General features: G+C 42.8%; 12 protein-coding genes and 1 long non-coding RNA gene across 40 annotated transcripts; 7 read left to right on the top strand and 6 right to left on the bottom strand.

Annotated features, from left to right (window-relative positions):
- Positions 1 to 108,812: 108,812 nt before the first annotated feature.
- On the top strand, positions 108,813 to 113,586 carry LOC119846196. The gene is made up of 3 exons (XM_043500632.1): positions 108,813 to 109,484; positions 110,208 to 112,620; positions 112,846 to 113,586. Exons 1-2 carry the CDS (start codon positions 108,911 to 108,913, stop codon positions 110,237 to 110,239), a joined length of 606 nt encoding a protein of 201 aa, XP_043356567.1. The 5' UTR covers positions 108,813 to 108,910; the 3' UTR covers positions 110,240 to 112,620; positions 112,846 to 113,586.
- An 887-nt stretch (positions 113,587 to 114,473) lies between these two features.
- Positions 114,474 to 312,721, top strand: MAGI3 (membrane associated guanylate kinase, WW and PDZ domain containing 3). 5 transcript variants are annotated; one of them, XM_038379479.2, is made up of 22 exons: positions 114,474 to 114,892; positions 223,494 to 223,610; positions 232,134 to 232,253; positions 237,615 to 237,824; positions 238,702 to 238,876; positions 241,162 to 241,241; positions 246,115 to 246,172; positions 261,908 to 262,002; positions 263,924 to 264,112; positions 272,263 to 272,871; positions 275,516 to 275,547; positions 279,615 to 279,771; positions 283,524 to 283,615; positions 286,630 to 286,822; positions 288,945 to 289,133; positions 296,343 to 296,528; positions 300,402 to 300,504; positions 302,093 to 302,219; positions 303,664 to 303,807; positions 307,971 to 308,109; positions 309,826 to 309,914; positions 310,367 to 310,505. In XM_038379479.2, the coding sequence occupies exons 1-21, from the start codon at positions 114,562 to 114,564 to the stop codon at positions 309,873 to 309,875; spliced, it is 3,396 nt and encodes a 1,131-aa protein (XP_038235407.1). In that variant the 5' UTR covers positions 114,474 to 114,561; the 3' UTR covers positions 309,876 to 309,914; positions 310,367 to 310,505. The 5 variants fall into 5 exon arrangements, with proteins under 5 accessions (XP_038235407.1, XP_043356561.1, XP_038235406.1 ...); XM_043500626.1 differs by having other exon boundaries at positions 263,918 to 264,112; XM_038379478.2 differs by lacking the exon at positions 309,826 to 309,914 and having other exon boundaries at positions 114,475 to 114,892; positions 310,367 to 312,721.
- LOC122457159 lies at positions 194,066 to 214,969 on the top strand. Its single transcript, XR_006276542.1, has 3 exons — positions 194,066 to 197,299; positions 212,526 to 212,529; positions 214,958 to 214,969. It is a non-coding gene; the product is annotated as an uncharacterized LOC122457159 (long non-coding RNA).
- A 223-nt stretch (positions 312,722 to 312,944) lies between the features above and the next one.
- On the bottom strand, positions 312,945 to 339,222 carry PHTF1 (putative homeodomain transcription factor 1). Of its 6 annotated transcripts, none has more exons than XM_038379480.2 (19): positions 338,902 to 339,222; positions 338,427 to 338,502; positions 336,594 to 336,650; positions 335,184 to 335,253; positions 333,935 to 334,093; positions 331,908 to 332,073; positions 329,841 to 329,981; positions 328,853 to 329,012; positions 327,747 to 327,920; positions 327,586 to 327,663; positions 325,946 to 326,155; positions 321,893 to 322,021; positions 320,260 to 320,532; positions 319,366 to 319,497; positions 319,052 to 319,138; positions 318,307 to 318,462; positions 316,667 to 316,762; positions 315,903 to 316,028; positions 312,945 to 315,497 (listed from the first exon to the last, which is right to left on the bottom strand). In XM_038379480.2, exons 2-19 carry the CDS (start codon positions 338,469 to 338,471, stop codon positions 315,477 to 315,479), a joined length of 2,280 nt encoding a protein of 759 aa, XP_038235408.1. In that variant the 5' UTR covers positions 338,472 to 338,502; positions 338,902 to 339,222; the 3' UTR covers positions 312,945 to 315,476. The 6 variants fall into 6 exon arrangements, with proteins under 6 accessions (XP_038235408.1, XP_043356562.1, XP_038235410.1 ...); XM_043500627.1 differs by having other exon boundaries at positions 339,139 to 339,152; XM_038379482.2 differs by having other exon boundaries at positions 338,835 to 339,122.
- Positions 339,223 to 343,298: 4,076 nt separating this feature from the next.
- RSBN1 (round spermatid basic protein 1) lies at positions 343,299 to 394,739 on the bottom strand. Its single transcript, XM_038379875.2, is given in 8 exon segments — positions 343,299 to 348,773; positions 349,484 to 349,592; positions 350,638 to 350,805; positions 353,112 to 353,254; positions 353,703 to 353,840; positions 384,292 to 384,962; positions 394,171 to 394,607; positions 394,609 to 394,739. Coding segments are annotated over 8 exon segments (2,250 nt in total). The 5' UTR covers positions 394,725 to 394,739; the 3' UTR covers positions 343,299 to 348,305.
- LOC119846418 lies at positions 394,722 to 440,280 on the top strand. Of its 3 annotated transcripts, none has more exons than XM_043500326.1 (7): positions 394,722 to 394,866; positions 402,550 to 402,656; positions 434,481 to 434,813; positions 436,335 to 436,646; positions 437,139 to 437,259; positions 438,040 to 438,140; positions 439,394 to 440,280. In XM_043500326.1, the coding sequence occupies exons 3-6, from the start codon at positions 434,525 to 434,527 to the stop codon at positions 438,131 to 438,133; spliced, it is 816 nt and encodes a 271-aa protein (XP_043356261.1). In that variant the 5' UTR covers positions 394,722 to 394,866; positions 402,550 to 402,656; positions 434,481 to 434,524; the 3' UTR covers positions 438,134 to 438,140; positions 439,394 to 440,280. The 3 variants fall into 3 exon arrangements, with proteins under 3 accessions (XP_043356261.1, XP_043356262.1, XP_038236008.1); XM_043500327.1 differs by having other exon boundaries at positions 394,758 to 395,097; XM_038380080.2 differs by lacking the exons at positions 394,722 to 394,866; positions 402,550 to 402,656 and adding an exon at positions 421,402 to 424,187.
- On the bottom strand, positions 398,366 to 429,205 carry PTPN22 (protein tyrosine phosphatase non-receptor type 22). Of its 6 annotated transcripts, none has more exons than XM_043500318.1 (22): positions 428,216 to 429,205; positions 420,760 to 420,868; positions 419,922 to 419,998; positions 418,721 to 418,816; positions 418,065 to 418,103; positions 417,525 to 417,596; positions 417,350 to 417,409; positions 416,049 to 416,191; positions 415,136 to 415,202; positions 413,699 to 413,776; positions 413,076 to 413,168; positions 411,063 to 411,139; positions 409,654 to 410,447; positions 407,938 to 408,021; positions 407,672 to 407,802; positions 407,016 to 407,060; positions 405,342 to 405,369; positions 403,346 to 403,426; positions 402,737 to 402,843; positions 402,014 to 402,044; positions 400,366 to 400,443; positions 398,366 to 399,042 (listed from the first exon to the last, which is right to left on the bottom strand). In XM_043500318.1, the coding sequence occupies exons 1-22, from the start codon at positions 428,300 to 428,302 to the stop codon at positions 398,978 to 398,980; spliced, it is 2,442 nt and encodes an 813-aa protein (XP_043356253.1). In that variant the 5' UTR covers positions 428,303 to 429,205; the 3' UTR covers positions 398,366 to 398,977. The 6 variants fall into 6 exon arrangements, with proteins under 6 accessions (XP_043356253.1, XP_038235992.1, XP_043356254.1 ...); XM_038380064.2 differs by having other exon boundaries at positions 409,675 to 410,447; positions 428,216 to 429,202; XM_043500319.1 differs by lacking the exon at positions 407,016 to 407,060 and having other exon boundaries at positions 405,342 to 405,396; positions 428,216 to 429,204.
- Positions 440,281 to 441,158: 878 nt separating the features above from the next.
- On the bottom strand, positions 441,159 to 447,237 carry BCL2L15 (BCL2 like 15). The gene is given in 5 exon segments (XM_043500329.1): positions 441,159 to 441,260; positions 441,933 to 442,148; positions 442,695 to 442,850; positions 442,853 to 442,872; positions 445,191 to 447,237. Coding segments are annotated over 5 exon segments (543 nt in total). The 5' UTR covers positions 445,324 to 447,237; the 3' UTR covers positions 441,159 to 441,242.
- Positions 447,238 to 447,566: 329 nt separating this feature from the next.
- AP4B1 (adaptor related protein complex 4 subunit beta 1) lies at positions 447,567 to 459,089 on the bottom strand. 2 transcript variants are annotated; one of them, XM_038380076.2, is made up of 10 exons: positions 458,941 to 459,089; positions 458,432 to 458,656; positions 456,629 to 456,759; positions 455,873 to 456,020; positions 454,618 to 455,114; positions 453,754 to 453,837; positions 452,691 to 452,794; positions 450,555 to 450,762; positions 449,817 to 450,101; positions 447,567 to 449,534 (listed from the first exon to the last, which is right to left on the bottom strand). In XM_038380076.2, the coding sequence occupies exons 1-10, from the start codon at positions 459,051 to 459,053 to the stop codon at positions 449,107 to 449,109; spliced, it is 2,223 nt and encodes a 740-aa protein (XP_038236004.1). In that variant the 5' UTR covers positions 459,054 to 459,089; the 3' UTR covers positions 447,567 to 449,106. The 2 variants fall into 2 exon arrangements, with proteins under 2 accessions (XP_038236004.1, XP_038236005.1); XM_038380077.2 differs by lacking the exon at positions 458,432 to 458,656 and having other exon boundaries at positions 458,941 to 459,070.
- Positions 459,090 to 459,225: 136 nt separating this feature from the next.
- Positions 459,226 to 469,792, top strand: DCLRE1B (DNA cross-link repair 1B). Of its 9 annotated transcripts, none has more exons than XR_006276449.1 (7): positions 459,226 to 459,405; positions 459,976 to 460,197; positions 460,758 to 460,923; positions 461,317 to 461,499; positions 461,879 to 462,421; positions 466,077 to 466,188; positions 466,965 to 467,069. XR_006276449.1 is itself a non-coding variant. In XM_043500325.1 (6 exons), exons 1-6 carry the CDS (start codon positions 459,226 to 459,228, stop codon positions 466,100 to 466,102), a joined length of 1,320 nt encoding a protein of 439 aa, XP_043356260.1. In that variant the 3' UTR covers positions 466,103 to 469,792. The 9 variants fall into 9 exon arrangements, 3 of the variants coding, with proteins under 3 accessions (XP_043356260.1, XP_038236006.1, XP_043356259.1); XR_006276450.1 differs by having other exon boundaries at positions 466,077 to 466,200; positions 466,965 to 467,068; XR_006276448.1 differs by having other exon boundaries at positions 461,879 to 464,727; positions 466,965 to 467,060.
- Positions 469,793 to 472,630: 2,838 nt separating this feature from the next.
- On the bottom strand, positions 472,631 to 482,597 carry LOC122457175 (transcription initiation factor TFIID subunit 4-like). The gene is made up of 4 exons (XM_043500719.1): positions 482,559 to 482,597; positions 478,374 to 479,240; positions 475,106 to 477,729; positions 472,631 to 474,954 (listed from the first exon to the last, which is right to left on the bottom strand). Exons 1-3 carry the CDS (start codon positions 482,595 to 482,597, stop codon positions 477,697 to 477,699), a joined length of 939 nt encoding a protein of 312 aa, XP_043356654.1. The 3' UTR covers positions 472,631 to 474,954; positions 475,106 to 477,696.
- HIPK1 (homeodomain interacting protein kinase 1) lies at positions 478,649 to 516,260 on the top strand. 3 transcript variants are annotated; one of them, XM_043500317.1, is made up of 16 exons: positions 478,649 to 478,773; positions 482,874 to 483,951; positions 492,439 to 492,562; positions 496,915 to 497,034; positions 498,100 to 498,186; positions 499,050 to 499,234; positions 499,694 to 499,856; positions 500,592 to 500,814; positions 503,120 to 503,241; positions 505,044 to 505,178; positions 508,078 to 508,220; positions 508,572 to 508,754; positions 509,311 to 509,523; positions 509,875 to 510,113; positions 510,522 to 510,658; positions 511,590 to 516,260. In XM_043500317.1, exons 2-16 carry the CDS (start codon positions 482,876 to 482,878, stop codon positions 512,073 to 512,075), a joined length of 3,636 nt encoding a protein of 1,211 aa, XP_043356252.1. In that variant the 5' UTR covers positions 478,649 to 478,773; positions 482,874 to 482,875; the 3' UTR covers positions 512,076 to 516,260. The 3 variants fall into 3 exon arrangements, with proteins under 3 accessions (XP_043356252.1, XP_038235989.1, XP_043356251.1); XM_038380061.2 differs by lacking the exon at positions 478,649 to 478,773 and adding an exon at positions 479,018 to 479,163 and having other exon boundaries at positions 508,081 to 508,220; XM_043500316.1 differs by lacking the exon at positions 478,649 to 478,773 and adding an exon at positions 479,019 to 479,163.
- A 5,846-nt stretch (positions 516,261 to 522,106) lies between these two features.
- Positions 522,107 to 528,535, top strand: OLFML3 (olfactomedin like 3). Its single transcript, XM_038380091.2, has 3 exons — positions 522,107 to 522,379; positions 522,987 to 523,272; positions 525,025 to 528,535. The coding sequence occupies exons 1-3, from the start codon at positions 522,272 to 522,274 to the stop codon at positions 525,807 to 525,809; spliced, it is 1,179 nt and encodes a 392-aa protein (XP_038236019.1). The 5' UTR covers positions 522,107 to 522,271; the 3' UTR covers positions 525,810 to 528,535.
- Positions 528,536 to 543,708: the final 15,173 nt, after the last annotated feature.

The raw sequence follows: 543,708 nt of genomic DNA, 5'->3' as shown, positions 1-543,708 counted from the left end.
AAAATCAATGAGCTCTGAGTAGCTACTGTCTTTAGCCTCTGCCAAGATCTAAAATGTCCTCATAAAAAGGCCTTTCTATGCTATGTATGGCAGAGAGCTCTGGCTGGATGACCTGATACTCTGCTACTGGTCCCTAGGCCTCCCTGTAGGGCCAGCTTGCCCTGGTTACAGCCAGCAATGGCCAGCCATCAGTTAGCTGCACCAATACAGGCATCTAGTGTCATGCACTTTCACATAAAGTTAAGCTGCACCAGTGCAAATACCAGCTTAGTGTAGACAGACAACTTGGCTACTATTTGCACCAGTGCAACTTTCTCCCTACTTGAAAGTGTTTTACAAATCATGGCTTATAGCAATTTTTCCCGTCTTGAGGAGGTGTTTGCACGAGTGGATGGTCACAGATGGCTGAAATATCCAGTGCAGACAAGACCTTAGTTTGCAAAACAATCAAGGGTGAATTTCCCCTCTCATCTCAGTGAGGTGTCAACATCGAAGCCTAATTCTGATCACAAATGCAGCCATATCACTGGTGGTGGCCATACCAGAAACCTCCAGCTGTGTGGTGCTGGACATAAAATCATACAAAATCTAGGGCTGTAAAGGCCCTCACGAGATCAAGTCCAGCTCCCTGCGCTGAGGCTGGACTATGTAAACCTAGACCATTCTTGACAGGTGTTCAACCAGTTCTTAAACACCCCCAATGATGGGGATTCCCCATCCTCCCTTGGAAGCCTGTTCTAGATTGTAATTACCCTTATAGCTAAAAAGTTTTTCCCCAAAATTTAACCTAAATCTCCCTTTCTGCAGATTAAGCCTATTACTATTTGTCCTACATGAGTGGACATGGAGAACAATTGATCACCATCCTCTGTATAATAGCTCTTAACACATTTGAATATCTCCAATCCATTGCAAAAGGGTAAGTACTGAATATGCAGCAGTCAAATACTCCTCATTTTAGACATTTAGATTACTGGGGGCAAACTGTGAAGTGGATGTCCATGGTGAAGTGTTGGATGTCATGGTGTATTGTATTATGTGGGTTTTCTAGTAAGCTGTTCCACAGCAGTGGTGAATATGCACTTCTGCAAGCTAATGACCCCTGTCTGTCAAAATATTGGAGGTAAAATCCTGGCTCATGGACTTTAGTTGAAAAACTTGCATTGACTTTAATGAAGCCAGGATTTCACCCTAAGTAGTTAAAGGGTAAGGCACTCATCTATGAAAAATTGGTAAACTTAAAATTTAAATCCACTACTAGCCATCTTTTCCCCTAGATTTGGAAAGCAGTTCCCCTCGTTGCTGAGGTTCCCTGTGTGACGTGTTAGCAACAGAATCACTTGATGAACATTGTCTTCTCCCTAGCAGCACAGGCAGAGAAGAGTCACCGATAACATTAGATTACATATCATAAGCTTCAAAAGAATATCCTCACCCTACACTGCCTAAAAAGCTGTCACTTTCTGGTAAAATCATCTAGGTAGAGATGCTCATTTTACATTGTTTTTTTGATTTTAATCAATTTGGCATCCTTAAGGACACAAGGAGCTTATAGCTAAAGCATTTGGTGGTGCTATCCCTCCTGGTGTATGCTCTCTCCAGTAAATAAGAAAAGGAGGACTTGTGGCACCTTAGAGACTAACAAATTTATTTGAGCATAAGCTTTAGTGAACTGTAGCTCACAAAAGCTTATGCTCAAATAAATTTGTTAGTCTCTAAGGTGCCACAAGTACTCCTTTTCTTTTTGCGAATACAGACTACCACGGCTGCTATTCTGAATCCAGTAAATAAGATCCCCAGGGCCTTCCTCCTGATCACTGATGCCTTTGTTCAGTCTATAGAAAATCCACTAATCAGTAGTAGAATCAGCACCGTGACTCTCAATTTTAGAAAGAAAAACGCAGTCTGCATCAAACCAAAAGGTAGAACTCTGTAAGAACTAGTGACTTCTCCTGCTGTTCGCTTCTTGGATGGGATTGTAAGGTTTGGGGCACTTCAGGTGAATCCCTCCCTCTGAGACCACAACTAGAACTTACTTGAGCCAAAGATCGGCTCACCTATAGGGTAAGTGAGGCTCCTCAAGCATATTTGAAAATATCCATTACTTTCCTTCTCGGGCATGTGGTCTGATCCAGGCAAACAAGGACCAAAGATTCAGCAGTGGCACTTATTCCAGAATTGTTAAAGCAAACCATAAGGTAGTCCAGCAGCTGTACTTGGAGGGGAGCAGTTGTTTTTGATCAGATAATGTAGAACTAAACGCTGGCATTTTAGTCGCTTGGTGCTTTGAAGTTCTCAATATTTTGGGGTTATTAAATGTAATACTCACTACAGCTCAAAGGAAAATTCTTAAGTACCTGATGGGGGGGGAGGGAACCCTAAGTTTTCTCTCTGAACTCCATCTAGGAAGGCATATTGTTCATTTTAGACCTGAACTTATCTTTGTGCCAAAGGACCCTGCTGTTGTCTATGGGTACATCTCCACAATATTTTGGAGTGAGCCTCCCAAACCAGCTCAACACTCAAGCTAGCTCTCTGAAAGTAGCTGCGTAGACAGCACTTTGAAGTTACAGCTCGGGCCCTTAAGCCAGCGTGGGGGCAGATAAGCATCAGAGCCCAAGCTGCGACTTCAAAGTGCTGTCTATACAGCTACTTTTTGAGCACTAGCATGAGCCCTGCAACCCAAGTCTGTTGAGCTGGGCTGGGAGGCTCACTCCAAAAGTCTGTAGATGTACCCTAGTAGCCTAAATTCACATCAGAAGTGCCAATTATGAAATTGCTGCAATGGGAAGCTTGCATCATTCCAGGCTTCCTGCCTGATTTGGTCATACATGATAAAGATCTATGTGGCATAGCTGGTCCACAGCATGTTGAGCCATGATCTCTTGGCAGCAGAAATATAACACTTCATTCCTGCTGTGTTTTTTCTCTTTCCATTTGGTAAACGTTTATTTCCCCCTCCCTCTATTTTGTATGGAGCACAAGTCAACATGGCATTAGCTTCTCTGCTTGTGAAACCCATTGATGCTAACTTGGTGTGCATGACAGGTTAGGGAGCCTGATCTGCCCTGGTATTCAGAACACCCAGTGAAGTCAAAGGCAGTGTTGTCTTGTAAGGTGTGCAGAATCAGATCTAAGTCTTGTAAGTTATGCTACCTGCAACAGACCAGATTTATTTAGTGTCCTGGCATAAACAGTGGCCTCTTTAAAGTGGTGTTAAGGTGGTTGTATGTAGCCTTGACTTTTAATTGGGCAAGCTACTTACCAATGTACTACTTTTGCATTCTGAAAAACAGACCAAGTTTCCAACTGCAGTTTTAAGAGCAACAGCTCCTAAATTACTGTTAGAAACAGGATGATGCAGCTACCTGTGTTTTGTTAAGACATTCACCCATCTGTTTACCGAGAGATCTGTCTAACTTGGCGAGAATAACAGAAGTTATTCTGTTTCCCATATTCATACCCATCTTTGTCAATCAATGCCAGAGTGAAGCAGTTCTAATAATGGATGTATCTCAGGCACTGTCTACAGATCTGCCCTCATTTACTGTTGCTCATTCCTAGTATCTCTATTTTTCTCACTTATAAGAATGTATATTTTGTATAGCGTGTGTAACATACTTTTGTCTATTGTAATTTACCTTCATTCAATAAAACACTACACACAGTGCGAATCTCTGATGTGACTTCCATCGCATACAGGCATACAACATTCACAAAAAATTTAAATCTTCCAGAGAAAATGCAGCAAAACTAGGTCCTTCCACATGAGAATGACAATCAAGGGGGGAGAGGGACTTATTCTTCTCTTACTATGAAAGGTGGATGTTTCTTCATATACAAGTGACCATCATGAGCATACTCTTGATTTGAACAATTGGAAGAGTGTTTGGTCCTCAGCGATTCTCATCCCTTCTGTCCCTGGATAAGGGCCATAGCCTGGTTCTGGAGCTGGATTCCATATGTGGTAGCAGAGTGGCAGCTGGCTGCTCTCTTGGGATGGAGCCATATGCTCAATAGATGAGGTGTTGATCCTGCCAGTTGCTGATTCATTCTGCAGCCTTACATAGCATTAGAGGGAGCTGAGTGGTTTAATCCACTTCCATCTCTACGAATGTGGGGATAGGTTGGGAAGAAATGACTGCAAGTGGCAGTCTATGTGCAAATAGATTACAATGGCAACATAGCATGAGTGCTGTAGGGACAGCCTAACAGGCCATCAGACAGAGAGAGCCTGTGGGCATCAATGCACAAGGATTCACTTATTCCTAACACAGGATATATAGTTAGTGTAGTGGGTTGAAAAAGGATTCATGGACTCTATCAAATATCCTATTGCAGCCCTCCCTTATCTAGAGCTTCTGCACTGGAGTGATGTAGTATATTGCAAGCCCTACTAGTGGGGTGGCTCCTACACATAACCCGTTTAATATAGTCTCTTACAGTATTTCAATCTTCCGTTCTCACCTGTGGAAGCTAAACCAGGGCTGTGTTTTTCCCCTGGTAAGAGGACAGGAATGTACTCTAGGCTAGCAGTGATGCAGGCATTTTTAAGGTGCTCGTTTTCTTGCTGAGCGGCAAGAAAGTAGTCGATACAATAAGCACAACTAACGTTTGCCAACAGAGCTTGGCCAAGGATAACCACTCAAGATAAACCTTTCAAATAGCAAGGAAGAACAGGTCAAACACTGAACTGGAATTTGTCTGATACATTTCATAATATATACAACTGCTTACATGATTGTACAATCTCTAATGTTAGCAAATCATAGCTAAAAATCATTTTAGATCTAAGTGTCCAATCAGATATGTGGGCTACTTGTCAGTTGTTAGTGTCCTTGGTCAAACTGAAAGTCCATCTCTTCTAAGAGAATGTGCAGAACCCTTGATGCATGGGAAGCTTTTACTCTTCCTAGTGTTCATGGTATCAGTCCTGTGGAAAGACTTCCTGGAGGAAAAGGTATTTGAGATGATCTAACTGAAACTGGCTAGCTAATGGCTCATTCATACTAGGTCCCAAGAGAATTCTGCAGGAAGGTGCCAGTAGCAAGATTCAGACATTGTAACTAGAATGTCTGATCTGATGTAACTAGAATGATCTGGTTTCAGAAGATTTGCAGCCTCGTGGCTTGTGTGTCCTTGTGCATGCTGTGGCAGGCATTTAGTATTCATAGCAGATGATTCTTAATTACCAGCTTTGTTCCTGTCTCCTGCCTTCCATCTGGAAAAATGAATTACTTTCAATTTCAGACCATTTAGCTTTTCAGTCTGTTCTTTAAAATTGCTTTTAGTGGAGGAAGAAAACATTTTGTTTGTCATCTTCATTTTGTAACACTTTTCTAGTAGGAAACTCCCCCAGCATTGCCCTGGGGTGGGAGGATGTGTGCACAAGGCTCAGGGTACCTGCCATGTCTAGGCTACCTGTACAGTGCAAGCCATTCGGTTGCTGTTTTCCACTCAGACATGCATATCCCACTAGTGACCACAAATGGTTTATTTTGGCAACTCAGCTGATTTGACATGAGCTGGTATTCTCATTCCAGGTCCTAGTAGCCAGGTGTCCCTACGACTGGTGATGTGAGCAAGCGCCCAGCTATACATTGCAGAATGGGGAGATGGGACATGTCCCAAAGAGCTGTGCCAGCCTTTCTCTGAGAACTGTGGTAGGTTTGTTTTCCTTTGCTTAGTTCACCCATTTTCTTTCCATATATTCCTTCTTGCAGTGTCCCTTGTTCTGGTAAGGAAAGTTTAACCATTCTGTTCCCCCCACCTTCCCCATCCTCCATCTTGTACACTGCTCTTTTCTGTATTCACTTGCTTTGACACAGCTCTGTGCCCCGCTCTAGCTTCGTCTGCCCTCATCTTTGTGCTAAAATCCCACCCACAAATCTAGCCCCTACTCCAAAGCAGGGTGTTGTCAGTTACTGTAGGTCTGCTCTGACCTACAAGTGAAGTTTGCAGGAGCAAAGTCCTAGTCGCGAAGGGCAGTAGTTGGTGTGCATGATTGTGTTAGTCACTTGGCATATCACTGGTTGTGGGAGTGTGACATATGGGAACCTTTGGCCTCTATTTCTTCCTCCACCCCTTCCCCCCCCCCCCACACACACACACAGCTGCTGCTGCAGCAGAGCCAAGCTGCAGGGTCACCCAGGGGACTAATTTGGCAGGAGTAAAATCCAGATGCTGGGTTCTGCACTGTGCTTTTCCAGGAGCACTAGTTGACCTGTGTGGAGGCCCGGCTTGGCTGCCAGCTGTTGAAAGAGGCTTTGCAGCTGTGGAAGGGCAATCAGCTAGCTGCTGCTCTTGCCTTGTCGCTTTGTGCAGGCTTGTAGTGTACCTGGTAGGCTCTCTGTGTGATTGCTTCGCTGTGCTCTGCTACTTACATACACATAGAGTCCCCAAGAGTGCCTATAGGACTAATTGGGACTCTAAGGAACAGCTTTCTATTGGGAAGGGAACTAAACATCAGGGTGGCTGCATTGGGATAGGTCTGTACAAAGCTGGCAGAGAGAAAAAGGAGAGCAGAACGGGGCCCAAACCCAGAGCAAATAAATGCTTTTGGCTCTGGTGCCTGCCTGCCTTTGCGGACTTGTGCGGCTTTGTGCTGCAGATGAGGGGCAGGCCTCTGCTACAAACCACTAGAGGTCAGAGCAGAGTCCTGGGTGTAGGGATTCCCGATTCTATACCTGACTGCCAGTCCCTCACATGCTCTTGCTGTTTGTGTCTGAAAAATGGGTAGACTTGCTTGATGATAGTGCTTTGAGATACTCAGAAGAAAGCAACACTTGGCATTGGCTCTGAGTATGGTCCCCACAGTGCCATTTCTAAAGCCTTTATTTCTAACTTCTCTTGGCTGACTTTGCACTGTCCCAGTTGGAGCAGAACTGCCTGTTAGAAGAGCTTCCCTGTACTGAGTGGTGTATCCCCAAGCTCCTCGCTTCATAAACCAAGTTCAATTGGGAAGGGCCCCACCTTTGCACACTTGTGTGGAAAGCCTGAAAAAAATGTGTTCTGATATTGGCTTCCCTAGCAAGTTAGGAGCTTGCTTGTTCATCATGTTCAGCCCCTGAAGTAGTGACAGAGAACCAAAAATTATTGAAGAGAAGATCATGAATAGTTAATAGTCTCAGGTTTCAGAGTAGCAGCCGTGTTAGTCTGTATTCGCAAAAAGAAAAGGAGTACTTGTGGCACCTTAGAGACTAACAAATTTATTAGAGCATAAGCTTTCGTGAGCTACAGCTCACTTCATCGGATGCGTTCAGTGGAAAATACAGTGGGGAGATTTATATACACAGAGAACATGAAACAATGGGTGTTACCATACACACTGTAAACAGAGTGATCACTTAAGGTGAGCTATTACCAGCAGGAGAATGGGGGGGGGGGACCTTTTGTAGTGATGATCAAGGTGGGCCATTTCCAGCAGTTGACAAGAACATCTGAGGAACAATGGGGGGAGAGGCGGATAGTTTTACTTTGTGTAATGACCCATCCACTCCCAGTCTCTATTCAAGCCTAAGTTAATTGTATCCAGTTTGCAAATTAATTCCAATTCAGCAGTCTCTGTTCTGTCCCCGGCAAAAGCATCACTGCTGAATTGGAATTAATTTGCAAACTGGATACAATTAACTTAGGCTTGAATAGAGACTGGGAGTGGATGGGTCATTACACAAAGTAAAACAGGAATGGAGTCTTAGAATTTAGTAAGTAATCTAGCTAGATAAGCGTTAGATTATGATTTTTTTAAATGGGTGAGAAAATAAGCTGTGCTGAAGGGAATGGATATTCTAGTTTGTGTGTCTTTTTGTAATTTAAGATTTTGCCTAGAGGGATTCTCTGTTTTGAATCTAATTACCCTGTAAGGTATTTACCATCCTGATTTTACAGAAGTGATTCTTTTTTTTTTCTATTAAAATTCTTCTTTTAAGAAACTGAATGCTTTTTCATTGTTCTCAAGATCCAAGGCTTTGGGTCTGTGGTCACCTATGCAAATTGGTGAGGTTTTTTTTTTTACCAAACCTTCCCCAGGAAGGGGGTGCAAGGTTTTGGTGTGGGTGAGATTAAAAAAAACTGGGCCATCAAAGAGAAGAAACAATTGCATCCACCTGGGGTTTTGTTAATGACTTTATTTCATTTTTTGGATTTTTATTGCAGCTCCTGTCTCCTCCAGTGGTTGAAAATAATTGGATCTTTTATTAGAACTCCTTCTCTTCTCCCTGATTTCTGGCTGCTAGAATTTATTTATCCCTATAACACTTTATGGTCCCTTTCAGAAGCTTCTCTAAATGTAGAAGCTACAGTGCTCATTAATCCTCTATCTACCCTCCTCCTCAACTACCACATGCCTTTATTTTTGGGACATTATTTGTCAGAGAGACTTTAGCTCATCTCCATGGGTAAGGGACTTTCTTCTGTGCAGGATGACCCCTAGATGGCACATTAGCATAGAGAATGCAATAATTGACTGTGATAGATGATTCAGAGGGGCAGTTTATGTAACATTACATGGGCTCCATCTTCGCCAAGCACCCCACAGTAAAATAATGTGGGAAGAAAAATCAGTTTAACACTGAGCGGAGCATTTCCAAAGGAGGAAATAGCTGGAAGAGGGGAAAGGACCTAGGCTTAGAGGAACTGTGTAGTAATGCAGAGGAAAGGGAAATAAGCTCTCATATTTCTCTACAGACACTAGGGTGACCAAATGTCCTGATTTTATAGGGACAGTCCTGATTTGGGGGGCTTTTTCTTGTATAGGCACCTATTACCCCCACCCCTGTCCTGATTTTTTTTTATACTTGCTATCTGGTCAACCTAACAGACACTAACCCTAGTTTATGCTTCTGAGCCTCAACCTGCCTTGGGAAATGCATATTGCAGCTGTCAGCCTCCTGGTGGGGCAGGTGAGACTGGGGGAAGTGCCCCCAGTCTAAGTCAAATCATCTGTAAAGGTTTTGCCCCCTCTTCACCAGCATGTAGCCTCTTCTCAGCAGTAGCTGGAGGGCGGGAGGGAGTTGCTGCTGCTGACTGTGAAATCTTTGCAAGTTAGTGATGATTCTTATTGAAAGAATGGAGGAGAAATTTCTTCTCCATGATGACAGCTTTGCCTTTGTACCCAAAACAGTCCAGGTTTCCAAGTCCTTCAGGCCATCTCCTTCATAAAAAAGGTACAAGCGAGTGTAATGGAAGCAGAGAAGAAGTGACACTGAATCCAGCCCCTGCGATCTGGGGAGGAAATTCGTTCTTGCATCTTCGTGAGATTCCACTTACCTCGCTGGGGTGTGGAGGTGCAGCCCTACCACTAAAACCCCATGGGCCAGCGCAATTAGTCTGCACGTAGGGGAACATAAGAACAGCCCTGCTGAGTCAGACCAATGGTCCATCTAGCCCAGTATTGTGTCTTCCGACAGTGGCCATTGCCAGGTGTCCCAGAGGGAATGAACAGAACAGGTCATCACGAAGTGATCCATCCCCGATCACTCATTCCCAGCTTCTGGCAAATAGAGGCCAGGGCCACCATCCCTGCCCATCCTGACAGGGAAACTGGAAGGGAGACGCAATCCTTTTTCAGAATGAAACTATGGTTCTTAGACAAAAGTGTACTGAACAAGTTGAACCAAAAGTCCTAATTTTTATGTCATCTACCCTGAAGCAAGAGCCGCAAAATATGCGAGACCAGATTTCCTCACCCTGGAAAGCATGCAGCTGTTTGAATCCAGATGTCAGCATCATGAAAGCTCCCTGATTTTTGACTGTATCTGTCATATACATATATGTCTGTGTTTGAGTGGGTGTACAGGAGTGTGTGTAACAATAGGATGGTAGGAAGTGTATATGGAAGAGCTGGAAACTGGTCAAAGTGCCCGTGATTACTCAGTGTGAATGGGTTGCACTGCATATCAAGAGGAGACAGCAAGGATCTGTGAGGAGTTGACACAGAGGGTACAGCCATGCTCTCCTGTCACAAAGCTAAGAGTGGTACCAGAATCCATCATATATCTTTGCACTTTTCATCTGTAACTCCCAAGGTGCTTTATCCTGGTGGATGAACTTCATTAGCACGTTTTTACAGATGAGGAAACAGCGAGAGTAAGGAATTTGCCCAAGATCACAACAAGGGCATGGCAAAGTCAGGATTAGAACCCAGGAGTCCTGAGCCCCACCAAAATAGTCAGTCCATAGACAACAGCTGCTCCTTTTAGTCTGTGGCTGAAACTTAGCTCTTTGAAGCTGTAATGTTTCTTCCTCTTAGCATCTGAGCAGAATCACAACAGTCCCCGGAAATGGGAGAACATCAAAGTCGGTGTACTTAATTTTTTAAGTCTCATTTCATCCAGCAGCACAGGGTTGGACCCAGACCAGGGAACAGAAATGCTCTAAAGGCTACTATTTATCTCATTTTCTTCCCAATGAGCAACTATTGATTTGCTCCATAAAGGATGTATGGTGATTAAACTGTAAATGTTTATTGATGAGCGCTAACAGGACAGTGTGGTGGATCTCTATGTGCTGGAGAGAGTGCTCTCTTCTCAGCCTCCTCTCCATTCTGCTCAGAGCTGACACTGCTGCAGGGCTCTGAGGCTCATGCTTTCCCTTCTAGCCCATAACATTTTCACAGCTTGGTTTATCTCACAGGCTGAGGGCCGCTTTGTCCTGCAGAGAGAGAGAGAGAGAATGCAATCCCTTCAGTGATAAATACTGCAGAATCCCAAACACAGAGGACAGGAAGGGCTGCAGCTTTCTTGTGCCCTGATGTGCAGACCACATTGCTGTGCTCCCAACAGCTGGACTTGTAGGATTTCGATAGACCTGGCCACCGAAATAGGAGCAGATTTCCCCACTTTGCACCAGAATTGGTGCAATTGTTTTGCACAGGCAAGGGGGAGGATGCAGGGAGTTGCATGCCCTTCTCTGCTGAGCTCTATTCCCATGTGCATCATTCTGTCCTCCACACATGGAGCAGCTCCACAGCCATTGGGCTGGAGCAATCTCTGCAGTATTTCACTCCCATCCATGCACATCTGCACGGCACCTGGCCCCGCTCTGTGAGCTGAGTGCTGGGCAAGTTAGTTGTCCCTTAGTGAGTAATAGTCCAGATAGCTGAGTCACTAGAGATGTGCAGCAGCTGGCAGCTTTTACTGCAGAGACTCAGGCCGTCAGCATGGGGGAATTACTTAGCTGGGTGGGATGATTTAGTGGGCACAGCATCTGTCTAGCTATACACAGGCCTGCATCCCAGCAGAGTATATGGGGCTGAGAATCTGGGCTCTAAGTAGTTTGCTGCATGAGGCCCTCTCTGAACTACTTGGATATTAAAGATTCCATGACATTACTTGTCAGGGTCAAAGTTAGCTCTGGTGCCAGTGACTAATATTTACCCTTCCTTTTTCTGCCTGTTCTCCTCCACCCCAGGGGCCGGGGCTGCCCTGCTGCTTCAGGATCCCCTGAGCCAAGAGGCACTCGTTGTTGCAGGCAGGGAGATAAGCCACTCAAATAGCATCCAGCAAAGCCCAGCCCATTCCCCATGCAGCACTAAAGCACCAGGGCATTTCTGTGGAACCTATTGGGCCCAGGGTCAGCAGGATCCTGTGGCTTCACTGCAACCCATTGGCAGAGGGTGTAGCTGTTGCTCAGTGGAACAGCAGGATACAAGCATTGTCGGTGCATTCTCTTTTGGGATTTCCCCATGGAGAATAAGGAGCAGTCTTTGAGCTGGTAACAGCCATGTTCTGCTCTGAGCAGCAGGCATTGAGATGCATTTACTGAATTTGCAGGCTGAATTCCATCGGGAGTGGTGCCAGATGGGAGTGGTGCCAGTTGGCAGCTGCGTAGCATTAGGGGAACCTGATGCTGGACTGGGAAGGCCCAGAATAGTGAGCTTAAATGACATTGGATACACAGAGACTTCCCATGCTCTGGCCAATGAGAAGTCTGCATGCATAGACCTGGTCACTCTGTTCCGATGTGGCCTGTAACCAGACAGTGACTCCATGGTGGTGGAGCGTGACTATTCCAATGGCTACTTGTTGCTTTTTGTTTTTCCTTGTTCAAGGAATTGTCAAACTGGCCTGCACCCATCTGCCAGTACAGACACTAATGGGTGTTGGCAGCAGGCAGGGTGCAACCCGGTGATGGGAGTAGGCAAATTGCCTGGGGCTGTTTAGGTGAGTGATGGCACTGTGTCTAGATAGCTTGTTCTGAGCCGACCAAATGTCGGTTAGCAAGCAGGTTCCTGGGTTGATGTGTGCTGCATCTCTGTGCTTAATTAGAAAACCTAGCAGAGCTGGTGACCTGCAGCTGGAGTTCTGAGCTGGCTTTTGCTTTTCTGTAATTAGCAATGGTTTGTGAGTTTGCATTAGGGAGGGGAGTGATGTATCATCGTTTCTCCTGTCCACAGCATGCATCGGACTTGGTGTGTCACTTCCCAGCACCAACGTTCTCACAATTCCAGACTGACCCCTAGCCCAGTATCACAGCTGTGTGTAACCCACAAGGTGAGCCTGTCTGCTGCATGCTTGCCAGGGCAGGAGAAGGAGACAGCGGAGCAGAAGGATGGTGAGTTAGCCTCTGTCTCAGTGTTTCCTGGACCCGGGGCGGGGGGAGGGAGGGGTGCACCTTGTCTTTGCACTGACTTCTTTCTTATAGTTTGTCTTTTAAGAAGTGTTTTGTGGGAAATATTTAAATGACAAATTGCAGCATCTAGTGGCGTGAAATGCTCTAATAGCTTGAAGAAGAACAGGAGGACTTGTGGCACCTTAGAGACGAACAAATTTATTTGTGCATCCGATGCAGTGAGCTGTAGCCACGAAAGCTTCTGCTCAAATAAATTTGTTCGTCTCTAAGGTGCCACAAGTCCTCCTGTTCTTTTTGCGGATACAGACTCACACGGCTGCTGCTCTGACACCTCGAATAGCTGGGATTCTGTCTGGCCCCCTATGGAATATTGTGACTTTGTTGTTTCATCTGCCTGATGCTCTGTAAGGTCAGAGCCCTTACGATCCCGTGTTGGATAAGATGCAAGTTACTCCAGCTCTTTCGCTCCGTGTGGTACATGTGTGCTGGTCTCCCACTTGTTTGCTGCTTTTATACTGTGGGCAGGGAAGCACAAGTATCAACGCCCTGCAAAGAACCACCATGCTAACCTTTGCCTGCTGCTTCTGCATCTCTCCCATGGGGAGAAACTGTTGGGTGCGTCACTTGTTCACTCATCCCGTGTTACTGTGAATCCCCCTGACTCTGTGGCCTTGACAATCTGAGTGACCATTTTAGCAGCTGTTGGAGCATGAAGCAGAACTGACCAAATAGTTAAATCATTACACCAGAGGAATTCTTGCCCTTTGAGGAGCTGTTCTGCCTACATTCTTCTCCCTAAAATCCCAATTTAATTCCCTTCTGGAACAAGACCACTACGGTTCAGCAAGTGCCTGTTGCAAAGCAATAACAGCCTGTGTAGAATTCCAGTTAAAGCAGCTCCTTAAACAGCAAGTACATATGTAGATTATCCATGGTAAGTGTCCTTGTAAATGAAGGGAACAGCTTGGTGCGAACAGACTAATCCCCTTCCTCACAGCCTTGAGATGGGCTCAGCTGGTCTCTGGTGACGCTCGCTGCGGAGCTGTCACTGAAGCAGGAATGCTGCACAAAATACAGTTGTGGCATACCTGATTTTTATTCAGAATGTGAAAATCTCCATGGGCTGATGAAGCTCCCAGCTGTGAGCCTGTGCCTTTGGCAGTTAATTCAGTGCTTGGTGGATTTGCTGGCTTGAGAGCAAAGCCTTCTCTGTATTTTTAACTACAAAACAAATACAGTTTTTGCCCACTCTGCCCCATCAGTGTGCCTGGCCCTGCCTGGGAGTGGGGTTCCACCTCCAGAAGCGAGGCAGTCATTGCACTGCCTGCTGAGGCAGCCCACGGGGGGTTGGTGACAGTGTCTTCGGATGGAAGCCCTATGGTCCTACCACATCCCACCCCAGGAAAGGAGCAGCAGAGATGGGGCCTCCAGGTCTAACTGGCTGCTTCCATAAGGCCTCTAGTCAGAGCCCAGCAGGCTCTGGTAAAAGGAGCTGCAGGGTGATAGCAAGACCATACTGAGCAGGCACCAGAGGGTAGGGGTGGGGCAAGGTAGGCCGTGCCTTGCCTCACCTAGCCTCTCTGGCCATAGGTACTCAAGAGACAACCAGAGCTTGGTTCTGTCTGCTTCTGCGTAAGGCAGAAAAGCGATGCCCTAAGAACTTCAGCCCTGAGCTAAGGGTGAAGATGAAGGGCCAGATGGGAAGAGGCCCAGGGAAGACGCCGCAAGAGGTTGCTGTTCATAGGGTCCTTGGGTTGGAACCCAGAGTAATGGGTGAGCCCATGTTCCCCTCTCCCCAGCCACCAATGAAGTGGTGTAAACCCCGGGAGGGGGGGGGGCAAGCTTAAGCCAAGCCCTGAGAAGGGGACAAGCCTGCTTTGGAAGACTGAGCCAAAGGGTGCAGACAGAGTTGGGGCTCAAGACTCTGGTGATGGTAGATGGTTTTGTTGACCCTTTTGCTACCCTGGAAGGGGTTAATTTTGACTGGGTGACCCAGCCAGAGGGCCAAGTCACTGAAGATCCACCAAGCGAGGCACTGCATGCAGCAGCAGGAGGCACTCAAGGTCAGTAACCCCCATTACAGTATTACCAGGTGGGCAGGTGCTAGAGGCTACCAGCTTTCTCCACACAGGCCAGGAGCCAACCGGTAGGTGGTAACACCACCCAGTCCCTACCCAGGCTAGGCTGGAGTTCATGTCCTGGAGCAGCGGGGAGGGTTCAGTATGCAGTCCCCTAAGCCACTCGGTCCCATAACCTGGGATGTACCTGATGTGTCCCTGAGGTTTCTGGGGTACTGGGCAGCATGTGACTAGCAGCTCATCATTATGTGTATGGTGCAATATGTCCCCGCTCAGCAGAGTTCATTGCTTGATTCTGCACCGGTGAGAAAGATTAGCAAAGAAATTGAAGCCCAGTGAACCCCCTAGAAAGTGCATATGTCTGGGCGAGGGAGAGGGAGAGGCTGGCTCTGTTGCATGTGGATGAGTTTCTCACTCTCTAATGTGAGACGCTCAAGAACGTTTCAAGATCTCATCCATCACACATCCATTACAACTGTCAGATTTATGAACAAGACCCAAATATCCTTCCCTCGTGCTCTAAAGCCATGGGAGCGTAGGGTATGGTGTGGACTCTGCAGCATGTTCAGATTCCCAGCAGAACTTCCCTCCTCAGCCTGTCCCAGGGCAAGGAGAATTTCCCAAGCAAATTGGCGTAGGAGAAGAAGCAGAGGGGCAGCCATAGATTATAAAGATGCATTTGCTTATGCGGTAATTTTACAATCCTTACTACTTCCTTTGGCTTTGAGGCCCTCATGGTAGCGCTAAAATGAGCTGCTGTGTGATTTCCAACAGCCATAAACACAAATTCTTTTCAGTTCACTGAGTCAGTCCCTTGCCACCCTTTGCCAATGACTCAGATCATTCCTATAAATATACATTACCTCAGTTGCTTTGCTTGAACTCCAGCAGCTGCTTGTTGGCACATGCTTGACAGGCTGGGAGCAGAGGGCTCATGCAGCCGCTTGGCCGCTATTGATGAGTTCCTCACTGCTTCCCATGCTGCTGGAAGGTCCAGGTGTCTTCAGCAGATGATGGCAGCAGCAGTAAAGCAGAGTTGGACCAGCAAGAAAAAGAGCTAAACACCATCTGAGACTTTGTAAGTTCTAGCACGTCCCTGAGGGCATGGATCATAATGACCCAATTCCAACTCATCTTTCTTGGTACAGAGAGATTTTCTTCAGATGAAATCTCCTACAAAAGGGTTTTTATTAACTTCCCTATAACTTACGTGCAACCCTAGGAATAATTGCTCTGCTAAACTGGCCTGTTCATCACTTTTAAGGTGCAGTTTCACATTAAGTTTAATGTCTTTTTAGAGAACTTGTATGTAATTCATCCTAGTATTTAGAAAAGTCTCCCAGAGCCTTACTCAGATTTACTGTCCATAACATTTCATCTGGCACTGACTGTTGCAGGACCCAGCTGGGAGCTTGTATCGACCACTGGGCTGTGATTTGTGGCTTGCCAAAAGGCTTTCCAGGATACAGAAATCATTGTGTCCCGCTCGATTAATATCTAATGGGCTGCTGTGAGTTTGTACCTGACCCCACCGTTGGCTGGGGGAGGCTTCGCTCAGTGGAGTCAGGAGCGTATTTTGCAAAGCAAGACTCATCCCTTTTCGGAAAAAAAATTTAATTAAATTAAAACAAATGCACAGGAAGTGCTAGCCCATTAGCAGTCTTGGCTTCCTGAGATGCAGCCTTGCTAATTGCGCAGCGTGTTGACATGAGTGACCTGCACACAATGCAGCATCCCATTTGCATTTAAATTAAAAAATATATTTTACAAATAAAGATTTCATTAAGCCCTGTTTGTCTTGCCAGGCATGTGAGCCATTTAACTCTTTGCTGTATTTCATAGACTACATTTTGGACTGGTGTTAACATCTTAAACAACCCTGGGCTAAGCTAACTTTTCCTGCTAGTGGAAATATTTCTCCTGCAGTGACTGTCATGCAGAAATTCACCGGGGAATAGTGAAAAGGAGGCAATCTGCTCTGGTTCAGGGTCTGGTATAGGGACAAGACCAAATCTGGCTCGGGAGCTAGTTTCATGCTCAGCAGAACTCTAACTATGTGAGCTGTTCTCAGGAGTGAATTGTTAGCTCGTACCCTGCAGACATCCAGGAAAAAAACCTTTCTAGAGTTGCTTCCAGCTCTGGCCCAAACCTTTAGCAGAATCACCTTAACAATCTTGGGTACGTCCCTTAGCCTCTCATTACCTCACTCCTCCAGCCATATAGTGGGGATGACAGAACTGCCCTGCCTCCCAGTGCTGGGTAGGTAAGTATGTTAACAATTATGAGGCATTCAGCGTGTGCAGTCCTGGGAGCCAGAGAAGCACCTGAGAGAGATGCATAAACAGGATTTAAATCCAAACTCCCCTTGTTTCCTCACCTACATTATTTACCATCAAACAGTTACTGGGCTCCAGTATTCACTTGTGTAGGAGAGGAATAACTCCCTTGCTGCTGGACTCTGGATGAAATTTTCTGGCCTGTGTTAGGCAGCGGGTTGGACAGGATGACCGGAGCGCTCTCTTCCAACCTTATGCTCTGTGAGGCAGAATCTTTATTTTCTGATGTGCCTTCGTTTGGAATTGAGCCAACTCTATGGCACAGAACATAAGAATGGCCAGACTGGGTCAGACCAAAGGTCCATCTAGCCCAGGATCCTGTCTGCCAAGAGTGGCCAGAGCCAGGTGCTTCAGAAGGAATGAACAGAACAGATAATCACCGAGTGATCCATCCCCTGTTGCTCTCAGAGAACAGCATCCTGCTGTTTAGGGCACTAGCTTGGGACTAGGACACCCAGGTTCAGTTCCCTGCTCCACCATAGATCTTGGGGAAATCACTTAACCTCTGTGTGCCTCTTCTATGAAATGGGGATAATAGCGCTATCCAGTCCCTCCGAGATTGTAAGGGTAAATGCTATATGTGTGAGATGTGTATGGCAATGGGACCGACAAGCACCGTGATTAGTTAGACCCCAGCCCCTCCTGTACAAATTCCAGAGGACATTTTCCTGCTAGCCTCTGCTTCCAGGCAATGAAATCTCTGTGCTAATAGAGCCTTGGCTTGTTATGACCTTGTAAGTGGAACTTATCTTCTGCCTGGTTTTTCACCATGGTCATAAAATACAAGAAAGGCACGAATTGCATTTCCCTCCTCCTCTCTTGTGCTCAGACATCTGAACAAACTGCTTTGCATTGTCTACTATTTACCAAGAAACTTTCCTGATCATCTCAGGATTGCAGTGCCTCCTAGCACAGCATCTCTCTTACACAGAGCAAGGAGCCTTTGTGTAGGCAGTCCCTGGTTCTCAGCATGTTCCATGCCTGAGGCATTGGCTCTTCACTGCATTCTTTGCAGAGAGGTGCAGATTTTCTCCCTGCTGCTGTTAGTTCACTGGAGAGTTCCAAAATGACACTAACTAGTAAGTTCTGCCCCATGCCACCTAATATACAGTAGCAGTGAGTGTACAATGCCAGAGGGCCTTGTATGCCAATTTTGTGGAAGACAGAGGTCTCAGCTCTGTCCAGGCCTGGGTCATGCTATGCAAAAGTCAAACCAGTGGCTGTTGGCATTGTATAGCCAAAAGCAATTGGAGGGAAGAAATACCTTTTTTTATTCAATAAAATAACTATTAGAGGACCAATAGCACTACTCCAAAGAAGGAGTCCATGGAATGAAGGAGAGAGGAAATTACAGAATGAGCAGTGAGGTGAGTGGCCAAAGTCACTCCTCCTCCATCCAAGATGTTCCTCTGTTGAAAGATCAGGGAGTAGGTCTCCAGCTGGAACCCTCGTTTAGCTTGTCTTGGCTGGGAGACTGATCCCCTGGAAGGGATGCAGCGTAACTGTGGGCTCTCATGTCTGCTTTCCCCAGTCCCTGGGACAGCATTGCTAACTGAATGGGCCTCGCTGACTGAAACCTTAATCTGTGCTCTCTTGAAATGTTAATTGAGTTATGTAACTGATGCCATAGTGCTGGAGTAACTCGCGTTAAATTCAACATGGTGCAAAGTAAATGAAGGCGACAAGCTGTTGTGTAACCTGACACGATAGCAAACACTCAAGTGGAACATATATACCCAGCCTAGGAACGAACACCAATCCCATTGGGATCCAATATCTGACTCACTGGCCGTGGAAACTGATTCTCTTGTCTAGCTATCTGCAACCCACTGCTGTGTAAACATGTGTCTGGGGTATGTAGAGCTAATATCTGCCTTTACTTTGGCACAGGTCCCTGCCTAAGGAGGCTGTCAGAGCTCCTAAGACCTGTTTCTAACAGCTTGTAACTGGTCTGTCCTGTCTAGGTGTGTTTATCCATGATCACTGAACTGTCCCCTTTTTTACCTGCTGTCCTCTATGTTGGCACGATTGTTCTGGGGACACTACGTTATCTCTAGACAGCACCTCAGTGTGCTTCTCACAACAGGTGCTTAGGTTACTTAAATCCCGTTACAATCGTGAGGCTGAGTTCTCCTGCAACCTCGTTGCTAAGGAGCACCCTGCTCTACAATACTTGCTCTCGTGTCCAATAACCACTTGTCCCTGTGTGCTGTGCACCTTTCTGTTGCAGTCACAGTGAAAGGAGGAGAGTGACACACATGAAATGTTAACCAAAGCGTCTCTGGTTTGGATAGCTTCTGCCCGCCCACAGTGACGGCACTTGGTACCTGCAGCCCATCCAGGCTGTCGGGTGTCATCTGCTCCGTCCTGCTCAGTGCTGCCCAGGCCTTGCAATGGCATCCTTCGAACATGTGAGGTCATGCTGAGCTGTATGTGTGAGATCATGAGGAGGGGGCCCAGAATTGCAGGAGGCCCCCCACGGGACACCACTGCCCACTCACTCCAATTAGAAACCTACCTGTGGTCCTGATGTGCTGGAGCGGATGATGTGGGGAAGTGGTATCGCCTGCCTCCTTATCCACAAGCTTCCTTAAAGCCACTAGACCTATAGTGAAACACATTAGCTTCCGACCTGCCCTTAGCCCACTCAGTGTATACTGTGTATACTGCCATCACCTGTCTCAAAACCCCTGTTGCTGCTCTAAAGCTAATCCTGTCTGGAGGAGAACTGAGTTTCTCTATATGGTGCTAGGTTTCCACATTGCCCCTAACTGAGCTCCTGCACCCTCACTGGGGAAAAAGGGGATTTGCTGAAGCCCGATGATGGAAGCATTTTTACCACAATAGCCTAGTGTAGGGATTTTAAAGGAGCTAATATTATGCAGAAACGCTCCAGCATTTCTTCATGGCAGGGTACTTACCCAAGTGCTCAGAATCCTTTTTCTCTGGTGTTTGTGTACTAAAGTGGTTCATAAAATGCAGCTGATTTTTTTTAAATCTTGTCAGTGCTGGGGCCTCAGAGTCACTTGCCCTCAGTTTTTAATTATATATTTGGAGAGACAATAGAATCTTAATGAGATCTTATCTGTCGAGATCCTTGTAGTGCTTTGTGTGGCTGCTGCCTGCTCATCTGCATCCCAGTAAAGGGGGTAGTGCTCTCAAATGATGAGCTCAACGCTTTGATTGTGTGATGATTTCTCCACAGTATGATCATTAACACAACGGTTTTTGTGAGCGAAATTGAATCATTGACATCAGATCAAATTAAAGGTGGGGAAGATGCAAACCTCTATAGATGAAGTGATCTTGTTAAAGAGAGAGTGCCCTGCGAGCCAGTGTTGGGTCTAATTGGCTTGAGCCCAGCCGGAGTGAGCTGGAGCGTTAACAGTAACAGCATCTGTTCAGACAGAAGGCCAGGTGGAAAGGTCACTTTCCAGATGCTGTTTCCCAGAGCTCGGTATTGATCAAAGGCTCTTGCTCCACTCTCATGGCCAGGCTGAGGGATCTGCATCCATTAGCCACTGGCACACTGCCACGTTGACTTCCCTCGCTTCTGGCATTAGGTGGTGCTAACTATGCACATTCCCTTAAATGTCTGTATCTAGGGCCTCCCCCACTCCACCGCAAGGTGCTGAGATGCAAGACAACATTACCAGTGCCGGACTGGATGGCTCAGAGATTGGGCTGCTTAGTCACCAGGCTGGCGATGCCTGAAAGTATTTGTCCTTTGAGGACGGCTGTTCTGCAGCGTGGAGAGTCTCAGTTCAGCTCCTTAGTGCCGTTCAGACTGATGTACCAGCTGGCACTGTTGACAGTTCCAGCATAGAGACCAGGGTGGCTGGCGTGAGGTTACCGTGGCACCTGATGGGGCAGTATGTGGAGGGGGAGCTTTGTGTTGGAGTTGTGCTGGGAGAGTCTCCAGGGCTGTCAAGCCAGCATGAAATGCACACCTGTAGACTAGACCAACCTACAAAGAGCTCCCTGAGCAGAGCTCATCAGCATTCCTGTCCCTGGCTTGTAAGTCCTATAGAAGGTGCTATTCTCTGGTTACGCTGCTGCTTCCTGTGGTCTCTGGCAAATCACTACCAAAAGTATTAGAAAATACTGGCTCTTTTCCTATGCCATTGCCACTGTCTTCCATAAGGAGCCTGCAGCATGTTCAGCTGTTAACTTCAGGGAGCTCTCCCAGTACAACTGCACATAAGCTATGAAACCCCAGGTCACTCAGGGATGATGGGCTGCCTCTTGCTGAGTGCTCGAACTTGCTGCATTTTGATAATGCAGAGAGGCAGTGTTTCTGGAGCACAGAGCAAGTCAGACGCTAAGGTGTAAGTGCAAAACCCCCAAATGTTAAAAACTGCCATAGGAAATCAGACCCCTGGTCTGTGTAGCCAAGTCTCCCGTCCCTGGTCAGTACAGGATGCTTCAGAGGGAGCTGCAAGAAAACGCCCTATTGAATGATTACAGAATAACCTTGCCCATAGGAGAAGTTGGTTCCGAACCCTGTCCAGGCAGTATTTGGATTATACCCTGAGACTGGAAGATTTATATCCCCATAAATACTCTGTCCTTTCTTAAGTGACAAAATGGGAAATGACTGCCTAGGAAGGAGTACTGCAGAAAGGGATCTGAGGGCCATTGTGGACCACAAACTAAATGAGTCAACAGTGTAACACTGTTGCGCGCAAAAAAAAAAAAAAGCGAACATCTTTCTGGGATGTATTAGCAGGAGTGTTGTAAGCAAGACGCAAGAAGTGATTCTTCTGCTCTACTCGGTGCTGATTAGGCCTCAACTGGAGTATTGTGTCCAGTTCCGGGCGCCACATTTCAGGAAGGATGTGGACAAACCTGGGGAGTCCAGAGAAGAGCAACAAAAATGATTAAAGGTCTAGAAAACATGACCTATGAGAGAAGACTGAAAAAATTGGGTTTGTTTAGTCTGGAAAAGAAAAGACTGAGAGGACATAAGTTTTTAAGTATGTAAAAGGTTGTTACAAGGAGGAGGAAGAAGAAAAACTGTTTTTCTTAACCTCTGAGTTTAGGACAAGAAGCAATGGGCTTAAATTGCAGCAAGGGAGGCTTAGGTTGGACATTAGGAAAACTTCCTAACTGCCAGGGTGATTAAGTACTGGAATTAATTGCCTCAGGGAGGTTGTGGAGTCTCCATCATTGGAGATTTTTAAGAACAAGTTAGATAAACACCTGTCAGGGATGGTAGACAATACTTAATCCTGCCACGAGTGCAGTGGACTGAACTAGATGACCTCTCAAGTTCCCTTCCAGTTCTATGATTCTATGTTCTTCTAATCTTGACACCTGCCTAATCTTTTAAAGAATCCTATCAAGCTCCTGGACTCAGTGATACCTTGTGGCAGAGAGTTCCACATGTTCACTGTGTCTGATTCCTCTTACCAATTTTACTACTGTTGTCTTCCAACATCACTGAATGTCCCATTGCTCTTATATCCTGCAAATGGCTAACCAGATATGGCTAACTTGCTCTCCTTTCCTATGTAATGGAAGTGAAAGTCCTGAGAGAGATGGGAAGGGAATTTTTTCTGTTCCGTCCTCCCTGCCTACCCCTTTTCTGCATTGTCTGAGCCACTTCACTTTATAAAATCTCCTTCCCATTACACACAGTGTTTCCTTGGCAGTCTAGGGCCTGTATTGATTTCTTTATAATTGCATAAAGTCTGAATGGCATGATTCATGATCCCATAGTCTCTTCTGCACCAGATGTGATGGGAGTTCTAGGAAATTCCCAACTTAAAAAAAAAAAACTGTATGATATGAATTGTTCTTAAATTATCTGGGATCATACATATCCAACCAATGAGACTGTACCAAAGAAATTAAGAATATAAAAACAGCTATACTGGATCAGACTAAAGGTCCATCTAGCCCAGTATCCTGTCTTTCGACAGTGGCCAGTACCCAGGTGCCCCAGAGGGAATGAACAGAACAGGGAATCATAAAGTGATCCATCCCCTATCGACCATTCCCAGCTTCTGGCAAACAGGCTCGGGACACCATCCCTGCCCATCCTGGCTAATAGCCACTGATGGACCTATCCTCCATGAACTTATCTAGTTCTTTTTTGAACCCTGTTACAGTCTTCGCTTTCACAACATCCTCTGGCAAGGAGTTCCACAGGTTGACTGTGTGTTGTGTGAAGAAATACTTCCTTTTGTTTGTTTTAAACCTGCTGCCTAGTAATTTCTTTTGGTGACCCCTAGTTCTTGTGTTATGAGGAGTCAATGACACGTCCTTATCTACTTTCTCCAGACCCGTCATGATTATATAGACCTCGATCACATCCCCCCTAGTCATCTTTTTTCCAAGCTGAAAAGTCCCAGGTTTATTAATCTCTCTTCATGGAAGCTGTTCCATGCCTCTCATCATTTCTGTTGTGCTTTGATCCTTTTCCAATTCCAATATATCTCTTTTGAGACGGGGTTACCACATCGGCATGCAGTATTCCAGATGTGGGTGTGCCATGGATTTATAGAGAGGCAATATTTTCTGTCTTATCTATTCCTTTCCTAATGATTCCCAATATTCTGTTTGCTTTTTTGACGGCAGCTGCACATCAAGTGGATGTTTTCAGAGAACTGTCCACAATGACTCCAAGATCTCTCTCTCGAGTGCTAACAGCTAATTTAGACCCCATCATTTTATATGTATAGTTGGGATTATGTTTTCCAATGTGCATCACTTTGCATTTATCAATACTGAGTTTCATCTGCCATTTTATTGCCCAGTCACCAAGTTTAGTGAGATCCCTTTGTAGAAGACAAGGGATGGCTTTCTCAATGAGGGCTTCCCTTGTGAAAGTCTGGAAAAGCCATGACTTCCAGAAACGTACAAAGATTCGACTGGTAAAAAACTTAATTGTTTCCATAGCAATCCATGGATGTGAATCATGGGAAACTAATGCTGCTGGCAAGAAGAAAATTGAAGTTTTGGAGATTTAGTGCTGGTGAAGATGCTTGCTTATCGCCTGAATGGAAAAGTAAACAAATGTTGTTGGAGAGAAGCAGACCCTGCTGTCAGGAATCAACAGGCACAAACTTTAGTCACATCAGGCATAGAGATGGAAATAACTTCCTTGAGAAAATTATCATGGAAGGAATGGTGGCAGCTCATTGTAGGGGACAATCAGTGAGGGAGATGGGTAGATGATGTGTGGCGGGCCACTGGGAGATCAGCTGTTGAGTGCTTGAAGTTACCGATAGGGTCAAGAAGGTTTCCAAAAATTCTGCTGTGATGTCACTGATATTCAGATGTGAATAAATGGATTTTTACTTACTTAGCAATAATCTGATCTATAGAGAGATTCTGTGGGAGGAGAAGCATGTTCCATGTGTAATTACCAGCTATGATGATATCCCAGATTCAAGCCCTTAGTTGTATCTTAGTTGACATCACACCTCTCCCTGACCTCTTCTTCCATCCCACACTTTCTCACTCCCTCCTTCCAGGGTCCAGTGAAGCAGGTGGGAAGTGCTGACTCATTCAGCTGATCTAGTAGCAAATGCTACTGCTGCTAAAGCTCTTTTAACTGTAATGGGTTCTCCGTCCCTTCAGCCTTGGCTGGTAGCAAGGTGCATGTGGGATGTAGAGTGAACAGGAACCTGAGTGCTGGACTTTCATTTGGCTTCAAGCAACACCCATTAGGAACCCCAGCATACCAAGAAATGGCTAATGAGGCCCCAATACCTGTGGTGCTTCAAACACACACCAGCAAAAGCTGCCCTCCTCCCGCATGCTGTTGCACAGGATCCAATGTCTACTTGGCTGAAATTGACAATGGGCCAGAGGCACAGAATTTAGGGCTGCTCTGCCCCAGGAATTTGGAAGAGGTGAGAGGAACGTAGTGGTAGTCCGACTGGGTCAGACTAAGCCCAGTAGCTTGTTTCAGATGGTGAAAGCACTAGATGCTCCAGAGGAAGGTGCATGAACTGTAGAGTGGGGAGATGTGGAATTAAGGTATCCTCCTCATCCATAGTAGTCAGATTTTTAACCTTGGAAGCATGAGGTGTTACAGCTTTTCCAAAACGTTTTTAAACATTAACAGTTACAACTCAGTCTCTGGATATTGGTATGATCTATGTAAATGTCCAGTCCTTTTGTGAACAAGGCACTAGCTCAGCTTCATGCTCCGCTGCTCCTCTGTTCGCTCTTGCCTCACCAGGTGGTGACACTTGCCTAGGAGTCCAAGCCATGGAGCACCTGTTCCCTGCACAATGTGATGCTTGTGCTGTCTGACTGCTACTCATCTACCCCAGAGCTGACTGTTTCAGTGGCACTGCATGCATATCCGTGGAACATTCCTTTGGATCATTGGAGACGAAGGCACTAGAGATGTGAAGGATGTTTTGTAGGAAGATTTTTCAGGGTTAGTACTCATCAGGGAGAGATTTCCACCCAGCACAGTGGAATTCTCCTGCAGTGTCTCATGCTGCTAATTCTGTCATGCTAGAGGGAAGAGGAATCCTAAGTGCTCTTCTCTTCCTTGCAGTTGGGAGTACCTGGTCTTTCCTGCATGATCTTTCCTTTCCTTTTGGCTGCCCTTCACTCACTACTTAAGCCTGACAGCTGATTTCACTCTCACTGTTACAGAACAGGAAGTTTTTGACAGCTGCCTTTGCCATTATTCTTTCCTTAATGTTGTTGTTGTTTTTGTGTTACTGTCAAATCGCATCTTATTAAAGTTCCTTCCCATCCTGTCAGCAGCAGCTGAAGAGAATGAATGGCCACATATCTCCAGCCCCTATATGGGGAAATTGCCTTTTATTATTGATGATAAAATGCTGCTCTGGGAGAATGTGAAACTGCTGGTTATCTAGGTCAAGAGCCAGAGAACCAATCCTCTGGCTATGGACTCCCTGCACTGCAGCAGCTCTGAGTGCAAAGCAGGCTTCAGTGCGGGTACCCCAAACACCAGGCTAGGTGTGCATAGTGCGAGTTGTATGCCTGTCCCTCTGCCCTGAGCACCACATGGGAGGGGTGAGGCAACATTGTGACTCTGACTTGCTGATTCTGGGCAGTTTGTCAGTCTTCCCACTGCTGGGGAATTTGGCTCTGCATCAGGAAGGACGACTCCTGCAAGAGATGACCAAGCCACGACCAGCTAAAAGGTTGGGGTAATAGCACCTGTTAGCCAACCACAGGCAGTGAAGGATGCAGCAAAGGCAAATATTTGTTATCAGAGCTGATGCATTTAAATTGTACTGAGCAAGGTTACCATGCTGCTGGTGTTTAAACAGGTGGTGAAAGGCATGGCATTGTAAACATCGAGATGAGAGAGACAGATGAGTGCTCTCAGAAGGAGGCCTTTCCTTCTGGAATTAGTCCCCAGTGGAAACCTGGCTTAGCCCAAACCTTGCCATATCTAGAATGCTTTGAAAGACTCTCCACCCCCTGCCCAGATTCAGCTCTAAGCACTCTGAAATCGCTGATGTTTCTCCTTGTCTGTCCTTTGGGTTCCAGTGCAGGAGGCTGGGGTCATGGTGAATTTGCTCTTTGTTCTTTTATTGCTTTGGGGTTCATTGTTCCCAGTCCAGACTGTAAAATGGCACCTACAAACCATCGTGACAAGCGCCGTACAAATTCCTACTAGAATGCAAATGGGTCAGCCAGAAGAGGGTCTCTAACTTTAATTGTATGTTCAGAAGGGTTTGGGTTGTTGCTGTTGTCATTAAGGTCATTTATATGGTTTTGAGCACGTTTCTGCCCTGAAGACTCTCCGTTGGTCCCAATGTGGTGGCTGGGGACAGGTCAGCTAAAATAACAGAAGAACCATTCTCTGAAGCTTAAGTATATATTCCCAGCATGGTCAAACAGCAGAGGAAGGGCAAGTGTGCTAGGAGAGAGCCTGTTGTGTGTGCTTTTCAGCTCAAGTAGGGGGATTGGAAATCTCTTGAGGGAATTAAGAGTTCCAGCTCTCTTCAGTAAACTCGAGAGCTGGAGAAACATTCTGTCCATCTGAGATGGACCTTCTAAGGCATCAGCAATGGCAGCGATGTTGCTGTAGAACTGGGTTCTGTGAATGATGGCACTGAGCTTAGGAATGGTTTTGGACTCAGAGGTCAATGTGTGGATCCATTCCACCACAGCCTTTGCTTGTTCTTCCCTTGGTCGTGTTTGTCGTAGACGCTTAATGCATTAAACAATTCATATTGTGCACTTTTTAAAGTTGTGATGGGAGTTCTATGAAATTCCCATCTGGTGCAGAAGAGACTATAGGATCATGAATCATGCCATTCAGACTTTATGCAATTATAAAGAAATGGATACAGGCCCTAGAATGCCATGGAAATATCAAAAAATCTCCTTCCCATTACACACAAAGTGAAGTGGCTCAGACAGTGGAGAAAAGAGGTGGGCTGGGGGGAGGAACAGAAAAAAATCCCTTCCCATCTGTCTCCTCTTACCTCGCCTTCATCTTACAGCACCCAAAGTTTCTGGTGCTTTCTCAGTGTGGTATTTTACAGGAAAGCATCTGGATAGAAGGGAGCTTGGAGCTGTTACTCACATTTCTGTGAGCAAATCGGGCTGGCTGATGTCATAACCTTTTCAGAATGAGAGAATCATCATTGTCATTTTTAATCAAGGGTTTCACTGACAGATCCACTGGGGGAGTTTCTCAGCCCAGCAATCACAATGGTCCCTTCTGACCTATGGATCTATGAAACTAAACAGAAGTGGCTAGATGTGCCCAGTGAGATGGCAAGTAGGAACAAAACCACCCAGTCCACAAATGAACCGGGACTGTAAATGTCCAAAGTGGGGAGAAGCAAAGCCACTTTGCCACCAAGGTCACTTCCCCCATAGCATAGTATAAAAAAAGGGAGCCCGTCTTGTGTTGGCCTCCTCCTTGCAAGTTTCCATCAGCCCTAAGCACGGGGGCAATCTGCCATGAACAGAGGCAGAGATGCCATTCCAGGTGTTTAGAAAAGATGGAAGCTCTCCAGGGCAGGGCCTGTCGCATTGTGTGTGTTGTGCAGCGGAGTCCTGATTCAGAACTGTTAGGCACTGCTGCAATGCCAGCCGTAACTCACGAGGTGTGGCAGGGCTTCCCTATGCTTGCCACAAGGTCCCTTCTTGGAGTACCTATAAGTCTCTGTTGCAGACCCACTACTGACTTGCTGCCCAGAGTGAGTCTTGCTGGTTTCTAGAGTAAATCCCCTTGCGTTGTTCTCTGCCCTCACCTCTATCTGTCTCTGACTGTGAGCTCCCCAGGGCCAGTGCCATCCCTTCCCTCAGACCTGGAAGGTGCCCGGCACAGGGTGGGAGTTATTGCAGGGAATTGACTAACAGCAATGTATTGTTTCAGAGTAGCAGCCGTGTTAGTCTGTATTCGCAAAAAGAAAAGGAGTACTTGTGGCACCTTAGAGACTAACAAATTTATTAGAGCATAAGCTTTCGTGAGCTATAGCTCACTTCATCGGATGCATTTGGTGGAAAAAACAGAGGAGAGATTTACACACACACACACACACACACACACACACACACACACAGAACATGAAACAATGGGTTTATCATACACACTGTAAGGAGAGTGATCACTTAAGATAAGCCATCACCAGCAGCAAGGGAGGGAAAGGAGGAAAACCTTTCATGGTGACAAGCAAGGTAGGCTAATTCCAGCAGTTAACAAGAATATCAGAGGAACAGTGGGGGGTGGGGTGGGAGGGAGAAATACCATGGGGAAATATGCATCCGATGAAGGGAGCTGTAGCTCACGAAAGCTTATGCTCTAATAAATTAGTTAGTCTCTAAGGTGCCACAAATACTCCTTTTCTTCATGGGGAAATAGTTTTACTTTGTGTAATGACTCATCCATTCCCAGTCTCTATTCAAGCCTAAGTTAATTGTATCCAGTTTGCAAATTAATTCCAATTCAGCAGTCTCTCGTTGGAGTCTGTTTTTGAAGCTTTTTTGTTGAAGTATAGCCACTCTTAGGTCTGTGATCGAGTGACCAGAGAGATTGAAGTGTTCTCCAACTGGTTTTTGAATGTTATAATTCTTGACGTCTGATTTGTGTCCATTCATTCTTTTACGTAGAGACTGTCCAGTTTGGCCAATGTACATGGCAGAGGGGCATTGCTGGCACATGATGGCATATATCACATCGGTAGATGCGCAGGTGAATGAGCCTCTGATAGTGTGGCTGATGTGATTAGGCCCTATGATGGTATCCCCTGAACAGATATGTGGACAGAGTTGGCAACGGGCTTTGTTGCAAGGATAGGTTCCTGGGTTAGTGGTTCTGTTGTGTGGTGTGTGGTTGCTGGTGAGTATTTGCTTCAGATTGGGGGGCTGTCTGTAAGCAAGGACTGGCCTGTCTCCCAAGATCTGTGAGAGTGATGGGTCGTCCTTCAGGATAGGTTGTAGATCCTTGATGATGCGTTGGAGAGTTTTTAGTTGGGGGCTGAAGGTGATGGCTAGTGGCGTTCTGTTGTTTTCTTTGTTGGGCCTGTCCTGTAGTAGGTGACTTCTGGGTACCCACTGTTCCTCTGATATTCTTGTTAACTGCTGGAATTAGCCTACCTTGCTTGTCACCATGAAAGGTTTTCCTCCTTTTCCCCCCCCTGCTGCTGGTGATGGCTCATCTTAAGTGATCACTCTCCTTACAGTGTGTATGATAAACCCATTGTTTCATGTTCTCTGTGTGTGTGTGTGTGTGTGTGTGTGTGTGTGTGTGTGTATATATAAATCTCCCCTTTGTTTTTTCCACGAAATGCATCCGATGAAGTGAGCTGTAGCTCACGAAAGCTTATGCTCTAATAAATTTGTTAGTCTCTAAGGTGCCACAAGTACTCCTTTTCTTTTAGCAATGTATTGTCCACTCCTGACTATGAATGGTATTGCAGTGGGTGGGAGGGGTATTGCATCGCTACTTGAGGAGGAAGGGTGGGTGCTGCACCTTGCATACATCCAACAGTCACTGCTCTCTGCGGTTGTTCACACAGACCCCCTTGCTGTGCCTGCCTCTGCATAATCCACTAGATTCTTCTTAGGATTGAATGATGATTGTGATTTATTTTTCTTCATCAGTGCTGAAGAAGGTGAATTAGCCAAGAGGAACTCACAGTAATAGTTTAAATTGCACTTGGCATTCAGTTTTCAGTTTGATTCAGTGCAATTAGATGCATCAGTGTGACCTTGAACATGAATAATGCAGCCATTCTGAATGGACTGTCTTGGATGTGATGACACCAGGCTTACCTTGGCCAGTAAGTAATGACAATCAATTGTCTGGAAAAGGCTACTGGGGTAAATCACCCCAGGTTCCACCCACCCAACCCAAGTACAGGTCAAGAAATCTCAGGCTAGCAGAAGACAAATGAGGTGGCATTGTTAGCAGAAGGAATCTTCCCAGCTGCAACGATAAGACACATGATGGACAGGACCAGCAGGAACTGGGTTACAGGTCACTGCAGGTTGGCTACTGCTGCTTCCTTTGGCTGAGGAGGAGGAGCTGGTGACATGTGACTGTTTGGCTTTTGGTGGGCGTGGGGCTGGTTGTGCTCCCCATCCTTCCATAAGGACATTGATAGCTACCCTGGTTTCCTTTTGAGGATGGCCTGTGTGATTCCAGGCAAAATAATGCTCTGGGTACAGAAAGTATTGAGGCCAGCATGCAAGCAATAGCAGCCTGTGTTCCTCAGCAGTCCCTTCTGCAGGGTTCCATGGCTTAGCCCAGTGTGCCTGCAGTCTGAGGGTACTGAGAGAGCTCTGGACCGAGCCCTTACTGGAGACTCTGCAGCCAGCCTTTCCATCGTGCCCCAGGGCTTTGGAGCTGTTGAAATAATGTTCTCAGCCTGTTCCTTGAGTCTAAAGTGCTTTGAGCATTTCCACTAGCAAGTAGCCTCTGTCTAGGGCTAGGAGGACAAGGGGAAAGAGATGGGAATGAAAATAACTGCAGTGCTCCGGGGCTTCTCTCTTCTCATTCCCAAGGCTGCTAGCTTGCAAAGCCTTGACAATTAGCCTAAGACTCTTGAAAGACTGCTGTAGCCTGGACATTTTCTTTGAAATGTGAAAGAAAATAAACCCCCACAGTTGTGCTGTGCAGACTCCAGACAAGGAGCTGAATGGAATAAGAAAGTGTCAGATTCTCACCTCCTCCTCTACTCTTTTCAGACGTGCAGTCCCTCTCTCTCTCTCCTGGCAGAGAGAGATTTTAAATGTTCAGGCTAGAACAGGTCAGGACTCCATTGTCGAGGTTTCATTCAGGTCCATTCAGGCTAACGCAGACTGGGTGGTGGGCATGACTAGCAGGCTAGCAATCAGAGCTGGGCATCTTGCTGAGAGGCATTGATTGCCTCGCTATGGTGACTCTGTCAGGGACCCTCTAATGAGACCCATTTCAAAGACGTTGGAAGGGAGCACAAGCTCTGTTGTGCCTCTGTTGTATCTACAGCATGGACAGTGCTGCTGGTTTATGGAGCTGCAGCGCTGGCTGATTCAAGGGGGCTTGTGGAGAAGAGGGTTTTATTCCTGTCTCGAGTAAGGAAGCGTTAACCTAAGCCCCTTGCTTGTGCTGGCAGGGAGGATGTGGGGCTGCGTGTGCAGGCTGCAGTGCAAGGCACAGGCCACTTTGAGCCAGCGGGAAACTGCCTTTTGCAGCCACCAGCCGGGAGAGATGGAGACTGGCTGTGGTGGGCGCCCATTTAAGCCATAACAGCCGCTGAGGATGTGACCTGAAAGCAGGGGTTAAAATGACGGGGAGGGTAAGCCGTATGCTCCACCCCCACAGCTCCTCCCTTCCTTGGCTTGAGAGTGAGTAAATGCCCACACAACTCCAGCTCCTCCTTGCCTGGTGCAGTGGGATCTTCCCTCCTGTTTCAGCCCCTACTTTGATCACAGTGTAAAAGACTCTATCCTGCGCCTCGGGGAGGTGTGGCCAGACGGGGGGGGGATAGCTGTACCCCCAGCAAGGTGGGCCATCGCTGTCAGGTGGGAGATGTGAGGCACAGCAAGAGGCAGTGACTAAGCCCAGGTCATAGGCAGTCAGTGCTAGGGCTGGGATCGGAACTCGGCAGCCCCGTTTCCCTGTGCCCATGATGAAGCTGCTCTGCCTAGTCAGCGAGCACATGCTGTGATGCGAAAGTCGAGCAGGATGAGGAGACGGGCTAATGCTTCTGCTGCCTCGGCGTGAGGGATGAGCCATGTGCACTATTTCCAGTGTGACAGACCCACGTGCAGACAGGAGCAAGAGCTGCTTGCTACTCACTGAGCAGAGACATGAAGGAGGCGGTGCGCCCCACAGTCTGTCTTGCTGGGGCTGTTCATTGGGCTTCAGGTTCAGGACACGCAACAAATGACAGCCCGTTCTATGGGAGCATGCTGTGGAAAGAGCTCGTCCGTGGTGTGGCTTACTAGCTGGGATAGAGCATCTGCTCCATGCCCACTGCTTTTGTTTAGTTCTGAAGTGCCAGGTGCCAGGCTGGTACTTGCCAGTAGGTCTAGTAACTGTGGCTGTCCCTGACTTAGTCGCTTCCAACTTCATACAAGCATGTACAGCATGCGTCAGTCCATCATCCAGTGCTAGAAATTCAACCCTGTGTGCCTGGACCTAGCTGGGTCTTCCTGTATTAATTCAGATAGAATAAAGGGCCGGAAGAGTCAGAGGTATCCCTGTAACTGTCCAACATCAAACAGTGTTAAACAAGGTTCAGGGTTTGGGATACAGAGACCTCAGCCTGCTTAGTATCTCTTTAGTCTTCTGTTACAGACACCGAAAAAAAGGAAGAAGTTAAAGCATTTGAAATGTAAAGTATTAAATTAGGCTTTTGTTTTAACAAGAACATTCCCTGTTACCTTTCCCTCTAGCTGGAGGGAGTCTTAAGAAGGAAAGTTCCCCTTGTTTGACAGTCTCTCAGAGCATAAGAACAGACCTTTTGGGGGAAAGAGAAAAAGTTGGCTGAGATGGGCTGGAGCTGCCACTGTTGCTGCTCTTCTTAAAGGCCAGTGCCCTTTACTAGAATGAAGAACAAGACAAACCCACACAAAAAGGGGTGGGGGGGGACAGCAAAGCTAGAAAATGCAGCTTCTGTCTCTGATCACTCTCATTTGCAGCCTCGCTGCTGGAGAAACACAGGCCCTGAACATGGTCTGATCAGACTCTCCACAGCCTGGCAAACTTGTATTGGCTTAGAGCACTGTTGCAAAATATGCTATCTTGGCCAGCTAAGAAAGACTCTTCTTAGACCAAACCAAAGAGGAGAGGGATAGGAAAGAAGAAATAAAGTAGGGAAGGAAAGGGACACAAGGGGAAGGAGGGGGAGGCAATCTCACATTACAAGTGGTGTATAGGAAAATGGGTTCAGTTACTCCAGGCTGGGCACTGCTCTGCAGCAAGTGATGTGTTGCTAGAACCTTGTCCCTTTGTGGGTGGGGTCTTAGTCTTGGGTTCCGCTCCTCTCATCCTGCCCAGTGGTGCCATTCCCTTTGGCTCTCCCTGGAGCCGGTCAGGAGTGTTACCCAAGCTGGATGACTTTCCTTTTCCAGCCGATGCTCATCACCAGCTTTTGGCTTCAGTGGAGGCTGAAGGTTTGTCAACCAGCAGCTGTTTGCCTAAAGGAGATTTTTTTTAATCTCCTTTATCTTTTATTGGTGGTTGAATGCATCTGCCTGGTACATAGCAGATGGCAGCATGAAAGGAGGCAATCAGCAAATCTTTGGGGAAGAGAAGGGGACCACAGCAAGAAAGGATCCTGCTCTGATCTGATAATGCTGCTTCTATTTTTAAGCCAGAAAGATGAATGGTGAAAAGGATTCATGTATGAATGAGAAAAGAATTGGGGTGAGGGGGGGACAGCAGATGGGGAAAGGAAGAGGGGAGATGGCACCCCAGTTGCTAGATAGATTTGGATATCTCTTGATGAGCTCTATTGCATTCAATTCTTTATGCAGAGTGGCCTCTTTTGGAGAATGGCTGACACTCCCTGCTGCACACTAAAAACCTCTTGGCACTAAGACTATACCTCCAGGGCTGTTCAGTTGAAGGATGTTGTATCTACTGATAACACATTAAGTACAGGAAACATATCAGTTTCTGAAGTGTTTGACAGGTTGTCATGTGAGGTGGGGGCAGGGGAACCACCTACTGTTAAATGGGAATTGTCCAGCTCTGGACTGGTCCTGTGTGTTAGGGGGATATATAAGGAAGATGGGAACAGATGAATCTTGGAGATGGGGGAAGCCTATATGTAGGGCCCTACCAAATTCATGGTCCATTTTGGTCAATTTCACAGACATAGGATAAATGTAATGATTTCAGCTATTTAAATCTGAAAATTTACAGTGTTGTAATAGTAGGGGTCATGACCCATAAGGAATTGTGTGGGGAGGTCGCGAGGTTATTGTCGGGGGAGTTGCGGTACTGCCACCCTTACATCTGCGCTGCTGTTGGCAACAGCGCTGCCTTCGGACCTGGACAACTGGAAAGCGGCAGCTGCTGGCCGGGAGCCCAGCTCTGAAGGCAGAGCTGCTGCCAGCAGCAGCACAGAAGGAAGGATGGCCTGGGATGGTAATTGCCATCCTTACTTTTGTGCTGCTGCCTGCAGAGCTGGGCCCTCAGTCAGCAGCTGCCACTCTCCAACCACCCACCTCTGAAGACAGCAGCACAGAAGTAAGTGTGGATGGTATGGTGTTGCCACTCTTACTTCTGCACTGCTGCTGCTGGGCCGCTGCCTTCAGAACTGGGTGCTGGGCCAACAACCACCGTGCTCTGGCCTCCCAGCTCTGTAGGCAGCGTAGAAGTAAGGGTGGCAATATCGTGGACCCCCCCAAAATAACCTTGTGACCACGCCCCGGCAATTCCCTTTTGTGTCAGGACCCCCAATTTGAGAAACGCTGGTCTCCCCATGAAATCTGTATAGTATAGGGTAAAAGCACACAAAAGACCAGATTTCACGGGGGGGGGGGGGTGGATGACTAGATTTCACCATCCATGACGTGTTTTTCGTGGCCGTGAATTTGGTAGGGCCCTACCTATGTGACCTGGATGTATATAAATAACTCCCTGCTACAGCTTTCTGCACAACTGTCTGATGTCATCCAGGTGCATCATTGTCTGTCTTCCCTCTCAATAGACAATTGCTGTGGTTAACAGGCAGCTCACCTTCCCTCTGCTCATCCCTCTTTCCTCGGAGCTGATGGCAGCTGTGCATAGAAACCCTCTGTGTGGGTCCTGTCATCACAGCCACTGGGGACAGAGGGCACAGTTTGGGTCCCAGTGGGGGAATATTAACTGTTGCCCCCCACCCCATACACACGCACACAAATACAGGCTGGGGAGATCTGTTACGCTCTGTGGCCATGGGAAAGGGGCCATAGGGCCTGGTGACAAGCTCTTCTTTGTAATGGGGAAGGGGGAATCTACGTCCAGCACTTTAACATAGCTATCAATCGTTAGCATGCAATCTTTCCCCCTAATGGACTTTAACCACGTTGTAAACTCCTCCCAAACTCGGTTCACTGTTCTGTAGATGGGTCATTTGGTTTCCTTTAGGGCACACAGGAGGCAGCATGCCCCAATGAAAGGGGCCCTGAAGCGGGACTCAGGAGACCTGGGTTCAGTTCTGCCACTGATCTGGTGGGTGATCTTGGGCAAGTCATGTCCCCTCTCTCTGCTTCAGTTTCACCTCCTGCCCTTTGCCTGGTTTGCTTGTCGAAGCTGTAAACACTTTGGGGCAGGGCCTGTCTCGTAGTCCATGTGTGTGCATTACTAGCCCCAGGGGTCCCTGATCACACATGGGGCTTGCAGGCACTACTGGAATTCAGAAAAGAACAGGAAGAGTCAGTAACCATATTTTCAAATTTCCATGCACTGATATGCTAGAACATCTGTTGAGGCTTTTGCAGCATGCTTGTGCCTGAATATTCAAGGCCTATGCTGTGTGTTAATGTGGAATTGGTTCCTATGTTAGGAAAATCCCTTCTAGGTCATAAACATCACACATCTAAGCCTTCCTGCTGCCTTTACTAGGATTCCTCAGAAAATTGTGTGTTAATATACTCGGAAGCGCCAGTCTGAGTGATACTTCTCTGAGATGTTGCAAATGAATCTTTATTTCTTCCAGTTTAATTGAACCCCTTTCTTTGGCGTAACTCTGTATTCTGGGTCGTGAATCTTCCATTCCAATAGCAGCAGAAATCAATCCCATGTACTTATTTATGTACAGACTCTCATGTCACCGTAGTACCAGGGAGCCTCAGGAGGGAGGAATATAACTGAATCTGCTAGAGTGTGTCCTGTTCCCCTGGAGTCTCTGCAGAGGAGTATTCCTCTGTGACTTTTCAAGGTTCTCCCTCTTTCCCCTCTGCGTTTCCTGCCTTGGAGAAAAATGGATTAAACAACACGTGTGTGTTGTAGAGAGCTGGGCAGAGCAGCGCAGTGGGTGCTGGTGAAAGGGTTGGACTGAATTCCCTGGATACTGACTATGCAGCAGAAGCAGATGGCGGGCATGGCCCCATTACGTTGCTCCATCCCACCACAGCTGGCGCTGAGAAGGGAGTTGATATTCGGTCCTTGGCAAAAAGTGTCCACATCACACAAAGCCACGGAGGAGATGCCAAGAATATTAAAAACCTCTGTTTCTCTCCACCTGTGATGAGCACTAGTGCAAAGATGGTACATTCTCCTGGGCTTGCAAGCCCAGAAAGGAACAGGAGAATATGGGAGCTTGTGATCAACCCTTCCCCTGCCAGGGTTGGGGCAAAGCTGCCACACTGTGGGTATGTCTACACTGGGAGCTGGCATTCCCAGCTCAAGGAGACATGTCCGCACTAGCTGTGATCAAGTTAGCACATTAAAGGTGGAGCATAGCCATAGTGGTATGAGGAGAGGCTAGCCACCCCAGGCACATAGCTGTCCCAGACGTTCCAGTTAGCAACGGGCAGAGGGGGTCTGACTGAGCAGACAGGCTACTCTTCTCCAAAAGTCACATTTGATCTTTTTAATGAGAATTTCCTTCAGACCCAGTGTAGGAGCAGAGGGGGTGAGCAGTGCAGGTCCCCTTCTAGTCAGTTCACAAACCTGATTTTGTACTAGTGCAGCCTCACCTATTCTGAGTCAGATACAATCTATACTTAGTCTGATTTCAATGCCAAGTAGTGATGGACTGGGATAGAATCTGCCTATTCAGCATTCATACTCTGGAAACATTCTGCTGAATAAGTTGCTCCCTGGCATGGCAAGGAAGCAGAGCGCTTTGCTGATAAATCTGATTTTTAAATTAGCTGCATGTCAAAGCAGTAAATAATGCATCCCATAAATAAAACCAGCATGTGAATCAAGGCTGGAGCAAACATCAGAACTGCAGCTGCTCCTAGTCTCATGCAGCCAGGTAACAAGTGGCAGCAGTGCCGAGGAGATCACCACCTCCTGGATTGCTTTGTAAATTCTTTTTATTTGTTTGCATCGGATGAAGTGAGCTGTAGCTCATGAAAGTTTATGCTCAAATAAATTTTAGTCTCTAAGGTGCCACAAGTACTCCTTTTCTTTTTGTGGATACAGACTAACACGGCTGCTACTCTGAAACCTAACAAATACTATGCGCGTCTCACATAAGCACAAATCAGCCAAAGGCTTTAATATGAACATAAGGATTGTGTCTGTCTGAATGTAGAGGAGAAGAGTGCAAAGCTAGGGCTTGTATCTCAAACCCTCTTCCAAAGTCCTGAGAAATTCCCAACTCTGGTAACTGCGTTTAAATGTAATTCCTAATTGCCAAAACCCTAGAAACAGGGGCCTCTCCCCCAGGCTGGAGAACTGGACTGAGAGCTCTGCACAGGGTGAAGTCTGTGCATGAAAAGGAGAGAGGCCAACCTCATTCATGTCTTCTCTAGGAAGCATTTCCAACTAGGTAACATGCTTTGCTCCAAATCCCATCTGTCAGACCCTAGTAGCCTCTTAGAGATAAATTCAAGCAAAGCAGATAGTTAATTACTGTACCAGCATATGCCCAAGAAAACCATACTGTACAACGTGCTGCCTTCCTGGGGACAACTGCTGCTGATGCCTGTAATCCGCTCCATGTGACAGCATGCACTAAAGCAGCATTGTTCCCGTGCGGTCTAGCCCAGGAGCAAGAAGTGAGAGGCAGGTTGGATTGCACAGCTTCTGCCTCCCGCTTCTATTCTGCATGGGGAAATCCAGTCCTGCATTTGGCAGGTCCAAGAGGGAGCAGAACTGTTCTGAGTGCCTACGACCTCATTGCTTCTTACACCCCTTCCTCAAAGGAGGCCCTGGAGTGCTGGAACCTAGGGTTGAGAATTGGAATGGCCCTGGATGAAAAGCTGCTGTGCTGATGGGGATGTCATAGATCATAAAAGGTGGGAGAAGGGTAGGCACAACCCCCTGTGGAGTTATGGGGTGAAATCTGGGCTCCGCTGATATCAGTGGTAAAACTCCCATTGATTCAATAGAGCCGAGATTTAACCTATGGTGTCTGATTAGAGCTGTGCCTGCAGGCAACGTACAACTCTTCTGCAGTACGAGACACGGGAATGGTCCTGATGGCTCCAGCTGTGACCAACCCAAAAGGATGATAAAAAGAGAAGTGTTGTGGTGTCTCCCTCTGCCATGGCTCTGACTTGAAAACCCCAGTAAGAGCTGGTATAAATAGCAGCCGGAGGAAGCTATTTGCAGTGCACATCAACCATGTGTTTTACTGGTCCTGCAAACCCCAGGCGCTGTGCTCTATATTCTTGAGCCATCCAGTGGCAGATTAGCGGTTTATGTATGTACAGATACAGAGCACTCCTGTAACAAACCACAGAAAAGATCCCTAGTCAGAGCATTCCCAGTGCTGACAGGTGAATAAACCCAGTAGACATTGCAGTTTGCTTTGGAATTCCTGTCCCCACAGCATACTCCTTGTGCATTGTAGCTCGGGATTCTTCTGCTATCTAGGTGTTTCATGGCTGATCCACAGGACATGTGCAATGCTTGGGGAAAAAATGGCTAGATGGTCAGCTGGTAGATTGGGTGGCTCTTAAGTGGCAGCACAGTTAAGTAGCGGCAAACCTTTGAGGATTTGGGTTTGTTTGGCAGAAGCTCCCCATGAAGGAAATTTGACACTGGATCTCTACTTGCCTGTGATCTCTAAGTGAGTCTTAATCAGGAGATTTTCATTTGTGAAGAATTAGCTGCCGTTATTTCAAGCAGTTAGCACCTTCCTGGCTGATAAGAGCCAATATCAGGAAGTTTGCTGGGAAAGTGTGAACACAGCATATTAGTCTTTTTGAATATTGCTAAATGGTTAGAGAATACTTAAGGGCTAATTAGAATTCTGGAAGGATTCCAAAAATAATCAAAAGGGGATAGTCAAGGTATTTGCGAACTGTTGTTAAAAGAAAGACTTAAGATTTGCACTTGTGGGGTTTAGATGAAAAGTTCTAGAAAACACACACTCAGACATAGCTGCCTTAAGGGTGCTTGTAGGATTTCCTTCTTAAATCATCTTTAAAATTCCTCTTCTTTTCCCTCCCTCCTCACCTCCCGGGATGTGCTTTATGATTTTTATGCAGTATGTAGTTTCTGCTCGACCTGAAATATCTGTTTTCTTCCTGGAAGCTAAGTAATGACCCCTGTGCTGCCTGTGACAAAGGCTACTGTATAGAATTCAATTCCATTTCAGGAGATTGGGATCAGCCTTTATAGAGAAGGCCTATCTTAGTTTCTATTTTTACATTTAATTCCACAAATGTCCTAGAGCCCTGCGTCTGTGCCCCAGCGTCAGAGGAGATGATTGTATGCTGGGCAGACCCTCATCACAACAAATCTTAGGACTGAGCCTGTTTCCTTCCATCTCCGAGGTACCTAAGCCCTGTGGACATTCTAGCAGAATTACCGCAATGCTGATAGCACTCTCTGCCCCTTGTTCAGCACACTTAGGTAGTGGGGGTCTCTACACTCTCCCAGTGACTAGATGAAAGCTTGCTTGACTAAAACTGGGGCTGGCTATGTACATTAAGGATTTATAATGCTCCCATCGCCATGGACGTAATGTTCACTCGAGGACCAGAAACCTTGTTCCTCTGTTGATTTTGCTGCTTCTGAAGTGGGTTTTTCATGTTCAGCTGTTCTGCCATTGCTGTTAATACAAAGTTTATGCAAATAGGAATATGATGGAGTTGACTTGGGGCATGAATGGACTGCAGAGGAGATAAAGGAATGTTCCCAGAGAGAGGGATGCCTTGCAATTAATGGGGGTTGCCGTAGAGCCATCTTGTGGACCGCTCCTGGATCTGTCGTTTAGTAGCAGCCGCTCAGAGTGTTCTTTATCTGCACTTGGCAGTGACGTTCTTTATCAATTCCCTCTCTATTTGCTCTTGTCACCTCCAGGTTGGGTCACCGCAGTGCCCTCCATGTGGGGCTGCCCTTGGAGGTCACTCAAGCTTCACTTCCTGCAGTAGCTGTAAGCCATACTGACATCATGTGGGTCATTATCTGGCTCCCTCTGTTGGCTAGGCCACATATAGAGGTTTACAAGTCTGCTGCCACCTCCTTTTAACACGAGCACCAGAAGCTCCTGCTTTCAGGTCCCTGCAGTGTCCCAGCCAGGGATGTCGTTACACAAAGCAAACAGGGAGCAGGTGACACTTGTGCTCTGGAGGCTGCCCTGGTTTCTAATTAGTTCTGGGTGTGGTTCAAAGTGCTGACTTTGATCTGTGACTCCTTCCATGCTCTCAGTCGTGGCTGATTGAGAGCCCATCTCGCCCCATGTGCTCCATCCAAGGAGCCAAGGTCAGCCAGGGAATTTGTGACGACGATCCCTGGGTGCAGGTTGTTCACAGTTCTCTCCATGCATGCTTCGTTGGTCTGGTCGAGCTTGCATGGGTTGGACTTTCAGAGCGCAATGCAGGTCTCCAGCTGAAGGGGTGGCCTGGCGGTGTGCTCTATGGGGTATGTTTCTGTGCACTCTGTCATTATAGCTGATCTTCATGTTAATGTGTGTCTGTAAATCAAACCTAGTGCTGAGCAGCTGTCAGACTTCCATCCCTGGAGCATGAAGCCCTGTCTGTATCCCCGAAGCCCTCTGCTCGCACTGCCAAGAAGGGTGCCATCAGTGGAGAGTGGCTATTGGTCTGGACTGAGGTCCCACTGGAGAAGGCATTACAATGGTGAGCATGCAGATTCCACGGTGATAGGCATGGCATAAGAACCTAGATGCTTGCTGAGATCACCCTGAATCAAATTAAAACCAGAGACCTAAAGATAAAATTTCATATCCCTGTCTCCATCCCCTTGCCTGGCACTGGCTGGCTTTTAGCCAGCAGTGACCTAAACGTGGAAAACTAGTGTTCCATGGATTTGAATCCATAGTACAGATAAGGATAGAATGTCAATTTGATCAGGCTTTAGCAATGTAATTCCCATGGTGTTAACAGCAGTTGTGTGCCTAATGCCTTGGCCATTGCATTACAAGCACATGCTCATTAGCAGTGCACAGCTAATTAAAAGGGCTGCTGTAAATAACTGCAATGAGGACAGCCTATCCTATATGCATTCTGCTGTTAAAATGCACTTCCCCAATACTGATAGCAGACAGAGCCCCCTTTGATGCCTTTTTCTTTTAGTGTCAGCCCAGCCCTTGCAGAGCAGTTGTGTATAAGGAAGGGGGTTGCACTTGTCTTTTGCACCACCTAAGCCTGGACTCATAATCCGAGCTCCTGTGCTGAGGGGCACTCTGTCTACATCTTGAGTAGAGGGAAATAAGAACACAGAACCCTGGCTCGTGCTCTGCATAATACGACTTATGTAGTACTTCCCACAAGTCTCCGTGGTTTTAAACAAGAGGAAGAAGTATCGCTCTCTGGATTGTCACAGCTGGGGGGTGGGGCACAGAGAGATGCGGGGTCTTGCCCAAGGTCATGTAAACCACGGCACAGACCCTGGCCTCTGACCTCCTGAGCTCTTCCCCACTGGACCCTGCTGTCACAGCCTATTTTTACCTCCTAGAACCAACTCACTCTCTTTATGTTCCTTGCCGTAAAAAATAACATTGGTTTTGCTGTGTGGCCAACTGAGCCATTTAATCTTCAGCAAAGGGCAGTGGTGCTGGAACAATGTGTATGGGGTGGGTGCTGAGAGCCACGGAACCAAACTCAATCCTGTGTATGATGGAAACCACTTCAAGCCAGGGGGTGCTGCTGCGCCCCCAGCAGTCCTAATTCCAGCACCCATAGCAAAAGGCTGTTTCCGCAAGAGTCCAGCCTAGGCATGTGGCTGATACTGAGCATCTGGAGAAGGAAGGAGAGCCTGCACAGGATCCAGCTGGCTGAAGTACTGGTGAGTGTCGATAGCACTAGGTGGTGGCTCTGGTTTCATGCCCATGGCTTTGGCTGGAATTACTCAGTCATACAAGTTTCAGAGTAGCAGCCGTATTAGTCTGGATCCGCAAAAAGAACAGGAGTACTTGTGGCACCTTAGAGACTAACAAATTTATTTGAGCATAAGCTTTCGTGAACTACAGAAACCCAAATGACAAATGAGACTCATTCAGGAAAGCAGTGGTACCTGTTGAGATTAAAACTATCCAGTGCTCATGCAAGCCCTGCAAAGAACAACATACAGATCCAATGTGAAATAGATTATTAGCAGACCCTGATAGTCTTAGTGACAGAGGGTGTTAAAGAGTCACTATCCAAGTGCAGGTTTGAACTACAATCACTTCCAGGGGGAAAGAGACTGTGCAATTATCTGTATTAGAGACTTGGGGTATTAACATATCTGTGAATGGCCTGTGAGCTGCTGGAATGGGTATGGCTCAACCAGAAAAAGCAGCTGGTAGGTAGCATCTTTTAAGGAATAAAAGGCCAAATTTGGCTTGGTTCCATTGAAATCAAATGGATTTACACAAATCAAAGATCTTGGTTCAGTGCTTGTACCAAGAAATAACCAGCAGAAATACAGTAAATAGGGAAACTTCCCAGCTCGGGGCTCTCCACAGCAATATGAGTCTGAACAGGGAACCTGACCTTCTTAAAGATATCCTCCTCCCCGCACCCCCTTTGCAGTTTCATTCCTGCTCCAGAAGAGCAAGAGTTCAGAGTCTGTCTTGTGCTTTCGGTTTTGCTCCTAGTGGAAAGAGGGCTGCAAATGCAAAAGTCATGAATGAGGTCAGTAAAAGCCACAAACTCTCTTCTTTCCAGTATTCAGAGTAGCAGCCGTGGTAGTCTCTAAGGTGCCACAAGTACTCCTTTTCTTCTTTCCAGTAGACGTCAAAAGAAGCTGTCGTTACTACAAGAGGTTAGGAATTGGCCTCTTCTTCAGGCTTTTGTTTCAGTGGCATGAAGTTTAAAGAAGAAAAAGCTTTCTTCTTTTAACTTTGCATACACACAAGCCAGCATTTTTTGACTGTTTTTTTCCAGTGAAACCGTAGGCCTGCAACAATCTCACCTGGGTTTATACTTCAGGTGATGGCAATGAGGAGGAATGAGAAAACAGCTGAGCTAAGTAGATACCCACAGATATGAGCAGTGAAAATTCACCCCCTTTTTTCCCCACCTCATAAGTATTTTTGCAAACTTAATGAAGAGAGAAATATTAGCATTTCAAATACAGCTTTGGAGGCAGACACACCAATTTGTTGTGACTGACACATACAGAAATATAATCAGCATTCTTGGAGAACTGCTTTCTGCCTACATGTGATGGGTGAAGGCCCCGTATTGACACCAGAAGGGTTAAAGAAACCTGAGTGTGCTGGTAACCTCACCGATTGCACCTGGGGAGGGTGTGGCCAGGTGAAGGGGATGGGTTTACAAGAGGCGAGACTAGAGGTCGGCTAGGAGAAGACCCAAGCGAGAGGGTTTAGACAAGGGGTTCTCAAACCTCATTGCACCATGACCCCCTTTTGACAACAGAAATTACTACACGACCCCCAGGAGGTGGGGACTGAAACCTGAGCCTGCCCGAGCCCCGCTGCCGTGGGTGGGGCTCCAAAGCCTAAGGGCTGGGGAGCCAAAGCTGAAGCCCATGGGCTTCAGCCCCAGGCAGGGAGCCTGTAACCTGAGCCCTGTTGCCCAGGGCTGAAGCCCTCGGGCTTCGGCTTTGGCCCTGGGCAGTGAGGCTAGGGCTTCGGCCCCAGCAAGTCTAAACCAGCCCTGGCGACCCCAATAAAAAAAGGTCGCGACTCACTTTGGGGTCCTGATGCACAGTTTCAGAACCGCTGGCGTAGAGAGTGCCTTTTGTCTGGGAAGGGGCCTGATAGAACGTAGGAAGGGCAGAGGAGCAAATGGTTTGCTCCTAAGCTGAGCATCAAGGCTGCAAGAAGAGCAAAACCTCCGAGGGAGAGCAGGCTGCATGAAACCTTGGGAAGGTTGAGCACAGTGCCAGCTTTAAACTATGGGATGGACTGAGGTATGGAGCCTGACAGAGGTGAGGACATAGGTGAGGCTCGCTTGTAAGACAAAGGAGCAGGCAGTTGGGCCCAATTGGGGCTAAGGATTCAGTTGACTTTATATTTCAATTGGACTTGGTAAATGACTTTGTGACTCTGGAAGGGCTGGAAACCAATCATGACACTGCCAGAGGGCCAAGTTAGGGAAGGAAAGACCACAGCAGGGCTGAACCAGCAGTTGGCAGGGGCATTAAATGGGAAAAGAGCCTGGAATTCCATGCCTAATCATGAGGGACACGCCAATAGGTGAGTCCTCTGTTCTACGTGCAGAAAAAACAACTTTCATTTTCATCAATTCAAGGCCAGAACATTCTCTCACAAACAGGTGCAGATACAGGTTTGCAGTACTCTTCTTTCAGTGCTGAGAAATGTTTCATATCTCCTCATATCCTGGGCGCCTGAGCAGAGACAATTGCATGGGGTTCCCTGCACATGGGTGGGAAATCCCCACTTTAGCAAACAGTCTTCAGTGTGGCTAGAACCTGACTGCCTGTGAGCTGTGCTGGTAAGATGCCAGAATGATGATGTGCCCACTAATGAGAGGTGCCATGCAGGTGGCTGCAGTGTAACACACCAGCAAAATGCAACGTCTGTTGCAGCCCTTGCTGTTGCCCTGGCTCTGCCTAGATGCAGGCTTATGGCTTTTGTAGCCAATAAATATAAGGAGGTGGGGAGACAGCACTGAATCTCAGTGGTGTCCATGCAGCTGCTGCTGCTTCAGTTTAAACTATTAAGCTGTTTTCCCATAAAGGTAATTTTCTGCTTCTCTGACTCAATTCCATTCATCTCTTAAAATGTAATTAGTATCCCTTCAGTGTTCTTTTATGCCCAACTAATTGCACCTTGGTTCAGGGGTTAGTTAATGGCTAGGACAGTAAAATCTAATTAGGGACCAGACCAGACAAATGTGTACTGGGGCTACCGCTGTCTGCTTTGCTGTCTAGGGTCTTTTGGCTTGCTCCAAGGAAAACACTTCCCATTTTATGTTTAAGCTGTTCCTGAGCTTTGTCTGTTTCAGAATGAGGCTGTTTGGAATGCTAAAGCCTATTGCACACTGCCACATGAAGCATTAGCTGCATCTCAGAGATGGGCTAAAAGCAGAGGGGATTATGTTCCAGCTTTCACATAGATTAAAATGTATTTGCAAGACTCCTTGTCAGCTGGTTCTGCGTGTACTCAGATAGCAGGACTACAGTGTTCCTCTGGAAATTAATGTGGCGTTGCTCTTTAGGGAGCACTGTAACGGACACAGTTCATAAATCGAAGTAAAAAATCCCAAATTCCAAACCGTAGGGATGGAAATCCTAGACCCAGCACTGCTGCCCAGGCTACGGAGGGCTAAACGGCCAGTCTGTGCCTTGGCCATTCATTCTTAGGCGGCCGGTTCAGACAGGGTCCAGGCTGGTAGCTAATGACCAGAACAGTGTTACTGATGGACAGGTGTTCATTTCACCACCATAGCTGGCACCAGTGGACTTATTCCTGAACAGCTGGTCAGAAATGTTCCTCTGAATAGGTTCTTTTAAGAAAAATGCCATTTTTTGAGTTTCAAAACATTTATTAAAAAAGACAATTTCAGGATTTGCCAGAAGCTTGGGAATGGGCGACAGGGAACGGATCACTTGATTCCCTTTTCTATTCATTCCTCCTGGGGCACCTGGCATTGGCCACTGTCAGAAGACAGGAGACTGGGCTCGATGGACCTTTGGTCTGACCCACTATGGTCGTTCTTATGTCCTTAATGAAAGTTAATTTAGAGAAAAAACTAAATGAAGTGTTTCAATAATGTTGAAACATCCCATTTCAACATTCTTGCAATGGAACATTTTGATTTTTCATTTCAAAACTACTTCTCTGAACAAAATTATTTTTTTTAAATCTATATGAACGTTTTAAAAAGTTTAAAAGGATGAAATTGGAACTAAATATGGTTTTCTCAGTGAAATATTTCCAGTAACTTGAAACAAAACGTTTTCAGAATTTTGTTGTGCATGAAATTTCTATTTGTTTTGTTTTTGTTTTGGAAGGATTAAAAATTGGAAAGACTGAAATATCTGGTTCCTGCTCGGCTGCACTGTCTTGCTTTAGGTAGCAGTTCCGCTGAGGTGCAGCAGCAGAGCAGAGTGGGAAGAGGACACTGGTCTTGTCACTATCCAAATTTTGGCAATATTGACAGGGCTCATTCTCCAGTGCTGCTGGTGCCTTTGCCAGCTCTTAGCTCAACCCATCCAGCGCTCCCTGCCCACTGGAGACTAGGAGGGAAGAGAGGAAGAACCCAGCCCAGGTCTTGTGAAATCTCTCTTTAGAACAACCTCTTCATGGGGTGAAGGGCCAGACTGTCCCAGCCCAAGAAGCGCAGCCAACAAGTCTGTTCAGACAGCTTGGCTGGGTGCCGGGGAAAGACGGAAACAACCTTGGGAGTCGTTAGAGCCTCTCCCATCAGGAGCAATGTGGGGGGCAGGGGGAGCTGGGCTAAGGAAAGGGGCTGGCTACTGTGAGAGGTTGAGGATGACTGGCTTGGATTGACCATGTGGATGAGGACAAAGATCAGCTAGATAGTGCAGAGGATGGGATGTGTGGAGCGAGGGGGCACCTTGCCCCGGAAGGAGACTTTGAGGATGGGATTGGAAATATGTTTTTTGTACCAAGTCATGTGCATAAGAACTAAAGGACACTTCCCACCCCCATATCCCCTCTTCCTCCTCTTTTTGGTGTTCTCGTGGGTCATTGTTTAGCTGTGAAGCTCTTTGAGGCAGGGAACATGTCTTCAGTATCTGGCATGCTGAGTGCTGCTGCCATCTTGGTATTACAAAACCCGAACTCCCCACGCCTGGGTAGTGGTTTTCTGTAAACCTCTCGGAGTGCAGCTTGCTGCTGGTGCGGGGTGAAGCCAATGGGTCCTGGCCCAACTTCACCTGGTGGCAGGGAACAAAGAAAATGTGACTCCACTTGTGTCATGTGTTCTGAAACTTGAAGCTTGCTTAGTGCCTTCCATAACACAGAATGCATAGTACCAGCTGTCGCCCAGAAAAGCAGCCTCTAACAGGAGCACATATGCCCAGATGTGTCCACGTTACTCCTGGGGGAATTCGGCGCCACTGCACAAGCACAGAATTCATGTGCCCCACAGGTTTTATTTTTTCTCTGCAGAATAATAGATTCTGCCAGGGAGGAGTTGCAACTACACCTTTTGCCCACTAAGGGCTGATGTGGCACCAGAAGAGAAGGCAGCTGCGTCACCCCCGGAGCAGCCAGCCGTGGAGAGGAAGGGGGGAGAGGCTGCCTGCCTCACAGCAGCCTGCCCACAGGGCCAGGTGAGGAGGCATGGAATATGAGAGGGTTGGACAGAACAGGGCACACGGGGCTGCTGAGGGGGGTCACATAGGCTGGGGTTCAGAAGGGCTAGTGGGGGGGAACAGACTGTGGTGGGGGCACAGGGGCTAGTGGGGTGACAGCATTGAGCCAGGGGCTGAATGGGAATGGGGATACAGGAACATATGGGTATGGGGAGAGGAGGTGCAGAGCCACATGGGGACAGGGGGAGGAGGGTGGCTGGGAGGGGTGCAGGGACATATGGGGACAGGAGCAAATGTTCCTGACTGAAGGGGAGAGGCGAGGGGGTCAGTCAGGGTCTGCATGTGGGAGGCTCCCCAACTCCCTAACAATCCCCTGCTCCCCCCGCAAATCTGTTCCATACTTCTCCCACCCACATCCAACAATCCTCCAGGATCACTTCCAGGCAACTTTCCAGCAATTACTTCCCCCTCTATCAGCCCCTCCATTACCCCGGACTCCCCCAAGCCTTTGCACTGCTTCTGAGGGGTGCAGGAAATAAGTTTCTGTATTGTAGCTTAAATGAATTATTACTCAAAATTCTTTATTAATATGCCTCATAAGGAATCTATTTGTCAAAACATTTCCTGACTCTCTCTTGTTGTCTGTATTGTTACAGACATAATTACTGACAGGCATTTTGAAATAACTTACCAAAATAATTGAAATGGCATGATTATATTGTGTTATTTTGACAAATAAAATATGCAGCATTTTAAAATATTTTGCACAGAATTTTTAGTTTCTTGGCACTGAATTCCCGCAGGTGTACCACATGCACAGGCACTGGCATACACACGCGTGCACACCTGCTTTACTCATATTGATCCACTTCCTTTAAAAAAAAAAAAAACCCAGGACTTTAATAAAAGTGAGTTTGTCTCCAGGGTTGTTGAAAAGCAAAGAATCTCTTGAGCTCCTTACAAATCCGAGAAGGGAAAAGTGGGAATGAGGAACAGTGTGAGAATTTAGTGGAGGAAATGCCTAATTAGCTAAGTCCCTGCTCTTTGCCAGTAGAAGCAGGAAAGAGACAGGGTGGGGTGTTTGTTTTTGTTTGTTTTAAACTTCAGTGCAATCAGCAGCTGCAGCCCAGTTAGACTCAGGTGCACAGGTGATGCTGGAGAATTCTTGTTCCTCATTTACCTAAATTGAGCCACTTTTCCACAGGCCCTTGGGACTGCCTCACAGGAATGTGTTTCTCCTGAGCGATCTTTGAAATCTTGTCACTGAGAGCAGCTGCTTTATCTGTGATTGAAAAACCTGGCAGATGAAAATGAAGGCATTGGTAAGCTCCAGTTTGAAAAGAAACCAAAGCAGCAGCTTTTCGAATTCTCCAAGAGTCTTTGTTCCTTTGTTATCTCAAATCTATCGTGGTCCCTTTCTGAGGAGGGAATGGTACCTAGTGGTTGGAAGAGGACCAAGGCCTCTGGGATTCTATTCCCTGCCCTAGGAGGGAGCACGATCTAGTGGTTAGAGCATGGGACAGGGAAATGAAGACTCTTGGATTCCCAGCTCTGTTGCTGACTTGTTGTGGGCCTTAGCACAAGTCATATTTTTAACTTTTCTGTCCTCGGTCCTTTGTAAAATAAGGGTGACATTACACTTCCTAAGAAATAGGGATTGGTTCATATTTCATGCTCTGAGCCTCTGGAAGGGGTCATGGCCTACAAGTATAAGTGTCGGGTCTGTTCTCTCTCTGCCAGATTCCTTGGCTTTGGCTATTGTGGGAAAGCTCCTTCTATCCTTCTCTTGCTCAGTTCTCCGAAACCAGAGTTCTGCACGGTGGGAGCTTGACTCCTCACCCCTTTTGAAATGGGAATGTGTCAAAGCTGTTTGCAATGGCCCTTCCTCAACCAGTTGCTCCTGGCTGGGTTCCTCAGAGGCTCACTCAGGCGGAGGTTGGTAACTTAGCATTTATCCAACCTCATGTTTGATGCAAAGGGAATGAATGCTGCAGCCTGGCAACCCTGCTATGGGAGTTGAAGAGGTTGGCGCGTGTTCCCTTGTTGATTTTTCTGTGGAGGACATTCTTGATAGAATTGAATGCACACCAACTAGCTTTCTTTCTTTGCGAGAGTTTGCCTTCCTGATCATGGCGCATGTTAATTTCTGGCCCAAACAGACATATTGTTCAACAACTTCTTGCATTAGTTCTCTCTCTACTATTATTTGGGCTTTTGGCAAGGCATCAGACCACAAAAATTTCATTTAGAGCAGTTCATTTTCAGTGTGACTTGACCGCTTTTTTGTGTTGAGTTCTCACAGCATTTCCTGTAGTAGGATAGTGTTTTCTGCAATCAACATGATATCATCCGTGAATCTGAGGTGGTTTAACTGCTCACTGTTGACGCTGATACCACCCTTCCAGTTCATTCACCTCATTACCATTTCGAGGCAGGCTATGAAGAGTTTCGATGAAACCCTGTCTCCTTGTTTCACACCTTTTTTTACTAGGATGTAAAGGGGAGTATCGAATAGAGTTATATCGGTAGTGCAGTCAGTTTGCTTCCTTTAGTAGTTTGATATAGCTTGTGTCGATACCCTGCTCTGCAAAAGCTTTCAGCACTGCATTGATCTCTACTGTCAAACGCTTTTTCATAGTCGATGAGGGCACTGCATAAAGAATTTGTATTCCTTTTTGAGTGATGTACTGAAATTCCTTCGAAAGCCTGCCTTCTCTCTCAGCTGCTGCTCGTCCAGATTCTGTGAGAGTCGATTTGTTGTTTTGGTAAATAGCTTGTAAACATGTGAGAGCAGGCATAAGAATTAGGTGGTATGTATGTATTTATTTATTTATTTATTGGTAAAGAAGCAGCAGGCTGCCATTAATCTGGGAATGACTGTGACATTAAAGGAAGATTTGCAAAAGAGTAAAGTTTCTTGTAGTCATACTAGGATGCAGTTCCTTTTTTCAGGGAATCCCTATGTCCTGAACCATAAAGCCTTTCACTTTTATATCATCCGAGCAAACTTCATCTAGAGCTCATTTAGGAGAAGTGCCATTGGAAATTGCTGAGCCTTGACTTTAGGAGCTATTTAAAAGTGAGGGTAGGAATGGCCATTCCTTTATTCTGCGGCCTGTCATAATAAAGAGGGAGGAAGTAACCATCAAATAACCTAGCCTACTGACCTAGATGGAAAAGCTCCGGTGGTGGTGAAAGGTGCCAATGGTTTGCCCACTGGGGATGGTTGATCTCTGAGCACACACACCCTTGTTAAGGAAGTTGTGTGGGCTAAAGCACTCTGGCAGGTAAAGCACTGAGTTTCCTTTGAACAGCACAGTAGCTGCACAAGGGGAGGGCGGGGGGGGAGTGAGGGGCTTGATACCCAGACTTACCTCTGAAGGCCAAGTGACCCCAGTAAAGCATTTTGGGCTAGGAATGTTTCCTAGGAGACCAGTTCGGGGACTGGTGCAGGAAGAAAAGATTGACTTGAGAGACAGAGGCAGGACAGTTGCTTCTGGGAACAGGGCAGTGATGCCTGACTTGAGGTTTCTTCTGCCTTTGCACCATTTGCAACCACCCCTGTATCAGGCAGTTGGGGAGACAGACATTTGGGGAATAAACCAGTTGTACTAGGAAATACCTGGCTCTACATCATCGATTTCTCCCCCAGTGAGCAACTGGCCTGCCAGCCGTCAAAACCTTCTACTACTCAGGAAAGGGACAGGAGTATAAATCATCCCCCATCTAGCGAGGGAAACTGTTCCTTTCTCATGAGTGAAATCGATATTGACAAATGGCTGGCTAGTAAAAAATATTCTTTAGTGACTGCTTCATTCTTCTAAATCTAAACAGGTGACGACTCCCTTTTCTGAATGTTCAACTCATTTGTTTTTCTTAAGGGATTGTTTTATTGATCGACTTGTTTGATGACATTATGGTCCCATGAGACATGGGACAGCAGCCTCTATGTAAAGTACTTAATGCCAGTAGTCTGGGTCCAGTCCAGCAAAGCTTCTTTAACACAAGGAGTCCTACTGACTGGGTCTTTGGGACTCGGTTGATGCCACTGGGACAATTCACTGAGGATTTGCTGTACGAGATCAAATTAATGATCTAGCTAACCCAGTACCCTGACTCTGTGAATGGCCAGTACTGGATGCTTCAGGGAACAACACAAGTTATGGCACCACCTGCCCAGGGGGAACGCTAATTCTTAACCTTGGCTAATACTTGGAAGCAGAAGGGTTTATATCCCTTCTGCAAACTCTTTCTTGCTTAACTGAGCCACTATCCAGCTTAAGTGCCAGCCTGGGGAAGATGTTACACTGAATCCTGTCCCTGGATTAAAATGTATCCCCACCAGTACAGTGGGAGAAGAGCAAAGGGATGGTACTGAGTTCTCACTGTAGCTCCAGACTTTCTTTCTTATCTTGCCTTTCTCTCCTCAACTACCCTCAATTGCACTTTTTCCATAAGAGCACCACCACTGCCAGCTGTACTTGCTCTGCCTTTTTATGGACATGCTATAAAATGCAAGTTATTGTATTGTACAGTTTTGTCTCCATCACATCCCCTAGGTTGTTGCAAGTGATTAGGCAGGCACTGTAATGTAACATGATTATATATAAAAAATCAATAAAAGCATGACTTACGAGCATTTGACTTCTCATTTTATTTAGTCAGAAGTGAATTGTTTTCCTCAGTAGAGGGCATAACTATCTGTAGTTGTGTCCTATTGCTTCTAAGTAATGTGTTGCTGTCTCTTTGGTCATCTTTCTCTTGGAGATGCCCTGGAACCTCCTTATTATGAAGGACTGGAAGGTTAAATATTTGATGCCTGACACCTTCCAAGCAAGCCCAGTGTTAGAGAGCAGACATCTGAGTGAACTCTTTGTAAGTGGGGTTGCAGTTCTGAGGATGAGGTGATGGATGGCTGAACCAGAATTGAAACCCAGGAGACTGCTGCTTAAAAAATAAAATTGTGAATATTCGTTCAGATTGTTAATGAGCTCTGACTGAACTCATGCTTCTCTTGTGTGAATTTTCCACAAGCTGTCTAATGTACGAGTCTGTTCACAGAACCAAGATAAATTTTAAGTGACTGTTACAAAGCAGCTCTGCAATGGAAACCTGATCTTAAGAACTATGCACATCAAATCAGATAACAGAAACCTATCGTGAACTGTGTCCAGTGAAAAAGTTCACATTTTGAGCATTAAATATTCACAAGTTGCATGTAGACAAATAATTAGCAGAAATGTTATGAATAATGAATAAATATGAGAAATACAGTCTGTCAGCAGATCTATGAATGAAAGGAGTTTAAATTCATCTAAGTTATAAATTACTTGCTCTACTCCTGAGAGGTTGTCAGGTCCCTGTTGGCTGACTAAAGATGACTGTGGTTATGTTGAGCAAAAGAATTGGGTACCATTTGGAATGTGAGTACTTCTAGAACCCGCATTATCTCCTGGAGAACTGTTGGGTTTGTGGTGTAGAATCAGAACCATAGGGTTAGAAGGGACTGCAAGTGTCCTCTAGTCTAACCTCTTGCCAAGATGCAGGATTTGTGTGGTCTAACCCATCCAAGACAGATGGCTCCAGCCTCTTTGAATACCTCCAGTGAAGGAGCTTCTACGACCTCCCTAGCCAGTCTGTTCCATTGTCCTACTGTTCTTACAATTAAGAAGTTTTCCCCTGAGATTTAATCTAAACTTGCTATGCTGTAGTTTGAACCCATTGCCTCTTGTCCTGCCTTCTAAGTAGCAAGAGAACAACTTTTCTCCATCTTTTTTTATGACATCCTTTCAAGTATTTGAAGACTGTTATCATGTCCCCCCTTAATCTCCTCTTTTCCAAACTAAATGTACCCAGTTTCTTCAGCCTTTGCTAACCTCTGGATCTTTTCCAGTTTCTCTACATCCTTTCTATAAATCGGTGACCAAAACCGGACACAGTGCTCCAGCTGAGGCCTCACCAGCACCAAGTAGAGCGTTACTATCACCTCCTAGGACTTGCATGCTGTACCTCTGTTAATGCAACCTAAATTGCATTTGCATTTTTTGCAACAGCATCACATATTGACTCATATTGAGGTTGTGATCCACTGCAACTCCCAGATCCTTTTGAGCAGCGCTGCTGCCAAGCCAGTTATCCCCCATTCAGTATTTGTGCATTTGGTTTATCTTCCCTAAGCGTAGCACCTCACAGTTGTCTTTGTTGAATTTCATTTTGTTGTCTAGAGTCTAGTTCTCCAATTTATCAAGATCCTTTTGAATTTTAACTCTATCCTCCAATGCGTTTGCAACTCTCCCCCTAGCTTTGTGTCACTACAAATTTGATCAGCATGCTCTCTATTCCGACATCCAGGTAATTAATAAAGGTGTTTTAAACAACATCAGACCAAGAACAGATCCTGTAGAACCCCACTCGAAACCTGCTTCCAATCTGACATCATTCCATTAATAGCTATTCATTGTTTGCAGTTGTTTTACCAATTATGTACCCCTTAATGGTAGTTCTGCTGAGCCTGCATTTCTCCAGCTCAGTTATCAGAATGTCATGAGGGACTGTGTCAAAAGCCTTGCTGAAGTCCAAACCAGTTACCCTGTCAAAGAAGGAAATCAAGCTGGTTTGGAAGGATTTGTTCTGCGTAAATCCAGGCTGGCTGCTGGTGATCACCCCTCGTCCTCCAGGTGTTCGCACATGGAATGTTTTATACATTGCTCTAGTAGCTTCCCAGGTATCGAGGTCAAGCTGACAGGTCTGTAGTTCCCTGGCTCCTCATCCCCCCCCTTTTAAAGATAGGCCCTGCCTTAGCCCTTTTCCAGTCTTCCGGGATCTCTCCTGTCTTACGGTTTTTCAGAAAACACCCAGGCCATTCTACTCAGCTGTAGCATGCCTTTGTCTGCATCCCATGCTAAATACTCCAGAATGCATACACTTTTGCTAAATGACAGGTTTCAGAGTAGCAGCCATGTTAGTCTGTATTCGCAAAAGTAAAGGAGTACTTGTGGCACCTTAGAGACTAACAAATTTATTAGAGCATAAGCTTTCGTGAGCTACAGCTCACTTCATCGGATGCATTTCCGATGAAGCGAGCTGTAGCTCACGAAAGCTTATGCCCAAATAAATTTTAGTCTCTAAGGTGCCACAAGTACTCCTTTACTTTTGCTAAAGTATCTGTCTTTAGGCACTGGGAAAGTAGCTATTCAATGCACATATGTTCAGCAAGCAGGTTTATTGATATTTATGGGCTTGGGTTGTTTTTTAAAACAAGGTGGTTTTTTTTTTTTATTTTTACTGACTGGAGTATTCAAAAAACTTTCAGGTCACACAGAAAGGCACCTTAACTGCAGAATGAGCGAAGAGATGACTAGTTTTGTGCTGTTTTAGTAGCTCCTGGGAAGGAAAATAACAGGTTCAGAGGAAAACTTCTCTGCTCTGAAATGCTCCTTACCTTCACAGACTTGACTGGCTTGTTGAAAAAGTATAAAATCAGGTGGCATATCCTTGTGTATGGGTCACCTTTTAAAGCTGCTGCGTGAACTGCAGTAGTAAAGAGTGGCTTTGGATTCCATGGAAATGACAGGGCTAGGTATTTTTCTGGGGTTAGAAGCCAGAAGCGATCCTTCAATACCCAAAACCGTGATGCAACAGAACATCTCGGCTTCATAGCACTAGGGAAGGGGCTTTTTCTACAGTGTAGCCATAATCTGTAAGGCAGCAGTAATATATTTTCCTTCTGTCTCAGATGCTGCAAATGCTGAGGCTGCTGTTCAAGGCCTCAGTCTTTCCACTGGAGCCTGTTCTCATTTGTTATTCGTTAAAAATGTCTTGGAAAACATATTCTGGGTGAACTGTCATGCGTGCATGAGGCCTCAAGACTTAAGGGTGACAGGGTGGCTCTAGGGAATTGGGTATGGAATGTTTCATCTCTAGGTCTCTGGACAAGGTGGGAAAGATTAACAGCTGTTGCACTACTGTCAGTTGGTAGGAATTGGGGGGCATGGCGCCTTGCAAGCAAGGCGTATTGGTCCCTGCCTTGAGAAGCTTGCAATCTGATTTGCCAGCTGGCAGTTTTGCTAGGTTTGGCTTCTAGAGAATATCACAGCTGGGCCCTTGTGAGACTCCAAGGTCTGAGTTGGCTGCAGAGAGTGGAGTCACAGATAAGGTGTGGTAAGGGTGGGGGGAGCTTATATAACTGCTTCCTTTTTACTCCTGTTTTTGGAATAAAGAGAGGATTTTGGTTTCTAGGGCTGTCAGTTGGACTTCTTTCACCAGCGCTAAATTCACTCTACATCTGAAATAAAACCACAACCTTTGGAGGATGAACACCTCTTTCACAGATAGGTGCCTGTTATATGCTGCAGCTATCCAATGTCAATACATGTGTATTTAACAATCAATTAGCATTTAAAGAAAACAACAACAAATTCCACATGAGCCTTACAAGAGCTATGTAGAATGCTTTTTTGGGAGCCTTCATTTAAAGGGCTGCTGATTTATGCATCAGTGGCTTTGACAGTGCCAGGGACTAGAAAGTAAATACTTATAGTCTAAATTTTATCTCCTTTAACAGTAGGTTATACTTTCAAAGTGGTTTAGTTCTTAGGAGTTTAATATTGTGATGTCCATGGCAAGACAAGTAATTGGGCTGGGGAGGTGGTTGTATTGTATTGAGATTAAAAGAAGAATTTGAACTGGTGGTGGGGGTGCGTGTGTGTTGCATTTTTAGTTTGGTTTTTTAGATTCCCCCCTCCCCCCCTTCATTTTGAATGCGATGCGGGAGGTTTCATGGACAGTGACTGTGTTGGAAGCTGGTTCTGCCATTCTTAGCAGATTTGTGGAGGGGATTAAGGGGTTCCACGTGAAGTGCAGGGGGAGATAATTGGAGGAACCTGGGGAAAAGGAAAGGAAAGTGTCCCTTTTTCAAAGTGAAAACAATGCAATGAACTTTGTGCTGGTTTGGTTTTAATGACCCGCCAAAGGTCCCAGCTCCTGGTGGCTTGGCAGATTAAGGAAATGGCTGGTTCTGTGGAGAGGGGAGGGGGAATCACGCCAGGCTGCAGCAGAAGAAGGAAGGCAAGGCGGCAGTGGGCCAGCCCTGAAATGAAAGCAGGATATTTTTCCACCCATGGGTTTATCGGGTGCTGCTCCTTACAGGAGTGATTCTGGGATGAGGGTTGGTTTTGTTTCCTTAGTCCCGACTTGATCTCTGATCACAGCAAGGGGATGGCCCCATGGAGTGTTGATTCGATGGTAGCTACTCCCATTGTATGTGTAACGAACTTGCTTGGGCTGGCGCGGGTTTTCAGCTTGGGTCCTTCAGCATGAAAGGCATGGGCAGACTGAGACTTCCAGTGGTGACTACAGCACCCTGTAATTTGAATAGGAGTTTGTCTGGTTGGCTTTGAAAGTCTCAATAGTGAGACTTCTGCTTGAGCGAAAGCAGCAGCACCTTTTGCTGGCAGCAGCGGCAGTAGACTCGGATGGTCTGTGTGAGCCCCCTACTAGAATGGACCAAAGACCCCACGTGGGTCGTGCAGACACTGCCGCGCGGGCTGAGGATCTCATGCTGTTGGGGAGCCAGAGAGATGCTGTTGGTTCTTCTGTTCCCTGCTCTGCTTTGAGCCAGGCTGGCACTTTTGGACCAGGCTTCTCATAGCCCCCCCCCCCCCCGAGCAGCAGCTATGCTTGGCTTCTCTGCCTCCTGCAGGGAGTGGCCGAGGTGTGGTCTGCAGGGCTCTGTGGGGGGGCCCAAGCATCCCCTTCTCTTCAGCAAGAAGTTGAGGCCCATGGAGACTATTCCCTTCATGAAATGTCCCACCTTGATCTGGCATAACACCTTGGAAGCATTGCATACTGGGCTCTTCCATCTCCCTGGTCCCATGCCACTGGGATAGAAGAGAGCCCGCTCCATTTTATGCAAGTTAGATGTGACGTGGTCCTTGGGTCAGCAGTGTTTGTGCATTATCCCGGGACAACCCCCCACCCCGTGCAGGAAGAGCAGAGCCGAAAGGAGGAAGGTGCTTTGCTGGAAGCTGTTTGCAGTGCCCAACAGCAGCAAGTTCTATTGGTTCTGCAAACCCCAGGAACCATGTTATGTATTTCCGGTGCTGCCTGCTGTTCCATATATACAGACCTCTCTCGTACGGAGCACTCCTGTAGCACCCCAGTTCCACTGCACCCAACAGACACAGGTGCTCTGCCTCTCAGTCCTGACAGAAATCTCTCTTCACTAGGTACTCCCATGTCCCGAATCCTCTCCGGCAGCAGCAGGGAATCTGCAGGAGAGAACAACTCTGTTTTTAATCCTGGCCAGTGAGTGGGTTGTCTTAATCCCATTGAGCAGTTTATATTGTTGGTTATTAAATGTGCTCAGCACCCACGCAGGGAGGGAGATGGCCTGCTTTGAAGAAAGCCTCCTGCCCAGGCTCAGAGTTTCCTCACAATCATGTGGATGGTTAGTTTCGTAGCCCTGTCCCTTTAAGATCTGCAGGCTCTTAGGGAGTAAGGGCTGTTTTCTGCAGAGGAAAAACAGACTTAAATCCTGATGGCATGCCAGGATGACTCCATGTTAGCCTGTGAGAACAGCTCCTTTACCTTTTTTTTTTATATATATAGACGGAGAGTCCTATAGTCTGAGGGGAGCCAGACTTGCCGAATGTGTTGCTGGCACCAAAACTGCTGTTTAACCAGGAGTAAATGTCCAAAGGGCCAGCCAGTGTTTTGTGCAGAGCCCTTTGTCTGTGGCTAATAATGGGTGCTAATAAGGACACATACAGCAACGAGTAGGGGTGTGTGTGTGTGTGTGTGTGTGTGTGTGTGTGTGTGTGTGAGAGATTGTGAAAAGACCCAATCCTGCAGTCCGATCCGTGCATAGGCAGGGATGGCAGGAGCAGGAGTGGAGAGGGCGTGTAAGTGTGGAAACACTTTCTGCAGCTGGTCTGTAAAGAGGTGATGCGGTAAACCTCAGTTAGGAGAATTGTATGTGGCGAGAATCTGGCTCAGCTGGAAAGCACCCTTTGTGAACTCTTTTTTATGCTAAAGCAAGCCACACTTTTATTCTGGAATAAGAATGCCTACACAGGGCATTATACCAGTAAATTTTCCCTGTGCAGACAAGCCCTTAGAAACTTTCCTCTTTCCCTTTTTCACCAGTCAGATGAAAAGAGATTATTTTTCTGGGTAAAGGTTTTTACATTCCAAGCCCTAACCTCCTAAACCCTTCCATTTATGCATATCTGGAGTGAATATCAAACGGGTGAACTGGTCAACCATGCCTAATGCAGATTAATGGTGAATCAGCTTTCCTATCTTAATTTGCTTATGACCTAGAGTATTAGAGAATGGCATCTGTTATCCTTCCGGTACATTAATGACTCCTCCAGAAGGAAAACTCCCAGGGGAAGGAATGGTATTTACTAACCTTATCACTAGCAGTCTTTACATAATAGCACGCTCCTCCAAACGTCCTTCACGTGTCTCCTCATTGTTTGTTCTGTATCATATTTTACTTCTGAAATTGCAAGAGTATCACACAGCATGTGAAGGTGCTGAGTTGTATTATATTTTGTTTGTCTTGAGTTTCCCTTTAGAGTCTATTCTTAGAAGCCTAGTCAGTTTAGGAATTCAAAGCAAGCCAGCTTCCTCTTTCAGGGTCTCCAAAGATTTCCTGTATCCATATGTTGAGAAAGGGGAAAAAAAGCCACCTTCAAATCTGAGGCAGATTTAGAGCAGTATCTGCCCTTCTGGTCTCACCATAGACTAATTATGTTCAACACGCATTCCCAAGCCGTGTACAATGCAGAGGGTTGTTTTTAGGGACCTGAGGTACAGCAGAGGAACTTCATTCAACTCTGTTAGGCTCTGGGTATTTGAAGACTCTCACACATTGTCATTGTTCTGTGCTTGGGGAACAGAGTGATCGTTTGCTGTCCAAATGAACAGAAGTGCTGGAGCCAGTTACTCACATTTCCAGAATGTTGCTTTGTTGTTGTTCTAATGAGAGACTGTTTATTCATTATTTTAAGGGAATTTTTAAAACTTGTCATAATATTTCAAAAATTCTTTTAAAATAATGACTATCAAAAACTTGTCAGAATTCTTGGGCTGGGGTTTGGTTGCTAGAAACATATTTCCCTGCCAAATAAGTTATCTCTGAAGAAATGAATGCAGGATGTGCATTCACATGTAACTTACCAAATATTTTAGTTAACTGTTAAGTGCCCCTTCTTCCTACTCCCTGTACACACACAAACACAGGCGCACACAGGCACATAAGACAAGACTTTTAAACACAAATCAAGGCACCACCATTTTTTTTGGGGGGGGGGGGAGCATCTTGACTGCTTAATGAATCCTCATTTTTACATAGTACTGAGCACTATCTTTGTTAAAGTTGGGTCCCTGTTTAGGTGTCTCCTCTTGGATACCCAAAATCATTAGTCACCTTTGAAAATCTTGGCCATAAAATGTAACTTGTATGGGAAGATTTAAAGCTTTTCTTTTGTAAAATAAGTCATTGCCTAACGTGTCTTTATTTTTAGTTTTTCTTCTGTTTTTCTTAGTGTCAACAAAATCAAATGTGATCTAGTTTCCTGATGGACTCTAGTGCTGACTCTCTTGCTGCACTGTGTACAGCCACTGAACAATGCAAATAGGATATTAAATGTCCCTGGGCAGCTCTGAGTCAAGGCTTCATTGGTATATACTCAGGCTTCTGCTGCAAACATAATCGATTGAACAGCTTGAAGGATAATGCCTAGAAAGTTCCCTTCTCCAACATGACATTGATTGATGACTTGTAGGAACATCTAGCAAGGTTTGTAATAATTCTCTTGAAACTGAAAATTGTGCCTCCCAGACCCTATAAATGCTGATTGTGCAAGAATTTCAACATGGATTTTTTAAAAAGGCATAGGCTTCACATTTTTACATCTTTTACTTTAGGAATTGTTTGTTGTTTTGTTTCACAAACTAACATCAACATCGAGCTGAGAAATGTAAATATACAGCACACATTTCTGAATCCATGAGCAATACATTTTTAACTTTAGAATAAACTCAAGCTAGGCCAGGGTAGCTAGTTATCTAGCCTAGTGGAGCCCCAGTAAGTTGGGCTGGATGGGGCCTTTGGCCATCAGACAAGGCTGAGATCCTTGGATATATCTTGTATTTTAGAGTCTATCAAGAAGTGCCTGTATGTGACTGCTATGAAATATCTACAGTAAAGCACTTTGCCATTAATTGTTTTAGTATTTCAAATGCTTGACTGAGCTGCATGTTCCTAGTGCATCAAGGTTAATGGATAGCTGGCTAGCAAGAATTTTCATGCCTGCATAACACTAGAAATAAATAAATAAAACAAATACTCAACATAGGCTTTATTTATACACTGGAGAAACTACATCTGTGCTGCTAACAAAGAGAACACTTTCCCTTTTCATGAAGGAACTACTTGGATTCCTTAACAAAAAAGTTTTAACTTCTAATCAAGGCTAAGCAGAAAGAGGTTAGAACAGCTGTTGCAACAATGTGACCATTCAAGCTGACTCTCTGTACTCATGTAAACAAACCCCACTGATTTCTGATGGACATATTATGCAAGTAGTATGAGCAGGATCGGCACTCGATCTTCTTGCAAGCGTTTCTAGCCCAGGAGAGTGCTTCAAGTATCCTTGGGCCTGGCAATATGCAATGAAGCAAACAACTCTTACCAGTGACCGTACAGCACTTTCCCAGCACTGTCGTGTTAACTGTGGTACAGCAGACCTGCCCATAAATGAGACCTGTCAAGGTGAGAAATGACATGCAGGAAGGACCATGGTCTTAGGCATGTTGCCAGTGCATCCTTCCCTTACTGACCTGCTTTGAAAGAGAGAAGGCTGAGCAAGAGCATCTTGGTAAACCACCTCCATGTTCTAACCTGAACCTCGAGCTCTCATCAGCACAGGGACAGATTCAAATCCATATACACTATACAAAAAAATTCCCATCTGGCCTGGAGACTGATTGTCCCAGATCAGCAGAGATTTTTCTAACCAAGGCTCCAGACCTGCACAGGCCACATACATGCTGATGTTTTTATGTCGTCTTGTGAAATGGTTGCTTGGTTTTGTGGGCAGTGGTAAATCCCCTTCCTAGCATGCCACTCCCATGTCGGGAATGTAATCTGAGCTCCTAAGGGTATGTCTACATCGGGAGCTGGCCGTGTGATACCCTGCTTGAGCAGACATGCCTGCACTCACTCTGATCCAGCTAAAGGGCTAAAATAGAGTTTGGGTCAGCATTAGGCAGGGCGAGCCACCCCAACACTACGCACATACTCGGGGCATCCAAGACACTAGGTTTGTAGTCAGGACTGCTACCCCCTTGCATTGCCACAGGGACATTCTATTTTTAGCAGGCTAGCTTGGTCAGAGCATAGGTATGTCTCCTGGAGCTGGGAATCACATGCCCAGTTCAAGTGTAAACATACCTTTAGAGGGACTGAGCTGACTTTCCATGGAAGAAGGCAGCAGTGTTGAATATAGTAACCAGTTATACAGCAATGGCTCACTTGCTCTTGGCTCACTTTGAGCAGGAGACTGGGACATATGAAGGTCTCATTACCACACTTATCGCCTCTACAAGCTGCATGAAGTTCCAGTTTACCCCATGCTTATCCAGTGTTTATATATATATCAGTCTTCCTAGTCTCCTCAAGCTTTTTTGTAGGGCTGCTTGGCTGCATCTATTTGCAGAAATTAAACTCTTTGTTCTTGGGGGGAAATGGTTGAACGTGCCTGTGTACATGCAATGTAATGGGGTTCATTTTGTAGCCCTCCCACTGTCGGGAGAGACTGAGCTGTGAACAGGGAGGGTCTTTATTCCAGTTAATATTTCTTGTGCTGTTGAGAAATTCTGACTTTCATTAAGCAGAAAGTCTCAGCTGCTAGACCACCACAAATCTGCGCTCTAGTTTCATTTGTAAGAAAGCCTCTGAAATATTAATGGCTTTATCGGGTGCACTGGGAATGAATCTTGCTACCTTCCTGAGCCTAAAAGTACATTATTGTAGTTTGCTAATGCAGACTAACTGGGAAAGGCAAAAGAATACCTGTCTTGATGTCTGTAGGATGTAATCGAAGTTAAATATCTACATCATTATTATAACTGAAAAATGAGATTCCCCCAAAAGGTTTCAGGGCAATCCTGTTTCCAGCTAGAAAATCTGTCGAAGATTGATGAGTATAGAGCAGGGCCATAAGCCTTTTATAGGCCAGCCGTGAAAGCACGTACACTGCTTTGTTACTTGGAGCACAGTGCACAGCTGAGCGTGTTATGATCAGTGTGTGTGTCTTACGCATATCAGGGGAAGTGGCAGTGGAAAGCCGTGCTTAGTTATTAATGATGATTATGATGTTTTGGAGTGGTGTTTTCCCCCACAGGGATAAAATAATCTAAAACATCAAATATTGCATACGCTTTGAATTGGACAGAGGAGCATTTGTCCCCGGTGTGCTGTCTGCCTCCTATTGCCTGGGCGTGGGGCACACTACATGCACCAGAGCTTGCCAGGGGAATGAGGTGCTGAGGTGATATTGCAAACCAATATCCCCTGTCCCTTGGTAGTCTTCATCTCCTGCCCAAACCTCTCACCGTTCCAGGGACATTGTGTGGGAAGCACCCCCTCCTGAAGGAAAAGGGGAATACAACATTGCAGGGAGCTCTGAGTCTGTAGGGTTAATTTCTTCAGCACAAATAACCTTTCCTATCAGCTTTGCACTCTCCTGCATTTTACTCTTTGGCTGCAGCTGTGGCTGCAGGATAACCACGGGTTTGGTCAGGTGCAGGACACATAAAGGGAGGGATCTGACATTGAGTGGACTGTTTGCCTGGGTTGCGTAAGGAGGCTCCAGTGGTGCAGCTGGCCTGGCTTGACCTGTGTGTGGTGAATAGGTGTCCGATGCGCACTGTGGAGCAGTGAGCAGGGATGGGAGCAAGGCAGAAAGGCTCCTGGGTTGGCAGCTGTAGCCCTTCTCTGGCTGTAGGTCAGTGCCGCTGCTCCTCTCCACTAGGCGCGCACACAACGCCGAAGCTTCTAGCTGGAACGGGGAGGGCCATGTGCAGCTACAGCCATTTGGCTGCTGGCGACTGCTTTGTTTTCTCAGTGCTAGCATAGCTGGTTTCAGGCTCGGCTCTGGGCATATTCTCCTAAGTGAAACCCAGAAATTCTGTACCAGCCAAAAGCGCTTTGGATCCACTCCCACATAGCTGGCGAGGATGCCCAACTGGCTGGTTCCTCTCCATGCGCCGTCCCATCCCAACACCAGAACCCACATGGATCCTGCAACTGCTGACCCTGGCATGTTTCTCTGCTTTTGAAATCAGCGCCTCTGCAGACAGAATAACTGAGCCCTTGTAAATGATGACTGTCACACTCCAGCACCTTCAGGTAGCGGAGCCATTTATTACAGCAGCAGCCACCTGTGCCATGGTGCTGCTGTCCTTTTCAGGTGTGGTTATAACAACATGATTTAGGGGGTGTTTCTTCACGCCAACATCAATCTCTGCACATGTGCCTGAAACACCTTTTCCCTTCCAATATTTCTTACACACGCAGATGTGGGCACACGCACACAGACACGAGTTTTCTGGATCCGTCCCTGTACACTCTCTCTTTAAATGTATTCAACAGCTCTCCATTTCTTTGCTGTTTTTTCTTAGTTCTTACCTCTGGCTTTATTTCATAAAGCTTGGTCCCAAACAGCTTCTCATTAGAGCTGCTATTGATAACCTACTTAGGAAGAACCCAATCTCCAGGAGTCCCTGTAGGGATATAGGTTGTGCCCTGTCCAGCGAGTTAACCTGCATTCTGTGGCAAGATCACCTGAGTAATGTGGCATTCCCTCCCTTAATACGGGTAATCGGGAGAGTAGCCCTTGTTGATGGTTTGTTTTAACCCCAAATTGAATTCCTCTTACAGTGCCCCCACCAGCCAGGGCAGTCTGGAATATTTTGCATGTATGTGAATCTTTAAAACCTGCAAGATAAAAACTGCTGTTGAACTCCCAGTGAACCAGACCCTCAGATGGTGCAGATCAGCTTAACTTCAATGGAGCTGCACTGCATTACACCAGCTGGGAATCCTTAGTGCCCCAGGACAATACTTTTCATTTTGGAACATAAATGTCCATTTGTCATTAAGTCCTGCTCAGTGACATGCAGGTTTCAGGCTCCTCAGCATGCAGCCAGCTGGGCTATTTGGGTTTCGTGGGCAAGTTTTTCTCCTGTCTGACATGGTACAGGTTTGCTTTGGAAACACAGACATGCCTGTGCTCAACTCTGATCAAGCTAGAGTGCTAAAATAGAGTTTTGGACACTGCGGTAGGCAGGGCGAGCCACCCCAACACTAGGTACATTCTCAGGATTGCTAACCCCTTGCACTGACCAGTCATGTGGCAGAACAGCAAAGCAAGAATAGATTCCTAGGTGGAACTAAAGCTCCCTTTAACTCTCCTAGTTGCAACTCCATGCTCCAGAGGTTCCTGGAGTGTATTTAAAGCAGAGGGAGGTTCCAGTCTGCAAATAAGGCTTTTTCCATTGCTGTTATGTGGGGCCATCCAGGCTGCCTGGATATATATTTCTTATGGCTTTTTTCTTGTTCTTCATCTAATGGGAGTCATATTCACCAACTGTGTTGGATGAGGGCAACTCCACCAACGGGAGCTCTCGAGTAGAAGGGCTCAGACATTTTTAACGTGGTGCTTGGGAGGATTAGTAGACGACTCCAGCATTGCACTGTAGCCTGTCTACACTAGCACTCCCACTGTCGCTGTTAGTGGTGAATTACTGGTCCCAGTTTTTTGCCAGTACAGATAGGCTTTAGAGGCTCACTGTAAATTTGTGTGATGCTTCTGTCTGGGAATATTTTTACCTAAAGTGATTAGAACTGAAAGATTAGAGAGAGACAGAGAGAAACTATTTCATTGGGTGACTTTGTTCATTTGACAGCACTTTGTGTCAAGTCTGGCAGCTTGGCCCTTTTCCATTTGGCAGGCAGAGGGATCTTCCTCTGCCCCATTTATCTGATGGAGTTGATGGTAGCATTGCTTCTTTTCTTGGCTTGTTTGGCAATGGCCTCGGGGCTGATGGTGATAGCTGCAATAGTGTGCATTGTTCTGAGAGCATGTTAGGTAATGGCTTCTGTGGAGCCAGGCAAGGGGGCCCACAGATTGCTTCAGTGGGTCTCGGATGTAGGTTAAAATGTTCCATAAGTATCGATTTAAAGGTAGGCCTGGGACTTACAGGTGCGTTTTCCAATGGGACTTGTGTTCCTAACTCAATTAGGCCCTTTTGAAAATCATCTCTAGCCTGTCACAGGGCTGTTTAGGGAATATTGTGTATGAGAAGCAGTCGCTGTTTAACTTTTGCTCTTATAAGGGCCTCACCCTGGCACTCCGACGTGCACCATCCCTTATTCTCAGTCTGTGCTGCTGCGGCACTTTCAAACCCAAATTGATTTATTGCACTTGGCCATGAGCGCACACATCCAGGCAGTGTGCAACTCAGGACAGGAAGAGCAGGGTTCAGATCTGAGGAAGGAGGTAGGACAGGAGTAGGTGGAAAGGCTACAGCCCAGGCGTGAGGTGAACCTTCAGAGCGGGCAGTGGACACAGGGCTAGAGCAGTCGGGGCCGCTAGTGATTAGGACCCAGGTGCATTGAGAGAGCTAGGGGTGAGGCCCAGGACTGGGATAGGAGGAGGGCCTGCACATGAGGACCGTGGTGCATTTGCAGACGTGTGCAAGGGAAGCTGTTGCGGTGCCTGTAGGTGTTATCCCTGGCTCTAGCCCACGTCCTCAGCCTTGCACTTTCATTAGCAGTTAAAAAAAAGATAAAAACAACAACCCACCGATCAGCCAAGTCTTATCCCAAAGTGAGGCCAATCCTGCCTAGCCATGGGGGCAGCGATAGGCTAAAGTCAATGATTACTTTTTGTATTTTCTCTTTCAAAGATAAGAAAAAAGCCTGTGAGAAGCACATAACCAGCAGCTATTCGTAGGCTGAAGCTAAGAGAGTGTGAAGATAAGGAGCTAAAGCGGAGAGTAAAATGAAAATTTCACAAGAAAGCACAGACAAATAATCAGGAAATTTTCCAGTATGTCAGGCGCAGGTGGTGAATGCAGAAGTCAAAGGCCCCAGAGAGACGGTAGAGGATAATTTAATTACAAAAGAAGAACATGCCACATCAAATGGAAGTGTCCATGTCCCAAGCTGCCTCATTCAGAACTGAACCCACCTAATGGCTACGGGCCCCTGGACAGAAATCCATCTTCTTTCCAAATGAGGAACATGAATGTTACAGGAGCTCTCTGTTGCATTGGGATGGTGAACAAGACCCCGAGCAGCTGTAAGGTGCCAGGATCTGACAGGCTCCTCTCTGGAATTCAGGTAAAGAGCACGAGTAAGTCCCTTTCCCAACCTGTTCTTAAACGTACTCTGCTCCACTCATTGCGCAGAGCCCAAACTCTGGGCTCTGTTTGAGCTGTTATTACAGGAAGTAACAATATGGCAGATGTCAAGAATGAAGCCAATACATCTGCCATGGCAGGTATGCCATGGGGCAGCAGGGGGAAAACGTAGCTGGGACAACCAAAAGAATCCCCACCCATCAAACAGTACTCAGAGAGGGAAAAACCTTCAGGACTTAACAGCAAAAAGGACCTGCAAAGAGCAGCCCCAGACAAACTGGGATGGTGGAGCCATGCGTGCCCTAAGCAATGGCCAATGATGCAAGAAAGATTCAAATTCACAGGTAACAACACCCCAACATGCAGTTAAACCTCCTCCCATGTTTGGCTGCTCCTAAAGTTCCTCTCAGGACTGCTCAGCCCACACCCGACATCTTCTCTCTCCTCCAGGTACTTCCATCTCCTGTGTATCAGAGTCCCTTAACTTGGTGAGTCAGCAAAACTCACTCGGACGTCTCTAAGCACAGTCAGCACTTGCTTAACAGGCTGGGGTGTTTTAGGGAAGACATGGCAGATGGCCATAGGAGGCAAATAAGTCAGAAGAACATTTAGTGACAACTCTATTTCCGAGTCCTGCTTCTTTGCCCCAGGATCTGGAAGCCCTAGCAAGGTGTTGAATGCTTCACCGCATGTTGAAGAACTGGTTTTGCCTCGCTAGACTACTGTTGTCTGATGGTAAAAACTCTAGGAGGTGTGATCTGTGACAGATTGGAGGAGCATTTACAGACAAAGAAAAGGAGTACTTGTGGCACCTTAGAGACTAACAAATTTATTTGAGCATAAGCTTTCGTGAGCTATAGCTCACTTCATCGGATGAAGTGAGCTGTAGCTCACGAAAGCTTATGCTCAAATAAATTTGTTAGTCTCTAAGGTGCCACAAGTACTCCTTTTCTTTTTGCGAATACAGACTAACACGGCTGCTACTCTGAAACCTGTAATTTACAGACAGTTTATTTATAAGAACTGTCTGGCTGGGCTCCCAGGGTGACAGTGAGACCATGCAGGTTGGGGACTGATAAAAGCAGTGTCCAGGAAAGCTATGAATACAGCACTCAGGTCAGGAAGAGGAAGAGCAAATGGAGCTATCCTGATCCATTCGTTCATCTTTAAGCAACTGCTATGGACCATGTGCTAGGCTCCATCCAACAAGCTGAAATATAATTGGTACAGCATGGGCTGTCAACATTTGGAATGGAGGCCCAAATAACAGAGGGATGGCTCTTTCCTTTGATACTGCACTGGGATGGGGGTACCAGCCAACACCAAGAACAACAGGAACATCCAAATGGAGACTCCACTGTGGGACGCTTTCTGGGAGAGAATCCCTCGCTCACCTCTCTGCCTTGGAGCGGACTCACAAGGGAGTTTTATTTACTTCCAGGAATCCATTAATATTCAAGCTTCTTCATAGTCCAAACAGATCTGGCTGCCTCGCTGCACCTTTACGTCCTTATTACTCTGCTGCAAACTCCAGATGCAGCCCACGGAGTTGAAATGGGGGGGAAAGGGACATTTCTACATTACATGGCATGTATGACAAATCCCCAGCTGAGGCAAATGAGAAGAGCTGACTTGCGATAACTCCTAGTAATCAGTGCAGAAAAAGTTACTTTTTACTCAGGACATAGTAACAAGGCTGGCAGGGCCCCCCTGAGTCCGTGCAGCAATAGGGCAGGGAGGGCATTCAGTCTGTACTTAATTCTCAAGCAAAATGACAATTTTCCTCTCTGCTGCCAAAAGGGCACATGGCCTTGTTTCCACCAGATAGGCTGCAGCATCTGTGCCAGGGCACCTGCTAGTCAGGCTGAGATGATGAATTAATTAGCTAATTATAGTAAAATGTTGAGCCCAGCTTACCCTGTCACAGGGGCAAGTGAAAGCTTGTCCCTCATAGAGAGAGGGGCGGGAGCTTTGCGGCTCTCTGGCATGGTTGCTTGGATGAAGGCACCGGGGTCGAGGTATGTTTTCAGGTTGCAGCACTGGGGGTGGTGGGAAATCTGCATTGGGAGGTGGCAGCATCAATCCCATTTTCTTGCCCCTAGCTGTGGTAGGAATTTTCCATCTGCAGCTCCTGCTGGACATGCTGAATCATGAGCTTAGTTTGGGGGAGGGGGGCATTTGGGCAGGCGCAGAATCCTCCCCCATCCCCCACATGGTCCTGTTAGCCTGACTGGTGTTGCCCCCTAGACATAAATCAAACTACGTCTGTGATTTGGATTAGTCTTTCTAGCCTGAGTCGCAATCCTGAGTGAGTTTCATGGGTCTGGTTACATCCCCTCTGAAAGGGGATTTCTGACAGAAATGCTGGTATGAAGTTACTGCTACTCATGGCACTGCCTGGCATGACTGCAACCAATAGTGTGTTCCCCACTGCACTGCTGCCTATTGTGACTGCAGCTGTTCCTGCTGCAGCGTAACACCTCTAGGCATGTACCTCATTGGTGCCACCACAAATCAGTCCTTCAGGCTGGGATGCGCTTTATGGGCTCAATCCTGCAAGACACTAGGAACCTTAAGACCTTAGTGAGGGGTCTCAGCACCTTTTGAGGAGGCAGAGCTCTGTCCATGCTTTTCCTTTTCCTAACCAAAATCCCTGATCTCATTAGCATTGGGCCAAATTCAAATCCGGGTTCACACTTAACGTCTTAGACCCACCTGTAGTGCCTGCATGCATGCTCAGCTACTGTGGTGGTGAGGGATTCATAAGGGATTGTGCATGGAGCTGACCAGAAAATTTCCATCAAAAGTTTTCCATTGGAAAAAAGGAAAACCAAACAAAACCAAAATATTTTTGCAACCTGGTGATGATGTTGATAAAATTTTGTTTAGGAGAACAATTGGAAAGAATGTCAATGTATCGTTTCAGCATTTTCACAACTAAACATTTTGATTTTTCATTTTGAAACAACTTTGTTTTGAAATTTTGTTTTAAAAAAACCAAAATATTTCTAATTTATCAAAACATATTGATCGACCCAAAACAAGAAATTTTCTGAAACTTCATTTTGTGAAAATTTTCAAAATTGGAGGGAGTTTGTCCCAATTTAGGATTTTGAAACCAACATATTCTTCACAGGGTGGAAAATCAATTTTTGGATCAGCGCAAACGGTGAATAATATGGAGAAGCTTTGTGAGATCAACAGAGGAAAGGAACAAGATGATCTGTCCCTTTAGCTTCTCCCTCCTCTGCAACTTCCCTGCTTTTGCAGAAAACTGAAGCATGAGGGCAAGCTGGGAAATGGGGTAGGGAGGGACACGTGCTATTCTGTATACCCTACTGCTGGAATCACCCACGGTACAAAACACAGTACGAGGATGGATAAAGATGTTAAAACATCAGCAGGATGCCCAGGGGAAAATATTGAGGAAGAAACTAATGGAACAGCCTGTTAACTGCTTCCCAATTCACTCCAAGATGGCTGCTACTGTTTCCTAGTGGCAAGCGAGCTCCCCAGGTCTGGACCGCTGTATGCAAAATGGGACATTCAGAAATAAACACCTTTCCAAGACACCAGATTTTCTGCAAAATCAATCAGGTGGTGAGGGAGATGGGAGTAACCAAACTTAGTCTTGGGGAAGAATGGAGCGTGCTGGGCAGAAAATGGACCAAGCTTCTGAGGGCAATAGCCCTTGCTGAATGCAGTGGTGTTGTCTGTGTGGGAGAGCTCAGGGCTGGGTCCCTTCACTGCCATTCACCTATCAATCACTTGTTTCACTGTCATGCCTATGAGTCCTAGTTATGGCCCTGGACCCCAGCGCACTAGGTGCTGCACAGACACACAACCAAAGGCAGTTCCCGCCCCAGGAATTTATAATCTAGGTATCTCCAGGGAAAATCTTCTCTGAAGAGACACATTTATCAGTTACTCTTCCTTTGACTGTTCTTTCTGTACTGGACCCACGCTGGATTTCTGAACACTGCTGGCATAGCAATTTTTTTGAATTTTTAGTAGCTGGGTGACACATCAGTGGAATCTCCCTGTGGCTCTATCATAGAGGCATGCGCACACATACTTGCACTCAGCCTTCCTTCATTCATATACATTATCCCTCCTTCAACAGGAATCAGGACATTAATTACCCCATCAACTGTGCAGAAGAGGTACCAGGTGCAGCTATCATTATAAGCTGCCATTTACATGTTTTTATTTTTACAGCTACTTGCCATTAAAAGCCTGTAATTTAAGATAATTAGAGCAAAGAAATTTGCCTTCTAATCAGCCTACGTTTCAATAAGATTTTTTTAATGTACAGAGCAAAGTTAACTTATTATTTAATCAATAATGTGGTGTGTGTGTGTGTGTGTGTATATATGTGTGTGTGTGTGTGTGTGTGTGTGTATATAGACACTGAATTACTACTGCCAGCCAAGTGTTTATGGATCCAATTAATTTAAGGGATTTATATTATTATTTTTAATTCCTTCAATTTGGTGATCAGGCTCAACCTTTGAGGAAATGACAATGTCTCTCTTTTAAAGGAGGCTAGGGTCCTATCTGCTGAAGTTTCCAGACTGAGTTCTGACCTCTGTATGAACCAGTTCTGCTCAGGAAAAAGGGAGCAGTTGTGAAGAGCTGGGCCATTTTCCTGTAGCAGTACAATTGCTAAGTGCTAAATATTCAGTTGTTGGAGTCTCTCTGATAAGGGCTATAGAAAGAGTCATTACAGGGCTCAGAGTAGCAGCCGTGTTAGTCTGTATTCGCAAAAAGAAAAGGAGGACTTGTGGCACCTTAGAGACTAACAAATTTATTTGAGCATAAGCTTTCGTGAGCTACATGCATGAATGCATCCGATGAAGTGAGCTGTAGCTCACGAAAGCTTATGCTCAAATAAATTTGTTAGTTTCTAAGGTGCCACAAGTCCTCCTTTTCTTATTACAGGGCTGTAACTCAGTCAGTGTGTCTTGATATCCTACACCATGAGCACAGGTAGCCTACGACCTGTTCAAGGAGCTGGTGATAAAGTTTGTCTTTGGGAATTGATTTCTCACTGTGTTTCCAGGTTCAGAGTTAGTAAACGATGTCTCTTTTTTTGGCCTATACCAGCAGCAGACCCATCCCTGCCTCCATGTCCCTGGGTTTGCTGCTTGTGGTGCCTGTGTTGTGTGGCTCAGTGTTCTTTTCCAATGGCACCCCTTTTCCTTCTTGCACCAGACTCAGGATTTCAGAGGCCATTATAAATGGAGGTCTCTTGATCAAGTGTGGCCTTTCCCTGGGCCCTCATGCCCCTAGCATCTCGGTGGGCTGGGCACAGCTCCCAAATGCTAGTTCCTGTAGAGCTGCATCGTCTTTAATCCCTCCTTGGAGGAGCATTCGGCCGGTGTTCTAGCATCCAGGAAGACGCTGCCCAGAAGTACTGGGCATTAGTGAAACAAGCCGAGCAGTTTTCTGGCCATAAACTTTTAACACACACCCAGATCTCTCCTAAAGCTGCTGTCGGTCCTGGCCAGCGCCTTTGGGAAGGGAGTTTCGCTGTATCAATAGTTTTCCATTTCAGTGAATCAGACTCAAAAGAACTTTCTCATCATAATGGATAATCTTCAAATGCAGTTTATTTGCCTGGCAGGGAAATTCTGTCCCAGACCTTGGAAATGTTCAAGGCAAGGTGAGAGAGAGCTCTGACGTAGGCTCCTTTCTGTTGGATGCAGGAGGCCATGTGTCTATTCTTGTTTGCTCATCTGTGAATACATGCACCCTCCAGGTTTCCTGGGAATTAGCTGCCCTTTATTTTCCTGATTCAAAAATAGTCACAGGCATATATGTGGAGACGTACAGAGAGCATGACTACAACCTGCTTCTCCTCCCATCCAGGAATACATACATAGGAATGAACGCTCGTGTCTCACCTAACTGTATTTAGTTTATTTCTCCATATGAGAGAGAAATATAAACAAGATGGCTCATCAGACACTTCTCTTCACTGAAAAAAATGCAGTCATTTCCCCCCCCCCCCTTATTTCCACAATGCTTCAAATTCTTCAAGGAGCACCAGGATGCCCAGGTAGCATAGCTGCCTCTGGAGAACAACTTGGTGCTTGATACCTAATGGAAATAGCATCCACTTGAAAAGAGACTTCCTAAGCTGCTTACAGAGGAAATGCTTCGGCTTTTTCTCAAAAGCTCTCTCCAAATCCAAGGTCTTTCTGACAGGCTCCACATTAATAAACACTCACACATTAGCAATCAAGAAGTTTTTATCCTCTGCTAAAAAGGCATGAATTATGCAGCAGTGAAATACATTGGCTAGTGGTGTATAAACTCCTCAGAATCACCAGTGCTGGCTAGCCCAAAGGCATCTTGCATAAAGCTGTAATTTAGCTTTGAATGGTCCTGCCTTTATGGATCTGAGTCAGGCTGGCTGGCAGTTGCTTTTATTGCTGGGTGCATTCCTCCTGTTTCCAGCTCACCCATGAGTGCTGCTTGGTCTGAAGTCTGTGGGCATGTCTCTTTTTCTTGTATTCTCCTGGCACTTAGTATGGATGAGCCTCGGCTACTTGCCTCACTAAAGTGCTGAATAATGCAGAGGTTGTCTCTATAGCATGTCTATCATTGTACTTTGCGTTGGCTGATGCACCTTTTTCCCAACCCAAGATAAGTTATAGTCCAAAATTGAATGAATTTTAACAGGACACTGTCAAAGTGTTTTTCCCATATGTTTTTAAAACTCCTTCATTTCATCACTGCATATGAGAGCTCTATAGAAGCTAGCTTTAACCTGAAAATATTCTTTACCAAAACACTTTTCTCCAGGACGTGCATGCCTGTTTGTTTATGTAAGGGAGCTGCTACCAACACTGAGTTTTAAATTTTATTTTTAAGGACCAGCTGCCTTCAGCAGATCTGGCACAAAGGGGTTGTTAGCTATTGTTTAACGAAGCGCAGAATTTCCATAATTACCGGACTGTTACAGCCTAAAGGTTTTGTGCCCTGTTGTTCGTTACAATAACTAGTGTGCCTAATACAGACCTGAACCCCATTGTGCTAGGTGCTCTACAAACAGGTCATAGGTTACAACCGAAGCCCTGAGGAGCTGTCATTCTAAATAGACAAGAAGGATAAAGGCGAGAGAGAGGAAAGATTTATTGTTCCCATTGCATAGATGGAGAACTGAGACCCAGAGAGATTGTGTCTTGCTCAAGGTGTTGCAGGATTGGAACCCAGATTTTCTAACTTCCTATCCAGTGTTTTAACAGCAGCCCCTCCTTCTTTGTGTGGTAAATACACCCTGCAAGATTCAATTAATGAATCAAATAACTGCAGCCTGCTGGAGCCTGTCTGGCTGGTACTCTGTCAGAGTCTTGACTTGCGTGTGAGGTTTTACAGTGTCTTTGAAGGCTTGGAGACAAGTGAGATGTTAACTAACCAGTGCAATCTTCAACTCCAATTAAAAGAATTTTTCCTAGAAGACGAAAAGATAAAAGAAAGGTGGGGGAGGGGAAGCGTTGCCATTGTTGCCCAGCTTGCCCATAGCAGCCAGTGCCACTGTCTCTTGGTTTGCGCGAGCTGTAGGAGAGGGTTATAAATAAGCAACAGGGAAGCAGGTTTACATAGTTTTATTTTCATTTAGTGCCTCTGAGATATGAGCCATCACAAGTCAATCTCTTCCAAAGCAGCTGTAATAAATTATAAATATTTATAGCATTTAGTCATGAAGCAGCAATAGAGTAGAAGAAATAATTTTCAACCCAGTTAGGATGCACTCCTCATACTTCCCAGGAGTAAGAGCGAGCCCATTCTTTATTTTCGTCACTGAACAGGCCCCTCATCCCTCTCTCTGTGCCAGCAGCGCCTCGTCCTTCCATGCTGCCTAGAGAGTGTGAGTGGGACAAAGACTGGCATGCGAGACAGTAGGAGTAAATGTGAGCTGGGTTAGGAGAGAGGCATGGCACTGCAATTATCAGCAGGGACATCACAGCCCTGGACCAGGCTGGGGAAAGAGTCACTGACTCAGCCAAGGAGCATCCTCTGCTGCAAATTCCTTCATTACAAGAGATGCCAGAATTCAGAGCAGAAGACACTGAATTTTCCACCATCCATATCAAAGGGGCCAAAGCACTGAAGAGGGAGATGATGGGTTTGGTCTGGATGCCTGTTAGGCTACAAGAGCTCCTGGCGGCCAGGCAGAGCTGGGACAACTATCAGCAGCCGGATCCCAGTTTGATTTCATGTTTGTGCATTTTCAGGCTTGGGTATCTGTGTGATGTAGGATATGAACCTGGCTCTCCCACATCCCAGGTGAGTGCCCTGACCAGCTCTAATGGCAACCACAATGTTTGAAGTGTCTGATGCCCAGGTAAGGAAGGCCCCCTGTGTAGACTCAACATAACCCAAGACTTCTTCTGATGAGCCCATGACAGTCACCATGGGCCAGTAAGCAAATCTATCATCTTAGTTTGTAACCATAACTGCCCCAGAGCAAGAGGTGAGGAGAGGCAGTGTTGAGCGGCAGTGGAAGTGAAGGGTGGAGAGCACCCCTCAGATTCCACTGAGCTCACTGGGAGCTGTGGGTGCTCAGCAGTTTTAAAAAATAGGCTCTTTCATTTAGGTGACTACATATGAACTCTTGGAGCTGGATTTTCAGAGGTGCTGAGTATATGAGCCTCCTTCCCACTGACACTAACAGGAGCTGGAGCAGTTTTGAAAATTAGGGCCTAACCCTCAGTACCTATTTCTGAAAATTCTGGTTCACTGTGTCAGAGCAAACCACCCGGGGAATAGTTTGTATTAGTGCTTACTACGATCGAAGTCACTTAAAGCGATCACTGGATGTGGTGATCAGTCAATTAATTGGATATAGACTTGTTGGAAGAGACTAACAAGCTGAGCTTCCTTTTATCTACCTTTATCTAATGGTTTTAATTAAACAGTTTTGATTAATCAGGAAACCTCCAGTGCAAGGTTTAGGGCAGCAGCCTCAACAGGACTCTGGGAAGCTTCTTAGAATTTAGGATGTGGGGTAAAGGCTTGCAGCAAAACTACAGAATGTCCCCAAAAGTTGCAGTATGCCCCCACCCCACCATAGGCTGGCCCTTCCCCCAGCAACATTGGAACTGCCTGAAAGCTTCGTTCATTCCAAAAATTTCATGGACAGTTTGGGCTTTGAATCTGTTATCATGACACCATGGTCACATATCCATAGCTAACGCTGCAGCTGAGACTGAAACTTTGGCATGAATGGGAATAATGGCAGGTCTTCTGAAATTAAGATAGTCACCTCCCTCTCTCAGCTGAAATGACTCACTATAACCATGGCTCTAGTTCCTCTTGCAGGTATGGTATGGAGAGACACATGTGGTATGGAGAGAGGACATTTGAACGCTGCCTTGTTAAGAAGAGAGCAGAGGTGTGGGAGAGGCAGAGTGCTTGCTTGCAGGAACCTTTCAGACTCGTATCATCTGCGCACATGCTTTAACTCCAGCTCCATAGCACGGGCGTGGCTCAGTATTGATTACACATCAGTACAGGGAACAGCTGTGCTGCCCAGGTTTTCCTTACCTGCAGAAAATTGGCCTTGAATCCACATTGTGAGCTGGGACTGAAATCTCTTTGTTGGAATAGTAATTGAGCGGATGTTTTCTGTAAAGGCTGAGACTGTCACAGCTAAGAGCCTTACTTGCACTAGAGTTTCCAATAATCCTTTTATTTTTTCTTTTCATTTTATGCTTAATTAAAAAGCATTCTCTTTTTGCTTTAAATACCAATTACAGTGAATTATCTCTGTTGCTCATCCCTCCCTCCAGATTGCTAAGCACTTGGTCACCCTGCATTCAGCACCCTAACAACCTTCATGGGCTAGGTCTGAGCCCATAAGCTACCCACAACTGCGGTTTCCAGAAACTCCTCTAAGCACTGTTCTCTTCCCAACACAGCTCTGCCAGTTCACCTGGCTCCTCTCCCTCCCTGTGCTCTTTCCCCATCGCCTGCTAGAGGAGGGGATTGATTGTTTACCTCCCGGCTGGGGCGGAGCTAGATGATGAGCCATGAGTCACCTGGGCCTTGGGCTGAAGGAACTCAGTTGGAGGGAGAATGGCGAGGAAGGTCCAGTAGCTGAGGGCTGGCTGGAGAGCTGAGCCACATGAGTAGAGCCAGCTCTTGTGGTGAGGCCCTGGCACATGGGGCCAGGCATCCAGGGAGGCAGTCCTGGGGCTGTTGAGTCAGAATGGGGACTGGGAACTGCTCCTTTTGTGTGGGAGCCTGGAGCTAGGGCCTATAAGGACCAGGGGACTGGAGAGAAGCCCAGAAAGAGCTGTGAGTTGAGCCCAGGAGGGGCAGAAGAAGCATTAGTCTGAGTATTTGTGATGGATATTTTAAGTACCTTGGAAGGGGACTGAACTTTGAACTTGTATGTGATTTGGCTGAAGGGCCCTGGCCATGGAGGACCCAGACAGAGGCAGACCGCCTGCAGGACGTGCAGTGTACCTGCAATGTAACGGTTACACCTTGGCACTAGGGGGCAGTCTAGTGGTAAGTGTCCCCTAACCCCCCTCTCATAAGGGAGGTGGTCAAGACAGGTGTTCTGTTCTACACGCCTAAAGCTGCATGTATTGCTGGTTGGCTTCTTCCAGGCCAGACCAGCACCTTCCACTAAAACAAAATAGTCACTCCCTGGTCGCTATTGTTTTGGTCCTGCCTTCCTTCTCCCACCTGGGAGTTTTGTGCTTTCATAAAATAATGCACTCTTCAGACGACCCTCTGAACCTGATTTGTGGCACCAGGCAGCATTTGATGTGAACCTGCCATTAATTACGTTTCCTTGCTAAAAAATAATTTGGCAGCCTAAGTTTTGATCACCGTAATTCCATCCTAATGAATTTGTCAACTTGTTGTGACTTCCGCTTCAGCTTCAACTATAAATATCAAATTAAGTTCATCGTACGGTCTCCAGCGCATGAAGCAGTTACTTCATTGCCTGCTTTGCAAAGCTCCTTAATGAACAGATAAGAATGAAGACAAATCACTGGCTGTCCATTCTCTTCCAACTCCACTCCACCTGCAGGATAGGAAGCAACAGTCTAACTGTCCCCTGGAGAGGGAACGTACTGCCAGCAGCTGGAAAGTCAAAGAAACACCCCAAAAGCAACTCGGAAAGGCACTGATACGTCCCTCCTATAAGTCCAGATAGCCTGCCTATACCCCACAAGGTAGTGCTGGTTGTTTTCTAAGCCCAATCATTCATTTATGAACTTCTAAACTTATCTAACAAGCTCTAAGTACATCTGCAGAAGTTTAAATAAATAACACCTAGCTTATTAACAATGTCAAATTAAATGGTCTCCAAAATTGAAATAGCTCAATATTAGTAGTACCCTTGCTATGCTCTCTTCACCTCCCTGAGTGCCTGAATGAATAGATAAACAACAAGGAGTCCAGTGGCACCTTAAAGACTAACCGATATATTTGAGCATAAGGTTTCATGGTAAAAATCTCATTTCTTCAGATGCATGGAGTCTCACACTATCCTTTGAAAGCCAGTAGATTCAGGCTTTGATGGACTCACAGGAGGAAGCAAGTCCCGGAGTCAGGGGCCCTATGCTGTACCACCTGTTCCCATATGCTAAACACTACGGGCTGTCAGTGCAAATGCTCCAGCTGTCATGCTGCTACATTGGGGGAGGGAGGTGGTTTCCTGATTTAGTCAGGATACTATATATTGGGGTTTATAGATCAAAAATGAACACCTTGAAATGAAATGCAGAATCCTATTGACTTTAGGAGGAGTTGCATACAAATATTGTTGTTCATTATTATTTAAGGAGGAAGAGAGCAGATTCCCTGTAAGTGTCCTGTGGGAGAAGAGAGCATCTTCTGCAGAAACTATACAGTTGGTCCCTCTTCTGACTGATCTCTGTAGCACTCTGTTGTTGTTTTTCATGTTAATCATCAAAATACCACCTACAGCGCCCATACAAAACTGTGCGTGTTTGTTAACCTCATTAAATCCTAACGGATTAGTCAGCTGTTCCTCCACCACGGAGCTGCTAGGAAACATCTAAGGTTCAAAGTTATGTGGCTTGGAAAGTGATTTTCTAATTCACAAACTTCAAAGGAATTTTGAAAGCCTACAACATAAGGGAGACAGCCTGACGTTAATCCACTGGAGTGCTGCTTAATGGCCTGTTTAACTTTTGTCTTGATAGGTCTTTAATAAGCAGCTAAACATTAAGGCTGTCTTCAGATAAGCACTGGTTTAGAATTACCTCCAGGCATCACATTCTGCATACACTGTTGGGCTAATCTCCTTCACATACAGGTGTCATCTTTTAAAAGGGCAGCTCTGTCACTTGGGCCTGTAAGATGCTGAGCATTAAAGCTCAAGGGAGTGGGAAATGTGTAGTGCCTTGCAGGAAGGTGCTAGCTCTGAGCTGGATTAGACCTTCCAGAACAGCAGCAGATTCCCACCTTGCAGCTGGAGTCTTTGCTATTTCTTTTTTTACAGCTTCTGCTATGACATCCCACCTTAACCAAAAAGAAAAGTACTTCTGGCACCTTAGAGACTAACAAATTTATTTGAGCATAAGCTTGCGTGAGCTACAGCTCACTTCATCAGATGCATTAACCAAGCATTTCCTTTCAGCCTGACCCACAGGCTTGTCATGCAGAGCTGCTAGCAGGATTTTAACATTTCATTCTCAGCAATGCTGGCTGCAGCAAAGTTGGCAGCTTTATTATAAGTATAAAAAGGTGTGTAAAATATGTGAGCTAATTGTGTTCTTTGCACAGGGTATCTTTCTGTCACATCAAGAATAGTACATTTCAGTAGCATGATCTTAACCAGCAATTTGGGCCCATATACAAGAGACCTGATGTCATATTGCCAGCCAGGCCTGGTGGCGTGGATTAAGCTGTGCGAATAATGGATTTGTCAGTTAGTTGGCAACTTTTAAAAGATGGATAGAATCTGTTTCGGTTGGACCATAAATGAAAAATTTTGGTGACTCAGGTTTCAGAGTAGCAGCCGTGTTAGTCTGTATTCGCAAAAAGAAAAGGAGTACTTGTGGCACCTTAGAGACTAACAAATTTATTAGAGCATAAGCTTTCGTGAGCTACAGCTCACTTCATCGGATGCATTTGGTGGAAAAAACAGAGGAGAGATTTATATACACACACACAGAGAACATGAAACAATGGGTTTATCATACACACTGTAAGGAGAGTGATCACTTAAGATAAGCCATCACCAACAGCAGGGGGGGGAAGGAGGAAAACCTTTCATGGTGACAAGCAGGTAGGCTAATTCCAGCAGTTAACAAGAATATCAGAGGAACAGTGGGGGGTGGGGTGGGAGGGAGAAATACCATGGGGAAATAGTTTTACTTTGTGTAATGACTCATCCATTCCCAGTCTCTATTCAAGCCTAAGTTAATTGTATCCAGTTTGCAAATTAATTCCAATTCAGCAGTCTCTCGTTGGAGTCTGTTTTTGAAGCTTTTTTGTTGAAGTATAGCCACTCTTAGGTCTGTGATCGAGTGACCAGAGAGATTGAAGTGTTCTCCAACTGGTTTTTGAATGTTATAATTCTTGACGTCTGATTTGTGTCCATTCATTCTTTTACGTAGAGACTGTCCAGTTTGGCCAATGTACATGGCAGAGGGGCATTGCTGGCACATGATGGCATATATCACATTGGTAGATGCGCAGGTGAACGAGCCTCTGATAGTGTGGCTGATGTGATTAGGCCCTATGATGGTATCCCCTGAATAGATATGTGGACAGAGTTGGCAACGGGCTTTGTTGCAAGGATAGGTTCCTGGGTTAGTGGTTCTGTTGTGTGGTGTGTGGTTGCTGGTGAGTATTTGCTTCAGATTGGGGGGCTGTCTGTAAGCAAGGACTGGTCTGTCTCCCAAGATCTGAGAGAGCGATGGCTCGTCCTTCAGGATAGGTTGTAGATCCTTGATGATGCGTTGGAGGGGTTTTAGTTGGGGGCTGAAGGTGATGGCTAGTGGCGTTCTGTTGTTTTCTTTGTTGGGCCTGTCCTTTGGTGACTCAGTCACTTTGGGTCAAGCTAAACTTTTATTTTGACCATTTTTTAATGTTCGAAATTTTTTTTAAATAAAATGAAAGGAAAGCTTGAAACAAAGTAATTTCAAACTGAAAAATGTTTTGAAAATGTCAAAATTAAACATTTAGATTTTTGATGGTTTTTGAAATGAACAATTCAGCAAAACCAATATGAATTTGCAAAATGTTTGTGTTGCCAAATCTGCCTTTTTTCCTCTGGTCTGTGTAGTTTTTTGTTTTGTCCCCCCCTCCCCCGCCCTTTTGGAAACAAGTTTCTGAAACGTTTTTGCCCCACTCCATGTTCATCTTCCTAAGTGACAGATTCTTAGTCTGTAGGAGCCACATTGCCTGGAATAGAATGAACAAGTACTGAACTTCCATTCATCTTTTGCAAAAGCACAAGAAGTTCATTCACCTGCATGACCTGTGCAGGGAGCAAATTAAGATTGTTATCTTTCTTACAGTAGCAGCGATGCTGCAATCTAACCAATAAATAAACTCAGTGACTTTTCGCTCTGATATTGCAGAATGAACAATCCATTGTTAATTCCGAGCAATCACATTCCAGAATGGCTGCTTTGTGCCAACCCAAAGGAAGCTGCTATTCAGTGACGGGTGAGTGATATTTCTGTGAAGTTTGTAAAACACTCTGAGATCCTTTAGAATGAAAGGTGGTGCGGGAATGTCACTGTTTTGTTTTTCATTTCAAAGCTTCTGAAAATGACACAGGACTGAATCATGATTTGAAAGTGTCCAGAGACACTCTGAGCTCCGAGTTAGAATGGCCACAGCATGAACAATTGATAGCACCAACTACAGAGCTTATGAATGGGAATCCCTGTGCAGCATTCAATAAGCAAGGATTCTAAGAGCAGTCAGCTCTGATATAGGCAATAGCTTTAGCATATTATCGCCCTTAGATGATGATGCCGCAGTTTGATATTCCAGGGGCACTTGGAAGGGAGGGAAACCCTCCTATGTTGCAGTCTGTGCTTGGTATAATTACTTAGATTCATAGATGTCAAGGTCTGAAGGGACCATTATGTTCATCTAGTCTGACCTCCTGCACAACGCAGGCCACAGAATCTCACCCACCCACTCCTGCAATAAACCTCTCACCTATGTCTGAGCTATTGAAGTCCTCAAATCATGGTTTAAAGACTTCAAGGTGCAGGGAATCCTCCAGCAAGTGACCCAGGCCCCATGCTACAGAGGAAGGCGAAAAACCCCCAGGGCCTCTTCCAATCTGCCCTGGAGGAAAATTCCTTCCCGACCCCAAATAACATCCCACCTATGATGGGATGTGAGATGGGGTGGGATCTGAGTTACTACAGAGAATTCTTTCCTGGGTATCTGGCTGGTGAATCTTGCCCATATGCTCAGGACTGCTACTCTGAAATCTGAGGGGAAAACAGGTTGTCCTCATATTTGAGAGCTGTGGAATGCAGGGTGTTGCTTATGCCCCATCATTTGATTTCACTAGAATGGTGCAGCTATACTCTTCAAAACAACAGGATTTCCCTTCCAGAGGAGGGGAAAATGTTGCAAGTGCCTCTTTAAAGCAAAAGAATGGAAAATTGGGGTGATGGAAACCATGGTGGAGCAGGACATGTATGGAGAGTGGGCTCCTGTTCCAGGGACTGAAATGCTATACGGATTCAGAACAAGGCAGGGCCAGGCTGCTTGTGACTCAGCTGAATTCCCTGCAGAAGGTTGAGGTCTGACACAGACTTGGGCATCAAGCTGTGAGAGGGTGGAAATGGCTGGTGTCATTTAAATGTTTATCTGTAGATTCCACTGCAGAAATACTGCCAAGTTTAAAAACTTCCTGCAAAATTGAGGCAGGGTTGGAGGGGTGAGCTGCCTATGATACAGTTTGCACAGCTAGAGGTGCCTGATTGGAAACCATTTACCTCTCAGGCCCCGCCCATGGTAATGAAGCAAGGTGTGTGCGTGTGGGGGGGGTGCTGGGACAGCTGGCTCATTCCAGGGCCCCAGGGGTTCAGTTAATGGCCAGGGCTATCTCCTGTAAATGGCAGGTTAGGCACATACTTCACCATCTCCATGTGCACCAATTTGTTGTTGTCCCTGACTGATAGCGAGTGATCGGAGGAGCTGATGGTCAAAGTGCGGGGCTGGTGCTTGCCATCCTGGCATGCTCTCTGATTCACTTGACTGCCCGGGGCAAGTCACTGCACCTCTCTGCACCTTAGTTGTTCTGTCAGCAAAATGGGGATGATGAAACCTGCTTGTTTCACAGGGCTGAGGGCGGGTGAATATTTGCAACGCACCTCAGGGCGGTAAAGAACTCTATTACCAGAAACCCTAGCTGGGGAGATGGGTCTAGTCTCCTGAGGGAAGCAATTAGATCCCTCATTCCATTTGGGTTCTTTTCTATGGGTAAAGAGCAGCCCTTGTGTCTCCTTGCCAGCTCCTGCTTTGGGAGAGCTATCAAACCTGCCAACTGGAGAGTTCCAAGAGCACCTCTGACCCTGATCTTCCTGGGGCTAGAATAATACCCAGGGGCCTTGGATCAGCTGTGTACACCACTGTCGCCAAGAGGCCACTGTAGCTTTAAGCCCGTGTGATTCTTCAGAGCGTAGAACTAGACATTCCTGGTTTGCATGAGGCCTCAAACACTCCCTTAGCATTCAGAAGCTCGTTGGCACAGACGCAGTTTCGCTGCCTCTCAGCAGCGCTGCTCAGGGCTCTCTTATGTGATCAAGGGCGAGTTCTCGTTGGGGTTTCTATTACTGCAGCACTGAGAGGCTGCAGCCAAGATTGGGGCCCCGTTGTGTGAGGTGCTGCAGGAGGCTGACACCACATAGCAAAAAACAGTCCCTGCCCTGAAGGGTTTACAGTCATAGACAAGATGGATGAAGGCTGGGAGGGGAAACGGACAAAGAAGCGAAGAGACTTGCCCAAGGTCACACAGCAGCTCAGAGGTGCAGCCAGATGAACAGGAATGCTCTGGCCCCATGGTTACCCTGCCATGCTTCTGCTCCTGGTCTGCCTTGATCAGCAAAGTGCTTTTTAGTGCATTCCAGGAGCCCCCTTCTTTCCTGCAGCGCACGTTAGCACCAGCTGAGGACCTGCAGGACACGATGGGCCAGTCCCTCTTCCACAGGACACCTAGTAGTTTTAGCTTGCGTTTATTATTTTGTTTTCATTGCTGACCTCCTGCATCCTCCCCTTCCATGTGCTAACAGGGCAAATCCTGCATGCTCCTCTATGGTCACACACAGCCCCAGATGCAATGAAACCACAGAAGTAATGCCGCATGAAGGGACAAAGCAAAAGCTGCAGAGCACACATGGAGAGGCAGTGGTCCATATCCCCTGTGTGTCACCGAGCCCAGCTCTGCATGTATTCTCTGCCTCATGAGAATCAAGGTGGGAGGGCAGAAATTGCTACATGAACCCACTGGAATTTCTTTCATAGATACTAAGGTCAGAAGGGACCATTCTGATCATCTAGTCCGACCTCCTGCACAGTGCAGGCCACAGAATCTCACCCACCCACTCCTATGAAAAACCTCACCCATGTCTGAGCTATTGAAGTCCTTAAATCATGGTTTAAAGACTTCAAGGAGCAGAGAATCCTCCCGCAAGTCAACCATGCCCCATGCTACAGAGGAAGGCGAAAAACCTCCAGGGCCTCTCCAATCTGCCCTGGAGGAAAATTCCTTCCCGACCCCAAATATGGCAATCAGCTAAACCCTGAGCATATGGGCAAGATTCACAAGCCAGATTTCCTACAGAGTAGGGCCATGGGGTGGGACAGGGACTGCTGTACTAGTATCCAAGGGTAGCATGTTGGAGGCTATTTCTTCCTCTGTTTGTTCATGACAGAACTCCTACTTGTATTCGCTTGGTATGAGGGATGGAATTTAATTCTATATGAAGGAAGGCAGGTGGTCTGGTGGACAGGGCATTGGCTTAGGTCTCATGGGACCTGGATTCTGTTCCCATTTCTGCCAGTGACCTGGTGTGTGACCTTGGGCAAGTCTCTTCTCTCTCTCTGCTTCTGTTTTGACTATTTGAACTAAAAGCTCTTCGGCGCAGGGGGCTGTTTCTCACTTTGTGTCTGTGTAATACCAACACAATGGGGCCCTGATCTCCTCTGAGCATCAGGGCACCACTGCAGTACAAATAAATTAATAATAACTATATAGTAACGATGTACTAACATTTGAATTAAATACATTGCACTTTGAGAGTACAAAGCATTTAAAGACATGAGTTAATTAAGCGTCACAACCCTCCTGTGAGGTACGAAGATAATTGCCAGTCTCATTGCACATATCAGGAGACAGAAAGAGGGATTTATTGTGGTGGGGTGGTGGTAGTGGCACTATTAATGTAGTGCCAGAAACATGCTTGGTAGTTTAAACCCCTAAGGGGTCCCTGCCCCAGTGGTTCACAGTGAAAACAGAGCAAATCTACATAAAGGATGGGTGAGCTGGGAATAGAACCTGGGAGTCCTCCCTTTAATCACCGGTCTGTACGTCTCTTCATTGTTTAACTTCCATTTGTACCAGAGGCTAATAAGCTCCTGGAGAGAGAAGCTTCCGTCATTTTCATTCCAGGCAAGAACCTGAAAGGGCAGATTATCAATTGCACCACACTCTGAGCTGGGTTAGTCCCTCCTCTGCCTCCCAGAGACAACAGACAGCTTCCTTTTAGTAGGCAGCAACCCAAATGCAGAGGAAGGCTTAAGTACTCTGTTCATAAACATCAGAAGTATGTTAGTGTACTGGAAAAATTAAGTAGTAGAAGTTAGTAAATTGGGTTAAATAATTTATTATGTCGTATGTTACCAGCTGAAAATCTGTTAGTAATAAAAACACACACGAAGAAGTAAGATGACATGAATATTTGATTTGCTAAGGACATCTTTTGCGATATACTCCTCCTCCTCCCCCTTCTCCCCCCCCACGCAGCTTGTGTTTGCCTTGCAGCACAAAGCAGTGATGGGGTGTCAGGAGGAGGCTGAATATGGGGAGCCTTTCCCCCATTCGGGCTTTTTAAAAAATAAATAAATTAGGAAAATAAACTCTTTTCTTAGCAACCCTAGGAACAACGTACAAAGACTCCCTGCCATGCATTTGTTGCCCTAGGAATTCTCTGATCATCTTCAAACCGTTAGCGAGTGTCCTTATTTATCTCTTATTGGGGCTTTTTAGTGTATTTAAGGCTGAAATGCACCCCTGTGCTGAGGCCTAACCTGAGGCCTGGCACCATTCCAGCTTTATTTTGAGGACATAAGTGGTGCGCAGGCCTCGTGCTGTCCCTGTAAACAGCTGTGAATTTCAGACCTGAAGATTGTGTTTGGATCCAGCTTTTTTCTAGCGGGGATCTTCCAGTGGCCACTCTGTTGTAAATAACTTCATCATTTTCATGGCTAGCTTGAAATGTCTGAGAGTTTAACTTGTCTGGGAGAGATGAGTCCCAAGCAGTGCAAGTGTTCCAGACTTTAGCTTTAAGTTGGTTTAAATTTTTTTTTTCCCAAACCTGCATGTCACAGCTCTGATTTTAGTGGGTTTCCATTTCTTGAAAAAGGAAGAATTGCCCTGGAGAGCTTATTTTTCCCAGAATATAAAATTTAGAACAAGAATCTGTTAAATTTATAGGCAGAAGGTTAGGAGCCAAATCCCATCCTTCCCTCCCCATCACCGACCTGGGAGATTCTGGGAGCTAGCCAGAGGCGCCCTGTGCACTATTCCATAGAGAGCTGACCATTACTGGAGTGTGCAGCAGTCGTGTACAGCCTGGTCCACCAGCTGTTACCTCTGAAAGAATGGGAGATTCCCAGTCTTCTCTAGCACTGTGGTTGGAGGAGTAGCTCTACTGCTACACCACAGCCAGGGAAGGGGAGATCTTCATAGGCCAGGCCAGTTACTTCTACTCAGTGCAGGGAATTAAAATTGGTCCCTAGTGCATATCACCTGCCTGTCGGCCTCCCAAGAGGAGTTAGGCTTGTGTTGAAAATACAAAATTATCAGCCTTCTGAGGTCTCCAGATCCTGCCGAGCAGTGCTCAACAACTCAGCTCTTTGCTTCACGGCCTTGCAATGTTGTCGGGTTACTTTCCTGCCCTTTGCAATGATCACTGATACCTGTCCACCAAAAATATTTTTAGTGAGCAAGTAACAACTGCAGGGCTAGAGAGAGAGACATTCTCTCATATCTAGGCACAGTTGTTCCCTTTGGAGTGCTGGTTGTTCTCTATCTTCAGGTTGCTTCTTATTTATAACATACATGTCTGTCTGTCTGTCTGTCTGTCTGTACCACATATAGTACTTTCTCTCCAGCATTTTCAATAAGCCATTTATCTCCACAAAAGGATTACAATGTCTTTGCCATCCAGTGAAACACTGACAGCTCCTCCTAATGTCTTACAATGCAGAATGCATACTATCTTCTTAACACTTGTTTTCACATGAGACGGGTGAGCTTGGGAAGCTGATTTCAAAAGCTCTTTTGGTAAATGGGAATTGTTCCTTAAGCACTCTGTCTGCTCACATCTGGTTTGCTTGAGCCTAAGTACAACTAGACTTGCCTAGACATGTAATGTCTTGCCACATTCCCACAGGGTATGAGACAGCAGAAAGTGGATTGAAGGAATTAGGTTACTTTGGTGTTTGGACGTCCATATAATAAATTCCATCTTTAATGGCACAAGATTTTTCCGTCAACTATAATTAAAAACCATACTGAAGGTTATGTATCCTGCTCCCTCCAGGGATTCAGGTTTAAAAATCACCTGGCCACATTATAGATACGTGATCCTAGTGCTTAGCCCAGATTTGTAAGGCTTGCAGAGGCACTGCTGGAGTCATGAAAATGGTGCTGCTTGGTCAATGTCTAACTGGGGCCAAGAGATAGGACGAATGGGGAGCAAGAAGTCTGAGTTGAAAGACAGCAAAGGACGCAGCAGGGAGTGTAAATGAGGAGAGGCTGGGAAGCTGGATGGCAGCTGTCACTGGAAGCTAGGCATTGTCCTGCAGAGATGAATGGCTGAAGTGAGCAAGATTTGGCTGCTGCCTCTGCAACGAGAGTAGTAACCTGGATGATGCTCTTAAGGGTTGATCTGTTAGCAGCAGCATGAGGCTGTTGGGTGGGGTGGGGACTATTCAACCCATCTAGATTAGACAAAGGGACATACCTGGAAAGTGCATGCTAGATTCCAGCTAAGGAAAGACATTACAACACAAAAGCATTTCCTATTCAAAAAGTATTGTTGACCCAGGACTGGGCTGTGCTTTGGGTTTACATAGCCGCTTGTCTCTTTCCCTCCCAGCAAGACTGACAGCGTGACTGTGGTGTATGAAGGAGGATATGTTAAAATGTAATCTTAGAGCTGCCTTTTTCCTTGGAGCACATTTCACACATTTGCCCTGATAGAAAAGGTCAGTGCATGTAGATACGTATTAGGTTCCTTCTGTGTCTGTCTAGTCATACTGTGGAGATAGGTCCTTAGTTATAGTGGTCTGCCTTCATGTTCCTCTGTCCATGAGTTACTACTTCCCCTCGCGTGCCGCATTAGATTATCCAAGCAAACCAATGCTTGCAGAGTATCCGTTCAATAGCTGACCTTGACTTTTCTTACAGACTTGTAACCACTGGCTCAGCCTTCCTGACCTTAGCAAAATTATGGGCTTCTGTTTTGATCTTTACATTACTTTGAAAACAAGTATTGAACGCAGTAGGGAGAAGGGATTTTGAAATGTTAAATTGTTGGGTCTCTTAAAAGACAATTTTAAACACTGAACAAATCCAGAACCAAATACTTAAAAATGCCCTTGGAGAGAGACAAGATGAGTGAGGACCAACTTCTTCTGGTAGAAGAGACAAACTTTTGAGCTTACACAACTTGTGTCTCTAGTGTCCTTGAGACCAACACAGCTACAACAATGCTGCAGAAATACCCTTGGCTATGAGTTTTAGATGGGCAAGTGGATTTTTATGTGTCAACTGTTAAGTTTTCTCACTTGTGTGCATGGACTTCTTCGGTAGATCAGATCAGTTAGGTCTGTCTCTTTCTCCATCTGCTTGTCTTTTTTTTTTGTCTTGTTTTAGTGGACTGAGCAACAGAAAGGGATTCAGAAACTCATAGTTCTGCCATTGACTAGCTATGTGGTCCTGAACTCCCTTTGACTTCACAGGGGCTGATCCAAAACCCATTGTATACCTGTATGGCTATAGTAACATTTGTCCCACTCATGGAGCGTTTTCAGGTCTAGCTAGAAAAACATTTGGACAAAGGAAAATGACAGTAATTGGCTGTTTGGTTAACACTGCTCACAGGGAATTTTCTTTAGCTCTGATATTAAGAACATAAATTGTGATGATATGTCATGTCATTTGAGCCCTCATATTTGCCAGAATAAAGAAACCATGAATGAAAGCTCCCCACTCTCTGAAAAGGACAGAGGCTTAGTTAGAAGTGTTCAGAGTTCAGTAGTCTGCACTGTTTGAAGGAGTGAATGTTGAGATGAATTCCAAATTCTAGAGGAAAAATTCATTGATGAACAATTTGACCCAGAATGGTGAAAGGAGCAGAGATGGAGTTTTTCTGTGAAGTCTGATTCATAGTCAGGATTTTATTGTATAAAGAGAAAAGGAGTACTTGTGGCACCTTAGAGACTAACAAATTTATTAGAGCATAAGCTTTCGTGAGCTACAGCTCACTTCATCGGATGCTGAGCTGTAGCTCACGAAAGCTTATGTTCTAATAAATTTGTTAGTCTCTAAGGTGCCACAAGTCCTCCTTTTCTTTTTGCAAATATAGACTAACATGGCTGCTACTCTGAAACCTGTCATTGTATAAGAGTTTGTTTTTTCCAGCATTATACAACAAAAGTAATTTTCTTAATAAATGTGTAAGAAAGAGCTAGTAACCTTTTAGGATCAGCCAGGGAAATCAAATGACTGAGATTAGCAGAAGTACAGGTGTATAAGAATGTGATTGCACAGTATTTACAATGAAAAGGGTTCATGGCTGCAATTAAGTTAAGGCTATTACATGAGTAGTTTTAAGTAGAATGCAAGTGCTCATAAGAGGAGAGGAGAGTGTGCAATTTCATAGATGGTCCAAGGAATATCATTGAACATAAAACATGGAATAACAATACTCAATTCTTATATAGATCTTTTCATCTGCAGACGTCAAAGTGCTCTGCAAAGGAAGGCAGGTATCTTCATCCCCATTTTCAAAATGAGAGGCTGAGGGGAAACAGGTAGAGAGAGGAGAAGTGACTGGCCCAGAGTGTTACTGCAGGTCACTGGCGGAGCTAGAAGTAAACACAGGACACTGAACTAGGCTCAGGAGCCATATCTGCTGAACCAAGCTGCCTCTCTTACTATGTATCACTTTCATCTCCATTAAATGATGAACCATAATTTTCAATCCCTATTTACCATTCTCATGTTCCCTCAGCTATATTGAGAACAAATAACTAACCCAGCAAAAGTGAAACAAGAATATTCCCACCTCAAAGTGTGCAATTTCACCAGTTCCTAAAATCTCTCATGGATTCAGAGCGCATTTAGTTATTGAACTTTTAAGTACCGTGGAGCAGCTTATGCCAGCTGAGGATCTGGCCCATTAATATTTCAATAGGTATATTATGAATATAAAAATGTCGGGTCAGAAACCATGAAGATCCAAGTGCAAACCCCACGAAAGATGGGAGCAGAACCCACTTTTGTCTGTCTTGTGTGTGTCTTAGTTTAGTTGTTCAGACCCTACATACTATGCTGAATAGCTCTTCATGAATTCCTAAGAGAGAAACTCCCAGAATGAATACAGAACGTGGAAATGACTATAAAAAATAAGCACAGATGACCGTATTCTTTTAGTCTGCAACAAAATCATTTAATGTTTCTAAGAAAGTGGAGGTTCTTGGTGTCCTTGTTGATTGCAGATTTTTTTTAATGAGTGATTTTTTTTTTAAGTCTGACATTCTCAGATTGACATCTACATAAATCAAAAGAACAAACAGAAACTTGTTTCCACTCCAATGCTTTGTTCTTTATGGTGAAGATTAGCTGTACAGCTAATGTAGAAGAGCTGAGGATTGATATCTATAAAATAGAGTTTAGAATCAATCAGGGGAAAAAAATCTGTTTTCTGAGACAAATTAATTCTGACATCTTAATTATAAGCTCAGAGGAAAGGTTGGTGCTAGAATTGTGAGCTTTGAAGGTTGTTATTATTATTATTATTATTGTTGTTGTTGTTGTTGTCATTATTCATTAATGACTGCAAAAGAAACCAGCTCTAAAAGGTAATGGTTTTCACAATAGAAAACCTGTGGAACTACATCTCATATTACATCTCATCTGTTCCAAATCAGTCTTAAAAACAGAGGTAGAAGCAATGCTTTGACATATAATAATATGTTACTTTACAAACATTAGTTTCTTTATTTCTAGCAGTCCAGAAAATCTATTGTCTGTTTGTCATGAGCATAATTATTTTTAAACTAAAAAGTACATGGGGCAATTTATCTGGAGAAAGGATGCAAATCTAAAAATGGAAAATCCCACTCGATAAGATGCAGAGCCTCTTCTGGATTCAGGGTCAAACAGATCCGAATTACTAGGGTAAATCCTATGTCTAAAGAAGGTTCATTGCTCAGCCAAACACTGTGGTGGAATCTACACAGACATCCTACATCTTAATTTCAAATCTTCCCGCATCCATAATTTACCTTTGCAGCTTTTAATGGAAACTCCCCTCAATCAGTGAGCTGCCATAGGTTTCCAGCTACATTTTTGCCCTACAAGCTGTAGAGGAAAAGCGTGATTACATTTTATGGAAAGTTGTTGTAAACAAGGGATTTAAAAAAAATTTAGGAAAAGATGCTTTGACCATGTTCTCTGATGCTACAACTGACATTTTCAAATAGTCTCTGAATTTGAGCCAACCTCTTAAACTCACTGAAAATTGACTTCTGTGTTATTTATAAGCTATCCTATGGCAGTGTGTATTGTTATATCTGAGCACTTCAAAATATGAAGGCTGTCTGTGGCAGATGCACAAAGTCAATCCAGATCCTGAGTCCGTGTCTTTCACCCCAATCGGATCTATACTCATTTACTCAGTACTGTCAAACAAATAATTTGAAGGGTATTTGGAGATATTTGCGTGAAAAGCAATTGAGGTATAATGGAAAGATTCAGATTTTTGTTCAGTACAAATGGGCTCTCAGCCATTAGGGCTGCACAGTGAGATCCTTGAAAATATGCAAAACTTTCATTTCCTAAATATTCAGTGGTCTGCAGCAAGTAAACATTAATAATTTAAGCACACTTGCCTCTGTTCTTAACTGAAGTATGTTTGTTTGTTTTTTTTTAAACTGCATAAGAACAGATAGAATCTATGGAGATCTCCTGAGGGCGGTGCTTGAAGCTCTGTATTCAAAAACAGTTTTAATTGCAGTTCTAAAATTTTCTTGTAGTGTAGACCACGTTCTAACAGAGCACTGCATTGGCATCTGCCCTCCTACATGATCATGTTGTGTTCTAGTGGATTGGTATGCTAGCCTAGCACTCATGTATCCTCTGAAGTAGGGAAGTATTATCCCCATTCTGTAGATGGGGAAATTGATGTAGAGAGGTTAAATGTTAATTTGCTAATGGTCACATAGGAAGCATGTCACTGAGCAAGGAGTTGAACCCAGCCTTCCTGAGTCCAAGTCCAGTGTCCTGTCTGTTAGACTGACTTGCCTCCCTGGAGAAAGGTGCCTCATCTACATCACAAATATGAATTACTTCAACACATTTTGACCATATTTTAAGTCGCATAGCTTCTACAGCATTTGCCTCTGTGGACACAAGAACATAGTTTAAACATATTAGAGAATAGTGTTTTAGCACTCATAGAAATCTAGGCTAAGAATATGGTTCCTACATGCTTATAATCTGTGTTAGAACAATCTTTAAATGTACTACCTCTTTCAGAGGTTGCCATGGTAGAAAATGCACTTTTCTAGAGCTTACAGTGAAATCCAGCATGGTACAATACACCCTTGGTTAGAAAGTACTTTATAAGGACCAGCCTCCTTAGTAGCTATGAAAGTGGCATCTTTGTCTTAGCAATGCTGGAGCAACTGTGTTTCTACTTTGCATAATGACGGGTTTCAGAGTAGCAGCCGTGTTAGTCTGTATTCGCAAAAAGAAAAGGAGTACTTGTGGCACCTTAGAGACTAACAAATTTATTAGAGCATAAGCTTTCGTGAGCTACAGCTCACTTCATCGGATGCATTTGGTGGAAAAAACAGAGGGGAGATTGATATACACACACAGAGAACATGAAACGATGGGTTTATCATACACACTGTAAGGAGAGTGATCACTTAAGATAAGCCATCACCAGCAGCAGGGGCGGGGGGAGGAGGAAAACCTTTCATGGTGACAAGCAAGGTAGGCTATTTCCAGCAGTTAACAAGAATATCTGAGGAACAGTGGGGGGTGGGGTGGGGAGGAGAAATAATATGGGGAAATAGTTTTACTTTGTGTAATGACTCATCCATTCCCAGTCTCTATTCAAGCCTAAATTAATTGTATCCAGTTTGCAAATTAATTCCAATTCAGCAGTCTCTCGTTGGAGTCTGTTTTTGAAGCTTTTTTTGTTGAAGGATAGCCACTCTTAGGTCTGTAATCGAGTGACCAGAGAGATTGAAGTGTTCTCAGACTGGTTTTTGAATGTTATAATTCTTGACGTCTGATTTGTGTCCATTCATTCTTTTATGTAGAGACTGTCCAGTTTGACCAATGTACATGGCAGAGGGGCATTGCTGGTACATGATGGCATATATCACATTGGGAGACAGGCCAGTCCTTGCTTACAGACAGCCCCCCAATCTGAAGCAAATACTCACCAGCAACCACACACCACACAACAGAACCACCAACCCAGGAACCTATCCTTGCAATAAAGCCCGTTGCCAACTGTGTCCACATATCTATTGAGGGGACACCATCATAGGGCCTAATCACATCAGCCACACTATCAGAGGCTCGTTCACCCGCGCATCGACCAATGTGATATATGCCATCATGTGCCAACAATACCCAACTCCTGGGGTTAATTTAGAGCAGCATCATTAAAAGGCAAGAGCCTACACTTTCAGAGAGGTAATTCTGGAAAGTGAATTGGTGCCCTAATCCTTGCGCTCCTTTTGCTTTTGGTGACTTGTTGAGAAGCAAGACAGAACAAACTAAATCTTCCTACAAAGCTTTTTTTCTCTTAAGCAAATTTCTCAACAAGTCTAAGCTATGATAACATTATCTAGATCTTCCTGCCTTAAGGTGAAGTCAATTCCATCTGTGTTCATTATATAGTTTTTTGTACTAAAATGCAAACTAATTTAAGATGACAGTGCAAGCAGCTTATTTCAATATGAGCTGTAATTATTGCTGGGGAAAGCTTTCCTTAAAAAGTTTTAACACTTATTTTATGTTCATATTACTTGCTGTGATGTGTATATCTGGTTTTTACTGATGATGTTAGCCTGAAATATCCCACCCTATTAGCAGGGGTTGACTCTGCTGGGAAAGGGTTAAGTGCATTCTGCTGACTCACTAAGGCTCACTTGTAACTTTTCAGATATAAAGGAGGAGATGCTAGCAAGCTGGAGGGAGAGAAGATCTAGAGTGTGGGCTGAGCAAGAAGGAAGGAGGGACCCAAGCCTGCAAGAGAAGACCATGATGAATGTAATGTTAATTTCTTTATTAGTAAAGTCAATCCCTAGAAAGGGGAAGAGTTTGGACTCTACCCAGTCTTTTGATCATGTTTCAAATCAAGTTAGGAAAGGCATCTACTCAAACTACTATTTATTATTTATATTACAGTAGCACTAAAAGACGCCCACTGAACTCAGGTTCTGGCTGTACCATGTATTGTACAGACATAAAGGTTCTTGCCCCTAAACACTTTTAGTCTAACTTGCAATCCTTCCTATCTTCCCAAATTTCCTGTTTCTCTAGTTTGCCAATTTTTTTTTCCAGATTCTAAAAGCTCCTCGTTTTAGACCTACAGCAGTACTTTGGTTAGTGATGTAAAAACTATTGGAACAACCTTCTCCTCTGATACTGTTCCAAAACTGAGTTTATTTCTTTCCCAGGAACATGTTACAGAAGAACAGCTTGTTTTGGCTCCTGTGTTTTAACTGCACACACATTTGTACAGAATAATTTAAAAGGAATCAGCAAATCCTTTTCCTTCAAATGTTCCTAATCGGTAAAGATGATTTCTTGCATATTCTTTATATTAAGATATGTTATTTTGTTTTAAAGTTGTATAAATATAACTCTTTAAATAATGAATTTTAAAAAAATACAAAGTCTACCATTACTGACCAGTGCTAGACAGGTCTAAATATAGTAAAAATACTATACTGTTAATCACAGTAGAGGGGACAACTTAACACTTGTACAGTATTACAAAGTAGAATAAGTTAAACAGTACTTATGGTTGTCAAAAGCAAATTCCATCTCCTAATAAAATGCAATAATTCACTTTTTTCCCTATTCATTAATTTCACTTAGTTTACTGGATTTGTTTTGGTTTAGTCATCCTCTAAGGACAAGAAACTGATCTCTAGAAATAAATAAAATCAATTGGCAAATTATAATTATAGCTCAAATCTTTTCCTCCATTGTCATTCTCCTCTTCCAGTTCCAATTATCTAATCGGAGGGGATTGGACACTGAATTGCTCAGCTCTGTGCAACTGGTTAAAATCCATCTCTGGTCGGTCGTGATCGAAAATTGTTTCTCTCTGAAGAGACTGACTATGATAGTCCTGTAATTACCTAAAGGACCAAAGCCTGCAAGAGGGGTAGGCAGTGATTATCGGAGCATCTGGTCTTGGAGAACAGACTTTTCTTTTGGTATTCTGTAAGGAAGTTTAATTCTATACATAAATATGTCTTTTTGTAGCTCTGCTCTGTGATCTTAGTCTGCTCCTCTAAATGCTAATTTATTACGTTTCTCCAGGCACTTCAATGCTTCTTTAACTGATGTCCAGTTCGGAGTAGTGGAATGATTGGGAAAACACAGTAGCGTGGTGGGAATGGGACAGGCTGGCTTTTTAGGAGAATGGAACAATTGGGAGGAAACTGGATATACTATGGGGCTATTTGATCCACCCCAATCCACGTGAATAAAACTGGTACACTTGTCAGGTTTCATGAAGATTGCTCAAATCCCATTAATGATGTAAAACCATTTACTGCTAAACTGCTTAAAAATGCAAATCCTGCTTCTCGAACATGCTGTAGAGAAATAGGCTGATGCTGGAGAAAGGTTAGAGCAGGGGATTTCAGTAAATGATGATCAGGAAATAAACTAAACTTAAAAAAAATACAAGGAAACTATTGAACTTAACAGACCAAGAAAAATATGATAAACTCTGAGACCACTGAAATTAACATTGTACTAACGAACCCATTCTACATCCAGGCCAAGAGTTACGGTTTGCCTCAGTCTTGTTTTGAGTAATTTAAGTGGTTGCAGGACTCTTTTTAGAGGCAGTATTTGTAATAGGAACATCAGCACTCTTTTTATTTGCTTGCTAGATAAAAGAAGGGCTTCTAAGAGTGTTGAGTGCAACCCCAACCTAACTGTACCATGAAAACAATAATAGTCTCTGACAGGTTTCAGAGTAGCAGCCGCGTTAGTCTGTATTCGCAAAAAGAAAAGGAGTACTCGTGGCACCTTAGAAACTAACAAATTTATTTGAGCTTAAGCTTTCGTGAGCTACAGCTCACTTCATCGGATGCATTCAGTCTTTCTGCTACCTCATAACCTCTATTCATAGCTTTTACTCACTAATTTCTCAACTAATAATCACCCACCTGGTAGAGCACAGTACAGTAAAAGTCATATTCCAGCCAAAGTGCAGTTCATTCTCTTATTTTTCGATCTATGAGAAGGTAAGTACTTTTTCTCTACATATTAATAATTTAATGGGTTATAATAGGGCAAAATTCATCCCTGGCATATGCAGGTGCTACTCCATTAACTTAATGGAAGTTTACCTGCTTTTATTCTAGGGCTGGATTTACCTTTTGGTCCCTACGTATTTTCAAATTAAGACAAAAAAAACTCAAGAGAATGTCAAGAAATATAAACAGCGTCGGATATAGAATTTATAAAAAGCTTTGCCTAAATGTGTAAAGTAGTGAGGGAAAAAATCCCAATTCTCTAGCATTTATTGTGTTTCCTACATCGGGAAAATCTAACCCTCTGAAGTAGAGCTCCATTTTACAGTGGATAAATTGCAAAACCTCAGAAATATAGATTGTTTTAATGCAAAACAGTTACGGTTCTTCAGCATCTGTTCTGCTAATATATGAAATGTACAGAATTGATGGATGTTCAGCTTCCACTCCTGAATTAACTCTTACTCCAGAAACCATCATGTTGTATTGTAACCTGATATACATAATAAGGATTTTAAATTCTCTGTTCAAAGTCTGTCAAATATCTGAAAATGCAAAACCACTGGATTTCGTTACGGATATCAGAGGATGCTTTTTGAGCTTGCAGTTGCCTGAACAACACAGAAGGTTGAGGCAACTGCTGTTAGAAGTAAAAATGGGGCCTGTACTATGAGCCCACATCCAAACAACCCTCAAACTATAAGAACATCTGGATCTGCATGCAAACTTTGCAACATGGGCCCATCACTGCTTTAGAGTACTGAGACCTGCAATATATGAAGCAGAAGAGCTCTCCTGTGCTGTGCACTAGCTTGTCCTACTTGCTATTGCTGATGCAGCCTCTTTGCAGCTGATGGATACAATACAAGAAATACATCCTCAGAGCAGCTTGACATATGCAGATAGAAGAAGAGAACTGCATGTATATTGATGGGAAAAGAGGATAGGAAGAAGTGACATGATGAAAGCCTTATAGATGTCTGAAAGCTATCAGGGTTGAGAAAGGTAAACATCTGTAAGAATGGCCAAACTGGGTCAGACCAATGGTCCAACTAGCCGGTATCCTGTCTTCTGACAGTGGCTGGTGCCAGATGCTTCAGGGGGAATGAACAGAACAGGGCAATTTATCAAGTGATCCTTCCCTGTCATCAAGTCCCAGCTTCTGGCGGCCAGATTTAGGGACACCCAGAACAAGGCTGCATCTTGGCTAGTAGGTGTTGATGGACCAACCAATCCTCCTGTTCAGGATGGTGAAGGCAAGGAGAATGATGAATAATGAGAAGAAATTCCTTAAGAGGAAATTAATAAGCTGAGATCAGGAAAGTTTTCATTAAGAGTTAGAACATGGACTAGTCTCCTGAAGGCAGCCTTGGAAGCTCCTATAACCTAACTGTAAATATTCAGAAGCAGGCTAGAGAAAGTATTCATGAATATTTACATTTACATCTAGATTTGATTTTGACAAATAGGGAGGAACTGGTTGAGAATTTAAAAGTGGAAGGCAACTTGGATGAAAGTGATCATGAAATTATGGAGTTCGTGATTCTAAGGAATGGTAGGAGGGAGAGCAGCAAAATAAAGACAATGGATTTCAAGAAGGCTAATTTTAGCAAACTCAGGAAGTTGGTACGTAAGATTCCATGGGAAGCAAGTCTAAGGGGAAAACAATAGAAAACAGGTGACAGTTTTTCAAAGCAATATTATTAAGGGCACAAGAGGAAACTATCCCACTGCGTAGGAAATATAGGAAGTATGGCAAAAGCCACGCTAGCTTAACCAGGAGATCTTCAATTATATGAAACTCAAAAAAGAGTCCTACAAAAAGTGGAAACTAGGTCAAATTACAAAAGATTAATATAAACAAATAACACAAGTTTGTAGGGACAAAATGTGAAAGGCCAAGGCACAAAATGAGATAAAACTAGCTAGAGACATAAAGAGTAACAAGAAAACATTGTACAAATGCATTAGAAGCAAGAGGAAGACCAAGGATAGGGTAGGCCCATTACTCAATGAGAGGGGGAAAAATAACAGAAAATGCGGAAATGGCAGAGGTCCTTAATGACTTCTTTGTTTCAGTTTTCACTGAGAAGGTTGATGGTGATTGGACATATAACGTAGTGAATGCCACTGAAAATGAGGTAAGACCAGAAGAGGCTAAAATAGGGAAAGAACAAGTTACAAATGACTTTGACAAATCAGATGTCTTCAAGTCACCAGGGCCTGATGAAATACATCCCAGAATACTCAAGGAGCTGATTGAGGAGATATCTGAGCCATTAGAGATTATCTTTGAGAAGTTATGGAGAGAGTCCAGAAGACTGGAAAAGGACAAATATAGTGCTCATCTATAAAAAGGGAAATAAGGACAACCTGTGGAATTACAGACCAGTCATCTTAACTCCTGGACCTGGAAAGATAATGGAGCAAATAATTAAGCAATCAGTTTGCAAACATTTAGAAGATAATAAGGTGATAAGTAACAGTCAGCATGGATTTGTCAAAAACAAATAGTGTCAAACCAACCTGATAGCTTTCTTTGACAGGGTAACAAGCCTTGTGGATATGGGGGAAGCGGTACCGAGGTATATCTTGATTTTAGTAAAGCTTTTGATACTGTTCCACATGACCTTCTCATAAATAAACTAGGGAAATCCAAACTAGATGGAGCTACTATAAGATAGGTGCAAAACTGATTGGAAAACCATTCCCAGAGAGTAATCATCAGTGGTTCAGAGTCATGCTGGAAGGGCATAACGAGTGGGGTCCTGCAGGGATCTGTTCTAGGTCCAGTTCTATTCAATATCTTCATCAATGATTTAGATAATGGCATAGAGAGTACACGTTAAAAGTTATAAATTTTGTGGATGATACCAAGCTGGGAGGGGTTGCAAGTGCTTTGGAGGATAGGATTAAAATTCAAAATGATCTGGAGAAAAGGTCTGAAGTAAATAGGATGAAATTCAATACAGACAAATGCAAAGTACTCCATTTAGGAAGGAACAATCAGTTGCACACATACAAATGGGAAATGACTGCCTAGGAAGGAGTACTGCAAAAAGGGATCGGGGGATCATAGTGGACCACAAGCTAAATATGAATCAACAGTTTAACGCTGTTGCAAAAAAAAGCGAACATCCTTCTGGGATGTATTAACAGGAGTGTTGTAAACAAGACACAAAACGTAATTCTTCTGCTCTACTCCACGCTGATTAGGCCTCAACTGGAGTATTGTGTCCAGTTCTGGCCACCACATTTCAGGAAAGATGTGGACAAATTGGAGAAAGTCCACAAGCAGCAAAAATGATTAAAGGTCCAGAAAACATGACCTATGAGGGAAAATTGAAAAAATTGGGTTTGTTTAGTCTGAAAAAGAGAAGACTGAGAGGGGACATAAGTTTTCAAGTATGTAAAAGGTTGTTATAAGGAGGAGGAAGAAAAACTGTTTTTCTTAACCTCTGAGGATAGGACAAGAAGCAATGGGCTTAAATTGCAGCAAGGGCGGTTTAGGTTGGACATTAAGAAAATCTTCCTTACTGTCAGGGTGGTTAAGCACTGGAATAAATTGCCTACAGTGGTTGTGGGATCTCCATCATTGGAGATTTTTAAGAGCAGGTTAGATAAACACCTGTCAGGGATGGTCTAGATAATTAGTCCTGCCATGAGTGCAGGGGAGTGGACTAGGTGACCTCTCAACGTCCCTCCTGATTCTATGATTCAGTATGATCCTCTGCAAAGAGAGTGCGGCAGAGCCTGTGAAAGAACAGATGACTTGCAAGGTTGTTTTCACCTATAAATCTTAGAGTTCTCTAAAAACACGTTTTCATTTTGCCTTGGGTGAACTAAGGAGGAAAATCACATTATTGGCCCATTCTAATTATGACGCCTCTGCAAAGCACTCAGACACAATGCTGAGGGGGTTAACATAAAGTCCTAGATGCAGTAGGTGGAAAGAAAAGATCATTCTGTGATAGCTCTGTACATTTACTTAATAGATTGTCCTTTTGCTTGCATTTGAAATGGTCAGACAACACCCATATGGTACCAATTGCTGCACCTTTCTAGTGTTTTGTTTTTCAAATAATTAAGAGTGTATGCAGGGAATGTGCACCTGTGTTTTCACCAAAGACTAAGGGACTTGACAACTGAAACGTACTGCTCAGGAACTGTACAATGTAAGAGACCTCTGTGTGCAACATGTTTTAGGGTAATTGAGGAGATATAAAAAGAAAAGGAGTACTTGTGGCACCTTAGAGACTAACAAATTTATTAGAGCATAAGCTTTCGTGAGCTACAGCTCACTTCTGAAGTGAGCTGTAGCTCACGAAAGCTTATGCTCTAATAAATTTGTTAGTCTCTAAGGTGCCACAAGTACTCCTTTTCTTTTTGCAAATACAGACTAACACGGCTGCTACTCTGAAACCTGAGGAGATATAAGGGTCTGAATCTCTCCATTGTCTTGTACCTTGTGCAGTCATTGATGCCACCCCAACAGGGTATAAGATGCCATCCCATCAGTATGGCATTCTGAAGGGTTTCTGTGTAACACTGCTATATCATAGGGTTCTGTATGTGAATCATAAAGTAAGGTTCACCCCTTTGCTGTGAGGTGACACAAGGTCTGTGCACCTCGTAAGCCATGTTTTCAGCACTTAAGTGAGACATAAGTAATGCAAGGCTTGTTTTATTCTCTGCATGGGGTTGAATTTTTCCCTCAGTGATTCCTTGTTAGATCAATTCACAAGTAAGAACATATTTTTTTATTCTAAATGCCAGCATCCCCAATTCACTCCAGAATCTGGAAATCAAACGGCTTAGTTTTCTTTTTTCTGGTTTGTGCATCATCCCCAGAAGCAAACATTCTGCAACTGGAATTTAGCTAACACTTAGGTGGATGATGGGTGAGTAAGAACAGAATGACAGGTTTCAGAGTAGCAGCCGTGTTAGTCTGTATTCGCAAAAAGAAAAGGAGTACTTGTGGCACCTTAGAGACAAATTTGTTAGTCTCTAAGGTGCCACAAGTACTCCTTTTCTTTTTAAGAACAGAATGCAGCCTCCTCTCTGATCCCTATACAGGCTTTGCAAGGCTAAACAGGGAAAAGAGTAGTAAAATTTTATTCTGGCCAGTGAAGTCAGTAGAAAAGGAGTACTTGTGGCACCTTAGAGACTAACAAATTTATTAGAGCATAAGCTTTCGTGAGCTACAGCTCACTTCATCGGATGCATTTGGTGGAAAAAACAGAGGGGAGATTGATATGCACACACAGAGAACATGGAGCAGGTGCAGAGAAGGGCTACTAGGATGATCCGAGGAATGGAAAACTTGTCTTATGAAAGGAGACTTAAGGAGCTTGGCTTGTTTAGCCTAACTAAAAGAAGGTTGAGGGGAGATATGATCCCTCTCTATAAATATATCAGAGGGATAAATTCAGGAGAGGGAGAGGAATTATTTCAGCTCAGCACCAATGTGGACACAAGAACAAATAGGTATAAACTGGCCACCAGGAAGTTTAGACTTGAAATTAGACGAAGGTTTCTAACCATCAGAGGAGTGAAGTTTTGGAATAGCCCTCCAAGGGAAGCAGTGGGGGCAAAAGATCTATCTGGCTTTAAGATTCTACTCAATAAGTTTATGGAGGAGATGGTATGATGGGATAATGGGATTTTGGTAAGTAATTGATCTTTAAATATTCAGGGTAAATAGGTCAAATCCCCTGAGATGGGATATTAGATGGATGGGATCTGAGTTACCCAGGAAAGAATTTTCTGCAGTATGTGGCTGGTGAATCTTGCCCATATGCTCAGGTTTAGCTGATTGCCATATTTGGGGTCGGGAAGGAATTTTCCTCCAGGGCAGATTGGAGAGGCCCTGGAGGTTTTTCGCCTTCCTCTGTAGCATGGGGCATGGTTGACTTGAGGGAGGCTTCTCTGCTCCTTGAAGTCTTTAAACCATGATTTAAGGACTTCAATAGCTCAGACATGGGTGAGGTTTTTCATAGGAGTGGGTGGGTGAGATTCTGTGGCCTGCGCTGTGCAGGAGGTCGGACTAGATGATCAGAATGGTCCCTTCTGACCTTAGTATCTATGAATCTATGAAACAATTGGTTTATCATACACGCTGTAAGGAGAGTGATCACTTAAGCCATCACCAGCAGCGGGGGGGGGGGGGACAGGAGGGAAACCTTTCATGGTGACAAGCAAGGTAGGCTATTCCCAGCAGTTAACAAGAATATCTGAGGAACAGTGGGGGGTGGGGTGGGGAGGGGGGGAATAACATGGGGAAATAGTTTTACTTTGTGTAATGACTCATCCACTCCCAGTCTCTATTCAAGCCTAAGTTAATTGTATCCAGTTTGCAAATTAATTCCAATTCAGCAGTCTCTCTTTGGAGTCTGTTTTTGAAGCTTTTTTGTTGAAGTATAGCCACTCTTAGGTCTGTGATCGAGTGACCAGAGAGATTGAAGTGTTCTCCAACTGGTTTTTGAATGTTATAATTCTTGACGTCTGATTTGTGTCCATTCATTCGTTTACATAGAGACTGTCCAGTTTGACCAATGTACATGGCCGAGGGGCATTGCTGGCACATGATGGCATATATCACATTGGTAGATGCGCAGGTGAACAAGCCTCTGATAGTGTGGCTGATGTGATTAGGCCCTATGATGGTATCCCCTGAATAGATATGTGGACAGAGTTGGCAACGGGCTTTGTTGCAAGGATAGGTTCCTGGGTTAGTGGTTCTGTTGTGTGGTGTGTGGTTGCTGGTGAGTATTTGCTTCAGATTGGGGGGCTGTCTGTAAGCAAGGACTGGCCTGTCTCCCAATGTGATATATGCCATCATGTGCCTCTGTTTTTTCTACCAAATGCATCCGATTAAGTGAGCTGTAGCTAACGAAAGCTTATGCTCAAATAAATGTGTTAGTCTCTAAGGTGCCACAAGTACTCCTTTTCTTTTTGCGAATACAGACTAACACGGCTGCTACTCTGAAACATATTGACTGAGCTATTCACAGCAACAGCAGCTGATGAAAAGGATTTTTCCTGTATCTGAGCATGCCCTATTCGTTTTTAAATATTTGCAAAGACTGAAGATAGCCAAACACCCGCTGTCTATTGAAAACCTACACAACCCATCAGTTGTCCTGACTACGTACCTATAGCAGGTACGGTTCAGGGTCACCCATCTCAAAAAAGGTAATTAGCTTTTTTTTTTTAATGTATCCAATAATACTTTGCCTCTCTGCAGCTCTTTTACTTTGAGTTTCTTGCAGAAGTTCACAAGTACTAGTTTCCAGCCATTCTATGGCACTTTAGATAATAAGCGTCCCCAGTTTGCAGATGGGAAACCTGAGACACAAATGGGGATGTGACTTTGCCAAGACTCCCAGGAAGTCCATGATAGAACCCGAATAGAACCTGGCATGCCGACTCCCTGTCCTGTGCTCTTACCACTGAGGAACCAACCTGGTCTGCAAAGGCTTGGATACCAACACCTTATGACTATGTGTGAACGATTGCTCTTTACTGTGTGCCCAAATGTGTGCTACGCACTCACTTGTTTTGAAATGTGGGAGGAAGAACGTGGTCCTGTGAGGCAGAATTGATGCTATTCTTGCTTATATTCGGTGTCTATATGCCATCGTGATGTGTGTAATAAAAACACACAGATTTACTCAGCTGCTTTTCCGACTACGAGATCTGGGTTGATGCTAATATACAGCCTGCTGGGTTTGATGCCTTTTCCATTCCCATGTGATGATTCTAGACACCGCAGCTTAGTCAGTCCAAGTTGACACAGATCTTTACTAATACTTACGTTTATTTTCTCAACTTTTACAGCTTGATAAAAATCCCCTGGTAAGATCTTCTTGTGTGGCAGCACATCTTATAATGTAAGCTAATTTATGTTGCACTTAAGTTTGCCTTCAAATACCTGTATCCTGGGGTCACACAATGTTCAAACAGTCCATCCCAGAAAATTATGGCCGCAGAATAGCAAGTGTGTAGCTTTGAACCATTCTCTTCCACCAGTGATTCATTTAGGATTCCTTAGGGGCACTCCACTCACTGAATAATTTGTTACCTACATTTGAGACATAAAGCCTCAAAGTGGAAAAACTGAGCCTGCATTTCTTCTGCCATTTCCAAGTCTCTAAAGTCCTGGTCTCTAGACTGTTATCAGTTAGCATCAGAGGCCAGGTCTACACTACAAACTTACATTAGTATAACTGCATCACTCAGGGGTGTGAAAAATCAGTTTTACTGACCTAACCCTGCCCCATGTAGAAAGTGCTACAGGGAAATGACAGGGCTTCTCCTGTTGGCATAGCTGCTGCCTCTTTTGTGGAGGTGGATTAACTGCGCCGATGGGAGAGAGTCTCTTGTTGGCGCAGTAGCATCTTCACTGAAGTGCTACAGTTACAGCTCTGCCACTGCACCGCTTTTAAGTGTAGACCTGTCCATAGTGTTAAGCCACATTACCAGTTCTTCTAGCACTTTAATAATGTTGCGGGTGGCCCATTGGCCCCTGTAGATCATACAGGGAACGTCATAAATCTACATATATAGCCCTACACTGGTGTAACCTCTTCATTTTATGCTTAGTGTTTGTTGTTCTTCTAATTGGATTCCATTCCCCACAAGTATCCAGAATTAATGCCCACATTTCACACAATCCATTGAAACAGGTAACTTTAGGGTTTTTTAGCTGTTTTTCTTTTCTGGAGGTCCAGTCTTCCTTCTTACCTAAACTGGAAACATATTAGTCTGGCTGTCTTTGAAGTTAAAGCTACATTTTTTCCCTGCATGGCTTGTCCAGAGACAAGGGAGTGGAAATGCAGCAGACTGAAACTTGCAGAGTTTCCTCATAATTTCCTCCAGTGAGATTTGACCCCCCCCCCAGTAGAAGAAGCCAGAGGATTTACTCTCTAAACCCACTGTGGATCCCTATAGATCCACTTGGTGGGAAGGGAGACACATGGCAAGGAGGAGTCACCAGAGTCAGGGATTGTTGGTGTGAGGACCCCGGGCCTAAGCAATGTTCTTTGTCTCATTATGACTTCTGGAACGAAGTCGCATGGCCAGGGACTTACCCGTTATTGCCACTCTCTTCCCCCACCCTCCCTTTTCACGGTAGCATGGGGCATAGTGGTGGAACCTATTCCTTTACATTCTTTTAGAAATGCATGTAATTTGAGCCTGATCCTGCCCAGTGCTCCATACCTCAGAAGTCAGTGGGGAGCTGAGGATGCCAGCACCTTGCACGATTGGGCCCTTTAAGGGGAAATTTGAGGCTAAGTAATCTGCATGGACCTATCTGAGGATCCCATACTGTGCCAACTGGAGCTGAGGGGAGCTTTGCCATTGACTTTGGGAGCAGGATAGACCCTCTCTGTGTACTTATTGACATGTGCTACTATGCCATGCTATGTCATGCCACATTAATTTTTGTCAGAAACCGACCAGGGCTTCTCTTTAGAAGTGTTTTACATCAGGAAAATAATTTTGCACTTGTCCTAATGTAACACCCGAATTCCGTCTTCCTTCTCTCTGAAATAGCCTGTCTCTAATTAATTATTATTAGAAATTGAGTCGTATGATACACTTTTAATGTTTGGATTGCCTTTGAACATCAGTTGTGCAATAAACAAATTTTGTTTCCTACCAAAGCATTCCATTGACATGAAACTGTTTCTTCCTTTAGTTAGGGTACCAGTACAGGCTTGAGGTCTTGTGTTTGTGAGATTTGTATATGCGCTGAATGCTGATAGCTTAAGAAAGATTGCAGAAGCCAGTGTGTAACGCACATTGAACTGGATACATTTCTCCATTTTGATGGAGCTTTAGCTCTGAGATTTCAAACATTAGCACTCAGTAAATACATAATGCTTCACATCGCAGTACGTTATGTAAGATAGTTGTAAAGAACACATTCCTTCTGCTTATCTGTAGAAGAGCTCAAATACTTTACATGTTTGCAAGCTGAAATAAATAAATCAGAAGAGGAGGAGGAATGAAAGGTGAACATACTAACTGTCAGCATGGCATAAATTAGAATTAAAGTCTGTTAAAGTTGTCAGCCAGTTCTCTGAATAGACTTCAAAGTTTTCATTACAGTAGTATAGCTTTCCTGAATTCAGCTCCTGTGTATGCATGAAATATAAGATATAGGGGCACTAAAGAGACAGGTTTGTTGAGAGCATTAGTCTTGAATAAAGGCTGTTGGTGCTGAAATGTTGACATGTCCTTATGGGTACCTATGAGTTGAACAAAGTTTTGTTACTTCAACAATCTGAAATCACTGAATTCTTTCTGAATATTCTTTCTCTGTTAAGGATTTATTCACCAAATGTCTGTGGCATTTTTACAGATTCATCATAGGCATTACAGAAATGGACACAGATTAGATTAATATGTCCAGAATTGATCTACTCAAAATCATACCCTTATTTTTTTAAATGTTAGGCTCTTTGGTCTGTTTATTTATATATTTTTTCCTCTTTCAATTGGGACACTAGACCACTCAGGTTTACTTGGTCCTTATCATAAAAATGAGAAAGCAAGACAAAAAGATAAATCAAAAGTGAGACAATTAAAATCTGCATGGATTAAAATTAGTATGGGAATTACTTTATCACATAAACCAACTCTTGTGGTATTTCTTTTTGTTTGTTTGTTTGTTAAATCCCTGGAGTCACATGAATTCACCAGAATCTCAGCTTTAAGTGTTTTTGGTTTGTTTGTTTGTTTGTTTTTTTAATTAGTAAATTCCAGGCTTCATGGTTGTATAGATCAGCTTGAAAATGTGAATCCTGAAGTTTCAAAACCCAGAAGTCAAATAAAAAACTGTATTTTTATATCCACAAACTTTTTAAGTCAACCCCTGATTTTCTGAGGAGCCTGACTTGTGTGTGTATGTATACGTGTATATAGATTCATAGATACTAAGGTCAGAAGGGACCATTATGATCATCTAGTCTGACGTCATGCACAATGCAGGCCACAGAATCTCACCCACCCACTCCTGCAAAAAACCTCTGACCTATGTCTGAGCTATTGAAGTCCTCAAATCATGGTTTAAAGACTTCAAGGAGCAGAGAATCCTCCAGCAAATGACCTGTGCCCCATGCTACAGAGGAAGGTGAAAAACCTCCAGGGTCTCTTCCAATCTGCCCTGGAAGAAAATTCCTTCCTGACCCCAAATATGGTGATCAGCTAAACCCTGAGCATATGGGCAAGATTCACTAGCCAGATTTAATAATTTTATTAAGATAATGCTGAAGTAAAAAGAAAACGGTACAGAGTTTAGGTATAGAAGTTCCTGGTTATCAGGGAATAAAGTACATATTATATCAAGGGGTGCGAAATTCAGTTTAGGAGCAGGTGGCATAAGGAATACAAAATCTGCAGTCTCCCCGATTGGGGGTAAAAGTTTAACGGGCCAAATTCAAACACTGAGATATGGGGATATGTTGTCCATATAGTGGCTATGTTCACTGTGGAGTATAATGAGTGGATACGATGATGAGGATGGATCTACCCTCATTTGGTGGGATTTAATGTTCAGTGAGTTTATGGTTCCAGTTCATATGATCCAATGGAAAAAGTCTCTCAGTCCCTTTCCCATAGCTTGATGCACGATGTGTACCGGCTCACACCTCCTGGTATTGTTGGTGGCCAGTGATGTGTTCGATGTAGATGTCCCTGGACCATCGGATTGTGTCAGAGACCATGAGGCGCCGCATGAGCCGTGCATGTCGTCGACCGATCCTGCAGGTCCACAGCACACGCTCGTTGCAGGGGTCCCAAGCGCTCAGGGCTCCGACGATCAGGGCATCCATCTGCACCTCGTAGCTCTTCGCTCTCAGGGTGTCGGCCAGGAGGGCGTATTTTTCCAGCTTACGAGCTCAGGATTCGTGGAAGGCCAGGGTTCTGTTCTCGAAGGAGACCATGATGTCGATGAGGATGATCTTTTTCTGGTCCTCGTCGGTGACTACCACATCAGGTCGCAACTGGCTGTCCGTCCCGGGCATGGTGGAGTTCACGGCGACCTCCCCCTGGCGCGGTGCGATGGCTTTCACCAGGCGGTTCTGGATGGCGTTGTGGCGCAGCTGCCAGGCTCTGGAGTAGGGCTTGCAGCTGCACAGGACGTGGGGCAGGGTCTGGTTGGAGTAGGCGCACTTCCTTCAACGTTTGTCTCTGTTCCTGTGGCGGACGGCTCCGTTGAGCAGGACACAGTTGAGCCGGGTGCGGTGGATGAACTGCCAGTCGGCGAAACGGGTGAAGCTGCCCCTGGCAAGGAAATGGTTGCTGGAGTCCCACTTGCTGGTAAGTTCGAAGAATTTACCCTGGTCTGGTTTACGCTTCAGGATTTCCATGTACAGCGACTGGATGGCTGCCTTCAGGGTCCTCTCCAGCATGCCCCAGGCACTCGGGGTAACGATGGTGGTGTCGTTGGATTTGATCTGTGGCACCAGGACTCCCAGCTCCTGGCGCTTCTCGCACCACTCCCTAACCTAACCTTAACCCTACAGAAAATTCTTTCCTGGGTAACTCAGATCCCACCCATCTAATATCCCATCACAGGCCATTAGGCCTATTTACCATGAATATTTAAAGATCAATTAATTACCAAAATCACGTTATCCCATCATACCATCTCCTCCATAAACTTATCGAGTTTAATCTTAAAGCCAGATAGATCTTTTGCCCCCACTGCTTCCCTTGGAAAGCTATTCCAAAACTTCACTCCTCTGATGGTTAGAAACCTTCGTCTAATTTCAAGTCTATGTGTATATATACGTGTGTGTATATTTTTAAAAACATTTGGGGCTGGCAGTTCTGCAATCACAGATGGTTTGCACACCTCCAAACAAAATAAGAAAGCAGGATGTTAAGGAAAAAACCCTCTGGTAAAGATACCAGGTGAAACTGAACACTCACAACTGCAAGATAATGCTGCTCATGCAACTTTTAAGACTCCATCCTTTCCCCTCTGCAAGTAACTCTTCTGAGCGCAACTAACTTTTTTTTTTTTTTTTTTTTTTTTAGATTCCCTGGTTTTGGTAATAGTTACCATATGAACTGGATATATGGGCCTGTAGCGGTATAGAAGTTTGCAAGCCTCTGGAAACTAACAGAAAGGTATTATGTATACATTTGTTATAAGCGCATTTCATAGCAATTTCTGAAAGACTAGTCATTTTCTAAATCTGCACCAATATTAACCATGGAAAAGGAGTTCAGAGTTCAAAGCTGTTATTGCTAATAGTCTCTACTGCTGTGAAAACTGATGTGAACATCAGGACATATAGTTCTTGAGTGGGTCAGTGAAACAAAACAACGCATTGTTTTGTAATACAGTGCATGGATCCTTTGGAATCTATAGCTACCTGTTTTTCCTGTTTCATTGTATACAGAGGAATGTAAGTGTTTGAGGAATGTAAGGTCACACCCCTTTATGTTTGCAAACAATGGTATTATACTACACCCTCATGGTACTGAAAGTTGAATTACAGTGTGCACACTTAAACACAATCATTTTTAAAGATACTTAAGATTCGTGTATATCAGTGTCGAATGGGGACTTTGGTGTAGTCAGCTTAAATGCAAAGCAATATTTTCAAGAAAGGAAACAAATACTCTTAAAATGTTTCAGAGTGAGAGATTTGCAGTGAAAATATAGTTTCTAATAAAAAAAAAAAAAATTAAGAGGGGTGGGTCATACCAGTTTGAAATCATGTGAACCAGCGGACTTTCAAATCCATAGATGATAAAACCTATTTTGAATTAGCCTTGCAAACCGTAGTTGTCATTAATGTTGTTGTTAAACAATTGCTCTAATGCACCCAAACTTTGACTCTTAAGGTCCTGGTCCTGCAAATGTTTGTGTATGTGCTTAACTTTAAGCATGTGATTAGTCACAGTGAAGTTAGCATATCCATAAGTGCCCCATAAAATTGAGGCCTGAATGGTACAGAGAGAAGATAAATATTACAGATTTATAAAGGAAACTGACTTCTCGTGAGCGGCATTTATATATTTATAAATTCATCTAAACAAGCTGACTGACCTGTTAAAATGCCAGTCACTAAAGAAATTCTACTATTGGGTAAGGATGCAGAGTAGTTAGATGTATTCAAGTTGGCCTGATACAATTAATCCTCAGGTACTTGGGGAACTAGCAGAAGCAATCTTGGAACTGTTAGCGATTCTCTTTGAGAACTTCTGAAGGATGGGTGGGGCCGGAGGGGACTGGAGAAGGACAAACATAATATCTGTCTTTAATAAGGGGACAGAGGACCTGGGGAATTATAGACCAGCCAGCCCAATTTTGATACCTGGAAAGATGCTGGAACAAATTATTAAACAATCACTTGGTTAGTGCCTAAAGGATAATAGGGTTATAAGTAATAGCCAACAGGAACTTGTTAAGAACTAATCATGCCATACTAATCTAATTTCCTTCTTTGACAGGGTTGCTGACCTAGTGGATAGGAGTCCGGTGGCACCTTAAAGACTAAGGGATTTATTTGGGCATAAGCTTTCATGGGTAAAAAACTCACTTCTTCAGTTGCATGGAGTAAAAATTACAGCTGCAGGCATAAATATACTGACACGTGAAGAGAAGGGAATTACCTTACAAGTGGAGAACCAGCGCTGACAGGGCCAATTCAATCAGGGTGCATGTGGTCCACTCCCAATAATTGATGAAGAGGTGTCAATTCCAAAAGAGGGAAAATTGCTTTTGTAGTGAGCCAGCCACTCCCAGTGCCTATTCAAGCCCAAATTAAGGATGTTAAATTTGCAAATGAATTGTAGCTCTGCAGTTTCTCTTTGAAGTCTGTTTTTGAAGTTTTTTTTTGTTGAAGAATGGATACTTTTTTTAAATCTGTTATAGAATGTCCAGGGATATTGAAGTGTTCTACTGGACTCCTTGTTGTTGTTGTGGATACAGACTAACATGGCTAGTGCTCTGAGAGGGGATGGGGTGAAGCAGAAAATTTGATGTACCTTGATTTTAGTAAAGCTTTTCACACACACTCCTGACATTCTCATTAGCAAACTTGGGAGATGTGGTCTAAATTAAATTATTAAAAAATGAGTGCACAGTTGTTTGAATATGGTTTTTCAAAGAGTAGTTAATGGTTTACTGTCAAACTGGATGTGTCTCTCTCTCTATCGGGGTCCTCCAGGGGCCTGTCCTGGGTCTAGTACTAGTCAATATGTTCAATAATGACTTGGATAACAGAGTGGAATGTGTGCTTATAAAATTTGTGGATGACGCCAAAAATGGGAGGGGATGCAAGTACTTTGGAGGACAGGATTAGAATTCAAAACAACTTTGACAAATGAGGATTGGTTTGAAATCACCAAGGTGAAATTCAGTAAAGATAAATGCATTTGATTTTAATTCCTAAGTATAGTAATTTGCACAATTACAAAATGGGGAATAACTGACTAGGTAGTTTTCAGAGTAGCGGCCGTGTTAGTCTGTATTCGCAAAAAGAAAAGGAGTACTTGTGGCACCTTAGAGACTAACAAATTTATTAGGAGCATAAGCTTTCGTGAGCTACAGCTCACTTCATTGGATGCATTCATGAAGTGAGCTGTAGCTCACGAAAGCTTATGCTCAAATAAATTTGTTAGTCTCTAAGGTGCCACAAGTACTCGTTTTCTTTTTGATTAGGTCGTAGTACTGCTGAATAGGCTCTGGGGGTTAGAGTGGATCACAAATTGAGTATGAACCAACAATGTGATGCACTTGTGAAAAGGGCTAATATTATTCAGGAGTGTAGTATGTAATACCCAGGTGCTAATTATCCTGTTTTATTTGGCAGTGGTGAGGCTACAGCTGGAGTACTGTATCAGATTGTGGGTACAAGACTTTAGGAAAGATGGCTAAGTTGGAGAGGATCCAGAGGAAAGCAACAAAAATTATAAAAGGTTTAGAAAACCTGACCTATGAGGAAAGGTTTTTTCAAAAAGGGCATGTTTAGTCTTAAGAAAAGACTTATCAAGTCTACCTTAAGTCATCAACTATTACAAAGAAGACTATGATCAATTGTTCTTTACATGGACTGAAGATAGAACACAACTAATAGGCTAAATTTGTAGCAAGGGAGATTTAGGTTACATATTAGGAAAAATCCTTTAACTATAAGGGTTAACTAAATTCTGAAATAGTTTTTCATGGGAAGTGGTGGAATCCCAATCAGTGAAGGCTTTTTAGAACAGGTTGGACAAACACCTGTCGGGGCTGATCTACATGGTCCTGCCGGAGTGCAGGTGGCTGAACGAGGTTACCTCTTGAGGTCCCTTCCAGCTCTACATTTCTAACCTGGGCATGTTAGCCAGGAGCATGATGGATATACTAATTTGTACATAAATTCAGATACACTTCCAAATAAAATAAATGTAAAAACCCATTATATGTGGCTAATTTCTATTTTCCTAGCTGGATTAAGAGAGTGTCTTTGACTTTGGTGGTGGCAGCAACAACAGCAACCTGTATTTCAGACGCTGATTTGTCCTCATCTTAAGGTGAGAAAGGAGAGGGTAGCCACAGGTGCCATTTGAGGACATTGGGCACTGAGGGACAGACAGACCCTGGAATGGTGGGCAGAAAGACAGGTGCAACAGCCATGGGTGGGGGGCGCCGAATGGAGGGCTATGGGTGGACACAGCAAGAGGGACAGACAGATGAGGAGGTGGATGGACAGCCAGGGGGAAGCCAGATGGATGGGTGCTGAGGGGGGGACATGCAGGTGGCTAGATAGCAGAGAGGATGGGGTAGATGGACAGACATAGGAGAAGGAACAGATGAACGGGGGGCAGGTGGGCTGATGGATGGAGAAACAGCAGGCCCGACTGATGTGGGGAGGAGGGACAGCACGGTGGATGAGAAGGGGGGCAGACGGAGGGATCACGGACAGCAGGCCCGACCGACGGGGCGCTGGGACGGGTGGGGGGGCAGAGAGGGAGCAGGGTGGGGTGGGGAGCAGACAGAGGGCTGCAGTGGCAGGGAGGGGCAGCACGGTGGATGAGAAGGAGACAGAGGGAGGGCAGGACAGGCAGACGTGGGGCGGGGAGGGCTGGGGGGCGGGGCAGACGGACAGAGAGGGGTGGGGGCGGGGCGGACGGACGGACAAGCAGCCGGGGACACGCCCCTTTCCAGTCCAGCCCGGGAAAGTTCTGCCTCTGACGTCACTGGGCCTCTGCTCCGCCGGGCGCGGCTAGCCGAGGGGGCGGGGCCGGCCGCGCCGGGGCTCTCGGCGTGGGGGGCGGGGCCCATGGAGGGGGGCGGGGCCGGCCGCCGCGCTGAGGGCAGCAGTCGGGAGGCTGCGGCGGCCGCGTTCGGAGGCGCGCGGCCCTGTGAGGCGGGCGCGGCCCCCCATGGTGCGGCATGTCGAAGACGCTGCGGAAGAAGCGGCACTGGCTGAGCAAGGTGCAGGAGTGCGCCGTGTCCTGGGGGCCGCCGCAGCCCGGCGGGGCGCCCGACCCGGACCTGCTGCGGGGCGGCGCCGAGCTCGGCGAGTTCCCCTACCTGGGGGGCCGCCTGCTGCTGGGCGAGCTCGGCGGGCCCGGCCCGCAGCTGCTCTCCGGCAAGCCCCCCAGCCCCGGGGACGTGCTGCTGGAGGTGAACGGCACCCCCGTGAGCGGCCTCACCCACCGCGACACCCTGGCCGTCATCCGCCACTTCAGGGAGCCCGTGCGCCTCAAGACCGTGCGCCCAGGTGAGTCCGGGACCGGCCCCCAATTACCCCCGCCCCGCCCCGCCCCGCCCCCCTTGGGAACGGGGCCGCCTCACTCTCCCCGCGACGGGCCAGCAGCGGCCCCGCCCCACTGCCGTTGGGGCCAGCGCGGGCCTGGCCCCGCCCCCCGGAACCTGCCTGGCCCCGCCTTCCCCCTCCGCCCCCCCGACCGCTGCCCCTCACAGCCGGGGGCACACCTGGGCGTGCTCCGTTCCCTCCCCGGGGCACGCATGGCCCTGCCTTCCTAGCCCCTGATCCCCTTCCTCTGGGCCAGCTGTGGCCCTGCCTCTCCCCCCTCCCAGCCCGCTGCACCAGGGTGTTTCCTGCTCAGCCACTTGTGGGGCTGGCGCTTGAGTCGGATCCCTGGTTTCTTGTCCCTGAGCTACTAACTTGTTCCTTGTTAACTGCTTATGCAAGGGCTCTGGGTCTGTCACCCCCCGGCCCAGTGGACCCTGCACCCAGCCTGGAGGCCGGGAAGTGCCGGCTTTTCTATGAATTGGTTTAATCTTTGTTCACTGTGCACTAGTCTCCCTGCAAAAATAATCTCCCCTCCCATGCGGTGGGATCCTTTTCTAAGAGCCGGGCAGTCCTGGAATAAGTTCTTTTGGTGTAAAAATCCTTTCTAGCGTGTTATAATCTTCATCTAGTTTATTCAGAGCTTTTTTTTTTTTTTTTTTTTTTGCTGCCTACAGCAGATGGTTTGACATAGCTGCCCTTAGTATTCGTTATATCCAGTAACAATTTTGTAGTTGAAAATATTTGACTTGCTTCATCATTGCTATTCATTTTGTTATCAGTAGATTGGGTTTATTTTGTGCAGGGATACTGAGGTCATTGCATCTCCTCGAGGGAATCAGTTATCTTTATGTCCATTGTAATCTGATGTATGTTGTGTTACGTTGTGTTACTTGGATTTTAAAGCATTTCTCTCTCAAAAATTCCATGAACACTGTTCCTGGATTTTTTCCATTTTCCATTCTGTCTGAAGCTTGGGAAGGAGAAGAGTTCTTGCCTCTGTCCGTTTCTATCTTGGGAGAATTCTCTGAGATAAATCACTGTGGTTGTAACTGAAGTTTGTGGTTGAGCAAACATGTTTTTGCACAGTCTGTCTACCCATGGTATGGGTCCTGCAACTTTCTCAGAACAGTGAAACAGATTCATGTTAAACTAAGTGTCTAGCTTTCTGTTTGATTTTTAGTTCTACAGCAGTCATTCTAGTGTAATGTTGGAATGACTAACTTGTATTTGACCTTATGTTCTAGCTTTCCTGTTTTATCCATGATACAGTGCTCCCATTCCAAAACACGCTTTGGGAACCAAGTTGTTTATGTTATGTGAGTGGAGTTTATAGGAAACTTGTGTTTTGAGAGCTAATGAGAGGATAGGGGAGATAGTGTCAGTAAAGGCTATCAGACCAGTAGTTGGTTTATTATAAAATCTGTTGGTTTGCTAGGCCTTTGTAGAGAATCAGCACTTTTATGTGGCAAGAGTCAGGTGGGTTTATGATAGTAGGGGTAGAATAGAGTTAGAGATGTTAGTTTCAAAGGATTCTTCCTTTTAAAATTGAGAAAGGATGGACAGGATGAAGTTACACATGGAATTCCAACATTTATTGTAATCTTCCTCTCTGAAAATAAAGTGAGACTTATCCTTCGCAAACTAGTCCCGACATACCTGCTTAAAAACTGCTCTGTGGCCACCTACCAATGAAACTCAATCCTCATACAAGATTTCAGCCTTGTAGTAAAGAGTGGCCTTCCAACAGGGATCTTTTATAGTTTCAGTATTGTAATTTTGCTCTTTATTCTGTGTAAGTTATTTCCACTTCTGTCTGTCCATAGATCGTTCAATATTCTGTGTTTTTGAATAAAGCCAGATCAACTATTGTAGTTGTGTGTATTATATGTAACGTTACCTCTCAATTTCAAAAAGTGTTTGCTGCGGCTATGAGTGGCATCTGAGAGGAATGCCCTTCCTTTCCAAATGAATACATGGGTATTTTTACATACATTGGTATTCTGTGTTTGGCCCTGGTCACATTTCTTAGTGGATTAAGAGTAAAATGCAATAATTATGTAAAAAAACCCTTAAAATCTCTCCATCTCCCTTTTGAAAAGCTCAATGAAGAATCTCAAAAAGATCTGAAATTAAAAACATGTATCGGCTATTTGTAATGTATTGAAACTGGCTAGGAGTATAATAGCAAATGTCCTTGGGGAAAGTAGGAGATTCTATATTGTTGTGATTAATTTTGAACCTCTTAGATAAATATGAATGCAGAATTTAAGAAGGGATGTACTGTTTGTTGTTTAGTTTTCCTTTTATCTGATATTTACATGAGAAATGAGATTTTTTTTTGGCAGTTTTTCATTAAACTACAGTCAGGTGTACTAAGCACTCTGCCTTTTGTCTGTACTGAACAGCAGCTCTAAAGCATTACACAGCAAATTATAATAGCAGAGCTTAACCTTAGGGTAAGATGATTTTGAAGTAGTGATTATTCTCCTGGCTATAATTATATATGAATATATAGGTACATAGTGTATGTCTGTTCCAATCCGGGTGAAATTGATAGAATTAATTGCAGTGAAGCAGAATTTAAAGGGACTCTTGGATAAGTGATTGGATTGTTTTCTGACACCTTTAGCTTCTCTTAACCGAAACATAAAGGTTTGGTAGGGTATAGTATGACATGTGAAGATGGGGACTGTGACTTCAGTGCATTACTCGTACTCTAAGTCCCAGTGTCACAAAGCCAGGAAATTGAATCTCTGCAAGCTTTCTCCATAGTAATGTGTACTGCTTACTTAAAAAGGGTTAAATCTCAGTTGTTGAATGGTGTCTTAGCTTTGTCTATGATCAGAACCAGTGCAAATGACACTATATATCCTGAGAACATTCTTGAAACTCCCCATTCCTATTTCATGATATTGTTTTCACTTTCCAAAGAGAACTCAGCTTCCAATCATAGAATAACATTAATTTGAATATATTGTAATTAACCGGGAATACCAGATCATTGCAATAAAATCCTCTTTACCAGCATGGATCTCAAATGTCAAGTAAATACTAAATAGTATTACCTGCAATCACAGACTAATGATTTACAATTGTAAATCTGAAACTAATTACAGCTTCTCAAGTTCTGCACAACACAGGTATGAACTTTACAAAGTTTAAACAAATTTTAATTATGAATGTTTTTTTAAAACTTCTTATTTTGTGATTCCTACAGTGTGACGTCAATGTTGTCCTGATTGACTTACACAATCTCTCATCTGTATCTTAATTATTTTTAAGACACACCTCTATTGTTTTGTCTATTACCTAGACTCCTGATGTAAAAGCTGACCTTGAGCAAAGCATGCTTTCATTATTTCAGTTTCTCCTATCTCCATTTCACAGGGGAGGATATCATTAGAATCTCAGCACTCAGGGTCCAGTTCTGCTCTCAGAACTTCCTCTTACTTAAATTTCTTGAATAAATTTGGCAGCAGAATTGGGCTTCTGCGTGTTTTTTATTATTATTTTATTATTTGGTCATTTGTTTACTGTGAAGTTGAATAGTTAATTTCGAAAGAAAGGCGAAGTCTGTGGGCCAAGGCAGTGATCTTTCTAAATTATTTTTATTTATTTAATTCCAATATTCTCTCAGTTTGACAGTTTCTCTCTTACCACCGGCATGAGAAGCATTGTCCTAGTTGTAAAACACACACCCCATAAAATAATATGTGCAATGCTTTATAATTTGTATTATTAGGGCTGTGACTTGACAGTGGCAAACCCTTCTAGCAAGGAAAGGTAACCACTACAGTACAATTGCTAGAGCAGTGAAAAGAGAACTAGCTGTTCTAATTAATACTGTTGTTGTTCGAATTCACTTTTTGAAGCAAATTGAGCTAGGACTTCAGCTTATGTGTATGTGTGGATACAGACTAACATGGCTACCCCCTAATATTTCAGCTAGTGTTTCCCATGATGAAATTTGCTTCCTTTCCACTCCCTGGTCCAAAATAGTCCAAATTTACTGACCTTCAGAATGCTTCAGATTGCATTTATTTGTGTAGGCATGTGGGGTGTTTGAGGATCTGTGGCATTCTTGGAGTGTCATCGGTCTTGAGTGCATGGGGGGTTTTGAGATGGGGATAGGTGATTTTTTTGGTAGTGGTGGGGTTGGCCTCTTGATCTGCTGGTGCTGTTTGTTTTTATATGGATTATGATTTTGATTATGTCAGGGTGCCTAGTCCTTTGGGTAGATATTTTGTTTGTATTCAAAAAAGTGAGCATATAGGCCAATTTAAATTAATACAGCACAGCAAAATGACAGGGAAAACATTATTTCCTTCTCTTCCAGTCATATCAAGGTAAAAATAAAAACTGGATCCTCACAAGTCAACCTACATCTTTAGTGAGAATTTCTAAGTAGGCCTTAGCATGCCTGGAAGCTCACCAAACTGAGGCACTGTCACAACAAGAATGCAGGGGAATTCTAAAGTTGAGGGCCCTGTACTAAATATGTCCTGCCCTCATCCTCTTGACACTGAGGTATTTGTTGGTACATTTCTAAATCTTTGTCTGTACAACCTCAGTGCTGACTGACTACCTCTATCTTTTTTAATCAATATGGCATTTCATTAAAGTCTGATGCTGGTGTTTCAGTAGCTTTCGGCAGTGGATCAACAGGTTAGACTTGCTTTGTACCACGTGGTGACACACAGCTCTTTATTAAGTAAAGCAATATCTTTATTTGACAGCAATGAAATCTGCATTGGATGTTTCTAGCAGGCTCAGTAATGAATCTAAAATGAAAATTTCAGGATCTAGTTTAGCTTTCTTGAAAGACACAAATGTTAATCAGACTGCACGTTGTTAACTACACATTGCGAGATATGGACTTTTTCACTGGTGGAGAAATGTGTGTCCTCCACTCTCTGCCCTCTTTTAGTTACTAACATGAGCACATGTAGGGTGACCAGACAGCAAGTGTGAAAAATTGGGATGGGGATGGAGGGTAATAAGCACCTATATAAGACAAAGCCCCAAATATCCAGACTGTCCCTATAAAACTGGGACAGCTGGTCACCCTAAGAACGTGCCTAGTTTTATTTGCTATGGATTCAAGTTTAGGGCCTGCTACTTAGTTGTATAACACCTGTCCTTGGTAAGATGGGAACAGTAGTGGCAAAGAGAAATGCGTAAGGCTTCCTCTTACTACACAGTATAAATAAATACTAAAACAGTCCTTGTCAAACATAGTGGACTTGAGATGAACCCTATATTTAAAATACATTGTTATTAAAATGATGGCTTCCTGCTAGTCCCCAACATACAAGTGTCCATGTTGTAACTGACAATAAGACCAAGGACCAATATGGGCTATGGAGACTGAACTATTCCATCATCAACTAAAAGTGCATCCACACTTCCACATTAGATATGAGACATATTGATAAGAAAGCATATAGATCAAGCTTGCACTGCTGCTGACTGTATTGTTGCTGTTAAGGGACTAAATGGAAAATTTCAGCCTAAACTACGGTAAAGTCAGCATCTTTTAGTGCTGAGTTTATTTAAAAATGAGCCTTCTGGCCACAGTAAGTCTCCATTTTTAGTTTCCAAAATATTCAGGCAGGTTATGAAGCCCTGCTGCCAAAGTACTTCCCAGATATTGTGAATGCCAACATTGGCAAAGTGAAGCATAGATTATTAGTTTAGTAGCCAATAGTGTATCAAGAGTGGGTTGAGACTACCATATAAAGTTCTAAAGTAGGCAGAATTGCTGATTATATGCAAAATCTTCAACTCAGAGTCTGAATAGCAGAATTATCTTTCTTCAGTCCTTTCAAGATGATAGAGCATCAGTGAAGCTACTCTGTGGCCACTATTGCAGCTTCAGGACACAGTATGCCCTTTTGGGAAGAAATTAGTGCTGTATACAATTGCTATTCTTCAATCTCCCTCACCCACTGGGCACAGTAAGCATTTCCATAGAGTACAGCTCTGCAATGTACAGGGAGTGTGACTTGATACACTTTTGCAGTGAATTTACATTGGTTCTGCTGGATTGGAAACCAAGGCCGGACAGTATTTGCCCCTTTTGAAATGAGGTAGAGAAATTTTTCTTTCAGGTAAATAGGTGGGGTGCTAAAAGGCTGTAGCTCTCTGAAGTGAGTTATTGGATGAGTGGTATTCACCATGCACTTCTGAACTCAAAAATTCTGTGAAGTATTTGATATATACAATAGTAAATATGCAGCAAACTACACCAATAATTATTTGAGGGCACAAGTCCATTTATCTTAGAAGTATGTGTACTCGTACTAGATTTACTTTGTCATCCAATTTCATCATCAGTTTCTTAATATGATATGGTATAAACATCATAACATGCTCCTCTCCTTAGTTTAACATTTTTTAAAAAGTTGGCTATTAGTAGATTGTTTAAATGCTTTGGCTGTGTGTGAGTGGAGGTAATGATAATCTTAATTGTTCTAGTTCTGTTCCGTTTGATTTACAGACTATTTTTTTTCTACAAGAGATCTCCCTGATAAATAGCTCTCTTGGTGGGATGGTGTAAATTATTTTTTGCAAACAATTGCCATGTTTTATCTAAAACTCTCAAATTTGTCATTGTATTCATCACCTGATATGCAGATAAAGTGCAAAACTAGCAGAATCCACCCCTTTCAGTCTGACCATAGTTCAAATCCTAACAAAAGATGATGCATAAATAAGAGGAAGACTGATTCACTTGTTTAGCTTTAGGACATTTCAGTGCCTGGAATATGATCCAGTAGTTGCCCATTCTTTGGTTCCTGGCATGGGTTAGGTCCCAATCCTGCAAACGTGTTTAACTTCACTACCATGAGTAGTTCCATCAAAGTCAAGTCTCATGTGCAAACTTTATTACTGCAAATACATGCAGTACTGGGGCTTTAGTTTTTAACATTTAGTTTTGGAGACCATAAGTCTTTTCTTACACTTTCAATCCCAGTTAAAATTCAACACTAGTGAGAAATTTTTAAAAATTTTTGCAGCATCCTTCCATTTAGTACAGATGGAAGAAAGGGGGCCGTCCTTTACCAGATTTGAGCCAAGTCTTTTTTGTTGCCAGTTCTGCAGTTTCATCTTCTAGCTGTGAAATAAATGGACAACCATGATGCCAATGAATTAATTGCAATCCAGTACTACTTTGATATGTATGGTTGAAAGTGCCTGACTGGCAGCCAGAGCCTCTAGTTGGTACTTAGTAGTCCAAATGTTAATACCAATACAGGGTACCAGAACTGTACGTCTGAACTCTGGTAACACAGATGGACCTGTTAGAATGGTACATTAGATTTACTTTACAACCTCTTCTGTGGTTGGGGGGAGGGCTGCTTTTGCTATGCTATTTAATTGGCTCAAAAAGAAAGAAATAGCATACTAATCTCTCTTTTTGTGGGAGTGTGGTCTGTTGACTAGGGCTGGGCTACAAGTAATTGAAATTCTTAGCTTCTATTTGTGTCTCTGCTACTCCTTTCTTGTTTGAACTTTGACAAGACACTTAACCCCTATCTAAACCTCACTGCTCTCATATAGTGATCTTTACCTCATGTGGTCATCTTTTTATTAAGTGTTTTGAAATTCTCTGGTACTGTAAAAACAATCATATTACTGTTACAGTACAGTGTATTATACAGAGTGCATTATGTCTACTTTTAAGATCTCCATCTCATTGCACATAGCATCACACTTATTTGTTTTTGAATGTGCATTTATCAAATCTGCTGTTGGTATCAGGAGAAGACTTTCAAAGTCAAAAATAAAAGGAGTACTTGTGGCACCTTAGAGACTAACAAATTTATTTGAGCATAAGCTTTCGTGAGCTACAGCATCCGATGAAGTGAGCTGTAGCTCACGAAAGCTTATGCTCAAATAAATGTGTTAGTCTCTAAGGTGCCACAAGTACTCCTTTTCTTTTTGCGAATACAGACTAACACGGCTGCTACTCTGAAAGTCAAAAATGAGAGTTAGGAACCCGATTCTGATTGATTTTTCAGTGGGAGTTACGGAGTTGCTGCCCTTTATGCCTTTGAAAACCTCACATGGGACTCTGCAATTGAAGTCTGGGATTATCATCTAGGGAAAGTTTGCATGCCCTATTTAGATTGGAGTAACCTGGTGTTAAAATGTGTCCAATGCTAAGCAAATGTAAGTTCTTCTGCTTGTGTAGAAGTGGCTGTTTTTCAGGTTTATGCTTGGGGGTTAGTTGTATTCAACATTTTAGTATTTGTATTTTATGATTTTTAGCTCCACTTTTGAATCTTTTGAGTACTCTGCTGTTGGCCATTAAAAATGGTGCAATACCATTAATATTAATACATGGACCACCAAACCCAGTTTTTTTCTTTTTAAACATAAATGGATCTCTTCATTATTACTGTGATCTCCCATTTATGATATTTGTTCTGTAGAAAGCCCTGTGACACAGAAACTGGTTTAATATGAGTAAGAAGGAAGGAGCAACAAATGTCTCTAAAAATAACTAACATTCTTAAAACAAGGATTATGAGAACACCTGAGAGTGAAACAGATCTCTCAATCTTTTTCATCATATTTTTATGACTGATTGTGAAGGGCCTCCTTCTAAAGAGTATGATTGGCATTGGTAAAGTTTAGCAAGTTTACTGTTGCATCTCTATAGTATATCTTTAATTGAGTATCTGTTTGAGTCCCTAAAATTACTATAGGAGGAATTGTTTTACATAAAAGTTCCCACTTTTTGTAACGTTTGGTAATTTTTCCTTTCCCCCCCCTTTTAGCATCAGGTTTATAAACTCAGGAATAGTTCTTTGTTCAAGATGCATTTATGTGATTTAATTCTATTTACAGTACTTACCAAAAGTGAGGAATGTAAGTCTATGAACTTGAATATTTTTAATTTCATATGCTTGATTAGCTGAGCCTAAGCACTGTAATATTAATAATTTAGTATTAGCCGTGCTGGTCAATTATTTTAATTTTGTTTTATTCATAATTATCCATCTTCTGAATAGGAGTTTTAGTTAGTGTGAGATCAATTTAAAAATAAACTTCAATAGTCCATTTTAAGGGTTTGTAATGTTCTCTCTCGCTTTCTATTTTAGGTATGTCTTGGTATTGTCACCTTACTGTCTATAAGGGAAATATCAAAACTCTTCTGAACAATGCACTACCATGTTACTCATTCTTTCTGCTTTGTTCGGCATTTTATTATTACCCCTATTCTCGAGTGCTTTATTGTGGGCCATTGTTGTCTTCTAAACGTTCCTTGCTTTTTGCTTACCCTGACCATGTCAGTCAATTTTTATATTAGTTTTGCCTTAGAGGAGAAGCAGATGGATGGATCCATCATCCATCTAAGAATAATTCTAATATTGCACTGTGACTTGGCCAGCAGAGAGGCTTAGACTAATAATGGCTGTGCTCTCCATGTAGAACCAAAGCTCTAAGTGGCGTCCCCCATCATGCTGAGCCTCTTGCAGCCTTGATAGACATCCTGAGGTTTACTAGCTGAAGAATAGACTATTTACAGTGTGTAGGAAAAACTGATTGTATTTTAATTTTAATAATCGGAAAGGATGGTATTTTAGAATGCATTTTTTAAAGCTAGTTGTTTGAAATTTGGTGAATATCTTAACCATGTAACTAAGAGTTATTACCTCTTGGATAATTAATTACTAAAACTAGTAGAATACAGAATTCAGTGCATTGTAAAGCCATGTTTCTATTTGTATAAATCAAGATTTTACAACTTTTATTATGACAGTTGTCTTACCAACTCAAAGGTTAGTTTCCTTCTTTGACACAGAAATGTCATAAAATGGGAGAGTAATGCACACAACATGACACTTGCTAATTTTTTTGAATGCTTCTTTAATGATTGATCTAATTTCTTCACTAATTGTTCATAATGTTCTTCACCCTGAAATACCCCAATACACTTTTTAAAGAATAATATTATCCAAAAATTAAATGCAGTCCTCTTGGATAGAACATGGGAGCTGTGTAGAGGTCTTACTTCAGTGGGAATTAAGGGTATGTAGCAGGTTCAGGTCCTAACAGTACACAACACTTTCATATGCATATGGAAGAAAAATGCTTCATCACTTTGAATTGTAGAGCTTTCCAGGGCCAAGCCTACTCTTGGCTCACAAATTCTGAGATCCCATTTTGTCTTTATTTTGTGCTAATTACCTATCAGTTTTGTTTATCTAAAAATAAAATGACACTTAAATCATGAGGGCACTGATATGCTCTCTTGAGAGTAGGGGGTTCTTATTGCTTGGTGTTTTTGTAACTAAAATGTAGATTTGTGGTCCTCCATAAGAAATAAAAAATGCAAAGGCAAGAAACTGGCTACCAACAAAAATGAAAATGACCTCTCCGTTTTCATTGTCCAAGTTGGAAAGTGTGTACGTTGGGAGGGGGCTACAGCATAAGTGGTGAAAAATAAATTAGATTTTTTATCTATTATGTCTCCAAAGGCTGTTCTGTTATATCTGCTATTCCAGTTTTATTGGTTCTAAAACATGGCCTGCAACCTTTGCCACTTGGAGTTGTGTTAAGTCCATTCAGATTTATTCAGTGTGATATCTCATTGCTATAGAGCAGGGGTTCTCAAACTGTGGTCCGCGAGCTCCATTCAGGGGTCTGCAGATGGTTCTTTCTAAAGTGTGCGCCTGGGTGGCTGCACACACGAGAACGAAGGGCCACCTAATTAGGCGTGGCTCCACTAATTAGGTGCTTGGACTGTGGAGAAGACGCACATGTAAGGTGAGATGGTGGCCTTCTGGGGAATTATAGTTTTTTTTTAAAACCTTCTTTTTGTAAATTTCACACCAGGTTATATTTTGACATCCATTAGTATATTAGTCCACCTGTTGGTTCATTTTACACCAGCAACTGGGCTATGGGAAAATATGTATTCCATACAGATCCATAGTCTCATTTTTCCTCTAGTATATCATAGAAGATTAGGATTGGAAGAGACCTCAGGAGGCATCTAATCCAACCCCCTGCTGAAAGCATCCCCAACTATATATGCTGATTTGAGCTATGTTCTGTTAAAAATGATACAGAAGTGGGGGATTTTGGTTTGAAGGTAGCTGGCACAATTTACAATATTATCTTCAGATTTTTAATTTAGACGAAACTTGCAGCCTAAATGTGAAAAGTTTGTGCATGGTGAGTGTGTGAAGGGTTGGAAAGTTGTGAGTATTGTGCCATTTGGTCAGCCATTATACCAAACTATTATTTTGACTAAGAACCCTGGCCTTTTTAAAATTCCCATCATGCAGCTTGAATTTTTATATTAAATTTAACTTTTTGTTGTAATGTGACATGGGTGAATGGTCTATTAAAAAAGAAGGTTGGATGATCTCTGAGGGCAGTAGTAAATGTGGTAACTGAGTTAACTGTTGGGAAATATGCCATTCAATATGACTGTCATCTTGTACCTCTCAATAAACTGACTTGATTGAAACAAAGATAAAAAGCAACTTTTTTGCATAGCATAGGGATTAAATGCTGGTTTCTGATGTTGCTGTAGTTGAAAGTGGGTGAACATTTCTGTTAAATCCTGATTATAAGTGGTTTAATATCTCTGCTACTTCAAAATTCAGAGTTAAAATACTGAAACTGTAGTCTGAAATGCATATTTTATTTGGAGTGGGAGAGGGTTTGGGAGTCTTGTAGTGTTTCATAGTTACTTGGCTTTATTGTTACTTGAAAAAACTAGATCAAATGGGTTTTTGCCAAATTTTTGCTAAAAGATATTTTGAAAGAAAAGGTACATTTATAGTTAGTTCATTCTTAAAATAAGTTTCCCGGACAGCAGATTCTTTCCTCCTGGTATATTTTAAATAACAAAATAGTTCTAAAAGTTTTCACTGGCTAAGGATAGTGGCTATCATTCTTAACTTTTCTGGGATTGTACAAATACCTCTCAGCATAAATAAGGTTGAGGAGAGATTATCAGCAGCCTCGCTTCTACTGATCATATTAACTGAAAGTCATTTTCTAAACGCAGCAAAATCGGGGCCTACCATTTACATAGCATAGTAAATTTACTCATAGTTCTTTGAGTAGCACTCCCCAGGTTGAGGGGTATGTGAGATTCTGCATAGTGACATGTGAATTGCAACTGGTTGTTCCCCTTCCTTCCTTCCTTCTAAACAGGAGGAGATTGTGTCGAGGCCAATGTGACATCCAAATGATTATAAAAAAAAAAAAAGGAATAGAAGCGGGCATAAAAGAAACAGTAGGTCTGAAATGAAGGAAAAAATGTTGAAGATTTATTATAGATTTCAGTGTCATAGGAGAGAGCTGATTTAGTTATAATTTCTTTGTAGAGGCTCACAGAAAGAAATAAATCAATAATTTTAGAAGGAAGATCTTTTTCCTTTCTTTGCCAGTTTTTAGCAATGTTAGCTAATCTTTCAATGGAAGGCATACCATTGATTTTTTTCTGGGTGTTGTTAAAAAACAAAACAAAACGTATTTAGCTGTAATGTATGTGTTCCCACTGTGTGAATAAGCTGAGAAGGCAGTCTGTCACTTAACTAAGCTTTTCCATGCAATAGTAAGGTTTTTCAGCAGTCTAGATTTTAGTCCTGCATTATAATATGCAGCATATTTTAGAAACTAAACTTGTACAGGGGCTGACTTAGATTTTCAGTGTTGCATACCACATACTTAAGGGTGGGATTGAGTTCTGTTTTTCTATAGTATCTGCCTGTTTGTCTCTAGGTTCATGTGTGTCAAGTAAAAAGGTTGTTTAGTTTGGGGAGAAGTTCAGAATTTTCTTTTTTTTTTCTTATGCCTAATTGTATGAACACTTTTTTTTAGGATTTAATACATGAATTACATTTTGTGCAGTTTTTTAACCTTTTATTATCAGAACACAGGAACTGCTGTACTGTATCAGACTAGAGGTCTATTTAGTCTTTTTTTTTTTAATCTGATCATGGCCAGCACCAGATGCTTTAGAGGAAGGTGTAAGAAACCTTATAATGGTCATCTGCTTTGGATAGGTGATGTTCCCATCAATTCTACAACACAGTACATGTGCTGTCTGTAGGGTCAAAATATGTCCCCTTTGGAGTTTGACTGTGTTAACAAACAAATGAATAAACAATAAAGTCCAGTCCTAGTCTCATTCACAGGATTGACTGCTTAGCCCATTGCCTAGGTTCCCTCTAAGGACATGTTAATTAAGAGGTATACTTCCTCCTCTTGTTTCCCTGCTAGGCTTAATATTGCTGGCAGGTAGTGTGTGCAACCTCTTCTGCCCTGGTTCAGTGTGGAGATTGTAAGACACTAAATTTCATTTTTTTTAATAGGGGAAGTTAATTCCTAATATGAGTCAGCTATTTAATTTAATTCCTGAAGCATATGAGGGTTTAATCCCTTGTATATTTTTAGTATCTAACATAACTGTGGACGTTATTTCAGTCTGGTTAAGCTTTTGGATTCCATATTATGCATTTACATGGCCTACCTTCCTAGAGACCTATTTGCTCTCTCGTACGCCACACCTCTTATTTCCCTCCAGTCTCAGTGGGGAAAGAGCTTTGCTTTCTCCACCCACCTTAAAAAGTTGCTGGCTTTGGAAGGGTGCAGCATCCAGTGGAAGGATGTGTCAACAGAGATTTGGGCTCTTAGATTCTTTTCCTGGCTTTGCCACCACCTTTCTGTGCATTTGGTAAATTACTTAAATGCCCTGTTTTCAGTTTCTCTGTGCCTACAAAATGGGAATAATTTTAATCTAGCCTTTTAAAGTACTTTTAGATCCCTATCTGAAAGGTACTATATACGTTAAATTTCTAAATATGCAGTGTTTTCATATACAATATGAATATTAATATAAACATCATTGTTTGCATATTTGTAGTTCTAGATAGTTTCATGTAGTGGAATAATGGTGAGGTCAAAAACCTGTTTGTGTGTTGTGTACTTCCAATGTTATCTCAGATTAAATGTTTTAAACATGAGGTCTAATATTTTTCCTCTACGCTGTATTTCAGTTAACAACTATGGGGCTAATAGAACTTTATTAGTGATGTTTCTGAAAATAAAAATTTACCTTAATAAAACGCCAGGAAGCAAAGTTATGGTAAGGGGCTGTAGGAGTAGTTCTGTTGGCCACGGATTGTTTTGAGGCTGGGTTTCTATCTAGAGTTGTACTTGTTTTTTTTTGGTTTGGGTTTTTTTGGTTGTTTTCATTTAAATCCATGTTTACAATAGCATTTTTTCAAAGTATATTATCAAATCTTTAAAAATCCTTTTTTGAATATTTACTTTCAAAGTAAACAATTTTTCCCTTGTTTAAAAAGTTTGTCTGGTGAAAGTTGTTAAATGCTCAACAAAGTTTTGCAAGCAGAATGCCCTGGCTCAGCTGCATGCTGCTGTCATACTTACCAGTTTAGAAGATGCTTCTCCATTCACTTGATTCATGACTCTCCTGCATTCCCCAAAGGAAACTAATTTAAGGAAATTCACCACAATATATCTTGAATATTTGGAATATAAATGTCTGCATTAAACATGTGCCTTGTCTAGTGACCATTCTGCCTTATCACTCAAATACATTTACATTATATATCTTATTGAATAATACTTTGAAGGGCTTTGCTTTTACTGATAGAATCTTAAACTGCTTTAGAAAAGGAATGCAAGAAATTAAGAATTACTGAAAAGTGATTCTGTTCTCCATGAAGAAAAGGAGTACTTGTGTCTTTTCTTTTTACGAATACAGACTAACACGGCTGCTACTCTGAAACCTGTTCTCCATGAGTAGCAATAAAGTAATGCAAAAAGCAGAGGGAGAGGGATTCCTTCAAATTTTTGTTGACACATTCCTTTTTATGGACTTAAATGGTGGGAACATAACTAAACCATTCATGCCTTAGAGGAGGGGAGCTTTTTCCTATATATAACACATTTTATAATATGCGTATGGCTTTTGTAAGGGGAAGACGTGGATGCTCTGTCTGTCTTGAGTACTTATATGGTCCATTTCTGCAGTATCAGAGAGACTCGCCATCGTCTGTGTTTATCCCCTGTAAAATGAGGAAGTACAGTTATCCCCATTTTGCAGATGAGGAGCTGAGGCACAGAGAGGCTAAGTGACTTGCCCAAGTTCACACAGAGTCTGTTTCAGAGGAGGGAATTGAAGCCAGAGCTACTGATTCCTAGGTTAGCTCTTTATCCACTGGGGCTTTCTTTCACTTATAGTGATGACAAAATTCCCAAAGTCATCCAGGAAATATGGGCCAAATCAGGGAGCTGAGTGCAGGTCCCCTAAGTTCCAGGTTAGTGCCATAAACACAGAACTGTTGTCCCCTCTGTGGAAAGCTTCAAGTCATGACCTTGGAGGAAAAGATAGGAAGTTGGCATTGTACTCAAAATGATTAATCATCATGATAAACTCAAGTGATAGGAACACAGATGTATGCTTGTACAAGAGAGGATTATAATTATGACTCTACCAAATTCACGGTCCATTTTGGTCAATTTCACGGTCATAGGATTTTAAAAATTGTAAATTTCATGATTTCATCTATTTAAATCTGAAATTTCACAGTGTTGTAATTTTAGGGGTTCTGACCCATAAAGGAGTTGTGTGTGCATGTGCGCGTGCGGGGGAGTGTTGCAAGGTTATTGAAGGGAGTATTGTGGTACTACTACCCTTACTTTTGTGCTGCTGCTGGAGGCAGCACTGCCTTCAGAGCTGGGCAACAGGAGAGCGGTGGCTGCTGGCTGGGAGCCCAGATCTGAAGGCAGAGCCACTGCCAGCAGCAGTGCAGAAGTAAGGATAGCATTGTATGGTATTGCCACCCTTACTTCTGTGCTGCAGCTGGCATGGCACTATCTTCAGAGCTAGGTGTCTGGCTAACAGCCATCCACATCTGAAGGCTGTGCAGAAGTAAGGGTGGCAATACTGTGACCTTCCCTGCACACACATCGTAACCTTGTGACCTCCCCGCAACTCCCTTTTGGGTCAGGACCCACAGTTTGAGAAATACTGGTCTCCGCTGTGAAATCTGTATAGTATAAGGTAAAAGCACACAAAAGACCAGATTCACGGGGGGAGACCAGATTTCACGATCCTGGACATGCTTTTCATGGCTATGAATTTGGTATGGCCCTAATTATAATGCAGAATGTGAATTACTATTAAAATAAACTCACTAAAACTTAAGTCCCTAGCTGTTCTCTTCTATTGATTTTTAAAAGGTGAATTGTTTTAACTAAATTCCTTTACTTCTCTGACTATAAGTAATATTCCCAGTGGTGTAAAAATGGGGATTTAGCATTTTATGTAATAATTTCATTTTGGACATAATACTAAGTTCTGTGAATAAGATTGTTATATTGGTTCATTAGTATCCATGCAAGTAGTGACTTTATCAGGACATTTTGATTTACATCACGTTGCTGACATTTAAGGGAAGATGGATGCTGGTAGATGAGACCAAATAGCATGACCAATTTATTTTTCTTAGTTTGCAAAATGAAACGATTTGGCTTAACTAAGTGTTAAACTGGTGTAGATACATAACAGTACATAATGTGAGTGTGGATAGTAAACTTTCCATGGTAGCTGAGTTAAGAAGGAAAATGCTAAACATTATAGAACCAGTCAAGTAGGGCAGATAATATTCAGATATAGTTTGAATCTGCTTTTTCCTACATTCTGTTTATAAAGACTTGAGTGCACAAAATAAAGTAACTTGTGAACATAAATAATGTTTGAAACTATGTGAGCTGAAACGACTAGATCAAGGGAAATGGATGCATTCCAAAGCATAAAATAATTGCCCTGAATCAGAAAAAAAACCCTATTCTTATTACATGGTATTGCAAAATTGGCTACATGTACGTATTGTGTGCAAGTTTGATTTCCTCTAAAACTAGAGACGTTGACCAAAATTAGAGAAGTTTATCAGGCCAGATGGACCAATGGAACCTGTCGAGGTCCCTTCCAGTCCTACATGTCTATGATCTGATTCAGTATGGCACTTTCTATGTAAAAAGTCTGTCAGCTAACCAGGATGAGGGCAGTCTAACCTAGTGGCCAGAGAGGGAGGCAGAGCTCGTGGTCTGGGCTAGGGCTGCAGTCAGTCATCTGGAGCCAAACCAAGGGTAAAACCAGAAGGCAGAAACTGGATACCAGAGCCAAGGGTCAAGCTGGAGTCTGTAGTTAGAAGCCAGAGCCAAATGTCAAACTGGAGGTCAGGAAGTGGAGCAAGGAGGAGCCCAATGCAGGGATAGGGCAGAAGTGAGGCAAGAGCAACAGGAACAAGGTAACACAGGAGGTGGGCATGAGGGTTGAGGAGCCAGTGGCCTCTGCAGCTAGTCAGGTTGAATGACTAATCAAGCAGCCTGCTGCAGGTCAGCTGTACTGATGAGGCCGCCTGGAAACTAGCTCTGCTGCATGCCCTGGTTCCTGACAGTAACTGATTGATTATCCAGTAGCTAATAGAACTAGTTATACTCATATACTTATATACTGGAAGTCTAGGAGTATTTGTGCAGTGTCTTGCACATTGATTTTTTTTTTGGAGGCCAATCATCATAAAATAAAAAAAAAAAATCTTATTGTCCAGATACATAACAGCTGAGTTAACTGGCATAACAGTGCCAAGAATAACTAATATTTTTATGGCTCTGACTAAGCAAAATCACTCATTTGGCCTTTAAAAACTGACCGAACTAAGGGCCTTTCTGGACCAGAATTGTTTGAAGGATTACAACACAAATATGACTGAAGTAGAATTACCTTGCCATTTCATCTTATTTGGCAGCTTTTGTGTATTTCCACAACTGTGGCCTACTGGTTTGAGCAGGGAGCTGAATCAGGAGACCTAGGTTGTAATCCCAGCTCTTGCTGATTTTTCTGCAAAACCTTTGGCAAGTCATTTCAACCTCACTGTCTCATTTTAACTCACCTGTTAAATGCTTACTTGGTTGTGTAAAGCAATTTAAGATTTATGAACACAAAATGTGAAAGTACAAATGTATGAAACAATGTCAAGAGGATTCAAACCTTGATATTCAAAATTGTAGTCAACTTTTGTTTTTATAAGCATGTAACGGATGTGGATTTAAACAGATAGTCTGTTGTGGCTCATTCCCAACTATTTATTCTTTCCCCTCTTATGAGGTGCCTGTGCAAATATAAATAACTATGTAGAGGGCTAAAGTGACCTCCCTACAAGTTGACGAATTACTAATAAACTAAAGAAGAGTTTGCTGGTACAACTCATTAAATCCTAGAGGATTAGCATTCGGTTTATTTCCTCTAAACCCACAGAACTATCAGGAAATAACTAACCCTAAAGTTTTAGGTTTGCAAAAGTGATTTCCTCCTAATGCATGTACTTCAGAGGAATTTCAAAATCCTCTTATGTATAAGAGAAGCAGAGTCCCATTTTAATCCAGTGGAGTGATGCTTAATGAGTTGTTTCATCTCTTATTGGTCTAAACAATTCTTCAGAAATCAGATGACTGGAAGTATAAGTGAGGGGTTTTTTTTACCTCTGCTGAAATCACTATCAGTAATTTCACTAATATTTCCAGTAAGATTAAACTATTAACACTTTGGTGCAGGAAGTTAGCTTCCTCTGTGTGTATATTAATAGTTCCCAACAAAGTGTGGGCATTATCATGGTACAGATAATAAAACAACAAAAATGTTTTGTATTGTGGTATCCCATTTTTGAGTAGTATTTTAGGATATTTGCATTAGCTGGGCATTGCTTTATTTTTTCCACACCATTTCTTTGCAAAACAAACACTGAGCATTTTACAAACCAGACACTAGTATAGCTTTTGAATAGGATAGGGGACTATATCATTGACTGTATTATTGACTTTATTGTACTGAATTCTTAGAATTATCATCATTTAGTTATGAAGAAAAGTTTGTTTTAACAGCAGTGCTGCCTTACATAGCACTCTTTCAAACTTTCTTATATGTTTTAAACACTTGTAACACACAACTTCCCAGAGCAACTGTATAAAGAAGGCTAACAAATTTATTAGAGCATAAGCTTTCGTGAGCTACAGCTCACTTCATCGGATGCATTTGGTGGAAAAAAACAATGCATTTTTTCCACCAAATGCATCCGATGAAGTGAGCTGTAGCTCACAAAAGCTTATGCTCTAATAAATTTGTTAGTCTCTAAGGTGCCACAAGTACTCCTTTTCTTTTTGCGAATACAGACTAACACGGCTGCTACTCTGAAACCTGTATAAAGAAGGGAGCACTGTAATTAATATATAAATCTAGTGTACTCATTTTGGTTGCATTGACTACCAGTTTGAGTGTTAAAAAGCAGTTTCCAGTATTCTTCAGTTTGCCTTAAAAATGTGTGGCCCCTGTTTATGTTCAGACAGGCTGGATACTTTTATGCTGTATTCTGGGGTACTGTGTGCTCTGTAACATCATGCATCGCCTCATTTCTGACTTGTAACACTCCCAGAACCGAAGAATAGTCCCTTTTGTGTACAAAACTGTCAATTGTGCATTTGTGACTAGATTGAGATCACAAATCCTATTTCATTTGGGACCAAGCCAGATGTGATCTCTGGCAAAGAGCAATGATTTTTGTTCATTAAACCTGTGATGCTTTTAGATTTCCCACATACACATGTACATCTTTATTTTAAAAGGTCTGTCACATATATGGCAGCTAGAAATATTATTTCATTTGTACAACATGTTTTATTTCTTTCAATTTTTATGTATTTGTTATAGCTTACTGAAGGGTGTAAAGCATGACATTCCAGGTATAAATAACTGGTGTCTAAATTTCATGGAATAAGTGAGGTGGCTCATACCAAGAGCATTTTCATGTTAGGTCCTGAGTTAACAGTCCATCTCTGAACCTTGAAAACAACTGTAGACAGGGCCTCCTGCATAGAGCTTTGAACAATTAATAAAATTTAGTTGTAGCTTATTTGAGAACAACCTAAAAACTACTGCTCTCTTCCCCTCCTCCCCACGCCTTGCAACACATTAAGTATTGCTGGTGTGTAGTGGAAATAAAACTGTACAAAGCCTCTGAATTAGAGGCTTCTGTATGTGCCCTACTTACTCAATATAATAATACCTAATCCCATGGATTTCATTTGCCTCACTGTAGGACAGCGATGAGTAATTACTTTTCTGTAGTGAAGATGGAGATGTTGGGGGAAAAAGTTTAATTAAGTGCCCATTAGGAGATGTTGCTAATACTTAATTTTAAGTGCCCTGCTCTAATGAATTCATTTAATGTTCATCAAAATAGCAGTAATTTTATCTGCTGTGGTGCACATTACAACCTGTGGTTCTGCACTATTTTGTGCTTACATCTGGAAAAGTTTTTAAAAATTTCTCATTGCCTTCTTTAGCCAATTATATGTAAAGGATGTGGATTTAAACAAATAGATAGTAGGTTGTGGATTTAGATTGTAAACCTCTTGTCTCTTTGTCATCAGAGCCTTGAATCATTAAAGTGCTAATGGTGCATTTCCTGATACAAAAAGAAAAAGAGTACTTGTGGCACCTTAGAGACTAACAAATACTTCCCTCCAGCTAACTGAACGCTAGGAACTGTGCATCCTTATTCTAAGTCTGAATGCCCAGCTGGATATTAAGCTCTCTGTATTAGAAAGTAGTCATCCTACTAAAGCTGATATTAATGTGGCGAGCAACTTACCCAGCTTATTTGGGACTTAGAGGGCATATGTACTGTATGCATGTGAGCATATGAATATTGGCAGTTAGCTTATATAGAAGCATATGGAATAGCATCACCCATTCGTAAGTGCATGTGGTAACTGAATGATCAAATGGTCCTTTATGAGCAGGTCATTTTGATCCTGGTGGGTACCAACCAATTATGAAAGGACTACAATATATATTTTTTTAAAACTGTTGCAAAATATTAACACGAATAATTCCAGAATATTTATATGCTTTTCTTCATGGAATATTTATTCCTTCTAACTGTTTTCTGGTAGTTTACAAAGTAAATTGTAGAACTTAACGTTCTGAGTTTTAAGGGGAATGACATCAGCAAAATAGTAGTTTCTAGAATCATTTGGTTGTAATACTTCATAAAGTTGTTGCACAGGTATATTGATTAATTAGTCTGTATATCATGATTTATTTATTCTGAACATCTGACGCATGCTCCATAAAACATAGTTTTAATATGTTCTGTGCCTTGTCCCTTGTATGCCACTTATACTACATATATTATTTGTTTTAGAATGTTTTGTTGACTAATCAAATTGTATTTCTGTATTAATCTGATTTTCAAATTTTTAGGGATAATGTATCAGCATTTGTTTTCTTAACACTGATCTTTCTAAACACTATGCTGACTATTTTTATGTTGCGTACGCTTACTGCCCAATAGAGCGAAATATTTTTAGCACTACTAATCTTTTTATATGATATTTTCTATCTGTCCTCTTCCTGAGATGATTATTTTTGTTGCTGACAGATCCTTGAGAGCATTAAGAAAGCTTGGGCAGATGAGCATCCCTTGCAATATGATGATTGGCATGCAATGGATGAATTCTTTGTGTTGCTATTTTACTTTTAAATAGGTTTTTGAGGCCTTTGAGTAAAATATTTCTAAAATTGTTCAAAGGGCTAATTAGGATGCACCATTATTATTTATTTTGGACCCTGTCTCTAGATGAAGAGCCTTTGGTAGAGCCTTAATCTGTATTGAGATCTACTAGTGTGTACCCCAGTTGTTTTGAGTGTGGCTCTGTGCAGGCATAGGTGTCCATGCTCATGGATCCCAGTGCCAGATTGAAGCCTTGACTTGTAATCTTGAAACAACATTTACAAATCTAATATACTGTATTTGTACTATTAAATACGCTAGGTATATTAAGTGCATTATATTAGACATAAACAAGCATGATTAAATAGGAATACCATGATTCTTATAACTTTTTAAAAACTTAATTAAATCTGATGGCCTCCATGCTGATTGATCTTTAATTGTTTGATATTTTAGCTCTGGAAACATAGGTTCTTGTTATATTGTCACCTACAGTTTGTATTAGAATATTGCACTGTTGTATCCTTTGGCCTGCATATATATGACATAACGCAAGAACTGCTCTACTGGTCAGAGCAGTGGTCCATCTATCCCGATATGCTGTCTCCAACAGTGGCATATGCCAGAGCTTCTGGGGGAGTGTATAGAACAAGGCAGTTGAAGTGATCCACCCCGTCTTCCCCTCCCAGCTTCTGGCAGCCAGAGGTTTAGAGTTCCCCTGAATATAGGGTTGTGTCCCTGACCATCTTGGCTAATGGTGACTGATAGACCTATACTCCATGTATGCAGTAGTATTATAGCTGTGTCGGTCCCAGGATATTAGAAAGACAAGATGGGTAAGGTGATTTTATTGGACCAGCTTCTGTTGGTGAGAGAGACAAGCTTTTGAGTTTACTCAAAGCTCTTTTTCTCTCACTCCATGAAATTACTAGCTCCTTTTTGAACCCAGTTATACTCTTGGCCATCACATCATCCCCGGCGATGGGTTCCACAGGTTAATTATGTGTTGTGTGGAAAAAGTACTTCCTCTTGATTGTATTGAACCTGCGGCCTATTAATTTCATCAGGTGTTTCATAGTTTTATACTGTGGGAAAGGGTGAATACCACTTCTCTATTCACTTTTCCCCACCATTCATGAATACACTCTCTCTTATGTAGACCCCTTAGTTGTCTCTTTTCAGACCTGAACAGCCCTAATCTTTTTAGTTTCACCTCATATGATAACCGTTCCAGACCCTAGATCATCTTTGATCAATGAGTACAAGTTCATGTTCACATTCACGCTTTTGATTTTTTTTTTTTGTGGCACTATTCCATGGCAGATAGTGATGCTTACTGTTCTGTTCCTTTGTTTTTTAAAAACTGAGTTGTATAAGTTTTGAAGTTTCCCTAATATTTTTATGTTGAAGAGAACAAGTTCCTAAACATTAAGCAGTGTTCACAAGATGGTAGGCAGCAGTAATGGGATATGCTACAGTGGGATATGTCTGATGATGCAGCAGTGGAAGGGTTGTGAGGAACTACAAGGTAAAAAATACATTATCATGTAAATTGAAGAATGTTGATGTGAGAGACATAGAAAAAATGGAACCTGTTTCAGACTCTAACAGTCAATGAAGAATCTTTAGAGAGATTTGTCAGTCATTGGAAACTAGGTGGCAAGAAGACAGGAATGAAGAAGGCATAAGGGCATATCATAAAAATAGCAAATGCTGTGATATGACAGAATCTTGGAAAAAAATCAGTTGTTAATTGGGGAAAGGCTGTGTTCCATTGCACCTTGAGTGGCATCGGAGTTTACTAGATTTTATGAAGCACAGCAGTAACTGTTTGTAGCATTACTCCTGTAGGAATTCTGCCCTGAAAAATTAAAAATTCTGTGCACTATATTTTAAAATTCTTCAAGTTTTATTTGTCAATAACTAAAAATGGAGGCTCCAGCATGGCAGTGGGAGCACAGGCCTCTGGCTGCATGAAGGTAGGAGATCACCCAGCAGCGCCTCCACCCCCCCACTCCAGGACACGGACTCAGCAGTGAGGCTGCACCCCACCCTGATGCAGCACAAGGCCTGGGCCTGCCCCAGAAACACCCTGGGGCCCTGCCCCTCTGTGACAGGTGCACCAGGTATGGGGCAGGCAGGCTCAACCAGGCAGGATCCAAGTGTGAAGGGGCTCAGTGTGGGGGGATCCAGGTGTGGGGTAAGAGTGTTCTGTGAGGGGCAATCTGGGTGCAGGCAGCTCAATGGGGGGTCTATGTTTAGGGGGAATCTGTATGCAGAGAGGCTCATTGGGCGGGGTCCAGGTACAGGGGCAATGGGACTCTGCAAGCACTTCCAAGTGAAGGTGGTTGGGGCTCAGCGGAGGGTCTGGGCATAGGGGTCTCAGTGTATGGGGGGGGTCTAGACTAAGGATAGATATATAGACTCAGGAATATAAATGAAAAATGGCAGGAATGGTTCAGAAATATCACAGTGCTGATCTGGTCCTTCAAAAGATGTGAGGTAAACAGCATACTCATCAAGGGAGGAGAATGGAACACTTTACCGTGAAGAACTTTCTCACAGACACTATAAATCAAATCATGGTGGGCAGGTGGGGTGCTTATTTTGTAGAGTAAGAGGTGAGAGAGGCAGACCTGAATGTTGCAGCTAGTAGATCACTGCCAAGCCAATGGGAAATGAGTAGGGCCCTACCAAATACATGTTCCATTTTTGTCAATTTCACGTCATAGGATTTAAAAATTATAAATTTCATGATTTCAGCTATTTAAATGTGAAGTTTCATGGTGTTGTAATTGTAGGGGTCCTGACCCAAATTGAGTTGGGGAGGGTCATAGGGTTATTTTAGGGGGGTTTGCAGTATTGTTAATCTTACTTCTGCACTGTCTTTAGAGCTGGACAGCTGGAGAGTGGTGGCTGCTGGCCAGGAGCCCAGATCTGAAGACAGAGCCACTGCCAGCAGCGACGCAGAAGAATGGCATGGTATGGTATTGCCACCCTTTCTTCTGCACTGTGCCTGCAGAACTGGGCCCTCAGTCAGCAGCTGCCACCCAGCTCTGAAGGCAGCAGTGCATAAGTAAAGGGCGGCATGGCATGGCATTGCCATCCTTGCTTCTGCTGGCGGGACGCTGCCTTCAGAGCTCTGTGCCTGGCCAACAGCCACTGCTCTATGGCCGCCTGGCTCTGAAGGCAGCACAGAAGTAAGGGTGGCAATACCATGATCCCCCTCCCTAAAATAACCTTGTGATCCCCCTGCAACTCCCTTTTAGGTCAGGACCTCGAATTTGAGAAAATCTTGTCTCCCCCGAGAAATCGGTATAGTATAGGGTAAAAGCACACAAGGCGAGATTTCACGGGGGGAGACCAGATTTCATGGTCCATGACACATTTTTCATGGCCGTGAATTTGGTAGGACCCTAGAAATGAGAGAGCCTGGAGTAAGTGGAAGGCCTCTTTTCACTAAACATGAAAAGACTTAACTATATTAGTCCCTATGGGAGAAAGTAGTGGCTTGGGCTACAAGGTCAGTGGAGTTTCATTAATCTTTATATCATTCTATATTTATGCATGATAAATACATGTAATATATCTGCAGGGAGGCTTTAAAGTATTCAGAAATCACCAACTGTTCTTTATCCTCTTTAATTCAAAAGACTACTATAAATGGAATTGCCTTCCATTCAGTCATCCAACTCTGATGTGTAATGCCAAATGGCATATTGCAGGAATAGTACATCAGTTTCTATTTGAGAAAGTTCATTCTGTTGACCATTTCCCTCCTTCTTTTTATAGGTAGAAAGGTAATGCAGCACAGCAAAAAGGATATAAATCAATTTCTGCTTTGTTGAATCACCTTTGGGGGCACACAATTGTTGATCCACAGCCAAAACTATAACCAGGTCACTTCTGAAATGCTGTGAGTTTGCTCCATCTCAGAAACTACATTTCTGATACCTTGTTTTTTAAAAAGAGGCTGAACAAGTTCATTTGAAGGTCCGTTATCTTTCCTGATCTGTAGGGTTTCCAAGACTCAATGTGGATTTTAGTGAGAATGTTAAAGAAAGTCTATACCTATTTGTTAAAGGATGTGTGATTTAGATGGTATTTGATTACAAAAATTGTTTTCTTTTGTCTACAGATAATTACATTATTTTAAAAAGAAAATTGCATGGCTCCCATTTTGTATAACTCATTTTTTTTCTCCTGTTCTTTGTTTCCATATTTAAAACGAAAAGTTATTTTCAAGGTGATTCAGTCCTGACAGTAATGAGAGTGAGAAAATGGGTTTCAAATGAGCAGAGCTGGGGAATATATGAATTTAGCTTTTGAATAACTCAATAGCTTGGAAATGAAACATTAGTAAAACATGACCCAAATATTGGGGCTGGCATTTTTAAGACTTTTTTTTTTTTAAATAAAGGAAGGAATACTACATATAGAACGTAATTGGCAGTATTAGTACTTTCATACCTTCTTTATGCTATGGATAGGAAATGGAAGAGAAGCAGTTGCACAAAGTTTTATAGATGTAGATAGCTTCTTTGCTGTTTGTATTATTTCTGAAGTAGTGTTGAAAATGCAATACATTTTGCCTGTAGCAGAGTTTAATGTGGTGTAATAAACTTGGAGTAAGGACAAGTACATGCAGTCTCCTGTTCAGGTTACTTTCAGCTGGCTGAGAATGTTACCTATCCATTATCGTCTGTATGTGCCTATCTTGAATAAAAAAATATATGAAGTGATTTAAAAATGAATAAACAATCAGAGATAAGGTTAGATGCTACAGTGGATTGAGGTAATAACAGTCTATTTCATGTGCCCCCAATAAAATAAGTATACAATATGAATGGCCAAATGTTCCCTAGTTATAATGAATGTATACTCCTAGATTCACCATACATAAAACCTATATGCACTCTACAGCTTGAACACATCAAACTGCTGTAAAGGCTGCAGAATGAATTTATCAGCAAGGGATTTTTAAGACAATGAATAAATCCATTTGTTTTTCAAAATCTAGGGGGTTTTTTGTGTTTGTTTCGCGGCTATGGATTTCTTTATAGTAAATAAATTATGAAACCTTTTCGTTTATGCAGCGTGTAGTTCCTCAGACACAATTTAAATCTACCTTAGGGTCCAATGCAAAGAGGCGCTGAACAGCCACAGTGCACACTGGCATCATTTATACCAAACCGTTTTTAACCACATGTATTGCATTAATTTCACATAACCACTATGACAGTCATTTAAATCCCCAATATAATTTCATGATAAAAAATTAAACTTGCACATAAACACAAGTGAATCTTTGCTGTAGCATAACATTTAAACATCCCAAATCCTAACTTTGAGTCTCCTTTCCCAGTTGCTTCTGTATAGTAAGATCCAGGCCCCCTTGATATTAAGGAATATAAATTAGGAATTGTAACAAATTGATGAGAGAAACAAAAGGACACAGAGTATACAATATACTTAAAAACTTAAGTGCCTAATGAGTTTAGGCACCTACTGCTTCGACAGGATTTTTGTGGATGACAGTGGAACCAAACTGGGACTCATGTCCCTAAAATGGGGACTTAGTTGCCTAAGACTTGGGTTTAGGCACCTAAGTACTTTGTAAAAAAGAAAAGGAGTACTTGTGGCACCTTAGAGACTAACAAATTTATTTGAGCATAAGCTTTCGTGAGCTACAGCTCACTTCATCGGATGCATTCCGATGAAGTAAATTTAGGGTATATAGAATTTCATAATTTCAGATTTAATTTACATTATTTAAAAAAAAAGGTATTTAATTTAAATAAAAATACTTTTAAAAAGCATTGATTTTTATCGACCATCCCAATGCCTATGAAGTTCAAGGATCTACAACCTATCCTGAAGGATGATCCCTTACTCTCACAGATCTTGGGAGACAGGCCAGTCCTCGCTTACAGACAGCCCCCCAACCTAAAGCAAATACTCACCAGCAACCACACAACAAAAACACTAACCCAGGAACATATCCTTGCAACAAAGCCCATTGCCAACTCTGTCCACATATCTATTCAAGGGACACCATCATAGGAACTAATCACATCAGCCACACCATAAGAGGCTCGTTCACCTGTACATCTACCAATGTGATATATGGCATCATGTGCCAGCAATGTCCCTCTGCCATGTACATTGGCCAAACCGGACAATCTCTATGCAAAAGAATAAATGGACACAAATCTGATGTCAAGAATTATAACATTCAAAAACCAATCGGAGAACACTTCAACCTCCCTGGTCGTTCAATTTCAGACCTAAACGTCACAGTACTACAACAAAAAAAAAAACTTCAAAAACAGACTCCAATGAGAAACTGCAGAATTGGAATTAATTTGCAAACTGGACACCATTAACTTAGGCTTGAATAAAGACTGGGAGTGGATGGGTCATACACAAATAAAAACTATTTCCCCATGCTAATTTCCCCCCTCCTGTTACTCACATCTTGTTGTCAACTGTTTGAAATGGGCCATTCTGATTATCACTACAAAATTTTTTTTCTCCTGATGATAATAGCCCACGTTAATTGATTAGTCTCGTTACAGTTGGTATGGCAACACCCATTTTTCATGTTCTGTGTGTATATATATCTTCCTACTGTATTTTCCACTGCATACATCCGATGAAGTGGGTTTTAGCCCACGAAAGCTTATGCCCAAATAAATTTGTTAGTCTCTAAGGTGCCACAAGTACTCCTCGTTGTGTGTGTGTGTGTGTGTGTTGGGTTGTTGTTTTTTTTTTTTCTGATACAACATAACATGGCTACCACTCTGAAACCAGTATCCTGTCTGATACTTCAGAGAAAGATGCAAGAAACCCTGCAGAAAGAAGGGACAATCTATACTCCATGTTAATCCAAAACAGATACATTGGTGTTAAGCTCAGAACCATAAGATTCTATACCCCTCTGTAAATATTTGTTGGCATTAACTATTCTAATTCTGGATATTCTTGTTGTTTGTTTAAATGCCCAATTCCTCTTTAATCTTTCTAAATTCTTACCCACTGACATCTTGTGGCAGTGACTTGCAGTCTAATCAAGTGTTGTGTGACAGAGTATTTCCTCTTATCAGTTTTGAACTTGAACACCTTTTAATTAAATGCATCCGATGAAGTGAGCTGTAGCTCACGAAAGCTTATGCTCAAATAAATTTGTTAGTCTCTAAGGTGCCATAAGTACTCGTTTTCTTTTTATGAATACAGACTAACACGGCTGCTACTCTGAAACCTTTTAATTGAATGTCACCCTGTTCTTCTGTTATGGGGTGTTCAATTAAATTAAAGGGGCAGATAGTAGTTATAGAAAGGTGGGTTAGTAATCATACCAAAGAACCTCATACATATGTAGAACATTTATAAAAGCCTGCATTTTAGTAGATTCTTAGTGACTTGCAGAAAGAAATAGACTGGTGTAGAACTCACTTGGTTGTACACAGTTATAAAAAAAAAAATTGGTAATTTTTTCCTCTTTAAAGTTACTGATGTACAGAAGTACAATATAATTTAGTTAATGCAATATATAAAATCTTAGAAATGCACACTTTGCATTCTGAGTATTAATTTGACTACAAAATTTTCTTTAATTAAATACAATTCATGTAGCATTGGTGAATCTGAAATAGTTACCCAACATCCCATTTATAAGTATCAAGAAAAATAATTTTTTTGTTAATATTCTGGAACCAGTGCACTTCCCATGAGATGAGCAGCTTAAGTGTCATACTTTAAAACACATTTTAAATTACCCATCTGAGAGTGCAGTGTAATAACGGAACACTACAACTAACTGCTGACTGAAATCATTGATGAATTAGTTTCAGTGCAATCCCATTCTCCCACAGAGCTGTTGTTCTCTGAACTTTGCCATATGAAGCAAAAAGACAAAGTTACATTTTCCTAGGTTAACGAATCTGCTCAGCATCTCTGCTATGTGCTTTGTGAACTCCATTGGCTCCCTGCTTGTTTCAGAAACAAATTCAAAATCCTAGCCCTAACCTGTGTTCCCTCTAAGGAGCGTGTCTGCGTGGCAGCACAAGAGCCCATCAAGGGCCATGCATGTGATTAGGAGAGGCGTGCAGCCATAGTTGGGCCTGGAGAGGAAAGATGTTGGGTGAGGTGGGAAATAGGGGGTAAATGAGGGCAGTGGGGTGAGGTGGGGCGTGGGAAGCTTGGGCTTGCAGGACTGCACCGAGGAGACACTCCTCTCTCCAGGGAAACTGAATGGGTGAGCACAACGGAGAGACTGACTGCATTGAAAAAGAAAAGGAGTACTTGTGGCACCTTAGAGACTAACAAATTTATTAGAGCATAAGCTTTCGTGAGCTACAGCTCACTTCATCGGATGCATTTATCGGATGTAGCTCACGAAAGCTTATGCTCTAATAAATTTGTTAGTCTCTAAGGTGCCACAAGTACTCCTTTTCTTTTTGCGAATACAGACTAACACGGCTGCTACTCTGAAACCTGTCATTGAAAAAGAATTGCCATCAGGACAAGGTGGGCTTTCCAGCCACAGAACATATTTTTCCCCATTGGAACATAACTCCCCTGCTCCCATAGTGAATAAAGGGAAAGAAGAGATTCCCACCCCCACTGACTTCCTCATACCATCTCCCCCAGATCACATTACTCCTGTGGCTACTTCAAGGAGTTTACTGGTGCTCTGGGGCTGATAAACCTTTGCAGGCTATGCATCGGAAGAGTGAAACAGATTTTGCAGAGACCTACACAGGAGAGAGCAACTCCTTTTACATGAGCTTGACTGTATGCCCTGTTCCTGTTGTTAAAGTGCCAATAGGCCGGCCCCAGCCTCTCCGCGCAGAGAGGTCATCACAGTGGCTAGATGGTGATCTGAAAACTGGGCCAGCCGTATGCTGTAGGAGTGGGCCTGTGAAAGATGGAAGCGGTCCAATCGGGAGTGGCGTGACTGATGGGCCTCCACCTGCAGGGCAGGTAAAGAGCTCTTCCTTTCCTTCTTCCACATTGAGCCTAACTTGCTTCAAAATTGTTGAGGCTAATGTAGAGCTGATTTGGACTTCAGGGTGAAACTCCTGAATCCTGTATAAAGCCTGAATAAGCTGACATTGTGTGGGATGTGGGGGAATAAAATGTAACACTAACCTGTACATTCGCTGTAAGGCCGCTGAGCAGCCACTCCACAGATGGAACAGCTGTAGCCCTTGCATCACATAAATTAACATTAAATGGCCTTACTCCAAGTTTTCCCAGAGTCTCTCTCAACTACCCCTACCTCACTGGCATCTTTGGTGATATTGTGTGCGCCCCATACCAGGGTATGATTTTTTTTTTTCCCATCACAGAGTTTTGCACAGTTCCCACCTCCAATGAATTTTACCCTTAAGGGACAGTTATGAGGCTGTGCATGTGGGAGGTTCATGGATCTTAGAGGAGGGGACAAAATCCTGCCCCCAGGACACAGAATGACTTTGTTGCGCCACCATTGCCAAGCAGTCACTTTTCCACATGGGGAAGACCACAAGATATTCAGTGCATGCATTTGTTGCCCCTTTTTGACCTGAGCAGCTTATTAAAGTTTAGGGCCCTGGCGATGTTCCTGTTGGAAGTAGAAATTGATGGACCCTGTCCCCAGCTCGAGGTTTTTGTTTCTGCTAGTGGCGCAGATCTGCACATTACCTTAATATTGGTGCTGCACATAATAAAATTCATTCCGCACGAAGTGTAGAAAAAAGTAGGGAGAACATTGACCCTGAAATGCAAATTGCTTAATGAATTAGAACCAAGTTACTTCAGAGTGATGCACCAAGACACTGATGTAGTTGGAGAGAGACAGTTTAGAATTTTTTTAGACAGAGGCAGGTCATTCTTGGCCACGGGACCTCGGCTTTGGAACTTCTTGCCGAAAGAAATAAAATTTAAACCATTTTAAATCAGGTAATATAGAATGAAATTAGATTAAAAGCTTTTTTTTAAAAGTGCAAAATTTAAAATGTAGTTTTAAACCAAAGGAGAATAAAGATTGGTATCAATTGTGGGAGCTAATAAGAAAACTGAAGTTCTGCACTTGTTGTTAAAAAGCACTCTGAGAGGATAAATGATCTTTGTGATCTGTCAGCACTCACTGCTATCAGCAAGCCTTCATTGCAGAAGCACTTTACAGTGGGCCATCCTTACTTGTGCTTGCTTTTTCAGGGACTGTTCTTAATAAGTATAACTACCTGTTGCTGCTGCCTTTCAGATTTTGATGTTTACATCTGATATTTCTGGGATTTAATCTGATTCTTTCTGATTTATATTATATGTAATAGATTAGAGATGTCAGAAATATGTTTTATTCAAAGTATTCCTTCCCATAGAGGTCTCTCTTGTGTGACAGTATTATGTACTCCAGTCAATTTCTCCATTATGATTTATGCTACTTTGAACACTGGAATTTTCAATTTGTCCCTTCTATCTTGGGATAACCATACTTTGATTTCAGCGGCAAGTAAAGAAATAGACCCTCTCATTTTTCAGTCATGAGATTGACTGTGGCATTAAAAAGAAAACTTGGAAAGACACTGATACATAATATGAATTAGGTTAACTAAGATTTTATTTAAAAAAAAACCCTACTATTGTCCATAGCTGATATGGAGCCATTATCCAAAGTTACTTGTATATAATTACTATAGAAATTCTGTAATATGCAATGCATACTATTCAAATGATGTTTGGCAATGTGTGTGAAGTGTATAGTATTCTTCAAGCACATCTTGCTCATGTGCTTAATTGCTTTCCTGAGTTGCGACCATTGTGCTGAATGTAATATTCATAATTGGCCCAAATTTACTGACTGACTACTTCGTTCAGAACAGAAGCAGACTCAGTACCTAATCAGTTTAGTATATAGGGCTGTCACTGGAAAACTGTTCATTTCTGGTCAACTGTACTTTAAAAAAAGTACTGCAGAAATAGTTTCCAGAGACAATAACAGTGTTTAGAAACTTGGTATTCATTCCTGGTCTAAAGAGAAATTAAAGATTAGATCTTTTTAGAGAAGGGGACATGACAGATGTGTACAAAATAACGAATGTTACAAAGAAGGTAAATTGGATTCCTATTTACACTCTGATAATACAAGAACAAGGAGACAACAATGAAATTGAAAGGCAATAAATGAAAAATTGATAGAAGGAAATGTTCAGGCACAGATCAACTTTGTCAAGTTCACTGAAGTCAAATATTCAAAATGTGTGTATGTTTCTGACTTTGTCACCAAAATCTCATCAAGCAAAACAAAAATTAGCATATAACTTGAGCTGAAGTAGACTTGCCTTCAGTATTCAGGAGCACTCGGTATTTTATACTTATGGATTATACATAAATCACATACTTAACATTTTAGAGGTAGACACATTTGGAAAATAGGCTAGAATCCTGATAAGATAATTGCATTCATCTTACCCATTTTTTTATTTATCTCTTTAGCCTGTTTAAAAAGATAAACACTTAACATTGTTTTAAAAATTAAGGTCTTTAAAGTGTAGGGGAGAAGGATAAGTTAACATATGTGCAGTTATAAAAAGCTCTCATCTTGTTCAAATTTTTCACTCTTCCTCAAAGATCTCTAAACCTGTTTCTAGTACTGGTACTTGTTTGAGAATTACTTGTCATTCAGTTTTGATTACATCAATGAAATATTATCTTATGAGTGTTTTATATTGCAGATATATTTGAGCTTTCTGTGGTTTTAGACTCGGCAGTAAAATTGTTCTGAGGGCAAGATTCTGGAAGCACCATTTTTACTGCTATGAAATTCACTGTTATGGAATGAAACATTGATATTGCGTGTTTCCAAGGAACCTCACAGTTTAATGAAATAATTTGATTGAGAGGCTGTTTATTCCACAGTTTGCTAAAACCAGCATGTGAGACCTGTTCTCTAAAAAGGCATAACTGCCAGTGCCTTCAGATCTTCATTATGATTAGAAAACATTGAAATTGGCTTTTCATACATGTGTCTAGTAGAGTGGATGCCAACTGAGAACACAGAATAGATTAGCTGATGGGGCTCGAGTAGGGTGTTAATACAGTCACCACCCTAACCAAGCACCCAACTCCTCGGCTCAAGTTTTGACCTGGTTTGGCTTGCTGCTTATTTATACAGTTTCAGTTGAGTGCATTGGCCTACCTGTCTCAAATAGGAAAATAAGTGATAATAATGTTGAACAGTTTGGGGAAAGTAAAAATGAAAGATGTATGCAGATTTTGATTATATCACATACTATCTGAATGATAAGAAGAACAGGAGTACTTGTGGCACCTTAGAAACTAACAAATTTATTTGAGCATAAGCTTTCTTGGGCTACAGCCCACTTCATCAGATGCATAAAATGGAACATATAGTAAGAAGATATATATACATAGAGAGAACATGAAAAGGTGGAAGTTGCCATACCAACTCTAAGAGGCTAATAAATTAATTAAGGTGAGCTATTATCAGCAGGAGAAAAAATGATAAAACTGCTGAACTGGAATTAATTTGCAAACTAGATACCATTAACTTGGGTTTGAATAGAGACTGGGAGTGGCTAGGTCATTACACAAATTGAATCTGTTTCCCCATGTTAAGTATCTTCACCCCTTCTTGTCAGCTGTCTGAAATGGGTCATCTTGATTATCACTACAAAAGTTCTTTCTCTCCTGCTGATAATAGCTCATCTTAATTAATTAGCTTCTTAGAGTTGGTATGGCAACTTCCACCTTTTCATGTACTCTGTATGCATCTATCTGTCTATCTTCTTACTATATGTTCCATTCTATGCATCTGATGAAGTGGGCTGTAGCCCATGAAAGCTTATGCTAAAATAAATTTTGTTAGTTTCTAGAACAAGTACTCCTGTTCTTTTTGCAGATGCAGACTAACACGGCTGCTACTCTGATACCTGAGTGAGGTGCCTCTTGAATCATAGGGTTAAATGAGGACTAGTTATCATGAGTATTAACAGGTCATAGTCAATAAACTCATATATCAATTTCTGCTTCTAAGTATTGAGTTAGTATGTTCTGCTGAGACCACTTTCTTACAAACTACTAATAGATAAAGAAAAGGAAGAAGTAATGTTGAGAAGCAGATGACTAAAGTACCCAGCTGTGTACTAACAAAATGAATCTCATGCCGATTATTTAACAATTCCTTGGCAGTCAGAGGCATATGTAAAGCAGTAAACAGTGTGGGGAATTTTTTTTAATTTTTTTAAATCAAGCATTTTCTGATCTTAAATCATTGGCAGCATGGAGTCAACCATCTGTTACCCACAACACAATCAACTCTTCAGTAAGTCATATCAAGGTCAGTTGAACTGACTTAGAAATCCTTAACCCTTTGTTAGCAAAATGTTATGTTCCTGTTCCCTTAACTTGCTCTGACTCTTTTTGTGTATGATGATTTCAATGGGTAAAGTGACAAAAACTGATACTTGAACACAAACTATGAACAAAGGAAAATGCAGCATCCCAAACTCTGCTTGTTTTTAAATTCAGTAAAATGGAGGTGTTCAGCCAAGGCTGTAACAGGACTGGGAAGAATTGAAAGGGCAGGTAGCCATTTAATGTTTAATTTAAAAATTCTAGGAATGTAGTTTACCACTAGTAGGCCTAGTATGTGAGTGTGGCAATTAAGGTCATTTATGACCTTCTTCCAACTGTACAATTGAATAGGATGTGATTATACTTACCAGAATCTGCTCTCGGAAACCGTATGCTCCCCCCAAGGCCCTCATTTTTCTGCTGCGTAGGTTAAACAACCCATTAGAAAAATAAATGAGCAGCTGCTAGCCCTTGTGTGTGTTTGGGTTTTTTTCTTTGTTTCTTCTGCTTTCTTTCCAAAAGAAATAACCATGTCTGTCTCTAGTAATCAAAGGAATTTCTCATTGTCACAGACGCTAATTATCTAATATGGTAAAATGTTTTGAGGGCAAATTTGGAGAACTATTTTTATCATCTGAAGTTATTTTGAACATATTATTTTTTAGCACTTTGGGACTTAGTTGGGTTAATCAAAGCCAGAACCAATAACAAGAACGCTAGATATTTGTTCTGCTTTGTGACAGTCCTATTTGTTGCAGAGAAATACCCTAGAATGCATCCGATGAAGTGAGCTGTAGCTCACGAAAGCTTATGCTCTAATAAATTTGTTAGTCTCTAAGGTGCCACAAGTACTCCTTTTCTTTTTGCGAATACAGACTAACACGGCTGCTACTCTGAAACCTGTCATTCCTCTGCTGTGAGCAAATACCTGTGAAACCCAGTGTAGAGTGACCCATTCCATTCTAATTCTGGCTCACTTAATAGTAGCAGTAGTAGTAGGTTATTATCTTCTCTCAGTGACTCCATTAGCTCAAGGGAATATATCTGTGTAGTATATTTAAAGATTCCTGTCCTGCTAATCAACCATGTTGCCACATGATGGAATTTCCAGGTTTTTTTCAGTTTGCTATTTTTAAAACCTAGGAAGTTACATGGAGGAAAAAACCTACATCAAAGGAAAATTAATGTTGCAAATTCAAGCACTCAAAATTAGTGAATTTCAGAAATAAAGTTGCCCATGCAATCTTAATTTGGTCCCCTTGCATATATGCATTATAATGCAGACCCCTGCCTCATTTGTTGCAGAAGTTTTACAGCGTGCAGCGAATGAAGCAAAGGATTGCAGGAAGAGAGAAGACAGGCTCTGGTTAAGGTAGCTAAATAAGAACCTGGATAATTGGACTCTATCCCTACCTCTTCCTTTGTGATGCTGGTCAAGTCACTTAAACTATACTTCTCATGGATGCTCGCTAATTGTGTTTTTTCTCATTTTCTGTGTGCTCAGCCTGAGACCCCAAGGTCTGAGTTGCACAAGTGCTGAGTGCCGACAACTGCAACTGAAGCCGTTGGAGCTGTACTTTGAGCATATAATAAATGTTCAGTACTCAGAAAAATCAGGTCCTAGGTATCTCAGATTAGATGCCCAAAATTAGTGGTTACTTTTGACTTTATGTCCCCCATCTGTAAAATGGGGATGATTTCCACTCATCTCACAGGGGTGATTGAAAATAAATGCATTAATGTTTGTGAATCACTCACACTGTTGTGATGAGCACTAAAGAAAAGCATAGACAATTAATAACAGGTTTCAGAGTGGTAGCTGTGTTAAGCTGTATCAGCAAAAACAATATGGACTCCTTGTTGTTTTTATAGACAATTAGTGCTATCTTCAGGGCAAGGGTTGAATAGGGTACAGTAAATAAGGTATGGGGCCACACATTGAACAACAAGAAGAAAAGAAAATATTAATTGAGCTCTCTGTTCTTTGTACTGAATGGGGCATGGGTCCTGTGAAATAACAGTCTTTAATTAAATGGTCACATACTATTTATGATACATGTTCGCAAGGTGGCCATAAAGTTTCACTTGGCAACCTTCATTCTGGCATTTCCTAACTTATTCATGCTTGACTTTGGAACTGTAATATTCTTGTAACATATCTTTTCGCACGTGATAGGGTTATATAGTAGATTTTAAAATAGGTGAAATCCTGAGGTTAAATAAATCCATATTTTGACAATGCAGCATTGTGCTCAAACTGTTAGTGCATTATACTACAGTACTGTACATGCTTTATTCAGGAATTTCTCTAAATTGAGAATATAAAAAAATAGAAGTGTGGCAGGTATATACTGTCTTCCTCCACCTCTTAGTTAATGTAGTCTATAAGATTGTTCAAACTTGAAATAGGTATTGCTTAGAATATATTGTGTGGCGTTTAAAACATCTCTTACTCTTTGAAGGTCTCTTGAGTTATAATTTTTGATGAGCAAGCAACCACTCATAACATATATTTTTTGTGTTGTACAAACTAAAGAACTTCTGTTATCTTCCCTCCACCCCCACCATTTCACTCTGTCTGCATCTTGATTGTTTCTGATTTTGTAAGGGGGAGGCTCTTTGATGAGAAGCGTAGATTTTTCAATGATACAAGAGGAATTATGAAGAACACTTGATATATACATATACAAATGGTTCATTTATTCTGTATTGCACTAACATATTGATGATAACTCTGCTCATTGGACCCCCAGCTGACCTGGGTCAGCTGACTTGAGCTCATGGGGCTTGGGTGCGGGGCGAAAAACTGCTGTGTAGATGTTCAGTCCCAGGCTGGAGCTTGAGCTCTGGGACCTTGCACCTTGCAGGGTTCCAGCGCATGGGCTCCAGCATGAGTCCGAATGTCTACACAGCAATTTTTCAGCTCCAGAGCCCAAACCCCATGAGCTTGAGTCAGCTGACCTGGGACAGCTGTTGGCTTTTATCCCTGTGTAGACATGTCCTATGATACTCCCCTGTAAATTATTATTATTGTTTTTGAACCAATCTTCTTCATGCTTGTTTTCCTTACAACACACTATTAAACTAAAACAATGTTCTTAAAATAAACATCTCAATAATGAGGTCACATACAGCATTCACAAATTATTACACAGCAGCCCCACATTCATCAGAAGGGCCTCTGAGTGTTTCACAAAAATTTAATCCTCCCAACTTCCCTGGGACTTGGGTAACTGTTAGACCCACTAACAGCAAAGGAAATTGACACTTATGTGGTTGTCCGGTTTTAGCATGGCCCCTTCTACACACAATAAGGGAAAAAATGTTATTTTAGCATTGTAATCCTCTGGTTGAGTACTTGTATATTTTACAAGGAAAAATAAATTTGATATAACATCATGTATATTTTATGATTTTATTGTTGAACAGTTATGGTCCTTAAAAGGCATGTGTATGGTTCTCCTTATTTTCCATCTTAAATTATTCTTCACTCAGTCATAAAGAAATTTTTCATGGACAACACTTGCAGAGTACTGAAATGGAATATGTGATATACAAATGCACACAGCTTAGGCATTGTTTATTTTACTTTATTTATTTTGTTGCTCTTAATGCTACCCTGAAAAGAAAATAGGCATCAGATTAGGTTATGGGAATTGTGCTTTAAAACAAACTTGAAAATTAAATGAGAAAACTTTTTAAAACATTTTTGTCGTGTCTTTGTGCAGTTCTTATGTGCTTAGTAGTGTGGTAGGTAAGAAGGCAAATATTCTTCAAATACATTTTACTTTTTAAAATCAACTTTAATTGTAAAAATATTAAGTGTAGAGTAGAATCTCACCTTCTGGATCTCCAAGGCCTGACGAGATTAACTTGGTATACATTTATGGAACATTTTATAATCAAAATGTTAAAAAGTGTCCTGTTGCCTTGCAGCAAATTGAGGCTCTCTGCAGTATGGTATTGCCTCAACACCGAAATAGGTTAGGTTAGTGTTAGTAAGAGGAAACTTCAGTACTTTCTGCCTTAACTTGAAGATTATCTCTGCTTGGGTGGCTATAAAAATAAATCATGAGGAATGGTTGCTTAAAACAGGAAGTGTAATCAGTTAAAGTCTAATGAAGTTTATATGTCAGAGCAGGCTCATCTGCTGAAACATGAGCCTGCCTGAATCTTTGCTGTAAGTGGGTAGTGTCATTATGCATTTCAAGTTGTTGGGTTGGTAATTTGTGCTTTTATCTATATTGTTAAAACCAATCTGCCTTCAGTTAGTCAACATTTTTGCTGTACAAGCCTGCTTTAAAGAAACAGACAATTGGGACAAGTTGCTTTTGTGAGCATTAAAAATGTGCAAGGGGAAGAAATGGTTGAATCCCACTAATTTGATGACATACAAGGCCCCGACCCTTAATTTTTCATTTTGCTACATTATGAAGCCTATTTGTCAAGTGCTCTCCAGCCAGGATGCATTCTGTGTCACAAATTATTACATCAGTTGAAATAATAAAACTATAAATGTCTGCCATTTCTCAATGGTGTTACATTTTGCTTCTTTATCAGTGAAGTGTGTGGTGTTCACAGCTAATGTGACTGATATATAATGAGGTCTGACCTCCATAGTGCATTGCTATATCTTATCTTGCTGTGACTATTGATCACTATTTGTTTTTGTATATTCCCCATTGACTTGGGGATAGTATAGGAGTATCAGTCATGTATTAAATCTTAACCCTTAAATGCATGCGGTTGCATTTTAAAAATATTGTTTTAGTTAATAGTATAAGTTTAGTGAGGAAATAAAAATGAGAAATTAAGCCTAACAAAATATAATTTAAAAAATACTAAATAGCTGTTTTATTGCCTTGTGACATACTATGTGCATGCAGTGGCTCAGAAGATTGTTAATGCTTTGTGTTGTATTTTTAGTTAGGTTTAACAATGTGCAGAACCTTTCTGTTAAATAAAAGCACTAATTAGCTAATGAATTGGTGATTTACAAACATAGTATTACATACAAGTCAGAGGCCTGTTTGAGGTTCTATGATACTATGTCCTGGTAAATTGCTCTTCTGATCTGTTTCCTTAGTTAATTTATGTTATTACTTCACTTCGTAGTTGATTTCCTCATGTAAATGTGGTATGACATGTTTTTCAGCATTCTATCTTATTCTTTTCCTTTCTTGTACTGAGCAGTTTACCATTACGAGTTAATCATCATGCTGGTGGCAAACAATAAGCAGGCCCTTGGCTCCCTTCCATGTAGTTCTGAGAGTTAAATTAAGAATTTTACTTATTCATTCTTTATTCTGGCTGCACACGAAGGCTAAAGTTTAGGTGAGTTCCTCTAAAAATTAAAAACAAACAAACAAAAACCCAGCATATTTTTACATCTATCTGTGTATTAGAGCTGCTCATCTAATCATCTATTTTATGTGCTTATCTGCCCTCCATTACTATAGTGTCGGAGTGCCTCAGTCTTTACTGCATTTATCCTCACAACCCCTTTTTGAAGTAGGGAAAAGCTATTATCCCCATTTATCCCCATATCCGAAAGCTTATGCTCAAATAAATTTGTTAGTCTCTAAGGTGCCACAAGTACTCCTTTTCTTTTTTTATCCCCATTTCACAGCTGAGGGACAGAGTGGCTGAGTGACTTGCCTAAACTCTCACAACTAGATTGAGTAAATCTGCTGACTTTGCCACCTCATTGTTTACTCTCTTTTCCAGATCATTTGGGAATATGTTGAACAGTACTAGTCCCAGGAGAGCAGGGGTGGGCAAACTTTTTGGCCTGAGGGCCACATCTGGGTCTGGAAATTGTATGGTGGGCCATGAATGCTCACAAAATTAACAATTCATGTTCAGAAAAGGACACCACAAGTTTGTTTCAAAAGCAACACTATTAAAATAATTCTGTTGAACAATGCGCTGTTAGAAAATTATATTGCTGAGCTGTTTTGTTGATTTTACCACACAATTTTGCACTCTCTGAACACAAATTGTATGTTAGCTTAAACTTTACAATGTACTGCACTACGTAAAAGTTTGGTTGTTCTCATGTTTATTGCGGACTTCTTTACGATCTGTAATTAGCTTTGTTGAATCATCAGTGTTTCTCCATTTGACTGTGGCAATAACCAAAATATATTCAACCTATTTTAGCTTCGAAGTAAACCATAATTAAGCAATGTTGTTCTATTTAACTCTGAAGAAGAGAGATTCAAATAAAGTTTATTTAATAAAGATACATTTTAGTGGAAATAAACGTAAAACCTTCCTTACTATTATAAATATAACATCACAACATGTTCTAGGCACAGAATGCCAGCAACATCACTCATGCATTCTTTCAAAAACTTCTCTTCAACAAAAGGCTTATTTTGTTTGCGGGATCTGGGTTGGGGTGCAGGCTCTGGGGTGGCACCATGGCAACTCCAGAGCCGGGAGAGAGGCACCTCTCCTGTCTGTGGCAGCTCTGGGGCTGGAGCGGGTGGAGAGGCGCCTCTCCCTGGCGGCATGGCCCTTGATAGCTTGCTGTGTTGCCATGCATCTTAGAGGGAATTTAGGCTGGGAGTGAACTGCTGGGTTGGATCGCTCAATGGTAGCCTGTTCTGTTCATTCCCTCTGGGGCACCTGGCATTGACCACTGTCAGAAGACAGGACACGGAGCTAGATTGATGGTTGGTCTGACCCAGTATGGCCGTTCTTATAGTCTTATTAAACTTTTGACACTTATAGATGTCTTCCCTTTTGGTATTCAACATCATGAAGACTAGTCTGTCTTCACACGTTGCTCCCTGATATCCAGAAAAATATTTTCAGTTTTTGTTTTAACTGTTTTTGCCAAACCCAGCATTTCTGTGTTTTGGGTTTTTTTAGACATTTCTGAGCATTTCCTTCATAATGGGATTCTTCACTTATCTCTTCTTTTTATTTTTGTCTTCCTTGACTCTTCTTTGCCACAGGGAGATTGTAAAGAACAATTAGGTGAGAAACTTTCTAGAGAAAATGGGAGCATATACCAGGCATTTGATTTTAGGTGATGTCATACACGTGGAGTTGCCAGATAGTTACTTTTAAGATCGGATTCTACAGCTTGAAATCAAGAGCTTTCTCAGTACCAGTGCCCATCTCTCTGGATCATCCATTAAAAATATAGTACTGCAATACTTTTGGGAGCTCCTTTCTCAAAGCCAATTACGAACCAGGCATTCCTTTTTAATCTTTTTCTTAATGGAATATAGTACATTATAATGAAGGGTACATTTTAGTCACAGGTGTTTTTAGTAAAAGTCATGACCAGGTCACGGGCAGTAAACAAAATTTCACTGCCTGTGACATGTCCATGAATTTTATTGTGTACCCCTACTAAAACTTTCAGAGGGTGGGGGCTCAGGAAGGTGGCCCTGAGGGTGCTGCAGGTGCTGGGTAGAGGGCTGTGGCCTGGGGTGGGGGGCACTCTGCAAGTGCTGGGGCGGGCTGCTGGGGCAGGCACCCTACCCGGCTCCTGGGAAGCGGTGACCCCACCTTCTAGCTCCACATGCTGCCTCCACTCCACCCCAAGCCCTGGTTCTGCAACTCCCCTTGCCTTTGGGGGGAGGCAGCACGTGGAGCTAAGAGCTGAGGAAGGAGAGTTCCTGTTGCCCTTCCGGGGAGCCCCCCCAGCTAAGCACTGCCCTGCACCCCAACTCTCCCCACCAAGCTCCTGCTGCTGGAGGGCAGGGGAGCCTGAGACTGCCCCAGCAGCAGCCGGTGCACCTGACCCAGGGGCTGCCCGAGCTGATCAGGCTGCCCACAGGCCAAGTGCACCATCCACTGCAGAAGTCATGGAATCCGTGACCTCCGTGACAAACACGGAGCCTTAACTATAATTGGTATTATTTTGAGATAACTTTGTCAGCAACAGTGGCAGACTTATTGAAATGACAATAGAAAAACCTTACTTATCAGGTGTATCACAGGTTTCAGAGTAGCAGCCGTGTTAGTCTGTATTTGCAAAAAGAAAAGGAGTACTTGTGGCACCTTAGAGACTAACAAATTTATTAGAGCATAAGCTTTCGTGAGCTACAGCTCACTTCATCGGATGCATTTTCATCCGATGAAGTGAGCTGTAGCTCACGAAAGCTTATGCTCTAATAAATTTTAGTCTCTAAGGTGCCACAAGTACTCCTTTTCTTTTATCAGGTGTATGTTTGCCAAAACCATTATACGTTGCCTCCCCCCCCCCCCCCGGGAGTCTGTAAAGGACAATGCAGATTTTTAAGTAGAACTAAATTCATGTGGAATTTATGCCTTTCATGAAGTTATACTTAGTTCTCTGTGGGAAATGTTTGAAACTACAGTAGAACCTCAGTTGAAGTGAGCTGTAGCTCACGAAAGCTTATGCTCTAATAAATTTGTTAGTCTCTAAGGTGCCACAAGTACTCCTTTTCTTTTTGCGAATACAGACTAACACGGCTGCTACTCTGAAAACTGTAAGGAGAGTGATCACTTAAGATAAGCCATCACCCACAGCAGGGGGGGGAAAGGAGGAAAACCTTTCATGGTGACAAGCAAGGTAGGCTAATTCCAGCAGTTAACAAGAATATCTGAGGAACAGTGGGGGGTGGGGTGGGGGGGAGAAATACCATGGGGAAATAGTTTTACTTTGTGTAATGACTCATCCATTCCCAGTCTCTATTCAAGCCTAAGTTAATTGTATCCAGTTTGCAAATTAATTCCAATTCAGCAGTCTCTCGTTGGAGTCTGTTTTTGAAGCTTTTTTGTTGAAGGATAGCCACTCTTAGGTCTGTGATCGAGTGACCAGAGAGATTGAAGTGTTCTCCAACTAGTTTTTGAATGTTATAATTCTTGACGTCTGATTTGTGTCCATTCATTCTTTTACGTAGAGACTGTCCAGTTTGGCCAACGTACATGGCAGACTCCAACGAGAGACTGCTGAATTGGAATTAATTTGCAAACTGGATACAATTAACTTAGGCTTGAATAGAGACTGGGAATGGATGAGTCATTACACAAAGTAAAACTATTTCCCCATGGTATTTCTCCCTCCCACCCCACCCCCCACTGTTCCTCTGATATTCTTGTTAACTGCTGGAATTAGCCTACCTGCTTGTCACCATGGAAGGTTTTCCTCCTTTCCCCCCCTGCTGCTGGTGATGGCTTATCTTAAGTGATCACTCTCCTTACAGTAAAAAGAAAAGGAGTACTTGTGGCACCTTAGAGACTAACAAATTTATTAGAGCATAAGCTTTCGTGAGCTACAGCTCACTTCATCGGATGCGTGAGCTGTAGCTCACGAAAGCTTATGCTCTAATAAATTTGTTAGTCTCTAAGGTGCCACAAGTACTCCTTTTCTTTTTGCGAATACAGACTAACACGGCTGCTACTCTGAAACCTCTCCTTACAGTGTGTATGATAAACCCATTGTTTCATGTTCTCTGTGTGTGTGTGTGTGTGTGTGTGTGTGTGTGTGTGTGTGTGTGTGTGTGTGTGTGTGTATATAAATCTCTCCTCTGTTTTTTCCAACAAATGCATCCGATGAAGTGAGCTGTAGCTCACGAAAGCTTATGCTCTAATAAATTTGTTAGTCTTTAAGGTGCCACAAGTACTCCTTTTCTATTCCCGAGTTGTTTGTAACTCTGAGGTTCTACTGTAACTACACTTAAACCTGTGGTACTAACTTGTTCTAACTTCTCATAAGAGCCATGTATTTCTATACCTTTCAAAATAAATATCAATTTTTAATTGCTCAACACTTTTTTGTTTCCTTCCAACTCAAACACTGGCGAAAGAAAAATAAAATAATCACTGTCTCTTACTCCTTTCAGTTTACAAATGGAGACCATACATATTTCCTAATTTACAGTCAAAAGTTTTGTCTAATAGTAATAACTATTTAACTATTGACTATTTGGCAGAAAGCAGTATAATCCAGAAATCTGAGAGAGCATTTTCCTTTTGCTTGTTGTTGTTCATGCTTCATGTGGAAAGTGATATTTCACATATAATTGAAAACCCTGGGTGCATCCGATGAAGGGGAATTTCTAATATCTGGCTGGTGAATCTTGCCCATATGCTCAGGGTTTAGCTGATCGCCATATTTGGGGTCAGGAAGGAATTTTCCTCCAGGGTAGATTGGAAGAGGCCCTGGAGGTTTTTCGCCTTCTTCTGTAGCATAGGGCACAGGTCACTTGAGGGAGGATTCTCTACTCCTTGAAGTCTTTAAACCACGATTTGAGGACTTCAGTAGCTCAGTAGGGCATACTTTTCAATAGAAAAGATAAATTCCTTCATTTTCAATATTCCACCGTGTACTCCCATATGTGCCAAGTTTATTTTCCCTGCTTATGTTGTAATTTCAGTAATGACGCACCTTTTAAAGTCATAAACATAAGGGTATCCTGGAAAAGATGGTTCCACAATGCACCAATCTCTGCAACAGCCGTCTCTCCGGTTACAGTTTTGAAGTCCACTGCCCATGTGTCGCAAGAGACTGGAAAGCTTCCCTTCCCCATTTACAACCTCTGTGTTTTTGAAATGCCTTTCCTGATTGCAGATCTAGCATCTCATGTTTGTCATCTGCATCCAGCTGCTCAATTGACCATGCTGGCTGCACATGCACAGAGAGCTACTAGATGTGCATCTGTCAGGAGTAGGCAAGAAGTATTGGCCTCTCCTCAGCCTGTGGGGAGAAGGGTCTCTGCAAGCACAGCCATAGGCCAATCATGTAACTTACCTAATGTCACAAAAGGAGTCTGTGGCAGAGATAGATCTTCTGAATCCATGCAACAACACCATCCTCACTTCCAGCAGCTGGAAGGTCTGTGGAGATTCTAGTCTATCCAAAGACTGAAACAAAAGATGGAATCTTCAAACAGAGTCCAGGGACAGCATCCATATGGAAATCCCAGCACCCTCTTCACTTCTCAGCAGCTGTGGATCACGTAGGGCCTGGAATTTTCAGCAGGATATTTTCTTGGGCCTTGCTGATGGAGCTTTCCTTACCCCCGCCTCCCCACTTACTCTTCCCCAGACTAAACAAACCCAATTTTTTAATCTTCCCTCATAGGTCATATTTTCTAGACCTTTAATCATTTTTGTTGCTCTTCTTTGGACTTCCTCCAATTTGTCCACATTTTTCTGAAATGTGGTGCTTCTTGTGTCTTACTTACAACACTCCTGCCAATACATCCCAGAATGATGTTTGCTTTTTTTGCAACTATTACACAGTTGACTCATATTTAGTTTGTGGTCCACAATGGCTCCCAGATCCCGTTCTGCAGTACTCCTTCCTAGGCAGTCATTTTGTATGTGTGCAACTGATTGATCCTTCCTAAACGGAATATTTAGCATTTGTCCTTATTAAATTTCATCCTGTTTCTTTCAGACATTTCTCCAGTTGTCCAGATCATTTTGAATTTTAATCTTATCCTCCAAAGCACTTGCAACCCCTCCCAGCATGGTATCATCCACAGACTTGTACTCTCTATGCCATTATCTAAATCATTGATCCCTGCAGGACCCCACTTGATGTGCCCTTCTGGTTTAACTATGAACCACTGATAACTACTCTCTGGGAAGAGTTTTCCAATCAGTTATGTACCCACCTTATAGTAGCTCCATCTAGGTTGTATTTCCCTAGTTTGTTTATAAGAAGGTCATGCAAGACACTATCCAAAGCCTTACTAAAGTCAAGCTATACCACATTTACCACCCCCTCTCTCACCCCTCCCACCCCCACCGCACGGTCCACAAGGCTTGTTACCCTGTCAAATTTCAGAGTAGCTGCCGTGTTAGTCTGTATTCGCAAAAAGAAAAGGAGGACTTGTGGCACCTTAGAGACTAACAAATTTATTTGAGCATAAGCTTTCGTGAGCTACAGCTCACTTCATCGGATGCATTCGGTGGAAAATACAGTGGGGAGATTTATATACACACACAGAGAACATGAAACAATGGGTTTTATCATACACACTGTAAGGAGAGTGATCACTTAAGATGAGCTATTACCAGCAGAAAGGGTGGGGGGAGGAGAAAAACCTTTTATGGTGATAATCAAGGTGGGCCCTTTCCAGCAGTTAACAAGAACGTCTGAGGAACAGTGGGGAGTGGGGGGGGGGAGAAATAACATGGGGAAATAGTTTTACTTTTTGTAATGACCCATCCACTCCCAGTCTCTATTCAAGCCGAAGTTAATTGTATCCAGTTTGCAAATTAATTCCAATTCAGCAGTCTCTCGTTGGAGTCTGTTTCTGAAGCTTTTTTGTTGAAGGATAGCCACTCTCAGGTCTGGAATCGAGTGACCAGAGAGACTGAAGTGTTCTCCGACTGGTTTTTGAATGTTATAATTTTTGACGTCTGATTTGTGTCCATTTATTCTTTTACGTAGAGACTGTCCAGTTTGACCAATGTACATGGCAGAGGGGCATTGCTGGCACATGATGGCATGTGATGTGATGTGATGTACATGGCAATGCTCCTCTGCCATGTACATTGGTCAAACTGGACAGTCTCTACGTAAAAGAATAAATGGACACAAATCAGGCATCAAGAATGATGCAAGTGCACCAGCGGAGAGCGGTTCACAGTCAACGGATACAGCTCCATCCCCTACATCGCTTCCAGAGGGACCAAGCCTAGGTCCACAATCCAATGAGGAACTCATGTCTCCAGCATCAAGGGAACAGTTCCAGACTGAACAGGAAGCAGATAAAAGCTTCCAAAGAGCTTGGACGGCGGCACAGAGCAACCCACTGCCTCTCAGCTCTTCTAATCGATCCAAGTTTGTTGTAGAAAGAGGACTTTTATAGAAGGAAACTCTTTCTGGTGGACACCAGGAAGACTGGCATCCTCAGAGACAGTTGGTAGTTCCAACTTAATACCGGGTCAAGCTCTTGAGCTTAGCCCACGATCATCCTAGTGGCCATGCTGGGGTGAACAGGACCAAAGACCATTTGGGGAGGTCATTCCACTGGGAGGGAATGGGCAAGGATATTTCTACCTATGTCCGGTCTTGTGAGGTGTGCCAAAGAGTGGGAAAACCCCAAAACCAGGTCAAAGCCCTTCTCCATCCACTCCCCACCATTGAAGTTCCATTTCAGCGAGTAGCTGTGGATATTCTGGGTCCTTTTCCGAAAAAGACACCCAGAGGGAAGTAGTACATACTGACTTTCATGGATTTTGCCACCCGATGGCCGGAAGCATCTGTAGCTTCACAAAAGCTTATGCTCAAATAAATTTGTTAGTCTCTAAAATGCAACAAGTACTCCTTTTCTTTTTGCGAATACAGACTAACACGGCTGCTACTCTGAAACCTGTATATCTCTTGTTACGGCAAAGACTAGATTCTTTCTCTAGAGACAGTTTTGGCAGATTTGTGAACAGGAACACCATTTTTGCCCTCAGGCACATGGGTTGAACTTTGAGGTAGTAAGTTAAGTTTACTAGAACTCAGTGTTGAGTAATATTGTAGTTACCAAAATGGTGGATTTATCTTGTTTTCTAAGGACAAGAACTTCTGTGGATCTTTTGAATGGTTGTATGAAGCTCAAAAAACTTATTAAACTCCTACCAGCTAGAGGACTAACACTACAACTCAAATCAGATCTTCCATTACATCCAGTGAGTTTCACGATCCCAAAATCACTGCTATATGTTGTTTTGGTTTGCTTCCTTTCACAAGAATGAGTTTAGAAGAATTAAAATTAAGCCATTTGATTGTGATGAGTAAATTTTAACCCTCCTGATTTTGTTTTTATTGTGACCACATGGTACCATTAGGCATTGATTTTAGTCTTGATAACCCAGGGATTGCTGAGGACATTTTTGTATAGTTGTTGTAAGCAGACAGTTGCCTCTTGGTAGTAGAAAAGTTCAGAATTTTTAATTTTTTTTTCTCTGAGTTTGTATGCCTTCCATTTACAGCATTAGGTGCACATTGAATAGTAATCACGTTGAATGCTTCGGGCTTTCCATCTAGAGTTCTTAAAGTGTTTTACAAAGGTTGGTTTCGATATAGCCATCTTACATATGGGTAAACTGAGGAACTGAGAAATTAGGTGATTTAACCAAAGTTACACACAGTAGAAGCAGATCTGGGAATACAATTTGGATCTCCTGGCTCCCAGTCTGGTGCCGTTTGGAATAGAATACATGGTCCTTCCTTCAGTAGAAGACGCATTGACAAAGCAGAAAATCTAACTTGGAGACAGACTTCTCCATTCACTGTGGGTAGCACAAGAAAACTGTAACGTGGAGGATTTATGGAGTTTAAAGGAAATCTTCATTTAATCAATTTTGCAATTGAAAAACTCTTAATACCGTTCTTCACTTTCCGTAAATAGCCAGTAAGGACACTGTGTATAATTGTTAAATAATAAATAAATTCCCTTTTATCATAAGTATAATACAGTAAAAGCTATGTTATCTGGCACTTTACCAACCAGAAAGCTCTAGAAACTGGCATTGCTGATATCCATTAAAAGTCTGGTTGGTGCAGGGCCAACAGGATCTCTACCAGGATCTGTGTGGCTCCCCGGAAGCAGTGACATGTCCCTGCTGCTCCTTGATGGAAGAACAGCCATGGAAGCTCTGTGGGCTGCCCTCACCACACATGCTGGCTCCGCAGCTCCCATTGGCCGGGAACTGCGGCCAATGGGAACTGCAGGGGCTGCACCTGCGGACGGAGGCAGTGTGCAGAGCTGCCTGGCTGCGCCTCTACCTTAGGAGCAGCAGGGACATGTCGCCACTTGCTGGAAGCCCCCTGAGGTGAGAGCTGTCTGGATCCGGCACTCCAAAACCCCTCCCGAACTCCCTCCCTCCATATAACTCCTAGTTAACCAGAATTTTTGACTTACTGGCACCCCACATTTCCCCAACATGCCAGATAACAAAACTTTTACTGTACAAGGGGCCAGAGTGTTAGCTACATTGGCATTGTATTCTGGAGTAGATAGTTAAATTGAATACATATTTTGCAGGGTTTAAGTATCTCAAAAGAAGAACTCAAAATTATTGTCAAATGGATTCCACAGCTAGCAGTATCATGGACTTACCACAGGGAGAAAAAGAAGTGTTTTTGTAGTTAATGTCTCTGGGAGATGGGGGCATGATTGCTTTCACAGTCATTTCCAAATTCTCTTTGCAAGTTGTATTAATTTATATACCTTTCTGCTATTCTTTGATTTCTAAATCGAATATCAGTTTCATAATCAGATTCCCAGACTATTTGCAGTGCAATTCTGAGGTGTTTTTTTTTGTTGTGCACCATAATGGTAATCTGTTGTTACAAGACTGAATGTAACTTTTCCTAATGCAAAGATACCATGTCTAACTCTGAGTCATGCATTAACATTAGTTGTGGCTACTGCACATCTGGAGGTAAAAAGGATTTTGCTGACTTTAAATATTACACGGGGAATATGTGATTTTCTTTGGAATTAAACCCTTCAGACAGACCTTTAATTAATCAATACAGCTGTGACTAATTCTTATTTGCATATCACGTGAGTTAATTTGATCCATGGGAAGTGCTGACTTGAAATTTTAAGAGAAACTGTGTTTTGGGCAAATTCATCATTAACTTCTATGGGAGTAAGGTGATACACAGGTATAGTTCTTGAAACTTGAATTCATCATTAATCTGCCCTGGTCTGTGGTTTGTGACCAATAAGGAATGCCACAATTTTGTGGTTTTGCAAAGTTCAGATTTTTTGAATTCCCCATGTAACCAAGATGAGATACATTTTGCTTCAGAAAAGAGAATGAATGATCATGCTCTTTCAAGCAAGGATTGTGTCTTTGTATGTGTGTGTGTGTACAATGCTTATAAGAGTGAAGTCCCTAGTCCTGACTGTTTTACAAAACTAAATTTACATGTGCACAGCTGACAAAATTTACATGTGCACAGCTCTCAGGGTGGATTAAAAACCAACTATTTAAAAAAAATCAGTTTTTTTTGATAAAATGCTTTTTGAGGAAAAAATCTATCTGAAGATAGATACGTAATAGCTCAAAGATATCCCATCATGGAATAGGGATTATAAATTCTAATTCTTTAGTATGAGACAATATATTCATATAATGTTTAAAAAATTTTTTGTAAATAAGTACCAATAGTTCATGGATTAGGGACCCAATTTTATGGGGTTCCAGGGGCTCCTGTGTAGATTATTTTGTTTAATCTTTCTATCTATCCAGTGGGACTCAGTGCTCATTCTAGAAGATAGCATCAGAGATGCTTAGTTTTGCAGTTCTCAAACTGTGGATTTGTGTTTCCAGAGATAATATGCTTGTTAACAGCAAAAATGTTTTTAAATACATAAATATAGAGAGAGAGAGGTGAGAAATAACAGACCTCAACCCTATTGTCCCTCTGCAGATTTGTGTACACAGAGTCAATCCCTTGTTTCTCTCTAAAAGTGCAAAGTTTCAGAAAGTTCAATGAATTGAAGATGGTTGGGGGCAGAATAGATTTGGACAAGGAGAAGAAGTCTGGAGATTAATGTGAGAAGGGAAGGACAGGCAGTAGAAACAAAAGTGAAACTGTTTGAGCAGCATATTCCAGAAGTCTTGAGGTCTTTGAGTATAGCCTTAATTGATTTGAGATCTACCATATCATTCTCTCACTAGAAGGGAAAACAGGCTGTTTAATGGCAACAGGCTGTAATAGAGACCCAGTTTGGGAATATTTTAATGAAGTTCCTCTACCTGTGGGTAAGACAGGCATGCGTGCAAAATGCAAACAGTGCAACAAAGAAATGCAAGACCTGGTGATGTTCTCCTAATACAGCATGGCAAGAAAACCCTCCAAATATTAATGATTAACCGGTTGAATTGGAGATCACCTACCAGTGACTTCATAAATATCTGCTTCAGTTAGCTTTTGGTAAATGAAATGACCAAACAATTATTCATTTTCTGATATAGCTGTAAAACTAATCTGAAAAGTTTTCAAAGTAAATCACTTTAAAAATGTATAATGTGCACCTTCTAAAAATGAAACCTACATCTGTCTCTGAGTTGTGAAGACTATGTATTAAGGTTACAACAACCAACAACAATGTAATTTTATGTAGAAATCCATGATTAAATCGAGTCTTCCTAACTAGTGATTTAAATCAGTTTGGTTTAAATCAAATCCACCCAGACAGCTCTGCACTTAAGGGTTCAAGAATCGTAATGGCACAATTGGTGTCAAATAATATGATTTTGGATAGAAGGATTTTGGGATGTAAAAAGGGGGAGGGAACTTAGAAATAGAGGAAGGAAGACTAGTCTGGTGTAAGCCAATACAGACTGCTCTAATCAGTGGCATTCATGATGGAGTCATATAGATGACTCTGCTCCACTGTGGTTAGTAGTGATGAGAAGCAGCTAATGGAAATAATGGGAAGAAAAATCTGAAAGGATGGGAAGTGCCTATTTAGGGTTACTTTGCCTGGTTGACTGTAAAATGATAGTACTCTCTATCTAATTCCAGCTTGCAAAGCTGAACTACACAATAATAGTTATCTTGGTGAGGGGGAAATTTTAGTCTGAAAGAGCCTGTTGACTACTGATCTTTGTTCATCATGAGGTGGTGCTTGAAAACATGCTTGTATTACTGTGGTCAGAACTCTGTTTAAAAATATACAGTACAATGCCAGGATATTTGGAATAGATCAGCTGTTTTGAAGGCACAGATGGTTATTGTATCTTTAATGATCACCACCGTTACGGGTTTGGGTTCATATACTGTGGTGATAGAAGTTGCTGACATAGGGGCCTACATAAAAAGGTGTCCTTGAGTGATTTATAGATAGAAAAATAGCAGCTGAACTTTCACCAAGTTCAACTTTCCATCATTTATTGTCTCTGTTGGACTTGCATGAGCTAAAGTATTGATGGTTTTAAAGCTGTTCAGAAGTCTTTGCTATATGGCATTCAGGGTTGTGAGACACCGTCCCATCACCTGCCTGTGATGGGGTGTCCATCCTACATAAGGCAGATCAGGTAGTTTGGACAATTAACGTGACAGGCTTCACCTTAGAGAGAGCCATGGGCTGAAAAGCTAACTGATGATGAAACCCAGCTGGGCAGGAGCAAGCTGAGCTTGTATAATCCCTGCAAGAGCTGAGAACAGAAGAGGGCTGCAGGGGAAATAGTCTGCAGTCACTTCCTGAGAGAAGGGATCTCTGTTTGGGCAAGTAAACACAGGGCAGAAGATAGAGAAGGGAAGAAGGAAAGAGTCCAGGGAAATAGCATCAGGGCCTTGGAGCAAGCAGGCTGTAGTTGCTAGATATATGGTCCCTGGGTTGGAACCTGGAGTAGTGGGTGGGCCTGGGTTCCTGTACCAGCCTGTGAGGAAGTGGCATAGGAGCTGGTCTTGAACTGCAAGACTGTGGAATGGCAGGTGGACAGCTGACCCCGTGGGACTTTGATACCCTGGAATGGGAGCTGAGTCAAAAAGAGGGAGCGCCTCGAGTCTTGTAGAGAAAAGAGGGAGGCACAGTGTGAGGAAGGGCGGGAGGGTCTGACCTGAAAGGTGTCTCCAGACCCAGCCATAAGGAAGCACATTAGCAATAGGCATACTCCAGCTCATGAGCCCTGCAGGCATCCCCCTGGAATGTCCAGCCCTTGTTCCACTGGACACCCATTATTTACAGATTCACCGCTTCCAGTGGACCAGGCCACCTTAGCTTACCGGTTTCACTACAGATCATGAAGTGTAGGACTTACTACTTCAACTAAAGTAGAGACTGGTATTAGCAATAGGTTTTTAGCATCTATGTGGACTAGCTGCTAGATGAGCACATAACCCACTTAGGATGTTATATACCTTTGAGTTTTTTTTTTTTTTAATTTATTTTTAAAGTGATTGCTAGTAATCAGGGTAAAAAAATAAACCAGAGATTCCCCCCCCCCACTAGCTTAGTGTGGATTTGAGTAGATCATAATATGCTTCCTTTGACCAGTAAAATAGTTGTCAGTATTTACAGGTATCATCAGTGTCATAAGAATGGCCATACAGGTCAGACCAATGGTCCATCTAGCCCACTATCCTGTCTTCTGACAGTGGCCAGTGCTTCAGAAGGAACGAACAATACAGGTAATCATGATCCATCCCCATTCCCAATGCTAGGGTCTTCAGAAGGAATGAACAGAACAGGTAATCAAGTGGTCCATCCCCAACCTCTTAAGTTCTAGCGCTTACTCAGTTACAATCAAGATTGACTAGTAAATGCAGTTTTTCTAGTGTTTGTTTACAATAATACATTCTGTATCCGTAAATGCTTTCGTGTAGCTTAGAGTTGTACAAAAGTAAGATGGCGCTTCAAGATTTCTTTGAAATTTTAAAAGGGGAAGTGGGAAAATTTGAAGGAAAAGTGATATACAGGACTCCATGCTTTTCATCCTGTCTCCCTCGAGTGTTTGGTTCCAGCAAGGATAAGCATGCACTGCCTAAGATACTAAAAGTTAACAGTTTACTCAAGTGGTAGATGTGTGTGCCTTTGGTGCTGAAGGATCACTCCTTGCTGATATCCATGATGTTTGTATATATTCACTGCATGTATGCTGTCCAGTGGGTTGTTCTAAGGAACAAATACAATTTGTCTTAATGCTAACTCATCTGAGAGGCTAGCTCTCAGCACAGAAATGCTGATCATGCGTTACCTATACAAAGGGGATGCCCTCCATAAAGTAAGTTTGTAGCCAAACTTCATATACAGTGTGTGTTTTGGATAAAACTTGTATCAGCATACCTTTACTGTATAAGCTGTATCAGGTGTGTATCATGATACCTGTATCATGAGTAAAGGTATGCTGATACATACATGTAGGCATACATGTATGTATGTATCAGCATACCTTTATTCACACCTGGAAGAGGAAGTGTTGTATTAACTCAAGGAGTGGGCAGGGCACAGCTAAACCTTATGGCCACTTTTTTTTGAAAATGAAAGGAACCAGGAGTTTCCTTTGGAGATAATAAGTGATGAAGAGAATGTTTTATTTACATATGGAGTTCTTGGAGTTGAAGTTTAGGTGTGATTTGCTTTTTCTATTTTAGATTTAGGCATATTTTAGATTAAGAGTTTGTCGTACAGAAAAGTTAATCTGAATTAATTAATGGTGTGAATTTGAAGCAGACTAGTTAAACAGCATTAAATCCTTTTGTTGATGCTGTTATGCAGAATTGAAGTGGCTTTAATTCAGTTTAGGTTAATTCACTTCCAGAGTAAATTAAGATGAACTGAATTAAAGCCACTTTAGCTCTGAATTGTGGGTGGTTTTTTTCATTTTACCTCCAGGATATTAAATATAAACTCATCAGGGTTCAAATAGCCCAATTCATCAAAAGCAATGGCTGTGTAAAAATCCTGAAGAAATTTTAAGCAAGATGGGAAAGGGAAACCCTTTACAGCACTGATCAAGATACAGTATCTTATGCTCAGTAGATTACCTTGTGTCTGGTGCCAATAGCTTGGAAATAAAAAGGAAAAACGAAAATATACAATACATTTTTATCTTGTCAATTCAAAATGCCTAGTATTCATGTGTTTGTGACTGTAAAGGGCTTAATTATAATAAATGTTCAATTAACTTCCTCACTGTTTGAGAATTCTATAAAGGAAGCTAAGTAAGTTGGTTTTCTGTGGTCTAAAGAGAAACCTACATTAATGCGGGAGCATTATTTTGATCATAGGCAAAAATTACTGTTAAACTTCATTTTTGTAATTAGCCTTAATACCAGTGCAATGATTATGTACTTAATATTTACCTTTGCTATAGGAAACAATTGATGCCCAGTTTTAGCAGAGATAGTCTTGATTTGTGGTTTGATGTCTGTAAAACTGCTTTTGCTTTTTTTGTATCTGTGAACTGTGCAATTTGTAGCCTTCTTCTCAAAACCAAAAATACAAGAAAGAGGTTGATAGTATTTAAATTCTGGAATCATCAAGGTCCCAAAAGTTTTTCAACTGTAGAACCAAATTTGAGACATGAAAAGTACTGAAAAAAATCCTAAAGATGTAAAAAGCTATTGTAAAAACCTATTTTGTGATGCTCTTGATCAAAGATAAATATTGGGTCAAAGCAAGAGAAAGCAGGTTTAACTGAAGCTTTTTTTTTCACATTGTACCATAAAACCTCTTTAAACTATTCCATCCACATTTGTGCTTCAGACATTTCCTGTGATGCATTATTTCATAATATGGAAGAATTCCATAGTATTAGCAACAGCTGGCATATAGTATGTCTATTGGATGACTAGACCTAGTTTGAATGACTTAATTATTAATAGTCCTATGCCCTTCATATAATTTCACTGTTCAGTTTACATATGGTCATTTAGGACTTGGTTGTATTCTCAGGAGGTAATATGATCAAAATCTTATTTTCTTTTTTTCCCAAGCAGACTCTTTGAATGAGGCAGGATTACGAGCATCTATAGTGTCACTTGGAGACTACTGAGTGCATGCAGTGCATCTAGGGTTAGCCCCATCTCCAAGCAAAGGCAGAAACAAAATGCTAGCTAGTGGGCACCCTGTAAGGAATTAATCATAATGCATGAAAAACAGGAAAAAGAGGCTCTAATATCTTAATTATTGCTTGATTTAAATGAGACGTTTGAGTTTCTACCATAATGAAATATAAATAACTTGGAAAAACCTCTGATTTCATTAAGATTACTCTCCAGAAGTTAATGGTTTATTCAAAGATAGGAAAAGATCTCTGCACATAATTTGATCATAATAAAATATTTATGGAAGAAGACAGAGAGCTTATAGGAGCAGTAGGAAAAAAAGAAATGAGAGATGGGAGCCATAAAAATTAGAGAGCTACCATTAGAACAACATGTATTACAGTAGCTCTAATACAAGATTCCACTCTGGACTTAAAGATGAATTTGCCACTGCAAAGTTTGTAGGTTTGTTGGGAAAGTATTTAAAGGGGTCTTAATGGTTTTCATTTTAGTTTTCTTAATCTGATATTTAACTAGTAAAGTGGCAATATGCTAATATTTCTTATTTGAAATTATTTTGAGTAAGAATGTTCTGTTAATTGACCCATTATTTGAAACGAGCTTAATTGTAATACTTAAGATGGCAGTCTCTTGGATCATGTTAGCTAGCCAGATTAGATGAAATACTAGGTTGGATTCTATTTTAACCTTTTTATTAGAGCAAATTAACCTATACTTTACAATGAGAATATGTTAGCAGGTGAATATGTGATTTGAAAGAAAGTCAGACCAAGAGTACATTCTTTAATACTAAAAAGAGTTGTTTGGGAAGTGCCACTACTAGTAATGTGTTACCTTATAGTTCCCGTTTTCATCTAATCAAACTGCTTTAATTTTGGGTGGATGTGATCAGAACAAGGACGAATGTGGAGTTAGTTAAATTGAGAAGTTTACGTCAGATTAAACCAGCAGTACAAGTAGGGCGGTTCAGTCCAGTCCACCATACCAGCAAGATATTTATAGCTGGTACAGCGTACCAGAAAGAGGAAGAACAGAATGTGGTGCTGCAGCTCCTCTGGAGCAGCTGTGCTGCAATAGCCCTTTCACGCGGGGTCTCCTCCATCTATACAGCAACCATGCTGGAGAAGCTACAGCCAAGGGGCCGCCTGGTGACCCCACGTTCTGCTCCTTTCCAATGGTGGTTCCCGGGAGAATTTTTTAGTGAGGGAATTTTGAAGAAAGGAGTGCTTGTTGAATAAATGGAGGGATGCTGCTCTATTTATAGAGGTTAGTTTGAAAAAGGCCTGGAGTCTTGAGTGACAGAAGAGAAAGTGAGCCTTAAGGATTGGGGAGGGAGGAGTAGGAGGAGAAGCGCGGGCACATGCGCATGCACACACACACTTGCAGAGATGTTGCCTTTTATTAAATTGCCTACTCTTTTGTATGTGACTATGTATGTTTCACTCTGAACACAATGCCAAGGCTCTGACAGAAGAGAGCCATTTAGTTGACATGGACAGCAGCAGCTAGGGCATTTTTTGACTTGCATTACAGTCACACCTGCATCAGTTGTCCTATAGAACTTCACGCTCCCTAAGCAATGAAACATGGTAGGTTATCAATAGCTAAGCAGGTGGAATGCAACATAACTCCAAGTCAAAGGCAGGGATAATTTTAATCACCCCAGAAAAGACAGACCCTAAAATACACACTTCCTAGAAGGCCTCATTACAGAACAAAGAGGCATTAATATCTAGTGGCTAGAAGAGAGGATTGGGAATCAAATGACGTTCAGTTCTCAAAAAGAACGAGGAGTACTTGTGGCATCTTAGAGACTAAAAACTGTTCGCAGTTGAGCGATAGACTAATTATATGATCTAGAGGAAAGTAATTTACCTGTCTGTTTATTCCCTTATATAAAGTGAGGATTCTGATCACAACTTTGTAAAAGTTTTTTTTAAATCTTCAGGGGAAAGGGGATTTGTGATATATTTGTAAATATGGATAACCTCACCATAGCTGGAATAAGATTATTAATACATGGAAAACCACTTTTACACATTACCCACTGAAATGGCCAAATAACTTTTCTGTGATTAAACAGGCAAATAGAAGGGAGAGAATGAGCAAAGATCTAGACTACGGATAATGTCAAAAAAAACCTTCCTTTGTTATGTGAAATTTTTAACACTAGGCTAGATGACTTCATATAAACTCTACATTGTACATGCATTCAGTGCTATAGCTGTAGTAGGTGGTCAGGATGCTGTGCAATACTCAGCTTTCTTGTGTACACATGGAAGGTAATTGGTCTTACAATTTTGTCTTTTTTTTTTTTTTAAGTAAAACCACAGCTGTTTTACTTGCTGAGCACTATTTTTCACAGAAATTTTCACAACAGTTTTTGCACACTTCCTCTGCATTAAAACACTAGACTTTTAAGGCTTATGTCTTTCAGCAGAACAGATATGATTAGCCCAATAGTGGCTAAGAGCAGTGTTTCTCAAATGCAGCCACTGCGGCCGCATGCAGCCACCAGGGGCTTTTCTTGCGGCCACAGCCATCTGGGCTGTGATAGGGTGGGGGTGGGTGGCAAAATAACAGCCTCCCTGTTGCTCCTGGATGCACCGCCTTAGTGTTGATTGCTGGGGCTGCCAGCAGGGGCTGGAGACACCTGGGGCACAATGCTGGAAGAGCAGGCAGGCAGTGAATTTCCCACCTTCCCAGGGGTGGTGAGACTCAGGCTTTGGTCTTCAGCTCTGGGGTGGCGGGGCTGGCTGATGGAGTTTTTGCTCCAGCCCCGGGCTCTGTCCGTGAAGCGGTAGACCCCAGGCTCTGGCTGCGGTGCTTTAGGCTCCAGCCCCCCGCTGCTTCCCTCAGCCCCCCACATCCAGGGCTTAATTTGTCCCCAAGCTTGGCAGGGCTGAGTAAGTCTGCTGTGAGAAGTGATACTGGCATGTTTGTTAATATCACTTCTCACAGCAGACTTACTAGCTAGCAATAAATAAACTACAATGATTTGGACGTGTCTATGCACATATTTATTTGCTTTTCCTAAAGCTGATTTAAATATTTTCGGGAAAAGTGTGAGAGCAGCCACCAGCAAGAGTTGGTGGCCGTACTCTGAAGCCACCAAAAAATTTCTCCTGAGAACTCCTGGCTTAGAGCACAGCAGTTTCTTTCATTTAGTCACTGAACAGCAAGCAAAAGTTTTTCTAAGCTGGATGTAACACGATAAAACATAATAGCTACACATCTGCTCCAGGAGTTCATAGTTTCAGGATCTACATTTCACAATTCTTTGTTTATAAATGAATATAATCCAGACAATACTGTTTATTTTAGAAATCCCCACTGTCCAGAAAGGCAATTATCTATTGACTGAAACTCTGCAGTAGATTGAGTGCATAATTATGGATCTTCAAAAAAATAAATAAATAAATTGGCAGGTTTGTTTTAAAATATCCTTGTAATTTGATTTGTAGCTTTCAGATCATGTTTGCATGTTACATTCTTGAATGTGGCAATTATATTATTGTGCACTTTTAAGTTGCAACCTGATTGAATCCTGGTAATCTCTCTGTAAGGTCTTGGCATCTGACATTATGATCTAGGCAGATGACAACTATAATTTCTGATGCTCTGTAATTGCACATTTGTACTACTGTACAGGAATGGTGTCAAATATTTGGCTTTCAAGTCTGATCTAACTCATTTGATAGTTGTCAGTCATGTGACAAATTCATATCCTGCAAAATCTAAGCTTTGGGGGTTTTTTTAAAGCACTCCTCACCCCCAAAGTTGCTAGTCCTCGTGGTTTCAAAGAACCTTCAAAACATGTATATATTTATTCCATGCCATCATCTTGAGTTTGCAAACAATAAATGCTATCAGAAGTGTAAGTTCCCCTCATGCCTATTCTTTCCATTCAGTATTTTAATTCTTAAGGCCTAATGTTGATACTAGAAATGGAGTTGACATTTAATTGCTGATGATTTTAGCAGATGGGATTGGAAAGGGAGTAAGACAGGGATGGTAGCCTAAATAGAGAGAATTTGAAGTTGCTGCAGGGAGGAAAATGTAGAGAAAAGAAAAGGAGAGAGGGAGAGAAAAATGTAGGGGAGAAGTGGAGAAACAGAGGAGGATATAGTGGTGACACCCCTCTCTGGTGTCAATGGTTGAACATTCCTCTGTGGATTGTGGGTAGTATATAGTCCTAAATCTGTATCAGGGCCCGCAAACAATAATTAAAACTGAAATTAAGCTGTTTTCACACAATTACTTTGACACCCTGCTGTAAGGAGATGTGAACTGTTCCATGGGTTAAGCATGCTGCTTATGCAGCTCATCCAGAATCTGCTGGGAGGTTGAGTATCTTGATGTTTTGCTTGTCATCTTAGTCATCCTCAGAGAAATCTAGAATTAAATTATTTAAAGAGTGCTGAAAAACAGGCACTTGCAGTTGAATACCAGTTTGTTCAGTGCATTGCTCTCTTTTTCAGAAAATATCAAATCAAACAGATGAAAGAAAATATCTCCATGTTTAGTACAGAAGGTCAAGCTATTCTCTTCTGAAAAAATCTGTTGCATTTTTCCTTCCCAGTTGTAAGTTGAAAGAGACAGTTATGTTTGCATTTTATCTGAAACTCATTCATTATTTTAATGATTGACTTCTCTTCATATCTGCTGCTTTGTCTGATCTTGTATCAGAAACAGCTGTACAGTCGTCTTTGTGCCCTTCCATTCTCCAGTTTAATAATGGCTGTGCTAGAATGCCTGGCATTATTAGAAAAAATCCTACTCACTGGTAATTCTGCTGACTGTATCTCCATGATTAAGGGATTTTTGTGTGTGTAACTGAGAACAATGTACAATTACAATCATATCTAACTGGTATGTTTGAGAAATTTGGCATCCAGAGCCTCATACTGTTTCACTTTAGGGCTCTTCATTTTAAGAATCCTTGAGGTTGGAGATGGAAAATGATGCATTAGGCTATCCATGCCATCTTCGTGCGAATGCAGCATGTAAAGTATACTTAGAATGATTCCTAGTGTAGTTTCGCAGAAATCTTGCAGTCTGCAGATCTCTAGGTCTTGATTTAACTCAGTCTCGCTTTTCCTACTTGTAATTCTGTCAAATTTTTTTGTTAATTAAATTTTTCATCCTCGAAATAATGGTAGTGTAGAGTTGACCATTCAAATCTTTTCACTATATCTCTAATATAAGTAGTAACAACACTTGAATTTATTTTTGTGTGAATTTACACTCCCTCTAATCAAGAATTTGTAAGGCTATGTACTAGGAGTCTTGACATAATGTAATATTGATATGGATATTAAATTGCAACTAATTAAAGTGCAACAGTGTCATCCAATATGACCCATAACTAGTAAACCAGGAAAATAAAAAAGCTAAAACCAACCTCCTTCTCCAGGAACTCATTCTATTCACGTTTGTCCTCTGTTTTCAGAATCTTAAGAAAAATGTGCATTTGGGGACGTATCTTGATGGTAATTAGGCCAAGATATGAGTTCTAATGGTGTGGAGCCCTTGTACAAAATGCCCAGTCAGCAGCTCCTTCTCATTTACACCAACAACGCTTCAGCTCAAGCATTCCTGCTGATGTTAACTGCAGTAGTATGGTGTACAGAGTGGCCCCAAATATGGAAGAATATTAGCAGGCTGGAGATGTCCTTGATTAATTAACTTTTAACTAGGCCAGATCACTCTGAGATGGCTCAGTCAATAGCCCCTGCTTTTTAGATCACTTATAAATTGTTTTATTTTGGCTTCTTTGAATATTCCATTACTAGGAAAAACAATATTATCTAAGCGTAACTGATTGAGCCCGATTCAGGGAAGCTCAACAGAATTTTAATTTTTTCAATATAGTCAGTCTTCTGGGATTCTCAGCTTTTGTTAAATTCTGTAACTCAATTACACCACAACTCATTGTTATAGCTGTTCAGACCCTCTGAAATTGTGGAATGTAATTCAGTGCCTTGCATTGCTCCTCCAGCTTCCATTTCCTCCAGTATTTGTAGACATTGCGAGCAGTTAGTCAGCTGTTGCGTAATGGAGCACAGATGAAAAAATGGGCTGGTTGCTAACATTGCATTTGAGCCTCACTGTTTGCATAAACGGCCAAATGTCCTGTCTAAAACTGGCTTAAACTGTAACTATTTTAACAGTCCTGCAGGTGTTGCATTATGCCAGAAAAATACCCCCCCCCCCCTTTTTTTGGTCTAGTATAGTGGTTCCCAAACTTTCTTGGGCTTGTGGGGTTGCTGCCCTGAGAGGAGAGGGAATACCTGGGGGTGGGAGGGCGAGTTACACAGCAAACTCACAGCAGTGGCTCCTGCAGCCCAAACCTGCTGTGCTGGCATGGTTCTGTCACTTGCTCCAGAGATCGTAACCTGATCCCTGGTACACAGGCTCGCAGTGCTGCTCGGGTTTAACCCCCCCACCCCAATACAGCCTTTCCCTGTTGCCTCACCTTACTTTTCACTGATGCATGTAACTACACATACTGCCACCTCCAGTGTTTTGCAGTGTAACTGTATCTTCAGTGGCTTATTGCATTCTCTGCATGGTACACTTGATGTGATTCTTCTTGTCTGTGGGTTTCACGGTGGAGTTCGTGGTGTTGGTTTTAATTTACAATGTCAGCAATGGTTTAGAACAGGGTTATAATAGGCCAGCCTCTCTCCTTGTGCCATACTGCTGCAGGTGAGGTCTACAGAGGTGCTGGCTGAGTGGCAGAGCTACCACCAATGTGTTCCCCACGAAGTCCCCAAGACTCTGAAATTGCTTCCTCCTTGGTCCACCTTAGATCAGACTTGTTAACCTTCCAGTTTAGCTTCGCCACTTCTTTGGTAATTTGGGACAGATTCAAGTTTAGAGTGGGGAGGGTTTAATGCATCTTCACACTTTTTATCTGTCATGGTTATAATGGACGACAATTACAAGGTAGGATGCTGAAGTTCATGGTGTCTGTGTATGATGGAGTTTTAAAAATGTGTTAAGGGTTTCCAGATCATGGGAAGAGCATCTGTTAATTGATGTGCTGTAAATTGGAATAAAGAAAATATTTTAAAATGTTTTGCCAAGCTCCTTAAAAAGCAATTCTTATCTAAATAGGTAATATATTTGTGGGTTATTAAACTCCAAAATAATAATTGGCTTGCAGCATGTTTAGGACTTGATACTATGAAAATCTGCTTCTGACATCTGATTCCAGAGGTTCTCCCTTTATTTTAGGCACTGAATTTTCATAATTCCCTGGTAACTTGAAATTTTGTTATATAATTTAATTTCAGTGTTTGGAATATATTTTGTAAACCTAAAAAGAGGTTATTCTTACGGCTACCTGAGATCTATAAGATGCATGGCATCAGGAAACTAGGCACCCAACTCTCAGAAAGGTAGAGAAGAGTTAGATTTTGGAAACTAAATAATCCCATTTGGGATATGTTAAAACTGTGCCTTTATACAGAATGTATCTACACTTATGTACGCTATCAGTTTTATGCAGAATAACCACTGGTTTATAATAGGAATTGGATTTTGCTTCTATTCCAGTTGCTGCAAACCTTTTAATTAGAATAAAGAAAAGGAGTACTTGTGGCACCTTAGAGACTAACAAATTTATTAGAGCATAAGCTTTCGTGAGCTACAGCTCACTTCATCGGATGCATTTGGTGGAAAAAACAGAGGAGAGATTTATATACACACACACAGAGAACAGTCTCTACGTAAAAGAATGAATGGACACAAATCAGACGTCAAGAATTATAACATTCAAAAACCAGTTGGAGAACACTTCAATCTCTCTGGTCACTCGATCACAGACCTAAGAGTGGCTATCCTTCAACAAAAAAGCTTCAAAAACAGACTCCAACGAGAGACTGCTGAATTGGAATTAATTTGCAAACTGGATACAATTAACTTAGGCTTGAATAGAGACTGGGAATGGATGAGTCATTACACAAAGTAAAACTATTTCCCCATGGTATTTCTCCCCCCCCACCCCACCCCCCACTGTTCCTCTGATATTCTTGTTAACTGCTGGAATTAGCCTACCTGCTTGTCACCATGGAAGGTTTTCCTCCTTTCCCCCCCCCCCCCCCCCCGCTGCTGGTGATGGCTTATCTTAAGTGATCACTCTCCTTTCAGTGTGTATGATAAACCCATTGTTTCATGTTCTCTGTGTGTGTGTATATAAATCTCTCCTCTGTTTTTTCCACCAAATGCATCCGATGAAGTGAGCTGTAGCTCACGAAAGCTTATGCTCTAATAAATTTGTTAGTCTCTAAGGTGCCACAAGTACTCCTTTTCTTTTTGCGAATACAGACTAACACGGCTGCTACTCTGAAACCTTTTAATTAGAATGGTTTTATGTTGTAAGTGGAAGCTCGCTGGCCAGAAAATGTTGATGTTGGCAAATGGTTCCACACTAAGGAAGAGGAGGAGGAGGGGAGAGTAGTAGATGATAATAGATATTCCTAACAACATTTAAAACCCTTTCAGTTCAGAAAAGCCAGACCCAGTATTATTTGTTACCAAGCTTTGTGCAGTTTTATTTTACACGTCTGGTTTGAAGACTGAGGCAGCTGTTGAGTAAGTTGAGTAACAAGTGCTGTGTTCATACGCTAGCCAAATGGCACTCCAGGAATGAATCCATGTAATGCCATCTACATTCTGCCAGTGTTTTTCTGGTTCTCCCTCTTATTTCTGCAGGAAACAAGAACTTTTTATGGCAGATGGGGAATTCAGCTGTGGATCCTCAAAAATCTAGGCACCTTTCACAGTTGACTCTGCTGTTTCTGTATTGCACCGGTTAACAGTTTGCTAACGGGCTGAATATAAGCTCCTGCTGTATTTTGATTGCTTTTCCAGTTCAGCTCCAGAGTGTCTTTCAGCATTGTTAATTCTTTATTTGCCCCTCTATTCTTTACATTTAGTTGTCCAAAAACCTGTCTAAGTATAGGTGAATAAAGTGAGTGTTGTGGAAGGCATAGCATTTTTCTTAAAACCTTTAATTTCTTTTGATGACCAACTTCAATAAATCACATCAGTTTAATTTCTTCTTATAACAGGAATTTACTAATGGTTAAAATATGCCCCTAGAGAACTGGCTTGGTGCTAGTGCTTTGCATTGCTGTCCAGCCACCAGGGGTTGGGAATGAGATACGGTATATGGAAAGTTTGTCATTGTTCCAAAGTGACCCTTTTGTTTCAGTGTAAGTGAATAGCTGTGTTGTCTTCAGCTAGGATTTTGGCTACTGTAAACTTTTATGATATGCGATTCTCAAAATGTTTGTCTAGAGAAGTGTCCAAAATTTTTTATTGTAATCTTAATCTCCTAAATCTGGAGAATTTTAAAAACTGTTTTAAAATTGGTGGTACTTGTTTCTGGTGTAGCTGTAGCTTTTCTCATGGTGTTATGACAGTGCCACTAGCTGTGCTGCTTGTAACTAAGAGGGGTCCAAGAAGTGCAAAGATAGCATAGATGGAAAATACTGAAGGAAAAATTATCCAAAAATATCCTTAATAAAGGTTCAGTTTAGGCTCAGTTTGAATTGTGGATAAACATTTAGTTTGGGTCCTTGTTTGTTGAAATTGTATCACCGTTCAGGAGGAAGTGGAAGGGGTAATTGTTTGGGTGTCTGGGCAGCATCAGGTTGCTAACAAAGAATTGGAGGAGCCCCAAGGTAGAGTGAAATACTCAAAATAGGATGATGTGGTACTTAGATGTTTTTTGTTTCTTAAACGCTATAAAGCATTTAAGAAGATTTCAGTTTTTCTGCTGTTCTAGGTAAATGGTCTAATGAGTGTTACTGTGTGCTCATTTTAAACATGAATACATTATCAAGGTTTTATTGAGCAGCGTGTAATAAACTAAATTTAAACAAGCTCTTTCAGAGTAAACCTTTCTAATATTTTAAACTTTCAAATGGTATGTGAATCTGGTTAATGGGATATTATGCTTATAAAGTGTGTTGAGATCTTTCTCAACAAAAGACTAACTTCTGCTGGCAGTTGTTCTACATCTATCATGTGGATGTAATTAGACCATTCTCTCAAATTCTCCTTTACTTTTCCTGAATTGGCAGAAATCTTTAATGACACAGCTATAGTTCAACTACATAACAGATCCTTAATTAGAAAAGGAGTACTTGTGGCACCTTAGAGACTAACAAATTTATTAGAGCATAAGCTTTCGTGAGCTACAGCTCACTTCATCGGATGCATTTCATCCTATTTCATTTCAGATCCTTAATTAGTTTTTCTTAAAGGGAGATTGACACAAGTAACATTTAGCCAAGTAATAACCTTTATTATACAGCAGAATAATCGGCAGAAGCTGTCTGTCAGTAGAGGGCCATTATTGTTTTTCAGTGCTAAGAAACAGTTTATTATTATGAATATACATTTACAGTTTAATTACTTGTATTGAAGGAGTTGAAATAGAATTTCCTTATTGCTCAATATCTCCAGAATAGAAAGGTCTTATGATTTATCAGGAAGTTCCCTTTGAATCCTGTCAGAAGATGAGAACCCTATCTCATAAAGCTTAATTGTTCTGTACCTGCACTGAGGGAATTCTCCCCTGGTCAGTTGTATGTCCTATATGGCTCTTGTATGTTACTGGGATGGCATATAGAGGCCAGAATGGGGGAGAAAAGCAGTCCCCAAAATCTTGACTTCTGCATGATTCTTCAGTGTTTCACATACCTCCCAACTCTTGGACAGATTGTACAGGCATGTCAGTGCATACTTAATACCTGTACCCTTAATTCAAAATATGAAGCACTGGGCTTCATTTTACTTACTTGCCTTATTGTCCCTTCAGGTGAAATGAAATCGTATTCTTTCCTCTAGATCTATGTAGTTTTTTATAATATAGTTTCTATACGGAAAGGCTATTTTATTTATAGCTCCATCCAGTGTTTTTGAGAAACCATTGAAAAAATGAGCAACGTAAGGTTTTTATGAAACAGGAATGTTAGCATGAAATCGCTCTGCATTTATTGATTCAGACTAATATAGTCATGGTGAATGGATAATTTTATACAGTTGTGTTTTTACTGTATTTTGTATTGTCATACAGTGCCCCCAAATGTGTCTTGCCTACCAACTTCTCATCATTACTCTTCCCTTAAGTAACCATTGAAAGCTTTTACCACATGTCCTGTTTGTGAAGACACAATAGAGTCCTAAGAACTGACTACTATGCGTTCTTGAAATTTACTTAGTTATGCACTGTTTTAATACTTATTAGTAAGGCTGTGTTACTTATTAGTTAAGAGGTTAAGACTTTAAAGCCGAAACTAATTTAATAGATTTTGTGCATCTTTATTTAAAGGGGAAATCTACATAAATTATCAGAGCATAAGCTTCTGTGAGCTACAGCTCACTTCATCGGATGCATTACGAAGTACTTTTTGCGAATACAGACTAACACGGCTGCTACTCTGAAACCTACATAAATTATGTAATCTGTATTTCTGTCTTTACCATAAGAACATATGAAAAAGAAGGAATTTTTAAAATAACATTAGTAAGATTCTTGAGTATGAAGAGAAAAGAATTACCAGTAGGTTTTGTTCTCTTCTAATAAAACTCTATTTTAGTAGCATCTGGAGTGAAGAATTTTCCCTTCAGGTAATGTTTTAATGGCCTTCTGTACTTCTCCCAGCACTGATTTAGAAACTTCGGTTTGTTTTGATAACTCTAATTTATATGACGAAGCTGAACTATCTTCTTTAACAAAAAAAAAAATTCCCCTTTAGCTACAATTGTAATTCTGACTTACGTAATTTTTCATAATGCTCTAAATGCTCTGGAATTTGCTGGGGGAACTAGGGGATTGGCAACATATCTAGGAATTTCATCCAACTCTGCCATATTACTAACTTTGTTTTAAGGCTTTCTGGTTTCAGTTGAAAGGCCAACTTCCTTCTTTAATGACATAGCTATAGTTCAACTACATAAAAGATCCTTAATTAGTTTTTCTTAAAGGGAGATTGACACAAGTAACATTTAGCCAAGTAACAGCCTTTATTATACAGCAGAGTAATCAGCAGAAGCTGTCTGTCAGTAGAGGGCCATTATTGTTTTTCAGTGCTAAGAAGCAGTTTATTATTATGAATATATATTTACAATTTAATTACTTGCATTGAAGGAGTTGAAATAGAATTTCCTTATTGCTCAATATCTCCAGAGTAGAAAGATCTTATGGTTTATCAGGATGTTCCCTTAACTTTTCTCTTAGCATGTTTGTTTAATCTTAGTTTTTGTTCAGTAGTTGTGTACTAAGCTCCTTTTTCCTTCTGATCTTAAATATTTTAGCCCACACCAGTTTAAAGATTAGAGACAAAAAATTATAGGGTTTCTCATTCTGTGCTCTCGCTTTGCCAACACAACTACTTTTTCTGAAAAATTGCTTTGGTAGACTCCGCCATTTATTTTCCTGCTTTACAAGAAATGAAGACTAAGTACAAAGAAGTAGTTAAACAAGTAAGTTGTTTTTAGACTCTCTAGTAATACCATTCAGCAATACCATTAAACAGATTTGATGCATTTACACTTTTTTCTTTCCAGTTAAGATAGGAAAATATTTAGATATACATTTAACAGATTGTTACTAGAATAAAATACTTATTACAGTTCAGTGCATTTTCCACACGTCATCTGCAAAATTCAGTTCTTGTAAAGGACTAAAGAAAAGAAGAAGTTAAAAGAAGTTAAAAGAAAATCTGTTTTAGAGGAGATCAGATGTCACTAATAAGTATTTTTTTTGTTTTTGTTTTTGTTTTTGTTGTTGTTTTTAATCAATCTGATCTTCATCAGATGTCTGACTACAGAAATTTTAAGTCCAGAAAAGACCATTATGATCTCCTCTGACTTCTTTCATAATGCAGACCACATAATTTTACAAAGTGATTCTTGCATGAAGGACCTACCTGATAACTGTAAATTGAATTAGCTCATATTCCTTTTGAAAAACATTCAGTGGCACCAATTAGAGGAGACTAGGGGAGCAAAGCCCCCTCCTTCCCTCCCCAAAGTTTTTGTGCTTGGTCAAAGTTCCATAGATTGTGGAGTTCACGGGGACCATGACTCTATCAGTTTTAAGCAGTGATCCCATACTAAATTAATACAATGCTGATTGGGTGATACTGACCATTGCTTCAGCTGTGTGGTCTCATTGGCACTGCAATTTGACCCAGTCAGATGGAGGGGCAGCCAGGCCAAATTTTAGTGAGTGACATTGTGACCTGGTGCATGGGGTTGCAACACCATTCAGATTTGACCTGTGCAGGGAGTCTGTTCCTGTGTGATGGCGCGCAGGGGAGTCCACTGAAATCTTGGTTTCTGGCACCACTGGCTTGTGCGTTGTGTGAGTAAGAGAAAGGAGAGACTCTCCAGCTTGGGGAGGCCTGGAGTGCCTGCAGGAGGAGGCAGGGAAAGCAGGACTGGAATGATGTCACTACCTGGGAACAGCGTAACAGAATTTCCCCTCCTCCCCCCACCCAAATAAATATCTGAATTGACATCACTGCATCGTTTGATCTAAATATGTCAAGTAAAGGAGAACCTTTTGATAAAAAGTTGGAAAATGGGTTCCTTTGGTTAACTACCCTGATTATGAAAAACTTGCATCTACTTTCAGCTTGAACTGTGCTAACTTCAGTTTACAGTTACTGGTTCTGTTATGCTTACATCTGATAAATTAGAGAGTTCTCTGCAGTAGTAAAGTGACTATAGTAGAGAATATCTCTAAAGTTTACCTTTTTATCTGCTTCAGTAACAGGAAAGCATGTATAAAATAGCAGTACCAGGGATTGGATTTTTTTTTAAATGTACAGTTCCTAGGACAATGGGACCTGGATTCCAGTGATTGGGGTTTTCAGGCACTACTCTAATACAAATATTAAATTATAATAATACCACCAGAGGAAATAAGTCTCATCCAATCAAATGATGGCTTGGTTTTCTAATTTCTACTGATGATGAAGGTTAGGGGTTCGGGTTAACAGATGATACAAAACTACTCAAGATAGTTAAGTCCAAAGGAGACCTTAAAGAGCTACAAAGGGATCTCACTAAACTGAGTAACAAAATGGCAGATGAAATTCAATGTTGATAAATGCAAAGTGATGCATATTGGAAAACATCATCCCAACTATACATATAAAATGATGGATCTAAATTAGCTGTTACCACTTCAAGAGAGATTTTGGAGTCATTGTGGATAGTTCTCTGAAAACATCCACTCAATGTGCGGAAGCAGTGCAAAAAAGCGAACACTGTTGGAAATCATTAAGAAAGGGATAGATAACAAGACAGGAAAATATCACATTGCCTCTATATAAAACCATTATATGCCCATATCTTGAATACTCTGTGCAGATGTGGTCACCCCATCTCAAAAAAGATGTATTGGAATTGGAAAGGGTTCAGAAAAGGGCAACAAAAATGATTAGGGGTATGGAACAGCTTCCATATGAGGAGAGATTAATAAATTTGGGACTTTTCATCTTGGAAAAGAGATGACTAAAGAGGGATATGATAGAGGTCTATAAAATCATGACGGGTGTGGAGAAAGTAGATAAGGAAGTGTTATTGACTCCTTCTCATAACACAAGAACTAGGGGTCACCAAATGAAATTAATAGGCAGCAGGTTTAAAACAAACAAAAGGAAGTATTTCTTCACACACTGCACAGTCAGCCTGTGGAACTCTTTGCCAGAGGCTGTTGTGAAGGCCAAGACTATAATTGGGTTAAAAAAAGAACTAGATAAGTTCATGGAGGATAGATCTATCAATGGCTATTAGCCAGGATGGGCAGGGATAGTGTCCCTAGCCTCTGTATTCCAGAAGCTGGGAATGGGCGACAGGGCATGGATCACTTAGAATCATAGAAGATTAGGGTTGGAAGAGACCTCAGGAGGTCATCTAGTCCAACCCCCTGCTCAAAGCAGGACCAGGACCAACACTAACTAAATCATCCCAGCCAAGGCTTTGTCAAACAGGGCCTTAAAAACCTCTAAGGATGGAGATTCCACCCCCTCCCTAGGTAACCCATTCCAGTGCTTCACCACCTTCCTAGTGAAATAGTGTTTCCTAATATCCAACCTAGACCTCCCCCACTGCAACTTGAGACCATTGCTTCTTGTTCTGTAATCTGCCACCACTGAGAACAACCCTAGCTCCATCCTCTTACCCCCTTCAGATAGTTGAAGGCTACTATCAAATCCCCTCTCACTCTTCTCTTCTGCAGACTAAATAATCCCAGTTCCCTCAGCCTCTCCTCATAAATCACATGCCCCAGCCCCCTAGTCATTTTCATTGCCCTCTGCTGGACTCTCTCCAATTTGTCCACATCCCTTTTGTAGTGGGAGGGACCAAAATTGGATGCAGTACTCCAGGTGTGGCCTCACCAGTGCTGAATAGAGGGGAATAATCACTTCCCTCGATCTGCTGGCAATGCTCCACTAATACAGCCCAATATGCCATTGGCCTTCGTGGCAACAAGGGCACACTGCTGACTCATATCCAGCTTCTTGTCCACTGTAATCCCCAGGTCCTTCCCAGCAGAACTGCTGCTTAGCCACTTGATGATTATCTGTTCTGTTCATTCCCTCTGGGGAACTGGCATTGGCCACTGTCAGAAAACAGGATACTGGGCTAGACGGACTTTTGGTCTAACCCAGTATGGCCATTCTTATGAACCCTCTAGTGTGCCAGGCCCCAAGGACCAACACAGTTCCACAGTAGCAAGCCTGTGGGCTCCAAGACAAGAAGACTGGACTTTCGGGCACCAGCGATCCCAGTTTCTCTCGGTGGTTCCCTGCAGCAAATCCAGCCAAGCCAGACTCTTGTGGGAGGCTTGTACTATGTCCAGGGGTAAAAGTAAAATACAGCTCTTACCGATTCCGGTCCCCCCTCCCTCCTGGGAGTTACATTTCTTACCTCTACAGTCCAAACACAAGCAACCCACCTCTCCTACATACTTCATGGATCCCTCCCATTGCATGACTTAGATATAGAAAATAAAGCTACTATTACTACTACCAGTACTACCAGTCCACCAAATGCATCCGATGAAGTGAGCTGTAGCTCACGAAAGCTTATGCTCTAATAAATTTGTTAGTCTCTAAGGTGCCACAAGTACTCCTTTTCTTTTTACTACCAGTACTGTCTGTAATAAAATTTTACTATTGAAATAAGCCTGAAAACTCACTGTCACATTTTTCTCCTTGTCCTCCCTCCTCCTCCTCCAGCCAGGCTGCCGACATGGCTAGGCTCTGCATTCCCCCAACCGCGCACTCAGCAGGGGCTGCAGGGGATCCCCTCTAGCTTGGAGCAGGGAGACTGGCTGAGGGAGAAGCCTCCCCAGGTAGCCTGCTGCCTGCATAAGAACAGTTTAAACTTAGCTGTTCATTCTGCGGTCTGAACCATGGGATTCGGGGCTATTTCTGGAATCCTTGTTAATTTCACTCAGGGTTGTTGCTGGGAGCGGGGGAGGGGGAGTTGTGTGAGACCAAGGCAGGGGCAGAATACAATACCATTTGGCTGCACAGCTTAAATCCAGAGCTAATAAAAGCCAGTAGAAGGGGAAAACTCACTGACACATCTGGATTTACGCTGTGCGGCCAAATGGTTGGTGCAGGCTGGTTCCCTCTTGTCATGTCTCATCTGGGCTCCTGAATCAGTCCAGAAAGCCCCCCTTTTCAAGCCACCTGACACTTTGTTCTCCAGTTCAGTTCACAAGTCCCACCTGCTGGGGTTTTCTGCTGTTAGATGTTGATTATGCAGTCAGCAGGTTATATCTTTGTATTGCTGGGTCCTCTCTTGGTTTGGGTTGGTTTGAGCCAGTTCTAATGACTGTATTCATTTTCCCCAGACAGTTAGGTGATACACACACCGCTCCTGTCTCCTGCACTGTTCCAGGAGCAGTGTAAACACTTTTGCACCCACTGGGTAGCAATGCAGTGTACAAAAGGAAACTGAGGCATGCCTAGGACTTACAAAAATATTACAGAAAATTCCCACCTCGTCAAACATGAGATGAGTTGTTGATCATGCATTAAATGTTGGGTTCCATTGAGGCATAGTGGTTGGTGACAATTTCCTGGAGGACGGCGTAGAAGTTGGCCAATCTTTTGTGATCTAATGACACATCTGAATTCTTTCCATGAGGGAAAGAAATGGATAAGACAGTGAGTAATACCTTCATCTTGCAAGTCAATAGGAAATAAGGCTAAAAAAGGGCATTCTCTCCAAAGATATCAGTGAAAAAGGTTTCCTTTGTAAAATAAAAAGAGAGTTGTGAAGGAAGTAATATGATTCTTGTAAGGGGTGCCAAGGTACTCCACGTTGATAAATAACTTTAATACTTCCACACCTTAAGCAGTTTTATTTATTCTCTAATAGCGGACTATTGAATTTGCTCAGACTTCCTTTTTAAAACATTAATCATTTCAACAAACGTTCCCTAAGGCCTAGAGATTCAGCCCATTGCTCCAATTTGTAACAGGAATTCTGGAAAGCATGTTTGTGTATAATCTGTGGAGTCACTGGGGAGGGGAGTTTATAAAAAATTAAAAAGAAAATAAAATTTGCAAAGGAAGAGACAATGAGATTACAGTCTTTTTGCAGTTTGTCCCAGAAGTTCTGCTTTGAAAGAGGTGGCAAAAAATAAATCCATTTGAGTGTCTTGTCCTAGACAGCATTGCTTAATAATACCATCATTTAAATGATAGCAATGAGGCTGTGAAGTTGGCACTTTAAGTTCACATTTTGTGGCTATTGTTTGGCTGAAGGCAGCTTTCTGCAATGCAAGGGTGATAGCATATCAAGTTGTATAGGGAAGGCACTTTTAACAGTGGAGAGTGCTACAAGCTCCTTATTAAAAGCTAGGATCATATAGTGGCAATGAAAGCTTAATTTAGAATCTCTCATATAAAAGAATTAAAGTTCCTTTTTAGAGACTACCGAGAGCCAGTTGTATTAATATGTAACTGGTGTTGTTATCTGAATGGTCGTCTCTGCTTCTGTAGTTTTGAAGGTCTTTTGTAACTTCATATAGTCTTGTCTAACTTGTTTTTTTTTTTTTTTAAATCCAAAATAGGAGGAGGGACAGATTCTACATTTCATTTTGTTCAATCAATAAGACTAGTCTCAGCAGAAGTGCTAAAAGAAGTTGTCAGGAAAACCTAATATGTTATGTTGTGGAGATTGCAACTGGACTGCAGCTCCTGGCTTTGGGGAGAGAAAAATTGATTTTGGAAGCTTAACTCACAGATAAGCTCAAATAAATTTGTTAGTCTCTAAGGTGCCACAAGTCCTCCTTTTCTTTTTGCGGATACAGACTAACACGGCTGCTACTCTGAAACCAGATAAAAGCTAAGATCTCCTAGTGACAATGATCTGCTGCCTCTCTGATTTGCTGAACAGATAAAATATAGAGCTTTAAAATCTATTTTAAAATAAGGAGGACTTTTCAGACAGTGTATGCAAGGCTGTGTAGTCTTTGAGGAAACAGTAGGAGATGGTTCTCTTGAAGACTCAAGACAGAATTGTATCAAGTGGATTTAAGGTGTCAGTAAATGTACCAAAAAAAAAAAAAGGCTTTTCAGCTAAGAGTTCTAAAACATGGAACCGAAAAGCTTTTGTCTTGCAGTGAATTTTGATTATGTCTGTAAAGTTACTGGAGAAGGTATGTTCCCCAGGGGTACTGTGCAGCTATTCTATAGAAGAATGAAGTTAGTTTGCATATAAGCTTGTGAAATAACAAATTGGACTGTTCCTTAAGCTTTGGTCCTCTCAAATAATGATACTGCAGTATCTGCAAGATACTTCAAGAATAAAAATTTTAACCTGCTTTTCTGTAGCGCTTCCCATCTTAGGATCTCAAAGTTCCTTTTTAGACTTTCACTGCACAACATCCTCGTAAAAGAAGTATTATCCACATCTTACAACTGGGGAAACTGAAGCACAAAAGGAGGTGGTTTCTTTCTTAAGGTCACAGTCTGTAGCAGAGCCAGGAATACAAGAAGTAATTCTGGCTTCTTTCACCTTATTAGCACTAAGTTTTGAATGTAAGAGGTACAGAAATTTGCTAATTCTAATACATTTCCTAATATGATTTAATTTGAATATTTAATCTGTCCCATTCCGGATACAATACACATAATAAACACAAATTTAAGATTAGAGTTTGGAAACTGAAAAGGGTAAAATCAAAGCATATGGCTGATTAAAAAATGTGTATAGTTTCAGTGTTGGAGCGTATGGGAGCTCATATGTTAAAACATTGCCTAGCTACATCCTTCAAGTGAATTTGCAAACACAGAATTTGAACACAAACTGAAACTGGGATTAAATGTTGCTGATTGCCTTTTGTTAGTGTTAGTTCTGATCATTCCAGTAATTTTCCAGTTGAAGAAGTAACTAGCATTAAGCCTCTACATAATCGTGCCACAGTATAATTATGTTCTACGTCCCTTGGGCGAGGAATTGTTTCATAAACTAGCCTTGCAACAATAAAGTTCAGAAAGTGTGATTTCAAAAACAGGAATGTTGTGGTCTGGCCTAGTAATCAGAGTAGGAGTCAGGTCTAGTGAGTGGAGCAGGCATCCAGGTTAGGGAGCAAAGCCAAGGGTCAGCATGAGAGTCAGTTGCCAGTAACCAGAGCCAAGAGTCGAGCCAGAGTTAGAAGCAGGAATCTAAGATGAGGGTCAGACACAAAATGCCAGAGTCAAGTGTCAAGTCTGAGTCAGGGCCAGGGCTAGTCGATGATTGGATGTGAGGAGTAAGGGCAGGGACTGGAGGAGAGGTAAGGATCAAGCATGGAGCCGGAGTATGGTGAGAACAGGAGCAAATGCAACAGTGTGAGGGCAGCCAGAAGCAGAGCAGGAACAGGGTTGGGTGCAGGAGACAGGCATAAGCAGGGCCTAATGCAGCCATAACAGGAAATCACCTTGTTGTTGCTGAGACAAACTTCCTATGCCACCTCCTGGTTTAAATAGCATGGTTGGACCAGTGGAGCTGGGCAATCCCCCAGTCAGGTTCCTATGGGTGGTGCCTTGGCTGAGGCTGTATTCCTACTAGCTTCTCTGCCCACAAGGATTCAGCAGACGCTGTATGGAGGCTAGGATGCTGTAGCTGTGTGGGGACTCCCAGGCCTGGGTTCAAGACCTGGGGCGTCACAAAGAGAAAGCTAGTTGCAAAACTACTTAGCTTCACGCTGGAGGCTGTTTAAACATACCTAAGACTCACAGAAGGTGTGTGTATATGCAGAAAAGGTAGTAGGAAGGTAGGGAAAATAGCAGTATAGTTAAATGGCAAGTTTCAAGAGGCTTTTCAAGACAAACAAATGTCTTGCAGAAAATGTAAATCCAACCTTACTTAGTGAAGCCAGTAGAGAGGTGTATGAATTATGGCAGGTAAAATATAAAATGGAAATTAAGAAGACTGAGAGGGAATTTCAAGGGCACATAGCCATAGAGATGCATTATTTATATCAGAAGGGCAAGTTATTCTGCAGTTGCCCACTACTGGGGTTTTTGCAGCCTACTCTAAAGTGTCTGGACTAGACATACCGCTGATCTGATTCAGTTTGGCATTTCCTGTGTTCTTTCAGATTTTTACCATTACATTTTTCACAATTCATCAACACATTTATATTATGCCTATTTTGCTGAGGCAAAAGTGTTCCACTCAAATAACATTTGAATTTTCCCGTCCTGTTTTTCCCCCTCATGAGCCATGTACAGATAAATGGAGCTCTTATTGCAAGGCATGCAAAGTGATCTGTAGCAATTGACTTTGCTGTTTTTTCTCCTGTTCTCACTACTTTGTATTCTTTTTTTTTCTTTTAATTTGAGATGTCTGTGATGCCCTTTATCTTCTGGAAATGCAAACTTTCCATTTTTTTGACAAATAGTATTTTACATTTGCATAAGGCTTTTCATCTGATAGAATGCCAAAACACTGCACTGACTATGAGGTCACCCAATGAAATGCAGTCATCTTTGGGATGGAAGGCAGCAGGAAGGCAGACATTTAGTATACGTCTTAAAAACCAGTTTGGAGATAAAAGAGAGGAGCGGGCAGGTCAAAAGGAAATTTTGACCAAGGATCTAAGATAAACCCCTACCCTTAAGAAGAGTATCTGGGGTTCCTTAACGTCTGTACAGAACACAGGATGTAGTCAATATTTATTTAACTTATTGAACCTAAAGCCCTAAATTTTGGTAATAGCAATTAAATATATAAGCAAGAGGACAACAAATAGATAATAGAATTTTCCCATTGACCAAACTGATAGACACTCTAGATAAAGAGAATAAACTGACTTTGAAAAGTAAAAAGATGTTAGTATTAAACATTGACCCCATAATCTTATTTTCAAAACACTTTCATCTAATTTATCTTTACCTTTAAATTATGTATTCAACTTTTACTCTTGCAATATGAATAGTGCTGTGCATAAGCTGAGATTTCAGATGCTGTTTGCTAAATAGGAGGTTTTGTTTTTAAAAGTATCATTGAAAGGTTTAGCTTTTTAAGTTTGCGCTGTGTAATAAGCCATCTGATCTTGTTTTGTTTTCCCCATAAAACAAAAAAAATATGCTGACCCTTTCTTTTTCTCTTTTTTTTTTTTCCTTTTCCTTTGCTTCAAGGCATTAATACTACACTATTATTCTCTTGCTGATCCTAGGAAAGATTGTATGCTGTGGCAATCTGACTGGTGTTAAAGCATCCTGGCTTAAGTCACTGTTGATGAATCTTACACACTAATTAAATATGGGTTTCCTAATATAGTCTGTCTGGCTTGTGTAATTGAATGTGGTGCTCTAAATGGTAAATGCTTAGAATCTAATCAAATCATAACAGTTATTTTCTTTTTTATCTTATTTTCTGTTTTGGTGTGGGGAGGTTGAACTAACTTCCAGATTTTAATTAACATTTTAAAGGTTTTCCACATGGTCAGGTTGGATGATGATTACTATTTTGGCTGGTCAGCTGCTCTGAATATAAACCATATGGCTATTAATTAGCCCTAATGTATGTCTTTACATGGAATTTTCACATGTTCCAATCATTTTTAGGTCTTGTGCACATATTGCTGATGTAACACACTTGTATAGCTTTATTGAAAACATTGGCCTTCTAGTTGTGTGGAATTCTGGTTTTTGTTTTAAAATTTTTGGATCCTCAGTTGTGAATATCAGTTTAGTTTTCACATATTGTAGTCCTAATTACAATAAGTCCTACTTCTACTTTTGAGTCTCTCCTGAGTCTCTTTTTTCTTTGCAACCAAATATGTTCCTTACATTAGCTTTAAGAAACAATGTGGTTCTGATCAATAGTACACCACTAGTGATCATACAGTGTATACTTTTCCTGGGTAGGACTGGATAATGTATGTGGTGTCAGTTTCAAATTAACTTTGCTGACTCCCAGGATTCATTATGCAGATGTATGTCGTTTGTTTTTAATTTTTGTGTCTAAGTGATTAGTTTTCAAGATTCTGTTTTATGAAATAGCAGGTGTTTTCTCCACTTCCAAAAGCTAATTACAGTTTAATGATTATAGTTTTCATGATCTATCTGCTGCGTAAAAATAGCCCAACCCACATAAACTTTGGGAGACATACACTCTGCTGACTTTAAGGTATAGGATTCATGGGTGCGGTATTGCATTAGCACATCAAGGTCAAAGTTACAGTTTTGATGGATCTTAATATGGATTAGTATACCAGTCCTTTTTATTACTTTTCATCTTCATTATTAGTACTCTGTATTTGTAAAGTTGAGAGGTTAGTGTAAATTCTGAGATTTTGACATATTGGCAGGGTGTTGTGAGTAAATGCTTAAATATGATTGGCTGTTGTGAATAAAGTGAGTGAAAATATTTGAGACCTGGAAATAGTCTTGAGAGTTAAAACATTAATCTCTCTTGTTAAGGAGCTTTAGTGTGTAAGGCAGCAGATCAGAGCAGGAAGGTGCTATGTCACATCAAATTCAAGGATTTTTCTCCTTAACCTTTGAAACCCATCAAAACAAAGTCCCAAATTCAACAGTGTAGGAAGGGTGGGGGATCCCACAACTCCCCCTGGAGATGGCAGCAAACTGCATTATGTTAGGTTGTTTGGAAGTGTAATTTGATACTATTGGGAGGTCATCTCCAGTAGAGACTGGACTGGGAAGCTTGGTTCTACAAACGGGAACCTCTATTGCCTGTTGGTTCAAAGCCAGCAGCAGACTCATAAACCTCTTTGGGAATGTCTGCATTGCATCTGGAAGTGAACCTCCCAGCCCAGGAAGACAGACCCATGCTCTTGGAGCTGGAGGTAGCATGCTAAAAGTAGCTGTTTGGCCACTGCAGCTTGGGCTGAAACCAAAGGGTTGAATGGGCTTGAGAGCTGCATCATCCACACTGCTATTTTTTTAGTGCGCTAGCTCCAGCCCTGTTAGCATGGGTCTGTCTATCTGGGCTGAGAGGCTCGTTCCCAGCTGTAGTGTAGACATACACTGTGTGATCCTGTCACTAGTGGTGGACAGAGCACCACTTTGTGTAAGCAAAGCTTGCAGAGGCACTGTTGAAGTACACAGGAAAAAGACTTGAGACAGAAGATTTGTACAGGTGATACTAATCTTCTCTTTAACTGAGTTAGTTGCCCTCTGCTCAACACTTAGGTGGTAATACATTTTGAATAACCAATATGTTGAACTGTGATTTTTGTATATTTTTGTGAGAATAATATGGATGAAGGACTGTAAGGTGTGAGGGGGAAGTTCAAAATTTGACTCGCCAGAAAAAAAGAATTGAGAGTTCAGTTTTTTAATTCAACAAAATTATCTTATTGCAAAATAAGATTTGCTCCTTAAAGTATTCATGGGACTGATGGATGATGCCTTCAGGAAAATATCAGGTGTGTATATCCAAGTCACTTGATTTGTATATAAATCCTGAATGGCATGATCTTCAGATGAATTTTAACATGTTCAAACAACGATTTCCATTATTTATATTTACTCATAAGTTTCAGGCCTACAGTTAAAGATGTAATTTACACCTTGACTTGGTTGCAGTCAGCATGTAGAGATCTGATTCACCATTAGAAATATTTATGACCTGAAAATCTTTCTGGCAAATGGGATCCAACATGATGCATTTTTGTGAAATGTTCTGATGTCATTGACGATGACAGGAGAGGAAATGGAATGAGCTCTCATTAGACAGGAATGGACTGAAGTTTATACTGCAGCTTTACCTTGAGGGGATGAAGCATTGAACTTAACACCTGGCATGATGCCATGGTGTGGGTGGGGAGAGCATTTGGAGCTGCTAGCAAGGACTCCAGAGGGGCTGGAGAGGCCAAGCTACCTCCTTACACTTGAACATATTACTGCCTTTTCTCCCTGAGCCTGAATCTTTTTCTGAACAGGAGAGCACACTGGGTAAACAGTGGTGCAGACTAGCTGGGGCCTACTCAGTGGGAAAGGTGGAGCGAGGAAAGTGGGTTTTGTTTTGTTTTGTTTTGTGTGGGAGGAAATTATATTTTTTTTAAAATATCTCATCTTGTCTGTATATTACTCTTTTTCTCTTTTATCTGTTTAGATTTTAAGTTCTTTTGGGTACAGACCATGTCTTACTGTGTGTGTGCAGTGCCTAGTCCAATGGAGCCTTGACCATGATTGGGGCCCCTGGATGTTACAGAAATACAGATAATAATGATGATATCTTTGTTTTAGGCAGTTTATTTTTTCACACATTATTAAACTGACATTCCTAATTCTGTTGTCAACAGTGAAAAAGCCATCCTCAACCTGACATTTTCAAGTCTGGCTTTTGTGCTGTTATGAGTAAATTCAGTATAGTTACACTGGCTCTTATGGAGTGAATTGGCCTCTAAATGCAGCTTCCTGTCCTGCCTTCACATTTTGAATGGCAAATATATTCATCTGTTTTGAATAAGAACTGAAGATGATGATGCTACTCTGGCCCAATGTAGAATCCAGAATGCAAACACTAGCAAGATGACAAGCCATGTAGAAATCTTTAAAACAAAATCAATATATGTGTTTCATCCCTTTGGATTATCTCTGTCACAGAAAAAAGAGATTCCATTCTGTTTTCAGAGTAACATATGAGACCGAGGAAGTCTAGCACTGTTCATTTCAGATTTTATATTTCCTGATGACTGAACCACCTCTCTATGCAATAGTTCTTATATTAGGTGAAACTAATATCAATAAGATGTTCATAATTTATTATGATCAGAGACCCTGATGTCAGGGTTCCCCTGCATGCACTTACCAGATGTCAGATTTCATAACTATAATGCTCATGTTGACCCACTTTTCACACTATGACCTCTTCCTCATCACATCTAGCTTGTCATCACAAAATCTTCACATACAGGCACATAATACATAATTGAATAGGCCCAGTGGCCTGTATGCTGTGAATGTTTTTATTCTTTCATTCCCTGTACCCTCTGCCCCAGATCTGCCAACTGACTGATATTTAGGGTACAGATGACTGACCCAGAAGAAGATTCTCTGATATTAACATCATTTATTGCTTTTAACACACACTCCACCCACAAAAGGGGAAGGGAGAGTTACTTTCAATATGATGGTGGAATTTAAATAAAAATAAAATGGTTTATGACAATAAATAAATTTTAGCAAAGAATCCAGAAGTAATGCATCTTTTCAAGCATGTAAAATGCCTTTTTCAAAGACCTTTTCATAACACCACATTTGTAAGCACCAAATAATCCGCTAAATCAACATGAGTTTAAAAAAATAAAATAAAATCCAGTGTAGTTGCGTGACCGGGGGAAGAAAGTAAGAGTCCTTGGGGCCTGTAACATAATCTCAGCCAAAATGTTTAATAGTGTGCTGTATTGCCCACGCACCCTTCATGACATGCTTTTTCAGAGGCTCCTGGGCAGTTCCGCAAGAGCGAGGATCTGTTCTGATAGTTGCTCAAAGGAGAACATGGGACTGCTCAATGCATAACATTGTGCACTTGCTGGTATGTAGTGGTGAGGAGATCAGAGCTTAATCCCTGTGCTTGATTATTGGAGTAGTTCTGTGAATTTACAGGGGCCATCATGTGAAACAAAGAGCTTCTTCTGAATTCACTGCTGGTGGCTAATGAGTAAAAGTGAGGTGTAATGACAAATCAGTAGTGAGCACATGCAGAGCAGGGAGCATATCACACACTATAGAGGTGGTGAGGAGAAAACTGTGAATCCTACCCACTGACCAACTATGGTGAATAGAGCCCTTTAGAGTGCATTGACCAAGAGCTATGGGAATTTAAGTGCAGCTGCATGTGTGTAACACAATGTCTCTTATACGTAGAGATTGAAATACCTGATGATATAGGCTCTGAAAGCATAAGCCTCTGCTTCTGGCTCCAGGAACCAGGTTGCTTAGCTCAAAGGCCATCACACGGTATACACGTACTAGATATTAGGAGACAGAGACGTATTGTATTTGTGTCAGATATATATGGAGCACTCATCAAATAGCAACTATATAGCAAAATCATTACAGTATAACTTTGTTTCAATCTTACAAGACGCAAAATGTCAAGAAACTGGGAAACCACTGTTTGTCTGTGTTGTGTTTCAGTGAGCCAGGTATTCATTAGAAACATGATTATATGCATCTAGTATGTTATCCTAAAAAGAAAAGGAGTACTTGTGGCACCTTAGAGACTAACAAATTTGTTTTATTTATTTAATAAATAAATAGTTATTTATTTGAAAGGGTTTTTCCACCAAATGCATCCGATGAAGTGAGCTGTAGCTCACGAAAGCTTATGCTCAAATAAATGTGTTAGTCTCTAAGGTGCCACAAGTACTCCTTTTCTTTTTGCGAATACAGACTAACACGACTGCTACTCTGAAACCTGTCAGTATGTTATCCTATAAACGCAGAGCGTTTGGCAAGGTTGTACTTACAACTTCTGAGCCTGTTTATAAAACTCATTTATGTTTAAAATACATTAAGGGGTTGTAATGGCATCAGCCATGCCACATTGGGTTATAATCTTGTCAGATCTTCTAAAATGCAGGATGAGCCTGCCTTTTATTACGAGATCTTAAAGAAAACCTGTCTCTATTTTTAAATGGTGTTGATGGTCCAGTAGGCAGCAGTTAGAATGGTCAAGCGTCTGGGCATGGTGGTAGGAGGTACTGTTCTTTTGAAGTTGCTGTTATTCAGATGAAATTTAAAGTGGCAACCTTGCTCTTGTTAAGGTATTTCAGTGCTTTCTTCAGGAGTAGTTTTGTTCAACCTCAGTATCCTACTTAAATTCCAGCTTGGGAAACTGCATGTTGCCTGTCTTACATTCCTCTTTTAGAGTAGCAGCCATGTTAGTCTGTATCCACAAAAGGAACAGGAGTACTTGTGACACCTTGGAGACTAACAAATTTATTTGAGCATAAGCTTTCGTGAGCTACAGCTCACTTCATCGGATACATTCAGTAGAAAATACAGTGGGGAGATTTATATATACAGAGAACAGGAAACAATGGGTGTTACCATACACACTGTAACTGAGAGTGATCAAGAAAGGTGAGCTATTACCAGCGGGGGAGGGGCACGTTTGGGGAACCTTTTGTAGTGTTAATCAAGGTTAATCAATTTCCAGCAGTTGACAAGAACATGTGAGGAACAATAGGGTGGGAATGAACAAGGGGAGATAGTTCGATACAATTAATTTAGGCTTGAATAAAGACTGGGAGTGGATGTGTCATTACACAAAGTAAAACTAATTTCCCCTTGTTTATTCCCCCCCACCCTCCCCACCCACTGTTCCTCACATGTTCTTGTCAACTGCTGGAAATGGCCCACCTTGATTATCACTACAAAAGGTCTGCCCCTCTTTCCCCCCCCCCCCTTCCTGCTGGTAATAGCTCACCTTTCCTGATCACTCTGGTTACAGTCCGTATGGTAACACCCATTGTTTCATATTCTCTGTGTATATAAAATCTCCCCTCTGTATTTTCCACTGCATGCATCGGATGAAGTGAGCTGTAGCTCACGAAAGCTTATGCTCAAATAAATTTGTTGGCCTCTAAGGTGCCACAAGTACTCCATTCCTCTTTTTTAGTTTCTGTTGTCTTATTGTATTCTGCACACCTCCTCTAAACTGCTGGGTTACAGTTGCTGTGAATTGGTAAAGTTGCTTCATAGATTCATAGATACTAAGGTCAGAAGGGACCATTCTGATCATCTAGTCCGACCTCCTGCACAGTGCAGGCCACAGAATCTCACCCACCCACTCCTACGAAAAACCTCACCTATGTCTGAGCTATTGAAGTCTTTAAATCATGGTTTAAAGACTTCAAGGAGCAGAGAAGCCTCCCTCAAGTCAACCATGCCCCATGCTACAGAGGAAGGCGAAAAACCTCCAGGGCCTCTCCAATCTGCTCTGGAGGAAAATTCCTTCCCGACCCCAAATATGGCAATCAGCTAAACCCTGAGCATATGGGCAAGATTCACCAGCCAGATACTACAGAAAATTCTTTCCTGGGTAACTCAGATCCCATCCATCTAATATCTCATCTCAGGGGATTTGGCCTATTTACCCTGAATATTTAAAGATCAATTATTTACCAAAATCCCATTATCCCATCACACCATCTCCTCCATAAACTTATCAAGTAGAATCTTAAAACCAGATAGATCTTTTGCCCCCACTGCTTCCCTTGGAAGGTTATTCCAAAACTTCACTCCTCTGATGGTTAAAAACCCTCATCTGATTTCAAGTCTAAACTTCCTGGTGGCCAGTTTATACCCATTATCAACATGCTGAAGTTTTCTATTGACCTCCCCTCCCCAGCTAGCCCAGCCTGCGCCCCCTCCCCACACACAGCCTGGGCCCCCAAGCCCTTCACTTACTGAGCGGGGCCTCATCGTCCGGGTCAGCCACAGTCATACCTGCCAAATGGGGCTGCCCTGCTGCACCCGGTTGGGCTGCACCCCAGGAGCAGGAGGAGGAAGAAGATGGACGATGGAGAGGGACAGGACAGGAGAGAAAAAAAGAGAGAAAGATGGGCAGTTACTGAGAAAGAAGAAAGAGGTACAGCCGAGATCATGCAGGGCCAGAGCCAGCAACCCGAGAGAAAGGCCCAACGCCACCGCTAAGCAGAAGAGGAGAGCCCCAGCCCTGACCTGAAAGCCAGGCCATCACTGCCGCACATGCTGCCTCCAACCATCATTGCCACACCGTGCAACGCTGCCTCCTGCCACCACCGCCACACAGTGCCATGCTGCCTCCTGCCACCACCGCCACACAGTGCCATGCTGCCTCCAACCATCATCGCCACACAGTGCCATGCTGCCTCCAACCATCATCGCCACAGTGCCATGCTGCCTCCTGGCACCACTGCCACACAGTGCCACGCTGCCTCCTGCCACCACCGCCACACAGTGCCACGCTGCCTCCTGCCGCCACAGTGCCACGCTGCCTCCTGCCGCCACAGTGCCACGCTGCCTCCTACCACCACCAAGCCATGGCTCTCACAGCCCCAGCAGCCAACCCTGCCTCTCTACTATACTTGCACCCCAGCCCCACCCCACCGCTGCCTCCCCCTGCCCCTCTCCCTTGCTTGTGCCACCCATTAATGGAGGCCATGCCCCAGGCAAGGGGCAGGGATATGCCCGCTCACACCCATTCTGGGTAACTCCCCTGGGGTCAGAATGGATCCAGGCCTCATGATACCCCCCACTTCCCTCCACACTTGGCTTAGACTCTCCCACAGGCCCCTGGTAAACAGGCAGTGCCGTCGGGCCTGTTACAAGCTGCCCAGCCCAGCCCAGCCGGGACAAGTGAGCGCTATTTGTGATGCACTGCATGCTGGGAAGGCAGAGCAGCCCCTCAGAGCTGCCATCCAGGCTTCCCAGCCCTAAGCACACCCATGACTTTCCAGCCCATTGGTGCCCACCACCAGGAAGCTGGGTCACTGTGTTGCTGCTCTTTGGTTGCAGTTTCAGCCCCACCCACCAGCGCTCACCAGCTCCACCCCTTACCCATTGGCAAGAGCGTGACACTCGGTGTCCGGCTGGTGGACAGCGGCATGTCGGGCAGCACAATCCCACTGCCGTTCTCCCCGCTGCCGTTGCCATCTCCCGAGGCCTCATCTTCATTTCAGTCACGAGTGCGCAAGCCTTATGAAGGTCTGTAAAGCACATGGAAATGTCTCAGCTTGCTTAGAAGGACTATTTAAATGTAAGACACTATCATTTGTATTCCTCTTTTGAAAGAGGCCAGGTTGGTATGATTGGCAGGCTAAAATCCTATGTAGTCATTGTCACAAAGACCATGAAGCCATTCTGCTACATTGTCTTGGTTCTGGGGTCTTTTTTAAATTTTTTGCAGCTTCCATAAGAACACTGCTTTAATAAAGCTGTTGTGGACACATGCTTGGCATTCGAAGGTTTAGTCTGGGGTCTAGTTGGTGACAGCTTGTATGGTCTTGTGATGATTGATGTGAAATTTGACACTCCAAGTGTTTTCTGGCACATCCTTTGAGAAGTTGGGAGATAAAGCCTTAGGTAAAGGGGTACTTTATTGCATGTGCTTCTGTCATGCTGTTGCAGACCTCTTCTTTGGGAAATGTCTATATTGGTCACACTTCCTCTTCACAGATAATCTTTAGTTTTTCAGTGTGTGCGCCTTTGTGTTCATAGGCCCTCCAGCTATTAGATTGGCATATGATATTGTGTTACTACCTTCCCTCACTAGTTCTGTGAAGGAGAGAAACTGGCAACATAAGTAGCAGATGCTTTCTAGTGGTAAAGTGAATTGCTAAGAAAGGTTGGGAGACTCTTTGCATTCATAGAAATATGAGAGCAGGAGTAAGGCTCATGCTGAAACTTTAAAACGAAACAAAAAACTGCCCAGTGAAGAGACCCATTAGCATGGGTATGTGTGTGGAGTAATATTTCTGCTAACAAGCTCAAGAGGAGAGGAGAGTTAGTAATTTTATAAGATTTGTTGTGTATTGTACGTGTGCTGAGGGTAATAAAGTAGGTGCACCTTTTTTTAGGCATCTAAATATATTCATTATACTGTACGCAATGCTGAAAAGTTTTCAGCTATAAGGGATCCCTTAGGGCTCCTGTTCACAAGCCCTGATTAAGTTTCCAGAATTCACTCTATTTGCAATTTCATTCACCAGAGACAGATTTATGCCTAAGCACCGAATATTTACCTTTTCTTTCATCATGCCATAATTGGACAATTTTTCCTTTATTTAAGGAATTTTTCCTTTATTTAGTCAGAATTTAAAAATACACAGTAGTTAAGCCTTCCTTTTCAATTTAACTAAGCAGCTAGTTTCCAGTAAGAATCTAGTTTATAGTGCCTAGCCTCTTTTGTTTAACAGAAAGGCAGGTGCAAACAAAGCACTCGGTGAAACAAGTCAATAGCATGCATCTCCTTGCATGTCTGTGCTCCCAACCATCTCCCAAAAAAGCTGTCCCTATACAATTATTGTTGTCTATATACCCTCAGCACAAGCTTTGCAAGATGGTCAGTGTCATACAGAAGTAATTTTTGCTTAGTTAATTTGTTGTCTTCATTCATCATGATAAAGAGAAATTTAAAATAGGATAAATTTTTGGATGAATGATGGATCAATTCCATAATGAAATTGATTTGCAACTTTTTGTTCTCACAGTCAAACTGATTATACATGTATTTAGAGTAGTATTCAAGAAAATTGTTTAGTAAAATATGGTGCTCAATGCATGATGCTGAATGGTCAAGTTCAATTAGAATTTTGATCAGTGTCTGGAGCTATAAATCTGAAACAAATAAATATACATACACACAGTATAGAATCATAGAATCATAGAATATCAGGGTTGGAAGGGACCCCAGAAGGTCATCTAGTCCAACCCCCTGCTCAAAGCAGGACCAAGTCCCAGTTAAATCATCCCAGCCAGGGCTTTGTCAAGCCTGACCTTAAAAACCTCTAAGGAAGGAGATTCTACCACCTCCCTAGGTAACGCATTCCAGTGTTTCACCACCCTCTTAGTGAAAAAGTTTTTCCTAATATCCAATCTAAACCTCCCCCATTGCAACTTGAGACCATTACTCCTCGTTCTGTCATCTGCTACCATTGAGAACAGTCTAGAGCCATCCTCTTTGAAACCCCCTTTCAGGTAGTTGAAAGCAGCTATCAAATCCCCCCTCATTCTTCTCTTCTGCAGACTAAACAATCCCAGCTCCCTCAGCCTCTCCTCATAAGTCATGTGCTCTAGACCCCTAATCATTTTCGTTGCCCTTCGTTGTACTCTTTCCAATTTATCCACATCCTTCCTGTAGTGTGGGGCCCAAAACTGGACACAGTACTCCAGATGAGGCCTCACCAGTGTCGAATAGAGGGGAACGATCACGTCCCTCGATCTGCTCGCTATGCCCCTACTTATACATCCCAAAATGCCATTGGCCTTCTTGGCAACAAGGGCACACTGCTGACTCATATCCAGCTTCTCGTCCACTGTCACCCCTAGGTCCTTTTCCGCAGAACTGCTGCCGAGCCATTCGGTCCCTAGTCTGTAGTGGTGCATTGGATTCTTCCATCCTAAGTGCAGGACCCTGCATTTATCCTTATTGAACCTCATTAGATTTCTTTTGGCCCAATCCTCCAATTTGTCTAGGTCCTTCTGTATCCTATCCCTCCCCTCCAGCGTATCTACCACTCCTCCCAGTTTAGTATCATCCGCAAATTTGCTGAGAGTGCAATCCACACCATCCTCCAGATCATTTATGAAGATATTGAACAAAACGGGCCCCAGGACCGACCCCTGGGGCACTCCACTTGACACCGGCTGCCAACTAGACATGGAGCCATTGATCACTACCCGTTGAGCCCGACAATCTAGCCAGCTTTCTACCCACCTTATAGTGCATTCATCCAGCCCATACTTCCTTAACTTGCTGACAAGAATGCTGTGGGAGACCGTGTCAAAAGCTTTGCTAAAGTCAAGAAACAATACATCCACTGCTTTCCCTTCATCCACAGAACCAGTAATCTCATCATAAAAGGCGATTAGATTAGTCAGGCATGACCTTCCCTTGGTGAATCCATGCTGACTGTTCCTGATCACTTTCCTCTCCTCTAAGTGCTTCAGGATTGATTCTTTGAGGACCTGCTCCATGATTTTTCCAGGGACTGAGGTGAGGCTGACTGGCCTGTAGTTCCCAGGATCCTCCTTCTTCCCTTTTTTAAAGATGGGCACTACATTAGCCTTTTTCCAGTCATCCGGGACTTCCCCCGTTCGCCACGAGTTTTCAAAGATAATGGCCAAGGGCTCTGCAATCACAGCCGCCAATTCCTTCAGCACTCTCGGATGCAATTCGTCCGGCCCCATGGACTTGTGCACGTCCAGCTTTTCTAAATAGTCCCTAACCACCTCTATCTCTACAGAGGGCTGGCCATCTCTTCCCCATTTTGTGATGCCCAGCACAGCAGTCTGGGAGCTGACCTTGTTAGTGAAAACAGAGGCAAAAAAAGCATTGAGTACATTAGCTTTTTCCACATCCTCTGTCACTAGCTTGCCTCCCTCATTCAGTAAGGGGCCCACACTTTCCTTGGCTTTCTTCTTGTTGCCAACATACCTGAAGAAACCCTTCTTGTTACTCTTGACATCTCTTGCTAGCTGCAGCTCCAGGTGCGATTTGGCCCTCCTGATATCTTTCCTACATGCCCGAGCAATATTTTTATACTCTTCCCTGGTCATATGTCCAAGCTTCCACTTCTTGTAAGCTTCTTTTTTATGTTTAAGATCCGCTAGGATTTCACCATTAAGCCAAGCTGGTCGCCTGCCATATTTACTATTCTTTCGACTCATCGGGATGGTTTGTCCCTGTAACCTCAACAGGGATTCCTTGAAATACAGCCAGCTCTCCTGGACTCCCTTCCCTTTCATGTTAGTCCCCCAGGGGATCCTGGCCATCTGTTCCCTGAGGGAGTCAAAGTCTGCTTTCCTGAAGTCCAGGGTCCGTATCCTGCTGCTTACCTTTCTTCCCTGCGTCAGGATCCTGAACTCAACCAACTCATGGTCACTGCCTCCCAGATTCCCATCCACTTTTGCTTCCCCCACTAATTCTACCCGGTTTGTGAGCAGCAGGTCAAGAAAAGCGCTCCCCCTAGTTGGCTCCCCTAGCACTTGCACCAGGAAATTGTCCCCTACGCTTTCCAAAAACTTCCTGGATTGTCTATGCACCGCTGTATTGCTCTCCCAGCAGATATCAGGAAAATTAAAGTCACCCATGAGAATCAGGGCATGCGATCTAGTAGCTTCCGTGAGTTGCCGGAAGAAAGCCTCATCCACCTCATCCCCCTGGTCCGGTGGTCTATAGCAGACTCCCACCATGACATCACTCTTGTTGCACACACTTCTAAACTTAATCCAGAGACACTCAGGTTTTTCCACAGTTTCGTACCGGAGCTCTGAGCAGTCATACTGCTCCCTTACATACAGTGCTACTCCCCCACCTTTTCTGCCCTGCCTGTCCTTCCTGAACAGTTTATAAAAAAAAGTAAAAAAAGCTGGACTTGTTTGTCTTCAATATAAGAAGTATGTAAGCTATTTGCCTTATGATATATGCTGGCTTGTTTTTCCAGAGGTAGAAGAAATAGTTACTTTCCATTTCCAGGAACTAGAAATCGCTCCCAAGGAAGAATTTGTATATATTTCTGTTTGCTGGCATCATTTTAATATATCATTACAGCCAAGAACAAATGCTCTATTTCAAGAGTGGTAATATTCAAAAGTCTGTGAACACTCAATCCATTTTGAAAATGTAAATTGTTTTTTTAATTGTAATAAATGTATGGAATGAGGCAAGCTTTCCATCATTTTATCTGAAGAGAGAGTGCATGCTTTGGAAGCTGGATGCCATTTGTAGTTCCAGCAATGACTGATTTCTTCCATTAATTTTCTGTACCCTCTCATTCCATTAGAGAAGCTTGTGATGAGTTGTGGACAGATTGTTAATCTTCGTAAAGAGCAAAGGAGTAATGCTCATCTGATTTGTTTCCCAAAATCGATACTTCTGTTTTAAACATTTGTGAAGGAAAAGTATAAAAAGCACTAATAAGGCAAATAATCAAATAGTTCAATATGGAAATAATACACATTACATTTAGTAATACTTTTAAAAGTTGCTTTTCTAATTAAATATATGGTATCTTTGGATAATACACAATTTTAAGTCTGAGGTTGGAAAGAAAAATGCAGCATACCTGTACAATCGATACAACACCACCACCTGCCACCAAAATCTTTATATGCTATCAGATTTCAGTGTCACTAGGAGTTGTCAGCATGGAAACTTGGGAGCAAAACCTTAAAGTTCTCAATTGCCTCTGAGGAGAAAAGATGTTCATTTTAGACAGGCTTGTATTTTGTTAAAATGTGTGCATGATATGTGCTGCCATTTGTATTCCGCTTCAGAGAAAGATTTAAAAAAACCAAAACTGTTGAAAGGGGAAGATACATCAGAATGATGTGGCCAGGCTTTGTCTTCAACATAATTTATAGTGAAATATTTGGTAAATTGTTCTGTGTCTTCTTGAGTATTGCTTAGGGGCATTACCAAGAATTTTTGTGAGAAGTATTTTGCTGTGATTTATTTTTGGGCGATAACGTTGTCCAGCACAGCTTGAATTCATAGAAAATATGTACACATTTAAGATATAAAGATCCTGAGTCACTGAAATTTCAGCTTTGCCATTTTGCCAATGAACACTTACAAATATTTCCTTTTTTAAAAACAAATTCGTTTTCACCTTAGCTACAGAATTATGTACCAGTTTTAAAATAGCATTAGAGAGGTTTAGGAGCATGCAGTGTCAGGTTGTGCCTGGGGCATGGAAGGGAAACCATAGTTTCTCTTTTTGTCTTTCCGAACAGATTGTGGGATATTATGTTCTAAAAGGAGAATTGAATAAATAGGAGAATTTGAGTTAATTTCTAATTGGTTATTTTGTGGTAATTGTCAAAGGGTTGGTTGGAGGAGGGGCTGGTACTGATGTTAGAGTGGGAAAAACTAATTTGAGGGATTTGCATACGTTTAGGCATTCTAATAACATAGTTTTACAAACTTAGGTCTCGTCTACACTACAGAGTTCGGTCGACATAAGACTGTTTACGTCGAAATAATTATGTCAATGTACACGCTACAGCCTTGCTCCCACCAATGTAAGTGCCTTACTACACCGACATCATATCTCCACCTCCCACGAGAGGTGTAAGGTTTGTGTCGGTGTAGTTTGGGCGACAAATGTCCATATTGACACTGCAGGTTACTTACATCAGATGTTGGCTGTCATTCTTACTCCATGCTGGAGCCGTGAAATGGACAAGAAAGCCGCTCGCAGCTCGGACTGTCATCCCAAGGTGGGTGGTGGGCTCTAGCTAGAGCCTAGCTGCCTCCTGGCTCCCCACTTGGAGCCAGGCAGCCCCCAGGGTCCCTGCTCACAAGTAAAAACCCTGTTAGCCCCAAAGACATTTTTTTAAAAAGGGGTTTGGGCTTTGAGTAGTGATTGTTCCACTCACATGAAGTTATTGGTTTCAGAGTAGAAGCTGTGTTAGTCTATATTCGCAAAAAGAAAGAGTACTTGTGGCACCTTAGAGACTAACAAATTTATTTGAGCACGAATAGCTTATGCACAAATAAAATCGTTAGTCTCTAAGGTGCCACAAGTACTCTTTTTCTTTTTATGAAGTTATTGGTTGCCCATGATGTCCTAAAAAGTTACCTGGAACACAGTTTGTCACTAGTATATTCTGCTGCTGCTTTTGGTTTTAGCTGTCTTACAAAAACTGTTCTATTTTCAACGAATTCAACAAATTAGAGGGGTAGGGCACTGGAATGGGAATCAGGAGGTCTGGAATCAGTTTCCTTTGATTCTGCCTCTTTCACCTTGGCCAAGTCAATTAATTTCTGTCTCAGTTCTCCATCTGCACAATACGGATAATGTATCCTTTCTCTCTCTCTCTTTGTTTTTGTTTTCCTCTTGTGTGTTTACATTGTAAGCTCTTTGGGACAGGACTGTCTATTATTGTGTTTATATACATCTCCTAGCACAGTGGGACCCTGATTTTACTTGGGGCTCCTAAGCACTATTGTAATAAAAGTATATAATTTTAATATAGAAGTATTTGTTTTTGTTTGTATGTATGCGCAAAATCTATATACGTATTAAAGCTGCTTTAGAGTTGGCAGATGGAACTGAAATCTCCATTATAATTAATTAGCTAGGCTGCAGGTCAGCAGCAAAGACAATTTCATTTAGGCTACCTTGAGAACCCTTGACCCAAAGTATGGTGAATGTTGGCAGGGTGGGGGTGGGGGCGCTTCATATGGGGAAAAGAGCACAGACTTTTTGCAAAGGTTGTGGTGCAGCATTGTAGGGAACAAATTGTAAAATTCTCCCACACTTTCCACAGGACGGGGGGTAATTCTAGCAGACATCTCACTGTTAAGGGTAAGCAGGGAAACGACGGTACATCCACTCCATGCTTGTGGCTTCTGCCCTGCACCCTATGCGCCGCTTTGGTTCCCGCACAAAGGATTGCCTAATGGCATGGGAAAGTTTCCTACAAATGGGAGAAGGAACAAAGCTGCTCTGCCACAGAACCTTTGGCAGAGGATTACTGAGTACCTCCAGGAAACTTTCCTAGAGATCTCGCTGGAGGATTCTCATGAGATCTTGGCATGCATCAACACCCTGTTCCTCCACCATACTGATTAGCTACACAAGGAAATGTCTAGCTCACAGACACACAGCCAGTCTCAGGCATTTCTATGCCACCTCTGCACTAAACAAACCACAGTCACTTACCAGAAGTCTCATCTCCTGCTTCTTGCTCGCTGGAGAGCAACTGCTGAGACTAGTTAGATGCCTCAGGAGTAGACAACAGTTCCTGGTTGCCTGCCCCACTGGGTGACCCTGCCGGGAGCTGCACATGCTCATCTAACTCCACCTCTTCATCAATAACTTCGTCCTCTGGGTTAGGTCCTCTTTCCGCCGCCTCCGTGCCCTCTGAAGTATCCACAGGGCTCTTGGCAATGGAGGTGGGGTTGCTGCTGAGGATAGCATCCAGCTTCTTATAGAACTAGCAGGTCTTAAGTGAAGCACCTGAGTGACAGTTTGCCTTCCTCGCTTTATGGTACGGCTGCCTTGGCTCCATTATCTTCGCTCTGCACTGTAATGTGTCCCGATCATAGCTCCTTTCGCATAAGCCTCGAGAAATCTGCCCATAGGTATCCCAATTTCTATGGCTGGAGCACAGCTGGGACTGCATAGTCTTCTCTCCCCATATACTGAGCAGATCCAACAGCTCTGCAGTGGTCCAAGCGGGAGAGTTTGTGCTGTGATAACCCGCCATGGTCACCTGGGAAGATGCAATGAGACCTCTCCAAACCAAGCAAACAGGAAATGGAATTTCAAAAGTTCCTGGGGCTTCTAACGGGAAGGGGCGGATAGTTGGTTACTGGGCTGCAGGGTGGTAGAGTTCAAACCGCTGACCAGAGCGATGAGGATGGGCATTTAGGGACACCTCCTGGAGGCCAACTAAAGTGGTGAAATGAAGCATGGTGTCTACACTTGCACTTTGTCAACAAAAATGTAGAGGAAAAAGATGTAAATGTCTCGTGCGGGTGGATATATTTTATTGCCACAAGTTGGCATTTTCCTTGACAAAAGGTGCCTCCCAGTGTGTACGCACTCATTGTTTGGGTCGACAGATGGCAGTTTTGGCGACAAACTTGGTAGTGTAAACAAGACCTTAAAGCCTTATTGTCTGAGCTGGGATTAGAACTAGGAAGTTCCTGATTTTCCCTTCTGTCCAGTGTCCAGACCACACTGCCACTCTCTCTGATATTATAAGTTATTCATACTGTGGTAGGATTATAACTAAAATGGGTGAAATAGGTGCCAGATCGCTCAAATTTTAAGAGTATTATTTTCAGCTAGTAGTTCTCTCCCAAGGATGAAAATCAAGCCTTTCAGATAGGATGACTTCAGGAGGAAGTGTGTAAAATAATTTAAGTGGAGAGAGAACAGAAGAAGCTTGCGCGCATGCAGTCTGGAGATCCCAAAGTGTGTTTAAAGTACATTACTCTCTTTGATTTCAGAGTAGCAGCCGGAAACTACAGTCCATTGGTGATCTTCCTAAAAACACCATCCTAGCCACTATGGATGTAGAAGCCTCTACACCAACATTCCACACAAAGATGGACTACAAGCCGTCAGGAACAGTATCCCCGATACTGTCACGGCTAACCTGGTGGCAGAACTTTGTGACTTTGTCCTGACCCATAACTATTTCACATTTGGTGACAATGTATACCTTCAAATCAGCGGCACTGCGATGGGTACCCGCATGGCCCCACAGTATGCCAACATTTTTATGGCTGACTTAGAACAACGCTTCCTCAGCTCCGTCCCCTAATGCCCCTACTCTACTTGCGCTACATTGATGACATCTTCATCATCTGGACCCATGGAAAAGAAGCTCTTGAGGAATTCCACCATGATTTCAACAATTTCCATCCCACCATCAACCTCAGCCTGGACCAGTCCACACAAGAGATCCACTTCCTGGACACTACGGTGCTAATAACCGATGGTCACATAAACACCACCCTATATCGGAAACCTACTGACCGCTATTCCTACCTACATGCCTCTAGCTTTCATCCAGATCATACCACTCGATCCATTGTCTACAGCCAAGCGCTACGATATAACCGCATTTGCTCCAACCCCTCAGACAGAGACAAACACCTACAAGATCTCTATCATGCATTCCTACAACTACAGTACCCACCTGCTGAAGTGAAGAAACAGATTGACAGAGCCAGAAGAGTACCCAGAAGTCACCTACTACAGGACAGGCCCAACAAAGAAAACAACAGAACGCCACTAGCCATCACCTTCAGCCCCCAACTAAAACCTTTCCAACGCATCATCAAGGATCTACAGCCTATCCTGAAGGACGAGCCATCGCTCTCTCAGATCTTGGGAGACAGACCAGTCCTTGCTTACAGACAGCCCCCCAATCTGAAGCAAATACTCACCAGCAACCACACACCACACAACAGAACCACTAACCCAGGAACCTATCCTTGCAACAAGCCCGTTGCCAACTCTGTCCACATATCTATTCAGGGGATACCATCATAGGGCCTAATCACATCAGCCACACTATCAGAGGCTCGTTCACCTGCGCATCTACCAATGTGATATATGCCATCATGTGCCAGCAATGCCCCTCTGCCATGTACATTGGCCAAACTGGACAGTCTCTACGTAAAAGAATGAATGGACACAAATCAGACGTCAAGAATTATAACATTCAAAAACCAGTTGGAGAACACTTCAATCTCTCTGGTCACTCGATCACAGATCTAAGAGTGGCTATACTTCAACAAAAAAGCTTCAAAAACAGACTCCAAAGAGAGACTGCTGAATTGGAATTAATTTGCAAACTGGATACAATTAACTTAGACTTGAATAGAGACTGGGAATGGATGAGTCATTACACAAAGTAAAACTATTTCCCCATGGTATTTCTCCCTCCCACCCCACCCCCCACTGTTCCTCTGATATTCTTGTTAACTGCTGGAATTAGCCTACCTGCTTGTCACCATGAAAGGTTTTCCTCCTTCCCCCCCCCTGCTGTTGGTGATGGCTTATCTTAAGTGATCACTCTCCTTACAGTGTGTATGATAAACCCATTGTTTCATGTTCTCTGTGTGTGTGTATATAAATCTCTCCTCTGTTTTTTCCACCAAATGCATCCGATGAAGTGAGCTGTAGCTCACGAAAGCTTATGCTCTAATAAATTTGTTAGTCTCTAAGGTGCCACAAGTACTTCTTTTCTTTTTACTCTCTTTGACTGGCTCCTATATTTCATCTGTTTCCCCTGTGGGATAACTTTGTAGCACAATGAATAGAAATCCTAAATGTCTGAGCTTCTGTTGCAGGGGCTGATAGGATGTTTTTAAAAGGAATCATGAGCTCTCTGAGAACGGTAGTAATTATTCTTATATAAGAATAGGCTTCAGAGCTTGCCTAAAGCATCTTTGCTATCACTTTATTTTGTGCTTTCTAATTCATGTCACCATTTTCTAGTTGGGTTTCTGGCATTTTGTTTCTCCCAATATTTTGTCTGCCTTTATTCTGTCTTCCTCAGTGGGATCATTTTAGGCTCTGTATAGTAATTTAGTTCTGAATTATTCTGAGAATACAGCCAAATTCTTGCGTTAGATTTTTGTATTTTAAGACCAACTCCTTCATGTCAGTCTATCTTTTTAAGAGCTTCATTTATACTTCATCTGTACCATGCATGTTGATATTTATTGAGAAATATTTAATGAGTAACATTCCATTTGCTATAGGCGGGCTATCTTTACGTATTTTACCTTTTATATAAAGTTTCTCAGAACAGGCAGCAGTCTGAAGTAGTTAACAACCAGATTCATCTTGTTTATCTAAGTGAAATATACTTATTGTTAAAGTGAAATGCAACAAGTCTAGCTGTGACTCTGAGATAGATGTGCCATTTGAGTAGTGAAACATTTGTTTCAATATTGAGAAATCAGCTTGTCTACAAGCAGTAAACCAGTGTGTTCTAACAAATGGAAAATACTTTTTTGTGCAGGAGATTACACCATTTATTTTCATTTTCCATGACATGTCTTGCTTATTATGCTGTAGGAAGCAAATCCAAAGCTTTGTGCAGAACAGTTCATGACAGCAAAAGAGGGAATTCAGTTAAAGGTTTGAGTTTTATAAAGATTCATACTGCCATAACAAAGAATGCTTAACCAATGAGAGTAGTGGTGAGTTGTTTGAGTTTCAGGTTGGAAAATCTGCCATTGTTCTTGTAAAATACTCACCCTCTTTGTGATAAATACTTTTATAAACTGTTGGTCACTTGCTAAAATACTGAGAGGGTTGCATTATGGTATCCTCTTAATACTATTGTTATGTTTCTAAAAAATAATTATTGAAATAGCAGATGTTGAATGAAGCTGAGAAACAAATTGCTAGGTGGCTTATTGCTAGTACTGTACTAAACACTGCATGTTGTTGGTACATGCTAGTGTTCTTTTGCTAGTTCTTATTTCAGGAGGAAAGTGGAAATGTTAAGGTGATTAAAATCCACTCAACAGATTTCTCTGCAGATATAGAGTTAAATCTGGAAATTTTCCTTTTGTCCATTATTTTACTGAAAAGAAACTAACGGAAACCAGGTGTTACACACCTAGAGTACAAAATTGCAGACTTGTATTATTGTCGACTTAAAGTTCTGTGTGTTTGACACTGATTCAAAGTGGATTTTTACACTTGACCTAGCAAAAAATAGCATCCAGAGGCGTGCTACAGCCTCTTTTAACCCAAGTTATTAATGGATTTAAGGGGCACTCTCTTCCAGATATTGACACAATGAGAATTTTGTTCCTATTCTGTTTGCTTATGAGCTTTCCTAGGACCTACATTTATTAAAGCTATGCAACATTTAAATTAGAGGGGGAAGGTGCAGAAAATTGTGGCCAGCCCAGAGGTGTTCTGCAATTCAAAATTAGTTTTCTGTACTTCAGGCAAGGCATTTATGGGAAGACCAGGTTTCTGGATGCATTAACCTCTGGATATACTAATCTGGTTTTGCCAATTCTGAAATTCACCAGCTGACTGCACTTGAGAGCCAGCTCCCATATTTTGAGTAATTATGTTGTGAAGTGAACTTGAATAAAAATCATACTAGATATTAAGCCTCACAATTTCCCTGTCAAGACAGTAGGTAAGCATTTATTGATCTATTTTACAACTGGGAAACTGGCACAAAGATTAAAGAATATCTCATCTAGCTGATATAATGCAGTCATTTCTTAACCTTCACTGTGTCTGGAAAATACTTATCAGAAGTAAGAACATAAGAGCGGCCATACTGGGTCAGACCAATGGTCCATCTAAACCAGTATTCTGTCTTTTGACAGTGGCCAATTCCAGATGCGTCAAAGGCAATGAACAGAACAGGGCAATGGTCAAATGATCCATCCACTGTCATCTAGTCACAGTATCTGGCAGTCAGAGGCCTCAGGAGACTCGGAATATAGAGTTGCATCCCTGACAGTATTGGCTAATAGCCACTGATGGACCTATCCTCCATGAATTTATCTGTTTCTTTTTTGAATCCAGTTATAGTTTTGGCCTTTACAACATCCCCTGGCATTGAGTTCCACAGGTTGACTGTGCGTTGTGTGAAGAAGTACATCCTTATGTTTGTTTTAAACCTGCTGCCTCCTAATTTCATTTGGTGACCCCCTGGTTATTCTGTTATGTGAAGGGGTAAATACCACTTCCCTTGTCACTTTCTTCACACCATTCATGATTTTATAGATCTGTCATACCCCCTGTTGTTGTCTCTTTTCCAAGTTGAATAGTCCCAGTCTTTTTCATCTTTCCTCAAATGGAAGCTGTTCATACCCTTCATCATTTTTTGTTGCCCTTCTCTGTATCTTTCCCATTTCTAATGTATCTTTTTGAGATGGGGCAACCAGAACAGCATGCAGTATTCCAGGTTTGCACATATCATGGACTTATAGACATTACTTTACAAATAACTGCTCTATATATTTGTATTGTTATGACAAGCCCCTTTCTGTGATCATTTGTCTTCTTACTTTTATTATAATGATTCTCTGTCCTTGCAGTAGTATGGGTAGGGCCTACCAAATTCACAGCCATGAAAGGACATCATGGACCTTGAAATCTGGGCTTTTGTATGCTTTTACCTTATACTATGCAGATTTCATGGGGGAGACCAGCATTCCTCAAATTTGGGGTCCTGACCCAAAAAAGGAGGTGGGGGGGGGTCACAAGGTTATTTTAAGGAGGGGTCACAGTGTTGCCACCCTTACTTCTGTGCTGCCTTCAGAGCTGGGCAGCCAGAGGGTGGCAGCTGTTGGTCCGCACCCAGCTCTGAAGGCAACACCCCATCAGCAGTAGTGCAGAAATAAGGATGGCAATACCATACTATCCACCCTTACTTCTGCACTGCTGCCTTCAGAACTGGGCAGCCAGGGTGGCTGCTGACTGAGGGCCCAGTTCTGCAGGCAGCAATGCAGAAATAAGGGTGGCAATGCCATCCCATGTCATCCGTACTTCTGCACTGCTGCTGACAGCAGCTCTGCCTTCAGAGCTGGGCTCCTGGCCAGCAACCGCTGCTTGCCAGCTGCCCAGCTCTGAAAGCAGCGCTGCAGCCAGCAACAGCTCAGAAGTAAGGGTAGCAGTACTGCAACACCCGCTACAATAACCTTGCGACCACACACACACACACACACACAACTCCTTTTTGGTTCAAGACCCCTACAATTAAAACACAATGACATTTCAGATTTAAATAGCTGAAATAATTAAATTTACAATTTTTAAATTCCTCTGACTCTGAAATTGTCCAAAATTGAATCTGGTAGCGCCCTAATTATGGGTCTTCTCTTCACATTGACAGTTCTGATCTATAAATATGGGAAATCTTGGTTATACTTAGTATTAATGTTTGTATCAACATAGGCCATACAATATGTAATAAATAGCACCTGAACTTTCATATTACATTCAAGAAGTTGTAATTATTTAACAGTGACTCTCTTCTTCACTGTCTCTTAAAGGTCCCACAACACTCATTAAATTGGTTTCAGAGTAGCAGCCGTGTTAGTCTGTATTCGCAAAAAGAAAAGGAGTACTTGTGACACCTTAGAGACTAACAAATTTATTAGAGCATAAGCTTTCGTGAGCTACAGCTCACTTCATCGGATGCATCTGGTGGGGAAAAAAAAAAGCTTTTTTCCCCCCCCCCCCCACCAACTGCATCCGATGAAGTGAGCTGTAGGTCACGAAAGCTTATGCTCTAATAAATTTGTTAGTCTCTAAGGTGCCACAAGTACTCCTTTTCTTTTTACTCATTAAATTGTAATAAATCACCAAAATTGGATGACCTGGTAAGGTCTGAAAATGTGCTCGTTGCTCTTTTCCTTCTGGCCTAATACTGTACTTAGCCTGTGAAATCAAATGTCAGTGCCTACAGGATCTCCTCTTCAGTTTATTTTTGAGAGGAGTAATTGAATTGGGATATGCTTTTATCCCACCAAACTGTCAGCATTTTAATTTTAATGTGACTGCTCTTCCTTTGTTTAGTCGGCTTTCTCTTGAACATGAAAGATTTGCAGATAATTTACCTTTTTCAGTTTGTGCCTGCCCTAGTTCCACTCAGACTGGAAGAATGGTTTCTGCCTCCTTTTGAGATTGACTGATGCTGGGGAGACAAGGTGAGGTAATACCTTTTATTTGACTAACTTCTCTTGGTGAGACAAGCTTTCGAGCTTACACAGAGCTCTGAGTAAGTTTCTGAGACCTGAAGAAGAGCTCTGTTTATACTTGAAAGCTTCTCTCACACCAACAGTAGTTGGTCCAAGAAAAGATATTAACTCATCCACCTTGTCTCTATAATATCCTGGGACTGTCACAGCTATAACACTGCGTACATGAAATGATGCTGTCACTTTTGCATGTTAACAAGGCAGATATTCAGACAGATGTTCTCTGATCATACACCTCCTTTGGATCTGAGAGTCATCTTGCCTCTTCAGTTCTAGGACTGAGGCATGCTGGGGAATCTTTATGGCCAGCTAATTCACAAGTGCAGTGAATTTTACATTCACTGTCTCCAAAGTAGGAACATGATCAAAGAACTGGCACTTGTATACTAATACCAAACAAATGTACAGTGTGTATTCCTTAACATTTAAGAAACAATCCAGGTCTACAGTAGATGAACTCTAGGGGTAGAACGGGAACAGTTTACTATATTCTGTTTTACTAAATATAAGGTGAGGAATGTCCATTTGGGTGAAATGTGGGTCACTTTGAGACCAGAGCAAAATCTAGCCTTAAAATAGAGAGCACTTTTGCATTAATGTAGCTCTGCATAATGATAGAACACTCTGTGATCATAAAGTAAAAGATGCTGAGAAAAACTGAAGTTTTTACTGATGGAATATTAAGAACACTGCTGCTGATTATGCAGAGTGGACTGAATGCTCAAGAAAAAATTTTTTTGCCATATTTTATACTCTGCCTGCATATATTTTTGTCAGCATCTTGAGAACTGTGTGACATTTTGAATCTTCATATAAATTCTTGATTAATGTTGCATTCAGAAAAGGAAATGTGCAGAGCTGTTTTTTTCCTCCTCCTCCTCACTTAGAAATCACTCTTAATTGACCTGTCTGCTACGATTTAAAAATAACCTCGCTATTACATTAACCTGATTTCCTCTCTACCTCATTCTTTTGGACTTCTTGTTTCTTGGTTTTAAATACACAAGTAAAATGTGGTTTATAGATGTGTGATAGTGCTCTGGACTTTTTGTTGTTCAGCCCTCTTGTGCTGCAGTCATAGCCATAATTCCTCCCTTGGCTCTCTTCTGGAAGGAAGATTGCAGCCTTCCCTGTTCCAGTGCTCTATTTTCTATATCTAATCAGTCACCCTTTTTCCAGGCAACTTTGAGTGTGTCCTTTTTTAATACTGACAGCACACGATGACACACTAAGAATTATTATCCTTGAACTAGCAAAGTGTTAACTCACCAAAAGTAGAAAGTCCTCCTGTCTCTGCAGTAATGCATCCGATGAAGTGAGCTGTAGCTCACGAAAGCTTATGCTGTAATAAATTTGTTAGTCTCTAAGGTGCCACAAGTACTCCTTTTCTTTTTTTGTATAATGACTGTTTTTTTTTCTTATTTTACAGCTGTTTAAAAGTATTTCAAAATTTTGAGCCTATTAAATATTAGCTATAGATAAATAGGGATTCAAAAATATTAGTTTTGGAAAATATCCCTTGAAATGGTGGTGGTGGTTTATTTGTATTGCGGCTAGGACTGTCAAGCAATTAAAAAAATTAATTGCAATTAATCACACGATTAATAATAGGTTTCAGAGTAGCAGCCGTGTTAGTCTGTATTCGCAAAAAGAAAAGGAGTACTTGTGGCACCTTAGAGATCAACAAATTTATTTGAACATAAACTTCCGTGAGCTACAGCGTGAGCTCACATAAATTTGTTAGTCTCTAAAGTGCCACAAGTACTCCTTTTGTTTTTACGATTAATAATAGAATACCATTTATTTAAATATTTTTGGAAGTTTTCTACATTTTCAAATATATGATTTTAATTATAACACAGAATACAAAGTGTACAGTGCTCACTTTATATTTTTTATTACAAATATTTGCACTGTAAACAACAAAAGAGAGTATATTTAATTTCATCTGATATAAAGCTGTAGTGCAAGAAAGTTGAACTTACAATTGTAGAATTATGCACAAAAAATAACTGCATTCAAAAACAAAACAATGAAAAACTTTAGAATCGACAAGTCCACTTGGTCCTACTTCAGCCAATCACTCAGACAAACAGATTTGATTACAATTTGCAGGAGATAATGCTGCCCGCTTCTAGTGTACATTGTCACCTGAAAGTGAGAACAGGTGTTCGCATGGCAGTGTTGTAACTGGCGTCATAAGATGTTTACGTGTTAGGTGTGCTAAGGATTCATATGTCCCTTCATGCTTCAATCACCATTCCAGACAATATGCGTCCATGCTGATGATGGGTTCTGCTCGATAATGATCCAAAGCAGAGCATACTGATGCATGTTCTTTTTCATCATCTGAGTCAGATGCCACCAGCAGAAGTATGCTTTTCTTTTTTGGTGGTTTGGGTTCTGTAGTTTCCACATCAAAATGTTGCTCTTTTAAGACTTCTGAAAACATGCTCCACACCCAGTTCATCTCAGATTTTGGAAGGCACTTCAGATTCTTAAACCTTGGGTCGAGTGCTTTAGCTATTTTTAGAAATCTCACATTGGTACCTTCTTTGCATTTTGTCAGATCTGCAGTGACGGTGTTCGTAAATCAAATAACATATGCTGGATCATCATCCGAGACTGCTATAACATGAAATATATGGCAGAATGCAGGTAAAACAGAACAGGAGACATACAATGCTCCCTCATGGAGTTTAGTCACAAATTTAATTAACACGCTATTTTTTTTTAAACAAACATCATCAGCATGGAAGCATGTCTTCCGGAATGGTGGCTGAAGCATGAAGGGGCATTTGAATGTTAAGCATATCTGGCACGTAAACACCTTGAAATGCCAGCTACAAAAGTGCCATGCAAATGCCTGTTCTCAGTTTCAGGTGACGTAAATAAGAAGCAGGCAGCAGTATCTCACGTAAATGTAAACAAACTTATTTGTCTTAGCAATTGGCTGAACAGGAGGTAGGACTGAGTGGACTTGTAGGCTCTAAAGTTTTACATTGTTTTGTTTTTGAGTGCAGTTATGTAACAAAAAAAATCTACATTTGTAAATTACACTTTCACAATAGAGATTGCACTACAGTACTTGTATGAGGTGAATTGAAAAATACTATTTCTTTTGTTTATCATTTTTACAGCGCAAATATTTGTAATAAAACTAATCTACAGTGAGTACTGTACACTTTGTATTCTGTATTGTAATAGAAATCAATATATTTGAAAATGTAGAAAAACACCCACAAATATTTAATAAAATTCAATTGGTATTCTATTGTTTAACAGTGCAATTAATCACAATTAATTTTTTTAATTGCAGTTAATTTTTTTAGTTAATCACATGAGTTAACTGCAATTAATCGACGGCCCTAATTGCTGCAGAACCTTTTGTCCCAAATCAGAATCAGATTCCCATTGTGCTGGCACTATACAGCACATACAACATTTACTCCCTTAAGAATTTATAATCTAAAGAGTTAATTTTATGTATCATCTGATGTATTGTTTGGATTGTGAAAATTTCCGGTGACATTATTAGGTCCAGAGGTTCACGTTATGTACTGTAAGTTGCAAAGAAACTCATAAGTATAAGTTTCAGTGCCTTTATTGTTGTGATTGTGCCATATGCCTCCATATACCATTCTTTTTATAGCCTTTGAAAACAAATGATCATTTAAATTCTTCCACTCTAAGATTTGGACATTCTGATGAAGTACATAACTTTAATTTGCAGAGCTCACTGAACCCAAGTGAGTGTGCTTTCTCTGAAGATGACAGCGTACAATAGATTGCTTTGTACCCTTCTTTCAGAGGATTAAAGCAGTAAAACAAGGGCTCAGTTATTTGTGTGCTAGAGGAGCAGTGGTTATCTGGCAATATGACAGGTTTGCTAATGGTACCTGACAGGAGTGTCACAAAGGAATAATTGTTAAGAACCTTCCTGTAACATAATACTTAAACACCACGAATGCAGGATCCCATTTGAAAATTGATCTAGTTTAGATGCTTAACCTATTTGCTTACTTCCAATAGGAAGTGTTATCATTGCATGATTTAATGGGGTTTGGGGCATGGTTCTATCAACCAATATTTATTTAATTGTAATGTAATACTTGGCAGTTTAACAGCACTTTCTTAGCCTATCTATGGATCTCAAAGCACTTTTGAGGAATATTATTGCCTTTTTGCAAGTGGTATAACACATACATAGTGCTTGTGGCTCAAGGTGACACATCTAGTTGAGTGGCTCTCAATCTTTCCAGACTGCTGCACCCCTTTCAGGAGTCTGATTTGTCTCGTGTACCCCCAAGTTACACCTCACTTAATACTACTTGCTTACATTATCACATAAAAATACAAAACTGTCACAGTGCACTGTTGTTGAAAAATTGCTTACTTTCTTCCTTTTACTATATAATTATAAAATAAATAAATTGGAATATAAATATTGTACTGACATTTCAGTGTATATTATATAGGGCAGTATAAACAAGTCACTGACTATGAAATTTTAGTTTGTATTGCCTTCATGAGTGCTTTTTACGTTATCTGTTGTAAAACTAAGCAAACATCTAGATGAGTTGATGTACCCCCGGAAGACCTCTGTGTACCCCAGGGGGGTGTAGCCCTGGTTGAGAACCACTGATCTAGTCAGTGATGATGAGAATTAGGGATAGAATACGAGTTCTTTTGCCCTGACCTGGGCTCACTCTGTTACAGCAACAGCTGCCTCTCATGATTAACGTGACTAGCTGATTTTGATTATTATATATTTCACTACTCTAATTATTAAGATCTGATTCTCTCAATTGCAGCAGCCAAATACAGCAACAATACTATATAAAGAGAGCTTTGTAGAGAGAGCGTTAATTATTTAAATGATTTCCAAACACAGTTTTATTATCTTAACCATTTTTATGTTTTAAACTGCAAAAATCTGTCAACATAGATAAATCAGTAGAAGGTACTCCAGAAAAATCCATTTGCATAGTAGAAAGCTAATGACCTTTAAAGGGGGGGTGTGGAAATTTTTTTTTTAAATGTGTGCCATTTGTTGTAATCTGCCAGAAGCATAAAGGCCACAATATTCAGATCCTTAATCCGTGTGCTAGTTATCCCATTAGATACCGAAAACAGGTATGCAAAGCACATGGTTAACAGTCTCTAGTTGCAAACGATTTGATCTATTACATTTCAGGTGATCTCTAACTCTGTATTCAATTTTTTCACACCCCCCAATTGTCATGGTTGGGACATGTATGCTATAAGGATTTTTGAAATGGAATCACTATGATGACAGTTAACATTTTTGTTGTGGTTCCAACTTTGGTGGAGCTCTTCTACTTCTAACTGTTTGAGCTAACCACTGGACTGCAGTAATGGGTAGCTCTTGAACTATGGGCTTTGAGAGTCACTGCACATGGCATCTCCCAGTACAAAATAAGAAACTGCTGCTGAAGCGCACATGGAGTTTTTAATGGTAGGGACTAAGTTCAAATGTTAGGGTTTTTTTTTAAAACCTGATAAGGACAGGCTTTACAGAACAGTCATTAGAATCCTGTGAGAATTAGTAGATCAAAAATTTGTATTTTGTATTTATTTTCTTTCAATTTGCAAATCTCTAATAGGATTTACGATCCAAAGTGGGATTTGTAAATTTTCATCAGGGTTTGTAAATCCATTTTCTTATAAATCAATAAATCAAATAAAGAAGCTAAATCCAAGGGTGCAAGATAAAAGCTTGCAAATCAAAACAATAATTTTAAGACTTCCAGACACAGTTTACAAATTTGAAATAAAATGTCTGGCTTTATTATTTGTGGATTAATAAATACAACCATACATGATTTTCTGATTAGTGATGAACACATTGGTGATGCAGGCAACATTTAATCTCCAGCTGGGTTCTCAGTTGATGATATAGTCACATGCCTGGATTGTACAGTTTCTCTCCACTACTTGCATGTGAAGCAGTTGCAAGCACTGTAAGATGTGTGTTTGTTTTTAAGCCCAGTATGCCAGTCCTTTTTGTATGCTATCCTGCAGTAGTCTCTCATTAAACTATACGCTGTATGCTTTTATTCAGTTCGTAAACCATTTTACTCATTCTAGCCATTCTCCTAAAATGGTTTGGAATTTCAGTAGTCCTTAGCCAGCACCACATCTGTTGTGGCCAGTAATCCTTAGCACTTTAGTACTTCACCTATATTTTTCTGACCGTTGGCGGCAGACAACACTAAGATTGATGTTGCGCTTATGCTTCTTCATGGGTTTACATGTTCTTTGACACATAAATATGGGTTGGCTAAAAGTATTCTGCTCTTAGCTTTTAGTAAAGTTTTAAAGTCTTAACATTTCATCTGTCCTGCCTAAAAGGGGTGAGTCTTGTCACAGGGACTCTTGTTCAATGTCAACAGAACTGGTGAAAATCCTATAATCCAGGAGCCAGATTATCAACTGGTTATAAAAAAGCGTAGCTCGATTGACTTCAGTTTAAGTCTGTGGAGCTACATCAATTTACACCAGCTGAGGATCTGACCCCGGGAGCATGCAGCTTTTCTGACCAATCTAGTGCTTTTGAATAAACTAATTTGTAGTTTCCTTTCTATTTTTGATTTTGCAGAGATGTTTACTGCAGTGAAATGCAGATTAGTTGATATGAGCATCATCTTAAATATTTTTTGCAAGTTTTTCATTGTCATTTTCTTATATTTTAAAGGAAAAGTGATCAACAAAGACTTGCGTCACTACCTGAGCTTGCAGTTCCAGAAAGGCTCAATAGACCATAAACTCCAACAGGTGATCAGAGACAATCTTTACCTGAGAACCATCCCATGTAAGTATGTAGAGTGCTAGCATAAATTAATCTATTTCAGTTAAGCTCCACATAACTCAAGAATCCTGTAAGCTTTTTCCCTTTGATCCTGTGTTGTTTCACATTTCCACCCTTTCAGTGGGGATTCCTTTGCATAAAGTCTATTTTTAAGTAGGCTCTTTGTTAGAATCCATATTAATCCATATCCATAATCCATCTAAATTAACTTGGGATGCAATGGATAATTAGTCTATTGATGATCTTATTTTTATATATTAAAGAATTAACAAACTAGCAAAAAATGCAAAATTCCAAGTTCAGAGGACTTCAAGAGTGTCAATCTTTTTTTAAACTCATTGGTACTGCCTCTAAACACCATTAAAGAATGCAACAGATAAAGATTTCATGTCAGCGTAAGAGTAAGTAAACCTAGAGGGAATGGAACATCTTTACTATAACTAGTATAATATAACTCTCACCATGGATTTTGGGGCAGTCTCTCTCACACACGCACACACCTGCCTAGCCAGTTTTGTGGCTTTTCACAAAGGGGAGATTAAGATCTTGAGGTGACCACCTGTAGTTAGGCTGGATGTTAGAGAATATGGAAAGGAAGGAAGCAGGTATAATTGTAGAAGAGCTGTTTGTGAGGAAGAAGACTGAGCTGGAGCACAACCAGGTGGGGTGCACAAGCGAAGTTATGGTTGCACTTGTAACATATCTGAGACTGAAATTTAGTGGGATGGAGGAGGGACTTATAGCATGGTCCACTGACTGGGGAAAGGAGGAGTGGGCTTCCTAAATTAGAATAGGCACAGTAGAGTTGCAGAGCAAGCATTAACGAGAGGGCATCATGGGATGAGCCTCACCTCTTAATCCACTGCAGGCTGGAATGGCTGGCATCTTGTAGTATTTCCCCATCCATAAAGTCCACGTGCTAACATGTCTTCAGCCAGGAATCATTAAGAGGTTGCTGCTCCTGCAGCCTGAGTGAAAAAACATTATCTTCTCAATTTCTCTCACTTCAGTCACCCATCACTGATCAGCTTCAAAGGCTCTTATAAATATGGTTAAAATGCTTAATGCTGATTGCCTGCTTGTATGATGATATTGGGTTCTTAGACTTTACAGAGGATAAAATTGTTCATTGGAGCAGCACATTTTAAGCTCATTATCGTATTTAATTACTAAAAACAAAGTATTCAGTGTACTTTTGATACAAGAATATTTACAAATTAATTAACAAACAAGCCAAGGCAAAGCTTTACTGAAGTGAATGCCTTACTTGTGGCAATGGGTACTGTATGGCATTCATTACATGACTGATATAGGACAGTTCTGACCAAACATAAGGTCTAAAGCACATCATTTATATTCACTACTATGAATGCTAATGGATATTGAACACCATTTTGCAATTCTAAAATGCAATCTGAAATTTTTTTTAGGGAGTTATGAAAACCCAATTGGGTAATCATAGCTTTTAGAACCACCACAAACTGACAGCTTGGATAAAAATAACGTACTTTTCCAGCTTACCAGAGAGTATCTTTCAGTTTAAAGGACAGCCTCACAATTACTGAAATTCCTGTCTGTGTGGTGCTTTTTGCATTATCATGCCATTCCATTTCTCAGTTATCCAAAAGCCACGCTGTACTTTCCATATGAGATATTTACTCATTAGAATGACTGATCACAAATTTTATTTTAAGTATTTTAATTAAAAAACTTGAATTATATTCAATTAACATGGCACACATTAAATTAATAATAAACTGGCTGATAGGTCTCAAATGTAATTATAAATAGGGAGTCGTCATCAAGCGGATGTGTTTCCAGTAGGGATCAGTTCTTCATCCTATGCTGTTTCATATTTTTATCAATGACCTGGAAGAAAACATAAAATCAGCACTGATATAATTTCTAGATGACACACAAATCTGGAGGAGTGGTAAATAATTAAGACAGGTCATTGTTTCTGGGCGATCTGGATCACCTGGTAAACTGGGCATAAACACTGTTTTGTAATATGGATTAATGTGAATGTATACATATAGGAACAAAGAACGTGGGCCATAATGACAGGAGGAGGACTGAGCAGGGAAGCAGTGAGTCTGAAAAGATTTGGGTGTTTTGGTAGATAATTAGCTGAACATGAGCTCCCAGTGTAACACGATGGCCAAAAGAACTAAAGGGACCCTGGGATGCACAAACAGGGGAATCTCAAGTAGGAGAAGAGAAGTTACCGTACCACCATATTTGGCATTGGTGCGATAGCTGATGGAATAATACTGTGACCAGTTCTAGTGGCCACAATTCAAGAAAGATTTGGTAAATTGGAGAAGGGTTCAGGAAGAGCCATGAGAATTATTAGAAAAGTATTAGAAAAATGCCTCATAGTGATAGACTGAGCTCTGAGGGTCTTATTTGTCTTACCAAAAGAAAGGTTAAGGGGTGACTTGATTACAGTCTGTGAATATCTACATGGAGAACAAATATTTAATAGGCTCTTCAGTCTATCAGAGAAAGGTATAAACTGATCTGGTAGCTGGAAATCGAAGCTAGACAAATTCAGAGTGGAAATAAGGTGTAAATTTTTAACAGTGAGTAATAAACAGTTGGAAAAAATTTACCACATCATGGTAGATTCTTCATCACTGACAATTTTTAAATCAAGATCAGATGCTTTTCTAAAAGGATATTTTTCTATGAATTATTTTGGAAGTTCTATGGCCTATATTATAGGGGAGGTCAGATTAGATGGTCACAACGGTCCCTTCTTGCCTTAGAATCTTCTAATTACATGTTAGTGTTTTTTGTCACAGCGGAAGGCATGTAACTTTTTTAGCATAACATTTTTTATTTACCTGTTTTGTGACCAGTGAAATTAATGGCTTGGGTCTTGGCAAATTGATAATGAGTGGTTCTAAGATTCACCCTGCTCAGGATTACACCAGGGGAAGCAAAATATTCACTTCATCTTATCAGTGAAAGAATGAGGAATTTAAAAAAAAAAATCAGTGTAATGGAAATGAGGTTCACTTACTGACGGAGCTGTTCATATTGTTCATTGGAGTAAAATTGACAAGTTTTTAAAAGATTGTTGAGATTAAAAAAGATGGTATGCAATAATGAATCACTGTAATCCTTGCTTCAGGAGAGCGTTAATCACGCTTCTGTTAACTAGAGCTTCCTTGTTTGCTCGACTTGTACGTTTTGAACATTTCTGTATTAGTATGACCAGTTTGCTAGATTGCTTTGAAAGTTTAGGTTTTTTGCTATCCAGCATTGTTTACTTGCAGGAAAACTCATGCAGTGGCAACACCACATTCCAGGTTCCATGATGATTTACATACTTGGGTCACGTTCTGAATCTTGACAGGTTTCAGAGTAGCAGCCGTGTTAGTCTATATTCGCAAAAAGAAAAGGAGTACTTGTGGCACCTTAGAGACTATAATGCATCCGATGAAGTGAGCTGTAGCTCACGAAAGCTTATGCTCTAATAAATTTGTTAGTCTCTAAGGTGCCACAAGTACTCCTTTTCTTTATTCTGAATTATGAAAGCAGAAATGAATTAATCTAATAATAGAGTACAGGCATACAAATGACTGAAAAGACTGAAATAAATTTGATCCAACCCAATTATGTAATAGGTGGTCAGAAATCAATTTTGCTTTGTTAGTGACATCATTTAATTACTAAATTTCCAAGAGCATTCAAGAGACATTAAGGAAATGATACATCATCATAATGGTAGCAGACTATATACAGCTATTCCACAACCCCTCAAAAAATCTCAATTAATATTGCTTGGGTCAGTTTTTCACCAACTTCTATACAGTAAATCAGTCAGGCTTATAGCATGTGTGAACATTTTTTTCTCACATCACTTCATCCTCCAGCTTTTTATTGTCTCTGTCTTCCTCTCATCATAATTTCTAATTCCTAAAACTCTTCCCCCTAAAATCATAGCAAGATTGATGCTCCCTCATTACCTCCAAGTTTCCCGTCTTTTCAACAGTGTGTGCCTGTATGCTGATATAGCCCAGCACTCCATAACACTCATTCTTTAAATAATACTGCTTCACAGAAAGTTACATACAAGTTGTTTTCATTGTACTAATGGTTTTGCCTTATCTTTAATTGTTTCTGATTAGGTAACTCCTGCCAGCCATAACTTTGCTTTCAATTAATGCTATGCATTGTGAAATTAGGAACACCCACATGTATGAATACCAACACTACAGAATGGATATCACTGATCTAACAAGTAAATAATTTGTTTGAGGAAAGAAAAAACATTGATTAGAAAATGCATTAAAAAAGGACAAAAAAGTTATTGAGCTGTGAATAGTATGAGTAAAATACACCTCTCCTTTCCCTGTGAAATAAGGAGACCCTGATGAAATCAACAGGCCCTCCTTTTCTACAGGTTCGGAGGTGTGTTGAAACAGTATGTGATTCTAGGGGTATAGTATTGCAGTTCTATAAGTAGCAAAACCAAACTCCAGTCTGATCACTATCATGTCTCCAAGAACAAAGCCCAAGATTTTCAAAAATGAGGTCTTAAACTTAGGCTCCTAACTCAGTACTTAGCCACCAAATAAGTGACCTGATTTTCAACAGGGCTGCTCACTGGGAAGTTCCGACTGACTTCAGTGGAATAGGCTGGGTAAATACCCCGAGGAAGTAATTTGCATAGCAAGATCTTTTTAGTCTGTGTGACTTCCTGTTATCTACAAACTTCACTGGGATTTACATGCAGCCCACTATTATATCAGAGACCAGGGACGAAACTGACCCAGTCATTGCATGACCTCTGTTTAAAAGGACGATATGCATGATGAGAGACATCCAGGAAGGTGAAAGAGAGGAAATATTTGCCATTTCCTTTTGGTTATGTAGGATAAAATAAATAAATAAAAACTCAGGTTCACCAATGAATCTCATTTGTTTTTGGGGAGTAAGTCTCATTGAAACCTCATGTTATTCTTTTCTGCAATATTCATCTACTGTATATTAACTTATTCTGACCTTAGATGGTGTCTTTCTAGTGTGTGGGTGCTTTTCCACACTTAATTTATCTTGTGCTATGAACTTTAAAAAAAATCTTTAGTTAATGAAGTAATTCAAGGAGTTGAAGTGAAACACAGTTTAAATATCAACTTAACTCAACATGCGTTCCTTCACACGCCTAATGTTTCCATCGCACAGTATAACGTTCAGATTGTGTCTTCAGTCTGTGTACAGTGAAGTGGCACGTTTTGCATGGTATCAAAAAACTGTTTTTAATAAGTATGTATGACACCGACATTCTCATCAGAACATTTACTATAAATTCTATGAGATGTCTACTGGCAAAAGTTAAATGTTAGTTTTATGTGAATGACCTAGCAATCAATCTAGACAAAATTGTGAGATGAGAATGTAATTGTAAATTTAAATTTTCATAAGATTAGATTGAGAGGTATAAATTTCTGTCATATACAGAGATAGTTTATTGTGGGTGGGGATCGAAGGCTTATGAATGTTTCATATCTATATTTGTCATATGGGCACAAAAGCAAAGTGATTATTTTATTTCATCTTTGCCACATTAGAAAATTTAAATCTAATGGAATTCTTGACAAAGTGATCTAATACTGAAGGGCAGATGCTATTGTCTATTGATTGTATCTTTCACATTGAAACATGATAACTTGAAATAATTTGAATGTTTTGGATGGATTAGTGACTTGAAAAAAAGAAGTCCATTTGCCTTTATTCTTAAGATATTTCCACTTTCTACCCTCAGTATAAGATCAAAAGCTTTTTTCATTTAATAGATGCAGTTAAGATGCATGTCAAAACATGTAATGAAAGTCAAAGTTTTCATCATGACTAATATTTAAAACTGTTCTAGATTCATTAGAAATGAAGTTTGTCAGGTATCCCATGTACAGTGTGATATGAAAAAGCATATGCTTGTTGCCAATTTGCCAGTTTCAGATGACGTAAAGGTTGTGTGTAACCCTGTAACTGAAAAGCAAGATATAGGTCTATTTCCTTGTGTTTTGTGAGGAGACTCCATTCCTAGGGAAGTAGGAAGTTTTACATAACTAACAGAATTCTGGACTTGACTTAGCAGGTAAATAAATCACTCATTAACACACCCTCTCAAAGGAGAGTTAATTAAAAGAACCTTGTACTACTTGTAGAAGTACTGGAGATGTTTTGGATTCATTGGCTACCATTCCTATGGCTTTCATTGTATGTAAGCTTGTCACCATTAGAAGTTATAACAAAGATCTAAAGATCACAGTGAGAGAAAAATGTGAACCAGTGTATATTTGCTGCTGTTTTTCACTTGTCCATTTGCTAGCAGATTGTCAAAATTATAAAGAGCATGAAATGGATGTAAAATTAACTATTGTCCAAGGCAGTTCATAACCTGCAATCATCTGACAAGTTGCCAAATGAAATTCCTTTTGTTTCTATTGTAACTATCAAGTTGTATATTTATTATTTATTCAGTAATTTCAATAATTTGTATAGACTGGAAATTAAACTTTTTATAGTTTGTTTGTAAGTTACACTGATAGGATGAAATTTGTTTCACCTGCATTAAAAAACCTTTTGCAGTCAGGGCTGACTCTAGGTTTTTTGCCACCCCAAGCAAAAAAAATTTGCTGCCCCAAGGTGGGGCTGGTGCTTACAGCAGCGCTGGAAGCAGAGGGAGTGATGTCACTTTCTCCCGGCGCATGCAGGGGCTTTCCCTCCTCCCCCGCCCGACTGCGCAGAGAAGCCCCGATATAAGGGGTGGCACAAGGCAGCGCAGCAGCCAGTATGCAGATGAGGTGGCTCAGCTCCTGCTCCCTGGCAGGACTCGCACTCTCCTTCCCAGCTAGCGGCTGGAGCCTGGCAGCTCAGTATCCCAGGGCTGGGGCTTCCACTTCCCACTGTGGCCGGGGGCACGGCGCCCTCTCCCCATCTAAGAGGCTCAGCTCCAAGAGCGCAACTGCCCTGGGAAATAAAAAATAAAAAAAAAGGATGGCCGGAATGCCGCCCCTGGAAATGAGCTGCCCCAAGCATGTGCTTGCTTTGCTTGTGCCTAGAGCCGATCATTTCACCAACATAAAACCAGAGTGCAAACAGGAACGTGAGCTGAGAGAAAAATCTACCCTCAACCTAGGTTCAGGCCACTAGGCTACAGTGCAACTCTCCTTTTTAAAATGGCTACTATTTAGCCTGTATGCTGGAACTATAGTCTACATTCCTCTGCACCATTTGTGTGGAGCACTAAGGCTGCTGGCCACAAAGATATGGCCACCCCTTGCCATTCTCTGTACTGGACTATGAGAAGCTGGTGTAGATACCCCTTCACAGCATGCAGAGAGTGCAGAGGTCCTTCTGTGAAGCCTCTCAGTTTGCAGCTTCTGCTGCACAGTCCCATTAGGTGCTAGAGAGACCCCTGAAAGGCCAATCTCAGCAGGATGAAATTTTCCCTGTTTTCGTAATTTGATATGATTTAAAAAAACACCAAAGCTATTCCATGCTGTTTGAGTTTTATAGGAAGCAAAAGCATCAGATAGTTGGGGAGTAGTTCCTTTATGGATTTGTATGACTTGTCCAGGAAAATAGCCGTGATCATAAAAATGTTATGAATATACATAACTTACATCCCCAAAATAACTCAGAGTAATGAGCAATTGTTTGTATTTTAACAATGAAATCTTAAAATGGGGGCTTGTGGTGCAGGTGCAATTGTAACCTGAATAATAGAAGCAGCGGAATTGTAAACTTCTTTGCTTGGTTTGTTCAGATTGAATTTTGACTATTATATAAATGGATTATAATTATATATATTGATGAGTCTTTGTTCATTGCAAACCATAATATAGCAAGTGTTCAGAGTTGTTGCTGTATTAATGAAAGTTGGGGACTGAGGAGTGCATAACACCGAGAAGTTCTTAAGATTGAACATATCAGAATTACCAGAGGTAAGTTGCAGTATGCGTGTACTGCATTACTTTCTTGTCCTTCAAACCACTGCAAAGCGATTCCCAATGTTTGAAGGCATCGGAATGTGAAGGGATGTTGACTTGTTTTTCCTAGACATCACTTTTTAGACATGTGATTGATTGATTATTTTCCAGTTGGGAAAAGGGATTCATATAGCTGGTTAGTCATAAGATTGGCATTCATAAAATCAAGGTCTTGCTGTATTGGGATTTGAATGTTAGTTCTTAGGAAGTTTAAACTCTGGTATAAAAATTCCTTTTTGCATGCCCTTCATAACAGTAGATATAATAAATTCATGAGGACTTCCATTTCTTGTTAAAATATCCTTTCTTATTCCTACATGATTTATTGACCTAGTTTCACATACTCCAAAGTTCACTTTCATGAGAATGTTCTGAACCTTATCTTGTCAGAGTGACACTGTAGCTGTGCAAAGCTTCGAATAACCACTGTTTCTTTTTATGTTGAATTCTGCAAGAGAGAGTATTTTGTAAACCAACAGCACTAGACAACCATACAACAGTTTCTTCTCTGTCTTTTCAGGCACTACAAGGGCTCCCAGGGATGGGGAGGTCCCAGGGGTGGACTATAATTTCATTCCTGTTGAACAGTTTAAAGCATTGGAAGAAAGTGGAGCCTTGCTAGAAAGTGGAACATATGACGGTATGTTACAGAATTTGAACACGTGTACCTACAGTCTTTTATAAGAATGGGAATAAAGACCTGGAAGAATTTCATGGCGTTAGTGTCCAGTCTTTTTGTCTCGGGCTTGGTCTAAATCAGAAACTTGTGTCGATATAACTACATCATTCAGAGGTGTGGAAAATCGACAACCCTGAGCGACATAGTTATACTGACCTAACTCCTGGTGTAGACAGCGCTGTGTCGATGGGAGGGCTTCTCCTATTGACATAGATACCAGTTCTCAGGGGGGTGGAGAACCTACGCCGATGGGAGAAGCCCCCCTGTTGGCATAAGTAGCATCTTCATTGGAGCGCTACAGTGGTTCAACTGTGCCGCTGCAGTATTTTTAGTGTAAACAAGTCCTAAATTTGGATCCGTGTACTCGTGAGGAGTAATACAGCTTTGCAAGGGTAGGGAAGCAGTATTATCTCCATTGTATAGATGGGATAACTGTGGAACAAAGTGGTTGTCTTGTCCCGGCTCATGCTGTGAGACAGTTATCCAGTATTAGAACCCATGTATCCTGACATGTTAAGTTCACTTTAACACCTGTTGCTTTTTCGTATCATTGTGCTTTTCAGAGTCATTCTAAAAACTTTTATGTATGTTTGGTTGACATTTGCTTTAAATATATTTGTGGTCATAGTTCTGGGTTTTGTGTGAAAAGTTTTCTGTAGCTTTCATTTCTTGCTTAAGAGTTATTACATATATTATAAATTATTCCAAAGTTTTCTACTTTTGTCATCTTTCTGCTTTTAGTATTTTAGAATAGCGATAATATTTGCTAGAAGCTATCCCAATTAGTCATTGGCTTTATTTTCATTACTGTTGTAGTGATTTTGGGTGTTTGGTAATTTTTAATGAAAGTCTCTCAGATAGGGATAGGTTTCAGAGTAGCAGCCGTATCTGTAAAAAGAAAAGGAGTATTTGTGGCACCTTAGAGACTAACAAATTAATTTGAGCATAAGCTTTTGTGAGCTACAGCTCACTTCATCGGATGCATCCAATGATGTGAGCTGTAGCTCACGAAAGCTTATGCTCAAATTAATAGTCTCTAAGGTGCCATAAGTCCTCCTGTTCTTTTTTCAGATAAGGATGTTTTTCTAAATATATGGTTTTTAGCTTTCATAACTAACGCCTGACTCTTTTGAATTAATATAAATACAATAGATGCCGGTTAATAGCAATCCTGATACTATCAACTTCCAGTTAATGGCAACATGTTGCTGTGAACCAGTCCCATCCTATTAACATCAGTGTTAATGTTGTTTGAATATTTGCAACTGTATGCTGCTTCGTAGCAACTTTTTTTTAAGAAGGGCCCCACCTGCAAGTTGGTTTGTGCAGCTGAAGTCAGGAAAGAAAGTGCTGGGGCCTGCCTGTTTTGGCTGCAGCCCTGCAAACCTGCCTGCAGTGAGTACTCAGCCCATCCATCCCAGCACTTCCTTTTCGGGCTGCAGCTGGGCAAACCTGCCTGCACTCGGGGACCACACAGGACATAAGGGTCTGCAGGTCGGAAGGGGAGGCTATGGGCAGGGGATTAACAGGGAGTGGGCTGCAGCCTGGATGCTGAAGTTGCACGTACCTCTCCCTGCAGTCTCCAGGCCACTCCCTACCAGGGGACTGCATGCAGGGAAGGAAGCGCTGGGAAGCACAGAGCACGGCCCCCCAGACAGAACACGGAGAGATATGGTGCAGCCTCATGGGCACTGAGCACCCCATGTCTCTGCAGAAAGCCTTGGCATGCAGGTGGCAGGCAGCCCCGCTCCACATTGGTGCCCTTCCCGCAGTCAGGGGTGCACCCAGAGAAGGCATGTCCCAGCACTTGATTTCGCTCGTCATGATTATGACTTTAAGTGTTTCAGATCGCTGAAGCATTATCTGAGTGTCAGCCAACCTGGATCTGAATACATTATAAACATTACTCCTGGGGGGATTCTGCAGGACTGCGCACCCGCAGAAAATGGCCCCCCTGCAGATTTCCTGCGTTTCCCTGCAAAAAACGGCAGGGAAGCAAAGGGAAGCCACGTGGTGGGGGGGCGACGATGGGTGCAGTTTTGGGGAGGATTGCCCTCCTCCAGACAGGCATGGGGGGGACACAGGGTTACATCACTGTCCTCATTCATTCTGCAAACACACAGCTCACTCCAGATCATACCACTCCAGATCATACCACTCGATCCATTGTCTACAGCCAAGCGCTACGATATAACCGCATTTGCTCCAACCCCTCAGACCGAGACAAACACCTACAAGATCTCTATCATGCATTCCTACAACTACAATACCCACCTGCTGAAGTGAAGAAACAGATTGACAGAGCCAGAAGAGTACCCAGAAGTCACCTACTACAGGACAGGCCCAACAAAGAAAACAACAGAACGCCACTAGCCATCACCTTCAGCCCCCAACTAAAACCTCTCCAACGCATCATCAAGGATCTACAACCTATCCTGAAGGACGAGCCATCGCTCTCTCAGATCTTGGGAGACAGACCAGTCCTTGCTTACAGACATCCCCCCAGTCTGAAGCAAATACTCACCAGCAACCACACACCACACAACAGAACCACTAACCCAGGAACCTATCCTTGCAACAAAGCCCGTTGCCAACTCTGTCCACATATCTATTCAGGGGATACCATCATAGGGCCTAATCCCATCAGCCACACTATCAGAGGCTCGTTCACCTGCGCATCTACCAATGTGATATATGCCATCATGTGCCAGCAATGCCCCTCTGCCATGTACATTGGCCAAACTGGACAGTCTCTACGTAAAAGAATGAATGGACACAAATCAGACGTCAAGAATTATAACATTCAAAAACCAGTTGGAGAACACTTCAATCTCTCTGGTCACTCGATCACAGACCTAAGAGTGGCTATACTTCAACAAAAAAGCTTCAAAAACAGACTCCAACGAGAGACTGCTGAATTGGAATTAATTTGCAAACTGGATACAATTAATTTAGGCTTGAATAGAGACTGGGAATGGATGAGTCATTACACAAAGTAAAACTATTTCCCCATGGTATTTCTCCCCCCCACCCCACCCCCCACTGTTCCTCTGATATTCTTAAAAAGAAAAGGAGTACTTGTGGCACCTTAGAGACTAACAAATTTATTAGAGCATAAGCTTTCGTGAGCTACAGCTCACTTCATCGAATGCATCCGATGAAGTGAGCTGTAGCTCACGAAAGCTTATGCTCTAATAAATTTGTTAGTCTCTAAGGTGCCACAAGTACTCCTTTTCTTTTTGCGAATACAGACGAACACAGCTGCTACTCTGAAACCTCTGATATTCTTGTTAACTGCTGGAATTAGCCTACCTGCTTGTCACCATGGAAGGTTTTCCTCCTTTCCCCCCCCTGCTGTGGGTGATGGCTTATCTTAAGTGATCACTCTCCTTACAGTGTGTATGATAAACCCATTGTTTCATGTTCTCTGTGTGTGTGTATATAAATCTCTCCTCTGTTTTTTCCACCAAATGCATCCGATGAAGTGAGCTGTAGCTCACGAAAGCTTATGCTCTAATAAATTTGTTAGTCTCTAAGGTGCCACAAGTACTCCTTTTCTTTTTGACTAGGTCCATTAATACTTTTCATCTTCCTAAAATATTTAACTAGGCATAGAACTAACTAAAGTATAGGGGTGATATGGTTAATATCCTTTTGCTCAAGGACCAGACAGGCATGGGCTCTATTCTTAAAGACAATGGCTACAGAAGCTAAATCAATGTCTCAGATATAAACCCTTTTTTATATAACATCATAACCTGGCTCCTCTTAACTTTTTCTTCTGGATTGAAACTCGGTGTTGAAGGTTTCTAATCAGGAGCAATATATTTTAAAAATATAGATATATATTAGTTGTAAAATTTGTTTTTACAATAGATTTAAAACATCCTTGTTTAGGTACCCTTAACTCAAATAAATATTTTTTTTCCATGAAAAATCTGGGGTGTGTGTGTATGCGCATGTGAAAAGTAAAGTAAAAAGGCTATTTTTAAGCATAAAAATTTCCATTAGAAATATCTGTATTAATATAGATTATGTAAATTTCAAGTGATTACTTCAGTGACTAAAGCTTCTTCAAGAGTAAACACATTCTAGAAATTGTATAAAACCTTCTCTGTGTAAAAGATGATGAAACTTGTAAAGAACTATTATGATTTATTGGACATTTTCTTGAGATTTAATTCTTCACTAATATATGAAAAATAAAACAAATGAAAAGGTATATTACTGTTAAAATAACCAAAAGAAGGACATTCTTTGAGAGGCTCTCTAAGCCAAGCTCTTTTGATTGTGCCATGGTTTTGCAGCACATACAATATGCACAATTGCCCAGCATCTGGAGATCCCGTCAGCAACTAGACTTTAACAAGCCAGGCTAACCCGAAGCTTTCACCTTAACTCCCATTTGCAGTTGAAGCCTCATCCTTAATGGTATTTGAATATAGGGGATTTTATTTAATATTTTATGCAGTAAAAACAAAATCTATCTACCAAATGTTAACCCAGCAGGAGTCCTGCTAAGCTCTGTGCTCAAATCCCTAATTAAAGTCACATGATTAATTAAGAGGAGAAAAACAGTTATTTAAATTCTGTTTGAATGTTTATTTTATTGGTAAAAAATGCTGATCCTTTGAATTTATACAACATATTAGAATCAAAATGTTTTCAGTTTTCTCGGGTATCATTCAGTATTGCATTGATTTTATTAATAGCTTTATTAGGTAAGAAAATTATCATCTGAAAACACAGGATTACAGCTCTAAGAAATAGTTTTTTTAAAATTGCTTTTGTCCAAATAGATATTTTGCTTTTCAGCACAAAATTAATTTGCTTTTTAGCTTCAACCTGCATACAGCTGCAGGTTACTCCAGATTAGTTAATTACCATATATATTTGCTGTACATTAGAACAGAAATTATTTTGATTGTCGAGGTAATCCTCCACTTTACTCCTACCAAGCTCTGTTATAAATCTCATTCTGGAGCATTAGTGAATGCACGATAAAATAACAAATCAGTCTCTTGATTTGGAAACCTGTGTAGGGCAACCACTTCGGAATTAAATGCATTATACCCAGATGTACAATGACAGCATTAGCAGAAATACAGTGTAGCTGTAAATTCCAGTTTTTGAGCATTCACCAGTTACTGATGATGCTGATGTCTTAAGTAGTGTAGTAAATTACCCTTTCATTCAGGTATTTCACAAAACTGTTACTGTGGCAGTAGAATATGTACTGTGACTTGAGCCATTCCTGTGATTGTAGAGACCTTTACCAGATATCACTGCTTCTGTTTTGTACCATCTGTTTCTTAATGCCAGGTAATTTCTATGGTACCCCAAAGCCTCCAGCAGAGCCCAGTCCCTTTCAGCCAGACCCAGTGGATCAAGTTCTTTTTGACAATGATTTTGATGCAGAATCCCAGAGAAAAAGAACCACTTCGGTCAGCAAGATGCAAAGAATGGATAGTTCTCTCCCTGAGGAGGAAGAGGAGGAAGAGAAGGAAGCAGTTAATGGCAGTGGAGGTGCAGGTCAGTTACAAGGGGAGAAATTCCTGATGGCAGTCAAGATTTTAATCTATCAAATTGTCACTCTGAAATTTTCAGATTAACTTGAGTAAAAGCACTGTCACATGATCTGAAAACTAGGTGAAGGAATGTGCAGAGCAAGTGATAATGAAGAACAGTGCATTGAAACTGGAACAAAGTGTCCAGTGGGATGTTGCAAAGATTAGTCTGAGATCGTATTCTTTTTAACATCTTTATTATCTCAAAAGAGGGACAACCAGCACATTAAATACGCAAATTATGCTGCATCTAGGCATTTCTTGTAAGTCACCCATTCAAGTATGGATCTGGCCCAGTATTGTTTACCTTCAGAGCTGAAAGAATAAGAGTGCAGGTGATCTGGCTGCAGTCCATTTTAATTTGTCACAAATACAGAATCTTAAAACTGAGGTTATTGGCAATGGTTTCTAAACTGAAGTGCTTAAATTCCCACTATTTATAACCTGCTGCACTGTTGTTTTCCTCATATCACTCACTGTAGTTGTGGTCTTGATAGTTGGGTCTCGATACACTGAGAGGGATGATGGTGTGGATTCTCTATTGCTGTTCTCTTTGATAGGAAATGCAGTAAGTCGTCTACCTAGATGTGTTCCAGTGTTGTTTTTTTCAGCCTAGGCTCAGACAAGTATGAGGTTAATGCTGTTTGGCAAGGGAAGAACAGAACTCAGTGTGTTCACTTCAGTTTTTTAAAGTTCACAGCAGAAAAAAATGTAGTCGAAAAATACTGATAAAATACAGTGGTGTTTGGCATTCTCTCATACTGAGAGCAAAAGGGGTGGTTCTTTGTGAGCAAAGCAGCCTGAAAATCTTAACTGTAACACTTTGCTTTAAACAACTGCAGAAAACAAAGAGAGACATTCAGATTCTTCTGACTGGATGAAGCCTGTTCCTAGTTACAACCAGACAAGCAGCTCCATGGATTTCAGAAATTACTTGTCAAGGGATGAGAGCCTAGAACCTCTACCCAAGAACTGGGAGATGGCCTACACAGACACAGGCATGGTCTACTTCATAGAGTGAGTAGAAGTTTGTCCTTTATAGATTTAATGTATCTTCCTGAGATGCATGAGCACTGAGAATCTCTAGTCATAGTGTCTCAAGATATTTCTGCTGATTTTTATATATCTTCTTCCCTACCCACTTTTTATTCCTAATGTCTTTGCATGAAACTATAATCTTCTGGTTTTGAAGTCACAATCTGTTCTGACTCGGTGATCCTCACCAAATGTCACCAGTTTTGTGTGTTTGATTTCAAAGTGGTTCCTGTGAAGATTATAACAATGTCACTTAGAGAGGACAATGATGTTGATTTGAGGAATAAGCTGCAGGAATTTTATTTTCATATATATCTGTATCTATCACAGTATCCCTATTTGGTCTCACCAGCATTTTCATCCAAGTAGTTTTTCCTTCCTATCAGTCTTTATAGATGGATACTTTCACAGCTATCTTAGCTACCATATATAGGGACTTCAGTGTCATATTTATTTTCATGGGGAAAATGTAGATGGGGAAAGAATCCATGTAAATGCTATTAGTATGATAGTGTTTTTTGTCTGAATAAATTGGGTGGGAAAGCACAATGGTTCCGTCTACAAAGTCGTTTAACTTATTTATGATGTGAATTCTGTATCAGAGAATGCAAAGCTCAGGTTCTGTGTTACTAGCTGGATAAGAGTCTAATTTTACGTGTACTTTTATTATGCAAACTTTCATTGTAATCCATGGGATATCCCTTATTCTCTCTGTTCTGCCTGTGATCTCTGGTATGAAATGGAATGTGAAAAGCAGCTACTAGAATGCGTAATAGTCTGTTTCTTGAATTGTAAAGCATCAAACTACATTGACGGCTAGGCATAGGCAGAAGTTAAGGGTTTTTTTTCCCCAAGGTGAAAAATATCTATCCTCAAAATGATTTTTTGTAGTAGCTTCAATGGTAAATGTACGAAAGGCTTTGTCATACTTTGTAGACGGAAAAAAATATTGGATGGAGAAGAACTTTATTTATGTGCTGCCTAATGCAGATGTATAGAGCAGAGTTAGAAATCCCTGAGTAAATGGGTTTATAATCACAGCGTCAATAGACCTGAGATAAAGTATGGTTTCTGGATAACTCTGCTCAGTTATGTTACTGTTATCTCAGAGTTAACATGTACCATATGTTCCTGCAGTGCAATGATAAGTACTTCTTGTCATGGAAGAGCAAAATCACTAATCTTGCAAACTCGCTGGCAATTTCTTATGTTCTTTAGTTCAGAGTGGTAGCGGCCTTTACATCTACATTCATATTGTGACTTCTTAAAATATCTGTTTTCTGGAATACTTAGGTTGTATTAACTTTTTAACAGCTATAAGATGTTCTTTTAGGTCTTACCAGTTTTTCTCTATTACTTTTCCCATGGCTCTTTTCATGATCAACCTATTTTAGAGGTGGTGTCAAACATCTTAGGAAAAGTTTTGTGCTTTTTAATATCTATTTCCCATAATTAAATTTTTAAAACCAGCTAAGGAGAAAGTATGTATTTTGGGTCTGTTCTGATGAGAACCAAAAGGAACAGGTGTATTTAGTGTGCTCTTATTTCATTGGTTCTGTTTGTTCTCTACTTATATATTCGTCTACACAGTTCTGCAGAGCCGCTGAATTCAGCTACATGCACAAGTTGAGATTGAGATATCCAATATTTTTTGATAGATGAAACCTAGACTTATCTCAATCCCAACAAACCTGCTACTTTTAGAGTGAAACTGTGGCTGTGAATACATACCTTTGAAATATTTTTTACTGCTCAGAAACGTTCGCACCGCTGTAAGCTCCCATGTCCCAGTGGTACAGAAAAGCCTTGAATATGTTAGTTATATTTAAGTGGTGCCTTTCCGTGGTCGCATTTTTGATGCGAGAGAGGTGAGAACAGCAGGTACTCTGATCTAGAGGCAAAGATTTGCACGTGGAAGGAAACTTATGAAGAGAAGTGCTAAGTATAACAGGTTAAATCCCTTCCTTGGGTGTCTATTTTTTGTCTAACAAATTTATTAGAGCATAAGCTTTCGTGAACTACAGCTCACTTCATCGGCTGCATTTGGTGGAGTTTTTTTTCCACCAAATGCATCCGATGAAGTGAGCTGTAGCTCACGAAAGCTTATGCTCTAATAAATTTGTTAGTCTCTAAGGTGCCACAAGTACTCCTTTTCTTTTTGCGAATACAGACTAACACGGCTGCTACTCTGAAACCTATTTTTTGTCTCTTTCCCTTTATCTCCTGCTGTTTTTCTGCTCCTGATTGGGTTGCCCTATTTTCCACAGTCACAACACCAAGACAACCACTTGGCTTGATCCTCGGCTCTGTAAGAAAGCCAAAGCTCCTGAAGACTGTGAGGATGGAGGTGAGATGTTCAAAATTCTGTCTGTTTGCTATATGTAATGCATGTTCGGATATTGTTTTTCCTACTTGAAAACCAGACTCAAATGGTGTCCAATTAGCATGTTATCAGTAGAGCGTCTGAACACACAAAGTATGGCTCTGGTTAGGAGTTTTGTTTCAAAGACTTCATTTCTTCTTTGCCTTTTGGGACTAACCAGACAGATCAATTTTACCTTCAAATGCAACCTGGAATAAGAGTTTACTTATGCTTTTGTTTCAAGGTCAAGTTCTTCTGAAACCAAATAGAGTTCCTAATAAATGGGATGTATTTGCTTGTTTACCAACCAAAACTAGTCCTGAGTCCTGTGGAACTGGCTGTCTAATTACTTTGACTTGATTCATGAAGAGACTTTCTGTGGGATGTGGTAGTAATGAATCCTTAAGCACTTTGGAAAGTCTCTTCCTTATGCATATTACATATTTTATATCAAGTTCATCTTCAGGGAGATCTGGGTTGTTCCTAAGAATGTCCTCTGCACTGATGGGAGAATTAAGTCATTCGGGGGTCTTTGGATAATGCTGTTTGTGACTGTCAGATGTCCCTTATGGAGTCACTTCCAGGGTTCTTTACAATTCGATAAGATCTATCATTGCCAAGACAGACGTTTCTGCCTGAAGTTCATAATTTGTATTCTTTCTACATTATTTTGAAACCATTAGGGTATGGAGTTAAGTGCCTATAGCTTGGCAGCAGCGGTAGAATGACTGAGCTTGAGAGTGGCTTCAGCATATTTTCACTGGAACAATGGAGTTTAAGTGAATTGTGGATACACGCACATTCTGGAGAGCAGAATGACACGTTACTTGATTCTAAATTCACTGTAACCACTGAGGGGAAAGATCTGGGCATCTTTGTAAACAGCTCAATGAACACCATTGTTCAAATGAGCAAGGGAAAAGCCCCCAAATACTAGAATGCGTAGATGATGGGCTACAATATAATACTGAAAGTACTGCCTTGTCACTTTATATCAGTAGTAGACTCTCACCTGAAATACTCTGTTCAGTTTCTGGTTGAGAGAAAGAAATGAAATGTTATTAGAATAATGGAAAAGCTTTTGAGGACAATGGAAAAAATTAGGGATACAATAAGTGTACAAAATAACAAACAGTAAACAAAAGGTAAATCAGGTGCTCCCTTTTACCCACTGTCATAATACAAGAACAAGGGCACTTTGAGTTAAATTGAAGGTAGCAGATTTAAAGGCAATAAAGGTAAATACAAAATACAATGTATAATTAACCCATGAAAAACTCATTGCCACTAAAGATTATTGGAGCCAAAATCTTAATAAAATTTTTACAAGAATTGGACATTTGTATGAATGAGAAGATCCAATTACATTAGATAGAATTTTTTTTTAGAAGAGATGTAAATACTCATGCTTTAAAGCATAAGCAACTCCTCACTAAGTTTAGGAAGAAACTTCATTGTCTAGTAAGAGATTTCTGTACCATCCTCTGAAGCTTCTGCTCTTGGTCATTGTTGGAGACAGGATTCTAGACTATGAGAACTTCTAAGATAAGTCGTAGTCCCAAAGTGAAGGGATGAAAGAGCCTTTGGACTTCATATGAATTGACCCTTAATTGGGCTAGGTGCAGGAGGCATAAACCAAGCTACAATAGGTGGCTTTATTGTAGGAGTATTTTAAAATCTCTGAAGCAGTTGCACGTTTTAAGCATCAGTGTCGTCTTATTTCCATTTAGGAGGGAGCCCTGAAGTATAATATAGTTTATAATCAAGATAGGCATCTGTATTAGCAAGTTTGAAAATAATTAGCCTCTTTTTAGATACTAGAAAATACGATAAGATTTTTAAAAAAAATCCTCACAATCCTCTCCTATCCCTCTGGCATCTCAACCCTGTCTACGTTAATTTGACTTTAACATTTCCCTGTTTGTCTGGTTTCATGTGGATAATTTTTCAACAGAAGTGCGAGTCCCTGATATGTGGAAGTGCCCTGGAGAATTCATTTTGCCTAAGCTGTCTCATGTCTCCCAATGATGGCAGAGCTTAAACCTTCACTAAATAAAGCTTAAAGGGGGTGAACACTGACAGAATTTTACTGCTTCACAGAGTGACAGAGATGTTTGAGAATCATAATCTAAGCAGGGTTCCATAGTTAAAGTGCTTGTCAGTCATGCTTTTTCTTCAAGCAAAATCCTATCAGTTAAATAGAAAAGAGGTAAATGCCAAGCTGCAGTACCAAACTAGCTACCTAATTTTGTTAGTAATGATTCATTGCTGTTGGGAATGTGTTGCTGAAATAATGTGGCTAGCAACTGGTGCTTTAGTTCCCCGGAAGGATGCCTTGTTGTTCTGCAGTCACTGTTAGGGGAAGGAGGAGTCTGAGATTTTTGTCCTGTGTGGCAACGCTTGGACTCAGCCTGTTCCACAGTGATATAGAATTTCCATAGCTAATAATTCTCAAACAAGAACGCTCTAATCCTGACCCCTGTGTGTATCATTATCTGTAGCATTCCCATTGATCACAGCTGCCATGGTGAGTCAGAGAGAATGAATTTGTCTGTGAAATAATGTTGGTCTATCCCAAGAATGGGCAAACTACAACCCGGAGGCTGCATCTGGCCCTTCAGACATTTTAATCCAGCTCTCAAGATCCTGCCAGGAAGTGGAGTCTGGGGCTTGCCCCGTTCCGGTGCTCCAGCCAGGGAGTGGGGTTGGGGGCTTGTTCACCCCGGTCTAGCCCATTCAGGGCTTTAAAGAGAGCTAGTACCAAAACTGTACCAGCATTCAGACCATAGTTGTCACTAGCAGAATCTTGAACTAACTTCCTTCCATCCAGATTCCGATTTCCTTAAGAGAGTGCAGTAGAAGGGATACATTCTTTCCATCTTAATATGGACCCTTAATTATTTCAGTACAATATTTTCCATACTAAATCCAAGACACTTCTAGTCTTACTTTTCAGTTTTTTTGCACCCCAACTGGCTTTTTAAAAATAATGCATATTCACTATCTTCTCTAATATGGGACAATGCAGGGAACTGATGGAGTGGTTGGCAGTAGGTAACTTAGGGTTTCCCTCAGTCATAATTTATGATTTTTTGGGGAGAGTATAGGAACTTATATTTGTTTCTGTTCACCTCTTGCACCAAGGCTTCACATTGTGAATCCGATCTGAGAGAATGTTGGTGGTAATCAACCTACAGGCAAATCCTTCAGATGCTTGCAAGGCAGTAGTGCAGTGTAGCCAGCCAATAAAATAAAAATGTACAGAGAAGCAGTCTCTGCAGCAAACATCTCCTGTGTTACAAGAGTCAATAGGCACTGAGGCAAGACTGAAAACAGCCTCTTATTCTCCTAAATCTATTCTTAATGAAGCCAGCTTGAGCCACTGCCTCATACTGCTGCTTTATTAAACATATGTAAAGCCCACCACTGGGAGAGGATGGGATAAAAGAAGGCATTTTAAAGAGAAAGATGCAGGACATCCTAATGAACAGCACTTAAACAAATAGTCCCTCTGGGGCATTTGTCAAGTTCCGCTGAGCTGTACTGATACTCATAATTGGTAACATGCTGCCACATGCTAAGAAAATTCCTGTTACCTTCAAGCCTGTGGCTGCCACAAACAACAAACAAAATAATTACACAGAAATCTTACCCTTCAAAACAATCAAGACATCTGAAAGAAAAATAAAAGGCAATTTGTGTTCCAAATGGAACAATATTTCCATTTTGTCTTAACTTTTACACCAAGCTCTTTTTCAAACTGCATTTCCATATTTACATTTCTATGGTCAAATTAGAGTAGCAAAGCTATAGCAATCAGGCCTCTGTGGTGACAGCTTGTTGCATTCAACCAGTAATGCTCTGATTCTAGCAGCTGTCCTACAAGAATTTGAATTTAGTTCAGAAGCAAGGGAGCTTTCTGATTTTTTTTATGCTGTTTCAGTATGAATGTTTATTTTGTAAAGATTTAATTGCATTTTGCACACCACTTTCAGAATATGGGATCATTAATTTCCCTCCAGATTTGTTGCTCTGGAGACTTGGATTCAAACGATAACAAACACAAATGGAAATGAGTTTGAGGTGATGTCTTTTCAGTCTTCACTTGTCCTTGTCACCACTGTACTGCCTCTTCGATTCTGATTCAGGAGCCTAGATGTCAAGTAGCAAGGAGTGCAGGTCAGGACTGCGGTACATTGGGAGAACTAGGTGGGGAGTCTGACTGGAATGTTGCAGGTCTGGCTTGAAATGCATTGGTGTTAAGGGGATGTGTGTGTAAAATTGGAATAACAAGGGGGTTGCAGGTCAGAATTTAGGCCCCTTGGCAGAGGTTTCTGGAAGCACAACATGACTGGAATAGCATGGTCCCACAATTCAGGTCTGAGATGGATTGAAAGTGCTTCTTTGGGAAAAGCTTCAATATCTCCTTTCCACGCTATGGGTCAGCCATAGACAGTGCTATCATATAGTTACAGATTGGGGAGTTAAAAACAAAACTTCACAGATGAAACTGGTTATTTATAGTTGGCTTAGTCTAATAAAATGAGACCTTTATCTTTCTCTTCCTCCTTTTGTTACTTAAGATATTTTTGTGCTTCACTTTGAAGCTTGTTAAAACTTAATTTTTTTCTTTAAAATGCAAGTTTTCTCCTCTAGTGGACCAGTGAGTACAGGGGGGCCCATTTTCCTTCTGGGAAATACAAGCACTCAATTCATGGGAATATATAAATTGCTTTCATATTTCTGACAGTCAGTCCATAATCTCTCCACTCATCTTTTTTTCACATGAATTTTGACATTTTCAAATTCTTTTCCATTATAGTGCAAAATTTTGTTCATTCTTCTGTTCCAATTACAGAACTTCCTTATGGCTGGGAGAAAATAGAAGACCCTCAATATGGAACATACTATGTCGAGTAAGTGTTTTCACCAATTATTCACTTCATGTGGACATCAGTTATGGTAGAGAACAATGAAACAGTTGCTATGTAATAAATGCAAATTGTAATGCAGCTCATTTAATGACTATGTATCCAGTGCAAATTAAGAGCCAGTTCTGATGGCCGTAACTGAATTGTGCGCTATTCCTATGAGTTAATATGTAAGATAATAATGTGTGTAGCTTCCCTTCACACTAATTAAGATACATCCATCTATCATCTGGAGGGGAGGAATCAAGTAGTAACCATTGTCCTGGGCTGGAAACCAGAGAGCAGCAAGTAAGCAGTAGGATTCACTTTGCTTCTCTGCCTCATACATGTCTATGTGACTTTTCTTTTATAACTAAGAATTATGATAGTTTGTTACAACAGTAACTTTATCTGGCATAATGATTAGGCATTAATGATTTTGCCCAAGTGGTTGAATCTTTCTTAATATCCTTATTATAATAACTGAAGATGCTGAATGTATGTTTAAAGAGATCAGAGCATGTTTCTGTTCTGAAATACCTTTAAAATGGAGCCTCTCGATTAAAACAGTAGCACTTGCTTTTCAGAAACCAGTGGGAAATTGCTTTCCCCTCATTCTTGGGTTCCAAAGCAGCACCATGTAGCAGAAAACCCCTAGACTACTGTGACTGGCTTGCTCAGCTTCAGCTCAGGCTGAATGAAAACCCCCTTCAACCATCAAGAGAAAAATTAGCGGAGAATTGAAAATATGAGCTTTACCCAGTGTTTGGATGGTCTGTTGTTAACCCGGTTGATCATATCTTTTAATTGTGATGCATAATAATAATAAGCCAAATTAGGGAACGCTCGTCCACCAGACTTCGTAGACTTACTCAGAACTTTAGAACTCACCTTTTGTCTTTTGTGTTCCCATACGAATTTTAATAGTGCATCTTGCTCTGTTTTTAATGGCATGATGGGGATAACAGTAGGGGGATGCACTGAAACAAACAATAGTAACTTGGGGAGGACATTCATCTTACTGAGGCTACACTATATCTAGCCAAGAAATTTCATGTTTGTTCCATTTCTCCAAATCTTTTATTATTTTATGCCACAGTGGAAGGTAATTTGCTTTAAAAAGATGTTTGTTTCTCTACAATATTTATTCCTAAAAATTTTAAAGATTCCTTTACCCATTTAAATTTATGTAGCTGACAACAGTTTGTTTTGACCCTTCAGGGAATATTAATTTCTAAAATTCCAGATTTATCATAGTTTATTTTGATGCCTGATACCAGCTCAAATTCCAACATCAATTGTTCTATAATTTTTAATTACATTTCTACATCCTGCAAATATAACAAGATATTGTCATATAACACTACTTTCTGTTTTCAACATATTGATGCCTTTAACCATGGGGCTGTTTCTCACATGTATTGCAAATGAATCCATTGCCAGAACAAGCAATGGGGGGCAACCCTGTCTTGTACCCCTAGACAAATTAAAAGGAGAGGATTGAAGTATACAGGCCAATATATGAGTAGAAAACTGGTTTCCAAAACTAAATCTTACCAAAATCTGTCTGAGGTTCTCCCAATACAAAGGTCAATGGTTTCTCAACATCCAGCAAAAGAATTGCTAAAATTAACACTATAGATGAAATGCAGAGTTCTTCTGACATTACCAGATAGATGCCTGCCAGCAATAAACCCACCCAGGGTTTATTAATAAATTAATAAACCCACATTTGGGCAAGATGACACTCAGTCTGTTTGCTAGCACCTTGGCATAAAATTTAACAGTCATATTAATTAAAGAAATAGAACGGTATGATGCACGGTTGCTAAGATCTTTTCTTTGTTTAGGAATGACCACAATTTTTGCTGCTTTCCCTGAATCTGGAATCTCATTCCCCTGCAATCTTCAGTTAAAATAGGGACCAACACTTGCTTTTGGAGCTTTCAGAGTAGCAGCCGTATTAGTCTGTATGCATCCGATGAAGTGAGCTGTAGCTCACGAAAGCTTATGCTCTAATAAATTTGTTAGTCTCTAAGGTGCCACAAGTACTCCTTTTCTTTTTGGAGCTTTGTAATACTCCCGAGAAAACACATTGGGACCTGGAGGTTTATTAGATTTTAATTTCTTAATTACAGTTTCAACTTCCTCTGCAGCAATTTACCTGTCGAGCTGCCACATCCTCCTCAGAGCTGAGGTAGCCTCACACTTCTCCATTACTATTTATAAATTCAGGATTTGGATGTTCTGAAGTGTACAAAGTGTGGGAAAGTTAGCCAAGATTCCAGCAATCTGTTTGATGGCAGTTATTGAATCTCCCTTTTTATTTCTAATCCGAGGGGTGGCTGACTTATCCTGTTTCTTTTTTTAACTTTCTGGCTAAAAGCCTATCAGTTTTATTGTCCTTTTCAGAGTATTTGTGTTTGCTCAGCCACACACATTTGTAACAAGTTAATCTTCCCTCTTACCTCAATTATTTTCTTATACGCTCTCTTAGATCCTGTAGCTTTACATCTGCCTACCAAAACAGAAAGTTCTTTAACCAAACTCTCTTCTTCAAGAGCTCTTATTTTTTTAAAGTATGATGCTTTCTTTACAAAGATCCCTTTCATTACTCCCTTTCAAGCATACCAGAGAAGTCTTGTATTTGGTTCGATCCTTATCATTGTCTTCTATATAATTCTGAAACATTTCTTCCAGCCCTTGAATTCTAAGGGAGTTATAAAACACAGCTCTATTCAATGACCAGGCCCTTTGTTTTTTCACTAAATTCCAGTCTTTTAATCTAATATATGCAGAGGTATAATCAGACCAAGTTATAATGCCTAGATTAGCTTTTTGGACAAAACTAATCAAGGCCCTAGAAACAAAAATCATATCAATCCTGGGATAAGATCCATGTGTAGCAGAACAATGTTTATAGTTCCTGATGCCTGGATTCATCTCCCACTAGACAGCCATCAGATCCTCATTTTTCTAAATAATGCAACACATTTGCACTTGCTTCTCCTGAATGCCTTCTGTGCAGGGGTGAAAGTAACTTAAAGGACTTACCAGTACACCAGAGTCCTGAGCAGGGGAGGCGTGGCCTCAACCAGAAGAGGTGGGCCCTTTAAATACCTGAGCCCTTTAAATCAAGATTTAAAGGCCCCAGGGCTCCAGCTGCGGTAGCGACGCCTGGGAGTCTTGGGCCCTTTAAATCACCCCAAGAGCTACCTGCAGAGGCGGCTGGGAGCTCAGGAGCAATTTAAAGGATCGTGGCCTCAACCAGAAGAGGCGGGCCCTTTAAAGCCCTGGGCCCTTTAAATCACCCCCGGCAGCAGGGTTCCGGCAGTGATTTAAAGGGCCCGAGGCTCCCTGCAGTGGCTGGAACCCCTGGCCCTTTAAATCGGCGCCCGAGCCCTGTCGCTGCTATCCCAGGGCTCCAGCAGCGGGGCTCGGACGGTGATTTAAAGGTCCTGGGGCTCCGGCCACTGCAGGGAGTCCTGGGCCCTCTAAATCGCCGGCCTGGGGAAGCAGTTCTGGTCCAGCATGGCTCACCGGCCCAGACCAGCTTACTTTCACCTCTGCCTCTGTGTACATTTGATCAATCCAAAGTGGGATTTAAGCACCTCATTAGAATCTCTGGCTTGAATAATATTCCTTTCCCTAAAACTTTGCAAGTCCATTAAAAACCAATCAAAAAAAGAAGCTTGTCCTTGATTGGGAGCATATTCGTTGGCTAAGGTGAGAAATTTACCTTTCAAGGACCCCTTAATTAAAATATATCTGCCCTCTGTATATATGAGTTGTACTGAAACAATAAAAGGGAAGTGTTTAGCCAAGTGTTGCCAACCCTCTTCTACTAGATTGCTGTGAAGAGACACATGGTAGCTATGTCCAAGAGGCATTCAATTATTTATCATTTTTCTTCAAGTGAGCTTCCAACAAATAGATATACTAGGAAAATCCTCTTTCAGTGAGCAGAATAACCTTTTCCTTTTGTTGGATTGTTCAGTCCCTTAATAGTCATGACATTAACAAACTCTCCCATGAGTATCAAGTCTGCTGTCAGCCAGTATATTACCCTTTGCTAAAATCAGTGAGATGTGCAACCCCCCCAACTAGATGCTAGGTCTCTATTATATTTGCATCTCTTCTTTAGATAGGACATTTTAGAAAGAGTTCATGTTAAACACACCAGTAATTTTAAAACTCTCACATATATTGCTTTTTCATTTTTAAAACCTGTATTGTTGTACCGTGATCTTGAATCTGACTTGCTGTATATTTTTTCATTGAGCCCTGTTTTTATTAATATGTTTTCTATTAAGACACACAGCAATATTTAATATCTGTTTTTGTTCTCTTATGCTGTTTCCCTCCCTATGCATTCCCCCCATGGCCACCTGGTCCCTTGTAGCTTTGGGAGCCTGGCCTTTGGTTAATCCCTCTATCAGCATATTAGTTCTGTGCTGGGGTGTGTGGAGGGAAGTGGCTTCTGTTTATATGGGGTGTGTGTATGTGTGTGTGTGAAGAACCAAGCCTTATCTAATCTGATGAAACATCTTTATAACACGAGGCATTATGAGATTATTATACCATCAATGAGTTCACGTATTCTTAAAATTTTCCACTATTGATGACCCTTCTTCAACCAATATAAATTTTAGAATGTTTATGGTAACTCTGAAGTCAAATTTACTTCACTGGGGTGATCTGAGTCTCCTATTTTATTATTAACTTTTGTTATTAACTGATGTAAATTAACTATAATGTTATACCCATTAGGCATGCTGTTTCCACATAAACCAGCCTGGGTGCTACCCAGCCCAGCTTCCATTCCATATATTCCTTTTTTCATTGTAACCACATGCATAGAATATCCATTATTTATTGTAATGTTACATATACTAATTTTGTTGTTCTGGATCTGGACGGTTTATTCTGCTCTCATAATCTGTCCTTTTGTCTGGACAATGTATCTTTTTGAGCTGTTCAGGTTCTCTTTGATGTCACTGATTCCCAGTGATTTCTGGGAAAGCCTTTGATCCCATTCAGATTGTTCTGGAACTGATTTAACCATTCCCATTTTTGTAAGTATCTGTTCCCCTTTTTTTGAATCTGAGTTAGACACATCAGTCCTTCCATTTAAAGGACAGTCTAAATGAGAACCCGCATTTGTATTTTACATTGTTCTATCTAAGAAGTGTGGTCACCTGGTATAGTTCTCTTTGCTTTCTAAAGGTTGAGGTTATCAGATCTGGGAAAATTTGTACGGGCTGGTTAAGAATCATCAGTGGGTCAGCTCTCTCTCTCATTGCCCTGAGAATTTTATCCTTGTTGTGATAGTGGTAGAGAGAAGACAATCACGTTTTTTAATCTGGAATCTCCTGGGAGTCTGGGGGAAAGGGATCTGTGAGCTCTCCCAATATGAATACGATCTATATTGCCCAGTTTTAATATGTCATGGAAAATATTGTCCATGTGTCCAACAGATTTTTCCCTTCAGTCTCCTCTGGAATATATTTAATCCTTATGTAATTCTTGTATTCTCTGTTTTCCATGTCCTCCAGCTTTAATTCTGTTTTTTCCCTCTTTTTTCCAGTTGTTTCAATTTTTTCAGTTAGATTAATAATGCTGTCCAATTGGTCATTTAATCCTGCTTCCACATCTAATATTTTCCCATTAATTTCATTTTTGTATTTTTATTGTAAGCCTGGAACTCTTCTCTCCTCGCCTTATTCATCTTTTTGATTTCTTACAGCAGGTCCTTCAGGTCAGCCTCAGTGACTGGTGCTTCTCCACCTGCCTCGGTTAATTTGTTTGTTGCCAGGAAAATTATTCTGTCGTTTTGGGATGGGGAGGGGAAGAGATCTTTATTGGAGGATTTCTCTCTTTTCCCAGACATCTAGATTTTGTCTTTTCTTCTTGCTTGTTGTGCCTCTTTCAAGATGACTGCCATCACACTCCCCCTCTGTTTGTTTGTCTGAGCTTTCCAAAATGGCCATTGCTATATTTCCTCCCCCAGCCACAATAGTACAATTTTATTTTATTTCTTTACATTTTGTTGCACTTACCTACTGTCTCTGTACAGGATGATGATGATCCAGTTCAACATCCTCCAAGCTCAGAGTCATTTTAGTAAGTTCTTTAGGCTGATTGCCCTGGATTCTGTTGCTGTTTTTTCTCCCAGAGCCTGGTACCTGCCAGCTCTCTTCAGCCTTCTTTTATTTTTCTTCTCAAAACTGGCTCCACAGGTGTGATGATTCATATTTAAAGCACAGAACTGTGGATTCATGTTGGATTGGTTCTTTTTATTCTTCCTAAATTGGTTTCATTTATTCCCCCTTTCTTGCAGAGACCTGGATTAACCCAGCAACCCCCACCCCCCAGTTTTGTTTCTTGAGGCTGCAGCTTTGGAGGGCTGACTGGAACTATGGTGCTTTGCATTATGTACCTTTCTTTTCTGTGTCCTCCCGCTAGAACACAACTAGTTAACTGCTTCCTGCATACATGACATAATGTGGAATTTACGGCAAATGAGATAAATGTTTTCCCAATAGAAAACTGGTAAAAACCAGACTTTAACAGATTTTGCTGTGGATGCTGAATTTTTCTTCCCATTCAACACCACGTTTCACTTAGCAGGAGGTCCAGTTGTTCTCATTGTCTGGTGTGTCTTCTTTTGAAGATCATCAAAATTATTTGTGCTTAGATTTCAGAACCAAACACAAATTAAACTTGAAGCTTGCAGTGAGTGCATGGGCGGCATCAACTGGTGTCAGTGTTGATTTGAATTCCAAGGGAACAGAGAAGAGAAGCTTGTTCTGTTGGATTGCTAATGTGAGCTGCTCCTACAGTCAGCTGTATTAACGGTCACAACAGGAGGAAGCAGGGAGGTGGGTGATATTCCTTGCATCTGCAGCAGCAGAGTGGAGGGGTAGATCTGGATCCTGCAGCTTGCCCCATCTGCACTGATCCTCTCCTCTGCTCCATACCCTCCTGAATTAGTTTGGTGTATCCCAGGTTGGAGGAACATTACATTAGGCTCTCTTAAGAGATTACCAATATGACTGCCAATTATTGTCACTTGTGATGGGAACGTTTGCCGAAATGGAGCTGAACAAAAAGCGCGTACAAGTCACAGCACACAGCAAGCCTTGTATGGCAGTGACTTATAGTCACTGTAACTTTGTCCATATTCATACCAGTGTATCCAAATGGAAAGGGCTTGTTCCCTAGTGCAAATCCCTGGGATATTCAGTCCCAACCAAAGTGGAACATACTAGAGCAAGTTGCAACAGTTCCTACAGTGCTCTACCCCAATGGAAAAAGTCATGAAAGTGCTCAGTGATCTTTAACAGCAAAGAACTGTGATGATGCAAGACATTTCCTAGGGCAGGCATGCTTTATGGTTGAGTAATTTATTAGATTTTCAAAATGCAGGCTGTACTCAGGGTACAGATGAGCAGAGATGGGTGCACTGTGGATACTGTGGCTTGATTCCCAGACTGTTGAAGTTTTGCATCACCAGCACAGTAATCTGCAGTGAGTTGACTGATGGAGGTAAAGGTCTGGTACTTGAATAGTTGCTCTGCAGAGCAGTGACTCGTTAAACCAGATGTCTTCATTATTGTTACTGATGGTGACACCCACCAATGGGTTTAGTGGTTTTGATATGTAAAGGAGCATGGATGAAAATCTAAAAGTGAGAATAAATAATTTTGATAAAAAATTTGGAGAAAAACTTGGTAGTACAGATGTCTGGCCTTCTTAATCATACAATGATTTGTATAGAATTCTAGTTGCTGGAAGCCCAAGGTGGCCCACAACTTCCTACTTCAGAGTTTTGTAGATTCATAAAACGTGTTCATGAGGCATAATATTCTAAATCCCTGAGGCGGAAGCATTTGCTTTAGTAATTCTAGAGGGTCAGTAATTCTGTTTTCTGGAATGAGTTAAAAGTAATCTTTTGACATCTTCATGTTTTTCAATGAAAAGCTAATAGGCATTTATTCAGGATGGTGCATTCATTCAGATATGCTGTAGAAGAGATACTGCTTTACTCTTAGAAAGATTCCTTTTTCAAGAGATACTCATACCTGTTACATATTTTGTGTGCTTAATCCTAATTTATGAAGACAATGCTGTTTGCAATATTCTTTATCATGTGAAGGAATAATATAAGGCTCTATGTTTTGGAGGAAGCTGAAGTATTAGATTGCTTTGCTTGAATAATAAATCCTTGTTGATCGCTTCTCCTATGCACACTCGACATAACTGCTCTTGCATCTTCTGGCATGATAGGGAGTCTCCAGAGAATTAAGTAAAAACTGGATGAGTGCCTAAACAAGAGACTAAAGGAGGGACATTTTGCACCTGAGAACCTTACTACAAGAGACAACCCAGGGCAAAACTTCATAGTTTCCTTCAAAGTTCATATTGTATTAAGCAGAAATATTCAGCTCTCTATGGAAAAAATAGCTGAGCAAAAATTGGGATTATAAGGATTTAGTCAAAAATGATACTTGAGAAAATCTAAAATCTAAAAGCCCAATTTTTCCTCTGCTGTGCCTCATTCAGAGATACCCAGGGGCAAAAATATATGTTAGATTTCTGTTCTATAAAGCTAATCTGAAAATTTGGTCTTTAAAAAAAAATTATTATTTTTTTTTTTATTGAAAGCCTTTTTAAAAGGTTTTACGGTAGCTGGGGAACAAAGGCAAAAAGAAAAACCCAACAGAAAACTAAACTGAATTTTTTGATGTGGGCTGTTGAGCTTCTGGGTTTGTCATGCAGATAGATTCATAGATACTAAGGTCAGAAGGGACCATTCTGATCATCTAGTCCGACCTCCTGCACAGCGCAGGCCACAGAATCTCACCCACCCACTCCTATGAAAAACCTCACCCATGTCTGAGCTATTGAAGTCCTTAAATCATGGTTTAAAGACTTCCAGGAGCAGAGAAGCCTCCCTCAAGTCAACCATGCCCCATGCTACAGAGTTAAAAAGTCCTCCAAGACTTTCACATTAAAAGTATCACATTACTATTTTTCAGGTAATCCTTCAATTACGAAATTAGAAATTGATAATCTTGCAGTGCCAATGCTCTTCTTCAGATGCTGCTTTGAAATTATTTGAAGATGGCTGCACCTGTATCTTAGCTGTTCAAAGTGATTTCCTTCCTAAATTCTTATTTCCTTCAAAAAACAAATTGCATAGGAGTAGTTCCATGTAGCTGGAAAATTTAAAATATATATCTGCATTCTGAATAACACGCAGAGCAAGCAGCCCAAATAATGCTTCTTCATTGCACTAGCTTCTATAAATGAATTAGATTCTTGAGCAACTATTAAAACTATGGTTTAAGAAAAATGTATATGGAAGGAGTTCTCTAAAATCTGTTAGCATAATTGGAAAAACTCTATTGCTGCAGTGCATAATGAGGTCCTCCAAAGTAAAGTTACCTGTGATGTCTGTACTACTCTGAAATCCATTTCCTTTCATCTTAGTAAAAGGAAAAGGAGTACTTGTGGCACCTTAGATACTAAACAATTTATTTGAGCATAAGCTTTCGTGAGCTACAGCTCACTTCATCGGATGCATTCAGTCTCTAAGGTGCCACAAGTACTCCTTTTCTTTTTGCAAATACAGACTAACACAGCTGCTACTCTGAAACCTTTCATCTTAGTAGAACTCACTCAGCCACTGTACATTCCTTAGCTCCCAAGCACAGCCTGTGACGGGTTTGGGTCCTTTGGGGTTACACCTGATGTGCTGGGGTTTAACTGAGTCGGCCTGTTCTGCCTGCTGGGGTCCTCTTTACCTGGTCTTGCTGGGCTAGGCTCACAAACCTCTTCCAGCCAAGCACACAGGCAGGGCCACACCCAGCTACAGAGAGAGACCGAGATCCGCTCTGCAAAGATTCAGCCTTTGGGGCTTGCTCCAACACTCTGGTGCCCTCTCCATTTAAAGGGTAAAAACCCAAAGGTTTTATGAAATTCGCCGCCTCCCTCAATGTGGAGGGAGCTGTACACAACTTCTTGCCCCTTCCCCCCGTTAGAAATTACATAAACTGGGTTATATTATAAACCAGCAATAAATTTATTAATTACAAAAGGTGAATTTTAAGTGAATATAAGAGATAACAGACAGAACAAAGCAGATTACTGACCAAATAAAGCAAAATATGCAAGCTAAGCTCAATATACTTAAGAAACAGGTTACAAAATGTAAATTCTCACCCTAAATGTTGTTTTAGGCAGGTTACAAAGTTTCTGTGGTTCAGAGTTCCAATTATTGCTTTTCAGATGTAGGGTGACCAGATAGCAACTGTGAAAAAACAGGAACCGGCGGGGAGTGGGTGGGTGGTGGTAATAGGCACCTATATAAGAAAAAGTTCCAAAAAACAGGACATCTGGTCACCCTATTCAGACTGGACCCCTGTCTTGGTCTGGACTCCCAGCCCTACCTTCCCTTCAGGTGGCTTTAGCAGTCTTTCTTCTTGGGCAGACAGGCCATGGAGAGGAGGAGTCCCCTTTGCCTTCTTCCCCACCCTTAAATAGGATTTACATAAGGCGGCCTTTGCTTCCCAAACTTGACCCCCCTTCCCTTCCAGTGGAAAATTACAAGAAGTCCCAGGTAATGTTTCTTATCAAGTGACAAGACCCATGTCTCTGCAGGGCTGTGGCAGCCACTGCTCCTAGGCGGTCTCCAGCATCCACAGGAAGACTGAGATATTTCACAGTACATTCTCTCTGCTGATGGCCCATTAGCCCTGTCTGGCTTTTCCACTGTTGTACCAGAAGCACTGGTTGGGGGTGACACCCAAAGTAACACATTTGAAATACAGATACGTAGTCAATATTCCTAACTTCAGATACAGAAATGATACAGGCATACAAACTGGATAATCGCATTCAGTAAATCATAACCTTTCCGATTATATCTCTCACATAAACCATCTTGCATAAAGTATATCTCAGTTATGTCATATTCATATCATAAGCATATTTTCATAAAGAATATAGAATTAAACATCACACAACCTATTACCTCTATTGTGTTCGGAATGGAAATGGGGAATTGGCCTGTCTTTTGGTTCCCCCTTTAAACCTGAAGCTGAGTCAAGTGTATGTTTAAGCTCCCATTAGTTTATTGCTGGAAGAACTCCATTTTATTTAAATCATTAGCTAGAAGAAGTGCTTGGATTATTCCACTTAGATCAGAGGTAATCCACATTCCTATTCATGAGCTGGGACCAGAAGGGCTTTAGATCTTTTTAAAAGTTGAAATAGCAGAGGACATGTTTGTTCTCCTTTTGTATAATGTGTGGGAGAACAGAGCTGGGACCTACCAAAAGAAAAGATCTTCAGGTACCAGTATAAGATTGAATCAAAAGAGAGATAATTTGCTTCTTCCTTGCTTCACTGGAACAAAAAAGTAGCAGGAAGTCAGTCATTTCATCTTCCAAGCACTGTTTACAAAATGCATAGACACTGTCTGTTTAAGATTGGATATGCAGTGTGTTTAGTATTGGAAATCTGCTGCAATGGGACTGACTGGTTACTTCTGGGTTCTGTTCTAATTCTGCCACTGCCTCATTGTGTGACCTCAATCAAGTCTCTCAACCTCTGTGTTTCAGTATATCCAGAGAACTTTTTATAGATTGTAACTGACAGTTATGGCCATTTTCTGCAGTATCTTGGGTAAGCCTTATTGAATTAAATTTAAGTGTCTTAAAAGCTCATTGTGTTAAAAATGCAACTGTTTGTTTTAGTGTGGGATTGTTTGTAATTTGTCTAGGAGACATGACTAAATGTAAACCTTGGGAAGTGTTATGAGCTCTGAAGCATTCTTTTAAACAGTGCTAGGACAAGTATTAACTTGTTAGTTAAGTAGGTTTCCTGGGGGAATGCAAATGCCCACTTCTACCCCATTTGAAACCTCTCCATGGGGAGGTGATCTTTATCTACAAATGACCTATTTCCAGGGTCAAGAGGCCCAAATGGCATAAAGGAGTAACTCTTAGGTTCATGGGTGTTCTTGTTCTGAGCAAAAGGAGTTGTGAACTTGTGGGCTGTTCATTGGCCAGAGCACTTGGAGTCAGGGTGATCTCGTGAGTAAGCTTATTTGCATGATTGTAGGTTCTTTTATTGTTACTGTTTTCTCTGTAATACGTTTATTCTTAAGGCAAAAGCATTTCCTTAGAAAGAGCTTTGTGGCAACTTAACTATATTTAGAAGGAGCTGTGTGGCAATTATGCTGTTTACTACCTCTAAGGAGAAAAGAAAAGCTGGTTGGCTTAGTCAGTATGACTTTGTGGAGAAATTTGCAGTGTAGCCATGGAGCTATGTAGCCCAGAAGTCTCCTGTTCAGGAGAGAGGGAGAGACATGTGTCTGCTCAAGAGAGGCAACAGCTGTGGAGCTGAAACCCTAAGAATAGGTCCCTTGCAGGACCGTAGAGGGGGAATAGAGGCACAGTTGCCCTCAACTGCAACTAACCATTTTTAAAATTGTTTAACAATACTGACCCATATCTCAGGGGGAATCGAGACTTCAGGGATAAAATCTTTGATAGCTTTTTTTAATGGTATTACTGTATATCTTTTTTTATGCTATACCTTGTATAAAGACAGGTTTCAGAGTAGCAGCCGTGTTAGTCTGTATTCGCAAAAAGAAAAGGAGTACTTGTGGCACCTTAGAGACTAACAAATTTATTAGAGCATAAGCTTTCGTGAGCTACAGCTCACTTCATCGGATGCATCCGATGAAGTGAGCTGTAGCTCACGAAAGCTTATGCTCTAATAAATTTGTTAGTCTCTAAGGTGCCACAAGTACTCCTTTTCACCTTGTATAAAGATTCAGTCACCTTTTTTCTAGTTTGTTTGTTTGTTTTTTAAAGAAAGTAATTGGATTTAGATACTCCCTCTGCAGAAATATATGATTAGTATGGGTAATGCAAGTAATAATGACTACCTAATGAAATAAAGCCTTTAAGGTAAAACATATGTCCTGCTCATAAAAACTGTGATGAAATGAGTGTCAAAACAGGTTAGATTAGTTTACTGTTTTCTGACAAAACCACAGTAGACAAAAAACACAGTATAGTAATTAGGCTAGGTGAAGAATAGCCCATATTCAGCTCTGATGTTGGTCAACATGTATCAGTACATTTAAATAAAAAATCTATTCAGTTGACTTCAATGTGTAAGTACATACTTGTTTTGTAAGTCCTAAAGGACGCATTCTGTCCCCTGATAAATGCATATGGGAACCGTTGGTGCATAATCAAAGACAATGTGGACTCTAATTTATTAAAACTGAAAGCACATAAAGCCTAGGATTTTCAAAGAGTCTAAGGGAGTTAGGTGCCCAAATCCCAATGAATTTGCATCCCTTATGCTCCTTTGAAAATCCAGACAATCTCATTTGTTTTTCATTTTTATGGTGTTTATTTACTGCATTTCTTTCAGCTTTGGACAGATTAGACTGGTCTGACTTTCTAGGCTCCTGCACTAGCACAAAGCTTGAGTTTGACATTCCAGTGCTACAGGGGAAAATTGGCATTTAAAATATTTATTTTTTTCAGTGTAACACATTTTCATGAGTAGTAAAATTTAGTTATTTAATAAGACTGCCCCTTATTTTTACATCTAATTTCACAGTTTACATTACCTGGCAGTGTCTGCTTTAACATAATAGTAAAGTTCATACTTTTTCAACACGTAACTTATGATTACAGATTTTAATTAGGAAAAAAGTTTTGATTCTTTTCAAGAATACAATTAATGGAACGCCCCCCTGTGATGGGTTGTCTCCCCCAAGGTGCAGTCTGGAAGCAGGTGGAACCGCTGTCTCCCCTAACCATTCAGCTGGGCGGGTCCCTCTCACACTGCTCTGCTAGTGATTCAACCAGCCTCTCCAGGCCTTATCACCCAACATGACAGCAGGTTGCATCACACACGCAACTGAGCTCCCTGAGTGCTTTACCTAAGCCACTCAAGGACAGACAAAACAAAACAGTGAATTTCCTAGCTCCCCAGCCTTGCACCCTCACTGGAATATTATACCATCTTGCACTGCACAGGGATCTGTACAATGCAAGCTCATTAATACAGTTCGCTTTCCCGTTGATGTGCGAAAGATATGCACAACAAGCCTGTGTTAACCAAGCTGAGATTTTCCCAGATACTTCACTTAAAGACACACTGGTTAACATAAAACAAGTTTATTAACTACAAAAAGATGTTAAGTGATTATAATGACAGAACACAGATTACCTAGCAAATAAATTAAAAAAACTGCAAACTAAGCCTAATATACTAGATAGGATTTGAATTAGCAATTTCTCACCCTGACTGATACAAGCGGTCCACCAAGTTTCCATACACAGGCTAGAAATCCCTTTAGCCTGGTACCAGCACTTACCCCAGTTCAGTCTTTGTTTCCAGGTGTTCCCTTGTTTGGGGAGTGAGGCCCTGAGATGATGTCACTCCCCACCTTATATAGTTTTTCCATATGGCTGGAGCCTTTTGTTCAAAGCTAAGTTCCCAGCCTAGTTTGTGGAAAAATACAGGCACCAAAATGGAGTTCAGTGTCATGTGGCCTGGTCACATGCCCTTGCGTGCCTTGCTGAGTCATAGCAGCCATTACTCATTGGCTGGCTGAAATGTTCACAGGAAGGCTAAGCTCTTCCATGGTCCATTGTCTTTGTTGATGAACCATTGTTGTACCTGAAAGACTAGTTGTGAGTGTTATCTAGAGTAAGCACATTTGAATACAAATACATTGTCAATATTCAATACATATTCATAATATTCATAACTTCAGATACAAAATTTATACATGTACAGAAATAGGATAATCATATTTGGCAAATCATAAATTTTCCAAAGACACCTCACATGAGCCATCTTGTACAAAAAGGATCATAATTATGCCATAATCAAATCATCACTGTGATGAATATGGAGTGCAGTGTCATACCTCCATTCCTCCCTCACTAGAATTACAGGAAATGTATTAATCAAGCACTCTTAATTAAATTATATACCCCATAACCATATTCCTCAAAATCCGAGTTCTGAAGTTTGTTGTTTCATCTTTTCAAGACTTGCAGTCCACAACTGAAACAAGGGGAAGGCAGGTATGCAGTGCTGAGATTGCATATACTTTTCTTTTAACTGTGTGGAGCTCTTAATGTTCACGTAGTTAATGGAGAACAAAATGGATGCCAATCTTGCTTGCGTCTTTATGAGCAGGTTTGAGCATGAGTTCAGCCTATCTAAAGACAAACATATCTCCTTTACTTTCAAGAAGCCATGAATGTTGGCTTAGCCACTTCCTGTGATTTGATGATTGAAACTCTTCACTAATAACATTGCATGTCACTTTAAAATGGAGCCAAGTCGCAAATTTTGTAAAAGAGAATGGAATTTACTGAACAGCGTGTCTCTTTGCTGAAATACATTATTATTAAGGCTCCTAAAGAGCCAGAACATGATTCACTTTGCTTCTATCAGCATCTTACAGGCACTAAAAGCCTCAATGGCTTTGAAAAGTAAATCAAAGTGTCTGGATAAAAAAGTCACTGTTATCCATATTGATTGTAATATTATTATAGTGTTCATCGCTCCTTGGTATTTATCTAAGATAAAGCAAAATAATATTTGTACTAAAACCACCTGTAGTTGGTTTCCCCATGAAATTGAAATAAAGCTTTTTACCCTGAAATTCTAATGTTTGTATATTTTCAGTCACATTAACCAGAAAACCCAGTTTGAAAATCCAGTGTTGGAAGCCAAGAGAAAAAAACAGCTAGGACAGACTGATGTTGGCTCTTCAAAACCAGGTACTTTCAGTCGCTGTTTTTCACCATTAGCTGCAATATTTTTATGAATGAAGAGCAGTCTCAAAAAAGAAGTTTTCTGGGTATTTTATTTCAAGTAGATCTTCATTTTGTGTTTTTTCCATTAGTTTAAATGTTCAGTGTGATCCCAAATAAGTCGTTTTTTCCTGACTTTTATTGAGATGAAAAGTTGGACTAAATTAACATGCTTTAATTTATGGAGTATAGGGAGTCCAGAAGTTAAGTTGAAAAAAACAGTTTTAATCAGCATTTTCACATTTCTGACATTTTGAATGTTTATTTATGAAGCCTTGAAAATGTTACTTTAATTTAGTTTATTGTATTTAATTTTGTAGCTTTTTCAGAACAAGTTACTGGTTCTGTAGCAGACAGCAGTCAGCATAGGTCAGCTTGTGTCTGTCAACATCATTAGTAAACTATGCACATATAGCCTTATCAGGCTGCAGTTGGTCAAAGCTCAACTAATGTCTGACTATTGCAAGTTGAGTATGCATCTTCATATCTGAGTGTGTATGCATTATTAATTCCTTAAGGCAATATTAGTGTTTCCTGTCCCCTGGCCAGACCATTTGTAGTCTTCCCTTCCCCCCCACCCCCAAAATTGTGGGGGTTTTGGAACGGTTTTTGCAGTTGAAACTGATCTAAGACTTTAAAGTTGCTTAAGCAGCTTAAACCAGTCTAATGCTGGTAGTCATAAGCAGCTTGAACATTCCATTTGGTTAGCCAGCAAGGGAGTTGGGAGAACCAGTCAGAGGGTGCGGGTAAAGCAGCAGCACTGCACTGTTAGGCTTCTGGCTCTTACCAGTTCTGAATTGGGCCTTGTTAAGAGATTAGAGCACAGAATCAAGGGAACTGGGAATGGAGACATGATAGTTCTAGTTCCAGCTCTGCTGCTGCTCTGCTTTATGGCCTGGGCAAGTCTCTTAACCTGTCGGTTCCCTTAACCTGACAGTTAAATGGGGATAATATCAGTAGCCTAGCTACCTATTTCACAGTGGTGGTGCAAGGATTAACTACCCTTTGTAAAGTGCTTTGTGCATATAAAGCATTATAGAGCTGTTTTAATGCACTCTTGTGGTGTATATGCACACAACACATCTGAATGCATGTCTGAACACTTGCTAAGGAATATTGCATGCTCCAAAGCAATTTTCAAATACTCCTAACATTGTCAAATCAAAGCCAATTTTTTCAAACTGAGTACAGACACTAACCCTCACAGTGGGTTATAACCATACCCACTTTCAACCTTTAGTCCTTTCAAAACTGTCATTTGATTTTTACAGTGAAGAGGTGCCTGTTTTCCACTCTTCCATAATTTCAGAAGTTGCTGGTTGTTTTGGTTAAATGTTCAAAAATTTCCTCTCGCCCCATCCTGTTTTGCAACCTTATGTGCTATTCACAGTCATGTGAATTGGGTATTTTCAACCACCCTTTTTTCTTACCTTGTTAAACTATCTGGACTTACTTATGGGTCATTTCTTAGCAGAATTGCTGATGATGACAGATCATAGAATCATAGGACTGGAAAGAACCTTGAGAGGTCATCTAGTCCAGTCCCCTGCCTCATGGCAGGACTAAGTATTATCTAGACCATCCCTGACAGGTGTTTGTCTAACCTGCTCTTAAAAATCTCCAATGATGGAGATTCCACAACCTCCCTAGGCAATTTATTCCAGTGCTTAACCATCCTGACAGTTATGAAGTTTTTCCAATGTCCAGCCTAAACTTCCATTACTGCAATTTAAGTCCATTGCTTCTTGTACTATTCTCAGAGGTTAAGAAAAACAATTTTTCTCCCTCCTCCTTGTAACAGCCTTTTACATACTTGAAAACTGTTATCATGTCCCCCCTCAGTCTTCTCTTATCCAGACTAAATGTGTTGACTTCTCTTTATGTGCAGAACCAGAGAAGTCACTCTTCACCAGAGATCCAGCCCAACTTACAGGAGCCCTCATACGGACATCGCTGAAGAAAAGCACTATGGGATTTGGTTTCACAATCATTGGTGGAGACAGACCTGATGAGTTCCTCCAGGTGAAGAATGTTCTGAAAGACGGACCTGCTGCGCAGGATGGGAAAATTGCACCAGGTGAAGTAGCATTTCTCCATTTCAAGTGATGCTGCTTGGCCAAAAGAGAGGGAAGCAGTTGATGGGCCATAGGGAATTAGATGTCTCCACCTGCAAACATTCTTTTTGAAACATTCTTTTTACCTGAAGCTGTTGTTTATCAGAGTGGGGAAAATATTATGCAGTGTCCAAAACCCTCAATTAGAAAAGAAGTAATATGTTAATACAAATCCATGTTTTGGAAATTTGTGAGAGTTCAGTGGTTCTGTCTATTGCAAATCTTGTGCTGCATGTTACAAAAGATTGTCAAGCTCCACCAATGGGCCACTTGAAGGATTCCTTGAACCTATCATGTGTTCATTTTATTGTTTGTTTATGTCAGTACTTCCTGTTTGGAGCTCCATTGTGCTGGGCAACACATGTAGAAAGTAGTAGTCCATTCCCCCAAAGCTTATGATCTAATTTAAGACAAGACTCTACAAATGAGTATAACAAACATAGTAGAGGAAGGATAATTGGATAATAAATATTTATTACATTGTAGTCCTTAATGAGTTAGCTCAAGGTGATGGTAGTATGAATGTTAAACCTTGCGGCTTATGTGCGTTATTGTCATGGCATAAACTATAATGTGAGTTATTTTTCACAGTATTTGTTTCACGAGCTTAGTTTCCTCTGCCAATCATGGTTGGTTGTTCCTAATAAAATTGGAGCTGGTAGGCTGAGAATTTAAAAGGTTGAAATTATACTGTTCTATAATGTTTCTTTCTTTTGAGACTTTTTAGCTTCCAGGGTTTTGATGCTGAGGCTGTGTGCAATGTAATAATATTCCAAAGACAATTAGTTTTTTTAAAATAGTTATTGAATCTAGAGAAGTGTATAAAGAGATTTTCTCAAATAGTTTTAACATTATATTGGACTGGCTTCTTATGATGATTTGGCCTGTTTTGTATACTTCTCAGTCTAGTATGTATGTTGCCTAGTCACAGCTAAACTATTGTGATTCTGCCTCTAGTACAGTGATACTCAGACTGAGGCTCGCAAGCTGCAATTGGCTCTTTGCAGCACATATTAAAATACTCTCCTTTAATTATTAATCATTCAGAATGTTTTTACTATCTTAACTAATTGTAATTGATAAAATGCTTGGTCAGTCATTTTGCTCTTGAGAATAAATATATATAATATATAAAAACTATGCATTTCCCCCATTATACTGTTTAAATATGAATCTATAGTACTATAGTCAATGAAATAATGAATTTACGCTACTATGTTCTTTTGGGTAATGTTGATTGTTAATGTGGCTCCTAAACCACTGAGGTGTAGGTATCACTGCTCTGGTATTTGGTATCAGTTAGATTTCTGTTAATGTAGGCCATTTACAGATTACATCGTACATGTTGATTTTTATAGACCACCACAATCTTCTTTAGGATTCTTGAAAAGTCTAGCTTCCTCGTACGATAAAATTTATACATTTTGTCTAGTGTACCATTTTTACCATTTTAAACACATTTAGTAATATAGATACTTTCTTGAGTTTTCTGTTCTTTTCAACAAATGATTATTGCTACAAGGTGAATAATTTGTGTGACTATTCCGTTGGTATCAGTATGTAATTTTGTTTTCTAACCTGGATTAGATTTCTTAATGATCTAGCTTCAAACTCATTTGCTTGCTGAGAGAGGCTTGAGGAACTCCAGTCACCAAGTAACTGGCCTTCCATTGGAGAAGTGGATTATTTAGATTAGTTTAGTTGCTCCTGTGCTTTGTGACATGAGGCAAGCCAGTGTTTCCATTTCTGTACATCTAGTGCCATGTTTCTTGCACCATTGTGGTCCGTTTCCATGACAGTGACATCTTTTCAATGGTTCTCTTATGTGTTATCTATTGTCCTCCTCTTTTCCTTCTTCCATCAAGTGGTATGTAGTCAAGGGCTTCTCAAAGAGTACAAAAAGAAAAGGAGTACTTGTGGCATCTTAGAGACTAACTAACAAATTTATTTGAGCATAAGCTTTTGTGAGCTACAGCTCACTTCATTGGATGCATTCATGAAGTGAGCTGTAGCTCACAGAAGCTGATGCTCAGATAAATTTGTTAGTCTCTAAGGTGCCACAAGTCCTCCTTTTCTTTTTGCAAATACAGACTAATATGGCTGCTACTCTGAAACCTGTCGTTATCCAAGGATATGTCTACACTATGAAATTAGGTCGAATTTATAGAAGTCGGTTTTGTAGAAAGTGTTTTTATACAGTTGAGTGTGCGTGTCCCCACTCAAATGTTCTAAGTGCATGTAGTCGGCGGAGTGTGTCCACAGTACCGAGGCAACTGTCGATTTCCGGAGCTTTGCACTGTGGGTAGCTATCTCACAGTTCCCTCAGTCTCCGCCGCTCCTTTGAATTCTGGGTAGAAATCCCAGTGCCTGATGGGGCTAAAACATTGTCGCGGGTGGTTCTGGATACATATCGTCAGGCCACCGTTCCCTCCAGCCCCTCCGTAAAAGCTAGGGCAGACAATGGTTTTGCGCCTTTTTTCGTGAGTTACCTGTGCAGACGCTATACCACGGCAAGCGTGGAGCCCTCTCAGCTAACCGTCACCATATGTCTCCTGGGTGCTGGCAGACGTGGTACTGCATTGCTACACAGCAGTAGTTTATTGCCTTTTGGCAGCAGACAGTGCAGTATGACTGGTAGCCGTCGTCGACGTAGTCCTGGGTGCTCTTTTAACCGGGCGCCCGAGCAAACATGGGAGTGATTCAGCCAGGTCATTTCCCTTGTTTCGTCTCATGGCGATTGAGTCCTACCGGCAGTGCACTGTCTTTTAATCTGCAGCCAGCAGAAAATGATGGCCAGCAGTCATACTGCACCATCTTCTGCCGAGCACCCAGGAGGTGATGATGGCTAGCGGTCGTACTGCACAGTCTGCTGCCAGCAAGATGTATAAAGATAGATGAAGTGGCTCAAAGCAAGAAATAGACCAGATTTGTTTTGTATTCACTTTCTCCTACCTCCCTCCCTCCCTCTGTGACATCAACGGCCTGCTAAACCCAGTTTCGAGTTCTATCCTGGAGGTTTTGAGCTCTATCCTTGAGGTGGCCATTCAGTTTCTTGCAAAGCCACCCGCTTTGTTGATTTTAATTCCCTGTAAGCTAACCCTGTAAGCCATGTCGTCAGTCGTCCCTCCCCCGTCAGGGCAACAGCAGACAATCATTCCGCACCTTTTTTCTGTGCAGACGCCGTACCACGGCAAGCATGGAGCCTGCTCAGATCACATACCTTCCCATATACTGAAAAAAAAAAAATCAGGAAACCTACCTGGAGATCATGAAAGAAACCCAAAACTATTAATTAAAAAAACAAACAAAAAACCCAAACCTGGTGACAGCTGTCCAGCACAGAAACAAAGAGTGGAACCAGCTACAACAATTCCACAACCCACAGAACACAAAAACTGGGCAAAACCATGGCATCAGGACCCACATGGACACTACACAAAACCCCAACATCATTGATTTATTAAGACTATGCAACTGGAGCTAAATTTATCTGTACTCCCCAACTGATTGAACGACTGCCCCACAACAGAACCTGATAACATACTAACGTGGAGACCTAGAAGAATTCTTTCGTTGACTCCGCCTCAAAGAATTTTTTCACAATAATGACACCACCACCCTCACCTACCACATCCCCATCAACAGTAAGAAGAAAAAAAGAATCATCTGACTTGACACCCCCCAGTGGATGAAACCACATACTTAATTATTACACTGATTGCTTCAGGAAAAAAATTGACACTGAAATCGTTAACAAAGATCACATCCACCACAATCTCTCCACTGCGGAGAAGACAGCTATGCAGTCCCTGAAATCCATCCACCAGATAGTGATCAGACCAGCAGACAAAAAGGGTGCTGTCATAGCTCTGAACTGTGATGACTATCAGTGAGGCTAGCCAACAACTTTTTGACACCACCTACTATACAGAACTCGAAGACCACCCCTCACTACAGTTCACCAGGAACTGAAGGATATCATCAAATCCTTCCCTAAACAACTCCCAGGAGAACCTTGTCCTCCAGAAACCTATCCCAGGGACGTTCTACGTGTTTCCCAAAATACAAAGTAGGGAACCCAGGTAGACCCATCATATCTGGCCACAGCACACATACTGAAAGAATATCAGGACTCATAGAAACCATCTTCAATCCACTCAGCACAAAAAGATCTAGCTTCCTCCAGGACACAACCTGCTTCCTCCAGGACACAACCTACTTCCTACAGGAACTCTGCAATGTTAACAGTCTCCCTCAGAACACCATGCTTGCCATTATGGATGTCATCTCCTTACACACCACCATCCCTCACAATGACAGCATCTCTTCCCGTCTCTGATATCTACCCGAAACACATCAGCAAACTCATCTGTTTCATCCTTCACTCATAACACATCCCTCACTCATAACAATTTTATCTTCAATGACAAACACTTTGTCTAAACCATGGGAACAGCCATGGGTACTAGGATGACTCCCCAGGATTCCAGACTCTTTATGACCACCTTGAGGAAGAATTTCTGGACAAATGCATCATGAAACGAATGATGTACCTGAGATACAACAAAGGTATTTTTATCCTCTGCTCAGTGAGCTGCACTCTCTCCATAGATTTCCACCACAACTTCAAGAACCACCACCCATCCATCAAACTCCATCTAAAACACTCCCTCACCGGCATCAATTTCCTACAGACCACAATCAGCTTAAACAATGGGACCCTACAGACAACTATATAGAAGAAACCCAAGATCACTATGCTTACCGTCACAGATCCTGTAACCACCCCAGAGACACTAAGAAATCTGTTATCTATAGTTAGGCACTTAGATACCACAGTATTTGCTCTGAGGCGAAAGCCCTGGATACACACATTAACACCCTTAAAACCACCTTCATCAAGCAAGAACACTTTACCAGAGAAGTAGATCACAAAATACTCCCATGAGAACCTGCGTCAATATAGGAAGGAAAAACCCTCTGACTGCTAGTTATCACCTCCCACTCACACTGGAACCCAAATAGGGTATCATTAGAATTACAACTCATACAACACATACAGAGAAGGTAGAAGTTGCCATACAAACTGTAAGAGGCTAATTAGTTAAGATTCCAGCTTGTATTTAGTTATGACACTCTGAGTACTTTTCCCAGACCTGAGAAAGAGCTTTGTGTAGGTCAACAGCTTGTCTTTCACCAATAGAAGTTGGTCCAATAAAAGATATTACCTTACCCATCTTGTCTTTCTGGTCTATTGCCAGGCAGACATTGTACTGGATGCCACATGCCCTATTTACACTTTTTTAGTTGTTTGGCAGTGTCAGATATTTTGATAACACTTTCAGTAGCGTGAGCAACCCTGGGCCTTTGCATCCTGAAGTGTCCACTTAAAATCTTTAATATTTTCTGCAAAGAAAAAGGAAAGTACAAATTGTACAAATATATATACGTGTGTTTTAATTGAGTGGGAAGAGGGTTGGTTCCCACATAAATGCTTATTGCTCAATTTTTCTGTTAGGAAAACCAAAATTTGTTGTCAGCAACTTCACACACTCAAATGACCCTATAACAACAAATCTATGTGTACACGTGCAGCTTAGCCCTTGGCCACGAAGCCTCCCGATGAAGGAAAAAAGCACAAGGAAGTAGGTTTTGATTTTCAGTTTCTGTAAGCCCTGGTTAATAAATAACAATGAATAATACAGTAAAAAAACGAATTCCCTGAGTGGCCTTTATAAGAAACAAAAAAATTATTCAGGAACAGCCTTTTCCTTTCAAAGGCACATGCACTAATCACCATTTTAAAGGACTGGGGTGACTTCAAGACTAATAACATTTGCTCTTTCAATTCTTCTTTTTTTTTTTCCACTCTCCTTTTCTAGTTTGGGGCTGGGATGGGTTGCAGCTGCTCTTCATTCTTGCAGGATTTTCTAATTTTAGGTTCTGGTTTATCTTAACCATGCATGACATAACAGTGGGCTTATGTGACATTGCATATTATTCTTGGATATTTAAATTGCTTACATGAGGGCTGTGGAAACATTTGACTTAAATCTTCCTTGGCTGTGTTGCTTGTTCCTCCATTTTTCTTAAGTTCTATCTCTCTCATTTAATTTAAATTAAAAAAAAAGTATAAAACAGCTTGTCAGTATACAAGTGCAATATGCATTCAATTACCAAGTTATTTGAATGAAACACGTCCTATGGCTTGCATGTGGTCTAGTGATTAGAACTCAGGTCTGGGACTTGGGAGACCTGAATTCGATTCCTTGTTCTGCCTCTAGCCTGCTGGGTGACCTTGGGAAAATCACATTTGCTCTGTGCCCCATATTCCCCATCTGTAAAATGAAGATAATGATACTGATATCCTTTGTAAAGCACTTTGAGATCTGCTGATGAAAAGTGCTGTATAATAGATAGGTGGTATTATTTATTCCATTAACACTTCTGAATATATGGCATTCTTCCTGGAAAGTACCCATTTATTTCAGCTCTACTTCTGCTTTTTAAGCTATACATAAGTATATACTCTTCTGTATAAACAGCTTCATAAGGACTTGTTCAGTATCATTTATTGAATGTTTCAGAGTAGCAGCCGTGTTAGTCTGTATTTGCAAAAAGAAAAGGAGTACTTGTGGCACCTTAGAGACTAACAAATTTATCTGAGCAGAAGCTTTCGTGAGCTACAGCTCACTTCATCGGATGCATTATTTATTGAATGTTCTCTGCTCCTTGTATACACGTAATGTAAAAACAGTGCATTTTCTCTGCCCGAGAGCAAATTTGGATCCAGGTCTATGTTGTGAATGGTCGCTGCCCAAAAAATGTCAAATCTTAAAACTGACAGCCGAACAGCAGTAGGAATAAATAAAGCAACACAGAATGGGCAAGTGGGGAGGCAGGAGAGGGGAGAAAACCCTGCACAATGTGAGGAATTAAGCACATTGTGGATATTAGTTACGTTGGTTTAATTAAATTGTCTCTGGAACCTATAATTTATACTGCCTTCACTAAGATGTGTTCCCATACCTCTGTGTATTGGATAACTCTTACTGTTCTGGTAAGAAAATAACTTTATACTTAACAACTTTAATACTAATTCAAATAACAAAAGAACTTAGTAACTAATTCCTAACTCTGCTGCTGACCTGTTTTTTGACCTTGGCAAGCTACTTTTCTTGTCTTTCGTTTTCCCAATATGTAAAAAAGAGGATAGTACCTTACCACTATTGTATAGTGCTTTGAGATCTTCATATGAAAAATGGTATGTCTGTACATATTATAATTATTGTTATATAAGAGTTATTATTTTGGAGACAAAGAAGCCTAAGTGTCAGAGGAGTAGCCATGTAATCTGTCCTGTGGCACCTTAAAGACTAACAGATTTACTTAGGCATAAGCTTTCATGGATAAAAAACCCATATCTTCAGATGCATGGAGTGAAAAGTACAGATACAGGCATAAATATATATTGGCACATGAAGAGAAGGGAGTTACCTTACAACTCACTGGAAATATTTCCATGCTCAAAAATGTACACATACTGAAACAGACTTCCAAGATGTAACACTTGCTGCTATTTAATATGCACAGATGAGAATGTATTTTCAGTAAAAGCAAAAGCAAAATACAAAATTTAGAGAGGCACTCAGGGAACTGTGTGTAGAATCTTAGTTTAAGTTTAGCCAATCCAACAGAAACCAGAAAAAAAAAATCTGATTCATTCTGGATTGAGTTTAGACTGTTGTATAACATGAATTAAAGTATAAGACAGCTACTTGCACTAATGTGTGCACTGTTTCCTTTTGTGAGGCCCATATAGTGTCATTCTCTAAATCTTTGGCAGATTAAATTTTATATATTTAGAAGTGTCTTTTTAATTTAGTAGTCTATATTTCAACTAGGAGAAAAATCCTAGCCTTCTGGTAGTATATGGCTAAGGGGAATGACATGACCCCCATTCATTAATATATCAAATAATTGCCCATAATCTTGCTTTGTAGTTACTAAGGGGGTGGTCAGTGTTTCATTCTGCGCCTTAGATTAGAATATTTGAAAAGTAGATATGGTTTAGTTTCTGATTTTAATGATGTTGAACTCATTTTTATAACAGGTGATGTCATTGTAGACATAAATGGCAGCTGTGTCCTTGGCCATACCCATGCAGATGTTGTTCAGATGTTTCAGCTAGTTCCTGTCAACCAGTATGTGAATATGACTTTGTGTCGCGGTTACCTGCTTCCCGACGACAACGAAGACCCTGCTGTAGACATCATTACAGCTACACCCATCATCAATGGCCAACCAATGACCAAGGGAGATATCTGCATAACCAGCCAAGATTTAATACCTGGAACAGTCATTTTAGACCAAAATGGGAAACCGGGTCACATTTTGGTTAATGGTCGCCTGAACAGCCCTTCCATGGACCCAAATGAGCAGAGGATATCCGTATCCTCTCCAGGAGGCTCCCAGCCAGAACTAATCACTATTCCTCTGGTCAAGGGCCCTAAAGGATTTGGGTTTGCAATTGCCGACAGCCCTACAGGGCAAAAAGTGAAGATGATTTTAGACAGCCAGTGGTGCCATGGCCTTCGGAAGGGGGATGTAATCCAAGAGATTTACCATCAGAATGTACAGAACTTGACACATCTGCAGGTGGTGGAGGTGCTGAAGCAGTTTCCAGTGGGAGCCGATGTCCCACTTCTTATCTTAAGGGGAGGTGGGTAAGAATGAAACTTTATTATAACTTATCCTGTCTAATATGAAGGTGTTTAGAAAGTGATATTTAAGCACTGTACAAAGCTTTAAAAAGTAGAAAATGGCCTGTCAGCTCAATTCTCTACCCTGCTCCAGCTGTGAACCATGCCTCTGGTATTGAGCATGTTATTAGTTTTATGTTTTACTGCAGATTTGATTGTAGGCTGCTGCTGAATGCAGTCCGTTCTGGCTCTTCAGGAAATATTAGGGAAAGGTGCACATCCCACAGTCTGATCTGAAGATAGCAGGGAATAGGGCTTTTTCTTTCTCCTTTTGAGGGTGGTCCAGAGACTCTGGCTTATACTATGAAGGTGATCATAGGTGTCTTGGAGGGAAGCATCTTCAAGGTAACATTGGCCTTGCCACCTGCAACTCTGGAAAGTTCTCCTTTTTGTGTGTATTTATCACTCTTAATTGCCGTTCGTTGCAGATCGGAACGTCTCCTCTCCCCATAGACTAACTGGTAATTAGCGTGCATTTGCCAGAAGGCTCAGTCTGATGGCTGCCAGACAGGATCCTTTCTCTGCAGTTTCCTGGTTATTAATGAGCTCATTGGTGCTCTCTACAACTTTGTTTTTTCTTCAATTTTTTTTTATATCTGTTGTTTGATTCCTGAGAATATTCATACTGGTATAACTTATAGTGACTTCGTACTTAGTACATTGCATTTTGCTGCATTAAGATTATCTTGCTGACATCATCTCACCCTTTATATTGCCAACAGAGACAAAGTAAATGGACACAGGCTGTTTTATCAAAGACCCCCACAGCGGTTGCTGCTGATGCGCGCTATATAATCTCAGCCCACAAAATAATTGGCCCTTTTTGAGGATATGAGATGCAGCAACCATAATAATACTTTGCATTTATATGGCCTAGTTTGTCCAAGCATCTCAAAACACTTAATTATTCATCATAATGATGTTTACACACACTAACAAATTAATCCTTCTGCCCCCTGGTGCCTCTGAACAAACGGAGACCCAGAAGTTAGTGATTTATCCAAGGTCACACAGAAATTCAGCTTAGTCAGGAAGAGAACCAAGAATTCCCCCTTCCCAGTTCTCTTCTCCAGATCATGCTCCAAAGGGATGTCTCCATTCTCCGTTTCCTGAGCAGCTGATGTTTTTATTAGAATGAACTCTAGAATGTTCTTCATGTGAGCATTCTATGCAAATGGGGCATCTTTTCTTTTATCTTGAGAAACTTTTATCTACTTCACTCTTTTGTTTCTCTCTGCTTCTCTGGACACCCTGACAGCACCTTTCAGTGGGGCAGATTAAACCATAGTAAAATATCATTCCCATACCACCGTTTATGCCCATCTTGCTGTGTTGTAGAGATTTCAGCACTCCACTCAGAGGAAGAGTGCTGATTGATCTGATTTGCTTTTCCTGACTAAACAAACACAACATTCACTTCCCCTCTATGGCCTACTGTAAGGTATAGGCTCACTACCTATTAATGCTCTGTGGATAGTGTGCTGGAGACCAGCACAAAGCTACATTTTTTCTGCTGAGAGGCAGAAATCAAGTCCAATGTTCATTTCTGTATGCTGGGAGGGCAGAATTCAGTTCAGATGTAGCTTCTTCCATGCTGACTAGTGATCATGGAACATTTATAAAGGGCAAGAAGGAAACTGTGCTGAGAGAGTGGACTGTGCTGGTGTAGTCAGTTTAGTCACCAATCCTGAAAGCCCCCCCTCTACTCTCACCACCCTGAATAGACCACGAGTACTAGTGACTATAACCATATCTGCCAACTGCTCAAACAAAACACTGAAAGTAGAGAGACGAGTAACACATTTGCCTAACTCCTATTGATGTGATGTGGAAAGAAGAATAGGCAAGGGCCTGATCCAAAGCCGAGTAAACAAATAAATGGATTCCCATTGACTTCAATAGTTTTTGGGTCAGAGCCTGTAAGAACAAGCCAACTGTCACATTGACATCTCCTTTTTATTAATATATTTCCAGCTAGCAAGCTACCAGGGATTCAGTATTGTTGGCCCTGTCGGAAGCATAACAGAGCCTTGTTAGTGATGACCTGTATTATAGAAACTTGTTTGCAAGGTGAGATGTGACTCTTAGAGCCCCTTCAGTCTCTTCTTCCAGCCTCAGGAAAACCACCTCAAAACACATGCCTAGCATTTGCAAAGACACCAAAGTCTTCACAATATTAGTGTTACCATTTCCAGTTTGACTAGCAATGAGGGGAAAAAAATCAGATTTCATTGGTAGTAAATAATGTTCTACCTGCCAAACTCATTAACTAGCCTCAGCACATTAATCGGAGTATGTATCCTCAAAACACAGGCCCTGGCAGCATGAGAAATGTGTGGTGTTTCATTTTAGTGCTGTTAGTTGCAGTTTAAGGGACCTCTGCTAGTTAATATTGTTGGCCAAGTAAATATTCACTTAGAATTTTAAAAGAATTGTAGAACATATAGCAAACCTTATGCCTTCACAAGGGGAGTGAATGTACGGTGATCAGTTGCAAGCCAAGAATAAGAGCTGAGCATATTGGCTCTGTTCAATATAAAATAGTGGGTTTTTAATAATTAAAGTTGCGTCTTATATTCAGATATTTTCCTCTGTTTTCTTTAGGTCCTCCCTCACCTGCTAAAACTGCCAAAGTGGTGAGTATTGATGTTATCCAGATGATTATATTTATTGTGTTTAGTGTGGATGGGCGGACTTGATTTTCAGGCACGCAATAACAGATTCATGGGTCTCCATGGCAGCCTGTTAACTAACTTTACTGATACATGAGTTCTTCTATGTGTTCAGGCACAGGTGTCCTCTGATTTCCAGACAGGCATGGAGTGTGCTACAATAGACACAACTGTGATCTCTAGACCATTTATACAAGATGCAAGGGGGTCCTACAGGCTATGCCAGGCTATCTGTGGTTTTTAGTTACCTCGTTACAGATTGCTGTTGATTTTTTTTCTCATTGTTTGGATGGAGGTTCTGCTTGTTATCTCTGTAAGGATAATTTTTTCAAAATGCTATTTAGCCACAAACAGATCTCTAGTATATCTGGTGAAATTCTCTATATTTACCCTCTACCTCATGGGAATAAGCAAGATCAGTTCTTAAGGATCATAGTTTATTATGCAGATCACATCAGATACATGAAACGGATCCTCATTTCATTGACAGTGATTGTTAGTGGGGAGAGAGAGGGAAGCTGCCTTTGTGTGTCCTATTGAGGAACTCAAATAACTTGATTATTGTTGGTTCTGCTTTCTTTCCTTCAAAATTTAGGGTTTTTTATATTGATAAACAACATAGGAAACAAAGCAGCCTTCAGCACATCTGTGACTTTTCTCTAAAGAACCTACATCACTTAAAGGAGTAGCTGGATCAGTCATCTCTCACTATCAGAGTAGGAATCATTTCCAGGATTAGTGTTGCAGGGAAGAAAAAGAAAGGTGCAAAGAGCTTGATTGTGAGGCCGCATGTAGCATTAGTGGTCTGTAGGTAAACACCGCATTGTAACTCCGTCTTCATGTTCTCAGACTTGGACACTTGCACCGCACCTGAAAACATGTATTTATTTTTTTAAAATAAGTAAACCCGTAATTTAACATCTTCCCATGTGCTTACTTATCCCATTTTCACAACCGGCTCTCTCACCCTGATCTCCTTGTAGGAATTTGCAGTGATTATTCTTTATCAAAGCTTTGTTGCCTGACACAAATTAATTTCCCTATGTAAAGGCTGTCAGGATGGCTATTGAAAGGAAAACAACACATAACATTTCATTTTCCTCTTGCTAATTGCCTGCATCATGTATTCAAATTTTCTTTTATAAGTTTGCATTTCACTTTCTTGGAAGAATTTTGTTTTGTTCTGAGAAACCTCCAAAAATGAACTTTAGTGTTCCCCACTTGAATGCCTAGTTTATCACCATTCCTGTTGTGTTTGAATGGGCAGTCTATATTTTCCCAGAGTCATCAATGTGTCTGTATTTCTGATATTCATGGTTGCAAAAGGTTGGTCCACTAGGAATATCTTTTTGATTTAAATTGGATCTAGTGGAAAGAAAATGGTACAGCCTTTAGCTTAATGAAATACACTGGAGGTCAAAGAATAATGGTTGTTAATTGGGATCTGTTTTATGATGATGTGGAAGAGACTGCTTTTCAGCATGGGGTTCATTATATGCCCTTCTAATGGCGGGGGAAGCCTTCAGGAATTGAGTCATTTCGGCAAGAAGAATTCCTGTGCATTGCAGTTCACTGCATTTTAACAGAATCTCCATTCCCAAGGTATAGAAGTAAATTCTTTCTCAACCATGGTTGCACTGTGCAAATACATTAATTCATTTCTAACCTGAACCCAAGGCTGTTGCTGACAGTTAACAGTGGAGAAAACATGAGTATGTCAGCTCTCCACATTTAAAACAGAGCATATACTGCAAAAAATTGCTAATTTAATTGCTAAGCAGAAATATAGCTGCTAAAAAGACATTCCCTGAATAAAAACTTCGCAATATAAAAACACCCTACTAGTCATAGTGTCCATGCACTATGTGCAGACATCCTAAAAATACTTAGGAAATAACATTACAGTGCATGTGCCATAGCAGTTTCCCTGAACCAAACCCAATACTCAGTGGCATTAATTCACATCATGAGCTAGTTCAGTTAAAAAAGGCCAAGGTCTTATGTCTATAAACATGTAAAAAGTCTCAAACTATTGAATCCTCTGGGGGATTTTCTTCTGTTCTCAAAAGGGCAGACCTGAATCTAATCTAATTTTGTTTATATTAAACACACACATACACTGCCACACTGAGACTTTTCAGGTTGGGTTTCAGCCTAGAGCAAACATTTAAAGTCATCTTGCTATATCAACCTTTGGAATGAGGATTTGAAACCACAGAGATGGCTGTAATGTCACTTCTATCTGTAGTCCTTCCTACTATAATATCTAAGGGAGGAATTCTAAGTGATTCAATTTTCTTAACTTTGTTTAATTCCTCCTGAATATTTTCCCTCTTATTCAGGGAGATTTCCTTCCGAGGAGGAAGTGTTTGTTTACCAGGACTTTTTAGAGTGGCAAACTAGCAGAACCTGGCTTGCATGCAAAATCAAAATCTCAGTTCTGCACTAACCAATACTGAGGTTCTGCATAGAAACTAGAACAGGGCTCTAGATTTAAAAACTTCCAGGGTGCAGCAAATGGATGGAACTGGGAGCGCTGATTTAGCAGAGACCATTAGCGACAAGTAATAAGACATCAGAAAATCAACCTTAAACTTATACCTTGGTTTCCTGTTGTATCTCAGGGTTCTTTTAGGATTCAGATTCTAGAACATAGAAAACATTTGTTTTCTCTACTGCAGCTTCGTAGCTCAGATGTTCAGAAGAAGTGCCTCAATCTACCACTCAGTGGGTTTGTTTGACTACTTCAGTTTGGTGAATTCCAATTCATTACAAAAGTTAGACGTGCTAAACAGATCCACTTCTTTTGAAAACCTGACACTGATCACTGGAGGAAATGGTTGAGAGAGTTCATGCTTTTTCATGTGCACTAATCCCTTACTTTCTAATTTGAATGAGTTAGTGTAGAAAGTGCTCAGGTGCCATTATCTTGCAGAAGGTAAGTAGCTGCAGAACTCCTTATCTCTATGCTGTCCATCTGTACACTTTTCAGAGATCAGCTCTTCCTTGACGGGGCAAGATTTCAGGATAGGTACTCAAATTATTTTCAGTTGTAGCTGCCAAATTAACCTAGAAGAGAATCCTTGATGATGTTTTTCACCTTCAGATGGAACAAATGAAATTAACATAGTTCAGTGACTCTCTGGAAGAGGATTGTCTTTTTATAGACGTATCTCCCTGCATTTCACTCTGAAAGCAATCAATCAGCAGTTATGTTCAAGGACCACTTAAAGAAGTTTGTAGTTAGAGTAATTTAAACTGACTGACTGGGGCAATGTAGACCATGGACTCAAACTTTTTCATAGCATGGAATGCATTTTAATAGGGGCTTCTGTTCACCACCTTTCCCATTCACAATTGCATAGTTACCTCTTCTACAATTCATGGTTGCATAATATTCCTATGATAAATGCAGCAAATACTTACAAGGAAAACTGACATTGGAGAAGAACTTAAAGTTTTTTTAGCTTTCTGATGCAATTTGGCACTTTGGAATTAGGAGAACCAGCACCTTGTGACCAGCCAGCTCTCTGCAGCCCACCTGCAGTGTTATGCAGACCAGAGTTTGGGAAATGACAGCCTAAAAGATGATCTCTGAGATCCACAACCTTATTACCAAGTAAGGGAGAAAAATAAAAGCCTTATACTCTGTGTATGTTGAGTTCTTTTCAGTTGTGTGTACCAAATAACACTGGACACAAGAGGAGTTACAATACAGACAGTGTACATGGGAAATTACATGCACTTGCTCACACTCTGGGTATGAGCCACTTCAAATACATTGTTTCCAGGCCCATTCTCCAGTAGAAGAGTTGTCGTTTTTTCAAGTTTTGAACAGGCTGAACAGAAGCATACTCCCAGTAGGATGGGAAACCCCTATCTTAGAGGGAGAAGCTGGACTGAACTGGAGTAGATTATGCAGTTGCATGCCATGCATTACAAGTTTACTATTATTTACTGTTTTTTCTCACCTGTTTATTGATGATTTTGAACTTAACATACTTTTCTTACTCTGCTTTTTTTTGTTTCAGAAAGCAGATAAGCAGGAGAATTCAGGAAGCTTAGAAGCCATCAGTGATTCCATTCCACAGCCTATGCCATTCCCACCTGCTGCTGTGAGGTCTGGCTCTCCAAAACTAGACCCTTCAGAAGTCTATCTGAAGTCTAAGACAATATTTGAAGACAAGCGTAAGTACACAGACCTCTTATGTTGGGAATATGCCGTAGCACAGCAGGATGTGTTCTGTATTTCCTTCATGTATGTCCACTTATAAATACAAGTCTTTAAACTTGGTGCTCCTCAGGGCATATTTAGAAAGACTATGAGGAAGTAAAATGACCATAGTCGTTTGTGTGATTATATCCTAGCTAATGATTCCATTGGAAATCACAGCTCAGCGGTCTGTCTGTTTTGTGTGTATAACACAGTCTGTTTACAAGCAAAGATTTACAAACAGTGTATGAGAATAGGTGCAGATACAGAACTGCTGCCTAGCTATGATTTTAAATGTAATAGTATACACTGGATAAACCAAAGCCATTTGGCATGCCAAACAAAATACACTCCTGGGTGAGCTGGTAGGGATTAAAGTACCCCATAAATGACCAATCAAGAATATGTTTTATCGTAAATAAGGGGGATACGGTGTCAGCAGATGGGCTGCAACATGAAAATAAACAGTTACATAACTACAAATGAAGCATAGCAATGTCACAAAGGGCTTGTTGCCAGTGAATTTCCCACTGTAAACAAACTTTCTCCCCAGTGCAGTGTTTCAACCATACATTTAATTATATAGCACTTAGCTGAAATGCTATAAATATGCTCTTAATTAGATTTGTGTTGTTTTTCTAAAAGATTAATTCTGGATAAAGCGGTAACTTTGGAGGCCTAGGAAAAGCAAACACAAGTTCATTTTCCTAAGCCGGGGCCTGGAGTATGGCACATCTGTACTTTACCTTAATCTGGTACCCCAGTAAACTGCTGCTTCTTTTCAGTACATCTGACTTGAGAGAAAATTAACCTTAACGTTTTCCCTCAGTAACACTTATTACCCAGCAATAAGTTTCATACATGAAATAGGAAATCAGCAGTCAGGTTCTCTGACATTGACCTAATTAATATTACATAACTGTCTTTAACATTTAATTTCCATTTTCCCTATCAGCACTTTTTTATAATTTTGCAAACATGAGCTTTGATAATTGGATAGTACCAGCCCTGCAAAGATACCTTTTAAAACATTTCTTAAGAAATGCTTCATAGAAATTTGAATTTACTTTGGCTACAGTCAGGCTTATATGCAGTTATTACATAATGAAACTACAATTTCTAATTACTCAAAAAAAAGTGTCCTGTTTAACAATTGAACCATAGATAGCAACAACATAGAGAAGAGCAAAAACAAAACTTAAACTAAACAAAATGGAGGCAAATGCATAATTTAACATATTGAGGGTTAGTTAGTAAGATTTGATTGGAAAGTAGGATAGGAAATTTGTATATCAAGTCATATATGAAATTATATTTTGGTGAATTTGAAATGATGAGAGGTGGAACTCGCATTATATTGCTGCAGCATATCTTGTAATATTTTTGAGGAGTTCTTGCCAAATTCGAAGATGATCTAATTCTAAGCAGCTGAAGTAAACTAGATAGATCAGTTGTTTGTCAAATATGGCCCTGTTTGAGATGAACTCTAGATTGATTGATAGATTCCAAAGCCAGAAGGGATGATTGTGACCCTAGTCTGACCTCCTCTATAACACCAGTCATAGAACTTTTCCAAAATAATTCCTAGAGCAGATCTTGTAGAAAAATATCCAATCATGATTTAACAATTTTCAGTTACGAAGAATCCACCCCGACCCTTGGTAAGTTGTTCCAATCATTAATTACTCTCGCCATTAAAAGTTTATGCCTTATTTCTAGTCTGAATTTGTCTCGCTTCACCTTCTAGCCATTGGATCACGTTATACCTTTCTGTACTAGATTGAAGAGCTCATTATTAAATATCTGTTTCCCATGTAGACACTTACCAACTATACTTAAGTCACCCCTTAACGTTCTTTTTTGGTAAACTAAATAGATTGAGCTCTTTGAGTCTGTCGCTATAAGGCAATTTTTCTAATCCTTCAACCATTCTCATGGCTCTTCTCTGACCCCTCTCCAATTTATCAACATTATTCCTGAATTGTGGGCACCAGAGTTTGACAGTGTACCAGCAGTAGTTGCATGAATGCCAGATATGGAGGTAGGCTGTCTCCAGTCCTACTCAAGATTCTCCTGTTTACGTATCCCAGAATCGCATTAGCCCTTTTGACTACAGCGTCACACTGGGAGCTCATGTTCAGCTGATTATCTGCCACAATCCCCAAATATTTTTTAGTCACTGCTTCCCAGGTTAAAGTCCCCCATCCTGGAAGTATGGCCTACATTCTTTGTTCTGACATGTATACATTTACATTTAGCTGTACTAATACATATATTGTTTGTTTGCATCCAGTTCACCAAGCAATCCAGATTGATGTAAATCAGTGACCTGTCCTCTTCATTATTTACCATTCTCCCAACATTTTTGTCATCTGCAAACTTTATCAGTGATGATTTTATATTTTCTTTGAAGTCATTGATAAAAATGTGAAATAGCGTAGAGCCAAGAACCAATACCTATGGAATCTCACTGGAAGCACACCCACTCAATAATGATTCCCCATTTACAGTTACATTTTGAGACCTGTCAGCCAGTTTTTAATCCATTTAAAGTGTGCCATGTTAATTTCATTAATCATATTACCCTCCTTTAATTCTTCATTAATCAAATCCAGGATCAGCCACTCTATTATCTTGTCAGAGATGAATGCCCGGCGGACCGATCCATAACTATCAGAGTCATCCCCTTTTAAAAACTGGCACAATATTATCTTATTTGTAGTCCTCAGAAACTTCCCCAGTGCTCCAAGCCTTATTGAAAATCAACTTTAATGGTTCAGCAAGTTCTTTTAAAACTCTCGGATTCAAGTAATCTAGACCTGCTGATTTAAAAATGTCTTACTTCTGCAGCTTCTGTTTGACATCCTCCAGAGATACTAGTGGAATGGAAAGTGTGTTATCACCATAAGATGAGTCTGTATAATCTGTTTTTTCCCCAAATACAGAACAGAACTATGTACTGAACACTTCTGCCTTTTCTGCATTATTTTTGATAATTCTACAGTTTGCACCTAGTACTGGACCAATACCATTGTCAGGATTATTTTTGTTCCTAATGTATTTTAAAAACGCCTTCTTATCTTTTACTCTTATTTTGCTGGCCATAGATCCTTGAGTCCTTTTGCTTCACTTGTCAATTTTCTACAATTCCTAACTTCTGATTTATACTCATTACTGTCAGCTTCCCCTTTCTTCCATTTTTTATATATTTTATTTTTTATAACTGCCTTCATTTCCCCTCTAAACAAAGTTAGCTTTGTAACCAGCGTGACCTTCTTCCTCAGTAAGGTGTTCTTAAATTATTCCCAATTACCATTCACTTTTCTGGTTAAATTCTTCCATCCTGCTGATTTGGCTCATGATTGTTTTCAGCGTTGTGAAATTGGCCCTATTTGTAGCAATTATAGACTGCACCTTAATCTCAACCTATACAAACATAATGGTAAGAGGTGTTTCGGTCCCTGTGAAATGGTGTTAGAGTGACAGAGGTCTGCAGCTGTTTCTGGACATACTCATCACTCCACATGCTAGGAAGATAACATCACTGAGGAATTGGTGACATTTCTTACTAAAACAATCTGACCACTCTGTTTTGTCAATGGAAAACTACAAGCTTAGAACTGGTTGCACAATTGTGTTGATTAAAGAAAGATGTAAACACATTTTAATCTTCTTTCCAATAATCAAATGTAACTTATTATGCACATTTCATATTTGTCTTAACTAGCTCCAAACACAAAAGATTTGGATGTTTTCCTGCGAAAACAGGAGTCGGGGTTTGGCTTCCGTGTGCTCGGAGGGGATGGACCGGACCAGTCAGTAAGTGAATTAAGTTATCTGTTACCTGGACTTCGGGAGCTTCTGCTGTAGCTCCTAGCAATGTCTCCTTCACATGATCATTTTAATTTTTTCCCCATGTTGAGTTAAGTGGATAAGCTTTATTTCCATCTTCAAATAAACAGCTATACTGTATGTTGATATCATATTCACCTTAAACAGATATAGTATGTTTTTATATTGCTTCATTCCTGGTTCAGGGTGGCTTTCTCAAAATGCTTTCAGAGCTAAGTTGCTGCAAATTTGGTTGCAAGTGGGTGGTAGATAATCAAGAATGGAAGGCACAAAGACATTTGGCTGTGTCTTTAAGCTTTAGAGAAATAATGTTCATAGTACAAGTTCACACCAACCAACAAACTGGGAAAATGGGGCATGGTGTTATGGGAGGAGCTACCAATGTGACTTATTCAGTTGAGCCCTAATGACCTTTAGTTGGCAGGGGAAACTTGGGGCAAAATTCCATTTGGTCACTTGCCATGAAAGCTGTGAAGTCCCTACTGTTGCTCAGTATTCAAACACGACCTGGGACAAATATACAGAGTTTGGGTTGAGCGGGGAGCTCATCACCTTGGGAGTGGTCTTCCACAAATTGAGGTGGCAGCTCAGGTCTATTTGTCCCATGGAAGGAGAAAAATACAGTACCCCAAATTCCTACAGAAGGAGATAGCCCCATGTTCCAGCAGTGAAAGAACTTGAACAGAAATATTTCAGCAGTCAGATGTTGAGCTAAAGTTTCAACAGGGTAAAAAGAGTAAATGAACTGGGCAGGCTGGTTTAGCTATCTTTTATTAAGTGATCAGTTGAGCCCTTTGCCAAAGTCAGCAATTGTTGGATTTCTGCAAGCATCACTGGGATACTCCTCCATAGCAACACTTGTGACTTGATGGCGAGAGAAGGGCCTCAGTGACAGGCACATTAAAAAGTTATGGTTTAGATTAGATCTGGGGGAAAAACCCTTATCTGCATGTCTGGCACTTAACTTGCCCATGTTCATCCTGGTAGAGCAAACATGCACTGCGTCTGTCCGGTGACATCTGAATGTGGCCTGGTTCTCAACAGAATGCTAATGAGTGACTGCTATGAGGGCCTACAGCAGTAGTTAATGAAACAAGTTGAGTGTGGAGCTTTTTGATGTGTTGTGTTAGACCAGATTTAAAAAAAAAGAAACTGTTCTGGCTAAACACTAATTTAATTCCAGTCCCATTAAAATCCAATGGAAGAAGATAAAATGGTTTGTTACCTTTCTTCCCTTTCCTCTTCATGGTTGATTTCAGTCCCCTCCCAGGCTCTCAGTCACTTTCTGTTTGTCTAGAATCTTTCTTGGCAGCAGCAGTTCTCCATCGAGCCTTTACACCATAATTGTTCTATGCTGAGAATGCTCTCAAAGATGGGGTTGGCACAAAACCTTTGCACATTATAGCACCTAATCTTATTAATGGACTTGGCACCAATGCACACTGGTAATGCTCAGTACAACATGCGTGTCAGTTTAACTGGGGAAATAAGCAAGTGGAGAGGGCTTTCTGGCTACCCGAGAAAAATCACCTCCAGTTTCGTTACTGTCTTGTTGCATTATTATGCTGCAGAAGGGAACGAAGCAAGGAGAAAATTATAATCTTTTTTTAAAATAGTTTTTCTAAGTCTTTCTCTTCTTTTGGAGATTGGACATCAGATATGGTTTTAGGTCACCAATTAGTGAAGTTTTTTGGCTTCACTCTAGAGAGCTATCATGCAGTTTGACTCAGGCGGCAGTGTCTGCTTCAGAGAGGAGGATGGAGGCAGATTGGCAAAGACATGAATGGAAATTCCTGGAGTTCCTATTCATGCTATGCCTGGTTTTAGGAAATCCTGCCCTGTTTCTCACTTGCCAAAGCACATCTTCACCAAGAAAAGTAGAACTCTGTCCCTGACCATATGGCAGTGACTGCTCCTGTCCTGCCAACCTTCAAAGGTGCTACAGCTTTTGGGATACAGACACTGATTGGTAGCATGTCCTTTCATATGTAATTAAAATGCATTCTCCATTTATATTCAAGATCCAATGCCAATTTGTTTTCTGACTTGTATTTAAAGGAAAGGAAGAACAGAGTGCTTGTTCTAGAGGAAATAATATGCAATTTTAGGGTTTTTTTATTGTATTCTACTGTTTTGTTGCTATAGCAACTGTAGCTGTGTTGGTAATAGTCATAGCAATGCCCTGAGTACAATGTGAAGATGGGTTTTGGAATGAACATGCTCTCTGCTACTTAACCCTGGACACCTGCTGGACTTAATTGTTTTTAATCTTTCACTTTAAACTGAACTTTTTTCTAGCATCTAAAACTACTACGTGTTTCGTGCTCCTGTCTCTATCATTTAGCTGGTGTTTGCTTTGGAGGAAAGGTGCTGGCCAAAGGGGTGTGAGGGCTGCAGCTGTTTTAAATTCATCCTGTGATCACCAATACTTGCACATTGCAGATTTTGAGTGTTGCAATTTCTGAGCAGCTGTGCTCTTAGGCTCTTTGCTGAACTTTAAATTCTACACTGGAGTCACCTAGCAGGTCTCAGTAATGATAGTGTGTCTTTGTTGTGTTGATTGAATGACGCAGGCATTTCTTTTCAATAATCTTTGATGCACAGAATGAATACACTCAAACAGCAAGACAAACAGGTAAATGGACAAATATAGAGCTTAACCTACTCATGAGGTGGTGACCGTTCAGTTGATAGGAATTCATGAATAATACATGGAAGTAATAAAAACAAACCTTGAAATAAGATGAGCATTAAGTTTGAATGTCAGGAAGCTGGGACTGTCACTGTGTGCTCATTTCTACATCTGAAAATGAGGTCGGTCTAGTATTGCTTCTGTAGCGTGAGTTTCTGATAGATTTAGGTGAAGGAAATAAATTTTTTAAAGGAAAGCCTGCAAAAAGTCCCTCTTTATCTGGGGATTCAATCCTGACATATTCTGTGTGTTCTACACCCCAAGACCAATGATGACACTCTGTTGGCAGATATATATTGGGGCCATCATCCCACTGGGAGCAGCAGAGAAAGATGGCCGACTCCGAGCTGCCGATGAGCTAATGTGCATTGATGGAATCTCTGTCAAAGGGAAATCACACAAACAGGTCCTGGACTTAATGACCAGTGCTGCGCGGAATGGCCAGGTGCTGCTCACTGTCCGGAGGAAGATCATCTTTGGCGGTATGTGCCAGGTGTCCAGACTAAACCCAGTCCCGCTAGGTTTGCCAGAGTCTGGTAGCATGGCCATTGGAGCCCTTGTTCCTGGACTTGGTGTAAAGGCATGTTTCCACGGCCATAATCAGATGATATAAAGCTGTACCGTAAGAGAACTACTAGTACATCAGGAATGATGTAAACTCAGGGTGTCAGCTCCATTTCTGGATGAATGGGGTAAAACAAATTTGTATCAAGCAGATGTTCTTGGAGGGAAGAGAATGGGATAAAAAAGGGAGCATCCATTTGCTCTGGGGCTCTGGAAAGCACTGTAATAGTGATGCTCTCTTGTTCTATAGCGCTTTTCGTTGGAGGATCTGAAAGTACTTTACAAGCATTCATTATTAAAGCCACCATGGCTCTACGTACTCTGGGCAGTAAGACAAGCTTTCTTTCTGCATTACAACACATTACATTCTGAGTTTTGTTAGAATTTGTGCAGCAGGCTTAAGTGTATTATATAATTAAATGCGGAAATTAATTTTATAGTCAGAGCAGTGTTCTGTAGACAGTTCAGTGGCAATGGAATTTACAGATATGGAAACTGAGGTACAGAAGGGTTGTCGTGGCTGAGATGTCATTGACCACATCAGTGATAGAACTGAAAACAGAACCCAGAAGTCCTTGCTTGCTATCCCCTGTTCTCATTAGTAAACCCCACTGCCTTTCATGGCTCTTTCAGTCAAGATAACTAGAACCATTCCTTATAAACTTAGAAAAAATAGGAAGTGTATGACTTTCATAACATCTTCCCTTTCACTGTCATCCAAATGGGGGCAGCATGGCCTAATGGGCGAAGTATGAGTTTGTGAGCCTAGAAGGTCCTAAATTCTCATTCCAGGCTTGTCACTGACACACTCTGCATTCTTTGACAAATCAAGTGACTTCTGTGTCACTGTCTGTAAAATGGGGGTGATATCTATCTACCTCACGGGTGTTAGTGAGTTAATATTGTCATGGTGTTTCTCCTAGGTGCCACACAGAAACCAGACAAACCAGGAGAGGGCAGGGTCTCTAGTCACACTGTTTATTTGCATGTAGATTGCAGCCCTTCATGAGTCTGTCTTGCCCAGTTTTTGTTCAAAGTGAAAATACGTGAAGTATTAAATTAGGTATTATCCACCTAGTAACTACAGATGTATTATATTGGTGCTGTACCTGGTGGCTGCTGCCAGCCTGTCATAGCATGGTGCAAGGAGAGCAGATTGAGCCAAGCACAAAAAGAGGTCATCTAAAGGCTCAGAAAAGATTAATCTAATCGGAGGAAAAGCAATTTTCTGCCTTTGCATCTCAAGTTTCACTGCCTCCCTGGTTAATTTTGACAGTGTAACATGTTCCTGAAAGAGAGGGTTTGATTCAGAGATCTTGAAAAGCTCACGTGGCTTCGTCTGCATCAAGGCCACCTCTGCCTCTGGTCTCTGTTTATTTCTCCTTTATTTAATTTAAAAAGAAAAAGAAAAATCCCTTCATTTTACAGCTTTATTTTCTTCTGAATTTCCTGATGTGGCATGGTCCTCACAGGCAGTGCTTCAAGACTGGGATTTTGTTAGTTTTCCATCGAAGAGGCTGGGCTTCAACATTTGAATTACCCTTTAAAATATTGGTACACGCTTTGAAATAAACAGTTGGTTCTCTGCAATGAAAATAGCAATAGTCCCAGTTTTAAAGTGGGTTTCTGCTATAGATCTTGTGCTTAAACCATACAGGAAAATAATGCTGCCAAAGAGTCACTAAAGAGACAGCCAGGGTTAGGCTAGCATCATTAAGGGCATCAGCAACTGAGCACTACCTCTGAGCTGCTGTACACCCAGACTGCTCCCTTCTGAGTTAAAGGTGTGTATTGCAAACATTAAACTCTCCTATTACACATTCTTAAACCTCTGTAGCAACTTCAACCCAAAGTGTAAATGGTTCTACCTCATATTCTGATTCCATCTGGTTTCAGTTGCCTTGTTAATAAGCCCTCGTGGGGAGGAGAGGTGCTTCTCCATTCTGTTAGTGATCTGATCATGTTTATCCTTGTAGTTATCCAGCTCCACAGCTCTCTTACTGATTCTACCTTATACTTTTATTTTCGTGGTGTTTGTAGTCGAGAAACAGCCAGAAGAGGAGGAGTCGCAGCTGCCCATTTCCACTCAAAATGGATCTCCCCGGCTGAATCGGGTAGAGGTCACAAGCAGACAGTCCCCAGAGGCCTATGATGTCCTGCTACAGCGGAAAGAGAATGAAGGATTTGGCTTTGTCATCCTCACCTCAAAAAACAAACCTCCTCCTGGCGGTAAGGGCTGACTCCTGTGTGTTGGTGCCACCTGCTCCACAGATGCCTGACTGGGGGAGATTAATCGGTTTAACGCATAGTTCCTCCTGCCAAAGCTGAAAGCAGTTATTGCCAATGGCATTCAGGGCTGGGGACTCCTGGGAGATTCTTCTTTCATAGGATGTGTTTGTTTTCCATGTCCAACCACCTTCTGTGCTGTGATCTGTTGTTTCACTCGTCATGCTGTTCACAACTTCAGTGGCTAAAGGCTAAGTCTGTCTTGCTCACAAAAGGGAATATGATTTCTCTCCTTTGTACATTTTGTAGAAAGTTTTGCGTGTGCAACAACTGAAGTGCGGGTGGCAAATCACTCCTTACCAGTACAAGGGCAGGGGAAAAAAGAGAGAAACGTATCCTGGTGATTTGATGACTTTAAGAATGTGTAAGGTGGTATATTGGTATATCAGTGTATTCCATTATCCTGGAACATCTTTGCAACATCTCACATAAGAACGGCCATTGTGGGTCAGATCAGTGGTCCATCTAGCCCAGTATCCTGTCTTCCTGCCAGGCCAGATGCTTCAGAGGGAATGAACAGAACAGGGAATCATCAAGTGATTCCAGCCCTGTCATTGAGTCCCAGCTTCTGGCAATCAGAGGTTTGGAGCATGGGGTTGAGTCCCTGCCCATCCTGGCTAATAGCCATTGATGGACCTATCCTCCATGAACTTATCTAGCTCTTTTGTGAACCCTGTTATAGTCCTCACACAACATGTAGTTCACAACATCCTCTGGCAAGGAATTCCACAGGTTGACTGTCCGTTGTGTGAAGAAAGACTTCCTTTTGTTCGTTTTAAACCTTCTGCCTATTAATTTCATTTGGTGACCCCTAGTTCTTGTCTTATGAGAAGGTGTAAATAACACGTCCTTATCTACTGTCTCCACACCCGTCATGTTTCTGTGGACCTCTGTCATTTCCCGCTTTAGTCGTCTTTTTTTTCTAAACAGAACAATCCCAGTTTTTTTAATCTCTGCTGTGATGGAAGCTGTTCCATGCCCCTCGTCATTTCTGTTGCCCTTTTCTGTACTTTTTCCAATTCTAATTGTCTTTCTTTGAGATGAAGTGACCAGAGCTGAATGCAGTATTCAAGGTCTGGGTGAATCAGGGATTTACATAGTGACATTGTGATATTTTCTGTCATATTTTCTATTCCTTTTCTAATGGTTCCTCACGTTTGTTTAGCTTTTTTGACAGCCGCTGCCCACTGGGCAGCCATTTGCAGAAAACTGTCCACGATTCCCATCGTTTTGTATGTATAGTTGGGATTATGTTTACCAATGTGCATTACTTTGCACTAGGGCTGTCAAGCGATTAAAAAAATTAATCACGATTAGTCATGCTCTTAATAATAGAATACCATTTATTTAAATATTTTTGGATGTTTTCTACATGCTCAAATATATATATTCTGTGTTGTAATTGAAATCAATAGTGTACAATGCTCACTTCATGTTTATTTTTTATTACAAATCTTTGCACTGTAAAAACAAAAGAAACCGTATTTTTCATTTCACCTAATACAAATACTATAGTGTAATCTCTTTATCATGAAAGCTAAATTTACAAATCTAGAATTATGTAAAAAAACCCTGCATTCAAAAATAAAACAATGTAAAACTGTAGAGCCTACAAATCCACTTAATCCTACTTCTTGTTCAGCCAATAACTCGGACAAACACATTTTTTTACATTTGCAGGAGATAATGCTGCCCTCTTCTTGTTTACAGAGTCACCTGAAAGTGAGAATAGGCGTTTGCATGGCATTGTTGTAGCTGGATGCGCTAAAGATTCGTATGTCCCTTCATGCTTCAACCACCATTCCAGAAGACATGTGTCCATGCTGACAGATTCTGCTCGATAACGATCCAAAGCAGTACGGAACAACGCATGTTCATTTTCATCATCTCAGTCAGATGTCACCAACAGAAGATTGATTTTCTTTTTTGGTGGTTCAGGTTCTGGAGTTTCTGCGTCAGAGTGTTGCTCTTTTAAGACTTCTGAAAGCATGCTGCACACCTCATCCCTCTCAGATTTTGGAAGGCACTTCAGATTCTTAAACCTTGAGTTGAGTGCTGTAGCTGTCTGTAGAAATCTGATATTGGAACCTTCTTTGTGTTTTGTCAAATCTGCTGTGAAAGTGTTCTTAAATCAAACAGCATCCGAGACTACCATAACACAAAATATATGGCAGAATGCAGGTAAAACCATGGAGCAGGAGACGTACTATTCTCCTCCAAGGAGTTCAGTCACAAATTTAATTAATGCTTTTTTAAACAAGCATCATCAGTACGGACACGTCCTCTGGAATGGTGGTCAAAGCATGAAGAGACACATCAATGTTTAGCATTTCTGGCATGTAAATACCTTGCAGTGCTGGCTACAAAAGTGCCCTGCGAACACCTGTTCTCACTTTCAGGTGACATTGTAAATAAGGAGCGGGCAGCATTATTTCCCATAAATGTAAACAGGCTTGTTTCTCTTAGTGATTGGCTGAACGAGAAGTAGGACTGAGTGGATTTGTAGGCTCTAAAGTTGTACATTGGTTGTTTTTGAGTGCAGTTATGTAACCAAAAAAATCTACTTTTGTAAGTTGCATTTTCACAATAAGGAGATTGCACTACAGTACTTGTATGAGGTGAATTGAAAGATACTATTTCTTAGTCATTTTTACAGTGCAAATATTTGTAATCAAAGTATTATAAAGTAAGCACTGTACACTTCGTATTCTGTGTTGTAATTAAAATCAATATATTTGAAAATGTAGAAAAACATCTAAAATATTTAATAAATTTCAATTGGTATTTTGTTTAACAGTGTGATTAAAACTGTGATTAATCAAGATTAAATTTTTAATTGCAATTAATTTTTTTGAGTTAATTGTATGAGTTAACTGCGATTAATCGACAGCCCTGCTTTGCACTTATCAAAACTGAAGTTCATCTGCCATTTTGTTGCCCAGTCATTCAGTTTAATGATATCCCTTTGTAACTCTTCACAGTCTGCTTTGGATTTAACAATCTTGAGTAATTTTATATCATCTTCAAATTTGACCACCTTACTGCTCACCTCCTTTTCCAGATAATTTATTAATGACTTAAAATGAACCCACTGGGATATTTTACACAAGATAATTCATCAGTAGTTGTAACTCTACAATCCTCTGATGCTTTCCTCTTCTCAGATAACTCTTACATAAATTATATTAAAAATGTAGGCCTTAAAAATGGGAGAAGAAATTAAAGACAATACAATTAAATCTTTAAATGGAGGTTAAAAATTGAGAGGCATCAGTGTCTGTTCCTTTATAGCAGGTAACAAGTGTTTGCTAGCTCATTAATTACAAGCCTGAATGGTAAATTAAGGTCAGGTTTCTGATGACTTTCAGAAAGTGTTTTGAGATTTGCTGTCATAGTTTGAAATGCCAAATGATAATCTTAAGTACATAATTCTGCACCCCTCTCTCTCCATTCACCATCCGTTCCCTTTCAGTGAAGCATGCTTGGGAGAAATAGCAATAAAGAAGTTAGGAAGAGGACAGAGACCTTCTCCCTCCCCTGGACTTTGGGTGCACATAAGGGATTTCAGGTGAAATTTCAGTTGTGACAGGAAGAGCATCAGTGAAAGGGATGGCTGGAACCAGTGAAGATCTTTGGTGACAGTCTAAGGTAGAAATGTGAGCACTGCAAGTTATGTCCTGTATGTGCGGGGTTTTATGGGCAGCTGGTCCAAGAGCCATTGTGAGAGACTTTAAGGATCCATGCAGAGGGGAACCATCTTTGCTACACCTTCAGGGAACCAGGTAAATTTAAAGGCAGCTCTGGTTGCATGGGAAAGCAGCACACTGACAGATGGGCTTTGATTTAGCATGAAGTTCCTCTGGGACCAATGTATTGTAGCTCAGGCAACACAATGAGCTGAGGTTTCTGTTTGCTCCCTACTGGTGCATTGGCCTCACGTGAGCTGTTGAGTGCAATTTGCTGTATTGACTTACAGATCAACAACCACCAACCTACAATTTTCCATTAGCATCACTCCAGATCTTGCTAGTTGGTAGAGCCTGTGGAAGCTGCTGGGAAGCAGAGATACTGGCTGATCTCTGCCAAAGAGAAGCCTGAAGAAAAGTATTGTATTTCTGAGAAAAGGATGCTCATATTTTGCTACCAGGGGAACGTTCCTCTGCCCGATGGACGCTTTTTAGTTCTGCTCCCTCCTATACCCAACCCATTGCTTGGTCCGTTCTGGGGAAAGTGACCAATATGAATGAGCCCCTTAAAAATACTCTCCCTCTCTCTTACTTTTTGCTTCCCCTTCTCTTTCCCAGTCCCATTGCTCTGGCCCCTAAAGGAATGTATTAAGAAGAGTGGCAGTGAGGTGAGCAGCCTGGATAAGCTGATCTGGAGAGCTAGTTAAAACTTACGATATGGAAAACACTGGGGGTTACGGATGCAGATCTATCTTGAAGCCCAGAAATGCAGAAGTAGGAAAAACCTTTGTCCAGAACCTTTACTTCTCTGGCTCACTTTTGCATTCTGTCTGACTACACCCAGCACCACTGTCATGAGCCACATTCTAAAGTGAATATGCAGTCTGAATGTTTTATTTTTCTTCCCTAGTGTACTTAGGTATTGCAGGGTATTTGTACTTGTATCACAGGGTCAAAAAACAATTTGTGCGCTTAGATTTACCATTGCTGCATCAAACTGATTCCTTGTATCTATTCCTCCCTCCAAAGGATGCTTCAGTACTTCTAAGCAAACAAGCAGGAAAGAAACCAGTCTCTTGCATATGGCAGAACAAAGTGCCTCAGAGAATCCTGATGCATAAGATTTTATTCATTCTGTGCATATGTGATCTGCTTCCTTTAAAGGGTTTCATTTAGGCATAATAATAGCTCTCATGTGCCAGTGGAAGGCTCTTAGTGGCTTTGCCTGGTTAATATTTTTCCTTCACTCTGCTGGCTATGCATGCTGTGTAGGTTTTTTTTTTTTTTTGTTCCAGTGGATCTGTCATAGTTGGCTTGTTTATGCATAAAACTGTCTGGCAAGCTGTAATGAAGGGAAAATGACAGTGGAGATGGAAGTTTCTTAGGACAGTGTGCAGCATAAAGCTGTTTGCAGACCTTTCACTTTGCACACTCTATATGACAGCAGAGAGATACCTGGGAATTGGAAATGGAACTCGCCAATCCCCATGTATCCCAGACTGGAACTCCATACCGTGGCACTGCCTGGTCCCATGTGTAATTCCTGAAAGAGGCACATTGGTCATTCCTAACGAGATTGACCCCATGGCTAAGAGGAGGATAAGTCGGGCCAAGACTCCAGCGGCGTCTGAACAGTACAAATGCTCCTTGGTACCAGTGGGCTGGTAGGGTTCCCACAGTCACCCTTAGGAGCCTGTGAAGTTTCGCCCTTTCCCACTCACCTGCTCTTTTCTGTTTTCATAGTGACCCTCTTCCCTACTCTGCCAGTGATACCAGCTTCTGCAACCTATTAATCCATGCCTTCTTGATGCCTAGCTCCTATGGATCTACTAATCGAAGGCGTTATATAAGAACTGGTATTCCACGCTGAATACACTGTGTGTTCCATAGAAATGCATACTCCTTTCACAATTTAACTTCCACTTTTTATTTGCTATAACATTATATTAGCCATATTAATTTTATTATATATTATACATTCTAATGTATTTATGGATGGACTACCTTTCTTGAGATGCTCTGTAGGGCCACTGCCTTCTCCTCATTCACATCCCTCTAAAATACCCTCTTTCATGGCAGTGTTTGTTTGCAAGACACTAACTGGCTAAGTGTGGCTCTTTCATGAGTACTTGGGGAATTCTCTATCTAATTTTTTTTAACATTGATATTAAAACACCTGGTCAGTTGCCTAATACCTTATGTTGTTACCTCCCTTCTTTCCCTTATGTCTGAGGGCCTTTTAGATGATAAGGGACCATATCTTCTCTCCTGTTTGCACAGCACCTTGCGCATTGTGAAGAATCTAAAAAACACATTCCAGTAATGCTCAAATATCCTGTGTATAGATTGACATCCTGCTAAGCACATCTGACGTAGCTCAAATAAGCCACAAAGCTAATATATTTATTTTGTTTAATTCATTGGCTCAAGTAAAATTTGTTTTAGATGGAAAAACTTGTTATAATTCAAATTTTAACAGTACATGACCCCTTATGACCTATTCTGTTTTAGTATAAAAACTGTACCCTGTACAAACCACAGACGGACGAATCAATGAGTGTGGAATCATTAACTGTTGGTTGCCTATTGATAGCCAGGCAGTGGTGGAAGTTGCTACTGGCAGTGGTGCCACCTTGAGGAGGTTATCACAGAGCCACATGGCCTATAATTTCACACCTGCTGTAAATTGAAGGAGGCATGGTAGAAAATTTATCTTGATAACCTGTGTTTCATAATGGCAAACTTTAAGATTGGTTTAAGGGAGAGTATGCATAAGTAATGTTCTGTTTCCTGTAATCTGCCAGATTGGTGCACCAAGTAACAGCGTTGGAAGTGGAACCAAGGATGCTTTACAGCTTTCTCTCCATTTTATCTAGTTACAGGTTTAGCCACACAGAGCAAATCAGAGGACATAGTCTTTTCCCATTCCTCTGCATGTTTCTCTGCTTACATGAATCCCTATTTGTCTTGCACATCAACGTAGCAGGGTTGATTTATTGTCATTCGCTCCAATAGTGCCTCCTTCCATGCATGCAATGGAGAGAAAAAACTGTGAAATTATGATGCCCTTTTTTGCTAACGCTCTTGATTTTAGCTTGCTCTGATTTAAGGGTAATGAACCTTGGCTGCCAACAAAATGAAACACCTCTACAAGATCCACTTCTTAGTACTCAACCTGCATGGCTCAGACAGCCAGTATTGCAGGGTGTGTGGAATTCTCTATACCAACCCCACATGCTGCCTGTTGTTAGCCAGATTCAAATGTGCAGGTCAGAGTGACAATAAACAGCTAGTTCCTCTCAAGTTATAAGCACTCCATGGTAGAACCACTCTGATTTATTTGAGATTATTAACAGCAATTGTTTACATTTGTAGTGCTTCATATAAATGAACAGGAATAGCAGCTGCCTATTAACAAGTACAATGTATGCTGAAAATGCTGACATGCCTCTTCTTGGTTCTCTAGTGATTCCCCACAAGATCGGGCGTGTTATTGAAGGGAGCCCAGCTGATCAGTGTGGGAAGCTGAAAGTGGGAGACCGTATCTCAGCTGTGAATGGGCAGTCAATCATAGAGCTCTCCCATGACAGTATAGTGCAGCTGATTAAAGATGCAGGCCACATGGTTACCCTGACTGTCATTGCTGAGGAAGGTAAGAAAAATGCCTGCTTATTTCTGCCCAGTGCGGATACTAATGGTGGGACAGCCTGCAAGATGGGGTGTCCTGCCACATGATCACCAACTATTTCTATAATAAAATAGATACAAAGCCCCAGAGTCTGGTTTTATATCTTCTTAAGTTAACAAGCTGAAAAGGAGGTGGTATAAAGACGTCAGAGGTTTTAGGAAAATAATCTACCTAGTGAGTGACTGATTGTGAAGCTCATTTCATTTGCTTGATGGAAGTTGGGCACAAGTGAAGAGGGGTGGGGGAGGGGAGACAGATACAGAGATGGTTTTATTGAAAAGACAAGATTCAGGCATTTGAGAATCAGTGCTGTGGTATGTAGACTTCTCCATAGAAATCAGAGAGAGAGAGACTGTTCCTGACAGGAAATATTCCCCATCCAGCTCTATAACTTCTTAGCATGAAAAAGATCTGATCCTTCAAGTTTTAGAAGGGGGAAGAAATTACTGCACTCTGGGATGTCAGTGAAAAGTAGAGTTGAATTTTCTGACTTTACTTGGCATCCTAGAGCTCTGCAGCAGGAATTCCCGTCAGGAGAGCCTGGTAAGGTAAGTTCCTAGGGTGATATTGCCTGTGCACGTCCACAGAGGCATTGCCAATAGCATGGGGCAGCTCTGCCTCAGGGGCCCTGTTGCCAAACAGAAGTCAAGCACCCTAAGGCCTAGCGAATATCCAGTTCTTAGACATCCTGCCCTGCTGGGCATTTTCAGTGTTTTCCTTTTACTCTGTGAAAATGCCCAGATTTTGCCTGATGCTGCATTTCCGGGACATAATGGAAACATTTTGTGGCCCTTAGTTCTTCTCAAGATACATTTGGAGAAAACTCGCATCCTGATCGCTGTTTTTTCTGCAAAGCCTTTCAGGTTGCTAGCAAATTCAGCGCACAAAACAGTGAAATCCTCTAAGCAGCAAAATTAATATTTGTGATGCCAAAGTCCCACTTTCAGAAATGGCATTTTCTAATGAAAGCTCCCATGCAACTCTGCTCTCAATATAATATTTGTTCCCTACACAAACAGTTCATTATAAATGTGTAAAATCCAATCGTTTGAAGAGAGAGCTTTTTTCCAGCCCTGCTTACCAGTGCATTTTTCTGAATTGCTGCTTGTAGGTTTAATTAAAGTTGCTATAATTATTTTGCAAGTAAGATGGGTTTCTCCACTCTTAAATAATAAATACTTAAAGCTAGCATGTGGATAAAGCCAACAAATGATTCCCTCTCATTTCATGTTCATTGCAAATATTTAACATGGTATCTTGGCCTTTCATATAGAATATCAAAGACTTAATTTACCTGCTTATTAATGCTTGAAACAGAGAGGCTCTTTTTATTTATAAAATCCATTCTATTTCAATGAAGTTTTCATGGTTATCAGATCTAATTCATTTCAGGTCACAGGGATACAGCTCAAAGCAATCACCCTGCCTTTAATGCAGTTGAAATTTAAGTTGAGGGTCCGCTAAGTCCATTTCTATCTAGTTTTTAATCAGCCTTGTCTCTGAGATAAATAGCCTCTGTCATTAATATCTGAATGTAATACCCCTTCTCACACACCCTGTAGAAACCCTGATCTTAGCTTTTCTCCATTCCTAAATCATATGGGATTTGCAGATAAAATTCAGAGATAAAACATGGACCTGAGTGAGAATCAGTGTTGGGGAAAAAAATGTCAGTAACCGATTATAAAACCAGCCCAAAGTGACCAATAGGAGAAGCCATGTGGCTTGAAGATTTATGTAATGTTTGGAGGAACTACAGAAATCCATGTTGCTCATGAACTAGAGTAAATTACTGCTTCTAAAATAATCACTGGTTTAAGTTTGGGGAATGTAGTTCAGCTAATGGCACAGCTGCAGTGAGCACCAAGTTCCAGATCACAAAATAATAGGCAGGCACTATCCTCCTTAGAGCAGTCAGACCCTGGGGAAAGTCAGTGCAGACATTAGATCATGCAGATATCTCAATCAGTTACACACTCTGGGAAGCAGGTTGGGCTTTATAGGGTTGGATGCCTGGCTTCTGCTGCCACTAGTTAGTTGCATTGTGAATGACACTGAGGGGAGAGAGAAATACCCATTTAGGCAGAAGCTATTCAGCACCATAGTGCTCAAGCCCTGACTGACTTTGCTGTTACAATGTGTCTTCTGTGCTGACCTCTTAGACTGGCAGTGAAAATGCTACAATGCAACTCTGATCCCTCCGCTACTCCCCTCCAGCTTTCACAAATGTGTGTTCTTTACTTTTCATTCTTTGTCCCAATTGTCACTCTAATTCTAGAATAAGTGAATTCTGCTCCATGCTCCAGAAGACATTTTATAACAGCCCCTAGTCATGTACTAACCAAAAACATGGGAGAGCAGGATGAGTGGAGGAGCCGAGAATTCATGCAGACAGATGGCCTTTTTCTTACCTGTGCTTATTAACTAAAACTTTGAATGTATGCCAGGAATAAATGTTGACGTTTGTCTTGGGAGGGAAGAAAACCTCTTCCAGGCATGTCCTAGCAATAAGGCCAGACAGCCCTGTGATGAACTCTGCAGGTTCTGGTATAGCTGAGAAATGCTGCAATCTAATTTAATAATCTGTACTGAGAAGCAGTAATGTGCTTTCCTTTACTTCTAGGTGCATAATTACTTGTGTTTTTCAATTATTACCCAGAAATGCATTTACCTAACACACTCCTAGCAACAGTGGGCTGGAATGCCTGTGACACTTTACATTATAAGCCCTTATTTTCAGGGTTTGCCACTGAACTATAAATGCTCATTCCAAGCTAAAACTTGCCCTTTAGGGTTTCTAAGTGCATTTTGGTGGAATATGGTTTGCTCTGCTTTTTGAGTGGCAGTCACTTTCTATTTCAAAATATGGTGAGGTTTTGAGAGAGTCATTTGATCAGACACGTACAGTAAATGTGTTCTCTGTGTCAGGACAGGTTCGCTTTGTGAAGGCTACTAAGAGGGATTTTGTTAAAATGTCATTATAGGTAAATTGCCTGTTAAGGCTCTTTGGAGAGAGGGAGAACATTCCGATTATTCCAGTTGTGATTAAAATATCTCCTTTAATACAGTTTCAGGAACCATTTGTAACCTTTCCCTGAGAGTTTACCTGTGATAGATCTTCTCCACGATGGATTAGCAGATGTGACTCTCAGTAACGCCTCCAAGAGCCCTGCTGGGTTGGGCTCAAAACCTGTTCACAATGGAGCTGGAGTAGGGGTGGGGGGGCATCAAGATGATCTTTCTGATTATTTGTTAAATCATTATCAAATACTTTTTGGGGGAGAGGGACAATCCGCCCTGTGGATTTGTCTAGTTCTGACACTGCTCCTGCCTTTACTAGGTTACAGACAATCAAAATCTTAATTTGTGCTGTCATTCCTAGAATAAAGTAGTTTAGCTTAGCAGAAATTCCTCCATGGGGAGGATGAACTTCACCAAATACCCTGATTTATGGAACTGAATCTAGAAATCTCCATGGCTCCGCTTCAGCGCAGGAGCAACCGGTCATGCAGCACAGACCCGCCCAGTAGCTTATCCTAAGGAAAACTGAAAAGGAGTACTTGTGGCACCTTAGAGACTAACAAATTTATTAGAGCATAAGCTTTCGTGAGCTACAGCTCACTTCATTGGATGCCTGAAATTCTGTTTCTCCTGAAATTTTAAATTAAAACCCCTGCATTCTCACTCTGGGCACCTGACAGCAAGAGCTGCTGTTTACCTAGAAGAGTAAGAAATGCTCAGAACAGCAATTAGCTCTCTTGTGCTGTTTACTCTCCTCATACCGCACAGTGTGTTTTTAGAGGTCTGCTGTAATTCTGTTTTGTTTGACGTTTTTAGAACACCGTGGCCCCCCTTCAGGAACCAACTCTGCCAAACAAAGTCCAGCCCCACAGCACAGACCTATGGGAACAACACAAGCCAACTCTGCAACAGCAGACAGGTACGATGCCTTTGTTTTCAGACAGATGGGAACCAAAAGTGAACAAAGATTGAGCCTGGCTGGTGTGATAGCACCAGCCTAAGTCATCCTTGGGTGAATCCGTGCACAGAAGTGAAGGGAGGAGGGGCAGCCAACTGTGGGTCACGTTCCCCATATCCTGCAGCAAGCCCTCATCTAGGTGCATGGGAGCATCATCCAGGGCATTGCCCTTGACTGTGTCTAAAAGGCACAAATGCTCCATCGTTCTGGGTACCTAACAAGGACTTTAAATTGTGAGGAATTGTTGCCTCAGTAATTCCTTTATCAGCCTGGCCCTTATAATCTCATGTAACTGTTAGTGTTCATGCTGTGTGCTGTCTTTGGCATATGTTGTGGGGAACTGTAATTGATACACAGACTATGCTCGCTCAGAGCTGAAAACTATCCCTGTTGTGTTACAGAAGAGGGTATCTGCTGAAGGGCTTGAGGAGAAATTGGAAATGTCATTCTTGTATGGCTAGGCTGTTCAGTGACCTGATAAATCAGGAGGTAGATATCTAAGACCAGCTCTGATAAGCGATGATACTCCATCCCTTCAGCACTTTTCTCAGACCAAGGGGTGATTACTTATAAGTGGAAATCACCCAATAAAACCCCAATCAATAAATGGTTCACAAGATCCTGGGAGATCCTGTCAATGGGGAAAATGTTTACAGGGATACTCTGTTTCACAGCCAATGTATCAGTTACATAGCACAATGAAGAGATGGACATACTGTGTTTTTCACCTATTTTCTCCATATTAGCATTACCATTATTACATAATAATTCAGCAGTACCCTACTATTGCAGGTAGCTGTTTGGATGATCTTTTCTTACCTGCTTCAATTAAAACGAACATTTAAAAATTACAAGTTTTCTTGATGCTGTCACTGCACAGTTTAAAGCCATTCATAGCAGTTATGTGGTCTTTTTCTGGATGGTGCACACTGTTTTGCTTTTTTTTAATCATTGTGATGATGGCAGAGAGTCTGGGATTAAATCCTCAAGTGATTCATTTCCTGGATTTTGTATGTTTGTTACATTACTCAGAAGTACCTGATCATGTTTTGTCCGGGTATGAACTGGGGAGACTTCATTCTTAGGATAAACAAAGCATTATATACTGTTGAAACTGTCTCACTTGTGAGGGAAGTAAGGGAAGAGAGAAGGGTTCCCTCCAAATGAGAACAGAAGGTAAGACTGAACTGCTATTTTGGTACTCTTTATAATCCTTGGGTTCACAGAAGACCCTAGTGTCAGATGTCCTTAACTCGGGAATGAAATAGCTGATGCAACTCCTTGTGCCAACCAACAGACTGATGATTGATGATCGTCTGTTGATGTGCTGCAGTAGGTTAAGGTTATAAATTACAGACGATGAAGAAACAACTATTAAATACCTTTTTAATTGTATAAGCTTTGCATAGGAAAACCATATTGTTGTACAACTGATGTTTCTTGCTGGTCCATCCAGTAGTAACTATTAGCAAGTCGTTGTTGCAGATTAATTCAGTTTCCATGTAAATGTGACCTGAGTAACTTAACCTTTCCTTCCACCAATTTTCAGGGGAGTCACAGAAGATGAAGCTGGAAGAGAACTTTCCAACAGTTACAGGCTTCCCTGGCCTGAGCACAAGCACTTGCCCCAGCCTGATGGCGGTGTTCTCTCCATTGTAGGCAGCCGTCATTCTCAGGTAGACACCTATCCTGAGGAGCCAAGAGTCTCGCAAGATCCTGGTGGTACTGAGGCCCTAAAATTCAACTCCCTTGTATGCTAATAGTATAGGGCAGGGGTAGGCAACCTATGGCATGTGTGCCGAAGGCGGCACGCGAGCTGATTTCCAGTGGCATTTACACTGCCCGGGTCCCGGCCACCGGTCCGGGGAGCTCTGCATTTTAATTTAATTTTAAATGAAGCTTCTTAAACATTTTAAAACCCTTATTTACTTTACATACAACAATAGTTTAGTTATATATTATAGACTTATAGAAAGAGACCTTCTAAAAATGTTAAAATGTATTACTGGCACGGGAAACCTTAAATTAGACAGAAATTAAATTAAATGAAGACTCCGCACCCTACTTCTGAAAAGCTGCCGACCCCTGGTGTAGGGTAACCTTTCCCTTAGGAGATACGGTGTTGAGATATTCTTTATGAATGTCAAACAGTACGGAGGATGTTCTGCTAATACTTAGTATTTTAATGTTGTTATAAACTTAGTCTAGTTTAATATTGCTGATCATTGTAGTTATAAAAGAAACAACAAACCTTTGAAACGGAACTACTGTAACATCTTGGGAACATTCTATATGGAAAAACAATTCATACATATTTAAGAATCTTAGAATTAAACTGCTCTGCAGATTTTGGTTGGGTATAACTCGGAGGTGGGCAAACTACGGCCCATGGGACCGTCTTGCCCGGCCCCTGAGTTCCTGGCCTGGGAGGCTCGCCCCGGCCCCTCCCCTGCTGTTTCCGCTCCTCCGCAGCCACATGGGCAGCGGGGCTGCGAGTTCCTGCTGCTCTGAGCAGCATAGTAAGGCGGCAGTGGCAGCACGCACATGGCAGTGTGGGGGTTGGGTAGGGAGTCCCGGGAGGCAGTCAGGAGACAGGGAGCAGGGGGTGGTTGGATGGGGCAGAGGTTCTGGGGCGGTCAGGGGTTGGGGAACAGAGAGAGTTGGATGGGGGTGGGATCCCGGGGGGGGCAGTTTGGGGTGGGGGTAGTCTTGGGACAAGAAGCAGGGGGGGTTGGATGGGTCGGGGGTTCCTACGGGGACAGTCAGTGGGTGGGAAGGGGGAGGGGGCCAGGCTGTTTGGGGGGCACAGCCTTCACTACCTCGCCCTCCATACAGTTTCGCACCCCAGTGTGGCCCTCGAGCCAAAAAGTTTGCCCACCCCTGGTATAACTCCACCTCATACAAAATCATATGATGTGAGTTTGTGATGAATTAGATTCAATTGCATGTTACACTTAATTACGACAACATCCCTTCATAGCTGTGTATTAAAACCTGTCTAGTGTGTGAAACTGAAGGGATTTCTCTGGTTTTATAAAATACCTTTCCTGAAAATGTAGGAAACTCTAACAAAAGTTAAAATTCCTCAGTCCACAATTGTTTATCTTGTTTCTTATGCAGAGTCTTGGCTGTTCTCCAGTAGAACTGGAACGAGGCCCTCGCGGTTTTGGATTCAGTCTTCGCGGAGGAAAGGAGTACAACATGGGCTTATTCATCCTTCGACTTGCTGAGGATGGGCCTGCCATCAAGGACGGAAGAATTCACGTGAGTGTCAGAGATCACTGATGAATTCAAATACGTTGGGCTCCTCAGGATGTTAATTACCCAGTCAAAGAATTTGCTTCCCTGTAAGTGGTTAATGTCTCACTGCACACACACAACAGTTATTTACACTGCTCCAGTCTGAGTTGTATTTGCAGAGATGTAGCAAACTGTGTTGATAGTTTTAATGTTTCAGGAAGTAAAAATCCCAGCAGCATGTTAGGGGGAAAGAAACCTGCTCTCTCTGCAGCACTGCCTCTCCCAAAGAAAGCTGGACGCCATCTACCCTAAAGACATAGTAACAGATGTTTCCGACAATGAATTCTTCTCTATAGACAGTAGTTGGCCAGAATGAGTGATTTTTGGAAGCCCAGACTGAAAATAGCACAATGAAATGCAAGTCTGTTGGAAGGTTCCCAGAGTCCAGGTAAATGTGGGTTTGTGAGAGCACCCAACCTTTGTGTTTATGCTGAGCTTTCATTGTTCAGCATAGAATTTTAAAATGTTTCCAAACCAAGTGCCTTCCCTACCAACGTATCCTAATGTTAATTCTTGTGTGTCATGTCTAAGAATCCCACTGTTCAAATATTGTCCCCTAAACAAACCAAATATATGCAAAGGGAGAAGGCAGTGTCACAGCAGTGGGAGACTGTAGCGGGGCAGTCACCCTGCTCTGGCCCTGAAAGGGTTAAAAGCCAGCCTTGGAGAGGGCTGGGGCTGAGAACCAATAAGAAGAGGCTGATTGGGAAGGCAGCCACAGCTGGGGCCACGCCCCAATCAAGCCACAGCTGGCCTGAGAAGAGCTGTGAGCCAGGAGCAGAGGCAGTCTCTCTCTAGCTCTTGAGAGAGGAGGTCCTGGCTGCCTGGGAGAGACAGAGCATTGCTGGGGAGGCTCCAGCCTGGCAACTCCCCAGGCTGAAGGCCTTGATAGAGGCCTGTGCAGGTACAGGGGCTGGGAGGAGCAGCCCAGGGTTTGGCAGAGGCAGCTGGTCCAACCTCCTTGCCAGTGATGAGTGGTTTACAGACTGCAGTCTGCCCCAGTGAGCGGGGCCTAGATAACTGGCAGTAGCCACTGAGGCAAGGTGGGGATAGAGGGTTGGGGGTTCCCCTGGGAGGGGAGACCCAGAGTGTGGGGGCACTGCCAGGGGGGTAGCATCCCACGGTAAAGGGCACCGGGATCTGGGAGGGACACGGGGCCAGCGGCAGGCAAGACACTGGTGTGCAGAGGGCGCTCCGAAGGCTGGAAAGAGCTAATTCCCAGGACAACCAGCAGGAGGCACTGCACCAATGAGTCTCGTCTCGCTACAGAGACCAAATACAGTTCGGTAATTACTGTCCATAAAATGACTGTACTGGCTGAAGCATGGAACTGAGAATCAGAGACTCTTCTAGTTCTGATTCCATTCCTGCTAGTGACGTGTGGTATGGCCCTTCACAGATTATTACACAAGTCACTTCACCTTCTCTGTCAGTTTATAGTCTGCAAAGTGAAGGTAATCAACTACTTTTGAGGGCTGATGTCAGGCTTAATTGGGTGCAAAATTCAAAGAGTTAAGTTTCTTTGTGCTAATTCTTAGCATTTACAGTCATTAGTTTTTCTTATGCTTGGGAGATTGCTTGAATCTTATAGTGCTGCTTCTGTTTCCTCTTGTACTGCTCTTTCAAGTGGGGTTATGCTAAGCTCCAGAGCTTTGCGTTCAAGTCACCAGCATGTGAAGACTTCCCAGCTGCAAATCTTGGACTTTCATTGGAGACATTTCACAGCAATAAACAGAATCAAATGTATACAATTCCCTGAACTCTTGCTGGGTACAGCTTTATAAACTCCCAATCTATGGGGGACACACAATATAACGCTTTGGGCTCTATTGTCAAAAATGACATCAGCACACTTATCTGCTTTCTCCTGTGGATCATCTGTGCCAAAGAATGGGTGGGCTGTAGGGTAAATTTGACTGTGGGGTATTCATAATAAAACAAATTTCAAATATTCATCTTCACACTGGAACTCACCTTTCTTTCATTATACTTCTGTGTGACATCTGCATTTCTCCAAAGATCTGGTAGGCCAGGCCAGACATTGCGTAATAAGATCTCTTCCTCCTCTCACCAGAGAGAGGAAAACAAACCTGTGGTGTCCTCCCTGTTCCTCTTCCCAAGGCACTTTACCTAGCTGATCACATCCAGGTCTTTCCTATCTCCCTGCAGGTGCTGATCACCTTCTGGTCAGCTAAACTAGGGGATTCATGGTTAGTGGTTTCAGCAGGGCTCCTCTTCCACTATAGCAGTCTGTATGGAGCAGCCCACTGTTATCTGCTTCCTGCCCCTGCTAGAGGCAGGTATTGTTCCATTTCAGAGCTCCATGCTGACTGAGTGAGGGTGCAGTCTTGGCTAGGCTGTTTCCCAGAGGACCTCCGTGAATTAGCTGGGTGCCTGCACTGTATGGGAGAGGCATATTCAGCTGTATTTAAAATACCGTTTCCATGCTTGAAGCAGTAAGTTTCACACCTGAACTACAGCACCCTGAAAAATGAGTTCATAATGGGACAGCCGCATCTCCTGTGCCCTGGCAGCGGGTATGTGCCCCCACCAGCCCTTGAAAGGGAAAACGCTGGTGAATTTGCTTTCCATGCCCACTGGGCTGATCCTGCATATACACGGATAAAACTGGGAGCCATCTATCGTCATAGAGCAGCTCCATCAGTGGCAGCAGCAGCGGAAGCACTAGAATAGGCAAACAGCGGAGTCCTATCTGTGCCAGTGCTTCCCTTGTTGCTACTGCCACTGGAGCCATACCCCGCTGGGAATCTTGAGTCCTGAGGGCCAGCAAGGCTGAAGAGGTGTGTCATTATCATACTCCATGTATTGGAAAATATTTGCAACCATCTCCTTCATGGTACCTGACTCTTGCAAGAACCACTTCTCATAGTTTCTGTTGCAGAGGTCAGAGGGATGAATAGTTGTAATGCTCAGAACAAAACATAAGGAGTGATGTCAATGACAACTGAGGGGGAACAGGTTCTGGAAACAGGAGGTACCTCTAAATTCTTCCTGGCCAGGACAGAACGTTTCCGTGCCTAGATAAGCTTGTACACTAGTCTGTGCTCTCCAGTCTTTCCCAATTCAACCACTGAAATGGAACTAGGCCTTTCCCACCCCAATTTAAGTAGTATTTTTGGAGGGAGCTTTTCCGATACTGACACAAAGGAGCTCTAATAACCCAGTTTGCAGCTGGTTTGAACACTAGATGGTAAAACAGCACCTCGGCCCTGTGTTTTTCCAAATGGCTGTATGTCGTCGTCATTCATTCATTATTGTATTAGCGCTCCATGATCATAGGCTTCTATGTGGGACTATCACCACCTTCAGTAACATTTTATGTAACTGATCTAAGTAAGATGCATGCTCTTTAAAATGCAACTTTTATGCAGTAGTGACACCTAATGGAAAATCAGTTTAATTGCAAGATGGACCTCATGATCTTTCGTGGGTTAGAACCCAAATGCTTTGATATTCTGACATAGAATCATAGAATATCAGGGTTGGAAGGGACCTCAGGAGATCATCTAGTCCATTATCTGATACGTTTGTAAATTTGCATCGAAGTCCTTAAAGCTGATATCTCACTAGTCAGGAATGAGCTGCTATTGTCATACAGTGATCTCTCTCTCTCAGAATAATAAATCCTTTCCTTTATGGGCAACCCTCTCAGGTATATTAATATAAGGGTGTTCGGTTGTATTTTTAGAGTAATTACCACACACATGATTTTAAACATCTTCATGGTGCAAGTCTTTGTAACAGAGCATCAACAAATTACTTTTATGGCATGAAGATGTACTCAAGAACATGGATGTATTAAACATATCAAATGGAATATTCATTTCAAGTAACCTGAGCCCTTTCAGGGAAGCCAGCTTGGCAGAAGAAGATTTATTTTTAAAGAAGGCATCTTTATTTACATGAAGAATTCACTTAACAGCCCGATGGCTGAATTACATTAATTGTGTATGTTAGTGGCTGTAGGAGAGTGGGTTTCAGAGAATGGAAGGGACTAGGGAAAAGAAAAGCTTGACTTGAGATATGGCTTTTCCTATATTGAATAAGAATCCAGTTGCAGTAGCTGTGCTTCATGAAGTTTAACCTGGCTGGTATTGTCTTTTCAGGTTGGTGACCAGATTGTTGAAATCAATGGTGAACCCACCCAAGGTATCACTCATACACGAGCCATCGAGCTGATTCAAGCAGGAGGAAATAAAGTTGTTCTTCTTCTGAGACCAGGGACTGGCTTGATACCAGATCATGGTAAGTTAGAGGTTGTGCCAATTTGTCTGGAGGGGACCAGGGGAAGGTGGTAAAAAGAAATGTGTGTTGACTAATGTCTAAAGAGGTTGGATGCTGTTGTGTATGCACTAAAGCTATTTAGCAATATCCTTCCGTTTCTGCTGACTTTCAAGCTGCTTGTTTTCATACAAGCACAAATAATGTGACCGGAAAAAAAAATCTGTTGCCACTGAAAAAACTGAAAGACACCATGAAATGTAATATTATTGCAAGTATTCTTTAGGCCATGTTTTTTCTGATGATCCCATCCATCTCCAACTTGCTTTCTGTGCTTCTCTACACATATAATTAAAGACATAATTTGGTTTTACATTTGAATAAAATCTCATATGGTATAGGGCTTGTGTCAAGATTCACAACCAAGATTATTATTTTTGTGGTGCTTTAGTTTCTCTTATGAACTTAAACTATAAAACGTTAAATTTTTCAAAAACAAAATTTCTGAAAGAGTGAAAGTTTTGCTCTCAGAATAGAAAATTTTAATTGTGACGCTTGTTTTTTTGCACATAAGGCAGCAAAGTACAAATCCCTAAGCAAATTGCTTGGGCAGAAATGCCTGCAAGAGCTTTGACTGAGTTCCACTGCAGGGCATGCTCCAAAATCAAAGCTATTTGCGGCTGTCACAGTATTTCAAAGCAGAGCGTGTTGAGAGCAAGAGAATTTATTCCTCCCCGTGCCAATTCTATCCTTTTAACCCTTCGCAGCTGCTGTCAGGCTTTTGACAGGAAGTATTTAAATCATGTAAGGATCCTTCTTGTAGCGTAACAGCTCTGTAGTAAAATTGGAATGGTTAGATAGAGAGCCACTTTCCCTCTGTAAAAGCCCACGACTTTCATAAACAAATTAAAATCTGACACCTTGAACCTTCAAGCATAGTGTAGCCTATGCAAGTTTGTAGCATTCTATTATATGTAGGCAGGAACTGACCTCCACTTAGAGATGAAATTGCCTAAAAATGTTTCTTCCTATATTTTTCCCTTCTCCTCACTGAGCTAGAAAATAACTTTAAAACATCATGGTCCTAAAATACACTGCCTGGTTCCATCAGAGCAAATAGTGCAAAGTATCTCTGAACTACAGGAGGACTTATTGTCTTGTTTTTATCCTTTGTGTTAGATCCCCTCAATTGGCTTCTATTGAGATCACATGTATCTCCTACTGAGTTAGCCCTTATGCTAGTAAGGCTTGGTTAATTAGTATTTTGAAAACTTAAAACAGATCTCTTGAGATACTGCTGAATTTTTAGGCTAGGCTACACTCTAAGAGTGTAGTAAACCTTAGTATGCCTTGTGTCTCCCCTAAAAATAAATATTAAACACATCTGTGCCTATAAAAAAAGAAAAGAGCCACTCAGTGAATTCCAGCTCTCTATTGCCAGTAGGTATTTAAGTGTACAATAACCACCTTAAGATCTGTTTGCTTTTTCGTGCAGTTATAAGTATTTGGCACAGAAGTGTGCTGCCTTTCATAACAATAGCAGCTGTCAGTAATGTTCCACAGCTCCCTCCCTCACAGAGATCTGCCAGGCCTAAGTGCAGCAATTTGGGGGGTGGCTCTTCCATACTATCGCTATGTTGTCTCTTGTGTTCTGCATTTGAATCGTACACTTCTAGTGAAATCTTTTGCTTCCTGTGATTTTTGGTATATAGTTCTGGGCTTTTTCTCTTCCTCATTCAGGTCTGGCTCCTTCCAGTTTGTGCTCCTACATGAAACCTGAACAACATTAAGGCTTTCAGTGCTTTTCTTGGTCTTTCCTTAAAGACTTGGTAAATCTGCATGTCTTGTGATTCACCTCTTTTTTTTCTTTTTAAAGTACAATGCTATAAATAGTAACTTCACCTTCTCCCTGTTTTCAGTATTCTTTTGGCATCAATTGCAACAGTGTAGGATAGGGATTTTTAATTCTGCTGCGTGAGGCCTATAGCTATGCTGAACCTCACAAGCCCTTACCAGCCTCAGCAAAGATCTTGCCAGCATTCTTAGCCTGTATTTTTCCCCAAAAAGTTGTTTTCTATGAGCTAAAAATTTAAGTTACAGCTGAGTGAGGAAATCTCCTTTGTTTAGTGTGTTATAGAATATGTATGTTTGTTGTTTTTGTTTCTGAAGTGTTTAGATCACATTGTGGAAGTTCATTACATTTAGATATTTTAGATAGATGTTCGTGTGAATATTGGTTAAGTGATTTTTTTGTCTCACCATTCTGCTGCTTCACTTCCAGGTGATCAAGATAGTTTTAATCTATCATCCTCAAATATAATATATGATGAACAGCCACCATTACCCACCTCTGCAGTATGTGATTTACCAGTATTGGAAGAATCTTTAGCAAATGTTCATATATCTGAGAAACTGGAAGAAGCTAAAAACACTGTGCCTGAAAAGAAAAGCACTTTAACTGAAAACCAGTCTAAGCTGACACATCTGTCTTCTACCCAGGAGCATATGAAGAGATGGGACCAGCCTATCAGTTTAGATTTAGTAACTGATGACAACATTAGGAGAGAGAGAGCGGAGAGTCCAAAACAACTGGGCACATCTGGAGAATTGCAGCAAGCAGGGCTCCACAGTCCAAGAAGAAGCGACACACAAAACACACACAGCACTCTCTCAGACCAGTCTGAGCAACCCAGGAGAGGTGAGAATACACACACACAAATCAATTTAAAAGAAACTTCCAGAAGAAACAGAGGCAGATCTGCCAGTCCCCAAAAGCATCCCAAAAAAGAAGAAGAAAGTGGGGACAAATCAGACAAGTTACTAGACTCTCAAGATAAAACAGCTGGTGGTGGTGGGGTTGAAACTATTGAGTGGTTCAAAGATGGAAACGAAAAATCAGGAGTAACACAGCAAGACACAAAGCAGAACATTGCTGGAAAGAATAAGTGGGCTCAAGAGAGAAAAAACCCAAGAGCAGATGAAAAGACTCTTCCATTAAATAAGGCCAATGAGCCTAATAAAAGAGTAGATGAAGATGAAAAAGCCAATGCTGGAGATCCAAGTTCTAGCAACTTCAAAACTGCAAGTCTTTCTGCTGTTTCACAGCTTTCCAAGGAAAAAAAAGGTAGGCTCCAAACACAAGATCCAGTTATTCTGAACAAAGACCACACAGAAAAAGACTTGGAGCCAACTGATGAAACCAAAGATGATGGAATTTCAAAACCTGAATGCAGCTCTCCAGTTAAGAAAGCACCAATAACTCCTGGACCTTGGAAGGTACCAAGTGCAAGTAAAGTCACAAAAGCAACAGGTGTCACTGAAAAACGGGTTTGACTGAAACATTTTTAGAACATGTTTTAATCAGGTTTCTAATATGGTCAATTAAAGAATCTTTTTTCCACAAAGTTGTTATTTTTCAGAAACTACTCCAGGGGCTGGAAAGTACAATTGATTTGTTCTTAAATTAACTAAGCTGCATGAAGGACCTTTTGGATTGCTTATAAGCAACTCTTCCATAAGCTGCTGTCCCCTCATCCTTTGAAGGCAGTGTCCTGCTGCTCTCTCAACATTGCACTGCTAAAGCTTTCTCGGATAGTATTGTGAGTTTCTGAACAAACTTTCTTAATGCCTGTATTGCCAATGTGATCATGACTCACTTCTTGTGCCAAGTTATCTACTGTAGCCAATCAATTTAATCCTCCTTGTAGGTTTTCCCCAGACTCAGCAAACCCAAGATTGTGTTTGAAAATAGCTATTTTCTCAAAGGCATGTCGCATGTTTGTATAGGGGACTAATTAGAGTTCTCACAACTTCAGTAAGAAGGTGAGTGTGCTGGTTCTATCAACTCTAGGGCAGCAAATGAGCCACTGATGCTGCCCCCCTGGATTTTTTTTCTTAAAGTTCTTAATAGCCAATTATTTAGAGAGAGAACTGCATTTTGGTGTGATCTATGGGGTTAGGTTTTGCTTTCTAGTAGCAAAACAATGTTTTAATTTGCTTAATTCATTTAAGGTAATTATAATAACTATCTGCAAAACATGTATTACAAACATCATTCTGAAGACTAAGTGGTGAAATCCTGGCCCTGTTAAGTTACTGGTAAAAACACCCATTGGCTTCTGGTAAAATCATGGCCCCACTGGTCAGTTCTTTGGAAATAAGGAATGGATGTGGTGCTATGCTTTCAACCTCCCTCTGGTACTGTATGTCAAAGCACCACATACTTTGTTTTAAAAACACTTGTAAGTGTCCCATCTTTACCTATAAAACTAAAAATTGATATGTAAAAGCAGTATTTGAAACAGAAAATCCTGCTGTTACAAACTCAGACAGAACCAACCACCACCAACAGCTTCTTAAAAAAAGTCCCTCTTACCTGTGCCTACTATTAGAAATCTCCTGTTGTGTGTAATTGCTTTTAGTTCAATGAGAAATAGTTGACATACAGGGTACACGAGACTTAATATCTATTGTTTGAGCTTCAATATGTATTTAAATAACTGAGGAATGTTAAGATATTTTTATATCAGTTAACTGTAGGATTAGCAGTCTACAGAAATTTCATGGTTTTGATTTACTTGATAGCATTAATGAATTTGATTTCCTGACCTGTGCTAAGTTTTCAATGACTGCAAATTAAAAAAAAAAACCCACAGTAAAAGGGGGCTGGGCCAGTTCACAAAAGCAGAGAAGATCGATAAGTCAAGATCAGTTGCTGTACCCTTGACTTGCTCATTAAAAATATAACTGAACAGCTGCTAAGTTGATTAGCCTCCCAGAGCTTAAAAAAAAAAATCAGTTTTGACTGGAAGCTAGAAACTCTTGAAATAGACAGCTACTCAGCTGTAGGCTTAAATGATCAGTGCTTTAAAATCTGTTTATTTTACAACATCTAAACTGTCCTCTGCTGCTTCACATTTTATGAATCTATCACTTTGCTGTAGTGTAAAGTGTACAAATCCTCAATATTGTAGAGTTTGACTGTGAAAGTATGAGTTAGCCTATGTAGATATTAATCCTGTATTCTTGGTTGATAAATCTGTGGGATCCTCTTAAGTTGTATGCACTTGTTATACCATTGAGAGTAGTACCAAATTCAGAAATTTAATACTAAGATGAATTAGCACCATTGAAATTGTTATCAGCAAGTACCCATCCATCCAAATGCTGTTTTCTAATTGTTAACAGTGTGACCTGCTTTGATGTCCTCTTTGTGAGTCTTTTCCAGAGAACTTGTACCTGTACTTACTGTATAAGGTGACTTAGCAATGTGGCCTTGGAATGCTAAGCAACATATGGATGTAAAATGTTTATATATTGTACAGCACCTTTATATACACACTGAGGTTCTGACTAGAGACCTGTAAATTGCTCATTTTTTATAGAGATATTAAAAAACTCCCATTCACAGCCTGTTCATTCTTGCACTTTTAAATGTTAGCTGTAGACTCATTTTACAATGATGCGGTCTGCTTTAAAACTGTCTTAACTAAATATACAGCCCAAATTACCCCTAAACATCCATATTTTCCAATGATAAATTGCATTTGTCATCTGAAAGTTACCTTACCTCCCTTTTCAAGTGTAACATACTCAGCCACAGTATTGCAAAATATAGTACCAGCTGTTTGATGGAGTTTGCTTCCATGGATTTATTTGTATTTTAAATGTCACTTTTTACATTTTTACTACTTTGCATTGTACAGAAAATAGCTTTGCATAAACAATTTACTACAAAAAATGACCTATGTCATCGTCCCTTTATGGTGTGAGATGGAACAGTGGATTTAAAGGTATCCTTTTCTCTGACAATATTAGTCCTATGATTGACTTACTATTTATTAGAAAGTAGCAAAGTCATCAGCCTAAGGAAAACACAAGCTGCACTTACAGCATAACAATTTCTCCTAGGGAGGTGGCTTTAGATTCTTTCCTCATACCATTTGTAGACTGTTAACCTCCCCTTAGTATGAAATCTCTCATTCCTGCCTCTTACCTAGTTTTCACAATCAGTCCTTTCCCCAGGGGGCCATTTACTACTTTGTCCAAGGTTCCGTATCAGTAGTGTTGCATAAAAGGCATCTGTGCTTTTAGGAGGCTGTGCATTAGAACATGGGAATCATCTTCTGTTCCACTTTCACCACATCTGCCTACTACTTACCTGTGTTAGAAAGCTAAGGCACTATAGAAATAGAAAGCATTAATATTTTCCAGACTGCTTTAACAGCCCTATTAACCCACCTTCTCAAAACTCTAACCAACTCATTACCAAAGATTTGAAGTGCTATATGTAAATTGTTACTCTATTCAGTTTTCTAACTGCTACTAGTGTTGTGAAAAGTGTATTTATATACTGATGGTGCTTTACAGATTGAGCTGTTGTAGAGAACAGGTGTTATATTCCCTCAGAGAATGCTTTGCTTGTTCTATTAGGGCTTATCAGTCAAGAATAATGAGTTTATAGTTTTCATATAATTAAGTGTTCTTCAGAGTCTCCTGGTGTGTGCAGCAGAGTGGCTTTAATGTTGCTATGCAACTGGGAGGCAATATTTGTCTTGGGTGGACTGAGGTTTTCACGAAAGGCTGCAGCTGCACAGAATAAAAGGGGAAGGTCCAAAGCAGACTTGGACTCTCTAGCCTAAAGGCACTTATTTGAATGTTTGTTTACTTGAAGCCACTCCACACATGCACTTTTTATCAAATGGGGGCACTGGAAGAAGATGCAGCTGATTGAAAAAGGAACAGGGATCTGCTCTAATATGTAAAGGCACAGATATAGCAGAATTTTATACTTCCTAACCATCCAACACCTGGAATGTTCTGGACAGTTATTAGGAAAGTGAGTCCTCTTGTCAAGGCCTTAACACCCTATTTTAACAAATGAAAAGCTTCTTTAGATCTTAAAGCAGTAATTGGGAGTCATAGTACTGACTTACTGCAGTGAAATTAAGGTCTCCTGTTAACTAAGAGGAAATGGAGAAGCTGCCACAGCAAGTTAGTTGTGTAACAGAGCCAACCTGCTGCAGTAACTTCTCCATACAGAAATAGAATCCTGTATAATTGTTTTCCTACTGGTTTGAGGCCCCCTCCAAAATGTGTGGTTGCTGTATACTTTAGCCCCTCCTTAACATGACACGCTGTTCTAAGGGCATTTCCCTATTGATGGACAAATCAAGTTTTGTTAACTTAGTGTGCAAGTCCTGGGCTGCCTGCACAAGTTAAACCAGTTTATTCTGTAGCCTCAAACTAAGCAATGTGAGAAAACATCTTTGCTACATAAAGAAATGTGTAAAATATGCCACAATTTAGGTCCACCTCTGCCTCAAGCCAATCTCTTCCTTCTATCCAGTGTCTTGATGGTTTGATAATCCTCTGAGCCTTGAGTGGCCAGTTCATGGCTTGATTTTCCACAACTGAAAACAGAGGTTAGGAATTGGTATTTAGGAGAGACTTTAAATAAAAAAACAAAACAAGAAATCTCTTGAGTAACATGCAGCTGCTAGTCTTTGAAAGACTGAGTAAAATGCATATTACATAATGGTTGAGGCAGCCAAAAACTTGTAGTTTTAGGACTGTCTACTACACCCCAAAAACCTGCTTGTGTGCTTATGAGTTTATTCACTCACCATTCCTTTTGTCCCAACACAAGTGGGTTTGCTCCAAAACACAGATAAGAGGGGGAACACAGGTGAAGCAATTGTGCTAATGACAGTAAGTTAGTGGCAAAACCAGAATTAGACCCAGGTCTTCCATAAGTCAGTTGGGTACCAGTCTCCTAGAACATGCTCCTTGCCATCTCAAATGGCAGCTGCACTTACTCTGATATTGAATCCAAGAAGATCACTTATAACACCTGAGATGGCAGACAGGATCACAACTCGTGTGATGTTGTAGATTAAAGGGTTCATAGTCAGGCCATAGAGTCTAAATGGTGTGTCTAACTCCTGTAATGAGAAAATGGAAGTTAGACCTGGACCCAGTTGTAGTCACCAACATTTTCAATTACTCTGATAGACAGACTTCTGCCAACCAGTCACTGCAAAATCCATGGGGTATATTAGATAGGCATCTCTGCTTCCTCAGGGCTGAAGAATTTCACTGACCCTATCATACAGATTGAGAATCTTGCTTATGGCAACACTTAGATCAAACCAGTAGGCTGGTGAATGGTTTAGAATTTTAACTCTAGGGAGCCTCTTGTAGGTGAGACACACCAGGCTCCTTCCCTTCCTGTCTAGTAATAAATGACTAGAATCCTAAAATTCTGCTGAGGGAGAATGAGGAAACAAGACGGTACAACTGGTATGACAAGTCAGTTCACCTTCCCAGTCCCTCCTCTTACACACATTACTACTGGCATCACCCAGCACCTCAGTCAGACAACCCCATTGTGCGAGGCACTGTACAAAGGCAGTGTCCCTTACCCCAGAGAGCTTACAGGCTAAGACAAAGACAACAGATGAGAATACAAGGAAGAAATGAGACGACATTGGTCAGCATGACAGGCGCTGACTAGTCTCAGCACAGTAGTGACCTAACTGTCTTTTTTGGTAGACAACAAGAGTTAAGGATAGGAACTCACCTTCAGTAGCTTTGTAGACAGTTTTAAAACATTGTTCACTAGAGAGAGCTGTTCTTTCTTGTTTGGCTTCTTTTCCATCTTTAGGTATAAGTTGATCTGTGACAGAAACAGGTATGGATGTAAAATCTGCTCTAAATCACTTCACCCAAGTCACAGCTGTTTACAGTGCAGGGATCACAGTCAGTTGTGAAGACCTATGCAGAAGTCACTACCCTGCCCATGGAATGGTGCTTACTTGCAGTTTAAGTGCAGCAGTAATAGATTAACAAACATCCAATTTTCCCCAGAGTGATAGGGTTCTTCTCACCCCCAGCCATCAACCAAAAATGAAAAACATTTGGGCCTGGATAACTGGCTTTTTTCCTTTAAGCGTGCTGTAGAAGCTGCTCCTCTATTATGAATAAAAAAAATCAAAAGTGATCTTAAAAAAAGCACTAAGCTGAAATGAGGGAGGAGTTATTTGAACTGCAAAGATTCCTTTCATACTAGAAAAAGAAAAGGAGTACTTGTGGCACCTTAGAGACTAACATTTATTTGAGCATAAGCTTTGTGAGCTACAGCTCACTTCATCAGATGCATTCAGTGGAAAGATATATACATAGAGAACATGAAATAATGGGTGTTACCATACACACTGTAAGAGGAGTGATCACTTAAGATGAGCTATTACCAGCAGGAGAGCAGGGGGAAAAACCTTTTGTAGTGATAATCAAGATGGGCCATTTCCAGCAGTTGACAAGAACATCTGAGGAATGGTGGAGGGGGGGAGGAGAATATACCTGGGGAAATAGTTTAATGACCCATCCACTCCCAGTCTCTATTCAAGGCCAGTCCTTGCTTAGACAACCCCCACAACCTGAAGCAAATACTCACCAGCAACCACACAACAGAACCACTACCCCAGGAACCTATCCTTGCAACAAAGCCCTTTGCCAACCGTGTCCACATCTATTCAGGGGACACCATCATAGGGCCTAATCACATCAGACACACGATCAGAGGCTCGTTCACCTGCGCATCTACCAATGTGATGTGCCATCATGTGCCAGCAATGCCCCTCTGCCATGTACATTGGCCAAACTGGACAGTCTCTACGTAAAAGAATAAATGGACACAAATCAGACATCAAGAATTATAACATTCAAAAACCAGTCAGAGAACACTTTAATCTCTCTGGTCACTTGATTACAGATCTAAAAATTGCAATTCAACAAAAAACTTCAAAAATAGACTCCAACAAGAGACTGTGAATTGGAATTAATTTGCAAACTGGATACAATTAACTTGGGCTTGAATAGAGACTGTTGGAAATGGCCCACCTTGATCATCACTACAAAAGGTTTTTCCCACCCCACCGCTCTCCTGCTAGTAATAGCTCACCTTAAGTGATCACTCTCCTTACAGTATGGTAACACCCATTGTTTCATGTTCTGTCTATATAAATCTCCCCACTGTATTTTCCAATGAATGCATCCGATGAAGTGAGCTGTAGCTCACAAAAGCTTATGCTCAATTAAATTTGTTAGTCTCTAAGGTGCCACAAGTACTCCTTTTCTTTTTTGCAAATACAGATTAACACGGCTGCTACTCTGATACTAGAAAACAGTAAGACCATGGGAGGTGACTTGCAGCTGAGATACCTGTTCAGTGAGCAGGATTGAAATATTACTATATTTTTTGTTGGTTTCAGAGCCCAATGATGCCAGGCGCAGTAGAAAAAGGAGGAGGGCTGTTTCCCAGATGAGAAACTCCCAGTTGTAAGCTGCATTCAGGAATGTTTTATGCCCTTTTAAAACCTGTATTAAACAAAATGAAATTGGCAAATAAACTGAAATGTTCCTATTCACCTGCCATAAACACTTCCATTCAACACAGAAGCAGCTATGGCCTGTGTGACCACCATAAACATTATCAGCCAAAGCAATTTGCCACTTGCAAATACATGAATAAAGGTAGGACAGTAATTAAAGTGAAGTGAGACCAGTCTATACCAGCCTGATTAATACGTTAATCATTCCCTTTATCCTTGTTATTGATAGCTAGATACTCTGAAGAGTGCTGCCCAATGTAAATGCATTTTGATTAATAAAGGAAGTGATTGGATGAGTCTTTCCCTCAGCACAGATGAAATTGGATCCCCACATTACTACACTCAATGCAAAGCCAAAGTTGAGAAGGGCAGTTAACTAGCGAAAGCATAAGCATTCATCTGCAGCACAATGAAACCACTGTTGCTAACAACTATACTTAACTACAAAAAGGAAAAAAAGCCTCTAATCTACTTAAGGACTAAAATCCACCTGCAAAGCAGTTACCAGTTATACTTGACAGGAATTTTTCCACTAGCTTTTTATTGCTTACAAAACATAAAAATGGGAATCTCACCTGTGCACAGCATATGAAAGCAATTGATAGAGCCAATAAAAAGATTGAAGACACAACTACATCCACAGATCGCTGGGGTCCTCTTCTCTGTGGAAACAAACATTTAATCAGATCTGGGAAACCTTTTGAATTTCAGTAAAATATAGCAAATATAGCTATAGTGTTTCGCTACCCAGGAAAAAGTTGTAATATCCTGAACTCCAGCTTCTGCAGCAGCTGGAGTCTACCTGCAATCTTCCACCAACTTTCTTTACACCATTTGCTCTAGTCTGTTAACATTTAAACATACTCGCACACTTTGGATCATGACTTGCCTTTAGATAGGAGCGCAGTGATAACCAAATTTTAATATTCTCCACCTTCTTGAGTCTGAAGTGGGGGATTTCATACTTCCTGGCTTTCCGGGCAGATGTTATGTGACTAAAAAGTTTGGCAAACAAAAACCGCTGCGAAGAAAAGTGTGTCAGTAAACAAAATCCATTGTTATAGTCTGTTAGCATCCATATGGTGCACAATATGTACATTAGTTGCTAAGCAAGTTATTTGTGCTTGCCAGTGGTAGGAATAACATTCCTGTATAAGAGGAAACCATGACAGCTTTAGTATCTCTCTCATTTATTAAAGGATACCACTCATCCCAGTATACCACATCAACAGTAGCAAACTGGCAAAACTGTTAACCACATTCCCCTGTGGAAGATGTGATACAAATACACATCCTTATGACCTGGGCCCATCAGAGGATTTGTCTTCAGGCCAATCAAGTCCAGCCAGGCAGCTGTAGTCTTCACCAGGAAATTATGAATGTGACCCCCAAGTGGGACACTTATTTCTTATTCTAAGACAAGTCTCATAACTAGGCTTCACAGTACAGGTAGGACTAATACCTTTTCCTAAATTGCTCCAATTTGCCTCAGACTTAAGATAGCAAGTACTTAAAGGTTAATTTCCTTTCAGCAGTACAGAAGAAAAAAGCAAGCTTTAAAGACTAATTCATGGTGGATGTTAGTCATTGTATCTCTCTCAGGGGAAGAGACCTGCCACAGCACCTCAGGTATAAAGATATCCCAGCATTCCCCACAGTGTCTTAGTGCTTCCAAACACACGTCTCAGCACCGTTTTAAGAGGGGAAGCAATGACAGCAGCTTGAATGTTGCAATAGAAATGTATATACATTTCATGAAAGATAACAGCACATTTAGACAAACCTGTTTGTACGTTCTCTCAGCAACACGCATCATAAAGAAAAACATCCAAGTCAGGCAGAGACGCTCAAGGAAGTTAATCACAGCCAAGACAATGACAGGGGTAATGGTAGGAGCCCCACAAAAGATATTCAAAAGTTCCTTCACTGAAATGGATTGCAGCTGTTCAAGATTCTTTGAATGGAAGAGCCGGTAGAGGAAAGGAAGACATGCTAACCCAATGGTGACAACGTTTCCCAGCATCTGATAGCCTACTCCCTGCTGATAGGCATTAACCTGGAGAATAGGCAAATATCATTAGCACTATACGGAGCTACAAATGTAATTTTTAAAATTACTGTAAGTACAATGTTAAAACACCAATAGAGAAAATCCTTGAATTCTAAAACTCCATTAGGCAACCTGTATGTGCAAGTACATACATAATCTCCTGCTTCACTGGACATGTTTAAACAAACAGTATTTGGAGTGTCTGTAAGATAAAAGTTCAGCCATTACACACTTCATCTCTCCACTCACTAAACTCAGTACACAGCAAATACCAGAAAACATGCTAGAAAGAAGCTACAACCAAAAAAAAAAAAAAAGGAAAAACCAAGTGTGGCATAAAATGATTCCATATTATGACATCACTTCCTCCCCCTTAGAATGACCTGTCCATCCCCCCTTCTCCATAGCCATCTCACCTACCTTAAGAAAGGATCTCACTTCTGAGAAAGGGAGAAGACTGACCAAAATAGAGCAGCAGTCATGAGCCACTAATTTTAAATTGCACTCAAAGCTTCCAGCTCCCTGTCGCTCAGAGCGGGGAATGATGTCAACATGATGTAAACATCTACTGATGAAAGGCACTATGCGAGAGCTAGGTATTTTACTGTTATTCTTAGACCAGGAGTCATACCCTCTGCTTCGAATTAATGCATTTTCTTAAATCCCTCTGCAACTACTAGTTAAGAGTATTTAGGGCCATCTTTAAAAAAAGGTACTTTGACTTGTACAGTTTGCAGCTACATCACAATTTAGGGCATTTCTACACTATTATGTAAAGCAGCTTATGTCAACCAAATTATGTAAGCCTACGCACTACAACATTCCTCCTGCTGCTGTAACTTGCCCGCTACGCAGACCTAGTAAATCCACCTCAGTGAGATGCTTTAGGCATAGGCTGACGTAGTTCAGGGAATGCACTGTCTGTATAGACATTTACTTGCATCCACCTTTTGTCTGTCAAGGTGTCTGACAACCAGATCTGTGAAATTGACATTGTCAATTTCACTATTGGTAGGGTTCCTGTTTTGAAATTGAGCAGGGGATGTTCCAGCTGTCAGTATGAGAGCCTGGAATGTGGGCTCCCTGCAGAGCTCCCGCCTGGGCTCTCAGCTCCCCACTTTGCAGGGAGCTTGCTTCATGGGGAGTGCAGAACTGAGAGTCTGGGTAGCAGCTGGGAGCTCTGCCTGGAGCTTAGGTCAGTGCAAGTGATCCTGGTGAGGAGACACGCTGACAGGAGGGTAGTGTGGACAGGAAAAATTGTAGTAATTTATTGCTGGGGCTGTAAAGCAATCTAACATAACTAGACAACTTTGTAGTGTAAATATGCCCTTAGAATGGGGGGAGGGGGAGAGGAATCAGTCCTTACTCTGCTCATGATAATCCCGCTGATCTCCAGCACAGACATGTCCACCTTCTTGCACTCACTTCCTTCCCAGATCAGGGCACTTACTTTTGCAGATGCAGGGCTCGTATTCTGCAGCCAGAACAAATGGTTCTGGAGAAGAAAATGCAACACTGATACAACATACTGAACACATTTCTCATCTACAGGAAATGGTTTCAAAATAGGCAGCATTTTTACTGAAAATGTTTGAATACAGTTTTAAATTTCAACATTGAAACTATAAGCTATTAAAGGAAAAACTGTCTGCATGTATATCCAACAGCATCTAGCACAAGGCCCTAATCCGGATTGTGGCTCTGAATTTAAGAGCGGCCATACTGGGTCAGACCAAAGATCCATCTACCCAGTATCCTGTCTGCTGACAGTGGCCAATGCCAGGTACTCTAGAGGGAATGAACAGAATGATCCATTCCCTGTTGCTTATTCCCAGCTTCTGGCAAACAGGCTAGGGATACCATCCCTGCCCATCCTGGCTAATAGCCACTGATGGATCTATCTGAGAATTTATCAAGTTCTTTTTTGAACCCTGTTACAGTCTTGTTCTTCACAACATCCTCTGGCAAAGAATTCCACAGGTTGACTGTGCGTTGTGTAGAGAAATACTTACTTTTGTTTGTTTTGTTTTAAACCTGCTGCCATTAGTTTCATTTGGTGACCCCCTAGTTCTTGTGTTATGAGAAGTAAACACCACTTTACTCCACACCAGTCATGATTTTATAGACCCATCATATCCCCCCTTAGTAGTCTCTTTTCTGAGCTGAAAAGTCTCAGTCTTATTAATCTCTCCTCACAGGGATGCTGTTCCATGCCCCTCTTTTTTTGCCCTTTTCCAATATCTTTTCTGAGATGGGGTGACCAGATTTGCATGCAGTATTCAAGATGTGGGCATACCATGGATTTATATAGAGGCAATATGGTATTTCCTGTCTTATTGATCCCTTTCTTAAAGATTCCCAACATTGTTTGCTTTTTTGATTGCTGCTGCACATTGAGTGGATGTTTTCAGAAAGCTATCCACAATGACTCCAAGATATTAGAGTGGCAATAGCAAATTTAGACCCCATCATTTTATATGTATAGTTGGGATATTTTCTAATGTGCATTACTTTGCATTTATCAACAGAATTTTTCTGCCATTTTGTTACCCAGTCACCCAGTTTTGTGAGATCCTTTTAACTCTTCAGTCTGCTTTGGACTTAACTATCTTGTAGTTTTGTTTTATCTGCAATACCCCTTTTTCCATATTATTATTTATGGATGTTAAATACTAGTCCCCATACAGACCCCCTGGGGAATACCACTATTTACCTCTTTCCATTCTGAGAACTGACCCTTTATTCCCACCCCTTGGTTTCCCATCTTAACCAGTCACGGATCCATGAGAGGACCTTCCCTCTTATCTCATGGCAGCTTACTTCACTAAGTCTTTGAGGGACCTTGTCAAAGGCTTTCTGAAAGTCAAAGTACACTATCCTGTCCACATTCTTATTGATCCCCCAAAGAATTCTAGCAAATTAGCAAGGCATGATTTCCCTTTACAAAAACCATATTGATGCTTTCCCCCAACAAATCATTTATCTGTTGTCTTGTCTGAGAATTCTGTTCTTTTTGATAGTTTCAAACAATTTGCCTGGTAATAAGGTTAGGCTTACTGCCTGTAATTGCCAGGATCACCTCTGGAGCCAATTTTTAAAAATTGCCATTACATTAGCTATTCTCTAGTCATCTGATACAGAAGCAGATTTAAAAGATATGTAGAGTAATTCTGCAATTTCATATTGAGTTCCTTCAGAATTCTTGGATGAATACAGTCTGGTCCTGGTGACTTATTACAATTTAATTTATCAATTTGTTCCAAAACCTTCTCTAATGAGTGGCTCACATTTGGGAATCTCCTCACATCCTCAGCCACGAAGACTGATGCAAAGAACATATTTAATTTTTCCTCCAACGGCCTTATAGCAGTGGTCACCAACAGGTCAATTGCGATTGATTGGTCGATGCTAGAGGATCTCCCAGTTGATTGCGATCTCCAGCTGCGCAGCGAGGCTGCTGCTAAGACTGGCTTCCTGCCTGCCCCAACCCCATGCCGCTCCTAGAAGTGGCTAGAGCAGCCCTGCAGCATGCTGCTCCTGCCTGTAAGCACCACTCTCGTGGCTCCCATTGGCTGGGAATAGGGGGCTGTGGCCAACAGGAGCTGTGGGGGCAGCATGCAGAGCCACATGCTGCCCACCCATCCTTCCCCGGGGCCACAGAGCACATTGGCACTTTCCAGGAGTGGGGTTAGGGCCAAGATAGGCAGGGAGCCTGCCTTAGTGGCAGCCACACTGACACCGACTGGGAGTTGCTGGAGGTAAGTGCTGCCCGGTGGCAGGCTGCAACCAACTCCGCTGCCCCCTCCTGGAGCCAGCATCTTGTACCCCAACACTCTGCCAAGCCCAGAGCCCCCTCCTGCACTGCAAACCCCTCAGCCTCAGCCCCAGCCCAGAGCCCACACCCCCTACCAAACCCCTATTCCAGCCTGGTGAAAGTGAGCAAGGGTGAGGGAGAGCAAGTGACAGAGGGGGATGGAGTGAGTAGGGCAGGGCTTTGGGAAAGGGGCAGGGTAGATCCTGGGTTGCCCTTAAATTCAAAAAGTAATCTTGGGCATAAAAGGTTGTAGACCACTGCCTTATAGTCTGATTACTACTTTAACATCTCAACCAGTGAGGCCACTGGATGATTTAGCAGGCTTCCTGCTTCTGAGGTACATTTTTTGTTGTTACTTTTTTAGTCTCTGGCTAGCTGTTCAAATTCTTTTTTGATGTTCCTAATTATATTTTTAAACTTCACTTGCTAGAGTTTATGCTCCCTTTTATTTCCCTAAGAAAGATTTAACTTCCAATTTTTAAAGGATGCCTTTTTGCCTCAATCTTTTATTTTTTAGCCACGGGGGCACTTTTTTGGTCCTCTGTTTTTTAATTTGGGGTACATGTTTAAATTGAGCCTCTATTATGGAGTCTTTAAAAAGTTTCCATGCAGCTTGCAGGGATTTCACTTTTGGCACTGTATCTTAATTTGTTTAACTTCCTCATTTTTCTGTAGTTCCCCTTCCTGAAACTAAATGCTACCATGGTGTCCCCTCCCCGGAATGTTAAATTTATAGTCACTATTACTAAGCGGTTCAGCTATATTCACCTCTTGGAACAGATCCTGTGCTCCACTTAGAACTAAATCAAGAATTACCTCTCCTCTTGTAGGTTCCAGGACTAGCTGCTCAAAGAAGCTGTCATTTAAGGTGTCAAGAAACTGTCTGCATCCCATCCTGAGGTAACATGTACCCAGTCAATATGGGGGTACCTGAAAGCCCTCATTTTTATTTATTTTTATGGCCTATCTCCCTTAGCATTTCACAGTCACTCTGACTGCTATTACTACTAATAAAGTGATATTACAGACACTGAAGACTGAAATGCTAGATCCAAAGAGTGATAAGCGCATATGCACTCCCCAAATTAGGAGACTATAAATAGTATCTTCCCACCTAAGTTTTAGAGGCTACGTTGATGCTTTCATAGCAAGCATTGCTGTGGCTGGGATCCTGAATTTCTACCCTATTTTCCTCGGGATACTTTTGCTACATAGAATCAGCGTTCAAGTCTATATGCCAGAGCATTCCTGCATCCTGTCCAATGTGATCCTCATTGATTTTTACATTCATATTTAACTAAGACAGCCCACCAGTCTAGGTACTGATGGTAACTTGTTTTATAAATCCTAAGCAAGATAATTATCTATGCTCATCATTGAATTTTACGGAAGTGTCCATCTGCTAAACTGTGTCCATCCTCAGAGGAAACAGACACTAGGCCATGGCTTTTTTATTCCTTTTGACCCGGCAAAGGAAATTTCTAGCAATGTGTTTGCACAAGTTACAACTACAGAATTTACCTAGTGTTATTTTAGAGGGTACAAGCTACATCAAAAGAAAAATATTTCATAGGCTCCTCTTTTATTGCAAGTGGTTGAACAGACCTGTTGGAAAACATCATCTTTCAGGTCCCGTTTATTTCCTTTTACATTTCCTTCCTCGCTGTCACTGGTGTAGGAAGAACGGCACTCAGGCCCATGAAGGAGGTCATCCCAGAGCATGTCCTCTGTCTCAGAGTCATGGCGGGTGCTTTCCGAATCTCTCCGAGACACACTGCAGCTCTGGGACCCACCGCTAAAACAAGACCTTGATTCCTTTAAAGGAAAAGGAGAAGTTACTTTTGTAACCTTTCACACAGAGCCTTCAACCACAAAAATCAGCTTTTAATCTCCAAGTAATATGTTCACAAACACATGGCCAAGCCAACCTCAAGCCATGCTGACAAGCAAGAACAGAAAGGGCATTTCTACACAGGGATGCTTTTGCAACATGAACTCACAGCAACAAACTATTAATGTTTTCCCACCTTCAGAATAACTTGCACTAATTTCGTGAAAACTCTGAAGGCCAGGAAAATGGAACCAGAATTTAGAATGCATTTTAGTCCTCATTGTGGGACAGAGTTTAGTGAGAATTTATACAGCTGGAGAGGAGACTTATTTCTTGATTTCTATGAAAAATAGAATTTTTAGAATGATGCCTGATGTTTACTCCAGTACAATGTTATCCTCCCAACAGCCAAGTCTCTAATGAATAGTGATTAGAGGCCTCTGAGCCTGCTGCTGCCGCCGCCAATAGAATTTCATAAATTGAATGAAAAGTCCAAAATTCAAAGCACTGAAAAGGTACAAAAATTGGAGGAGTTTTTAAAATGGTGCGAGTTACAAAGCTCGTAAAAATAACCAAGAACTCTTACCTGGAGGACACAATCTTCATCTAAATTCTTCCCTGCTTTAGAACCTGGAAATACTATAATCCCAAATACACAGTTGAGGGCCATGGAGTCTTCCTGGTGGTAATTCTGAATGGTTATTGGCCAGTTTTCTAACACACATTTAGCCTGTCTCCCTTGGTACTGCAGCAACCACTATGCCTTTTAGACTATACAGGCAGTAGACAATGGGGTCAAATGAAAGTACTTCGCATTGGAAACAAATCTCAGACTACAACACAAAAGAAGTGTATTATGATCCACAAGCAGGGAGTATTGTGTCATATGAATGCTCACAATTTAGTTTTTTGCAGATCTGACCATAAGACAGGGCTGTATAAAAGTATCGACAAGGGAATGACCAGTGGGAAACCAAGACAGCATTGAGTGGGACTGCTTAAAGCTCTGGAATGAAGACGGATCGACAGCTTCGTTCCTCTGGAACTATGAACAATAAGAGTTAAGTCTGTCTGTGGAACAGAACCTTCTCAGAAGCTGGTCCAAGACTGTGAAACTAACTCCTCAAGGAGCTAAGGACCATCATAAACCTCACCACTTTCTGTTCCAAGTGCAACACGTAGCAACAGGTATATTTAACAAAACAAACTATCAAAATAAGACATCACTGCACACACTTATCCCTCTGGGCAGAGGGAGAGAGAACAAGTGATGTGTAGTCACATGCTCAATGCACTACTGGAAGTCATTCAGATACTACAGTGATGAGCACTGTATAAAAACCTGAACAGAACAGATGTACCACTCTGCCCACCTTAAATGATGCAAAGATCTCTGGTATTTTAGAACCCCTACCTGACTAAAGGCTGTTGAGTCTAGTTCAGATTCTACCACACTATCGGACTCTCTGGTACCTTTAATGGCTTGATTGACCTGTCAAATAAAGGAAAAAGAAGTTAGTTGAGAGCCCGTAACAGTAAACTTTGTGGAACCTTAAGGTAATCCAACAGAGCTACCTGTGAAACCGACTGGTTTGAAGTAGTAAGAGGTTTCCTATTCTTGTCTTCATAGCTATTGTCACTGGAGGCCCCTTCTACACTTCTGCGTAACAAAATCCTCTGTGCCATGGCTTCAGCATCCTCCTCACTTGACAGCTCATCAGAAATGCCACCCGTACGTGTGCAGCCATCCTGGAAGAAAAGCAACCATCTAAACAAACTAGAAGATGGGGCTAATAAAACTAAGCAGATCTGAATCAAGCAGGAGTATCTGGCCAGTATTACCATTGCAATGTTGTGGTTACCAACAGTGTGAATTTTAGTCTAACAATAGCCAATGAGAGAGAAATTACATCTACAAGTACAAGCAGAATGAGGAGTCAAAGAATCACACAAGTTCTGCAACTGATGGGCCAGCCCTGTCTCATTGCAGCAGTTGAAAGAGCGGGAGAAACATCCAACCTCTCCCAACAACTAAAACAGAAAAGGAGATAATTCAATTCCTGATCTCCTCCCCCTTCATTTCCACAGCCTGATGCCTCAAAGGCCAGCAACATCCACAAGTCTGTGTGTAACCCTGGGCATAGGACATGACTGTTGTCATGAAAGCTGTGCCCCCATCAACCAAGTCTATTCACTCCCTGAATGCCTCCATCATGTATTAGAAACTTTGGAAGCAATGCTGTTTGCTTCACATGTTCTTGTCCAAGTGACTCACCAATCCCAAAGCCTTCATTTTAGTGCTTACACAGATAAAACAAGACTTTGGTTTTTAAGGTCACATACAAAATTCCATCAGGTGAACCTGAATCATCTCCCTCCAGAAAGGCAATGCACTGAATTGTTTGCAGGGCAGATGTTTTACATGGTAGAATTTTGAATTCTATTTCCTTTTAAATCAGCAATGGATTTCCATAATCAGACCATCCAAATAAACAAGCATTTTCAGTATAAAGAGGCCTCCTTTATTCTTCCCACAGGTTTCCATATTTAGCATATTTGTGTTTTATTGGAAGTTAAAATGGAGTTTATATTTACATCTGACATTAAGGTGCTAGCACCAAGTCAGTCATGACTGAAGAATCAATGCAGAAAGGAATTTTCCAATAATGACTCAATCTTACCCGATGACTCTTCTCCCCATCTGAAAGTCTCTCTCTCTCTTTGAAATGCAGCAGTCTATATTCGGATCTGGAAAGTCTGTGCTTAATGCCACTATACACAGAGCTCACACCACTTTCTGTTTCAGTCCCTTTATCAGCTACCAATTTCACCCTCCTTAACCTGGGGAATCAAAATGCAACAGAACGGTCTGACTTCAGAGCAAAGCTCTTGAAAGGATAATGTCAATTTACTCTGTCACTTGCCTGCCTGGTGCAGCATTAAGCAATAGCTGAGAGGCTACAGAATTTTCTCAATTTCAGGCACTTCACAGCCCTGTCTCAGAGGGAACAAACCTACTCCATTGTCAAATGCCAGCTCCCAAGTTACCTACAGATTCTAAATCCGGGGGAAGGCAGGATTCAGGAGTAATTAAGTAAAAAAAGTAGTTAGAGAAACTAGGTACCTTTTTAAATAGTAACAGAAGATGGCAGCTTAGATCAGAGGTTAACAATCAGAAGAGTTTAAGTTTTCAGCTAAAAAACTCAGCTGGGAGTGGGGATAGAAGGGATGAACCCAAATAGTGCATCTTCCTTTTCCCTGGTTTTCATTATGTCTTAAAAAATACTTTAAAAATTATCTGATCAGGTTAAACAAAGGGTAAATTGACTTAACTGGGCAAGGCAAGGCAACTTAATATGGGACCTAAGGGGGAGTTGAGTACATATGCTTAGGAGGGTCACTCACACCAGCTAGAGAGAGCCTCTAACACCGCACAATTGTGTTTCTAAAATAGGCTACCAAAAATAGTCCCATATCCAGAATAAGGACAAATATACAGACTCCTAAAATGACAGGCTTCCTCCAGTGGCAGTGCTACTTGGATTTCGTTTAACAGCTGTAACTTGTGCAGCTTTGGAATGTGTGACTTAATAAACATTGTTTTCTTAATGTTCAATTGTTCCTGCACTACCATTACAAACACACAGCCTCCTGGTACAGCATACACACCTCCTGCGGAAGAGCATGCCAAATAAACTGTTGATAATGGATGTAGGTTCCAACTGCTTATCTCCTTTATTGGTTTTGTCAGAGGAAGACCAGCTGCCAGCATCTCTGCTCCCATCACTACCCACAGGTTTGCGTAATTTTCTATTTAAAAAACAGAGTGGGGAGAGAATTCAATTTGCAACGAAGCATCTTTATACCCTAAAAAACATACCAAATCCATACATACACACATCACTCTAGCTGCTGTCAAATGAGTCATGCAGATACTGGGGTCAATTCCCCTCAATATGCACAGGTAGTTTTTACCAGCATCAGCAGGAATTATGCTGATGTCCCCAGGGGGAGAATACACACTAGTACCACAAAGGATTTAAGTGGAAAATTATACAAGATAAACATATGGAAAAACAGTCTGTGTGGAAATGTCATAAGGGTAGTAGTTACAGCCTCTCTCTAAGCAGGAAGGCTGCACTGAGACTGACATTGGGCCATTTTAAATTGAATATAAAGAGCTGCAATGTCTCCCATGCAACAAAATAAGGGCAAGAAACATCCCTCAGAATCATGTCATCCTTTGCCCCCTCTGAAGGTGTACGAGAAACCTCTCTGTTAATTCAAGTGTAACACACTGGTCAAGCTCCCAAGGCCATAATCCGAGGGACGTGATCGTTCCCCTCTATTCGACACTGGTGAGGCCTCATCTGGAGTACTGTGTCCAGTTTTGGGCCCCACACTACAGGAAGGATGTGGATAAATTGGAAAGAGTACAACGAAGGGCAACGAAAATGATTAGGGGTCTAGAGCACATGACTTATGAGGAGAGGCTGAGGGAGCTGGGATTGTTTAGTCTGCAGAAGAGAAGAATGAGGGGGGATTTGATAGCTGCTTTCAACTACCTGAAAGGGGGTTTCAAAGAGGATGGCTCTAGACTGTTCTCAATGGTAGCAGATGACAGAACGAGGAGTAATGGTCTCAAGTTGCAATGGGGGAGGTTTAGATTGGATATTAGGAAAAACTTTTTCACTAAGAGGGTGGTGAAACACTGGAATGCGTTACCTAGGGAGGTGGTAGAATCTCCTTCCTTAGAGGTTTTTAAGGTCAGGCTTGACAAAGCCCTAGCTGGGATGATTTAACTGGGACTTGGTCCTGCTTTGAGCAGGGGGTTGGACTAGATGACCTTCTGGGGTCCCTTCCAACCCTGATATTCTATGATTCTATGATTCTATGATAAGAGTGATGTGGTTTGTGACGCGCACAACAATGGCCACAGAAAGAAACTGGACCATCTAGGTTCCATTAGAAGAACAGTCCAACTGCAAAGTATAGAATAAAGGGGATGTAACATGGCCAGACTTCCTGAGAGAGTGATAGCACTTATAAAAGCTGTGAAAGGGGAAAAGAAGGTGGCCTATCCACAATCAAGCATATGGTACATATCATATCCCTGCATTTTACAGTCACCTATAAGATATTTACTTAAAACAGCAGCAAGAGAGACCTTTATCCAGTAAGGTAGTGGTTCCCAAACTGGGGTTTGTGAACCCCTGGGGGTTTGCAAAGTGTTAGGAGGTTCTTGGGAAAAAATTCCTGAATGGCAGACAAAGCTGTCCCTAGGGACCCCAAGTAGCACGGGGCCAGCAGCCTGGAGCTCCAAGAGCTAAGCAGATCAAAGCAAGCATATCTATCACACTGAGGAGATTTAAACTTCAAGACTCCTTATAAGAAATGGAAAGGGAGGTGGATTATTTTTTTTTTTTTTTGCTATTTTTAAAATGAAATAGACAGCTAGTATTGTTTTTAAAATTATTATGAAGAAAAAGTTTAAGCTTTGTGGTAACATGTGGTGTTTGCCTGAACTGCCAAGACCTGAATGCTTGTGTAGGAGGAACGTGTAAAGGAGAAAATCCCGGGAAATATTCATTTTTAGAAGGAGGTTCACGAGACTTGACATTTTAGTGAATGGGGTTCACAGGTTGTTATAAGTTTGGGAACCACTGCAGTAAGGTAATGTACCATATTACTCTGATTCCTACAAATGCACACAATTAGCACTCTGTTTCATCTCACCTCCTCCTCCTGCTGCTACCACCTCCATTGGTTCCTGGGGGTTTGTTGATCTGGGTGGACACGATCTGACAGTGAACAGTTCCCATCAGTAGCATAAGGCACATTGGTCCAATGATTTCACTTGCACTTGCAACAGGTATCATGAAATACAACATGACTGCTATAACTGAAAAAGAGAAATTGGATCAAATGCAAAAGCCACGCTGGGAATTCCCTACCTAAGGGTGAAAGGGGCACGTCTCAGTTTTTATTATTGTCCCAATGATTAATTTTGTTCACTTTAAAAGCTTTTGCAGATACTAACTCCACCCTCATCTTATGTGGCCCTTGTACTACTTCTCTGAAATTCCTTCTCTTTGCAATGTGATTTGTAAGTATATTAAAGCAACAGAAAACAACCACAAAAAGGATCAAAAGTGTGTGTCAAAAATTACTTTCCTCTGCCAGAATGTTGTCTATGAAAGCCAGTTACAATCTTCAGAGGATACAGTTCCAAGCTCACTTCAAGAAATGACTATTACAGAAACTGGACTGATACAAAGGGGAGTTGCACATCAGGATATACAGTACCTTCATTAACTAGGTTCTTTGGCAAAGCAGGGTGGGGTAGGCAATTTATCCACAGAACAGATCTAGCATGTGCAGTGGCAAAGCAGATTTCCCCCACCCTGGGACCTCATTTCTAGCCTGGAAGATCACCTCAAAAGGAGGCAAGGGGAGTCCAATCCCATCATGAAGGACCAGATGTCAAATATTCCTGGAATTGCATGGAAAAATCCACAGGGACCAGGACAACAGTAAAAGGCTGCTTAAATTCAGACATTTTAAGGCCAAAAGGGACCATTATGATCATCTAATCTCCTGGGTGTAACAGGCCAGAGAATTTCACCCAGTGATTCCTGCATCAAACCCACACCATCTGGTTGAGCTAGAACAGGGCCTCTCACTCTAGGGGTTGGGACAGGGGGGTCACAAGCTGTCAGCCTCCACCCCAAATCCTGCTTTGCCTCCAGAATTTATAATGGTGTTAAAAATATTTTGAAGTGCTTTTAATTTATAAGGGTGGGGGACACACTCAGGCTTGCTATCTGAAAGGGGTCACCAATACTAAAGTTTGAGAACCATTAAGCTAGAACGCATCTTTTAGTATAAACCAAATTTGCCTGAACTATGGTGCCCTCAGCAGCTTCAACAGAATGTATTGGAAATGCTAATCCTGTTTTAGCAAGATGCCTATACAATGCTGCCCTGCCCTTCCCTTCCCCCCCACCCCATCCAAGAGAACTTCCTCATCTGTAAAATGGGGCTAAACTCATTAACACACGTGAGCCGAAGCATAGATTGAAAAGGTCTTCCAGGAGGTACATCAACTCATCTAGATACTTGCCTAGTTTTAGAACAGACTACATAAAAAGCAGTAGGTAAATCAGTACAAACTAAAATTTCATACAGATGACTTGTTTATCCTGCTCTATGTCCCATACACAGAAATGTAAGTACAGTATTTATATTCCAATTGATTGTATAAGTATATCGTAAAAGTGAGCAATTTTTCAGTAATAGTGTGCTGTAACATGTATATATGTCTGATTTTGTAAGTAGTTTAAGTGAGGTGAAACTTGGGGTACACAAGACAAATCAGCCTCCTGAAAGGGGTACAGTAGTCTGGAAAGGTGGAGAACCACTGGATTAAATGACTTGTCCAAGGTTACACAGGAAGTACTAGACAGGAATTTAACCCAGATCTCTCTCAATTATATAAGCCCTGGTAAACTGCTTCAATCACAAGACCATCCTTCCTCCCTTTTGCTGAATCAAAGTCAGTCATTTAAGTACCCTTATGGTAGATTAGAAGGTGGAACCCAAGAAGCATGCTGCATGGAAAGCTGTGCAGTGTCTTCAGATAATGCTCAAACACTTCAGAGTTGCCTCCTTACCATTGCAAATGGCATTAGCGAACGAGAAGAATATCATGTTTTTTATAACCACAAATAAAAGATTATGGCACAGCACCCTCCAATGCTTACCTTGCATGAGGTAAAGCACCAGAAGCCACATAAAAATACGCTGGGATGTAACCTGTATCCACCAACGGCTGAATAATGGGAAAAACACAACCCGCACAATCCCCTTTCTAGTTAGTGACGTCCACGGGATTTCAGGCTTGGCTTTGGCAAATGTGGAGCCTTGAAAATACACAATGTATAGGTACTTCAAATGGGAGTTATAGCTAATGCTTTACTTGTAACTAAGGCTAAGATTTTGTAACAGAGGTCATGGAAATCACAGAATCCATGACTTCTAGAGACCATGACATTTTTCCTTCAGCCCTGAGGCAGCAGGGATGGAGCTGTCAGCCAGCAGAGGCTCCCCTGCAACTCCCAGCAGCTATTGTGGAAGGATCCCACAGCTCCCAGCCACCAAGGGCAGACCCCACAGCTCCAAGTTGCTGCCAGCTGCAAGGGAAACCCTGCACTCTCAGCCATCACTGAAGCCCCAGCAGCAGTGGGTGCTGGACCCACCTCCCTCCCCATTTTGTCAGTGATTTTTTAATAAAAATCATGGACAGGTCACAGGCTTCCATGAATTTTTGCAAAAAGAAAAGGAGTACTTGTGGCACCTTAGAGACTAACAAATTTATTAGAGCATAAGCTTTCGTGAGCTACAGCTCACTTCATCGGATGCATCGGATGAATTTTTGGTTATTGCCCATGACTTTCACTAAATATAACTGATAAAATCTTAGCCTTACTTATAAACTTCTTCCCTACTCAAGGCCAAACTCCCTCTAAAATGCAGTACAATTTGAAAAGGGAAAGAACTGAAACTTCAGCCACTCACCAGTTCCTTCAATCTAAAAGTCATATGAGCCCCTTCTCCTCCTCTTAGCCCACTTACCCATTCCCCACTACCTATTTTATGTAAGCCGTCATCCACAACGCAAACCCACAATGACCACCCTTCAACCCCCACCCCCCCAGACATTCTCTACAACCTCAGCCCTTAGCTGATCATGCTGTAGTTCCAGCAAGCCTCCAGTCCCTCTGCCAGGTGTCACACACTGGGCCTTCTGTGTCCCCTAATGCTAACTTCTAGCACTGCTGACCCATGATCTAAATAGCTGTCCTTTCAGAAACCAAACTGTAGTATTAAATTATGTCAGACCTAGGTAAAAGGTAAGATATTCCTCCTCCCACCATTGCATAAAGCAGAAGAGTATGTCATATTTAGCCTGGGGGCATTTGATACAACCTCTATTATTCAAAGGATACCTACCTCTGATTAAGTCAACATCTATCAGGTCAGGCTGTATGTGGCCCTTTTTTTGGGGTTTATTTTTGAAGCCCTGCAAATTTAAAAACAAAGGATTATTAGTTTTTGTTTCAGAGTAGCAGCCATGTTAGTCTGTATTCGCAAAAAGAAAAGGAGTACTTGTGGCACCTTAGAGACTAACAAATTTATTTGAGCATTTTGTTGTGAATAGAAAAGACTGCCTGCATTTCCTTTACTCTGATCTCTCCATAAACCATGATGATCTCCAGTGCTAACATCAGGAACCTCATTCAGTACCTCTAGTGCTCTTCTGGAGACAAGTTTATTAGTCAAAGATCCTATTTATATTTATTTTAGCTCTCACTTAATATTTATTTTGAAACAAGAGCTGCACCCTGCAGGAACCACAGTTAGAGCCACTACTTCCATTTACTGGGGGTAAAGAGGAAAGAGGCCAGTGCACCTGAGATTGGTCAGCTGACTCCCAGTTAATCTTAAAAAAGAGGACACCTGAGCCCTGGAAAGGAGATTGGACAAGCCAGACACAGGAAGCCTGGGTAAGAGCTGCCTTAGACTCAGAGACCAGAGCAGCAAGGAAGAGCTGGCAGAAGTTGCTTGACGGAGCTTCAGGAGACCTAGTGGCGAGACCTGAGCTCAGATGGGAGCTGTGACAGGATTACTGGTAAGAAATTACCAAAGCTGGAAACCCCTAACAAATTGAAGGCTTGGGCAGTGACCTCTTGGAAAAAGGGAAAGATCCAAATTCACAAGCAGGAGGGTTGTTGCAGGAGGGCAGAGTGGCAGTAGTTGGCAATGACATCACTTGTTAAAGGGTATAAAAAAATAAACTCTAAGTGTTCATTGCTAATACCTGCCTGACCAAGTTGGAGCTGACCAATATGGGTCTAAGCAGCCCTGGGTTTAGCCAATTTGTAAGCATCTTGATCAAATGCTTATAAATGTTTTGTTACTGTTTGGATGTAGTAAACTGCTTATTTATTAGGCATATTTAGAGAAACAGAATAAATTCCATTCAGCTTCTGGATTTAATAAAGGAACTTATGGTTAAATTAGACCTGTGGTAGTAGCCTGCATAAACACCAACAGTTACCACTAGTCATTGAGTAATATCTGAAAATAGACTCAATTCTTCAGGGCAGGGACTAGGTCTTTTAATTTGTTCTATAAAATACCTAGCACTTTTGGTAGTGTATAAAATAGTAACGTTCTGATTGATTTTTCTCTTAAAGACAAACTACTGTACACTAAGTATATCTATGGCATGCAATGCCTTTCATTGTGTGGTCTTCTGGGATTGGCATGAAGCAGAACTGGTGCAGCCACATCACAGGGAGCCAATAAATGGCATGGGACAAAGAGCAAATTAAAAGAAAACTTAAATGAAAAAATTACCTTCATCTCAGTCTGCTCTATAGACTTTTCCCATATCTGTTGGTCATAGGCTCCAATCTGGAAAAAAAATTTACATCACAATCCTTTAATTTACAGGTTTCAGAGTAGCAGCCGTGTTAGTCTGTATTCGCAAAAAGAAAAGGAGTACTTGTGGCACCTTAGAGACTAACAAAGGTATTAGAGCATAAGCTTTCGTGAGCTACAGCTCACTTCATCAGAATGCATCCGATGAAGTGAGCTGTAGCTCACGAAAGCTTATGCTCTAATAAATTTGTTAGTCTCTAAGGTGCCACAAGTACTCCTTTTCTTTAATTTAAAACGAACCAAAACAGGGTGGATAAAATTTGATTTAACAACCTGATTTTTTTTTTTAAATTTAATACAGGTAAACTTAAAATTAAATTTGAAATGACAACCTTTTGTTGAGACCTAAAACTCCCATAATCTAGTAAAGTGACAAATATAAAAATATTTAGTACATATTTCCTTCCAAATTTTTTAAAAAGTTGAACTGCTGAAAATCACCGGCTAACTGGTCAAAGTGCTAAACCAGCTTTTGACAGCAGTAGGCTCTTCTGTAGGCAGACAGATTTTCTTCATCTGTTTATTTAGTTCAGTTTAATGACTTGACTAATTCATTCAAAGTTAAACCAACTGGGAATTGAAAAAGGAGGAAAGCTTGTTTTCCTCTTCCAATCTATAAATAAACCTAGGTGTGGGAGAATGAGATACACTAGTTATAAAATCCTGAACTACAATCAGTTCAAATACTTTAACTCAGCTAGTTATAAATTCAAAATTTATTTTGATAAAAAATCAGTACCCAGCAAATTTGTTTAACTAAACAATTTAAATGTTCTGTGCATGAACAATTTCTGATCAAACAGCTTGTCACTAATCATAATTAAAAATCTGGTAAACCAGTAAGCGTGAAGTAAACTATATCACAACTTAAATGAACATGTATAGATGTAGCCTAGCCTCCTGGCTTGCAAAGAGAAGAACCAAATGTAGCATATGTAATTTTATTTCTATTTAATATAATGGTTATATTTAGTTGCAAATCAACATTGTAATGATTACAAATTAGAGTCTACCTTTCTTTAGGAAAGGTAAAGAATTACAAAACAATTAAAATACTACTGAAAAATCAAGATTTCCTTCTTGAATTAAATGATTAAAATTCACTAGTTTAAATCAAAGCAATTTCAATCAACCCTGCCCAAAAAAATCTCAAAGAAAAGATTAGAGAGCATTATAATTAAAGCAGGGGTTCCCAAACTGGGGGTTGGGACCCCTCAGGGGGTCACGAGCTGTCAGCCTCCACCCCAAACCCTGCTTTGCCTCCAGCATTTATAATGGTGTTAAATATATTAACAAGTGTTTTAAATTTGTAAGGGGGAGGTCGCGCTCAGAGGATTGCTATGTGAAAGGGGGCACCAGTACAAAAGTTTGAGAACCACTGCATTGATGTATGTATTTTGTAGCTTTCTGGGGATCTCAAATATCACTTTAAAATAACTTAAAACAAAATATCATTGTACACAGCGTAAAACTTAAAAAACAATGCTGCAAACTCCCTTTTTTTCAAGATATCTGGGAGCTGGAAACATTAAACGAAACAAGCATGCCCTGAGCTATTATAAACCAACATTGATAGTCACGACCGCCACGGCCACATCCCCCGTTCACTGGGCAAGTGACTTTGCAGCAGCTTTGCTAGGAGAGGGAGCTGGGCCGAGACGGACGCTCTCGCCCAGCACTAGGTAGAGCAAAGGGGGGTTTGCAAACTGCAGGGCTGCCAGACGGGCAGCTCTTCGCCCTACGACTGACCTTCTTTTGGTACCAGGCGATGGCATCTCTGCCACGTGCGGCCATGTGGCTCCTGGGCCCGCGCCGGACGAGGGACCTAGAAGGGAACAAGGCAGCGCGCTGCCCTCACACACGCCGGGCCCCGACTCGCGGAGCGGAACGGGCCAGGAGGCGGCTGCACCTGGCGCCGGAGCCATCCCCGAGGCGGGCAGAGCCCAGCTCCGAGGCCGCGGCCGGCCACCGGCCTCCAGGCCTGCCCCACAGAACCGTGTTCCCGAGGGGCGGGAATGCCCCCGCCCCTCCCCCAACCGCTCGCCGCACCTGGCCCCGCCCTCCCCCGCTCCTGCCCCTCCCATCTCTTCCCAGCCCCGCCTCGCCTCGCCTCGCCTCTCAAGGGCAGGGCCGGCCCCCCTCGCGGCCCCCCCTTACCCCCCCGCCCAGCTCCGGCCTCGCCCCACGCGCTGCCCGGCGCTCTCCCTCTGGGGCTGAACGTTACCATGGAGACCGCAGCCCGCGGAGCGAGGGGAGGGACAACGGCACTCGACTGGCTCTGCCTGGCTCTCCCACGGCCCGCAGCGGCCGACGAGCTGAGTCACCGAAGGCGCTCGGCCGCAGACAGCGCCAGCCGAACGCCGACCCAGGCTGTGTCCCCAGAGCGCTGGCGGGCAGCCCCCAGCACCAGCGCCCCAGGGCCCCGCCCCCGCCGAGCGCGAGGGGCCGGCGGCCGTTCTTCCTTCGGGCCGGGCGGGGCGGGGCGGGGCCGGGCCGCGAGCAGGCCCCCGCGCCGCTACTTATGTCCCGGCCTGCGCTGCGCGCCCCGCCCCCGCCCCCGCCCGGCGTGCGGGCAGCGCCCCGCCCCCCCAGCTGCGCCCATCACCTGGGCGCGCCCACGCGTCGGGGGCGCTGAGAACAGCTGGCAAGTGAGAGCCGGGAGCGCGCCCGGCCCCGCCGATCCGCGCCGCCCCCCGGCTCCCGCTCGCTCTTCCGGTGACACGGGGCAGCGCTGCCCTTGGCCAGGCCCGGCTCCGCCGCAGCCGTGTGGTGTGTACGACACTGTTCCCCGCGGCTCGAGTTAGTAACGTCCTCACACCCAGGGAGAGAGGCGGGATGTGCATCAGCCACCGAGCTGCACGCTTCCAAAATCCGGGATGAGGGGTGTGTGGGGCCCTGGGCCAGAGCAAATGGGGGCCCCTCCCCCCCGCCCATCCGGTGCTCCTGCCCCCCTTCGCAGCAGGAGCACCACCAGTCAGGGGCCCCCCGTTGCATTGGCCCCATGGGCCCAGTGATTAATCCGCCACGGGAGGGTGAGCCCTAGTTCAGAACCGGGACAGCAGGCAGTAGGCACATATACACAGAGGCAGGTACAGTGCAGTCCTTAAGAGTAGCGAACCAAAAAGCATGTCTCGGCTATAAGCTTTTTACTTCCGATTTCCTCCAGAGCTTTTGTTTTATTTTGTGTAAGGCATTGAATTGAACAGGAAGATGAGTCTTAATGGTAGCAAAAATTGTACTGAAATGATAAGCAACTTATACCACACTACTACTATAAAAAGTGATTAAAGATCAGATATAGGTAGGTGTTGCATAAGCTGGACCTTGCATATACATTAGCTCAGTAATTAAAACAAAAAAATCATATAGCAAAGCTGCCAAAGAAAGGAGACCTCAGTCACTGTAAAACCTGGAGGGGCATTCAGTTGCTGTCTAGCCCACGTAAAGTATTTACACATGTTCTAAACAGAATAAAGAAAGGGGTAGATTCAAGGATATGACAAGAACAGGCAAGGTTCAGATAGGAGAAATCATGTATAGATCAAATAGCAACCTTATGTATCATCATAGAACTGTCAATCAAAGGGCAGTCACTACTTTATTGGAATGTTACAGATTTCCAAAAAGTGGTTGATACAGTGGATAGAAGTTTTATGGAAGTTGCTATGCCACTATGTAATCCCTCAGAAATTTGTGACTATCATTCAGAGCTTCTATGAAAATATGACATGCCTAGTAATACATAACAGCAAACTGACTAAGCCAGGGATTCTCAAACTTCATAGCACCGCAATCCCCTTCTGACAAAAAAAAAAAAAAAAAAATTACTACATGACCCCAGAAGTGGGGACCGAAGCCTGAACCCCACTGCCTGGGGGTGGGAGGAGAGGGGCAAAGCCAAAAGCCCAAAGGCTTCAGCCCCAAGCAGGGGGCCTGTAACCTGAGCCCTTACGCCCAGGGTTGGAGCCCTTGGGCTTCGGTCCTGGGAGGTAGGGCTCGGGCTTTGGCTCTGGGCCCCAGCAACTCTAAGCCAGCCCTGGTGACTCCATTAAAATGGATGGTGACCCACTTTGGGGTCCCAACCCAGTTTGAGAACTGCTTGAGTAAGCCATTTGAGGTTACTATAGCCATTAGCCAAAGTGTTCCATCTCCAGAAATAGCTCCATCTTCTTCTCTGGATCTCAGATGCTTTACATAGTTTACAAGCAGTGTCAAAATGCTGTATGGTTGTAAAAGTAAGCATCCCATTTTCAGCCAAGATGTTGCTAATTACGAAAATATAAGCTTTATAGAAACTATGAAATACAAGAATAGTCTTTAAATAGGTTTAAAAAATCCTCAAAAGATAGCAGCCAAAAATGTAGGACAAACTAGATTCTAGAATTTTTATACCTACTTTTACTTAGCATTTGTTATATACGGTGGGTATTGTTTAAACATATGCCAGAAACCCTTTTAAAAACCTTCAAAATTCCTCTTCATTAAATTAGTTTAATCACTTGTGTTTTCATATAGGTACAGTTCTGTCAGCTAAAATAAATTTCTCACTTTCCTCCTCCATCATTCTAACAGTTTAGCACTCTGAAAAGTAGTTTGGGGATAAAACTTAATTCTGTCAAGTCACTAACGTTCGTTTTTTTAAATGCAGCATAACGGTGAAGTTAACTTTCTCCAAATAGCAGAGAGAGAGTTATTAGTATAAACATGCTCTTTCAAGTAATTTAGATTCAATAGGGACAGATTTTCTGAGGGGGAAAAAAGGGAAACACTGGTTTGTTAAATTTTTAGGAGGATGTTCACTATGGAGCTCAAGTCATTACTTGTCATTTCAGCAGCTTAACCCTGAACAATATCATATTTTTAATTATGACCTTCAGTTTAATAGTGCATAGCTTTTTCATGCCTTTTTCAGTGTTTTTATGCTACTGATCTAACATTGCCTGTCACTTATGGCTCTCAGTGTTTGTAACTCCAGCAAAAAATTGCTACTCTGATAAAAGTCCAAGAATCTTGGGCAAACCATACTTACTTGAATTTAACTGCCAGTCACAGTATTTGCAAAATACATTTTCAGCATGTCAAAGGATCCACAAGTGGCTCTCAGGAGGAAACTATTTTCTATTTAAAGTCTATAGAACAATTTGGGATCCACACATTGCCTGAAAAAAAAGTAATTCTGATCAATCCAATAGCTTAAATAACATTGCACAACCATCAAAACTATTGTTGCTCTTCTTTCCGAAGGCATGCACATCTGAAACTATGCTATCTCATGAATAGTTTACTGGTCCAGATGAGATTCTGTGGTGTGTCAACAAGGGAAACAGTGCTCTAAGTTTGCATGCTTTAGCATGAAAGTTAGAGAACAAACTGTGATAAACGTAAGTTACGCTATGCTGCTTTGCCACATACAAATAACACCATGAGTGAAAAGCCACTATTTCACAGAACCAAGTGGAGACAGTGTTCTATAAGTTTTACCTGCTGTTGTATTGGCCAGTCAGTTCTCTGTAGATAGACTGTAGATCAGCAGCAGTCCTGCATGTGCAGATGCAGCAGAGAATTTCCTCCACTTTGAAATACTGACTCACTATCAGTTCAGATTTTTGCAGTACATCTTTACTAACGTTAAGTAAAATATCCAAGGATGCACAGGGCCTCCTGTAAGGAGAGAGCTACTGTTATATAGTGTTCAAACTGGGGTAGATTGTAGATGGATTGGGATAATCCATTGTAGGGCTGTTTGGGATTTAACAAACTTTTAAAAACATGCCATTTGGTACAGCTGGGTATATTCTAAAGCCAGAAATTGTCTCCAGAATACTTTGAAAGAGCAAGAGATCATCAACATCCCTGGCAGGGATGGTCTGAAGTATCTGGAGACAGGATAGGGAATTGTAGCAGAGGTCTCATAACTTGAAAATCAAACTTTGCAGAGGTTTTAGTTCCATTAGAGCTGTTGGCCACCTTTCCCACACTACCATTATATGCAACACATAGCAACTATAGTTTCTCTTTCTCTCCTCCTAGATAAAAGGTCCAGTGATTGCAGGCTTTAGTTTTCTACCTTTTCATTAGGATATGAAATTAAACATTTTATAATAGTTGCTAACTCTGTCTGCTTTGAAGTAGCTTAGATTTTGTTTTTCTGGACTACTAAGAGGTTATAACAACCCTATTCTGAGATTATGATGTTACGCACACCCAGCATTTAGCAGACATTACTAGAAAGATCCCCCTAAATTTCTTTTGTTCTTACATAAGTTGTCTAACTAGAACATACACCTGATGGGGCCATTTCCCCATTCCCATCCACAAGCTACCACATTTTCCTGCTTTTAAAAGCCAGTTCTCAGGATGCTTAGTTTACCTGTACTTGCAGCATGCTTCAAAGTGATCCTGGTGCAACACTAGCTAACCACTGGAGATAAAAGAGGAAGGTGAGAGGAAGCATGGGGACAAAATCAACCTCTGATACTGCTTGCGTTACTGATCTTTGAAGAAAGCGTTCAGAGGTATCTAGAAGAAAGGATAGTTTTATATTCTAAACATTTGCAGTTGTTCAGAAGACAGGAGTTATTGCTATTAATTTAAAGAAATTTATATAATGAGAGACTGAAGTAAAGGACAAAATCAGGTTTATTAAAAAAATACTTTACAGGAAAAAAATCTATGCATTCCATTGTACTATTTTACAAAGAAATAGCTTAACAGTTTGACACGCTTGTACAGTCAGCTACTAAAAGAAATACACGGGTTAGAGGATTATTCACATAGAGGTTCTGTTTACGCTACGCATTATAAAAACCTCTTTAAAACTTGTCTGTTAAATGTCAATAAATATACTAGGGTCGCACAAAGCAAACAGTCTTCCAGGCAATTGTACATGTCCTCTGTATGCAAACAAGTTAGATACATTTAAACCCACAGAAAATATATTAGCTGCCAATCAAATTAAATCATATAAGAAATCTCTTTACATGTTGTACAAAGAAATTAGAAGTATAAGTATTTCTTTAGACAATTGAAGAGTGCTATAATAATATTAGCTCCTCAGCTACATGTGCTATTTGATCATAACAATTATTTATATTACTGGAAGGTAATGTAAGGCCATAACATTGTTGGGAAATCTTCTTTTAGACCAACGTAAGTTAATTTACAGTACCAGCCTTCAGGTGAAAAAAAGGTCCCTTTTCAGGAGCTGAAGATAATGTCCCACCCACGCCACATGCCCTTTAAAAACAACCAATATGGCTACATACACTTAGCATTTATAACAATAAATGTAAAGTGCTTATCACTCAATTCAAGCATGTGAATGGCAGAATGAGCAAAATGAAGGACTTGAACTCCCATCCATCCTGAAGCTCTAACAAAATAGAATTTTATGTCAAGAGACTGGGCCTAAGTACTCATGTAGGAAAACAGTTGACAGATTAACTGTTTTTCTATTTGGCAAAAGGTATAGATTAATAACAACTTTATTACATATCCTCACAGAACACTTTAGTGAATGGTCCATCTTCTTGGAAGAAAACATGTCAACAATAGAGAATTGAACTATTGGCTTCACAAAGTACTTTTAAAACAGGTCAAGTTTCTGCACAGAAAGAATTAGGACACCCAAGGGAGAGGAAAATGTGATATTAAAATTATTTGACATTTGGCTAACTGATCTCTGGCACAACATGGCCCTTCACCTTTATCCCAGTTTACAGTTTTCCTTGGCTGCTAATAAAGGAACTGTAAGCTGTGCTTAAAACAGAAGCCAAGCCCACGTTTCCATCTTAGGTTATGTCTACACTACCACAGTAAGTCCACCTATGCTATGCAACTCCAGCTATGTGAATAACGTAGCTGGAGTTGACGTACCTTAGGTCGAGTTACCACGGGGTCTACACCGTGGGGGTTGACGGGAGAAACCCTCCCGCCGACTTACCTTACTCTTCTCACTGGGGGTAGAGTACAGGGGTCAACTGGAGAGCAATCTGCAGTTGATTTTGCGGGTCTTTACTAGACCTGCTAAATTGACCACCGGTGGATCGATCTCTGAGCGGTGATCCTGGCTGTAGAGTAGACCTGCCCTTAGAGCTAGTTATGCTCTCTAGTATCATGTCCCTGGACTACTGCTGTTAAAAATCTGACTTGGTTTCAAGATGAGAGTATTCTAAATTTCAGTTCCAGACGTCAACAAAACCCATAGGTTTTTAAAAGACAGGGCAAATCTTCAGTGGAGCTATGATGATTTATCTCCACTGAAGTCAATGGAATTATTATAAATCACATCAGCTGACCTGATATATGAATGAATTCTAGAGGAATATAATCAAAGTATCGAAATGTGACAGACTGTTCTGAAATTTATTCCATCTTTATGTATAGATCTGTTTCATCATATCCATAAGTCCTCAGTCTACTGACAGCTGTTGATATAATGATATATTCTTGCCAACTGAATTTGAGATATGCTTGCATAAAGAATATAGGCATTAAATTATCACTGAATTTAATGAACTATCTTCTGAAATCTTTGAGTGATAAGTCAATCAGAAATTGACATTTTCCACCAATTACTTGCAAATATTTTACTCTTAAAACTAGCCAAAGATTTGATTTGCCCAATATTATACTGGAAAAATTAACTTGTCCATCTGTCACTTGACTTCTCACAAAGCACAAGTATGACATCTGTATTCTTCATATTTATTATTCAGTAAGCCATTTGTAGTGCTGACCAGTTTAGAGTACTGCACATCCGAAGGTGGTATTCCACCTGTAATTCACTGATTTCAGAATTATAGATACAATCTAATGGGCAACAGATTTAGCCATCGATTTCATAAGCAATTCTTTCCATAGCTATATTTAGAGATGAGCTGGATTTGGAATCAAGCTTGGAAGAAGTCTGGTAATTTTGGATTTTGCAAATGTTTCAAAAGTTGCATTAGTACTTAATTAAAGATTAAAATTTGTACATGCAAAATTAAGAAAAAGTTGTAATAAAATTAAAAGCTTCCTTAAATTTTTTCTGAAACAAAAATCTGCTCATCTCTACCTCCGGCTGACAAATAACATCAAAAGAATAGCAACATTATCCAAATCATTCTATGACTAATTTATAATAAAGAGGAGGACATCAACTTGACTTTCGGTTTTGAACTAGTAAACTGAGTAAAAGGAAAGTATGGTACAGTGGTTAAAGACATTCAATCCACAGAAGTAAAAGAGTGAAGCATTTTCTTGATATTTTAGAAAGAATAGATTATTTCACACAAGTAGGACACTGTTTTGAAAACAGCGTGAAGCACTCTGCTGGTCTATTGTATGCATTAGTTTAAAAGCATGCTATTTAATATAGTTTACAGAGATGCTTCCAATATCCATTTACAAATTATATGTCTCTCTTTTCATTTTATTTCAAGCTCTAGAGGAATACAAATAAAAAATAATGGTGCATAGTGCATCTTAAATTGTGAATCTTTTTAGCCTAAGTATGTTTAATTTTTGCATTTTAATATATATGGGGAGAATTGGTTTTATAAAGGGATGAATAGCTTTTCCTTCAATTGTAAGGTCTTTGAAGATATGTCAGTTCCTGAGTGATTATACACAGTGCTGACTGTCAAGGGACAATCACCTTATTAGTTAGTAATGACTTAGAAATGATAATACCATCTTTGACATGGCCAATGAATAGCACATGGGAGAAGGGAAATGAGCACTTGGAAGACAAGCAGAGTGAGTTAAAAAGAAAGGGAAAATAACACTAACATAATATTAACCAGCGGAAACATGAAAGAGGCACTGAAACCAATATTGCCTGTGAAGAATTTTACTTTGCACAACCCATTAAAGCTCTATAAAATTATTCTCAACAAAAAAGTGGGGAAAAATGCCAGAGAACAGAGGGCCTGTTTCTGAACCAGCTTTGATAATCCAGAATTTTTGCTAAAGTTAAATTATACCCCTGCATGAATCATATTACTTTTCATAAAAGCTTTCCATTCTAACACCTTATTTACACAGATTACTAAACAAGTCACCACCACTTCAATCTGTAAATTAGTCTGAAATATTTTCTAATTTGTCTTCACTTTTGTACTGAAGACAATACATACATATACATATATAAGGAGTAATACAGATTCTAACTAATCACTGCAGTATTTTCTGATGATTATTTTGCTATCAGTTTAAAATTGTGACCTCTATATTGAGGTGCTAAGATGCATATAAGTCTACACAAAACAATATTGCACAAAGTAATATTTATAATAACAGATTAACATATTTCAGAACCTTTTTAAAGAGAAGATTCATAATTGATATTTAAAAGATGCACCCAGAACTAATAACACAGCATCTTTTCTTTTCCTTATTCTAATATAGTGTTAGAAATCTCTCTCCTACCCCAGTGAGGATTAGAACAATGAAGTTATCCGGGGACAACTTCAGTGGCACCAAAATCAAGTTTGTATCCTAGGTGTGGGGGGGGACTCTTCTTCTGATGACTAGAAAAGACAGTTGTTATATAAGTGGTGAGTGAAAGTCAAATACAGATCACACAAACATTCAGAAATATCGTAAGACTATAAAAAGAACTATGTCAGCAGATGACACTCAACATATTAGCTTGTGTCACTGATGTTTCAAACACAGCACCAGGGTACCCAAAAGCTACAAGTGGAAACAGCAACCCAATGCCATAATATTTTATTTTGAAATAGCAATACAGAACTTCAGAGAATAAGGACAACCAATATAAATCAGTTATCACTGACCCAACTCTATTAGATTAAGTGCATCAGTACCAGGGAGAGGATGTTTTCCATCAGATGCTTATTGTGAATTTATCAAAACAAGCTGCCAAGGTTGTTAGTATTTTAATGCTTTAAAGTGCTCAGACAAGAATGCAGCTACCTCCATGAGACTGCCTTTAAAAAAAAAAAATTAACACTAGAATTAGTCGTGTCCAGGAAAGATGTATTTAGGAAGCAAAATCCTCACATCAAACATTACAAGCAGTACTATGGAAAATATTGTGTCTAAGTGATTACATTTCAACAGGATAAGATGTCACACTTCACCCTTTTATGAACCGTTTAACAATTAAAAATTAAAAGATCTATATATCTAGTAATTTTAGTATCCACCAGGAATTTAAGGACAGACCAAAACATCACTGATCATCAAAAGTGCTGTGCTTTCTCTTTGATTTTAGCAATTAAAATCAGATGGGGGAGCCTTCTGCAGAAGCCATCCTTTTATGGTGAAGGCTAAAGAAAAAATTAAGCAGGGAGCTTACATTTTCCAAGATAGTTCAATGACTTTTAGCGCTTGGAGGAATTCCATTCTGATTTTGATGAGGAGATATTGAATTATTACCTCATTTTAAACAGAAAGAAGTGGTAGACCACTATTACATGCTGTACTATGGGAGTAAAATACAACTTGAACTTTTGCATAATCTGTGTAAAAAAGATATGCTTGACATTTTGGAATGTCACCTTTCTTTATAGAATTATAGGCAAGATTTCTCCAATAAAACATAAGCAAGTTATAAAACTATAACTTCACATCAAAATTTTAAAAAGTTGTTAAAAAATGTGTTTGACTATGTACATATCACACAGAAGAGTCTGTGTGATCCTGTGGATTATGTTGCTGATCAGATTCTAGTTTAAAAACTGGAAGAGGCTGGGCTACCTGATCTGGTTGCAGAACAAGTCCCAATATTGATGAAATTGAGGAGGAGGACGGTTCCCCTGTTGTAAGCTGCATTTCTACACCTGGTTCCTCAGACTCTGTTTTTACACTCACACATTGGGGTTCACCTTCTGATTCTGTCTTTTCAGGGATATTACTGTTCATGTTTGAATTGCTTTCTGCATTTTGAGAAGACTTCCCCACAGGATGGTACTGTTTCAGCCTTATATGCCAGGCTAAACTGCAGACCGCTGACACAGTTTTGAACTGATGAATGACATTTCTAGGGATGAAGTAGATGTCATTGTCACACAGCTGGATTCTAGCATAGCGAATGCCTTCCCGTCTCATTTGGTTTAGCTTGGCTTCATCCACCCATTGAACACACTGAGGGGAAGAAAGGAGAAAGTTACTGCTAAGCTGTATGCAAGGTCCAAAGCTGGGCATCCACTTAGATTGAAGAGTACACTTTCAGTCCAGCAACCCATTAGATTGACTACTCTTTAAAGAATATAACTTCAGTCAAGAATCTACTTGCGGCAAGAACAAATCTCTAATGCTTCATTATGAAGTGCTGTGCGCATCTGAGGTAACAAATAATGACCCATTGCCAGAGCATTATGGGGTCACAGGCAGGTCTTAAAACAAGAATTAGAGCTTCAGTAAGAAGCTTTTGACATGCCATTACCAGACAGAGCTGGGTGTGGTTGGTCTGGCACAAGCAGACCACAACTTTGTTTATGTCAGAAGGAGTCTGCGGCAAGTTGGGGGAATGGAAACCCAAATTATGTGAAATTCCTGAAACCCATACTCAAGACTTCTTGGTTTCTTGTCTCCTGAAGGAAGGAGCTTTGTGACAGTTGGTCACGCTAGGATCAAAACCCATGACCCTCATGTGATGAGCCTACCACCACTAAAACAAGAACTACAGATAAATAGCTCTAGTCACAAGTCTAGAACTACATCTGAGACACCTACTATTTCTACCTTTATTTCAAACATTTGACGAACACTAACTTTTAAAAAATCCATAAATATGATGCTTTTGAAGCATTTCCAAAATGCTGGAAATAAGCTGCAACTGAGGAACACAGTACCTGTGACACTGGAGGTTCATGCAAGTCTAACTGAAGTCTCTGTACCACATCAGTGAAGTCTTCAGCATGGAAACAAACCACATCTTTGGTTATTCGAGGTTGGACGCTCCTAGAGATGAAGATTGTCAAGACTGAGTTTTAAAGAATTTGTGATTACAGCTCTGGAAATCAAGAGTTACCATAAAGAAAATACCTATTATAGTTTTCTACTGGGTAATAAGTCTCTCAGCATCACAACTAGTACAATAACGTTAGTATATGCACATTCTTTAGACTCCACAGATCCGACCTCATTTCCTGAATTGCTTCATTTTATCTTTGACTTGAACTTTACATAGCAAAAGAGACTGCACTACAGCTCCAGAGGGCTAGGTTCAATTCCAAACTGTGTGACTTTTGAAAAGTCACTCTGTCTCAATTCTCCTATTTTATAATTGGCCTAATATCTATATTTTAAAGGAATATTGGAAAGAAAAATTTGTAGGACACTCAAATACTATGGTGATGGGGACCATATAAGTAGATATTGCTTGTTCAATGGATTTGAAACACAGGGCAAGGGAAACATTGGCACTGCTTATTTTATCTTAATCGTGGACAATATTGTTGCTGATGACACTGTTCCTGCTGTCCAATTTCTACTGTAATTGCTACAGACAACATTCCCAACTCAAAGCTTGTGATTTCTTCCCAGGACTTAGTTACCAGCAATGCCCTGGATCGGGAGGTAGAAAAATATTGTCGGTACCATCACAAATGAACAATTGACCTGACCATATTCTGTTTATGTAATTGAACTTGTATTATAATCAATTAGGAGATGAAGGAAAAGACATGCAGGAGGCACCAGATACAGTGGCCTACACTGCATATCACACAAGTTCTCTGCAAAATACTCCATGTTAACACAGTTTTTTGTGCTTGACTCAGGAGGGAGAAGGAAGTAGGAGTAAAAGTTGCCAGAGTTGTGTATTTACTAGATTATGTTTTACAGACTTTACACAGCATTTGAATAGTCACATATCATTTGGTTTTAAACAAATATATATATAACTAGGCTGCTATTCAACCGATACTTCACATTTTCTCCCTTTTATAAAGGGAAGTCAGTCTCAAATACAACTGGAGTGGTTACAAAATTCAGTCACACTTACCATTCACCAAACTGTACAGCTTTCAGCACTCCTACAGCAGCTGTACTCTGCCAATCAAACCCCTGACCTACATGATCAGCATGGGCTCTTGTTCGGTCTTCAAAGAGAACTTCACGGGGCTCACTGGTCCGAGGTAGGTATTGGAGGTTTTTTATTTCGTTCATTGATCTATAAAGTGGGGTGAAGAGAGGAGGGAAAAGGATGTTCCAGACTACTCAGAGATTAAATGAATGGCACAGCTTTCCTATCTGTACATGTATTAAGATAATTTTGAAGAAATACTGCTAGTGTCCTTTAACGTTCAAAATCCAAGACCAAAAATGCTCTTTGCTTTTGCTATATGTATTACGTATCAAATTGGTATTCAAAGATTTAAGTATAGTTAGTGCTGCAGATTTGTCATGGCTTTTTTTTTTTTTTTTTTTTTTTTTTTTTTTTTTTTTTTAAATCAAAAAGTCACAGAGCAGTCATGGTAAATTTAGTAAGAGTCATGGATTTTGTGACTGCTCTGAGATTTTTGATAAGATACCCTGACAAATGAAGGGGCATCAACCACCTCCAGCAGCACCCTCCAACCAAGAACTGCAGCCCTCATACCAGCAACCATCCTGATGCAGAGGGGAGGACTGGGGTGGTGGGGATGGGACTGGAGAGTGAGCCACCCTGCACTCATCCCAGGCAGCAACAACTCCCGTATCTCTGAGGGCTGGGCCCCAGGATTGAGAGGGAGCTTGCCTTACACTCACCTCATGCCTGTGCTTTGGTGGTTCCTGTGCCAGGTGGGGCTGAGCCTGGCTCCCTGCTCTGGGCATTTTAAGTTGGTATGCCAGGTCACAGAGCCACTAAGGTTTAACCCACTTCCTATCCCCACCATGGTGGGGGCCAAACCTGAACTGTTCTTTGACCCAGTGCAGCCAATTGCAATGCCTGGAGCTGGCAGCCACGACCAGCCTGGCAGGACATGAGTTGCTGGTATGGAGTGAATCATAGACATTAAAAAAAAAAAAAACAACAACAAATGGGAAAATCATGCTATACGTGACTTATGTCCTGCTGTTACAAATCTATAGACCTAATTAGTCCAGATTTAATCCAGATTGAGGAAAAGACAACAATTAAAAAGGACATTAGGTATACTATATATTTCGAAAAATGTGAACTCTTTAGTCAACCTCTGAACAGTCACATTGTGATGTTTTATTATCCTTTTGAACGACAAGAATTGTGCCATACTTAAAAATTCAATTTAAAATACAGATGCTTAAAAATATTAAGTTATCTAGAGAGAACATATTGGGTTTTCTGCTTAAAGCTGTGATGAAAACATGATTCCAATTATTTCTCTCCCCAAGATTGGTTGCACAAAACACTCCACAGGAAAATTGAAGGGAAATTTGCCTCTTGGATTTCAAGCAGCTGGTGGGAGGTAGATATTAATGGTTTTACTCAGAACTTGAAAAATTACAATTTTAGAGATTAAAATAAAAAGCAATTTAAACAAAATTAACACTACTAACAATTCATTTATAACTGCAGATTTAGATTGTCTATTTGGGGTTTCCTTGGACTCTAGAGGATGGAAGGCTTTGTCAAAGCAATTTAACTACTGCTGCGTAGTTTATCAAAGTGTTAGACAAAAAACTGTCATTGGCAAGAGCAATTTTAAAGATTCACAATCAAAGCTTTTTTATTTTTATTTTTTTTTAAGAGGACAAGAATATTTCTCTAACAAATTCTCTTTGGCAAAAAAATTATACCCTTCGTTTCCCCACCCGGTTACAAAATAATGGCATAATTTTGTACTTGCTGGCTTCAGCACAGCACTGAAAATGTTTGTCATTTGCACAGGCAGTTGAGGAGATTTAAGTAGTTAAGAGAATATTCCTCTGGAGTACAGTATTTTTTGAGAAGGCAACCAATATCAAGACTGCTTAAATAACTAGCATTAGGACCAGCCTTTAATGCAGTGTAGGGACTTCTGCACTGTGTTGGAGAAGTACACCAAATATTAGCTTTTTCACAGACAGAAGTAGGAAGTAGACAACGGGGGATGGATCACTTGATGATTCCCTGTTCTGTTCATTCCTTCTGAAGCACCTGGCACTGACCACTGTTGGAAAACAGAATACAGGGCTAGATGGACCACTGGTCTGACCCAGTATGGCTGTTCTTATGTTCAGGAACCCAAGAGATATGTCAAACAGGCAATATATAGAGCTGTCAATGTCAAGGAAACCTTGAACTCAAATGCACTTATATGGAACACAGGCAACATGTTAGTTTGGCTTAAATAACTGGACTGCTTGGTTCTAAAGCAAAAAGAATGAAGTCACATGGGAAACTTAAGAAAGCCATGAAGTTTACCTTTTGAAAGACTAATTTCACAAACAATAAGGACCAACATTAAGACCTTAGAATAGATAGTACTTTATCTAGCTGTGATCTGCTTTTCTATTAAAGGAAAATAATGTTACCGGCGCCGTTTGAATGGTGATTTTGGCATATCTGCTGTCGGGATCATCTGTTCTCCGGGTCTCACCCACATTATGGGGCCATCATCACTTTGTGACCTGCATTGAAGCTGAAGGCTAGAAAGAGTGCCCCAGGGCAAAGTCATCTAAAAACACAAAAAGCTATGTCAAATGGACAACAGTTAAAATTTTGGTAAGCGCAGGCTCAAGTTCATTACCAAGAGAACTATACAGAAACCAAACCTTATAGTTAGAGATGAAACGTTGTATTTCACCAATGATATAGTTAACTTCTTCAGCTTTTAGAGAGTAGGCCATTGTGAAACAGACACGCAACAAGAGCAATCAAGACTGATTGCTGTAGCCTCTAAATTAATCTCCTTTCAGTATCTACTTCTTTGAACAGAAAATAGATTTTAACAGCATCCTCAGTAAGATAGTTTGAAAGTTCATCACCATCTGAATGGAGAAGCTGTACCTAAATTCTCTCATTTTTTAGCAACTTGAAGTTGTAAGTTAGAAGTGTTAAGACATTTATGTTTGATAATAAAAAATTTAAACAAAATAAAATTACTACAACAGTATAATGCTCACTCTCAGAAATGGAGATTCCTCCAACATATCAAGAAATTCTGGGAAGTAGTCACCAACTTCTTCATCGACTGCTCCAACAAGACTTATCTGCCGCATTGGGCCTGCTCTGTAGGTTCCACAGCAGTATGTTCTATTGACCTAAGAATGGTCAGAAAGAGAAAAGGCAAAATGAGACACATTGTTCCATGGCAGGAAATTGAAGTTTATTAAATCAGTGTTTCAGACTGCAATGTAGTTTATGTTCAAATCCAGGACTCCTTTACATACTTGAGAGCAGTTAGTATCTTTAGAATACATGAAGAAGCTGTTCAATGTCAATACACACCAGAGCATGAGCACCTCCAGGGGCAAGGGGAAAAAAAGAATTTGACTCCAGAAGACATAGTGCTAGGCAGCATACTAATAAACGTTATGTTGTTTTCTTAGCTGAACAGCACCAACAGATACAAAAAGCCACTGTAGCCAGCACAAAGAATGCTGTGTTTCATAAAAATGCCTTGTCATATTTTCTATCAATAAAAATTCATCACAAACATAAATAATTGCTTTGACACTGGGTTAGTTTCTGCCTTCAACTGTATGTGCATACACCAAAATACATCTTTGCAGTTATCAATACAGTGTTAAATTAAGTTTAGAGGATTTAAGAGCAGTATTCTCTACATTGCTAGTAAGAAATCAGCTTTGTTTTCTTTCTCCACGATAGTACATGACTAAAATGTAATGTCATTTAAAAAGCCCCATTCTGCAATACCAGAATTAAAAGCAGATAATGAGAAAGGAGAGTCACTCATGTTCTTGCATTTTGCTCATGCAAAGCAAACACTCAAAGTAAACAGGATGCTAATGGAGGAGCATGGACTCAGAGGTTGCATTGATGTGACCAAAATATTGCTCTAGTCTTAGGGTAGATGAATTTGATTTCAAAACTGGTGTTGGCCAAAAGAAGAGATGCATTCCCATTCATGGAGTGGCTGTGAAGCAGGAACTGGACATGTGTCTTATACTGCCAAACATTCACGCTGTCAGTATATGTGACTCCACTGCAGATTTAAGTGGCATGGGGAAAAGATGGCTGAACACAGCAGCTGAACACCCACAGAAGTGGGTGGAGAAGGAGTTTAGAGATCTTTTTGCCCTCCCGCCCACACAGAGAGAGAGAGAGAGAAAAGGGAGCTCCACAGAGCCTCTCACACACCCATTTAGATACCCCAACACCCAGTCTCAGGGCTCTGTGTCTGGGGCATACATTGAGACTGTTTGTTCTCAATTCTCCACCTGGAGTTTTGGGGGTGAGGCTGTGGGCTGCTCTGATGGTGTCTATTCTGCACTGCCCACCCTGATCTCCGTGCTTGTGGCAGTAACAAAGCATGCCCACTCTCAGCTCTCAGGGACTTAGTGATGTGTCTATGGTGTGAACTGAACAACCCCTCTTCTTTGGTCTCAGGGCTATTCACCTGAGTCATGCCTGTTCCCAGCTCCTGTACAGTCTTAGTGATGTTTGGCTGTAATATGGGCCAGACCCGGTCTCAGTTCCCCTTTGGCTCAGCACAATGAGACTTTAGTTGTGGCGACCCCTCACACATTGGAAGACCAATGGGATCCCCTAAGTCTGAGGTAGGTGCTTAGGCTCCCTCTTCAATGAATGGGGAGAGACAGGCACCTAAGAATGGGAACCACAAAAGCCAGCTTGCTAGGCAGGGAGCCACCTAAGCTAGCCACTGGGAGAGGCTACCAAGGGGGGGGAGGGGGCGTTAAGCCTGGCCTTTCACAGAGCTTGATCCCTTTCTCTGCATGCAATCCACAGCCAAGAACCTGTCTCCTGGAGTCAGGTGATTTAGGTGCCTAACCCCTGTCTTGTGAGATTGTCAAGTTCCTGCCCAAAGCCATACAAAACCAGTGGGTGGGGGAAGGAGGCAGAAACCTGCTGTCTACCCCTTATCCCACTTATTAGGGTCCTCAGCTGGGATGTGGGAGACCCTGAGTCACTTCCCCATCTGCTTCATGAACAGAAAGTATGTAAAAGGGGGCCTGGCATCTCTCAAGTGAGTGCCTTAATTGCTGAGCTAAAAGGTAGTCTGGTGTGAACTGCTCTTATTAACACTGTTACATTTCAATTAAATATTAATTGGGCCACAGAAGCTGTAAAACTCAGCCTGTAGTCCATTGGTTTGGGGATTCTCCCAGACTATGGGAGAGTCTGAGTCAATCCCCCTTCTGCTTGATGAAAAGAGGGTTGAGCATGATCGCCTACCTTCCCAGTGAATGGCCTAACTGCTGGGGTATCAATTATTCTGCTGTGGGGCTCCCTCAGTCTTTTCTCTTGAAGCTGTTCCTCTTTACTGAACTATGAATTAGGCCAAAACAAGGCTCACTTCTAAGAAACTCTGCATGCCCTGGGGTTAGGGTACTTCCTTGGGATGGTGGTAGTGCTGGTCAATCCCTTTCTGAGGCAAATGGATTTGCAGTGTAAGTGTCTTTTGTCTTGAAGCTGTTACACTTTAATTATTAATTGGGCCAAAACAAAACTCATTTTTAAAAAGCCCTGTGTAGCTTGGTGGTGCGAATATTTGGCTAGGAGGGTGGTGGTACTGGTTCTGGTTCTAGGGTTGCCAATTTTGGGTGGATGTATTCCTGGAGACTTAATCACATGAAATAATCTTTAATTAAAGATTGATCTTTAATTCCTGGAGACTACAGGCCAATCCTGAAGGGTTGGCAACCCTATCCTCTTGCTGTGGGGAAGGAATGTGCACAGCAAGCTTCTTTACTCTTGAAGCTGTTTCACTTTAATTAACTCTTACTTAGGTCAAAGCAGTGTTGCTCTGTAAGAAGCCTTCTTAGAGCCCCATGATTAGTGTACTCACATGGGGTGCTACAGATGTTGGGTTAATTCCCCTCTTGCTTGCTGAGGAGAAGGAATTTGAGCTCTGAGCTCTTTTCCGTCTCATGCTGTTCCACTTTAATTGACTATTAATTGAGGCAAAGCAAGTCTCATCCATACCACTCTGTGCTTAGCCTGGTGGTGTGGGTACTGGCCTGGTGTGCTGAAGGAGTGGGTTCAGTCCCTGTCCCCGCCCCCTTACCCTGAAAAGGAAGTTGAGTAGACACTGCATTGCCTTTTCTCTTGAAGCTGTGTAACAGTTTAATGAACTATTAAATGGTCCACATCAAAGTTGTTCTGTAAGCTACGCTATTTAGCCTGTTGGTCAGGATACCTGTCTGGATTGGTGGTGGTGGCAGCAGCGGCAGCTTCATTCCCTCTCTATGCTTGATGAGAAGAAAGGATTCAGGAAGCAGGCAGTTTTCCTCTTGACTCTGGTTCACTTTAATTAACTATTAATTGGGCCAAAGCAAGTCTCTTTCACAACAGTTCCTGCATAGCTTGGTGGTTCGGGTACTAGCCTGGGGTACTGGAAATGCTGGCTCAGTTCCCCACCTTGGATTGAGAAAGGAGTTAAATAACAGCTGTCTCTTCTCTTGACACTTGTCCCCTTTATTTAACTATTAACTGGGCCAAAACAAGCTTTATTCATAACATTCACTGTATAACCTGATGGCTCAGGTACGAGCCTGGGGTGTTGGAGATGCTGGTTCAGTTTCTTGCCCTGGTTTGAGAAGAGAGTTGAGCAGAGATTGCCTCTCTTCTTGACGCTTGTCCACTTTAATAAACTATTAAATGGTCAAATCAAAACTCCCCACTATGAAGCCCCGAATAGCCTGCTGTTTGGGCCCCACCTAGGATGTTGGAGAACCTGGTTCAAATCCCATTCCTGCTTTCTGAGGATAAGGGATTTCAGCTCTTGCCTCTTGAAGCTGGTCCACTTTAATTAACTAGGAATCAGGCCACTCCCTGAACTAGGGTCACTCTATAGTCCAGGGTTCAGTTGCTTGCCTTGGCAGTGGGAGAAGCTAGTTCAAATCCTTCCTCTGGCTGTTTCAAAAGGATTTGGAGAAGGCTGTCCTGCCTCCCAGGAGGGAAGTGGGAGGTTCCTGTTTAGGTCCCCTTGCGCTTGCAGGAAGCCCTTGTCTTTCTGGAAACAGAAGGGGGTTTGAACAGAGATCGCTCACTTCATAGGTGGGGCCGGGATGGGGGAGAGCCTTGGTCCAACCCCTTGCAGAGGAGGGGATGGACCCAGGGTCTCCCACTGCCTGGGTGGGTAGCCTAGCCGTGGGGGACAAAAGAGTGATTCACTTTTTTTAATGTAGCTCAAGGAATATTTAAATAAAACAACCCCAGAGGCAATTGATATGTGTTGTAACCCCCTTGCTCACAGCAATAATTGAACCAGGGTCTCTAACATCCAATGCAAAAGCCCCAACCACTACACCACAGAAAGCAGCTCTATTGGGAGATGTCCTTTGGCCCAATTCGTAGTTTAATTAAAGTGTAACAGCTTCAAGAGAAAAGGGTACTTCTCACAAGGCAGAGGGAGGAATTGAACCAGGATCTCCCACATCCCAGTAGGGTACTCTAGCCCCTGTACCATACAGGGCTTCTCAGACTAGGCTTGGCCCAGTTAATAGTTGATTAAAACAATTTCAAGAGAAAAAGATCACTCAACTCCCTGCCCCAGAGCAGGAGGAACTGACCCACAGCCTCCAACAGCCCAGGTTAGTACCCAAACCCCTCTATCATTGAGGGCTTCTTACACTTGACTTCTGCTTCGGCTGTTACTAGTTAATTAAAGTGAAATGGCTTCCAGAGGCAAGACCAAGGCAGCCCCACATTAGAATAACTTATAGCCCAGTAGTTAGAGGTAGGTGATCACTTGAGGTAGGCGATCACTGCTGAAATCCCTTCTCATCAAACAGAATCATAGGCCTGGAAGTCTAAGTAACTTTTAACTTGTTCTTTTCCCATTTTAGCCTGTGATCCTATCTCATTTTCACTGACATTCACTATTTTAGATGTCCTATCACCACCAACCTTCTTGCTGAAAACTGAAACAAAAGTTATTAAGCACCTCTGCCATTTCCACATTTTCTGTTATTATTTCCCCCCGCTTGAGTAACAGTCCTACCCTGTCCTTGATCTTCCTCTTGCTTCTAATGTACTTATAGAATACATTAGAAAGGGGATTGAACCAGACTGGCCCACAACCTGGAGTACCCCAACCACTGCACTGTAGAATGATGCTCCTTGTGGCCCAATTAATATTTAATTATTTATTTAAAGTCAAACAGCTTTAATAGGAGATGAAGAACAACTCACATCAGGGTAAAAGGAAGGCTCAATTCACCATCTAACCACAAAACTGTACCTCAGACGCTTTTCTAGGTCTTCTCCTAGCATACAAATTTCCAAGCCAATCTGGCTCTGCATTTGCATTTTAGAGCCCTTTGAAAGCTTGCTTTAAAGAGAAATACTACTGGCAGCCTGTATGTCTCCATGCCTGTTGCCGTTCCATGGCTTGTTCCCAGCCCCCCCAACTTTGTAAAGCCAATGTTAACATCCTGCTAGGATTATTGGGGTTTGGAGATGGGTATTGGTCACATCCAGGGAAGGCGAGTGACATGCACACACTAGGTGAACATTGCTCATTTCCCCCCACACACTAGCTTTGGGAAAAGAAAAGTGATTTCTTCCTATCCCACAAACCAGAATGAAATATCAGCTATGGTGTATTAGTAACCTAACTGCAGGCTGTCATTTTTAAGCCTGCTCCTATTAGCTACAGTGTGAGCAGTTTTGAAGGCCACGAGCAGAAACTCTCAGACATCAAAGATGATCTGATGGGGCTACCTCCTAGACTATCTCTGCTTGTTGATGGCTTTTTAAATTAGGACCATTACTTTGAATTCATGGTATGAAAAGACCTGACCAAATCAGAGAGTTAAAGAACCAAGCCATGTGTGAATCAAGAAGTCCTTGCTCAGTATGACTATCAACATTTGAACTGCATTTTTTTCCAGAGTCAGCAGCCTTGGGCTCAGAGGTATCTTTATTTTACTAAAAAAGAAAAGGAGTACTTGTGGCACCTCAGAGACTAACAAATTTATGTATTTATTTATTTATTTTACTGTGTAGTAAGAAGCAAGCAGCTCTGGCTAATGTGCACTGCAACTTGTTTGCTACGGACCACCAAACAAACGAGAATCTGCTACCAACATGGACCTCTTTCAGCCAGCACCTGAAACATGCAAATGATCAGCCACTCATAGGGAATCATGCAACAGTTCAGTACCTCTAAGCGTCCTTTGCCAACAACAGATGGGCCATAGATAGCATGGGACACCTTGTTCCTAAAATGATGGTCCTGCACCTGCTCCAGCTGGGTAGCTGTAAGAGTACCCATGCAACAAAGAGATGCAAATGCAGCAGGGAAGATTTCAGGTACACCAATGCATGCAACTGGGGTGGTGATGAGCATAGCAACAGAGTATCAATGTCGATAAATGCAAAGTAATGCACACTGGAAAATAATCCCAACTATAAATATAAAATGAGGGGGTCTAAATTAGCTGCTATCACTCAAGAAAGATCTTGGAGTCATTGTGGATAGTTCTCTGAAAACATCCACTCAGTGAGCAGCTGCAGTCAAAGAAGCAAACAGAATGTTGGGAATCATTAAGAAAGGGATAAAAAATAAGACAGAAAATATCATATTGCCTCTATAAATCCATAGTACGCCTACATCTTGAATACTGTGTGCAGATATGGTCACCCCATCTCAAAGATATATTGGAATTGGAAAAGATTCAGAAAAAGGCAACAAAAATTATTAAGGGTATGGAACTGCTTCCATATGAGGAGCAATTAATAAAACTGGGACTTAACGACTAAAGGGGGATATGGTAGAAGTCTATAAAATCATGACTGGTGTGAGAAAGTAAATAAGGAAGTGTTATTGACTCCTCATAACACAAGAACTAGGGGTCACCAAATGCAATTAATAAGCGGTAGATTTAAAACAAAAGGAACTATTTTTTCACACAATGCAGTGCCGAGTTCGTGGCACTCTTTGCCAGAGTATGTTGTGAAGGTCAAGACTATAAAAGGGTTAAAAAAATAACTAAAGTTCATGGATAAGTCAATCAATGGCTATTAGCCATGATGGGCAGGGATGGTGTCTGTAGCCTCTGTTTGGCAGAAGCTGGGAATGGGCAACAGGGAATGGATTATTTATGATTACCTGTTCTGTTCATTCCCTCTAGGGCAGAGCTACTCAAAATGGTGGTCCGTGGACCGGAGCCATCGGCTGCCGGTCTGTGCGCACATTGGAAAAAAAAATTGCCAGTCCCCGACATCAGATAGCTTGAGAAGCACTGCTCTAGGGCACCTGGCATTGGCCACTGTCGGAAGACAGGATATTGGGCTAGATGGACCTTTAGTCTGACCCAGTAGGGCTGTTCTTATTGAACACATCAGACACAGATTCTGAGGGGGAGTAGAAATATTTCAACTATCTGCAAATTACTGTAAGTAAATATAGCTCAAAGGGTGTTGCATGAGACGTTCAGTAGCTCATAATTATAGGCAGGGTCCCAGAAGAGCATATGCTTATACTTTCTTATTCACAAGATTTATTCATGCCAGACACTCTACAGCCTTTCTACTAAGACTCATTACTGTTATACATGTATTGTCATTGAATTCAGTTACAGTAAAAAGATAATTACCGTTGTACCATGTGTGGCTTAGACTTATGTCTCTGGCTGAGTAGATAACATCAAAAAATATATTTTTGATGTTGAGGGTAGAGGCCTTATCTGCATAACTTCACAAAAATAGACAGAAAAACTTCTCTCAGATCAATCCCTTCTAATAATAATTATTTTGTTGCATTACATGGTACAAACAAGCTCATACTTCACGTGACTACAGACTTGCCTTAACCAAAGGCAAAGAAAGCACAGGGAAATGCATAAAATAGATCACCTGGGGCTAAATCTTTCCCAGACTGCCCAAAGTAGTAATACTTTGAGTACATAGTTGCATCATCACTTGTATTTAGAAGCTTTCTTCCCATTTTGGTCAAAAGTAAACTACATTTCTATGAGTTATGGCCCTTTTGGTCACTGGGTAGGGCAGGAGCTGCCTCACAATTCATAACCCCACCTACCACTATTGTCACTGGCGCTCTGTTGCGACCTTGTCCATGGCTGGAAATAGGCTATGGCTCTATCGTTCTCCAGACTTTATTAGCCCTTTGCCCTAGCTGGTATTTTCTGCCATGGTGGCTGATCCCACCCAACTCAGTGTCCATGTCTCTTCCTTTGACCTTTGGTGTTTTCTCCTGTTGATCCCAAGTCATGTCAGAGTTACAGGGTTGGTTCCCAACAAGTTTATACAGTTTGTCATGATATATGATTACTCTTGGGTGGAATTTAGTCTAAAATTCCCTTCCCTATCTCCACCCCCTTACTGTCCACCCCACTAGTCACAATCCAAGCACAGCAGAGCACGCGCAAGGATCAAAGTGGCACCTTATGAGCTAAGAAATTATTTCCATTTTCAGTTCTACTTTTCTTTTCTCTTCTCTTCTAAATTTTCATCTCCCTCTGAAAGCAAAATACTAGCTTTGCCTCTTAAACTTGCACTTGCAGTAGGTATAATGTTTGTTGCATTACTGCATTTATTAGACTAAGCACTAAGCATTCTGGCAAGCCTCTGCCAAAGAAAATCAAATGTGATCATCCTGTAATAATAATAAGACTGAAAAGGAAAATATTGATCCAAACCAAATTAACTTCTGTGGATTAGTATCTATGACCCAGGAGGTGACTGGATGTTTAAAAACTGCCATTGGTTTTGTTTAATAAGATCCCATTTCTTAATAAGGTCACCTCTAATCTGAAGTTTGATTTAGTTGGTTGTAGCCTCAGTATATATGTAATAAAAATAACCCTTTACCCTTATATAGCTGCCTTTGTCAGCAGATCCTAAAGTGTTTACAGGGGGTTGGCATGCTTAGGTAAGGGTTGTAAAGTCACTATTATGATGCCTTATTTACATATGGGGAAACTGAAGTTCCATGCCCAATTTCCTATGCTGAATGCAGACTGGACTCCGATGTCAATTATCCAGACTCTGGACTCCAGTCTGTATTAAGAAACTGACGGTGTAGTCATAATTTACTAGTTGTCCAGTGCCTTACTGTCCCATCAATTTTATTTCTTTGGAGTCAGAGCTGGTTTTGCTAAGGACTTTTAATAACTGAATGGGACCTCTACACCTCCACCCTCATGAGGGGTTTGTAAAGTTTTGTTTTCCCATGGAAGCTTCTTAATTATCTCAGGGTGCGTTTCGTATGGACAAAAAAACCAAACCAAACCAAACCAACAACGAAATGAAAACAAACAGCTTAGAAACTGCACTTGATTAGATGGATACAATGAATACAGACAGCAGAATCAGACTAACTTTTATTACTAAACAGTATTTGTTTGTCTAAGTAGAATCTTGATATGCCAAGACTTCTATTTAACAGAGTCTCGTTATTCCCCTATCCTATCAACTGCACTTCTTTAGCCAGATATTTTTAATTCTCTTAATGGTAATTGAATTGCACTTCAAATCATTATCTAGGCTGAAAGTCAAAAAGAACAAACCTCGAACACGCTACAAGGTGTGCTTTAGAATCAATGCAACTTGCTAATATAATTAGCTGAACACTGATGTTGGCTAGTACAATTACTATACTACTTTATATGTGGAAGGAATCGTGGAAGTCAACGAATGGCTACGCAGGTGGTGTCGGAGAGAAGGCTTTGGATTCTTTGACCATAGGAAGGCGTTCCAAGGAAGAGGAGTGCTAGGCAGAGATAGACTCCACCGACCGAAGAGAGGGAAGAGCATCTTCGCAAGCAGGCTGGCTAACCTAATAAGGAGGGCTTTAAAACTAGGTTCACCCGGGGAAGGAGACCAAAGCCCTGAGGTAAGTGGGATACCGGGAAGAAGTACGAGCAAGAGAGTGGAGGACTCCTACCCAATTCTGAGAAAGCTGGATGATCAGCAAGTTATCTTAAGTGCCTATATACAAATGCAAGAAGCCTAGGAAACAAGCAGGGAGAACTGGAAGTCCTGGCACAGGCAAGGAATTATGATGTGACTGGAGCAACAGAGACTTGGTGAGATAACTCACATGACTGGAATACTGTCATGGATGGATATAAACTGTTCAGGAAGGACAGGCAGGGCAGAAAAGGCTTGGGGAGTTGTATTGTATGTAAGAGAGCAGTATAACTGCTCAGAGCTCCGGTATGAAACTGCAGAAAAACCTGAGAGTCTCTGGATTAAGTTTAGAACTGTAAGCAACAAGAGTGATATTGTACTAGTCCGCTATAGACCACCAGACCAGGGGGATGAGGTGGATGAGGCTTTCTTCCGGCAACTAACAGAAGTTACTGGATCACAGGCCCTGGCTCCCATGGGAGCCTTCAATCACCCTGGTATCTGCTCAGAGAGCAATACAGCTGTGCACAGACAATCCAGGAAGTTTTTGGAAAGTTTAGGGGACAATTTCCTGGTGCAAGTGCTAGAGGAACCAACTAGGAGCAGACCTCTTCTTGACCTGCTGCTCACAAACCGGAAAGAATTAGTAGGGGAAGCAAAAGTGGATGGGAACCTGGGAGGCAATGACCATGAGATGGTTGAGTTCAGGATCCTGACATAAGGAAGAAAGGAGAGCAGCAGAATACGGACCCTGGACTTCAGAAAAGCAGACCGACTCCCTCGGGGAACTGATGGGCAGGATCCCCTGGGAGAACAACACGAGGGTGAAAAGAAGTCCAGGAGAGCTGGCTGTATTTTAAAGAATCCTTATTGAGATTGCAGGAACAAATCATCCTGATGCGTAGAAAGAATAGTAAATATGGCAGGCGACCAGCTTGACTTAACAGTGAAATCCTTACTGATCTTAAAACACAAAAAAGAAGCTTACAAGGAGTGGAAGATTGGGCAAGTGACCAGGGAGGAGTACAAAAATATTGCTCAGGCATGCAGGAGTGAAATCAGGAAGGCCAAATCACACTTGGAGTTGCAGCTAGCAAGAGATGTTAAGAGTAACAAGAAGGGTTTCTTCAGGTATGTTAGCAACAAGAAGTAAGGAAAAGAAAGTGTGGGCCCCTTACTGAATGAGGGAGGCAATCAGATGATGTGGAAAAAGCTAATGTACTCAATGCTTTTTTTTGCCTCTGTCTTCACGAACAAGGTCACCTCCCAGACTGCTGCACTGGGCAGCACAGCATGGGGAGGAGGTGACCAGCCCTTTGTGGAGAAAGAAGTGGTTCGGGACTATTTAGAAAAGCTGGACGAGCACAAGTCCATGGGGCCGGGTGCACTGCATCTGAGGGTGCTAAAGGGGTTGGCAGATGTGATTGCACAGCCATTGGCCATTACCTTTGAAAACTCATGGCGAATGGGGGAGGTCCTGGACGACTGGAAAAGGGCTAATGTAGTGCCCATCTTTAAAAAAGGGAAGGAGGATCCTGGGAACTAAGGCCAGTCAGCCTCATCTCAGTCCCTGGAAAAATCATGGAGCAGGTCCTCAAGGAATCAATTCTGAAGCACTTGGAGGAGAGGAAAGTGATCAGGAAGAGTCAGCATGGATTCACCAAGGGCAAGTCATGCTTGACTAACCTAATTGCCTACCATGACGAGATAACTGGCTCTGTGGATAAGGGGAAGCAGTGGATGTGTTATTCCTTGACTTTAGCAAAGCTTTTGATACAGTCTCCCACAGTATTCTTGCCAGCAAGTTAAAGAAGTACGGGACTAGATGAATGGATTATAAGGTGGACAGAAAGCTAGCTAGATCGGGCCCAACAGGTTGTGATCAAGGGCTCCATGTTTAGTTGGCAGCCAGTATCAAGCAGAGTGCCCCAAGGGTCGGTCTTGGGGCTGGTTTTGTTCAATATCTTCATTAATGATCTGGAGGATGCCGTGGACTGCACCCTCAGCAAGTTTGCAGATGACACTAAACTGGGAAGAGTGGTAGATACCCTGGAGGGTAGGGATATGGTACATAGGGACCTAGACAAAATAGAGGATTGGGCCGAAAGAAATCTGATGCAGTTCAACAAGGACAAATGCAGAGTCCTGCACTTAGAATGGAAGAATCCCGTGCATTGCTACAGACTAGGGACTGAATAGCTAGCAGCAGTTCTACAGAAAAGGACCTAGGGGCTACTGTGGACGAAAAGTTGGATACGAGTCAACAGCGAGCTTCTTGTTGACAAGAAGGCTAATGGCATTTTGGGATGTATAAGTAGGGGCATTGTCAGCAGATCAAGGGACATGATCATTCCCCCCATTCACTATGGGTGAGGCCTCATGAGTACTGTGTCCAGTTTTAGGCCCCACACTACAAGAAGGATGTGGAAAAATTGGAAAGAGTCCAGCAGAGGGCAACACAAAATTAGGGGGCTGGAGCACATGACTTATGAGGAGAGGCTGAGGGAACTAGGATTGTTTAGTCTGCAGAAGAGAAGAATGAGGGGGGATTTGATAGCTGCTTTTAACTACCTGAAAGGGGGTTCCAAAGAGGATGGAGCTAGACTGTTCTCAGTGATAGCAGATGACAGAACAAGGAGTAATGGTCTCAAGTTGCAGTGGGGGAGGTTTAGGTTGGATGTTAGGCAAAAACTTTTCACTAGGAGGATGGCGAAGCACTGGAATGGGTTACCTAAGGAAGGAGATTCCACCTCCCTAGAGATTCTTAAGGTCAAGCTTGACAAAGCTCTGGCTGGGATGATTTAGTTGGGGATTGGTCCTACTCTGAGCAGGAGGTTGGATTAGATGACCTCCTGAGGTCCTTTCCAACCCTGATAGTCTAGGATTCTAAGCCTGGATTCTCCTCTGAGAAACCAAGTCTATGGCTCATAAAGAAATTGAAAGCCATTAGTTTGCATCTCACATATCGCAACAAGCTGATTTTAACACACCCCCACCCCCAATGGTCAGAATATCCACTCCTGATGAACTGGCATCAAGCTGCAGCTCTCGTGGAAATTGGCTAATTTTTTCCAGTATTGATTCAGCTTTTGAAAGTCTCTGTATATTAAAAAGAATCCTTCAGAACCATTTGCTCAATCTGAGAAGTCATTAAAGGAAGAAAAACTTCAGAGCCAGGGTAGATAAAAATCAATGATTTAAATAAAAAAAAAAAAAAGCAGATTTTAAATTTAAATCAGATTTTTTTGATAAAATGTTTTTTTCCTCAGAGCAATCTAAAGAGTCTTAATTAAAATATCTTTGAGCTATAATGGATATCATCACAGAATAGGGATTATAAATTCTAATTATATAGTATGACAATATATTTAAGTAATGTTTAAGAAAAGTGTTGTAAATGAGTTCTAATAACTCATGGATTAGGGACCCAATTTTATGGAGTTCCAGGGGCTTCTGTATAGGTTATTTCAGTTAATCTTTCTATCTGCCCCCTGGGACTCAGTGCTCAGTCTGGAACATGCCATCAGAGAGGCTTAGTTTTGCAGTTCTCAAACTGTGGATTTGTGTCTTCAGAGATAACATGTTTGTTAACAGCAAAAATGTTTTAAAATAAATATATAGAGGAGAAATAACAGATCTCACCCCTACTGTCCCCCTGCAAATTTGTATACTAAAGGCAATCCCTTACCTCTCTCTAAAAGTAGAAAGTTTCAAAAAGTTCAATGAATAGAAGATCATTGGGGGCAGAATAGATCTGGACAAGGAGTAGTCTGGCGATAAATGTGAGAAGGGAGGGAGACACAGTAGAAACAAAAGTGAAACTGTTTGACCAGCATATTCCAGAAGTCTTTCTGACTGTGGCCTTCATTGATTTGAGATCTACAATACCATTCTCTCACTAGAAAGGGAATCCTTTAATAGCAGCAGGTAGTAAGAGACCCAGTTTGAGAATATTTTAAATGAAGTTCTTCTACCTGTGGGGAAGACAGGCATGTGTGTAAAATGCAAACAGTGCAACAAAGAAATGATCCTCCTCAGAGGAAGCTGTGTTGAAGATGATGAAACGAACATGTCTGAACATGCAGGATGTTCAGATTGGTAGGCTTTTTTAAATTTCATACTTCTTTCTTAAGGAGTGCCTGTCTTCCTTCTGGACTATTCTTGAATTCTCATGTTTGAGCAAAAATAAAAAAAAAATAAAATAAAATTAGAGTAATTACTCTATGGTACTATCACTTTAGATGCAGTTGTGATAAAATATAGATAGATGAAATAGGAAGATCTTCCTTTTACAATTTCACCTTTCAAGTAGTACTGAGTGTCAGTGAATGCAATGAGTAATATTAATTAAATAACTGCATTGATTTAATTTTGTTTAGGAGAATCTATCCTCAACATATAGGATTCTGAAGCCTATCCAGCTTCAAGATCACCATCATTTTCTACAGTTTCAGAGTTATCTACCAATGATAGTGTTTCAGTCATATCATGTACGTCACATGACTACAGTATATCACCTGTAGCAAAAAGAAAATTCCATAATCCAGAACCACAGATAAATTTGTGATAAAACCAGCAGATTGCGGGCTGCCCTCCCCCCCCCAAAAAAAGGTAATTGATTAAAAGAAAAGACTGCCCGGTTTGTTTATGCAACAAACTCTCCTTTCCATCTGATTGGGAATCCACACTTCATTAACATGGTTCAGTTATTAAGACCAGGATACAGTCCACCCAACAGAGCAGATGTTGCAGGTAAATTGTTGGACAAAGTGTATGAAAGAGAAATTTAGCAGTGTGCAAAAGGTCTAGAGGGTAAAATTGTTAACCTGAGTCTCGATGGGTAGAGTAATGGCCATGATGATCCTGATGTATGTGTTTGTGAGACAAGAGAACAGAATGTCTTCCTACAGAAACAATTGATACATCAGGAAATGCACACACAGCAGAATACTCGCAAGTAAAACTGAAAAAAAAAAATTCAAATGTCTAGTATGCAGCTTGGTCACAGACAATGCTATAGCTGTATACCAGACGAGAAGTTATTTAGAAGAGAGAGTCCCAAGCTAACAACATACAGTTGCAGAGCTCATTTGATGTACCTCCTAGCCAAAGACTTCAGCGTTCTTCAGTGTATGCATCCGATGAAGTGAGCTGTAGCTCACAAAAGCTTATGCTCAAATAAATTTGTTACTCTAAGATGCCACAAATCCTACTTTTCTTTTTGAGAATACAGACTAACACGGCTGCTACTCTGAAACCAGAAATAAAGGCTAATGGTGTTGAAATCGCAAAATACTTCCGTAACAACCACTCTGTAGCTGCCGCTCAAAAAAGTGGGAGGAACCAAGCTAACTCTCCCACAAGACATATGATGGAACTCAGTAGTGGACTGTTTTGAGCACTAGATCAAGTACTGGTCTAATCTGATCACAGTTTGTGAACAAAATCGTGAAAAAATAGATGGTCCTGTCACAGCCAAAGTTCTCAACATTGGGCTTAAGAGAAATGTTGAATACCTGCAGAGTACCCTGAAGCCTATTTCTGTAGCCTTCAACAAAATGCAGGGAAATAGCTGTTTTATTGCTGATGCTGCTGAAATTTGGAAGGAACTGAGTGAGATCCTAGAAGAGAGAAATAAGCAATGAGAGAGTTAAAGCATTAAAAAAATGAATGGGACAAGCACTATCTGCAGCTCATTTTCTTGCAAATATTCTCAATACTTGATACCAGGGTCAAACCTTAACTACTGAAGAAAAGGAGTTAGCTATGACCTGGACATCCAGCAATCATCCCTCCATTATACCAACTATAATAAAACTTCAGAGCTAAGGGTGAACCATTCAAGAAATAGATGTTTGCTGATATTTTAAAGACAAGTCACATCAGTGAACTGGTGGAAGTCACTTAAGCACTTGGATTCAGAGACTGTTGAGGTGATAATCTCACTTTTAACAGCAGTAGGTTCTTCTGGCAGTGTAGAAAGAATATTTTCTTCCTTTGGACTAATTGATTAAAAATTGAGAAATTGTTTGGGACCTAAAAAGCAGGAAAGCTTGTTTTTCTTTTCCAGGATTATGAACAAACAGGAAAATGAAGGTGAAGATGACTGAGTTAGCTGCAGATGCCAATATTTTAAGTTTCTCATGTTGATCTGGTTGACAGTCTAAACGAAATAGTTAAAAAAATTAACTATTTTACTTAACAATTTTAACAAAAACAAGCCTGATTTTAAAAAAACTAATGTTTAACTAAATTCAAAAATTCATGCGCTTGTTTTGTTAAAATATTATGGTTAGCTGTTGAAGAAAAAGAAGTCCAGACTACATAATGTTGTTTTAGTTAAATACAAATGTAAATGTCTGTCTGGTGAGGTTCTCCTAATACAGCATGGCAAGAAAATCCTTCAAATATGTTGAACTGGAGATAGATAATTTATGAAATCACTGGGAGGTGAACTGCTTCAGTTACCTTTGGTAAATGAAGTAACCAATCATTCATTTTCTGATATAGCTGTAAAACTAATCCAAAAAGTTTTCAAAATAAATCACTTACAAATGTATAGTATACACCTTTGAAAAATGAAACCTACATCTGAGTTGTGGAGATTATGTTAAATTATAACAAGAATGTACATTTATGTAGAAATCCATGATTAAATCAAGTCTTCCTGATTAGTGATTTAAATCAATCAAATCCACCTTGTTCCACTACCTTGAGCTAGTACTGGAATAGAATAAAGCAGAAGAAACTAAATGCTTGTTCTGTAGTCCTTTACCAAACTGTCAATCTAGCAGTAGACTGAAGAAAAACAACGATTTGGAGAATATGAAGTCCTCTAGGCTAGCCAAGATGGGGTCAAGTCAGAATAGCGAAGTAGGGGGTACAGTAATTTATACCAGCTGAGAATCTGGCCCTTTAAGGTTCACCTTTTAGATCATTCAGAGGTTCATCAGTATTTTGCAGGTTCTACTGATGAAGCCAAAAGTGATGTACACTCATAAGATGCAGTTTTCTCTGGACTAAAAGCAAGGAAAGTTTTCCAGCTGTCAAAAAGACAAACGACTGATACTTATTCCAATTTGAAGAAAAAAATAAAATAAAATCTAGATAGTGTTGTATGTTGCTGCATAATTTATAATTCCAGATCCAAATCTGGAAATAAACATTTTTATTTCTGATGTACAAAATGTCAGGCACACTAGTTTCAAAGAACAAGTATACTGCTGAATTATTTCAAAATCTGACAAGTTTCTTGTAAAAAAAAAAAAATCAAGGGAAACAGCTGATTTTTTTTTTTAAAAGTGTTTTTCTACTGTAAGTGGGCCTTCTGTTTTAAGACTTATGGAACATGAAGTAGTTACCACTTACCCTTACCTTATCATGTGCCAGCTAACAATATCTTTTAAGAGACCATCTACTAGCTAGGGATTTCCAGACTGCAGCATTCTCCAGCAGCTCTTCTTCCTCAGCCCTTCTACTGGGGCTTGCAAAGAGGAAGATGAATGTGACCCATTAAGAGCACTCCAATGCCAACTGGCACACTTATGATACCCAAAAGGTGCATGCAATATCACTAGAAAAATAACTCACCGATAATTAATATTTGTGTGATGTATGTATAGTAAAACCCAAAAAGGACTTCATAGATCTGTATTTGACAAGCAGTGCCTAAGCTTGGGTAGTCAGCAGGTGGACCACAGAAAATCTGGACCACCAGACACTTTTGAACAGACCACAAAATATTTTAGTTTAATTATTGGTGTTTTATTATTTTCTCTGGAGTCTGGACTTTAACTATACTTGACCAAGAAATTTGGGCCTTGCTATAAACAAAAAACACCCCAACTACCCCAACCTAAGCCATGCCTGTTCCAGACTAAGGAATGTGTCTTCAATGTAAATTAAGTAAAGTGTGACCAAAAAGAGGCTCAATTACACACATGGTAAACAAAGACATCAGGGGAACAAGCAGGGCAAAATGACCACTTAATCTCAATGGGGGACAGAGACTGCACCTCCAGGAAGTCTTCCTGCCACTCGTAGCAGGGTCAGTGAACTTTGGGAAGATGTAAGCAGAAACACTATTTTCTCATCTTCCACCTAAACAAACAAAACAAAAGCAAAAGCAAAAACAAAAACAGCACCACACATACACCCTTTCACAAAGCTTGAAGTGCCTGGCCAGAAAGTCTGGTCAGCTATGCTGGAAAAGAGAAACTTCTTTGAACAAAAAACTCTAGCTTGTTAAATCAGGTTTAAATCTTAGAAATATATTTTCACTTTTGTTTGTAACCCTTTCTATTACTTAGACTGAGTATCACTTAAGCCCATCTTTTATTTTAAATAAACTTTTTACCATAAAAAATTCAGTGCTTTGATTAAAATAGTGTTTGTTAACCCCTTAAGATAAACTGGTGGGTCCTGTCTAAGAAAACAGCAAACTTAACTTCTGTAAGCGTTCAGCAAGAGAGCTGCACACTACAGGGCAGATGGTTTGGTGGAAATTTAGGACTAGGAAGCTTGGTGACTGCAACAGCAAGGAATAACCAAGGCTGGTGGAAGCAAGGGCAAGGCTATTTTGCTGTAAGCATGTTGCTGCTGTCAGGGTCTGAACTAGGCTGCACAGCACAGAGACAACCAGGATTTCAGTCCTAGTGGTGAGAAAGTCCCTTGTCTGTTGAACCCCAAAACTGTCAAAATGCAGAAGTAATGTCATGTCAAAAGGAGAATCCTCCCACAATGGGAGAATCCCTAGCAGGTAGCTTACAGCCTGTCTGATCCTTTTGTGGCACATGAGCAGTGTCATGGGACAGAATCTGACCAACAGCCCCCAGTTTAAACGGGTCAGTGGTGATGTCAAGCATATGGAATGTCACTTCACTGTGCAAGTTTTAATCTATGCACTAAACATACCATAGAAAGTTTGGGTGGCTAAACGCAGTTTAATGATAGTGAAAAAGCAAAATTTTAATGTTTAGATCAGCACCCAGTCAAACTCCAGCAACAAGACCTGTCTCAACTTTTGAGTACTAGCTTATTTCCCAGTGAGACTTTGCTTGTTGGTTACTTTGTGCTCGCCTTCTTGTGATCTTAGTTATGTACCTTTCCTCCCCTCCCTAAAAAGTTACTCATTTTCACTTTACACAGCCTCACCCCTCTTCTTTCAGAGGCAGATAAGTGACTGGGTCATTTGTCTGTGCACACTAAGATGACAACCAACCATGAGAGCATGCTGTCCAGAAGGAGTCCCTCTTGTTTTTAAACTTAAGCATTTGCTTCTGAGCAAGCATGTGTGACCACCTCACCCTAGACAACTACAAGGTCTCACTGCTTTGAGTTAATTATAAAATCACTAGATGGCAGTTTCTTCATCCCACTGGGTGCTTGGGCTAGAGTTTTAGGCACCCTTTTAAGTGGGACAGAAGGTATGAATATCATCACACTTTGTATTTGCAAAAAGAAAATGAGTACTTGTGGCACCTTAGAGACTAACAAATTTATTTGAGCATAAGCTTTCGTGAGCTACAGCTCACTTCATCGGATGCATCCGATGAAGTGAGCTGTAGCTTGCGAAAGCTTATGCTCAAATAAATTTGTTAGTCTCTAAGGTGCCACAAGTACTCATTTTCTTTTTGCAAATACAGACTAACACAGCTGCTACTCTGACACTTGGTACAGCACTTTAAGTAACATTTATTACTCTTAAACACCAAATTTATTCACGCCATACTGGTAACATGTTGAGTAAAGAGGGAGTTTAGGGTTTTACCTTGGATCAGCTATTGACTTATAATGAACCAAATTTCATTCTATACTCTCCCTTCAATGTTGGTAGCAGTGTGATAGCGGGGTTAATAAAAAAAGAGTAGAACTAGTTATAAAGAACTATCACAGTGTTTATTGGTCTTACAGAATAGCTGTATGATTATCATCCTTATGCTTACTCATTCCTTCCTCTATGACCCACTTTTCCCCTGCTAGACAATTTTAGATATTCTCTGCATTAATAGGGATTAGGTATTCACTTGTTTCTGAAATGCATCATTCTTGAGTACCCCCAAAATGTATCCAAGTTTCCACTACTTGGAAGAATCAGTAATATTTACCAAGTTGTAAAGCAGGGGAGGCTAAGGGTATTGGTGTTCATAAAACCTTAAGCCATTTGAAAGGAAGGCACAATAAGTGAAAAGCTATGCATGTTCTAGGAAAAACTATAGCTTTTAAATTGTATATCAATTAGTGGGGTAATAGTTTAGACCTCTCCTCTCTCCCCATTGGCACAGATGGAATAAGCAGCACATTTCCTCCTAGCATGTACCCTCCAACATCTTCATAAATCTAGAGTCTGAGATTATGCCTCTTGAAGTTAAGTTAGTTGGCCAAGGTACTCCAACATGCTCTTGTGATACTTGAATTAAAAAAAAAAAAAAGTCAGTTTAAGATACACAATGCAGTTGATTTGACATTTTGGAAGCCAGCCATTCAAGTACTTGGGTAGGAAGCTGAAAGCAAGAACACAAGCAAACTTACTACTCAAAAGCAAAAAAGGTGGAAACAAGAACAAAAGAAAGTTGATTAAGCCATTCCAGTAGGTGTTTTGTTTAAGTTGGTGAATGACAATCGTTTAGAATTAGAGAAGTAGTGTAGACATTAAAAAGTCTTGCTAGCTTTTAAAAACTTGATAAGTCTAATTAAGTTTCACATAGAGCTTAATATATTTTCCTGTAAGAAGTTTAAATTGCCCAATAGACAAAATTAGCACATTATGTAAACAGAACAAGCTTTTGCTCAAGAAAGCAAGAGCAAAGTTAGTCTTGGACATTTCAGGAGGCAGTCAAATCAGATATGGACAAGGTAGTTTTACAACACTTGTGCTGATATTTTAAAAGAAAAGGCAGGTAAGAAAAACTGTAATCTCATCTCTTTATATTGTTTGTGTTGCAAGAATGGGCAAAACTGTCTTATTTCTCTACACTATGGCGATAACTGATTGAACCCTTAAGTATTTCCTTAAGACAAAAAATGCAAGCTGTTAACAATTAACTCATAGCGGAGGATATTCAGCTGCAGGAACTAAAGTATCATTGTTATATCTACTACAGCATCCCCGACAGAGTTTAAGAGAAATTGGTGAAAGGAAGCAAAAATAAAAGTGAGAAACATTCAGGCTTTACATGAGCAAAAATATTTCATTTCAGATACATGTCTTAAACCATCTGTACCAAAAGAGGGAAGATGAACAAACTTAACCCTCTTTGCTTTTAGGGAGTTAAAAAAAAAAAAATAGGCTTCCAGACTGCCTTACAAGGCAGGCACATTCAACCATTGCTAGCACTAGTCTTCTCTCTTCACACAGAACTGGTTTCAAACTTGGATTTAAAAACATTTAGTAAGATTGGCTTTTAAATGGTCATTAGAGACAGACAATGCAATTTAACCTGTGTTAAGATACCTTGTTCTCACTTCCCCAGAGAGAGGCCAGCAAGAAGCATTTGCTCTCTAGAGTTGCTTGTTTTAGGTACCCAAATCAAAACTAGTTCTCTGAAGAGGGCATCTTCCTATTTCGTGGGTCAGCTAGCTTTGAGACAATGATGCTCACTTGCTAAAATAAGTTATTCACACCCCAGATCTAATATAGCTCTGGAAGAACTTGCTGGAGCTGATGTGAGCCAGAACAAAAACAGAATTGCTAACTAGATTCAAATTATAGAATCTTTGTTAATCAACATGTCAGAAATAACGGTAAGATTCTCAGATTCTAAGTCAAGACTTTGGTGCTGGAAGAATATGTGTTGCGTATTTGAAGAGCAAAGTTAAGTAACTCCAGCTACCCTCTACCTCACCAAAAATAGGTATTTTCATGAAGACTTGGTTCAGGCCAACACTTTCTGAAGAGTACAAGCCTCTTTAAAGGGCTCAAATATAAGCAGTTTTTTAGATCTCTGGAGTTTCAACTGCAAAATTCCACGGAACTGCATTGTCAAGATGTTCAACTAAGCCAATTACATAGGAATATATTACCATAAGTTTAAGTTCTGCAGAGACATTAATTTTAAGATCCTGTAAATAAAGTAAATTCTGACATAGCCAATTCCTACTACAGCAATGGCCACAGTACACAAGCTACCAATCTGGGCAATTTTATTGCCAAATGAGTAAAGAGACTAATGAATGAATGTGCTTTTAGGAAGCTTCTTAACCCCAGAGGTGGTCCCTCCACATCAAGAGGTAGATATTCACAGGATTGTGTTACAAAAAACCGAAACACCACTTATGCCACCGTGCTCTCTTCTGTAGACACAGAACTTCAGTCCTCTCTAGCACCTTTCAAGAAAAGTAAATTTTAAGAGTTGTAAGTGCTTTCTATAATTTAGAAACAGTTTAGGGCTTATCTACATTGCCCCATAAGAATCAGACTACAGGCAGTGTAAACTGCAGCATGCATTAGCATACTGTGCTCTAACTCTCCCTTATGGACCTGACCTAGAGGTACAAACTAAAAGGCTCCTACTTTGCATTAATGGATTCCTGTTTAAGGAAGACTTTTAGGTCACACTAGCAGCATCAACACAGGAGAGTTACAGTGTTGCACACTAGCGTATGCTTCAATTTACGATCCTGTAGTTCTAACTGCTGGGCTATGCAGACGCAGCCTTTTAGTCAAAGATAAATACAACTCTACATTCTCATGACAGCTTAATTGATGTGACAAAGATAAGTGTGTACTTTAAGAATTTACAGGTTGTACATTATGCTTCTGGGATTCTGTGTCAAACTGTTTTCTTCAGGGCTCATCTGGTTTTTATGGCATTTGATGTGCTGGGTGTAATTCACTCCTTACTTCTCTTCTGCCTGTAGCCTAGACAGGCTTCACTGCTCTGTTTATAAATTGCTGTTACTTTGTCCTACTTCTTGTTGATCTCCTCATCTGCATTCCCCTCCTCTTCATCAAGGTCTGCAAGTGCTTGAAACCTGTTCTTTAACTGCAGAATGAAGGCTTTCTGTATTTCAGGGGACTTTAGCTTGTCAGTGTCATAACATCTGTCCCCCTTGTTTGGTGGGCCCACACTTCAGTTTTAACTTAATGGAGGCTGTCACAAGGTGGTGGTCGCTGCCAACATCTCCCTCCACCCCCTCTCATTTCACATCTGTCAGTGAGCCTCACCATTGGCCATGATATGATCTGGTTCTTATCTCTGCCATTTGAGGAACATGTCAGCTTGTGAATGTTATAAGAGGGTTCCGCTGATGATTAGGTCATTCATGTTACAGAAATCAACAAGCCTTTCTTCATTTTAATTCATGGTGCCACACCCATGTCTTCCCATTGCTCTGTCATTGTTTGTGTTGTCCTTACCAACCTGGCATTCAGGTCTCTTATGATGATAATTAGGTCGTGGCATGGTACTCTCCCTAACTTTGCCTGTAGTGTAACGTAGAATTTGTTCTTCATCACTGTCATTTGTAGGAGCATATCACTGAATCAAGGTGATATTATTTCAGAGTAGCAGCCATGTTAGTCTGTATTCGCAAAAAGAAAAGGAGTACTTGTGGCACCTTAGAGAGACTAAAATTTATTTGAGCATAAGCTTTCGTGAGCTACAGCTCACTTCATCAGATGCATTCTGTGGAAAATACAGTGGGGAGATTTGTATACACAGAACATAAAACAATGGGTGTTATCATAGACGGTAAGGAGAGTGATCACTTAAGATGAGCTATTACCAGCAGGAGAGGGTGGGGAGGAAGACTCTTCAGAAAGTCAGCCTGAACTAAGACTTCATGAAAAATACTTATTTTTGGTGAGGTAGAGGGTAGCTGGAGTTACTTAACTTTGCTCTTCAAATATGCAATACATTTTCTTCCAGCACCAAAATCTTGACCTAGAATCTGAGAATCTTACCATTATTTCTGGCATGTTGATCAACAAAGATTCTATAATCTTAATCTAGTTAGCAATTCTTCCTCCCTGCAACCCCCCCCCGCTGGTAATAGCTCATCTTAAGTGATCTCTCTCCTTACTGTGTGTATGATAATACCCATTGTTTTATGTTCTCTGTGTATACAAATCTCCCCACTGTATTTTCCACAGAACGCATCTGATGAAGCGAGCTGTAGCTCACGAAAGCTTATGCTCAAATAAATTTGTTAGTCTCTAAGGTACCACAAGTACTCCTTTTCTTTTAGGGTGATACTATGTTTCCTTTTCAGTCTTAGTCTCAAATCTGCTGCTGAGGGATTTCTGTTCAGGCAAGGAATATTCCACTCCCTTCTTCAAACAGGATGGCAACACCTTCATGGTGTTATCCATTATCGCACCCAGAAAATAGTAAAGTTTCTCCCAAGGCTGCTGTTAATCTTCCTGATCCCATTTATCTGCTCTTGCTGACACCCAGGATGTGTAAGCTGTAGCATCTCATCTTGCTGTGACCTGAGCTAGCTTCCCCGTTTCATAAATTGTCTGTACGTTCCCAAAAAAAAAAAAGTTTATTTTGTCTTGGTGTTGAGCACTTCAGTCTTCATGCCAGTGGCTTCCTTTTGGCTTTCAGCACTGGACAAATACCATGAGCAGTATAGCAAGGTATATTAGGAGCTCAAACTCCTTGTGAGAGTGGACAAACTGCATTATGTTGATAATCTGGCAACACAAGGAGAGGATGCAGTTGCTCATGGTGAACAAGGAACTGTTTACAAAATGACATGGCTTATCAGTGGTAAATGGCAGACAAACACACTACTCAGAAACAAACAAGGACACCTAGTAGCAACTAAAAAGAAATGCACTGGGCATTTCAAAGAATTGCTGAACAGGGAGACACCTAAAGAGGAAGCAAACATCCAGGAGACAGAAGAACATCTGGATATCAACAAGACACCCCAACTAAGGAAGAGATCATTCAAGCCCTCAAATCCTTTTTAAAAAGGGAAAGCTCCTGGCAAAGATACTTCAATGCAGAATTGTTCAAGGTAAATCCTAAATTAGCAGGATCTATAGAATCACAGAAGATTAGGGTTGGAAGAGACCTCAGGAGGTCATCTAATTCAATCCCCTGCTCAAAGCAGGGCCAACACCAACTAAGTCATCCCAGCTAGGGCTTTGTCAAGAGAGGCCTTAAAAGCCTCTAAGATACATAACACTAAGACTCAGCTTAAACGCCTCACACACGTCTCATTTTTTCCCCAATTATAATTGGAAAACTAATGACTCACTGATCTTTATTACTACTGCATGGTGTATGTATTGTTAACCTACAAAAAACTATATAAATGTGCAACTAAAATGTGTTTAAACCAGGCTTGTCAAGGGAAGTCTACAAAATATGTTTTTCCAGACCCAAAAAAGGGGCCCCAACATCCCAAGCCAGGTTTGACCAAGGACAGTGTGCTATTCATTTGTATCAAAGATCACAGGAAGATTAACTGCACTGTAAAAAAAAAAAAAAAAAAAAATCAAAGGTGGGGGGGGAAGCCATCATGGCATCTACCCTAGACAGCATGATACCTGCACTGAGCAAGGAAAGTAACTTTATCTAGGAATACACTTCAGAAGAATAAATTTCAAAGGTTTGATGACTAAAGAGGGGAGAGAAAACTTATTTTATCCATCATCTAAGGAAGGAAGGAAGGAAGGAAGGAAGGAAGGAAACCAAGGTCTTTGAGCTCAGTATGTTGAGCCCTGGCTAAAGAATGGGCTGGCTAGAAGAATCATCCTGGAAGAATGACTATGGCAAGTAACACTAAACAAAACAAACATCTGTTAAGTGAGTTTTAGTCTTAGAAGTATATTTTTTACTTTTGTTTGTAGCTACTTTTATCCTTTTTCCTTATACTCGGAATCACTTAAACATACATCCTTTTGTTAAGGAACCTGCTTTAAATTTTACCATAAGCCAACTCAGTTGTTTGAAGTAGGTGGCTTCTCATCCCACTAATTTAATAAGCAGCTGTGTACTCTCTCTTTAAAGCAGCAAACTTGATAATGGTCTGTGGGTGCTACAGTCAGAAGGATTGATCACTGCAGAGAAAGATGTTTTTGAGGAGAGCTCTGGACTGGGAGGGTGTTAGTACCAACCTTGCAAGGAGTAACCAATCTGGTGGAAACTGGGATGAGATTACTGCGCTGTGAGCATGCTGATGTCAGAGTTCTAAACCAAAAATGCACACTACAGAGGCACACCCCCCCCCCCCCCCGAGTTACAGGGCAGGTTTTAACAAAATTCTTTACTGGTCTGGATTGACCTGTAGAACATCAAAACTTCAATTTTTTGATGCAGTGGTCATATTCCATTTATGCATTCATTTAGCTGGCAATTTCAACCATCAAGGGTTATTATAGGCACTAAAAATCAAGCAACCGAGTTGCTAGAGGGTACAATAGAAAAAAAAACTGCAGACAAGACTTCTATGAAACTGATTTCTGTAGGTTAAATAGTTTTCTGACAGCAAAGCATAGGTTACAGATGTCAATATTATTACAGACATTTAAGTTCTTGCTGCCGAGTAGCCATTTGTGTTCTACCAATTCCAGACCAATTAGAGTTCACTCTGTACATGGAGTGTTGTAAACCCTCTTTGGTGCTGTCAACACTTATCCCTTGAAGTGCACACATTTGTCCTAGCTCTCATTGAGCTAGTACGAGTATACCAGCATAGCCACAGTAGCATGGGTAACAGCAGGGGAGGCATGGCTTAGCCATGCAAGCATATACTCTGTTTCAGGCAGATTTGTACTTGGCCCAGCTAAGCCATGCCTCTGCTGCTGCTGCTCCTCTGGTATTTACACCCATGCTAGCTTAATAAGAACTAGCAAAAATAGTTGTACCGTGCCGTGGGGGAGGGAAACACCTACTCTGTAGTATAGACAACCAAAAAATCATAATGGTAGCACGGAATGCACAGATCTGGCAACACAAACTGAAAATTCTGTTAACACCTGCTGGAAGACTAGTTCACAGCTAAATATGCTTTGGCATAAGCTGATAAATATTGTTTCCTTATGTAAGCCTCACCTCCATTTAAGATACGTTTAAAACAAGATTGGTATTTTATTTGTTCACAGGAATAGTTTTTAGTCTCAAATGGAAACACTTAATATAGATTTGGCCAGTACTTCTACCACAGAGTTGTCAACACTCTCTTCCCCATCCCAAGTACATTGGGCTAACTTCTCAATCTTTAGATAAAAAAACGCAACTAAATTTTCAAATCGTTTGTTACAACATGGCAAGCGTATGCATCCTCAGGTGGCTTCAACAGACCTGGCTTATTTTGCAAGTTAGGTAACATGCTGTTGTGCTCCTGCCTCTTATAAAATCCTATTTAACCTTACAAGGATAAATAAAACTTAAAAGGAATAAAACCACCACCAAAAAAACAAACAACAACAAAAAAAAACAACCTATGAAAGTCAGCACTTTGGTACCTTATTATGGTACCAAATGTCAAAATCCAAGATGCTTTTTGTTTTGCGTGTTCCTCCACCAGGTCACAGCATCTTGCAACCTCTCTGTCTTAGCCTTGCCTGCTCTCTCTACAGTAGAGAGAGCTTTAGAGATATTCTAATATTTACAATTCTACTTTGGATACTTATTGAGGGTGGAAATAGGAGACATTGAGAAGCCTGAGTTAACACAGCACATGGACAAATCCAGTAACTGACTTGTAAAGTACGAGCTGTGCAGATAGATTGAACAAAAGCGTGATGTCACTAATTTACTAAGAACGAAAGTAATAAGGCCTCAGAACAGCAACTGGAGAAAGAGAAACAGGTTAGGTCATGTGTAGTATACAAGTTTGACTCCTGAATGGGTAACTTTAGGGCAAAGGACCTGTTGAGAACTGGATATCCTACAGACTCAAATATTTAGCTGCAACATAGAAACAGCCTTTGAAATCTGAGTCTCGGGCAAAATCTTGATTGTTTTTGAATAACTGGTTCCTAGTTTTGCTAATGGCTCATTCAACTCGAGGCTCAGGGAAAGGCAAGCTTCTTTTCCACCTTTATGTGCTTTATCAGCTCGATTTAAACAATGGGCCTTGCTTTGAGAAAAAAGAAAAAAAGCGTCTTTTCAGAGCAAATTAGATGTAGCTGATTTCCCCAAGCAATACTTCTAAATTAAAAGTTAATCCAAACTAATCCTGTATTCCTCATCTATCCAAGACTCCTGCATAAAAAACAATGAATTCTAGGTATAAGAATTGAGACTGGTCCCAGAGAGATAATGCAAGTCTTCCCAGATACCAAAAAGTTAATGGAGACTTAGGATTCCAAATAAAGGACGGGGGGGGGGGGAGGGGGGAGGAAGTGGATGACAACCAAAGATTAATAAACAGGCTAGGTGGTGTGTTTGAATGTCATTGGAGCACCTCCCCACTTTGAGAGATTTTACAGATTAGCCAGCACCATCTAGTATGGACAACGTTTGTTTTGTAATACGAGTTTTAAGTAGTTTCCAGTTTGTTTTAAATGCCAAGTTTTTCCTACAATAAATATTACTAGAGCATATGGAAGTCAGTTATGTTTGCAGGCATCTATTACAGTCTTGTAAATTTTCCTTTCCTATCACAAGTAAAATACTGATGTTTACTGATAAAAAGATAGGCTAACAAGTGCCCAGGAATAGCAAGTTCCCATGACACTATTATGGTGTTATATTTTAGATCAGGACTGAAGCAGATTCTCTTCGGGAAACTACAGTTTAAAGTTATTGTATAAACAGTCACACTAAGTTATATTGAATTTATCAGAGCTTGAAAATATCTACACAACACAGGTGATCAGAAGCCTATTACTGGCAAACAGAGGGCCTAAACCAGGGGTGGGAAATCTTTTTGGCCCAAGGGCCAAATCTGGGTATGGAAATTGTATGGCAGGCCATAAATGCTCACAAAATTGGGATTGGTGCAGGAATGGGTGAGGCCAGAGGAGTTCAGGGTGTGGGAGGGGGGCTGAGGGCTTCGGCAGGTGGTGCAGGCTCTGGGGTGGGGCTGAGGATGAGGGGTTTGAGGCACAGGAGGGTTCTCCAAGCTGGGAATCGAGCAGTTTGGGGAGATGGGGGCATCAGGGTTGGGGCATGGGATGGGCTCAGCTCTGGGTGGTGCTTACCTTAAGCAGCTCCCAGAAGCAGCAGCAGCAGCAGCAGGTCCCCCCCTCCAGATCCTACATGGAGGCACAGCCAGGTGCCTCTGCACACTGCCCCATCCACAGGCACTGCCACTGCAGCTCTCAGCCAATGGGAGCTGCAGGGGTGGCACTTTGAGTGGAGGCAGTGTGAAGCGTCCCCTGGCTGTCCCTACCCATAGGAGTCAGAGGGGGGACATGTTGCTACTTCCTGGAGCCGTGTGGAGCCGCAGCATGCATGCGCAGTCCCTGACCCCGCTTCCTGGCTGGAGTGGGGCAAGCCCCAGATCCTGCTCCCAAGCAGGAGCTCAAGGGCCAGATTAAAATCTGCTGGCAGGCTGAATGTGGCCCATGGGCTGTCGTTTGCCCACCCCAGCCTAAACAATCCATCTCTGGAGTTTTTAAAAAGTTCCCATCCCTTATGGATGTGCGACTTTGCTACTTTCTTATTTTTCACAAGCAGCTGCTTAAAGTTGACACGACTGGTTGATTTTAGTGCTACTATATGTTGCCCAGGGGAGGCTTCTGAAGTCTCATTTTTAGTTGCTGCTGAAAACTAGGAACAATAGAAAAGGTAGGCACTGGACCTATTAATAGGAAGAAGGATCCTCTAAAATGGAAGGCTGGGGAAGGAATATCTTAGTACAGTGTTTCTCAAACTGGGGCTCTTGAGGGAACTCCTCATGGGCCACAGGCCTTGCTGCTCAACTCAACTCCCCCCCCCCCCCCCGAAGCTACTGAAGCCAAACTGGGAGATTTTAGGCACTAAAAGTTTGATGGGGCAGTGGGGCTACGGCAGGCTCCCTGTCTGTCCTGGTCACATGCCGTTTGTGGAAGCTGCCAGCACACCCCTGTGGCCCTGCAGGCAGCTTCCTGAGCGCTGACTCTGTGGCTCCTCTTGGCCATGAACTGCAGCGGCAGGGCTGTGGGCAGGGGCAGCATGCAGACACCTCTCGGCCTCCCCTTCTTAGAGGTCACTGCCAGAGAGATGCGCCAGTCGCTTTCAGGAGCCGCCTGAGATAAGCGTCATCGGGTTGGAACCCAAACCCCTCACCTCCTCCTGCACCAATCCCAGCCCAGAGCCTACACCCACCCCCCCACGCAAACTCCCTCCCAGGGCCTGCACCCCAACCCTCTGCCCCAGCCTGATGAAAAAGTGAGTGAGGGTGGGGAGGAGTGAGAGGCAGGGCCAGGGGTTGGAGGGCCCCAAAAATGTTTAAATCAAAGTGGGGGTCCTTGGGTTGCTAAAGTTTAAGAACTGCTGTCTTAGTACTGAGGTCTCTGTACTAGTCAGTACTACTAGTTAGTAGGCTCTGGAATGGGGATTAAGGTTTTAGAAATTTCCTAATCAGATATGAATGCAAAAGATGGAGCTCCCCCAAGTATGGGCCAGGGACAACAACCTGGTACAAATACCATCATCTTCCCCAGTGGGTTAGGAGAAGAGGCTTCAAGACAAATGTCCATGGATTTTAACCACTCACCTCTTGTCCATCAGTATAAATCCGGAGATTAATTAAAAAAAAAAAACCACTGTTGAATCTTCATACGTTTAAGAACATTTACATTACCTGAGTGTGAAAATTTGAAATAGTCGTCGTTTCTATGTCCTTCTTGCCCAGGATTTCCATTTTCACTGGAGTGTTAGGGAAATTAAAAGCAAAATAATCCAGGAAGTCTGGCAAATAGGCAGCTGCCCCATGTACTATGGCTAAAGCATAGTAGGCTGCATTTTTCTCATTTTCACTGAATGACAAAGCAAGAAATTCTTCTGCAAATCTCTCCATCTCCATTGGAGACAAAAATGAGAGTTCATCCATGTAGGCATGAAGGACCAAAGCACCACCATTAGACTGATGTTCTTCATGAATAAAGTTACTAAATTTAGTGCCAGTTTTCAAGAAACTGCTGCGAACAGAGTGCTCTTGGTGAGTCATAAATGGTGTCTGAACTCCCTGGGGTACTCGATATTCCTGCATTCCCAAATTCAATCGACACAGCTGCTCATCTTTCAGATACCTGAAGGATTCCTTGTTCACTTCTGAGTTATCACTCTGTCCTTGAGTCAGAATCTCTTTGTTGATGCGAGTGAGTCCGGCACAAACTGTTTGTACTTCTTTGTTGTACATTTTAAGGCGTTTCCCTCTCATATCCTCCCGGTGTTTCTTTTTCTTCTTTTTCTTTATCTTCTTCATAATAAGACTGTCTGCTCGCTGGGTTTTGCCATTTTCATCTGGTGTTTCTGGCAACAGACAAAAACAATGGGACGATTAGAGTTCAACAGTTACAGCAGATTTATCCAAAAACGAATTAAGAAAAATGTAACACTTCCTAAAGCCACTTTTTTCTGAAAACTATTAGCAGGTTTCATATTGGTTGAATTTATTACATTAGCATGTTTGCTTTTGGATCGGCATACATGTAACAAAAAGCTCCATTTGATTACATAAAAAACACTAAGAAAAGCAACATCTAGTTACTATAAAAAAAGATCTTGAATTAAGAAAATCTGGCAGACTTAGAAACTGGAACATTTATTTAAAGAATCCAAGACAAAAATGAGGAACTATAGGTATCTTTGTAAGAAATTTTGGTTAAACTAATAAAAATGACATTTTTAAACTAGCTATTTAAAACTCCGAGGCATCCTAAGTGCATCTTACAACACACAATAAATCCATGAAAGACTAGAAGCTCCACAAAATATAAACCAAATAAGTGAGAGAAGCTAGTGTGGGTAAGAGTTAAACATTTAGGTCCCACTCTCGCAGGTTGTGGGCAAGCAGGCATACTATGCAGAGCAACTTGCAGATTTGGGGCCAGGACAAAGTGTGAGGAGGGAAGGGTAAAGAAAAAACAAAACCCTTCACCACTCTAATGTGGTAAAAAAAGAATTAGTACAAGAGTTTATAGTAATATTTAAAAATACAAATGTTTAGAGCAAAATTAGTCAGTGTAGTAATTTTTTCCTTTAATCAAAGTTAAGTCTTCAAAGCCAAAAAAGCTTGTGGAAACATCTGGCAGGAAGATGGAGAAACTGCAAGTGAGCCCAAGTTACACAAGGACAATAATCTCATGCTTCTTCAAAAGCGCACCCTCCCCCACACACATGCTTTATACACTTCAGTAATCTACTTTCAATACAAGAAAATGCACATTTGAAATATAATAACTTGAGTCCAAAACACAACAGACCTTTCTCTGAATGTAGCATCAACCTAGTTATTTCAAAACATAACTTGCTGGAAAATTATTATGATGTTAACATTCCCATTGTATGGATAAATTCCATGTTGTGTGTAGGGGCCAGAGGGGAGCAGAAGATAGGAACTGAAGTACCCCCGTTACCTCATGGTCCTTGCAGTTCTTGGCCTCACTGCTGAATGCCAGTTAGTGTAACAGGGTGGTAAGTGATATAGGACTGAAATTAAGACCCAAATGTATTTCATATAGGGGTCAAAGCTAATTAGGAGTATTTTTTTAAATCCCTACTAAGCTTACTGAATTCAGACTGGTGAAAGGCTGTGCAGCTCACTGGCAATGCCCTAAGGCTGCCAATAAATATCTGATCCAAAGTCAATGGAAGGACTCCCATTAAGGGCATGATCCAGAGCTGTTGAGATTAAGTGCTAACCTAGGAGTGGCTCCTACAGATGCCTGTATTTAATACATCACTTATGTGGTGTTGACTTCACAACCAACATTAAAATAGGGAATGCAAAAATTAATGCTACTTGTGCAGCTTCAGTTCACCCTTCACTTGTGCATATACAATATATAGTCTTTAGTTACATGATCACATACTGTTTCCCATATGGATTATCTGGATCTAACCACAGGATCTTCACACATACTCCTCACACTTGTGCTAAAAGAGAAACTGGTACTGAAGGGAGTGTGCCTGGTATACCCAGAGAAGGTGGTGCTAGGTAGACAGTAGAAGCCTGGGGCTCAGGATGCGGGGAACTGCAGAAGCAGCCACCTCAATGCCCAATTCTCCCCATCCTTCTTCAGACCCAACCACATTATCTATTCTCAGTCCCATCCCTGACCCCCACCCCCCTTATTTTCTCCTCTAGGCCAGGTGTCATAGCTGCCTATTGTGGCTAGCAGGAGAAACTGCAGTTGTTGCCCCCAGCCACACTGGATGCCCGAGAATCTCAGAGGGAAGGCTGTAAAAATGCATGGGTTTCACAAGAAGCATGATACTTGGCAAGATCTTGAATTCTTACGTTTTCAGATTCAATTTTGAGGATGACATATCAGAAGCTTCCAGATATATTTGCCTGTTTGTTACAGTTAACACAAGAAGTTGATATAGCTAGTCCGGGAGAGACCCATGATTAAGGCTACTCTTTTGTCACTGAGGTCACAGAATCCATGACTTCAGCCCCAGCAGCTGGGAGCTGCAGGGTCCCACAACCTCCCACAGTGGCAGGGAGCTGTGAAGTAACCCTGCCGCCTGAGGCAGTGGGCCCCCCAAGCTCCCAGCCCCCCAGGAAGGGGACAGGAGGACCCTGGAGCTCTGAGCCCCCACAAGTGGAGGGGACCCCAGAGCTCCCACCCTGCAGCTGCCCAGTCCCTTCCCATTGTATCACGGATATTTTTTTATTAAAAGTCATGGACAGGTCACAGGCTTCTGTGCATTTTTCTCTATTGCCCATGACCTGTCTGTGACTTTTACTAAAAACATCTATGACAAAAATCTTAGTCTTACTTATGATCTATTAATGGGACTATTTGTAGACAGCTGGCTACTTTTTCTCCTACCCATTTTATGATCTGCATTGTTTCTTTTGTTTTGAGTGCACAAATGAAAAGTTAGCAATCATTGAAGTCCTGTATGATTGAACTACTTTGGTGCAATCACTACCATTGCCGTTTGCTCCATCTTGATGTATATCGGCAATTCTCAAACTTTTGTATTGGTGATCTCTTTCACATAGAAAGCCTGAGTGCTACCTCCCTTATAATTTAAAAAGGAACTCTTTGTATTTAACATTATAATAAATGCTGGAGGCAAAATGGGGTTTGGAGGCTGACAGCCCATGACCCCTCATCTAATAATCTCGCAACCCCCGAGGGGTCACAACCCCCAGTTTGAGAACCAGATGTATATCGTTTTATAGGGAGGGAGTGATCAGAACATAGTTACCTGACTCTTATAAAACTCAGGGAATAGCCAAAACAAATCATTTGTTATACTGCCTGAAATCAGAGCGAGTTATTTCACACCAACAAAGCATGTAACTCAGCAATTACCACTTATCCAGGATGGCTGCTTAAATGTATCATAACCTTAGTCTGCTGCTAAAATTGTTGTGTGACTGGAAGATAAAATGGAAAATGTGAGCCATGGTAACAGTATAGGGCTTTGTATTCCGAAAAAAAACAAAAAAAACAAACAAACAAAAAGTATGGACTTGGCTGAAACTCATTTGTATTCCCACTCGATTCACTTGCAGTACTGAAAGTTATAGAACAAAACAATTAGTGCCCCTAAAATAAAACTTACTGTTATTACTATGATCTGCAAAAAGGAAGACCATGGCTACAAAATAATGTAAACTAAAATTAAAGCTGTAACAATCTTGCCTTGGTGACTTAGAAAAAGTTTACAATACAGAAAATTTAATAATTACTGTAGAACCTCATGAAGCCTGCATTTTAGAACTTTTCTTAGGTAGACTGCTAGAAACTGAGGGTTTAAACCTGCATTATTACCAAGAGAATACCAATTTAATGGGTAAAACCAATCAAAGCAAAGAATTATTTTTAATATTAAGTTTATATAACTATTTTTGAACCCTTGATGTATCAGTCTTTTGTGACGCTGCTGGTTATGCTTACCTTTTACATAGTATCTTACAAACAGCAAGTATAGTTGTTCCAATATTATAGATGGGGAAACAGATTGTGTCATTTTCAGTGTTATCCAATATCGGTCAAAAATTAGAAGTTAGTAAGTTAAACTGTTAGAACCAAGGGTGTTTATTTTATTTTTAAAAAACTCCCAATCCACTACTATAGCTCAGTCTGATTTAGTCACAGGTATTTAGTAAAATTCATAGACAGGTCATGGGCAATAAATAAAAATTCATGGCCTGTGACCTCTCCATGATTTATAGTAGAAATACTCATGACTAAATCATGGGGTGGGGGGGGGAGAAGGGAGGAGAGAGAAAGATTACAAAAATGGTGTCTCACTGGCCATTTTAGAAAGAGGGAGAAGAAAGCAGAAGCAGAAAGCTGGCAGCAGGAGTGGGTGGGGGAAAACAACTCCCCATTCCAGAAAAGTCACATGCAGAATGGAAGGATCTTGGACTCCATTAAAGACTCCGACTTAAACTCAAAAGACGCTCAACAGTTGAGAGTACTTTTACAAAGCCTGTGTGTTATGTGCTTCAACACACGTATGTCTCTAGAGAGATAAACAGTAACCCAGAGAGCTCACAAGACTGGAGAGCTCTGGGAAATGAAGTGCCATGCAACTGGGGCACCTTGGGAGTCAGCACTGGTCCTGGGATCTTAGGGAAACTAGACCAGAGGGCCCCACTTCTATGAAGGGGTAAGAGTTCATGCCTGGGAAGCATGCCAGAGAAAGAGGGTGCTGGAGCCTATCCAGTTCAAGGGAAGCTTAAAAGCACATGGGTCCAGCATATCAGACCCAAAGAGCAACAAGGAGTGTGTCCAGCAAGGGAGCTTTCCCAGGCCTGTAAACACCTTTGTCTTCCAAGACCAGAAAGTAAGAATCTTTGCTCCTAGAGGGACTAGATATTTAGAAATCCAAGAAGAGCCAATGTAAATTGTAAGGTAATTTCAAGCCAACAAAGGTGCTAAATCTACTTATTAGTCACTTAGAAGTAAACACCAACATACTCCTGAAGTCACATTTTAGCATTTAATTTAACAAAAGACCACATACACACACACCCCTCACACACTTTATTGAATATTTAGGTATTTTACTATTACCTGAATGCAAAATGCTCTAAGAGGGATTTACTTCAAACAAAGCGTAAGCTATATACCTTTGCTTAGTGTTCTATTTTACATTTAAGAATTTCCATTGGCTATTGCATCAACTCTTTTCAGTCTTTCAGCATCAGATACCGGAAGTTAAAATAAGTTTAACTACTGCACTTACACTTAACCTTTGCTCAATACGGTAAAAAGAGTTTCACTATTATATTGACAATGCACTGGAATGAGACAAGGCCTGCCTGGTGGCAATACTTGACATAGTCATGTAGAATGTCTAGTTTGAAATGAAGAGTTTAAGCAAAGACTGCCCATTCATCTAATAGTGGGAGAGAATTCTTTGCACACCTCAGTGAACTCGGGGCAGTTAAGTAGTGGATTACTGTTTTGGTCCTGTGCTCCTGACGTCAAGAGGAAATAGACTAGTGATTCTTTAACTAGTTCAATATATGATAATATTACTAACATGTCAACTTGTAGTTGGATACACTAACATATCTAGACATCACTTCAAGACGCATTGTCTTCAGGGAGATGTGTTAACGGATAGCTTGGATGGTCAATCAGCTCAGCCTAAAGTGAAGGGAACTTTTAGGACAGCAGAAAGGAGGAAACAGGAAATTGAACCAGACCAGTCATACAAGTTTATGATGGAAGGTAAGCTATTTTATCAGTACACTAGAACAAGGAATTTAAAATCCTCACTCCCAAAGCAGGAAAGAAAACCCACTCTTGCCAAGATGTACTAAATCCAATTTCTTCAGTATTTCAACTTTCATATAAGAAAAAACAAGTTTCTAGCCTTTACGATTCCCAGTGAGAATGGAGGCAGTGTGGTTGTCCTGATTCTGCAAAAAAGACTGATCTCCAGTGCCTCTGAGCTTTGCCAAGCCACAGCTTGAAATTCAGATTCTGGTCAGTTTCACAGCCACAATCCACCAGCGTTCTGCAGTATTAACAGAAGTAGTAAAGAAAATCCTGTCAACCTGGTCATTACAGACTTGATTTAGATCAACAGATCTCCTTCCTGTGTAAGATACATTTTTATGCTCTCTTTACAGACCAGAACTGAACAGCTGCTAGTGCTTTACAATTGTGTAAAAGCCTCCCTGGTTTCTCTTTATGGTATTATGAAATGTTTTATACTTACTGCTGAAATATCACCCAAATATCTCACAGGAGAAATTTATAAGGTAACCCGTCCTACTATCCTGGTATTAAAGAATCAGCACACATGAAAAGCACACTCAGACAAGTTTTAAAACTAAACATTCCCAAATCATAATTTTAAAACAAACCTCATAGTTGGATTCTATTCATAATTATTCCATCATCAAAATAAAATTATGGGAAAGAATGACATGACAATTAAATTTTCTCTAAAAGTGTTTCAAGAAGAGTTCATACACCATTGTTTGAATTCAGATATCTAATGCAAACTTCTATACCCACTCAACTTTGCAGTCTATAGAATAGAGTATCTAAACTGAGCAGAAGTCTTTTACTAATTTGCATTATAAAAACTCCAGTATAGTTTAAATTTTACAAATATACCCTCAAATTACTAGAGTATTTCAGCATAACATCTTGATAGCTTCAGCTCTACTACTGGAATTCAGACCCAATATATGGAATTTTCATTATATTAGCTTTCATAGATAAAAAGCAAGATTTTTTACTATCTTAAAACTTGATAATTTCACTACTAAAGTATCCATTTAATAATGTCCAAGATACTTTATCAAATAAAAGCTTTTATTACATGCATAATCTAAAATGGACCACTGGAGTATGGTCCAAGAGCATTATTGTGAAAGCTGTAATAGTTTGATATGCAGTTGCTCAGCTTTCAAAATATTTGCTTTGAGGAACTCTGAAACCAGGAATATTCTAGTAAGGCTTCTTAAACTAATGCTTACCACAATGTATTGCTATCTTGGATGTTATTTGCCTGGGAAATATTTAGTTATTATGATCAAGCTTGTCATGGAGAAACAGCGATAGCTCTTCTAAATAGAAATATTTATTCTCCACCAAATATGCAAGTTACCCTAAATGATGGTTCTATTAGTCATTGCTTCTTAATTTGTAGAACTCCAGAATTAGTATAAAGAAAAGGAGTACTTGTGGCACCTTAGAGATTAACAAATTTATTTGAGCATAAGCTTTCGTGAGCTACAGCCCACTTCATAGCTCACGAAAGCTTATGCTCAAATAAATTTGTTAGTCTCTAAGGTGCCACAAGTACTCCTTTTCTTTTTGCGAATACAGACTAACACGGCTGCTACTCTGAAACCTAGAATTAGTATAGTCCAACAAAGAGCTTATGTAATTCAAGGTTCAAAGATGTGCAGCAAGTAACTACAGAATAACCCTTGTAGGTTTTCCCACAAGCCACTCAGGGTACATTTACACTGCAGCTGGGCAGTCTGATTCCCAGCATAGGCAGACAGACTCCCACAAGTTCTGCTCAAGCTAGAACACTAGAAACAGTGCAGGCATTGCAGTACTGGGCAACTAGTCCAAACCACCACCAAGTCACCTAGGTTTGCCCACTATTGGCCGCCCAATGTTCACTATTTTTAGCATGTTAGATCTGAACTAGCTTAGGTAAAGCTAACATGCTAAAAATAGTGAACATTGGGCGGCCAATAGCGGGCAAACCTAGGTGACTTGGTGGTGGTTTGGACTAGTTGCCCAGTACCGCAATGTCTGCACTGTTATTTTTAGTGTTCTAGCTTGAGCAGAACTTGTGGGAGTTTGTCTGCCTATGCTGGGAATCAGACTGCCCAGCCGCAGTGTAGACTTACACTCGTAAAGGTATCAGAGTAGCAGCCGTGTTAGTCTGTATCCGCAAAAAGAAAAAAAGGAGTACTTGTGGCACCTTAGAGACTAACTTTTTTTGAGCATAAGCTTTCGATGAATAATGCATCCGATGAAGTGAGCTGTAGCTCACGAAAGCTTATGCTCAGATAAATTTGTTAGTCTCTAAGGTGCCATAAGTCCTCCTTTTCTTTTTACTCATAAAGGTACTTGTTCATGTATTATAGATTAATAAAACTGTTAAACCAAACCATTATTAATGGTACCTAAAAGTGCTGAAAATATAAACTTAATTTTTCCAAGTTCAACTCATGTGCCTTGGAGTCAATAAAAGATATTACTTGTCTCTCTCTAATATTCTGGAACCAATATGGCAACACCACCACTGCAAACAACTGTTTGAAAAGAATTTGTTTTTTGTTTGATAAACTAACAAAATAATGCCAATAGACAAGTTCTCATAAGCAACTCTACAATAAATTACAATGGGAAGAAAGCATCTGTATCAATATATTTATATTTTGAACTTCCAATGGATTTAATTAAGAATTTTAAAGGGCAACATCACAATAGTCTACCATACAGAATCTGTACACATTAAGTCCATTTGCCACAGGAGTCTGAACGATGACTATTCGCAAGTATATACACTTCAATATCTAAACACAGAAGGAATAATGGTACATTTAATCAGTTAATATCAGTTTAAGATCTCTAGCAGTACTTTTTAATCAAGTACTATTAGGAAAATAAGACACAGAACAGTAAAGTTGTAATTAAATCCCTATTTCTCTGACAGAGTTAAGCCTTCCTTTCCCCTTAAATATTGTGATTTATTAAACGGAAGCCAAGACTGACACAGAGGCTAACTCCAATATAAGAGCGCTAACACCACCATGCCCCCCACCCCCATTGAAAAAAATATAGTGGTACGAAAACTTTATAGATGGATGTCAGCAGAATCCACTATGGCCCGGGAAAGTGGTATTCAGTTACATAATCTAGACCACTTATCGCAGCATCACTTCAAAAAGGTAATTGTGCCACTACAATCCTTTATTTTAAGTCTCTTTAAATAAGATCACTTACCTGGTTTGAAACTATGACTTTTTCCTAGCATATACCGCCCATACACCAGCTAAAGGACTGAATATTAGAACGAGAGACCAGGCTCTTTAATCCTACACCTACGAGTTCGCTTCCACCAGGCCAAGCGACAGGCAAGTTAAGAACTACGTCCCCCCGTTTCTGAGCTCCAAGGAAGGCTGCCGAGGCAGAATATGGGGGGCCTCTACAGCCACCCGTTTGTCTCTCATCAGACTCGCCGAGCTGCCGGCGAAGAGACGCGGCACAGACCTGGCGCCCCTTGTTTGTGAAGCGCTACGGGCGATGCTGGGCCCCGCGCCAGGAGCGGCTGAGCCAACCCGCGAGTCCGCCACGGCCCGCAGCAGCCCTGCCTGGGCTGTTTCACACGGTCGCTCAGCCACGCTCCCGGGTGAAGGCGTTGCGGGGGGGGGGGGGGGAGAGGGGAACAGCAGCCCCAGGGCACCTCACACCTCCGTCCGCCCCGAGGGCGCCCCTCCTGAACACCCCCAGCCCCTCATGCCAGAGGCAGCCGAGCCCCAGACCCTTGCCCGCCGCCGTACCTCGCTTGCTGGGCCGCCCAGCTGCCCCGTCCCCGGAGCTCCCCCGCTTCCCCTTGTGCGGCTTGGCCCCGGCAGGATGGCCGGGCTCGGAGTCCCCAGCGGGGCGATGGCGGTGGTGATGGTGCCGCTCCTGCTGCGGAGGTCCCTGCGGTAGACTGAGGGGAGAGAAGGTGAAGAGCCCCGCGGCGGCGGCGGCGGCGGCCGCGGGCAGGCCGGCCGGGGGCATTGGCTCCGCCGGGCTGGGCCCCACCAGGAGCGGCTGGCTCAGCCTGGCCCGCTTGCCGCCGACAGCCTCGCCAGCTGGTCCCCGCCGCCTCCTGCCGCCACCCCGGGGCCGGCCGGGTCGGTCCCCCGAGGGTAGCGGGGGTGACTCCTCTGGGCCCCGGGATACGGCGCGCACCGCAGCGACCTGCGCAGCCATTTCACAGTCTCCCTCACGCACATTTAAATGGCCCGAGCGCCAGCAGCCAACGCGCAGGCGCCGCGTGACGCCTCATGGGAACTGTAGTTCCACCTGCAACATCGGGCCATGACGTCCTAGTCTCCAAGCGCATGCGTAAACGCAGAGCCTGCTGGGAAAATTGTTTGGGTTGGGGTTCCAGGAGGGAGAAGCGTGCGGCGAGTCACGCAGGCTGACCCAGTCACGTGGGCTCCTGGGGAGCCCAACGGTCATAACGGTCCAAACACCCGAAAGAGGTGAGGCGCGTGCGCCGCCCCCATGGCTGTGATGCAATCCGGGACCCAGAGTATCCGCTCCCCTTCGGGCCGGCCTCCAACCCCACACGCCTTCCCCTCCGGCCTAGCCTAGGCCGCCCTCCTCAGAACCGCCGGGCGCTCCCGCTTCCGCCCCGGCCCGCTCACAGCCAGCCCCACCCACGCTGCCGCGAGCCAAGGGGCGCCGCAAGGGCCAGGCCTGTTCCTGTAAATGTAGGTGAAAGTGGAGCAGGGAGGATGGGAGGGGGTCCAGCTGTTCCGCACTGCAGGGAGAAGCGGTGCGTGTACACGGGTGCTGGCTGCAGCCGCCTGGGAACAGGGGTGTCACGGTACATTGCATCCCCCCGGGCTGAGAGCTGATGCCCAGGTCAGGTTTCGGCCTAGTTATCACTGAAAGTGCAGCAGGCCGCTGCCCGCACCCTGCTATTCAGTTGTGGGGGGGGGGGGGAGGTTGCAGCTCTCCTCACGCAGTGATTCCGTTCCCCTTAGGTCGCCCGTAGCGCCCCAGCCAATTTAATGTAAAAACTGTCTCTGGCCTTTAGCTTGATTCCCAGCTTAAACTTGCAGAAACTATTTTATTTACTAAAACGAATAGCCCAAAGACTGAAATACTTGGTCGCCATCCGACTGTTCAGTTAATCGCTAGAGGGGGCTCAAGAGTTTTCTCACATTAGAAAAGGCTTTAATTTAAATTATTGGAAGTTAAGAGAGTAAACCAAGAGGGGAGCAGAACACCCACACATTTATCTTAGCCAGTGCAACCACACAGTTGCTTAAGAGAAAAAAAAAGCGTTTATCTGATGCTACACAGGATCTTTCTCCACCACTCAGGAGAAAATATATATATATACACCTTGAGACGCAGCATGCTATGCCGTACAGGTGCCATTACCCCCACACAGTCACAAAGCAGAATACAGAGTATTGTAGAGATGCAAATCAGTTACAGTACCTTATTTGGGCTGGAGCCGCTGAGTTTGGCAAGTCTACTGTAACTTTTGTCAAGGCATTTTAATTGGATTGTAAACTCGTTGGGATAGAAACTCCCCCTTTGTCTCTCATACAGTGGTAGTCGTGCTAACAGCACTTAAAAACCACAAGGTGGTGATTATCTTACTATGTACATGAGTCTGTTATGTTATGAAGAGCATGGGAACTCAGAACATAGTCAAAAGAGAACAGATATCAGTCTCCTGCCCTGTCAGTCTAACTTGGCACCTTAGCTGTTTAAAACATATACAGTAAATGTTGTTTTGGCCATATTACCCTAAACTTTGCATCCCCCCTCTGGCTTCCCTCTCTCTCTATCACACAACACAGGTTTCAGAGTAGCAGCCGTGTTAGTCTGTATTCGCAAAAAGAAAAGGAGTACTTGTGGCACCTTAGAGACTAACAAATTTATTAGAGCATAAGCTTTCGTGAGCTATGAAGTGAGCTGTAGCTCACGAAAGCTTATGCTCTAATAAATTTGTTAGTCTCTAAGGTGCCACAAGTACTCCTTTTCTTATCACACAACAGTTACATGTATGCACTTTCAGGATTTGTCTATCCCCACCCTATCTATCATCTCTACTAATACTGATGTGTCGATTCCTGCCTCCCAATGATGCCAGCCTCCATTGCCTTGCCTACTTGTTAAATTTTAAAGCAAGCATCTTTGTGCTTACTTCTATGTTGCCCTTTGTGCTTCGGAGGAGCTCTCCAAACTAGCTATCTCATAATCCTTTAAATTCCCCCCTAAAACTCTCCTTTGCCATCATGTCTGTGAAAGACTTGACAGCTATTAGGCCCATTATGCTACAAGTACTGTTTTATTGTTTCCTTGTAATCCTCCATTTGTCTGTATCCAGCTGTTGTCTCTTGTATTAGATATGGGCATCTTTCATCATTGGGGAAGGAATCATATTATTGTCTTGTGTTTGTACAGTGTCTAGCAGTGCACTGTGGGGTCCTGGTCCATGACTAGGGATCCTAGGCGCTACAATTATAAAAATAACTTCTATGGGAATAAGAGGTTCTATCCTATGAACACAAATGAAAAATGAAGATTTGATTTTCTGTAGAGGCCTATCGACATTACAGCAAAAATGAAGGGATACAATTACAAAACACTGAATATTTGTAAAATTTGGATGGGACTTAATTTGGTTATATAAGCAGGCTAAGGCCTTGCAATGTCCATGACTATGTGTAACTAATGTAATTGACTCAGTCGTGTTTGTGATACAAGTGAGCCCTTAATCTGTTTGGTTACTCACATTTTTGCTTTCATGTAGATGGCACTCCCTATCCATATGACTTTAATACTAGTAATGGGAGTGTAGCTATTGGCACTTCAATAAACATTAAATTATACTTTATTTTTTATTTATACAGTTCCAGCAATGGTGCAAGGCACTCTAAAGATAAGCATGCAATATTCAGTGCTCTTTAAACTTGTAAAAAAAATAAAAAATAAAAACTGGTATGCTGGATAAATAAACTTTATTTTGTATAGCATCTTTCATACACATCATAAAATGTTCATAGATTCAATACTCCACTGAGATTTGATGTCATACTTCTAGTTATTACTTTGTCAATATTTTTAAAATTAAAAGGCTAGCTGTCAATTTAATTCCACTTACATCCAAACTGCCTGTGGTTGTAGCATACACTTTCAGCTGGTAAAGAGTAAGCTCTTCTCTGTGGAAAGGTGCAAAACAAAGGATACAATTTAGTTCAGTGGCATTAGCACTTTGGAGATAACTAGGGAATACATACAGTGAGTTGATCATAAATTAGACACATGGTTTCAGTAATTTTTGCTATATTAGAAAATAGTTGATTTTGAAAAAAAAAAATGCTACAGGTACTTTTAGGGCTATATACTCAGCATTTGATCCACAAAGCAACTTGATGTCAATGAGTTCTGTACATTCTGTTATTCATCACTGGGTTTTGCTGTGGACCAGAGATTGCATATGTGGCCCTAAAAATACCTGCAGTATGTGTTTCCAAAAATCAGCTTTTTTTTCCTGGAAGAGAGCAAAACATATTAATCTGACCCCATATATTAGCAAGAAAACAAGCTTTCCAATTTTAGGGGGGAAATGTTCAGGTTGGGGATTTAACTGCCAATTGTCAACATGGAACTTTATGTTGCATTGTTTAGGCAAGTTACAGACGCATTAAAATTTGCACCATGAAAGCCCAAACTATCATACACTTAAATTTTGCTTGATGTGGAATTTTTTCAATAGATTATGCCGTGTTTACACACGCGAATTTGGTTCCTATATGAACAGTCAGCATCTTAGTCTTCCTTTTTGGATGGAAACTTAGAAAGACAAATTATCTGATTAATTCAAATAGAAATAATCTGATGAAGTGAGCTATAGCTCACGAAAGCTTATGCTCAAATAAATTTGTTAGTCTCTAAAGTGCTACCAGTCCTCCTTTTCTTTTTGCAAATACAGACTAACACGGCTGCTACTCTGAAATCAATGTTAATATAATCATTAAGAAAATAGATGAGTTCTGAAATCTGAGAGCCTGATTCTCACTTAGACCCTGAATCTACAAACAGTTAAGCACATGCATAACTTTAATTATGACTACACATATGAGTAAAATTATGCATGTGCTTAAGTGATGGGAGGCTCTGGACCATCATTTTACAGTGGTGTCACTTGACTGACTTAATTGGGACTTACTACTGTGACAGGAGAATCGGGTCCGTTGTCATAATAAATAAACTGTAAAGAAAGGATATAAATTCTCCAAAAAAATTTTAGCCTGTTTTCAGAAACAGTTTTATAAGGAAAACATTTTTCCCTGAAATGTTTTTAGTTTACATCCAGATATGTTTTTAGTTTACATTAACTGGAAGGCTCAAGCAGCTTATGTGCATTTGTGCATCCCTCTTTATACAAAAATCATTTAGGAGAGCTTGTATGCTATTCTCTGGTCACAACTAGACTTTATACAGCGAAGATCATTTTTAGTGCTAATGTTCTGATAGCAATTCTGTAATGTGAAGAGCATGTGCAACATGTTGGAGGGATATGGCAAATCTGCAGTATTGCAAACCACATGCATCTGTAAAGTTGAATTAAATATTCCAAGATGGTGGAGGATTTCTTGGTCCTTTAGGTTTTGAAAATCGACTTGTAAAGCCTGGGAGCAAAAACAAAATATTACAAGAATACAGTAAATATACTACCTATATTTTATACATTGCTCATATAGTTCCATAAGAGATTTGTTTCTGAAGAGATTTGGGCTTTTACACAATATGCAGTATATTACTTTAGTTATGTTAATTGAATATAATGATATTAAACCAAGAAAGAATGATAATGTTTATATAAGACAACTCCTGCTACGCACATGCAGTTATATTACGGCACCTCATAAGCTAGAAACCGTGTCAGGATTTGACTTCATAAAGTCTGTGGTAATATTAAGTTTACTCAGCAAAAGTACTGTCAGGTCAATGATCTAATTCAATATGCTGTCTTCAACAATATCCAACATTCGGTGCTTTTGAAACATAAGTGCATGTAATTGTGTTATACTTTACTGTGGAAGGATGTTTCTTTCTGATCTCAGCTTGAGATCAGCATACGAGACATCACAATTGATAGCTCTTAATTTTAATCTAGCTAGTGAGACTGGATGCCATTTTCACATGAATGTTCAAATTCTTTTCAATCTTGAAAATCTATGTGGTTTTAAATAATATCCTGCGCTTGTGAGTTCCACAGATTAGCTGTAGCAACTCTTATCCTACAAATAATAGAATACAATAATACCATATCAGTATGTCTGCTAGCAAACAGGATAATTGAAACAAGCATATTAAGAGCATATCAATAGGATTATGCCAACATCCTGTAGCTTTTGCTGGTCCATCAGTTACATGACATTAGGCAGCAGCCACTTTCATTAGCCTTTCAATGTGGAAGAGTTAAATTGTATCTTCTGCTGCCTCTTTTGCCACATTTATCTTGTGCAACATTTTGCCACAGAGCAGCCAAATGTTCATTGTATGTGCACCCTGTGTGTTGATACACAAGTAATATTTATGTAACAGGGTTTCTAGTCTGTCTAATTTTATCTTTATATAAGGCATAAGTAGTTTATGAATAAGTAATATCTATATTAAAAATAAACTATTTTAAAATTATTAAGTTATAAGGTCACTTCAGCTTTAAACAAATCTGTAGTCTTAATTTTTATGCATACGCATGTGCAATAAAATGACACGGACCACCAGGCAATTGCTGCAGGGCCTGGCAAAAAGTGTTTGCAATCATAATTAAGGCACATGTTAAAATTACTTTTGCATCTTACACTTACGCACCCATTTGGTGATTTATGTCACTTTCCTTGCCCTAGCTAGTAGCTGGGTTCCATATCTCTATCTAGTCTGTTAAAAGTCTTTGTAGTTAACATAGCAAAAAGTCCAAATAGAAAGGAATGATGTGAAGAACATACCGAAGCTCAGGAAAGAGCTGGAGTGGTTTGACTGGGCAGATTCTGGTGGTTTTGCCAGTGAAGATGGGCTACAGATGTCTGAAAACACATAAGAAAACCTTAGCAGCAGATGGCCACTTTAATTGCCTAAAAATGTTAGATATCAGAGACAAATAAACACCTTCTCACCTTCTGTGAGGGGAGGCTACATGCAGATTTTGTACTTTAACACGAGAGGTAATCTCTGTAATATACAAGCTCTATGGGCATGCATGAATAATGAAGATGTCATAGTCCAATACACTGGGCTCTTGTTTGCTCAGAGTCAGTTTAAAATTTTAAGCAATCCAAGTTTTAAAACAAGTCGTTTTAATTTCAGTGACTCAGTATGGAGTTAAAGTGATCATATAATCTTAGAGAGAAATTTCTTATTAACTTATGAAACAAGTGAGGGAGTTGCATTCCATGCAAGATCCAAGACAGAGGCAAATGTGACTGTATGCCGTCTTCGCTTTTCCTTACCCCCACCCAGTCATGGGGCCAATTTAGCCTACGGCATAATCTACTGTAGCCTCGAGTTTGCTCTAATTTGCATCCACTACAACAGTCTCCCAGGCTGGTATGCCATCTCATAATTCCTAGAGTACCTCAGCGTTCAGGCCACCACCCCAACATGCCTCCTACTCTGGAGCTAGGATGGGGCAATGACATAGAACTGAATCCTCTGGCTGTATGCCACTTGGGAATACCCCTGTGCTGGAGGAAATCCACAACCAGTTTGTTAAGGCAGTTTTTCACCTGCTTTGTGCTACTAGAGTGATGGAAAGCAAATGGAACAGGGACCAGGATCTGGACTAGGAGTGCCCATCATAATGGGATAACATAGCATTGTGAATGACAGACTGTCTTGGCAGCTGCAGTTAGAGAACTGTCCATCATAACCAGTGCTCAGTAAGAGAATATCCCTGTGGATATGGAGCCTGATCTTGCAGAACCTTACTTACACAAGCTGTCACATTGTTTTTGATAGAATTACTTTTGGAGGAATAGTATATGATCAGACCCTACTCCAGTCCTCCAAATGGTGGCAAATGAACTGATAATATAAATACTAATAATACTCTTAATTCTGCTACAGGTAAATGCTTTGCTATTACATTAAATCAACACATTTGTTTTACAATATGTTTTTGGCTGTGACTAATTTAAAAGTAGATGGATCAAATGTTAGGATGCCTGCAGTTTTAGGTAACACTTTTCATATGACAGTACCTCAGAATGCATGGGAAAGGCTGGGCAAAACAAGTCAAAAGATTGATTAATTTCTATGCACAGGAAGTGGGATGACAGGCCAACGCAGATTTCATATACACTAGCAACCTTGATCTTGAGTGAGCCCATTAGCAATAATGGCTCCATTGAGACATATAGATCTTTAAGTAATTCAGTCTGTTAAGTGCGTTGAGATGTCCAAAAGAAAGGTATTAAAGAAGAGCAACAGATTATTCATCCAATTAATTGGTGAGTACCCTCAGCTCCAATCAAGAGCAATAGGAATAAAGGAGCCTCGGCATCTTGCCGGTTCAGGTCCTAAAAAAGTAACAGATCTGTTTGCTACATTACATACACCCCACTAGACAGAAAGACTTGTTGATGATAAGAGACTTACTCTTTTTCATGTTACGTAAAATTTTCAAGCTCTGTAAAAAAAAAAAAAAAAAAAGTTTTTAAATTAAAGATTTTGTTGTCGAGAGAACCATTTGCATCAAGCTGGAGATCAGTGCCTACTGGTGAAGAGAATTCACTGCTGAACCACCATGCAAAATAGCATGCATATATCATGTCACAAGAGCAGAATCCTGCAGTTTCCTTTGTTTGCCGGCTTACCTCAGCCAAAATGAAAACTTCCCAGAGTGTACAGTTAGAGCTGTTCAAGCTATACTTTTCTCAATAACTCTTCCCTGCAGCAAACACATTCAAAGGCTAAATGAGGGCCTTCCCTAGACTAGCACCTGAGATGGGGATTGTTGAGGAGTGGAGTCTGTCCCTTAACTGGGAGTTGAGGCCCTAGGTGAGCAGCTTTTCTGAGAAGAGTTGGCATGGTACATGGAGAATTGATCGCAGTTAGGCAGCCAGTTACATAGCTCGACAGAGATTGCTTTTGTTCCTGTTGTGCAACTGTGAATCTTTTCTTCTTTCCTGCAGCTCTGTTTGCAGTGTCACCACAGAATATACTGCCTGAACACATTCTCTTGTCATAAATACAAGCAGTCTCAAACCCAGGACTCTTTTTCTCCTGTCATCTACATGAGGTTAGTGATAAAACAACAGCTACCGCTGCTAGAAAGCTGGAGCTGTCTTTCCTTCCTTTTTCTCTCTCAGATATCTTTACCTTACTCCTCTTGAAGCATTTCACAGACTCTTTTGATGACTCTTCAGAAGCTTTATTTCCCGCGTCCCCAGGGTTGCTAGTGGAAGTCCTCACAGTAGGTTGCAGACCTAGGAAAACAACACACAGCAAAACATTTCCAGAAGACCACATGCACATTCTCCTGCTTCATTTCTAAGCATTCTGTGCGTTATATTTACAGTCTCTTTATGCAGCAATTCTTGAAAGAGGTGGTTTTTTTTTTTATATGTTTTGCCATTTTGTTTGTAATCTGCCGAGCAAATCTCCTAGTTGCCATTTTTTTTTTACATCCATTATATTCTCCTAAGAGAAGTAGCGGAAGCACCATTATGTGGGATATTTAAAGGTAGACCAAGAATACACTGTGAAGTACAACTAGCAAGGAGTGGGGGACAGGGTATGATTAGAGAGGAACTCCAAGACTCTTCCATCTCTGATTTCTGGAATCGTCTTTATTCAGTTAGCTACAGGTTTTTCCAGAGAGGAGATTTTATTTGCTTGGATACCTGGTCTTGTTTCCTTCAGTTAATCCTTTAACTGAAATTATTGTGCTAAATCTCTGTTACAAGTGAAGAAGACATTACTACTTACTCTCCTCATTGGCAAGAAAGAATGACTCAGGGGTTCTTTCAGGAAGCGGAGGAGGGGAGGAAGAGCGATCCCGTTGTTTCTCTGAGATATCAAGTGTGACACAAGCAAGGGAAACAAAACAATACAGTTTATTAGCTTTTTTAAATCCTTTGTGACATGGTCAGACTGGTCAACTTGGGTATGACACATGACAACTTAAGAGGCATTGAAATGTAACAAAGACAAAGTACTTATATGTGAATTTCAAGGAGATGTATGAGACCAGCAATCATTAACACATTTATTTGCAGTAATAGAAATCAAGGATAGATGCTAAGTGTATTTGCTTGTGTTTATCTGTATCTTGTTAGAAGTTTAACAATGTAACCAGATTAGTTTGTAGATGCTAATTCCCTTTCATGTCTTAATTGCATTATATTCGGCATGCAGATGGTTCAGTAAACCTTAAGATCAAAGATGCAAGATAATGCAGGAAACTAATACTATTTACATTGTCTTCAGCTTAACTATCTATGCTATAATGAACTACTGGGTAATTGTTTTATGGAATGAATGCAACTGGTTTACCTGTGTATGCTTAGGAAATAGATTCGCTTCAGAGCAAAAGTCTGCACTGCCTATTATTCATTGGGGGAAGGTCTTGCTGTGACAATTGCTGTGAGGAGTCTTATCAGCTTGCTAAAGAACTATAAAGGAAGCTTCAGGCCTAATCCTTTTAATCTCAGTTCTGCTTAAACTTTAACAGGGAAGGTTTAAGCCATAAAACTGAGGTTTCCGGATTTACCTGGAAATTCTTATGGAAGAGCTTCAGCAGATGCTATACCTGGATTGTCAGCCTATTGGATTATAATCTTTTAAATTGATTCCAGAAAGACTTTTACAAATCAGCAGCCTTACCTTCTCTGCTATGAAACTGACCTAAGATCTTTACACATATTTGTATGTATATTGATCTTTTAACCTTTTGCATTTCTTTTCTTTTTATTATGAAGCCTTTAGTTTTAGTTACAAAAGGGTTGGCATCAGCATGATTATTAGGTAAGATCTGAGACTCTCAGAGTCTCTGAGACCTGGGAATCAATGTCCGGTCCTTTGGAACTGGTGAACCTCACATAATGGTTTCAGAGTAGCAGCCGTGTTAGTCTGTATTTGCAAAAAGAAAAGGAGTACTTGTGGCACCTTAGAGACTAACAAATTTATTAGAGCATAAGCTTTCGTGAGCTACAGCTCACTTCATCGGATGCATTAAAGCTTATGCTCTAATAAATTTGTTAGTCTCTAAGGTGCCACAAGTACTCCTTTTCTTTTCACATAATGGTGAATCAGGTTTTCAGTAACCACTCACTCACTGTATTAGACTTAACTATCTGGATGGAAGTCAAGGGCGAGAATGCTTAAAAGGGACTATTTGGCTTCTTGGTGACCAACATGTTATTATAGAAGCTGTTTTGTTACTGGCTTGGTGAATCTAATTATAGAATAAACTGCCAGTTTTGATGATTGTGTGCCCTATTCCTTGCAGTCTGCCTTGAGTGTAGCATTCTCAGTGTGGCTTATCCAGTCCAGTTCCCGTATCAGCTTGCTGAGCTGGACTGGGCTGACATCCCCTGTGGTGACCACAGTAATGCAATCAGTATAAATCTACAATCCTTCCCAAGAGAATTTCCAAGTGCCCATTCCCAAGAGAATGGCAGAGAATGTTCCCAAGGCAATAAACACTCTGAGAAGGAAACAATGACAACTGGTTTGCCTGATAAGACTGAAAGAAACAGTAGCACAAAAGGATACCAGGTGATTAGGAGATATAAAAAACTAACACTAGCTTGGTTGATGCACTAGTTCGTCATGTGTACAACAAAGTTGTTCCTCTGGGCATGGAGCCTAGGGACTTTTACAAAGTACAGTTTGGTACAGTTACAGTACACTATTGAGTTAACTACCAAACAGACAGAAATCTCAATGGACTCAGTGACCGTAACATCAAGATAAACTGTACCTGAGCTGGAGCTCCGGAGCTTCACACTCTGGAAACAAACAAAAAAGGAAAATACTTGAAATTCCAAAAGCCAAATGCGAATCTTTATATTGTGAGCACGTAGGCAATGAACAGGAAATGATGTTACAAGCACTGAAACACCCACATACATACACCTCCTACTAATGTAATGGAAGATGAGTTCTATATTTCTTATATTCTTGTTATTAATTGAATCTTTGTTTCAGAGGAAGGATGATCTTGTGGTTAAGACACTGGCTGGGGGGTTCAATTCATGGTTCTTCTGCAGTCTCCCTGTGTGACCCTAGGCAAGTCACTAACTCTGTCGGTCTCTGGTCCTCATCTCTAAAATGGGGGCAACAATATTTTCCCATCTCATATGGGAGCTGAGAGAATAAATTCATTCATGGTTGGAAAGGACTCAAGCCTGGTCTACACTTCAAACTTAGGTTGACATAGCTATGGCACTTGGGTAGGAAAAATCCACATGCCCGAGCACCATAGCTATGCAGACCTAACCCCCAGTGTAGATGCAGCTAGGTCGATGGAAGAATGCTTCCATTGACTTAGCTACTGTTGCATGGAGAGGTAGAATTCCTACAGCAATGGAAAAACCTCTTCTGCCGCTGTAGCACCTGTGCCTCAGATGCTACTGTGAAGGGGACACCCATGGGTGGTGGCTGGAACCCCCCTTCAGGGAGGCTAGCCCCCAGCTTCGCCCCTTCTGCCCCTGCGCCCTTCCCCCCTGTGGCCAGAACCCCGAGACCCCTGATCTCCTCTGCAGCTAGAGCCCCGAGAAGCCCAGAGCGCCTCCCCCCCTCCCCACATTGGCTGGAGAAACCACAGGCTGGCTGAAGCCCCGAGGCTCCCCACAACCTGCCTGGAGGTGCCTGGGCCAGCTGCAGCCACTCCACGCTTCTCCTCCCCAGACCCCAAGCTGCTCCAGGGAAAAGTATCTCTTCCCAAAGATGCTTTTGATATGCCCAATGCAGGTTCCAGGGTGGCTGAGGAGGTGCTATTTGCTACTCAACTTCCTGGGTTCATCAGTAATCTCTGGAGTCCAGGGAGATTACTGATGAACTCGAGAAGCTGAATAGCACATACTGCCTCCTCAGCCACCCCAGAACCTGCATGGAGCATAATAAAGCTAAAACTTTGCTGCCAAACCCCACAACCAGGGGTCTGGCGGCCACAGCAGTCTCCCCAGGCCTATTATACCAGCCACCCATGAGGGGACCCCATAAATACCAAGACAGATGTAAAACTGGCGGCTCGGGTCACTTATGTCATTAAATATCCTAGAGCACTTTTCACAAGGGGGTTAATTAATAGTAAAGTAAAAGTAAAAATTTCATCACATTCCACTTTCCTAAATTCCCCCTGCAGTTTCAGATAAGTTATTCTTCACTTGGCTACTATGCCACTCCAGAATTAGCTGCATTTCAGGGGTGAGTTAGTGACACCCATGTAGACACTTGAAGTGTGTGTTCATCTCAAGTTAGCTAACTCAAGATTAAGTCCTAGTGAAGACTAGGGAAATTGGTTGTTTTAACGCAAGTTAACAGGTTAAAGTAAATCCTAGGCTCCCCAGTTGTCTTTACCTTGACTTGTGAACTCATGTGAAAACTACTAGCTACTTTACCTTGTGTTATCTATCTCAAGTTAAAAACACACCTTTTTTCCTAGTGAAGATGCACTCTTGTAGAGAGCTTTGGGATCCTGCAGGAAGAATGGTGCTATATAAATGAACATTATTATTTTCAATAGGTTAGGCAGGTTCATCATTATTTATGCTTGTAATACAAAAGGGCAATCTCCAAATATTTGTTCGTAACTAAGTTTCCTCATTTCCTGATAGTCTTTGTTTACCACTTCACATCTATTGCATTACAGGTTGCTGCTGGGTATATTTTTAAACATCTTTCTATGTTAGCTGCATTAATATAGGATCCCAGTTCACTGCTTTCATGCTGATGGGATGGCTACACAGTGACTGAGTGACTCATGTCTCCCTCTGCACTGTCTCCTCTCCCCATCCCCGGTGAAACTCTGGAATATATTTTGGCCCTTATGATTGTAGGCATTAATGTGGGGGCTAGTGGTACTTCTGTTTTCTCTTAAACCACATTGGCTACTACCCTAGTAGTCTGTCATGACACCCTCAACTGAGATCACTTCTGAAGATTGAACTCTGAATCTGAAATCTGCAGTAGTTTAAGAAAAGCACATGCCATCCAGACTGGTGTATTTCTTGCAGAAGCAGGGAGCATTACATGGGGATCTGCATAGCAATATTGCTGTAGAAGAGATAAAAACATCACTTTAGTTACCTTACTTGGCCTCAGTCTTACTGAGTCATCAAATATCTTTGGCTGAGACACCCCACTCCATTCTGAAGAGGTTCCAATGTTTATATTTCTTGGTACAGGTTGGTGGTTTGACATTGCCAGTGGAGGTTGACCTGGAAAGAATTAAATGCAAGAGGGATTTTTTTCACTTTCTGGGTACCCCAAGTAATTCGTTGTTGGATGCTGTGACTCAAGCATTGAGCAAATCATCAGAACTGTCACCTCAGCACTTCAGTATTTGCACTTACCAATTTCATTGGCCACAATAAAGGACTCTGGGGTTCGCTCAGGCAGAGGGGGAGGAACATCATCGTCTGGATCTGGAGAAGCTCCTAATTAAAGAAACAGGGACAGTTATTTGGATTTCTTTGGACAGTCCTACCATTACCACAATACACAACTAAGAAGGGTCTTTATAAAGCTGTGTAGCCTTGAGAACTGACACACCCAAGTCATTTAGTCCACCTCAAACATCTAATATAAACCAATTGTTGACAATCTATCTTCCACCAAGAAAAAAATCATCCCCGTTTTCCCAGGCTGTAAGGGATACCCCCATAAGCAATCCACAGAGCTTGAATCCCATCCATCTTGAGCCCTGGCTGCTGTTACCCAACCAGGCACCATAGATTGTGATCAAAATCTTCTAAAACTTTATTTTTAAAAATCTAGGTGTATTCCAATACGATTTCCACTTGCTCTAGATAATTATAAAACTGTGTGCCTGCTTTCACCTGTGTCAGCAACAGAACACCCATTGTGGAGCACGATCAGTTCCTATGCATGTTAACCTGCATAAACTTAAAATTAACATTGTTACTACTAGGTGGCAGTTGTGTTGGTAGCTACTCCAACCTAAACTCCAGTATAACATCTTCAGTCAGGGATTAGGGGTCTGAAATCCCACAGAAAGGGGGAGAATTTCCAATGATGGAGGGACCTCAGAGCACTTTTGACATTTGGGTCCTAAAGAGCCTGAACAGAGCAAAGATGGTTTTAGTTTTATTTATTTTTTTACTCCACACCTACAGCAATTCCAAAGTAACTGACAAATATTGTACTGATAGCATTGACTTGGACATGAAGAGAACAATCCTGTACCCAATGGAAACTGTGGAGTAAACTTCATGTGGGCAGAATGTAACTTTGCAGTCTTAAGTTCAGCCAGGACACCAGGAGTTAAATCCTGGCCCTATTTATCTCAGTGGGAGTTTTGCCACTGACTACAATAGAGCCAGTATTTTCCCCAGGGTTCCCATCCAGAATTCTTTCAGAAAGAGCTATGGAATCTTTAAATGACTGAGGGAAGGGATCCTTAGAGGAGTCACTAAAACCACTTCCGACAGCTCCCTTGTTTTTCCGTGGAGTGATCCAATCCAAGTACTAATCAAACCCAACCTTGGTTATCTTATATCTGCCGAGGTCACAGCTTGAGGTGACGTGGTAGCATAGAGCAGAAGTATTAGAGGGATTCTGATGGTCATGCTACCCCAGAAATTGATGGCAATTTCTATGGAAAACTGAGGCAGAATCAACAGTTTGAAGCCCAGTTCTACCCTCCACTCTATGGTTGTGGTTTCTACTGAAGTCAGAAGGAACATTTGAGTCCTTTGTCCAACTGACAGGTTTCAGAGTAGCAGCCGTGTTAGTCTGTATCCGCAAAAAGAAAAGGAGTACTTGTGGCACCTTAGAGACTAACAAATTTATTAGAGCATAAGCTTTCGTGAGCTACAGCTGAAGTGAAGTGAGCTGTAGCTCACGAAAGCTTATGCTCAATAAATTTGTTAGTCTCTAAGGTGCCACAAGTACTCCTTTTCTTTTTGTCCAACTGAGTGGGAGTTCTGGATTTGGAAACAGAACAGGCTGCAGGAAAGTCCTATGTGAATTTCAAAAAGGTATCACACACCACAGGGTAAGATCCCAGAATAAGTGAGCTCAGCTGGCAACAATGTCACACAGCTTTCTCTGCGAGGATGCCTGCCTACCATCCAGTGGGTGAACATGCTGGGACAGAGATGTTGTCACTGGAGGACTGGCATTGGTAGAATCCAAGGCCTGGATTGTGGAAGTTGCAGCAGGGAAAGAAAGGGAAACTGTTTCATACAGCTCTGAAAAGTAGTCAATAAACATCGGGGATCCTGGATCATCTGAAGAGAGTGAAGAAAAGTAAGGGTCTTCCGCCGAGCAACAATGTGAGGAAGGATGTGGGCCACTGCTCATGTGCCGCGGGGCAGCGTCTACTAGTCTGCTTGAATGGTTCAGTTCAACAGAAGAAAAGTCTGTCTGCCTCTTAACCTCAAAGCCCACAGAACTGCAGGAGTTTGGTAGCCAGGGGTCCAAAGAGGGTACTGCATCCCCTCCATCCAGTTCCCGGGTGTCTCTCTGTTGCAGTAACTCAAAGGGAGTTGATTTGGTTTGTATTAATGGGGCCTTGACACAAGGGTTTCCCCTACATGCAGCTGTAGATTTCAGGTTCAGAGGAAGCGCCTCAGAAACAATGCTGCTCAAGTCTAAGCTGTGATGTTTCTGGAGTGGTTCCCCAGACAGCAGAGTGTCCCATTTCACAGCGGCACCTGCATTCTTGCTGCTGCTGAAGTTCAAGGCCCCAGAAGAAAGGGCTTGTCTAATGGGAGGAACACTGTGCCCAGAGTTGTCATGTACTGTTGAGGGCCTACAGCTCGACGCATCAGTCAGTGATATTTCTCCTTGTACCATATGATCAGAACGTTGATGTAGCTCCTGTTCCCCTCGTGCTGAACTGCAATAAAGTACAATTATATGAGAGCAGAACTATTTACTGCTCAGAAATCCCCATTACTATATAAGCAGAGCTCCACTGTGTTTTAACCCCCATGTCCATACAAGAGCAAGTCCCCAACAGTCCTTGCCATGTTTTTAAGGGGAAGCTCATCCTGTACAGTGAGCCAACACAATGCTTGTGGACCAATGAAGTCATGATTGAGCCCTACTTTGAGGGCTTAAGGCATGAATAAGCCTATGCCAGCCCCTCTGCATGGGTGAGTTTTACCAAACAGCAAAGTAAGTGCTTTTCTAGTCAAAACAGAAGATGCAAATCAAAATCAATCTTCCTTCTAAAATATATTGAAAAAGAGACCCATATAAAATGGACATTTGGTACCTGAATCTTTGTAGGCAATTACCACGTCCCTGTCTCCTGAAAAAAGTCTCTATTTTTGTTTCAGTGTTTTGTGTGTGCTTATTATGACCATTCTCTATAGACACACACAGGATCTAAGTGCTAGAAGAACAGCCACATCGCCAGCTGATTACATAATGTTATTTCATCCTGGAATTGGAAGTCACTGGCACATGGCACTTGCACCATGTGTGTCTAGATTAGACCTGCCCTTACCAGCTTGGTAGTGTCAGAGAATAAGTTTCTTCCAGTGGGCTCAGAAGCGGCTGGAGTCTTAGATGGTTTGTTTGAATCTATTGAAAGAGAAGGTTAGCTCATATTGCAGCAAGACTGTCAAGGAAGCATGCAAGCAATACACAAGGTTTCATTTCACTTTGTTATTCCTGGTGATTGGCTCTGCCAACTACCTCTGCCTACCATTGATTGTTTGGAAATGGAAATGCAGGAACGGCAGAAATAGACACTGTCTTACTGGAAGATGCATTACACATGTTTTTACAAGAATCAGACTCTTCCCCAAAAAGTTTGCAATGTCTGTGCAGCTGGCTTCTAGGACCCACATGCTATCTGGCTACGTGGAAGTTGGTTTTGCTTTTGACACGTGCGCTCATCCCCTTCTTTTGGTAAAGTGTTTTCAAAGGACAGCGAGGTCTCTGCAACTGAGAAGATCTGGCCAAGAGCTATAAAACCACATCCGGACTCAAGTGTTTCTCTGCTTTCTGTCTCAACCTGGCCTCACATCTGCACCTAACCATGTGACTGTCCACAGCACAAGAGAAGGAAGCTGACTCCCACAATCTGCTCAACCAAGTCTGGCTGAGAAGTCTCTGCAAATACCAATTTATTACAGCATGTCAAACTCAGGTACATATTTTAAAGGATTCAGTTTGAAAGTTGGGCTTTATTGTGGAGTCAGTCTTAAGACCTTTGCTGAACATGCCAGATATTTTTCATTGTAAGCCCTATTTCCACCCCCTTGTAACTGAAGTTTCTCAGTCTGAGTCTGTTTAGAAATGCATTTTTTTTTTTTTTCAGAAAGTTTGCAGACAGCCAGACAAGCTATGTTTGAGGTGGAGGGCTCTAAGCAATTATAACAAAGAAAGGTCAGAATTAAGAAGTGTTTAACTCTGTTTGGGATGTTACAACTCAAATATGACTTGACCACACAATTTCAGACTCAGACACTTCATCCCACATCAGAACTAGTTCACAGGGCTTGAAAAGTTGTGGCTGAGGAATTTACATGTATGTTTTCACTGTACATTTTAGCCTCTCTTCTTCCAGGAGTTAGCTGTAATGGGCATTATCTAGCGCAGCTCGTATCTACTTTGTAGGGAGCAGAACCTTTTGTACGTCTTTGATTTGTGTTTTGTTCTCTTAAAGTAGATTTTTCTCAGGGGAATGTGGGATCTCTTTTATATTGTTAGATTCTAGTCAAAGCTATTGGAGATGAATTAAAGAAATGCAGGGCCCAAGCTTGGATTGACAGCTGCTGCTGCCTGTATGGCATCTCTCAAAGCAACATGTTAATACTAGCTTTTGCCTCTTATCGCATCATCCATCCCATTTGGCCAATGCTGCCAGTTTGACCGCCCACCTGTCCAATGAATATTCTGAAACTGTCATCTGAAACATGGACAGCCTTCCTGAACTAATCCATAAGGACACTACGCTCTGCTCCTTTTGATCCCTCCTCAAGACCCAGCTCTGCTGGGATGCCTACAATAAATCAGTCAGTCGAGGTTGACAGTTTGAGGAAAGTCAATACTTTATTCATTCATTATAATAAACAATTATACAAAAAAGCAAACGGAGCCCTCCTCTGCATCTTGCTACTGTAATAGGGATTGCATAATGAAGGGGAAGGCTGGGCTTGGGGTCAAGGCACTTGACTGGGATTCAGGAGATTTGGGTTCAATCTCTGGCTCAGACTTCCTGTATGACTGTAATCTTTCTGCCCTTGCAGAGGGTTAGTGAGGATGAATGCAATAACGTGCATGTGGTGCTCTCATACTACAGTTTTGGGGACCATACATGCACCTACATAGATTGGAGCCCCTTCGTGCAACCATAATATAACCATTAAATATACAAGAGCAGCAACTGCATTCCTTTATTGCAAATCATTTCCCAGTTCAGCAGGGCTTGGAGGAGTTTGAATCTGAGCTAACACATCTCAGCCATAAGAGGACAGCTAAAGGCAGTATGCATTGTGAGGACAAATCTTACCTCTGTGGCAGCAGAGTCTGACTGGACAGAGAGCATTTCAATCTGTCTTTTAAAGAGTTCGATCACAGCGTCGTAGACCAACTCATACTGTTCCTAAATAGAAAACAGAAGAAACACAGGAGATGCAGGTATCCCTGTTACTCACATCCACTTCAGACAGCAGCCAGTTCATCTGAACCATGCAACATATTAGCTCTTACAGTGCTGGAAATTCCAGTCCTTGGATTAGGCGAATTCTCAGAAGGGGTTGTAGCTGCTGTTTTCAAATGATCAAGGTTTGAGTATGTGTGAATAGCAACTGAACAAACATGTTGTGTACTAAGCTTCCTCTTCAATACATTCCAGTTGAAGCCAGCTTCACTTACTGGACAGTAACTTGTTTCAGCATAGACAATCACAAGTACTAAGCTACATCGTCATGTACTCATTTGATTTCTCCTGATAAGCTTTTTTTGGGAGAGGGTTTTACAGAATACGAAGCAACATGCCTGCTGCACCCAGGGGCTTACCCTGCAGTGTAACAATACAAGTTTGGTTCTTGCAAACCCTGAAGAGAAGTTATGGGTCTGGTTTTATAGCAAGCATTTAGTGGCAATGACCTGCTTGGAGCTTTCTGAACATACCTTGGTTTGTACTATTGATGGCCTTTGTGTGCGCATTTCCTGGACCAGACTAAAAATACTGAAGTTCTCTGGAACAATCTTGTAAAAGAGAGATCATGAGAAATTAGAAATGGGCCTGAACCAAAACCACTCCCAAATGGTGATGCAGTTCAGACCTGGATCCAAACTTCAGCCCCATTGTTACAAAGAATCTTTACTGCTTGTGATTTCTTCTTTGAGGAGGGAAATGATTCATCAACACATATCCTGTCCCATCTTCTACTCATTAGGAGACATCCCTTTCTCTGACAACAGCATGAGAGACAAATACAAGTTCCTTGGGGTGCAAAGAGAAGCTGAATTTATGGCAACCTACCTCCGATGAAGTGAGCTGTAGCTCACAAAAGCTTATGCTCAAATAAATTTGTTAGTCTCTAAGGTACCACAAGTACTCCTTTTCTTTCTACTCTGAACTGTGATCTAAATGGATTTTAGTGTGACCATGATGCAGAAAATAGCCACTCCTAGGATCCTGTGTTGAGACTATTCATTCAGGAATTACTTCACTTTAAAAGCAATGAAGTAAAAAATACTCTAGTTTTAGAAACCTGAGTTTCTTACACTAAAGGACAGAGGATCAAAACTGCAGCCAGGCACAGGATTGCAGGCAAAAAGCCAGTTTAACGACTGATGTCAGATCAATGGTAAAGCACTGTGACCTGCAGTTCAGGTAGGAGGGTACCAACAGGAAAGAGGCTTTTATTGGCTCTATGTTTTAGGTTGTTTTAAGGCCTCAGGAGTGGTTCATATCAGCATGTGGAGAGAACACAAGTCTGTGAGGAACAGTAAACAATATGGAGGAGGAAGAGACAGGATGAAATTAGGACAACATGAAACAGGGCATGCAGTTTATTAAACTCATCTGACACTTAACTAATTAGCCTCTCACAGTTTGTATGGCAACTTCCAACTTATCTTTATATATATATATATTTCTTCTTACTATATGTTCCATTCTGTGCATCCGATGAAGTGGGCTGTAGCCCATGAAAACTTATGCTCTAATAAATTTGTTAGTCTCTAAGTTGCCACAAGTACTCCTGTTCTTTTTGCCTTCAAAGAGTTGGGCCAGCACAGATGCTGGAACTAGGGGTTCTGCTGACCCCCTGGCTTGAAGTAGTAATAGCAACCCAAATACATGGTTTCTGCACTCAGCACCCCCACTATAAAAATTGTTCCAGCACCACTGTGGGCCAGAGAGAGTTTATGAGAGAATTAGCATGTGAAATACACTCAAAGGCAGCAAGAGAATTTGCTATAATTGGGCATATGATTCAAAAAAGACTGAGCCAGACACAGGCACTTTGAGGAGCAGAAGAGCCCAGGGTAAAAAGCAAGCACTGGGTAGGCATGCAGGAACACAAAAAGACTGATCCCAGGCACTGCTGAAATACTCACCCCATCCTTCAGCAGCTTCCAGGTATAATCAATGGCACAAATAACTCCTGTTCTCCCACAACCAGCACTGAAATGAAAATCGGAGCTCTGAGATTTGAGGAGGAGCTTTGTCTTCACTTATTACTTGACATTCAGCTCTATTTCTTCTGTGTTTTTATTCATGGATCAATATTATTATTCTGCAACTTATACAAATCCAAGTCCACATTGCCTAAGCCCATGCACTGTATTTTCTGACCAAAGGCAGCCCAATTATATCATATCATATATATCCTATCAGTTCCATCCCTGAGCCAGCCTCCAATGATGCCTTAAGGAGGGAGCTGGCTGCTGACTGCAGTGCATTGCCCTATTCATTTCAGCCATGTTACTCTAGAATCAGCACCTCTAGTGCCTTACTGACTCCCACAGCACGCTGCAGAGCAATCACTTCCACACAGGATTGCAATCTCTCAAACCGATGTGGCAGCTATTCTGCCCTTGGCAACAAAAACGTAAAGTTGCCAGATTGTGAGAGAGCATTGGTCCATCAAAACCAGTACCTTCCCTGCATCCACCAGACAACACTGATTGATGAGCCGCAGGAGGATGAAAAATCCCACATTGCACTTGAACAAATTCCTTTCATAAACCCTATGTGATCAGCTGATGCATGGGGACTGATTATATTTTTCTTGGTATGTAACTACAAATATAATTGTACATACAAATTAGCCAGCTTTTTTTCAACATCCAACCATTCAGTTTGCTCAGATACAGCTTCTGGCTTTAGAACTTGCTGTCCTCAGACGGGAATTTGACCTAAGACTTTAAAAAGTGACAGGCTTTTTAACCCCCACCTAAACAGAAAGAATCTGTTCCATTCACTTGGGGCTAAATAACAGCATTTCCCTTGCCAGTAAAACCTCCTTACCTGCAGTGAATACAGATGGGGATGTTGTCATCTGCCTGGTAGCAGCGCATCTCCCAGATAAGCTTAAGGATGGGGTTGATGGAGGAGGGTACATCATGGTCTGGCCAGTTTTTATGATGGAACTGATAAATAGTGCGAATTACCTGTAAAAGAGAAGAAAGAGGAAGAACTAAGGCCAGGAATTCTGTTAGTTTTATGTGAGGAGAAAGCCCCATGTCTCAGATGTGCATGTCAGTACAGAGCCTACAAACAGGTGGCCATTCCAAGATCAAAAAGGCATGAAAAAAGTCAGTATGTGCTACACCCTCCACCAGTAGCCATTTACACTATATTTCTGACATATAACCCGTCTGTCACTCTGTAAACGTTCTCTTAGGCCTTTTTCATTTTACATAGCACTCTCTATATTGCCTGCTAATAGTTTCTAGAGAGGAAACAGTGAGGCAAAGGCCTGGTTTATGCTAGGAAATTAGATCTATATAACTGTCGCTCAGGGATGTGAAAAACCCACATCCCTGAGTGATGCAGTTAAACTGACCAAACCCCAGCATAGACAGCACTAGGTCAATAGTAGAATTCTCCCTTTGACCCAGCTCCTGGTTCTCAGGGAAGTGGAGTACCTATGCTGATGGAAGAAACCCTCTGAATAGGTACAGTAGAACTTCAGAGTTACGAACACCTTGGGAATGGACATTGTTTGTAACTCTGAAACGTTCGTAACTCTGAACAAAATGTTATGGTTAATCTTTAAAAAGTTTACAACTGAACATTGACGTAATGCAGCTTTGAAACTTTACTGAACAGAAGAAAAATGCTGCTTTCTTTTTTTTTTTTTAAAGTAGTTTATGTTTAACACAGTACTGTGCTGTATTTACTTTTTTTTGTTGCTGCTGCTGCCTGAGTGCACTTCCAGTTCCAAATGAGGTGTGTGGTGACTGGTCAGTTCGTAACTCTGATATCCGTGACTCTGAGGTTCCATTGTAGTGTTTTCACTGAAGTGGTACAGCTGTGCCGCTGCAGCATTTTAAAGTGTAGACTAGCCCTAGGTTTTTCTTACCCAGAGAATATCTCAGCTAAAAGAGCTGCAGAAATTCAGGTTTGACAACTTGGCTATTTTTAGTTTCTTTAGTGTATAATCACTATGGAATAAAAAAATAACACGCAGTGGAATACTGGCAGCTCCTTCAAAGCTTACTGGAGAAATTCTGTATCTCCTGCAGTCAACAACGGTACCGTTTGATTAGAATAAGCGCAGTAAAGCCAGTTAGATGCTCTTCCTGCCTGGCCATTTCCCTACTTACTTTGTTCAGTGTCACCTTTAGAGTCCGAATCACATATTCAGTTTTCTTTTCCTCCAATTCCTGCAGAAACAATACATTAGTCACTTTCTGCGGATACATGGCACTGGTTTCCATAAAGGGTGCCACAGATTGTGGAACACTTGTTAGGCAGGATGGAAAAGGCTGATGTACTTACACAAGTGATGGTGAAAGGACCACACTGGAGTGGGGAATTGCCCACCTCAACCCAGTACCGCTCACACTTTTTCTATTATAAAAAGCAGGAAGAGTCTGTAGTTATTTGTCTCTACAGCTGCCTGCCATGTCTCCTGCCTTGTCTTCCCCAATGGACAGTTACTTGTTTCGAAATGCCTGGCTTTTGATGCTGAGCTGACTCTTGTCTCCTTCTTCCTTGGGGCTCCCAATACACGGTTTCTCCAGAGAGACGGCACCATTTTCTGATGATTCAAGCACCTGCTTGGCTGCTGGAGCGAGCCACCAGCATCACAGTGTGTGATCTACAGGGACCTCTCTCTCTTGCAGAAGCTAATCTCACTCTCAGAACCAGTTTGGAGATGATTGAACAAAATCGTGTGTATTTGGGAGTCTCCAGAGATGAACTATTCACTGATTTCTAAATATGAACTAATTCTCTGTGAAACCCAATGGAAATGCACATTCTTCCTCCCCCTGGTGACACCAAGACACTGGCTCCATGCTCCGACACATTACTCACCTTCCCCATTTCAAACTCCATGCAAGCCATAACCACAATCTGTAAAAATAAAGTATATAAAAGCCTGAATGTCTCTTAATCAGGGGAGAAAGGCAGATTTGGGGGGAGGGATAGTTCAGTGGTTTGAGCATTGGCCTGCTAAACCCAGGGTTGGGAGTTCAATCCTTGAGGGGGCCATTTAGGGATCTGGGGCAAAAATTGGGGATTATGCCTGCTTTGAGCAGGGGGTTGGACTAGATGATCTCCTGAGGTCCCTTCCAACCCTGATATTCTATGATTCTATGATTTTAGATAGGATAGTTAAGTAGCGTTCAGGGATATTTATCAGTTGTGAAAAAAATTATTTTGAGCCACATATGGCTCTCTTACTCTGATGCTTCTCAGCTAGGCAAAATTTGGGCACTGTTCACAGCATGGGTGCCAGAGACCTTTCATCTCCAAAGCTCTCCCATGGAAGACTGTCATGGGACAATACTCATCCATCATGCTGTTTTTGATAAAGACCCTCATGAAAAATGCAGTGAGCATGGTGCACAACTCATGACCCTGAAACACTAACAGCACATACCCATTATCCAGCCAGTAACACAAATACACATGGACTTTATAGCAAAGCTGTAAAAATACATAACAGAAAGCACCGATCTGCACCTTACCAGGACTTCATATTCCCAAATCATCCTCCAGAAGTCAAGAACAGTGGTGGAGAGAGGACCCTGGGTAGCTATATAAGCCCTTGGCCCATATACCCCCTAAAATGAAATTCAGATTGCATATGAATATAATATTTGTATGGGCACTAAGCACCCAAAGAGACAGAACTAACTATAATTTAGAACTGTACTGCATTTATATGAAAAGACTAATGTACTTTAATGACTAGGACAACTGTAGTTCCTTCAGTTTTTTGTCTGGCTCTCTAAAAAGCTATGTGTTTTAGCCCTGCAGTATCACTAGTTGGACTGACAGTCCAGTCAACAGCTGACTAGCAGAATCTTCCCTTTTCTACTGATAGTGAGAGATGGGTTTGGAACAACCCTCGCCCCTCACTTCCAAACAGCATCCATTTTTTTCTATTTTATGGGGGAGCTTGGTGACAAATGTTCAAAATACTGATCTGAACCATGTTTTGCAGTTGGGCATATCCCTACTTGTTAATATCCTGGTCTGGCATCCTTTGTAATGGGCTGTACCCTGTATAAAGCGGTTAGGCAACATTCCTTGGCACAGATGGAGGGAAACATCTCTGCTTCAACCACAGCAAGGGGAGAGGCGTTTACAAACCAAACAAAGCTGTAGGGGTGGAGGAACAAGGTACTGACTTGCCCCCATCTCTTGCTGGCCACAGATGCCTCGAGTTCTACTGATGTAATTGGGTCTCAGCACTGATGTGGGTGCAGAGCTTCCTGTCTGAGCAGTGGTGTCAGAGGCCTTTGCTAGTGGCAGGCAGTGTAGAGTCACTCGCCATTGAACACATACACACAAAGGAATAATATAAAGCTGATGGGGACACAGGGCTCTGAGCTTGGAGCTGTGATGTGAAAATTACTCCCCTCCCCAAGATCATGCACTTCTCATATACCAAAGCCTGGCTTCCTGGACATTTTAAGGGGTGTTGGTATGGAGGGTTCTCAAAGGTCTCCTTAATTTCCTGCCAATTTCATCATCACCCCCAACATGGTGAGCCACCCCATAGCCAATGAGGACGGGACGGAGCTGGTACAGCTCTAGATGTATGTACTTATTCTATATCAGCCTGCCACTGTCTGCTCATTCCATGCAGCACTGCCATGGGAGCTGCCTTTTCACAGCTCAGTGTGACGCACTTGGAAGTATGTACTACAAACCAGGCAATACCTTGATGAAGTTGGCATTTATGTAATGAGAATCTTTATCTGATGTGATGAGGGAGAGCTCCACTCTGCTGTGATCAACTGCAGGGGAGAGAGAAAGGAGTAATTATTGTTTTTATTGTGTCACATTAGAGCCTAGAGGATCCAAGTTTTGTAGATTTTAAGGCAAAAGGGACCATTACGATCATCTAGTCTGACCTTCCGCCCAGCATAGGTAATAGAATTTCTTATTGTGATTCCTTCATCAAGCCCATATCTTGTAATTGAGCTAGAGCACATTTAAATCAAGGCCCATTGTAGTAGACGTTGTACAAGTACATAGTATGACAGTCTTTTGTGAAGAACTTGCATGTAATTAATGTGTCCCAGAAACATCTCTGTCTAAGCCTTGCTTATGTGGTTTCTCTGAAGTTGGATAGTATGTATATTATACAGCAGACTTTCATGTAACAACTTACCTGATAAATAAGAAAAAATATTTTCCCCTACTGAATAACCTACAAATCCCCACAACTATGTATATACATTAAAATATTAAAATGTGACATCTTAAATACGAGTCATGGCATTCAAAGCATATTAGGAGTTGGTCTGTGGAGGGTCACATGGATATATGCACAGGTATGTCTATCTGATAAGCATAGGAAAACATGTGCTTATGTATGCATGTCCTGATGTGTGCTGCATAGCCTACATTGATGTACGCATGCCCATACATGCTAGGCTTACATACTGATGTCTATATCCACGTATGTACTGGGCAGGGGAGGAGGGAGAAGCTAGTATAACAATAACTGGTAAGAAAGAAAGCCTAACTTGCAAATTTGGTATTTTCAACCTACAGGGTAAGATGTCCTTGTATCGATTTTTCTTGATGTTTTCTGGTTGCTCAGACGCTGCAGTTAGGTATATTCTGTCTGATCTGTATTTTGTTGATTGCCTTTTCAGCTTCTGTGGTAAAACAATGGAACAGATTAAAGCGAATGATGTACAGGCAGCACAGTGCTAGAGAGCATGTCTGACGGTCCCTAGGGGGCCAGACTCACCACCACAAAGCAAGGTCTGCACTATTAATTCTTTCCTGATTGGCCTCTCTCGAGGCACTTAGCACGAAGAGAGCAACAGTAGCCACTCGAGAACCATTTTGCAGCCAGGACTTCTTTGAAGACCAGAAAGTCTGCATGCTGAGCTGGGGATGCTAGAGGCTCTGACACAGGCTTTTGAAGTGCCTCTTTAGAAAGTTATACATTTATATGGAACACAAAACTTCTGCCGTACAAACTTATTTTCAGCATAGATGCCAAGCAGACAACAGACAATAGTGACATTAAGCTATCTCCAACAAATGACAAGCAATTCACTTTTCTCACACTGTAGCGAAGAACTGAAGCATCTTTGTCAAATAATCTCTGGTTTGTGGTACCACCTGAATTAGACTGAGCTGTGCAACAAGAGGAACTGAAGAAAAGCAATTGCAGGTACTGCTGAACGGGATTCTAAAAAAGCCAACACATGGCTCCAAGAGACCTCTAATAAGTCTCTCTTTGGTAGGGTAAGGCTGCAGCATTGTGGATTTTTTTCCCTGCTGCCAGAGAGGTTATATGGAGTCTTGCTGGTGCAGTCTAAAAGGATTTGTGATTCACTGGGCTGAGCCATTAGAAACACACCCTTTGCTTCACTACATACTGGCCTTTAAAAATACTAAGCATTTTATTATTACTGCCCCCATTTCTTAATGGTAACATCTGGCCCACTGTGCTCAGTGGTATGACAGGCAAGGAATTAATGTTGCTGAACCTCAAACCAGACAATGAGGGATGGTCCCAACACCTCTGTGCTTTGAAATCCTGAAATCTAGCGCTCACCTTCCTATTGCTCCTGGAGTTGTGTTATTGTGCAGATCTTTTGTTGCTCTGGAACGATTCTAGGAAATGAAGGCCTGTTCCATGCTGGCCTTAGTCCTGGCATTTCTGCCCCAGGCAGACCCTAGAGTCTAGTCTCTGGGGAGACTAATGCAGGGGTGCCTGTCAGAGGATTTGAGTGAGGAGCCTCCATCCTGTCTGACAGAGCTGATGCTTTCTTATGCCCTTATAGCCCATTTCATGGTAGCTCTGTGGTTACCTCTGGGATTTGAAGATGAAGAACAGCAAATAAAAAGCTTTGGGCTAAAAGTACAAGGTCACTCAGGCTAATGTTCCCCTTTAGAAGGAAAATGTCAGAAAATTCCTGCTTCAGCTACTGGGGCATGCTGGATGGGCAAGGGGGAGGCTGCACAGCTTTTCTTTGCATTTAATTACCAGCTGAGGCTGCTCTCCAACAGGATGTGGAAAGGGTGGCTAAACCAATCAGGCATTAGGGGAAAAACAAAACACATTGGTCTCATGACATTTGGACAAAAATAGCATTGTGGTCTGGTGCAGGAGCACTGAGAAGCTGCCATCCCCAAGGGAAAGATGCATTTGGAAGGTAGTTTTCTCCTAAAAACTAATAGGTTCGACTCATAGGTTTATAGGAGCAGAACTCTGCATTTGCCCTCTAGTTGAGGGATCACCCAGCAGTTTGCCAGAAACTCATGAGGCAACTAATTTGCATCAAACAACTGGATAGCAGCACACTTCCTATTTAATAAAGGAGGTGCAGCCCATGAGGACTACCAGTCCCAGCAAGCAGTGCTTTCATGATCCCACTTTCTCCGCTGTGTATTGTGCAAGGGAGAAGGTCAAGATCAGAGCAAGTATCCGCTTACAATTCTGTTACATTTTCAAAGTAAATGTAGTCCTTGCACACAGACCACTGCGAGTTTGGAGGAATTGAGCACACATTTAGGGATGGCATTAATAAAAGGAAACACTGAGTTTGGAACATTGTGAAATGTATAGAAAAAGAAACTAGAGAAAGTATTATTTACCCTTTCATACAATACAAAACCAGGGAGCACACAATTAAATTTAAAAAAAGGAAAATATTTTTCCACACAATGTACAACTAACCTGTGAAACTCATTGCCATGGGAAGTTGTGGTGGCCAAAAGTAGAATTGGGTTAAAAAAAGAACTAGGTAAGTTCATGGAGCATAGATCCATCAATGGGTATTACCCCAGATGGTTGGACATTACCCCGTGCTTGGGGAGACCCTAAACCTCTGACTGCCAGAAGCCAGGGGTGGATGACTCCATACCTGCCCTATTCTGTACACTCTCTCTGACGCTCTGTAAGGGCCACTGTTGGACCCAGGACACTGGCAAGATGGACCATGGTCTGACCCAGTATGGCAGCTCTACTTTAAGCCCCATTTACCTTTTAATCAATATGGACAGAATTAGTCATAGTACAAATAATTACTCAGAACTATTATTCAAACAGCTACTATTCATTATTAACTCTTTCCCCATCCCCAAATAAAAAAAAGTTGTTTACATGCCTGTTAACAGCAGTAAGAGTCCCAGCCAGTCATCCCAGGAGGCTGAAGTTCCCTGCTTACATGCAGGGGCCAGGGCAGATGCTGTGCAGACACCATGTTGTGCAAACATGGCACCAGCCTGCCTCAGGCCTGATGTGGAAGAAAAACCAGTTCTGTGGCACTTCTGCTGAGACTGCCAAGGAAGAGGCCAGTCATGGTGGTCATTTTAGTAGCACAGACACATGCCCACTAGGAAGTAGACTTAAACCCCAACTCATTTCACGGCACTGAACAGCCATCAGATGGTAAGAGCTTTCCATCACTACTAAACTGGGTTGGATTTGAAATCAGACTTGAAGGTGAAGCTTCTGTATCTCATGACCAATCTCCTGAGCCAACGAGTCAGCACCACTCACTCTCAATTGTTTCCCTCAAGCTGTGAAGCCCACTGGTTGCACAGGACTCTCAAGCAGAGCCCATCCACCCCATCCCAAGGATTTGGGAGCCTAACAGTTGAATACAGTAGAGTCCAAAGGTAGAAGAAAACACTCTGCCCAAGAAGTTTTCATTCACCGTGCTTCAATCAATCAACCATACACCTACAAGACCTGGGTTTCAAAGAGCTCTCCAGTAAGAAAAGGGGAAGGATTCCTTCTTAGCAGGTCCACCTGCTTGTGGAGATGTACAGGCCCTGTGGTGCCATGAGAAATTGCCATTGTGCTTTGACTTATGGCTGAGTGAAGCTAGCACAGAGCTGCAACGAGGCACAGGGAGGCAATGAGCTGGTGTGGAGGAGACTGGTTTCAAGGCCCACACTATAGACTTGTTATGGTCCTGTTTCCCTTTGGCCTGTTGTTCTGGACTCCCTGGGGTGAGTGACTTTGTAGTTTTTTCATACACACTTGTGGCTTTTATTTTGGTTGGATTTGGGGTGTCTTCTGACAAAGAAATCTGCAATGTGGGGTTTTGGAACAAGGACTATGGAAGGAGTTATAATTAATTTTATTTCCAGTTCTTTAGGGAGAAAATCCCACTCCTAACAGTTTAGTTCAAGGCAGCATTCAGAATGACAGTGTTTGCCCCCTTCACTCTTTCCTTAGGGTGCTCCATAGCAACTAGCCACATACACTTACAGCAGCCAGCAAACATAACTTCCCACTTTCTCCTCAAAACTCACCTTTCCCTACAGTCCCTCATAAATTCATCCATATAACCCTAGTATAAGTAAAACACCAGACCTCTGTATCTACACACAGTACGGGAGCCCTCATAGCCCCATCACCTTATTACGTATTGCTTCACCACAAACAACCATCTGGCTTTGTCAGATTCAATCCATGGGTGCCTAAGTTGACACATTTCATAGGGGCTTGATTTCCAGAAAGCGCGGCGCACTTGTCCTCTGACGACCAGTGAAGGCATCTTAAATTGTGCACCCAACATTACCGGACACTTTTGAGAATCTTGGCCTGTGTCTTTACTTGCTCTGAGCCTGATCCAAAGCCTCTTGAAGGTAACAGAACAACGCCCCTCAATTCGTCCACCTATGCTGCTATATGTTAAATTTTAAATGATAACATTACTACTAAGAGGGGTCTCAGTAACCTAGAGACCTGTAGCCTATTCCTTATGCCATCCAGCATCTCTCACAACACAACACAACACAACACAAAGGACATGCTGTGTGGAGGCTGCAGACAAGCCCTAACAAGAGAATAATTCTGTACATGGAAATTCAGAAGTTTTTAGACTAAATTAACTTTAGAGTCAACATTAACTTTAAAACATCTGATGAGTTAAGGAAATAGCTGTCACTTGTCATGTTGTTCTACAGTCAGAGGGAGACAGGAGCATTGTCATATATTTGGGTAGAATGAGTCAGTAACAGGGCTGCAGAAGTCACAGGACTCTTACATATCAGACCCACATTAAGAGGAACATAGGGGGAAGCCCAAGTGCAGGGGAAAAGCAGGATGTTCTCCCTGGATTCCAGATCTGTAACTCCCCTAAACCTGCTGCAGATTGCACCCAAGGCTGGATTTTGTGGGTTGCACCCCCTTTAGTGCTGCCCCCCACTTCCAGATAATGTTTTTAATGAAGGGGACTAGAGCCACTTGGCATTGAGGGATCAATACTTTAAGCCACAACTCCAAGCCAGGTTAGTTTCTAGTCTGCATCTTCTGTCACTACTGAGCTTGACATGAGGCAACTTGGCAGACCGATATCTGTGACATTGCAAATGCAAATAGCAAGGGATAAGCTTCTCAACGTGAGGCTGCCCAAATGGAACATCTGGGCACAAATCAAGTACTGCCATTGGCGCCAGCAGTTACACAATTTGCATGTGCAAACATCTGTTTGTACACAGTGGGTGTTTGCAGGGATAATGGACACAGGCTTATTTTTGTAGCTCATGCATGGCAAGCAGATTTGAAAGTTTGGCCCTTACCAGTTTTTTTTTTCCTAAGAGTCTTAATACACAGAACACCTGTCTCGACCATCCTGGGCTTTGGGAAAGGCCTTTCCCAGCACCAGAGAAAACACTTTCCTACCTACTATTTTTGGCAGATTGCAGGCAGTGCACAAGCTACACACCCACTTTCCCCAGAGACCAGCACATTCATCCTGGCCTGACGCCCCCGATAGCTCAGCCTCCCTCACACAATACAGCACGAGCTTTAGAAACTTGGGTGGGGAAAGTCAGCCACCGGTGACATTGCTTTTTTCCATGGAACAATTGGACTGTTACTGCAAGGTAGTCAGCACTCAGATTAATCACTGCTCTCTGACAGAGGTACCTGAGAACCAGAGATCGTCAGTGAGCAACTGACATTTTCCTAAGTCTTTGAAGTGACTCCTCTCTAGGAAGACATAGTGGGGGCTGGCTCATGTGGGTGCCACCTGAGCAGACTGGATTCTCACCAGCCACATTGGCTATGCACAACCCCCTTCCCTTCCCCTGGGAGGATGGAAGGAGACTCAGGTCACTAGTTATACAAATGCCTCCGGGATGCTGAAGGCTTGTGGCTGCGACAGCATCACCATCCTTTTGAGGTTTCCAAGTCTTGCTGAGCAGTAACAGTGGGGACTCTGTCCTAGAGCACCAGGGACTAACCCAAAGCGTGGGGTTAGTATGGAGGCCAATCTCCAGCTGGTATGTCCAAAAGCAACTAACTAGGTAAATCCCCAAATACGATTCCTGCAAATTCCTAGGACTGGGTCATTGTTAAACACGAGATTCAGGATTTACGTGACAATCCCTCCACACTGATGAGCCCACGCCCAGCTGACGAAGATTGGGGCCTTGAAAATAGGTGCATTAAACAGAACTATTACATTATGATTGGTGTGGAGAAAGTAAATAAGGAAGTGTTATTTACTTCTTCTCATAACACAAGAACTAGGGGTCACCAAATGAAATTAATAGGCAGCCAGTTTAAAACAAACAAAAGAAAGTATTTCTTCACACAATGCACAGACAACCTGTGGAACTCTGCCAGAGGATGTTGTGAAGGCCAAGACTATAACAGGGTTCAAATAAGAGCTAGATAAGTTCATGGAGGTTAGGTCCATCAATGGCTATTAGCCAGGATGGACAGGGATGCAAAACCATGCTCTGAAATGTCCCTAGCCTCTGTTTGCCAAAAGCTGGGAGCGGACAACAGGGGATGGATCACTTGATGATTACCTATTCTGTTCATTCCTTCGGAAGCACCTGGCTTTGGCCACTGTAAGAAGACAGGATCCTCGGCTAGATGGACCTTTTATCTGACCCAATATGGCCATTCTTATGTGATTCTGCAAGGAAGCCTTGAGCCCAACTCCCTAGCCAAATGTATCCCAAAGGGTCCTAAAATGTAGATTAGGACAAAGATGGTCTATAGCAGCTTTTGCTGCTGGTGACCTGAAGCAACAGGAAACTTTTATTCAAGGGGGGAGAGAGAAATGCCAAAAATATTACTTGCTGTGTTATTCTAGTCATGTTGGTTCCAGGACATGAGAGACAAGGTGAGTGAGGCAATATCTTTTATTGAACCAACTTCTGTTGGTGAAAGAGACAAACTTTTGAGTTCTGTGGAGCTGAAAGAGAGTTCTGTGAAACTCAAAAGCTCATTTTGGTTACCAACAGAAGTTGGTCCAATAAAAGATCAACAAATATTACAGCATATGCATTCATGTTGGATAAAATGCGCGTTTCCATGCAAACTGGTACAGCTCGAGACCTCAGAAGTTGCCAGTATGGACCGTAGTGATGCAGAGACCAGACGGACATCCTTCTTTAACACCTCCAGTTTATTACTTTTTTCCTCTTTCCTGCTCTAACCATGGCCCCAAATGCCAATATGAAATAGTGACTAGACCAGTCCCTGCAGGAATTTGTCAGGGAATTTCTCTGCAATCAGATCCCTTTTCTAGGTTTTCTTCGACATGGCAAAATGGGTTACTGGTGTGAACCATATTGAGTGGTCATCTGAGGTACCCATTGGGTATTTCAGTTCTGACCCACTTGAGTTCACACTTTTCTCTGAGATAGATGGCTGAAGGGAAAAGGCTTTTTCAAATATTTAGAGACATGACCCCCACTGGTGGTATTAGGAGTGGAGCAGCTAATCCCCCTGCAGCAAAAATTAAACTACATTCCTACAAGTACATTTGCAAATTAAGAAACAGGAAGCATTGAATCAGGTAATTGTTAAACACAGCTTCACTTACGATGGAAACTATTAAACTGTTCTTTTCTCTTTAACACTGTTTCTAGATCCATTTTTGTTCTAGACTTAGTAGAAAAACAACGTGTTACATGTAATCATTACATCCCAGTTCAGAATTTGTTTCAACAATTGAGAGTTTCCCCATAAAATTAGCTTAGACTCAGAAATGTGCCTGTAGGTGACTTACCAAAAACTCGTTTGCAAACTCCTCTCTGTTAAGTTTCCTGCTTTGGGCCCTGTCCAGGTTTTGCAGCAGAATCTCTCTTTGGTCCATGTTGCGTGACAGGGAGAGACTGGTCTGGCCAAGCAGAGGATGGACATGTCAAGTGCATATCATAATGGAAAGCACCAGCATGGAGAGCGCCTGCTGAAGGCTGTGGTTTACTGACTTCATTGCAAGTCTTAAAGGAAATTAGTGCGTAACAGCCCGTGTGGTCAAAAACAAAAAAACAAGATTCTTAACTCAGGGCCCTAGTGCCTCCTTTTCAGAGTGTGAACTACTGCGCTCATTTCTTTATGGAAAGAGGAAGCTGGGTGGTCTCACTAAGCTTACCTATGCAGTTTTCTTCAACATCAGACTTCATGATATCCGTCTCTGAAGTCAGCTCCACTCTATGATCAAAGAGCCATATAACGCAGATGGAATAAAGGGGAATTGCATTGGCTGTGTAAACCAGGGCAGTATTGGCCACATTCACCAGCATTATTTGTAGTTCTCAGTCTCACCGGAAATGTCCCTATGCTGATAAACAGCCGTCTAAGAGAAAGACTTGACAGTCCTTTCTCCAGGAGTGTACGTTCTGAAACACATTAGTCACACCGTAGGTCCAGACTCCTCCAGCAAATCCTGAAATGCTCAGAGGTCACTGCATTTTCAAATGGCCTGGGATGAACTCTGGAAAGCCACATCAGGATCAAGGATTTACATTAGAATGTAAAAGTTACACAGCTATCCAGAGGCCACTCACTATGAGGCTGCGCAGGTCCTGGAACGTAGGCTGTTTAACTGACAGTTCTCAGAGCTTCCATCCCAGAAAATGGATCTTTAGTCCACCATTTCATTAGGGATAGTCTGGCCGAAAACAGAAGCCTAACATCTCTCCTCCTATATTTGTAGCAAACTACTTATGGTTGGAAAGCCAGTAACTCCTGTTCCTCTTTGCAGTAGGAAAATGCTGCCCCCAACTGTTTGTTGGCTGGGACGTGTAAATTTTGGGCCCAATAAATGCTGTATCGCACATGATGTGTGACTGATCTGATTAGAACATGGAGAAGCAGAGCCAGTTTTGTCAAAGCTGGCTTCTTAGGCTGTTCGAGGCTCTTTGGCACAAGAAAACATTTGGCAGCATGACAACTTTGATTAGAGAGAGGGGCCCAGACCCACACTCAGTCTGGATTTCCAACATCCAGTGTTCAGCAATGCTCAAGAGCTCCTCAGGTCCCAGCTCCAGTTCAAATGCCAGAGCAAACAAACAAACCAACTAAATATTTATATGGCTCTCATCATTGTGTGTATCAGAATTCTGCTGCGCCCCTTACAGAGCTGCTGGAGTTCAGAGTAATTATATGCAGATATGCATGTTTCCAAAGAGCAAATCTGAGGCATTTTAATAGGATAATGTTTTACCCTTCTCTAGCAGCTTTCAGTTGAGGCTCTCAAAACACTTTACAGACATGAATTAAGCCTCCCAACTCCCCCTTAGAGTAGGTTTAATGTGAAGGATCCTGAATTTCTAAGGGGCTCATCAGACATTATTTGGTATGTGTCATCTTTACTTAATTCGGTTGGTAATCAAAGAGCTTTGCAGCAGGTGGTTTAGTGAGGTATTTGTGGGTGAGAGCACTATAAGTGACTACATAGAGGTTGATAACTCAGCCATAAGAAAATGCTCAGGATTCAATCTTGGACACAGAGTATTAGTCCAGGACTGTTTATTCCTACAAAGTGTGTTTTAATATTGCTTCAGATAAAGCTGTATAAGCAAATCTCCAAACCTTTGGAAAAAAAATTGTTTACACAAGATGAAAGAAGTCTGTGGGTCAAGTGAATGACTCCCCAGATACCCGAGTAAAACCCAGCAGTGATCTGTCATTGGCATGTCTTGGCTACACATTTTGTCCATAACTTCATTTTTTTTTTTTAAACGCTCAAAAGCAGGAAGTCTGTGTTTTGGTGGGCCATGGAGATAGCTTACTGGTTTATTCCTTCTGTAAGCCTGGATTCAGACACTGCAGAGTGGGATCAAATGGCAGAGAGGTCAGATGAAGTGAGGCCACCGAGGTCAACCTAGAATTGGATTAAAAATACTGGAAACATTACTTCAACCCCTATCATATTTTACCAATCCAAGAATCCAGCATTCTTGGTGAAAAATACCTGCCAAAATCAGTTTACAGAGCCGTTAGATTCTGCTCTCTCCAGTGGAAGGACACACGAACAATCAGATTGGATATTTCAATGAAAACAAAGGCACAGCAAAAATAGTAGCTGTAATAGCAAGTTGGCTTTTTAACAAAAGAATGTGAGTAGTCTAGAGAAGGGGTGATGCTGGGTTCTCCACCCTGTAGATAGCAGTGTCTGGACTACTTCAGTACACAGTGATACCACGTTGAGAAGCAGCATCTTTGAAAGACATTTGATGTTACCCTTGTAACAGAAAATTTACTCTGAGGACCAGGAAAAGCTTCCTAATAATGAGGTCTATAAGACTGTGGAAGATTCTCCCAAGGTAAGTAATGGACTGCCTCCTTACATGAGACATGTAAATTTGGACATAATACCAAAGAAGATACTGTAGGAACAACCCTGCATTGGCCTTTGGGGATGGATTGGATGTGATGTAACAAGGCTAACAGAGGTTTAACTGCCAAAATTCTGTGAACTGGTGATACTGTTCCAGAAGGGGTCATCTAATTTTCTGGAGTTAAGATTTCTCAAAGCCACATCAGAAGGCATGACTTACTGGTAACAGTCTCTTGTAAGTAGGCGGCAGCAAGAACAGTGAACTCACAAAGAGTTGCATTTAGGAGCTGGACATTTCCTGTACAGACTAATTTGCAACTGGTCTCAACTCAAGATGAGAACATGCTTTGTACTTTGGGTTTCTTTATGTACAGGTAAGAAAAATACTTCAACATAGCTAATTTCTAAAATGTGTTTTGAGAACCATGGCTCCCACATATACAGGTGTGTGTATATGTTATTTCAGTGTTGAACCATCACACATCTCATACAAACACCTGAACAGACAAGACTTTTCTGCTCTAGGTTGTTTTGCACTGAGGTAGCTTCATTGCTGCAAACACATGCCACACCAGTGCAAAGGGAGACTGTTTCAAATTGGGGTAAATTTCCCTGGTGCCGGTCACTTTTTACATAAGTGCAGGTAAATGGCTTAAAATGGGGCCATTCATTTCTTGATTTATACGTTTGCAGTATGATGTGAAATTTCACACAGGTTAAGTTTTAGGCCCTTTGAATTTTCTCTGTAGTTCATATTTGGTTTCTTTACATATATTTTTAATAGCATGTTTCTTAAATTTGTCTATTACAGTCTCATTTTTGTCAATGTGCATTTTAATAGCATTGTGAATCTACACAAACCTTGGCAGAAAGGTGAATCTTGAATAGTACAAGGGGGTAGTTTTATTCAAAGAAATGTTTAGGGTTAGGAGTAATTCCTTTCCTTTATTATATATAGCACTTAAAAATTGTATGTAGATTAGCATGTAAAACTCTCCCACTGAGGTACTTGCAGAGCCACGTATGAGAAACCATGGATTTATTCCCGAGATGGGTGGAGGACAGTATGTGGGGATTATGAGGGCTATTAACTGGAGAGATGGATTTGAAAGGGGAATCTCACCAGATAGCTGATAGATAACATGTTGTGCTTTGTTGCGCATCCTCAACAAAGCAACTGCTACTTTAAGAACAGCATCTTCATGAATGTTCCTAGATAGCTCTGAGAGTGTGCTGACCTGTTCTCTAGCCATGGCCCTTGCTCTTCTCCCAGCTGCTGGCTCCCCAAAACATCTGATAAAGAAATTTGGTGAGAAACATCAGAAGCCCCCGGTCAACATTTACCAAATTTCAGCAGTAAAAAAAATTTCACGGAGTTGACAGTTTTTGTGCCATCTGGGTACTTTCATGAAGAGCCTGCTGTTTGTGAAATAAACCACAGCCATGGAGGAGACACTTCTCTATCTAGGAGTACCTGAGAATTTATACATAAACAGTACATTGTGGATCGTGTAAAGCAGCTGCGCACGCACAACCTCAAAAGCCAGAAAGTGATAGTCATTTAATGGTCCATACCTTCTCCTACCCCCAAGCCAGAGCCCTCTGACTGCCAGCACACCCACCATACATCATAGATAACAATAACTCTTCTCTGACCTGCCAACATCCCCTGACTCAACCATGAACAAGTGTGGTTCCCCAGGCAGATATTATGGGTGAGAGGATCCGTTCCGTTTGCAGTGATGAGAAATTGTTGCAGGGGATACCAGCATGGTTGGCAGTGTTAAGGCCCCACTGTGTTGTGGTGCATGCTGTTTGTGTTAGAGCTGATGTACACATCTCTGGCCAGAGTAGCAGAGTGTGTAATGTTACCGGACAGCTTTTAATTTCTTTGTTTTTGAGTTGGGTGTGTTAGGTATGTTACATGTGCAGCTACCTTAACTGATACACAACATAGTGTGCTTTATTTATGATCTTCCATATTGTCATATCCAAACTGAGCACTTGCAGCTTCAATAGAAGTCAAGGGAACTGTGGATACTTAATAACTTTGAAAAAAAGGGACACCGAATTTAAAACATACAAAAAATATTTTTCAGAGCTGTAAAATACACAGAACTTAAAAGCATAATCTAGATTGCAAAGACCTCTCTGCGGAAATGGGTCTTTGCATGGTCCAGACTAAGAATTCACTATCTGACACTTCTATTACAGACTCTGTGGAGAAAGTACAATAAAGAAGTGTTATTTACTCCTCCTAACACAAGAACTAGGGGGTCACCAAATGAAATTAATAGGTAGCAGGTTTAAAATAAACAAAAGGAAGAATTTCTTCACACAAGGCACAGTCAACCTGTGGAACTCTTTGCCAGATGATGTTGTGAAGGCCAAGACTATAACAGGGTTCAAAAAAGAGCTAGGTAAGTTCATGGAGGATAGGTCCATCAATGGCTATTAGCCAGGATGGGCAGGGATGGTGTCCTTATCCTCTGTTTGCCAGAAACTAGGAATGGGTGACAGAGGATGGATCACTTGATTACCTGTTCTGTTCATTCCCTCTGGGGGAACCTGGCATTGGCCACTGTTGGAAAACAGGATACTGGGCTAGACAGACCTTTGTTCTGACCGAGTACGGCCGTTCTTAAGTTCTTATGACTTAAACACACAGCAAAGACAAACAGTCAGTTTCCTGTAATTTGACCATTTCCTGTGTGAACAAGTGTCAAAGTGAGAACGTGTCATCTTAGCACTCTGGCATCTTTATTCACAAGAACAAAATAAGTTACCTTACAAAATATATTTTAAATTAAATACAAAAAAGCTACATCAAAAACTATGTCCAAGGTCCAAAGACAAGCACTAAGGAAATGCCAAGGGTAGGGTTGCCTGTGCAACATTGACTCTCCCCATTATTTCTCCCCTGCCTCATTCAGTGCAGAGGTTGGATGAAGCTCAGTGAATTAGGCACCACACATTTGGTAGGGGGGCAAGAGAGAGGAGGAGGAGGGTTCTTCTATTGAGCCACCCTGTTAGTTGGTGTTAGATACCTGCCTAAAGCTGCCAATTACTGCTGATTTGTTATTGCAGCTGTGATTTCTGAACACCACCTCAAACATACACGAGGAAAGTCTGACTCTTTGGTATGATCTCTAAACAGCAGCCATGGCTGGGGAGAAATCTGTGTTATTTACTTTGTTACTAAAACCAAACCACAGGGAGAGAATTGTCTGCACTTCATACAGTGCGTTTACTCTTTTCAGAGCTGCACTCAGATGCTGTCAATATTCTGCAGCAATCTCCCTCTACACCGCTTTTATGGAAGAGTCCTACAGAATGAGATCATTATGCTACATGTTTATTTTAAACAAAAACCACTTTATAGATTTGTATACACAGATTTAATTCTCTGTTAAATCCTATAGGATGGACAGAGAATTATATCCCTGCTATAGAAATCTAAAAATTGAACTCATTCCATTGGCCTTTTCCACAATGGGCAGCTGCAGCTGAGGGGTGGAATTTAGGTCCACTAACATCAAAGGGAGATGCACAGGTATGAGTAAGGACAAAGCCTGACCCAAAGTTTCGTAAAGCATAACTGGAAGCAAGAGAGACCGAGAGAGCAATTGCACACATGCCTGAAATGGAACAAGCTCACTTTCTGAAACTGTGTGGAGATGTTGTGAGGAAAACAAAGCTTCTCTTGCAGTTTGGTGTACACCATCCCTCTCGTCAGATGGGGAAAAGGCAGCTATGGAAGGAATGAGCACTACAATAACCTGCTCCTATGACAGAGGGAGATACATGTTTAACAGAAAGTACTGGTGCCATGGAGGATCCAGGTCATCTTGTGATATTTTAAGTGACACAGAGAATTTTGTTAAGAGTGAATATAAAGGAAGATTGTTGCTCTTGGATAACAAAAGAGGAGACTTTTTGGTCATGATGCACCAGCTGGTAGAAGATTCAGGAATGTATTGGGGTGGAATACAAAGGCCATATACAGATATAATGACTGCAGTGAAACTCACTGTAACTGAAGGTAAAGATTCTTTAAACATTGTAATGTCTCATGAGATTCACTAGTTTTATAACTTGACTGAAAAAAATGGGATACCTGTAGTGATTTAGTTAGTTGTATTTGATGTTAAATGGGAATGAACAATACTGCAGTTGTAAAACCAGAAAAGTGAAAATATTAATGAAAGCACAGCCAGAATGACACCAAAACAAGAACAGAGCTGCTCTGTGTGGCTCAACACCTCAGTAGCAAGAGTTATTCTGCAGTTATACAGAAACATTGTTTGTATTCCAGTGGTATCTAGGATATCCAATTGAGATCAGAGCCCCCTTGTGCTATGCACTGTACAAATACACAGGAAGAGACAATCCCTGCCCTGAAGAATTTACAATCTAAACAGACAATACAGAGTAAAAGGGGGTACTGTTATCCCACCCCCTTTTACAGTTATAGAACCAAAACACAGAGAGCACAGGCTTGTCTACATGGTGCGACAATGTGCGAGGTGTGAATTGTAATGCTCCTTATTGTGCATTCACATAGTACTAGGACTACATGAATACACACTAGAGAACTTTTAGTGTGCACCAGCAGGGTCTACTTGGGCCAGTTAGTGCCCTTTAGAATTCAAACCCCTGTAGTGTGCTTTGCCATACCGTATAGACAAGACCTACGTGACTTGCCCCAGGTCCCATGAAGTCTAGGTGGAGCCAGGAACTAAACCCAGATGTCCTGAATTCCAGTCCAGGGCCTTAACCACTAGGCTAACCAACCTCTTTTCTTAAGTGATGAGAGGAAGAGCTGAAGTTTAAAAATACATGGTATCCTCTTCAATCACAGAATTCATGATGTAGTAGCAGCTTCACTGTATCTTAACAGATGATTCCTGATCCAGAAGGATATCAAGTAATAGACCTCGAGGATAAATTCTTTCCCATATCTAGTGATCATTTCAACCTTAACCATATCACAATCCTAATTTTATGCAGTCTGGCTGTAGCAGTGTTAGTCCCAGGATATTAGTGAGACAAGGTGGGTGAGGTAATATCTTTTATTGGACTAACTTCTGTTGGTGAGAGATAAGCTTTCAAACCACACAGAGCTCTTCAGGCCTGAAGAGGAGCTCTGTGTGACTGGAAAGTTTGTCTCTCACAAGCAGAAGTTGGTCCAATAAAAGATATTACCTCACCCACTTTGTCTCGCTAATCCTCATTTTATTCAGTTTTAGATAAATACGTATGCCAAAACTGGCACACATTTGTCCAGAGATTAAACTCAGTCTGGTGTGGTGATGAAAGCATATGGAGGCTTTTGTACTGTGAACTTACTGATCAAGGATCAATAGTATGTAAATGCCTCTGCCTTTCCCACTCTTTCTAAACTCAGCAGTGAAGCCATGCAACCTCTTGAGACTAATCCTTGGAAAGAGCGTAGAACTAGACAGGGATATCTACAGCAAAGTCTGATTGGGTAATCCAAACAGTGCTTCACACCCTTCTGTGTATTGCATCTCACCAGAACAACTATTTGGTTCCATTTCAGAGCCTCTCTCCACACCCCTTATTACTCTCACCAGCCACCCCAGTGAATCCTGCCTGGGGAGATCAATGACTGTCAGATGTCACTCAGCCACAGGCTCTAATGTCTACTACACATGGTACAGAAAGAGCTTTCCGACCAACATCATCACAGTGCACAGCAGCGATCTGGTGCTTCGCTGTGGAGACCTCCTGGAGAGTCAGAGCTATTATTGCCAAGCTGCAACTCGCAGAACGAACAAATCCACCCAGGTGTTGAGAGTAGAGGTGCTGACCCCAGCAAAAGAGAACTGCACGTACCAGTTACAATTAACAGGTAGTGTTTTTATTTCAGTGTTAGCTTCATGGACTAATTAATAAATAACAGGCAAAAAAAAATCTGTAAAATACACGTTGAACTCCTCTCACACTAAGTTATGCCTACTAAATATGGACCCCCCCAAAGCAGAAAGGAATCAAGCTACAAATACAGCAGTATCGTCTCCCCATTTTTAGATTGCCTATTGTACTCATTCTTAGATGCCTAGTACATGTGCAAACAATACCGGCACATCTGCGGCATGGGGAACAGAATGTCAGACATTTTGCTCCCACAAATATCACATCTTTACCCCTTGAATTAAAGGAGAATGCTCCTTAGCTGTAACAAACAGAAGGTTTAATTTTCTTAAGTAAATAGAGAACTGTTCAATGTAATGTACATTATTTTCTTTGCCCTTCTTGTAGTTTATGGGGAGAATATGAAATGTTGAACGCCAAGGGGATATGCATTGGATTCTACACAAGCAATTGTATATTTTTATTACAGATGGTGAATCATACAACTGTATAAGAACAACCCCAGTGTTCACAGCTGAGATGCCTTCAACACCCTTCACAGGCTATACAGCACCTTGCTCCAACTCCTCTAGTCATTCTGGTATAGAAGAGTAGGTACCAGCCATCACAACTGTGGGTTCCTACTGATAAGATAGGGTTTCTCTCAAAAATCCTAGTGGAAATTTCTGTCTAAAGACATTTAAAACTGTAGCTAACATAGTGAGAATATTTGTGCCTAGGTACCATGGCCATTGACACACTGGGGATATTGGAAAGAGACATGATAGAAAGAAAATCAGTATAGAAGAGATTTAATAGGGAATTAAATTGCCAACTTGATCCAAATGTCAGAGAGGACAAGAGCTTGACAAGACTTAAAAAAGGATAAAGCACGTATATGGACGTTGAGAATTCAGTTACAGAAGGAAGGACTGTAATAAAATTATAAAGAGGATCATATTCTTCAGGGCACAGGCTGATCACTGAACTGCCCAGGGTTAAGGAAAGACTTCCAAGTGGGCAGGATATTCCATAATTGTCTCACTGGGTTTCCTGAACTTTCCTGTAAGATATCTGTTACTTGCCTCAGCTGGTGCTAGGATACCCGACTAGATGGACCATTGTTCTGATCCACTATGGAGATCCCCATGTTTCTATTTAGAAATAAGGGCAACAAATAGGACAACAGAAGTCAGCACCACTGTTTGAAAACAAATGGTAACAATGTGAATTGTGCTCCTAAATTCTGTAGGCATTTTTGAAAAAAAAAATCTCCTCCAGTCGAATTTGTGCTTGTTGTATTAAATGTTTCTTAAAAGCATCTTTTACCTGCAGATCCAGTATTTCCACAGTGGCTACTCAAAATGATTTATTGTCCTCTTTTGCTTTAGTAGTTGGATCCCAGTTCCATGGGCTATTCTGCACTGGTTGTTCCTGGTTATTCTAGTAGTATCTTTAATCATCATTCAGAGCAACAGGACATAGAAAAGTGGTGAGTTTCTTTTAACTGTAAAGACAATTTTCATTCAGTTCTATAGCACAATTAACAGTGTTACAATTCTCTACCAAACAGAAGCAAAGAATGCTTGTGTGTAGAATTCTATATAAAAGCTAGGTATTAAAATATTATTCATGTGCATTTTACAAATATATGCTCAAATGTGACTTGAGAGACTAGGCAGGTTTTTTTTTTTTTTTATTTGCTGGAAATATTTTATATTTATAAAGACAATTTCCATTTCTAGTGAATCTTTTTAAACCTATCATCAAGAAAAAAAAAAAAGCTTATTTACTAAACAGAAGCAGTTTCCTGCTTCTGCATTGCTGGAAGCTAGCAGCTCTCTCTAGAACACTGCTTCTGTGTATTGCCAGTAGTGTGCGCTCTGATATACTTACTCCCAAGCAGTAAATCTTTGATCCCCAGGTCTTAACATATGGTATACTAATTTTCTGAAGTTTTTTAAGTGTAAAATTTAATTGCTTTACATTTCTGTTCATATCAATGGAACTGTTTTCTCATGTGGTTTTGGCACGAGGTTTAAAAAACAAAACCAAATACCAAAATATACCAACAGAAGTTGAGCCCTAAGACTAATACTGTAGTGAGTTGCAGCTCTTTGCTACAAACCCTGATACTTTTCTCTTGTGATACATCATGGTCATGACACCTTACCAATTGTTTCCTCTTCATTTATATACCATAAGCCTGGAGATATTTGATTAAAATATGGATATTTTGAATTATAAAAAAAACTACCAGTAAAATCGTATTAACAAAAATCAAAAGTACCCACGGATTATAAATTTGTCCCAAATCCTTGACAAATGAGAATGTCATGCTTCTTTAAGAGTGAGCTGCCTGCTTGTAGCTTGACCCAACCATACCCTTATTCACTAAAAAAGATGCCCATTCAAGAAATATTTAAAAGGCCCAAATTATTCATGGATCATGAGTATAAGTCAAATCTGGAACCTGCATGGGAATCTAGGAGAATTTTGTACTATGGAAAAATAATTTAACTCCTAATGTGTCAGGATGATGCATCTATAATTATCCTGCTGATCTTCTGTATACAAGGGCAGGTAGCTATGCAGCATCGAGACTACCTGACCACCTGCTGGGTTTTATACAGGGCTGCTCTGAGTGAGTTTGAGTGCAGGGCTCAAACACAGTCAGAAAACACATTACAATAAAAATATCCTTTGGTTTTAGATTAAAACAAACTGAAATATTTTGTTTTTAAGACTTCATTTCCAGAATCTTTGAGTGCCCCCCTCCATCATCCCACCAAGAGAAGGTCAGAGACTCGCATGGTCTTTGGTGAAGTCTAATTTCCAGGCCATCATCACCAGCAATGCGATATTGCCTACCCCCGGGGCACAGGAGGGTGCAGTCATCTGGACCTGTTATCAGTAGAACATCTGGACACCTCCAGCACACTGGGTCACCCAAGAGACCACACTTCTCTGTACACCATTCAGCATACAGGAAGCAATGTCTTGATAAACTCTGAATACACAGACTGTTCTAGCAACAAAGACAATATGCAAAATCCAAAGTTTCCAGTCACATTTATAACTCTCTCTTTTGCATGTAAGCTGCACTCTATGCTCTAAAAATGCTTTTGACAGATGCTGTGCACACAGAACGGGTTCAGTTAGCTTGTGCACTCATCACATTAATCTGAAACCTATATAAGGTTCCTAGACAGAGAATGCCTGGGTGTATATTTGGGGTCAACCCTTCCCAGCCAGGCTTCCCCAGATCTAGGCGAGAGTACCTAGTCCTGCCCCACCAGACTTACTGCTAGGAGACAGGGTCAAGGGTCTCCAACTCCATTAGCCTTTTAAAAAAAATCTACTATGCCAAACTGCTCCACCTTACGCAACTTCCTAGTGAAACTTCTCCAGCTGATAAGACCCAAACACCCAGAGAGAGTCAGCAGTGGCAGAAAGGAGAAGACTTCATACTGGGAACCAGATATGAGAGGAGCAAAACCCCCTAAACTTCCTAGACATGCAAAAGATTCTGTACCAATAGTGAAAATCTCAGATTGAGTGTCCCTGGCCAGCCAGCCAGCAAAGCAAAGCCAAGCCTTTGGGGGATTTCAGGGTTAGTTACAGATTAGCAAGCAAAAAAAAAAAAAAAAGCAAAATGGCAGAGTTATTGGATTTTTGGTCACAAATCCAGTTCGGAGTACTTCTGCAGAACTCTTGCATGGTTTTCTGAGCGCCAACTGATCTCTCTATCCCCCAAAAGAGACATTTCTGTCAAATTTAAATTTTGTAAAAGCAATCCTTCATGTAACTGTAGAGCAACAGAAATGTGTGAAAATTCTAAGAGAAAACCACCATTTTAAAACAATCATTGACCTGCAGAGTTTGAAACCCAAACATGGTCACACTAAGCCCCCTGGCCTGGAAACTAACTAACTATGCCAGTGAAACTGATGCCAGTGTCTAAGTAGAGAGAAATGCAGATAGCAAATAAAATGCATACAAATGACAAACTGGATATTTATATTCTTTCCCTTCCAGTGACCTAGGGTGTGTTAGTAACAGAGAGAGACACTTGTTTGCAACTTGATTTTTAAATGACATCTTCCCTTTGAGATGCTGTAAGGGCAACTGCCCTAATTAAATCAATTAGCAGCACAGCTACTTTCCCTCAAGCCAGTTCACATCTGCCCACCCATGTTTCCAAGCATTATACTAGGCAGCCGTCTCTGGCTCCCTCTCCCTTTGGGGTTGCAGGGTAGGAGTTCAGCACCAAAGCTGGCAGAACAGAAGTGTCATTGTGACTCCTCACACTTAAAAGTTGGATTTACAGCCTATGTGAGAGGGAAACAAAATCAATCCTACAAATTATTTGTAAATAAATGAATAAGTGCAAGAACATGAGAGCCACATCTGGTGTGGAAGAATAGCTACGTGTTGAGGTGTCCCAATTACTGACTGTATCGATCTTCAGGGCAGAGGGAAGTAGAAAGGCTGATGGCTGGGAAAACAGTTTTCAGAAAACAGTTTAATAGTTTAAAGTCAAGTCACTTAAAGCTACCATTTCATTCCCTTGGAGGCAGTGCAGCCTTTTCCATCAGTTTCCAAAGTTCTCCTAAAAAAATTGAAAGAAAAAATTAAAAACAAATGGTTAAAGGAACTAGCAGTAAGAGAGGTGACCCAAGTGCAGGATGGAGAAACCAGTTCTGCTCCGTTTGCATGCCAACCTTCCCTCTGCCCTGGGCCAAGTCACTTCATCTTTCCAGGCCTCAGTTTCTTCAGCTGTAAAATAGGGAACCCTACCCCCACAAGGAGGTGAGAGAAAGTGTCTGTAAAGTCCATAGGAGCTAGAAAGTGCTAAATATGATTAACTTTTATTCCTTATGAACTTATCTAGGGCAGAAATGTTAGACTCTCAGGGTGCTAAGACTGGGGTGAAATCCTGTTGAAGTCAATAGGAAGCATACCACTGACTTCAGTGAAGGCAGGATTTCACCAAGATGTTTAACACAGCAGTGCTTCAGATACAGAGACAACATCTGAAACGTAGGACTACAAGGCGGAACAACCTGGTGTTTTTGGGTCAGTGGCCAGCAATGCCAGGGCATGCCCCAGGATAGCATGTTGCAGGGCTAAGTAGCTATGCTGACAGGGTTAGGACACCTCCTTGGAAGTGCAATGAATGGTGCCCTCAGAACACTGGGTCACACTGTAGCCCGTGCAGACTGGCAAAGGAACAGAGCCACAAGTGTGAACAGAAGAACTTCAATGATCCTTGAGCACTCACCCAGCCACCACGGGTCTCAATGTATGCTCTTACTTCACGGTTCCCATTAATCAGTTCCACAAGCTGGATTTGACGGGCCATAGCTGGAACTTTCTGGGAAAGGTACACTAACAATTTCACAGACACTGCCAGAAAAGCTCTCTCATAGCCCAGCTCAGGATTCAGGCTGCTCCAACTCTTGCTGAGAGAATCCACCATGACTCCAAATTCCTCCACCTGGAAACACCAAGAGGAGGCTTTATAAAATACCACTGTTAAAATAAGTCTTGGTTCAAAGGGTTACGCAGGCCTGGCTTCCTCTGCTCTACGATTGAGGCAGGTGACCCCCCTTGGGCAGTGCATTGCTTGGTACATCTAAGTCAGACTAAGATCTTCAGGGCAGAGACTATATGTGTTTGTACAGTGCTACTGTAGTTCACACAATAGTGCTGGGGGAGAAGGAGGGACAGTTTCCAATTCAACTAGAACTGCAAAGAGTTTAGAGCTAGAGGTGCATGAGCATTCATATGAAACTGGGCAGGGATGAGTTCCAGCCTCAGACCAGGCTCATGTCAGATCAGCTAACACAGGCTGGGGCTGTTCAGACAGCTCCCCTTCTTCATTCCCCTTCCCTGCCCATTGTCCAAGAGCAGCCCCTCCCATTTCAAGACAAAGCATCATCTCACATAATAGCACTTCAGTTAAGAAAGGAGGTGCTGGGGCTCTACAGCATATTGCAGGAGATGGGTAGACCCTGGCATAAAGAGAGTGCTTATGCATTACCTTTCCCTCGACAACGATGCGCTGGGCAGGCCGCTCCAAGTCCTCGTTATATTCGTCTCCCAGTCTCCGCAGATGACTGGCAATAATAACCGAATCAAAGGTACTTGAAGCTTCTGCTCCTGCAGAGAGCTGAAGTTCTAAGACAGCAGAGAGAGAGAGCAGGGAAAGGCGGTATAACCTGCAGGTCAAGTGGTTGAGGTGAAGAATGCCCGTTTCGTATCTAAACTCCTTATTTTTTAATTTTATATTACATGAAAAAAATTGGGTTAAAAGAATGTGAAGTCAGGCACACAGAAGTTAGGAAATGCCAGATGAAGATTCCCCATGCAACCTTAATTGGGACCCCTTGTGCATATACATTATGGGACGATTTTAATTGTATCATCACAGAATATTTCCTAATAATTCCTAATTAAAAAATCCAGAAGACTAAAAACCAGAATTTCTATCATGTGGAATCATACTGACGCCCGATTTGGGTCATCAGTCGGGTTCAGATCTTTAGATCCACAGCACAGACCTGTACCACTTGAGTAAACAGAGTAACTGGTAACAGAACTAGGCTGAGTATGCGGTTCAGGCAATAGGCGAGACACACAGTTTGCCAAAGGGGTTAACTCAGCAATTTGTTGACAGCACAGGAACACACAACTCCTGGGTTCAAATCTAGGTTCTGAAGGGCAGTGTGTCTAATGGTGAGACCCTTCTGCCCTTGATCCTGGCCTCCTACAAGTCTGACCCTCTCTGCCCCCTTGTCTCTTTGTCCCAATCCCTCCACCTGACATGGGGTCATGTTCCAGTTCACTACCCTTTCCAGACCCTAGTCTCATCCTCCTACCAACATCCCCAATGCCCAGCTTATTATTTCCTTCTTCTCCAGGCTTCCTGGCAGACAGCAGGGAGAGCAACAAGAACGAGAGATTCTCTGATTTGGTGCCCAGTACCCCAGCAGCCCCAGTTGGCTGGGAGCAGCATTTGCAGAAAAGAATCCTGCTTATCCCCTGCATTTCCAGGCTGGAATATGCTCAGTACAGGCAGAATCTTCAGCAAATTCACCTGTCAAACCATTTAGTTTCTAATAAACGTGCAAACTGCAATTTTTCAAAGGCTTAACAATTTGGCCAGTTTGGGCTCTTTTGCCACAGGGACAATAAAAGGCACAATCCTGACACAAATGTGCCCTCTGCCCAAGTTTCAAGTTCCTACTCCAATGCAGGATGGTGCTAGAGCTTCTCAGCGGAACAGTTTTAAAAATGTAAGATGGGAAAAACACGTTTCCCTAAACACATTCGAAGAAATAGCTATTTTTTCCTTGACATTTTCCAAAACAGAGTTCAGCCTAAGGCAAATGCCCAGCACTGAAAATTTCAATCCAAATTGTTACACTTTGGCAAAGTTGTAAGCCACTGAAGCCAGGAAGTGTTGGGAAACTTTATCTAGCGCAGTTGCTAGCTGCTCCTCCCATGCCTGGGTAAGTCCTAGTTGCTCTTTCTTATTACATTGCTAAGTTGCTTGCTTATTACTCCAGATATTTGGGAATTTCAATGCTTAGCATTCCCCAGCCCCCTTTAGAACTCTGGTTCAAACCCCACACTAGATGCCACAGGTTCAGGAAAACTTAATTTGAGGGGGGCTGTAATTCACCAGGCTGTATTCACAATACTCCAGTCAGTGGAAATAGACTTGTATGTGACCCATTAGCCCGATGGAAGCTCAACACACGGGACAGGCAGATGGGAGACTCTCCCTCTGGGCCAAACTTCCCTTTCCTCCTCCAGCTCCCTCCTCCATGCTTCCATGAAACCTTTGAGAAACAAATGCTGCTTGATGCTTACAGCACCTCCCATTTGCACCAACTCTCAGCCACTCTCTAGGCCCGACTGTCTTTTGGTGGGTCTGAACTAGGCTGTACACTCCCCGGGACGGAGACCAGGCCCTTCTTATTTGTTAAGCACCAAGTACAGTGTTGGTACTTGATACATTAATGATAACTAGTTCTTTGGTTACCAGGACCAGTTACACTTTCCCCATCACTATAAAGACAAGTTATTTTTATGGAGATTTGGCAAGTGAAAAAGTTACTGGCATTTATAACTTGAATCCAAAAATCCCAGGTGCTCTACAGACTATTACAAATATATTTAATCTGCATGCTTGTGATGCAGCCTGGACTTTTCAATGACAAGCTGTCAGGATCTCCATTTTGCACCTCATTGGACAGAGGTCCAATTGGTCCTTTCCAATAGCATAGTTCTCTATAGTCCCACATCAGGGAATTGGTTCAATGTGGACCAAGAGGGAAGGGCAACACCGCTCCTTGCAGTCACCTGGAGACTCTCATGGAAATACTGACCCACGCCAACCCTGCTTTGCTTGAGACCTGCCAGTCCAAACTGCAGCCCTCGTCCCTATCCACTACAGGAACACCCCAAAAAGAACCTTCAGCCAAGAAAGCCTCCTGCCTCCCTCCAGAGATTTGGTCCCAGGTGACTTTACCTGCGCCTGACTCAGAAAAAGAGTCTGTCTCCAGACTGTGGAAAGCAGTCCCTTCGTCTTCTCCTAAGAGATCAGAGAGAAGAGCTTCCACAATGCACTCGGTTTGCTCCTCAAAAGTCCTAGGGCTCTTCATTTTAATACGTTCCCCCCCCCTGGGATTATCTGAAGTTCAAACAGAAGCCAAGCTCTCCCTGCAGCTATTCCTCTTCTGGGCAAGGTTTGTGCATAGAACCTTTAGAAGCTTTCTTCCTTTCTGGTAGCTCAGTATGCGTCACATGCTCCAAAGGGCAAGTGCCTTAGGGAGACTCCTCCTCCCTTGGGCAGGGTAAAGTGCCGACAGGCTATTTCATCCCTCAGTCTTGCTCCCCTGCACATGGGTGTGGCGAAGTTTCACAATAACCATTTACTGTAAAAAAGACAGCTGTCCAGAAGTTTTTTTCCAAAGTCCATCATTCACCAAGGGATACCCTACCTAGGACAAGTCTAGGACTCAAAGGTCATGTCTACACAGAGATTGGAACCAGGTTACCTGCAACTGTATAAACATGAAAAGTTGCTGACAGGGTACAAGGGTTTTTTTGCTGATAATTTCATAATGCAAATATGCTCCCATCACCCAGAGCAGCCAGAGGTGTGGCTAAGTGAGCTCAATTCACACAGGAAAGGTCCTGCATGCTGGTGATAAGAGACACCCGACTACAATCTATGCTTAAACCCAGCTGCAGCTATTGCAGGCAGCGTTATCTGAGGTTTTACTAGTGTGACCATACCTGCTGAATGCTTACTTACTTCAGAGAACAGATCTACAAAGATTGTCAGTGGACTTCACAGCAAATTCTGTGCTGCTGCTCCCAAGGTAGCAAGAGCAGCCACTTCACTAGCACAAGAAGGGTTTTACGGCTATGAGGGAAGAAGTCATTTCCTAAGCGTGGGAGGTCTAACCTGGTGTGGCTCTTAACTCAGAGTCACAGGGTGGACACTGAGGGTACATCTAAACTGCACACAAAAACAAAAGACAAAACGCCATGGCAGCAAGTCTCAACCTAGGTCAGCTGACGCTGGCTTGGAGCTAAAAATAGCTAGCTGTGTAGATGTTCCCAGTTGCACTGATGCCCGAGCTCTGAAACCCAAAAATGGGGGCTCCAGGGTGAGTGGGCACTTCTACATTGCTCTTTTAACCGTCACATGAGCTCGCGTCAGTTGCTGGGGGCTCTGAGACTTGCTGCCATGGGTTCGTTTGTTTTTTTGGGGGGGGCAATGTAGACATGCCTTAAGAGGGAGTTGGTTCAGCCCACCTGTGCCTCATTACCCATCTCACAGTGGTACATGATAGACGACAGCTGGTCTCTGTCAAGAGAGGGGAACTGTGGCATACAGTGCAATAGCAGCAGTGAGCAAGAGGCTACTGGTGCAGACTACAGGGGAAAAGAAAAGAACTCCAGGAAGGGTTGGGAGTGGCCTAATAAAAGCAACCAGTTGAGCTGAACTTCACAGACTCTATCTGAAGACTCTGAAGTTAATAAACCCAGCCCCTAAGGAGTGGTGGTTGAACAGAGAGAAGCCTGTGTGTAGTTTACTGTGGAGCCCTGAAGAGGAACACTAAAGGCATGTCTACACTGCACACTACATACGGCAGCACATCGAGTATATAAACTGCATGCCTCTCTAGCACAGGTATAAATAGCAGTGTCCAAACACTGCGGTATGTACCCTACCCACCTCTCTGCATAACCAAGCAGTGCCTCCCCCAGCTACGCTGCTATTTTTAGTAGTGCAGTGTCCTGCTGCTGAAGCCTTTCCATGCCACAGTGAAAGGTTCTGGAAGCAGGGAAAGGCTAGCTGCCAAAGCCTTTAATTGACATGCATAGATACACACTGCAGCATGGACACAGCCTGGTTTTCATTCTGGCACATAGCTATGTGTACAATACTTGCTGTTGCCAGCAGTGTGCAGTGTAGACACAGCTAAGACAGGGAACTGCAGAATCACTGAGGCCACAAGGGGCCACTTGGGAGACAGCTGCCTTTACAGGTTTCAGAGTAGCAGCTGTGTTAGTCTGTATCCACAAAAAGAAAAGGAGGACTTGTGGCACCTTAGAGACTAACAAATTTATTTGAGCATAAGCTTTCGTGAGCTATAGCTCGGGAGTCCCGGGGCTAGGACTCCTCAACAGTCATGCAAAGGCTCTGGAAACTGTATATTTTTATTCTCCTTTTTTGAGAGTCTCTCAGACATCAGCACAAACTAGGGAATTCACGGGCAAGAAGAACCTGAGGAGGAAACTTATTTTTGAGCTTAAAAAATGCATGTTTTCAATAAATTGAACAGGTGAGAATCCTTAATTCAATTCCAACAACAATCACACTGGGCAGTTGGGGCACCATTGTAACTTGGTGCTTTACTCAAACAGATCAGACAAAAAGGAAAAAACAAGTGAAGGATTAAGAGAAAAAGCCTGACCAGGAATTAGCCAAGGACAACTATAACAAATCCACAGAAATAAACATCTAGAAAAATAAAGAGGACACAGAATATACCCTACCTTGATAGAAACATGAGAATAGTGAACAAGGAAAGCCAGAAAAGGGGAGGGAAAAAGAAAAAACAACACTGAAACACAAGGCTATGCATGGCTGTGAGAAATATCCAGAACTGACAAGCTGCCCCACATAGATCTAGTGGGAAATTAATAACTGACCAAAGCAGAGGGACAAAGAATACTGTGAATGAAAGCTGCAGCAATAAAACCAGGACCATGATACACCACACTGCTGGACAGAGCACTTTACATAACAGTCCTAGTTAAAAAAGCAACAAGTTTGGGTAAAACCTGGTTAAAAAAACAAAAAAAACAAAAAAAAAACACAAAATATTCCTCTTGTAAATATGCAAGTTAACTATGTCAACTGCAACGGTGCAAAGATTATTGTGAGCAGTGAAGAGTTAGCTAGCCTAGTGACCTAGCCAGGCTCTGCCATATTAATTCATGGCCACTGTGGCCTTAGGATAACTCACTCACTCTCTCAGGTGTTCTTATAGTTCCATCACCACAGAACTTAAAAGCTGAGGTGAGAATGCATAGAGGTAAATTCTTCCTCTGCAATGATGTATTTCAGTTAGAAAATACATTAGGTATTTTTAAATAAAAAATCCTGATTTTTAGAAAACAGGTGCTCTCCCCCACTTCAAATCCCTTTAAAGCAGAGCTCCTAACCCTGAAGGGACACTCCCCACATAATTGCATCCACCGATGGATAGATTAAATCCCTTGAGAAGAGAACCAAACCAAGCACTGGAAAATTCTCCCCGAAACAGAGCCAAGGAGTTATTCTGCCCTCTCTGCACCTCTTAACATGAGAGAAGCCAAATTCTCAAAAATGCTTTTCACTGGTTACCCATAATTCTAACTAAACCTGAGCTGTGCCCACCCTGACTTTTGTTTGTTTCTGGTCCTGAGGAAGTACTACTCACGGTCACAATTCCTATTCGGCTATCAGCTTATTCCATTCCCAATGCTCTCTAGAGCGATCTGACTCCAATATTTAATCTCTCTCTTACTCATGTAACTAGCACTGGAGTTGCTCCTGCTTCAGTAACCACATCAGAAGCACCACATTGATGATCCATCTCCCAGCCTCCAAAGTTGTGAGATCTTGATGGATTTTAAATCTCTCCCATGCACCTGTTATAATGCAGTATGTGAAGAAACTAGCTACACTCACATCATAAGCTGCCCCTGGGCCACACACTATTCCCACTGGCACTAATGGCACCTCTAAGACAGATCAGGAGCTGTTCAAGGCTCTTAAACAGTTTAGAAGAAGAGCAATTTAACTTCAGTAACACCACTCTGAGCTGTCAAAAAGATCTTCCCTATACCCAGAGTGAGCCTGCTCTGAGCAGGGCTTAGAGGAATCAGGATTTCAGCCCTAGGACTGTTCCCATTACAGTCCTTAACACTGAGATAAAGTGTTGCAGTGCCTCGGTCCTCTCCTCACTCTGCTTCACTGAAACCTGCATCTCCGAGTTCTCTGTCTCAAGCACCAGTTCTGTTAGGAAGAGACAGCCGGACTCATCCTGGGCACTGAGATAGGCTTTCCATGGCTGGGCACCAGCTTTGCTCATAGCAATAGTCTGGATGTGGACAACCTGAAGTGCAGTCTGTATGGTGTCTGGGTGAGCAGCTCCACACCAGGGCAGAGCCTGCTGGCAGTTCACGTCCAAACTCAGCCAGGTCTTCTCAAACTGCTCCGCAGTCAGGTGTGCCTTAGGAATTAAAGTCAAGCCAGCTGAGTCGGAATGAACCTGGAGAACTTCCTTATTCCCTTCTGAAACCAGTGATTCTGAAATCAAACATGGAACAGGGTGAGAAACAGCACTGGGAATGCTGCCCACTGTATCACCAAGACCTATCAGCAACACAAACCCAGGAAGTGTAATGCCGCCAATATTCCACCAGGGTGAGCACACTGTGGACAGCCAAGTGTTAAGTGAAAGGCTCAGACCCCATAGGAGCCTTTTGTTCTCAAGGCTTCAGTGCTAAAACCTGGGATCTTCCCAGAGGATCAAACATAGGAAGATTTATCAATGGGGGAAGGTATTTTTCTAGCTGAATGTGTGACTACCTGTTCCTGCAGTCATGGGAGCAGCACAGGGAAAGCCTCCAGAGTGAGGCTCCATTGCCCAGTTAGCAGTGACAACTGCCCAGCATGCTTTCCCATATACGGGCACCAACGTGTTAAACTCTGAAGCCCATTTGTTCACAGGTCGCTCAGCCTGATCCTCCAGGAGTCCCAGAGAGGGATCAGATTTGGGGCTGCACAGCACCCGCTTCGCTTCTTCCATGCCAGCTTGTAAGAGACGATAGTAGAACAGCCCCCGGTCCCGTATCACCATATCAGTCTCTTCCTCTGGAAATACGAACACACACACACGTTCACTCAGGGCATGCTAGAACTCATAGATCAGACCTCAATGGACAACCCTTGGCTGGTACATACCAACAAGCTCACCCCTATATCCTGAGTGCTGTCCATTTCCTCTACCACTTTGGAGAGCTAGGGGCCAAACAGCAGCAGAAGTAGCAACAGCAAGGTGGTAAACAGGAGCAAGGGCAAAGAGGCAGACAGGAAGAGGGCTAGATTCTGCATTTGCGCCCACATAGGAGGATTTCAAAAACTTATTTTAAAACTAGTCCGGATCTTAGAGCTGAGGAGCTTCTGCCACAAAATTCTCCATCTGTCACTGCAGTGTGTGCGCAAGTCCCCAGCAGGGACACACCCACCTATGCAGTAATACAGCAGGTGCTCTGACAAATTTAACACAGGGCTGCAGGCATGAGAGTCTCAGCAAGATGTACCCACCTATGCAGTAATAGAGCAGTCGCCCGAGTATGTCCTGGCATTCGGCAGGACGAAACAGGAAGAGTCGGACCAAAGCTGTCAGCAACTCCATCTTCACTGCTGGAAATGTCTCCGATCTCACATTCTCTACAAAGTCCTCCAGAACATAGGGAGCATTGGGAACTCTCTCCCCATGCACCCCCAGGAGCCAGATCAGCGCTTGCTTGCCCTGGGAAGTCAAACAACACCACTAGATACTCAGAGCCAAGCCACTCCACACTGCACTTCTAGTGCAACCTGTGACCAAGGACCTTTGACACCAACTGGCAGAAGGCACTGGGGTACATAAGAGTACAGGGATCGCCTGGGTTCACCAAAAGGGGACACGTAGTGGCCATAATCATTGCAAGATGTATGTAAGGAAAGCATGAGGAGTTATGTATACGTGCTGAAAATTCTGTTCTCTAGGTTTTATAGGCAAAGGCAGATCACTCAAAGATACTGTGCCTTGAGAGAAATTTCTCCAGACAGGAGATGGGAGACCTGGTGGACCATTGTGTACTGTGGGTCTTACAACAGAAGTTTAACATATTAAATCAAATGCTAAAGAAGAGCTTGCGAAGACTTCAGAAAAAAAATAGGAACAGCTGGGGGAGGGGCAGAAACCTATTTTCAGGTAAAGATCAAAGGTCTGGTCTGGAATATCTGGGGCTTCACAGAAACATCTTGGCATCCTTCATTCTCTGAAGACATGTGGTTAGTAAGATTGAAGTTATGAAAGGGGATCTCAGCCATCCTGGCTAAAAACACTGAGAAAAGGACTTGGAATAAGCTATCCTGTAGGAGACGGAAAGTCTTGTGAGTTAAGTTTTGGCTCTAAAAGGCACATCATGTTATGATTTTCCTTTACATGTAACTATCTGTTTCTAATATTTTTATTTACTATCATTTGAATCTCTGCTCTTTGATAAAGTTATTGTTTTCACTATAAATCTATTTAAGTGCTCTGTGTTAAGTGGAATGGGGATCTTGAGTTGAATCCTGTGTAAGCTGTTGTGCACTGTTCTTTTGGGAGTAGCAAAGCTAAGTTCTGTGAATGTTCAGTGGAACAGGAGCTGGGTAGTCCAGAAGGATGCTTGGAGGGCTCAGGAGTTGGTACATGCCTATTGCTAACCTGTAGAGAGAGTGCAATGCCTGCGGACACCTGGATGGCAGTGCTTGTATTACGGCAGACTGGTGCAGCAGGCATTGACAAGACTTCCTCACGCCAAGGGCAGGAAGTAGTGAGGTGCCTCATAACTCTGGGTACCCCTGAGAAGAATCTCTCCACCACTGGAGCATCAGGTGGACTGGGAACCCCTGCCTGCAGCTCACCAGGATGGTTCTCAGCTCAAAACTGTTAATTGGGGAGAGGAGTATTCAAAACAAGAGTCTCCCTATATTTAAATAGTAACATCAGCCAACAAAGAAACACCCAGCACTTAATACCAGGCTTTTCCTCTCCAGAGCCCTGGACCAGCGCGAACCAATAGCTTCACATCAGTCCTGTGAAGCAGGACTATTGTAATACCCTTTTACAGACTGGTGAACCACAGCAGAAAGGAAATGGGACATGCCCAGGCAATAGCATGATTCCATGTCAGAGCTGGAATAGAATTCTAGAGTCCTAGCTCTCAGGCTAGTTCCCCAGACCACATTTCTATATGCCTTAAATACCATGGTTATCTGGGGTTAAGGGAAGTGGTGGGATTTCCGTTGTCCTAGCCCAAAAGGGACCACGTACAGACAACTGGGCTGACATCACCGTACTGAGGAGGGGCCTGCAAACAGTGCTGCTCTAAACTGCCAAGCAGCAGGTGCTCACAGATTCAAAGGCCAGAGCTCCCCTGCACCCCATGGAGAAGTTCTTCTACAACCTAGGAGCTCCCATCATTCAGATGCTCTTGAGATTCAGCCTGAATTTGACTAGGAGGGATGGGACATAACTGAACAAAGGCGTACTCCTTTATCCCACCCCAAATGATTCCTCTCCCTCCTTGGTGCTCACACCCTTTGAATACTTGTTTGGCCACTCCAAGCAGAGCTGGCTCTGTTTATCAGAGTTCTACATGACAGGAGAAGGATCGCCATTTGGCTAACTGCATGAAGCCTCCCTACCTCGCTGTCCTGCACGGCCTCCTCACAGCTGGGCAGAGCCTGGCACACAGCCTCAGTGCACTGGGGACACAGCCACACCAGGTCCCGAAAAGCCTGCACCACAGCTGCAGTGGAACAGAATGCTCAGCATCTAACAGCAGCTTTTTAAAATCACCACCCAAGAGAATAAATTCACCACCTATCAGATCTGTCCGATTCGAAGTGAGCCAGGTCAGTGCAGCACTCATTCATGCTATTTGGAGCACTTTGCTCCAAAGCCTCACAATACTGTGGGTTGCCATAGTAAATGTAAAGCCTTTGCTTCCCCCATCCAAAATAAAATGTTTAAATGGCAAAGATTGCTTCACTACAGCCAAAGAAGCAATCTCCCCCAGCCATCCCCTCTCCTTGAGAAGGCACTGACTGACTGTCTCAGAGTGACAGTGATTTAAGGTGCGTCTCATCAACACTCTACAGCAACTGCTGCCAACTTATAAAACTTGCAAATACATTCTGAAAATTAATTCATTTGGTGACTGTAAAAACCTGAGATTTTGAAAACCCATAAAAAGTGGAGCAAAATTATTCAAAAGAAGCGAGAGAAATAGTAAATGATGTTATATCTGAAAGCAGCAGGAAAACCAGAGAGAGCAGAGTCAGTTACATCAGTGACTGAAATTACAAAAGGGGCCGAGACTAAAGCAGTCACTGGGAAACAACTTCAAGTCAGAACTTTCAACCAACTTGACCTTTATAAAAGAGCCATTAAAATCTCAGAACAGTCCCTCACTCCCTGAGCTAGTAGATTCAGTCCACATCACACGGTGGATGGAGCCGTGTCCAGTGCCCGCTTAAGCACAAGGAAGGTAGTTAAGATGGAAGAAGTTATAAAGTCCATACAAGGAAGATGCCAACTAAGTTAGAAGCCACACATGATTATCTTGTGGTCACCTGGACAGGGATTTCCCAAAGCTCGGCCCAGAGCCACACAACTCTACCAAAGCTAGATGTTCTGATGGTAAGGCCATTTCCTGAAAGTGTGAAGCAAGCAAACCCGAGAACTCAGCCAGCAGCAAATCCTTACCTGAAGTGATATGTTCTTGCTTAAGCCCTAGGAGCTCCGTTAGAATCCCCACACACTGCTCCGTGTACGTCCTGGCAATGCTGCCTGAGGAGGCACCAAGGGGAACAAGTCAAGCTTTGGTCAGAGAAACAGACAGGCGTGCCTACACTATCCACCACAAAGTCATGTTAGACTTCTCGTCTGAAAACACTCGTTAGCCTGCTATTACGGCAGAGAAAATCTACAGGTTGGTCCTGCTTTGAGCAGGGGGTTGGACTAGATACCCCCTGAGGTCTCTTCCAACCCTAATATCTTCTATGATACCACTCGCTACAGCCAAAAAAATGAAAAAAAAAAAAAAAAAAAAATCCTGAGGACACCCCTCTAGTTCCCTCAGCACACACACGAATGAGAGGAAGCCTGGTACACCTAAGGGAAAAATCCATTCACAAATAAAAAACAGATATTTTAAATGCAATATTGGGACCCCAAACAACCTTAACTCTGCCCCCATAGCACTACCCAGAAATTTAGAGCCCACCCCTCCACCCCACAGGTTCATTACAATTCCACGTTTTCATGCTCACTAAGCTGGGTGGTTGGGTAAAGTCACCTCATGTGCACATCAGCCCAGCCCAGCCTACGGCTTGCTAGCAACTTAGCGTTTCTGGGGCACCCAGCCCACTTGTGAAATGCTCAGCACACGCTCAGAAACACATTCGTATTTGTTGGAATCTGGCTCAGCCCGGGGTGTGGCACACCAGGACGGCTCTGACACAGAGAGCTTTCGTCACTGGCCTAAGCTTGTTTCAGTGGAGAAAGGCCTATTTGAGAGATTTCAGAGACAACCCCCAGGTGTTTCTGAAGCAAAAGCAGAGCTCTTACCTATGGCGAAGATGGCCCCCTGGGCAAGCTCAGCTGACACATCAGTGCAGTAACTCTTCAGCTCCTCCAGCACCTGCTGCACATTCTCATCATTCACCAGCTCACACAACACTTCCATCTTCTGTGATTTGATGTAATGGGGCTCCGAGTAGGAACAGAAGAACTTCTTGTAATGGCTGCTAAAGTGGCCAGGCAGGCTTCCCAGGATCTGGCGCACATGACACAGGGCAGCGAAGCAGAGCTCCCGGCTCTCGGAGTTGCAGGCCGCCAGCAGTGGCCCCTTCACTCTAACTAGCACATCTGTCTGTACCAGTGGGAAGTCCTTGGCCAACACCAGAAAGAGTTTGGTGGCTGCCATCACAACACTGGGGCTGTTGCTCTTGAGGGAGCCATCTAGTAAGCTGAGGATGTCAAAGAGTTCTTCCTCACTGCGGGGTTTGTAGCGCAGTAGGAAGGCCAGCACCTCACTCTGTCCCCACTGGTCTAAGTCAGACATTCTGCCAAGAAAAGTAGCACGATAAACAGGTCACAAAATATGCAGCACTACACAAGGATCATTCCAGCGTAGAGCCTGCAGCTGTTGCACTTTGTATGGTTTCAGTACACCCACCAATAGTCAGGTTTGTACATGCTGTTACCAGCGTTCTCTCTCAAGGGAACCAATCAGTTCACAAGCACACTGAAGCTGAACTCTGTTTCAGTCACTCACACCTGCCCTCAAGCACTAAACCAGAGAGAAATACACTGAGAAGGTGCACGGCTAGAGCAACAGAGAAAGGATGCCACTCCCTTGACCAAACCAACCCAGACTTGTCTGAAGAGAAGCTGATTCCTTCAGACACTGGACACCATCCCTGCCACATTACAGATATTGGGATGTAGTGGGACAAACAGGCTAAACAGCTGGTCCTACACTAATATACCCCAGCTGTTGTCAGGGAAGAAAGACGCTTTAGATAAGTTAGGATACAACTCGTAAATCTAAATAAAACAATAGTTGGTTACAAATTTCTCCTGGAAATTCAGGTTGGTTCTCTGCATCACTGGGAAGGCCTCAGATTTCACATGTGACAGTGAGGTTAATCTGACACTCTCCTATAATTTGTGGGGGAGAGAACGACTTACACCACTGGAATTTATTTCCAAAGCCTTCTCTCAGCTCTGCCAGGAGCTGTGACATCTGCTCTACTGACATACAGAACAGAAGGGGATTTCACTAGAGTGAAGCTTCCAGCTTCTCACACAGAGAACAGACCTTTTGAGAAGGTGGTGGGCTATAGGCTTGTTGATGACAACTCCTCCTTCCCGCCTCAGAATCTCTTCTAGAGCCCTCAGACAATTCACCACTACAATGGGATCCTGGTCACGAAGCAAACTGTATAGCTCATTCACCAGCACACCATCTGCAGAGACACAGAGAGGCACTTTGAGTCTCTGATGATCTGAGGCACTGCATCCATTCAGGCAAGACAGTCACCGTCCGTGAGCAGCCTCAGGAATATGGTGACCACAACACAGGGCCTGGGAGGGAAGAATTGTTACCAGCAAACTACAAACACCTTTGACTTTCCAGTAACATTAGAGTATGGCATAGGTTTTCTATAAAGAGCCCTCTCTACACAGTATCACTGCACATATGGCAGTCAGGTGCTAGAGGAAGAGGCTCACACATAGCACAGAAAAAGAAGCAGGAAAGGAAGAGTTCCAGCCCAGTGAGGAAGCAGATATAAAAGGAGTATTCCTCTGTGGAAACTCACCCTGCCAGATCTCAAATGCCCAAGAAGCAGATTCCATTAGGGATTTGCCTTATGTTCACAGTCTGCCCTTCCTCCCCTCCACTCCTATGGGATCCAAAGCCAACGCACAACCCAGTGAATCCAGGCCAGACAGGGAGCCTTGACTCTAAAGAGCAGTATCTAAATGAATTGTATGCATCTTATCGAGTAATGAATGCTCTACGACAAAGTATGACCATACCCCCCCTTCCTCAAGTGCAAATCTGACTACTTACCCACTTCGGTGTCACCTTGGAGTTTCTGCATCTTTGCACAGCCAAGAACAGCTACTCTCCTCACATAGGACGCTTTGTCTCGCAGGCCATTCAGAATGGGTTGCTGGATGTACTCCTGTATGCCAGGCATCCTATGAATAAGTATGCGTCATGTTAGATTCATCCAAAATCCCTCAAGATATCCTATGGTGCTCCCCCATCTACAACAACCACTTTTACAAACCAAGGGCTTTCCTTGCTGTTCTCTTCCAATAATTCCCCTACATACCGGTAACCATTTCCCATTCTGTACATATCTCTTTTGCATCTTTTAAAATAATTATGCAGCATAAAGAAAACACTCAAGGCATTTCTGTCATTTTTGAAGTCCTGAGTCCCCATTCTCTATGTGTTTAGAATACCCAGGCACTGCTATTTAGATGAATACATTAGAAAGCCAGAACGGATCACTGTGATCATCTAGGCTGACTCACTGCATAACACAGGCCATAGAATGATCCTGAATTAATTTTTATTTGGCTCAGAGAATATCTAGAAAACCATCTCATCTTGATTTTAAAGTTGCCAGTGGAGAATCGATCATAACTTTTGGTAAATTGTCCCAATTGTTAATCACCCTCAATGTTAAGAATTTGCTCCTTACTTTTAGTTGAATTAGTCAACATTCACCTTCCAAAACACTGGATCTTCTTATATCTTTGTGTGCTAAACTGAAGAACCCTTTTCTAAATATTGGTTTCCAGGGTAGGATTTGTAGTCAAATCATCCCATTTCTTTAAACTAAATAAATTCAAGGAACTCAATATAATACTCGGGCTATGTCTATGCTATGCACCTTTTAGTGACACAGTTGCGCAGTATAGCCGCTGCTTGTCAGCAGGAGAGAGCTTTCCCACCAACAAAAAACTTCCAGCCCCAACGAACGGCAATAGCTTTGTCGCAAAAGAGCTCTCCTGCCGACTAAGCACTGTTCACACCAACGCTTTTCATCAGCAAAACTTTTGTCCTTTGGGGTTGTTGGTTTTTTTTCACACTACTGAATGACAAACGTTTTGTTGTTCAGGTTCCAATGTAGACAAAGCCTAAGACAGTGGTTCTCAACCTATATACCATTGTGGGCTGCATCCAATGCCAGCTATATGGTTCTCAGGATGTCACATAGGCTGCAGCTGTGTGCTGACTGGGCTGTAAGCTGCCCAGAGGCTGCAGGTGGAAAACCACTGCTCTAAGACAGGTTTCAGAGGAGCCGCCGTGTGAGTCTGTATTTGCAAAAAGAACAGGAGGACTTGTGGCACCTTAGAGACTAACACATTTTTTTGAGCATAAGCTTTTGTGAGCTACAGCTGAAGTGAAGTGAGCTGTAGCTCACCAAAGCTTATGCTCAAAAAAATGTGTTAGTCTCTAAGGTGCCACACGTCCTCCTGCTCTAAGACAAGCTTTCTTTAGTCATTTCCGTGGCTCTTCCCGGAGCCCTCTCCTATTTATCAGCATCCTTCTTGAGTGGCCAATGCCAAAAGCGGACGCAGCAGTTCAGCAGCAGTTGCCCCCGTGCCAAATACAGAGACAGACTATAGCCTCCCTTCTCCTCCTGGAGTGTCCTCGCTGCGGCGTGCCCGGGCAGGCGACAATCATGACCTCGCACCCCCGGCCCCTTTCGTCAGCCCGGCGCGGATCACTAACGTGGTGACCAAGGACAGAGCGCGCTCCCCCAGGAGCCGGCGGGGCCACAGCGCGCGGTGGCCAGCCCCGGCTGCCCCCATAGGAAGGTCGCGCTGTCACCTCCCGGCCAAGGAGCCTCCTTACCGCAGGCTGCACATGCTGCGCAGCGCGAGGCCTCTGACCATGGGGCTGGGGTCCGAGCAGTCGTTGCGCAGCGTGTTGATGGCCAGCAGCGCCGGGGCGGGCTGCAGGGAGGCGAACGCGCCCAGGTACCAGTAGACCAGCTTCTTCTGCACGATGTCCCCGGCGGCAGCGGCCTTCACCATCTCCACGAAAACCCCGGACACGTCCACGCCTTGGGTCATGCGCCTGAAACCGCCGCGCGGGCAGCACAGAGCGAAGCCGAGCTCAGGGCAGGGGCAGGGGCAGGGGCAGGGGCAGGGGCTCGCCCGCGCGCGGCCCCTCCCCTCCCCCCGCCCCGCTCGCCCGCCCGCCCGCGCGCGGCCCCTCGCGCGGCCCCTCCCCCCGCCCCGCTCGCCCGCCCGCGCGCGGCCCCTCGCCCGCCCGCCCGCCCGCGCGCGGCCCCTCCCCCACCCCGCTCGCCCGCGCGCGGCCTCTCCCCCCCCTCCCGCGCCCCCGCCCCCGCCCCGTACCGGATCACGCGCAGCAGCACGTTGCGGAAGCGCAGCCGGTCGGCCTGCGCGTGGCGGTTGGACAGGGCTCGGCGCAGCTCCGCCACGGCATCCTCCGCGTCCCAGTGCGGCATCCCCGCGCGACGGCCACTGGTCTGTCCTGATGTTGTTCCGGCAGGGACCGCCCCACCCCACTCTTCCGCATCGGCACAGGAAGTCCCGCCCCAAACCGACCGGACGAGCGGTAACGACTCTCACTACGCACGCGCCCTGAACACGACCCAGAGGGCCGCCGTCGCACTACGCATGCGCAGCACGTCCAACGACCTCGGAGACCGTGGCCCCGCTCACCGCCCCAAAAGAACGCATGCGCCTCATCGGCCCTACTCCCGTGATGCACTTTGCGCTTGCGCAGTGCCCCTCGCTGGCCCTGTCACTCAAGTCACTGGCGGGAACGGGACGTTCGGGAGCAATCAGGTTAATCGCGTGAGGCAGAGCGCGACGGAAAAGCGACAGGGGGCTCGCTCCGGATCCCCCCCCGCCCCGCCCCGCCCCGCCCCTGCCCCTCGCTCCGGATCCCCCCCCGCCCCGCCCCGCCCCTCGCTCCGGATCCCCCCCACCCTGCCCGTGCCCCTCGCTCCGGATCCCCCCCCGCCCCGCCCCTGCCCCTCGCTCCGGATCCCCCCCACCCTGCCCGTGCTCCTCGCTCGGGATCCCGCCCCGCCGGTGCCCCTCGCTCCGGATCCCCCCTGACCTGCTGGTGCCCCTTGCTCCCGACTTGCAACCTGCCCCCCCCCCGTGACCCTCGTTCCGGATCCACCCCTCCAGCCCCCGCCCCGCCGGTGCCCCTCGCTCAGGATCCAGCCCCCGGGCCGGTGTCCCTCGCTCCCCACCCGCAGGCCCCCCCCACGGGTGCCCTTCACTCCCAAGTCACAGCCCCTCTCCACCCTTCCGGTGCCCCTCACTCCTGACCCGCAGCCCCCTGTAAACTCTGCTGGTGCCCCAGAACTGCAAACTTGTGGGTTTTAATGGTGGAAACGTGGCTCTGTTTTGCAGTGCAGTGTCCTTTGCCAGCCAGGTGCCTGGGCCATGAATGGGGCTGTCATCCCAGGCACGCCCATTGCAGTGGATTTTTGGAGCATCAGGAAAGCCAGCCATGCTCGCTTGTTCTTTCTCTCCCACATGCACTCTGATCACACAGTGGGGTTATCCAGCACCTGGCACCGGCCTGTCTACTGCTCTCCCATCACGGGGCGAATCCTGCACCACAGGCTGAAGGTAGGAGTCAGCCCTTGGGAGCAGATAGCAGCTCAGGGGGCCAAGCCCAGGGCCATGGTTTGCAGATCACTTGGATAAAGCCAAGCATTGGAAGGGTCAGAACACAGTTACTGTGTTTGCTACCCAGGAGTCTGTGATGAGGAAGGGGTGTCTTGGGACCAGGCTTTTGGGGTGGGGGGTTTAAGCATCACTGTTTTTCATAATGAACAAAGAGCGAGTCACAATGAGAGCGATCCGGCTGCAGAGCTCTGCCATACGGCTTGCTGAAGAGAGGAGAATGGAGCCCAGCCCTCGGGAGACGCTCTGGTCGGATGCAGTACCCGACTCCTGGAGCAGAGCATTCTCTCCCATGGGGCAGCCAAGGGGGCCTCCTACCCAGGCAAAGGCAGCACAGGGCAGGGAACTGCCTGGGTGAATAGCAAAGTATAGCCCAGGGAATGGGGTTGGGTCCCCAGGGCAGCTGATCAGCTAAGTGAATGGGGAAGGAGGCCTCATCCCCGTGTTGGGAGGAAGCGGGTCTGAGGCCACCTCCACCTGACCAGCCCTGTGCTTCCTTCCAGGTGGCAGAGCGCTGGATCTGGCCCCTGGAAGTAGGGCAGAGCCACCTGGTGGCCCTTGATGCGGTTGGTAAAAGGACCATGACGGTGACCCTGATAGATGCCAACCACTGCCCTGGTTCAGTCATGTTCCTCTTTGAGGGCCCCTTTGGTGTCATCCTCTACACAGGTACAAGCCCCCAGGGCCCAAAGACCCTCTTTGCCTTCCTGCCCAGCTCTGAGTGTATTTTGTTCTAGGGTCCCTGCCAGAGCCCTGTGCTTCCACCACAGATCACCCCCTGATGTTTCCCGCACACCCCGAGCCCTGCCTCCTGTCCCAGGGTTTATGGGCTCGGAAGAGGAGTCCCACCAGCACCGCCTCTTGGGGAGAAATTCAGGTCACTCACCATGCCAGGGATCAAACTTGCATCATTCAGGTGGCAGCCCAGGCCTAGAGCCAGCAGGCGGTGGGGCTTTGGCAGGCAGAGGATCTAAGCCAGGTCTCTGCCGTAGCAGTGCAGCGCGTGGACCACCAGGCTCGACTCCCACAGTTCTGTGTGTTTGGGGTTTTGTCTTGTGCCAGGTGATTTTCGTTACACTCCCACCATGCTGCAGGAGCCGGTGCTAAGGAACCAGAAACGAATTGATGTTCTCTACTTGGACAACACAAACTGCGACCCCCTGGGCGACTTGCCCTCCCGCCAGCAGGCCACCCAACAGATCAAAGAGCTGATCAGGGCCCACCCAAATCACCAGGTCAAGATTGGTGCGTAGGCATCATAGCATATGGGTGGGACTGGCTCCAAAGCCGGGAGCTGATGGGAGGGAATCGCATTAGGAGGGGACATGGGGTGGGATAGGTACGTTACCTCGCTGTGCCTGGGTTATGCATTTGGACTGGCTCAGAGCACAGATGTAGCTAATTTTCATTCCTTTGAGGTGTGCTGCGTGGAGCAGGTATTGGTTTTCCTCCCCCCTCCAGCATAGATTGGCAGGGCAGGACCTGTCTCTTGCTGGGTGCTGGGCCCAGTAACCTGTAGGCCCCACGCCGCTTGCTTCTGTCCTGGTAATGGTCCCTTCTTGCTGTCTTTGCAAAACGCTGTTTAGGTCTGAATTCCTGAACCCCCTTGTTTGCTCCTTCCCAGGGGTCTACAGCCTGGGCAAAGAGTCGCTCTTGGCAGACTTGGCCTTAGAGTTTCACACCTGGATCGTGGTGAGTCCCAAGAGACTGGAGCAGATGAAAGTGCTGGGCCTGGTGGACGTGTTCACTGCCGAGGAGGGGGCTGGCTGGATCCACGGTGTGGACATCTCTGAAATCTGCTGGGAAGCCATGATCAGCTGGAACCAGCAGTGCCCCACCATTGCCATTCTCCCCACCAGCCGCCCGGTGAAGGTCCCCCACCCCAGCGTTCACCTCGTGCCCTATTCAGACCACTCCTCCTTTCCAGAGCTGCTGGAGTTTGTACAGTGGCTGAAGCCCTGCTCCATAGTTCCAATTGTTAAGAGAAACATGTGCCTGCCATACCTGGAGAAATACCTGAGCTCCGTCCACAAGGCATCACCTGATCCCGGGATTCCAGAGTCTGGGCAGAAGTTCATGCAGCTGAGAGAGAGCAGGGAGCAGCAAAGAGCCATGGAGCCCCAGCAGGCTGTGCCTAGGAAAGACTCCTTTGCATCCCCAGAGAAAGGTACGAAGTGGCTGGAGCATTTTGGGGATGTGACGATTGGCAAACAGAGCTCCTCGGAGCAGCCTAGGAACCCCGACACCTGTTTGCAAGGCGGCTCTGGGTGTTGCAGTGGGGAGAGGGAGGGAATCCAAGTGGAGTTATGCCAGCTGCATGGTGCCCAGAGGCTGCATTTTTCAGCACAGCCCAATACACAGACACGTGCCACAACGCAGCCACAGCTGCCCAAGGACACCAGTGCCTGGAGGTCCCAACGCAGCACAGAGGTCACAGCATGGCCACACACGAGTTCTTTATCCTGGCAAACAGGGAAGAAACACACCTCCCATGCCAGCCCATGCCAGCCTCCCCTGGGGGACTGGGCCCCCTTAACGCTGGCCTCCGTGCAGAAGAAGGCAGCTCTCCCCTCATACAAACAGAGTTTAACCTGCCTTCAGACTGAGGAATTTCTTCCCCCAGGAGCAGCTGGTGACAGTGGCAGCCTGACCAGTTGGCCCCCTCTGGCCAGCAGTCATGTTGCCCGGGGGCTTGCGGAGGAGTATTTGCTTGCTCCATTAAACACCCTAAAGCAATACTCTGCGGAGAGCTTTGACCAGCAGATTGAAAACTATTTCAGGAGAGGGGAGGGGCCCTAACAGCCAGCTCATGTGCAGCTAGCACAAAGGTCCTGTTCTCACGTGTTGTGTCAATGTGTGCCGTCCGCCAGGGCCTGCTCTGAGCCAACCAACAGGAGATGGTGCAGCTTGGGCTTTACGCTGAAAGCTTGAGAGGAGAATGGCAGAGTTTGCAGCAGCTCCTAGATTCTCTTTTTATTGGTTTCTTGAACGTTCTAAAATTGCAAGTTTGTTGTGTCATTACTGGCCACAGTATGAGGATGACTCCCAAGTACTATCTGTGACTCTGCCCATGTCCTGGGGCGTCACCCTGGCACTCGTGCAAACGCAGATCCCAGGAGGACACTGTGTTCGCTGCACCTTAATGCAAAGGGAATTGGAATGGTTCCCGGGAGGTGAGCCGCAGCCGGCATGAGCTCCCAGGCCTGACTTTTTGCATTCATGTTCCTATGAGATGAGAGAACCATTTTCCTGCTTGACAGCAAAACAGGAAGGAAGATTGAGAGCCTTATCTTCTCCCCCCTGCTGTTTGCATTCCTAGCTGCTGACACAGATTGGTGTGTGCTCAGCTATCCTAGAGGTCTGGGAGCTTGTTTAAAAGAGACAATGAAGTGAAGAGCTTTCAGGCCTCACTGAATCGCTCTCAGGCTATATTTAGAGATACTAGCATCACAGGCTTGTGGGAGGTGCTCCCGGGCGACACAGCGTCCCACTCTGATTGGGCCAGCTTGTGGTGGGAGCTGTAAATGCTCTCTTGTGTTACAAACTGGGACAGGAGGAATTCTGTGAATTCCAAGGACTTGGGTCTCTGGTGCCCTTTGTTGTATTGTTTGGAGTCTCTACGTTCATTTGTGAACTGTTGCTTCTTCTCCATCTGACTGAAAAAACCCCTCCAGCCCTTGACCCTTGTGCCCATATCAGAGAGTCTGCACCTGGTCAGACCAGAATGACAGCCCCTGGCAGTGTGCAAACTCCAGGCACCTTCGCTGGGTTAAAAGTCACGAAGTCTGTGGCTCTTTCAGTGCTGCCAGTGTTAGCCATGCCGCCAGCCGAGATGAGAACATGCTCACTCTCTTGCTGGGTTAAGCTAGATTCTGAAGGAAGCGATTGCTGCCTTTTGGTTCTGCTGAGCTGGACATAACCAGCCTTGCTCTCCTTGGCGTGGGATTTAGGGACAGCTTAGCTCAGCTGACATTAAGGTGACCCTCTAGGGCATTTCCTTTACTTGTACCTACTTGGGCAGGTGGCGCCTTTGTAGTTTTCCTAGACAAGTGTTTGGCCTGCTGCTTTGTGCCTGTGCCGGCAGCAGGCGGGGTACAGGGGAGATGGCAGCCTTCAGGGGCTTAGTGAGCGACTCCTAGCCCGGAAGCGTTGAGGTCCGTGACAGGCTATCCCCTGGCGAAAGGGCTTTGCTGTCACCCCCACATTGACCCCCAGTACGAGTGAAGTGAGGGCTCTCAGCGGAATGGTTGTCCGCCAAGAAAATACCCTGCTGGGGCACTGATAAGCAAAGGCCAATTTCTGACACACCCGCTGGACGCCAGGGAAAGGTGTGTCCTTCAGAGTCACTGTGAGCCCTCCCAGGGCCTCCTCTAATTTTGTTGTCTGGTTGCTCCTTGCTGTACAGAAGGAGGCTGCAGCACCGACCTTCCCCCCCGGTGCCTGAGGAGCATCTGGTGAATCGCTGTGTCTGGGGTAAGCTCTGAAAGTGTGTGGAGAAAAGTGTTATTTATACAAAATTCAAATAAAGCAAGCTGAAAAAATCTGGCTGCTGTCGTAGCACTGGTATAATCGGCCTGTCCCGTTCTGGCCTTCCGGTTGTTCTTGGGAAGGCACACAGCTGCAGGCAGCCGGAGTGTACTGCTGGATAATCTCCAGTTGTTCAGTTAACCATGCCCCATGATCCTCGTGCCAGCGGAGCGTCAGTGTGGTGTTTCCAGGTGTGCGTGCTGCAAAGCCCTGGCTACATGGTGCCGTGTTCTCTCGGACGGGTCTTGACAGGAGCATTAAAAACCAAGTAAGGTTTCCGACTAGCACTGTGTCTGCTGGGGAGCTCAGGTGTCCAAGGAGGGACCTCGCCAGGATGGGTCTGATCCCTCCCCGCCAGCCACCCGTAGGGCTGCCACTCAGAGTCTGTGCTGGAGTCACTGGAGCCTGCTCCTGGAGACCGAGACCTGCATCAGCCTGTGATGTCTGCGAGCTGGTTTACAAGCACCGAACTCAGCCCAGACCAAGGCTGCCCAGCAATATCCTTGGGGCCTTGAGGGCTGCTCCTAACCTGCACTACATGAGGCAGATTGTAGCCCCATGCAGGGTATGGTCCCACCATGTGGTACTGACAGGCCCTTCCCATCGCAGCTGGCTCCCCATCTCTCTGGGCTGCAGGCCATGCTAAGGTGGGAGGGGCTTGCTGTGACCAGCCCTGTGACAGGGCAGGGGAACAAACGGTGGCGTAACACTCCCACGTGCCATCCCGGAGGCACCACTCACCGCAAGTCAGCCACATATTTGCATGGGTTCTGCAGGCCTCCTTGCCGTGGGGTTTGGATGCGCACCTGGCTAGCGCTGGATTACATGTGCTGGACCCCAGGTGCGAGGCATGCAGTAGTGGCTGAATTCAGCTTTCATCTAAAACCAAAACTTGCTCTCATGATTCTGGAGAAAATCTTGAGCCCAGGACCCATGGAGGCAGTGGGGTGACATCTGCCCGAGCCTGCAGGGCAGCCTCCTTCAGAGGGAGGCTCAGCAGACACACTAGAGCCAGGACCAGGCAGATCAGGCCCTTCCTGCTCGGGCAGGACCCCCTGGGTGAGAGGGGGTCAGGCAAAGCACTGAGTTTGGTGGGATTGGCTGCCCCTTGGTGAGGCTCACGCTCCCATTCTCCTGTGGCCTTGTGGATCCACAGGTCAGTTTTGGGTGATGGCTCCCATGCATCATTCCCTTGGGGCACCAGAATGGGAGTTTGTGTTGACTGCCCGCCTTTCAGGACAGGCTTCGCTCAGCGGTGGAACAGGTAACAATGATGTGTTTCAATTGTCCGCCAGGCAGCTGCGTTCATCCTGCCCCTTGAGCCGAGCAGGGTGGGTCACACAGCAGAGCTACTGTCTCAAGCTAACCGAAGGCTCAAGCAGACCTTGCTGCACTAGCTACACCAAGGTACACGACAGGGTTACAAGATTTTCTTCACAACTATGAGGGCCACAGATTTTTTTTCTTTTAAATGAAAAACGATGGCACAGCTACACTACAAACTGTTGCAGGCGCAAGTCGTGTCAGCATAAAGCGGCTGCAGAACGTGTTGCTTGTGTGCATGCACGCTTAGCTCCTTGTGTCGGTGCTGCGCGTGCTCACCAGGAGTGCTTGTGTCAATACACAGTGAGTGCACCATTGGTAGGTGTGTGTCTTTGCACCCAGTGTGCATCTGGCCATTATCCAGTGCCCTGTCTTTTGGGGTTTTGACAGTGCATGGTAGGGCTGAACTGAGACACGCATGACTGGGAGCATGCAACTTTTTCCATCCCATAATGTTGTCTATATCCTGGAAACACCATGCTGACGCTCAGCTGGCACCAAGCTGTGGGTGTCACTGTCCCCAGGCATGGAGTGGTAGGGGCAGGGATGCCATATGGAATATTGGGGGCGGGGGGCGTGTAGAGAGGACTTGCAATGGAGGAGTCCCATTTTCCAGGCTCGTGTTCTAACCACCAGACATGTCCCTGCTTTTCTGAGTAGCTGTGTAGTTCTCTTCTGCCATATGCTGTAAATGACCAATGTGGTTTGAGCAGTTGCAAGGATCCTGCCCTCAGGTTTACAGCCCTGGCTGTTAGTCCCTTGCATTGATAAATAAACAACCTACCCCTTGGTGAATGGCTCAGCCAAGTGCTGTCGCTGTGCTTACTCTTCAGAAAGTTCTTTCCACCACCCAAACCCAGTGAACATCCTACAGGCTGAGCATCTGCTCCCAGTGGCTGAACATAGTGAGAAGCTGCAGTGGAAACTCTGGGTTCTGCTACGGGAACATAAAAGGTATTTCCTGCCATTTCAGTGGACATGATTTTAATTACATAGGAGCAGAGGAACCTAAAGCCTCTCCCACAGGTCTAAATGGCAGTAAAATTTTGCCATTCTGAATAATGGTAGAAGTGAGGGAGATCACCACCACAAGGCTGCCTGTGTGTGAGGCACATTCAAGTGCTTCCCAGAGTGCCAGACGGGTGTTTCTGCTTCTGTTGGACCCCAAGACGCTTTTTTCTGTGCGACAGCTGCCGCTTTCTGGGGAGGGCCTCTCATTGTGCCTCCGTGGATCACAACTGAGACTACCAAATTCAGGACAAGCTGCTGGGAAAAAGGGCTAACACACCCCAAAACTGGTGGTTATTCTTCTATGAGATATACCAAACCAGCAACAAAATAAACTTCTGTCTCACCACATTGGCTAACAAGAAGTCAGAAATACAGCCTCTTTAGGTATTCCAGTCCTGGATTCCACACCCAGACACCAGATTTAAAGATGGGTCATTATTTGAAACCAATTTCATCAAACAAAAGGGTTCTGATCCCAAAGGACCAGCCACATACCCAGGTCAATATATAACTCAGATCTTCCCCAATAATCATGCTATTGCCAATCCTTTACAATTTAAAATCTAAAGGTTTATTTATGAAAGGAAAGTGAGAGTTTAAAATTGGTTAAAGGAATCAAATACATACAACAATTGCAAAGTTATTGGATCAGGCTTGTAGCAGTGATGGAATAAACTGTTGGCTTGTTAAGTCTTGGTTGCTTCCAAATCATTGGAAAGTCCTCACTATCTTGGTTAGAATGCTTCTGTTAGTATAAATCCATAGTCCAGAGGTTTGAGCAGGAAAGAGGCAAAACAGAGGTGCTTCCAGGGCCTTTTATAGCTTCTGCCAAGTGAAGGGAATCCCATTGTTCTCACAGTAGAAACTTACAGGGAACAAGATGGTATCTGAAGTCATATCGGCAAGTCACATGTCCATGCATGCTTCACTTCACATGCCATGGCAGCGCTTTAACGTAGCTTGTATGGTCGTGGCAGAGCACTCCCAGAGCTCTAAAAAACCCACCTCCATGAGGGGCATAGCTCCTAGTGCTGGCGCACTGTCTACACTGCCACTTTACAGTGCTGAAACTTGCAGTGCTCGGGGGTGTTTTTTCACACCCTTGAGCGAGAAAGCTGCAGTGCTGTAAAGTGGCAGTGTAGACAAGCCCTTAGTCATAGCAGAAGTCATTACCCATACTCCAGGTAGAACATTCACAGGAAAGTACATTAAATGTAGGTAGGCATCTTCCATTGTAAGTTTAGTGTTCTTTGATGGGCCATTTAATTTGAATAGTTCCTTCACAATGTGCTGGCTAAACAGCTGGTTGGTGTTTTCACAGGAGCAAACATTTAAAATACAGGTACATAGTTAATATTCATAACTTCAGATACAAAAATGATAAATACATACAAATGGCTGAATGTGATTATGCTAATCATAGTTTTTCTATTGACACCTTACTTGACCCACTTTGTATAACATTTGTTGCAATTATATAACAGCAGTAGCAGCAATGATTTACATGATCATATTTTAATCAGATAAAGTCACAGGGCCCCTCCAGGGAGAGCATGGTTAGAGCCAGGCAAACACATATTTTATGGGCAGAGTTGGAATAAGCCACCCTGGCACCCTCACTGCCAGCTTCCAAGACACTTTTGATCCTTTATCCCATAAAGTTTCCCAGCTGTGGGGAAAAAAAAGGCCTACATGCTTTTCCCCTGTAACTTTTCTGTTCCTAACACTGTTTCAGCTCCACCCAGGGGAGAGCAAGTCCAGGCAATGTGCCACTATGTCATCTCAACCTGCTCTGACAATGTGGTCCTGAAACCCCTGTGGCTGCCTGGACATGCCCCAGTGATAGCAACAGCCCTGGTGGGACATAATGAGTGTTGGCACAGCCATGAAGCGAGGGTACTGTATCATGTGGTGTGTCCAGCCTGGCCCGTGTCAGGATGTTCGCTGTGTCTGAATGTTGGAACTGACAGTTATGCTAGCTGCCGTGCTGGGGACTGGCTGTGCCCTCCCACGCAGTGAGCCATGCCCAGGAACAAAATGTGAAATATAGCCTTTTCTACAAACATGCAGTAACCCAGAAAATCAGTCATTCAGGGATGAGCTGTGATCAGCTTGCCGGTCATGCCAAGGAATGAACTGGCCACATGTGTGTTAGGCTAACAGGACTTTGGTTCTAAGAACAGATGTAAAATAGTACATCCTATAAGTTCTGCAGCAGCCATGGATCCTTTAAGATAAACTCATCCCTCGCTGCCCTTCCCATCTGGGTCCTGAGCCATTTCCTGAAGAGATTTTAAATGTGGCTCAGAACTTCATCAGGCCAAAATGGGTTAGCCAGTCAGTGAGAACATGTCTAGAGGGTGTTAGAACCATGCTATGGAATGTTTGGTGTTGCTTATATTTGGCATGGTTGTGAGACCCCATATTCCTGTGTCCACACCCTATATTCTATTGTCATAATCTTTATATGAAGATTTGTATCGTTTGTAAACTTAAAATTTGCTGGTCATTATTGACCTGATAAATTGTGTGTGGCAATACTGTTTGTGAAGTTATAAGATTCCACTGTATGGTGTTAACACATGTTCCAAACAGTGGTTGGCAAACAGGTCTGTCTTAACTTGCACATAAGCTGTAAACAGACTCATCAAGCGGGAAGGGCAACAAAAGAATCTCCAAAAAGTGAGGAAAAAACAGAAGCCAACATCCTTCCCCATAGACTCCTTGTCTCCTGATGCACACATTCTCTCTTTCCTCTCCATCAGTTCCCTGCAACAGAAGGGACAAAGGAAACAGTCACTGACCCAAGAAGTTTGGTCAGTAAGAACTGCTGAGAGCATCCGATGAATGCATCTGATGCAGAGAGCTGTAGCTCATGAAAGCTTATGCTCAAATAAATTTGTTAATCTCTAAGGTGCCACAAGTCCCCCTTTTCTTTTTGAGAGCATTCAGTGAGAAAGCTTTGCTTTGAATTTAACACACTTTGTTAAGTTAGGCACCAGTTGTGTTTTAGTTTGTTTTTATTGTAACCATTTATGACATTTAATGCCTCATTAATTGTACTCACTTAAAATCTCTCTCTTTGCAATTAATAAACTTGTTTTATTGTTTGATCTAATCCAGTGGGTTTAAATCAAAGTGTTGAGGAAACACTGTTGGGGTAACAAGATGTGAGCATATTTCTATTGATGAAATGATGGACTTTCTATAAACTTGCATTGTCCAGGAGAGGGCCGGAGAGGGCTGTTCACTTCTGGGGGAAAAGCTAAGCCTGGGAGTGAGTTGGGGTCACCGTTCAGTATAACCTAGTCTGGTGAGACCCAAGGTGTGGCTGGCTGGCTACAGCACACAGACATGGTTGGGAGTGACTTGCAGGCTGGAGGCTCTTTGTGAGCACTCCAGACTGGAGGCTACAGTAGCAAGGCAGTTTAAATGGCACCCCGGGTTAGAGGGCAGGTGTGACACAGCTACTTATTAGTCTGGATTGTACCCTGGATTGTCTGGGTATGTCACAGTGGTGTTAAAAATGCCTGCACTCTGCCATAGTACACTGGAGCTGAACCAGTGAAGGAAAGCACATAGGATGCATCTCTGCTGGTGATACAACAGAGACACTGGTGTAGATAGAGCATTTTTACTACCACTTTTCACAGTAGAGGGCTGAAAACACTTCAGCTCCAGCTACACTATCCACTTGGCTCTCATTGGTGTATCATTGTTGAATGTTCCTGTAACACAGATTCTGTTTTTTCTATTGTGGATACAAAATTTGTGTAACTGGAAGAATCCCATTCCCCACCTTTGCAGATAACACTGATTCAGGGAGTTTACATAATTTCCTGTACAACTTGTCATAGGCTCACAATCAAGTTGAGCTAACTTAAAGCAGAAATTCTCCCCTTTACGTCATTTCTTGCATCTGAGCCTCCACTTTCAAATCTGCACTGAGCAAGTAATACTACAGGCAGTTAAAGGCATTTCATAGTCACCTTCATAGTTATCACTAAAGAGGAGCATTTAGAGCCTCCTATAATACACCGACTGTCTAAGGTTCTCTGTTTGATAAAGTGTTGGGTGCATCTGTGACTGGCTCAGTCAGGCCTGGGGATTTCTCTGGGGAAGTTTCCACAGTGTTCAAAACCTGATTCTTATCTAGTTTCACTTTACAATAGACCAGGTGCCAGCCACAGCATGTACAGTCCTGCAGTGACAAGTGACTAGTTTGGGACAAATCTTGCTGCACAGTGATCCTACTGGTCCTTAACTAGAAAGTCCAGGCCCCTGCGGACAGCTGACAAGCTGAGGAGGAGAATATTTTCATGTCACGAACTGCCTCTGTTGGTGACGGGCATGGGGCACAAGGTGCCATTTGTGACCCAGTCTGTGGTTTCCAGTCATTATTGCCAGTGAATGGGGGGTGCAAAACACTCTGCAGGAGATAAAGTGGAGTCGCTTCCTTTTCACATAGCCTCCTGGCTGCTCATGTGAGGCTGGGGCATTGTGTCCTTCACTATGGACACGGAGGAGGTTCAGAATTGCATGGGAGCAGAGCAGGAAGCAGCAGAAAGGTGGGTTTCCATGGGTCCATCTTTCAAGGAACACGAACTCACCTCGTTAAGGGTTCAAGCCAGAGCCCACTGAAATCGATGGTGAGACTCCTGTGGACTTCAGTAGGAGTTGGCTCTGGTCCTAGATATAGCATGCACCATAAAATCTTACTCTGGTACTGGCTGCACAAGTGAAGAAACGTAGACCATAGGAACAGCCCTCCCCCCCCCCCCATTCTGCCTCGCAGGACACAAAGACAGCCTGCGGCAGTACGTCACAGTGTGATTTTGTTAGTGACAAAGAATCAAGATGCCAGTTGGTATTTCCTGAATCTCAAACCCCCTTAATCAAAAGACTAGCACCTCCTAGGCCCTGCCCAGGCTCTGACCTGAATGTTAGCAACTGCGCCAGCCTTCATTAAGGCAGAGTTAAGGTTGCCCTGGGCTGCTTTGTGTCCTTTCAGAATGTGGAGAGCCACTAGACTTAAACCTCTGTAAACTAGGAACTAGAGAGTCAAGGGACATGCAAAGCAACCTTAACCCCTGACTCCAGCCAGAACCACTGGGAATGTTTCAATGCGGGGACACAATAAGTAGGCCTGAGGATCCCCTTGCCAAAGTGACAACTTTGCACCACAAGCTCTACGCTCTACGCACCATGGCAGCATACCAGGTTTTAAAGCGGTTTGCAGAACCGTGGATTTTAGTGCACTTGGACAGGGTAAGGAGCTGATTTTGGGCCGGGCTGAATTCCTGGAACCAAACGCCTCGGAATTTGCACCACAAGGGCTCTTTGCCTTCCCATGAGCCCCTACACCCACCCGCTCCCAGGAGCCTCCCTCAACACTTGAGAGAGGAGAAGCCCCCTGCAGGAGCCCCTGCTTTCCCCACAATGACCCATGCACTCCCAGGAGTCTCAGCCCCCCACCGCCCCTGCCTCCCACCCCATCCCACTCCTTACCCCCCCTGCTGCTGAGTCTTGGGCCCGGTCAGCCTGATGCCAAGATCCTAGTGCCAAGAGGAGCAGGAACCGCAGTTGCTGCAGTTTTGGCACCTTGAGGGCCCAGCACTTAAAGTGGGCCCCGGGTGCCATGCTGCCAATGCTCCTGGCCACGTGGCCTGTGTGCCAGAGTAGGGAGATTGCTGTACGACTCCCCAGTGCTGCTGTGCACACCCACAGCTTCCAGTTGCAATGTGCCAGTGTTTAACAAGGGGTATAGTGCAACCAGCAAGGCAGCAGAAAAACCAGCCCAGCCAGGTCTAGGTGGCAACCCCAACACATGGTTAAAAGTGGCTGATCGTGGGTGGCCACCCCCCAGCTCCGTGGCCTCTACAGTCTACCCGTTTCCTTGTTATACTATCGCAGGTTTCAAGCCAAACTCCCTATATGGGTGGATTTTAGCGTACGTTGCTTATTAACATCTACTTATTGGAGGGCCCTAGGTGAGGAACCCTTGACCACAACACACACTGCTAGCTCATCCCCCAACTCTGGTGTGGCACAGCACTGTCATGGTGGGGAGCAGCAACACCACAGATAAGACTGCACCAAACTTTCCTTCTTCACAGGGGGGAAAAGGGCTGTAAAAAATTCCATTGTTTGGGTTATTGCCCCGCTGCAAACCATCACCCGCCGAAAACAAATCACAAGACTTCTGCTTCCTAATGTGATGGGCACCGTGGTGAAAATCAGCTCAGTTAAGCGCTTGTCTACACTTGAAAGTGGGGCCACTTTAACTAGGCCAGTGCAGTTAACGAGGCAACGCTCAGCTCCGTAAGCTCTTCCCCCAAGCCCAGTGTGGCTGCAGCGATACCGGTATGAACGTTTAGTCTGGTTTGGGAAGCAAAACAAGCTGTGTGGCTAGCCAACACCTTAGGCCTGATAGACTTGCATCCACACTAGGGCTCAACCCAGTGTAACTCCAGGGGTAAAATAATTACAGCCCAACTGACAGTTAGCCCAAGATACCGTCTCTAGTGTGGCACAGACCTAAGCCTTTGCCAATAAGCTCCAGGCAACAGTGTGGGAAGAGACTGGGCAGAGCCTGGCGCAAAGACACAATACTTTGGCCTAGTGGCTTTGCCTTTGATACGGTGTGTTGGTACTGGAGCCAGCGGATGTAACTGAAATGATAGGGTATGTCTGCATAAGGGTGGGATTTAATCTGAAGAATTCACAGCCAAAGAATAAATCTAACATTGCAAACAGTCTCCTCAATGACTGGACCGTGATGTGTAAGCAGAACTTGTCACCTTGCCGGTGAGTTTCACAACATCGCACGAGCAGTGAGAGTAGGGCCTGGCACCCCTATTGCAATACCAGAATTCAAAGCAGATCACAAGCAAGCAGATTCACTCATGTTCTTGCATGTTGCTCATGCAAAGCAAACAGGATGCTAATGTGGAGCTTGGATTCAGGTTGCACTGATGTGCCCAAAATATTGCTCTATTCTTGGGGTAGATGAATTCGATTTCAAAATTGGGGTCGGCCAAAAGAAGAGATGCATTCCCATTCCTCGCATGGCTATGGAGCTGGGAATGGACATTCGGCCTTATGCTGTCAGTATATGTGACTCCACTTCAGGTTTAAGTGGCATGGGGAAAAGATGGCTGAACACAGCAGCTGAGCATCCAGAGAAGTGAACAGAGAAGCAGTTTAGAGCTCTTCTTTCCACACACACACACACACAGGTGTACAGAGGAAAGGGAGATCCACAGTGCCTCTCTCACACCCATAGACACCCCAACACCATACAAAACCAGCTGGGGGAAGGCGGCTGAATCCTGTTGTCTGCCCCCTAGCCCAGTGATTAGGGTCCTGATGTGGGAGACCATGGGTCACTTTCCCCATCTGCTTGACAGGGGGTCTGGCATCTCTCAAGTGAGTGCCTTAATGCTGAGCTAAAGTGTAGTCTGGTGTGGGCTGCTCTTCTTGAAGCAGTTCCACTTTAATTGTATGAATTGTGTGAAGTAATAGCAAAGCAAAAGAAGCCTGCTACAGAATGGTAATTAGGATAGTACTGCTGGGCAGTTGGACACCCTGGTTCAAGTGCCACCTCTTCTTGCTGAGGAGAAGGGCTTTCAACAGGGAGTGCCCATCTTCTTGAAACTGGTCCACTTTAATGAATTATGAATTGGGCCAGTAAAAGGCTCAGAATTGCTTGATAGGCTGCTGGTTTGGCTGCTGACCTCAAAAGTGCAAGAACCTACTCCAACACCTCTCTCAACCTGTTAAGAATAGGTTTGAAGAGGGAGCTTCTCTTCTCTTGAAGCTGTTCCACTTTAATTAACTCTTATTTAGGTCAAAGCAGTATTGCTCTGTAAGAAGCCTTCTTAGAGCCCCATGATTAGTGTACTCACATGGGGTGCTACAGATGTTGGGTTAATTCCCCTCTTGCTGAGGAGAAGGGATCTGAGCGCTTTTCCTCCTCGTGCTGTTCCACTTTAATTGAGGCAAAGCAAGACTCAGCCATACCACCCTGTGCTTAGCCTGGTGGTTTAGGTACTGGCTTGGGGTGCTAAAGGAGCAGGTTGAGGCCCCCCCTTACCCTGAAAAGGGAGCTGAGTAGACACTGCATTGCTTTTTTCTCTTGAAGTGTGTAATAGTTTAATGAACTATAAAATGGTCCACATCAAAGTTGTTCTGTAAGCAGTGCTATGTAGCCTGCTGGTCAGTATGCCTGTCTGGGTTGGTGGGGGCGGCAGCACCATTCCCTGTCTGTGCTTGATGAGAAGAAAGGATTTAAGCAGCAGGCTGCTTTCCTCTTGATGCTGGTTCACTTTAATTAACTATTAATCAGGCCAAATCAAATCTTTTTCATAACGGTCCCTGTATAGCCTGGTGGTTCAGTTTCTAGCCTGGGGTGCTGGAGATGCTGGTTCAGTTCCCCACCTTGGATTGAGAAAAGAGGTAAGTAAAAGTTGCCTTGACACTTGTCCCCTTTATTTAACTATTAACTGGGCCAAAACAAGCCTTACCCATACCACCCACTGCATAACCTGGTGGCTCAGGTATGAGCCTGTGGTGCTGGAGCTGCAGGTTCAATTTCCCTATTGGATTGAGAAGAGAGTTGAGTAGAAATTGCTTCTCCTCTTGATGCCTGTCCACTTTAATTAACTATTAAATGGTCAAATCAAAACGCCCCACTATGAAGCCCTGAATAGCCTGGTGGTTTGGGCCCCACCTAGGACGTTGGAGAACCTGGTTCAAATCCCACTCCTGCTTTCTGAGGAGAAGGGATTTCAGCTCTTGCCTCTTGAAGCTGGTCCACTTTAATTAACTAGGAATCAGGCCACTCCCTGAACTAGGGTCACTCTATAGTCCAGTGGTTCGGTTGCTTGCCTTGGCAGTGGGAGATGCTGGTTCATAATCCTTCCTCTAGCTGTTTCAAAAGGATTTGGAGAAGGCTGACCTGCCTCCCAGGAGGGAAGTGGGAGGTTCCTGTTTAGGTCCCCTTGCGCTTGCAGAGGCCCTTGTCTTTCTGGAAACAGAAGGGGGTTTGAACAGAGATCGCTCACTTCATAGGCGTGGTGGGTGGGCCTGGGAGGAGGGAGGGGTGGTGGCTGAGGGGCCAGGTGGGGGGTGGGAGTTGGGCTGGGAGGCGGGAGGGTCCCTGGGAGGTGGGAGAGCCTTGGTTCAACCCCTTGTAGAGGAGGGGTTGGACCCGGGGTCTCCCACTGCCCGGGTGGGTAGCCTAGCCGCAGGGGACAAAAGAGTGATTCGCTTTTTTAATGTAGCTCAAGGAATATTTAAATAAAACAGCCCCCGAGGCAGCTGATATGTGTTGTAAACCCCTTGCCCACAGCAAGGATTGAACCAGGGTCTCTAACATTTCATGCGAGAGCCCCAACCACTACACCACAGAAGGCAGCTCTTTTGGGAGATGTCCTTTGGCCCAATTCATAGTTTAATTAAAGTGGAACAGCTTCAAGAGAAAGGGTATTTCCTCACAAGGCAGAGGGAGGAATTGAACCAGGATCTCCCACCCCCCCCAGTAGAGTACTCTAGCCCCTGTACCATACAGGGCTTCTCAGACTAGGCTCGGCCCAGTTAATAGTTAATTAAATCAATTTCAAGAGAAAAAGATCACTCAACTCCCTGCCTCAGAGCAGGAGGAACTGACCCACAGCCTCCAACAGCCCAGGTTAGTACCCAAACCCCTCTATCATTGAGGGCTTCTTACACTTGACTTCTGCTTCGGCTGTTACTAGTTAATTAAAGTGGAACGGCTTCCGGAGGCAAGACCAAGGCAGCCCCACATTAGAATAATTCATAGCCCCATAGTTAGGACACCCACTTGAGAGGCAGGCGATCACTGCTCAAATCCCTTCTCATCAAACAGAAGAGGGACTGAACCAGACTGGCCCACAACCTAACTGAGTACCCCAACCACTGCACTGTAGCATGATGCTCCTTGTCTCGCCGTGGCTCATTCGGTTTTGGTAGCCTTCTTGATGAGCAGGAGGTGGTCCCTCCTGACAGGTTCACAGTTTCAGAACAAACATTTTTTACAGTTATAAAGCAAAAACTTAAATATTACCTTACAGCATGTGATAAAGATATTTAAGGGAGATTAATGCATACAGACACTTACAAGCATTTCATAAAGTCTACACACATTGTTATAAATCCAATACCCACCTTACCTGTGCTAATCCACAGGCGAAACAGACTGTCCAACAAGCAATTTGTCAGTGCTCAGCTGAGGCCTAAAGCCTTGGCAAGAGCCGGCCCTTGGTTTGCCAGTGTCACATAGAGAATAAGCTACACTGGCAAAAGCATTCTTTTGTCAGTACAAAATGGGTGTACACTACGAGGAGAGAGAGAAGGAGATGGGGATAGTTATACTGTGATATTTAGACCAGCAAACTCTTTCTAGCATATTCAAGGCCTAAGAACCAGATTCAAAACCCACTGAAATCACAATGAGAAGAGTGAGAACTAACCCTGTTAACTTCAAGGCATGAGCATGATCCTGGCCAGGCTTTTAAGTGAATTTCCTGCCAAGTGATGCCCATCCGGAGACCCTGACAATCAGGACCCTTTTCTCTCTCCCTTCATTGTATTCTAGACAAAGACACAGAGTTCACATGGCAGCCCGGCACCCACAATTCACTAGAGAATTTCTCCCCAAATGAAGCGTCTTTTGTCTCATGTGGACTCTGCAGTGAGGTGACAGTTGGAAGAACCAAAGAGCCCGGGGGTGTGGTGGGGAGGTCTGTACTGCCTGGGGGGGGACAAAAGGGCCCGGGGGGTAAAGGACCCGGCAGGATCTGTACTGCAAAGGGCCCGGGGGGGGGGAAGGGCCCGGAGGGGGGGCAAAGGGCCCGGGGGGATCTGTACTGCCCGGGGTGGGAAAGGGCCCGGGGGGGGGCAAAGGGCCCGGGGGGGGGCAAAGGGCCCGGGGGGATCTGTACTGCCCGGGGTGGGAAAGGGCCCGGGGGGGGAAGGGCCCGGGGGGGGCAAAGGGCCCGGGGGGATCTGTACTGCCCGGGGGGGGAAAGGGCCCGGGGGGGGGGGGCAAAGGGCCCGGGGGGGGATCAGTACTGCCCGGGGGGGGAAAGGGCCCGGGGGGGGGGCAAAGGGCTGATCGCATGATCAGGGCGGGCCGGGCCGGGCCGGGCCGGGCCGGGCGGGGCGAAGCTCGGGGCCCTGCAAGGAGCCGGGGAGGTGGCTGCGGAGGCCCGGGAGGCCCCTGGAGACGGGCTGACCCGTGGCGGCGCCTCTCGCGGGCCCGGAGCGATGGGAGGTGAGGAAACACCAGGAACCCGGGCTCCGCCCCACGCCACAGCCGCGCGCTGAGCTGAGGGAGCAGCGCAGCCCAGAGCCGGGCTCCGGCCGCGGTTCCCTGGCTTTGCTCCGGGGCCTGCGGGAGCCGGAGGGCCGCGCAGGGGCCACGTTCCCATGGCAACACGGCCAGGCTGAGGGGCGGGGCTCTGGGCTCCGCGCCGCGCTGTCAGGCCCAGCGCGGCGGCAGGAAGGGACGGAAGCCCGCAAGGGTCCGCCCCAGCGCCCTCGCCCAAAGCCGCTTGCGTCTCGGAGCGGGGAGGTTTCCGCCCGCCCATTTCCCAGTAGCCAATGGGACCGCGACGGCGCCTCGCTTCCGCCTCGGTAACCGTGATGGCGCTGGGCCGAGCCGTCACGTGACCCTGGTTCAATGCCTCGGCGCTCGGCTGTTCCGGGGCTGGGCCGAGTTCGGGGCTCGGCTGGCTCAGTCTGGCGTAGGCAGCCGAGGGCCCGGAGCGCCGCGGGAGCCGGAGCGGGCCGACGGGAACCGGGGTCCAGCGAGCGGCGGGGGCGCGGAGCGGGGGGAGCCGGGCCAGGCCGGGCCGTGGGGCGGGGCGGGGCCTGGCGGCGGCGGAGCGGCCTGGAGGCTCCCCCCGGACGGGGCGGGCCTGGACTGGCGGCCGCTCCGGGGCTATGATGCGCCCGCTCCGGGGCCCCGCATCCCCTCGTGTCGCCCCGGCAGCTGCAGCCCGCGGCTGAGACCTCCCACCAGCGGTGAGTGCGGCCGGCCGCGACGGGAGCCCTCCTCGCCCGGCCCGTGTTGGAGCGGGCGGTCCCGTTGTGTAACCGCCCTGGCGGGAGGGGCGGGGGCTGTCCCCGGCGCGGCGCGGCCCGGCCCGGCCCGGCGCTAGGAGTCTGTTCGGGCTGTTGGTGGGGGAGCGCGAGCCGCTCGGGGGTGGCCGGGCTGTTACCTGTGCTCTCGGTGTACGAATCGCGGCAGGTCCTAAGCTGCGTTTGCTTCCCTTCGTATCCCTTTGCCGCACAAACCAAAACCTGAGACCGCCCCAAATAACCGCTCATTTTGGAGAAACAAAAATCTGACAGTTTATCGAGAGGCCCCACGCGGTTGTTCCACTGAATCAGCTAAAAAAAACAACCCCCCCCCGTGTACGTTTGCCCCTACAGAGTTGGCGATGTTTCCTTTCTCGTGTAGGCGGGGGGGGGGGGTCAGGCCAACAACGGCCTCGGTCGGGGTGTATCCAATATATGCAGAACGTAAGGTTTGCAGTTAATATTTTGCACCTGGTGCTTCATTAACTTATAAATTCATGGCTTTGTTTTGTTGAGAGTACTTCTGAAATTGCCCCAGTGAGATTCTTTCTGGAGCAAAAGCACACTTGGCTTCACTGTTTCCCAGACAGTAGGCCAAGAAGATACTTTTTAACGCAGCCAGAGGCACTTGAGGCAACCAATCCCCTTGCTAGACTAAATATCTCAAAGCCTGTAATTTTGCCTTTAAATGCTGCCTCTGATTGGGACTAACTGGTCTTGGCTCATTCCATTTTAAGGTTAATAAAATGGGAGAAGTATCTGTAACTCTAAATCAAAGAAGCCGTTTTGTAGGATACATTTGACTTTTTAAAATGTGGCTGGGGAGTTCCTAATTTAGAATTTGCTGGGATTAGAAATGCTTCAGAATACGAGAATAAGGAAACTATGGTAGTATTGCTATGTAAACCCACTTTTCTTAAAATAAAATTTAGCACCAAAGCTCACTGCACTCCCTAGAAATAGGTCACTATAAATGGCTGCTGGCACAGCTGTGGTGTTCAGGCTGGTGAAGGAGTGACCCCCTGACTGGCGTAGCGGTGGCAGAGCAGTGCCAACAGAAGCCCCTAGAGTAGATGTAGTTTTACTACTTTTGAGGGGTCTGGCTTATTTTCCTGTTGGAGATTGGTTCTATTCTATTGGCACAAAACTCAGCTTTGCTGGTATAGTAGGCGGGGGTAAAGCACTCCCAGTGAGGATGTGGCCATGATTTCAGATTGTGAAAGCCCCACTCAGTTTAAACTGTACACCCTGAATATGTAAGCAACTGTTCTCTGCCAAGTGGCCTCTCACACAGTAATGCAGCAGTCTGTATGCATAGTGCAGTTTCTTTGATGTGAGAGATTCTGGTTTGGTTCCCTCCTTTGCCTTGTCTGTACTAGGGCTACACTGATGGGGGTGGAGCTGAAGCTGTTTCACTTCAATTAAATATTTCTATAGGCCAGCTAAAGGATTAGACTCCCTCTATAGACTAGTGAGGCCATCCCTGTTCAAACCCTTTCTTAGCCGGCAGGCGCAGGACTTGAACCAGCATCTCCCACTTTCTAGGTGAGTACTCTGATTACTGCACTGGAGAGGAGTTCTCGCGCTTGATTCTTGCATTGGCCCAGTTAGTATTTGATTAAAGTGGAACAGCATCAAGTGCCAGCAATAGCCCAGCATTTAGATATTTCACTTGGAGAGGCAGGAGATTACTGTTCAAATCCCTTCCTATCAGGGGAATTGAACCAGAAGTGCCTATGAGGTGGTCATCCAAACCACTAGGTTAGAGAGGGTGCCTTGTTTTTGCCAAATTAATATTTAATGAAAATGGTACAGAGTTCTAGATTAGCACCTATGTAAAATTCAGGAAAGGAGACTGGTTTTTGAAAAGACTATGCCCATCACTCAAAGAAAATGACAATTTAGAGTAAGTCTTCCAGCTGCATCTTGGGGTCACTGGTCTGGTCTGGGTCAGTAATGATTGGAAGGCATTACCATCTGGAATGAGTTGGTGATCCTGGTCCTGATCCTAGAAGACAGGGACTGGTCATAAGACACCTCTCATAGATATGTCATTCATTCTATGTCAGTTAGGATTTTATTTTCTTTAAGTAGTAAGGTGGATTTACTCATTTCTTGCTACTGGTGATTGTTCCATGGTAGCAGGCAAACCTAGCTAATAGTTTGCACGCCTACTTGATTGTTTCTGTTAAATAGATTACACCAGCACCTGAAATGCAAGTATAGACAAAATATCTTCCCCAGAACGGTTACATTATTGCCTGTCTAGGTCATTATACTGACAGTATTACCTCTCAGATTTCTGGGGAATCTTCTATCGAATATTGTATTGTGTCATCCCCAAGCGATTCAGATTCAGTTATGAATTGCAGACTTTGTATCTATTTCCCCCCACTCTAATGTAGACCAATACTGAGAATTTGTGGTTAGGTTCTGACAGTAGAGAGACAAGGTGGATGATGTTCTGACTTGTCAGGCGATAAAATGAATGGCTTATTAGGCAGCTCTGAAGACCCAAACTTATTATTTTCCTTGGAATGCAAAGAAAGGAGATTTGATTTGTGTCTCTGCACAAAGTCTAACAATAGAGGATTTGAGAAAGGAGTATCTTAGCTTTTTTCAGTTGTCAACCCTCCAGTAATGTAGAACAGAGGGAATCTGCATTTTGGGCGTAATGTGACATATAGGGTTTCCCATTTGCTAAGCGCACTGACTTTTCAGTTTGTAAACTAGATAGTCTCCCCATCTAAATTTCATTCCCTGTCTATGGGTGAGTGATGCACTCTTCTCAGGAACTGGTAAACAGCTGCTGTATAGTTGCCCTTCCTTATTTCCCCAGTTATCCTGCGCTGTGATTCTCTTTGGAGCTGATCCTGGAGGGTGCTGAGTGTCCTGTTTCCAACTGAAGTTAGTGGGGATTGATGGTGCGGTGCTCTTGAAGGGTGGGACCCTTTGACTAGCCCTAGGGCTCTTATGTATGTTTAGTTAAACGCTCTTTAAACCTTCTGAAGCAAATAAACCAAACTGATAGTTTGAGGGCCTTCATTTCTACTGATGTTGGGTTATGTTGTGGCACTCAGGGTGTGGAGATACAGATAAGTCTGTATTACAGATATGTCAAGTTCCTGGCCAGCTTCATACACCAGACCTGCAAGAGTGCTCTCATTTGCAATCTTCTTTCCTCATTTGTTTTAGATTTTCCCCTCCCATCGTATCTTAATGCTGTTCTGAAACCTTTGGGGAAAGTGTGGTTAAATACACAAGAGTAAGCTGAATTAGCTCTGCAGTTTCCCCTCCTCCCAGCCCTTAGTCCTCTCTTTCAATAGGATCCCCTTAACCTTGGGCAAGGCAAGAGAGAAGCTGGTGCTTTTCTGCATTGTCCACAGCAAGGTTAGTGTCGGTGCTTGGCAGGTGAGGCTGGTAAATGTTCACTCCAGTCCCCAGGAAGGCCTGGGTGGCAGCTGTGGGAGCAGCTATTAGAAAAGAAACCTTGTTGCCTTCCATGCTGACATGGGTCATGTGGTGAAGGGTCTTTAGCTCAATAGGGTGTGTAGAAAGACTAATATGATCTTAGTGCAAACTGAGGATTTCCATAATTCTTGACCCGCTATTATGGGGCCATAGCTAATCAGATCTTTCTCTTCTCATTTCAGGTATGGCCTCACAGCTGCAGGTGTTCTCCCCTCCGTCAGTATCGTCGAGTGCCTTCTGCAGTGCCAAGAAACTGAAAGTGGAGCCCTCTGGCTGGGATGTTTCAGGACAGGGCAGTAGTGACAAGTATTATACCCGGAGCAAAACCCTCCCAGCTGCTCAAGGGCAAGCAAGCTCCTCTCGCCAGGTAGCGAATTTCAGCATCCCTGCTTACGATCAGAACCTCTTACTCCCTGCTCCTTCAGTTGAGCATATTGTGGTTACAGCTGCAGACAGTACAGGCAGCGGTGCAACAACGTCCTTCCAGAACAGCCAGACCTTCACACACAGGAGCAACGTTTCTTTACTGGAACCATACCAGAAATGTGGATTGAAAAGGAAAAGTGAGGAGGTCGACAGCAACGGTAGCGTGCAGATAATTGATGAACATCCACCTCTCATGCTGCAAAACAGACCTGCGGTGGGTGCTGCGGCCACTACCACCACTGTAACCACTAAAAGCAGCAGCTCCAGTGGTGAAGGGGATTACCAGCTGGTCCAGCATGAGATCCTATGCTCCATGACAAACAGCTATGAGGTCTTGGAATTTCTGGGCCGAGGGACGTTTGGGCAGGTGGCAAAGTGCTGGAAACGCAGCACAAAGGAGATTGTAGCTATCAAAATCCTAAAGAACCATCCCTCCTACGCTAGACAAGGCCAGATAGAAGTGAGCATCCTCTCTCGCTTGAGCAGCGAGAACGCTGACGAGTATAACTTTGTTCGCTCTTATGAGTGCTTTCAGCACAAGAACCACACTTGCCTTGTGTTTGAGATGCTAGAACAGAACTTATACGACTTCTTAAAACAAAACAAGTTCAGCCCACTGCCCCTAAAATACATCCGGCCAATTCTGCAGCAGGTGGCCACTGCCTTGATGAAGCTAAAGAGCTTGGGTCTGATACATGCTGATTTGAAACCAGAAAACATCATGTTGGTGGATCCCATCCGCCAACCCTACAGAGTGAAGGTCATAGACTTTGGCTCAGCCAGCCATGTATCTAAAGCTGTGTGCTCCACTTACTTGCAGTCGCGCTATTACAGGTAAGGATTTATACCTGAGGCGATCTCTGTACCCTTGCATCTGTAAAGTAGACTGGCACTGGAGGGGTGTCCCTGGGAGCAGATGAGCCCCACATCCTCAATCAATATGCAAGAACCCGATCAGGGAGGACAAACCTCATCTCTTGGAAGGATTGAATTATTGTCCAGAGGGCAAGGTGTAAACTTAGGAATCCACTCAGGCCAGAGCAGTGCATCCGCTGATAGCAGTGGGAAACTTACACAAAGATGGGGTCAGAACGACCTTTATGCAGTACATAAACTTGTAGCCATTACCATTTATGGCCAGTACTTTAGTCACAGTCACTCAGTAGGAAAACAAGCTCCATTTTATACATGTTTTTACATCTTCCCTTTATTTCTTTTCCTTCCCTGTCCTCCTCATTTCTCTACCTTTACCCTCTGTCACCCTCCGTATCTCCTTCCTGGCAGGAATTCCCACTGCCCCCCGCACACCCTGTATGCTGTGCTCCCACCTCGTTCCTGTCTCATCTGCTAAAATGATTCATGAAATGGTAATGCTGACATGTAGTGTGGCCAGGTTTAGTGCTAACACAGAGATAAATGGAGTTCAGCTGTTTGTTTCAGGGTGACTGCAGACCAAGGAAGACTATTGCATCAGTTAATCTCCCAAAAGGGAACTAAGCTTTTCTTTGCAACTATGAAGTCTAGAAACTTTTCAACTGAAAGTGAAGGGTTCTCGGATCAGCTCAGGTTAGGTAGGAACCTCTGCAGCAGAATGTTCAGACTTTGACTAAGCAGTTATTTTGGAACTGCCATTTTGGAGAGCTACTCCTTTAATAAAATGACTGTAAGAGGCTATTGCAGGAGGCTGTATGCCTCTTCCATCATTAATACAGAGATGCTGACTCAACCCATGAGGTGGATGTTTAATCGAAAACTGTGTGGGCACCCGGATTTGAAAAATATACCTGGCACCTCTGCTAGTCTGAGGGCTAAGTCTACTAGTCATAATGAAAATGACTTTCCCACCTGCCAAGCCACATGTTTCGTGAAGAGAGTAGTTAGGAGAGGAAATTCATATGCAGGTGAACAGAGTTGCTACTTTGGCAGTGTGACCTCTCCTTTCCTCCTCACTCCACATGCTTGTAGCAAATTGCAACTAGCACATTCTGTGCATGTGAAATAGAGAATTAGCTGCTGCAGTGCACTACCGGTAGATGCAGCAGACGACTTGGATTGTCTCCCCTTTCTGTAAAATGTCTCTTGACAATTTAAAAATGAATCCATCAACTTTAATTAGCCATAACAATTTAAATGTCAAAGTTCACAACTTGTCTAAAGCTTGTCAGTTACCTGTTGTCCTTTTACCCAGTCAGTCCCTGTATCTAGCATTGAAAGTGAACTCCGTTGCACTGAAATAAGCCCTGCCGTGCTTAACCATCCTTTGAAGGAAAGTGGATTTGCAGACAGATAAGGAGATCTGATAGCGCTTTTTATAAAGGATTTCAGTGTGCCAGCTCTCTGCTCCCCTGCTTTATCCCCCTTGGGGAAGGTAGAAGCAGCTGTAGCTGATACCCCAGGTCCCTACTCACCAGTCCAGAATTACCGTTACTCATTAAGCCCCAGTAGGCATCTTTACCCGTATAGATAGAGCAGGCTGTGTCTTTCCCTTCCAGTTCTTCCTGAAGAAAGGCCTCGTGCTCAGCTCTGTCTTCCTTCCCAGTTCATGGTGACTTTTCAGTGCAAGTTACAGTACATTTTAAAGTGACTTCTTTTGCCAGGAATCTTTTTATTTGCCCGTTTATTAAAGTAACTTTCACAAAGGTCCTTCTGTTCCTACATGTCTAGAGTTATGCTCAATGGAGTGCTATTTTTTCTCATGGTCCTACAGCTACCCACTCAGTGGCTTGAAACAAAACCGTGTAACTACTCTGTGATCCTTCTAGCCTGAGAGAACTACCAAATAAATATCAAGACATCATCCCCTGGCGTGGAGGGAGCATGGGGCAAGAAGTGTCTCAAGGGGCCCCTGTAAAGGAAGCTGCTTGCCCTGCTATGCATATCCTACTAAACTAAAAGCCACTTCCATCTCCCCAAAGGTGGGGTGACTCACCCTGCTGGAGAGAGGAGTATTCAAATGCTGTCTAAGACTAGGCCTGCTTCACTGGAGTTGGGAAGAATCGAGCAATGTGGAAATCTATTTAATGTGGTGTGAAATTTACATCAATTTGAGGCTAAATAAAATCTGTCTTCTAGGCATAGAAACTAGTTTCTCTTGGGGAGAGTTGTGTTGTTTCTGGCTTAATTTCACATTGAAAAGAGCTTTCAAGATGAGGCTTGAGGCTCCAGCATTGGGTTTGTTTTAAAGCAGCCACTGAAGTAAAACACGAATTAGTCTCAGTCCTATCACAAAAAGAAAAGGAGGACTTGTGGCACCTTAGAGACTAACAAATTTATTTGAGCATAAGCTTTCGTGAGCTACATCTCACTTCATCGGATGCATTCAGTGGAAAATACAGTGGGGAGATTTCTATACATAGAGAACATGAAACAATGGGTGTTACCATACAGACTGTAAGGAGAGTGATCACTTAAGATGAGCTATTACCAGAGGGAGGGGGGAAGAAAATCTTTCTTTTGTAGTGATAATCAAGGTAGGCCATTTCCAGCAGTTGACAAGAACATCTGAGGAATGGGGTGGCGGTGCGAGTTTAGATTCATAAAGCATGTAGATCCCCTGTATCCTTTAGGGCATCAATATTTGGAGTAAAAAAAAAAAAACAAATAAATAACCCTCCCCCCAGAAAAGTGTATAAAACACGTTTAGCCACTTTTAGGTCTGTAATCGAGTGACCAGAGAGATTGAAGTGTTCTCTGACTGGTTTTTGAAAGTTATAATTCTTGATGTCTGATTTGTGTCCATTCATTTTTACATAGAGACTGTCCAGTTTGGCCAATGTACATGGCAGAGGGGCATTGCTGGCACATGATGGCATATATCACATTGGTAGATGCGCAGGTGAACGAGCCTCTGATAGTGTGGCTCATGTGATTAGGCCCTATGATGGTGTTCCCTGAATAGATATGTGGACACAGTTGGCAACGGGCTTTGTTGCAAGGATAGGTTCCTGGGTTAGTGGTTCTGTTGTGTGGTTGCTGGTGAGTATTTGCTTCAAGTTGGGGGGCTGTCTGTAAGCAAGGACTGGCCTGTCTCCCAAGATCTGTGAGAATGATGTGTCGTCCTTCAGGATAGGTTGTAGATCCTTGATGATGCGTTGGTGAGGTTTTAGTTGGGGGCTGAAGGTGATGGCTAGTGGCGTTCTGTTATTTTCTTTGTTGGGCCTGTCCTGTAGTAGGTGACTTCTGGGTACTCTTCTGGCTCTATCCTATCACAAACTAATTGTTTCCTGTCCTCTCTTCACTTTGTATTGGTCTTATGTCAGTGTCTTGGCCACTCACTCAGCTAAAACTTTCAAATTTGGATACCTGAAGTGAGGCTGCTACAGGGACTTAAAGCAGTGGCTTTTTCCAGAAGTGCTGAGCACTCAGACATCCCCTAACTTTAATGGGATGTATGGGGGCTTGGCTCTTCTGGGGAAAAAAGCAGTTTTGAAAGTCTGTATATCTGAATTTAGGAGCCAACACTTTGACTCCTAGCCAACTGCTGTAGTGAGTGTAGCATGGGCTTTAATTATACGGAAACAGAATGGAAGATTTCAGAGTAGCAGCCGTGTTAGTCTGTATTCGCAAAAAGAAAAGGAGTACTTGTGGCACCTTAGAGACTAACAAATTTATTTGAGCATAAGCTTTCGTGAGCTACAGCTCACTTCATCGGATGCATTCAGTGGAAAATACAGTGGGGAGATTTATATACATAGAGAACATGAAACAATGGGTGTTACCCATACAGACTGTAACGAGAGTGATCAGGTAAGGTGAGCTATTACCAGCAGGAGAGCGGGGGGGCGGGGGGAGGGAACCTTTTGTAGCGATGATCAAGGTGGGCCATTTCCAGATGCTATACTGTTCTGTGTCTAGTTCTGTCACCCACTTGGATCTAAATTGTGGTGAGGGGGGTGGGCTGAATTGTCCCTCCAGTACTCGTGGCTCTGAACTGCATGAATTTTTTCACAACAGGAGAAGCGTAGTTGCATAATATTGTGCTTCTTGTCATTGAATTGGACTGGTTAAATCCACCCGGTAGGGTTTTGTGGGGGAGAGGGAGTCCACAATAGGTGCACTGTGGTGATTTTTGCACCATTCACTGTGGTATCGAGCGCTGGCAGCAGTTGGAGAGAGGCTAGCCCCTTGGGTTGCTGTTCCAGAACAGGCTATGGCCATGGGAGGTGAAATGTGAGCAAGGGAAACAACTTCTGGATTCTGTTCTGCCTCATTGCATTCCTGGCTCATGGACAGCTTGCCTAGTTGAATGACGCTGCTGGAGCCGTATTTCCAGCAGAGATTTGATGTGGACTTTGTCAGGCCAGGATTTAAAATGCACAGAAGTGCAATTGCTTTCCCTACACTGGTTGTGAGGTACCTGCTCCTAGGGAGAGGTGTGCTTGGGCTGGCTCATGCTCCGCTTTGGTATTACTGTTAGCTCTGCAGTGCTGATCAGACTTAGGCAAATCCTGACAGAAGGGGGCATATGAATGTCGGGCTATACAGAACATTTTCCGATGTCATTGATGCCTAGTAGGGGAGTCACATTAACAGCAGATGCATCAGACAGTTTAAGCTGTTCGGATAAGACATGTTCAGAGTGACCAGCTCCAGGAGAAGGGACAGCTCTTCCCAGTTCTATGCATCCTGTTGCCTATAACAGCTAGCATGGCGAATATGGGCCATTGCTACCTCGAGAGAGCGGGGGAGGGTGTTTATACTACTATCCTCATTGGCAAGAGAAGACTCTCCTTACAGAGGCAGTCTTTTGGTGGAAATACAGGGCAAACGCAGTAGTGAGGAAGATTCAGTAGTCTCATCCCACCTGTTCAGCAATGCAGATGTGCTTAGGCCTGTCTTGTAACCTACCACTACTGTACTGTATGTTGATCAGAGGAGCCTCCGTTGTGCACTACCATCTGTTCCTTAGCTCTGCACTGGGCCTTGTGCCCTGCACTGTTTGGGCCCTGGTTGGCCTGGGGAGCAGTAGTGCATACCACCGAAAGTCTGACTTTCTCCACCTCTTAAACTAACTTTGCTCCTACATGACTCTGTGGCATCGCCATTGCAATGGCATGAGCCGGAGATTAACACTTGCTCTCCGCAAGTAAGAGGGATATGATCAAGGGGAGGTGCCCTCTCCACAAACACCACTCCTTTTGAAACATTCTGGTAGTAGTGGAAGAATCTGAGTTTTGTGGCAACCTTCCCTGAGTACTGCTGGCCCTGGAAATCAGAATGTAACAATCTGCTACTCGGAGGAATGCTGTCAGTAGTCATTTTCTACCTCGTTAAGAGCTTCCGAGAGAGCAGATCAATAATTTAATCCTAGAAAGATCAGGTGGGTGGTGCCTTTTATTGGATCAATTTCTGTTGGTGAAAGAGACAAGCTTTTGCGCAACATGGACCCTTCTTCATGTCTGAAGAAGTTAGTCCAATAAAATGTATTACCTCACCCACCTTGTCTCTAATATCCTGGAACCAGTGTGGCTACAACACTGCAAATTTAATCCTAGACAGTCCAGCTGTGAAGGTGACATCTGGCTGCTGTTCTGTTTCAACACCACTTTCAGTGGTCATTAATAATAGTACTGCTAACTGCTGTCATTAGCAACCCCATTCTAAAAGCAGATGTGAAGGAGGCTGATGGCTGTTGCATACCAGCTGTGTCTTGAGCCAATATGAAAACTGAGGCCTCATGAGAAGGTAGTCTGTTTAGAGTATAAACAGCTCAGGGCTAGGGAGCGTCTTTGACGCTGCAAGACTGTCCCTGGATGCGCACACAGGACAAAGGAATAATTCCACTATCCATAGCCATTTACAGTCCGTTCCATCTGAGTCAGGCCACACGTGTTTATGCAGGTTTGAACAAGATTGCGCTGTGGTCTGCTCTACCCCAGGCCACTTCCATTGTATCCTGTGAGCTGTTTAAATCTGTTAAACTCCCATGGACTTGGCTGAGTGTTCCACACAGGTACAGGCAGAAGACTTGGGTCCTGCCTGCTAATTGGCAATACCTGCTGAGCAAGGGTGCCTTGACATGTTGGAATAATGGCACCTGGAGTTGGGAATCCTGATTAAATAACTAAGTGGGGCTAGTTAACAGGTGTATCCAGCTCTTCAGCAGTATCCTTTCGAGTTGCTAAACAAACCGACTTGTCTCAGTACAGTTCTTTAATATTGGCGTGCTGATTTTCTGTCTAAACATTTTCATTCCATTTTGGACATGTTTGCAGATGATAATTCCCTCCCAGACCTAGCTGAGAGAGTGCACACGCACTCACTCTCTCTCTGAAGGATAGTGAAGGGGACTAAAATGAAGCAGTATAGTAACACTGAATGGGAGCAGTTCCTGACAGATATCCCTGGCTCATTGTATTACTCTGATAGTCAGAATAAAAGCCTAATTGCCACAGTTCGATTTCTAGGGGGCTGGACTAATTAAAAGGGTTCACCTGCGTAAGAGAGTGGCTTGTATTAAAGCAGCAGCTACTGAATCAGTGTGACTGCCCTGCCACTAGAGTGCAGCAGGGAGGTTGGGGGGGGAACACTTCGCTGAGCTAACGTGTCAGGTAGCACTTGCCTCCTTTCCTGATGACTTGCATGTCAGCTGTGAGAAATGCATTAACTTTGGTAGACGTACGGCATCCGTGTTACAGTTACCTGGGAATCGTTCTTTACCATGCACAGCTGAGTGAATGATCAGATGGAAAATGGGATTAAGATGGGCTTTTCGGTGTCCTGCTGCCAAATGCCATGTAACAGAGAGATCTTATTCCTGATACCAATACAGAGTCCAAAACTGTAAAGCAAGATAACCAGTTTCAGAGCTGCTTTAACTGGGATGATTATGCAATATATTTCTTTCTTGATGTGTGTTTGCCACATGAGAAATTATACACAAGTGTTAGAATCTACTGCCCAAGACCTGCCCAGAAAGCAGCGTAGACCAGTGTTTGGGATACTTCTCTCCTCCCCCACATTGGGGTCACAATGGAATTGGTTATTCCTAGGAAAACGGAAGTTCCTGTACTTTCCGGAGTGAATTCCTGTACCTGCTCCCATGAGCCCTTGTATTTACACCATATGTAAATACAAGGCTAGAATTCAACCTATGAGCAGGCAGAATTACAGGTGTTTGTTTCACAGCTGTGTGTGTGAGGCAAAGGGATAGCTGTGCTAAAATATCGTCTCCTGCAACATTTCTGTCCAGATGGGTTATGCAGAAAAAATCCTCTCTGGTGTTTGAGATTTAAAAGCAGCACATTGTTTTGTTCATAATCTCCCTGAGAGAGGCTAGGCAGGGGTTTTTATGCTTGGTGAGGTTCTGTTGCCCCAAATCCCATAAAATAATGTGGCAAAATGCTGACCATCACAGTGTCTGGCTATGTTCTCTTCATCCACCTTAAGCCTGAGATGTCCCAAATAAACACTAAGCAGTGTAAACAAAGTGGCACTCTTCTCTCTGCAAAGTGCCCTGGCTTAGGTCTGCAGACCACTCTCTTTTTCCAGGTTTCAGAGTAGCAGCCGTGTTAGTCTGTATTCGCAAAAAGAAAAGGAGGACTTGTGGCACCTTAGAGACTAACAAATTTATTTGAGCATAAGCTTTCGTGAGATCCAGCTCACTTCATCGGATGCATTTGGTGGAAAATACAGAGGGGAGTTTTTTGGTTTTTTTTTATTTTCCACCAAATGCATCCGATGAAGTGAGCTGGATCTCACGAAAGCTTATGCTCAAATAAATTTGTTAGTCTCTAAGGTGCCACAAGTCCTCCTTTTCTCTTTTTCCAGGTGAACGCAGCCAAAGCCCTTGTAAACCTTCTGAACCTATCTAGACTCCTCTGCTGCAGATTAGCTGAGCTGAGGGAGCATCACCCGATAGGATTTACCCGCACAATGCCAGGCTGCTGTCTGACATGCCTGTGGGGACACGCTAGGGGTGGGTTGTGTGATGGCTGGGGGTTACCCCAAGCTCTGTATGCCCTGTCATGTGACTAAATCAGCTAGCAACATACTTGCCATTTACAGGGAGGCAGTAGTATAGGGTATTTTGCATTGGTGTGAAATGTGTCTGGACTGTTGAGTCCTTTCCTCTTGGGCTAGAAGACTGCACTGTTGATTTACTGTTGCTCTAAAGCAAAAATAATCAGTACTCCTAAAGGAGGATGACACAGACACTATTAGGCTAGCGAGAAATGCTGCACCTTTATGGGGAGCCACTTTTAACGTTACAAGGAAGTATCTCTGGGGAGCTCTGCTGTGCTGTACAAGGTACTTGAATAATATGTAAATAGGCACATTTGCTTTCTGTGCCAGGCTGAACATTTTAATCTTGTTTTGCAGAGCTCCTGAAATCATCCTGGGTTTACCATTCTGTGAAGCTATTGACATGTGGTCCCTGGGCTGTGTGATAGCTGAGCTGTTCTTGGGTTGGCCTCTATACCCAGGAGCTTCAGAATATGATCAGGTAAGAGCATATAGTGCATATGGGGTGGTGCTTGTGTATAGTCGGAAGGAGTTTCTTCTCTTATTTTTTTTTTTTTTTTTTTTAATAAACCCTGTGAAACTGGAGTACTCATTTAAATTCTGCTCTGATTTGGTCTTCAACGCCTTTCCTGCTTTGATCCAATTCTCTTTCTATCTGTGATAACTGAGGCTGCTTCCCATTTGTGCCCTGCCTCCCACTTTGCCTTTGAATAGAGAATGCAGAAGTCCTGTGTGTGTCTGACTCAGAACTATGCAACCTGCAGTTCCCTTTCTGGCACAACTGAAATGCAGTGTCTCAGTCCTGGCTGTGCACAGCACTCTGCAGTTCAAGAAGGACAAATTAGCTACGGGAGTAGTGGTCCCAGGGCGGATTGCCATGCATTTCCTGTCATGCTAATTCCTACAGAAGCTCTGATCTCTAACACAGAGCATGTCCCAAATGCAGTCTCTCCAGCCTGTGAAGTACAGTGTGTGTATGTGGAGGTGTCTCTTGAATGGCTGGGCCTTGCAATCTACAGGTAGCAGTATTACCTGGCTGTTAGCCTGTCCATAAAAGGGCAACAAACCTAAATAGAACAATGCTTTTCCAAGTACAGCTTTTCCATCATAACAGGTTTCAGAGTAGCAGCCATGTTGGTCTGTATTCGCAAAGAAGAAAAGGAGTACTTGTGGCATCTTAGAGATTAACAAATTTATTTGAGCATAAGCTTTCGTGAGCTACAGCTCACTTCCGATGAAGTGAGCTGTAGCTCGCGAAAGCTTATGCTCAAATAAATTTGTTAATCTCTAAGGTGCCACAAGTACTCCTTTTCTTCTTTTCCATCACGTGGTTTGTTTTGTAGTATTACCATTTAACAGTGTCTGGTATATTTTTCTCTACATAAAAAGACCCTCTCAAATTAGCTTTTAGTGTCTCTTCATCACCATAAATTTCCAGAGGAAATGCAGTGGTACATTAGTGAGCAGGCTGAGTTAGAAATAACTAAAATATGGCATGGTGGTTTCCTTCTACGGTAAGGTTCGTGTACTTCTGCGAATCTTATCTCAGTGCATAGGTGGGTGGGGACGAAGGTCGGGTTTTCATTGCTTAGTATTGAGTTCTGTAATTCTCCAGAAACTTGGGGTAGCCCATACTCTGACTTCATGTGGTTGAGTTTGATGTCTGTAGGGAAGATGTTTGTTTTTACCTCAACTGCAGCAGTAAATGCAGGCCCAGTCAGGATTTGGAGGAGGCATCTCTGGAAATGAGCACCTGGCTTGGCCTTGTTAAGCAACCTTGGCCTTGTAGGAGGCAATCTGCTCTACAATAATGAGGCCATTGTAACTAATTTGGACTCCAGCTTTAATTGCTCAGCATCTAGTGGATGATGGTTGTTGGAAAGTATTTCTTAATTGTACGACTGAAAATTTTGTTGCTCAAGTATGAAAAATATAAATGCTGGTCAGTTTGAACCCGGATTGCTAGAAATGAAAAGCTAGGCCACAAATTCATCTTGGCTCACAAGCAACACAAATTTAGTAACCTATCTAGTGCCCTGTGAATGTTCAGCTGCTCAGGAAGTGCCTAATACTGGAATAGCCAGTGCACTGCCAGAACTACATGCAGTAATTTGGGCTACAGGCTACGGTATCAGTATCTACAGTGCCTAACTGCCTTTAGCCAGTGTTTCCAGTCCTGCACTTTCACAGGAGGGTTACATGTTCACTGATTTTAAAGATAGTTTTAAGAAACGGATCTTTTTTCTTGTCAGAACAAATTGTATCATTTCTCACACTGAAACTTGAGCAGATAGTATTAGCAATTTAGACCACAAAACTTGGGTGAAGATTTGAGAAAATGTGTTGATATGTAAAATTATTCCTCTGCTTTATAACGGAGTGTCTCTTTTCTTTTAAGGACAGCTTTGTACTTTGTAGTGCAGCATATTGCTGTGTTACTGACACTGTAGTAACTGAACTTTGTGACTTTGTCCTCACGCATAACTATTTCACATTTGGGGACAACGTATACCTTCAAATCAGCAGCACTGCGATGGGTACCCGTATGGCCCCACAGTATGCCAACATTTTTATGGCTGACTTAGAACAACGCTTCCTCAGCTCTCGTCCCCTAATGCCCCTACTCTACTTGCACTACATTGATGACATCTTCATCATCTGGACCCATGGAAAAGAAGCCCTTGAGGAATTCCACCATGATTTCAACAATTTCCATCCCACCATCAACCTCAGCCTAGACCAGTCCACACAAGAGATCCACTTCCTGGACACTACGGTGCTAATAAGCGATGGTCACATAAACACCACCTTATATCGGAAACCTACTGACCGCTATTCCTACCTACATGCCTCTAGCTTCCATCCAGATCATACCACACGATCCACTGTCTATAGTCAAGCTCTACGATACAACCGCATTTGCTCCAACCCCTCAGACGGAGACAAACACCTACAAGATCTCTCTCTCATGCATTCCTACAACTACAGTACCCACCTGCTGAAGTGAAGAAACAGATTGACAGAGCCAGAAGAGTACCCAGAAGTCACCTACTACAGGACAGGCCCTACAAAGAAAATAACAGAACGCCACTAGCCATCACCTTCAGCCCCCAACTAAAACCTCTCCAACGCATCATCAAGGATCTACAACCTATCCTGAAGGATGACCCATCACTCTCACAGATCTTGGGAGACAGGCCAGTCCTTGCTTACAGACAGCCCCCCAATCTGAAGCAAATACTCACCAGCAACCACACACCACACAACAGAACCACTAACCCAGGAACCTATCCTTGCAACAAAGCCCGTTGCCAACTCTGTCCACATATCTATTCAGGGGACACCATCATAGGGCCTAATCACATCAGCCACACTATCAGAGGCTTGTTCACCTGCACATCTACCAATGTGATATATGCCATCATGTGCCAGCAATGCCCCTCTGCCATGTACATTGGTCAAACTGGACAGTCTCTACGTAAAAGAGTGAATGGACACAAATCAGACGTCAAGAATTATAACATTCAAAAACCAGTTGGAGAACACTTCAATCTCTCTGGTCACTCGATTACAGACCTAAGAATGGCTATCCTTCAACAAAAAAGCTTCAAAAACAGATTCCAATGAGAGACTGCTGAATTGGAATTAATTTGCAAACTGGATACAATTAATTTAGACTTGAATAGAGACTGGGAATGGATGAGTCATTACACAAAGTAAAACTATTTCCCCATGTTATTTCTCCCCCCCACCTCACCCCCCACTGTTCCTCAGATATTCTTGTTAACTGCTGGAAATAGCCTACCTTGCTTGTCACCATGAAAAGTTTTCCTCCTTCCCCCCCCCCCCCCCCCCCCCCCCCCCCGGCTGCTGGTGATGGCTTATCTTAAGTGATCACTCTCCTTACAGTGTATGATAAACCCATTGTTTCATGTTCTCTGTGTGTGTATATCAATCTCCCCTCTGTTTTTTCCACCAAATGCATCCGATGAAGTGAGCTGTAGCTCACGAAAGCTTATGCTCTAATAAATTTGTTAGTCTCTAAGGTGTCACAAGTACTCCTTTTCTTTTTGCGAATACAGACTAACACGACTGCTACTCTGAAACTGTAGTCAGTGTTCTTTAAACATGTTTTATACACTTTTTTGGGGGGAGGGTTATTTATTTGTTTTTGTTTGTGGGTTTTTTTTGTTTTTTTTACTCCAATATTGATGCCCTAAAGGATACAGGGGATCTACATGCTTTATGAATCTAAACTCGCACCCTTGAAGTCACTGGTGCTTTGCCACTGGACCCTTTGTGAGCAACATATTCAAGGGTGGATATGCCCACACCGAACTGCATCACTCAGATACCTATATCTTTTCTGATAATTATATATTTAATACATATTTGGTAACATTTTTAAAACCCTTCACTCCTCTTTAAAAGTGTTTAGTGATTACATTGGGGAGTGCTGCATTTTCCCCCATACTTTCCCTTTTTATAAATAGCTTATTCTCAGTCTGCTAAAACAGCTTTGGGCCAAGAAAATTTCAGTAAAAAGTCAGAGAGGCACATTAGAGTTTACCAGTACCTAAAATCTCTGCAGGAAATTAGATAGAACCAGTTAAATGTGTTTGTAAATACTTGAGAATTGCATCTTTTGTTTTGTATTATGACACTTCAGTTATTCAGACAGCCTATATTTTAAAAAAATGGAACTTTTAGAATTGTATTTAGAGCCTATTTCCTATTCACTTTTAACAAAGTTGATAGAACCTCAGTATTTTGCTGTACTAGATTTAGTTATCAGTCCAGTTTGTTGGCGTCTTTAATTTTTTTTCTTTACAGATTCGTTATATTTCACAAACCCAAGGCCTTCCAGCGGAGTATCTTCTGAGTGCAGGAACGAAAACAAGCAGGTTTTTTAACAGAGATCCAAACTTGGGATACCCACTATGGAGGCTAAAGGTTTGTGTGTCTCTCTAACTTCAAAATCTGTTTTGTCCGTCACGGACCTGATCCAAATCTCATTTTTACTGTGATTTTAATACGCTGTGATTTTAATACCCTGGGTAAAGATTAGATTGTAAATATCATTCAGATGTAGTTGATTTGTACATTTCCTTTTAGAAACTGGACAATGTCTACAAGACAAGAGCACATGTCTACCAATAGCAAGTGAGAGTGATATTGACCGCAAATCGTGTGTGATAATGGCCATTTATTATGACTGCTCAGTCTGCAGGTCAGAGATGACCTATTTCAGCTGCTGAGCAGTGTTAGGAGTGAACTGAAGTGTATTTCATGATAGTTTGTTTTTGTTAAAAGCCTTCAACAGCCCAACTTAACAAACTCCTGGCAAGCTCTTGGGAGAAACAGGCTTTCTTTGTGAAAGACTCAGAACAGACACGCACCTGGTGAGAGTCTGGAAAATCTACTCTAGTTCTAGAGTCCTCCCCAGAGTTTCCCCCAACAGAACTGAAGGAGAATACGTGATATTATTGATGTTTCTAAATAAACAAGCAAAACAAAGAAGGGCAAAAACCCACGCCCTGGCTCTGGGGAATGAACTCCCAGGCCTCCTAATGATCATAGAAGCAAAGGAGGTGAGAGGGCCATCTCCTCCCCCTTAGCGTTCACTGTAAAATGTCTGTTTGGCTTTTGCCCATACCCTAAATACTCCTGCTTCCACTGCTCTCAAATACCATCTCAGAATCTGGCGTTCACTTTGGTAGAACTCTTCATGGTGGAACATGAGGCAGCGCTGGAGTCTGTCCTCGACCAATAGTTGGCTCAGCTTTGGCCCCATTCTCCTCCAAGCCAGTATTTCAGTTTTGCAGTGAGTCACAGAGCAGGGAGCTGGTAACTGTTTACTCCTGCCCTACTTGCAAATGGTTTATTGTGTTTTCCCTCTAAAATAGGCAGAATGATTATACGGCCCCACCTTTTGGTCATTGGCTTTTCTTTGTTTTTATTTCAATCCAATATTAACACCAGGCTCCAGCTGATCTGAACAAATGTTTTATTTTATAGACTCCAGAAGAACACGAGTTGGAGACAGGAATAAAATCAAAAGAAGCTCGGAAATATATATTCAACTGTTTGGATGACATGGCGCAGGTGAGCAGAGGAGGCTGTTGGAAAATGAATGATGACTAGAGGTTGTGCTAGGCCAGTGGGGGCACTAAGCAGGGATATTCTCTCTTCCCCCACCCCCCAACACATACTAATAAAACTTCAGCTGCTTGGGGCCCTACACGATTGTTTAGTCTGCTTACGCCCAGTGCCAGCTCTGATGATGATGCCATTTGAGAAACACACGTACGATGTAAAGGGGATTATGGGGAAGAAACTGCTGTGGCTCACAAGTCCTGACTCTGCTTGTCTCTCCTCCCACCTGCCACCCATTGTGAAAGCTGGTGCCACTCTGCCAGTGGTACCGATGGTGAGGGTACAGTGCAGGCAAAGAGCACTGGTGCTTTTACCTGCTCAAGAAGGCCTAGAAGGTTAAAACGCTGATGCCTTGTCTACACAAGTGGAACAGCGCTGTTAGCAATGGTAGCAAAGCCTTCAGGAGAAGGCTAGTGGAGATGCACAGAGGTGTAACAAATCAAAATTTTCTGCCAAAAAAGTCCCCGAGTGCACATTCAAAGCTGACTGTATCTTAATTATGGAAATTGTTAAAGGCTACCTTTAGCATTCCCTTTGCATATGATGACACATCTGCAAGGCATTGGAGAATCGAGCCCAGTTGATTTCACCTCAGCACACCAACTAAATATTCACAAAAAATTCTGTGCATAAGTTAGATTCCGATTTCTCTGGATTAGTGAATGTAGACTGGGGAAGGAGAGAGCCTAAAGTGAAGGCGTTTAAGGACCAGCATTGGTTATTGGCACTTTCATAGCCTATGGAATTACTGATTTGTATAGCCGTGATTAATTTTACATTGGCACTAACTGTTCTCGTTTCTTTTTTCCAAGGTGAATATGTCTACAGACTTGGAAGGGACAGACATGTTGGCAGAGAAGGCTGACCGAAGGGAGTACATTGATTTGTTAAAGAAAATGTTGACGATTGATGCAGATAAGAGAATTACTCCGCTGAAGACTTTAAACCATTCATTTGTTACAATGACCCATCTACTGGATTTCCCACATAGCAACCAGTGAGTTGGTGCTGCTTTGGTTTTTGCATTGTTCTAGATTGATTTCTCAGCATGACATAGAACAGCATACCTCTATTGTCCTGGCATGTCTGTCTAATCTGCTAATTAAAAAGGAATATTACCGGGGGCTTCTTTTGTGTTTCCAGTTTAGTTACTTAGACTGAATTTGTGTTCTCCCAATTCATGAGACACAGCAGGAAGCTTATCCAGATGACTTTTTTTTTTTTTTTTTGGCTCACATAAATATTTTTCTCTACTAGTTAGAGGCTGTATTATTTAGTTTTGCCAGATCTCTGATATTTTGTTACTGTAAAGCTAAAGGCATATACATGCACATGTAAAACAGTATTCTAAGAGCTATGTAAATCCCTTCCTTCTCTTGAATCCACTGCTTACAGTGGAGCATATACTGTATGTACTGGTATTTGTCTAATATTTCCCCCACTCGTTCTATTTCAGTGTGAAGTCCTGTTTTCAGAATATGGAGATCTGCAAGCGAAGAGTTAATATGTATGATACAATTAATCAAATAAAGAGCCCATTCACAACACATGTAGCTCCTAATACAAGCACAAACCTAACAATGAGCTTCAGCAACCAGCTCAATACAGTGCACAATCAGGTATGTGAGTCTTTAGGTTTGGGAAATGTTTTTGTTGCTGTGGGCCAAATCCTGCTCTGCAAAGTAACTCCACTGAAATCAGATGTTTTTCATTTACACATAATGTAGCTGAGCAGAACTTGCCCCTAAATGAATAGAACTGTGTTGCTGTCATATGAGAACAAGTTCTGAGTTTTAGTTTTAAAGTGTTGTTGCTACGTACGAATTTAGACATGTTCTAGATAAATGGTATTTTCAGTGATGTGTTAAAATTCCTTAGATAACCCCTCAATTCAGAATGTTTTCCTCCGCTCATAAGGCTATAGAAATTAGAGATGGGGCAGACTTATTAAGATATGCACCCGAGCTAGGGGGTAGTGCAGACTAGTTCAACGACAGCTGACTCATCGCCTTCCCACCTAGCAGAGTTACTTATTTTTGAAGCTACTTTTCAGAACGTGTAGGCTGCCTTTGCAATTTCATTTTCCATATAGTTGGCAAGGCCAAACTGACACACAGTTTCTCTGCTCTGTTACTCTGATTTTATTGGCCTGTCAGTCCAGAGGCATGAAATGCAAAAAATAGAAAGCAGATTTGAATACAACTTTTTTTTCAGGTCTATTTTCTTCGTTACCTTTATTTTAATTCTTCAGCTGATGTCACTTCATGCCAGGGTTCTGCTACCTGCAATAGTTTGTTCCTGGGATATGGGGTTCATAATACAAATATGCCCATTTGTAATGTTTTGTTTTCTAGGCCAGTGTCTTGGCTTCTAACTCTACTGCTGCTGCTACTCTTTCCCTGGCAAACTCGGATGTCTCGCTGCTAAACTATCAGTCTGCCCTGTACCCATCATCTGCGGCACCAGTTGCAGGCGTAGCACAACAGAGTGTTTCCTTACAGCCTGGAACCACCCAGATCTGCACGCAGACTGATCCATTCCAGCAAACATTCATTGTTTGTCCCCCTGCTTTTCAAAGTAAGTGGAAAAACCTGTTGCATTCTACTGGAGTTTCAGCCAAATGAAAATAAAACCTTGTGATTTGGGCCAAGTAGAGAAACTCCAGGAGATCACTCTGTGCTCTCACATGAGACTCTGAAACCATTGAAATCAGCCCAGGTGTGTGTGTATGTGTGGTTCTCCTCTCCCAGGACACGCTTGGACAGGTGAGGAGAACAGAGCTGCCTACTAGGCAATCTTCACTCACTTTATTGCTCAGCCATTTTTCCCCCCAAATGTAACACAACAGCATTCCTCAGGACTATAGGAGGAGTTTGACCCATCTGAGACTTAAGAAAGCCTCTGTAATGTTTCTCGTTCCCTGAACAGCACCTCAACGCTCATAATGTTCTGCTTGACCATTGAGTGCTCAGGCTTGCACGTGCGCACAGTCTACTTCCCATTAAGAACCAGAATGAAAAAGTTTTGATGAAAAGGGGATTTTTCTAGAGGTTTAAGTGTCTGAAAGTCAGGCCTAGAATAGAAATCCCTCCTGAATCTTGTCCGTGAATCTGTTATTGCGGGGGCTATAACCAGGTTAATTTTCATAATGGAGCAGATATTTATTTCTGGGCTTTGGTTTCTTGGCACCAAGAGCATTTGGAGAGACACTCAAGGATTAGAAAAAGCTTGGAATATGCAAAGGTGCTATAGCAACTAAAATTTTCATCCTGATCAGTGATTTCCTTAAATTTCTAGAATGAATATGCACTCTTGGAATCTCAGTTCACAAGTGTTAATACAATTGTGCAGCTTGGTGGCAAGAAGTAAGAGTGCCAGTTGCAAACAGATACAGCTACACAGAGTAAGACATGCAGCTGCTGATTGTGAAAGCTTCTCCATTTGTATCTGGCTTGCGCTAATATGGTAGGTTGAGTGAAGCAAAAAATCTTGATAGAACAAGTGCAGGGCACAATGGCCGCAGTATGCGGGTTGTACTTGTTTTTAGGTAGCATGGTAATGTTATAAGTGTTTGACTATGTTCCCCTCCAGATATGATTGAGGGGATTGCATTTGGCTGGCTTGTATGCAGATGACAAGACTGCAGGCTTGAATGGACCTAAGCTTTAGAGAATTCTCCAGTGCTATCTTGAGAATTTTAGGGGCTTGTAGAGACCATAATTGTTCATTAGCCCGGGCTTTATTGGTGGGTTGTGTCTGATAACTCCAGCTACACACCTGTCCATCTAGTGCCAAATGCTTCCGAAGGCTATGAAGTCCACAGACAGTGAAGGCAAGCCAAGGTCTTTTGAGGGAGAATGTAGGTGCCAAACTGATCTGAAACATTCCATTTAAGTACTATTTGTAAAGGTAAGCCTTGTTTAGACTCTCGAAAATGAGAGTTGTAATGGTGGAGTACCACCAGTGGGGCTGAACTATAGGTTCCACTTTTGTGGGAGTAGATGGACCTTTCAAAGAGCAGACAGGGAACAAAACTCAGTGTGGACAAGGTATTTTTATGCATGCAAGGATTTCAGTTATTGTAAAAAGGAAATAGAAGGGAACGTGAAGGGAAGGGCATCATGACCCAGTGGCACTGGATCATTTCCCCATGTGCCCCAGAAAAGAATTTCTCTTCTCTGGGAGGAGGCAGCACCTTGCAGACACTAGTAGATGTATGGTTTGGCTTAGTTGTGACTTCAGTTGTTTAGAAAGTGTTTCCAGTAGTGTTTCCTATACGTTGGGAGTGATTTTTAAAATTTTTTAATGGGTGACTGGAGGGGGTGTGTTCCCAAGTACAGTACATAAAGACTTCAGAACTCTAGAAAATATTCTTGTTTATCTGTTTCCATTTAAGTATGGCCTTAAACTGGGTGGTGGTTGGATTCAAGTTCTGCCCTCACCAGGAGAGTCTGAAAGTGTTCCTATCTCATGGCTGTTCGGTGACCTAAATTAAATATGTAGCAATAGTCTCAGACCAGTTCTCGCTGAACAGGTGTCCGTGTTGCAAAAATCAAGACAGAAAGCACAACTCTGTTACCAGCACTAATTCCCAGCAAAGTCTTACAGAAGGCGCAAGTGGCCATGTGTGGGTATGAATACCCTGATCTTGTCATTCGCAGTGGAGAGCAGGTTGCTGCTGGACAAAGGGAGCCCCTCTCTCTAGCTTGAGGTGCACGATTTCTGTGCCCCTGTGGGAAGGGCTCCCCTTGCCCTGATGGCTGAGGCTGTGACCGTGATGCTGTCTTCTGTTCAACTTGATTTGGTTGGCAGGAATTAGTCTGAAAAAAATTTGAATAATAAAGAAATGAGCTTAATGATGGCTTCTTCCTTTTCCGAACAGCCGGACTTCAGGCTACCGCAAAGCATTCTGGGTTCCCAGTACGGATGGAGAATGCCGTTCCGATTGTACCACAAGCACCAACAGCACAGCCGCTGCAGATCCAGTCAGGAGTTCTCACACAGGTAAGAACAGGGGTAACTGGAATTCCACCTAGTGCAAAGGACAGTCAGCTTTGTTCTCTCATTGGAATGGCAGCCATGTCTTGTTGGGGACGTGGGGGGAGGGGGGATCATCTTTGTTATTAACAAATCTCAGAATGAAACAGGAGTTGGGGACCTGGACCCCAGTGATATATAGGTTCATATCAAGCTCGAGTCTACCTGGTTCTACTGGGATATTGTAAGTCTGAACCTTATTTTTTACTTTGACACTTCACAATTCTGTGCCAAGTGCTAGCCAGGAGGGACTGTTAGTGGAGTCCATAAGTCCCTTTTAGAATCTGATATTTGCATAAAAAATTGACGTGCCCTACGAATCTGCAGGCGGAGTACAATTACAAAACCAAGAGAGTAGTTTGTATTTCTTTATGATCACTGACTGTGGGGTTTGGCCTTCCATAATGGGGTAAATATTTAGTGTCCTGAGACTTCTGTCTTCCTCTGGATGGGACTGCTGTTCAAAACATTCAGTTCTAGTCTGAACAGAGAGCCTGCCTTATGTAGGAAGGTACATCTGCTTAAAAACCAGACAGCAAATTCCATAGGAAATTAATTGGTTTCTATGCACTATTTACCATGTGAAAAATGAGATCCCAGAAAACAAAACTAAAGATTTGAATTATTGATGTTGTAGATTCCCATCTTTAATTCAGTTAATTTTTTTTTTAATAATTGCATCCTTGACATGCGTGGATGTGTTTCACTGATAGTATTTATTTCCAGATGTGTTATCAGAATTTGATTAACTTTGAAATGTATAGTCTGTCATTTTACAAAAACTTTAAACTCTTGTCTTCTGCCATAAAAATAAAACTATTTCTATTTCCAACAAAGCACTGTTTTAATACAAAGGCTACACAGTAATAAGCACCAGAATCCATCATCTTTATGGATAATGCTATAATTTTACTAGTTTGCATAGTTTCACAGTTTCTGCTGACAGTTGCATAGGGAAATAATGTGTATACTCTTCATTGTAACCCCCCAAGAAATCTGGGACCAGTGACTGGTCTAGGCATACAGGAGCAGTTTTAGGAGATAAGTTGCAATTTATTTGTTCAATTCAAATAATTGAGGTAGCATTTGATGATGCATGCTTTTGGCTTAGTATAATTGCACAGGTCACAGTATTCAATGAACAGAATAATCTTAAAGGAAGTCCTCACGAAGCAGACCATTCCTGCTTCTCTTCATGATAAAGTACCAAACTCCAGTTAAAAAAAAAAAAAAACTCTTCAGATAAAATGATTTTATGGATTAGGTTTGTTTCTTGGCAACCTCTCCATGATAGATGTTAATTTTTAGTAATCTAAAGATCCTGGTGACTTTAAGATTATTAAAGTTCCTTAGTTCATCCTTTCCCAAGAATACTGAACATGAAATAGCCTGTGTATGATTATACATGATGTATTACATCAGTGGTGCAGCATATATCATTATGGCCCAATACAGCATATACAAGAGATGGCTTGGAATACACACATCTAGGATCCACCCAGAATAAGGCAGTATAAAGTTTGAACCACTTTTGTGAAGCTGGTTCCTGTGTCCCTCGCGTTCCCCTCAGGAACGTTTGCCAGTTGGTCACATTAGCCCACCTGGAGGATCAGAGGGAGTAGTGTTTTGAATACATACACTTCATTGCTGTGAGACATTGAAGAGCGTTGTTAGTACCAATAGGTTGAGAGCCTTTCTGGCCCTATTGCTGAACCCAGTTAACTTGCCTCAGGACGTGTGTTTCACTCACTGCCTAATCTACGTTTCAGGGAAGCTGTACACCACTAATGGTAGCAACTCTTCATCCTCAAGTAGCCACCATCACGCCGCAGTATGCGGTGCCCTTTACTCTGAACTGCGCAGCCGGCCGGCCAGCGCTAGTAGAACAGACGGCTGCAGTACTGGTAATTGCCTCCCTTGATTGTGTTCACTAACGGAGTTTTTGTTTTAACTTAGACTTGCAGAGGGCATGGAAGCATGTGCCATCTTGTGGCTGTGTTCTTGCTACATCTTAATGTCTTGTTGTTTTCCTCCCCAACATTGCTGACGCACTGTCTGACTCTGATGTTTAGCGTGGCTCTAAAGAATCCAGATCCATTGACTGTTGCGCTTTACTAGTCTAGTATTATAAAGCTCTTCTCCTAAGCTCAGAAGAGCTGTAATCCTATTTGTCTTTTGCTTACTGTCCTACTTTACCTTTTAATTGCTGAAAACAAAGGAAAAGGCCTTTAGGTTGACTCTGCTACAGGTACCTGGATGGCCAGAATTTGAACCAGTTGGCAAGTTAGCTGTATTTTTTTTGTTTTAAAGCTTCTTTGAATGTAGAACTGTTTCAGGTGCTTAAGCTCAGGTTAAAACATCTAATAATAATAGCAAGTGCTTTTTAATTTATTGCTTTAGCAATCAAGAAACCTTAACCTTCACTGAATATTGACAATAATTCTTTGACCTTTCATTATCTATAACCAATCACTGGCAGCTTGCATCATCCAAAGAAAGATGCTCCCCACAGATGCTTTTTGTTCTTATTACATTTTGTGGTTGAAATTAAAGGTGAGATCTATAGTTTTAGATGGCAGCAGTTTCTCAGGCTAGTTCTGATTAAGCTAAATGTCCAACTGACAGGAGCTGTGAGAGGGGGTGCACCCGGTTTTAAAATCTGTGCTTTCAAAATTGTTGCCCTCTGAATTTGTCTGGTATCTGCATCAGAATTGACCCTGCAGATGTCACAAGCCAGTCATTTTAAAACCCCAGAATCAGATCAGTGAAGCATATGGAAACATTACAATGCACTTTAAGTCCTTCTGTCTTCACATGTCTTTCAAAGTGCACTCCATTTCTTACATAAACCATTTTGTCTTTTTGTGGCAGTAACTTATTAGCATTTTTTTCACCCAAGCTGAAGACTCGTTTTGGGGTGGCATTTGCTCAAGCCGGAGCTCTGGCCTTACTGTGACTAGTGACTTAAGCTTGGCCATTTGAGTGTCTGCTACTAGCCACAACATTAAATGCTCACCTTTTTTGAGGATGAAAAGGCAGGCAAGTGTGTTCTGGTGGATCTCAGTGGTTTGTTCAGAAAGGACCCAAAGGATCTTCTCTTCCACCTCTTTTCCAATTCTTCTTGCTGAAGGGTTGCCATTGAAAATGGAAGGAGTGGATGTAGCAGAGCATGGGCACCATTAAGTGACTGTTGACACTTTCAAAGTGCATTTGGGTTTCTGAGCTAACAGGCCAATTAGATCTGCTCTTCTATGTGTGTGCAGTGGACTTGGCGCTTCACTTCCCTGTACCTCAGGAGGAGACCAGAGCCATCTGTCTTCAAACTAATAGCCTGGATTCTAAATCTTCTCCAGAATTTCCATTTGGTTTCCTGGAGCCTTTAGCCCAAATTGCTCACCTTTAGTGCTTCCAACACTTCTCTCTTTGCTTCTTAACTTACGTTTGCAATAGCCATTTGCTAAGCTTTGCCTATTTTTGTCCTTCCTCTGTCAAAACAGTTCGTCGTTTGGAAGGCCTGATTTCTGCCTCCCCTTGGGAAGTTAGATTTCGCTCTGTATTAAACTCTCTGCTTTGTCTTGTGCAGGTGTTGGCTTTTGGAAAGACGCATGGTGTGACTTTTAACATATTTCTCTTTTTTTTTTTTTTTTTAATTATTCTGCTTATGTTGGCAGAGGTGTTAGCAGTTATCTGCTTGAAGGCTTCTTGTTGGAACCAGTATTTGTAATAAGTGGATCTGTTACTTGCAGAAATATTTTGTTTAAAATAGCATGTTTGTGGTTTTGCAGTTTAAACTGCAAGAAATAGGACCATATGTGTTCTACATCATAGAGCTACTGTACTGCAGAAGCATGTTACCAATTTAGACTGAAAAGCCAGTATCCCCATGAGCTGAAAGTGGGTAGAATTTGAGAATCTCACATGTGACAGACGCAGCAAGAGATGCTTTCTTTTTTTTTTTTTTTTTTTTTTTTTTAATATATTGGGACTGTTTTATTTCCATCAGCAACTCAATCCAAGTGGTAGAAAGTCCATATTTGTAACTAGATTTTTATTTCTGGGTCATGTGAGCAAGATGAACTCATTTGCAAAAAGCCAATGTTGGACTCCACTTATCTAGACTACTGAAACCTGCATTTTGCTCCATTTCCTCAGTCGGTTTGAATCTTTTTGTAAACTATGAAAACGTATTGAAAATCCAGCCCACTTCAGTAACAAGTGTTTGAATCAGGGGATATTGGCATTTCTGCCATTACCCCATTTCCTCTCTCCACTGCTGGAGAAGAGATTGGGGAGGAACAGAGAGGTTTCTGCTGCCTTTGCTTCCCCTCAGTTTGAGCACTATAAACAAGATGTTTTGTGAAACAGCTGCTGAATGGCTAAATGGCTCCCAAATGAATTACTTCATTGAAGATCCTTTCATTTTATTGTTCTCAGAACCATCCCAGATGCACTTGTTCTCTAGTAATGATCTCTTAGGTGCTCAGCAGAAATGGCCCCTAGTATCCCGGTGGATGTAGTCTACCCACTTCCTGGCATTCTTTCTGCAGTACAGTCTAAACACCATCCTCTTCCCCAGGTGACGGTTTGTGATAGAAAAGGTGGACAAACTGGCTGAGGAAATTTGTTTCTCTGGTTTTCTTGTTCTCTTCCTGTAGTGAGGCCATGGGAGGAAGTGCAATCGTATACCTTTATCTCTGCAAGTTAACAATCTGCACAGCTGATTCTGTTGTTTGGAAGAGTCTTTGTCCCTACTCTTGGAAGCTAAAGCTTAGCGAGTCCCTCTTTCTGTTTGTTGTTTTGCAGCAGGCCTGGCCTGGAGGGACCCAACAGATCCTGCTACCTTCCACCTGGCAGCAACTTCCAGGGGTTGCACTGCACAATTCTGTTCAGCCCACAGCTGTGATTCCAGAGACAATTGGAAGCAACCAGCAGTTAGCTGACTGGAGGTAAGGGTCTGTGTTAACACAGAGGTGCTTCTGAGCCCAGTGACATGATGGCATAATTTGTAGCAGGTAAGTGTTTCTGTCATTAACAGCTTCCATGTCACCTACGCCAGTGCCACCATTGTCAGGACTAGTACTAGTACCATTGAAATGTGCAGCCTACATCTGAAATGTCACAGTGCTTGAACCAGTGTGTTAGAGAGCCACTTCCAGCCTAGATGATCCAGTGGGAACGTGAGTCAGTGCAAACCCACAGACCTGTGTGTGGGTGCCACTCCCCACATTCCTGCCCTGCACTATGCACTCCCGTGGTGCCTGCAGCCCAGTGAGCGTTTGGGTCTCTCTCTCCCTTAGGAATGCACATTCCCATGGAAACCAGTACAGCACCATCATGCAGCAGCCCTCCTTACTGACCAACCACGTGACTCTAGCTACTGCGCAGCCTCTGAATGTTGGAGTTGCTCACGTTGTCAGGCAGCAGCAGAGCAGCGGCCTTGCGGCAAAGAAGAACAAACAGCCAGCACAGAGCACAGCGAAGTAAGGAGTCCTCCCTGCTGACCCTTTGACACACTGGGGGGAGATGTGCAGAAGGTGCTGCTGCAGGATGCGCAGATCCTGGGGTGCTACCATCTTGCTCACACAGGGGCCCTGTCTGTAACTGTTTTTAGTGAGCTGCCAGCTAAGTGCTGAATGCTGAACTCCTTCCTCAGGCAATCTTCACTGCAATGGGAGGGCAGGGACTATCCCCGGGTGTGTGCATTGCTGGGAGAATGGGGCCCTGCCCTTGTCAGGGCCTCGAGGTATTACGTAGTACGCAATCTGGGCTCTGAACAATGGAGGACCAGAGGGGATCCTCCTGCACTGAGGGGAATTCCACCCATTTAACCCTGCGTCACTGTGCGCTGGGACATTTCCTGGCTCTCTCCTGACCTGATGGGTGTTGAGTTCTATCAGGATGTCAGCTCTGGGGCTTTTCTTTTCCTGCTGGCCCCAGGCCATGGTGAGCTCTGGCTGTCTGTCTGTCTGTCTCTAGGTGGGCAGCATGGTTTGGCCACTGAACAATCTCCTTGTCTTGCCCTGTTGCTTCCTGCAGGCCCACCACTGCACTGGAGGCCGTGCCTTCCCAAGTCTACTCGTTGATCGGGAGCAGCCCCCTTCGTGCTGCCTCCTCCTCCAACGCGCTCATTCCAGTGCAGGAGCAGCACCAGCCCATCGTAATCCCAGACACGCCTAGCCCACCCGTCAGCGTCATCACCATCCGCAGCGATACCGATGAAGAGGAGGACAGCAAATACAAGCCTGCAAGGTAGAAAGTCTGGCTTTAGAGCTCATAGCATTTCGCCCTGTGCTTAGGCCCAGCCTGCGCACTCCCACGACCAGCCTTGTCCCCAAGAGGCTGCTGAATGGAGGAGAATAGTGCCAGGCTAGAAAAGAAAAACTCATGCAGAGGGGTTTGTCAGGCTGGGCTAAGAAATCTGTGTGGAGAAATCTCTGATGTGAGGCATGGAACATCCCATCAAGCTGCTGTGCAATTTGGCTTTTCCACTAACTTGAATTACCATAAAGCTCTGGATAAGGGGAGAGTGCCATGGTAGGGCCAAGGATGCTTCCTGTGGGCACTCCAGGGTAAATGAGTACGGTGTGTTTTCTCCCCTAGCTTGAGCATGAAGCAGAGATCCAATGTCATCAGCTATGTTACTGTGAATGACTCCCCAGACTCGGACTCCTCCCTCAATAGCCCCTATTCCAGCGATCCGCTCTCTGCTGTCAGGAGTGCTGGAGGAGCGCTGGAGCTGCCTGCCAAGGGAGCAGCCAACAGCTCCAGCTCCCGCACCATCATCGTCCCACCTCTGAAGACACAACTGGCCGACTGCATTGTCGCCACGCAAGCCTCAGGTAGGTGCCCACTCTGACAAAGACAGGACCTTCCAGCCCACTCCTTGAATCTATGCTTGGTTCTGACAGCACCGTCTCCTTTGTCAGAATAGCCAGGACTAGGTGTGGGCAGCTAGTGTTCTGTGCTGGCTTGTAGCTGCTGCCCTCAGATTCTAGAAATCTGGGTCCGTATTAAGTTTCACTGAGTATAAAAGGATTTCCATTGGGTTATTGGTGGCAGCAGCCGATTGCAGCATGTTACTCGGATCTCTGGGAAATGTGGCATGTTATTGATTCATCCAAGTGTGACACTGTAACTAGAGAAATAACCCTGCGAGGGAAGGGCCCCTTCATTGCTGATAGTACGCAAGCTGGTGAGGTCCTGGAATGAGATGGAGAAGAATGGACTAACCTGCTCATATTTTTCAGGCATTCTGAGTAGTGTCAGCAAGACCAAACCAGTGGCATCGGTGACTGGGCAATCATCGGGATGCTGTATTACACCAACCGGCTACCGGCCACCTCGCATGGTGACTGGTGGCGTGCAGCCACTCAACCTTAGCCAGGTAAGCAAGGATGTGGCTCTTGCTTTGTCTTCTACTGGCTTCTGAATGTCCCTGAGGCTTGTTAATACCAAACAGGACATTGTCATACTGGACCCTGTGTTATGGGGAGGGGAAGAGGGCTGGTTACCAGTGTCAGAAGGGCCATAGCTGCTTCCTCATTGTTGGCGTTAAGTAGCTGATTCTGGTTCAGTCCTTGACGGTTGAGTATGGCATAAAACCTGTACTCTCTCCTGTGTCAGGGAAGGGGGCCAAGCATTGCACAGATCGTACCTTGCCATGCTGGAGGTACTAGGGCCACAGGTGGACTGGCTTAGCCTCTGGAGGGAGGACTCCTCTGTGCCTCTCACCCCACCCCCCCGCAGATCTCACCAGGTGCCAGCCCAGAGATGGCCCTGATGAGCTATATGCACATTCCCTTCTGGGCCCTGAGCCTGGCCTCACTTCAGCTGATGCCTCTAGCTCTTGTTTGATTTAAGCTCAGATTGTCTGAACAGGTCAGTACCAGGCACCTCCAGCCAGGCATCTCTGGCCCCATGTATACGTAGCCTCCACTCTGCCTTCGTCAGCTGCACCAAAGGTGGCTGCTGTGCAACCAGCCCTGCCTGTGGGATCCAGAACTATAGCAGCCTTCCTGCGGTGTGCTCAGCACCTGCCCAGGCACAGCCAGATGGAAGTTTTGGCCACGGCACCAGAAGGGCTGCGGTTCCACCTCTGCCCCTGGTAACTGTCCCACTTATCTCTGTAGTCAGCGAGAACTGCCCTTCCTCAGGCTGCCAGTCTCCTGGCGCCTGTGGCAGAGCATTATGAGCCCTGCTTCATGAGTGCTTGAATGTCCCCAGTGCAGGGCCTGCCAATAGCTGGCTTTCCTCCCCCACCAGCAGGCGTCACATTGGGTGTGCCCACTCACTTCACTGTTTTTTCTCCTTTGCAGAACCAGCCGACACCAGTGTTGGCCTCGCAGGAGAGAAGCGGAAATCCGGCTCCACGCAGGCAGCAAGCATATGTGGCTCCCCTTCCATCAGCTATTTCTCAGGCTCCCTACACGTTCCAGCATGGCAGCCCAGTTCATCCCCACCTGGCAGCAGCTACAGCGAGCACACATCTTCCCAGCCAGCCCCACATGTACACCTATGCTCCGAGCACTGCTACAACACTGGGCTCTACAAATTCTCTCGCTCATCTCTTCTCCCCTCAGGGCTCTTCCAGGCACACCACATATGCTGCCCACCCTAGCACACTTGTCCACCAGGTACCAGTGAGTGTCGGGCCCAGCTTGCTGACTTCTGCAAATGTCCCACCTGCCCAGTACCAACATCAGTTTGCTACTCAGTCCTATATTGGTGCTTCCCGAGGATCTGCTATTTACGCTGGATACCCGCTGAGCCCAACAAAGATCAACCAGTACTCATACTTGTAGTTCGGGGGCTGCCCTTGATTGGTAGGGTTTGCAGTAATTGCAGCCCGCTTTGGGGAGAGCTGGGTTCTGCTACAGGCCTGGAGAATCAAAGGAGATTTTCAGGTGTTGACTCTACTCTCGTAGTCTCCTCTAAGTCTGGATGTACCATGTTTGACAATGTCTCTGCTTGGGGAATTCAGTCGCTAACTGGGCAGCATCTGTTGGTACCAATACAAGGGTCATTGATTAAGATTTTAAACTTAATTTTTATAGATGCTTTTAAAAAGGTCACAGTCCAATTTATTTAAAGCTATTCTGATGTTATGGTAATCGGAGGAGAAAAGGAAATCGATGTCTTTAAAGACAAATGCTGATTTTTTTAACTCTTATAATTTAAACAGATTAGCAGATTATATTTTAGCAGCTTGCACAAATCCAAATTGCCACTAAAAATATAATGCACATTTATTTCAGTAAGTTGCTAGAGCAGATTTCAAACTTCAATTTAATATTTTAAAGTTTGTTCTATAATTTTCTCACTAGTAGATTACTGTTTCTGCAAAAGCAATTACATCTCTATTTGTCACTGTCAACATTTTTTGTTTACTTTCCTGCTTTGTTTAAGGGTCTGATAGAGGCAGCTATCTTGTACTAGCAACCTAATATTCAGAAGTTCATTTAAACCATGAAATCTTCATTTTATTGTCTTGTAAAGTCTGAATAGTAATAATGCAGCTGGATTTTTATCATTGCAGAAGCTTTTAAATTAGTTTTAGTTATATGCAAGATCTCACTGTATAACATAAAACGACTGCTTTGCCAAAATGCTGTATTCTTCAGCTGAGAATTGATAGTGCTGCGTTGCTCTTTTAAGTTTGGTTTCTTTGGAGTATTAGACACTGGCCCTATAATGGAGCTGGATTCCTTTCACAGAAGCACAGGGCTTTTCTTTATTTTATTTTCTTTATCTTTTTCCTTGCATGATTTATTTAGGAGGGAGCTAAACAATCTGAAGTACAGTGAAATAATGACATGTACAGCTTTTTATACTCCGGTAAGCCTCTCCTCCTGGGTATGCTAGCGACTAGCTTTAAAGCGCTCTTATTAAGACTTGCATACAGTAAGTGCATGTAGGAATTGGGGGTGGGGGAGGGAATCCAGATTTTAAAGTTTATTACTGAATTTAAAACTATTTTAGAAGTTTTGTAATGGTGGTGTTTTAATATTTTACATAAAATGAAATATGTACATATTGATTAGAAGAAAAAATATAACAAGCAAAACTTCCTGCTAACCCCAAATGTTCTGTCTTTGTAATCAAAATGTGTAGTGATTATACTTGAACTCTGTACTTAGTGTTTGTCTAAATCTTAAACGTTCCTGGGGATGAAATTGATGTATCCTTTGTATTTAAACCAAAATGATACGTCAGAATGTATGTGAATTAATGCAATCATTAGAGCTCATCACTGTAGCACTGAGAGAGAGAAAGTAGAACCTCATGAGAGAAAAGGATACCTTCTGATTTGTTTTGCACAGGTATGTGTGATGAAGAGTTGTTTGATGTGTCCCCTTATTGTAGTGCCTTAAATGATGTAGTGTGAATAGAGTTTACAGTGAGCTTGCCTTATGAGGGACCAGCAAGCCCCCATCGAATTGAAGCAATTCACTAAGCTTATCATAGCAAGAATAGCAGGATGTTGCATAGATGCATTGTTCTCAGTTTTAATGCTAACATAAAAGGCTACATTTTTGTTTGGAGTGAAGCGATGTTTCCTTAAGCTTTCCTTGAAATGGCACATATACTGTTTAGATGTCTGTCGGTGCATTTCGAATAGGGTAGTGCTGGAATGCATTGGAATATTTAGTCTGTTATTGCAGAAGTGATTAAGTATGTTCAATCACTTTATTAGATTAGAGTGTGACGTTACCTTCCCCTGTGTTACTAGCAGACGTTTCTTGTAAAATATTGCTAGCTTAGTGACAGAATGTTTATACCAAAGAGAGCCTGTTGTAAAGCACATACCATTAAAAAAATTTATATTTCACCTGCTAATGTGGAATTGTTGGGAAGGTTTATTAGCTATAGCACTAGTGTGTTAAGAGGAATACTCCATTTGGGTAACCCACATGGTTTTGAAACTACACTTTGTTTCCTTGGGTCTGTCGAACTAGGAATTATTGCGTGACTTTCAGTACAGAGATAAGCATCTTGGCCAAATGGATAATGAACTGGCTTGAGTAGTGGTATTGCTGCAGCAATAACAGGTTTTTGCAGCCTTGAACCCCAGTTCTGTCCAAGTTGAAAATAGTCTAGTTCTACGACTGGTGCATGACATGACAGTGTTCAGAGGAGCAGAAATTCAGTTCTGAAGTTCCACATTACTGGGATAGGAAGGTTTAGGCTGGTCTGAAATTGAACAGCTGTAAGAGGTTTGGTGTCCCTTTCATAGTAAGGACTTTGGAACTGGATGGGAGCAATTAGCAACGTCACTAACCAGAAGTCATCGCCTAGTATACTTTCCATCACAGCACTCCTCAAAATGTGGGGATAACTGGGCAATCCCAACACTTCCCATCACTGGTGGTACCGATGCTCTGTGTTGCTGTAACATTATCCAACTGTTTCTCACTTAGTGGCAAGCACTTCCTTATTTTGTCCACATTGTGGTTTGTGTTTAGTACTTCCCCTCGAGACAGATACCTCTTGGATACAGAGTTGTGCCTTTCCTTCACAAGGCAAACAAACTCCAACATCCACATTACATGAAAACTTTTCACCCAGTTTCACGGAGTAAAGTGTTTCCTGGGAAGCTCTTAAGAAGAGAACAATAACCAAGGCCTCTAACAAAATGAACTAATCAACTGGGGAAAAGCCTTTGTTTAAAAAGAAACTAAACAAACCAGCACCTCTTACATAGTTTAAAAACAAACACACAAAAAAAAAAAACCTGCCAAATTTATCTACTAAGAACATTCTCATCTCCTCCACCGATTCAAACATTCCTCAGCACTGGAAAAAGGAGGATGAGATGGGACCTGCATAAATGAGATGTCACATACTAACAGCTAGGGTACATACAACTTAAATTGTGATACGCACCATTTAAAAACCCCACAGGACAAGATTCTGATCTCATCACTGGATTTACAGTGGTGTAACATCAAAATGTGGCCCACAGTGTGTGTGTTGCCCCATCAAGTGTACGCTAAAGAGTCAATTCTGAGGAGGTGCAGCCTTTCTTCCAGTGCATTCCAGCCCATGCGGCCCCAGTGAAGCATTAACGACTGAGTGGCCTCACTGTCACAGCTGGTTTGCATAGTGTGTAACCAGACATGCTATTTATGAATATACATTTGTCCTTTTAAACTATGCGCAATTAGCTGGAATTTGGGATTCACCTTTTGAATTCTAGATAACTCGTCCCATCTAGATTCATTCTTGTGATTCATAAACTGTTTAATTTGAGTTGTTCCTATTCTCTGACTTGCATTCACAGCTGTGATACCCTACTGCAGAAGCAACTTCAGTGCTTTTCTGCTTAACATCTAGTTGACTGATGCAGTAATTTACCTCTGATTCAACAATTTATTTTTTTTTAAAGTATGTGGAACTAAATTGCTTCTAAAAGACAGGATTGGCACAGCCCTGCTTTCTCTTTTATTTAAACTTATGAATGGTGCCGCATGTCTACATGGTTGTTTGTTCGTTGCTAAACTTTATTATAATGTGTGATTTCAGATTCAGCTTGAAATATATCTATCTCACTACATGTAGCAGTACATTATATGTAATGTTAGTATTTCTGCTTGAATCCTTGATATTGCAATGGAATTCCTACTTTATTAAATGTATTTGATATGCTAGTTACTGTGTGAAATTTAACTTTCTTTTATGGTTGTGCTCTACCTTTTTAAAGCCGCTAGATACAGGTAGTTTCTGACATTTACTGATCTATGTTTGTATTGCCGATGTACTTAGGGGGTATGTAAAAATCATTTTAACAAAAGAAATATAGATATTTAAAAATTTAATACTAACTATATGGGAAAAGGGTCCATTGTGAAAACACAGTTTATCTTTGGATTCAGTGTTTGTCTTTGGTTTTACAAAGTAGCTTGTATTTTAAGTATTTTCTACATAATATGGTAAAAATGTAGAACAATTGCAATGCATCAATAAAAGGGTTAATTTTCTGTTCTCTAGTCACTTGGCCATTTCTGAGACTATCTAGGATAAGTGCAGAGCCCTGCCCCTTTTCAGACAGCTGTAGCTTCCAGCTGCACCTTCTATCTGACAAAGCAAGGTTCATTGCTCAGTTCGGTGTTCTACACGCCCAACAGTAAGCAGTAAAACACCCTTGCTAGTAAGCATAGCTGGGGCCTCTCCCAAACTGCTTACAGGATTAGATGTTAAAAACCGAGCTCTTGCTAGCTCAGAGCTGATGGTATGGGTCCAAGCCCAGGGTATTGTGTAACTTTTGGGAGGTGCTCTGGTATTCTTGGCCAAAATTTTCACAGCTGTGCATGATGCTAGGAGCAAATTGGGTGGCTGGCTGGCTGCATTCCAGTCATGCTACATATGTAACTATATGTATAAAGGCTTTGGGCTCCCTTGGCATGGAGGCACCTTGGGCTTGATTTTCAGAGTTCCTGAGCAGCTGCACTTCCAGCTGCAGTCAGTGGGAGCTGCAGGCACTTGGCACCTCTGAAAAATCTAGCACTCTGAGTATGAGTGAACAGCCACATGAGAAGGGAGAAGCCGGCATTTCCCTTGAGCTGTGACATTCTGGTTGCTGCTGCCATGGACCACAGCAGTGATTAACCTGATATCCTGCAACCTCACTGAAGTCAATAGTGCTGCTTTGGTGGCATAGAACTCAGCCCACAATAATCTGAAGTCACTGGGAAAGCCTTTATTTTAACCCCAGAAGAGGATTCTTTAGTCGGTCTGTGTAACAAAGCCCCTGGTGGGTCATCTGGGGACTAAACCCAGGACCTCTTGATGTAGACAGCTAAGAGCTGCCTGCATGGTGCAGCAAAAGAGAAGAGACTGAGGAATAAATCAGCAGAGAGCACATGACAAGACTCCACTTTGATTACTGGGCTTCCAAGGTGAGTATTTTGGGGACATCATTCTGCTATTGCAAAAGCTTTTAAAGGAACAGCTGTTTTCAAATTGTTCAATAGAACAGTGGTAATTACGAAACTGAATCATACCTCCCTTCTCATCCCCCAAGTCCTCTGGCTGTTCCTACCACCTGGATCCTGGCTTTTCTCGGAGGAGCAAAGTGCACACACTCATGTTAGTCCACATTTTATCATGTAATTTGGAGCCTGACTGGGGTGATAACAGTTCTGGGCAGGTTGTGTTTTATAAGTGCCTCGCATGGTCTCTCGCTGACCTGTCTGTCCATCACTCACACATTCATATTCTGTTTGCTCTGAGGAATATTTTCTAGTTAGAATCATAGAAATGTTGGGCTGGAAGGGCCCTTGAGTGGTTATCATATCATCCAGCTCCTTCGCTGTGGCAGCAGCAAGTCAATTTAGAGAGAGAGAGAGACACCCCTTCCCCCCCGACAAGTGTCTGTCCAACCTGTTCTTAAACACCCCTAATGACGGTGATTCGACAGCTTCCCTTGGGAACTTATTCCTGTGCTTAACCACTCGTGCAGTTAGAAGTATTTCCTAATATCTAACCAAAATCTTCCTTGCTGCAGATTAAGCCTATTACTACTTCTCCCATCTTCAGTGATATGGAGAACGATTGATCACCGTTCTCTTTATAATAGCCCTTAACATATTTGAAGACTTATCAGGTTCCCCCCTCAGTCTTCTTTTCTGAAGACTAAACATACCCAGGTTTTTAGCCTTTTCTCATAGGTCAGGTTTTTAAACTTTATCACTTTTGTTGCTCTCCTCTGGATTCTCCCAGTTTGTCCACATCTTTCTTAAAGCATGGCACCCAGTCCTCTAGCTAAGGCCCCACAAGAATGAGTGGAGACGGACAATTAACTCCCATGTCTTGTATGTGACACTCCTGTTAATACACCCCAGAATATTAGCCTTTTATGCAACTACATCACCTTGACCCCTCATATTTAATTTGTGGTCTACTCTAACCCCCAGAGCCGTTTCAGCAATACTACCACCTAGCCAGTTATTCCCCATTTTGTAGTTAGGAAGGAAAACTCAAATGCATAAATGAAATACTTTGCACTTTTCTTTATTGAAATCAGACCAATTCTCTGATTTGTCAGGATCATTTTGAATTCTAATCCTGTCCTCTAGAGTGCTTGTAACCCCTCTTGACTTGGTGTCATCTGCAGATTTTATAAGCACTCTCTCCATTCCATCATTCACATCATAATGAAAATATTGAATAGTGGGAGACCTAGGACTGACCCCTGCCAGACCCCGCTAGCTATGCTGTCCCACTGATGACTACTCTGGCCTGTCAACCAGTTGTGCACTCACCTTATAGACATTTCATCTAGATTACATTTCCCTAGTTTGCCTATCAGGATATATCACATCTGCTGCTTTCCCCCCATCTACTAGGCCAGGAACCCTGTCAAAGCAGGAAATTGGGTTGGTTTGTTCTTGACAAATCCCTGCTGACTGTTCCTTATAACCCCTATTATTCTCCAGGTGCTGACAAACCGATTGTTTAATCATTTGTTCCAGTAGCTTTCTGGGTATCAAAGTTAGGCTGTCTGGGCTATAATTCCCTGGTTGTCTTTGTTCTCCTTTTTAAAGATAGTGCTATGTTTGCCCTTCCCTAATCCTCTGGAACCTTACTTGGCCTCCAGGAGTTCTTGAAGGTATTTACGAGATAATGAAAGGTGATCTGTATGTATTCATGAATACAGAGTGTGGGCACAAAAATTAGAAACAGCAGCCAGCTCCTTAGTGACTAGCTAGGCTCCCTCTTTGGGAGAGCCCCCATATCCTTCCTGCACGGACTTCCCTGCAGAGAAACAAATGAAGAGTTGAACCCTGCGCTGTGTCCAACAATTCAAACATCTCAGTCTCCGTGGCCATGCACCTTGTGCCATCGTTTACATGGTCCCAAGTGAGTGGCATTTGGGTGTAAAATACCCAGTCAGCTTGTTGCACACCCACAGTGCACAGGAGTGAGGCACTAGACTCAGAATCCAGCCCAAAGAATGGGGAGAGCAAATCCTAGATTCAAGCACCCTCTTGCTACAAATGTCTTGCCCTGGATGTTTCAAAATACAGCTGACTGTAGGCCTGTACACATTCTGGAGTCTGATTTGTGTCTTGGGTGTGGCTCTTGATAGAGACACTAGATGGTGCAATAAACCTTTGGATAAAGAGCAAGCTAAGAGCAAAAGCTGAGGAAAATGGGGCTGCATTGTTGAGACAGATGAGACCCAGGTCTAATTCCAGTGCTCTAAATAGAAGCAGAGCCCTGGGAAGATGTGGATTTTCTGCACTGGGTGAGCTTGCCACTGTACGTAGGGTCTGTTAACCGCAGGCAGTTTTATGTTACAAACCTTATTATAATCATGCGCACCCCCCACCCCATACAGGACTTTTGATAGGGAGTAAAAACAAACTAATGGATGCAAAGGACACCAGAGTGGTTGTGCAACACCACAGGGCTACTTCTGTCAACCCGGCCAATCCTAGTACAGCCCAGAGTGTGTCTCAAGTGTGACTTTTCCATCCCACCCCTGCCTGGACAGAGGATCACACTCCAGGGGGAGACACTGTACTTTCCATTACAGCAGCACTCCTGGTGTCCACATGTAGACAGCACGGACCCTAAGGCCTTCAGGGCAGGGATGGTAAGAAGTAGACGGTGGGGTAGAAGCCAGGATGCCCCTGTAAACAGAGTTGAGTAAAATCTTTTTGGTGAATAGTAAATTCACCCAAAAAATGCATTTTTGGGAGCACTGAAACTGTGTGTCACTTGGGTCAAATTCAGGGATTAGTTTAAGCTAGAACCCTGCCCTGAGCCCAGTGTGGAAATGGCCATGCAGTTTGTGGGTCCCCAATGGCTGGGTTTGTTTTTCATTTCAATGAGAAGAAAGGTCAAGGCTGGTTTGAAATTAACCAATTTTTTTTCCTCTTTGGCCACCAAACCAAACAATTGGTGCCTCAGCTCCAGCGGCCGGTGGGCAGACGTGGGTCTGATGGGGGCTCGGCCGGAGAGGGCAGTGATCAATTCAGTGACTGCATGAGCAGCAAGCCAAGCGGGCTGCCGCAGGCTGGTGCAGTTGGCAGAGCAGGGAAGTGGAGTGGTCAGCCCGGCTTTGACTCCAACAGAACAGCTAAAGGCCAAGGTTGTGCACCAGAGGAGTTTAGCTTCTCTTGTCTTGCAGTGGAGCGGGGCCAGGGCAGGCGTGTGGCTCTGTTCTGGGCTAGGCATCTGCTCGCTCTGTGTCACGGGCTGCATGGGGCCCAGCAGCATGGCTGTACATAGTTTAATCAGCCAGGGGCACCTTGCCGCAGCAATGCCCTAAGCTCTGTTTTCTCTGTGAATCTCACCCTGCCCTAGCCCTGCTCCGCTTCCCTCAGCTATGGAGTATAGCACACAACGTCCTCATGCTCTTCGTTCACTAGTTGTGAACACTGGGCACTGAGTGTGGGGGAAGCCACAAAGCTCCAAGGCTCCATCTGCTAGGTATCCCAGCGGGAGCAGAGCAGTGTGGGGCTGAGTCCTGGAGCTCTGCAGAAGGCTCCCACCATTTGTTCTTTGCCAAGTGCCAATATTGTAATTACTGTCAATAGCCCCTGACCGTGACGGTAACCAGCACGCCCCGTCGGAGCACACCCCGTCCTAGTGCTGAGGCTTGGCTCTACATCAGATACTCTTAGTGTTCCCCTTGGGCCAATGTTCAGTGTGCTGGCACCGGGCTCAGGCTGGGATGTTGCAGAGATGGGGTGGCTGGCTGCGGCGCCCTGTGGCCATCATCCCTATGAAGCTGACGCTCTGGTACCAAGGGTTGGTTAGTAACGAGCCAGCATTTTTACTGCAAGCAGCATCTTAGCAGGCCTGGCTCTGTTTCCTTTGGAGTAGTTTCTGCATGGCCCCCTGCCTGCCACTGACACACCTGGTTTTGTTTAACTCCCTCAAAGCGCAGGGGCCAGGAACTCCAGTGACAGAGGTTAACCTCTGAAAGGAAACATTCCACCCCCTCCTGCAAACACTATGCGAGTGTTTCATCCACCACTGGCTGTTGTGGACCCTCTAACTGTGCTGAGGGGCAGGGACGAGGCTGGGGTCACAGCTTCACACAGAACCTGGTCTCCAGCTTACAGAGAAGTGCCTGGCCCTCAGGACCTGGCCCTGTGCCCAGCTCTGCCGCTGACCTGCTCTACAATCTTGGCCAAGTCACGTCTCCGCTGTGTCCCTCGGTTTCCCCTCCCACCCTTTGTCTATCCAGACTAAGTTCTCTGGGGCAGGAACTGTCTTGCTTGATGTATATGTGCAGCATCCAACACAATGGGGGTCCGATCTCATTTTGGCCTCTTGGTGCAACCAGCCCACAGATCACCACCACCTGCCTTCCAGGAGTCATTAGTCCTGTACAGCAATGTTCAGGCATTCGTGCCCCCACGCTGCGAGACTGGGGCCGAGGTGTGTAGCGTATCCCTGGGAGAATCGGGCATGAAGGGGTTAGTGACTCAGTCAAGGCCCCCAGCAAGGCTCTGTGGTAAGGATCGTGCTCCATCCTAAGGCACACAGGTGTGGTACCAGCCATGCATGTGCCATGCCTAGACAGACTGAGCCCCATCCCAGCATAGCAAGGGGAGACTAACAAGAGCCCTGGGGAGATGGGAAGAGCTAAAATCAGCAGCTAGCCTGCACGTTGCATAAACTGAGCAATGACTGTAACCTGTGCTGAGCCCTCTGGAGCCTGCCTCCCACCCTCCTGAGAAGCCAGACAGCATCAATGCTTGGGAAAGCCAAATGGGACAGGGGTGTCGTTTGTTTCTATCTCTGGCTCCCAGACCACGAAGGGGTTAAGGCGCTTGGAGCTGTTTTCCTTTGGCACCAAGCAGCCCCTCTTCTGAGCCATCTGGATTTAATAAAGGCCAGCGAATGAGGCAGCGTTCCGCCCCCAGGAACCGTCCAAACATTCCAAAGCCGTGAGCTGGAGCCCAGCTCCAAGTGTGGCACTGAGCGCGCCGGCTCTCATCCACCCTGCTAGGCAGAGCAGCGCTGCCTTCCCAGGCCAGTCATGGCCCCAAGGCTCGGCCTCCTCCTTGCCCTGCTCCTGGCTGGGGCCATCAGTGCTCAGCAGCAGCAGTTCATGGAGTACATGGAGAGGAGATTTGGCGCCTTGGAGGTAAGCGCAAGTCTCTGTATCGCCCCTCCTTGCTGTAGGGAAACAGGGCCAGGCCTGGCTCAGACATTTCCCCAACCCGCTGCGTTCGCAGCGTGGTTCTCTGCTCAGTCAATGCTGTTTTACCTGCACTTAAAGCAAAGCTAACAGGGGCTGTGGGGGAAGGCTGGGTGAAAGGGCCATCCCACGGTGCTGTGAACACAGAGGAGCCGGGTGGGAGAGAGGAGCCGGAAGGACACTGCTGAGTGTGCAGGCGCCAAGGGCTGAGATGAGTGTAGGAGCAGGAGCCATGCGTGTGGGTGGCCAGCTAGGGGAGTGCAGGAAAGCTGGGGCCAGAGGGTGTCTCCAAACTGCCCTCCAGCTACTACTGTTCAGAGTAGGATGGGGGCTGTTGTTCCAGGGTGTCGTGGACAAGGCTGAGGGTAACGTGAAGCCAGGCATACACCATCAGGCATGCGAGTGGCGCTGCCAGTCACTGCATGACCCATGAGAATGGCATTAGTCACTGGCCCAGATGGCCAGGGCGAGGGAGAGGGCTGCCCCCTGTACACTCTGCACTAGCCCCCTCCAGGCATTAGGGGCTCCAGCACCTCGCCCTCCCACCCCCCAGGAAAGGATCTCCCAGTGGCATGACCAGAGCAGCCGCTACTCCACCGAGCTACGTGAATTCAAGAACCAGGTGATCACAATGCTGGAGAACATGGAGAAGGAGCAGGACAGGCTGCGCACAGAGGTGGAGAACACAGCAGTGCGAGTGGACCGGCTGGAGCGCGAGGTGGACTACCTAGAGACGCAGAACCCCGCTCCTCCCTGTGTGGAGGTGGATGAGAAGCTGATGGAGAACCAGGTCTCTACAGCCAAGAAGAGGAAGAATGAGAAGTATGATAAGCTGACAGGTGAGGGCACGCGTCTCCCCCTGCCAGCAACATGCCCCTCAGGCAGTGCCTAGATGCTCCCACAGGGAGCTGCTGAGGAGTGTTTGTGTCGGTACAGAGCCACTGGCTGGAGTACTGTCCTGTCCACCCCTCCCCAGGCAAAATTCTCCCCCGGATGGGTCTGTTGGCCCACTGGCTCTGCGGATAGGCCCTGGGCTGAGATCTGTATGCAGGTCGGACTCTGCTGTGTGTCACATCGTGTCTCGGTGCCTCAGCTCCCCATCTGCACAATGAGGTCACTAGACCCCCTGTAGACTTCCACATGCGGGGCAGGGGTTGTCTCCTAGGATCCACACTGCCTAGCACAATGGGGTCCTGAGCTCAGCTGTCACTGAATGCAAGATTAGCCTAAGCCTGCTCCGTGCTCTTCATTGACTCCTGGCCCCATGCTAGTGAGGGGCTCGCCCAGTCCTGCTGCCAGTTCTGCGGCAGCTCCCTTCATCTCCTGGCATACTCGTGCTCCGTGGTCTTCCCCTGCCCTCCATCCCTGGGCATGCAGCACTCTAGGGACCATGGAGCTGCCCTGCCCCCAGGAGTCCTGCACTGCTGCATGCAGGGACTGAAAGGGATCCATAGAGATTTACAACGTGTTGGTACCACATGAATCCAATCAGTTCCCTGAGCATCAGAATCGAGGTGCCTGTCAGAGCAGGGAAAGCAGACCCAGCTGCCCGAACAAATCAGTGCCTGCTTCCCGGCAGCACTGGAACGGCTAAAGGGACGGGGAAGTTTGGTTCAGGCTCCTTTATAAACAAAGAGGCTTGGGCCACCGTTTTCAAAAATGGTCTGTTATGGTGCTTTGCTTGAGCCTCTTGGAGATTGCTGGTAGCATAGCTCTTGGAGGCAGGGCGGGTGCCGAGTCCCTGGCAAAGCCAGCCCCAGGGGGAGCAGCAGGCTGAGCACTTCAGCCAATTTGGCTTGGTTAGGGACCTACAAAGTGGCTGACATTGCTTGGTGACTCTAGCCAGGCTCCAAATACAAGGCAGGAAAAAACAGCAGGTTTTACTCTGGAAGTTGTGGCCATAGTAAGGTCGCTGCTGTCCCTCAGGATCCAGCAGCTTGGCGCAGATCTGCCTGAGGTAGACCGCTCGAGGGACTCAGTACATTACACATAGGGCCCTACCTACCGAGTTCCCTCCCTTGGTTCTCATGGCCTGGGGGGAGCTGGGAAACCAACTTCCAGAGGCAAATCAAGAGTCTGGGAAATGCAGGAAATCCTTCCTGTTTGACAAACACCTTTTTCCCTCACACCTGAGACCCCCTAAAACCAAGCCCTCCCCGATCCCGAGCAGAGCGCTACCCCCAAGCAGGGAAAGAGCCAGGGGCTCCAGGGAGAACACTGCAAAACTGCTGTGGATTTTCTGTGGAAGGCGCCCAGATACTACTGTGCTAGGCAAAAGTACCAAACCCTGAGGCAGCAAGCTAGGAAATGGAGAGTAATTTGTATTTGCAGGGCTCAGGTCAAGGGCTGACCTCAGTGCACCTGTAGGTGTCACTGAGGAGGACTCAGATTTTCCTGCCATAAGGATTCAGAAGTAAAGCCCTCCCTAAATATTCTCTGCTAAAGACCCCCCCTTTCTTCTCCCAAGTGCTTCTCCCTCTGGGGGGGTCCCCAGCCCCTGTGCTGAGGTGCCCAGGGAGGGTGTGAAGGCACTTGGGGCCCTGGATGGCTGCTGGGGGCTGGTTCTCACAGGCTCTCCTGCCCCCTCACAGATTGCAGTGACACCATCTCCCAGGTGAAAGCCATGAAGATCTTGAAGAAATTTGGCAGCAGTGCTGGGCTGTGGACCAAGGACCCCGTGGGGAGCTCGGAGAAGATCTATGTCTTCGATGGCTCCAGCAATGACACGGTCTATGTGTTCCCCAGGATGAGGGAGTTTACACTGTTTTCTGCCACGCGGAAGGCAGCCCGCATCAAGCTGCCCTACCCCTGGGTGGGCACCGGGCATCTGGTGTATGGGGGGCATCTCTATTACATCCGGCAGCAGGGCACCTTCCAGGTCATCAAGTTCAGCTTGGCCAATAAGACCATCGTGGACAGCTCCGTGTTCCCAGTCGAGGAGCAGGTACCTGTCTTTGGTCTCTCCGCCTTCAACTACATCGACATAGCAGCTGATGAGGAAGGGCTATGGGCCATCTACGCCACCAGGGAGAATGAGAAGAACATCTGCCTGGCCAAGCTGGACCCCGTCTCCCTGGACATAGAGCAGATGTGGGATACACCATGCCCCCGGGAGAACGCTGAGAGTGCCTTTGTCATCTGCGGGGCACTCTATGTGGTGTATAACACGAGGCTGCCCAGCCGGTCCCGCGTACAGTGCGTCTTTGATGTCAGTGGCGCCATGACACCCGAGGATGCTGCCTTGGTGTACTTCCCCAAGCGCTATGGGTCTCATTCCAGCATGAAATACAACCCTAAGGAGCGGCAGATCTATGCCTGGGACGATGGCTACCAGATCATCTACAGGATGGAGATGAAGAAGAAACTGGAGATCTGAGAGGGGCCGACCTGGCCCTCCACCTCGCTCTGCCACCCTGACTCACGCTGAGTGGTGCCTGGCCTGTGCAGTCCACAAGTGCCCAGCCTGCCTCAGGGTGGCAGAGCCAGCTCTTCAGAGCTAACGCAAGGGACACACACCCACCACCACTCCTGTCTCTGTGCCTGTGAATGGTGCTGCAGCTCCCCGGCCAGCCCTGCCTCTTGACTGACACTCCCCAGCTCACTGCAGCAGGGCCCCATGGCACCAGCCATGGGATCCCCTGGGCTGCTCACCGGGCAGTAAGGGGGCAGCCACAGGCTTGCAGCTTGAGCTCGAGGGATATCGGGAGCCGTTACTTCGTTGAGCGTCAACTCACAGCATCAGGAAGTTTGGGGTTATTTAACAGGATTTAAAATAAAAAGCTTCAAGGAGCCATCACCAGCAGGTGGGGTTGGCTGGAGCCCTCAGAGAGGGAGCTGTGTGCGGGGCCTCCCTGGGTGAAGCAGCTCCCACTTGGCCTGCCATGGTGCACTCCTAGTGCTATTCCACAGAAGGGCCTTTCTCTCAGTTGGGGATGACTTCAGCAACCTGAACATCACACTAAAGTTTTTCTGGAGCTCTCACGGCTATCAGTGATGTGTGACCTAGGGCGGTGCTTGCCATGCTCTGCCCCCCACTCCGTGTGAACAGCCACCTCCTGTTTGATTTTAGATAAATTCATCCAGCTACAGGCTGCTGACTTAGTTCCACCTCGGTGTGCCTAGAGACTTTGCACTGAACATGCTGTGGCTCGATTCCTGCTAAGATACTGTTGTGCCCCTTTGAAACACACATCAACCTACTTTCTTCCCCTTTTGTATTGACTAGCTTATCTCCACAAACTCTGTCGCTGCATTTTGACTACAGTAATATCCACCCACACATCCCCCACCCCTGAGAAAGGTTTTGTAATGGGAATGCGGTGCGGGGAATGCTGTTAGAGCCAAAGCACAAACCTCAGCTCCTCAGGATGAAGGCAGCCAAAGAAACTCTGTGTAATAAAGGATTTTCCACTCTCTTAGTCTTGCCCTGGTCTCTTCCCTCCCCACCCACCTGTGAGATTCCAGCCCATCCTGACCTTGATCCATGACTGATCATTAGCAAAGTTAATCGTTGCTCACACACATGGTGGGCTGAAGCAAAGGCCAGACATGTCAGGACATGCTGGCAGTGGGGGTCCCTTGTGTGGCTGCACAGCTGGTCCAGAAATGGAGAGTTAATTTATTCCTTCTGCAGCATGCCTGGCTCCTATAGTTGCTGGTGTGGAGCAGGTTACAAAGTGAGGCTGCCATGCATCCCCACACTGTCTTAGCTTTATCATTACTATTACTACTAGGGAGAAGCACAAAAGAACAGGATACGCATGTAGGAACAAAAAATCAGACAGGCTAGGCATAAAATGAGTGACACCCAGCAAGGGACATAAAAGGCAATAGGAAGAGGTTCCATAAATACATGAGGAGCAAGAGGAAGATGAAGGCAAGTGTACATCCACCACTTAGCGCTAATAACAGATGACATCAAGAAAGCTGAGGTGTTTAATGCCTGTTTTGCTTCAGTCCTCCCTAAATAGGTCAGTTGTAACCAGAGACTTAACACCATAATGTAACAGCCAGGGGCAAGGAGTGCTGGAGAAGATAGGGAAAGAACAGCTCAAAGAACAGTTAGATACATTACTTGTATTCCAGTTGGCAGGCAAGTAGTCAAGGGGCTAGGAGGGTCTGACATTCCCACCCTGAGGGTCTGTGCTGGACCTGCAAGAACACTGCCACCCATGGGTCCCTCGCCCCCTCTCCCAGCCTTAATTCCTGCTGCCAGGCCAGGAGGCTGGGGCAGATGCTCACTTCCGGCTGTCTGTGTTACTATGGGGCCTGGCTGGGGCCCTCCAACGCTTGCAGAGTCACAACGCACCCCACCCGGCTGCAGGATGGGACTAGGGTTCGGCGCCTCAGTCACACAGCTACGCACAGCCCACAGGTGTCCTGGGGCCTGGCAGAGCGTGGTCCATAGGGAATAGGGCTGCCCGTGTGGTACAGCTACCATTCCTTGTCTTCCCTGATGCATTAGTCACCCCGAGGTAACACAGACCTTGCCAGAAGTGAAGACAAAGTGAAGCCTTTGTCACAGGAGGCTGGGACCACATGGCTGATCTGCGGTGCCATTCCCCCAGGGCCATCATCCTTGAAGAGTCCTACACCGTACAAACCCGCCCCTCTGAAATGCCACCACCTCAGTGTGGAGGGCAGCAGCCAGAGCGCCAACAGCACCCACCATGGGGGTGAGGGGGAATTAAGCCCAGGCCATGGGGCAGTGCCCTGAGGATGCTAGGAGAAGTCAGGGGATCTGTGATGTCCATGCCTCTCTTTGACCAGGGCTCATTCAGCAAAGCACCTTCCCTAGGAAATTGGACCTTGGTCTCCAGGAAGGGGAAGGGCTGTGGCTTTGGGTATCTAAGGACTGCAGCCAACAAACTATCCTGAGCACATTCAAGAGCAGCCAGGCTCTTACATCTTCTGGCTGGGTTCCTGCCAGCCCCGCAAGCCAGTAACAACCTGCTCTGGCCATATTGCAGTCGAAAAACAAACTCCCCGCGAAGACCAGAGCAGAGACTCAAAAAGCAACAGGTTCTTAATCTTAATTGGGCTGCTGGCTGGAGCAACAGCTTCAAAGCAAGGCCATGAAGAACGTCTTGTTTTTGAAAGGCATCTCCTTGGTGGGCCCAGAGCCAAATTGCCTGTACGGGGGGAGAGGGGGAGGGTGTTGGTTCAGCTAATGGCTGGTGAACTGTACGTGGGGAAGAGGCAAATAGCTGCATGCAGCTGCAACTGAAGGAGGCAGGAGGGTTCCTGGTCAGTATTCCAGCCAGGGAATCACAGGAGTGATGGGAGTGTGATCACAGCGAGAATTACATCACTCTGATGAAAAACAGATCTTCTGAAAAACATTGGTAGACTTAGCACAAATGTGCCACAACACATTCATGCCCCATCCCCCCTTTCTTTTACTGGCAATAACTAACTATAAGGCATCTCAGGAGCTGGCTGTGCAGTGCTTGGGTGAACGGCCATGTGTTGTACATGGGTGCCACATGGGACAACAGGGGATTTTGAATAGAATGGGGAGGACACCAAACTTTTCTGGGCTGGGTGCTAGCTTCTATTTTTGGAGCTTCACAGTGGTCAGACCACTACTGTTGTGTAACTCCGAAATGATCATGAAATCATTGATTGAGTCCCACTCCGAGGAAAGAAACCTTTGCAGCTGCGATTCAAGGGCCATGGAGGGAGCCTGCCTGCAGCAAGCGAAGGGGGCAGTCCCGAGAAAGCTTGAGCAGCAGCCAGCTCGGCATCATGGGCACTGTACAGGCAGAGCAGCTCTCTGCTCTGAGAAGCTTACAATCCCTGTTAGATTCAGGCAATCACAGGAGCAGCCAGCCACAGATGGGAGGGAGGGGTTGGGTACAGTGCTCAACAGGTTCTTAGCTCATGAGTGCTTCAGGCCAGGGGGTGTCTTCACCACCCAGCACCATGGGGCCCTGACCCTATTGGGGACTTTGGGTGCAGGCGTCACACAAATGACACCCTAGCGTGGAGCGGCCTGCAGTGAGTTGCCCAGAGTGTGCACAAGAAGAGGGCATCTGACAACACCAGGGCCTCGACCCGTAACAGCTGAGAGTCAGTTCAGCAATGATGGCTTCAGCGGTGGGCCTTCTCCGACAACTAGTGACCATCTGGGGGAAACCAAGGGAAAGGAGGATTTGCTGCACTGGGTGGCTTCATTGCACCAGGACCCACAAACTTATCAAGCAGCCACGTAGCAGCCTGGCTTGCATGCTGGGGTGGAAAGGACACACTGAGCATTGCAGGGTCCTGATGTTTCCTTCACTATCCTGGTCTCTCCCGAATGGAAAAGCAGGACATCACTACCTTTTAGGGCACAGCCAGAAGGGCGACACACCCGAGCAGCTTGGCAGACGGGAGAGGACAAGGGGATAGTTGTGGGCAGAATGGGGGTGTTGCGCACAGGGGATGCTGCATGTGGAGCTGGCATCTGAAGGGGTATGGAAAGAGTGGCACCGGGGGGGGGTACTACATGGTGTGGGGGGCACTGCGGCCTAGCAGTTGTTGGAGCAGGGGACTGAGTTGAACCTGGCTTCTCTCCGGGCTCTGCCACCGCTGTGTGATGTTTGGCTACTCAGTCACTTTTACTTTCTCTACTGGGTATTTCTCTCCTCTCCAGCATTAAGGGGAGACCTCACCAGGACAATCCAGCTAACAGCTTGTGCCTAATTAGCCATGTGCACTAGTTCCTCCAGTCAGTGGCTGAGAAACAGAATTAACTTGACAGGTTTCAGAGTAGCAGCCGTGTTAGTCTGTATTCGCAAAAAGAAAAAAGGAGTACTTGTGGCACTTTAGAGACTAACAAATTTTTTTGAGCATAAGCTTTTGTGAGCTACAGCTCACTTCATCGGATGCATTCACGAAAGCTTATGCTCAAATACATTTCTTAGTCTCTAAGGTGCCACAAGTACTCCTTTTCTTTTTGAGAATTAACCTGAGCGAATCCATTTAGCTGGGGTTCCTCTAATAGCAGAACTTAACATGGAAGGATTTACAAAAAGGTTAGGGATTTTGCAAACTGAGCGAGTTACTTCCTGGGTTCTCAGCCAGGGGATGTGACCCTCCCTTTTTTCATGGCTAGATGGGATAGGCTCCCACAACTGCTTGCATGGGGCCATGATATGGCAAATGTGACCCCCCCCCCCATGCATTTAACCATTCAAGCCATTCACCTGCTCCTTTATCCCTTCAAGAGACCTCTCCAGCAATTCAACAGCCACCTTAACACTTGTCCACTTTATACATAAAATATTGGTTGGTTGTATAAAGTGGGGTTAAAATACATGGTGTGAAAAGTTCAACTCACGTTGTGAGCCAAGCAGAGAAATTATCCAAGTGTGAAGGGCTGTGTGAACTGTCAATTTAATTTACTGGCCCCTTTTCCAGATCAGTAGCTTTACAGTAACAGGAATAACAAGGAGTCCGGTGGCACCTTAGAGATTGATAGATTTATTAGGGCATAATCTTTTGTGGGTAAAAAAACACTTCTTCAAATGCACGGAGTGAATAAATATACTGGCATTTGAAGCCAATGTATGTGCCAATATATTTATGCCTATATCTGTAATTTTCACTCCATGCATCTGAAGAAGTGGGTTTTTTTTCCCCATGAAAACTTATGCCCAAAGAAATCTGTTAGTCTTTAAGGTGCCACCAGACTCCTTGTTGTTTTTGTGGACAGACTAACACGGCTACCCCTCTGCTACTTAGTAACAGGAACGTAATTTTTAAGAAACTGCATAGTTGTAAATAATTAGGCTGATTGATTTCTCTAGCTGGAGCTAAAATAGGTGGATTTAGTATAGTTCTACAGCGACAAACATTATCTCACCCCAAATCTAGAAATGGCCAGGGCACATCAGCTCCCATTTTTATAAACTAGGTGAACAAAATGTCTCTCATCTAGGGTGAAAGGCCTATAGGTTGGCCTCTATGCAGAGGCCTGCACAATACTTAAGAATCACTTATTTCCCACCTGAACCTGTTTAACATTTGCTCTATTTGAGCAGTAATTTTGCAGGGAGAAGCCACGTTCTCCTCAGCAAACCATGGATGGATTAATTGGAAAGTCTGTGAATGTCACCATGGTGTAGGTGTCGTGGCTTCCCCTAGTGGTGAACTGGACAGACAAGTTATAGGGGGACCTTTTTATTCTGTCAAGCCTGTCCCGGAATGCCAGGCTGGACACCAGAGAGGCCATCAGCAGGAAGTGACATGTGCAAAGGTAGGAAAAGGCCGAGAGCAGGAGCCTGCTAGAGCCCGTGTGTCTCTGGGGCTGGTACAGGAAGAGTTGTCTCAGCAGCCTCATCAGCAATGTTCAAAGGTTCCTTTTCTCCATGAGCTCCTGACGCTGGGTACCACAGGGTTCTGTGATCCAGCAGAGAAAGGCCCAGCAAGAGCCAATGGCTGCCTTTCTGCAAAATGCTTTGCCCAGACATGAATTATTGGTCTCCATACAGGGTAAGCGGGTGAAACTGAGGAGCCTGTGGAATACAGTAGGTCAGACTAGGTGATGGGTGCAACTTGCGATCTAGTGGCCCCTTCTGGCCTTAAACTCTCTGACTCCACAAACTGTCTCCTCACAGGTGAGCTGGACCCTTACTGTAGAAAGTTCCATGAGCCTGAGAAGCAGAGTTCTCATCTCTTGCTGCTTGCCTCTCTGCCAGGGGAACACGGAAACCCAGGGAATTTTCCACCTGTCCTGTTCTTTGCCAGGGCTTAGAGATCTCAGACAGATTTGTTTATATTTCAGCTCTGTTAGAGAGGTGAGCTGTACTGTAGCAGCAGGATGGGAAAGGAAATAAAACTGTCATCTCCGTAGCCGAAGCAGAACTTCCTGTAGCAAAGATGAATCCAAGGATATGTCTCCACTGCAGCTGGGCATGAGCCTCCCCACACAGATAGACAGATTTGGGTTAGTGGGGCATGCCCTAGAAACAGCAGGGAGGACACTGGCAGAGGCTCCGGCTTTGCCAACCGAGTTTGGACCCCCAAGGCAGGATGGCTCTGAGCTTGGGTGGCGAGCCCCTGCCTCCGCTGCAGCTCAGTGTCCACACAGCTATTTTCAGCACGTCTGCCCGGAATAACTCCCAGCTTTAGTTTGGACGTACCCCAAGAGCCTCATGAAATTTACTAGAATTCTTGCCATGCAAGTCTGAATTTTCCTAGAAGCACCTAGGTGCTGATGATGGTGAAGATCCATCCATGCATTGAAGGGTTCTCCAGCACTCATCTCCAGTTTCTTTGAGAGTGTGGCTTTAACAGGGGACATGTTCCTACAACGCTCACTCCTTGTTCCCATTGGGCTGCTGTATGGAGCCTCCATACCTCCTCTCTCTTCCCATTCTCACAACACCACAGGCAGCTAGCAAGCTCCCTGCCCCATGGCCCTGCAGCTCCTTCCATCCTGCTGGCCACCCCTGGTGCCTCACAGCATTTTGCAGTTTCCTTCAAGGAAATAAATATTTTGCAAACAATGAACTGCTGGAAGGGTTCTGTCTGTGCAAAGCCCTATTGAGGTTACAATCCACTATGGTCATATGCACAGAGATATTAGAGGCGATAAACAAGTGATGTTCTCCTGTCTTCAAGCATCGGCTTAGCGTGTATGGTAACTCAACTTAGCTACTTAAAAACCTGAGCGATGTCCTTGTTCCCAAGGTCCCTGCCAGTTGCAGTCAGTGCAATCTGTCCTCTATGGTGGGGAAAGGCTCCTGCACATCCCTGTGTGCAATTTTAAAATGGGCAGAAGGTACAAAGAATAAAAAGCAGCATTGTAATGTACCTGAAATCTCTCCAGGTACCACACCTGTCCCATTGCCGACCGAGCAGAACAAGTACCCTAAATATCTGCATGGTGCTGTGAAACTCTGCAGAAAATGTGTTGGGGAAATAGCTGAAACCCGCAGGTTTCTAAATGAAAAATCTGTTTAAAACAAACATCCGACGAAAGCACAGGGCAGAGCGTGGAAGCCGTGGCTGTGGTTGGTTTTATCTCACATGCACCAGCTCTCTGCTCTCACAAAGAGACCTCCTCCCGCAAAGAAAGCAAACCTGGGCTTTTCTTGCCACGTTCTTCTGAAATTAACTGGGCCAAAGGGCCCCTCCTTAAAGCCTGTTCCATGCCAGCCAGTCGGTGCTGTGCCAGCACCTCCCGGCTCCATGGCTGCAGTGGGTTTGAGAAGCCAACAGAATAAATGGGAGGGGCTGCTCACTGGCGCCCTCCTCCCAATGCGCAGACATATCCTGCCACTTTTTACTGGTGCCTGTTTTTTCCCCGAGAGCAGCTCCACTGCCCTCGGGGCACTTGCCCTATGTCCCCCTTCCTGCTTGGCAGGGGGTTTGATCAGGGTTAGTCTATGCTTTGCACAAGTCTGGGGATTGCTGCTCAGCTACATCATGAGAGAGGAATTGTTATAATTTGGTTAGCAACACTGAAATAAGGCCAGGAAAACTGTGAATCTCTCATAGGTCGGGATAGAGGCAAGAGTCTCATGGAGAGCATCTGAACCCTTCCCAGGCTAAGAAAGGGGCTGCTCTCGTTTCCATGATACAAAACCCAAATTAAACCCCTTAGCACCAGAAAGCATGTATGTCCCCTTAACGCTCCAGCGGGCACTTTGCCAAGGGACTTGTGAAATTCTCGCTGGTTTCAAAGTGAAGCGAGGAGGGAGTTCTGCCGCTGGACTGCACTGGGAGCCTACAGGAGCAACCTTTGGTCTCCTAGTCCTAGTCTTCTAATCCCAAAGGAACCCTGGTGGTGGTGGTGAGATCACTCAGAGACACCCACCAGAACTCCAGGGGCAGGTGGTCTCTCTATTCTGCCACAGCACCTACAGGCCCAACCTGAGAGCAGGGCTCCCTTGTGCTGGGTGCTGCGCACACACAGTGGAGAGCCAAGGCAGACAAAGGTTAGGACAAGGGACATCATCTCCATTTGACAGCTGGAGACCTGAGACCCAGAAAGATCAAGTGACTAGCCCAGGGCCACGCAGGAAGTTTGTGACAGAGCCAGGAACTGAATCCATATCTCCTAGTCCAGCCCCTTCACCACCCGATCACTCTTCTTTCTGACACCGGGCAGTTTCTGATACAGTGGGGTCCATAGCCCTAAACACTGTAACTCATACTGATGCTTCATGGTTCTCTGCACAGATGAATTCCATGTCTGCATTCCCTCCCCACACCAAAGGCTGGTAGATGACGTGAGCCAATTTCATATGTTACTTGTACTCTGTGTGAGGTCTACTCCTGGTATCTTTTGAGAAAGGGGTCAATAATAATGGCTAATGTAGGCTTGGTTCGACAAGACTAACTGGGCATGGGTGAAGCCATATTTTTTGGATTAAAGAGGTGAATGGATCAGCAGGCTGGGAACAGATTGTCTGTACTAGCTAAGAGAAGGGAGAACATTCAGGGAACAACTTACAATAGACAAGATAACAATGCATAAAACAAGCCTAAAACATAAAATAAGGTAAAAAGCAAGTTGTGCATAAACAGTGAGTACACAAAGCATGCCATGCAGAAATTGCTTCCTACAAAGTAACCAAGCCAATTCCAGAATGTGCAATGCAATGTATAGTTAATGTAATGTGTAAATGTACATAAAATAAGGTTTTCTGTGTAACTTTGGATGTGTGGTATGAGCTATACCCACTCCCAGCGCTTGAGTGTAATCAGCATCGCATACCTTCGCTGTCTCCCAAATAAAATCATCTGAGTGACAAAACCAAAGTCAAACTAAGTTCTTAAAAAAACAAAGTAAAAAAAGGTCTCGCCCTCCCATCCCCCACATAGTGGTTCCATGATGGGATCAGATCCATTCGTACGGAACAGGGAACGTACAATTTATCATCCACGTAGCTCTCATAGACTCATAGACTTTAAGGTCAGAAGGGACCATTATGATCATCTAGTCTGACCTCCTGCACAACGCAGGCCACAGAATCTCACCCACCAACTCCTGTAACAAAGCCCTAACTTATGTCTGAGCTACTGAAGTCCCCAAATCATGGTTTAAAGATTTCAAGGTGCAGAGAATCCTCCAGCAAGTGACCCGTGCCCCACACTGCAGAGGAAGGCGAAAAACCCCCAGGGCCTCTGCCAAAATTCCTTCCCAACCCCAAATATGGCGATTAGCTAAACCCTGAGCATGTGGGCAAGCTCTGTACTGTCAAGAATCGCAACCCAGCAGTTTAGCAATGGAACTGAAAGGGTTTATTGGAGGAAGTTTCCAGGGCACTGGAGCAGTGGGTTAAATCCAAAGGGGGCCCCTATGAACTTCCCAGAGATGTACAGGGGGAGCCTGGGACTGCATGGGAAAAAACTTCCAACGAATAGCGCTGGAAAAAATGCAGAAAAAAGAAGCAAAACAATTTTTACTGCAGGAACTAATCCTAAAAGGGGGCTGGATGTAAAACAGTTCACCATTCTGTGGAAAATCTCAGGGGGAAATGGTTGGAAGAGCAAAAAGAAATCTATAAGGTACATCCCAAAAATTACAAGGGCAGCCATAAATATGTCCGTGACTGGCTTAGCATGAGGCACTGAGACTCTCACTGCATGTCACCCCCAAGTCTAAGTAACCCCTTTAAATGATCAGGTTTCAGAGTAGCAGCCGTGTTAGTCTGTATTCACAAAAAGAAAAGGAGTACTTCTGGTATCTTAGAGACTAACCAATTTATTTGAGCATAAGCCACTGAATGCATCTGATGAAGTGAGCTGTAGCTCACAAAAGCTTATGCTCAAATAAATTGGTTAGTCGCTAAGATGCCACAAGTACTCCTTTTCTTTTTAAATGATCAGTTAGAAGTGATTGTTTCCAGGGAATTTTGGGGAAGAAAACACTGAGGAACTATGTCAGGTAAAGGAGTCCCTTGTCCAGCATCCTCTGCTATTGTTTAGAGTGGCCTCTGTTGTTCTCAAATACTTATGGAGAATTTATTTTGCACAAACACTTAGGGGCAGCAGAAGTAAAGTGGAAAATCAGCTGCAATTCCTGAGCAGCTTATGAAAAGTAGCACTCAGCCAGGACTTCACATCTTCCAAGTTCTTTACAAACATCAACCAATTAATCCTCATAATAACCCTCTATGCATCACCTCTGCTGAAAAGCACTTCTACAAAAATCATGTCTGGTCTATGACAGCATTTTCATTCCAGCAAGCGAGACTGGTTCTGGGGTTACACGGAACAAACCTGCCTTCGATCATTCAGTTTTGTAAAAATTCATTACTGTCTTAGAGTGAAAAGAGACACCATTCAAGGGATAACAATAAATGGGACAGATGACATCAGGTCACACCACTCAGGTTGTCTTGGACTGGACACATCGCTTAGGAAAGTTCATGTGGATTTCGGAGCCTGGCAGGGTTGAGAGGGTCGTCCTGCTGGGGCACCCCTGGGGTTTTATCATTCAGAGGAAGGGCTGTAAAGAACTTTAAAGGACAAAGAAAGCAGGGTTCTCCTTTGGCTGGTTGAATGGACCCTCAGTGCTGCCCTGGTTTAAACCACTGCCATGTGCCGGATGGGTACCCGCCCACCTTCCATCATGTGACAGGGGCCACAGGGCCAGGATATGGCCCCCTGCTGCCTCTCTGCTGGGTGTGGGAGAGAAGGGCATGCGCCATGCCTGAGCCCTATGGGAGGCAATAGAAACACCTGGTTCTCTTTAAGGTGAACATTTCTCAACGGGCTGTTGCTGAGACTTGCACTCAGGAGCTGTACAATGGGGCATAACAGGGCTCCTGGGCAGACAAAGATATTGCCCAGGCTAGCTGTTGCCCTGACACATCAGACAGGTGCAGACCAATAGGAAGGAGGCTGCAGGAGTGGAGGATGCTGGTGCCTGGTGAGTTTGGTAACATGCCCTTTGTGCACTCAGTGGGAAGTTGCCTGCCCTGCAGGAGCTGCTACCAGGACCTGCAGACACGCACTGTCCAGGACTGCACATGGGGAAGGATAGCAGACATGACACACTCGGAAATCACTGCAAGCAGAAATCCCCCACGGCCGCGGACAGAGCGGAGGAGAGTCTCTCTCTCTCTCTCCATTGGGGGAGTCATCTGGATTCATTTTGGCTGACTTCCCCTGTTGGATCGCTGCCACGGTGTGACCCAGCTTTGTGCATTGTGCTGAGTCTGCCATGGGGCACAAAGGCCAGTGAGCCGCTGCCCTCTTGTTTCTTTAAAGTGAGTGATGTTGCCCCATGGCGCGTGGTTAGAATCTCTTGTTCATTGGGGCTGACACAAGCAGATCCCATCCCAGCAGCCCAGATCTTAGTTCTCCTCGCCCCCCTGCCCAGCATGCAGGCTGCAGCAAGAACACACCCTGGCCTTGAATTTCCATCCTCTCCAGGGCTGGGGCCTGGGCAGGCCTAAATCACACAGCAAACTATCTGGACTCAAAGGTGAGACGATTCTTCCCTGTCAGTGCAAACCCACCCCCCGAGAGCAGCAAGACCACATCACACAACTCCTGTGCTGTACGGCTCCAACAAGGCCCCACGCCGACAGCTGGCCAGACAAAAACCCTGCCATGATCAGGCGGGTGTTACGGTTAGCACTCACAATGGGCTGCCTGGCACATTCAGAATCACAGCTCCACGGGCTCATTGGATCATTTCCTACCTACTGTTGCATGGGTGCTATTGGTATTCGTCAGGACGGGGCCGTGCACAGCCAGGGAGAGGCTGTAAGACCACATTGGAGACATAGGTTTGTTCTATCCCCAGAGGGAGGACAAGGGTAAGAGTGAGAGTGGAGAGGAGCAGTGCTCATGCAGAACCCACAGTGGTGGTGGTGCATTTAGCTGGGATCGCAGGTTGTTTGCTGCTCTCTAGACATTTGAGTGCAGCTCTCACAGCTCCTAGAAGCATCTCGGTTAACGGCTTTTGAATCCTGAGCAGCAGAGAGTTACAAGTTGCCTCATGTTCAGAGCAGGGGACTAGAAGTTAGGGCTTCTGTTCCTTCCAGAGTGGCCTTGGGCATGTCATGGCCCCTCTGTGCTTCAGTTTCCCCAGCTGAGAAGTGGTGAGGTAAGTCTGTGGCTGTCCAGGTTCATAAAGCCCCTGGACTCCTCAGATGGTTTAGATCTGACCAGGACAGAGAAGACGATGGATATTCAAGGGGCTGTGAGTTGCAAACTATTACTACTACTAACCTTGTGGTCCCAATAGTTACAAGAAGTGAAAGGCTCCAACAGAGAAGCTGCAAGCAGAAAACTCCAGGCTCAGACTGAAGCAGGTGGGAACACCAACTCATGTCTCGTGACTTATGCCTCTTCAGCTATTTCCCTGGGGCAGCTAAAATTCCTACCAATTTAAAGGGGATCTAAGGGCTGTGGTGGCAGATTTGCTGGCTCATACACCCCTGGCTTTCAGAGCCATCTCACCTGCAATGCTTTGACTGGAGTTCCTTCTATGAAGTGACATTTGGTTCCTGAGCAGAGAGCTCTAGCTCATCATCCCTCTCTGAAGAAGGCTTCCCACAAATGGCTCTTAGCTGACCAAGTCCTATGTGCATTTTTCCCCTTGGAGGTGGTGTTAAATCCAGCAGTTCATGGGTATCGTTACAATGTTAGTAAATCAGCCTTACTAATTGGCAGGGGCTGAACAAACAAAGCATTTGTTCCACGACTCCTGGGACCAACGAGTCCTCAACTGCCTTAATTTGGGGGAAAATAAAATATAAAAAAGGATACAAATGTGAATATTAAAAATGGGGAGATTCTCTCCGCTCGTACAATTATCTCTGTGTCTGTGTTGTTTCTCTGCAGCAAGGCAGAGCGATGGTGCCTTTGTGTATTTGGTCACACACTTGGTTGCAGTAATTTCTTTATCCCACCACAAGGAGTTTCTACCATAATTCAATTTGACAGAAAACTATAAAGGACAGAGAAAAATGCATTTGAATTGCCTGGAGAATACTCAACACAAGAGCAGAGTTGTTCTTGAAACAGAAAAACAACAAAGGTTCAAAGTACCTGGATGATGATTCAGAATGAGCATGTTCTTATTTAATACAGGATAAAAACACATGGCTGTTTCAAATATCAACCTGCAATTCTCCGCCAGCTCTCTCACTGGGCTTCTGATCTAATTTGGCCTCAGTCCACTTGATTCTCATTGTAAGTGACACAGTATGTCTTGTGCAAAAAGCAGATCTCACGTCCTCTTGATATTTATCAATTAAATTTTTCTGCTTTAAATATCTGTGTTGCTGAGAAAAATCAAGATTGTGCCACTGCTTTGAATTAATGAAATCTGGTAACACATCTGTGATGATCTGGGAAATCTGCCTGTACAACTTATGAACTCTGGTTGATATTATGAGGTTATTATGAAACTGCTGTATTACGGACTGCCAGACTGTATGTGGAATCCACCATTTGCTGACAAGAGCTGTGTCACATCCTCTCAGAGCAGACACAATGGTGGGTTTTTATAATGCAGTAGTCACCTATTCAGGCTTCTACACCTCTCTGCAAAGGGGGTGGTAGTTGGAAAGTGGAAAATACTCAAGTGTAGAACAAAGATTCCAGGATTTTGATGCCTTTAAATAACACACCAGTTGGGTGCAACAGGAAAAGATCCACAGAGATACACAGGATGCTTTAGGCAGGAGGGGGAAGGGACAGGCATGCTTTTGAAGCGGAGGGTCCTGTTTAACTGCAGACCAGACAAGATCAGAGAAGGCTTCATGTTTTGGAAGGTACATCATGAGCCACAGGGGAAGCATCCCAGAGTCCCAGCAGACTCTGCCAAGCCCCAAGAACTCTGCAGAATAGTAAGGAAAATGAGGCAAGGAAAACACAAATAGGTGTACTTGTGGCACCTTAGAGACTAACAAATTTATTAGAGCATAAGCTTTCGTGAGCTACAGCTCACGAAAGCTTATGCGCTAATAAATTTGTTAGTCTCTAAGGTGCCACAAGTACTCCTTTTCTTTTTGCGAATACAGACTAACACGGCTGCTACTCTGAAACAAATAGGTGTGTTTATTATTTAATCAAATCTGTCTCTCTTGTGCTGTTAAGTAAACAGTAAGTGTTTTAGAATCCTGTACAAAATCTGTTTGATGGCTTTCACTATCACATGCCCCTGAAGGGTTAAACACAGAAGGCTAACACATTCAATAGGGTTCTAGGGAACAAGCAAGAGCTGCTGGGGAGGCTTGCAGGAGATAGCACTAGTTTCAGGAGATATGCATTTGGACCATAGCATCCCCACTGCCAAGAGTTGTCAGACACAAGATCTGCACTTGGAGTGTATGCCTAAAGGCCCAAAGCCAGGGACAATGCTAACCACCACCCAGCCCCAGCAAGCTAAGGGCATTTGGATTCCCCCACTGCAATCTGGTGAGTACCCAGCAGAGGGTGTCAGATCTTTGATGACATCTCGCTCTGGGGCGGGTAAGACTGAGCAGGGCAAATGAACCCCCCAAACTCACCCTCAGTAGTTCCTGTAAGACACACACAAAATTTAACAGGCAGGTAACTTTAACCAACCTGTGCTGTCCGTCCAGGGAGCAGGTCAGGGTTCCCATAGGCAGCTGCAGGCAGCTGTGAAATGCCAAGGTGAAATGCCCCCGGACAGAGCCAATGCCCCACATACACACTGCCTACATGATGCACAGGCTTTGGGAGGGCTTAATTTGCTTCAGTCCCCTGGGTGCATAGGCCTTGGTCTGCTCTTCTGCACAGGGGTAACCTTCACCTTACCCAGCATTGCATGACCTCATTGTCCAGCAGCTGTGGGGGGGGGGGGGGGAGCGGAGCTGGCACAGAGAGGAATAAGGATTCAGGACCCGGGATCAAGAAAGAAAGAGAGCCATGCCTATTTATTAGGTCACAGGGGCAACGTCCCTTCTCCTGCTGGTGTGGTTGTGACCTAGTGTTCCCCCTTCCTCCCACAGGCAGGAAGAACGGTCATACCCCAGAACTTCCCAGGCCAGGGCTCCTCCCTTAGGGAAGGAGTTGAGCCTGGGGGCGGTGGGAGAGGGGGAGGCACATGGACACAACAACCATTCAGCCATCACAATAACTCTGTACAATAGTAAGGTGCACTAGTAAGTACTGAGACCTTAGAGTGGCTATCCTTCAACAAAAAAAACTTCAAAAACAGACTCCAATGAGAGACGGCTCAATTGGAATTAATTTCCAAACTGGATACAATTAACTTAGGCTTGAATAGAGACTGGGAGTGGATGGGTCATAAAGTAAATCTATTTCCCCATGTTATTTCTCCCCCTACCCCACCCCCCATGTTCCTCAGACATTCTTGTTAACTGCTGGAAATGGCTCACCTTGATTATCACCACAAAAGGTTTTCCTCCTTCCCCCCCCCCCTCCTTCCTGCTGGTGATGGCTCATCTTAAGTGATCACTCTCCTTACAGTGTGTATGATAAAACCCATTGTTTCATGTTCTCTGTGTGTGTATAAATCTCCCCACAGTATTTTCCACTAAATGCATCCAATGAAGTGAGCTGTAGCTCACGAAAGCTTATGCTCAAATAAATTTGTTAGTCTCTAAGGTGCCACAAGTCCTCCTTTTCTTTTTTTTAGTAAGTACTGACATCCCTATTCTATCATCTGCTCTGACCCCCTGAAGAGCACAGGCCAGAGACCCTCAGCCAGTGCTTCCTGCACCTAGCCCGTCCCTGCGCTCTGAGCTGCAGCACACCTTCTAGCAAGACACCAGGGTTGACATATGGACAGCAGGTGAGGCACAGCCCACCACAGTCCTTGGTACACTTCCAGGAGGTAACTGCCCTCACTGTTAAAAACTAGGGTGTTCGCTCTCATCTGAATTTGCCTAGCTCCAGCTTCCACATTGGAAGGCCCCAGAAGTAAACAAGCTTCTGAATCACTCGTCTGTCTTGAACAAAAGAGTTTAGCACTGCAGCATGCCCCCAGATGGCTGGGGTAGAGGAAGGGCTGTAGCTTACCTCATGGTATTGCCAGTGAGGGACTAGAAAATGAGCTGGGTTCATAGGACAACAAAAAAATTCAGAGCTCATTTGTGTGCACCCCGTCCCCACATGCATGTCATAGCAGGTCTTCTCATTGCAAGGAAAGCGTCTGTAGATAGAAACTCAATCTGATCCCACAGAGCATTGTTCTGATTCATTGCACTACGAATTGATGGCTCAGTCAGGACTCTGAATGCAGTTCATTGGTGCACAAAGTCATTAAATCCCTGGTTTTGCACAGCACTGCCCTTTATTGTAATATTATCACTTTCAATAATGAAAGGTTAGTGGAAAATATGTTATGTGGCTACCCCAGTTGAGTCTTTATTTTCCTTCTGGTGCTGCAGCTCCTATTGGTTTAATTGCCAAATATTTTATCTCTAATAAAAGCCTTTGTAAGTAATAATCCCTTTCATCTCTACTTCTCTGAAAATCCTTTCCTTTGGAAGGCTCTCTGGCAAAGTACATTGAGAAATGATTTATTTTAACAGTAGGGGAAGGGAGGGCAAGTTCTTCCAGGGTTATTTTTTTCTCACCTTTGTCTAATTTTCAAGCACCTTGGCTTTTCTTTCCTTCTTTCTTTGTACAGCTTACAAGGACTCACTGATGAAGTGAAATGGCCTTGCATGCTGCATTAGAAGGAAGGGAAGCAAAATTAAAAGTAGGCAATTTAAACAAGTGTATTACAAAGATGCTATTGTAGTGAAACAAGAATGGGGGATAATTTCTCAGTTTAAATCTTTCTTAATGGCTGGTTGGCAAGTATAATCACAGGCTTTTAGCTTCAAATAGGTACTTCTGCCCACATAACATCTGGTAGAGTTCTAACTCACCACACAGGAATTACAAAGCAACAATGCAGTCTATCACGGCTTTATACAGCACAAGTGGGAGGATACTCTAGCTCAAGATGAGCTTGTAGGTGTCAGAAGACACTCGCTTGGCAGCAGGTCGGGCACGCTACCTTTGCCCTTTTTGTAATGAAAATGAAGAATAAATCACAAACTCTAAATTCTGCAAGAAAGATCGTTCACATCCTTCGGAAAGGCAGAACTTCAGGGACCTGGGAATCCCCCACCACCCTGCAACTTTTTCACACTAGCATGAGCAGAGTTGGAAGCTCCCCACCGGCCACAACAGCTAGTGGAGTTTTAGGTTCCCTTTGTTGTCTACTCAGTGACGTTAGCTAAATGTGTCCACTTTGCCTACGGGTCGCAGTCCTGGGCATATCAGAAAGGTAGGCAGAGAGCTAGAGGAGTGCCCACTTTACTGGATTAGTTACCCTC

This window comes from Dermochelys coriacea, chromosome 21 (assembly GCF_009764565.3).
Source record: "Dermochelys coriacea isolate rDerCor1 chromosome 21, rDerCor1.pri.v4, whole genome shotgun sequence".
Lineage (NCBI taxonomy): Eukaryota > Metazoa > Chordata > Testudines > Dermochelyidae > Dermochelys > Dermochelys coriacea.
The sequence above is the reverse complement of the archived record's forward strand: the minus strand, read 5'-3'. Positions and strand labels throughout refer to the sequence as shown.

What these genes read in the sequence shown, in the direction of transcription:
- PTPN22 (XM_043500318.1), bottom strand. Translation starts at nt 428,302, where the DNA reads ATGGACCAAAGAGAGATTCTGCTGCAAAACCTGGACAGGGCCCAAAGC. An exon ending in TAAAGGTGACACTGAACAAA is followed by an intron (nt 416,192 to 417,349) that starts GTAAGTAGGGAA and finishes TCTCTTTTACAG; the next exon opens with GTAATTCGCACTATTTATCA. An exon ending in GGAAGCTGCTGAAGGATGGG is followed by an intron (nt 413,777 to 415,135) that starts GTGAGTATTTCA and finishes CTCTTTTACAAG; the next exon opens with ATTGTTCCAGAGAACTTCAG.
- PHTF1 (XM_038379480.2), bottom strand. Translation starts at nt 338,471, where the DNA reads ATGGCCGCACGTGGCAGAGATGCCATCGCCTGGTACCAAAAGAAG. An exon ending in GCGGGATTATCATGAGCAGA is followed by an intron (nt 320,533 to 321,892) that starts GTAAGGACTGAT and finishes CCTATTCTCCAG; the next exon opens with GTTAATGCCTATCAGCAGGG. An exon ending in CTGAGAGAACGTACAAACAG is followed by an intron (nt 319,498 to 320,259) that starts GTTTGTCTAAAT and finishes TTTTCTTCGCAG; the next exon opens with CGGTTTTTGTTTGCCAAACT.
- LOC119846196 (XM_043500632.1), top strand. Translation starts at nt 108,911, where the DNA reads ATGTCGTCGACCGATCCTGCAGGTCCACAGCACACGCTCGTTGCAGGG. An exon ending in TGCTGGAGTCCCACTTGCTG is followed by an intron (nt 109,485 to 110,207) that starts GTAAGTTCGAAG and finishes TTTTTTTTTTAG; the next exon opens with ATTCCCTGGTTTTGGTAATA.
- OLFML3 (XM_038380091.2), top strand. Translation starts at nt 522,272, where the DNA reads ATGGCCCCAAGGCTCGGCCTCCTCCTTGCCCTGCTCCTGGCTGGGGCC. An exon ending in GGAGATTTGGCGCCTTGGAG is followed by an intron (nt 522,380 to 522,986) that starts GTAAGCGCAAGT and finishes CCCACCCCCCAG; the next exon opens with GAAAGGATCTCCCAGTGGCA. An exon ending in GAAGTATGATAAGCTGACAG is followed by an intron (nt 523,273 to 525,024) that starts GTGAGGGCACGC and finishes GCCCCCTCACAG; the next exon opens with ATTGCAGTGACACCATCTCC.
- HIPK1 (XM_043500317.1), top strand. Translation starts at nt 482,876, where the DNA reads ATGGCCTCACAGCTGCAGGTGTTCTCCCCTCCGTCAGTATCGTCGAGT. An exon ending in GTTTGGATGACATGGCGCAG is followed by an intron (nt 498,187 to 499,049) that starts GTGAGCAGAGGA and finishes CTTTTTTCCAAG; the next exon opens with GTGAATATGTCTACAGACTT. An exon ending in AGCCACTCAACCTTAGCCAG is followed by an intron (nt 510,659 to 511,589) that starts GTAAGCAAGGAT and finishes TCTCCTTTGCAG; the next exon opens with AACCAGCCGACACCAGTGTT.
- LOC122457175 (XM_043500719.1), bottom strand. Translation starts at nt 482,597, where the DNA reads ATGCAGAAAAGCACCAGCTTCTCTCTTGCCTTGCCCAAG. An exon ending in TCTCTCTTGCCTTGCCCAAG is followed by an intron (nt 479,241 to 482,558) that starts GTTAAGGGGATC and finishes CCCTCCCGCCAG; the next exon opens with GGCGGTTACACAACGGGACC. An exon ending in CGCGAGAGGCGCCGCCACGG is followed by an intron (nt 477,730 to 478,373) that starts GTCAGCCCGTCT and finishes GTCTTTGTCTAG; the next exon opens with AATACAATGAAGGGAGAGAG.
- LOC119846418 (XM_038380080.2), top strand. Translation starts at nt 424,094, where the DNA reads ATGAGCTGGTGTGGAGGAGACTGGTTTCAAGGCCCACACTATAGACTT. An exon ending in GAAACTCACTGTAACTGAAG is followed by an intron (nt 434,814 to 436,334) that starts GTAAAGATTCTT and finishes GTTCCATTTCAG; the next exon opens with AGCCTCTCTCCACACCCCTT. An exon ending in GTACCAGTTACAATTAACAG is followed by an intron (nt 436,647 to 437,138) that starts GTAGTGTTTTTA and finishes TTTTTATTACAG; the next exon opens with ATGGTGAATCATACAACTGT.
- AP4B1 (XM_038380076.2), bottom strand. Translation starts at nt 459,053, where the DNA reads ATGCCGCACTGGGACGCGGAGGATGCCGTGGCGGAGCTGCGCCGAGCC. An exon ending in GCAAGAACATATCACTTCAG is followed by an intron (nt 452,795 to 453,753) that starts GTAAGGATTTGC and finishes GTTCCACTGCAG; the next exon opens with CTGTGGTGCAGGCTTTTCGG. An exon ending in TCCCATGACTGCAGGAACAG is followed by an intron (nt 449,535 to 449,816) that starts GTAGTCACACAT and finishes GTTTGATTTCAG; the next exon opens with AATCACTGGTTTCAGAAGGG.
- MAGI3 (XM_043500623.1), top strand. Translation starts at nt 114,562, where the DNA reads ATGTCGAAGACGCTGCGGAAGAAGCGGCACTGGCTGAGCAAGGTGCAG. An exon ending in AGAAAGTGGAACATATGACG is followed by an intron (nt 232,254 to 237,614) that starts GTATGTTACAGA and finishes TCTTAATGCCAG; the next exon opens with GTAATTTCTATGGTACCCCA. An exon ending in AAACAAACCTCCTCCTGGCG is followed by an intron (nt 289,134 to 296,342) that starts GTAAGGGCTGAC and finishes TTGGTTCTCTAG; the next exon opens with TGATTCCCCACAAGATCGGG.
- DCLRE1B (XM_043500324.1), top strand. Translation starts at nt 459,226, where the DNA reads ATGCGCAGCACGTCCAACGACCTCGGAGACCGTGGCCCCGCTCACCGC. An exon ending in TCCTGCACCACAGGCTGAAG is followed by an intron (nt 460,198 to 460,757) that starts GTAGGAGTCAGC and finishes GCTTCCTTCCAG; the next exon opens with GTGGCAGAGCGCTGGATCTG. An exon ending in AAATCACCAGGTCAAGATTG is followed by an intron (nt 461,500 to 461,878) that starts GTGCGTAGGCAT and finishes GCTCCTTCCCAG; the next exon opens with GGGTCTACAGCCTGGGCAAA.